The 528,821-nt window shown below is 42.0% G+C and overlaps 7 protein-coding genes and 1 pseudogene across 18 annotated transcripts; 6 read left to right on the plus strand and 2 right to left on the minus strand.

Moving 5' to 3' along the window:
• The first annotated feature begins 592 nt into the window (after positions 1–592).
• Positions 593–13,085, plus strand: IRF5 (interferon regulatory factor 5). Of its 3 annotated transcripts, none has more exons than XM_030308401.2 (9): positions 593–700; positions 4,746–4,951; positions 7,256–7,445; positions 7,860–7,924; positions 8,427–8,460; positions 8,628–8,900; positions 9,170–9,562; positions 9,648–9,766; positions 10,039–13,085. In XM_030308401.2, exons 2-9 carry the CDS (start codon positions 4,757–4,759, stop codon positions 10,285–10,287), a joined length of 1,518 nt encoding a protein of 505 aa, XP_030164261.1. In that variant the 5' UTR covers positions 593–700; positions 4,746–4,756; the 3' UTR covers positions 10,288–13,085. The 3 variants fall into 3 exon arrangements, with proteins under 3 accessions (XP_030164261.1, XP_030164263.1, XP_030164262.1); XM_030308403.1 differs by lacking the exon at positions 593–700 and adding an exon at positions 2,903–3,428 and having other exon boundaries at positions 10,039–11,469; XM_030308402.1 differs by lacking the exon at positions 593–700 and adding an exon at positions 3,482–3,928 and having other exon boundaries at positions 10,039–11,469.
• TNPO3 (transportin 3) lies at positions 11,793–91,893 on the minus strand. 2 transcript variants are annotated; one of them, XM_030308399.2, is made up of 24 exons: positions 91,403–91,892; positions 78,946–79,106; positions 61,009–61,209; positions 59,970–60,043; positions 58,336–58,492; positions 53,070–53,213; positions 50,477–50,652; positions 49,874–50,012; positions 48,084–48,230; positions 45,770–45,877; positions 43,953–44,044; positions 41,876–42,015; positions 38,248–38,439; positions 35,702–35,793; positions 34,905–34,981; positions 32,903–32,963; positions 31,943–32,083; positions 28,918–29,034; positions 27,715–27,809; positions 26,001–26,157; positions 24,991–25,158; positions 20,986–21,098; positions 14,578–14,669; positions 11,793–12,939 (listed from the first exon to the last, which is right to left on the minus strand). In XM_030308399.2, exons 3-23 carry the CDS (start codon positions 61,129–61,131, stop codon positions 14,609–14,611), a joined length of 2,574 nt encoding a protein of 857 aa, XP_030164259.1. In that variant the 5' UTR covers positions 61,132–61,209; positions 78,946–79,106; positions 91,403–91,892; the 3' UTR covers positions 11,793–12,939; positions 14,578–14,608. The 2 variants fall into 2 exon arrangements, with proteins under 2 accessions (XP_030164259.1, XP_030164258.1); XM_030308398.1 differs by lacking the exon at positions 78,946–79,106 and having other exon boundaries at positions 91,403–91,893.
• A 72,690-nt stretch (positions 91,894–164,583) lies between these two features.
• On the plus strand, positions 164,584–185,129 carry TSPAN33 (tetraspanin 33). 2 transcript variants are annotated; one of them, XM_030308410.1, is made up of 8 exons: positions 164,584–164,914; positions 178,664–178,721; positions 179,376–179,500; positions 179,837–179,911; positions 181,229–181,324; positions 183,111–183,239; positions 183,642–183,803; positions 184,014–185,129. In XM_030308410.1, the coding sequence occupies exons 1-8, from the start codon at positions 164,813–164,815 to the stop codon at positions 184,113–184,115; spliced, it is 849 nt and encodes a 282-aa protein (XP_030164270.1). In that variant the 5' UTR covers positions 164,584–164,812; the 3' UTR covers positions 184,116–185,129. The 2 variants fall into 2 exon arrangements, with proteins under 2 accessions (XP_030164270.1, XP_030164269.1); XM_030308409.1 differs by having other exon boundaries at positions 164,585–164,914; positions 179,373–179,500.
• A 14,860-nt stretch (positions 185,130–199,989) lies between these two features.
• SMO (smoothened, frizzled class receptor) lies at positions 199,990–221,736 on the plus strand. 2 transcript variants are annotated; one of them, XM_030308407.1, is made up of 12 exons: positions 199,990–200,351; positions 213,559–213,764; positions 214,509–214,718; positions 214,968–215,140; positions 215,473–215,692; positions 215,798–215,921; positions 217,081–217,173; positions 217,633–217,741; positions 218,563–218,748; positions 219,209–219,357; positions 219,822–219,956; positions 220,195–221,736. In XM_030308407.1, the coding sequence occupies exons 1-12, from the start codon at positions 200,015–200,017 to the stop codon at positions 220,635–220,637; spliced, it is 2,385 nt and encodes a 794-aa protein (XP_030164267.1). In that variant the 5' UTR covers positions 199,990–200,014; the 3' UTR covers positions 220,638–221,736. The 2 variants fall into 2 exon arrangements, with proteins under 2 accessions (XP_030164267.1, XP_030164268.1); XM_030308408.1 differs by lacking the exon at positions 199,990–200,351 and adding an exon at positions 212,123–212,898.
• An 8,913-nt stretch (positions 221,737–230,649) lies between these two features.
• On the plus strand, positions 230,650–401,522 carry AHCYL2 (adenosylhomocysteinase like 2). 6 transcript variants are annotated; one of them, XM_030308411.1, is made up of 17 exons: positions 230,650–231,075; positions 354,466–354,577; positions 363,192–363,335; positions 363,996–364,096; positions 371,428–371,530; positions 372,983–373,077; positions 375,881–375,987; positions 377,289–377,405; positions 381,029–381,092; positions 381,579–381,667; positions 384,558–384,628; positions 387,938–388,032; positions 394,627–394,725; positions 396,406–396,474; positions 396,577–396,655; positions 397,911–398,031; positions 398,438–401,522. In XM_030308411.1, exons 1-17 carry the CDS (start codon positions 230,713–230,715, stop codon positions 398,442–398,444), a joined length of 1,836 nt encoding a protein of 611 aa, XP_030164271.1. In that variant the 5' UTR covers positions 230,650–230,712; the 3' UTR covers positions 398,445–401,522. The 6 variants fall into 6 exon arrangements, with proteins under 6 accessions (XP_030164271.1, XP_030164272.1, XP_030164276.1 ...); XM_030308412.1 differs by having other exon boundaries at positions 354,469–354,577; XM_030308416.1 differs by lacking the exon at positions 230,650–231,075 and adding an exon at positions 344,962–345,033 and having other exon boundaries at positions 354,469–354,577.
• Positions 401,523–406,097: 4,575 nt separating this feature from the next.
• Positions 406,098–453,414, plus strand: STRIP2 (striatin interacting protein 2). 2 transcript variants are annotated; one of them, XM_030308420.1, is made up of 21 exons: positions 406,098–406,246; positions 412,131–412,200; positions 415,188–415,262; positions 416,245–416,379; positions 417,732–417,852; positions 418,619–418,687; positions 418,887–418,993; positions 420,399–420,526; positions 421,423–421,626; positions 422,927–423,162; positions 423,424–423,489; positions 424,192–424,255; positions 425,445–425,516; positions 428,370–428,444; positions 429,138–429,235; positions 429,707–429,833; positions 432,409–432,509; positions 435,477–435,543; positions 446,135–446,239; positions 447,328–447,532; positions 450,991–453,414. In XM_030308420.1, the coding sequence occupies exons 1-21, from the start codon at positions 406,118–406,120 to the stop codon at positions 451,239–451,241; spliced, it is 2,505 nt and encodes an 834-aa protein (XP_030164280.1). In that variant the 5' UTR covers positions 406,098–406,117; the 3' UTR covers positions 451,242–453,414. The 2 variants fall into 2 exon arrangements, with proteins under 2 accessions (XP_030164280.1, XP_030164281.1); XM_030308421.1 differs by lacking the exon at positions 423,424–423,489.
• A 7,956-nt stretch (positions 453,415–461,370) lies between these two features.
• SMKR1 (small lysine rich protein 1) lies at positions 461,371–469,055 on the plus strand. Its single transcript, XM_030308426.1, has 2 exons — positions 461,371–461,620; positions 468,554–469,055. Exons 1-2 carry the CDS (start codon positions 461,618–461,620, stop codon positions 468,746–468,748), a joined length of 198 nt encoding a protein of 65 aa, XP_030164286.1. The 5' UTR covers positions 461,371–461,617; the 3' UTR covers positions 468,749–469,055.
• An 18,055-nt stretch (positions 469,056–487,110) lies between these two features.
• On the minus strand, positions 487,111–487,506 carry LOC115509173 (annotated as a pseudogene).
• Positions 487,507–528,821: the final 41,315 nt, after the last annotated feature.

Here is a 528,821-nt window from a genome sequence, read left to right on the forward strand (position 1 = left end):
TCTGAGAGGTCCCAAAGGCAACCAGGGAGGGAGAGCTGGGGCAGGCAGGTTGAGACTCAGAAAAAGGGACAGAATGGCTTGAGGATCCTTGTCTGCAAGCACGTCGAGGAGGGGGGTGTCCGGATCCAGATGCCAGCAGCTTGGCCCTGGAGCGACCCTCCAAGGAGCGCGGGCGGGCAGGGAGAGGACCGAGAAGCTACCTATCAGTCGGCCCTACCGCGCCCTCGTTTGTACTTTGTTGACGGCCTGTGTCTGACCCGAACTTGAACTCCCGGAGGGCGCGGGCTAGGGAAGTTCCCGGGCCCCGCCGAGCACTTTGGCTTCGTGGGGAGGGGGTCTGGGGCTGTCAAATGACTATTTTGCGGTTCCAGATTGCCGAAGGAGCCCAGCAGTCGGTCCAGGTCACCGCTCGGCCTGCCGTTTCCCCCAGAGGCCTTCCTTGGGCAGCCCTGGGGGGCCCGGCCTGGCCCGCTCTGCAGCCCTCAGTCGCCGGGTCAGAGCCGGGGGCGCCCAGGGTGGTCCCGAGGGGCAGGGCGGGGCGCCGCCGGCGCGCAGAGGCTCGGCGGCCGCGATCCAGGGGCGGGGGCGGGTGATGCGGAAGTGCCAGGCGAGCGGGAGGCGCAGCTCCGGGAGAGCGCAGCTCGGCCCCGCCGCCCGGCCCGTGCTCCCGGGCGCAGCCACGCGGGTGCATCGGAGACAGGTAGGTCTCGGCCGCCCGCGCTCCTCTCCGCGCCCTGCGGGCACCGGCCGGCGGCGGGCGGGGAACGGAGGTACGGCGGGCGCGCGGGAGGGGTCCGCGTCCGGCTCCTCCGGGCGCTCTAGCTCCCGCGGTGGCGGGGGGCAGAGGGGGCGCCCACGGCAGGGCGTGCCCCTCCGGTCTGGCGGCCTCCAAGGTGCTTCCTACGTCCGGATCAGCCTGGGGTGCCTCACACCCGCAGCCTTCGTCCCTCAGGCACCCGGGGAGCCCGGGGACCGGCAGAGGGGTCACCGCTGCCAGGAGCCCTAGGTCTACTCTGCTCTCCCTCCGTCTCGCCGCCGCAAGGATGGGGAGCGCCTGGGCGCCCGACAGCGGTCTAGCTTGGGTCGTAGAGGGGTGAGCCCCTATTCCCCCCTTTTGCACGCTTCGCATCTCTTCCCTGGGCACCTGCCAATGACAGGAATTCGGGCAGAGTGTGTGGGAAGATGGTGTCGGGCGGAGGCGCCGTCTTTTGACTAGTGGCCGAGAACAAGAGGCACTGACCCTCCTAGCAGAGAAGAATCACGGGGCGCACTTCTTGGACTAGTTTCCTTACAGACTTCCCTCGAACTTAAAAACAAAACGAGTCTAAAAGTAGAGGGAAAGTGAGATGACTGTGGCCGACGCGGGTAGAAGGTGCCCGCCACCGCGCGCAGTACTCTCTGGGCAGTCTCTGAGCAGGGGCAGGGGATGGGCGGCGGGCACGGCAGGGTGGGGGAAGAGACAGGGGGCGCCATCAGCCCGCGGAGCGTTCCAAGAGGCAGAAGCTGAGCCCGCGCCCCGGGGGTGGATCCGCGGGATTGGCCTGGGCTCCCCGCGCGCCCCAAACGGGGATAAGTGACCAGGACCTGCCAGGACGCAGGCGGGGCCGATGGAGGAGAATAGAGGGGCAGCAAGGCCACAAGCATCGTCCCGCCCTCCCTGGAACTAGCCGGTGGGGGCGCTAAGGCTCCGTCAAGTGCAGGGAGGCACTGGGAAACCACCCTTTTTTGCCTAAAGGCCTTACTTTGGGGTTTCCCCCTGCACCCTGGCCTTCCCCTGAAGGAAGCCTAGAGAGGCATCTGGGCCTCAGCTTGTCTCGGGATGTGGTCAACTCACCTGGAGGCGGTGGGATTTAGGGTCACGCCAGGCACAGGGAACCCTTTGCCTTATCCCTGAACTTAGTGTGGGATTTACCGGGAGGCTGTGTGAATCAGACAGGTAGCAAGGGGCTTGCTGCTCCTCCCACTACCGGGCTGCAGAGCTCCTCCCCTAGGGGGTCCCTGGTCTCCGCAGGGTTCCGGGCTCCTCAGGTGGTTGGCTCCGGGGATTCCAGGGCCTTGGTGTGAATTGTGGGGCTTTCCTACCCCAGCAGAGGTTCCTGGGCTGCCCTTCTCGATGCTTCACTGTTACAGAATTCACCCATAAGGGCTTTCTCAGGTCCTCAGCAGCCCACACCTTTTCCTTATTTCCATGGAAACTGATGCAGGTTCTTCTGGCTTTCCCCACTCTCCGGGGCTCAAATCCTAGGTGTGGGGGCCGCAGAAATGTCACCCCAAGTCTCCAGAAGGCACACGTGTTCAGCTGTCAATGAGTCAGGGCAGACCCCCTGGCCCTCTACTGAAAGATCAAGTCCTCCCACCTGCAGAGCACAGTGTGGATGGACTTTCTGACAGCTGTGCTATAGTTCCTGAGGTGCCCGGGAAGTCTGGGCCACTATTTCTACCTGGAGGGAAAGTGGGACGGGGCCCAAACGCATTGAAATTCAGAACTCTTGGCATTAGGATAGTCTGAAGCAGATCTAAGCCCACCTCTAGGCAGGAGGAAGCCTCGCTGGGAAACACACTGAGCCTGGGCCTGGTGCACCTGAGGCAGAAGATCTTTCTTTGGCCTGCTTGCCGGATACCCTCCCTTGGCCCTGGCTGCTTGTTATGGGAGCCCTTTCTCCATACTCCCCTCCTTAGAATACCCGAAGGGATTGTACATTACTGACGTGAATAATTTCAACATCTTTCTACTGAACAGCACTGCTGGGCCAGGCTAGGCGGCCGGGGAGGGAGTCACCCTAACTTCCTCCTTGCCCTGGGCAGAGAGAGGAGTAGGCCTGTCTGGTGTCCCGGCTCCATCACCCCTGGCGCAGCTGCGGGCCTGACCGTGTCGGGGGCTGGTCGTCAGGGAAGCTTGCCTTCCCCTCTGGGTCACCAGAGCTTTCCTCTGTCCACTTCACATAGCCAGAATGGCAGCTCTTGGTGGCTATCACCGGTCATTCTAGGACCACGGCCTCTCGTCTGAGGATGCGGGTGGGAGCTACAAATACAAATGTGGTGGGTGAGGTCATCCCCACAGCTGTGAACCACACCAAATGTACAGTGACCGTCAGCAGGGGACTGGGGAATGGGCTACGGGGTGAGAGATTGAGAATTTGGTCTTGGGGACCCAAATGTGAATTTTTCCATGTAGCTTTCCCCCAGTTCACAGTGAGTCAGATTTCCGAGTTGTCTGTTCTGGCCACTTTCATTTCCCCTGGGGCTGGGTGGAGGCTGGTGTAGAAAGGGGAACTGAACCCTCAATCTTTTAAGGCCTGGGGGCAGGGCTGGGGGCTCTCCTAAACTCCCTGTCCTAGCCCAGAGCTGGGCACTGCCCTGAGGAGAGGCCCACAGATGGAGACTTCTTAGCAGCGTGGAGGTGGCGCTTAGCAACCACAGCCAAAAAGGTACTGGGCAGGGAAACCGAGGTCAGGGCTCCCAGCAGGCCTGGAATGATAGGGTCCAGGCCTGAGAGATCATCTTGGTCAATCTGCCACCTAAGGCAGGCCACCTGGAAGCCCACCTGGGCGTAGGTACCCCCCAGAAACCAGTGGCTCCCAGGCCGAGCCTATTGATTGCATAGCTTTAGCTGTTAAAATTTCTTTCAACCTGGGTCTAGTCTGCCTCAGTGGAGGCTGTCCAGGTATTGACTCAAACCCTAGTCCTTTTGTCACATGGTGGTGCCACAAAGGATAGCTCTTGTCCCTACCCACTAATCCAGACGCCCTAGTTCCTTCAGCCATTCCTTCCCTGACAGGCCTGCCCCCCCCTTGGACCCTCGCCTGTGTCACAGCCCCAGCGGCCTTCCTCTTATGTCTGGTCTTAACCCCCCTCAGAGGAGGATCCTGGAGAGAGCAGGGCTGGTTGGGGAGAAGTAGCTGGAGGACAGAAGCTTCCAACATCTGAGGTATATCAGTTGGCTGGTATTCTCAAGTCCCACCTAAGGCTGCTGCCCTGGTGAGGCAGGAGGTAGACTGAGTGGGCTGATGGGATTTCTCTCAAGATGTCCAGGTGTGGGGAAGCTTCATCCTTGGAGGGAAACTGAGGAAGAAAGGAAGCTCTGAAGAGTGGGTGTGAAAACCCTTCCTCCATTCACATGCTGGGACTTGGTCTTTGGCCAAGTTTCCTAGAAGGGGGCATAGTGAGGGAGTTCTCCGGATAAGGAGAGGGAGGGCAGAAGAGGTGGGGAGAGGAGGGGAGCAGGGTGGGGCAGGAAGAAAGCTAAGCAAGGAAGTGGCATCGGCTGCAGATGGCCTTCGGTTTGACCCCACACGGAGCTCTGGAGCGCCTGTTGCACCGGTTTGCCCCATCTGAAGCAAGGGGACTGGCTTTTTGTCCCCGTGTATCAGTCACTCACTGGCTGTGGGCTGCCTAGCCGTGGAGTGAGGCAGCAATGGGCCGCCCTCTGCCTTTGGGCCGCTGCAGCCTCACAGCAGCTGGGGAATTGATGCCCCACCTGGTAAAGCATGCCTGGGCGGGGCACGCATGCACCCCCTCTATCTGAACCCCACCCCCTCTCCCACCTCCCAAACACAAAGCAGATGCAGTGACCCTGTGACCAGAAAGCTGACAGTTGGAAAAGAGAATTGGCCGTGAGCATCTGGGCAGACCAGAGAGGAAGAGGAAGCCAGCAAATCCCTGGCTTGGCCCCCTGCACATCTTCCTGCTGCAGGGAGTGGCCAGCTGCAGAGCTTCTGATGTCCCCCTCTGGCTTTCTCCTGCAGATCCCTTTGCCATGAACCAGCCGGCCCCCAGGCCCCCCCCTCCACCCCGCCGTGTGCGACTCAAGCCCTGGCTGGTGGCCCAGGTGAACAGCTGCCAGTACCCAGGGCTTCAGTGGGTCAATGGGGAGAGGAAATTCTTCTACATCCCCTGGCGCCATGCCACACGGCACGGCCCCAGCCAGGACGGAGATAATACCATCTTCAAGGTAAGCCCAGGATGGGGGTACTCCTGGACTTCTGATGCACCCCCCCTCCCTAGAAGAGGACCTCCCCATACATCTTAAACTGACCGCTGTCCCAGCTGCCTTGCCGCAGGCGACCGCAGGCTTGGACTAAGGGGAGGCAGGCATAACCACCGTGTGCCTTTTTTTTTTCTAACGGAGCCACGAGGTGCCCCTAAAGTGTGCTTTTTTTTTTAAATTTTTTTTTATGTTTATTTGTTTATGAGAGAGAGAGTGTGTGTGTGAGAGAGCAAGGGAGGAAGAGAGAGAGAGGGAGACGGAGTATCTGAAGCGGGTTCTATGCTGACAGCAGAGAGCCCGATACCGGGCTCAAACCCATGAACTGTGCAATCGTGACCTGAGCCTAAGTCGGACGCTTAACTGACTGAGCCACCCAGGCACCCCTGCAGTGTGCCTTTTTTTAACCTTGTGCCCAGAGCAAGGTGGGGACTGAAAGGCCCCCAGGAGACCTTCCTGTAACTCCTCCTCCTCCTCCCTTTTCTTGTCACTTTCTCATCACACGAGTATGTGTGCAGTGTGCGTGTTTGGAGTGCACATACTCTAAAAGACCACAGAATGCCCCCATAATCTTAACACTAGGAGGTAACAACTATGGAAATTTTTTGCTTGTATGTTCAGTTTTCTGCATATATATCTATAAAATTCAAAAATGGAATCAACCTGGAATATCCTGCACTTTTCACCATCCAACATCGGAACCAGCTTTCCTCTGCCCTAAATGCCACGTCACTTTCCGTTGACCAGTGCGGGGCTTAGCAGTTTAGATATCCAAACCCAGTTTTTGGACACTTCACATTGCTTAGTGCTTAGTGTTTCAGTGTCGAAGACCCGTTGCCACGGATACCCTCTAAACTCTTACCCGTTGTACATCTTAAATGATTTTCTTTGGGATTAGTTCCTAGAGTTCAACATTGCTGCGTCGAAGAGAATCCTTATTTTTAAACATTTGGATAGGGTCTCCTTAGTCTTTGCAGGTTGATATTTACCCTTTGAAGGTTCTTTTCAAATCTGTTTCTTATTTTTGACGAGGTAACACAATTCAAAATTTAAAAAGTGTAAAATGGTTTGCAGCAAAGTCTCCCTCCCACCCCTGTCTTCAGCCGCCCATTCCCTCCCTGGAGGCAGTTAGTATTGTCAGTGTCTTGCTTATCCTTCCTGAGAGATTTTTGTGCATGTGTGCAGATATGTACCTATCTTTTCTCCTGCTTTTTACAAAATGATAGGTGTATACATATCCTCCTGTACCTCGTATTTCTTGAAGATTATGACATGTTAGGATATCAAAAGCCCCCCCTCCTTTTTTTTTCTTGCTGCCCACTATTCCGTTCTAAGGATTGGCCATAATTTAAATTTTTTTTCAACGTTTATTTATTTTTGGGACAGAGAGAGACAGAGCTGAACGGGGGAGGGGCAGAGAGAGAGGGAGACACAGAATCGGAAACAGGCTCCAGGCTCTGAGCCATCAGCCCAGAGCCCGACGCGGGGCTCGAACCCACGGACCGCGAGATCGTGACCTGGCTGAAGTCGGACGCTTAACCGACTGCGCCACCCAGGCGCCCCGGATTGGCCATAATTTAACTAGTTCCCATTGAGGGACATTTATTTGGGGTCTTCCGCTTTTACAAAGAGTGCTGCAATGAATAAACCTTGTTTATGTGCAGAATTTTGTGCGGATGCTTCTGTACCCCTAGGATTAATTCCTGGAAGTCGAATTGCTACGTTAAAGGGAAGAAACCTTTGTAATCCTGGTATTAGCCAACTGACCCTCAAAAATAATACCAATGGCTAAAGTGTATGGAGCCCGTCCAAAGTGCAGGCACAGTTCTGAGAGCTTTGTGGGCCTTGGAGTCTCTGCTACCACCCTGTGAGGTGGGCACTGTGATGAGGACATCACAGCAAAAAGAGGCAAAGTGACATGCCCCTGGCACAAAGCTGGTGGGTGGCAGTTTCCAGATTCAAACCCGGTCCCACTCCAGATCCTATGTTCTTATCCACCATTCTCCTTAGAGATTTTACCTTATTGACCCTTGCAGGAGCAGTGGATAAGATGCCTTTCAAAGCACTTAGGTTTCCTTTAGTTTCTTGGAGCCCTAAGGGCTGGGAAGGCCTAGAGTCGTATCCCCTACCTTGCAGAGGGACACTCAGGTCAGGCTGTGTGTCCCTGAAGGTCCCACTGGCTCAGCAGTGACTCCCAGAGGCCAGGAGGGGCTGGGGCTTTGGCGAAGGTCGAGATTCTCTGTGGTTGCCTTATCTTTTCTTCCTGCCCAGGCCTGGGCCAAGGAGACAGGAAAGTACACCGAAGGGGTGGACGAGGCAGACCCGGCCAAGTGGAAGGCCAACCTGCGCTGTGCCCTTAACAAGAGCCGTGACTTCCGCCTCATCTATGATGGACCCCGGGACATGCCACCTCAGCCCTACAAGATCTACGAGGTCTGCTCTAATGGCCACGCTCCTGCAGGTATCACGCCTGACCCCATGGGCCACCTAAGGAAACTGTGCGGGAAGGGGCAGGGCCCTGGGCCTGCGAGGTCATTACACCCCGGGCTTCCAGGAGTGGCCTGCGACGGACCATTTGTGAGGCCCGGGATGGCTTGGCACAGACCAGGCTTTGTGTCTATCTTGCTCACCTTGCCCTTGTTCTTGGCTCCAGTGAGTGTAGGTCTAGTGGCCTAAGGAGCTTAGTGCCATGGGGTCAGAGAGGTCCCTAGTGATCCCTGGTGGCTGTGTGGCCTTCCACCTTCCTGTTTGGGCAGCTCTCGGTAGGGAAGAAGCCACAGCAGGAGCTGCCCCATGGAGCCCCGATGGCCTTCTCCCATCTCCTCCTCCTCCACTGACTGCGTTTCTGTTTTTGTTTTGTCTCCCTGCTCTGCAGAGTCACAGCCCAGTGAGGATTACGCTTTTGGTGCAGGAGAGGAGGAGGAGGAGGAAGAGGAAGAGGTGAGCTCCGGGCCACTCCTGGCAGTGTCTGCGTGCACTGACATGGTGGGCCTTGTTAGGGCCTTTCTGCTGTCCTGCTCTGCTTTAGGATTAAGCGGCCCCTTTCCTCCAGGGCCCTACTGCCCTTTCTGTAGCTCTTCTCTGGAGCTTCTTCTTGGGAGTTCTGATAGGAACACAGTCAGCACCCTGAATCTCCTTAGGGTTTTGTTGGCACAAAACATGACCAGATGTCATCTGACACACCCTCAGGGGTTGGGGCTGAGTAGGTATTACTACCTGTAGAAGGCAGATGAGGAAACGGAGGCCCTGAGAGCTCACTGACCTGCCTGGGAGGGCAGAGCTGGGACTGGAGGCAGGGTCTGGCCTTGCTAAGCTGAACACTGGGGAATTGCCTTTTGTGGTGCTCATGTGTTATTTCTTTAGCATCAGATCAATTCATTAACCTGGCCTCCCTTCTCTCTCTCTGGCCTCTTCCCTTCTCCTTTGCCTGTCTTCTCTTCAGCTCCAGAGGATGTTACCAAGCCTGAGCCTCACAGGTGGGGCTGGGAGGTGGTGTGGTTGGGGGCCTAGAGTAAGGAGAAGCTGCAGGTACCACAGGCACCTGGGAGGGGGCTGAAGGGAGGCCCAGGGCCAAGAGTAGGTGGGCCTAGGGGGCGGTTACCAGAAGTGGCATTAAAGCTCTGTTTGCCCCCACCCTCTGTAGAAGCAGTGCAACCTGGCCCCCCCATGGCACCCTATTCCTTACCCAAAGAGGATGTCAAGTGGCCACCCACTCTCCAGCCACCTGTGGTGCTGGGCCCTCCTGCACCAGACCCCACCAGCCTCCTGGGCCCCACTCCTGGCAACCCTGCTGGCTTTGGGGAGCTTCTCCCTGCGGTCCTGCCGAGCCTGCAGCCTGGGTCCCTGGCTGCCAGCCTGCCCCCCACAGGCGAACAACTCCTGCCCGACCTGCTGATCAGCCCCCACATGCTGCCTTGTAAGGACCCACAGGAGAGCTGGGGGTGGGGGTGGGGGGGTTGCTGTGTCCAAAAACAGTGCTGGGGGGGGCGGGTTTGGTTGGTTTGCAAGAAGGGTGGAGGATGAAGAGCAAAGATGCTCAAGCCAGTCCCTCCTTGGGTGGGGGGGAGACAGAAGTGGGAGAGCTGACTAGATGGCCTGGCTGCTGGGCAGAGAGCAAGTCAGTGGGCTGCAGAACGAGGAGGCACAGGGCTCACAGACTGGGCGGGCCTGCCCTCTGCCCCACAGTGACTGACTTGGAGATCAAGTTCCAGTACCGGGGGCGGCCACCCCGTGCCCTCACCATCAGCAACCCACAGGGCTGCCGGCTCTTCTACAGCCAGCTGGAGGCCACCCAAGAGCAGGTAGAGCTCTTTGGCCCCGTGAGCCTGGAGCAAGTGCGCTTCCCCAGCCCTGAGGACATCCCCAGCGACAAGCAACGCTTCTACACAAACCAGTTGCTGGATGTCCTGGACCGCGGGCTTATACTCCAGCTGCAAGGCCAAGATCTGTATGCCATCCGCCTGTGCCAGTGCAAGGTGTTCTGGAGCGGGCCCTGCGCCTCAGCCCACGGCTCACAGCCCAACCCCATCCAGCGGGAGGTCAAAACCAAGCTCTTCAGCCTGGAGCATTTTCTCAATGGTGAGGGACCCACATTATGTTCCTCCTGGCTTCCTATCGTCCAGGAGCATGGTTCTAGACTCTAAGGGTCTTGATCTTGCTGCAGAGCTCATCCTGTTCCAGAAGGGCCAGACCAACACCCCGCCACCATTTGAGATCTTCTTCTGCTTTGGGGAGGAGTGGCCTGACCTCAAACCCCGAGAGAAGAAGCTCATCACTGTACAGGTATACCACCATCTCATCTCTCAAGCCCCCACTCTGCTTTGGCTTGAATATTGGGAAATCCTGGGGCTCAGCTCTTGCCCCAGGGTGGAGGCTCAGGGCTCTCTGAGCAGTGTGAACTTGGCCGCCAGTGATAATCAAGGCCCAGGGCTATCCACACGTAACTAGCCTTTGTATGAAGTAGAAATTGGTGGCCCTTCTTCCTGATGGATGCCTCAGGCACAACTGGATTTGACAGTCCCGCCAAGGTTCTCCTGTCCCTCTTTGCCTCCCAGGTGGTGCCTGTAGCAGCTCGGCTGTTGCTGGAGATGTTCTCAGGGGAGCTTTCTTGGTCAGCTGATAGTATCCGGCTACAGATCTCAAACCCAGACCTCAAAGACCACATGGTGGAACAGTTCAAGGAGCTCCATCACATCTGGCAGTCCCAGCAGCGGTTGCAGCCTGTGGCCCAGGCCCCTCCTGTGGCAGGTCTTGGTGCTGGCCAGGTGGCCTGGCCCATGCACCCAGTCGGCATGCAACAATGAGACTGCGGATAGTGACTGGCACGGGCTTCCCAGGTGTCTGTGTGGATTCATGTGGAGGTGCAATGGCCCCAGTTGGCACCTGATTGGCTCGCAGGTCCTCTCTGGGTCTTCTGGAAGTGGATTTGTGCTGAGGGAAGAGAGCTCTGTGTTCCAGGCTCTCCTCGCAGCATCTGAGGGAAGCTAGAAGCCACTTTTGCTTTCAGGGCTCAGTCTTCCTGGATGTGCCTCGCCTCTGCTCACTCTGGAGGAACTCAGCCATCAGCCCCGGTGAGCAGAGAACTCCCCCAACCCTAGGGGCCTAGCTGAGAGGGATCTGTCCCAGAGTAGTGGCCCACCCTTGTGGTTGCCCCCCAATTCCTCAGGCAAAGACAGTCAAGTGCTGTGGGCCATGCTCTCTCAACAGGGCATGGGCCTGATCTGATTTGGGGGTTCTCTAGTTTGAGCCTCACACCCTCATATCTGAGACAGATATGCACATAGGTATTATACCAGATGCTTAAGGCTGGCAGCTACCTCCTTGAAAGAACATGGAATAGAAGTGGAATTTTATGTATTTTTCAATTAATAAATATTGAAAAGATCCAGTTGCTTCCATGCTGTTCTACCAGACCCGATTTCTGATATCAGCTGGCTCTATTTCCCCTAGCACCTGCCCTCCATCTCTGGGGCCATGACAGAGGGCGGGTCTGCCTTCTAGGTTGATGAGTCAGTAGGGCGCCAGGAGCACTGAACTGGCTGGCTTTGCTTTCCAGGAGGAAGCTAGCTGAAGTAAGGGTGTGGATTTTTAAATGTATGCAGCCTAAGATCCTGTCCAAGTCAAACTCTGAGTACAACCGATGTTATGCAGGAAGGTTTGTTTCATTGGTTTCAATATTAGATAGAGCTCTGCAGTCAAGCTTATTAGCTTAAAACCCAATTACTTTAACATACTGAATGATCCTATTTATATAAAACTAAAGAAAATGCAAACTAATCTACAGTGACAGCAGATCAGTGCCTACTTGAGCATGGGGTGGATGGTAAGAGGCATGAGGAAACTTTTGGGAGTAAAGGTATGTTCACTATCTTGTGTCAATGGTTTCATGGGTGTATCCTATGTCAAAGCTTATCAGCTGTATAACTTCAATATGTGCAGCTTATTCTATGTCAAGCATACTGCAATACAGGTTTCTTTTTTTCAAAGACCAAATATTGTACTCAGTAGGTTAGGAATTAATCCATCTACTTGGGTGGCCACAGGAGAAAGAATATACGTACCACAAATGTAGCATGAGCTTTAGGGTGAACTAGAATAAAAGATGCAGAATGAGCCACTCCCCTGAAATATGAAGGGTCCGTGGCACCAAGAGCAGGCGCCTGCTGTTTAAACTCCATAGGCAGCTGTCTACCAGGTAATGGCTAAAACTGCTCACTCGTGTCATCTAGCTGTGTCATTTCAGAGCTCTGAGGCAGTAAAAGGAAGGAAAAACAAACACTGATTAAATTTTAAAAATTTATTTCTTTTCTTTTTTTTTTGTTTGTTTGTTTTGTTGCTGTTGATTTGTTCTTGAGATGGCTGTAACACCAGACAGAACAGTGCCCTCAAATCTAACACCTGTGCAGGGCTGCAACTCCTTTAAAACATTAAGATCAGCTTTGGGCTTCCCTCTCCCGCCTCACCCCCCAACAAAGTCAAATAATTTCCACATTTTTTAGTAAAATACAGTTAGCCCTGTAAACACTTTCCCTCATATTCCCACCCACCCTCCTTTTTCCCCTCTCTCCTGTCTGTGGGTGAAAAATTAAAAAAAAAAAAAAAATTCTTAAAAAAACCTAAAACTTAGAATATACATTTATATCCCACTCACCCTAATTTTGGCTGATGACAACCCACTGTGGATTGGAAGTGGATTTAGAGGTTGGATAGAGTCAGGGTTGGGATATACATGAATTTTGGCCCTCACAGGTCCTGGTATCACTGATGTGACCATGATATAAAACAAACAGGCTCCTCGTCTGAGCAACTCTAGAGGTGGGAAGAAACGCTGGGAGAGTGCGATAAATTTCTACTCGTTTTTGTTAAAAGAGGAGGGGGAAAGGGCAAGAAGGGAGGGTGGGAGAGAAAGAGAGGAAAAAACAATAGAAAACCTTAAGAGAGGATCCTGACCCTTTTCTTCCAATTGCAGCGATTTCATCTGAATTCCCATTTTCTCTAAGTAAATGGTTTCTGCTTCATAAAAATTTGTACTTTTATTTTATTGTATGTGCACATGCATGTTAGCATGTGTGTGTAGGTACGTGTGTGTATGTGTGCATGTCACTGCTGCCAAGTGAACGTTTCAGTTCTGGTTTCAGTTTAGTTTTCCTTTTTTTTTTGTTTCCTTTTTTATTTCTTTAAAATTACTTTTCCTTTTGAAACAAGTTCACCAGGAAACCAGCTCCCCTCCCACCACACCGGACAGGCCACAGCCATCTTTTTTTAAACCGCGCTGATTTTCCCTCACACCCCCAAACAGGAACTCCTCAGGATGGCCTCTGAAGGCTGGAGTCTCTCCCTGTCTGGCGGGACGCCCTGGTGGCGGTGAAGGCCCCTCTGCCACAATGGAGGTTTCTGATTGTGGGACACAGTCTGGTTTTTGTTTTCTTCCTGTCTTCTAATTAAAAAAGACATTCCTGACAAAAGAGAGGAAACAGTCAATAATTGTGGTCCAGGACATAGTGAGCTTCTTATAAAGTCAAGGCAGACGTTTCTCTACTTGCTCAGGTACCTCATTCTACCCTCTGCAACAAGGACTCGGTTTAAAAAAAAAAAAAAAAAAGAAGAAGAAGTTGGATTTTTTACTGGTGATTTCAAGACAGCTTCTGCTTTAACGATACAGTCTGCAGCCCTTTTCTGATTCTGAGTGTGCTGTGGAAACTAGGGAACGTATGTTGGGGGTAGAGCGAACCAACAGGTCCAGGCTGCCCACCCCAAACCAACCACAAAATATCGATTTCAGTCTGTTTATATACTGGGGTTTCATGCAAGAGTTTAGCCTGAAGGAAGACTCTGCCTGCTCACAAAATTTTAAAAACCACTGATTTAGTCTGTATGAAAAGGTACTCTGTAAAAGTATTAAGTACCATGGTTAAAAGTGAGGACTCTGGCACCACAATGTCCACACCTGAATCGTAGCTCTATAAATTACTGACTGTGACAATCACGCAAATCGTTTAACATTTGGAACCTCTATTCCCCTGTAAAACGGGAATAAAAACGGTCACTAACTCACAGAACCGCCTGAGGATTATCTTATAAAGCACTGGAAACAGTATCTGACACACAGTAAAGGCACCATAAACGTTAGCTATCAACATTCATAGCTGTCCACTAAGAAGCCTGAGTGTATCAATGTTAGCTATTCCTGACACTGCAAAACTTGAAGATCCCAAATGATATCACTACTTATTAAAGAACCAAAGTTTAGAAATAATTTCTGGTGTGGTTAGGCACTGCTGAAGAGTCCCTTAATCTACTGGTGCATTTAATAACAGAAACCGCCAGGGAGGTGCTGCACATTCATTGAGAATTGCCTCCTGGGAGAATAAATTCTGCCTAAGACATCAAAGGTGGGGCTTAAGAGGAGAGCTGCCTTTCTTCTCTCAGTGAAGAAACTGGCACCCAAATCCCACTACCCAGTCCTTTCTGTCCTCGGTTAAGCTTCTTGCTTTACCTCAGAACGAGTGTTAGGAAGCACACGGAGAAAAACTGATGATCAAGAGCTAGACAAAGAGGCTTTCCTACACCTTCCCTATACCTCTGGCCTTGGTCATTTCAGCATTCAGACGATAAAAGTGATAAAAACCTGGCATTTCAGCATCTAGACTATAAAAGTGGTAAGAATAAGTATCTTTGCTCATTGATCTGAAGGTCAATTTTAGGGAAATGGTGTCATGTAATCACAGTCAACTTTAGGTCAGCACTGTTTTCACCAAGGTAGCCAGGTTAAAAAATACTTATTCGTTTAATATACACATTTACCACCCTAAAATGTCTGTAAGAAGATTACAGGAAGATTTTTATTTATTTATTTTTTTTAGCTCTTCTATAATAACTTTCCTGTGGGGGTGAAGATGGCATGCAAAAGAAGCTGACAATACTGGCTGCCTTAGCCCAAGAAAATCAGGGCCCTGCATTTCCTAGCTGTTCAGCAGTGTTAAACTGTGAAGTCCTTCCCTGACCAGCTATAGTAATAAGTCCCATGATGGGCATTAAAACCTACGTCATCCCCAAGCATTCCTGACAGCCAGGGAAAAAGCTGAGACACTCACCTGGGTGACAGGCACAGTGCAGGAGTGTGAGCTATCGAAACAACCTGGTGAAGTCTCGCAAGGCCCAGCAAACTTGTTTACATTCCTCAGCACTGGAAAAGAAAAGGCAGGATGGTTCCCTGACTCAGGAGAAAGATACAATATGCTGAAAAACAACCGCAACACTTAAGTACACACAGAAGGATCTCAGCTCTGCTTGGAGCTCTCCCTACTGTCTCTCGACTGCTTCTGATCTTTCTGTAACTCAAAGGCAAATACTAACTACTGCATATGATAATAATTATATGCTGTATGGTTTCCAAAGAGTATATGGAGAAAAACTGCCAAGGTTTGAATCTTGGGTCCACCACTCTTGGGCGAGTTACCAAGCTGCTTCAGTTGCCGCATCTATTACTGACCTCATAATGTCTGGAGGATTAAATCAGTTCAACACTTGGTTGAAGTCCCTGACATAAACACAAGAAAGCCAGAACTCCCAAGTAAAAAAGCAAGCATATCCACCTCAGGCTGATAATTTTAACTCTACAAGCTGAACTAAAAGACCCTGGTTTCCTCGTTCTCTTCCAAAGGCAGATTTTGTTTACGAAGCCCAGTCTAGCAACTAAGTCTCTATCAGTCATTGATTTTCTAGTTGAACAGGCTGCTCAGGGTTTCCTCCTGTGGGAGGAGAAGGGAGAGGAGATAGGAAAGGCTTAAGACATGTAGAAAGGGAGAAGGAGGAAGCAGGACTTGGTCCTTAGGCAAGCAGTGAGATGGGGTTTGAATAGCCCAATATTCATCTGACCCTGTTTTTTCAAAAGGCCTCTTTTGTCCAAAATGGTCACCCACCAAGAAATCAGTTGACGCTCGCTTCATTCTTTTGTTGTCAGTCTGCATAACCAGTGTTGGTAACTAAACATAAAGCTAAGCTAAAAACAGTGGAAAAGGAAGTACTTCCTAATATGCTCATCCTTCTGCAACCCTCTCTTTGGCTCAGAAAAACTTAGGAACCACAGACTCCCACCTAGGGTTCATCTTAAGAAGAAAAGTGCTCTCTCCTTCTCTTAACAGTTAAACACCCGGGAAGGAATTGCTAACATAATGACTCCACAGAGAAGAAGGTGGAATAAGAACTATCCCCTTAGTGCCTACATCTGGATTTCCCCACCTATTATAAGGTCTGAAATATCATTATGAACCTTGATTTAGACTCCAGGATTCGATTCAACAGAATATTCCAGAAACTTTCTTCCAGTCTCTCTTCATCTTAGCAATGTAATGAAAATGATGAAGTCTTCTGGGTTTATTGAAATTCTGCCATTTGTGAATTTAACATGTTTCAATACAACCATTACCTTCCTCAGTCTATTTCCAAATCAATACCGACTACAAAGGAGGTAGTTGGGGCGGCGAACACATATCACTCACGCTTCCACTGTCACAAAGGAAGAAGATGTGTAACCCAAAAGAAGCCACTGTGAGGCATGCTATTGTAACGAACTATGGTAACAGGAAACAGTTAAACTGTGGGACAGCAATGGGGACTTAAGATTCTTTTGCTATCCTAAAGCCTTATGTGTTTTAAATTCGACCCTTCTTAAACAGACAGCTTGGTTTAATCTGGAAGAGCACGATAACTCCACTCCTTGCCTCTCTTGTGACACAGGAGAAAAAGTGCCGAAACCAAAATGCAAGTACAGAGATCTGTGGTGAGCCAGGGTGAAGGAGGGGTAAGGCCAGCATCTCGAACCAGCTCAGCTCCACTCCTAGTCCTGTGGGCAAGTGCTCTGGTGTCCGGAGCTGCAGCCAAATGTTTAATGTGTCCTTCCTTGGTGATTAAGCCCAAAGAAATGAATTTTTTTAAAAAAGAAAAACGTAAAAGGTACAAGTATTTTGTTTTCTGCCTCAAACCTTCTGGCAATTATTTTCCATTTCATTCATTTAAAATGGCCACTATTTTTCTAGGTTCTATTTTCTGGCTTCCAGTCCCACAATTCCAATCCTTTCACCATACTTCTGAATACTTTTATGGTGACCATTCCTCAAGCCCCATAATCCTAGTAGCGGTTTGTTGAGAAATGCAACCCTTTTCACCCAATGTTCTGGTGCATAACGGAGAGTAAACAGGCTCTAACTAACAACTTGAGCAAGAAGACAGCCCCATACTGGCCTCTAACTCTAGTGTCCATGCTTCCTTTATTCAACATCTTCTGACCTTGAGATCATCATGCAAGTGATAAGAGTCAGAGAATAAACACCAACATAGAGAAATGGGAAATGATGGCAGGATTTCTTCTAGTCATAATTAGTGGTGCTTGGAGACCAAGAATGATTATTGCAGAATGAAAAGCCCCAGCAGAAGCTGACCAACTAAAGATGTTAGGGAATTAATTAATTACCAGTACTATGTGAAAAACAGGCTTGGACTTGCTGAAATGAAACTGAACCAGTTTACCTTCCCTGCTAGAATGGCAAACAAAGCAACATGTTGAGGCAGGAGTTACAGGACCTCAACTTCAAAAGGGAGACTGAGTCATGCATGGAACAGAAGGTTCAAGGGCAACGTGCATACTAGAGAAAGAGAATTACTATGAGGAGGTGAGCAATCTCAAACCTTTTCTCTAGCACCTTAACATTACATCTTCTGTTCATTTCCCACCACTGTCACAGCCTACTATAGGAGGAGCTGCAAAACTTGTTCAGCGATGAGAGATCAAGTAGGCCAAGTTGGTAGTGCATCTTCATTTCCCCATATCACAGGGCAAAGATCACAGATGTTTTTGTTTGTAACATTGCATTGTTTGCGTTCCTTTTCTGTGCCCCTCAGTTCTCCTTAAATTAGGGAATTCCATGACTTTCTGACTTTCTCTATCATTCTATTTGTCACAGATTAGCCCAGATAAGGGAATACAGGTTTGGTGGAGACTTATTTTAGAATGTGTGGGTGGTTGCCTTAGAGCTGTCAAGAGACATGCTCTGGCTAGCTTTGTAAGTGTATAATGACATTCCAGCAGGTTCTTTTCCATGGAGAAAGTTAACATTCACTGATCACCTACTACGTGACAAATCTTCAGATTTCCATGTGGTATCTCATAATAACCCTTGTGAATAAGATAGGTATTACTAACCCTATTTTGCAGATGAATAAGCTGAAGTTCAGTGACAACATTCAAGCCAATAGCCTTGACTGTAAGCCTAGTCCTTTGAGGGTTCTCTCCCCAGACTCCCATTTGCTTTATGGAAATTAGAGCCAGTCTGATCCTGCTCTTCTACTGACCAATACCAGATGGAATACAGCAAAAAATAGCAGAAAGAAGCCACACTCTTTCTCCTGAGACAGCTTGTAGGTGGAATTCTACTTCTACTGTGAAGACTCATAGTGAAAAGAACATAATTTTGTGAAGTTATCCCAGTCAATACACACCTATCTAGAAGAGGGGAAATTCCCTTCTTCTGCCAAAATGTGGCATGAAGGTAGTCACATGCTATGTTTCAGTCATGCATGTCACTTGATCTGTGGCTAAAAGTCAGTTACTTTGGGGACATGATGTTAAGACACTTAGTAAGCTACAAAATAACATCACTCATAGGTTTGGGATTTTAACAAATTAACACAATTACTGGAGAAACTCCGGGAGATGAGAAAGTAAACCATTTTGCAAAGTAAGATTAAGAAATCAAGTCTCAGAAAAGAAAAGTAACCCTTGTACCATCGCCTAACCTTTATTTTCTTCCCCCTTTAGAAACTAGGTCTGGTGTTATTTATAAAAGTATACCACATGCTCCTGAAAAAAAGTAGAGAAAGTTATGAAATAAAAAGTGAAAAGTCTTCCCTCCTCTCCGATCCTGGTCCTAGCTGCGTATCTTTCCAGAAATTTACTATGTGTATGTATAATATATACAATAAAACAGCTTTTAAGTGCAAGTTGAGGGGCACCTGGGTGGCTCAGTCGGTTAAGCATCCAACTTTGGCTCAGGACATGATCTCACGGTTCTTGGGTTTGTGCTAACAGCTCAGAGCCTGGAGTCTGCTTCAGATTCTGTGTTCCCCCCCATCCCCTGCCTCGACCCCTTCCTGACTCGAAAATAAACAAACATTAAAACAATAACAACAACAACAACAACAACAACAACAAATAAAAGTCTTTAGGGGCACCTGGCTGGCTCGGTGGAGCATGTGACTCTTGATCTTGGGGTTGTGAGTTTGAGCCCTACACTGAGTGTAGAGATTACTTGAAAATACATACATACCATACATGAAAATTAAATTAAAAAAAATAAAGTACAAGTTTGTTCATTTATAGAAGCATCAAAAAGACTATAATACTTAAACTATAAAATGTTACTGAAAGAAATTAAAGACACCAATAAATGTAAAGACATCTCATGTTCATGGACTGGAAGACTTAAATTGTTAAGATGTCAATACTACTCCAAGCAATCTATAGATCTGATGCAATCCCTATCAAAACTTCTAATGACATTTTTTTGTGAAAATAAAATAATCTACCCTAAAATTCACATGGAATCTCAAAAGACCCCGAATAGCCAAGATAATCTTGGACAAAGAACAAAGTTGGAGGTCTTACACTTCCCAGTTTCAAAATTATTAGAAAGCCATAGTAATCAAAACAGTATGGTACTGACATAAAGACAAAGAGATCAATGGAATAGAGGGCCCAAAATAAATCCCTTGCATATATGCTCAAATGATTTTCTTTCTTTTTTTTTTTTAATTTTTAATGTTTATTTTTGAGAGAGAGAGAGAGTGAGCGAGCACAAGCAGGGGAGGGGCAGAAAAGAGAGGGAGACACAGAAAGAATCTAAAGCAGGCTCCAGCCTCTGAGCTGTGAGATCATGACCTGAGCTGAAGTCAGACGCTTAACTGACTGAGCCACCAGGCGCCCCTCAAATGATTTTCAATAAGGGTACCAAAGACCATCCAGTGGGGAAAAGGACAGTGTTGAGAATTCTTCTCAATCCAAAAGAACTGAAAGCAGGATCTTGAAGAGATATTTGTACACCTATGTTCATAGCAGCATTACTTACAATAGCCAAGAGGTAGAAGCAGTCCGAATGTCTATCAACAGATGAGTGAATAAATAAAATGCAGTATATACATAAAATGGAATGTTTTTCAGCCTTAAAAAGGAAGGAAATTATGACAAATGCTACAACATGGATGAACCTTGAGAACATTATGCTAAGTGAGTCACAAAAGGACAAATACCATATGATTTCACTTGTATGAAATATCTAGAGTAGTCAAATCATAGAAACATAAAGTAGAATAATGGTTGCTGGGGACTAGGGGACAGGAAGAGAGGGAGCTGTTTAATGGTTATAGTTTCAGCCTTACAAGATGAAAAAAAATTCTGGAATTGCACAACAATGTGAATGTATGTAACACTACGAACAGCACACTTAAGAATGGTTGAATGGTTGAAACGGTAAATTCTATGGTATTTTATGACAATTAAATTTTTTTTAAATTGTCAGTACAAGTTGGGTCATATGATACTGTTATTTTTTTCCCTGTATCATACACTTTCTATATCATCACATGCATATTCTTCCATCTTTTTTTAGTGCCAATTTAGTTACATTCTATTAATTATTCTCTCTTGATGGGCAATTAGAATATTTCCAGTGTTTTCACTATCACCAAACCTTACTGTAACACACATTATCAGACCTATAAATCATTCCACCACTGTATGAATATAAGTCAATACCTAAAGGAGTGTCTGGGTGGCTCAGTTAAGCAATCTCACTCTTGATTTTAGCTCAGGTCATGAGCTCATGGTTCGTGAGATGGAGTCCCACGTCAGGCTCTGTGCTGACAGTGCGGAGCCTGCTTGGGATTCTCTCTCTGCCCCTCCCCGGCTCACGTACATGTGCACGCTCCCTATCTCAAAATATTAGAATTTCAATATCTTTAGGTGTGGCGAAAATTTTCCAACTCACTGCAGCTTACATCATCTATGTTTCACAACTAATGGTTCACCTATTCACATCTGCATTCCTGACACCTGAATATGGATGAGAACAGAGAAGGACTTCAGAAAGATAAAGACAGATCTTATGAAGGGCAGTGGGCTGCTCAATGCACTTTTCTTTTGGAAGAAATAATGCTTCCACTTACCCATTAAGATCTGATACCAGTTAATACATTTGTACAGTAAAACTGATGCACACCTATACAGCATGATGATATTTCCCCCCCAGACTGGTTTCTTTCTAATGCCAATTTGTGCAATTCAGTGTAAACAGACAGTAAATTGTGAGTTTACAAAGGCACACAAGAAATATACTCTTAGGTAAATTTGGTATAAGAAACAAAGATGTATTTTTTCCTGCACACCTCAGCTTCTGTTTATATTCCTTAAAAAGACAAAAAAATAAACCCCAAAAACCCACATCACTCACCTAGTGACTTGTTTGTGGAAATCTGTAAGTTGTTTGTGTGTCACTGTGACGGCTCCCACGGTTGTCTCCTTTGGCAAACCTTTCAAGGAATTCTCTAACCATCGACAAAAAGTCTGTGCAGAGAAGAGGGTAAGAGTTATAAGAGGAGACAGGACTTACTCAATTGGACCCTACAAGTAATAACAAAGACTCACAGGTTTTTCTTAGCAGCCTTAGTTCTTCCAGACTTGGAAGAAAGTAAAGGAATTAACAAAGCAGTACTATCTTTAGGCCTTTCAACCCTCTGGGGTTTGGAACAGTTTGCAAAGGAAGGCAAACCTAGACTTCCATTCAAAGAAGTAGTAGCAGGCATCATTTCAGAAAGAGCCCTTCTACTTTGGAAGTGAAGTCTTTTCTGGATGATGCTACTGTTCTCTTCCTATCATTAAACTTCTGCCAGAAGTTTAATGATAAACTTTTTAATTTCAAAAAAATTAAACAGCTGCCAGAAAACTCTTTGGTGAAAAGGTCAAAGGCAAAAGTTCAGTACCACAAAAAGCAAGGGCAAAAAGTACAGTAAGTAAACATGTCAAAATTATATATACATAATATAATATGAATCCAGAGCCCTAAGGATTTTAAGGTCATCTCTCTTAGGAGAACGGTCATTTCCAGTCACTTCTTTATGATACCTACCTGTACTCTGAGTCAGAAAATTTTGTTGCTCACTCTGGTTGCTATTTAAAAGAATATTATTTACTATCTGAGCATAACCTGATAGTAATCTGTCTGCCCCTATTCCCCTTACTTCCTTCCTCTTCAAACTAATAATCAAAATTCTAGAGACTTCCTCTGGGTTCTTATTTTCAATGAACTGTTTTTCTTTGAGTCCGCTCTAATTTTTCATGCCTTTCTTAAATAGGATGTATACTTTGGTCAGTTTTCAGCAGTAAAATAACCTTTTTTATAACTGAACTTTTACATTATATATTTCCCCCAATGTGTTGACTTATGATAACAAACCAGAGCAAAAGTAAATATTCCATTACAAATGCTCAAGAAGTATCGCTCTCCAAATGCTGCCCCCAAGAAAGACAACACTCTAATAAAAACACACAGGGAAAAGAGATACAGGAAGAACGCTTAATTGATAGTTTTGGCATCCAAAAATAGCCTGTGAGTTAACTACAGTACACCCCCAAACAAGAACAATAAGAAACAGAGCACCTGGGTCCATTAAGCGTCTGATTTCGGCTCAGGTCATGATCTCGAAGTTCGTGAGTTCGAGCTCCACGTCAGGCTCTGTGCTGACAGCTCAGAGCCTGGAGCCTGCTTCAAATTCTGTCTCCCCTCCACCCCCCTCTGCCCCTCCCCAGCTTGCACTCTCTCTCTCACTCAAAAATAAATAAACATTAAAAAAAAAGAACAGTAAGAAACTAAACTAAAAAGCAAAAACTAGCTAGCACACAATGGGTTTCAGCATCATCTGAAAAATTTGGTTGGAAACAACGAATAAATTTGCCAGATGGGTATCCAACAAAGAAAAGGAAGAACAGAGGTAAGAGTTTAAATAGTTTATTCAAGTCACACAGCAAAGATGATATGCCATCTTCTACTGAAGAATTTGTGTGAATTTTGGAAATGGTATGACTATGAAAGTGCTCAAGAATGCAAATTTTCGGGTGCTCAGGTGGCTCAGTCAGTTGAGCGTCTGACTTGATATTGGTTCAGGTGGTAATCTTGCAGCTGTGAGATGGAACTCCATACTGGGCTCTGCTGAGTGTGCGGCCTGCTTGAAACTCTTTCCCCTCCCCACCACTCGTTTTCTCTCTCTCTCTCTCTCTCAAAAATAAATAAACTTAAGAAGAAAAAGAATATAAATTTTCTTTGGGTTTACGTCATTAGAATTTTAATCAGTTGTTGGGGTACAGACAACCCAAATTTATGTAAGAGTTCCTTTACAAAAACTCCATTTCAGGTTGATATTTATATAAAACAATCACTTTAAATTTCTTGACACACATTCTGTGGGTATCTATACAGTAAACTCTTAAGAGCCTATGGCTATCTGGTTTTTGTTCCTGCTTAACCTTGCTGTTCTAATTTTCTTCTTCTGTTAGCACTTAACCACATGTTTAGAAATCAAGAATGTTTTTTTTAAATTTTTTTTTTCAACGTTTATTCATTTTTGGGACAGAGAGAGACAGAGCATGAACGGGGGAGGGGCAGAGAGAGAGGGAGACACAGAATCGGAAACAGGCTCCAGGCTCCGAGCCATCAGCCCAGAGCCTGACGCGGGGCTCGAACTCACGGACCGCGAGATCGTGACCTGGCTGAAGTCGGACGCTTAACCGACTGCGCCACCCAGGCGCCCCAAGAATGTTTTTATAAAGTTAAATTTACAAAACAAGTTTTGTTAGTTGGGAACCAAGTATATTTGTAAAAAAGTGAAAAGAGCATGCAAATTTTTTTTCTCATGTCAATGACTTCTGGAATTAAACTTGTTGGTCTTGAGGGGCCCACTGAGTACTTTCTTTAGAAAAATACAAAAATATTGCTGTATAAGATTGAAACAGAACATACTGAACAACCAGCAACAGGAACTGTAGACACTATTTTATTCCTGAAGCAAGTTCCCATGGAAGAACTGCAGAGGTATCTGATGGAACCAAAGTCACATAGAAGTCTCAGAGTTTGATATATAGGAATTAAAGTTCAAGTGGCTATTTCTGAAGTATAAATATAAAGAAAATGTTAAAAATTCATTAAGCATCTGCCCTATATATGACTGTCTTTTGTTTGATTGAGCCAAAGATCAAGTAAAGCAAATGCTAAGGCAATATACATTAATCATGAACTTTGGAGATGAACACATAAATTGAAGGCAGAACTTTCAGCTCAGTGATAGAGATTTTTTTAAGTTAAAATAATGTTTTTAGTGTTTACTTTTGAAAGAAAGAATGCGAGTGGGGGAGGGGCAGAGACAGGGAGGGAGACACAGAATCTGAAGCAGGTTCCAGGCTCTGAGCTGTCAGCACAGAGCCCGATGTGGGGGCTCAAACTCATGAATTGCAACATCATGACCTGAGCTGAAGTTGGACCATTAACCAACTGAGCCACCCAGGCGCCCTTCAGTGACATGAGATTCTAACAATAAAAGTATACTTTGTTTTGTGAAATTGCTGAAATTGAGGCTAACAACTGCCATCAATGATACAAAGCAGGAGACAACGTTGAGATGTACACAGACTTAAAGGTTACAATAAACTTGTATATCTGGAATTTTCTGTGGTTCTGGAAGACAGCTAGCTCACTTTAACTAGAACCAACTATGCACTTTTCTGAACTGCTTTTATATTAATATTAAAGATTACATATCCTAGTGTACAGGCTATATATATACTTTCCCACTATGCTCAAAACTTTCATGCAGTACACATAACCCTGATTTATGATCATGTGGCCCATACTGAAATTACTTGGACATTACTGGATAGCCTAAAAAAACGTTCCATGCTCAGGTGATAAATGAGCTGGTGCAAGAACTGAAACAAGATGCAAATTAATCCAAAGAAGAAACAAATCCAAGTGTATGTACATTGTGAGCTAATTTTATATTTCTATATCCCCAAAAGCTTTGGCTAGATTTACCAAGGAAACTCATACAGTGCTATCTAAGGAGCTTGAAGTGAATTAACACTTCTCGAATAACCTGTAACACTGTATAACTGATACATGGGCATCTCACAAGTGAACAAATTTCTCAGTGGTCAGCCACATAGCTGAATTCAAAGCTTAGTATTCACTTCAGGGAATATAAACCCTATGACAGTGACACAAACATACTTTCAAAAACCTAATAATGAACTATTGGCCTTCCATAGGCCCCTTCATCTAATGAACTTAGTAATATGCCTAGGTTAAGCTCCATGGATATACAACAGGGCTGGTTTCAAAGTTATAGTCAGCCTCCCGAAACCAAAGTTTAGAACTGTGAGAATGGGTTCTTCATGAAAACAAGCTTACCGGTCTGTCAACCTGCATGATCTCCCAGAGCACTTCAGCCACATCCGGTAGGGTATAGGGAGGGAGACAAAAGCAGCACGTGTGGAGCAGCTGGCTAACAAGTTGCTGTCCAAGCTGGTTCATCACCTGTCCAATCAGTTCTTTCCGTAATTCAAAGTCTTCTTCGTGCTATAAGGAAGTAAGAGCAAAAGATATGTTCTAATTTCAACTTTCCACCTAGTAACTCCTCTTTCCTGGAGAAGAAAGTGTATACTTAATAGCTGGATTCAAAAACTTATTTTCTTCCTTCCTATAGTCTTTGAATACATATATATATATTTCTAGTATCTCAGAAAAAAATAACTTTTTATAAACTGCTTTTCATTTCTAGTTTCTTAAATAAGTAGCCCATTCAAATAGTGGCTATTTCTCCACTGCTGTTACCTTCAATTCTATTCCACATTTACCCAAATCTAACTTTGAAAATTTTGTGAACCATTTTACTACTCCAGCCAAACAGGTCTCTTAATTGTCTAACATACTTAGAACTATCCTGACTTTCTCTGATTATGATTTATGCCCCAGTTAAGACTATCTTCCCCTCTCCAATCCATCCAAATTCTACCTGTATCTAATGGCCCCACTGAGGTCCCTCTTTGTCCAGAAATTAACCCACTTCCCAACCTACTTCTGACCAAAAAGCTTTCCCTCCTCTGATCTCATAGCAATCATGACTTTTATCACTCATTTGGCAATCAAATACTACCTTCCTATTATTATTTAAATGTTGATATCTATTTACCTTTTCAACTAAACACTGAATGACATGGGAGGAGAAATACTTTTATACTGCTTTATACAGCTTACAGCACTTAGTAGAGGCTACAAATAGTTGATGTTTTGGTTAGTGAATGGTATATACAAATCAAATACAGATCAAAAAGGAGAATCTGGAAATTCTCTAAGAAATAAGGAAGAGCTACGAAAAGATGATGAGCTGCAAAGTAGAAAGGTACAATGTTTATACTTACATCATTGGCAACCCCTGTATGGATGAGGTCTCGTAGGAACCTCATGACACTACAATTGGCATCCCGGTGGTCCAGGGTAGTAGAGGCAATGGCCCACTGCAAGATAGGGATGACCACTTGGCTCCTCAGCAAGGTAACAGGACTACGCTGAATAAACCTGGGTTGGAAAGACAGGCTAGGTATAAATGACAGGATGAGACTCTAAAAGCAGCCAGACTAAATGGCAAAATTATAGATAGAGACAGTAAAAAAGGTCAGTGGTTGCTAGGGGCACAGGGTGAGGGAGGGCTGAACAGGTGGAGCACCGGGAATGAGGGTATTAAACTATTCCATGTGACAGTATAATGGTGGATACATGCCATTATACATTTGTCCAAACCCATACAAGGTACACCACCAAGAATGAATCCTGAAGTAAATTATGGACTTTGGGTGATAATGATGTGCCAATACAGGATTCATCAATTCCAACAAACAGACCACACTAGTGGGGATGCTGACAGTGAGGAAGACTGTGGAGGTTGGGGGTGTGGCGGAGAGGTGCAGTGGGTACATAGGAACTCCCTAAACTTTCCACTCAATTTCCCATAAGACTTTTCAGATCCTTTAACATACATGGAGAATATCCATGAAAAAGATACTATATATTCTAAATTTATTTCACCAGGTAAGCATTTGTGTAAAGAGCATCTCTGGGGATTAGTTTTTCAAGGAAGACACACTGGGAAAACAGAGACTGGAGAGCTCACCCAACAGTTCTCTCATATCAACAACAAAGGTGTTTCTAACTTGTCCAAAAACTAACCAAAAAAGTGTTTGATATTTAATCCTGAGATGAAAGAGTCGATACTACTTTGCATTTATAAATGATAAAACATACATTACTTGTATAATTATATGTAACAATTTATTTTGAATAATTTTTAAATGATTTTATGTTCAGGGTGCCCGGGTGGCTCAGTTGGTTCAGCATCTGACTCTTGATTTCAGCTCAGGTCATGATCTCACAGTTTTGTGAGTTCAAGTCCCAAGTCAGGCTCTGTGCTGACTCTGTGGAGCCTGCCTGGGATTCTCCCTCGGTCTCTCTCAAAGTAAATAAACAAACTCAAAAAAATTAATTAAAAAATGCTTTTATGTTCACTAACTGATTTGTTTTCAATTCTTTTGTCCAGGGACTAAATAAGTAATAATATTCCTGCAGTGTTGGGAATAATATCATCAGTATTATTGGTAAAAGGAATTTAAGCAACGGGGGTGGAAGGCTGGGGGCAGAACTGCAAAGTGAACTTCTAAGGCACCTTAAAATCCTAAAAATTTTTTCACTCTGAGATATGATATCTAAAGGATGCCAAGCTTCCTCAAGGAAAATGTGAAGTGAAGCATGATATCACAGCATCATAAAAAGTTAAAACCACAGGGGATTCTGGAGATTTTCTATTCAAATGTTTTTACAAAGCTGGTTTTATTGTCTTGTGCACGTTCCCTCCTTTGTGACAGAAACCCAGCTGCTTTCTCCTGCTCCCATCCAGCTTCTCTTCCTCACTTACAGGGATATTCCAGCTCACAACTTAACTTTGGGCTATGAATCACTAACCTACCTCTACTCCACTGACCTCATTTTATAGAGAAGCAAACAGTCAAGTGTTATGTGACAAGACGAAGCAGTGATGGGGATGAGCAACAAAAGAAAGGGTTGCTCTTCAGAAGGACTGACCTGGTGGCCAGCCTGAACAGGTCATCCACGGTGTCAGGGTGATTCTGGAGCCCATTCTGCTGTTCTAGCAGCTGAAAGGTGGGGATGCACAGTGCCTAAAAGAGAACAGTGATTTTAGAATAAACATGTGTATATAAATGCAACAGCATTCAGACTTGTTAAATATCACAATATACACAAAAGGAACAAAGGGAGGAAGAACGGATAGGAAAAGAAAAAGACGGATGAAAATCAGTTCAAGAAAAGGAAGACAGAAATCTTTCTCAGTTGATACAGTTTTTATATGTGAAGTCCACATTTCAGAAAGGGTTAAGGGTATAGATTTTAGTTGATGAAACTGGATAGATGTCCTCTCAAAATTTTAGAATTTTCTCAAAGTAAAGACTGCTTATGTATTAGACGTGGTCTAGTCCACTAAGGAGATTTTTATACATTTTAATAATAATAATAATAATAATAATAATAATAACAACAATGAAATGTCAGTTTAAAGGAAAGACATCTTGGGAAAAAGAGCATCATAATTTAACTCCCTTATATATTTTCTTCCCTATGACGAGAAGGGGAAAAAAACCAATGTATCAGGAGCCTTTTCCAATGCTTACTATTTACTCTAAAACCATCCCTGCTAAGTGAGCTAGTTCACTGATTTTTCCAGGCAAGAAATTAAAAACAGAATTATGCTTGAGCTTAGAGATCCTTTGTTTTACATCCATTTGTTCCTTTCTCTACGCTCAAAAGACCGTATCTCTAGAGACTATAAAAAAATTAGGCCGTAATAGCTGTAATGACCTTTACATTCATACGGTCAATCTCTTCTCTCATTCTCCTAAGCCATGTCTGTCCAGAGAACAACTAGAAAGTTTCTACCTCCCAGGGCACCTGGGTGGCTCAACTGGTTAAGCGTCTGACTTCGGCTCAGGTCATGATCTCACAGCTAGGGAGTTCAAGCCCCAAGAAGGGCTCTGTGCTGACAGCTCAGAGCCTGAAGCCTTCTTTGGATTCTGGGTCTCCCTCCCTCTCTCTCTGCCCCTCCCTCTCTCAAAAATAAACATTAAAAAAAAAAAAGTTTCTACCTTTCTGTTATTAGGAAATCAACATGATTGGAGGAGAGACATAGAGAAGCAAGAGAATTCAAGAGATGGTGAAGAACACACTGCTAAGCCTACAGACGCTCCAAGATACTGCCCAGGGAAAACAGACCTGGAGCATGTCTAGTAGTCCCTGCCGACAGCCCTCTTCCATGCCGTATTCATCCACAAGGATACTGCCAAGGTACAGGAAACAAGAATGCTGATGTACGTGGTACACATTCACCATCTGCCAAGGGAGAAACCAGTTAATTCAACTCTTATACCCCCAAAAAAGTATCAACTTAGGAAAGTGTCTGGAGGAAGACATTCAGACACAGAGTGGTTTCTTCTAAGACAATATAGTAAAGCTTGTTGGCAACATTTCCTAAAACACAGGCTCAATTCTTCAATAATTTTCAAGTACTCTCTTTAGAGTCCTATCAAGCCTTTTACCTTTTATCTTCCCAAAACAATGTTGTAAGAGGGTTGTATAATACATCAAGCTGGAAGCCGTTAGGATGCTATCATCCAAGCTATTTGCAAACCCGTAGCATAAATCCCAACACCTAAAGGTTGTTCCTTTTGCCTTAAAGATGAACTCTTAAGAAAAAAAAAGAAAAAAAAAAAAAAAAAGGCACATATAGCCATAGCAGGGCTAAAAATACCAAACATCCTGAAGGAGACTCTGAAGGCACTGTTTAAATTTTGAGTTTCTCCTAAACCCCTCTATTTAAAGTAAAACAGTATTCTCAACCAAGATACCTGGATCTCAAGAAAATAAAAATGTTAATACAATATACATATTTAAATTAAATGATTTGTTTAGGATTTGTACCCTACTCTCCTCCAAAAATTAAGAGGCATCTGTACATTCATATGTTTAAAATGCCATCACAACACACGTATTGATTTTATTATATAAATTCAACTCAATGAATGGGGTGGGGGCTGAAAGACAAAGTAACTGACTCTTACTAGCATGTACCATGGAATGGAATGGGCAGGTGATGGGAGCTATGAATCTGTTTGGTACTTGGTACTCAACTGTATGCTCTACTGCTTAATGAATGATTTACGTCAGTTGCTGACAAACTTTTTCTTCAAGGGCCAGATAGTAAAAATTTTAGACTTTGCTGGCCTTACAAGTCTGTCTACGCAACTGCGCCATAGTAGCACAAAACTGGCCAATAGAGAATACTTAAATGAATAAGCATGGTTACCTCTTCTTTGTAAAACTGTATTTATAAAAATACGTGGCAGGCCCACTGGTTCTAGTTTGCTACCCTGTGAATTTTGGATTTAAAAAAATACTTTTTTCCCCCCACATGTACTGACTTTAGAACAAACTTCCTATACAAGGTTCTCCTCTATTAGGCTAGTCACATACTTAATTAGCAGGAATTAAAAAAAAAAAAAAAAATCCAAGTCACGAGGGTATCCTCTAACAGCAAAGGGCCATTAAATCAAGTTCTCTTTGACCCAGAATGTATTACACTAAAGGGGACACTTAACCAAAGGTGGAAACATATGCAGTGCAAACATATGGCATCATCAGGATATAGTAAATGTAAACTTTACTCAAATCTGCAACATAAAGGAGGCAGGGTTATGCCTATGTCAACTGATAGGCACTTACTGCAAATGCAAGGTTGACACTCTGCCTTGCCTCTTTTAACTTTGTACCCATGGCACCTCATTTGCCTCAATCCAGTCCTGGCTCTGCTGTAAGGTTAATATCAACACAAATTACTTAGTGATCTAAGTCACTAGCTATAGGCATCTCATACAGAGTAGTTCTTGATGTGAATATGATCTTGGAGAACCTCATACAGTGAGTCACACCATTGCAATTACCTATCAATCTTGGTGATTAAAAGAGTTAAACTTGGGGCATACGGGTGGCTCAGTCGGTTAAGTATGTGACTCCGGATTTTGACTCAAATCATGATCTCACGGTTTGTGGGATCAAACCCCATGTTAGCTCTATGCTGAAGCGTGGAGTCTGCTTGGGATTCTCGCTCTCCCTCTATCTCTCTGCCCACCCCCCCCACTCTCTCTCTCAAAACAAACGAATGAACAAACATTAAAAAAGTAAGAGTCAAACTTATTTCTTGACAAATAACAGACTTATGTGACCAACTGTGGTTGAGATTAAAAAAAAATCTCTTTGGGCCAAGAGACAGCAAATTTTGACAGGATACATATTTTCCTTTGAGAGCGCGCGCGCATGAGAGAGCACGTGTCGGGGAGAGGGGCAGAGGGAGAGAGAGAATCTTAAGCAGACTCCATGCTCAATGCAGAGCCCAAAGTGGGGCTTGACCCCGGGATCGTGATCTGAGACAAAACCAAGAGTCAGATGCACAACCAACTGAGCCACCCAGGTGCCCCAACAGGACCCATTTTTAAAAAGAAAATTAGTGGGGTGCCTGGGCGGCTCAGTCAGTTAAGCGTCTGACTTCAGCTCAGGTCATGATCTTGTGGTTTGTGAGTTCGAGCCCTGCACTGGGCTCTGTGCTGACAGCTCAGAGCCTGGAGCCTGCTTTAGGTACTATGTCTCCCTCTCTCTCTGCCCCTCCCCAGCCTGTGCTCTGTCTCTTAGAAAAAAAAAAAAAAAAAATTTAGTATAAAAATGCCTAGCACTGCTATAGAAGAGCTGAGCATTAAAGTCATTCTCTTTTCCTGGGGCGCCTGGGTGGCTCAGTCCATTAAGCATCCGACTTTGGCTCAGATCATGACCTCGCAGTTAGTGGACTCGAGTCCCGCATCGGGCTCTGTGCTGTCAGCTCAGAGTCTGGAGCCTGCTTCAGATCCTGTGTGTGTGTCTCTCTCTCTGCCCCTCCTCCACTCATGCGCGCTCTCTCTCTCTTCTCTCTCAAAAATAAACATTAAAAAAATTTTTAAAAAAGTCATTCTCTTTTCCTAATTTCACACGGAAACGTGTTACTATTTAAACTATCACTACACAGAATAGATTACAGGCTGCTTCCCTCAGAGGCACCATACTTACCATGGGCACTACTTACTGCTTTCAAATATTTCTGAGTTTGCATTTAATACGTACAAAAGTGTTTCATTTCATCAGCAGAGTTTTTGTTCTAAAGACTCCTATGTCAAATCCTGTCCACGTTACACTTTCCAGCTTCGGGAGAATTTACCTGTGTAACTAGCGGCTGCAGTAGGGCTGCAGATCCTTTGCCTACACAGCGAACAGCAAAGCGGAGGCACCTGCAACAACGCTCTACAATCCGATTGTCAGCCCGGTGTTTATTTAGAGTCTCAGATAAAACTGGCCATATCTGAGTCAAAGAGCACAAGAAAGAAAACAATGAACTAAGAGCTGAAAAAAATGCTCCCAAGTTGATAACATCTGATTTGGTTTTCAAATAATTTGGAAAAAGCTTTCTTTACAGAAAAAGTTCAATACAGTATCCATCACCAAAACACAACCACTTCTTGAGAGAAGCACAGCGACTCTTTAGAACAGGAAGAGGAGCATGTCTAACTTCACTAAAAGATAAAGATAAATTTTCCTGAACTTTGGACTTTCTGATTTAGGATGAAAAGGATTAGTACGAGCTATAGAGAAAGTGATGTTTAAAGATTATAGTTCCAACTCAGAATATTTTGAACAGAAGGACTGGAGCTAATGAAATAGCATTATATGATACTGGTGAATATTTAAGGATACTTGGTGTTTCCCCCCCCTGGAGTCTGAATAGCACTTCTCAAAACATGCCTTTTGATCCTCATATCACCCTCAGTGAAAAAAGAAGTGCATCTATACTGGGGAAACAGAAGCCATGAGGAAGAAATGGCTTTGTCAAAAAAATTTCTGCTAGTATTAATCAGGCCTCCTAGCAACTCTAAGATTCACGTAATCTCTCTCTACTTCTTTGGGTTTTCAGTTCATTACCCCACAGTCTGTTTTCTTATCAAATCTAAAGTAAAAAATATTTGAATAGTTCTATTCTTCTGTTGATTGAAATTTAAACTGTATCAACAAATTGGATCTTCCTATGAACCCAGAAGACAGTACCGTCTCACTTTAGTTACCCACAGCCTTGTAAAGAAAAAGGAAGAAAGCCTTGTTCCACAAGCATCTGTTAAGCACTTACTTCCTGTATGACTTTTTGGCACGGATGAGTTTGTCCATTTTCCACAATAGGATTGGTGTGTCTGGGGAAAGGTAACAAACCAAAATAGTTAAAGAGCAATGTAACTGAAATTCCACAGCCCCAAAGCCTGCTAGCTTACTTAGTCACATTGTCACCATAAAAAGAATGCCAAATAATTAAGTTATGTATGACTCAATACCTTTCCTTTCTACTCCATTCAAACATGAGCACAGAGTTCAAACCAACCTCCTCCCCTTCTTTTGCCACGTTTAAGCTACTTCCATTAGAATATGCAAACTCAATCCAACTCTAGCTTAAACGGGTTGTGGGGCACTACAATTATCTTTTCCATTTTTTCCCTTTAAAAATCAGAATATATAGGCTCTTCCAAATTAATTAAAAGTATTAATTAAAAACCAGACTGTCTACAGGGGCCTGGGTGGGTCAGTGGGTTAAGTGTCTGTCTGACTCTTGGTTTCAGCTCAGGTCATGATCTCATGGTTTCATAGGTTTGAGCCCCACAGTGGGCTTGCACTGGCAGCGTGGAGCCTGCTTGGGATTCTCTCTCTCTCTCCCTCTCTCTCTCTCCCCACTTCCCCACTCATACTGTCTCTGTCTCTCTCAAAATAATAAACTTAAAAAACAAAAAACAAAACAAAAAACCCACAGACTATCTAAATCCACTATGAGAAACCAAGTACTGCTCCATTCCCAGCATTAAAAGGCAAAAGCTTTAGGAATTCTAATTTACCAAAGATGTTTCTCATGGTTCTAGTCTGAACCCAATGACATAGAATATGAGCCCACCCACAGTATGTCAAATCCAATTATTTGCCTAGTTCTAGAATCCACTAATTTGAAAGAAAGCAGGAAAAAAACAAAAACAAAAAACCCTGTATGATTACCAACCTCTTCAAAGGAAATTCTTTAATTTAAATGAGCTCAACAGCAACTTAACAAAAATCTCATTTTCTTTAAATTGGGGGATTTCCATCTATTGCAGATTTTCTTCCACTTATTATGAAGTAAGGACTATTGTTAATAGGCTTTCAGAATGTCATGTTAACAGGGTTATCATAATTATACAAGAAAAGCACTGTATCAAATTAAAATAAAAACACCAGCTGACAAGAAAAAGCTAAAACACCTCAGTTGTTTTTTTTTTTTAATTTTTTTTTTCAACGTTTATTTATTTTTGGGACAGAGAGAGACAGAGCATGAACGGGGGAGGGGCAGAGAGAGAGGGAGACACAGAATCGGAAACAGGCTCCAGGCTCTGAGCCATCAGCCCAGAGCCTGACGCGGGGCTCGAACTCACGGACCGCGAGATAGTGACCTGGCTGAAGTCGGACGCTTAACTGACTGCGCCACCCAGGCGCCCCAAAAACACCTCAGTTTTAACTTACTCCACATAGGCTTTTTACACAAGTACTCTCATATTCCAATTGATACAATTTGTGGGTCTCACAAATTACGTAATTCAATAAGGATCACTCTTTGAACACTGTTACTCAAATGCCTTTTTAATCATTAGGTTCCTCTTGTCTTCAAAGAAGGATTAATTTCACCTGATCAATATTTTTTTGCACCCCTACAATCTACAGCAATAGTTCTGAAAGCGTGGTCCTACAAATAGCAAGCAGCAGCAACAGCTGTAAATTCTTGGGTCCTACCCCAAATCCAATTGAACCAGACACTCTGGAGATGGGACACAGCAATCTGTTTTGATAAGCTGAGCCCTGAAGGTGACTGTGATGCATGTTAAAGTTGGATAATGACTGATCTAATTACATTTTAAAGGTCTTTTGACAGAGGTCTACCAAAAACTAATTCTTAGAATTTATCTTTGCACCAAAGTTTCAGGTAATGGGCTTATCGGTCCTCTAACAGAAGATTGTCAGATGTACCTGGAAGTTTAGGGAAAAAACACTTGCTTTCTTCAGTACATAATCATCTTATTTGAGCTTTTAACCTAAGGCAGGCATCCAGTCTCCCTTCTTACCTAAATATTACTGCAAGGCGATCTAAGAACACAGTGGGATCTGAGGATATGCCATTGCTGGGCTCCTGAGACAACAGCTGAAGAGACAGAAAGACATTAACACTCTGTTGTAACACATACAAACCTACAGCAAACACTGTTAACATACACCTTTAGACATTAACCGCTTTCTCAATCTCTGCTTATTTCCCTATAAGAGATTCCTGATAGTTACTCAAATGGTGCAAACTTTTATAACCATTAAGATATTATATATACTATAGTTTATATATGACATTATTTAATCTATTTTAATTTCACTTTCTATTATAACTTTTAAATTATTATGGCCTCATAACATATATTAAGAGATAAGGCAAGTTGCTTCTTATTCTTCTTACCCAAAATTTCTTAAATACTTCTACCAGCATATTATTAGAGATAAACTTTAGAATCACTATGTCAAGTTCTCCTATTATTTTGCTGTAAATATAAATGTAACTTGATAAGAGCAGACATCTTTATGATATTCTTTAACGGAACATTGTAGGTTACGGTTTTGGTTGCTAACTTGGTGTTTTCCCTGTTGTATCTTCTAAATGGTACTACTGATAGTGGAAATCTACTGACTGTAGAATACTTATGCCATTTATGCAGCTCCTTTGATAGATTTACTAATTTTAAGAACGTTTTAGTTCATTGCTCTTGACTTATCTAGGTAGACAGAAGAATACCTGTGAATATATAATTTTGTCTTTTCCTTTCTAACATGTACTCATGATATATAGGTATAAAACCCCTCATTTAATTGGGCTCACCTTTTTCAATGCCATAACCTGAACAGAACAAAGTTCACTAAGGCATTCAGTAATCTTATCCAAAGGTAATCTGGCTAGAACAAGCGCTGTCCCTGAAAGACAAAGAAAAATACAAATAAAATTAAAGCTGAAATTGAGGTAACTCACTGGTCTACATCATTGGCTAACAGAAGAGGCTGGCTGGTTTCATTCTTTTAAAAAGATCATCACTTTTTTTCAGGTACAGTATTTTGTTATTTAGGGCTGATTTTTCTTTATTTAGCTTAGACGACTAAGTGACTTTCACACTAACATTTACAACTGAAGTTAATATTATTTCTCCTCAGTAGCCTATGGATTGAAAGACGTTTAAATACATCTCCCCTTCCAATTCTTCATATACTTTAAAAACCTCCTTTACAAAACCAATGCCAGGGACACCTGGGTGTCTCAGTCGGTTGAGCGTCCGACTTCGGCTCAGGTCATGATCTCGAAGCTCGTGAGTTTGAGCCCTGCGTCTGGTCTGTGCTGAAGCTCAGAGCCTGGAGCCTACTTCTGATTCTGTATCTCCCTCTCTCTCTGCCCCTCCCCCACTCATGCTCTGTCTCTCTCTCAGAAATAAACATTAAAAAAAAATTAAAAAAAAAAAGAAACAAAACAATGCCAAAGCTATTTTTATACAGCATGGTACAAGGGTTCTCAAACTTCCCAGAGATTCTGATTTAGGAGGTAAAGGAGAACCTTTATTTATTTTTTTACAAGTATAGACAAGACATAATTTTTTTTTTTTTTTTTTTTTTGTAAAAAGGGCTGAAATTAGAGATCTGATTCTAATTATACCTAACAGAATCTATGAGCTAGGTGAGGTATTATCTCTGGGCCTAGTTTCTTTATCTGTAAAATTAGTGCTTTGAACCGAAGAGTAAGTTAAGTGTGCCTTTCTTTCATTTTTCAAATCATTGAAAAATCACTTTTTTTATTAAATAAAATCTTAACTTGAAATTCCAATAAAATAGGTTAAAAAAAAAAAGTAGCTAGGTTAAATTAGAATAGAAGGCCCAGACCCTTCTCACTCAGCCTTCCTCTTGTCATACTCCCCACCAAATGTTTAAGCATATCCCCCAAATCCAAATGATTACATATTAGCCTAGGTTCTCTCAAGGTATTAAAAAAAAAAAAAAAAAAAGAAAATCCCTTAACTATGATTTTTCTCATCTCCCAAAATTTCATTCAACAGAACAGTCACAGAACAGAACAAACAAACAACAACAACAAAAAAGAACAGTAATCAATCCATACGTCTTCAAATGTGAATTAAAAAACTAAATGATTTCTTCCGGTAGTCTATAAGCCATAAATGAGTTAGACTTACTTAAAACTGAAAGGGGGAGAAATCTAACTTAAAAATGACTTTTCCTTTCAATTCATCCCTACAGAAAAGAATGTTACTACAAAGTTTTCTTTATCTAGAAGATAAAGATAAAGATAACTGAGATGCCACATCCTACTACAGTTAGACATCACTTCGGCATCAAGGTTCAATTTCACTAGAAAATTACAAGATGGCAACAATAACCACTAGCAGTAGGTCATAAGAAATAAGAATACTTGACTCTGGTTTAATGCCTTATTATCTATGCTATGAAGGGAAACGACAAAAACCCATGCTACAAAAAGAAAATGTCTTGGAAAATGCAAATACACCAGAAGGAACTTCGTCAGATATAAGAACGAACAGTTAGTTCACGCACAGGTCATCCAATCTAGCCTAGACTAACTTGTCTGCTACTCACAGAAGCTTAAATGATGCTGCACAGGTTATGTTACCCAATCCTTTATTTGATATATCCTCAATCCCCTCTAACTACCAGCTGTAAGGATTTTATTACCTCACAGGGCACCCCAATCTGCTTTTAGAGTTTAGTTAGAAAGCATTTCCTTTCTAAGAGCCAGTAAATATCAACAACTGACCACTACTCACAAAATAAATCTGTCCCCTCTTTTATAAGGTAATCTTTCAAATATTTAAAAATAGCCATCATGCTTAAAGTCTCTTCTGTCTGTGTTCCTAGCCTTTAACATCTCCAGTTCTTCTTACTCAACTTTATCACCACTTTGGCTGCTTGCCTCTGGATAGGCTGTCACTGAGTGTAAAGCTGATCCATACTGGATCATACTGCTAAAAGACCAAGTTTCTACTACAGGACTGATCCACACACACTGCCTTTAAATTTCCACCTACCTCTTTGGTATGGCAATGCCATTTGGTCTCCCTTTTTATTCTCCCCCCACCTCAAAAACGAACTATGTTTAGTTGGAATGTGTTGTCTCTGCCCAAAATGTAGGTCTGTGCTCTACACACTGTAAGCAGTTTTAATTAGTTATATAGCCTTAAAACATTCTAAGAGAAGAGCACATGTGTATATAATCAACACCCTCCCCTGAGTGGAAAGGTCACCTTCTCCATCAGTAAGTATGTTGCAACTGAAAAACTGGGATGTGATTAATGTAAGATAACCCCCAGAAGTGGCTTAGAGATGTTACTGGTTAACATCTGAAGTAAATACCTTTTAGCAAGCCCACAGCAGCTTCCGGAGACAACATGAAGGAATCAAGGGAACGGGCAATCTCCAGGAGTCCATTAAAGTGCTGAGCCATGTGGTCTCGGCAGACAGAGCAAATGTTATGAATGGCTTTGGCTGCAGCAGAAGCCAGAGGCTTTTCACACAAGCCCTTCATCAAATAGCCCAAAACAGGGTCTAAGGAGAGAAGCCACAAAGTAAACATTAGGTATGTGAACTCAACGAAAACTTCTGGTTTCTTAGAACAGAGGTTTACATCCCCCCTCCGTTTTTTTAAAAAGCAAAAGAACCATTAAAAAAACTTTAATGTTTGTTTTTGAGGGAGAGGGAGAAGGAGGGGAAGAGGGACAGACACAGTGTGAGCGAGGGAGCAGCAAAGAGAGGGAGACAGAGAATCTGAAGAAGAATCCAGGCTCCTTGAGCTATCAGTGCAGAGCCCCATTCAGGGCTTAACCTCATGAATGCGAGATCATGAGCCGAGTCAAAGGAGGATGCCTAACCAACTGAGCCACTCAGATGCCCCACAAAAGAACCATTTTAAAAAATGAAATGTGGGGATGCCTGGGTGGCTCAGTCAGTTAAAGCCTCTGACTCTTGATTTACGCTTGGGTCATGATCTCATGGTTCATGGGTTCAAGCCCTGCATCAGGCTCTGGGCTGACAGTGCAGGTCCTGCTTGGGATTCTCTTGCTCTCTTCTCCACCACTCTGGCCCTCTCCCTCTTGTGTGCTCTCGCTCTCTCAAAATAGATAAATAAACATTAAAACACACACACACAAATGGAGCTTGATTTTGCTGACTTAGTGTCAGGAAGCCCTGGGTCCTCTCTATTCACCTTCTATTTCTTTCTTCATGGCTAAGCCTTCACACAAAACAGTCTGAAAACCACTAGTGGATATCATCATCCAAGTATTAAGAATAAGGTAATGTAAGAAAGAATATAAAGTTCAGAGAGCTACCATTATTTATACTCAGAGATAAGTCAGTATGTAAAAACAGCCTACATTAATTAGGACAATGGCAGTTATCTAAAGTGGACACTTTTATACTTGCTTCTTTATAGTTACAAAAGGCCTTAAAAACATGCAAATGGTGCTTTAGTGCTTCTGGAAAATTATGTTTTATCTTTTAAACAGTGGAAGTACACCAAAGAAACTGATTATGAAAATGAATTTCTATAAAACAAATTTTACTTATCTTTTACCTTACTTTATAAAAATCAGAGTGATTTTCTATGGAAAAATCACGTATGATTAAAGAGTACTTCATAAGTACTTTAGAATAACCTCACACCAAACCATAAAAGGAGTAAATAATGTCTTCAAGCGCACTAAAAAGTTATTTCCATTTCCAGTCTAATAACCAATATAATGTACCAACCAGGATGAAACCCTGGCCCTCTCCACAGAAGAAGCCTTTTTGGGGCACCTGGGTGGCTCAGTTGGTTAAGCATCCAACTTTGGCTCAGGTCATGATCTCACAGTTCGGGAATTCTAGCCCCACATCAGGCTCTGTGTTGACAGCTCAGAGCCTGGGGCCTGCTTCGGATTCTGTGTCTCCCTCTTTCTCTGCCCCGCCCCTGCTCATGCTGTCTCTGTCTTTGTCTCTCTCTCTCTCTCTCAAAAATAAACACTAAAAAAAAAATTTTTTTAAAGAAGGCTTTTTAAGCCTAAAAATGAGAAGAAGTAAAATGTAGAACCTAGTATAGGCAAACCATAATATTATAGACTTCTGTGATTCTCAAATGGAATATTTATTGTTTTGACTACTGCAAAGTAAGTACAAACATCTGTCTTATTGTCAAACTGCTTCAGGATTTGTCTTACTGCTGAAGCACACATTTGAATCCAACACTGCAAAGTGGTACTGAATGATAAAGCTTTTTTTTTTTTTTAATTTTTAATGTTTATTTTTGAGAGAGAGAGTGTGAACAGGGGAGAGGCAGAGAAAGGAGACAGAACCCAAAGCAGCCTCAAGGCCCCAATGTCAGCACAGCGACCTACCAGGGGCTTAAACCCACGAACTGCGAGATCATGACCTGAGCCAAATGAAGGTGGCTGCTTAACCAACTGAGCCACTCAGGAACCCCTGAATAACTCTTAAACAAAAAAAAAAAACAAACCTACTCTGTTTCCTGTGGAAAAATCATTCAGAAAAGAAAGCCAAATAATGGAAGTGAAGAAATCTAGGAAACAGGTATTTTGAAAAGATTTTTAAATGGTATGTTGAAAGTATCTCAGCTATAATGTGAGGATATCTAGGCTCTGTATACAGAAACAAGAAAAAAAGAAATATACATCACTTTTTTTTAAAGGTTTATTTTTGAGAGTGAGCACAAGCAGGGGAGGGGCAGAGAGCAGGTGAGACAGAGGATCCAAAGTGGGCTCTGTGCTGACAGCAGAGATGCGGGGCCTGAACTCACAAGCTGTGAGATATGACCTGAGCGGAAGTCAGCTGCTTAACCAAATGACCCACCCAGGCGCCCCAAACATACGTCATTTTTTAAGCAAGAGTTTCAAACAAAAAAAAGATATGTAAAACAAAATCAAGCTGAAAAGTGGTAATAAATATATAATCCACTAATTCCACTACTGAGTATTTACTCAAAGAATACGAAAACACTAATTCAAAAAGATATATGCACCCTCCTATGTTTAATGCAGCATTATTTACAAGAGCCAAATTATAGAGATATCCCAAGTGTCCATCGGTAGATGAATGGATAAAGCAGATGTGTGTGTGTGTGGGGGGGTGTATACATATACATACAATGGAATAGTACTCAGCCAAAAAAAAAAAAAAAAAAGAAATAAAATCTTGCCATTTACAGCAACATGGATAGATCCAGGGAGTATAATGCTAAGTGAAATAAGCCAGAGAAGGAGAAATACTGCGTGATTTCACTCATGTACAATTTAAGAAACAAAACAAAGGAATAAAGAGACAAACCAAAAAACAGACTCTTAACTATAAAGAACAAACTGATGGTTACCAGAAGTGGGGTGGGTGGAGGAGATGGGTGAAATTGCTGATGGGGATTAAGAGTATACTTATCTTGATAAGCACTAAGTAATGCATAGAACTATTGAATCACTGTATTGTACACCTGAAACTAATGTAACACTACTACTATGTTAACTATACTGGAATTTTAAAAACCCAAAAAGGTGGTGATTAAGATAAGTATAGGAAATATATCAAACTTAATGATATAATTAATGATATTCACAAGTTTGGTTGGGGGTTCTTAAAATTCTCAGAATATATCACTCTTGAACATCAAGGGGGCTTAATATATACTACCCTGGATAGTCTCTTTGGATTGTTATCTAGAAAATGAGAGGGATAAAAGAAATGACTTCTACCTTTACTTTCAATTCTAGAAGCAAACTGTTTCCCTATATAGAGATCTAATCTTTCAAAGATGCTTTTTCCAAGGTCTGATCAGAGTATAAATGTTGCGTCAAACTAAACAATAACTCATATCATTACTCTCAATGTCTAGAAACATTCTGCCTACCCGTAAAAACAGAAAAAGAACAAGAGCAAAAGAGGAAGAACAAAATCAGAAAAATCAGACACAGCAGCTACAGAGGGGTGAGTTCACACATACCAAGAAACTGAGGATTTCGATCAACCACTTCGCTCATCTCTCCAACCAATTCAATGCTGGTGTATCGCACAGCTGTATGTACAGTCTCTGGAAGACGGACAACTCCTTCTAGGACCTCAACAAGTGTTGGATTGTTCTCCCTGAGTACAAAAGGCAAGTATTCACAGTTACTGATTTCAGAGGTTAGGTTCTGGCCTGTTAACAGGCTGCAATGAGACGAATCATTGCTAAAGGGCTTTTTTCTAAACAACCATTTGGATAAAAGTGCTTAACAGCTGGTATGAAAGTTTATTTGAGTCCTCGAAAAAAGCGAAAAGACAGAAATGGAAGATATCATTGTTTAAAGAGAAGCATTCTGCTCCTTAATCTTCTAAATGACAGTAAAGTGTCTAAAGACACATCCTGCTATCAAATAAGGCTCTTTAAATTGGAGAAGCAGGCATTTACTGTGGATGAATGTCTTCTTTTAAAGAATCCATTTTATTTATTCCTCTATCTGCAGTTCCTAGAACAGTGCCTGGCACATAGTGGGCACTCAATAAATATTGCTGAATGGCTAAATTAATGAATGAATAATTCTCACAGACCACTTGCTATTGGTTATTCTCCGAAAGATTTCTTATAACTGGATACTGAAGACTTTAAGAACAGAGAAGTATGGATGAGCCAGCTCACTATCTAAAGGAACAAGAATACAAGCTGCAGGAAGAGGTAAAGGTGCCCTGACGTGGAACATGAGGGAAATTAACCAAATACTCTCCACAGCTCCATGAATTTATTTTTTCCCTTTCCTTTTCTTTTTTCCACTCCCCAAGAATACTGGCTGAAATTCTTTACAGAGTGGAGGATGCCCTCAAAATGGTAGGATACGATCCAGAAATGAAAGATGTTTAAAATCCAAATAATGTCCTGGATTAGAGCAAAAGCACTCCCTGCTGATAAACTCAGTCTATTGAATCCTTTACTTACACTAAAAAACTGTAACCAGGCAGTTCACTTGAAAGGTGGTAAAATAAAAAACAATGTAAAATCTTCTCTCATTTATGCCTTATTGTTTCCTGGGGGCACTAAGCTAATTTTTGAGACTCTCTACCCATCCTTTTTCACATCAACACATATCAGTTAGAATATTAGTGATTTTAATATCAGACTATCACTGAAGGTTCCCAAAGATACCAAAACGAGTTTAAGAGCAAATAGTGGTATACAATTCAGGAGACCAGAACTTCTTGATAGAGAAAAACAAACCTACTCTATCTCCTTGAATATTTACTGGGTTAGAAACAATGTAAGATTTCATTGACTAAGCCCTGAAAAGCAGCTAATAAAGAAGCACTATACTTTTCATAAATACATGCCAACCAAGGCTTTGGATAGAGAGCTCAACGGCAGGTATCTGATCACAATACAAGAAAACTTGATAGATATCAGCCTCAATTTATAAACTCAGAGCACAGAGTAAATTCTGCTTTTAGGAATTCATGTTAAAATCATAAATAGAATTTCTATGCTTATCAATTAGGAATCAAATTCTAATTAACTTAAACATTTCCAGTGGCAATAGCAAAATAACTGCCCCTTAGATTTTGCTCCTCTTTTAAGGTGAAACAGTGTCTATGTCTTGCCTCTCTGAAACTCGCAAATGATTCTCTAAGGCAGACAAAAAGGAGAACGATATAATGAAATATTTGTAAGAATAACTTACTGAAGGTCGCAAAATCAGATGAGAGCCAATTAGTGCCTATTCAACTGCTTTTAATCAAGTACCAAAAATTTAACAGCCTAACAAATTTTTGATTGTACCAACTTTCACAAGGGAGCCTCGGTTGGAAAGATAAATCAACATTCTCTTCCTAGCATCAAAAACAAAACAATTTTAACTCTAGGAAATGTGGTTAAAACATGGATATCAGCAATGCATGCTACTCTAGAATAGACTCTGGAAGTCAGAAGACTAGGCAGCATTATAGAAGAAGTTCTAAGAGAATTTCCAAATATATACCATATAAGAAAAAAATGGTAATTTTCCTTCCTTTGATATTTAGAGTTCCCAGCAAAAGACTTATTAGACACTCACGGATCAACACTCTTTGCTATAGCAGCCATGATAAAGAGAACCGCTTCTGTCACCTCCCAGGGTGGGTTGCCTTCTTTCAGAGTAGAATATAACTAGAGAAGAAGAGGTGGATTATGGATCCATTAAAAGGAAAACAGAATAGAATTCCAAAACAAACAAAACAAAAAAATCCTGTTAGTTAAAATAAATCTATCCCCTTGTTTCTAAATCTAATTATCTCTCAGAGCCAGGGGAGAATATTTTTTTTCACATCTTCACTGACTATAAGTAAATGTTATTTTAATATCTAAAATAAACCCAGTTAGGTCCCCAAGAGTATATCAAGGTTATCATCTGCGCCCACAAAATGAATATTATGGAAAAGCAAAACATAATACTTAAGTGTCTTTTCCTGATCCTGATCATAGCTGATAAATACATATATACGCTTAAAACTGAAATACAATGTGAATTTTTTATGTATGTATTGATTTTACATTTCTATTGTTTTAAATACTTGTCTGCATCAAAACTGGCAGTACAGATTAAATTCCAAAAAAGCAGCTATTTAGAAGTATCTATCACAATCCTATATCCAAGCAAGGGGAAGAAAAAGGAGACCAAGCAGAACACTCAGAGATGTTCTAGTCCAGAAATTTCCCAGGGCATATCCATCTGTGGAATGTGACTGGGTGTTATTCTAAATAGGATTCCTGTAGTCAAATAACAAACACTGCTAAGTAAGAAAATTAAAGAATTCTCTTGTTGTAGGATTTCACAAAGCCTTTCATAGACTGCTTCAGTCATTTCCTAAATTTAATTGAGGATAGTTTGGTGTTTTGTTTGTGGGGTGTTTTTGTTTTTACCAAAAAACATCATTTACGACTGGTGCTCCAAGGAAATATCTTGGATAACACTGTTAATTTATGTAAATTTGTAAACTGAGGTCTGAAGAACAAGTAACTTGCTCAAAGCCACATTGCCAATGAGAGAAGAGTTGAAATCTGAACACAGGTCATCTGCCTGTGATCTGGTGATCTCATTGAATCTGCTTTCTAAGAATCTCCAACCCTTTGTAATTAGATCAATAAACACACTTTGCTTAATATAAAGAAAATAATTTTATTAACACTTTCTAAATCAGATTATGCCCCAAATACACAAAATGGCTGGGTTACCAAAAATAATAAAATAAAATAAGGGTTAGTTCAGTATTGCTGACAAAGCATCAAAACTTGTATTTTAGAGCTTAGAGCATGATCCAGTAATATGAAAACCACCTGAAATTATGCTAATGTTAAGTGATGTGGAATGGTGATGACTGCAACCTCATGAGGGAAAATGTTACTGATTGTCAGGAAAAATCACAGGACTATGAATCTTCTACTCTAGTATAGTCACCTCTGGGATGAAACTGCACAGGAATCCAACCGTCAGTGTGGACAAAGGAAATGCCAAATAACTAAAAGAGTTGCCAGGAGTTGGTACATAATTATTAAAGCAGAAAAACTTGCCTACTTTTCCTGGCTAGGTCCAAGTTCCCTATAAATACTTGGGGCTTTAAGGTTCATCTATGATTTTCCATTCCAACTGGACAAGTGGAACAGCTTTCATTAGCAAGAATAAAAACCGTAACTGAAACATCCATAGTCTGCAATTTGCTTGTAAGATACTAAATAAAGCTACTATATGCCAGGCAGTGTGCTAGGCACCTGCATATCTACTGTCCCATTCAGCCATTAAAACCGAAGAAAAAGGTGGAACATTTACAGAAGACACAGAAGTGAACACACCTAAAGTGATCAGTTAAACTGCTAAGCATCTCCAAATGGACTTACCTGAGCAAAACACTCCATAGACCCAATCAAGAAAATCAAGTCTTTCACCAGGTCTGACACCCTCATACGAAACTCTCCAAAATCATCAGTTTCCTCAGGAACTCCCTCCTGAAATTTCAAGTCAGATAACATTTGTTTTAAATTCACTAAGGCTTTCACTGACCTCTAGAAAATCGAGAATAAAGAAAAAGCCATTCAGCAGTTCAGTACCAATGAACAAGAGATAAGTTGCCTAAATCAGAGGGTATTTTACTATACAGGGTGTCCTAAACTTTTAGGTATGTCAAGTCAATACAACCTATCTTTTACGTTTACTATGAGAAACTGTTCTCCCTATTTTGCTCCCCATTTCCAAGTCATACCTTGCTCTGTTGTTGGAAAAATTTGGGAGTGGTCAGAGTGGGAAGTGATCTGGAAGAGGTGGTAATTTTAAGAGCTTTTAAGTTTATCTAGACAAGGTCCAGTTTTTTAGTACTGAAGAAGCCTCTGAAGCTTCATGGTTCAAAATTTACCAAAATCGGGGTGCCTGGGTGGCTCAGTCAGTTAAGTGTCTCACTTGATTTTGGCTCAGGTCATAATCCCAGGGTCATGGGATCAAGCCCCACAATGGGCTCCAGGCTGAGCATGGACTCTGCTCAAGATTCTTTCTTTCACCCTCTGCCCTTCTCCCCAGCTCGCGTGTACGGTCTCTTTCAAATAATAATAATTAAAAAAAAAGATTCACAAAAATCATTATCACAACTAGATGCAAAACAGAATTAGACTTTAAGAAGAATTTTATGTAGGTAGACAGATACTATACTATAGATAGATACAGTATAGTAAAATATTAATGGTAGAATTTAGATAATAGGTATAGATATTCACTGTAAAATTTTCATCTTTGCCAAACATTTGAAATTTTTCATTAAAAAATAGATCATTTTTATTTCATGCTTCCAATTGTGAAATGGTTAAGGGCATGTATAAGAATCTTTATCCATGACTATCTGGAAAAAAAACCTTAGTACTATTGAGAATTGCTGATTGAGTCCAACCTCCTTGCTTTAAGATAATGTAGTTGAAGATAAGATTCCTCAATTAAAAAACTAAAGAATGGTGCCTGGGTGGCTCAGTAAGTTGGGCGTCCAACTTTGGCTCAGGTCATGATCTTGCAGTTCGTGAGTTCGAGCCCCTCGTCAGGTTCTGTGCTGACAGCTCAGAGCCTGGAGCCTACTTTGGATTGTGTCTCCCTCTCTCTCTGCCCCACCCCGCTCGCATTCTCTTTTTCTCTGTCTCAGAAATAAACATTAAAAAAAAAACCAAAAAAAACAAAAAAACACTAAAGAAAGAAAGATTGAAACCAGACTACATCATCATGAAGATTCTTGGAGATGGAAAATACCATGACTCAAACAACAATGTTAACACTAAAATAAAGAGAACAAAGGCAGTTACAGTTTTCATGTCAGATTTAATTGTAAGCAATGGAAAAAAACCTCTCCAAATCCTAGGTTAAGGGACAGGAATTAAACCAACTAACCAACCAACCAAAAGGATGAAATAAATGCTGTAAGATTTGAATAAACTAAGCAAGAAGGGGGTTAAAGAGTTTTCCAATGGACTATTTTATTACTATAAATTTATTACTATAAATTTATTACTAAAATTCTAGTATATATTCTTCTAGGCAAGTAGATTATTCCTATATTTTAAGTTATAAAATCAGTATAAAGAAAAATGTGTATTTTGTGGGGGGGGGGGGGAGGGAAATAATATATAACTCTCCACCTCCTCCAATACTTTACTTTTGTGTTAGTTTTAAACCAACCATTATACTATTTAATTATACCATTACACTATTAAACATTATACACTATACTATTATACTATTAAAAATACAGCATATAAAGTTTTACATTCTGATTTTTTTCATTTAGCAAACCAATTCCTACTACTTCAGAAGTCACTACATTCAACTGTTGCATAATTGTCCATCAAGTTGCTGCATCATAATTTACGTAACTCTTCTTATATTGTTGTACATGAGTTCACCGTTTTTTTATTTTACAGATAATGCTTTGTACATAAAATAGCCATTTTTTTTTTCTTTAAAATTATTTTAAGGTAAATTCCCAGGAGAAGGATTCCTGGCGCAGCAGAATTGATTTCTTTCTATATAAGCTTTATACTCTTCATTATACTGGTATTGATTCCTTCAGTGTAAGCTACACGGTGATAGGAAACCTGCGGATTCCTTTTCTCAGTTCATTTTCAAATTAGCACTGAAAAGTGTAGGAAACTAAGATTTGAAGAAGTGGAGAAGGAAACTTACATGGTCTGGTTCTAGCTGGCAGTGTCGAGCCAAGGCATGGAGCAGCCTCTGAATGTAAGCTTTGAAGATTCCATGAATAACTTCATCATTAGTTTTGTACAAATGTTCCCCAAGTCGGTACCAAAAGTTAAAGGAAATTTCTACTACCTGTCAAATTAGAGAAAAAGAAAAGATTTATTTGAATCAGAAAAGGAATGGAATATGAAGACAATTTTATTACCAGAGCCTTATAGGAAAGAATATATACTTTAAAATATTATGAGTAGAAGTTAAGAAGGCACCTGTTTTCTCTAGCAGATTTATTATTATCCTCCCAAACTATCTTCCCATGTTAGGACCCAAACTCTATTTAGGATGACTGGCTATGCAGTCCCTATATTTAGCTGATAACTTCTCAACAGTAGATTCTGAATTTAGAGAAACAGATACAGAAATGGAAGTCTCTTTTAAAGTATTTTTTCTCAAATCTATAACCCTTTCATTTATTTATTTTTTTAAATAGGATTCACACCTAGAGCAGAGCCCAATGTGGGGCTTGAACTCATGACCCTGAGATCAAGACCTGAGCTAAGATCAAGATTCGGACACTTAACTGACTGAGCCACCCAGGCACCCCTAAAATCCTTTCGTTTTGAGATTAACACACCTTTTGCCAGACAAACCATCTGCAAATCCCTGAAAATACCAACCTTATGTCATTTTTACTCCCCTAGTTTCTTGAGTGGGACAGAAAGGGAAGAGTCTGGGACTTTATCCACAGTTCATCTTACTCATGAACTATTTAAAGGAGTGATAACTATTACATAGTGCTGTACTTCCTCCCCAAAATGTTTTGCGTTTCATCCAAATCTAGATATCCTCATGAGATCAAGCCAAACAAATAAACATTATTTTTTATGTAATAAGAGAAAAAGGGATGAGAATCACAGCACTCCTGTGCTTCTCCCTAAGAGGGGCCTTACCACCCTTTTCCCATCAAGGATCCAAAACAGATCTATTTAAAACAATATCCAATTTGGGAGTTCCTTCTCACTTCTTATACTATTAAGAGGAGGCAAAATTTCTTGAATAAACAAGATTTTTAAAAATCTAGCCAACTCTTTTAAGAGGCAGCGTATTGTAGAGATTTTGGAATATAGACTTTTAAATCTTTTCAATCCTTCCCCCCACCTTTTTAAAGTTTATTTATTTTGAGAGAGAGAAAGAGCGCGCATGTGCACAAGTGGGAGAGGGGCAGAGAGAGGGAAGGAGTGAGAGGATCCCAAGTAGGCTCCATGCTGTCAGCGCAGAGGGGGCTTGATCTTATGAACTGTGAGATCATGACCTGAGATAAAACCAAGAGTTAACACTTAACCAGCTGAGCCACCCAGGCACTCCTCAATCTCTTTCTCATTCCCACCCACAATTTGGAGAAAAACTTTGGATGTTAAAACTTATAGATGCAGAGTGAAGATTTTATATGAGCTGTAAAGCTCTAAAAAGAATAACTGGAAGTAGAGAAGGGACTCAGTAAAAAAGTACTACACTTTCTTTCTAATGGGTTCCCTAAGGTGCCCAGGGCAGTCAGCCCAGCTAACCAGGTAAGAAAACAGAAAATAATTCAAAGCAGAAACCCAAATATAATTTAAAAAGAAAAAGCTCCAATACAGAGGAAGTTCCTATATCACGTTTATCAAAAATAAGACTACAGTTTCCCACAAATAAAAAGCGGGACGAGTGGCAATGGAATATAGGTAATATGCAACATACAGCTTGGGAGAATAGTGGCTTTAGCATAATATAGACACTACCTCATATTGAGGATGTCCCGCACAAATGAGCAGCAGCTCCAGAGTTCGTAGGTCCCCGAGACCTTGTCCTGGAGTACAAACAATTTTTTCAAGAAAAGTTTCACACAGTTCAGTGAAAATACGGCAGTAATTCAGAACTCTGTAGATGAAAGAGTAATGAGAATACCACGTCAGAAATCTGTATATTATACGTACAGACTCAGTTAATTAAATCAACAAAAGGATCCTTACCCTAAGGGACATGTGGTGATTATTTGCTATGTTGTATCAAAATCTCCCTAACAGCTACCTTTTTTTTATATTTTATACAGATAAGCAAATGACTCTTAAGTCAGTTCAAATTCTCAATTACTAAAACATCTGAACCAAATCCTTATCAAATCATACTTGATACTCCAAAGTTCACCCCTAATTCTTGGAGCCTTATCCTTTGTGAGGATCCCTTCCATGATAACAATCTCTCTTTTTGCATCCAATTTACCACTCTAGGTTCAGTTGAGAATAGTAGACCATCTTTAGGATGTGGTGTCTTTATTTACAAATAGAGTCATAAAGAATCACGAAGGATGGAACCCAGGGCTACTGGCTGAAATAATTACTCACTTGTCTAAATCTTCACGTGCCACAGCCATATGATATGCAGTCTCCAATGTCAGGACTCCTTGAAAAAGTTGCATGGCTAACGGCAAGTTAGTCTCCACATTCTCAATGGCATAGAGAGCTGAGCACACACAATCTGAAGCAGCTTCATGTAGGTTGGATGAGGTCTTATCTTGTTGCTGGGAGATAGCAGGAATGGGGAAGTATGAAGTATGATCACTGGGCCGTAATCCAAGTACTAGCAAAACAATTACAGCCTGTTTCTGAACATGTACTTTAAATGTATAGCCTAACAGTCATGGCCTTCAATCAGACAATATTCATCAATCTTCCCTGTCCTATTTCTATTTCCCTATAAGCCAAGCAAATCAGCCTTTTTGTACCTTAATCACAGTCACATGACTTCTAAAATTCCATGTTTTTTCTCCCCCCATACCAGTTCCTTCAAACAGAATGCCATGTGTTCCCCGCCCCCTGTTTTAGTCTGTGGAAATCTTTTCCATCTTTTTTTTTCTTCTGATATTCAAGTACTACCTAAAATAAAAGCGTCCAACAAGTCTCAAACACCCATACCTAACACATTATCATACTATTTCAGAATATCAAGGTTCAACGGAGGTTCTTGTAACTTCTGGGGATGAGAGGAGAAGGTAACTTTGAAAGGAGCAAAGATCAGTTATTCAGCTTCTCATTGGCAATGATGCCTGCGAGTATACAAGAGAGAAAGGCCTGGGAAATCTTGAAGGGAAAAAATATTGAACCTAGAACTCTATATCTAGTTAAACCACCCACCAAGAACGAAAGCAAAATAAAAATGTTTCCCAGGAATGCAAAAATCCAAAGTTTATTTCCCACATATCCTTCTGAGGAAGGTATTTAAGGAGGTTCAAGAAACAACCCAATCCAGAAGCATAGTAGAGAGAAGTTCCAAGATGACAGCTGGAGAGCAGATCTAAAGAGCAACTGATACAAATTAGAGCAGATCAGAAGAAGGTTCAAAGAGCGAGACCTCTAGGGTTTCTATTCAGGAGAATACAGTTGAGAGGATGGATAAATTTAGTAAAGGCATATTAGTCTTCTGTGAATAATAAAATACAAGGACATTTAGACTCTCCAGAGCTGTACTAGCAAGGTCAGGAGAACACACAGATATATGTAAATCATTCATTAGATTATTCTTAGGTTAAGAGGTAGATTCATAAATATTTCTGATTATTACTACATTGTAAAAATTAAATGTTCAAATTTATTCTTTTGTAATGTTATACGAAGTATCGTATTTGTAAAAGCTTTTTAAAAAAGAACTATGGGAGAAAAGGCTGTATTTATAATAAAGTTGTGGTCAAACTATAAAGCAAACTGAAATATGCCATGATTTTGAACCACAATGAGTCTAAGAAGAATGAGAATATATTTGACCCTGACCCTAAAATCACTCTTCTTTTAAGTGGCAGAGAAGTCCCGACACTGGATCAGTAGAGAAGATGGTATCATGCTGGCACACTACTGAGCTCATTCCTTTCCCCAGTCTTAATTCCCAGAAGTAACACTGTCTTGAGTTTGAAGTGTATTCTAGACTGTGCTCCTTTCATATGTAATCAATCATAATCATAAATTTTTCAGCCAACAGTGGGATTTTAATTTTATACTGACTACTCTTCACACAACTTGGTGACATGAGAACACAAATTACCATTACTAAGGTAGGGCATCAATAGACATGATAGCAAAATAATTATTAGCATCCTAACTTTCCTCTTAGCTCCTGATGCAAGAATGCAGCATAAATACACTGACAACAATGAAACACAAAAATGTCTCCTTGAATATGCCTTCCTTTTCCTTTTCTTTTCACAGCAGTATCAATCCAGTATCATGCTACCATCTTCTAAATAGTAGTGCACCAGCACACAACCAGTATCCACAGAGCTTCCATACTAATGACTTCGTGGAAGGTAACTATCCAGGAAAACGGGACAAAGTCACTCCCATCTCCAAAGACCTGTTCAATATGTCCTTGAGATATTGCTGTTCCTTGTGTTAAAAAGTAGTCTTATTCCACATGCTTGCTTAGTCCTATCTACCAAGACAAAGGAATGTATTAGGAGGCATTATCACTTTCAAAGTTTATGGAAGACATGCATAAATATATAAAAAGATACTACTGTTTATTCCATTAATCTCAAAAGCCCTAAATCTACCTTATGCTTAAGTGAACCCTGATGCTTAAGTGAACTATCTCAATTGAGAAGATAATATTCTCACCTATAACTGTCTGAGACCCAATGACCATTATTATATTTTTAAAACAGGTAAAAAGAGACCAATGGTTTTTTGTTACTTAGAGTTTAATATGTAAATCACGGATCTATGTATAAGACCGCTTTCCTATTAAATCTAACTACATTCTATTCTGAGTATTAATACTAATACCTTAATTTGGTACTTGGTAACAAGGAAGGGACACTGCTGCTTTCTTACTATACACCTTCCAATCACCGTGCAGAAATCTGAAAACACGATGTCCCAGAAGGTTAGTTATTACCGAAAGCGACTATGTGGTACAAATACTTTCATAAACAAAGCCATTCCTTACCAAAACCTCAAAAAGGAGTGCTAGTAACTTATTGTTAGCCATGAAGTTACTGTCCAAAACTCCTAAGTTAAACCAACTTCCCAAACAGCGGAAGACCTTCATAAGCATCTTCTCATCTGTTCCTGCTTTTTCTACACAGGTCATCTGAAAAAAAGGAAAAAAAAAAAAGTTAAATAATGCCCAACTTTATATTTAAACCACTAGGTCCAATCACCTTATAGGTGTAATAATGAGAAGGATAATAATAACAGCTAACAGTCAAAAGTGCTTTGTAAGTGTCGGATGCTGCTCTCAACACTCTTCATTAATCCCCACTAAAGCTATAGGCAGGCACTATTATCTCCACTGTGTCAACTGGGAAGCCGAGATAGATTACAGACTTCCCTCAAAATAGCTGTGTTTCAGAAATAACTGTTTCTTAGATCCCACTTCTTCATTAATGTAATCTCATCAAAAAATTGTCTATAAGGGCAACTAGGTGGCTCAGTCGGTTAAGCGTCCGACTCCTGATTTCAGCTCAGGTCATGATCTCACAGTTCATGGGATCAAGTCCCCTGTCAGGCTATGCACTGACAGCGTGGAGCCTGCTTGGGATTCTCTCTCCCTTTTTCTCTGCCCCTTTCCCCGCTCATGCACGCTCTCTTTTTCTCAAAATAAGCATTTTTTTTAAAGTGTCTTTAAAATAGTACTCGTCTATGCAGGTGATTTTACAGAATAAAAATAAGCTAGCCCGACTAATGTACATCCCCACATGAAAAGCTGACGTTTCAGCTTCAGCACTTGAACATTCTAGCAAATACGCCATTCCACACAAAGTGACTCTACTATAAATATGGTGGGTCGATAAAAGAGATAAAATGAAAACTCAGACTAAAACTCACCACTGTTTCTCTCTGCAAACTGTTTTTGTGATGTACATTTTTTTCCAAAATTAAGTGTAATGTAACTTTTTCTGGATTAAAAAAATGTTTCAAAATAACTTTACAAGTAATGGGTTAGAAATATAATTGCCATGGGGTTTGGGGGGCATGTGTTGGGGTACAGAATCCCACAGTGGTCTAAATGTTGACCCTTGTACTTCTAGGTAGCCACAGTCCCCTTATGTTTGCAGTATCATCAGGCAATTATAATTCATACTTCCCAATTAGTATGAATTGTACTGAACTGAATTGAAATCAAAGAAGAAAAACAGAAATGATTCAAGTTAAGTTCACTGCAACCACACATAAACTTGAATTGATGAAGCTCTTGATGTAAAGTCATTACAGAACCATTTGGCCTTTACACTTCCTGAATGACATTTCAATTTACTAAGACAGGATGTTTACAAATGAAATGTATAGAGTGACTATACATTCTAACTTCTGACTCAAAAACAGAATTTTGGAAAAACCCTACATCTAAATCTAGTTGCTTTGAAGGGAAAAAAATCTGCTAATTAAATCAAACACACACCATAAAGCTTCAGAACTAAGTTACCCTGGGTTCCTCTTTAAGAACTATATTATTGGGGCGCCTGGGTGGCTCAGTCGGTTAAGCGTCTGACTTCAGCTCCGGTCATGATCCCACAGTTTGTGAGCTCGAGCCCCGCACTGGGTGCTGTGCTGACAGCTCAGAGCCTGGAGCCTGCTTCGAATTCTCTGTCTCCCTCTCTCTCTGCTCCTCCCCCGCTCATGCTCTGTCTCTGTCTGTCTCTCTCTGTCTCTCCTCCAAAAATAAATAAGAACATTAAAAAAATTTTTTTTGAAGAACTATATTATTAACAACTGTCTCTGAATAAAAAAACAAAACAAAACAGAACTGTCTCTTAAAGCAAAGCCTCAAAAGCTGAAAGAAAAATGCCAGAAGAGTTCACCAGTAAAAATATAGCAGAGGTAAGAATTGATCTTGGATTAACAAAATGAAGCATAAATGAAGGGAAAAAAATATATTAGAGGACAGGCTCAGTTCAACTGTAAGAAAAAAAGAATAATATTTGAAATTTTTAAAAGTTCAACACAATGTTTAGGAATGGCTCCCCCTGAATAGAAGACAAAAGTATAATACTGACAAAATGAGATGGAATAGAACGAATAAGGGAATGTGGGGGAAACCATGAAAAAGGTTTTAAGAGGTCTTTGGTACCTTGGATTACAGCCAGCCTATTTTTCCTGGCAATTATGGACTAATTTCATTTTCTAGATTCTGTAACATGACAAGCGACGTGACACAATTATAGACCTTATTAAGTTTAAGTACCACAGGGAAAAATTTTTCAGATGTCATCACAACAAATCAAGCTATTGTCTGTTGTCAATTACGAGGAAGTGTTAGTCAAGCATATGACTGGAGAGTCCAAGCGGCTGCTGCACTTGACCACTGTCCCAGTAATGATGACTGTAAGGACTGTAGTGTCAAGTGGATTCTTTTGACTTTACTTAAGTGCTTACAAAAAGAAAATGACAGGGGTGACTGGGTGGCTCAGTCAGTTAAGCATCCAACTCCAGCTCAGGTCATGATCTCACAGTTCATGGGTTTGAGCCCTGAGTCAGGTTCTCTGCTGTCAGTGTAGAGCCTGCTTCGGATGCTCAGTCCCTCTCTCTCTCTGCCCCTCCCCGGCTAGTTCTCTCTCTCGTTCTCTCTCTCTAAAATAAATAAACTTTAAGAAAGAAAAAAAACGAAACAAAGAAAATCACAAGCTCGGGTCCCTTAACTCAATTTAAGCCACAGTCTGAGAACCAAAGCTTCCACAACCACTGTAAATGAGGCCCTTATTTTGTGTAGCTACAGGGCTAATATTTATACACAAAATTGTGTGGCTTGCTGAATTACAAACAACAGCTGAAATCACAATCTCGTAAGATTTCTCATGTGGAAAGTAGGAAATTGTAAAGCATGGGATTCTGAAACTTGGAATGGAGACATGTGGTTGGACCCTAATGAAACAGTCTTGAACTCCCAGATTACCACATCTCCCTTACTAGAAGTAGTCTGCCTTCCAGTGTCTGAGAAGATGCCTTCTTCAGCTGGAAAGCCCTGTAATAACCTTATCTAAGATAGGTGCTTTCAAAGGGATGCCTATTCTCTTCAAGACCTACCACAACCATTTCCTGTGCCACCCATAATTATGGCCAAATCTTAGCACGTTCCAGGGGACAGGTACCCACAGAGGAAATAACTAAGAGAACTCTGTAACTTTGCTACCATGTATATGAAGAAACCTAGAGAACATATGCGGAAGTGATTCTAAGGGTGTTAGACCAAGAGACACTGGAATATACCACTAAACTGAGGTAAACTCATTGATATGAATGTACTTCCTAGAGAGTCTGGATTTAATGAGTATATGGCACCCCTGAGAAGTACCAATAGGAAGGAAAATCACAGTACAAATATCTAGGATTTGGGAGTAAACCTATACCTTCTCTTTTGAGAAACAAGCTTCTGGCTTGCTACTGATTCTTGGCAGAGATTAAACATATGCCTGAGGTTCCCATCATGAACTGAGTATTGTGTGAATTACCTAAACATAAGGTTGGGTATGCATAACAGCAACCTGTCATTGAACAGATATGGAATATAAGAGACTGAGTTCAAAAGGGTGTAAGAAAGTTGCACAAGCAGGCAGATCAGATTCCTCTGACACCAACTCTTCTTGCATTGATTCATCTCCCTCAATCCATGCCTGTTGCTTCCTGCCTCTAGTGATGCTCCTTAAAACTAGATAACTAAAGAAGAAAACTCAAGCTTGGATTACAGATGATCTGTCCAACATCATGCTGGTATCACCTAAAGGTGGACAGCTGCAGAATTACAGGCCCACATAGGGGCTGTAGTGAAGGACAGTGAGTGGTTGAAGGAAAATTCTTATGGGCAGAACTTCAAGCAATAGAATTCATTGTTCACCACATGTGGAGTAAGAGATGACTGAAAATATGGATCTACAATATGGGGCACCTGGGTGGCTCAGTCGATTAAGAGTCCAACTTCAGCTCAGGTCATGATCTCACAGTTCGTGGGTTTGAGCCCCTCGTCGGGCTCGGTGCTGACAGCTCGGAGCCTGGAGCCTACTTCAGATGCTGTCTCCCTCTTACTCTGCCCCTCCCCTGTTTGCACTCTGTCTCTCTCTCTCTCTCTCTCTCTCAAAAATAAATAAATATTAAGAAAAAAAAGAAAATATGGATCTACATGTATTTATGGACAATTTTCAGTGCTATGGATGATCAGGGATTTGGAAGAAGCATGGTCAGAAGATTGGTGACAAGAAGTCTGAGGCAGAAGTACATATGAATGGTATACAAATAGGCACAGACTGTGGAGTGATTTCTGTCCTGTGTGAATACAGAGGAATCTTTCAATGACAGAGGGACAAAATGACAAACTCTATAATATCAGTCTCTTTCCCCAGCCACCCAGTGCTTACTCAATGGCCTCATAAACAAAGTGGCCACAGTAGCAGGGATGGAGGCTACACTAGAATTAACGTGGACTTCCACTAAGTTAAAACTACTGATGAGTATCAAACCTGCCAACAGCAGAGACCAACACTGAGTCCCTAAAATGGCACCATCAGCCATAGGAACCAGATTGACTGATTATGTTGCACTTCTATCACAAAGGAAGCAGAGATTTGAAGGACAAGACTCATAGGAAGAAAGGAAGGAAGAGACTCATATTCTGGATATGGATATGCCTTCCCTGCTTGCAATGCTTCTGTCGGCAATGTATCATTTATGGATTCACCGAATGCCATATCCAACCATATGGAATCCTGTCTAATCAAGGAACTCATATCAGGGTAAAGGATGTATAGTAAACAGCGAATCTGAGCTCTGTTGGTTTTGAGATCTTGGTCCTAAGGAAGGAATGCTTCCACCAGGAAAACACAAACATGATTCCAGTAAGTTGGAATAAAGTCCACCACCTGGACAATTTGGGCTTCCTATGCCACTGAACCAATAGGGAAAAAAAGGGCAGGGGGTTAATCTGTAGGCTGGAGTGACTGATCCCAAAAACCAAGGAAAAACTGAGTTCCTTCTACACAATGGAAGCAAGAAGTTCTTGGTCTGGAACCCAGAGAATTTTCTAGAGAGCTTCTTAGTAATTCACGCTCAATAGTAAAGATTAATGTAAAACTACAGAAGCAACAACAAAAAACAGCAGGATTGCTGATGGCTCAGATTCTTTGGGAATGAAGGTGTGGGTCACAATACTGATATTGAATTAGAAAATAACAACCATGGCTTTTTGCCTCTAGGGAGCAACTTAGTATTTTAAGCTTCCTCACCAATAGAGATACCACTGTACTAGAGTAGAAAGCCAAATCTTCTATAATTTCTGTGCGCCGGTTAGCTCCAATTCGTAAGGAACGGCTATGTACTTCTTCAGGTAACACTGTAAGGATCTCCAGCAAAAAAGGCAGAGAAGTTACATCATTGCTATATCTGGAAAAGAAAAGGGGAGAGACAGAAGTTACTTAAAGTCAGAAAATAATCACATAAGATAACAACAGGCCTCAGAATAACCTACAAAAGCAGCATTTTTACTACTGCTAAAGTGGAAAAGATACATATGTAATTTTTTGGAGAGGTATCTGGAGATCAAAATTTCAACTTGTATAATCTTTGACCTAGCAATTCCACTTCCAGAAATTTCTCTCTCAGAAAAATCTCACATACACATGCAAAGTATACAAAAATATGCACTGTGGTATTTTTATAATAACAAAAAACTGGGAAAATATAAAGGTCCTCCATAGTTAGGATAAAAAAGGTTACAGACAGTCATACAATGGAACATACACAGCCATTATACTGAATGAAATATCTATGTCCTAACATGAAAAGATGTCCACAATGTATTAAGTAAAAAAAGTATATGGAATATATTACATATGAACAAATGAATACATAGTACATTAAAATGTATATGCACTTATTTTAAAATGCTTAAGAGAAAAGTCTGGAAGGCTATACAGCCAATCATTAATAGTGATTACTCATGAAATATAGGAATAGGGAGACAGAAAGGCTTTTACCCTGAAACCTTCCATACTATTAGAATTTTTTCAAGAAGCATGTGTTAATTTTCTTAGTAAACATTTTCTTAAAACAAAAAAAATAAATTATCCATATAAAGGCCTTAATGATGCACTGTAGTGGGAGGTAAAAAGGACATCCACTTTGTTCAAAAATAATTTTCTTAACCAAAATGCAAGCAAATACCAAGATTATCTTGCCAAGACCATGAGGAAATGCTTTTATTCAAAGTAGCAGGCTCTGTGTATCTAAAAATGATACTGTCCTTTTGAACAGATAAGAAACAAACCCCAATTAATAAGAACTTTTATGCATAATGACTTTAAAAAAAATTTTTAATGTTCATTTTTATTTCTGAGAGAGACAGAGAGAGAGATGAAAGCACGCATGGGGGAGGGGCAGAGAGAGGGAGACAGAGGATCCCAAGTGGGCTCCACACTGACAACAGAGAGCCCAATGTGGTGCTCGAACTCACAAACTGTGAGATCATGACCTGAGCCAAAGTCGGACACTTAACTAACTGAGCCACCCAGGGCCTCATATGACTTTCAATTTAATAATCTTTAAACATTCTGACAATGTTTTTATAGAACTGCTGACATGTCAGTTAGTGGGAGTGACCCACAAGACTGCGAAAGACTTTGTTGCAGTTAATTCAAGGAACATGTGTGTGTAATTTTAAGGGCCTTTTATGTCCCACGCAACATACTTCTGTAATACTTAAATTTTAAATGATTTTCTTTTAATCCAACAAAAGTTAATAATAAATAATTCTACGTTAAGGGTTTGGGAAAATACTCCAAATATCTAGCTAATGCTAACAAATTTCTCTTTGTAGCTTAATAGTTATTCCAAATGCTAGTATACAGTCAGTACAACTTACTTTTCCACCAATGTTTGCACACATCCCTTCCAGGAAGGCATCTGTAGTGCAAGATCTGCTATTGCTAAAGCCAGCTGAATAAGAGAGAATAAATAAATGAATCGATGAACAGATACAGGGTTACCATCAACACTAGTTGGCAAGCAAAGAAACTAAACTTTTTCCAAACAATATGACAACGAAGACTGACACCCCCCCTACCTCTCCTCACCTCCACAACTACATATCCATGTAAACTCTTCTGGGCTGGCTACCAATTGCTAGGATTTAAAAAGTTAACCTCTAAAAATGAAAAAAACCAAAACAACAAAAAGAAGCCAGAAAGAACACACTATAGATTTTCCTCAGAATACATTAATACTTACTTTTATTTGGCAATACCATAGAACTTCACGGACAGATAAATTATACTTTGCCAAAAGGCCAAAGCTACTGACAAAGTCAGCCCTTTGACTCACTTCTCAAGTAATGGAATGCCATTTCCCTTCTCTTTCCATTTCTCATCTTGAAGCCTTAGGCAAAAGCCTCCTTCCTCTTCAAGGGCACTTCTACGCCAGGCAGAGAACACATGTGAGTATGTATTCACTAAAGCTTCCAGTTTTCCTTTCCAATGTATTTCCCAGTCTAAGGGGGAAAGGCCAGATGGTTCACTATTTCATTCATGAGAATTTTACCAGCCAATTGATCCAGAAAGGATTTTTTTTAAAGCAACTATGTAGACTTCTGACCCAGAACAGTAAACAGTACTTTTATCATCTGCAATTTTAACAGTGGGGTGGGGGGAAGGGCACATTCCTGCCTGTGAAAACTTCTACTCACCTCCCCCACTTCTGGTATTTAAATTGGTTTTAAATCAAATGAACTCTAAGATCAATATAGAAGATTTACATTTTCACTTTCTATCCACTTAAGAATATAGCAATGAGTCTGTAATAAAGTTGTTAACATTACTTAACATGGCCTAGCAATGTCAATCAAAATTAATTTGATGAATCCAAATGACCTTACAAATTTCCCTAATGAGAAGCACAGGATTTACCTGCGTTACAATGACAGGTGACAAGTCTTTCAAGTTCTGGATATGGGTTAGTAATGAGTCCCGTAAAGAGGCATGAGAGTCTGTGGGGAGCTCATAAAATGAGGTCTGAATCTTCATTTTCATGGTCTGTGCAGCAAAATAGCATGATTCCACATCCTGTCGGATCTGTAACAATTGGTCTGAAATCTCCCATGCATGAACCTGAAAGCAGACCAAACAAAAATGTCTTAAAGATTATTTTACTAAATAATTTTAATGTATCTCAATACACATAAAAACACATATAGACCAAAGTATAACAAAAATCTGACAAGCTAAATCACCCACTAATTCAGCCAATACCTCAAACTATGTATTTATAGGCCCTGTTCAACAAAAGTATTACCTAAATTCTTCTGACTCATTCTGGGAAGGCATGAGAGTTATCAATCAGGTCAATAGATCTAATCTTGCTGATCAGAATCATTAATTGTGTAGGGGGGAGAGTATGAAGAAAAAAAAGTCCCAAAAGCTCCTACTAAAACTGGCACTGTGTAACTTCCAAACCTATCTATACGTTGGATGTTTCTTTTCCACCTGAATAAACTTTTGTTCACTCTGAGAATGGAGTCTAGAAACCATTTTAATATACCTATAAATAGGAGAATATATTTCATATTGGTCTCAATAAGCCTACCTTTCAGTCTTTAGTTCCTGAATAAGACAGCAAAAAAATTATCTCACCCCAAGTGAATATTTCTCATACTCCTATTATTTTCTGATGTATTTATGTTTGGCATAGTACTACACATAATGCTAAAATCATTTTCACAGGAGAAAATAAATATATCTATTAAAATAATAATGGAACAAAAGCACAGGAATTGGTCTCTAACAGCCAGGCACAGTTATAAAAGAGAGTTCTATTTTGAAAGATAACTTTGGGAACAAAGTCCAGTACTACACAGCAGACAACTAATTAACAACTGATAAAATTCTAATCTAATTCTACTAAACTGCCTCTTCTTGGGAGAAGGCTAAAATGTCTGGCAATAAGGAACTGAAGAAAAAGTTTCAATCTTAGTTCAGGAGTAAAGGCAATTGTGAAAAGAGATCACATAGATCTGCCTAGTCAATGTCTTATGATGATAGAGTACTTCACAAGTAATATATAATGATTCTTCAAGATCTTTCCAAAGATAAACAGAAGTTAAGGAAGAGAAACAGGTAGAATAAATGGTCTGCACAAATTCCCAAAGTAAACTGAAAACAGAGAGACCCTGAAATTCATGACAGGTTTATTAACATAAAACAGCTTTCGGGGCACCTGGGTAGCTCAGTCGGTTAAGTGTCCAACTCTTGGTTTCGGCTCATGTCATGATCTCATGGGGTTTGTGAGTTTGAGCCCTGCATCGGGCTCTGCACTAATAGTGCTCACTGAGACTGCTTAGGATTCTCTCTGCCCCCCCCCCCCCCCCCCCCGTCATGTCCTCTCTCTCTCTCCCTCTCTCTCTCTCAAAATAAATAAACTTAAAACAAATTCTTAAAAAAAACCCAAACCTTTAGCATTCAAATAAGATGGTGGAAAATAAGCATGAAACATTGTATCACAAAAAATCTTCCAGTCACCTAAGTTTTTAGCTATTCAGTATCTAACCAGTAACTCAAGCACACCTGTAGTTTAATGACATCAAAATATATTTTGCTCAAACTGATATTTTATAGTCGAGTCTTTTTTTCTTTTTTTGTTATTTTTAAAAAAAATTTTTTAAGTTTATTTTTTTTTTTTTTTAAATTTTTTTTCAACGTTTATTTATTTTTGGGACAGAGAGAGACAGAGCATGAACGGGGGAGGGGCAGAGAGAGAGGGAGACACAGAATCGGAAACAGGCTCCAGGCTCTGAGCCATCAGCCCAGAGCCCGACGCGGGGCTCGAACTCACGGACCGCAAGATCGTGACCTGGCTGAAGTCGGACGCTTAACCGACTGCGCCACCCAGGCGCCCCAAGTTTATTTATTTTTGACAGAGACGGAGTACAAACATGAGCGGGGGAGGTGCAGAGAGAGAGAGGGAGACACAGAATCTGAAGTAGGCTCCAGGCTCCCTCCAAGCTGTCAACACAGAGCCTGACACGGGGCTCGAACTCAGGAACTGTGAGATCATGACCTAGGCCGAAGTTGGACACTTAACCGACTGAGCCACCCAGGCGTCCAGTTTTTTTTTTTTTTTTTTTTTTTTTTTTTTTTTTTAATGGTTATTTTTGAGAAAGAGAGTGCAAGCAGGGGAGGAGCAGAGAGAGAGAGGGAGACACAGAATCCAAAGCAGGCTCCAGGTTCCGCTTAACTGAGCCACCCAGGGACCCCTAATCTTTTCTTTTTCCTTTTTTTAAAGTAAGCTCTATAGCCAACATGGGGCTTGAAATGATGACCCTGAGATCAAGAGCTGCATGCTCTACTGACTGAGCCAGGCAGGCACCCCTCAAACTGACATTAAAAAAAATAATTGCAGAAAGATTCTATGAAGCCTTGTAATCTCCATAAATGCCCTCATAAAAACACACCAATTAACGAACAAAATTAAAGCACTATGGACATTTAAAACAAAACCGGATATTATTTAGTTATCTCTAAGAACCCCAAAATAGGGGCGCCTGGGTGGCGCAGTCGGTTAAGCGTCCGACTTCAGCCAGGTCACGATCTCGCGGTCCGTGAGTTCGAGCCCCGCGTCGGGCTCTGGGCTGATGGCTCAGAGCCTGGAGCCTGTTTCCGATTCTGTGTCTCCCTCTCTCTCTCTGCCCCTCGCCCGTTCATGCTCTGTCTCTCTCTGTCCCAAAAATAAATAAACGTTGAAAAAAAAATTAAAAAAAAATAAGAACCCCAAAATATAAGTTGCTGGAGACAAACCAGTAACATCTATAAGACCCGTGTAGTTTCAGCTTCAGTAAAAGCAGAAGCAGAGGAAAACAACAGGGTATCTAATGGATCTAAGAGCAGAGGAAAACCTATAGAGCCAAAAGATATTCAATGGAAAGAAAGAACAGACAGACAATTTGAGAACTGAAAGTGGAAGAGTTTTGTCTAATCCAAAAGCAGGTGAGTAAAAGAGGCCTACATTAAATCTAAGGAGATGGTGCAGTCTAGCTCCTATAAACTCTTGTAATTGGAAGGACAGGATAGGACTCCAAACTGAGGACAAGTGCTGTGAACTGAATCAAAATAATGCAGAACAAGTAAAATGAGACAAAGGAAGAAAAGGAGAAGGTAACAAAGCTAAGAAATCTTAGGAATCAAACTACCATATTTGTAAATACTATCAGAAAACAACAGAAAACGAAGTTCTTTGAAGATGAAAATACTACCCTTAACCACACCTCCTAAAGTTCAGAAAGACTAATTTCACACACAAAAAAACAACTGAGGTCAAATGCTATATAGCTACAGGAGGAAAAAGAAAATAATGAACAGAATAACGTCTTTACAAGGAAAGTAGGCCAGAAAAACATTAAAAAAAAATTTTTTTTTAACGTTTATTTTCGAGACAGAGACAAACAGAGTATGAGCGGGGTACAGGCAGAGTGAGAGGGAGACACAGAATCCGAAGCAGGCTCCAGGCTCTGAGCTGTCAGCACAGAGCCCAACGTGGGGCTCGAACCCACGAGCTGTGAGATCATGACCTGAGCCGAAGTCAGATGCTCACCCGACTGAGCCACCCAGGCACCCCTAGAAAAACATTTTTAAAACTAGCCTAAAGTCCAAAGGACATAGAAGCCAACGTGAAAGGGCTCAATGGCCAAAGATAAAAAACCTAGTGTAAGAAAGTAGATTATTACGATAGTGTTGGGTTATAACTCAAAAACAAAGCAAATACCCATGAGTCCACAATGATGTGAATAATGATCGAATAAATAACTGCAGAGAAGTTATCTGTAAGATGTAAGACATCTTTTTTTTTTACAGAAGAATGCTTAGTTAATAAATGTAAGAAGGAATGAGAAAAATAGACAATCACTATTTCAATACCACAGTAATAATTGCTACAGCAAGATTCATGGATGGGGGATAAAATCAGTGCACTTTAAAAAGAAACAGGGTATATCAAAGCATCTCCCCAAAATATTTATTGGTCTTAATACATGTCCACAAATTCTTGGACAATTACTATGTAAGAACTCGGACTACTCTGCTGGAGAGACAATGTAAAGACACCTAAAACTACATGTAAACAAGAGGAGCCCAGCTAAGTCCAGCCTTCCAGCCATTTCTACCAGAGTGTCAGGCATGTAAACAAAGTCATCTTAGAACCTCCAGACCAGCCCATCCACCAAACTTCATGGAACAGAATTATCATCTACAGAGCCCTGCTAGAATTTGTGACCTACAAAATTAAGAGATACAATAAAAGGATTTTTGTTTTAAGTCAATAAGTTTTAGGGTAATTTGCTTCACAGTAGATCACAAGAACAAACCACCAAATATTATGTGCATCTTGATAAAAGAGGATACCAGAATGACAAGAGGATCAAATCTGTGTGTCACCAAGTCTCTGGATCCCCTGGCAATTTGCAGGAAATACAGAGGAGACTAGAACTGACTCATAAGTATACAACTGGCAAAATCCACACTTAGGAAATTCAACAGGTCAAATGGCCCAGATTCTTCAACAGTTAAATAATCTATATATAAAGAGAACCTACAGATTAAAAGACACTCAAAACACATATTCTTAAAAACGGCAGCAAGGGGCTCCTGGGTAGCTAAGTTGATTAACCATTTGACTTCGGCTCTGGTCATGATCTCACGGTTCTTGAGTTCAAGCCCAGCATAGAGTTCTGTGCTAACAGCACAGAGCCTGCTTTGGATTCTCTGTCTCCCTCTCTGTGCTCCTCCCCAGCTCATGCATGCACACACACTCTCTCTCAAAAATAAATATTAAGGGGCACCTGGGTGGCTCAGTAGGTTAAGTGTCTGAGTTCAGCTCGGGTCATGATCTCATGGTCTGTGAGTTCGAGCCCCACGTCGGGCTCTGTGCTAACAGCTCAGATCCTGGAGCCTGCTTCAGATTCTGGGTCTCCCTCTCTTTCTCCTCCTTCCCAACTCATGCTCTATCTCTCTGTCTCTCAAAAATAAATAAACGGGGGCGCCTGGGTGGCGCAGTCGGTTAAGCGTCCGACTTCAGCCAGGTCACGATCTCGCGGTCCGTGAGTTCGAGCCCCGCGTCGGGCTCTGGGCTGATGGCTCAGAGCCTGGAGCCTGTTTCCGATTCTGTGTCTCCCTCTCTCTCTGTCCCTCCCCCGTTCATGCTCTGTCTCTCTCTGTCCCAAAAATAAATAAACGTTGAAAAAAAAAAATTTAAAAAAAAAAAATAAATAAACGTTAAAAACTTAAAAAAAAAAATTAAAACAACAACAGGGGTGCATGGGCAGCTCAGTCAGTTGATTGTTGGACTCTTGATTTCAGCTCAGGTCACCATCTCACACTTCATGGGTTCGAGCCCCCCCATCAGGCTCCACGCTGACAATACAGAGCCTGCTTGTGATTCCCCGCACGCTCGCTCATAAAAATAAATAAAAAATAAACTTAAAAAACAACAACAACACAGCAAGACTAAAAACTATAAAGAAATACAAAGAAAGAATTACTATCAAAGGACAGTGGTTACCTTTAGGGAGAAGGAAGCAGTTATGTCAAACAAAGCACAAGGAAAACTTCTGGAATGGCCAGGAGAGTTCTATTTCTTGACTTGGGTGGTAACTATATGGATACCCACATTCAGTAATTTACCAGGTTATACATTCGTCCCATGCTGTTTTCTGTATCTGTGTTTAAAAACCAAACTGGAGCGACAAAACAAACTAAAAACTTCAATGTAAAAGTTCATTACTGGGGTAAGCATCCGACTTCAGCTCAGCTCATGATCTCGAGGTTCATGAGTTTGAGCCCCACATTAGGTTCGGTGCTGACAGCTCAGGGCCTGGAACCTGCTTCAGATCCTGTGTCTCTCCCTCTCTCTGCCCCTCCCCCACTCATGCTCTGTCTCTCTCAAAAATAAACATTAAAAAAAATTACAAAAAAAGGAAAAGTTCATTAATTGTACAATGAATGCCATACTGTGCTTTAATCTGAATGGCAGAAACCAGTAAAACTTCCAATTGTATCATTCTGGGTTATCTATATTTCTAACTTACATCTTTCTACCTCTTTAAAAGTAGAGATCTTGGGGAGCCTGGGTGGCACAGCTGGTTAGGCATCTGACTCTTGGTTTCAGCTCACGTCATGATCTCACAGTTCATGGGTTTGGGCCCCACATCAGGCTCCGTGGTGTTGGCGCAGAGCCTGCTAGAGATTCTCTCACACCCTCTCTCTCTGCCCCTCTTCTACTCGTTCTCTCTCTCAAAATAAATGTTTCAAAATAAATAAAACAAACATAGAGATCTCAAAAGGAAGGGCAGAATCAAAAGTCAAAACAAAACAAAACACTACTTTCTTGTGGACTGTTAAACTTGGGGGTAGGAGTGCAAAGATTTATTTTTCAAGCATCTTTTTTAGACTTTTTTAAAAAGTAACCTCTACACCCAATATCTCACAAACCCAAGATCAAGAACAGCATGCTCTTCTGACTGAGCCAGCCACATGGCCCAAAAGTAACACATACTAAAAACAACCAATGGGACAAGAAGGGAAACTGAAAATATCTTAAAAGAAACTGGAAACACAACATACCAAAATTTTTTTTTTTTATTAAATTTTTTTTTTTGACATTTATTTATTTTTGAGACAGAGAGAGACAGAGCATGAACAGGGGAGGGTCAGAGAGAGGGAGACACAGAATCTGAAACAGGCTCCAGGCTCCTAGCTGTCAGCACAGAGCCCGACGCGGGGCTCGAACTCACGGACCGCAAGATCATGACGTGAGCCGAAGTCGGCCGCTCAACCAACTGAGCCACCCAGGCGCCCCTCAAAATTTTTGAGATGCAGCAACAACAGCTCCAAGAGGGAAATTTATAGTTACACACATTTATGTTAGAAAAGAAAAAATGTCTCAGATCGACAACCTAACCTTATACCTTAAGGAACTAGAAAAAGAACATACTTAGCCCAAAACTAGCAAAAAATAAATACTGGAAGAATAAAAGTTGGAGCAAAGATAAACAAAATAGAGAATAGAAAAACAAAGATTTGATTCTCTGAAAAGATCCAAAAAATGCACAAACCTTTATCTATGTTAACTAAGAAAAAAGAAATAAAATTAAAATGGGGACATTACCACCAATTTTACAGAAATTAAAAAAAAGATTTTAAGAGGGGTGCCTGGGTGGCTCAGTAGCTTAACCATCTGACTCCAGCTCAGGTCAAGATCTCAAGGTTCATGGGTGCAAGTCCCACATCGGGTTCTGTGATGACAGCTTGGAGCCTGGAGCCTGTTTCGGATTCTGTCTCTGTCTCCCCCATGCTTGCGTGCTCTCTCTCTCTCTCTCAAAAATAAACATTAAAAAAAAAATTTTTTTAAGATTTTAAGGGTTACTATGAACAACAACTATGTACCAACAAACTGGATAGTCTAGATGAAATGGATAAACTGCCAGAAACATACAATGTACCAAGACTGAATCCAGAAGGAATAGAAAATCTAAATAGACTATATTACTATAACTAATAAAAAGATTGAATCAGTCATCAAAAATCTTCCAATAAAAAAAAAAAATCTTCCAATAAAGAAAAGCCCAAGGCCAGATGGCTTTACTGGTATATTCTACCAAACATTTAAGGAAAATCAACTTTTCTCAAACTCTTCCAAAATACTGAAGAGAAGAGGGAAAACTTCCTAATTTATTCTATGAAGAGAGCACTACTCTGATACTAAAGCCAAAGATATTACAAGAAAACTAGACTGGGCACCTGGGCGGCTCAATTGTTTAAATGTCCAACTTTGGCTCATGACATGATCTCTATGGTTTGTGAGTTCGAGTCTCACGCTGGGCTGTCTGCTGTCAGCACAGAGCCCACTTTAGAAGCTCTATTCCTTTGTCTCTCTGCCCCTCTCCCACTTGCACAGTCTCTGTCTCTCAAAAATAAACATTAAAAAAAAAAAAAAAACTACAGACCAATATCCCTTACAAATATTCATGCAAAAACCCTCAGGAATATGCTAACAAACCAAATCCAACAGTACATTAAAGGATTATCCACCACGACCAAGTGGGATTTATTCAAGGAATGCAAGGTGGTTCAACATACAAAAATCAAAGAATGAAGAATGAAGGAGAAAAAGACATAAACATCTCAATTGATGCAGAAAAAGCATCTGTCAAAACTTAACACTCAACAAACTAGGAAAAGAAGGAAACTATCTCAACATAGAAAAGAACCATATATGAAAAACCCACAATGAACATCTTACTCAATGGTCACTGACAGCTTTTCAAAACTCTTAGACCAGAAACAAGACAAGGATCCCCACTTTTGCCACGTAAATTCAACACAGCATTGTGTTGGAAGTTCCAGCCAAAGCAATTAAGCAAGAAAAAGAAATAAAAGGTATTCAAATTAGGCAGGATGGGGTAAAATGATGGTTATTCACATTTGGCATGATCTTCTATGTAGAAAACCCTGAAGCTTCCTCAAAAACCTTTTAGAACTAATAAATGAAGTCAGCGAAGTTGGAAACTACAAAATCAACACCCCAAAATCAGTTTTTATACATTAACAATGAACAAGTTGAAAAGGAAATTAAGAAAATTGCATTTACAATAGCATTGAAAAGAACTGAATACTCAGGAATGGAGAAAGAAGGCAAAGAGACTTGTTTTGTACATTGAAAACTACAAAACTGCTGAAAGAAATTAAAGACATCATCAATAAATGGAAAGACATCCTGTGTGCAAGGACTGGAAGACTTACTATTATTGTCAATACTATCCAAAGCCATCTACAGATTCAATGTAATCCCTATCAAAATCCCAATTATGTTTTTTAGCAGAAATGAAAAATCCATCAGAAAATCTACATGGAATCTCAAAGGACCCCCAGAGGGCCCAAACAGTCTTAAAAAAGAACAAAATTGGAGGTCTCACATTTCCCAATTTCAAAAGTTATTGTAAAACCAGAATACTCAAAACAGTATGGTCCTGGCATAAAGACACAGATAAACCAATGGAATAAACAAAGAGCCTAGAAATAACCCCCCACAAATATAGTCAAATTATCTTCGACAAGGGTGCCAAAACTGCACAGTGGGGAAAGGAGAATCTCTTCAACAAGCCGAGTTGGGAAAAGTAGACATCCATATGCAAAAGGAAGAAGGTAGACCCATGTACAAAATTAACTCAAAATACATTAAATTAAGACCTAAATATAAGACCTGAAAACTGTAACTCCCCAAAGAAAACATAAGGGGGAAAACTTCATGACAATTATTTTGATGAGGATTTCACGGATATAACACTAAAAGCAAAGGAAACAAAAGTAAAAATAGACAAAAGAGACTATATCACACTTTGAAGCTTGTGCATAGCAAAAGAAATAATCAACAAAGTGAAAAAGCAACCTATGGAATGGGAGAGACTATTTGCAAACCATGTATCTGATAAAGGGTTAATGTCAGGAATATATAAAGAACTTCTACAACTCCAAACAAATAAACCAAATAACCCAATTTTAAAATGGACTTGAAAAGGCATTTCTTTAAAGACAATATAAAAATGACCAGCAAACACATGAAAAGATGCTCAACATCACTAGTAATCAGGGAAATGTAAATCCAAACTACAATTAGATATCACTTCACACCTGTTAAATGGCCACTATCAAAAGAAAAAAAAAACAGAAAATAAGTGTTGGTGAAGATGTGGAGATACTAGAACTCTTTGTGCACTGTTATAAAACAGTAAATGTAAATAAAACAGCACAGATGCTATGGAAAACAATATGGAGGTTACTCAAAAATTAAAAATAGAATTACTATATGATCCAACACTCCACTTCTGGATATATATCTTAGAAAGATATTTACACACCCATGTACACTGCAGCATTGTTCACAATAGCCAAAAGTTGAAAACAACTCAAATGTTAATTGACAGATGAATGGATAAATAAAATGTGGTATATACTTAGCAATGACATATTATTCAGTCTTAAAAAAATAAGGAAGTACCATTACATGCTATAACATGAATAAACCTTGAGGACATTATGTTAAACAAGTAAGTCACAAAAAGGCAAAAGCTGCATTATTCCACTTATATGAGGTATCTAAAGCAGTCAAAATTAGGGCCAGAAGGAGGGTGAGGTGGGGTATTTTTCAGTATGTCTAGAATTTCAGTCAGGCAGAATGGGAGTGGGGCTCAAGGGATCTATTATACAACAATGTATATGTGGTTGACAATATTATACCACATAACTGGAAACTGCTGGGAGGGTAAATTCATGTTATGCGTTTTTGGCCAACATTAAAAAAAGTATGGTATTGGGGGCACCTAGGTGGCTCAGTTGGTTGAGCATCTGACTCTTGGAGGTTGAGCATCTGACTCTTGGTTTCAGCTCAGGTGTGATCTCATGGTTTGTGGGTCTGAGCCCTGCACTGGGCTCTGCACTGACATTGTGGAGGCTGCTTGGGACACTCTCTCCCTCTCTCTGCCCCTCCCCTGCTCGCGTGCTCTCTCAAAATAAACATTAAAAAAAAAAAAAAAGTGTAGTACTGACATATGACAGACACAAGACCAACAGAATAGAATAGAGAACCCAGAAATAAATCCTTGCATATCTGGTCAAATGATTTTCAACAAGGACAACAGGACCCTTATTTTACATCATATACAAAAACTAACCCCAAAAGGGTCACAAACTAAATATTTTTATAAAACTATAAAACTCTTACAAGAAAACATAGGGTAAAAGCTTCATGAATATTGGATTCGAAAATGATTCTCAGATCAAAAGCACATACAGCAAAAGTAAAAGATAAACTGGACTATATCAAAATTTAAAATTTCTAATTATCAAAAGACAGGATAAATATGAAAAGGCCACCCACAAGTGGGAGAAAATATATGCAAATGATAAATTTCATAAGACGTTCATATCCAGAATATATAAAGAATCCCTACAACAAAAACCCTCAAACAACCCAATTAAAAAATGGGCAAAGGCCTGAATAGACACTTCTCCAAAAAGACACACAAATGACCAATAACCACATAAAAAAAAATGTTCAACATCACTATTCATTAGGGAAATGTAAATCAAAACCACAATGAGATACTTCATTCTCATTAGGATAGCTACTATCAAGAAAACAAAATGGTATTGGATGTGGAGAAACTGGCAAACTGTGCGTTGCTGGTGAGAATTTAAAATAGTACAGGGGCGCCTGGGTGGCGCAGTCGGTTAAGCGTCCGACTTCGGCCAGGTCACGATCTCGTGGTCCGTGAGTTCGAGCCCCGCGTCAGGCTCTGGGCTGATGGCTCGGAGCCTGGAGCCTGTTTCCGGTTCTGTGTCTCCCTCTCTCTCTGCCCCTCCCCCGTTCATGCTCTGTCTCTCTCTGTCCCAAAAATAAAGAAACGTTGAAAAAAAAATTTAAAAAATAAAAAAAATAAAATAGTACAGCCACTATGGAAAACAGCATGGCGGTTCCTCAAAAACTTAAAATTACCGTATGATCCAGCAATTCTGCTTCTGAGTATATGCCCCAAACAATGGGAAGTAGGGACTCAGATATTAACACACCAATGTTCGTAGTAGCATATTTCAATTTATTTTTTGAGACAGAAAGTGAGGGAGGGGCAGAGAGAGAGAGGGACAAATGATCCAAAGCGGGCTCTGCACTGACAGGCTGACTGCAGCAAGCCCGACGTGGGGCTCAAACTCACAAACCAAGAGATCATGACCTGAGCCAAAGTCGGAGGGTCAACAGACTGAGCCACTCAGGCATCCCATAGCAGCATATTTCAAAATAGCCAACATTGAAAACTCAAATGCTAACTGACAGATGAACAGATGAACAAAATGTGGCATATATATACAATGGATTATTATTCAGCCTTAAAAAGGAAGTACCATTAAAAGCTACAGACACAAAAGGACCAATATTGTAAGATTCCACTTATATGAAGTACCTAGAGTAGTCAAATTCATAGACAAAGTTAGAATTTTGATTGCCAGGCATTGAAAGGAGAAGATAATGAGAGTTACTGTTTTTTTCAGTACAGTTTCAGTTGAAGAAGATGAAAAGTTCTGGAGATGGATTGTGGTGATGGTAATACGTTGATGTGAATGTATTTAATGCCACTGAATGTGTACTTTAGAAGTTAAAATGGTGCTAAGTGAAATTAGAGAAAGACAAATATCATATGACTTCACTCATATGAGGACTTTAAGATACAAAATAGATGAACATAAGGGAAGGGAAGTAAAAATAATATAAAAACAGGGGAGGGGGACAAAACAGAAGAGACTCATAAATATGGAGAACAAACTGAGGGTTACGGGAGGTGTTGTGGGAGGGGGGATGGGCTAAATGGGTAAGGGGCACTAAGGAATCTACTCCTGAAATCACTGTTGCCCTATATGCTAACTTGGATGTAAATTTAAAAAATAAATTAAATTAAAAAAAACAACCTGTATGCACCATTAAAAAAAATGTGAGATGAGAACTCACTCAACTTGTGGAAATTATATAGAAATATAGAATGCAGTTTGTGTACAAAGGAAAAAATAAATAAATAGTTAAAATGGTAAATTTTGTTACCCACTGAAAGAAACAAACAAACAAACAAACACAGTTTAGAATCTGCTCAATCTCTTCTTAAAGGGATTTGGCCCTACTATAAAGATCCACCAGAAGCAAAAGAACTCATGTCAAGTGGAAAACATCATTTATTATCTGTTAAACTTTTCATAAACAATATATCCACTATCAAATAAAAGCAAAACTAGTAATAACAACAAAAGAAAAAGAAACAGACAATAGAAAATACCATATCTAGATGGACTAAAACAACTAGGATGCCTTAAACGAAGTGGTAAAATTTAATATCACCAATAATGGAACAAACAGATTTTATGCTACTCCTGATGTGATTCACTGAAAACAATAAATTATCATCCATGTAGTATTCCTCCAAAAATTGTTTCACCTGAATGCAACCATGAGAAAATGATGACACAAATCCAAATAGCAGGGCACATTAAAACCAAAGACAAAACGAGCCTGGATTGGTTTTTTAATGCCATTATCATAAGACAAACAAAAATACCCCAAAGAACTAAAAAGAACAACTACAAGCAATGCATTTTCCTTGAATGAATCCTAGATTAGAAAAATAAACACTTTAGAACTACCGTACGACCCAGCAATTGCACTACTAGGCATTTATCCAAGGGATACAGGTGTGCTGTTTCGAAGGGACACATGTACCCCCATGTTTACAGCAGCACTATCAACAGTAGCCAAAGTATGGAAAGAGCCCAAATGTCCATCGATGGATGAATGGATAAAGATGTGGTGTATATATACAATGGAGTATTACTCGGCAATCAAAAAGGACGAAATCTTGCCATTTGCAACTATGTGGATGGAATTGGAGGGTATTATGCTAAGTGAAATTAGTCAGAGAAAGACAAAAATCATATGACTTGACTCATATGAGGACTTTAAGAGACAAAACAGATGAACATAAGGGAAGGGAAACAAAAATAATATAAAAACAGGGAGAGGGACAAAACAGAAGAGACTCATAAATATGGAGAACTGAGGGTTACTGGAGGAGTTGTGGGAGGGGGGATGGACTAAATGGGTAAGGGGAACTAAGGAATCTATTCCTAAAATCATTGTTGCACTATATGTTAACTAATCTGGATATAAACTTTAAAAAATAAAAAAATAAAATTAAAAAAAAGAAAGAAAAAGAAACACTTTAAAAGCAACTGGGAAATTTTAATATAGACTATGTATTAGATAATACCATTATATCAAAGTTAAATTTCTAGAGCGTAACAATGGTTTTAGTTTAGTTTAGAAAAATGTCCTTGTTCTGACAAGATAAATGTCACTGTTTAGGGGAACGGCATTATAAGGTCTTCAATTTACTTACGAAAGATTAAAAAGATACATACACAGAAGGACAGAGAGAAGCAAATGGAGCACTGTCAAATTGAGGAAAAGGGTTTATCTGTGTTCACTGTACAATTCTTTCAAGTTATGAACTTGTCAAAATAAATAGTTTGGGGGGATGCCTGGGTGGCTCAGTCAGTTAAGTGTTTGAGTTCAACTCAGGTTATAATCTCATAGTTCACAAGTTTGAGTCCCACCCCGGGCTCTGTGCTCTCAGCTGACAGCTCAGAGCCTGGAGCCTGCTTCTGTGTCTTGCTCTCTCTCTACCCCTCCCCAGATCTCACTCTCTCGCTCTCTCTCAAAATTAAAAAACCATTTAAAAAATTAAAAATAAATCGTTTGAAAAAAATTAAGTAGCTAATTAATATACTCAAGGAATTAGAAGCCAAATTGGAAAATTTCCATTAAGAAATGAAATCTATAAAAAATAATCAAATAGGGGAGCCTAGGTGGCTCAGTCAGTTAAGCTTCCAACTTCGGCTCAGGTCATGATCTCACGGTTTATGAGTTTGAGCCCCAGGTAGGGCTCTGTGCTGATGGCTGAGAGCCTGGAGCTGCTTTGGATTCTGTGTCTCCCTCTCTCTCTGCCCCTCCCCTGCTCGCTCTCTCTCTCTCTCTCTCTCTCTCTCTCAAAAATAAACATAAAAAAAAAAAAAGAAATTTTAAAACTGAAAAATACAGTAACCAAAACTAAAAACCAAATGGAAGGGTTAAAATAGCAATCAGAGAACTGAAGAAAAGATTACTATGCTAGAAACAGATCAAGAGAAAATAACGAGACGGAAGCACAAAGTCAAAAAAGATGAACAGTAAAAAATGGGAAGAATCCGAGTGACATGTGGGACACAGTGAAAAAGTTTAACATACATATAATTGAAATCCTAGAAGGAAAAGAAAAAATGGGGCAGAAGTACTAAAGATAATGGCTAAGAAATTTCCAAAGTGACAGAGACACCAACCCACAGACTTAAGAAGCTCTATAAACCCTAATGACAGAAAAACCAGACCTATGCACATCTTAACACTCCTAAAAAGCCAAAGAGGAAAATCTAAAGGGCAGAAAAAAAGATGTATTACCTTTAAAAGAACAATTAGACTGGTAACTGACTTATCAACATAAACAATGGGAACCAAGTATCTTCAAAGTACTGAAAGAAAATAACCGCCCATCAGTTATTCTGTACCCAGCAAAAAAACTCCAAAATGCAACAAAATTAAGATAAACGGGGAGCCTGACTGACTCAGTTGGTAAAGCATGTGATTCTTGATCTCCAGGTTGTGAATTTAAGCCTGATGTTGGGCCTATTGCTTAATCGCTTATTTGCTTGCTTCCTTTCTTACTTACTAAATAACTAACTAAAATAAATTAATTTTTTTAAAAAATAAAGGAGAAGAAGACAGTTTATAACCAAAAGACCCAAAAAGAAGAAAATACTAAAGGGTGTTCTTCATGGAATAGGAAAATAATTCTGGATGTAAACATGGAAATAGAAGAAATGAAAAGTAAGGGGAAAGGTTAAGTAGGAGAGCAAATCTTTATGGACACTGACTATATAAAGCATATCATCTCGTGAGGTTTAAAACATATGAATACAAATACCGGAGAGGAGTTCTATACCCATGTAAGAAGTAGAGAGTCAGAAAGAACACTGCTTTTGCGTTACCAATAAACGAAAGCAAATAAACTACAAAATAACTTTTCTTAAAATGCATCAGAAAGCTGAGATCCCAAGGCAACCAAGTAGACTGAAATCTAAAGACAGACCTCTCCAAGGAGACAGGAGGCAAGCACTGAATCATCTGTGGCAGAACGTATGAGGAAAACACTCAGGGCACCAGATAACCAAGTAATAAAAATTCTGCTAAAATTATGAACAAATTGATGAATGCTGAGTGTGGGCTAATGTGAACATACAAAATCCCTAGGGCTCACAGGCACAAGGGTCACAACCACCTACAGGCTCCTCTGCACAGACCTCTCCCAGATACTCAGAACAGACTGGCCAGTAGGGCAGAAGGCCGGTGAGAACTCCTTTGGCAGGATGATCCTGGACAGGAACAGCCTTAGCCGCAGAAAAGGCACAAAAAGCTGACTCGACAGACCCTCCCCCTCCCCTACTGAATAAACGCCTCAGACTCCGTGGGGACAGCAAATCCTGTCACCCTCAGGGCACAGGCTAAGACCTATGCTGATGCAGAACCCTGGAGGTCTCCTACGACCGAGGGAGGGGCAAAAAAATGTATCCTGCACAAGACCTGCCAGATGCAAGGCAGAGACAGACTTCCACAGGTGAGGCCAGGATCACTGAGACAACCCACCACTGAAAAGGGCAGCACTGCAACTGTCTAAGACTATGGTACACTGGGGCAACAGAGAACATTCCCGTCCCCTGTTCCCCCACACAAATAAACACTGAACACATCACATTCAAACTCCTGAAACACAGAGATAAGGAAAAAACACTGGAGGCAGAAATCCATTTACATTGGCTCTGTAACAGCTCAACTGTAGAACTTTGTACTGTAATTACTTAGACCACTGTTCATCTTTTCTAATAGGCTGTAAGCTCTTCAAAGGTAAAGAAAGACCTTAACTGAATCTACATCTCTCAGAATCCTCTGGCCCTAAGAGGTACTTTAAATAAAGTATGTATTAAATTTTTAAATATAAAGTGAAATGACACAACACCATCATCTCCTAAGTCCTTAACACCTCTTTGTTTTCCCAAATGAAAAAGCCCATCCTTTTACTAGGTAGCTAGATACTTACTGGATTGGCAGTCAGCTCAGCTCTAAGAACAGAATCCAAAATGTTTAGAAAGAAAGAGCAACAGAGAACAAGCAAATCAGTTCTTTACAGATAAAGAAAACAAAGACCCTGGGAGGATGAGATGTTTTTCATTCAGAATCTTCACTTGTAGAACTTCACTTGCCTTTCCCAGATGGAGCCTTGGTTTTGTTTTGTTTTAAACATATATTTTGTTTTAGCAATGAAAAGAAGGTCAATAATTTCCTAGCTAAAATCTGAAGATTTAGAATTTTCAGAAAAATGTCAGTGAAGAGAACCTTAAAATCTCCCTAAAATGGGAATCTTCTGGAATGAGTGTACTTTAAAATATTACCAGTATTTCTGAAATAGGAAAAAAGAGAACAGTATTAAAGCAACTAAATCAAATATAAAACTTATATCTTTTCATGCTCATTATGTAATTATCTTGGGGTTTTTTTTGTGTTTTAAGTAAAATATAGATGGCAGCTATATGAATTTCCTAGGACACTTCTATGAGAAACTGGTCTTCGAAAAATTCCCAAATTGCTCTTTGTGCAAATACATCTGGTAGAACCAAAGCAAAAGAGCTGTCTTCTCATTTCAACCACTCTTATCGTCAAGCTGCTTCACCCACTGGTCAAATGTGCCTCTCTTTTCAACTATTTGTCTTTTGGAATAAGAATAAAATACAAGAGTGACCTCTAAAGAAACCTGGCAAACTTAAATATCATGGCTACTAAGTAAACTATCAATGAAAAATTACCTGGGATGATACTGTCAGTACTATAGATTAAGGGGTCATAATTTATCACTTTCTTTTGAATTCTAGGAGTTTCAGCATTGTTGGCATCCCCAAACAAGTAATCTTGTTTTGGTCACTGAATCATAAAGAAAATGCATCTAAATCCTGATATCCTAGACACTATAGTGCACTGCTCATTGTACTTCCCCTCTGCTAAGGCTGAAGAAGGAAGAGAAGGAAGGAAGGAAGGAAGGAAGGAAGGAAGGAAGGAAGGAAGGAAGGAAGGAAGGAAGGAAGGAAAAGGGATTCTTGACAAGGAGAGAATAAAGCACTTACACTTCATGGGACTTTCTAGCCACAGATGCCAGGTGCTACCCACTGAAATCCAGGCTTGGACTAAGCTCCACATTTCTGAAAGGACCATCTCAACCGAAGCCTGGGGCTCAGAGTCAGCAGGAGGAAGCTGCAGCTCCCACCAGCAGCACATTTCAAAGAGGCTGCAACAAGAGAACATTTTCCATTTAAGCATCTAATTCCAATCTTCCATTTCACATAGCAGTAGCAGAACAGGCCTGTGTATCAGTCTTTTCAAAGATATTTCCATGACTATGTGATGAATATGAATGAAGCAGGCTATGGCCCAGCAATCCTTTCACTAACATACTCTAAGTCTTTCATTACGCTTCACAGCAGATCCTAATAGTACTTGCCCTTTCCTTTCTTTAATGATGCTCTGTTGCTCCAAGACTCACTTCTATACCAACAGTTCTAAAACTGCCGAGAATTCACCTAAACCACTGAGCTGGCGGGCGGTCAACAATGCAAGCACACACCCAGATGGAAGCCTAAGGATTCCTTAGCTGCCAAGAATTAGAAGTGGATTAGAGCTGCTAGTTAATCCTACAAAAAACTCCTCAAATTAAGCAGAATTACTTCAAGTACTTCACTGAGGACAGAAGAGCCCTGGCAAATGGAAAATGAAATTCTGTAAATACAAATATTTCAGTGAAATTTGAAAAGTAACATAAAAGTGTCAGGTTGCTGTACTTTTTTAAGCATTTCAATTAGTGAATAATATATTTATTAAATAAAGACTTTTAAAGATTTACAGTATATTGAGGGAGGGGGAGACTAAGAGTAGAGTGAAAAGAACAAAACAAAAACAAAAAAACCTATCAAAGAACACATTTTAGGCACATGTCCTATAGCAATGTGGCATAGAGCTAGAAAACCAGAATTTCCCAGATCAAGAAAAAAAAATCATTCTCATGAGACAGGTAAAAAAAAGAGTAAGTCTAATTTACCTGAAACAGAGAAAATAACTTTTTTTTTTTTAATTTTTTTTTTTTCCAACGTTTATTTATTTTTGGGACAGAGAGAGACAGAGCATGAACGGGGGAGGGGCAGAGAGAGAGGGAGACACAGAATCGGAAACAGGCTCCAGGCTCCGAGCCATCAGCCCAGAGCCTGACGCGGGGCTCGAACTCACGGACCGCGAGATCGTGACCTGACTGAAGTCGGACGCTTAACCGACTGCGCCACCCAGGCGCCCCGAGAAAATAACTTTTTAACTTGGTCAACTATCTTAAGTTTTTGTACCTAATCTTTTATGAGAATTTTACAAATTTAGGACAAACTGCTGGGTCTGTCACAAGATACCTTCTGATGGTTTTCTAAGACAGCAGGGAAAGAAAATGGTTTGAAGGGGGTATTATGAAAAACACAAACTATGGGCTAAAAAGATTACTACCTAAAAATTATATTTTTCAAAATAACTTGTTTTGTAAGACGGCCTGAAATGCAAAACCCGTGATGAAATGAACTTAGCTAATACCTTCATCACAGCAGTGATGAGTACACAACCCCCAGCTCCAAAAGGAGTGTAAATGAAAAATAGTCATATAAAGCCCCTAGCAAGCTCCCAGACCCACAGAATACTCTTGTGTGCATAAATAACTTTTCTAGAAGCAAAAAGGCTCATTTAGAGACAAATTCAGCCAACTTACGTTTTGACAGCCATCTCTATAATGACTGAGTAAATAATTAAAAGACAGATATTATTTCTCTTATGGGAGGGAAGAGATTCCAAGCTAAAAATAATTCCTTAAAAGATCATAAGCAAAAAACAACAAAAACATAAGCTATTCAAATTCCGTAAGAAATACCCACTTTTAAGTCAGCTTTTAGACTAGCACCCATATGCACTGTTCCATCTTGATTTCAATGAAAGGAATCCGTAAGATCAAATAACAAGACTGCACCCTGTGGTCTCCTCCATTTCGGATGATATCCCCGTGTTTCTGGGACAAGCATTTTCAAACAATCCTCAGTCGTAATAAACTCTGCCAAATGAAACTTGGCTCAAATTTGTGCTACTGTGGCTGTCAGTCATGTATAATATGGTACTGAGAAATCTTGCCGAGATGTTTTCATGACAAGAGTAAAAAAATCCCTATCCAACTTTAAAATCCTTAATAACCTATGTATGTGAAATTTAACCTCAAGAAGGGCCCTGAAAAAAGATAAATCTGGATCCATAAAATCACCTTGGGTTGGGAGTGACCGAAGTATGCCTTGGTAATCACCTTGCTGTGGGCCTTACTAATTATACCAGGCAGCCCTACATTAAAAGTAGAAAATGCCAAGCTTGAAACCATTTGAAGCAAAGCCGATGTCAGTACTTCCTGAAAGCCAAAAATAGAAAAAGTGTATTTCCTTTAATCGCTGGTCCCTATTGCTGCCCATCTGAACAAGTTTTATAACAACTCATCTAAACCAGAAGAATGAGAATATCATCAGACATATTAAGCATATATGTTAACAATGTGCTTAAGATTCAACTTTTTCAAACTTATAGGAATATGAAATGTCTAGCTTAAAGTACCGTTTAAAAAAAATGCACTGGAGTGTTAAAAAACTCTGAATCCTTATATAAAAAACATGTATAGGGGCGCCTGGGTGGCGCAGTCGGTTAAGCGTCCGACTTCGGCTCAGGTCACGATCTCGCGGTCTGTGAGTTTGAGCCCCGCGTCGGGCTCTGTGCTGCCTGCTCAGAGCCTGGAGCCTGTTTCCGATTCTGTGTCTCCCTCTCTCTCTGACCCTCCCCCGTTCATGCTCTGTCTCTCTCTATCTCAAAAATAAATAAACATTAAAAAAAAAAAATTAAAAAAAAAAAAACATGTATATTTTCAGGTCTCATTCCAAGTATATTCTTCTGTTTGGGGGCTACTTAAATAGGATTATACTATGGCTGAGACAAAATACAAGGAAACGATGAACACAGAGGAAAAACTGAAAAGAAATGGGCTATGGGCTTGAGGAAAAAAAATAGGTAAAAAAACAATGTAAACTCCATTAACAGAAAATTTCTCACCAAAGGAAAATAATATATGTTTCATAATATTGTCATTTTAGAAACTCTACAAGAAAGGAAAATTAAGCCAGTATTTTTAAGTGACTTTTCTCTTTTTTTATGTTTATTTATTATTTTTGAGAGAGAGAGCACGAGTGAGGGAGGGGCAGAAAGAGAGGGGAGACACAGAATCTGAAGCAGGCTCCAGGCTCTGACTTGTCAGCACAGAGCCTGACGAGGCGCGGGGCTCAAACCCACAAACCTCAAGATCATGACCTGAGCCGAAGTCCGATGCTTGACTGAGCCACCCAGGTGCCCCTAAGTCAGTATTTTTAAGGAGTTCTGCACGTCAAACACTACAAAATTATCCCCTTTAGCCACACTATGAATTTCCAATTAAAGACAAATAAAGCTTCTGAGACTTCACTTGTACAGCAGTAAAACACTCTGGTAGTAATTCAGTACCTGAGTGCAAGCTAGAAAAATACAGGAGTGATAATCTGAGCAATCTCAACTTCCTATGAATTAAATGCTTATAAATTCAACAGAGCTTAAAATTCTATAAAATCTGGAAAACAGTATGGCGGTTCCTCAAAAACAAACAAACAAACAAACCCACTCGCAATAGCCAAAAGGTGGAAGCAACCCAGTTTTCATGGATAGATAAGTGGATAAACAAAATGTGGTACATACATTATTATACAGTCTTAAAAGAGGATGATACATTATTATACAAACTTAAAAGAGGATGAAATTCTGACACATGATACACCACGGATGAACCCTGAGGAGACTATGCTAAGTGAATAAGTCAGTCACAAAAGTTCAAATACTGTATGATTCCATTCATATGAAGTACCTAGAGTAGTGAAATTCAGAGACAGAAAGCAGGTTGCTAGAAGCTAGGGTGGAGGGAGGGGAAAATTGGCAGTTAACTTTAATAACCAGAGTTTCAGTTTTACAAGAGGAAAAAGTCTAGAGATGGATGTTGGTGATGGATGCACAACATTAATATACTTAAACCCACTGAACTGTACACTTTAAAATGGTTAAACGGTAGGGGCGCCTGGGTGGGTCAGTCGGTTGGGCGTCCGACTTCGGTTTAGGTCATGATCTCACAGCTTGGGAGTTCAAGCCGCGCATCGGGCTCTGTGTTGACAGCTCAGAGCCTGGAGCCTGCTTTGGATTCTGTGTCTCCCTCTCTCTCTCTCTGCTCCTCCCCCATTCATGCCCTGTCTCTCTCAAAAATAAATAAATGTCAAAAAAAATTTTTTTAATAAATAAATAAAATGGTTAAACAGTGGATCTTATGTTATGTATATTTCACTGCAATTTGAAAAAAGGAATGAAACTCTGACACAACCTACAACCAGAACAAACATTAAAGATATTATGTGAAGTGAAATAAACAAAACACAAAGTACAACAGTGTTAAGATTCTACTTATATAAGGTACCTGAAATACTCGAATTCATGCAGACAAAAAGAATGGTGTTGCCAGGGGCTGGAGTTAAGAGGGAATGGAGAATTACAGTTTATAGATAGAGTTTTAGTCTAGGAAGATGAAAAGTTCTAGAGATGGGTGGTGGTAACAGCTGCACAACAGGAAAGTACTTAATGCCACCAAACTTTATACTTAAAAATGGTTATTTATGCTATGAATATTTTACAATAAAAAAAATCTATACCATCTATTTTCCATTTCCCTTATAAACATCAGTGCAAACAACATGAAAAAAAAAATGCTGAAGGAATATCTGGAAAGCTTTGGAAGAAACCTGTGTTATAATTAGAATATACAGCACTGCCCTGATAATTTTACATCCTGAATCACACCACCAACTCTAGTTGCAAGGCCTGAGAAGACAAAAATTAAACTAATCCAAACATGGACGAATGCCACCAGATAACAGACTACTATGCCAACATAAATACCATCACAAATGCTCATTCACAGGCTCCAGTACACCAAAGACATGAAATGTCTATATCTGCAAGGTCCAAGACTTGGAATGTGGCAAATAAGGAACTGATTTTCACTTTTTTATTTAATTTTAATTTAAGTAGCCATAATAGCCATCTGGCTAATGGCTACCATATTAGATGACACAGCCAGATTGGTCAACTCTGGAATAAAGGTCTCTAGTTTTTATCATTTATGTTTTTCTAGTTTCCAGCAAGGCAAGGCAGAGTAGTCCTATGTTCATTGAATTAACTGATCCATAGAATTTGTAAATGAATATTTTCTCTTTTCTAAAAGGTTTTTCTTTCAAAAGCATGTTACAAGAGTCACTTAATTGGAGGATGAGAACAAAAGCATTAAAAAAAAACCCAGATTTTTAGATGTCAGCTCAATAACTGCAACTGCTAAAAGGAAAACCAAAACACTGGTTTTTTGAACTAGGCTAAACAATCAACAAATTCCAAAAACGAAAACTAAGAAATTTGAAACTGAAATCCCATGATCCCTGACTTTCCTGATATGATATGTAGAAGAAAATTCCCAAGGATATGTGATAAACCAAACATGACAATGTCAACATAGTCCATCAGAGCATGATTTGACTTATGCTTTTTATGATTTCGTCATTCCTTTTCAGTTTCCAGACTAAAATTTTTGAGGTAACCTCTGACCCACAGATTGTATTTGTAAAAGTAGTCTATAATCTAAATTCCAAACTTAAAACAAATGCATAGCATCATTCATTAGCCATATAAAGAGATGGTCTTTCCTTCCATTGCTTTCTACACTGTCTACTGATTTGGGTTACCAGAGGTAAACAAAGTGTTCAGAATAGTTCACTGATAAGATAGGCTTCCTTCAAAATCTGTCTCAAAATAACCTTTTTAAAAATACACTGGAGGGGCACCTGGGTGGCTCAGTTGGTTGAGCATCCCACTCTTGATTTTGGCTCAGGTCGTGACCTCTCAGTTCATGAGATCGAGCCCCACAACAGGCTCTGCACTGACAGCCTGGAGCCTGCTCTGGATTCTCTCTCTGCCACTCCCGTCCCGACCACACTCTCTCTCCAAATAAATATTTAAGAAATAAATAACAATTAATAAATGAGGGTGATACAAACTTATCTCACAAAGATAAATTTGTTTTTTAAATAAAGGATGAAAAGACTGAAAGCAGAGCATCATAGGACACTGAATAATAATGTTTATTTTCAATTACCCATAGGTATGGTAGAGAGGCAGCAAAAATAAATGAAATTCATAAAGACAAATTTCAGATATCCAACTATCCCTTTGGAGATGCCTACAAGCAGCTATTCATTCAACACACATTTTTAAGAATCTGTCTGTCAGTCATCTTGATCACTGCTTACTTAATAACCATTAAGTTATTCCCTCAACTGGGGCGCCTGAGTGGCTCAGTCGGTTAAGCTTCCGACTTCGGCTCAGGTCATGATCTCACACTCCATGAGTTCGAGCCCCACATCTGGCTCTGTGCTGACAGCTCAGAGCCTGGAGCCTGCTTCAGATTCTGTGTTTCCTTCTCTCTCTGCCCCTCCCCTGCTCACACTCTCTCTCTGTCTCTCAAAAATGAGTAAACATTTGGGGCACCTGGATGGCTCAGTCGGTTAAGCATCTGACCTCAGCTCAGATCTCATGGTTCTTAAGTTCGAGCCCCATGTCAGGCTCTGTGCTGACAGCTCAGAGCCTGGAGCCTGCTTCATTCAGATTCTGTGTCTCCCTCTCAGTCTGACCCTCCCCAACTAACGCTCTTTCTCTCTCTCAAATAAATACATAAAATAAAATAAGCATTAAAAAAAATTTTTTTAATGAATAAATGTTAAAAGAAAAAGTTATTTCCTCAACTGTATCATATAAACAATTCTACAGTCTAGCAGGGAGAAGAAAACAGATTTCCAAAAGGTAAAGAAAATTATACAGATTATAAATGTAATTAGATAAAGTGCTCTAGGTGCTCAGTGGAGGCAGAAATGATTTCCAGTTGAAGAAAATCAACTAAGACTTCAAGGAAAACCGGGCACCTGGGTGGCTCAGTCAGGTAAGTGTCTGACTGTTGATTTTGGTTGAGGTCATGATCTCAGGGTCATGAGATCAAGCTCCATGTTGGGCTCCACACTGAGCAAAGAGCCTTGCTTAAAATTCTCTCTCCCCCTGGCCCTCCCCTATGCATGCGGGTGCATGTTCTCTGTCCCTCAAAAAAATAAAAGGTGGGGGGGAGACACCTGGTGACTCAGTCGGTTAAGTGTCCAATGCTTGGTTTCGGCTCAGGTCCTGATCTCATGATTCCTGAGTTCAAGCCCCCACATCAGGCTCTGCGCGGACAGTGTGCCTCCCCACATGCTCCACCCTCTCTCAAAATAAACTTTAAAAAAAAAAAAAAAAACTTAAAAAAAAAAAAGACTTCAAGGAGAAAGAATTTAGGCTGGGGTTTGAAAAGATAGGTTAGTTTCTTCATTTGAAGACAAGATTGCGAGGGTGCCTGGCTGGCTCGGTTGGTAGAACATGCGACTCTTGATTTTGGAGTTGTAAATTCAAACCCCATCATGGGTGTGGACATTACTTAAAAAAAATAAAATAAAATAAAATCTTAAAAAAATAAGTAAAATAAAATAGGACAAGATTGGGAAAGAGTAACAGCATAGATGTAGTAAAAGAATCAAAGAAATCACAAAATTGGACAAAGGTAGCATTCTCTACCACCACCCCCTCAAAACCACTTGCTTACTATTGGAAATGTTACAGCTGTATGAATGCTGATGGGAAGGGCCCAGTAAAGAGGGTGTCTGAATGAAGATGCAAGTGAGAGGGTAACCAAAAGATCAAGGTTCCTAAGAATTCAGAAAATGAGGGGCGCCTGGGTGGCGCAGTCGGTTAAGTGTCCGACTTCAGCCAGGTCACGATCTCGAGGTCCGTGAGTTCGAGCCCCGCGTCAGGCTCTGGGCTGATGGCTCAGAGCCTGGAGCCTGTTTCCGATTCTGTGTCTCCCTCTCTCTCTGCCCCTCCCCTGTTCATGCTCTGTCTCTCTCTGTCCCAAAAATAAATAAACGTTGAAAAAAAAATTTAAAAAAAAAAATAAAATAAAAATAAAAAAGAATTCAGAAAATGAGATGCAGAGCACCTAGAGCTGACAGGAAAAGGGAGAAGCAGTTGATTACAACTATGCTAAAGTTTTACCAAAAATGAGAAGTGAAGAATTGGTATTATAGTATATTTAAGAAAATGACTAGAATGATAGACGCTGTAATCCAAATTAGATAGAAGTAAAGACAAGACCTAATAAAGAAAAAGTAGGAGCCAGTCAACTGAATAAGGTTTTGATGAAATTCAAGAACTAATGCAGGGATTTGTTTAACATTACTAAGTTGACTGAACACATCTGTTTGCCCATAGGTCCCTTCCAAAAATCCATTAAAATCAGTGTAAACAGATTATTTTAAAGAGGGTGGGGGTAATGCTACAAGGACAAAAATGGATTTGTCCATTGATTGTTAATCAATCATTTGATAAACAAAACAAAACTAGAAAGCTAATGGAGGAGTTAATTGTCTTAGCAGGTCTGAAAAAGTTGAAACTTTTTCAGAGGAAGGACAGGATGAAAATGGGGAAGCCAAGGGGCAAAATGATTCATGTTGCAAAATCCTAATCAGGCTCAGGAATTACAAGTACCAGGCACATCTGAAGGCAGATGCACAGGTGGAACAAAAAACAAAGTGGGTTCAAAATCTGCATAAGCAGTTAGACCAAGATTTTCTCCCTAACACAGTGGCAAGGCTACTATCCTCCCACCATCACAGAAGACTCAAGAGTTACTTTGCAAAGACTGACGCAGAGGGACTCTGGACTCTTAGTAGACTCACCTAAGGACAGGAATATCATACTGAAAACCAGTTAAATTAAAGTCAACATACTTAGTGGTAAGATCCATCCCTGGCTCATTCTCCCACCTGCCACCAGCAGCCTCATTTATATCCAGAGGCTTGATCTCAGGATAAAAGTGGTCCAAGAAAAAAGACCAACAGAAATACAACAAGAAAGAAGGAGTGAAGGTTCTCAATTACCCATCAAATGAGGGAGTATTCCAAGAAAAGATCATGGGATCCAGGATTCAGTGCATCCATCCAACACAAGAAAGAGAAGGGAATTCCCTAGGAGTGTTAAAGAGATCCCAAGACAATAATTATGCAACAGACTTGGAGAACAACAAGGCCAGATTGGAGGAGAGAGACAGAGAGCTCTCAGAAGAGGTTTCCTTCCACTAAAAAAGGAAACAGATTACCAATTTGAACATACTAAGAGGATATTTACATACTAACATAGAATTTGGGACGAATTACTGCAGATACACAGAAAATGAAGCAAATGTGAAAGAAAGAAAAGGTAAGGACTATCACCAGGAGGAAAAAAAAAAAAAGTTGCACAAAAAGAGAAACATTACCACAGTACATATGCTACGTGGTGCACAATGTGTATTTATTTAACCAAAACTATGTTAGATACAATGGAAGAGAAAGTAGAGGGAGCCCAAATCCTCATCTTTCATAGAGAAAAGTCTACACATAACTTCTCTTTTACATCCTAGGCCTTTTTCTTGTAAAGTTTCCATTTTATAACTTTTTAAAGTTTCAAAAATTTAAAAAAAAATTTTTTTTCAACGTTTATTTATTTTTGGGACAGAGAGAGACAGAGCATGAATGGGGGAGGGGCAGAGAGAGAGGGAGACACAGAATCGGAAACAGGCTCCAGGCTCTGAGCCATCCGCCCAGAGCCTGACGCGGGGCTCGAACTCACGGACCGCGAGATCGTGACCTGGCTGAAGTCGGACGCTTAACCGACTGCGCCACCCAGGCGCCCCCCAAATTTTTAAATTTTAAGTTTTAAAAATATAGATTTCAAAAAATAAAATTATATGAGATTACTTAAATCCTTAAGCCAACAAACTGGAAGAGTGGGTTGTGATCAGAGCAAATGTCTGAGTTAGTGATGTGGGGAGACTGGTGACTTTTTTTTTCTTTTACATGTTAAGTTCTACATACGACATAGGTCTTGAACTCACCATCCCAAGATCAAGAGCCACATGCTCTACCAACGGAATCAGCCAGGGACTCAGGGTGGTAACTTTTTAATAATGACAAGATCCAGGGTTTGACTGTGTGACCATGTGGCTGAGTTAGTGACTTGAGAGGTTGGTGACTTCTTAGTAATGACAAGATCCAAGATGTGACAATATGACCACATGGTTGAGAAAAAGAGGTAAAGGAATTAAGGAGCTAAAATGTTAGCTGTGTTGTGAATCCAGATGCCTAAAAATGATACTGTGGGACTGTGCTAGACGTTTTCCAGTTCTATTCTTCTACCCTAGCCTACCATGCTTTTTGCCTCGGTATGCTGATCTCTATGGACTGTATCAACAGGTTCTTGCGTCCCCTAACTTCTGGTTGGGTTTGCCCAAAGAAGAATCCCAGGAGGTTAGGAGAATAAGGTCAAGACATTTATTCCTCCAGCCCCCTCCCTGAAAAAATCACCTCATGATGGTTGTGTCCCTTCAACTGCCATTCCAAGGCAGCCAACTCCATAGTTTCCTTAATAGTTCAAGTAACCACTCTTCTACTCTTTCTGGCCTAGAGATGTTAACAATTTGGCAACAGGTTACTACACTATTGCCACATTATACCAACATCTTTGGAAACAATACTTTTATAAAATAAACCCTTTTTGAATTACTCCATTTCAAGCTTGCCATCTTTTCCAGTTGGGGCCCTTACTGCAAATAGCAATAATGATGATAATGTAAGGTTGTAACAGAGCATAGCGGAAAGTAAGAATAGTGACTACCATTTAAATAATATTTACTAACTTAAAAAAAATTTTTTTTAAATATTTATTTATTTTTGGGAGACAGAGTGCAAGCAGGGGAGGGACAGAGACAGAGGGAGACACATAATCTAAAGCAGGCTCCAGGCTCCAAGCTGTCAACACAGAGCCCGATGCAGGATCATAACCTGGGCAGAAGTCAGGATGCTTAACAGACTGAGCCACCCAGACGCCCCTAATTACTAACATACTTTAAGCTCTGGGTTCCAAGAGTTTTTCTAAGCTCTTTGTAGATATTAACTCAATCACCACAAATCTATGTGGCAGAGATTTTTGTCTGGATCATTTCCATATACCATCCCCTAGCACAAATTCTAATATAGGGTAAGCACTCATTATTTAAAATACACACAACAATAAGCAGGTTTAGTAGGGAAGAGATGACTTTTGGTATGGCGTATGAGACTTGTGACTCCCCAAAAACTAAACACTAAATAAGACCATATATGAGTGATTTTCTTGTGTAGCCTACAGTGAGTCTAATTCCTTTATCTTCCCATGAGGTTATCCAGAACTTGAGGTCCCAAATTTTTTAATGTAACATTTAAAGCCAAAGTTGAGAAATTTTAAAATACTATGCACCTGAAACCCAGAGGCTCATTTAAGAGGGCAGAGCACCTCTAAGTACCAGTTACAAGTTTTTTAAACAAAGGGAAGAATTTTAAAAATATGCTTGGGAATATAAAATGCAAAAATAAGAAAGGTAGAGTCAGCAAAATCATTAAGTATACACACACTCTCTCTCTAACACAACACCCACACAAATAAAACATAAAGCACAGAAAATGTGAATATAAAAATTAGAGGAAGGATAAGACATGTGAATCAAAGAATGCAGAAATAAAGTATAATAGGTTGAAATTAAACCCCTCACTGCATGTTCACACAATCATATGGAATAATCAAGGCAGCTGTGATAAAGAATCTAAAGTCAGAGAAAAAACAAGATTAGAGACCAAATATGCAGCAAAATGTGAACTGTAAAGATCTTCTGAAACCAGAATTGATATTTTTTTCCCTTCACATCACATTGCACTCGAAAACACGGCGGAAATTCACGTGTATAAGAATCTAGAAACCTGAGAATTTCGAGAATAATAGACTCAAACTAGAGTGAAAAATCAGCAAGGAACAGTGAGGTGAAAGCTACGACTGAAAGCTACGAAGGAACTGCCAGGTGCAACACTGGTACACCGAGAAGAGACGGATAAAAAAAGCATCCCTAAGTGGAAGATGGAGAAAGACTGGTATTGGATTCAGCTGAAAGACTAAACGGAAAAGCAGAACTGAAGAAGCATGTAGCGAGCTTAAAACTTAAACAGGACCAAATCGATGCCAAGAGCGAGTACAGGACCTACAAATCAGATTCTACGGGGTGGGGTAAGGGCCAGTCCGCGACCGACCAGCTGCGACTAGTTTCCGAAAAGCGGCGTAAATGTAGCTTCGCAGCCCCACCCCGCGGCAGAGCAGCTCCTCCCTAAGGAGCATCACACGAGGCCAACCGCCCGGCTCAGGCTCCAGTTCGAGCCTAGGTCCCACCCCGCCCTTGCCCCGCGGCGCAGAACGGCCTCTCTCTGGGCCCCTCACCGAACGCTGCAGCTCCCCAAGCCAAAACGAGGCGCGCTCCTTTCCGCTAGGATCTGGGTCGTGGTAAAGCGCCTGCACTGCCTGGTACACGAGCTGCAAAGTCGGCTTTGCCCCTTCCATGGTGGTGGCAGTGGTAGCGGCAGCGACGGCTCTGGCGGTTCTCCCGAGGGTTCTCCGGTTGCTCCGCCTTCAGGCTTCCTCACTGTGTCGGCCACGGCCGCTCCCTGACTGGCGCCATCTCCTCTTTGGCCGTTACCAGGGCAGAGGGGTTCCCGTGGAAGTTGCCCCCTCGGAAACAGAGGTTAGATTGTATTCGGGTTCCCGGCCTTTTTTCTTATCCTGCCCCTAGACGCCAGACTTCTAATTTCAGCCGCCGTGCTCGCCTCTTTACCCACCGACTTGTCCTCAAAAGCCTGTCCCGGCGCGACACAAACCACGCAGCGTACCTAAGCCGCGTTAACCCGGACCGGAAGCCGCCGCACCGATACCTTTGGTACACTTCCGCCTGGTGCAGCGCAAACGGCCTCCTTCCCGGCACGCCTCCTCCTGTCTCCCCGCCCCCTCCCGGAAGTGGCCCTGCCAGGCCAGGAGCCGGGAAGCGGCAGTCGGTAGTGGGTGTCTCGATTACTCGCGTACGACTGGAGCAATAGGACCGATGTGTGTTCCATACGTGAGCCGCGCATCCCTGCTTGGCAGCGGATCCGAGGTCTTTCCAACCTCTTTCGGATTTCTCTATACCCGTGGACAAGGCGCCTCAATTCAACTATCCCAGCAATGTCCACCGGACTGGAAGTGCAAAGATGACCAAAGACGGGGTTTCTGTACTGATTCTAGTGGATGAAACAGACACGTAATCAAATAATGTACAAAACTGAAATATGTGCCACATTGAGATGAATCCAAAATGCCTTCAATCCCTGTTCAGCCCCCCTTTCCACTAAGTTCTCACCAAAAAGGATATTTCATTCAATTGCCAGGACGCTGAACTCCAGAGTATTTATTTGCATACATCTTTAGGGTCATTTCCATATTGAATTGAATTTTTATGTATGCCTCGCTTTCCGAATCAAAAATCAGCGGTGTAACAATTCTCAATTCACAAAAGAAAATAGGATTCTTGGAATCTGTTCTCTGAAGAAATTTTGGACATAAGGTAGCATGTGAAAGGATTTCCCAACATTGCTGCTAGTCCTTTGCAATAATAAATGCCACTATCTGATGAATGCTTGCAGTGTGTTAAGCACTGTAGTTAAAATATCTGATTTGATGCTTTTAACAACTATACCAACTAAATCCCCATTTTGTAGGCTAGGTAGGTAATGTACTTTGCCCAAGGTTAACACAGTTCTTAAATGAAAGTCAGGATTTGAATCCAAATCAGTTTCACTACCTCAAAGCCTGTTAAATAATACAATTCCTAGTATCTTGTGAATTAATTTCTGAATTGTTATTGTCAACAGATTAGAACAGAAAACATCATAATGAAAACTGTGTTAATGCACAGAATTGATATAATTTCACACAAAAGAAAAGAAACGATATTAAGGCTACCTAACTCACCCATTCATTAAGAAAAAATTTAAGGACATCTGGATGGCCCTGTGGATTGAGTGCCCCACTCTTGATTTTGGCTCAGATTATGATCCCAGCCCTGTGTCAGTTTCCACACTGAGCATGGAGCCTACTTGAGATCCTCTTCCTCTCCCTTTGCACCTCTCCCCTGCTCATGTTCTCTCTAAAAAAAATTTAAAAAAGAAAAAGAAAAAATTGAATAAGGCCATTTTGGTGTCTGCCCTCATGGAGTTTACAGTCTAATTGCAAAGAAAGACAAGCAATTCAATACAGTTTAAAAGTTCTGGGGGCACCTGGGTGGCTCAGTCGGTTAAGCACCAGACTTCAGCTCAGGTCATGATCTCACAGTTCGTGGGTTTGAGCCACGCGTTGGGCTCTGTGCTGACAGCTCGGAGCCTGGAGCCTGCTTCAGATTCTGTGTCTCCCTCTCTCTCTGCCCCTCCCCAACATACACACTCTCTCTCTCTCTAAAATAAATAAACATTAAAAGAACAAATTTTTTTTCAAGTTCTGTAAACATTCACAAGCTAAAAAAAATGACATTGGATCTACCTTGCACATATACAATAATTAATTAATTAAAACTATAAAACTCTTGAAAGAAAATAGGACTGTATCTTCATGATCTTGGATTAGGCAACAGTTTCTTAGATACAATAACAAAAGTACAACAACAAAAATAAAGATAAATTGGACTTAATCAACACTAAAAACCTGTGTGTCAAAGGACATCATTAAGAAAGTGAAATGACAATCCACAAAATGAAAGAAAAGGGGTATACCTCAGGGGTAGAGCATCTGACTGCACAAAATGAAAGAAAAATTTTGCAAACATCTAAAGGATTAGCATCCAGTTCAGCACTCACAGTTCAACAATGAAAAGACAATTCAGTTTTTCAAATAGGCGAAGGATTGGAACAGATATTTCCTCAAAGAAGATATGCAAATTAACATGCAACTATGCTCCACAGCCTTAATCATCAGGGAAATGCAAATTAAAGCCGTAATGAGATACCACTGCACACTCAGCAGAATGGCTAACATTAAAAAAAAAGACATTGAGGGGCGCCTGGGTGGCGCAGTCGGTTAAGCGTCCGACTTCAGCCAGGTCACGATCTCGCGCTCCGTGAGTTCGAGCCCCGCGTCGGGCTCTGGGCTGATGGCTCAGAGCCTGGAGCCTGTTTCCGACTCTGTGTCTCCCTCTCTCTCTGCCCCTCCCCCGTTCATTCTCTGTCTCTCTCTGTCCCAAAAATAAATAAACGTTGAAAAAAAAAAAAAATTAAAAAAAAAAAAAAAAAGACATTGAGTGTTGGTAGGGTGTGGAAAGACTGAAACCCGTACACCATTGTAGGATTGTAGATTGTAAATTGTAAATTTATAGGATTGTAGGACTGTAAACTGGTGCAGCTGCTTTGGAAAACAATCGCTATTCTTCAAAAGGTTAAACAGAGTTACCATATGAGCCAGCAGCGGTAGATGAATGTTCATAGCAGCATTATTTGTTAATAGCCAAAATGTGAAAAAAAAAATAAAACAGAAACGGATAAACAAAATGCGATGTATCTGGATGATGGAATATTAAATATTAAAGGAAGGAAGTACCGACTGCAGGTCAAAGAGAGAATGACCTCAGGAGAACTTAATCCACCAACATGTTGATCTGGGACTTTCAGTCTTCAGAACTGCGAGAAAATCAACTTGCGTCAATTAGTTACAAAAATAAAGGAATGAAGTGCTGTTACATGCTACAAGTTGATAAACCTCAAAAACATGCTAAATGAAAGCAGCCAGACCCACCCCCTCCCCCCCAGAAAAGGCCACATGTTATAAGGTTTTATTAATTTGAAATATAAGAATAGGCAAATCCCTAGAGACAGAAAATAGATTAGTGGTTGCCAGGGAGAGAGAAAGTGGAGAGAGATGGAATATTCTGGAATTAGACAGTGATGATGGTTGCACAACTTTGTGAATATACTAAAAACCATTTAATACATCTTTAGGATGAATGTTATGGTATGTGAATTCTATTTCAATAAAATCATTATTTTAAAAAGCTTTGTCGGGGCGCCTGGGTGGCGCAGTCGGTTAAGCGTCCGACTTCAGCCAGGTCACTATCTCGCGGTCCGTGAGTTCGAGCCCCGCGTCGGGCTCTGGGCTGATGGCTCAGAGCCTGGAGCCTGTTTCCGATTCTGTGTCTCCCTCTCTCTCTGCCCCTCCCCCATTCATGCTCTGTCTCTCTCTGTCCCAAAAATAAATAAACGTTGAAAAAAAAAAAAAAAAAAAAAAAAGCTTTGTGAGGGGTGCCTGGGTGGTTTAGTTGGTGAAGCATCCAACTTCAGCTCAGGTCGTGATCTTGTGCTTCATGAGTTTGAGCCCAGCATCCGGCTCTCTGCTGTCAGCGCAGAGCCTGCTTCAGATCCTCTGACTCTTTCTCTCTCTCTCTCTCTCTCTCTCTCTCTCTCTCTCTGTCCCTTCCCTGTGCTCTCTGTCTCAAAAATAAACATTTTTTAAAAGTTTTGTGACTAAAATTTTTTAAATGCCATGTAGATGTTTGGCCAACATTTGCAAAAACAAACCAACCATCCCCCCCCCCCCCCCACACACACACATAGTGTCCTACTCATCTTTGTGTCCTCAAACCATTGTCTAACATATAGTGGGTATATACTAAAGGTTTTAAGCCTGTCTCTTAGCACTTTACTCAGAAAAATCAATCTAGTTGCAACACTAAATGGCCTTAGGGAGGGGCGGGGGAGGTTGTGGGAAGGACAGAAATAAAGGAATTTTTAATACCCCTGGTGAGATGTGGTGGGGCCCTAGAGTGACACAGCAGTGCTTATGGAGATATGGATATTCAAGATGAATTCAGGAAGAAGAATTTTGATATGGTGATTGAGCTGTAGGGCATGATGATAAGGAAGAGAAACAAGGCTTCTGATATGGAACCCAGAAGAAACAGCTTTGGTGGCAGTGGGGAGGGGTGCAAGGGTGAAGACGGTGAGTTTAGTCTTAGCTATGTTGAGCATGGAGGTGTTTGTGAAAGGGCCAAGGCCGGAAGACCATAGCAGGTGTGAGGCTGAAGCCAGGGACTGGTTGAAGATACAGAGTTGAGAGTCATCAGTATATACTGGTGGGGGGTGAAGACAAGGAAATGGTTGAGATGAGCTAGAGAGAAGAGGGACGGAGGCAGGGCCTTGCAGATAAACACTAAAGGATTAGCAAGGAAGCCGAAGACAGGAAGGAGTAGCCAGAGGGGAAGATGGGGAATCAGGAGCATGTACTGCAAAGGGATCATCTCTGAAGCAGCATCAAATGCTCCAGAAGGGTCAAATACTGTGCGAATAATAAATCTGAAAGAAAATTTTAGAAATGTTTTAAATACCTGGGGTGCCTGGCTGGCTCAGTTGGTAGAGCATGTGGCTCTTGATCTCGGGGTTGTAAGTTCCAGCCCCATGTTGAGTGTAGAGATTACTTAAAATCTTTAAAAGAAAGAAAGAAAGAAAGAAAGAAAGAAAGAAAGAAAGAAAGAAAGAAAGAAAGAAAGAAAAATATTTGAAATACCAAAAGCTCTATGATGACTTTTGTCCTAAGGCACAATGGCCACGCTAGGAACATTGAATTCTGGTGCAAAGTTTAATGTGCCCGACCCCACTCCCAACAAAAAGGTCCCCACTTCTCCCTTCTGTAAAACAAGAAATATATTCTATTTAAGCAAGAATGTGTTTTTCTGTAGGAAAGAAGAAAGAGAGGGTGTTTCTTTTACTCACTAGGGGTGAGCTTACCCCAAAGGTTGAATATCATACTTCAATAAATAAGTTCCTCTCCAGTTCCAGGCAGGTGCTGCCGTCGGGAACTTCCATAAAAGCTTAGGTCTGCCACGGTGTGGTACTTCTGACTTGTGGTGAACTTCAGGTTACATTAAGCATAGATCATGGCCCCACACAGCTCTCCGTAATTCCTTCTCTCATCCCCTGACCCCTACTCCAAGCCCCAGGGTGAAATGAGCCACGGCACTTTGGGGATAAGTTGCAAAAGCAGTGATAGGGGAAAACCTGTTCTAAGATGGCCGACAGGACTGATAGGGGAATACCAGTTCCTGCCTGAAGACTCCCCTTCCAGGTTTTTCTTCCCACCCCACTTACTGCACCCAAACAGACTATATATTGTCCCCTCTGCTTATGCTTGGGACTCAGACCTCTGGAGAGTTATTTCCTCTGAGCCCTCCGGTGGAAAATAAACCTCCTGCCTTCCAAGACCTTTGAGTGCTGCTTGATTCGTCTGCTGTGTGATCCAGACCAGTTTCCATAACAGCAGCATGACAGAGTCAATAGCTTACCCCCGATACCGATACCTATTCTTTTTTTATTTTTTTTTTAATTTTTATTATTTTTTTAAATTTACATCTAAGTTAGCATATAGTGCAACAATGATTTCAGGAGTAGATTCCTTAATGCCCCTTACCATTTAGCCCATCCGCCCTCCCACAACCCCTCCAGTAACCGTCTGTTTGTTCTCCATATTTATGAGTCTGTTTATGTTTTTGTCCCCCTCCCTGTTTTTGTATTATTTTTTGCTTCCCTTCCCTTATGTTCATCTGGTTTTGTATCTTAAAGTCCTCACATGAGTGAAGTCATATGATTTTTGTCTTTTTCTGACTAATTTTGCTTAGTATAATACCCTCTAGTTCCATCCATGTAGTTGCAAATGGCAAGATTTCATTCTTTTTGATTGCAGAGTAATACTCCGTTGTGTATATATACCATATCTTCTTTATCCGTTCATCCATCGTTGGACATTTGGGTTCTTTCCTTACCTTGGCTACTGTTGATAGTGCTGCTATAAACATTCAGGTTCATGTGCCCCTTCAAAACAGCATACCTGTATCCCTTGGATAAATACCTAGTAGTGCAATTGCTAGGTCATAGGGTAGTTCTATTTTTTATTTTTTGAGGAACCTCCATACTGTTTTCTAGAGTAGCTGCACCAGTTTGCATTCCCACCAGCAGTGCAAAAGAGATCCTTCTTCTCTACATCCTCGGCAACATGTTGTTGCCTGAGTTGTTAACGTTAGCCATTCTGACAGGTGTGAGGTGATATCTCATTGTGGTTTTGATGATGAGTGATGTTGAGCATTTTTTCATTGTCAGTTGGCCATCTGAATGTCTTCTTTGGAGAAGTGTCTATTCATGTCTTTTGCCCATTTCTTCACTGGATTATTTGTTTTTTGGGTGTTGAGTTTGATAAGTTCTTTATAGATTTTGGATACTAACCCTTTATCTGATGTGTCATTTGCAAATATCTTCTCCCATTCCGTTGGTTGCCTTTTAGTCTTGCTAATTGTTTCCTTTGTCGTGCAGAAGCTTTATATTTTGATGAGGTCCCAATAGTTCATTTTTGCTTTTGTTTCCCTTGCCTCTGGAGACGTGTTGAGTAAGAAGTTGCTGCAGCCAAGGTCAAAGAGGTTTTTGCCTGCTTTCTCCTCTAGGATTTTGATGACTTCCTGTCTTACATTTTTGTGTTTCATCCATTTTGTGTATGGTGTAAGAAAGTGGTCCAGGTTCGTTTCTCTGCATGTTGCTGTCCAATTTTCCCAGCACCACTTGCTGAAGAGACTGTCTTTATTCCACTGGATGTTCTTTCCTGCTTTGTCAAAGATTAGTTGGCCATATGTTTGTGGGTCCATTTCTGGGTTCTCTATTCTGTTCCATTGATCTGAGTGTCTGTTCTTGTGCCAGTACCATACTGTCTTAATGATTAGAGCTTTGTAATACAGCTTGAAGTCTGCCCAATACCTATTCTTGTTTGGGTTGTTCAACCCTTCCTAGAGTTCCCTCTAGGAAGAATACAATACTTCGTTTCCTAATTCAAATTGAGTTTCTGTTACCTGTCATCAAAAGAGTTTTGATTAAATACTCTGCTGTCTTACTTTAGGCTGCCATAACAAAGTACCATGGACTGGGTGGCTTAAATGACAGAAGTTTATTTTCTTACAGTTCTGGAGGCTGGAACTTCAAGATCAGGGTGCCACCATGGCTGGGTTCTGGTGAGAGCTCTCTTCCTGGCTTACAGATAGCCAATTCTCACTGTGTGCTTACATGGCAGAGGAAAAGACAGTGATCTCTCTCTCTCTTCCTCTTATAAGGCCACAGTCCTATCTGAATAAGGCATCACCCTTATAACCTCATTTAATCTAAATTACCTCCTAAAGATCTTATCTGCAGTGCAGTCATCACATCAGGATTAGGGCTTCAACTTTTGAATTTGGCAGGAAAGCAATTCAGTCCATAGCATCTTCTATTACCTCCACTTGGCCTTGGATAGCTAGGAGAAGGCCCTTATATTCACCCAAAGGAACCAAACAACATCAGATTTCTTTGGCACACAGATGATACTAAAAACTCAAGCACAGCTGTGCTGACTCTCAAGGACAGAGATACACTAGGCTTAGCTAGAAGACAAATCCTTGGATTTCACTGCTTCCTGCCAGGAACAAACAGCCACAGTTTTCTCAAGTAGTAAAAGGACACTTGTAGGGTTGAAAGGTGCACACATAGGAAGGTTCATCCCAGTGTGGTTTGCCTGGTGAAAAATGAAAATATCCTACATTTCCATCAATAAGGAACTGAACATTAGGGTGCATGCCTACATTAGATACTAGGCAGCCATTGAAAATCAAGTCAGAAGTATTGTTACTCCGTTACATAGGGATGAGGGATAGAAGCAGGAAAATACTCACCTTTAGCCCAAAAGGCTGACCTATAGCCTACATAGTTCTGATAAAGATCAAATACATGCTGGTTGCTACATTCTCAAAGGGCCTCATGACTGCCTGTACATGTCACTGATAATTAATATCAAGCTGAATGAGAAGCACCAGAGAAATCTTGTGAAAGTACTTTTAAAAGTAGAAATTCAAAGAAGACATGATCTAATACTCCCTGCAGGTCCCCTCCCCTTGAGCACTAAGCGTATAGCCACCAGCTTCATTCAGCAAAAGTGCAGCTGTGTTTGCCCACAGGTCCTGTCCCCATGCTATAATAAAAGCACCTTTTTGCACTAAGACCATCTCAAGAATTCTTTCTGGACTGTTCTTTCTTGACCTCACATCGCATATGATAGTGGTATTTTGGTTATATAGAAAAATGTTCTTATATGTCTATTTTTTTTAATGTTTTATTTATTTCTGAGAGAGAGAGAGAGAGGAATGAGCAGGAAGGGGCAGAGAGAGAGGGAGACACAGAATCCGAAGCAGGCTCCAGGCCCTGAGCACTCAGCACAGAGCCTGACGCGGGGCTCGAACCCATGAACTGTGAGATCATGAGCTGAGCTGAAGTCCGGTGCTTAACCGACTGAGCCACCCAGGCTCCCCTATATGTCTATTTTTTTAAGCATTCTTTAAAAAAAAAAAAATAAAAGCTTATTTATTTTGAGAGAGAGAGAGTAGGAGAGGAGGAGGAGGAAAGGGCAGAGAGAGAGAGAGAGAGGGAGAGGGAGAGACAGAATCCCAAGCAGGCTCAGGGCTGTCAACACAGAGACGACTAGCTTTGGGGCTCCGATCTCACTAACCATGAGATCATGGCCTACAGTAGGAAGCCCAGCCAACTGAGCCACCCAGGCACCCCTGTCCTTATATATATGTACTGAAGTATTTACAAGTGATATGGTATAAAAAAAGAATATATCAGGTCTTTGTCCCCAGTTCCTAACAAAGTGCTTCAAAAACTCTTGGAATTTCCTGAGTGATAAGAACGTCTTTGTTATTGTAATGAAGTGACTTGTGGTGGGTCCCTAGATGGTCCAGGATGCAGGTGGGTCACCGGAAAGACCAATTCAGGAGTTGTAACTTTGGACCTGACTGATCTCTTAGGAGGGAAAAGGAGCTGGAGATTGGTTTCAATCACATGATCACAGATTTAATCAAGCATGCTTAGTAATGAAACCCTGATCCAAACCCTGGACATTGTGCCTCAGTGGAGCTTCCTGGTTGATGAAGAAATTGATGTGCCAGGAGGGTATCACACCCTGAGTCCATCAAGAGAGGGCATGGGAGCTCTGCCTTCCTCTCAGACCTCACCCTAGATATAGCCTTTTAAAATAGAACTTTAATCATAAGTGCAGCACTTCCTTGAGTTCTGTCAGTTGTTCTAGCAAATTACTGACCCTGTGGGGGCTGTGGGAACCCCTGAATTTGTAGCCAGTTGGTCAGGAGTGCAGGTGGCCTGGGGATCCCTGAAGTAAAGCTGACATCGGAAATGAAGGTGGTCTTGTGGGAGACTGAGCTTAAGACTGCGGAGTCTGATACTAACTCCAGGTAGTTATGTCAGAATCGAATTATAATTCATCCAGTTGGGGTGGAAACAGAAGAGGTGTTCATGGGGCGCCTGGGTGGCTCAGTCGGTTAAGCGCCAGACTTCGGCTCAGGTCATGATCTCACGGTTTGTGGGTTCGAGCCCTACATCAGGCTCTGTGCTGACAGCTCAGAGCCTGGAGCCTGCTTCGGATTCTGTGCCTCCCTCTCTCTCTTGCCCCTCCCCTGCTTGTGCTCTCTCTCTCTCTCAAAAAATAAATAAACATTGAAAAAAAATTAAAAAAAAAGAAGAGGTGTTCATGAAGTCTATAATTTAGTCTAACAGACATAAGCCACTCCCCACCCCCCATAGATGAAGCAAATATGAGAAAATGTTAATAATTGTTAAATGGGGATTAGTAAAGTGTCATATCATTCTACTTTTCCTTTTTTTTTTAAGTTTATTTATCTATTTTGAGAGAGAGAGAGAGTGGGCAGAAGGAGCAGAGAGAGAGGGAAAGAGAGAGAGAATCTCAAGCAGGCTCTGCACCTACAGTGAGTTTTACTTTCCTTTACTATAGTGCAGAGCCTGATGTAGGGCTTGAACTTATGAACTGTGAGATCATGACCTGAGCTGAAACCAAGAGTCAGACGCTCAACTGACTGAGCCACCCAGGTGTCCCTTTTCTCTCTACTTTTCTATATGTTAGAAATTTTCCAAATTAGACCCAACATGGCGGAGAAGTAGGGGGATCCAAAGTTCCCTCATCTCACAAACAAAGCAGGGTGAATCTAAAGTACCTTGAACTCTGAGAGTCCGGGAGGAAAAGAAACAGTCGCTTCCAGAGACCCACCGGGACAACCTGACGGGCCATAGGACTACTTCAACGAACAAATCAAAGCACGCCTAGTGGAGTGCTCAAAACATCACTACGAGTAGGGAGATAAAGTAACCAAATTCACGAAAACAGAGAGCAAGTAACACTCTCCAAAAAACACCTGCTGAAGGGCCAGGCTGTGGACAGTGTATGACCCCTCTTTAATATGGTAGTGCTCGCAGGTATGGGACACATCACAAGCTTTTAAAACACATAAGGGACAGAAAACTAGCCAAAATGATGAAACGGAAGAAGTCTCCTCCAATGAAATTTTCCAAATTAAAAAAAAAAAAAAGTCAAAACCAGGGGGAGAATCATGTCAATTTTTATTTATTCACATGACAAGATGTCAGAAAATATTATTAGAAACATAAACAGGTTGTGCCCAGCCTATGAAAATACCCGTTGATATAAAATTATATCTATATTTGTACATAAGCAAGGAGAGGTGTCTATGAGGCTATTCACCAAAATGTTAACAATGGTTATTTCTAGTGATGGGATTTTGAGCGGCTTATACTTTCTTATCACTACTTGACATATTCCATATTTCTTTATTTTTTGGCTACTCCTCCATTAACACGTAGGCTGTACGTAGACAGGGGCTCTATTTTGGTCACTATTCTACCCCCAGTGCTTTGAAAGGTGCCTGGCAAACGGCAGGTACAAAATAATTATTTTTTTGCGTGCATTAATGGTATATAAATGATAATGATTATATAACTTGAATTTTCTTTATAATGATGATTTACATTTTTGACAAACATATTTGATCAAAAACAATACAGCTGGGATGCCTGGCTAGCTCCGTCAGTAGAGCATGGGACCCTTTTTTTTTTTTTAAGTTTATTTTAAGAGTGAGTGTGCAAGCACATATGCATGGGAGAGGGGCAGAGAGAGAGGGAGAGATTCCAAAGTAGGCTCTATGCTGCCTGGATGCAGGGCTTGATCTCACGACCCTGAGATCATGACCTGAGCCAAAATCAAGAGTCGGACTTAAGTCACTTAACCGACAGCTGCCTCTCGACTCTTCATCTCAGGTTTGTGAGTTCAAGCCCCACTTTGGGCATGGAGCCTACTTAAAAAATAAATAAAAAGATAAAAAACCAACAGCTGTTTTTTTCCCAAATGATACTATAAACGCAAAAAAGTCATAACCATCAGGGAACCAGTGTTTACTAAATCTTGGTGGCTAGTTGCCAAGGAAAGGCTGCACAGCCCACGTCTCTCCTGGCCCTTCTCCTGACTACTCAGCCCTTGGGACACATGTTCTAGACCAAATGCTTCCAGCTTCACAATCCGAGACAGCTATAAACCCAGCATTGAACAAATCTCTTTTCCCTCAATTAAATCCACATGCAGGGCTCATGCGCTGAGGACAGCGTCTGCTTTTGCCCAGCTCTCCCCTCAGAAGTGCCCTCAGTCCTGGCCAACCTTTCACCCGATTTTACTTGCAAAGCAAATTCAAACTGGTGGAAGAGGCTGGAGGGGGTGGGGGGTGGTGGTGAATAGAGATCATGCCTTTCTTTTTAATTTTTTAAAGATCACGAATGTCTGTGGAATAATGAAAGCACAAATTAACTGCTTACAGTCCAAAGAAGCCTTGTTTAAAGATGTTCTGAGGGACAATTCTGATACATTGGGTGGGAAAGCACTGAATCAGTTTGAATTGTTCTCAACATTAACAAAGTGGGAGGTTTTATTTTATTTTATTTTATTTTATTTTATTTTATTTTATTTTATTTTATTTTATTTTATTTTATTTTTATCATTATCTTGTGCCTGGTATCCTGCAGTTCAGAGACCAAAAAAGGGAGATATGTTTTGGCAAAGGAAATACATTCCTGCACAGAGAACCCAGGGGCAATGGAGAAAAAACACACAGTTTAGCAAAGGGTCCACCAAGCTGCCCCTGAATCCTCCTCTTTTGTTTCCTGCAAAGTCTTCCTCTGTTGAGCTCTTCTCTTTGGAAGCCAGACATTGGGGTAGAGGGAGGAGCTTTCTCTCAACAAGATTACTTTTTGTAAGACATATTATATCTACATTTCTTGACACTTAGCCCAGTTTTCTTTCAGGTTTTTAAGCAATGCATTGGGACTGGTGTGATTCAAACTGTTGCCCAGTCAGGCACTTCCAGAAGAAGTGTCTCTCTCTCTGTCTCTCTCACACGGCTTGGTAGAAAGAGGGCTGTCTTAAAATCAGACCCCCTGGTGCCCATCCCAACGCCATTTTTTTCTAGCCATGTGACTCTAGCTGAGTAACTATTTTCCTTAGCTGGCCTCTCCGGCCTAAAGGGGTCATGATAGTTACCTACCACGCATAAAGAGGACCACATAAGATAATGTGAGAGTGCCTTGGAATTGGCCTAGCAGAAACGACTGTTAAAGTAGTTAAATACCATTTTACACATATGTGAAGTCCAACAGTCACTTCTGGTCTTGTTGAGAGACTTAGAAATCACAAGTTTTGGGGCGCCTGGGTGGCGCAGTCGGTTAAGCGTCCGACTTCAGCCAGGTCACGATCTCGCGCTCCGTGAGTTCGAGCCCCGCGTCAGGCTCTGGGCTGATGGCTTGGAGCCTGGAGCCTGTTTCCGATTCTGTGTCTCCCTCTATCTCTGCCCCTCCCCCGTTCATGCTCTGTCTCTCTCTGTCCCAAAAATAAATAAACGTTGAAAAAAAAATTAAAAAAAAAGAAATCACAAGTTTTTACCCTCATCAAAAGGCTTTTCAAATACTGGAGGAACAGCGTATTTAATGAACTTCCCAGGCAGTAAACAAACCCAAGGCTTGGTTCATCCACGAGCCAAGCACCTGTCACACCTGTCACACTGCCTGCATCTCCCCCCTTCTCTGCTCTTATCGGCCAGTTCTTGCTTCCTGAAGAATTTAGGTATTTAGATCCACTTCTGACTCTCACCTTCCCTCCACTCTGCCTAGTGACCACTGAGCACATACCTGCTTTCGTTCCAAGCTGCTGGATCTCAACTGCAGGACTTCTTTCCATGAACAAACCCCAAGCCCTCATCATCCCCCAGCCTTCTAGATCTCTCTACAACCTCAGACATTCCAACTTCCCTCTTCCCCCAACGTCCAAATAATTCGCCTTTCGGGACTCCAACTTCCATGGTCAACCCCTCTCTACTTGTTACTTTGGTTCTCCCTGGTCCTATCCACCCAGCTGCACGCTAAAATCACCTGGGAGAACTTTAATTTTGGCCTCGAGTACCTCCTTAGACCAGTTAAATCAGAAACCCTGGGGCTAGGGCTGGAGGTCCAATCTGGAGACTCTAGAGCTTTCAGGTGATTCTAATATGCAACTAGGTTAAAGGTCATGCCTTTGTTTTTGTTACGAAAGTTTCTCAGGAGAGCTACTGGCACTTGGGGCACAATTCTTCCTTGTGTAGTTTTGACTCAAGTATCACAGAATGTTGCTAGCACACTCCAGACATGGTGACGACCAAAAATGCACCAAACATCTCCAAATACCCCCAGTTGGGAGTCTCACCACCTCCTCTTTTTTTTTTTGCACCCTCCCTTCTCCCCCATGAAGGCCCTTCCCTTCCTGCCTCGGCCTTTGGTTCTCAGGTGACCAACTGTAGCTTGCTCAGGACGAAGGGGTTTCCCAGGACGTGAGACTTTCGGCACAAAAGTAGGAAAGTCCCAGCTAAATCATGATGGTTAGTCACCCTAGATTTTCTTCTGTCACCTCCCATAAAGGATACTCATTGTTTTTTCTTCCCTTCTGAACCCCAAACTTCCTCCTTTCAAAGGTTATATTGAGAGCAACCTTGAGGAGGTTGCTAACACAAACCAGGCCACCTGAGTTTCTCCCTCAGACTCTGCAATTGGAACTGGATGCTAGTCTCAATTTGGCTAGTGCTAAAAAAAAAAAAAAAAATTAAATTTGGGAATCATTGGTGGCCATTTCCTACCATGAAAACTACAGTGGGCTGTGGAGAGAATGGGGAGTGTGGAGAGTCTGTCTGTAGCAACAGAGAGACATATGACTGGAAAGAACAGAGGTGAGGTAGAATCTTCCTGGCTTCCCCACAGTGCTCAAGTGATTTTCAAACTTGAGACCGTACCAGTATCCATCACCAGAGGGTTCCTTAGAACACAGATTGTTGGGCCCCATGCCCAGAGTTTTCAATTCAGTAGGTCTGGGTGTGGCCCAGAGATCTGATTTTCTAAGAAGTTCTCTGGTGGTGTTGATGCTGGAAGTTAGAGACTCCTGCTCTGGGCCAGAGTCCTCAAAGAGTCTTTTGAGAGCCCAAAAGACACAGCCCTGCCCTAGAGTTACATGAGTCTTGATCTTTCCAATAAATTTTCCCCCCCTAAATAGCTTTACGGAGATATAATTCACATACCATGCAATTCACCCCTTTAAAGTATATAATTCAGAGATGCCTGGGTGGCTCAGTTGGTTAAGCGTCCGACTCTTGATTTTGGCTCAGGTCATGATCTCACAGTCGTGAGACTGAACCCAATGTAGGGCTCCCAATGTGGTGCTGGACTGAGCCGTGGAACCTGCTTGGGATTCTCTCTCTCCCTCTGCTCCTCCCTGGTTCACGAGTGCGCGTGCGCATGCTCGCATGCTCTTTCTCTAAAAAAAAAAAAAGATAAATTGTACAATTCAATGATTTTTAGCAGCTTCACAGAATATGCACAACCATCACTAGTCACTCTTAAAACACTTCATCACCTCAGAAGAAATCCCATCCCTTTTATTCCTCTTCTTACCTGCTTCCCTCCCCATCCCAGCTGTAAGCAAACACTTATCTACTTTCTCTACAGAGTTGACCCTTGAACAGCATGGGTGTTAGAGGCACTGACTCCCTGAACAGTTGAAAATCTGCAATTTCACTTTTGATTCCCCGAATACTTAACTATTAATAGCCTATTGTTGACTGGAAGGCTTACCAATAACATAAACAGTTGATTAACACTTACTTCGCATGTTATGTATATTATATATGCTCTATTTTTATAATAAAGCTAGAAGAAATGTTAAGAAAATCATAAGGAAGAGTGCATGGGATGACGCTCTTACAAAAGAGACCACAGAGCTCCCTAGCGTTTTGTGCCACGTGAAGACACAATGAGAAGAAGGGAGCCCTCACCTGACCATGTTGGGACCCTCTGATCTCAGGCTTCCAGCTTCCACCACTGTGAGAAATAAAATTCCGTTGTCTGTAAGCTGCCCAGTCTGTGGTATTTTCTTACAGCAGCTCCAACGGACAGAGACAGGGTCCTCTGAAGCATTTTTAACTTTGTTGAAGTCCGATTTATCTACTTGCTGTTGTCGCTCATGCTTTTGGTGAGGAATCCTTTGCCAAATCCAAGATCATGAAGATTTACCCTTACATCTTCTTTTCGGAGTTTTATAGCTTCATATTTTATATCCATTTTGAGGTCATCTTTGGATACTTGTGTGTCATCAGTTTTTCCAGCAGCATTTGTTGAAAAGATTATTCTTTCCCCATTAAGTGATCTTGCACCCTTGTTGAAAATCAGTTGACCATAGATGGATGGGTTTACTTCTGGACTCACACATCTATTCTATGGGTCTATAACTATTTTTATACCGATATCACACTGTGTTGATTGCCATTGCTTTCTTGTAAGTTTTGAAACTGAGAAGTGTGATCCTTCTGCTACTTCTTTTTTCTTTTTTTTTTTTAATTTTTTTTTCAACGTTTATTTATTTTTGGGACAGAGAGAGACAGAGCATGAACGGGGGAGGGGCAGAGAGAGAGGGAGACACAGAATCGGAAACAGGCTCCAGGCTCTGAGCCATCAGCCCAGAGCCTGACGCGGGGCTCGAACTCACGGAGCGCGAGATCGTGACCTGGCTGAAGTCGGACGCTTAACCGACTGCGCCACCCAGGCGCCCCATCTACTTCTTTTTTCAAGATTGTTTTGGCTTCTCTGTGTCCCTTACTATTCAATATAAATTTGACAATTAGCTTGTTAATTTCTTCAGAGAAGTCAGCTCGGACACTGATAGAGATTACACTGAATCAGACCAGTTTGGGAATATCCCCACCTTAAAAAACTCATGTAAATAAGGGCCACCTGGGTGGCTCAGTCAGTTAAGTGTCCGACTTCAGCTCAGGTCATGATCTAGCAGTTTGTGAGTTTGAGCCTCACATCGGGCTCTGTGTTGACAGCTCAGAGCCTAGAGCCTGCTTCAGAATCTGTGTCTCCCTCTCTCTCTGACCCTCCCCTGTTCACACTCTGTCTCTATCTCTCTCAAAAGTAAATAAACATTAGGGGCACCTGGGTGGCTCAGTAGGTTAAGCATCAACTTCGGCTCAGGTCGTGATCTCACGGTTCGTGAGTTCAAGCCCCGCGTCGGGCTCTGTGCCATCAGCTCGGAGCCTGGAGCCTGCTTCAGATTCTGTGTCTCCCTCTCTCTCTGCCCTTCCCCTGCTCACACTGTCTCTCTCGCTCTCAAAAATAAATAAAAAACATTAATGAAAAAAATTTTTTAAATAAACATTAAAAAAATTCATGTAAATAACATCTTCTATGCCACAAGAGAGTCCTGTTCATTTTAAGATTAAAATAATGATTTTTTTCAAGATAAGCCTTTACTATATGATCCAGCATTTTTATTTCTGGGTATATATCCAAAAGAACTGAAAGTAGGAAGCTGAAAAGTTACCTGTGTTGAACATGAACCCATGTTCATAGCAGCATTATTCATAATAGTCAAGAGGTTAAAGCAATTCAAATGTCCACCAGCAGATGAATGGATTAATAAAATGCAGTGTATCCATACAATGGAATATTACTCTGCCTTAAAGAGGAAGGAAATTCTGACATGTGCTACAACATGGATAAACCTTGAAGACATTAAACTAAGTGAATTAATCTGATCACAAAAGATAAATACTGTCTGATCCACTTATATATCTAGGGTACTCAAATTCATAAAAACAGGAAGTAGAATGGTGGTTGCCTAGAGCTTGGCAGAATGGGAAGTTGTTGTTTTCTAATTTTTTTTAATGTTCATTTATTTTTGAGAGCTAGAGAGAGACAGGACACAAGCAGGGGAGGGGCAGAGAGAGACACACAGAATGTGAAGCAGGTTCCAGGCTCTGAGCTGTCGGCACAGAGCCCCACGCGGGGCTTGAACTCACGAACCGTGAGATCGTGACCCGAGCCAAAGTCCGACGCCTAACCGACTGAGCCACCCAGGCACCCACGGGGCATTGTTGTTTAATGGACATAGACTTTCAGCTTTGCAAGATTAAAAGATGTGGGAGATTGGTTGCACCACATTGTAGATATACTTAACTGCACAGTTCAGTACACTTAAAAATGGTTTAGATGGTAAATTTTATGTAATGCATTATTTACTTATTTTTTATTTTATTTTTTTAATGTTTATTTATTTTTGAGAAAAAGAGAGAGAGAGAGACAGGGTGTGAGCGGCACAGGGGCAGAGAGAGAGGGACACACAAAATCCGAAGTAGGCTCCAGGCTCTGAGCTGTCAGCACGGAGCCCGACGCGGGGCTTGAACTCACGGATCGTGTGATCATGACCTGAGCTGAAGTCGGAGGCTTAACCGACTGAGCCACCCAGGTGCCCCTATGTAATGCATTTTTTAACACAAAGAAAAGATCATTTAGAAATTTAAAAAATTAAAAGAAGGCCTTATGATTTTATTAAAAGAAGCAATTAGTGTCTAGATTCAGCTAGAGCCAAATACACTTCTTTGGTTTAATTTGTGGAAATGTTTATACAGTCGAATTTTAATTATTCTGTAGGGACTTCTCTGCCCCGAGAATTATCCTAGTCCCCAAGCCGACAATAAACAGAAACTGAGACGGAAGGATAGAACTATATGACTCTCAGTGTGTTTCTGTCATGCCAGGTGGGCCTTTCTGGGTCACCACCTATTGTGTCTCAGGATTTTTTTTAAGTTTATTTATTTATTTATTTATTTTTTTTTTTAATTTTTTTTTTCAACGTTTATTTATTTTTGGGACAGAGAGAGACAGAGCATGAACGGGCGAGGGGCAGAGAGAGAGGGAGACACAGAATCGGAAACAGGCTCCAGGCTCTGAGCCATCAGCCCAGAGCCCGACGCGGGGCTCGAACTCACGGACCGCGAGATCGTGACCTGGCTGAAGTCGGACGCTTAACCGACTGCGCCACCCAGGCGCCCCTATTTATTTATTTTTTGAGAGAGAGAGAGAGCAGAGGAAGGGCAGAGAGAGGGGGAGATAGAGAATCCCAAGGAGGCTCCACACCATCCGTGCAGAGCCCAATGTGGGGCTTGATTCCACAAACCCATGAGATCATGACCTGAGCCGAAATCAAGATCCAAAGGCTCGACCAACAGAGCCACCCCAGGCACCCCTGTGTCCCAGGATTTAAGATGCATTCTACTATGTCACTCAGCATACGTTAGGGATTAGGCTTTATTAGGTAAGAGGAATTCTTACAAGGCTGGATCAACAAGCAAAGAGAAAGCAGGGGTCCCGCATCTATCTATGACCCGATAGAGTGGTATGCTGGGGTCAGGGTCCTCTGCTGGATCCACAGAACACGTCTATGTTCTGCCGAAGGGACATTGCCTCTCTTTTTTACCTTGTTCTCTCAGTGCTAATGAATCAGGAAAGAACGAGTTGACAAATGTCTGACCAAACAAATGGCTGGAAATACCAGCCTTTGGAGCATCCAGTATACCATTCCCTTCCCCGAGTTCACATAACAAATGTTCAAGGGCTCAGCGCAATAATGTTGCCCCTGCGCTACGTTTGTATTTCTCCTTAATAACAGGATCACCGTGTCCCCCGTGTCTGTATATGCCATGGGGAAAAGCAGCAACAAAGGAAAATCAATCAGAATTTTTAACAAAAGAAGGGCCAGCAGCAATGGACCCTCCCACCAAGAAGAAACCACGGTGAAGTTATTTCCCAGGCAGCTCTAAAGTTCTCTCTCCCCTAGAAACAGCTACCCAGCCAATTTTCGGCACGTCTCCACCCTTGTCCCAAATATAAACGAAAGCAAACACTTACCTATGCTTACCGCGTGCCAGGAACTGATCCAAGCTTCTTACATATATTAACTCATTTAATCATCACACCAACTCGGCGAGGAAAGCACTAATTTTATGCCCATTTCATTTATTTATTAAATTAAAAAAAATTGAGTATAATTGATGCACAATGGTGCATGAGTTTGGGCATACAACACGGTGTTTTTTTTTTTTTTAATGTTTATTTATTTTTGAGACAGAGACAGAGCATGAACGGGGGAGGGTCAGAGAGAGAGGGAGACACAGAATCCGAAGCAGGCTCCAGGCTCTGAGCTGTCAGCACAGACCCCGATGCGGGGCTCGAACTCATGGACCGCGAGATCATGACCTGAGCCGAAGTCGGACGCTTAACCGACTGAGCCACCCAGGCACCCCAACACGGTGTTTTGACAAGTCTATACACTATGCTGTGCTCCCCACAAATGTAGTATCTGTCACCATACAACTCTATCCCAATTTCATTGACTATATTCCTTATGCTGTGCCTTTATGCCCATTTTATAGATAAGGCAACTAAGGCATATAAAGGTAAATGAACGTGAGTCAGGGTAGAAAAACCAGGACTGGAACCCAAGGAGTTTGTCCCAGAGTCTGTGCTTTTTTTTTTTTTTTTTTTTAATGTTTATTTATTTTTGAGAGAGAAATAGAGTCTGAGCAGGGGCGGGTAGAGAGAGGGAGACACAGAATTGGAAGCAGGCTCCAGGCTCTGAGCTGTCAGCACAGAGCCCGACGCGGGCTCAGACTCACCAACAGTGAGATCATGACCTGAGCTGAAGTAAGACGCTTAACTGACTGAGCCACCCGGATGTCCAGACAGAGTCTGTGCTTTTAACCACCAAACTAAATCAGAAGTAAGACGCTGTGCTAAGTTCGGCAGGAGTCTTAAATATGCATCATCCTAGGACCTGGACAGCCTTAGGGAGAAGAGCACCAATGAATGTGGCGAGAAAGGGGGTGCACCCTGGAATAGAGCAATGTGGATGGGAGAAATTGGAGAGCATTGGTGAGTGTAGAAGAGCAAAATAAGTTTTAGGGAGTACAGCTGGGAGGGAGCTTTCGGGTGAAAAAACGCTGACATGACAAAGGTGAAACAGCAGAGTATTGTCAAGTTCTCTGGATTCTTTCAAAATAGTTTTATTGCGGGTCACCTGGCTGGCTCAGTCCGTGGAGTGTGCGGCTCTTGATCTCTGGGTTGTGAGTTTGAGCCCCACGTGGGATGTAGAGATTACTCAAAAATAAAATCTTAAAAAGATAGCTTTATTGAAGGATAATTGACACACAATAAGTTACACCTGTTTAAAGTGTAGACTTTGACAAACTGTGACATATGCATACAACTGTGAAACCACAGCCACGGTCAAGATAACGAAAGTAAACATTATCACCAACAGTTTCCTTGTGCCCTTTTGTAAACCCTCTCTGCACCTCCCTCCAGACTCTCCATCTGGTAGTCCAGAATCTGCTTTCATAACTTTAGATTATTTTACATTTTCTAGAATTTTTTAAGAAATAGATTATACATTATTTACTCTTTTTTTTGCCTTTTGGTCTGGTTTCTTTCACTGGGTATGATTATTTGAGACTCATCATGTTGTTTATCAATAGGTTATTCCTCTGATAAGGAACTTGTATCTACAAGATGAAAAGAACTCTTGTAAGCAGTTAATAAAAGACAAATAATCCAATTAAATAAGGGGCAAAGGACCTGAACAGGCATTTCTCCAAAGAAGATACACAAAAGCGCATGGAAAGATGGTCAATAGTCATCAGGGAAACGCAAATCAAAACCATAATGAGATACTACATTACACGCCCTAGGATGGCTGTAATGAAAAAGTCAGATAATAACAAGTGTTAGAGAGTATATAGAGAAATTACAACCAACACACAACTACTGGTAGGAATATAAAATGGTGCAACCACTTTGGAAAACCATCTTGCAATTCCTCAAAAAGTTACATATACAGTTACCATTTGACCCAACAATTCCACTCCTAAGCATACACCCAAGAGAAATGAAAACGTGTGTACTCACAGCTTACACACAAATGCATACTGCAACATCAGTCATAATAGCCAATATGTGGAAACAACCCAAATGCCCACCACGTGAAGAATGGATAAACAAAATGTATTATCCACACAATGGAATAGTATTCAGCACTGAAAGGAATGAAATGGTGTTACATGCTAAAGCATGGATGAATCTTTTTTTTAATTTTTTTTTTTAACGTTTATTTATTTTTGAGACAGAGAGAGACAGAGCATGAACGGGGGAGGGGCAGAGAGAGAGGGAGACACAGAATCAGAAGCAGGTTCCAGGCTCTGAGCCATCAGCCCAGAGCCCGACGCAGGGCTCGAACTCACGGACCGCAAGATCGTGACCTGAGTTGACGTCGGACGCTTAACCGACTGAGCCACCCAGGAGCCCCATAAAGCATGGATGAATCTTGATAACATTATGCTAAGTGAAAGAAGCCAGACACACTAACGCACAAAAAAACATACTGCATGATTCTGTTTTAATGTTAAATGTCGAGAACTGGCAAATGTGTAGAGACAGGAAGTAGATTAGTGGTTGCCTAGGCCTGGGGGTGAGAAATTGAAGGCGATTGCTAAAGAGAACAGGGTTTCTTTGTGCAGTGATGAAAGTGTTCTCAAATTGTGGTAACGGTTGCACAACTCTGAATACATGAGAAACCATCAACTTGTACCCTTAAAATGGGTGAATTTCATTATATGTGAATTATATCTGGCGAAGCTGTTATAAAAAATCGTTTATTTCTTTTTATTGATGAGTAGCATTTCATTGTTTGAATATACTTCAGTTTGCTTACCCACTTATCTGTTGATGGCGATTTGGTTTGTTTCCAGTTTGGGGCTGTTCAAAATAAAGCTGCAGGGTGCGCCTGATGGCTCAGTCAGTTGAGTGTTTAGACTCTTGATTTCGGCTCAGGTCATGACCTCCCGGGTCATGAGATTGAGCCCTGCGTCCAGCTCTGCTCTCACAGTGCAGTCTGCCTGGGATTCTCTCTCCGTCCTTCCCATGCTTGCGTGCTCTCTCTCTCTCTCTCTCTCTCAAAATAAATAAATAAACTTAAAAAGAAATTAAGCTGCTATGAACATTCATATATAAGTCTTTGTATAGAATATGCTTTCTCTGCTCCTAGGTAAATGCACAGGCGCAGAACAGCCAAATCATATGGTAGGTGTATGGAACTTTTTAAGAAACTATCAAATGGTTTTCTAAAGTGGTCGTACTATTTTACATTCCCACCAGCAGTTTATGAGAGTTCCAGTTCTTCCATATCCTTGTCAACTCTTGGTATAATTGGTCTTTTTAATCAGACATCCTACTAGGTATGTAGCAATATCTCATTGTGACTTTTTTTTTCAAAATAAGCTCCAGGCCCAGTGTGGAACCCAATGCAGGGCTTGAACTCACAACCCTGAGATCAAGACCTGAGTTGAGATCAGGAGTCAAACGGTTAACTGACTGAGCCACCCAGGTGCCCCTCTTGTTGTGACTTTAATTTGCATTTCCTGGGGCACCTGGGTGGCTCAGTAGGTAAAGCATCCCACTCCAGCTCGGGTCATGATCTCACAGATTGTGAGTTCGAGCCCCACATGGGGCTCTGTGCTGACAGCTCGGAACCTGGAGCCTGCTTCAGATTCTGCATCTCCCTCTCTCTCTGTCCCTCCCCCACTCACATTCCGTCTCTCTGTCTTTCAAAAATAAATAAACAATAAAAAAATCTTTTTAAATTTGCATTTCCTTAATGACTAATGATGTTTAACATCTTATACGCTTATTGGTCATCCATGTATTTTCTTTGGTGAAATGTCTGTTTATCTCTTTTGTCCACTTAAAAAAATTAAGTGATCTGTGTCATTATTGAGTTTTCAAAGTCCTTTATACAGTCTAGACACAATTTCTTTTTTAATTTTTTTTTTAACATTTATTCACTTTTTGAGAGACAGAGACAGAGTGTGAGCAGGGCAGGGGGCAGAGAGAGAGGGAGACACAGAATCGGAAGCAGGCTCCAGGCTCCGAGCTGTCAGCACAGAGCCCGACACGGAGCTTGAACTCACGAACTGTGAGATCATGACCTGAGATGAAGTCGGACGCTCAACCGACTGAGCCACCCAGGCGCCCCTAGACACAAGTTCTTTGTCAGATAAGTGTTTTGCAAATATTTTTTTCCCAGTCTGTGATTTGTTTTTTCATTCTTCTCACAGAACAGAAGGTTCCTGTTTGTTTTTTTTTTTTAATGTATTTTTAGAACAGGAGTTTTAATTTTGATAAAGTCCACTTTATCTCATTTTTCTTTTATAGATTGTGCCATATCTACAAAATCTTTGTTTAATTACAGGTCACAAAGATTTTCTCCTCTCTTTTCTTCCAGTAGTTTTATAGTTTTAGATTTTACATTTCGGTCTATGATCTCTTTTGACTTAATTTTTGCGTGTGCTATAAAGTATGGATTGAAGTTCATTTTTTGCATATAAAGATCCAAATCTTCCAGCCTCATTCATTGAAACAACTATCCTTTCTCTGTTGAATTGCCCTTTTAAAAATCAATTCTTGTCACTATATACATATACATATTTTTTCTCTGTTCACTACCATGGTCTATCTTGAGGTCAGTAGCACACGATCTTAATTACTATTGTTTTATAGGAAGTCTTGAAATCTGGTAATGTTAGTTCTCCAACTTTGTTATTCTCTTTCTTTTTGTTTCTTTGTTTATTTTGAGAGAGAGAGAGACAAAGTGCGCGGTGGGCAGAGGGGTAGAGAGGGAAGGAGAGAGGGAAAATCCCAAACCGGCTGGGCTCAGTGCTCAGGGAGGAGCGCAGGGTGGGTCTCCACTGGACCCCACGACCCTGAGATCAACCTGAGCTGATGTCAAGAGTCGGATGCTTAGCTGACTGAGCCACCCAGGAGCTCGGGTTCGTCTCTTTCAAAGTTGTTTTGGCTATTCTAGATCTTTTTCATTTTCAAATGAATTTTAGACAGTTTGTCAATTTCTACATTTGTTGTTGTTTGGAGAAGACACAGGAATACAGCTTGTTAATGAAGAAAGCAGAGGTCTGAGGTCAGTGTGCTTAGGTTCAAGACCCAGCTTTATCTCTTCATAGCTGTTTGGCTTTGAGCAAGTTACCTAACTTCTCTGCCACTCTGCTTCTCATTCATAAAGCTGAGATAACAGCATTAACAATCTCATGGGGCTGTGATGGGGCTTAAGTGAAACAATGCATATAATGCTGAGGGACTGAAAATACAGACAATGGACAGACCATATATGACAACGGAACTCTGACCCACAGCCTCTGCAGCAACTAGTCTAGGAAGCCAGATCACAACCTCTGCACCAATCGGCTGAGAACAGTCAGGACTTGACCAAGTCAGTGAGTGCCAACTTCCCTAATTTTTGCCCGGGGCTTCCAGCTCAGAGAAATCTGAGGAAGCAAAATATGCTCCCCAAACCAATCACGTAGGATGCTCCATTTCTAGTCAGCCCACCTCCAGCTTTCCCAATGCCCAGAACCTTCCACCGGAGCACACCTGAAGTCTTTCCCACTTTCACTGTAAAGCTTTTCCACTCCCCTGCCTTTGAATCTCTGCCAAATGCACACGACAGTGGCTACCTCTCCGGCTATAGCCAAGCTTGGAATAAACAGCTTTGGTATCTTCTCTTTTGGGGGATCTTCATTTATTTAAAAAAAATTTTTTTTTTTCAACGTTTATTTATTTTTGGGACAGAGAGAGACAGAGCATGAATGGGGGAGGGGCAGAGAGAGAGGGAGACACAGAATCGGAAACAGGCTCCAGGCTCTGAGCCATCAGCCCAGAGCCTGACGCGGGGCTCGAACTCCCGGACCACGAGATCGTGACCTGGCTGAAGTCGAACGCTTAACCGACTGCACCACCCAGGTGCCCCTAGGGGATCTTCATTTATTTCCACAGTGCTTAATACTGTGTTCTTGGAGTTTAATGGGTGCCCTATAAATTTTATAGAGAGTGGCAGAATTGTTTTTTTTTTTTTAATGTTTATTTATTTTCGAGAGAGAGAGAGAGAGACAGAGTGCAAGCAGGGAAGGGGCAGAGAGAGGGAGACACGGCATCCAAAGCAGGCTCCAGGCTCTGAGCTGTCACAGAGCCCCATGCAGGGCTCGAACCCACGAACTGTGAGATCATGACCTGAGCCAAAGTCGGATGCTTAAAGAACTGAGCCACCCAGGTGCCCCAGAATTGTTTTGTCAAGTGAAATTTTAGACAGAATCCCAATGTATAAAACAGTTAAAAGTGGCTTTCAATAATTTATCTAAGCCAGCCAGTGCTAACACTGGTGGTGTTCTCAGTAATATTAAAAGGGGATAATGAGTGAAAGTTGTGGACACGGTATTTTTTAAAATCCTGATTCACACCATAAAAGTGGTAAACACTAACAGTTTTTTTTCCCTTTCCTTTAAGCAGATCCCCTTACAATCAATTATTTGCAGAACCCCCAAACACGTCTTCAAAACTCTAGGGCTCTCAGGAATATGGAGTAAAAACTGCACATGTGAGATCAGGGTGCAGGGTCACGTTGGGCAAGTCACTGACTTCTTCTGTCTCAGTTTTGTTTCTTCCCCTGCAGATTGAGGAGGCTGAAGTGAGTCGGAACCCAAAATTCAGTGTGCATCGACCAGTGTGTAGTGAAGGGGGATGCAGTAGTGTGCTGTGTGCCTGCTTAAAAATGCAAGTTTCTGGTCCGTGTCGTGGATCTAACTCAGTAAGTCTGGGGTGGCGCCCCGGAATCTACATTGTAAACACGCACCCAGCTGATTTGGATGCTGGTGATCCACGTGCACAACCCAAGAAACCCAGGAGTATTTGGTCTTCTAGGCCCCCTCTGGCTCTGGCATATGTCGCTCAGGCGGAGTTGGTGAGGTCTCAGGAACGGAACAAGGGGAGAGGAAAAGTGGAGGGGAAAATCTCTCAACAGGGAAAATGTTGATAGGGAGTGTTTTAAAAAGCCTACTGTATCAATATACCCTTTTTGAAAGCCCCCACGACTGTGGTCCAGAGAGAGTTGGATTCCTGGCTTTGGTCTCCAAAGAGACCTTGAGAAGACAATGCACATTTTATTCTCCATTAGCCCCCGGAACAAACCACTCCCAAACTTTCCAACCCCACGCCCCAGATTTGAATACACCAGAGATAAACTGCAATGTGCAAAACGCCTCCCTGCCCTCCTGCTCCCCGATTCCCCCATGGATCACATGGGGTAGGAGAAGACAAAGGGGGATTTGCACAGTCTGGGGTCGGGTTCTCAAAACTAGATTAAACCCTAGGCCATTGGGCGCTCAGGCCGAATCCACTCAATCCAGCCGTTGACACCCTCGGCGTGGCCATACCGCCCTCTTGTGACGGAAATCGGGATTCGGCCCGGCGAGGAGAACAAGCGCCGGGGGCAGAAACAGCCCACAAGGACCCAAAGTCCTACCATTCCAAGGTTGGGTAAGAGAAGGAGAAAAATAAGATACCACCAGAGAGACACTCTCCATTGTCTCTTTCTCCTTTACCTTTCCTTTCTGCCTCCCCAAACCAGTCCTTCCACTTAGCTTTACCCTCGATGAATATCTTTTTTGTAATGCCTTGCAGGTTACGGGGTTCTTCACCAATACCCTCTCATGTGATCCATTCTGACTCCCTTTTCACGTCACCTCTCTTCCCCTTAGAGAATGAGAAGGCAAAACTGAAAAATAACCTGTGTAAATGCCTTTCTTGTATTTTGCATAAAGGTAGACGCGCGGACACCCTTATTCTTGGGTTGCAGGATCTTTGAGCTCTCTATGTTCATGACCTTAACACCTGTAGGAGCCCATTAACTTTGTTCTGCCTTGTGGTCACAAACAGAACTTGAAACTTGCCAGGGCTTGGTCACTAGGAAAAAAGAAAGCAACTCACAGGACTAAAGCAGTACAGGCCCAGATAAACAATTATGTTTTTTGTTTAACTTTTTAAAGATTAATCAAATCATAATAAGAATAGAAACATGCTCAAGCCCTAAACGTACAGTTCAACTCATTTTGACAAATTGAGTGCATGTGTAACCTGCATCCGTACCAAGAAACAGAACATTACCAGCAGTCCCCTAATGCCCTCCTCATAACCCCATCCAATCCCAACTCACCTCTAAGGTAACTGCTATTCTGACTTTTTTTTTTAAGTTTATTTATTTTGAGAGAGAGAGAGAGACAGAGAGCAGGCGAGCGACAGAGAGAAAGAGAATCCCAAGCAGGCTCCTAGCTGTCAGAACAGAGTCCAATTTAGGGCTTGATCTCACTACGGTGAAATCATGACCTGAGCCGAAATCAGGAGTCAGATGCTTACCTGACTGAGCCACCCAGGTGCCCCCCGTTCTTCTGACTTTTAACACTAGAGATTAGTTTTGTCCGCTTTTGGATTTCATATAGACGGAATCAAACAGTAAGTACTCATGCATATGACCTTCGCTGAGCATTGTGAAATTAATCTGTGTGGTTGCCCACGACTCATCCTCATTGCTGTGGTATACCACTGTGGAAATATACCACAATTTATCCCTTTTATTGATGGCAGACATGTCAGGTATTTCCAGTTTGGGGCTACTATAAGGATGCTTCTGTTGGGGCGCCTGGGTGGCTCAGTCCGTGAGTTCAAGCCCCGCGTGGGGCTCTGTGCTGACAGCTCAGAGCCTGGAGCCTGCTTCCGATTCTGTGTCTTCTACTCTCTCTGCTCCTCCCCGGCTCATGCTCTCTCTCTCTCTCTCTCAAAAATAAATAAACATTAAAAAATTAAAAAAAAAAAAGAATGCTTCTGTGAACATTCTTGTACGTAGCTTTTAGGAAATATATGTACACATTTCTTCAATTGGCTGTATAAATGGGAGTGGAATCTCTGGGTCATAACATTGCTTTAATTGATATTGCCAGATTTCCAGAGTGTTGTACTAATTTACACACCCATCAGCGATGTGTGAGAGTTTCCATTGTTTCATATTCTTGACAACGCTGGGATATTGTTTTTCATTTTAGTCATCCTGGTGGGTGGGTAATGGTATTATTACCTTGTAGTTTTCATTTACATTTCCTTGATGACTAATGAAGTTGAGCACCTTTTCATGAGCTTATCAGCGGTTTGGTGTGGAGATCTTCTTTTGTCTTGTGCCTCATTAAGGCTTTAAGGCAAACAACTTAAACCTGCATTACCCCACCATGAACGATAACAGCATTGTTAAGTGTTCAAGTTAATCCCAAATAAGCTTGTTCTATTATTGGGCTACACTGAGAAATATTCCTTACACTTGTATATACATGATGTCATTTGGTTAATACAACAAGTACTTTGAAAAGTAGAAGGTGGAGGTTTTGCTTGTTTTACAAGGGGAAGCCATCTCCGGGAAATTGAAACATGCTCAAAATAAGTGGCAGAACCAAGATCCTCCAGCAAGATTTTGCTGTTTCCTAGCTAAGTGTTCATTCCACTGCAGGGTTTCTCAAACCTATTTAATCATCCTATCTTTTATAACAAATATTTTGTATCACCCCCCTTTACTACTGTGAAATTAAATTTTGGGATGCCTGGGTGGCTCAGTCAGTTAAGCATCTGACTTCAGCTCAGGTCATGATCTCACTGTTTGTTGGGTTCGAGCCCCGCATCAGGCTCTGTGCTGACAGCTCAGAACCTGGAGCCTGCTTCGGATTCTGTGTCTCCCTCTCCCTCTCTCTGCCCCTCCCCTGCTCATGCTCTGTCTCTGTCTCTCTCTCAAAAATAAATAAACATTAAAAAACTTTTTAAATTAAATTTATAGATAATTTCAAAACGTAATCAATATGCCGCCCGTAAGTATAAAGGAGAAATAAAAGAACAGTGATTTATAACCAATAATTACTACAATTACAAATAAAATAATAAATTCTCAGGACAACTATACTAGAACATATAATCAAATAATTGATGCTTACCCCTAAAAGCAGACTCACTATAAATTCAAACAGTCACAAGTAAGACAAATACAATTCATTATACTGACAACCCTAAGCCCACACATCGCTGTTCCTGACATGATTTTCCAAATTGGTGAACAACTTGAGGTTAAATTCTGAATGAAACAAAGTACAGTCATCCTTAACTTATACTGTAGTTTATTCCTGAGAAGGTCACTGTATTTTTTTTTATTTTTTTAATGTTTTATTTATTTTTGAGAGAAAGAGAGAGAGAGAGAGCATGAGCAGGGGAGGGGCAGAGAGAGAGAGGGAGACACAGAATCCAAAGCAGGCTCCAGGCTCTGAGCTGTCAGCACAGAGCCCGACGCCGGGCTCAAACTCACAAACTGTGAGATCATGACCTGAACTAAAGTCGGACACTCAACCGACTGAGCCACCCAGGCGCCCCCTGTATTTTTAAACCATGCAAAAAGTATTTTGTGTTTATATATAAAAAGGAGTTAGGTTTTAGCCCCAGATAATTCTGGACAGTTTTTCACCTTCATGAATATCTGAGAATACGTTTAAAAATTGGACAGGATGCAGGACAATTTTTCATTTTGGAGATTGTCATGCTTGTTGTAGGACAACTTAGCAGTCCTGGCTCATGTCCTCTACATGGCAATAGTGTCCCCCAGTCATCAGGACAACCCAAAACTCTTTGGGGGAGTTCTCCTGCGAAAACACTGCTTTGCATGCTCTGTTTAACAAAGTCCCTGCCTCAAATATGGAAGGCGACCAAAAAGCTGGGCTGCGGACTAGAAAAGACCTGGGTTCAGCACTCAGCCCAACTTGCTCTGCGAGACCTTGAGCAAGTCACTTAGCATCTCTAAGTGTCTCCAGTTATGAGGCTGGCTTCTGTATCCCGGAGCAGCAGCAACACTCTTGTTATGTTTCCCTGCACCTGAGGCAGGCTGTGTGGACAGAGCCTCTAGCTCTCACCACCCTGCCCTGCTCCATGTTGGCAGACCTTTGGGAGGTTGACCAGTTACACCCGCACATAGTGCTTTTGCTATCCCCAGTCCCTGTTAAAAAAACATGTTCGGCAAGAGAGCACGTGGAAGATATTAGCATGAACTCTCAGAATACAAGTAGCAAAATACAAATCTAGTGCCTTGGTAGAAAATATTCCTTAAGTCCTTAGCCATTGAAAAAATACACCCTTTGATATGGGCCCAAGTCTGAATGAATTACCACATCATAGCCCAAATCTCAATAAACGTATCACCTTCCCATCAGAATCCCAACTGCAAGCCTTGCTCACACATGCCTTTTTGAACTTGGTGATAATTGATTGCCTGAAAAAATAGAAATCCAATTAGTGAGTATGTGGATTTGAATTAGCAGATTCAGAAGTATTAAGAGAGTCTGAATTCAAAGGCACGGGGGTGCACAATATGAACATAACATGATCAAATATAAACTATACTATAGTTTTTAGGTTCATGACATGAACTTATATAAATATAAAATTAACATGGGTCAAAGACTTTATTCAACTCATTAATTAATGAGGGAACCAAGAAGATGTTACAAGCAGTTCAAATGAGAATTTGATGCATTGGACAATATATTTTTACACTTCTAACAACAGAAGCCATTTGCATTACTATGGACAAGAAGCATTCGTATTGCTATCAATTTTCTCCAATTTAATTTCTACCCCTACAGGTTGTAAAACAACCTGGCATCAGTTTCCTACTGCTGCTGTAACAAATTAGCACAAACTTAGTAGCTTAAAATAACACATTAATTATCTCACAGTTAGCTGGAGTCTTTTACAGTTGGAGGTCAGAAGTCTAAAATGGGTGCCACCTGGCTAAACTCAAGGTCCTCACAGCTGTGTGCCTTGTGAAGGCTCAGGGCAAACATAATTTCTTTGCTTTTTCCACCTTCTAGAGGCCATCGCCATGTCTTGGCACAGGATCACCTCTTTTCATCTTCAAAGTCAGCACTAATTAATGGTCAACTGAGACGTTTTTCACTCTGCAACACCCCAGATTCTTGATTCATTGTCACATCTCCTTCTCTGACTCTCTCCTCCTGCCTGCCTCTTTCACTTCTATGGATCCTAGTGATTATATTAGTCCCACCTAGATAATCCAGGATACTCTCTAGATCTACCAGTGGTGCAAACTTCTATAGAATCAGATAATCCCTGCAAAGTCTGAGAGACTACATACTCTGTAGTCCCCTGAAAGGACACCCAATCATCTCTTTCGCCCTTTTTCCAGTCTCAGACCATTTTTCCTGACGATGCCAAGGCTTATAACAAGAGTGACTATGCAAAACACAAGGTCAGGAGCAGCTTTGGGACCACAGTCCCTGAGCAGGGAGGCAGCTGCCCCTTTAATTGGGCCATGGTCACTGTCCCTGCCCCACTGACTTGGCTTGTTTCCCTTGGCCTCTGCTAGCATTTGAATTTTCCAAACCCAGTTACTGATTGACCAAATTCCCTTTCCTCCACCCTGGAGAGATGAAAACAGAGCAGAAACATTTAGTCCATAAACTGGGGAGAAGGAGACAACGAAGGGAAAATAGGGATATGGTAGATCCCAGACAAAGCCGAGCCTTATGATTTCATGTCGACCTGGCATTGTCCCAGAGTCTGGGGCTGGGATTGGGGGCAAAAGAGAGTGGAGGAGATGTCTCTCCACACTGCCCTCTTCCTCCTGTCTGTTTGGCTCTCATGGAATAAGGGGGAGCCAAGAGTTCTCCTGTCACAAGTCCAAGTCGGCTTCAGGCTATTAACTAAATGGCCACAGGCATACGGGAAGCAGCTGGCCACTCTTGATCAATACAACAATTTTCAAACTGTTCTTGCTCAAAGTCCTCTTTGACACTGAATTTTCACATGGCTTAGTTACTTATCTCATCTCTCCTAAGCAAATCCTCTTAAATAAGTGGCAATTAACCAAGACATAATGAGGAGCTGCCTGACGGAGCCCGGACGGTCACTTCAGTCAAAGCCAACGTAACTCATTCCTTCCCTGAGCAAACCCTGATTTAGCCTCTGCGGAATGCAAGGCACCAGGTCAGTCTCTGATGGAGACATAAGTCCTGCCTTCAAGGAGTTCCAGTCCAGGGGTAGAGAGGCAAGGGTGGAGTCGCATGTTCAAAAGCAAAGAAGGGGAAGAAGAGAATTCCAGACGAATGGGATAGCAGTAGAGAAAACAGAGAGATGTGGATACAGAGGGTGTGTTCTTGGCTGAGAACTTCTGAGAGAAAGAAGCTCAAGGTATGAGCTCAAGCTCAGGACAAATGGCACAATGCCACGCAGATGAGACTGGAGAAGGGGAGAAGGAGCAGATTAATACATGTGTGCCTTCAATCTTTGGTTGAGTCCTTTGTTCAATAAGTATTTACTTGGTACTTTTTATGCACCCAAATACTGAGTCAAGCACTGCTAACACAAATAAAAATGACTAAGAAACAGGTCTATCTTCAATAAGCCACAGTCTAGGGATGTACAAATAAATAAATACTTTCAGTAGAGTGCAGAAAATGTGTTTCAGTGCTGAGCCAGAGACCCATAGAGTTTGCTCACAGGAACAGGGGAGAGGAAGGAGGGCCGCTCAGAAAGTTTTGCAACAACCCCTACAATTAGTAATTCTGCCTGGGTAGCAAGTAGAAGACAGGAGAAATTATAGAATGACCACTCATAGTCTACACTGAGGGTCTATGACGATAGACACTCCAAAGGCACAAAACTCATCACATCTGGTGTGACTGGGTCCTTGATGGCTTGGTTCCCATTGCATCAAAACAATCTGAGGCTAAATTTAAACCCTGCACAAATTCACTTCTCTTCTGCTCCATTCACTTGCCTCCCACATTACATGCCTTGGACTGGTTGCTCTTTGCCCGCAGCTCTGCAATTTAGCCCAGGATTTGGTTTCTCCCAGCTTTTGACCTTGGACTTACTGTCTGGTTGCAGCTCTTTAAATTGCTGATTCTATGAAAGGCCTTAGGGTCACATCAACTGCCTCTACCAGTTACTCAGTAACTAACTCCCAAACTCTGAGATTCCCAGTCAGGCGAGAAGGAAGAGCTTCCAGGCACTCTGTATTCGCTCTGCTTGGCTAACTTGGCATTGCAAAGAAAGTTTCTCCTTCCAGAGGTGAGTTCCAACTTGTACAGCCAGCAGATCCAACAGTTCTGAGCCTGTGTCATTACCATCTCCCCTCAGTCCTGGACAAATCCACGGTGTCTCCCCCCGACCCTCCCAACTATGCCAAAGACCCTGCAGTTCCATGGCATCCTCCTGTTGGCTGCATAATTTTTTGACTCTTTAGGTCCCACGTTTTTTGGACAATGAATACCATAAAATGATTTCTGTGTTCCTGCCCTACTGGGAATCTTTAAAGGGTTTGTGCCCCTCGTGTAGCCAGAAAGATCCTGCACAGAATCCACTCTGCTAGATTGCTCATAGGACCATTTAAAATGAAAAAGACCCTGGCAGGCATTGGCCAATGGCCACTTTGGCTAAGGAAGGGGTTAGTGAGGCTCTCTTTCATGGAATTCTGCTTCCTGGCTCTCGATTTGACCTGTGTGCAAATTCCCAGGAAGTAGTGAACCTAATGATGCCATCAACCAGCTTGGATGCTCAAGGAGGTGGCTTTACTGAAACGGTGACCCTGAAGTTGTGACAGAAAACTAGGCTGGCTGTCTACATCTCTCCACTAGTCTGGCCGTACCCAGAACTTGTCTGGGGCCTGTACACAGTGTGGAAACCCATGGGGACGACTATAAGCTGTTGCGTGTATGACCATAGAGTAAGTATCATTGATGACGTGTAGGTGGGGCTTGTTGTTAGCAGTTCCAATCCTATTAATACCTTCCTCTTTTTCTTCATGCCTCACTATGTATCTGTAGGAATTTATCCGTGGTTCCAGCCACAAAAGTTTCTAGGAATTGAGCCACCTTAACGAACAGGGTCAGTCCGCTGGGCCCAGATACCAATTCACTCAGACTTCTGGTCTTGGTGAATGTCAATACCAGATGTGCTCTACTGGGGGTGAGAGGTGAGATGTCATGTGGGATGTCATGTGAGACCCCATGACAGCTGGTCACGGAACTTATGAAGCCACTGACATTTTTATCACCCACTTGTCGCAGTGATGCTGGCACTTACCTGTTTCAAGATGCCAAGGTAGTGCCTGAGACCTCAAGTGGGAGCCCCTCCTTAGCCCCCTGCTGCTTTCCAAGTCTCATAGTCAAGTGCACGACCACCTCCACCCCCCGCCCCCAGTGTCACCCCACATCCTGAAACATGCTTTCATCTGACTCATCTCACCACTGGCCAAATACGTGAGGAATAAATAACTCATGGGGCAGGGACTATGTCATTACCCTTATGCCTACCGGGGTCGTATTTATATAAAATGTTCAGCACAAGGGAGAGCAGTGAGCAGGCCCTTTCTAAACAGTATTTATTTCCATTATCATTATGCTGTATGATGATCCCTAAATATAGTTGTAAAATTCCAGAAACATCTGTCTTTTTTTTTAATGTTTTTATTTCTTTTTGAGACAGACAGAGACAGAGCATGAGCAGGGGAGAGGCAGAGAGAGAGACACACACACACACAGAATCCGAAGCAGGCTCCCGGCTCTGAGCTGTCAGCACAGAGCCTGACACGGGGCTTGAACTCACGGACTGTGAGATCATGACCTGAGCTGAAGTCTGATGCTTAAGCGACTGAACCACCCAGGCGCCCCCAGAAACATCTGTCTTCTAATTGTCAGTTGGTTATTCTTCCTTTTATGTCCTGCCATGTCTTCAAATTCAACATGACTACACCTGAACATATTCCCTCCAAATCCAGGTTTTCCTTCCTATTTCTCTATTTCTCTTACCATTCTCTCAGTCTTTGGGATTAAAAACCTGAGAGTCCTCCCTCCAAATCCACACTAACAATGGTCTCTGCTATTTTATCAGTTACCTGATATTTCAGATTCTTTTCAAATGCCTCCCTAACCTGTCAGTTCTCAACCCTGGTTGTACGTTAGAATTATTAGAGGAACAGTCTTAAAATATAGACATGGGTCATGTCTGGGGCTACCTCCCCCATACAGTTGTGCAGATCATTCAATGCACAAGGGTAAGAGGGTGGTCAATCCAGTTCATGTTCTGCTTGTTAAGCCCCTGGCCCTGGCACGGAGCTACATCTGATGGCAGAAAGGAAGCCTTTTGAACTCATACAAAGGCACTAGATGGACCAAGAAAGCCCTTTGAACTCACACAAAGGCACTGTGCAGACCAAGAAAGCCCTGGCCATCCCTCTGAAATTCTGATTCAGCCAGACTCAGGATCTATGTTTAAAATAATTCTCATGAAATAGAAAAACGTTACCCCTAAATAGTTGCATTCCTTTCTGTCTCTTTTTCACATTCTTATTGTTAGACATATTACTTCTATGTGTGTTATAAACCCAACCGTACATTGTTATAATTATTACTTTTTAAAGACGCTGAAGAAGGAGAACAAGTATGTACTTATAGTGTTTGTTGTATTAACCTCCCGATTTACCCTTTTCTTCCTATGGATTTGAATTACCATCTGGTATCATTTCCTTTTCTTCAGCACAGATCTGCTCCCACCTGCCTCCTTTGTGCTATTATTGTCAAATAGATTACACTTTTTCATGTTATGGGCCCAACAGTGTACTTTTATATTTCTTATTTTATGCCATTGCCTTTTAGAGAAAAGAAATATAACTCAATATCATAAAATTAACCCTCTGATGACTTTTGATGACTAGTACTTATTGGTTATTTGCATATCTTCTGTCTATTCAGAGCCTTTGCCTATTTTTAAAAATAGGTTTATTTATTTATTTCTGAGGGGGGGGGAGAGCAGAGAGAGAGAATCCCAAGCAGGCTCAGAACCATCAGCACAGAGCCCAACGTGGGGCTTGAACCCATGAATTGCCAGATGGTGACCTGAGCCAAAACCAAGAGTCAGCTTAACTGGCTGAGCCACCCAGGGCCCCTGAGCCTTCACCGATTTTTAAACTGGGTTGTTAGTCTTTTGATTGTTGGGTTGTAGGAGTTCTCTAAATATTTTATGTACAAGTCCTCTATCAGGTATGTGATTTGCAAATATTGTCTTTCATTCTGTGGATTATCTTTTCACTTTCCGGATGGTGTCCTTTAAAGCACAAAAGGTTTTAATTTTATCTATCCTTTTTTTAATGTTTATTAATGTTCTGAGAGAGAGAGAGAGTGCACGCAAGAGGAGGAGGAAGAGAGAGACAGAGGGAGACATAGAATCCAAAGCAGGCTCCAGGCTCTGAGCTGTCAGCACAGAGCCCGACGCGGGCCTCGAACTCACGAACTGTGAGATCGTGACCTGAGCCAAAGTCAGACGCTCAACTGACTGAGCCACTCAGGCGCCCCAACGCCCCTCTATTCTTAATATAAGTAAATTAATCTAGTTTTAATAATCTTATCTATTGTTCTTTCTTGTTGCTTGTGTTTCTGGTGTCATATTTAAGAAATCATCGGAGGGGCGCCTGGGTGGCGCAGTCGGTTAAGCGTCCGACTTCAGCCAGGTCACGATCTCGCGGTCCGTGAGTTCGAGCCCCGCGTCGGGCTCTGGGCTGATGGCTCAGAGCCTGGAGCCTGTTTCCGATTCTGTGTCTCCCTCTCTCTCTGCCCCTCCCCCGTTCATGCTCTGTCTCTCTCTGTCCCAAAAATAAATAAACGTTGAAAAAAAAAATTAAAAAAAAAAAAAAAAGAAATCATTGGATTGCCCGAGCTTATGAAAATTTACCCATGTGTTTTCTTATAAAAGTTTCCTAATTTCAGCCCTTATATTTGATCCATTTTGAGTTAATTTTTTCAAGTTTATTTATTTGTTTTGAGACACAGGGTGTGAGTGAGACTCGGCTGTCAGTGCAGATCCCGGTGTGGGGCTCAAACTAATGAACCGTGAGATCATGATCTGAGCCAAAGTCGGCTGCTCAACCAACTGAGCCACCCAGGCGCCCCTATATTAATTTTCTTTTGAAAAATGTGTCCTGTTGGGGCATCTGGGTGGCTCAGTTGGTTGAGTATCTGACTCTTGGTTTCAGCTCAGGTCATGATCCCAGGGATCGAGCCCTGTTTGGTGCCCCATGCTGAGCATGGAGCTTGCTTAAGATTCTCTCTCTCTCTCTCTCTCTCTCTCTGCCCCTCTCCCCAGTTCACACACTCTTTCTAAAATGACCATTTTTTGAAGTAAAAAAAATTCTTTTTAAAAGATATCAGCAGGGTTTATTCCTTCTAGGGGTTTTGAGGGGAAAACTGTCCCATGCCTCTCTCCCAGCTTTTTCTGCCTGCTGGCAGGCCTTGGTGTTCCTTGGCTTATAGAGATTCCAGTCTCTGCCTCCATAGTCACATTGCATTCTCCCTCTGTATCTGGGTCTTCATGGGTCCTTTATTCTTCTTATAAGGACACTAGTCATTGCATTTAGGACCCATCCCAATCCAGTTTGATATCCTAACTAATTGCATCTTCAAAGGCCCTATTTCCAAATAAAACCACATTCCGAGGTTCTGGGTGGACATGAATTTTCGGGGGGAACACTATTCAATCCAGTAAAGTCTACCCTCTGGTCCCCCAGATTCACATCCATCACCTGTGCAAAATACATTCACTTTATCCCAAGATCTCCAAAAATCTTAACCCATCCAGCATCAATTCTAAGTCCCAAATGTCATCCTAATATCAACTCAAAGGGCGCCTGGGTGGCTCAGTTGGTTGTGTGTCTGACTTTGGCTCAGGTCCTGATCTCACGGTTCGTGAGTTCCAGCCCCATGTCAGGCTCTGTGCTGACAGCCTGCTTCAGATTCTGTGTCTCCCTCTCTCTCTCTGCCCCTCCCCCACTTGCACTCTGTCTCTCTCAAAAATGAATAAACATTAAGAAAAATTAAATATGAACTCAAAAAGTCCCACTTGAGGGTGCCTGGGTGACTCAGTCAGTTAAGCATTCGACTCTTGTTCAGCTCAGGTTGTAGTCTCATGGTTCGTGGGATTGAGCCCCAAGTCAGCTCTGTTCTGACAGTGCAGAACCTGCTTGGGATTCTCTCTCTCCTTCTCTCTCCGCCTCTCCCCCATCCCTCACACATGCATGTGCTTCCTCTCTCTGTCTCAAAATAACTAAGCAAACTTAAAAAAAAAGTCCCACTCATCATCTAAATTATCTAAACAAGTATGGGTGAGACTCTGAATATGGTCCACTCCAGGGCACAATTCTTCTCGGTACACAAACCCGTCAAACCTAGAAAATGTGCTATCTGCTTCCAAACTACAATGGTACCATAGGCATAGAACACACATTTTCTCTCTGAAAGGGAGAAAAATGGAAAGAACAAGAAGGATTATTGATCTAAAGCAAGTTTGCAACCCAAAAGGGCAAATTCCATTAAGTTTCAAAACCGAATCCTCTGTGATGTTCCCCAGGGTGAGCCCGGCCTCTCTGGCCTCTGCCTCCATTGCTCTGCCCGCAGATTCATTCTTCCCCCATCTCTTCTCATCTCTGTCCCTTTCAGTCCAGACTGGCAGTGTTTCTGCTGGCATGAAATTTTCAAAAACCTTGTCGCTCTTCTGTGATGTTGAGAAGATCCACGCCACGAGGCCCCACTGCTCACCGTGGAGTCTTCTTGGAAAACCCATTTCTATTCCTTGTGTTTGCCTGAAATGGTGAATGGACTCTAATTCACATGACTACCCTCTTTAGCAGATGGTTGTCTAGGCACTGTTGGTATTCTCTCCAGAGCATGTCTTCTTGCCTTGTGCAATATGGATGGACCAAATCATCAAGCTCTGGTTCCTTTTTGCTTAACGGTTCCTTTTTAAATTTATCTCTTTCCTTTTGTATTTTATTAAAAGCAACAAGAAGAAACTGGGCCACACCTTGGATGTGTAGATTAGCGCTTTTCATCAAATTTGAAAAGTTTCAATCATTATTTCCTTGGCTATTTTTTCTGTCTTTCTCCTCTCCTGGTACTACCTACCATTATATATATATATATATATATATATATATATATATATATACACATATACATATATGTGTGTGTGCGTGTGTGTGTGTGTTAGTGCACTTAATGACATCCTACGTTCCTCTGAGGCTCTGTTCATTTTTATTCACTTTTTTTTTCTCTTTCTTCTTAAAATTGCATAATCCTTACTGATCTATCTTCAAGTTCACGGATTCTTGCTTCTGCCAGATCAACTCTACCGTTGAGTCCCTCTTGTGAATTTTTCATTTTGATTATTTTTCAACTCCAGAATTTCCACTGATTCTTATAATTTCTACCTCTTTATTAGTATTCTATTTCATGAGACATTATCATATCTTCCTTTAAATCTAAGCATGGTTTTCGCTAGCTTTTTGAACACATTTATAATAAATACTTTGGAGTTTTTGTTGGCTAAATGCAGTTTCTATTACCTGCTTTTTCCCCTGTTTTTTGTTCCATGTCTCATAATTTTTTATTGAGAAGTAGACAATTTAGATAATATATTGTAGAAACTGTAGATGCTGATTCCGCACCCAGAATTGAGCTATTGTTATTTGCTTTGTCATTTGCCTGTTTAATGACTTAGCGGAAATAATTTTATAGTCTGTTTCCCTTGTGATGTGCAGCCTTTGTTGTCTCTTCTCAGATATTTACCCCTTGTTTTTCTCTTTTAGCCTGGCCACCTACAGGTCACCCTGGGTTGGCATAATCTATTTATTGGTCACAGGTTGTACTTAAGGCTTTTTAGCCAGTTTTATTTTTACATCTTATTGTTGGATGTGTGTGTGGCTTGGAGGCTGCAGTCATAGTTCAGGGAGGTTTTGCTTTTTGTTTTGGGGGTTTGTTTTTTTGTGTTTTGGGGGGATTTGGGAGGGTTTTTTCCCCCAATGTTTGTTCAGGACCTAATGGCTTGGATGTGCCCTCTCTGATTACTCCTGAGAAGCTACAGCCTTGGGTATGTCCACATGTTGGGCATGTCCCAACTTCCAGGAATGAGTGATTTTACTTTGAAGTCTGATTTCCTAGGAATTGCCCTGTGAGAAGTAAGCGAGATGATTCATTTTCAGAAATACCAACTAAAGGCTGTGCTGTCTAGTTAACAGTAGGTTTACAATCTATTGGAAATATGTACGAAACCCTCCCCCCGCCCCCCCCAACATTGGAGTCCCAAACGCTTAGACACTTCACTTCCTGGTGCTTCCCCTCTCCGTTTCGTGGGCTTGTTTTTTTTTGCAGGCTTTGTAATAAGCATGAACCAAAGAACTGAGGTCTCTGCGTCACTTCAAGGAATGTACTTTTTGCCTTACATGAGCATAGGAGGCGATTTCCAGGTAAGGCAGTAACCTCTGTAGTGTTCAGCCTGTGAGGAATCAGGGAAGGGACTTGCACGCTAGGAGATAAATTGCCTTCTGTAACCACCGTGAGTGTGCTTGTCCATCAGACACCCGCTTTTGCAAGAACATTGATTAAAGCTTCACTTCACTGTGCTCCGAGTCTCCTTGTCTGTCTGCCTTGATTGGGTCAGTGGGTTTATTTCTCACACCCCTGGTCAGAATAGCTTACGGCTCAGTCATTGTTCGGTCAGAGATTGTGTTTAAGCCCCTTGTTTCATGAGGGGTCCTGTGTTAACAGGCCTGTGCGTGCCTTGAGGGGCATTTTCAAGTCTACCCCATGCCCTGCTCTGATTGCCCATGAGCGAGTGCAGCCAGGCACCTGTGCCACAGCCTTCCTGATCCCTAGAGTCAAGTGTGCTTTCAAGAGCTTTCTTCTTGGCTTTCTCTTTCCCTGGTTCCCTATTAAATTTCTAACTGCTCTGCCATTTTGGTATTATCATGGAGCGATCAACCTCTTCTTCACACTCTGTTCCAGTAAAGCCAGGGTCTCAAGCAAAGCTCTAAAGCTCTTTTTTCTCCCCCGAGAGGGAGGGAGAGAGACAGAGATAGAGAGAGAGAACACACACGTGAGCGGGGGAGGGGCAGAGACAAAAGGAGAGAGAGAATCCCAAGTAGGCTCCCTGCAATCAGTGCAGAGCCTGACATAGGGCTCCAATCCCACCAGCCTGAGACCATGACCTGAGCCGAAATCAAGAGTCAGACCTTTAGCCGATTAAGCCGCCCAGGCACCCCGAGCTCTAAAGCTCTTTATCCTTATGGGTTGCCTTATGGCCAGAACGCCTGTGCCCCTGCATCAGAGCTGGAGGTGGGGCCCACTCTTCCTAGAGTGCCACCCTGCTCTGTGAGGGGGTGGGGGGTGGAAACCACTGATCTTCTCTACTTCGTCCTCCCAGCCCAGAACCCTCACTCTACAGCCTGGCTTTAGAGAGGGGTGGCGTGATGGAACCCCGGGATTCTCAGCCTGCCGTCCCTATAATCGGGTTTCTACAGCAGAGGACTAGGGGCAGCGGAAACCTCAGCAGTCTGCCTCTGCCAAGATGAGACTGTAGCCACGGACTGGGAGCTGGGAGGACTCTTCTTGTTGAGAATAGAGGTCTTGGGTAGAGCTTCCATAACAAGGAGCTGGGGGAGAAAGGCCAAGGGAATAATGGGTCATGGCTCAAATGCCTAAGATTTAGGCATTCCTTCCTACGATTTAGGTTTTGGTTTTTTGTTCGTTTTTATATTATGTCTCCATTTGCTCTGTGACCTCAGAACAATTTCCAGGGATTTTAAATTATTGTGTTGTGTTCTTTATAATTTTTATCAGTTAAATTGTTTTGTTGGCGAGAGGGTCCGCCTAACTCCTGACTCTGCCATTCCGGAAGTTCCACCCTCTTTGTACTGTATTTAGAACAGTGCCCATCATGGTAAGTACTCAACAAATGACAACTGTTTGTTGTTCCCCTTTATCCTTCAAGATTCAGTATTTTCCAACTCTTCATGGAAGCTTCCCTCAAGTGCATAGCTCATGACAGCCAGGCTGCCTCTGAAACCAATAACTTTTATTATGTGCTCCTTTGCCCATTCACTCACCTTCTGTCCACGGGTGCTGCCTCCTTGGCTGGGCCATGAGATGCTCTGCTGCTTTTTTTTTTTTTTTTTTTTATATTCCCAACACATCTGATGCTCAGTAAATAGTTGTTAAATGATATGTAGCACAGAGCTGTATTCACAAGAGAGGAATAGTTTGGACTGAACAACTATATAAATACTCTATAACTATATAAATAAACTATATATATAAATAATTAACACATCCACTCAATAGGCTATTTTTTTACATAATTAACATATGATACAACTCACCCATTTAAAGTGTCCAAGTTGAGGGGCACCTGGGTGGCTCAGTCGGTTAAGCATCCGACTTTGGCTCGGGTCATGATCTCAAGGTTCGTGAGTTCAAGCCCCGTGTCAGGCTCTGTGCTGACAGCTCAGAGCCTGGAGCCTGCTTTGGATTCTGTCTCTCTCTCTCTCTCTCTCTCTCTCTCTCTCTCTCTCTGCTCTTCCCCTGCTAATGCTCTGTCTCTCAGTCTCTCAAAAATAAACATAAAAAAAAATTTTAAATAAATAAATAAATAAATAAATAAATAAATAAAGTGTCCAAGTTGAGGCACCTGGCTGACTCAGTCCGTGGAGCACGCAACTCTTGGAGTCGTGAGTTCGAGCCCCACATCGAGTATAGAGATTACTTGAAAGAAAGAAAGAAAGAAAGAAAGAAAGAAAGAAAGAAAGAAAGCAAGCCAGCCCAGGTCAGTGGTCTTTAGTATAATCACGGAGCTTCACAGCCATCATCACAATTTTAGAACATTTCCATCACCCTCGTTAGCAGTCATTCCCCATTTCCCCCCACGCTCCCAACCCTGGGCAAATGTGTTGCATCCACACGATTGCTGAAACAGAATGCTACGGGCACCAGTGACAGTCACAACAAAGTTTATTGCCATGAGAGGCAAGGCCAGCCGATCGGGACCGACACTCTTGACCAGAGTGTGGTCTCGAAAAGACGGAGTACAGAGTTTTTATAGCCGACCACATCGTCTTATCATCACCTGGGGACAGAACAAAGAAATAGTTCCCAGATGGGGGTGGAAACAGTTCAGACATGCCCTTGCCCCAATCCAATCAAACACTAAACCAGTTGATTTTCCTTAAACTTTTGTTCCCTTGATTGATAGGACAAGGCTGTTATCTCTTAATCTACAGTGTTAAAACAAAGCTGTTATTTCTTAAGGCTACAGGTTAGCCCTACACTACAATTAAACCCTTACAAATGTACTTTTTATCTCCATGAATTTGCCTAGTCCAGACATTTCATACAAATGGAATCATTTGTATACAAGAATCATTTCGTACAACCGGAATCATACAGTACGTGATCCTTTGTGATTGGCTTCTTTCACTTAACATAATGTATTCAATGAATCCAAATTATAGCACATTTCAGTACTTCATTTTTTATCTCTGAATAGTCTTTCACTGTATGGATATACCACATTGTGCTCATCTGTTCATCAGTGGATGGACCCTTGAGTTGTTTCTACTTTTTGGCCATTATGAATGATGCTGCCAAGAACATGCATGTGTAAGTGTTTATGTGGGCACATTTTCACTTCTCTTGGTGATGAGGGAGCGTGAGGCAGGCTGAGGGGCAAAGCACAGGCTAGCACCCCACCCTCACCCCTGGTGAGATCTGGGTGATATTCCCTGGACGCTCCCAGCTACCCAAGAACAAAAGAAAGGGGTTTAGGTGCTTGCCGTGGTAATGTGGGAAACTAAGGCAAATAAACTAAATTCCTTACTGCTTACAACCCATTGACAAGTCCTTGACCTTCCTTTAGGAGCTCAGCTGCCTCCACAGGACACTTTGCTAGGGTCAAAAGAGAACCTTGGTTTAACATTGTCCCAACCTTGAGGATCCTGTAAATCTATTTCCTTTATCTCAATTGCCCCAGGATGTATGCTGACAATCATGCTCCAAGCTTGTGGCCACCTGATATGTATTTGAAGGGTCTCCTGACTGAGTTTTTATTGAATGGTAACAAATGGCATTTCCCTAGCAACAGCTAGCCCCTCAAGGTCCTGGGAACCCTGCTTCCAAAATTCCTTAGAGATTTACTATATGCCTGACCCCCTCCCAACCTGAGGGCAAATAATGAGTTACCTGTCCTGTCCCCATACAGCTTCCTGCCCATGGGTCCTGTCCCCATGCTTTAATAAAATCACCTTTTGCACCAAAGACATCTTCAAGAATTCTTTGTCGGTCGTCTGCTCTGAAACACCCCACCATCACCCCAAAGCTTTATCATTGGGAATATACCTAGGAGTGGAATTGCTGGGTCAGAGGGTAACTCTATGTTCAAACTTTGGAGGAATTGCCAAATGGTTTTCCAAAGCAACTGCACCATTTTACATTCCCACCAGCAGTGTGTGAAGGTTCCAATTTCTCTACATCTTCACCAACACTTGTTATGATTTGCCTTTTTGGTACAGTCACCTGAGTGAAAGTGAAGTGGGATCTCATGGTTTTGATTTGTAGTTTCTTGATGGCTATTAATGTGTATTTTTGCATGTGCCTATTGGCCATTTTTATGTCTTTTTTGAAGAGATGTCTATTCAAATCCTTTCCCCATATTTAAATTGAGTTATTTGTCTTTTTGTTACCTACAAGTACTTTCTATATTCTAGATACAAGTCTCTTATCACAGATATGATTTGCAAAAAATTTCTCTCCTATTACTGGGTTATCTTTTCACTTTTTTTTTTTTGGATGTTTACTTATTTTTGAGAGAGAGAGAGAGAGAGAGAGAGAATGGGTGGGGGAGGGGCAAAAAGAGGGGGACAGAGAATCCGAAGTGGGCTCTGTGCTGACAGCAGAGAACCCTTTGCAAGGCCCTAACTCATGAACTGTGATATCATGACCTGGGTTGCAGGCGGCTTAACCAACTGAGCCACCCAGGCGCCCCGTATCTTTTCACTTTCTTGATGATATCTTTTGAAACACAAAACTTTTTTATTTTGATGATCTCCAATTTATGGACTTTTTTTCTTCTTGCTGCTTGTTGCTACTGTTCATCCTTAACAATAATGAACATCGAGATTGTACAGAGAAAGAAAAATGCTTCTGATGAATGTGCTAATTTGTTGAGATATAACATCTACCCAATTCAAATAAATTTTAGCAGAAAGGGACTTTATTGGTCATAAACAAACTCTGGCAAAGGTTGAACAACTAAACCATAGGATGGCCAAGGTCATGGATCAACCTTAGAAAGAACTAGATCAAGAATCTCTAATGACACTAGTGCTCTCTCTCCAGCTCTCCTGTCACTTGTTTTAGTTACATGGCCAGAAACACCATCCCTGGCAGCTCCCAAGTTTCACATTTTACAATTCTGACCCCAGGGAAGAGCTGCTCACATGGTCCGTGTGTCCCTACTCCTATCACATGGTTCCTGTGTCTGCACTCCTAACAGGAGCAAATCTACTGCTTGCCTCTACCCCCTCACTGCACATGCCAACTCCTATCCCCAACTACATACCTTATATGAAAAACTAGTTTCTGGAAAGATATGTAAGACTTAACAGTGATCACTGAGGATAAAGGCAGAGGGAAAGGCTGTTACTTTTTATCGTATACTTTTTATCAAGTGAGATTACTTTTCTTTTTCTTTCTTTTTTTTTTTTTTTTTTTTAATTTAAAACACAACAGGGGAGCCTGGGTGGCTCAGCCGGTTAAGCGTCCAACTCCAGCTCAGGTCCTGATCTCAAGGTTTGTGAGTTCGAGCCCCGTGTCGGGCTCTGTGCTGACAGCTCAGAGCCTGGAGCCTGTTTGGGATTCCGTGTCTCCCTCTGTCTCTGCCCCTCCCCCGCTCACCTTGTCTCTCTTTCTCAAAAACAAAATAGAAACATACAAAAAATTTTAAAACAGAATAAACCTTTAATGTTTAGAAGGAAAAAATGTGTATAGGAGAAAGATGGGAAAGAATCTTCCAAATGCTAGCAGGAGACAGATGCATTAAGAAGATAGTCATAGGGGCGCCTGGGTGGCGCAGTCGGTTAAGCGTCCGACTTCAGCCAGGTCACGATCTCGCGGTCTGTGAGTTCGAGCCCCGCGTCAGGCTCTGGACTGATGGCTCAGAGCCTGGAGCCTGTTTCCGATTCTGTGTCTCCCTCTCTCTCTGCCCCTCCCCCGTTCATGCTCTGTCTCTCTCTGTCCCAAAAATAAATAAACGTTGAAAAAAAAATTAAAAAAAAAAAGAAGATAGTCATATATGATTTTCTCTTTTTTTTTCAATTTTTCCCCACTTTTTGCTAAAGTGATTATATAATTTTATACCAAAGATAATCTTAAAAAAAAAAAGCCAGAGAAAAGCTGAAGAAACCCTTCAGGGATGCTTTTAAAAAGCAAAAATTGGGGCGCCTGGGTGGCGCAGTCAGTTAAGCGTCCGACTTCAGCCAGGTCACGATCTCGCGGTCCGTGAGTTCGAGCCCCGAGTCGGGCTCTGGGCTGATGGCTCAGAGCCTGGAGCCTGTTTCCGATTCTGTGTCTCCTTCTCTCTCTGCCCCTCCCCCGTTCATGCTCTGTCTCTCTCTGTCCCAAAAATAAATAAACGTTGAAAAAAAAATTAAAAAAAAAAAAAAGCAAACATTAAATAAATAAATCCATAGTCACCTCCCAGATTAATCGTTTTGGGTAAAATCTGGATTTCCATATCTTTGTTTTGCATAAAACAGAGCTGACCCAGAGTCACTCTGCCCTTTTGGTGCTGTGGTTGTGACCTTGCTGGCAAGTGTGTGGGTCAAAGGACTGAGGAAAGAACGTTCTCTGTTGCCCACATAAGCCCCACTCTGGTTCTGGGGTAAGAAGCTGGGAGAGGGTGGTGAGGTTTTAGAAGCCTAGAGATGATGATAAAACTCCTTTATGATAACAGAAGCGGAGCCAGGAACCACGTCGGTTTGGCTGCTCCCAGTTTTGTCGCTGGACAAGGTCCTCCTGGATTCACTCAGCTACACGAATTTCCTCAGCCACAGCCACGGCTGCAGGGGTGACCTTGGAATGTGCTTCACTGGCTAGCAGATTTCCTTCAGGCTCGGCACTAGCCCTCCTCTCTCACCTTCCTCCTTTACAGTGGTGTCTCCTTCTGTGTGGTCTCCACGAGTCTCCCAACCTTTGTGATGGGACCTGACACAGGTTTCAGGCGTGTCCCCCCTCCCATGGGTTTGCCACGGCTTTCACCGGGTCGTCCACCAAATCAACATCAGGGAGCAGAAAGGACAAGGTGACTGAACAGAAGGTGACTAAGGGGACCACATTTCTAACCAGCAAGTTTAGGGGCAGACCTGGCAGAGCCAGGCGGGGTAAATGAAGGCCTGGGAGAGACCTGGTTCTTTCCCTTCTCTCTGGCTCCATGACTCAGCAAACACCCCCCCCTCCGCCGCCGCCGCCCCCCCCCCACCCCGGCCTGTGGGAATGGGGGAGGGACAGTGCATGGGGTAGTTCTGGTTTTCCAATGTTATTTCAAAAATTTTTTTTTAATATTTTATTTATTTTTGACAGAGAGAGAGAGAGAGACAGAGCATGAGTGGGGGAGGGGCAGAGAGAGAGGGAGACACAGAATCCAAAGCAGGCTCCAGGCTCTGAGCTGTCGGCACAGAGCCTGACAGAGGGGGGCTCGAACTCACAGACCGCAAGATCATGACCTGAGCTCAAGTCGGACGCTTCAACCACCTGAGCCACCCAGGCGCCCCTCCAATGTTATTTCAGAATTCCAAACTTCAGAGAGACTTCAACATTGCTTACATTATTTGTTTATTCACACTATTACTTTAGCACGGCCGTCATGTTTTATACATCAGTGCAGATTCCTTCCTGGTTTTCCTATACTTGCGTATCAACACCAGCACAGGCTGGCAAAAACCAGAGCTAATGCTTCCCCTCAAAGAATTAAACTGACTTCCAAGTTAAGGGAACTGGGCTGGTTCCTATTCACAGGAATATTCTCAACCTTGCTGTGGGGAATAGGGTGGGAGGAGATGATTGGCAGAGTACTGGCCTGGGACCAAAAATCAGAGTTGGCAAACTACTGGAATAGAAAGTTGCCCCCTCCCCGCCTTTTTTTATGTTTATTTTTGAGAGAGAGAGAGAGAGTGAGTGGGGGAGGGTCAGAGAGAGAGAGGGAGACACAGAATCCCAAACAGGCTCCAGGCTCTGAGCTGTCAGCACAGAGCCCGACACAAGGTTCAAACTCACCAACCACAAGATCATGACCTGAGCTGACGTCGGATGCTTAACCGACTGAGCCACCCAGGCAGCCCAAAAGTTACCCCTTTTTAATGGAGATCTGGAAGCTCCTGCAACTCATTTGGTCTTTTGGTATTAATTCAAGTTTGGTTTTACTTAATAAATTTTGGTCCCTTTCTCTGGTCCGGTTTTAAACTCAGGCCATGATGCCCTGGGGCTAGAGGTTGGATTGCAGGACACTCCATAAGGGGCACAGGAATGGTGTGTCGAGGGGCACAGGGCAGGCAAATCTGAATTTTCAGACGGTGCCAAGATTCCACATCCCAGCCTCAGACAGTACAACCACTATACAGAGCCAGGGGCATCTGAGGCTGGGCCAGGATTTTAAGGAGAAAAAGAGGAGATCCCAGAATCAACAAAATAATATTGTGAAATGCAGGGAGGTTGGCAAATGCAATGAGGCCGGTTTTGTTCTGGGTCTTAAAATTGCAGAGCCGATTATGAATAGCTATTGGCTCAGGGGAAGGCCTGATTGGCCAGGCTGCCCTGGTGAGCTCTGACCTCACTAGCACCCGGCCTCCTGTAGGTGATGGGCCAAAAAGAGGCCCTTCCTTAAGGACAAAAATATCTCCCATCATAGGTCTGATGCTGAAACAAGTTTGTTCCTTTAATGGGATTGGATCTGCCAAACTGGATCCAGCGTTCCTGCTAAAATGCAAATATTAAAATGCAAAAATTTGGAGCAGTGGCGGGGGGATGGGAAGGTAATAAGTCTTAGCGACTACCAGCACTTTAACATGCATTTGTTGGGCAGCAAAGAAAAATTTCCTAAGAAAAGGTACGTCATGGGATGAGGAAGGGGCTTTGTTGTTATTAATGGTGGTGGTAGTTCGTTGTTTTGACTGGGAAGCGGGGAGCCACAGCGGAGGGCACAGGTTGAAGGAGGGCTCAGAGCCAAAGCTGTGCGGAGAAAGACAGGAGGCAGTCTGAGGCATCATAGTGCATGCTCGCAAAAAGATACATAATCCAGGCACTGGTGAGACAAGATAAACCACCGCCATCTAGTTTATTATTTTTCTTTTTTTAATGTTTATTTATTTTTCAGAGAGAGAGAGAGACAGAGCACGAGCAGGGGCGCGGCAGAGAGAGAGGGAGACACAGAATCCGAAGCAGGCTCCAGGCTCTGTCTGAGCTGTCAGCACAGAGCCCGACGCGGGGCTCGAACTCACAACCCGTGAGATCTCGATCTGAGCCGAAGCCAGACGATTAACCGACTGAGCCACCCAGGTGCCCCATAGTTTCTCAAAGTAGTCGTTTGAAATGGAAGCCAGGATATATTAGAGTGTAGTCACACAGAAGGGGCTCATGGAGCTGGGGGATCCATTCGCCTCCCCACTGGGCAGAAAGTCCTTGCTGAAAGAAAGAGTTGTACAGAGAAGGTTGAAATCAGCAAGAAAAATGGGCTAGTCTCTGTATTGCTAAGTAGGACCTGTGACCCTGGCTGCCAAGCCCTACACAGGCCACATCTCCAGGGAAATGCCAAGGTTCTACTTCCATTCCAAGAACTAATCTGATAGACACTTGTGCTTCATCCCATAGGCCACAAGGTTTCCCGATCTATCAAGCGGCCAGCACTTTGTGAATGTCAGGTACTCACCCTTCACTTACCCAATTAACAACTGCCGATTAGCTACAACTTTGGAAGAGGGCCTTGGAGTCTCTGGGGAGCCAGTCGTGCTCAGCTTTAGATCCCACTGTGCTATGGTTCCTGGCACCCCTGGGCAGGGGATCTCCACTGCACACCCTAAAATAGCAGCCAGGCTCGTGAAAACGTGCCAACTTGCTTATAAATTCCCCTTTGCAATTTATAATTCCCCAAACCATAAAACCTCAGAGCTTTAAAGGCCTACGGAAAATATCAAGGCCAATCCCCCCTGGAAGCCTCAATGCCACCATTTTACAAAGAAGAAACCGAAGCACAAAGAGATCAAGGAGCTTGTCCGAATCACACAGCTACTTGGTGGCAGATGTGGAACTAGAACCCAGGTTTCAGCTCCCACTCAGTGTTCTTTCCTCTATAATCTAGCCTCTGCCCCTTATTATTTTTGGCATGAGAGAGAAAGATAATATCTGGGGCTCTAGGAAAGCTTTGCTCTTGGATTGCCTTCTGATTTTCTCCTCTCCGGGCTCACAGAAAGCCATATAAAAAATTTTCTGCACTGGATTTTAGTTTTTAAAAAAAAAATACAAACCCGAAGGGAAAAATAGCAACTCTGGTATCCTAATGAGATAATGAATGCACAAGTACTTTGAAAGAGGTACAGCACTTCACTGCTTTTCAAATATAAGGTATCATTATGCTCTTGAAAGAAATGCATAGGCCTTACTGGCGTGGGGGTGGGGTGGGAGCCTGCTAGAGACGGTGAATCACAGACTGTGGGAAGTTTTCTCCAGAAAGCTGACTCATTTCTGGGTTGTCCTGAGCTTGAGGAGCCAAACTTCTAGAGGTTATTCCCTACCTCCTACCTCAGTCAGGAGTTGGTGATGATAAGTTCTTTCTGGGTTCTGGGTGGGTTCTTTCCAGCACCGCAGGAAGTGTGGCCTACAGGATGGGGGTGGGTCATTTGCTTAAGGACTGCCTAAGCCAACCTCGGTGACTGCAGTTAGCTGCGGTTAGCTGTCAGCATAACCAGTCTTTGGGATCCACTTTTATTATTTTTTTAAATGTCTTTTAATGTTTGTTTTTGAGAGAGAGAGAGAGCGCGCGCGAGCACAAACCGGGGAGGAACAGAGAGAGGGAGACAAAGAATCTGAAGCAGCCTCCAGGCTCTGAGCTGTCAGCACAGAGCCTGATGTGGGGCTCAAACCCACAAACCGTGAGATCATGACCTGAGCTGAAGCCAAATGCTTAACTGACTGAGCCACCCAGGCACCCCTGGGATCCACTTTTAAAAGACCTCTACTGGGGGTGCCTGGGTAGTTCAGTTGGTTAAGTGTCCAACTTCTCATGATCTCACGGTTCATGGGTTTAAGCCCCACATCAGGCTCTGTGCTGAAGCTCAGAGCCTGGAGCCTGCTTCGGATTCTGTGTCTCCTTCTCTCTCTGCCCCTCCTCCACTCACGCTCTGTCTCACTCTGTCTTTCAAAAATAAATAAATGTTAAAAAAAATTAAGGAAAAAAAAGAGCCCTACTGTGCTTCTCTCTGCTGGAGCTGCAGAAAGGAGGTCATCAGGCAATTGCCAGAGGTAAAGAAGTCTAAAGAAAGCGAAGTGTAAAAACAGGCATCATAGATCTGGCTACATCATGGTGATCTTGCATAAGGGATGAATTCCTAAGAAAAGGTGACCTTTGTTAATGATCACAGCACACAACAAGATGTAATGATATGCCAGTCAGTACTTGTCTGAATCCATTTGGCTGCTATAACAAAATACCACAGACTGGGTAGCTTATAAACAACAGATATTTATTTCTCACAAGGGATGTCCAAGATCAAGGCACCCAGCAGATTTGATATCTGGTGAAAATCTGTTTCCTTGCTTCCTGGTTCCTAGATGGCTGTTTTTTGCTGTTATCATATGGCTAAAGAGTGGAGCTAGTTCTCTGGGATCTCTCTCTCTTTTTTTTTAACGTTTATTTATTTTCTAGAGACAGAAAGATAGAGCGTGAGCAGGGGAGGGGAAGAGAGAGAGGGAGACACAGAATCTGAAGCAGGCTCCAGGCTCTGAGCTGTCAGCACAGAGCCCAATGTGGGGCTCAAACCCACAAACCATGAGATCATGACCTGAGCCGAAGTCAGACGCTTAAACCGACTGAACCACCGGGTACCTCTCTGGAGTCTCTTTTGTAAGATTCCACCCTCATGACCTAATCACCTCCTAAAGGCCCCACTTCCTAATACCATCACATTGGGCATTACATTTCCCCATATGAGTTTGGAGGGGGACACAAATATTCAGTCTATAACAATACTTTTTTGACAAGGTGCAAGGTTGCAAGGTGATTAAAATCCATTTTAATCTGAATTAAGCAAAACAAATGAATTTATTGACTTCCATAACTGAAAAGTCTAAGGACAGGGCCGATTTCAGTCACTATTGGATCTTGGGGTTCAAGCAATGTCATCAGGAATTAGTTTCACCTCATCAATCTGAGTGGTGGTTCTCAGTTGCAGCGGGTCACTTGCAATGCTAGGGGTCCCAGCCAAAGAGAGAGGGAATCTTTTCCCCCAACGTTCCTTTCCCCCACCAAATTCCAGAATTCATTCTTTTTTTTTAATTAATTTGTTTAAATTTATTTATTTACTTTTGAGAGAGATAGAGAGCGAGAGACAGAGTATGAGCAGGGAAGGGGCAGAGAGAGAGGGAGACACAGAATCTCAAGCAGGCTCCAGGTTCTGAGCTGTCAGCACAGAGCCCGCCGCGGGGCTTGAACCCAGGAGCTGTGAGATCATGACCTGAGCTGAAGTCCGACGCTTATCGGACTAAGTCACCCAGGTACCCCCAGAATTCATTCTGATTGGACCAACTTGGAGCACATGTCTATCCCCGCCTTCTGATTGGCTAGAACAGACACAGCTGCTCCACCTCTGGCTCAAGAATAAACCTCTCCCGGGGCGCCTGGGTGGCGCAGTCGGTTAAGCGTCCGACTTCAGCCAGGTCACGATCTCGCGGTCCGTGAGTTCGAGCCCCGCGTCAGGCTCTGGGCTGATGGCTCGGAGCCTGGAGCCTGTTTCCGATTCTGTGTCTCCCTCTCTCTCTGCCTCTCCCCCGTTCATGCTCTGTCTCTCTCTGTCCCAAAAATAAATAAACGTTGAAAAAAAAAATTAAAAAAAAAAAAAAAGAATAAACCTCTCCCTTGTATACTTAGCTTGAGAGGGAAGGTGGGGTTTCCCAAAGGAAATCTAGAATGCTGGTAGCAGTGGGGGTGCAGGGTGGAGAAGAGGAATGGATGCTGGGGTTGGAAAAATCACCGATGGGGATTCAGTTCTACTCATTTAAGTGTTTGAAACATTTTCTCCCCCAAAATCAGAGGGACTGAACTTCAAACTCCTGAGATTCTGTCTGAGCTCTATCCTCTTCGATTTCTGGGTAGCTTGAATGGAGGGCATACAAAATAAATGTTTTCATAAATGTATAATATCTGCAGCATGAGGTGTAGTTATCGAGCTGGGTATATCTCCCAAGAATATTTGCATTTTAATAAGCAGCTCAACACCTTAGTCTAAAATGAGATGAGGGGTACCTGGGTGACTCGGCTAAGCGACCGACTTCAGCTCAGGTCATGATCTCATGGTTCGTGATTCCAGCCCCACGTTGGGCTCTGTGCTGACAGCTCAGAGCCTGGAGCCTCCTTCGGATTCTGTGTCTCCCTTTCTCCACCCCTCCCCCACTCATGCTCTGTCTCTCTCTGACTTTCCAAAGTAAATAGACTTAGAAAAATAAATAAATAAAAATAAATAAAAAACAAAATGAGATTAGATTAGGATTCATCTAGAGAAAGGATTCAGGCAAACTGGTAAGGGTGAGAAGTAGGGGAAGGGAAGCTTAATGGAGCCCTTGAAATGACCAAGGGGAAAAAAAAAAAAAAAAAAAAGGACAGTGCTCTACCCCTATACGGGCGTCAGGCTGCTCCTGGTAGAAAATGTTCCCAACCCTCTTGTTTGCAAGAGTCCCAATTCCACAGAATCATTATGCTTCTTCTGAGGTCACCACTGGGTCGATACGTTACCTCCCTGACCAGACCTAGGCTACGAAGGCCAATTTTCCTCTAGATGTGCTGCTCATACTCCCCCCATCTACAACTCCTGCATCCAGAGCTGCTGTTCCAGATGTCCTGCGGGCAGAACATCTCCAAGGAATCCAGGGCTCCAGATTCCAAGCCTTATTTGTTTCCCACTCACGCAACCCGAACTCTTCCGGTCTCCTGAAACCCTCTGCAATCAGCCACAAACTTATTTCTTGCTCCTCCTCAATACAATCTGTTCCAGTTTTCAAGGTCCCATTACTTCTTTGGCTCTTCCTCCCTCGAAAAGGCACACACAGTCCCACCTCTGCACCTTTGCCCATGACGCTCCTCCCTGCTGCCTCACTGAGTTCTATGTGTTGTATCTCCACCCGCTGTGATCTAGAAGGATGATATTGCCAGTGGGAGTTGAGTACAATTGGAATTTTTCACTAGATTCTGACAGATCTCAGTGCTTTTGACTTCTTCACCGAGTGCAAAAGAACTTGAAGCTGCTGTATTCATTTGCTGGATGGTAATCTCCCTACTGAAAACAGAACGCCAAAATCTTCTGGTGCCTTTTGCCAACTTACGTGTCCATCAGGATCATCTTTTTACCATTCCTAGAACCTGTTAGGCTTTTTAGATTCCCCTATAATATGTTTCTGTCCTGTTATCCTTACCTCACTAGTCTCACCCCATTAGTGATGTGCTCCTAATGATTTTGAGTCATTCAAAACTGGCTGCTTATTGGCTATACGTATCACTCCAGCAGCACAAAATCTATCTCTCTCTCTCCCTGTGTCCTCTCTTCATAATGGGGTCTAGGTATAACACTGAGACTGTAATATTTCATGCTTACTAGGGTCAGGGAGGTAATACAATATTTGAAGCTGACTGAATATATAACGAAGAGTGGGGGAGACGGTGGCTAATTGAGAGGAGTAAGGCAAAGCTAAAGGCATTCAAATTCAAATTTTTCAACATGGTAGGACTAAGGAAATTCACCTGTTGTTCAAAGAGGCGAGTATGCAAACCACTGTTTGGGCTTGTTCTGAAGTTTTTCTGTTTTGCAGGACTCTTTCTGGGCAATACATTTCCTTCTCACTTGGTGGAGTTTGCTTAAAGCTCTAGCAGAGAATGGCAATAATTAGAAATGGAGACTGAGGAGGGGAGTTATGCAAATATTAGGATATCATTTCTTTGCCATTTTCATTAGTGGTGTATTCTGTAATCATAAGTGAGCTGGATGGAGACTTCAGTACAACCTAGAAATATTACACATTTAACATCAGCTTCCTTTTCCTTCTTCAGAATCTGACTTTTTAAAAACGTTTATTTATTTATTTTGAGAGAAACAGAGAGCACGAGTTGGGGAGGGGCAGAGAGAAAGCGGGAGAAAGAATGCCAAGCAGGTTCCCCACTGACTGTGTGGAGCCTGACACAGGGCTCAGATCCCAAGAACCTTGAGATAAATTGAGGCACCTGGGCGGTTAAATGGGTTGAGTGTCCAATTCTTGATTTCAGCTCAGGTTATGATCCCAGGGTCATGGGATTGAGCTCTGTGTCAGGCTCTACGCTGAGCACAGAGCCTGCCTGAGATTCTCTCTCTGTCTCTGTCTCTGTCTCTGTCTCTCTCTCTCTCTCAGCACCTGGGTAGCTCAATCGGTTAAGTGTCCGACTCTTGGTTTTAGCTCAGGTCATGATCTCACAGTTCCTGAGTTCTAGCTCCAAGTCAGGCTCTGTGATGGTGCAGAGCCTGCTTGGGATTCTCTCTCTCTTCTCTCTCTGCCCCTCCCCTGCACTCCTCTCTCAAAATAAATAAATAAACTTTAATTTAAAAAAAGTACAATAAATACACTAAAGAGTATCTTTAATGAGTATCTTTAAAGAGTATAAGGAAAACTACATACATATAGTTACATGTATTTATAATATGTATAATAAACTTTTTTCCTCATTAACAAATAAATGTATCTATTGCTTCAGATTTAGAGGTATTTCACTGAAAATGTGTCTTGGGATTAAAGAAACCAATGTATTATTTGAAAAGCTAAATATGAAAAAAATGATTCAAAAAATCATTTTATCCTACGTTTCCTAACTGTTCAGACTCACTGGACTTAGAACAGTGAGTGGCACTTAGTAAATGCCATTACAAATATTATTTTCCTCTGACAGGCTAGGTCCCATTGTCTTTACAGGGAGGGTCCCCTCCTCAGCCTGAACCATTGTCAGGTCCAACATCTCCTCTTTGGAAACTCTTTAATGTTTATTTTATTTTTAAGAGAGAGGCAAAGCACGAGCAGGGGAGGGGCAGAGAGAGAGGGAGACACAGAATCCAAAGCAGGTTCCAGGCTCTGAGCTGTCAGCACAGAGCCTGATGCGGGGCTGGAACTCATGAACGATGAGATCATGACCTGAGCCAAAGTCGGACGCTTAACCGACTGAGCCACCCAGGCGCCCCTCCACTTTGGAAACTCTTAAAGTAGCATGTCTCCAAAGAGCTGTCTGCCTACACTATTCCTTGCTGTTCCTGGACAGTGAAGTGATATGTGTAGAAATAATATTATAGACGTAGCCAAAAGGAGTTAGTGAGCAGGGAATACTGGAAAACACTGATTTTGTAAGTAACCAGGAAGGGCTTCATTGTAGCAGATGCATAGAGACTTTAAATCAATGCTGACCACTTTTTTCCCCAATAACTTGCCATGTTTGTTTTTTGCATAGGTAATACATTCACATGGTTCACAGTCAAAGGAAGCAAAAGGATATATGGTGAAAACTTTCCCTTCTACATCTGGTCTCCAGCCACCTGTTTTCTTCCTGGGGTTGCTCCTGTCTCCTTCCAGAAATAGTCCATGTATATCCTTCATTTGAAATCCTTGGGGACAAGTGAGTTTCAGAATCCAGAACTTTTCAGATTTTAGGCTGTAACAAGATGTGGATAGTATGCATTCTGTAGCACCCCAGGCTCTGTCTAGGATGACCAGTCATGCTGGTTTGCCCCAGACTGGCCCAGCTTTAGCACTGTAAAGTTCTGTGTTCCGGGAATCCCCTCAGTGCCAGGCAAACAAGGCCACCTGACTACTTTTAATTTTTTTATTTAAAGTTTTTTTTTTTTTTTTTTATTTTGGGGAGAGAGAGTGCAAGTAGGGAGGAGGGGCAGAGGGAGAGCAGAGAATCTTAAGCAGACTCCACGCTCAGCAAGGAGCCCTACGTGGTGCTTGATCCCATGACCCTGGGATCATGAACTGAGCTGAAATCAAGAGTCAGACGGTTAACTGACTGGGCCACCCAGGCCAACACCCCCCACACCACCCACCTTTTAATTTAACCACGTTTTTATGAATGAAAGCTGCTTTTCCTTTGCTACCTCTTAACATCAATTCAAGATTGTCTTAATGTCACTTTAGTCTTCCTTTTCCTTTGGTTTTCAGACTCAACTTCTCTTTCAAACCACAAGGCAAAATAAACTCTGATAAACATACCAAGTTTGAACAATTTTAACACTCACTAAGAACCTCAAAACAGCTATGTAAGTAAAATGAGCAGAATTATTAGGGGAAAGTTCAAAAGGCAATTACAGAATTTTTTCTTTTGTTCTTTAAAAAATTCCAGGGGCGCCTGGGTGGCTCAGTCAGCCAAGCGGCCAACTCTTGATTTCTGCTCAGGTCAGGATCTCATGGGTTTGTGAATTTGAGCACCACCTCAGGCTCTGTGCTGACAGTGCGAAGCCAGCTTGAGAGAGTCTCTTTCTCTCTGTCTCTCTTCCTCTCTCTGTCTCTCTCTCTCTCTCTGCCCCTCCTCACTTGACCTCTCTCTCAAAATAAATAAATAAACTTTTGAAAACTCCAGATATTCTCCATGATGCTCTTTAGGTCTCTGGAAAACATTAATCATCAGACTTATTTTTGTGAAAAATATGTTTTGTATATGTATGTGTGTGTGCCCAGAGAAAACTCTGGAAGCCAGAAGCCTTACAAATGATTTTCTTTTCTTTCTTTCTTTCTTTCTTTCTTTCTTTCTTTCTTTCTTCTTTTTATTGTTTGTATTTTGTATGAATGTGTCATGATTGTGTAGCAGTGTGAAGTAGTTTTTCTTTTCTTTTTTTTAAAAAAAAATTTCTTTTAAAGTTTATTTATTTTTGAAACAGAGAGAGACAGAGCATGAACGGGGGAGGGGCAGAGAGAGAGGGAGACACAGAATCGGAAACAGGCTCCAGGCTCCGAGCCGTCAGCCCAGAGCCCGACGCGGGGCTCGAACTCACAGACCGTGAGATCGTGACCTGAGCTGAAGTCTGACGCTTAACTGACTGAGCCACCCAGGCGCCCCTAGTTTTTCTTTTTTTAATTTTTAAATTGATTTTTATTTTTGTATTCTTTTTTTAAAGAGGTGCTGGCACCTTGTTTCTAGAATTATCTTGATTCTTTTCAAATTTATTTTCTATCTACATTTTCTATCTACAGAGTCTAATTTCTGTTTTGAATCTGAACAATTTAGCTAAGCTTGCAGCTAGATCGTGTGCTTTTCAGTTTATGCCCAAGGCTGGGTCTTATTTGTACCCTAGTACTTAGCACAATGTCTGAAATATAATGGGTGCCCACAGCATGTTTGCTATGCTGGGTTTGACACTCCTATGAGCATAACTTCATCCTGGATGCAAGGATCCAAATTCTTTTCATGGATTAAATAGTTTAAACCTATTATCACAGGTTTTCATTCATGGTTAGTGCCCGCAAAAAGTACCACAGAAAGCGGTATCTTACTACAAATATATCACCTTGAAAAGGTGAGCCACAGCTCTCCTTTAATCAAGGGAACATAACACCCAAGACTAATAGTGGTCGAAATTGCTGGTGGTGATTTCTACCCTAGCAATTGCTGTCACAAATATGTGGGTTTCATAACAGAATGAATGTAGACTATGCAACCCGAGTTATATCCAACCTTTCTTTCAAAAAAGAGACAAATCCCATCTGTTTTTATGCAATGAAATCACATCTTCAAAGAACTGATCATACTTTAAATGCAAAATTCAATTGTACTTCAATACTTTTATTTATTGCTTCCATGTCATTCCATTAAGAATTGGCAACAGACTCCCCTTGCCTGATGAACTCATAATGGTTTTCCCCCTGCGAGAGAGTGCAAGACCTCCTAAGGACTCATCCCTACTGCTTCTCATTGCTCCTAGACCCGTAAGATTTAAGTTACTGCATACCCCACAGGATGGGGTACAGAATATAACCTGTGAAAAGGTGACATACATACTGGTGGATTGCATTATTTTATATCAACCAACCAATTCCCAGAATGGAGCAAGTTCACAGACTCAGAGCTCCTTGCATGAAGGGGAATTGGGTCTTGAGGAAGGAATCCACCGCACGTAAACATGCTCACTGTAAATCTTCTTCCCAGCCTTCTCTGATAGGAACTGAAACCATTTCCCTGGAAACATTAGGAAAGGAGAAATAAACATTTTAGGGAGAATTAGACGCTGGCTCTGAACTGATACTGATTTCTGAACACCCAAAATGCCACTGTGGTCCACCATATCTGTCAGGTGATCAGTGGAACTCTGCCTCGGGTTTATCTCACAGTGGACCCAGTGGGTTCCCATAGCCACCCTCTGGGTGATTTCTTAATTCTATAATGTATAACTGGCACATTATACATTCTATAACGTATTCTGCTCAGCAACTGGCAGAATCCCCACACTGGCTTCTTAATACATGTAGTGAGGGCTATTATGATAGGAAAGACCAAGTGGAAGCTTTTAGAGCTGCCTCTGTCTATCAATAAAGTAAACTAAAAGCAACACAATATTGGTGAGATTAGTGCCACCATCAAAGACTTGAACAGCGTAGCGGTCACGATTCCTGATAACATCCCAAATCAACCTGCTTATTTGGCCCATGAAGACAAGTGCATCTTGGAGAATGAAAGTAGTTCAAGCATGTGGTGACTTTCATGGTAGCTGCTATTCCAGCTATGGTTTCTTTGCTGGTACAAATCAACTTATTCCTAGCACCTGGTAGACAGCTATTGACCTGGTGAATGTTTTTTTTCTTTTATACTGGGAATATTTTCTTTTATATTGGGAAAGGCAATCAGAACAGTATGCTGCCAGCCGGCAGGACGAATATACACCTTCACTCTCCTACCTCAGGGCTCTATCAGTTATCCAGTGCTATGTCATGATCTAATCTACAAGGACCTCGATCACCTTTCCATTCCACAGAACATCATGCTGGTCCATTACACTGATGACATCACTTTGACTTGACCCAATAAAGAGAAAGTAGGAACTTTCGAGACACATTGGTAATACTCATGAGGGATGGAAATAAATCCCACAAAAATTCCGGAGGCTCCACCTCAGTAAAATTTCTAGAAGCACTTGAGATAACTCTTTCAAAAAAAAAAAAAAAAATGAGCAGATGGGGGCACCTGGGTGGTTCAGTCAGTTAAGTGCCCAACTACAGTTCAGGTCATGGTCATGGTTTATGAGTTTGAGCCCCTCATCAGGCTCACTGCTCTCAGCACAGAGCCCACTTCAGATCCTCTGTTCCCCTCTCTCTCTGCCCCTCCTCCACTTGTGTCACTCACTCTCTGTCTCAAAAAAAAAAAAAAAAAACAAAAAAAAAATAAACATTAAAAAAATTTTTTTTAAATGAACAGATTGTTCCACCCTGATCCTTCCTATCTTTAAGACGGAAACACAGTACCTTGTGGACCTCTTTAGATTTTGGAGGCAACATATGCCTCATTAGAGAATGCTACTTTTATTTATTGAATGACCTGAAAAGCTGCCATTTTTGAGTGCAGCTCAGGACAAAAGAAGGACCTGCAATGGGTCCAGTCTGCCATGCAAGCTTCTTTGCTGCTTTTCATAAGACCTAGTGAATTCAATGATGTTTGAAGAGTCTATGGCAGATAGAACAGCTGTCTGAAGCCTTTGGCAGACCCTTGTAGGTGAATCAAAGCACAGACCCTTAGGACTTTGAGGCAAAGCTGTGCTATCCTCTGCAGATAACCACTCTCCTTTTGAGAAACAGCTCTGCTTTGCTTCTGGGCCTTAGTACATTCTGAATGCTTGCTTGCCCATGATCCACCTGATCTGTCCTGAGCTGTCCATCCACCAAGCCATAGAGTTGGGCGTGCATGGCAGTAGTCCATTAGCAAATGGAAGTGGTGTATACAAGATTGGGAGACTGAGATCAAGCAGGTCCTGAAGATACAAGAAATTTACATGAATAAGTAGCACAGACACTCATGCCCGTATTCTTGTACATTGCCCCCTCTTCCTCCTCCACCTGCATCTATGGCTTCATGGAGAGATCCTTATGACCACTTGACTATGGAATAAAGAATTTAGGGTTAGTTTACAAATGGTCTTGTGTGATAGGCTGGCTCTACTCAAAAGTGAGTGGCTATAGCTCTACAGCCCCACTGCAAGGTGGCCCTTAGGCTAGTGGAAAGGAAACTACCCCCTGTGGGCAGAACTCAAGCAGGGTACCTTGTGGTTCATTGTGCCTGAAAAGAGGGATGGCTACAGGTACTTATACAAACTGACTCATGATAGTGACTAATGATATTGCTGGACAGTCAGGGACACAGAAGTAACGTGATTGGAAAATTGATCTAGGGAAGATCTGGGGAAACAGTATGTGGTTAGAAGTATATGAATGGTCCCGGAATGTGAAAAGATATTTCTATTCCATGTGGAGGCTTACAAAGAGCAACCTCAGTAGAGGAGGATGTTAATAATCAGTTGGGCAAGAAGACCTGTCCCGTGGATATGTTGGCCTCTTTCTCCAGCCATCGCTGTTCTTGCCCAACGAGCTCATGAACAAAGTGGCCACAGTCAGTGACTCAGTAGACAAGGGAAAGGATTACTGTACTGGTTGGGGTGATTGATCCTGATTAATAAGGGGAAATTGAGAAGTTATTACACAATGGAGGTAAGGGGGAGTATGTCTGGAATGCAGGTGGTCTCCTGAGGTATCTCTGAGACACATAGAATCACATATTACTATGTGATTAAAGTCAGTAAAAAACTACCATACAGGCAGGACTGTTAAAGGACCAGACTATTCAGGAATGAAGGTTTGGTGGGTCCCCTACGTGGCTCAGTCCGTTGAGCATCTGACTCTCAGTTTCAGCTCAGGTCATGATCTCATGGTTTCATGAGTTCAAGCCCCGCATCAGACTCTGTACTCACAGTGTTTATAGTGCGGAGCCTGTTAGGAGTTCTTTCTCTCTTCCTCTATTTCTGTCCCTCCCCCCACCCCGCCCCATGCTGTCTCTGTCTCTCTCAAAATAAATAAATTAACTTAAAAAAAATAGGAATGAATATTTGGTTCTCCCCACATGATCACAGACACTTTTTTCCTCTCAAGGAAGTAGCACATTTATACGTATTACTTTCCCAGAACTTTTGCAGCTAAGGTGGCAAAGTAACCTAGTTCTGGCCAATGAGATATTAGCAGACATTGCTGGTAGAGCATCTGTGACCACTTTGTGAAAGGGACAAATGTGTCTGGCTTGCACCTTTTCTTCTCACTTCCCCTGCCTGGAGCGTGGACACGATACTTGGATATGCAGTGGCCATGTGACCATGAAAGTTAAAGTTGTACCCTAACCGGAAGGTACCAGAATAATAGAAGGAGACTGGTTCCTTGGGGGACATTATCGAATCACTGAGCACAAAGGACCAGCCCTGGACAGTCTACCGCTGACTTCCTGTTGCCCGAGATAAAAACCAAACCCGACCAACCAACCAACCCAAACTGACTTGTTTAAACCACTGTTAGTTGTGTTTTCAGTTACTTGCAGATCTAACGAACAGATCAAACAAAATTTTTTTGTTTTTAATTATTTTAAGGTGTGCTCGCTTCGGCAGCACATATACTAAAATTATTTTTAAGGAGTGCCTGGGTGGCTCAGTCGGTTAAGCGTCTGACTTCAGCTCAGGTCATGATCGTACCGTTCGTGAGTTTGAGCCCCACGTCAGGCTCTGTGCTGACAGCTCGGAGCCTGGAGCCTGCTTCGGATTCTGTGTCTCCCTCTCTCTCTCTGTCCCTCCCCCGCTCACGCTCTGTCTCTCTCAAAAATAAAATAATTTAAAAATTTTATTTAAAACTACAACTCATTTTTTATTTTTTTTTTATTTTTTTTTTAAATTTTTTTTTTCAACGTTTATTTATTTTTGGGACAGAGAGAGACAGAGCATGAATGGGGGAGGGGCAGAGAGAGAGGGAGACACAGAATCGGAAACCAGGCTCCAGGCTCTGAGCCGTCAGCCCAGAGCCCGACGCGGGGCTCGAACTCACGGACCGCGAGATCGTGACCTGGCTGAAGACGGACGCTTAACCGACTGCGCCACCCAGGCGCCCCTACAACTCATTTTTTAACTGTACAAGTTATGTTCTCACCTAAGAAAAGATACTGGGTCCTTTCGAAAAGTGTCTCAAAGTATGGTCCGTAGACAATCTGCCTCATAATTAGGCTGCTTGTTTAAGAAGATAAATTTCCCATGTGTTTAGTTGCCTAACCTGCACTCACAACTATGAATCAGGATTGATGGGGCTAGATCCTGAGACTCTGCCTTTTTAACAAACTTCCCTGGTGATCCCTGTCTTCAGAAAGTGTAGAGAACCACCCCCAAATAACCCAAACAGGTTTGAGTCATTTTCTGGGCATCCAGGTAAATACAGTTTAGTGTTTTTGTTATTTGTTTATTTGTTTGTTTTTTCTAGTTCTACATCAATCCTCACACCTTGATAATTTGAATATAATCAAGGAGGGTCCATCCTCCTTCTGGAAAGGGAATAAACTGTCAAGCTTCAAGAAGAATACACAAATTGGGAATGCAAGCTGGTGCAGCCACTCTGGAAAACAGTATGGAGGTTCCTCAAAAACTAAAAATAGAACTACCCCATGACCCAGCAATTGCGCTACAAGGCATTTATCCAAGGGATACAGGTGTGCTGTTTCAAAGGGACACATGCACCCCCATGTTTATAGCAGCACTATCAACAATAGCCAAAGTATGGAAACAGCCCAAATGTCCATCAATGGATGAATGGATAAAGAAGATGTGGTATATATATACGTATATATATGTATACATATACATATATATGTATACATATATATGTATATGTATGTATATATGTGTGTGTGTGTGTGTGTATATATATATATATATATGTATATATACACAATGGAGTATTACTCGGCAATCAAAAAGAATGAAATCTTGCCATTTGCAACTACGTGGATGGAACTGGAGGGTATTATGCTAAGTGAAATGAGTCAGTCAGAGAAAGACAAAAATCGTATGACTTCACTCATATGAGGACTTTAAGAGACAAAACAGATGAGCATAAGGGAAGGGAAACAAAAATAATATAAATCCAGGGAGGGGGACAAAACAGAAGAGACTCATAAATATGGAGAACAAACTGAGGGTTACGGGAGGGGTTGTGGCAGGGGGGATGGGCTAAATGGGTAAGGGGCACTAAGGAATCTACTCCTGAGATCATTGTTGCACTATGTGCTAATTTGGGTGTAAATTTAAAAAAATAAGAAATTAAGTTAAAAAAGAAGAAGAATACACAATTTCCTTTGTGGTTTTGAGCAAATGTTCTGCTTTCTTTATTAACTAAATTTGCTTCCATGTCATATATGCAGTTGTGCTCAGTATCACATTTCAATTGTCTAACAAATTTAAAATGAACACAATCCAATATAGTTCTTATTTAATATTCCCTTCATTTAGGCTTTATTGAGTTATTAATTCTTTTTAGGCTCAGAATAATATCATCCAATTTTGTCTTTCATATTGCACTCCAAGTTCTTCTTACGTGAAAAACATAGGGAGACACAATTTAAAAAAACCCCAAATCTCAGGGGGTGCCTGGGTGGCTCAGTTGGCTGAACCTCCGACTCTTGATTTCAGCTCAGGTCATTATCCCATGTTTGTGGGATCGAGCCCCATGTCGGGCTCTGCACTGAGCATGGAGCCTGCTTAAGATTCTCTCTCTTTCCTTCTGCCCCTCTCCCCACTCATGCGTGCTCTTTCTCTAAAAAAGAAAAATTGTTAAATGTTTATTTATTTTTGAGAGAGAGACAGAGAGACAGAGCACAAGCAGAAGAGGAGCAGAGAGAGAGGGAGACACAGAATCCGAAGCAGGATCCAGGCCCTGAGCTGTCAGCACAGAGCCCGACACGGGGCTCGAACTCACAAACGGTGAGATCATGACCTGAGCTGAAGCCGGACGCTCAACCAACTGAGCCACCCAGGCGCCCCTCTCTAAAAAAATTTTTTTATTTTTTATTTTTATTTTTATTAAAAAATTTTTTTAATGTTTATTTTTGACAGAGAAAGAGAGAGACAGAGCACGAGCGGGGGAGGGGCAGAGAGAGAGAGAGAGAGAGAGAGAGAGAGACACACACACACACAGAATCCGAAGCGGGCTCCAGGCTCTGAGCTGTCAGCACAGAGCCTGATGCAGGGCTCAAACCCATGATGTGATGGGTGATGTGAGATCACGACCACAGCCAAAGGCGGACGCTCAACCGACTGAGCCACCCAGGCGCCCCTCTCTAAAAAAATTTTTTTTTAATCTTTAAATAAGAAAACCCCAAATCTTGAATTCAAGTATGATCAGAAGTCATTTATTAAGTGATAACAGAGATGTTGACCAACATTAGACTCCCAAACCATTCCTGACCCTCTCATTTGGAATCTCATTTCTCAGAGCATCCCAAAACACGTTCTCCTCAATGGTCATTATGCTATCCTCAACTCATTCCTGACTTCTCATCTTTGCTTACTGCTTCCCCATCTAGTTCACCCAGCCCCACCTCCTCTACAAAGTTTTCTTCAATTGCCTCAATCCACTCAGCTACTTCTCTTCTCTAAATTCTTATTCTACTCCCCATCATTACCAACCAATTTCCTAAATCTTCCCCCAAGGAGATTTTAGCATGTTAGTCTTCAATTTAAAATTCTTCAATAGCACTGTGTTTTCAACAATGAATACATTCTGAGCATCTTATAAGTGTGCTCTGCTAGGTGCCAGGGATATATAGGTGATCAAAACATAGCCACTGTCTCACAGGGTCATTCACACGTGGGGTTCACTAGGATTCGCAAGCCGTCTGCATGGTGGACTAGAAACACTTCAAGGCCCTCCATGATCCGTCTCCAAATTTATTTTACTAATTCTGTCCCCCATCATTCCTTTTCCTTTGATCCAAATAAACTGGGTTACTTGCTGCTCCCCAAACACACCTGCTACCTTTCTCCCTTTCATCTTCTCCCTTTGATCTCAGTTCCTGAAATGACCTCCTCACTTCTCTCCCCATGTCAATTCTGACATATGCTTTCTTTTTTAAAATGTCTGTTTATTTTGAAAGAGAGAGCCTGAGCGAGGGAGGGGCAGAGAGAGAGAGGGGGACAGAGGGGGACAGCACAGCAGGCTCTGTGCTGACAAGAGCAAGCCAGATGCGAGGCTGAAACTCACCAACTGGTGAGACTATGACCTGAGTCGAAGTCAGATGTTCAACCCACTGAGCCACCCCAGTGCCCCAATTCTGACATATCATTAAGGTCCCAGATTGCCAATGCCACCTTCTTCACGAAACGTTGTGATTGCTTATGAAGTTCCATCTAAGGTTTCTCAGAAAGAGCCCCATGTAACACCAAATCGGCCAGCAATGGCTGGTTCTTGATTAAATCCCAATTTGAACAAACCAGCTCTTGGAGATATTTGGGAGTAAATTAGGGAAATTTGAGTATGATGAACTGGGCACAAAATAATATTAGGGAATTGTTAAATTTCTTAGGAATTATAATGTTATTGTAGTTATGTTTAAGAAATCATTATTTTTAGATATGAAAACTGAATTAATTAGGATGGAATGTTATGATGGCGGTAGCTTAAAAAGGAAACATGGCAAAATGTGAAAATTTGGTATTAGGAATATAGATGTTTTGTGATTATTCTTTCCAAAGAACAATCTGTGTATTTGAAAACATTTTTCTACATATTTGAAAACATTTCTAATCAAAAGTGAAAACAAGAACCCTAAACATCTTTTGCCTGTAAAACATGTTCACTAAAGAAAATTTGGAGAAAAAGGGAAACTAACAGGTAAAAAGCAACCATTATCCTACCACACAGAGATAAACATTATTTATATTATGCATTAACTTCTATACCGTTACAAATATACTTTTTTTCTTTTTTTTTTTAAACGTCTATTTATTTTTCAGAGAGAGAGCACAAGCAGGGGAGGGGCAGAGAGGCAGGGGTGGGGTGGAGTGGGGTGGGGGACAGAGGATCCGAAGCAGGCTCTTTGCTGCTCTGGACAGCAGTGAGTCGGACATGGGGCTCAAATCCATGAACCAAGAGATCATGACCTGAGCTGCAGTTGGACACTCAACTTGACTGAGTCACCCAGGTGCCCCTATATACTTCTTTTTATTTTAGAAAACTGAGATTACTCTGGGCATAAAGTTTCGTATTGATCTCAGATTTTAAAAGAGCATGTACAAAAGGTAGAAAGGAGGGCACATAAATAAGAGAACAATGCATTTTGTAGGTATGGTACATATCAATAAAAAACTAAAATAGAAGAAAAAAATTTAAAGCACTAAACAGAGGTTTGCAGACAAAACTTCCAATTTTCCTAGACTCACATACCAGCAGTGAATTCTTTTACAATCCTAGATCCCACAGATATGCTTTTCAATGGTACATTTCAAACCATCACAGAATCAGTTACTTGCCTGTTTGCAGTTCCCAGCATTTGCAGTTTTCACGGTGGGCTTTCTAGGCAAGCACGTATTTTTTAAGGAAATCACCGGCCCAGCTAACTGGGACAGCCACAAAGTCATCAGCCACCCCAGCAGGGCTTTCGCCGCTGCTGAACTGCCTTCCCTCCAGTCTCCTGCTCTGCTCTATCTACTCCAGACTCCTCCTTCCCAAACGACAGGATCTGCACCTTCTCTCCTTGTCATTCTTTCTTCCTTCACATACCCTCTTGCCAACGTTAGCTCCAGCCACGTGACTGGTTTTTTTTTTTTTTTTGCTTTACAGAAATATTGTTCAAATATTTTAGTTCTGTTCATAATCACCTAAATAATAAACAATTTCAAGGTTAGAAATTGTAATATATCCTACCACATCAATGCAAATAATTTTACTTTTATGCTTTCTTTGATTTGTATCTGTTGATATTTACACATATTTCCTATTGGGAATAGGCTGTTTAGAATTTCTCGTTTACATTGTTAAAATGTTACATACTGTTACATAATCTTTGTGATTTCAATTTAAGTGGACACATTATATATTCCAAGTGATTAAAATGCCTTCCAAGGACCTGAAATAAGTCAAAGCCATTTCCTGGTTATCAGATACTTTATGTACTTTATTCTACAATCTGCTTTTCTGTGCTTCCTGTATCATGGATATTTTCCCAAGTCAGTATCTACATTTTCTATATTATTTTATGCAATTTTTTGTTTTTTATTTTTTTATTTTAGAGAGAGAGAGAACAAGTGCAAGCAGGGGAGATGGGCAGAGGGAAAGAGAGAAAGAGAATCTTACGCAGGTTCCACACTCAGTGCAGAGACTGACGTGGGGCTCTATCCCACAACCCTGGGATCATGACCTGAGCCAAAATCAAGAGTCAGACACTTAATCAACTGAGCCACCCAGGTGCCTTAACATTATTTTAAATGTCTGCATAGTGTGCCATAATAAGGATATACTTTTTAAAAAAATTTTTTTTTAATGTTTATTTTTGAGACAGAGAGAGACAGAGCATGAACAGGGGAGGGGCAGAGAGAGAGGGAGACACAGAATTGGAAGCAGGCTCCAGGCTCTGAGCTGTCAGCACAGAGCCCGACGCGGGGCTCGAACTCATGGACCGTGAGATCATGACCTGAGCCGAAATCGGACGCTTAACCGACTGAGCCACCCAGGCGCCCAAGGATATATTTTTTTTAATTTAATACTTTGTAGGTTTTTTTAATGTTTTTATTTTTATTTATTTTTGAGACAGAGAGAGACAGAGCATGAGAAGGGGAGGGACAGAGAGAGAGGGAGACACAGAATTGGAAGCAGGCTCCAGGCTCTGAGCTGTCAGCACAGAGCCTGACGCGGGACTCAAACCCACGAGCTGTGAGATCATGACCCGAGCCAAAGTTGGATGCTCAACTGACTGAGCCACCCAGGCGCCCCTAAATTTAATACTTTGAATAGTTAATACACTCCATGCTTCAAAAGCCAGAGAAAAAAAATGACACACAGTGAAAAGTCTTTCTTTGCACCTTAGTTCTCACCTACTCCAGGATGTAACCTCTTTTCTTAGTATCTTTTATATCTTTCCAGAGTTTATTTAGGTAGATGCAAGCAAATACAAACGTCATTTCTTATTTGTTTGTTTGTTTGTTTGTTTGTTGGCAGAATGTAACATACTATCCCCGTTATTCCTCGCTTTGCCTTTTTCACTTAATAATTTATCTTGGAGATTGTTCCAACTGAGTACATGTAGAATTTCTTTATTCTTTGTTCTACAGCTGCATGGCTTCCTACTGTACAGGCACTACCCTCACTTCCATCCTGTCCGTCCTTGGACACGGTGGTCATCCCATTGATTGCTGATCCCATCTCTACACATTAACTCCAAAACCGCCCCATCCTTTACCACTTCAGTCTCTTTTTACTGGCTTGTTTTGACTATACACGTCAGGTCTCTTGAATGCTGAAAGAGAACTGGCCCTTCATTCTAAGGTTCCTCAAAGCTCCTATAATTTTTAAATTTCTAGATTGAGGTGTCTACAGTCTTTATCCATTTTACCCCCCTCCCCCCATTTCCTCCTTGACCCTTTGGGATCTGCCTTCATCTACCTGTCTGTACTAAAACTGATCTCTGAACCGTCATCTACTAGAAACTTCCAGCAGCTTGTCTTTCTTCTCAGTTCTCACCCCTGTAACGTCTGAAGAAAGGTACCCGTCCTTGCTTACCCATTCAGTTCTAACTTCTTGTAAAATGGCTTCTGACCCCCCTCCCCATACTAAAATGACTCTCCAAGTGGTCATCTGTTAATGGCCCATGTCTCAGTAACCTGGCCTCTGTCCACTTTTTTTTTTTATATAAATTTTTCTTTAATGTTTATTTATTTTTTGAGAGAGAGATTGACAGAGTGTGAGCAGGGGACAGGCAGAGAGAGAAAGACACAGAATCCGAAGCAGGCTCCAGGCTCTGAGCTGTCAGCACAGAACCCGATGCGGGGCTCGAGCCCACTAACTGTGAGATCATGACCTGAGCCGAAGTCGGACGCTCAACCGACTGAGCCACCCAGGTGCCCCTGTTCACTTCTTTGAACCCCATCCCTAGAGCTCCTGTCAACCTCACCCCCCACCATAGAGATTCTGTCTTCCCAATGGCTTCACTACAACCCTTTTCTGTCAACTCTGACCATCGCCTTGAAATCAGATCCTAAGTTCTGATTACCTAGACTATTAATTGTAGTCTCTTAACAAACCTTCCACACTGCAGCCTCTTTGCCACTCTACATTAAAAACAAAAACAAAAGCAAACAAACAAACAAAAAGCAGATCTTACATCATTCCCTTCTTCAAAACTTTTATTTCCAGGGGTTCCTGGTTGGCTCAGTCGGTAGAACATGTGACTCTTGATCTCGGGGTTATAAGTCTGAGCCCCACGTTTGTAGAGATTACTTAAAAATAAAATCTTTAAAAAACCACAAATTTTATTTCCAAACCAATGAAGCACTAACTCTCCAATCTAGCATTCAAACCCTTCCACGACTTTAATTCAACATGTATTGGCATCAGTCAGCATTTTCTTCCACCACTATACTAGGCATACTATGCTCTAGCCAAACCAGTCTGCTTATTTTTCTCTAAACACACAGTGTGCTTTTGAGCCTCTGGGATGTGGTTCATCCTTTTGTCCACCTGGATTACCTTTCCCATTCATCTCTGCTATTCTAAGTCTCTTCCTCCCTTAATTTCGCTTGTCATGATATCTTCACTCACCCTCCACTAAATAAATGTGTTATAGTTATTTGTGCAGTTATCATATTTCCCTACCAGATTCTAAATTCTGCTCAAACAAAATACTGCCTTTAGTGAACTGTCCAATTTGCCATTCTGTGCCAAGTGATTTGCATGCACTGTCTCATTTAATCCTTACATCAACATTATAGGACAGGACTCCCCCCATTTAACATCGAAGAAACTGAGTCTCAGGGGCATTAACTAGCTTGCCCAGGTCACACAACTGATGAGGGTGGAATCCCTTTCTTAGTTTATTTAGGCTGCTGAAACGCAAATACCATAGCTTGGGGGGTTTATAAACAACAGAAACTTATTTCTCACAGTTCTGGAGGTCTAAGATCAAGACTCAGGCAGATTTAATGTCTGGTGAAAGCCACTTCCTGGTTCTTAGGTGGCTGTCTGTTTCCTGTGTCCTCACACGGTGGAAGGGGTGAAGGGGCTCTCTGGGGTCTCTTTTATGAGGACATTAATCCCTTTCATGAGGGCTCCATTCTCATGACCTAAGCACCTCCCAAAGGCCCCATCTCCTAATACCATCACCTTGAGGGGGAGGGTTAGGATTTCAACACATGAATGGGGGGGGGGATACGAACATTCAATCTATATTCGTGTTTGCATTACTTATGGTAGTCAGCACAGTATCCACCACCTGCGCTGTTCTCAACTTGTTTGTGTCAGATCAACATGTTAAAAACAGATCAACATGTTAAAAAAGATTCTAAGGAAATAGGGAGGAGGATTGAAACAGTAACGAATTAGGATGGCAGAATTGTTGGTGATGTTTCCAAATTTCAGCCAGTGGGTCACAGCTTCTGAAGTAAGCATTTAAAATATGTAGTTACTAAACAGGGTTGCCGCTACTCTTAAATATTTTCTAATTGTTACATGTAGGTTAGTTTTGTCTCCCCGATTTTATTGTCATCCCCCGGGAATTATCTCTACTCTCTTGCATTCCCCCAGCTTTCGGCGCATTGCTCAACACGCGGTGTACGTACTTGTTGATTTTAACGTAGGTGTCTTTCCATATGTGTACGGCAACCGGGTAGGGGACGTGGGTGTGTGATGCAGTAGGCATTCCTTCCCATCCCTTTTCCCTTGAGCAGCTGCTGCCTGGATGCTTCCCTTCTCGGGGGAGGAGGCAGAACCACTGACCCTTTAACAAGTTGTCCCTCACAGAACAGGTGTCTCCCCCGCCTTTCGGAGGAGAGGGATGGCTGGACACTTAGTGACATCAGCGACCGACCAATGAGAAGTCAGGCTTCGGCAGTCGCGCCAATGAGCAACCAGGGGCGGGCCCGGTTTCCTGGGAGCCGGGCGGACCAGGCTGGTCCACCCGCCGCCGCGGAGTCTCCGCCGCTCACGCTGCGCGCCGCGGCTCCAGCGACTCCCGGCGGCTCCGGTGGCGGCGCAGTTCCCCTGCCCGCGCTCCTACCAGACGCACGGCTCGGGCACTTCCCACCGCGGCGCAGCTCCCCCGCCTCTCGGGCTCCCGCGGAGGCGCGGCTCATGCCCCCGGGCGCAGGGCGCGCAGGTGGGCCGGCCGCCGCGGGGAGATAGGCCCCCGGGGGGACGGCGGCGGGACCATGGCCCGGAGACCCGGGGCGCCGGCCGCCTATGGGGAGGAGTTCACCTTCGTCAGCCCGCTGGTGAAATACCTGCTCTTCTTCTTCAACATGCTCTTCTGGGTGAGTCTTGGGGGTCGTGGGGGGGCACCTGGGCTGCAGGGCACCCCTCGAGCGTGGAGTGGGTCGCCCACGTTCTGAGGAGGGGGCGTCCCGGGATGCCTGCTTAGTTTTCTGGGCTGATGACACTTTGGGGTAATTCATCCTGGGGAGGGACACCACGGTGGCGCCGCGTCTGGAGGGGGCGAGGGGGCGAGGGGGCGTTGGGTGGGGAGGTGGGGGGAGGGAGGGTAATGCCAGAGATTCAGTAAAGACTTAGGGGTATCCTCTGGGCATCTGTGGCAGGCCAGAAAATGGGTTTGCGAGCGAGACGCGGGTTTTCCTGTTGGCCCAAAGCAGACCCACTGGTACATTCATGATTGGGGACTTCCAGGCCTGGGGGCTGGGAGGCCCAGCAGCAAAGAAAAAAGAGAAAGCCGGGGGAACCCGGACCGTTCCTCCCCCTAACCTCAGAGAGGATGGCTTACAGGGCTTTTTCACCTTTTCCTTTTGGAGGCCTCTGGTGCCCCCCTCCCCACAAAGGCTGAGAAGGGGCAGGAATGGCCTCCAGATGTGGATGTCTTTCCCATCACTGTCCCAAACTTTGCCCCACCTTTCTCAGGATCAAACTCCATCCCCTGGAGCCTGACTGTCTTCATCTTCTCTACATTGGACCGACCCTGTGTTGGGCTAGAAGGCCAGCAGTCCTTTCAGAATCTTCTGATGAGGGTGGAAAAGTGAAAAAACTCTTGGACGGGGGCTACCGAGATTCCCATCTCCAGCCTGCAGTTGATTGTTGATTTAACCTGGGCAATATGTTCACCTCTGTAGGCCCTAGTTCCCTCCTCCCCAAAATTGAACCCAGTATAATCAGAGATAGCAGAAGTACTCTGCTGGAGTTAAGAATCTAGCTGGACCAGCTCATGAAATGCTAGCTCAATCCTGTTTCACATCTATGGAGTCCCTGAGCTCCTCTGGGTTTGGGAACATAGAGAGGTCCCTCCCCCAACCCCCATATCTGTTCCAGCTCCAGCCAAGCCAGAGCTGCTGCTCTAGGTGCCCATTATCCCTGCCCATATTTCCACCTGAGACCTAAAGTTCAGACGTGCAGGCGGGAGAAAGCATGAGTTTAAAATATGTTTCCTAGGAGAGGGAGCAGACCCAGCATCTAAGCCAGTTGCCAGAAAGGTTCACAGGGGCCGTGGTTTGAAGAACAGACACAAAGTGCATAAGTGCTAGCCTGTTGGGACAAATGAGAGAAATCCCAGAGGGTGGTGATAAGAGCTCAGCCATTGTACCATTTCACTCAAAATGAAGTTTGAGTCCCTAACAAATTCTCAGTTTTAGCACTGGGGAAAAAAAAAAAGAAAAGAAAAATCTGGAAGACATCTTGTCCAGCACCCACATTTTATATATGAGAAAACTAAAGCACAGAGATATTAATTATTTTTATCCAACAAGGTCCAACAGCTGGTTAGTAAGTTTGATCTTGTGGTTTTTCTATTGAACTACTGTGCCTCTAGGGGAAGTCCTTGGCCCAGATGGCTGCTACTGTAGTCAGCAGTATTAGCAGTTAGCCCAACTTCCCATGGTCTAGGTTCTGCCTCAGCTGGAGGTTAGGGAAGAACAGAAGAAAAAAAAAAAAAAATCACCACTACTCTGCCCAGGCTGGGGGATGTTCTAAGGGAAACTCCCTACTTAAGGGCAAGTCCCAGTGAACCCTCCTACCTGCTCACAGAATGCGCCAGCCCAGTGACATGCCATCTCAGGGCCAGCACTAGCATCCCAGGGACCTCAGATCCACCTTCTGACTTTCTTTATCAGCCAAGACTCTGCTTCTTTTTTGGAGCCGGTGGCACCTCACCCTTATCTGGGTTCCCCAGCGACAACAGCTGGGTGCATCTGTTACACTTGCATTCATGGTCATTTTCTTGGACTTCCCCACCCTGCTCCACCCCTCCTTTTACCAGACAAATGACTTTGAGAGGTTGCAGCCAGGGAGAGAGTTTGGCTCCATGGACCCATTTGCCTTGGTAAAAATGATTCATTCAAGGTCAGAGGACCTTGCTAACCAAGTTGGCACCACCCCAAATTAGAGAAGAGCCCCTTCTTGGCCCTACTTTAGACTCATAAAAAGTCAGAGGCTCTAGAAATAGCACAATGAAGGACAAGAGGCCCAGTTTCTTTCTGGCATCAACTTACTGTGTGACCCTAAGCCAATATATCCGTCTCTCTGTCCTTAATCTTTCTCCTCTAAAGGAGAAAATTTTTCTGCCTCTGTGAACTATTTAAAGATGAATACATCACTTTAGGGACTGTTTTCTTTCCTCAGGACCTGGGGCTTGATCTAAGGATGCATCTCTTTGTGTCCTGGTGTCCCTGGGACGTTGACCTTCTCAGAGGACAGTACTTTTTGGGTGTTACTGAGTGTCACTTTCCCCCCAGGCCCAGAGCCTCAGAGCTACATTCCACACAAGTGCAGTTGGAGATGAAGGGCTGCTTCCCCAGCTCAGGGGTCATCTTTTTTCCCACCCTCCTCAGGGACTGGTTACAGTGCTTTCTTTTTTGTTGGCTTTCACCATCCTAATCAAATTCCCCTCTTCTGCCCAGGAGACACCCATGGATGGGACTGTGGGTGGGCCCTTCCCTTTTCCAGGCAGAGTGCACGTTCTGGCCAGCTGCTGGGGGAGCCGCGTATGGGTGCTGTTTGTTTCTGTGCTGGAACACAATGGGAAGGTAGCCAGTGTCGTCTGGGCTCACACTCAGTGGTGGCGGCAGCACTGGCTATCTCTGCTGCTGCTCTGGAACCCTGACACTTGGGTCATTTAGTCTGACTCAGAAAGCTGCTGGCTTCTTTGGGAGCAGGACCAATTCCTCCTGTTCGTGTTTCAGATCTCACTTCCCCTTTTACCTAGGAGTTCTGGTTTTCTCCCCAGAATCGTGCTGCTGGGTTACTGACTGTTGGGATCCCCTGACCTGGAGTAGTTGCCGCACGATTCCAAAAGTTGTATTACAATCTTTCAGTTAAGAAGTAGCTGACTGGGGCGCCTGGGTGGCGCAGTCGGTTAAGCGTCCGACTTCAGCCAGGTCACGATCTCGCGGTCTGTGAGTTCGAGCCCCGCGTCGGGCTCTGGGCTGATGGCTCAGAGCCTGGAGCCTGTTTCCGATTCTGTGTCTCCCTCTCTCTCTGCCCCTCCCCTGTTCATGCTCTGTCTCTCTCTGTCCCAAAAATAAATAAAAAATGTTGAAAAAAAAAAATTAAAAAAAAAAAAAAAAAAAAAAAAGAAGTAGCTGACTTTCCTCCCCTCCCTGTGTTGGACAGCTCTGTGCAGAGAGAAGACCAGTGCCATAGTACATGCTTTATCAGCCTTGGGCATACATTGGCAGGAACATTATCAGTGCTGCCCATAGCAGTCACCTCCTTCCTTACTGGTCCTTGTCCCACCCAGGGCAGCAGTTGGGGTGGCTTTTGAGTCAGGCAGAACTGAGACTTCCAGTCCCTGTGTCTCAGCCCATGCTTCCTTGGTGGCTATGCCTCAGGGCTTATATACATACACCTTATATATACCTTGATTGCCACATCCCTTACCTGTGCTGCAATTAGGTGTTTATTTATGTCTCGTCTTCTAGACTTCGGGCCCCTGAGGGTAGACTGCCTTATTCACTTCTTGCTTCTCAGTGCCCAGCAGAGTTTGGCAGAGTGGGTACTTGCTGAATGTTTGTTGAATGGCAGCTGGGGGAGCAGCCCCTATAGGGTGAAGGCAAGATGCCCTTCCTTCCTCTCTTATGAACACTAGTCTTTCGAGATGCAGCACAACCTAAAGTCCTTGAGCATTCTTGGTTGGGAAGAGGGGATCCAACTGTGTTCGTTCTCTTCTGCACTGGGTCTCGTGGCCTAGCACCCTCCTTCAAGGCAGGTCAGCCATCCGCCCCCAGCATGTCCCTCAGGGCCATACGTAATTACTATCTACAGCACCCAGATTTTTCCACTTCCACTGCAGCACAGGTGGACCCCCATCCAGGTCATTCCCAGACGGATCCAGGCCTCCGGTGAGGTATCTTCTTAAAAAAAATTTTTTTTTACATTTATTTATTTTTGAGAGACAGAGAGTCAGAACACAAGTGGAGGAGGGGCAGAGAGAGAAGGAGACACAGGATCCGAAGCAAGCTCCTGGCTCTGAGCCGTCAGCACAGAGCCTGATGTGGGGCTCGAGCTCATGAACCATGAGATCATGACCAGAGCCAAAGTTGGACACTTAACCGACTGAGCCCCCCAGGCGCCCCAGGTGAGGTGTCTTCTTTAAGAAATTCACACCCCCCTCCAGGACCACTGTCTTGGAGTCCTCAGTGCACTCAGAATGTCCCATGTCACCTGCAGCGCCATCTGTTGTAACCTGGCTCAGAAGCCTTGAGGAAATGACCAGGCATCAAACCTGGAAAAATCCCTCCTGAATGGCAGAGACCTTTTTATCACCCAACATAACCCCCAACACACACACACACACACACACTCACACACCCACATACTCACACCTGAATACCTTAGGAAGCGGAGCCCATCCCCCTCCCCCAACTCTCCTCCTTCCCCTGTAGACTAGGCAGGCTTAATAAATGAAATAGTCACATTACAAAAAAAACAAAAAAAAAAACAAAAAAAAAAAAAACACTAAAAAGGAAGACAAGAAGGATATCCTATGCTGTCAAGTCACACACATGCCTTCTTATCTCAACAGCTCTGTTTGCCTTGTACCAAGTAGGAAATCATAAACTTCAAGCAGCCTTTAAAAGAATAAAAGAAAACATGTAGCACCTCTTAGAGTCTTGATAGAAGATTCTGTGTCAGGCTGGGAACTCCAGGGCGATAGTTCAAGTGTTTACATTACTGTGAGTCCTTGTGGACTTCTCTCCCTTGTTTATAACCTTGGGAAACCCAAACCAGCCACGGCCTAAGGAGAAGCTAAGGGGTTGGCTCCAGAGCCGCCCGGATGGCTCAGTAGGTTGAGTGTCCAACTCTCTTGATATCGGCTCAGGGCATGATCTCACAGTCATGGGATCAAGCCCCAAGTCAAGTCGGGCTCCATGGTGAGCATGGAGCCTGCTTAGGAGTCTCTCTCTCTCTCTCTCTCTCTCTGTCTCCCCCTCTGCCCCTTCCCCACTTGCCCTCTCATTCTCTCTCTCAAAATAAATAAATAAACGTAAAAAAAATTCAAGGGTTGGCCCCAGATGTTGGAAAGGAAAGAGCTCTGTGGACTCCCCCACTCCAGGAGGACAATTCCATCCAATCCAGAGGGAGAAAGCCAAGAGCCAGTCTCACAGAGATAGTCTACACCTCAGAAACCCAGGAACAAATGGTGCTGGGATGGCCCCAGAAGTGTGTGCAGACCCTGGGCAGTGAGAGAGGGGGCCCTGCTTTAGGTCTAGCAGGCTTATCCGAAAATAAGGACAGAGAGGACTTTGAAACTGAAGGTGCAGACCCCTCTCTCCAGTGTCCCTCTGGATAGGGGAAGGATTTTTGATTCCCACGCAAAGAATGTGTGTCCTCCCCCACCCCCCTTCAACAGAAGAGGAGAAGAGATTCCAAGGAAGAGGAGAGGACTTTGAGACAGATGCACCCACTTTGTACAGACTGGACTTTACAATGTGGAGACAAAGAAGGCCCAGGGCTTTGTCTCGGGGGCTGGTGGGCCCTGTGTGGTGATGCCGTCTTCTCCTTTCAGGGTGCTGTTCCAGGGACTTCCCTCTGGGCCCTGCTGGTATCATCACCTCCCAGTGCTATCTTACTTCCCCTTGAGCCCTGCCCAGTTTGGAGATTACCAGCTGCTCCCCCAAGAGAATTGCAGGCAGCTTCTTCCCACCTCTCGTGATGCCCCCCGGTGAATGCACATGCCCTGGTGTTGCTGTGAGCCTCTGAGGTGGAGAGAGGAAGGCAGCCAGGTGGCTGAGGTCACAAGGCTCAGGAGACAGAAAGACAGGTTCCTGTCCCACTTCAGCGGCTCACTTGTTGAGTGAGTCAGGGAGAGTTTCTTGAATTCTCCCAACATCAGTTCTGTAAAATAGAGATGCTAACACCTTCTTGGGACTGTGGTCAGAATTCAATGAAATAGCGTGTATAAAGTGTTTATTTAGCCCAGTGCCTGACCCTTAGCGCTTGACAAAAGACAGCTATTACTGTTGCTAGAAATAGCTCCTGGAGGTCACCTGTTAGGGATGGCCTTGGAGAGCTGGGATGAGTGCTCCTTCTGGCAAAAGGCAGATAGATAAGGATTGAGTCTAGGTGAAGGCTAGCTAACCTTGGGCCTGACTTCCTTCTGCCTCACACCCCCTTTGCTCACATTTCTTTCTTTCTTTTTTTTTTTTTTAATAATTTATTTATTTTTTAATTTACATCCAAGTTAGTTAGCATACAGTGCAACAGTGATTTCAGGAGTAGATTCCTTAGTGCCCCTTTACCCATTTAGCCCATCCCCCCTCCCACAACCCCTCCAGCAACCCTCTGTTTGTTCTCCATATTTAAGAGTCTCTTCTGTTTTGTCCCTCTCCTTTTTATGTTATTTTTGCTTCCCTTCCCTTATGCTCATCTGTTTTGTCTCTTAAAGTCCTCATATGAGTGAAGTCATACGATTTTTGTCTTTCTCTGACTGACTAATCTCACTTAGCATAATACCCTCCAGTTCCATCCACGTAGTTGCAAATGGCAAGATTTCATTCTTTTTGATTGCCGAGTAATACTCCATCGTATATATATACACCCCGTCTTCTGTATCCACTCATCTGTCGATGGACATTTGGACTCTTTCTATACTTTGGCTATTGTTGATAGTGCTGCTATTAACATGGGGGTGCGTGTGCCCCTTCAAAACAGCATACCTGTATCCCTTGGATAAATACCTAGTAGTGTAATTGCTGGGTCGTAGGGTAGTTCTATTTTTAGTTTTTTGAGGAACCTCCATTCTGTTTTCCAGAGTGGCTGCACCAGCTTGCATTCCCACCACCTTTGCCCACATTTCTACTGTTAGAGAGAAGTGTTAATTAATGATGTCTTTGTATTTTATATTTTATAGAGCTGTTTTATATCTGTCATGGGAACAGAGACCCCACTGTTGTCTCCAAGGACCTTTCCTAGGTCCACTTATAAGGGCTCGTCCCACCGCCTTGGTCTTAAGGTACAATCCAGTGGAAGTCCATGCCTGTAATTGTTGGCATTTGGGCACTAGATCCAGAAGAACTCTTGTTTAGAGTTTCATCTTGGGGCCCTGTAACTTTTCCTCTCTTATCACTGATGGTTCTGAAGTAGTATCCTGGGGCTAGAATAAGGGTTTTTCTTAAAAACCTCAAATCATGGACGTCTTTTTGCAATTTGCAAGAAAAGAAGTCAAACAAGGCAGAGAATTTTCTCCATTTTCTATTTTCTCCCATGAACATTAGCATCTGTGGCTGCTTATCTGCCAGCAAGCGCTAGCAGAAGGCAAAGGGAAGAGGACAAGTAGCACCAAATATTATGGAAAACTAGGAAACTAGAGTAGTGCCTGTATTATTGTTTTATGAGATGTAGAGACATATGCCTAACAGCCTTGTCATCACTTAGTACATTTTTCCTTATTTCTAGGATAGAAATTTATGTTGTGCTTCCTCACATGACACACTGAGAAGGACACAAAACTATCTGTGTGGTATTTCTGTCAAAAATGTGTCATCTGAGGGGTGCCCAGGTGGCTCAGTTTAAGCATCTGACTTCGGCTCGGGTTATGGTCTCTTGGTTCTTGAGTTCAAGCCCTGCATTGGGCTCTTTGCTGTCAGTGCGGAGCCTACTTTGGATCCTCTGTCTGTCTCTCTCTCTCTCTCTCTCTGCCCCAACCCCAATCTCTCTCTTTCTCTCAAAAATTAATAACCACTTTCTAAAATGTGTCATCTGAATCTAATTGTGAGGAAACAATCAGACAAATCCAAATTGAGGAGTGTTCTGCAAAACAACTGGCCTAGACCTCTAAAAAAATGCCAGTGTTGGGACACCTGGCTGGCTCTGTCAGTAGAGCATGTGACTCTTGATCTCGGGGTCGTGAGTTCAAGCCCCACGTTGGGCATAGAAAAAAAAAATGCCAGTGTCAAAAAAAAAAAAAAATGTCAGAACAAGTGTTGGCAAGGATGTGGAGAAACTGGAACCCTTGCACATTGTCGGGGGGGGAATGTGAAATGTTGAAGCCACTATGGAAGAGTCTGGTAACTCCTCAAAACATTAAACATAGAATTACCATGTGACCCAGCAATTCCATCCCTGGATATATATCCAAGAGAATTGAAAATAGGTATTCAAACAAAAAGTTGTCCACCGGCATTCACAGCAACACTATTTACGGTAGCCAAAAGGTGGGAACAACTCAAACGTCCATCAAGGGATGAATGGATAAACACATTTTGTTATATCCATATAATGGAATGTTATTAGGCCATAAAAATAATGAAGTACTCGCCAAAGCAGGGATGAACCTTGAAAACGTTATGCTCGGTGAACGAGACCAAACACAAAGAGCCACATACTGTATGATTCCATTTACGGGAAATGTGCAGAATAGGCAAAACCTTAGAGATAGAAAGCAGATTTGTGGTTGCCAGGGGCTGGAGGAGTGGAGGGGATGATGTCCCTTTGCATACCCACATCAGTGTGAGGGAGGTTTTTTTGTTTGTTATTTAGCATTTCCTTACTTTCTGGTGGTACGTGTTTAATGGGTAAGAGATTTCTATCCGGGGTGATGAAAAAGTCCTGGAACATGATAGCCGTGATGGTTGCACGGTAATGTGAATGTACTCAAGACCACTGGACTGTAACACGGTTAATTTTGTGGTGTACGTACTTTACCACATTTTTTTTTCTGAAGTCAGTATCTTGAAAGACCAAAAACAAAGAAAAAAGAAGCCAAGCTGCAAAGGAGGCCAAAGGAGACTTGATCTGTAATGCATGATCCTTGATGGGATCCTGGATCAGGAAAAAAGAAAAAAAAGGTTATAAAGGACATTATTGGGAGAATTGGGGAAAGGGAAGTATGAGCTGTAAATTAGAGAGCAGCGATAGCATATTAAAGTTGACGAGAAGAATTTAATATGTCCAAATTGTATAGGGTATGCCAACAGAGCATTGTAGCTTCCTGGGGCTCTGACACCTGAACAGTTTTAACATTGCCTTACACTTTGGTGTGAGGAGAAAATCCCCCTGATTATTTGGTTTCGGTTTTGTTGTGTTTTTTTTAGAAATCCCCTTGATTAAAGTTTGTGACATTGCATGCATATGAATCCTAATTTAAGAAAGTCTGATATTTAAAAAAAAAATGTGGGTTGGGGCGCCTGGGCGGCTCAGTCGGTTAAGCGTCCGACTTCGGCTCAGGTCATGATCTGACCCACGGTTTGTGGGTTCAGGCCCCACAGCAGACTCTGTGCTGACAGCTCAGAGCCTGGAGCCTGCTTCGGATTCAGTGTCTCCCTCTCTCTCTGCCCCTCCCCTGCTTGCACTCTGTCTCTCTTTCTCTCTCAAACATAAATAAACATCAAAAAAAAAATTTAAACAAAAAAAAAGTTTTTTTTAATTTTAGAAAGGGGGAGGGAGGGGCAGAGGGAGAGAGAGAGAATCTTAAGCAGGTTCCATGCTCAGCGCAGAGCCCAACGAAGGGCTCCATCTCACGACCCTGGGATCGTGACCTGAGCCGAAGTCAAGAGTAAGACGCTTCTCCGACTGAGCCACCCAGGCGCCCCAGGGTGTCATTTTCATCATATCACATCGTATACCTGTGATTTACCTCTGTTGATGTTGATCTTACTCCCCTGGCCGAGGTAGTGTCTGTCAGATGTCTCCACCCTCTTTCCCCCCCTCTTCTGTACTGTGCCCTTTGGAAGGAAGTCACTATGAGCATCCACACTTAGGAGCGGGGAGTTGTGCTCTACCTCCTTGAGAGTACACTGTCGACACAAACCATTTGCAATTCTTCTGCATGGGAGATTTTCTTTTCTCCCTCGTTTATTTATTTCAGTCCTTTTTTTTTTTTTTTTTTTTTTAATTTAAGTCCTTTCTATCAGTATGGACTCATAGATACTTATTTTATGTTTGGGGTAATAATTTCATTCTTCCTTATTTTGATGTCCCTTTGGCATACCCACCTCAGTGTGAGGGAGGGTCTTTTTGTTTGTGTCTTAGCATTTCCTTACTTTCTGGCACTGCGAGATACTCCAGGCTTATCTTCTATATCTCCTGCTCCAGTAGGAGATTCAGCCATTTTCCCAAGGAGCCCAGGGGTTGGTTATTTTCATTATAAGGTGATTACTCACCTTATATAAGGATAAAGGTATTGGTGCACGCAAGTTATTTTATATAATTTGATTGACAACTCCTCAGGAACATGCCTTTTGCTAGACTCAGCTATTTTAAAAACTGTGTCTAGCTCTTAAAAATTTCCAGTGAGGCTTCATTCTAGCCAGAATATGAAAAGCCATTCTAAGAAGTATCTTTATCTCTATCCTCATCGTGAAAGGAGGTCATTGGTGGTATTGTGGGGTGTTCTAAGGATTTTGTGGCAAAGCCTGATAGAGTGGAAAGAGTACCAGACTGAGATTGGAAACTGGGTTTAGTCCAGATGTTTCCTCTGCACCCATGTGCACTTGGCCAAGTATCACTTTGCTCTTTGGGCCTCATCTATAAAAAGGTGAGTGGCTGAGCTCATTTCTAAGGTTCTATTCAGCTCTAAAATGCTATGCTATTAACGGCAGCAGCATTAACTTTGGGAGGGCAGTAGCTTTGAGGAATTCAGGGTGGGAGATGTGGGCAGGAATAGGAGTGTGAAAGGGCAAGCAAGCTGTGACTCGGGGATGAAGAGGGAGATCAGTGATAGAAATACCAATTCTTAGCTAGTGAGCCCCAGGAAAGCAGTATCATTAGTGATCATATTAAATATTAACGATAATATTAAAGTCTTCATCTTGATTTTAATGTAACCCGTACCTGCTGCTCTAGATCCCTGGCTGAGTGTGCTTTAGGCTTGTGGTTCTCAAACTTGGCTGCACATTGGAATCACTTGGAACACATTCAGAACTACTGTTGCCTCAGGGCACCTGGGTGACTCAGCCAGTTAAGCGTCTGTCTCCCGATGTTGGCACAGGTCATGATCTCACGGTTCATAGGATCGAGCCCTGCATCGGGCTCTGCACTGACAGCGAGAAGCCTGCTCGGGATTCTCTCTCTCCCTCTCTCTGTCCCTCCCCTCTCGTGTGCTCTCCTCCCCCACCCCCATTCAAAAGTAAATAAATAAACACTAAAAAAAAAAAAAAAAAAAGAAAGAAATACTGTTGCCTGGATTACAATATGTGGTTTGGGTGCAGCTAAGGCATCAGCAGTTTTCAGTTCTTCCCTCCCTGCTCTTCCTCCCATTCTAACGACACTCAAGTTGGGGAAGCATAGGCTGTAGATGCTCTTGCTCCTCTCCCACATAGCGTGCAGTCTCCTTAAGGGCAAGACTACATCTCACTCATTTTTGCAGTCCTCAGAGTACCTTGTACATAGCAGCTGATGACTTGAATTTGGATTGTGTGTTAGTTTCCTAATGCAGCTATAACTAATTACCACAAACCTCATAGCTTAATACAACACAATTTTCTTACATTCTAGAGGTCAGAATTCCAAAATGGGTCTCACTGGGTAAAATGAAGGTATCACCAGGGATGGTCCCTTCTGGCGGCTCTAGAGGAGAATCTATTTCCTGCCTTCTTCAGCTTTTAAAGGCCGCCCATCTTTGGCTCATGGCACCACACCCCTCCAATCTCTGCTTCCATTGTCATACCTATCTCCTTCTCGGACTCTGACCTTTCTGCCTCCCTCTTCTAAGGCCCAATAGGATAATTACTCTCCATTTCCAGACATATTTACAGATTCTAGGAATTAGGACAGGACATCTTTTGGGGGAACACTATTCTGTGCTACCCCCCACAGATAGAGACAGAACTGCTGTAATTACAGGCCCACACAGGGAATTAAGTTACCGTGATACGTGGCATCTCTTTACTTTGTTGTTTTAGCCGCGTTAGGATTTAATCAGAGGCCATCTTTGTGGCAAGTTATACATCCTAGCAAAAGTGTAACATGTGTAAAACAGTAAGGAGTCTGGGAACAACAGAAATAAAGAGCAGGTTCATATCTTTAAATGATTCAGTAAAGGGATATTCAGAACTGTTAAGTGGCTATGGGGAGTTTTAAAGGGCAGGCCGGGCTGCTCAATCACTCTGGCAAAGGGCTGTGCCTACAGGCTGGGGGATGACTGAGATCTCTGTTGTGTGGTTGCCTTGCCTCCCACCCATTCCCCCTTGCTCCCTCAGCCTGGTTGTCCTGGGGGACAGCAAGCCAGCTGGCACCTCCAGCCCCACTCACAGCTCTGCAAGCAGCTCCCTCTCTCCCGGACAAAGAGCATGAGGGCCAGTAGATAACACCTAGTCCTGAGTCAGAAGCAGTGTCAAATGATTGGGGGCAAGGCTGTGTATATAGCCAGGGAAGAGTCCTGAAAGATCCGGTTTTAGATAAGGGTTTCCATTTACTGCTAAACGCACCAGAAAGCAGAGGCCACTGAGGAAAAATATCTTTCTGCTGAGTAACTACTTTGACCCTATTAGCTCTATAGGGTCCCTATTCCCTTCTCCCACCGAAGCCCCAAGATGGCTTTTTCCAGCTGGTCTCTGTCTTGTAGGACAGTGGAGTCTAGCCAGCCATCTCCTTCCCCACTGAGTTGGTCAAGTCCCTGCTGCTGAGAACTCCCTCTAGCCAGAGCGTGGCCCCAGCAATTGCCATGGTGACAGCCAGCTGCTGCTTAGCACCAGCCTGGGGACTGGGCACAAAGAAAGAGTGGCCGAGAGATGTGCACATTGGGCTGCCCGGCACTCCTGGAGGCCTGCTGTGGGGGTGGAGGGCAGAAAAGTCCCCTTTAGGGATTGTTGGTAGTCTCTGATGGGTTTGATCTCTCAGGGAGAAGCCAGGAAGTTTGAAGCATTTAAACTCTTATTGTGCTCCACACTGGAATCCAGGTTTATAAAGATAAAGGCTCCCTTGCCAAGCCAGTTTGCATTTTACACACCTGTGTTCATGGATGCATTCTTTCCATTGCTATGTGCTTGCATTCTTGCATTGGACACCATTTTGACCTCCAAGAGATTTAGACACTTGGGAGTGTTCGTCGACTCAGGCCTGCTTCAGCTTTAAAACCTGCCCTTTGAAGTAGTTGGATTCAAATTCAAAATTTCAGAGTTTCTGTGTCACCCTGGAAAAGTTAACTATTAGTAATGACAGATAATATTTATTGTCAGGCACTGTGTTAAATGCTTTCCATACATTATCTTATCTAATTTCACAGTGGTTTTTATTTTTTTAGATGTAGTTGTTTAAATTCTCGTCTTCAGATACAGAAACTGAGGTTCAGAGATTTGTCTAGCATAGGCCCAGGTTTGAGTGGTTCCAAAGCCCAATTCTTAGCTACGGTCCGTAACCTTGTATTGCCTTGATTTCCTCATCTGTAAAATGAGAACAGCCGCCTCACAAGATAACTGTGTTGTGAGGATCAATTGAGATCATCTTGGTAAAAGCTTTTCTTGAAGGCAAAACAGATGCCATCAACTGTATCTCTTGGGAGGACAGAGATGGTCATCTCTGGGTCCTGGGAAAGTCATCTTCCTGCTTCTCTTAAGGTTACTTACAGCACTCAGGGCCCCCTGGTTTCCAAAATCTCAGAGTCTGCCTCATTCCTGTGTCCACAGGTGATTTCCATGGTGATGGTGGCTGTGGGAGTCTACGCTCGGCTGATGAAGCATGCAGGTGAGCTATAGGTCCCCCTCTATCTCCCTATGACTCTTGCCAAGCCCCTTCCTCCTCTGCCTCCATGGCCCTCTAACATGCTTTCCTCAGCCGCCCTCTAGCCTGATTTGAGCACCCTACCGCAAGGCATTAGGCCACCCAGGCCAGTTCACCTAGATTTCCCTGAACTCCCACGAATCTTCCAGGATATGCTTACATTTTAGGCTTAAGAAGTGTCTAGGAAAGTAGGTAGGCCTCTGGGAGCAGAGAGTAATCAGAGGCCTTACCCCCTCCCTCACTCTGTCCTGGAGTAACTCAACCTCCATTCCAGTTCTACTGCACAAAGTCTCCAGGAAACGGAATCTGCAAAACTGGGAGCCTAATGCCATTCTAATTCATTTCTGGAGCGCAAGTGGTTCGTCCTCTCTTAAGCCTGGGAACAAAAGCTCTTACTTTGTTATTTGTTAGTTCCTCAAATTAAATGCCACAAACCTTTCTCGGCCCTTTTTATTCTCCCCATCGGAGGAGAGTACTGCCTCCCCATACCTTCATCCAACCATACTAGAGATTCCCCCACCAGAGGGGAACAGTTTTGGAGGGCATCCCCCACCTCGTCCCTGGGTATCACTCTCAGACAGCACCAGGCTCAGACTGAGACAGCCTCTCCCCCAGAAGCAGCCTTGGCCTGCCTGGCAGTGGACCCTGCCATCCTGCTGATCGTGGTGGGCGTTCTCATGTTCCTACTCACCTTCTGTGGCTGCATTGGATCCCTCCGTGAGAACATCTGCCTCCTACAGACGGTGAGTGGTCAGGGACCCCACCAGAAAGACCCTGGCCCCCTCCATATGCCTCCCAGCCTCCTGATGCCGTTCCTACTACCATTTCAGTTTCATCTGTCCCACCTACTCTCCAAGGCCTGTGCTGTCCACTCCCCGCTGTAGAGCTCAGCCCAGATGAGTCAGCACAGGGTGGCCACCCTTAAGACAGCATGTGAGAGAGGCAGCGGCGGCCTTATGTGCGGGGCCTCTGGGAGAAGTGCCTGTAGCCCCCAGTACCCAGTACTCCCCATGGCCCTGGGAGGGGCTACACCCAAGCATGGTAATTGACTGTCTTCTTTCCCTGCCCACTCCCTACAGTTCTCACTCTGCCTCACCATCGTGTTCCTGCTACAGCTGGCTGCAGGGATCCTGGGCTTCGTCTTCTCAGACAAGGTAGCACTGGGGCCCCAGGGGCTCCTTAGGTGTGAACCGGAGGGAGGAAGAGAAGGTTCCTGCCCATGCTTAGCCTGATTAATTAACCAGCACTCCTTCCCCTGAGAAGCATCAGCCTTGGAAAGATTCTCCTTAGGGATGAACAAATGGCCTTTAAAGTCACCATATTTAGAGAGGATTTCCAGATTGTAAGGTGTTTTCCCTCTGACAGTTACAGAGACCAACAGGAAAATAAACTCTATGAACACAAAATTAAAGCAATCTACAAACTTTAATGGCAAATTATTGGTAAAATATAATTATCAAGTGGACTGTAGACAATACGAAGAAACTTTTATTTCTTCTGAAAGTTGCTTACTGGGATACACAGAAGGAAAGAAGGGGGAAACTAAACAAGATTTTGAGCAGTGTTCACCATATCTGGAAGAGGTCTGTTTAGTGATCGTCCTTTTAATTAAGAACCAGAATTCATTTCTCAAAGGGCAAATGACTGCCAGGAGTCGTATTGAACTATAGAAACTTTGAGAAAAATAGTGGAGCAAGAAGGAAGAAGGAATGGTGTAAACTATGAAATGGGGAGTCACTGAGTTCATTCTGAAGAATGTCCTAGTCCTTCTGGCTTAGTAAAATCCTAAAATGATACAGATCTGTTTGGAGTCTAAAGAGATGCAGTTTCCTTATGTCCACTAGAGGTCAGTGTCTCAGCTTTGTAAGCCCTTTTCTACTAAAATCTATATATTGGATTCTCTGCTTTGCATCAACAAGTATTTTGTGGTTAATAGTGTTCCCAGATAGATAAATCTTGGATTATCTTGAAATGTGGCCTTGTGGGGCACCTGGGTGGCGCAGTCGGTTAAGCGTCCGACTTCAGCCAGGTCACGATCTCGCGGTCTGTGAGTTCGAGCCCCGCATCAGGCTCTGGGCTGATGGCTCAGAGCCTGGAGCCTGTTTCCGATTCTGTGTCTCCCTCTCTCTCTGCCCCTCCCCTGTTCATGCTCTGTCTCTCTCTGTCCCAAAAATAAATAAACGTTGAAAAAAAAAAATTTTTTTTTAAATAAAAAAAAAAAAAAAAAAAAAAAAAAGAAATGTGGCCTTGAGAAGTGGCAACAGCAGGTCCTGCATTTCTCTTGCCTACTGGTACCTGAGGGCCCAGGGATGGATAGGCTTTTTGGAACTGGCCATCAACCTAGGACTTAGTTCCGATTTCAAGGTTGACTTCAATGAAGAAGGATGGCCACTGTCTATGGTTATTCCTGAAGGGAGGAGCAGGTTAAGGGTTAGTCCTGTGTTCTGATCCCCTACTCATGTCTCTGGCAGGCACGAGGGAAAGTGAGTGAGATCATCAATAATGCCATTGTGCACTACCGAGATGACTTGGACCTACAGAACCTCATTGATTTTGGCCAGAAGAAGGTATGGGCTAAGAGTGGGGGGGAGGTCAGCTGTGGTCTGAGAGGCTGTAGGCAAAAATTAATGCCATCCCAAGAGGCACCTCACCCTTCAGGTCTGTGGGCTTCTTCATTACCTGTCGGGTAATGGATTCTGGAAGGAGGTTTGGCAAAAAACCATGCACAGTAGAGTACTTTAAAAGTACTTTTAAGAGAACAGAACAGTAGTATATATAGTAATCTGCCATTTGTATAAAAAGAGGGAGGAAAAAGTATGTATTCATATTTACGAAAGGAATCTGGAAGGATATGTAGAAACAATTCTAAGTGGTTACTTTTAGGGGAATAAGGAAATGGGCAGATTTTTACATATTACCTATTTAAAAGTTTAAATTTTAAAATCATGATAAAATATACACAACATAAAAATTTACCATTTTAACCTTTTTAAGTATATGAAACTGTGGCACTAAGTACATTCACATTGTTTACAACCATCACCACCATCCATCTCCAGAACTTTTTCATCTTTCCCAGAGAAACCCTCCCCATTAAACACTAACTCCCCACTTCCCCTTCCCCCAACTCCTAACAACAACTATCTACTTTCTATGATTTGGCTACTCTAGAGACCTCATATAAGTGGAATCATATAGTATTTGTCCTTCCGTGACTGGTTTAGTCACTTAGCAGTTCTTCAAGATTCATCCATGTTGTAGGATATGCCAAAATTTCCTTCTTTTTTAAGGCTGAATAATATTCCATTGTATGTACAGACCACATTTTGTTAATTCATTCATCTTGCAATGCACACTTGGGTCACTTCTAAATGGAAGTGATGCTGCTAGGGGTGCCTGGGTGGCTCAGTCGGTTGAGCGTCTGACTTCAGCCCAGGTCATGATCTCGCGGTCCGTGGGTTCGAGCCCCGCATCGGGCTCTGTGCTGACAGCTCAGAGTCCGGAGCCTGTTTCAGATTCTGTGTCTCCCTCTCTCTCTGACCCTCCCCTGTTCATGCTCTGTCTCTCTCTGTCTCAAAAATAAATAAACATTAAAAAAAAAAAAAAGGAAGTGATGCTGCTATGAATCAGAAGTTGAATTTTATTTTATTAAAAAAATGTTTAATGTTTACTTATTCTTGAGAGAGAGAGAACATGAGTGGGGGAGGAACAGGGAGAGAGGGAGACACAGAATCCAAAGGAGGCTCCAGGCTCTGAGCTGTCAGCACAGAGCCCGATGTGGGGCTCAAACCCACGAACTACAAGATCATGACCTGAGCTGAAGCCGGATGCTTAACCGACTGAGCCACCGGGCACCCCTAAAGTTGAATCTTAAATAAAAGTGCTTTCAAGACCAGTACTGAGTTCCTCTTCCCTTGGTGCAACTTGACTTGGATCCTCCTTACTTTTATGGAGTAATTAGGAACCCACAATATTGAAGATTCTCTTCTGTTTCCTCTGTATTAAGACAGATATTTTCAGCACCAATCCTTTAAGTATTTCAGCCAGTGTTTTTGAACACCTCCTTTTGCCAGCCTCTATATTATGCAGGACCGCAAAACCAGAACCTGCCTTCAAGGAGCTCATAATTGAATGTATAAAAAACAAAATATATAACTTTGGTTGTTATAACAAGATATATAAAGGTGAAGGCCACTGAGAAATGTGAACTCAAGGTTTAAGGTTGTGTTTAAACACAACCTGAACTTACAACTGGAAGCTGGCCACAGACTTTTGGCTGCTGTGAGAATTCCCCTGGTCATCTCAATGTGAGGGGCAGGTGATTCTTAACCTCTGTGGTGGGCTTTGTTACAGTTCAGTTGCTGTGGAGGGAATTCCTATAAGGACTGGTCGCAGAACATGTACTTCAACTGTTCAGAAGACAACCCCAGCCGTGAGCGCTGCTCTGTGCCTTACTCCTGTTGCTTGCCTACCCCCAACCAGGTGAGCCTACATCCCACCTCATCTCCTCCTGGGCAGCAATCTCAGTTACTTTCCAATTAGGGTAGCCGCTGTTGGGAATCCCCATTCAGTAGCTTAACCGGTCAGTTTTGTAGGACAGCTGTCCGATGTTTTTCTTCACCCCAATCTAATGGCTCTGTTAACTTTTCATTCCCACAGTCCACATGGGGATTCAGAAGGTGCAGGTCTCTAAAGCAAGGAGAACTGAACTCAGACCTCCCAGAGGAAAGGAAGCTTGCGTTTAGCAACTTCCAAGCTAGGATCCTCCACATGTACTCCCTAACGTTTTAGGAGTTTAAGAAGGGTGGGAAGCCCATCAGCTAGGGCCCAAAAGAGAAAGTTTGAAAATAGGAGTCCCATTTAGCTTTTCAACTCTTTCCCCAGGCAGTGATCAACACCATGTGTGGCCAAGGTATGCAGGCCCTTGACTACTTGGAAGCTAGTAAAGTCATCTATACCAATGGCTGTATTGACAAATTGGTCAACTGGATACACAGCAACCTCTTCCTTCTTGGTGGTGTAGCACTGGGCCTGGCCATCCCCCAGGTAACTTACCCTGTAAGCCTTGTGGGTCGTATAATTCTGCAAAGACTCCTTTGTTTTGGGGAGGGCCCCTGGGGATCAGCTAGGGTGTCAGGCACAGCTATTGCTAAGGAGCAGGGGATCGGATGGTGCTGACCACACTGGGAAGACTGAGTCAGGGAAAACAAAGACATCACTCATTGCTGAGGGCCCAATCCATCTCGCCTCTCCCAGCTGGTAGGAATCCTGCTGTCTCAGATCCTTGTGAATCAGATCAAAGATCAGATCAAGCTACAGCTCTACAATCAGCAGCACCGGGCCGACCCATGGTACTGAGAATCCATCCTGCACCTCCTCACATTGGCAACAGGCGAGCCTCATCGACCAACAGCAGTGGGCATAGCTCTCATCACCAAATGGAGACTTGGACTCCAGTCCCCCAGCAGCAGTCCAGTGGGGAGAAGCCAACTCCAGCTGGGCAGAAGGCAGGGTGCATAGGTGGCTCAAGTCTAGGAAGGATGACCCTCCTCCTTTCCCCATCCTAGCCCTCACCATTGTTAGAGTTATTTTGTATTCTTTTTAACCTTACACATTTGGGTTTATGTTTTTTTGTTTTTGAGTTTTGTCTGGGCAGAGATGTTTGGGAAACAGCAGTTGCACAGAGTCTTGGGGGTACTAGGTGCTGCTTTACACGGAGGCACTACAACCTACAGCTCTACTAGGGCTGCTACTGAGCCTGCTGGATGTTTTCTGATTCCATCTGTTGACAGCAAGACCTGGCTGGAGAGTGGGCACTAGCAGCCCTACCTGGAGTCCAGTTAGCATGATACCAGCTCCAGAAGGGAATGGAACAGGCAGTGAGCTTGGGGTCGGCTGGGGACAGTCGTATGTGTTGGGTAGGAGTGGAAGGCGATATGTTTACCAAATGCTGCCCTGCCATCCTCCCAGGTAGTGAGAGTGAGCTACATCCTGCCCCTCCCTCATTTCCATGGAAACATGGCAGCAGGGGCAAGGGGTACAACAGCAGCCAAATTCATCCCTCTCCCCCACTCCACCCTTTTTAAAAGGTTTGGAACCATGGTCTTTATAATCTGCAGCCAGCAGAGGTGGGACTGAGCCATTTGTGCCCTTGAATTCCTCTCATCTGGCCCTCCCTCTCCAGCAAGTGGGGTTTCTTTAACTTTGGCAGTGCTGAGGGAGGCTAGGTAATCCCTCCCCACCCCCCACCCTTCCCCCGCCCCGCCATTCCCCTACACCATAGCTCAGTATTTCTACAGTGTGAAAAGCAGGGACCTCGCTGGGGCAGGGGGAGCCAGAAGTGGCAATAAAAGTTTGTTGACCTGGGCTAAACTTGACTCCATGAATTTTCCATTCTGGCAACTAGAAGGGGGCGGGGGGGGGGTAGAAGGGCCCAGTGGGTGGGCCCTCCTTCCAGGTGGGGACTGGAGACTCCCCTAAACACAGCACCTTGTGGGCCCCATCCTTCCCTCCATCTCTCCCGCAACCAGATGCACTAGTCCCCTCCCACAACCCCGCCCTCTCTAGTCTAAATTAGGTCGAAAGATTCCCAATACTGATCTGGGAACAGGGTAATTTTATCTCAAAACCTGACGTTAATTTTTTCCCAAACTAAAGTGAATTCAAGTTTGCTGCCCAAAACTTTTAGGATGGGGGTAGGTAAGAGTACAGCTGGAAATCAGAATCTAGTATTCTCTGTTACAGCGGGGAGGGGAACGAGGAGGAAGGGCATCTCTTCATCCCCAGTCTGGACTCTCCAGCCGCCTACTCCATCTTTACCTGAAGGAGCCCGTACTGCGGCCCACCTTAGTTTTTAGGGAGGACTCAAAAAAAATTTCGAAATTTCGAGCGGAGAGAGCTGCTGGCTTCCTCGCGCGGGGAGGAGCGTGCGAGGGCAGCGAGCTGGGAGGCCAGGCGGGCGCGTCGGGGGCGGGGCTGGGGCGGGGCCGCGCGGCGCTGTGGGTGGTCCCCGCCCCCGCGGCGGCCGAAGCAGGCGCCTCCGCCCCCTGCCCTGGAGGAGGTGGGAGCCGGGTAACTAGGGAGCTGTTGGGGGTTGCGTGGTCCAGCTATCCGGTTAGTGTTCCCCAAAAGGTCCTCGCCGCCCTCTGCTGTCGGGGGTCTCAGACTAGGAGCTTTGGCACAGCGGGGGCCGGGGAAAGACTCGAAAGAGTCCCTACAGCGCTGGAGAGACAGTCTCGAGTTCTCTCCCCGCCCCCAGTTTCTTCTAAACGAGCCTTCTGCGCCTGGGAGGGCGTCTTTCCAGCAGCCGCCTGGGGCCCCAGCCAATGTTTAGCTCCAGCTAGTAACACAACGGAAAGAAAAAATCATCACAAATAAAAAATTAAAAGTAAGGGCCTTTTATTCTGAGAGAAGAGTTAAAAAGCGCGCTTTCTCTGTGTCGAAGGTAGATTTTATAAAGCATTTTATATTTCTTTTGGTGACGGGGACCTTTTGGGTTAGGAGTTGGGGTGACGCACTTTCCTGGTTCACTGGCTTTGAGGAACTCACCTGGCAAGGGGCTTGTTTGGGGAGCTCTTGGAATAAGAGAACAGAACGGTGGTCCGCAGACCCAGGATTCCAACCCAGACTTCTTAAACTACAAGCTACACTTTTACTTAGGTCTCTGCTTTCTGCCCAAGTCCCAGGTCTTTTTTTTTTTTTTTAATATGTTTATTTATTTTTGAGAGAGAGGAGAGACCGAGTAGGAGGGAGGGAGGGGCAGAGAGAGATGGAGACAGAATCTGAAGCAAGCTCTAGACTCTGAGCTGTCAGCACAGAGCCCAAAGATGAAACTCACGGACTGCCAGATCATGACCTGAACGGAAGTCTGATGCTTAACGGACTGAGCCATCCAGGTGCCCCCAAGTCCTAGGTCTTAAAGGGCCGTTAGCAAAAGTTTAGAAGCTTATAGTGCAGCTCAGTGTTCTTAGCTAGATTCATTTCTCAGTGTCTCTGGTTCTCAGTCTCTCTAGCTTTCTTTCTCTTTGGCCCGATGCTGGGAGAGAAAATGCCCCAGTTTTTAAAAAGTGTTCTCATTGTTCATGTTTTAATTTAATTTGCTCCCTGAATTTCTGTTTCTAATAACTTTAGTCTCAAACAAGCGGTGGGGTTAACACCAGTATCTTAGAATAGCTATCAAATCTAGGCCTCAAAGGTGGGTGAATGGAAGAAAATTCTTACGGCAGCAAAATTCAGGCCAGATGGGCAGATGTGGAGGGAACCGCCTGAAGGATGGTGAAAATCTGGCTGGGGTCGACCTGGCAAGAAAGGTACTGCTAGGTTTTATGGGCCTCAAACCCTGAAATTTAAGCAAGGACTTGAGTCCAAGAGTGCAAATTTTGCAGAATGTTCAATGAAATTCTGATTCCCTCTGAATTTGTTTCCTGTTGCTGCTGTAACAAATTGCTACAAATTTAAAACAACACAAATTTGTTATCTAACAGTACTGGAAGTCAGAACTCTGAAATGGGTCTCACCGGGCTAAAATCAAGGTGTGATCAGAGCTGAGTTCTATCTGAGGGCTCTAGAGGATCCATTTTCCAACTTCTAGAGACTACTTGTTTGCTTGGCCCCTGTTTCCATCTTCAGAATACATCAATCTCTACTTCTGTGGTCACATCTACTCTTTCTCTGCCTCTCCTATGTCCCTCGTATAGGACTCTTGTGATTATATTGAGCCCACCCACGTTATCTAGAATAATCTTCCAATTTTAAGAGTTTTAATTTAACCACATCTGGAAGGTCCCCTTTACCCTGTAAGATAATAAACACACAGGTTCCAGGAATTAGGACATGGATATTTTGGGGTGACCATTATTCAGCCTACTATACCCCCTTCCTACTCTCATGTATGATTTAAGGTGGGGGAAAGGTAGGAATGAGCTATTGTTGGTTACTGGCAAAAGCTTGAGGTGGGTGTTGTCTGGCCTTCATTCGAGAAATTACCTAACACTTATTGAGTGCTTACGGTATGACAGACACATATTTATGACACAGTTTAATATGTAGGTCCTTTAATATGCTGTTTTCTGACATGCCCTCATCCTAAAGAACAGATATGTTAATAGGGTCAGGGACCAGTTTCAAAAAGGGGACACAGAAAGCTTCTTCTACCAGAAGAGTTCCCCTGGGCCATTACTCTAAAGAGGTCAGGAACATTTTGTAAACTGCACCCTCTCCCCACAAAATATAAGAGTAATTAGATATTCCAGATTGCCGTGGATAAAATACTTAGAGGAGGAAATAAAGTGAGGAATAGCGATGCTCTAGAATTTAGATTGGAAGTTAGCCTCTAGAGTCTTCTCACTACCATGCCAGGAATTTAGTAAATCAATCAGGTGAATGCAATAGCATAGAGACTCCAGAAACATTTTCAACCATCAGTACTCACTGACTAATAAACACAGTGATGAAGGGGTAATCACTAATAATGTTAGGACAAATGGATTACAGTATAAGAAGTCACTGAGATTCACCTGTCATATACACTGGATTGCATTCTAGGGGGTAAAATAATTATTTTCAAGAAAAACAAAAAAATTAAAATTGGAATATCATATTGATCCTAGCTGTAGGGATCTATAGTGGACAGCTTTTCAGTGTACCTGCCCAACTCACGATAATTCTTCCTTCTTTGGAAACAGGCTCCCTACCCCTCAAGCCATAGGGGTGAATCTTTTTTTTTTTTTTTTAACATTTATTTATTTTGAGAGACAGCGCGAGCAGGTGAGGGGCAGAGAGAGAGAGACATACAGAATCTGAAGCAGGCTCCAGACCCTGAACACAGAGCCTGACGTGGGGCTTGAACCCACCAACTGCGAGATCATGACCTGAGCCAAAGTCTGACATTTACCCGACAGAGCCACCCAGGAACCCCTAGGGGTGAGTCTTAAGGAGCCATATTTGTACTGTAAGACATGGTCTCCTAGATAGAGCTAACTGGATCAGTCTTGGGCACTGTATTATCTTCCTAGGCCTACTGTAACGAAGTACCACAAACTGGGTGGCTTAAAACTACAGATACTTATCGTCTCACAGTTCTGGAGGCCAGAAGTTCAAAATCAAGGTGTCGGTAGGGCCATGCTCCTGGTGCCTCTAGGGGAGGATCCTTTCTTGACTCTTCCAGCTTCTGGTTAAGCCTCCAGAGCCTTACCCTTAGTTGGCATTCCTTGGTTTACGGCAGTTTAACTGCGACTTCTTCTTCTCTCTTCACGTGGCAATCTGTCTGTGTCCCAATTCCCTCTTATAAAGACACCAATCATATTGGAATAAGGGCCCATCCTATTCCAGTATGACCTCATCTTAACTAATTACATCTGCAATGACGTTATTCCCAAATAAAGTCACATTCTGAGGTACTGAGAGGGTTGGGGTTCAATATATATACATTTAGAGAGGAGCAATGAGAAACTGTATTCATCCAATAACAGGCACCTAGCCCAAACTGTGTCAGAGTTCCTTCCCTTCAAAACTGAGAATGAGATTCTAGTCTCAGCCTGGGCTGACTGGTCTGGTGCAGAAAGAGAAGCAAAGGGAAACTGAGGCTCAGGCTTCTTATACTTTATGGACTAAGTAGCAGAGAAAGTATTTACAGAAAGAGCAGAATGAAACAGATGGGGAGTGGGGAAGCAGAGAAAAAAGGGGCAGAGGAAGGATGCTCCTGGTGGCCGCTTTCACTATGATCCTACAACCTTTCTGCAGCTCCGCGGCTGCCCTGTTTTGGGTTCCCTGAGACACTGTAGGCTTCCGAGAAGCCTGGTTGGTTCGCCCTAAGGAAGCTCAACTTGGTTTCGGTTGCTTACAAGCAAAGCTAATAGAAAAGCTATAATCAGATGAAGATACCCTATTAGTTTTCCTTGCTGCTAGAACAATGTACCACAATCTTAGTGCATAAAACAACACAGACTTATTATCATCCAGCTCTGTAAATCAGAAATCTGACATACATGGGTCTCACTGGGCCAACATCAAAGTGTTGGCAGGACTGCATTCCTTTCTGGAGGTTGCAGGGGAGAATCTCTTTCCTTGACTTTTCCAGCTTCTTGAAGCCCCTTCTTCCACCTTTAAAGTCAGCAACACTATTTCTCTGGTTCTCTACAGTTGGAAAAGTTTTCTTCCTTTTAAGGACTCAAGTGATTGGATTGGACCCACCTGCATAACTCAAGCTAATCTCCCCACTTCAAAGTCCTTAACCTTAATCACATCCATCTGCAAAGTCCCTTTTGCCAGGCGAGGCGTCATATTCACAAGTTTAGGGATTAGAATGTTAACATTTTTAGGTCCCATTATTTTGCCTTCCACAGATGCATACCAAAAGGTATCGTGACCATTTGTAATAAGATAGCCGGCTAACGGGCGCTTGGGTGGTTCGGTGGGTTGAGCGTCCCGCTCTTGGTTTCAGCTCAGGTCATGATCTCAAGATTTGTGGGGTCAGGCTCTGCACTCACAATCAGTGGGGAGCCTGCTTGGGATTCTCTCTCCTCTCTCTCTGCCCCTTCCCCCTGCACATGGGCTCCCTCTCTCTCTCCAAATAAATAAACCTTAAAAAAAAAAAAAAAAGATAGAAGGCTGAGAGTTTAATGGACTTTCTTTGTACTGTTTCTTTCTCTTGTAAAAAATTTTCATTTTATTTGAACAACTCATTCTGAAGCTTCGCCCTCCTAAAGCTCTTTTTGAGGAACACGGGGTCAACTCTGTCAGATTCAAGGACCTTTATTTAGCTGCCTTCTCATAGCTGAAGGTTTAACTATCCCGGAAACACACTAAAGGAGGACATATTCCCAAAAGGCCTGATTGGAGCCAGGAAGGAATAAACAGAGTGGAGTCAAATTGCTTATTCCCCATTAGAGAATTGCATGTATTAAAATATTATTGCTTAAAAAAAAGGAAATTGAAATTTCTCTGAACAGAGAGTTTGGGGTGGATACCTTGATAAAGGTGATTCTGGCAGGAGGCTGTAAAGGCCAATTTATTTATAGACACAATAAATGAAATGTACATCTACAGGAAGGCAGGTAAACTCACGCAGTCAACAAAGACAAATGTGCCAAGTACCATTCTAGGACAGAGTTACAGTGGAGAACACAAGGTCCTGCCTTCCTAGTTCTACTGAAGGAGATTTATACAAAATGTTCTATCTTATATCTTACATATACTATAATGCCGGGAAGAGATATAGGCTATGAAGAAATATAAAGCAGGACAGAAGGGTAGAGAGGGACAGAAGAGTGCTCTTTTGGGTGAGGCAGTTTTAAAATGCCTTAAATTAAAAAAGTACATTTTATTTTGAAATAATTAGAGAACCACAGGAGGTTGCAAAGAAAGGTACAGAGAAGTCTCATGTGCTTTTCCCTAATCTCCCCCAATGTTACCATTTTCTGCAATATTAGTCTAGTATCAAAACCAAGAAAGTGACATTAGTACAATCCATAGAGCTTATTCAGATTTCACCTGTTATACATGTGCTTATTTGAGTATGTGTGCATAATTCTAGGTAATTTTAACGTATGTGTAGTCTTGTGTCATCATCACTACGATCAAGGTACTGACCTACATGTATGAATTATGCTCAATAAAACTATTACAAAGAAATAATTGTGCCATCATCACAAGACATATCAGTGTTACCTCTCTGTAGCCACACTGATCCCTCCCCACCATCACTCACCCCTCGCAACCACTAATCTGGTCTCCATCTCTATAATTATGTTATTTCATGAATGCTACATAAATGGAATCATCCACTAGGTATCCTTTTGAAACTGTTTTTTTTTCTTCACCCAGTATAAGTCCCTTGAGATACATCCGAGTGACCTGTATCAATAGTTCTTTCCTTTTCATTGCTGAGTAGTATTCCATGGTATGGATGTACCACCGTTTGTTTAACCATTCACCCATTAAAAGATGTTTGATTAGTTTCCAGTTTGGGGCTATTACAAATAAAACTGCTATGAACATTTGTGTACAAGTTTCTGTGTGAAAATAAGTCTTTGTTTCTCTCGGCTAAATGCCTAGCAGTGTATGGTGCCATTGTATGGTAAGTGTATGTATGGTCTTTCCAGAAACTGGCGGAAGCTGTATCGTTTTACGTTCCCCTGCAATGTATGAGTGATCCAGTTTCTGCACAGCCTTGCCAACATTTGGTGCTAATCACTGTTTTTCATTTTAGCCATTTTGATAAGTATGTTGTGATCACTCATTGTGACTTAATTTGCATTTCTCTAGCGACTAATGATGTTGAGTATCTTTTCATGTACTTATTTGCCACCATTATATTCTCTTGGGTGAAGTGACTGTGCATGTCTTGCCCATTTTCTAAATGGATTATTTGGTTTTTTAATGCTGAGTATGGAGGATTTTTTAAAATATATTCTAGACATTCGACCTTTGTCAGATGGGTGATTTGCAGTTATTTTCTCCTGGTCTGTAATTTGTCTTTTCATTTTCTTAACAGTGTCTTCTGCAGCACAAAGTTTTACATTCTGATGAGGTCCAACTTATCAATCTCTTCTCTTATTAGTTATTGGTCATTCTTTTGGTGTTAAGTCTAAGAACTCTACCCAGTCATGCGTCCTGAAAATGTGCTTCTATGTTATTTCCTAGAAGTTTTATAGTTTTATGCTTATATTTTAGTCCGTGACTCCTTTTGAATTAATTTTTGTATAAGGTGTGAAGTGTACATTGACTTTCATATTCTTTCTTATGGATGTCTAATTGCTTGGGTACCATTTATTGAAAATCCTCCATTGAATTTCTTTGCTACCTTAACAAAAATTAATTGAGCATATTTGTAGGCTTGTTTCTGAGATCTCTGTCTGTTCCATTGGTGTATGTGTCTATCTTTCCACCAATATCACCTGTTGTGATTACTGTAGTCCTAGAGTAAACCATCAAGAAATGATTTCTCCCACTTCATTCTTTGTTTTCCAAAAATTATTTTGGCTAATCTAGAGTCTTTCACTTTCCACATAAATTTTAGAATAAGTTTGTCTATGTCTAATACAGAAACTCACTGAGATTTTGATTAAAATTATGTTAAACCTAGGGATGCCTGGGTGGCTCAGTCAGTTGAGCATCCGATTTTGGCTCCGGTTATGATCTCATGGTTCTTAGAGCCCCATGTCAGGTCCTGTGCTAACATGAGAGCCTGGAGCCTGCTTCAGATTCGGTGTCTCCCTCTCTCTCTGCCCCTCCCCGACTTGTGCTCTCTCTCTTTCTCTCTCTCAAAAATAAACATTAAAAAAAATTTTTCTTTTAATTATGTTAAACCTAGAGGTTTAGGGCATCAGTGTAGGGGAAATTGACATCTTTACTACGTTGAAACTTCCCATCCCTAAAACATGTGTCTCTCCAAGAATTTAGGCTTTTATTTCTTTCATCCGCATTTTATAATTTTCATCATACAGATCATGTACCTACTTTTGTTAGATTTATACTTAAGTCTTTTATTTTCTTTGGAGCAACTTATAAGAATGCCTTCTTCAGGGGAATATTTGAAGAGAGACCTGAGTGAAGCAGGAACATGGAGTGAGCATGAGTGCGAAGATCCCGAGGCAGGTGTTTGCTTGGTGTGTGTTTGAGATGGGGTGAGCTAGAAAGAGAGTAGCAGCAAATGAGATCCAGGTTGTCACGATGTCGACAGGACCTTGATGAAGTCATGATCATGATGAGACTGTGGAATTTTACTCTAAATGTGGTGAGATGCCATCAGAGAGTTTTGAGCACAGAGATGATACGGCCTGATTTATATTTTAGAAGGACAGTCCTGGCACTTGACTGGAAAATAGGCTGTAGGAAGGTAAGGGGAAGTAGGAAGCTGTATTAGGAAGCTCTTGGAGTGGCCCAGGTGACATTGGCTGATAGCTCAGGCCAGGTTGGCAGCTGTGGAGGTGATGAGGAATAGCTGGAGTCTAGACATATTTTTAAGGTGTGTAGCTGAGAGGACTGGGGGTGAGATGTCAGAGAAAGACTTGAGAATGACTCTCAAGCTCTTGGCCAGTGCAGCTGGGCAAATGGTGGTACCATGTACTGAGAAGAGGAAAACTTTGTTCTTTAGCATAAAAACAAAAACTATCATTTTCCAGAAAAGACCTAAAACCTGATATCACAGTGTACAGTCCCAAACCAGCCACAGTTTTGAAATGTTGGCTACTAGTTGGACTTTTAGAAACTACTGACAAGGTCCCATAGGAAGGATGTTGGCGATGAAAGAAGGGAAATGAAACCAATAGCTATTAAGCACGTAAGGACCAAGATTTGCCATGTTACTTCATATTAATCCTTATTAATTCCTTTATAGCTAAGTAGTAATATGCTTTTCTCCTCTTTTCTTTTTCCTTTCTTTTCTTTGTTTTTTTTTTTTTCTTTTTTTCTTTTAGAGAGAGAGAGCACGAGTGGGGGAGAGGGGCAGAGGGAGAAGGAGAGAGAGAATCCCAAGCAGGCTCCATGCTGGACATGGCCTCAACCCGGGGCTCAATCCCATGACCCTGGGATCATGACCTGAGCTGAAATCAAGAGTCGGAGGCCCAACCGACTGAACCACCCAGGCGCCCTTCTTTTCCTTTTTTTAATTGCTCTAAAATAAGGACATATAGTTTTCATTTTCGGTGACATTAAATATATTTACAATGTTGTGTTACCATTACCACTATCTACATCCTAAACTTTTGCATCAGCCCCAACAAAAATTCTGTACCCATTAAACAATAACTTCCCTTTCCTGCCTCTCCAGTCCCTAGTAAACCATATTCTATTTTCTGTCTCTATGAATTTGCCTATTCTGGCCAGGGGTTGGGGGGGGGGTTCGTATAAGCGGAGTTATTCACTCTTTGTCCTTTTGTGTCTGGCTTATTTCACGCAGCATAATGTTTTCAAGTTTCATCCATGTTATACCACATCTCAAAATTTTATTCATTTTTATAGCAGAATAATATTCCGTTGTGTGTATATACCACATTTTGTTTATCCATTCATCTTTTACCGGACACTTGGGTTGTTTCCACCTTTTGGCTGTTGTGAATAGTGCTGCTGTAAATATTCATGTACAAGTATCTGTCTGCCTTCTGCTGTTGGTTCTTTTGGACATATACCTAGAAGTGGAATTGCTGGGTCATATGGCAATTCTATGTTTAGCCTTTGAGAAACCATGAAACTTTTCCACAGCAGCCAAACCATTTTCTGTTCCCACCAACAACGCACAAGGGTTCCCATTTCTCCCTGTTCTTGCCAACACTTGTTATCTTCTGTGTGTGTATGTGTGTTCTAATAGCCATCCTAGTATAGTAGCTGTGAGGTAATATCTCATTGTGGTTTGCATTTCTCTAATTACTCATGATGTTGAGCATCTTTCCATGTGCTTTTTGGCCATCTATAGATCTTCTTTGGAGAAATGTCTATTCAAGTCTTTGCCCTTTTAAACATGGGTTGCTTTGTTGTTGTTGTTGAGATTTAGGAGTGCTTTATATATCCTGGATATTAATTCCTTATTAGATACATTATTTGCAAATATTTTCTCCCATCCTGTGGGTTGGATTTTGCTTTCCTGATAGTATCCCTTAATGCACAAAAGTTCTTCATTTTGATGAAGTCCAATTTATCTATGTTTTCTTTTATTGGCTGTGCTGTTGGTCATACCCATGAAACTGGCACCAAATCCAATGTCATGCAGATTTTCTCCAATACGTTTTTCCTGAGAATTTAATAGTTTTGGCTCTTAAATTTAGGCTTTGATCTATTTTGAGTTCATTTTTATACATTGTGTATGGTAAGTATACAACTTCATTTTTTTTTGCATATAAATATCCAGTTTTCTCATTACTGTTTATTGATAAAACTGTCCATTCCCCTTCGAATAGTTTTGGCATCCTTGTAGAAAATCAGTTGGTCGTATATGTGAGGGTTTGTTTTTAGGCTCTCTATTCTATTCTATTGGCTGTCTTTATGCCAGTACCATACTGTTTTAATTACTGCAGCTTTGTAGTAAGTTTCAAAGTTGGGAAGTGTAAGTCTTCCAATTTGATTAATCCTTTTCAAGATTGTTTTGAGGCCCTTGAAATCCTGTATGTGTTTGAAGGGCCTATTCAGAGGCCCTTGAAATCTTGTATGTGTTTGAAGATTGGCTTTTCTATTTCTGTGAAAAAGACTGTTAGAATTTTGATAAGGATTGCATTGAATCTGTAGGTTGCTTTGGGTACTATTGGCATCTTAACATTAAGTCTTCCTATCCATGAACACTGAATGTCTTTCCATTTATCTAGGTCTTTAATTTCTTCAAGCAATGTTGTGTAGTTTTCAGTGTACAAGTCTCTTACCTCCTTGGTTAGATTTATTCCTATGTATTCAATTCTTTTAGCTGCTCTATAAATGGAATTGCCATCTTAACTTCCTTTTCGGGCTGTTTACTGCTTATGTATAGAAACACGATTGATAATATATCATTTTTTGTGAAGGAGGAAATAGGGGCTTAGAATAAGTTGTTCAAATGTCCTTGGCTAGTAAGGTCCAACTCAGGTCTCTAACTCCATATCTGTTGTGCTGCCTCTCTGAGGAGGTAGCTTACCTAGCCCCTTTCCCATGTCCTTTCTCTCTGACTTGACCCCTAGTTACAAAATAAGAAACACTAGAAGGAGAAGAAAATGGAGCGCTGCAAAATTAGGCCCTAAATTCTGGCCGGTGTGACAATTGAACCATAAGAAGGCAACCAAGTTCTCAAAGATACCATCGATATTCCATAGACAGCTTCAGGTTCATCCTTTGTAGTGGAGGGCACAGAGGCAAATGACAAAGAGTCAACGTTGAACGTGTAACTTTAAAATGCCAAAATATTTGGTGAGCATAACTCAGAAATCAAGAAGCTACTTGTAGCAAATCAAATACTGTAATGCATTTTCAACACAGGGCAGTTTCTCATGGCCCTGACAGAAGGACTGTGTCACGGCATGTAGATGGGGTTCCTACTCTTGAGGAACTGAGGGTGGGGGAGACTCAGGCTCAGGAGAGATACACTCTGCAGCCCTGCCACCAGGTTGGAGACCAGAAGTGTGTCAAGTAACCCTGAAGAGCCTCTAACGGAGATGGCAGGTCTTGGTATGCCTACAAGAGGGGATGGATGAGTTTGTCCAAGACCCTGGATGCCATTCAGGAACCACTAGGGTCTCTTCCCCAGTCCCCACTGAGCACTTGTCTTCCTCTCCCAAACCCGCTGTCTGACTCCACTTTCTGCTGTTTCTGCACGACAGCACCGGCACTTTAAATGTGAAGCCGTGACTATTGTTGCAGCTGCCACTGATGGGAACCTGGCCCAGTAGCTGTGCTCAGTGCTGTGAGAATTGTCTCAGTCTGCTTTCCTGTTGCCCTTTGCCTAGGCCAGCAAGACATCCAGAAAGGAATGCGGAAGCCTGGTAAACAGAAGTATACTTCTATGTGTACTTCTGTTATGCATACATACACACATGTGTACACACACACACACACACACACACACACAGAGTTGAGGAATTAGAATATCTTCTCTCTCCTCCCGAAGGGAAGAACATTCTGGCCAGAAGAGAACACCTTAGGATCTTCTCCATTTACCTTCTTCTATCTCCAGTGTAAAAGTAACTATATTGCAGTGATGTATTCTTCCTCACACCTGCCAAGAAACACCAGACGAGGAATGGTAGCGTCTTCGCACTTAATGAATTACTAACATTTTTAGATAGAGAGGTAAGGAGTTGCCCGAGCATGTCCATAGGCTCCTTCTAATACGTGGAATATCGCACAGAGCTTCAAAACGGCCGCACTAACAGCCAGTTAAAAAATAAGTGGAGAAAGTTCACAAAGCAAAAAGTCAACATGGTATCATGTGAATTTCTCTGTGGCTCAGACTTTGGACAGGTTATAGCAGCATTTCATTTATATCACAGAAGAATTAATCAAGGAGGTAACAATGTTTAAGTGATTTTCCAGTGGGAATCTTATGCTCTAATGACACAGTCTATTCCCACTTCTTCCATAAATCACTAGCGACTTCCCTTAGAATGGTCGCTTGCCTCCAGCATCTTGCCCTTCATACAATCCTCACATTGCCTGATTAATGTTCTTAAGCATATCACTCCTCCGATCAAAAATCTGCACTGTTTCCTTGTTGCCAATAGAATTAAACCTTAATGCCTCCATGTGGCATTTGAGTCTTCTTACCAATCATTTCCCCTCCTTATCCTCTACCACGTCCTGATTGCCAGGCCAGTCGTGCTCTGGGGTATAGTTACAGTTTCCTCCATGCGTAACGCCAGCTCTGCTCCTCTCTACTTTCCTAACTCCTCCTTTTCATGCTTCAGGGCTGGCTTCAAATCCCACTTCCTCCACTTCTACCCACACCAACCTCTCCCTGCTATAAATTCCTATTGCCCGCTCATTGTACACCTCACTTTGGCAGTTTACTTGTTAAGTGATTAATATGCCTGTCTGGATGCCTTGTGACTACAGAAAATAGAATAAGGTCCCTGCCCTGGTGGAGAAGGCTTTGCTACTTTATCATGATATATTACTATCTCCTGAGGGCAAGACTCTCTCCACAGTGAAATGCAAGTTCTCAAGTTCTGCAAGGATACCATGCTTATTATGGTGCTATCTATGTACATCTAGGATTTCAGAAAGATTTGCTAAATTGAATTAAATCCTCTTTCGGTATCTCTGTCTCTGGGGCTTGCCTACAAATAGAGGTTGTTGCTGAAGTGCACTAGCTAATTTGCTCTTAAACGGCCAAACCTAACAAAACTAGTCTACATCAGCTATGCTGAAGGGGTTAGGGTAGGGGTGAGGAAGGAGAAACCATCCTAGTGTGTTGCAACGTGGGAAAGTTGCTCAGTGTAAGTCCACTCTCCTGGCTGGACCCCTGGCTATAGGTGTCAGTTGTCCCACGGTGACTCAAAGCACCACAAGTAAAGGAGTGAGGAAAGGCAAAGCGAGCAGAATAGGGAAAGGGAGCAGCAGAAACTTCCTCAGCCAGCATATGAGCAACAAGGGCCATCAAAATGGGATGGCTTCCTTCGACCATAACCAAAGACATGCCAGGGTCAATCGTTGGAAACCACAGTTCACACTTCACACATTTGTAGCAATAAAGGCTGATGTTGGCACGTCTGGTTTCCAGACACCTGCTCTCACAGGTAACAGCAGCGGGGCAGCTGCCCCGAGTGACTCTGAGTTCCTCTCTCCCACAGGTCCCGAGTTGGAAGGATTGAGTAAGCGAGTCCCCCAAACCCTGGTTCTCATCCATGGGGCCCCGGGACAAGTTGAAAGATCTAACCGAAACCAGAAAAAACTGGCGGGGTTGGGGGACTGGGCAAGGATGTAGAAGAGTCTTCCGCTGACTTCAGACACCACCCCACCCCACCCCACCCCCACCCCGTCCGTGTCTCCCACTGTAAACCAGAAGAGTCTATCTATTCCCTGCAGACGGCCAAGTCGAAAGATCCTCAGGCCGATCAGGTGCCCGCTGAGTCTGGTTGCGGCTCCCAGCCACGATTTCCTCGCATCTCTTGCGCCAGGGCGGCGAACAGGGTCCCCAGAGCCCCCAGGTCCCGGCCCCTCCGGGCGCCCGGGACACTGAAGCTAGCGCTCCTCCTCTCTCGCATCCCCTCCCCTCCTCTTCCCTCCCTCTGCCAGTCCCTCCCCAAGCCGTGGCGGAGGTGGGGCCGGGCTTGGCTCCGCGAGGCCCGTGCATTCCAGAGAGCCGAGCGAGCTAGAGCAACAAAGGAGCCGGGGAGTCGGTGGGGAGAAGTCGGGGGTCTGCGGCGCGCTCGGGCGAAGGTGGCGGCTGGGCCGCGGGGCTGGCGCAGAGGCGAAGCCGGGGAGCTATCCCCCACCGCCTGCCCGCGCCTGGCCTCCATCGCGGGGCTGGAAGATAGTTTTAAGTGGGAATGGGGCTGGAGATTGGGGGCCCAGGGGGCTCCCGGGGCTGAAGACAACTTGGATTGCCCGGAGATAGAGTAGGGAGTTGTGCATCCCGGCCGGGGCCTCCGCCGCCCAACATGGGCCCCGGGCTCCAAAGTTTGCGAAGTTGGGCGCCGAGGGCCCGCGGCTCGCGGAGCGTGCGAGGGGGCCCGGCACCGGATTCGCCGGGCGCACAGGTCGCCTGAGCCACATCCGCGGCCCCAAGGGTTGCGTGTGTGGCCGGGGGGCTCCGGGGAGCGGGCGGGGGCGCCGGGGCTTCTGCTGAGTTGGCGGGTTTGGCCATGGCCGCTGCCCGCCTCGCACTGGGGCCAGGGATCCTGCTCCTGGGGCTGCTGCTGCTGCTGCTGCTGCTGCTGGGGGGCCCAGGCCGGGGGGCGGCCTTGAGCGGGAACGCGACTGGGCCTGGGCCGCGGAGCGCTGGCGGGAGCGCGAGAAGGAGCGCGGCCGTGACCGGCCCTCCGCCGCTGCTGAGCCACTGCGGCCGGGCAGCCCCCTGCGAGCCGCTACGCTACAACGTGTGCCTGGGCTCGGCGCTGCCCTACGGGGCCACCTCCACTCTGCTGGCCGGGGACTCGGACTCCCAGGAAGAAGCGCACGGCAAGCTCGTGCTCTGGTCGGGTAAGCGCGCGGAAGCCGGAGCCGGGGTTGCGGTGGTGGGATGCGGGACTCTGGGCAAGAATAGGCTCAGGCCTGAACGTTGGCGAGGGCAAGGGCTGCACCCGGGAGAGGTGGAGGAACACAGTCTGAAACTGTGGGTGCCGGCTGTAAGCAGGTTGGGACCCTCGGTGATGAGGCGAGACGGTTGAGGGAGCCGGTCACAAAAGGCCTGAGCAGGGTGGGTGCGCAAAGGATGCGGGGGAATGAGGGGCCCATGAGGCAGGGGCTCTGAGCCTCGGGAAAGGATGTTTCTTAAGAAGTGGAGCTGCTCCTCGTAAGCGCTGCTCTGAGAGCGGAGCCCCTGGGGATTCAAGGAGGTGTTTAGATCTTGGAAGAGAAACCGGGAAGTGGAGTTGAAGAGGAAAGATGGGCTAGAAGGTTTAGGCATTGAGGGACAGGATGGGGGGAAAGAGTTGAGTGAAATTTGTGATGGATAAGAAACCCCCTGGTGTTGAGTACTTAAAAGTTAACCAGAAATTTCCAGAAATCTTGTTTGGGGAGACAGGAAGTCCAGAAAACGGTGATCTTGTCTTGCTATTACAGATTTCACCCTTTCCTCATCTGAAAAATGGGGACTCTGATCCTTTTCTGAGGTCGTGAAGCAATGAGACTATTCTAAGGATTATTTGTGTATTCTTTGGAAATTTGGATCCTCAGGCTGGTCAGGGCTGCAGAAGGACACTTAAGCCCGGGATATTGAGAGCCTGTGGATACTTCCATAGTGGCCTGAAGTCCCAAAGCCCTCAACCTTAGGTTAGGATTATGGCCAGGCCTAAAAAACCCAAATAAATCCTTCCTTAGCAGTGTGGAGTGGATGATCTCCCCACTTGTCACTCCTCTGGGTTAGGGCCCTGAAGGGGGGTTGGGGAAGGGAACTGGTTTTGTCAGCCCTTGCTTCTAGGCAGTGTGATCTCAAAGCTGTCCTTGAAAAAGAAAATCAAAAGTCAGGAGCCAACTTGGCAAGCTCCTTTTTCTGGCAGGCCTTGGGTGCCCTACATCTCGGTTCCGCCCTGGGGGCTGCTGATGATCCTGAAGCGGGGAGCCGAGATAGGCTGCCTGTCATTGTCAACTTGGCCACTAGAGTTCTGAGTCTTTGCTGAATGTTGGACAAAGCCCTATCATTCCTGGCCTGGTATCATTCTGGCAGATGCCAGAGGAACGTGGAAGATGGTACCCTTGGTGGACCTACATCCTTAGTGGGTATCAGGTTCTAAAGGCAGCGTGTAGGCAGAAACCATGTGTAATCAACAGCAGCTTTGAAAAGTTCATAAACTACCATAACATAAGGTGTAGGTAATTTTTGCATATATATTCTTTTTATGGTAATATGTTTGTATAAATGTGTAACATATAGTATAGTATACAAGAAGGGGCATACGTAGAAACTATAATTTTAGTCCTTAAAGTTACATAAATGCAAAAGAGCAGAAGACTGAAAGAATTAAAAAAAGGAACACAAAAGGAAGGTGTAAACAGATTTCTTTGAGAAGGTTTGTGTTTAGGAGCCAGTCGTGTGGAAAATACAAATCTCAGCACGAGAATCTCACCCAGTTCTAAGTTGCTCACACTGAGAGGTTATCCCCCCGCCCCTCCTCTCTCTACTTAGTTATTTTGCAGGGGCCCATGGTTGAATTCTCCTAAGTTAAAAGCATGTGTGATGCTGCCCTTCTGTAGTTACCATCAAATCAAGGAGGAAGGGTCTGGACCTCTTTCCAGTCCGTATCCCTGATAGCAGCCGCTGAGCAAGGCAGAAGTGTTTTAGCAGGGAAGTTTAGGAGTTAGAACCATCTGCTGGCTGTGTGGTTTCGATCCTTACTAGCTGTGCCTCCGGTGGAGTAGGGTCCTGTAGAGGTGCCAGCCTGGGGCTCAGGTTTTTAGTTCATTGGGAATTTTTTCTCTGCTGCCATCATCCCTCAGCTCAGTTACGTTCCCAAGTGTATTCTAGTTATTCTTTCTGCTTTGGGTCTTTCTGCTAGATGTTCTGGGCGGTGGGGTCGGTGGCGGGTGGAGTAGATCGGAGCCAAGTGTAAGAATCACAGACAGGCCTTTAGCCGGGAGCCTCTGGTGAGTGACTTTTCCCGTCCCGAGTTAGTGGTCTTGATTTGACCATGTCCAGGTAGTCAGTGTCACCTGGCTCTTGGAGGTATTTTTGTGGGTAAAGGATGAAAATGATCTAGGTTGTCTTCATCTGTGAACTCTTGAAGGTAGAGACTTGTTCTTCGCTTTTTTTTTTTTTTTTTTTTAAAGCCTCGGAGTTCTGAGTACACAGCCATCCACTCATTCATTAAATTAGGCATTGGGTGCTTGCTGCGTGTCAGCCTGGATCAGGTTCTGGGGCACGTAAAGACGAGGAATACAGACGTGATTCCTGCCGTCAAGGGGAAGACACACAAACAGCTTTAGCATTTCCTGGGAGAGGCATTGTGACAGGGTAGGGTGCTGAAGGAACACAGAGGGCTTTGGGGAGCAAGGGAAGACCCCCCCAGAAGAATTGACATTTAACCTATGATCTGAGAAACAAGTAGGAATTCTCTGGGCCAAGGAAAGGTAGGATAGGAAGGAATAGGAAGAGGAGACGGCATGCAAAGGTGAGGTGAGAGGGCTTACTACTTTTAGGAGTGTACGATTTTAGTAGAGCTGGATCAAAGTAGGTGAGGGATAGAATTATAAGAGATAAGACCTAGGCAGTTAGAAAATAAAGGGATTCATACCCCATATTAAGAAGTTTGGATGTTATCCAGAAGATAATAAGGAGCCACTAAAAGCTTTTGAGCAAGGGAGAGATGTAATCACCGTTGCATTTTAGAAAGATCTCTTTGAGTATTGTGTGAAGAAGCCACGGGAGGAGGGGAGGCATGGAGCCTGGTTGCTTGTTTAGGGGATGGTATTCCGGGTAAGAGATGGTGGTGGCCATGATGGAGGTGGAGATCCAGGTGAGAGAGGATGGGGCAGCAGGCTGGAGGAAGTGGACAGATCCCAGAATTTTAGAGCTAGAACCCATGGGATTGCTGATGAGTTAGATGGAAGGCAAGAGTGAGCAGGAGGATGTAGGTTTTTCAGGCTCGCGGGGAAGGTGATATCATTCTCTTCCACTAAGCTGGGAATGCTGGAGGAGGAGTAGGCTTAGGAAGAAAGCCTGGGTTCAGTTCGGCCATGTGAATTAGAGGTGCTCAGTGGACGTGTATGTGGAGATTACCAGCAGATCTGGAATAGGAGTTGCTGAAGAGAGCAGCCACTGTGTTATTCCTCGGCCCAGACTGCTGAGCCTTTTGGAAGTATGCCATTGAGTGAGGAAGTTTATAGCCCAGGCTGGACTACTTTCTGGATCTGTAAAGAGCTCAGGTCCCTCCTGTATCTTTCAACCCTTTGGACTTGGGCTCGTTCAGGCACTCAGCATCTTTCCCCATTACAGCTTGAAATGTCTCTTCTCAGGCATTCCAAGCTGACCAGACAAATATAATATCCAGGCCACAGTCCACCTTGGGCCAAATCTGGTTTGGTAAATGGGGCAAGAAAGCAGAGACCTGTGGCTGCGGAGGGAAATAGGCCCCTGACAGCCAGCACGTAGCCTCCTTGACCACCGCTGTGCTCTGTGTGTGCACAGGGCTGTGTGACCTTGTCATTCAGCCGGGGGGGGGGCAGCCAGGAGAAAAGAGCCAGAGAATTCTGGGAGGAATCTCTCTTCTCCTCTCAAGACAATCTGGTTGAGCGATGAGAGGAGGGATGTTGTTGGTGACGGTGGGTTGTTTGCGGGGGCAGACCGGAAAGAATTTCCTTAGAGCTTTTCCCAAACCTGGCTGGTGATCAGAATCAGTTAAGATATATACATTTGGAAAGGATGAAAATACAGGAAAGCACCTACTGGCTCGAGTTTTAATTTTCCTTTAGATTTTTAATATTTATTTATTTATTTATTTATTTATTTATTTATAAAGATTTTCTTTTTCTTTTTTTGTTTAAAATTTATTTTTGAGAGAGAGAGAGAGAGAGGGACAGAGAGAGAGGAGACAGAGAATCTGCTGTCAGTGCAGAGCCCGATGTGGGGCTGGAACTTACGATGCTCGAGATCATGACCCAAGCTGAAGTCAAGAGTCAGACGCTCAACTGACTGAGCCGCCCAGGTGCCTCAATAAAGATTGTATTTTTAAGTAATCTCTACAACCAAGGTGGGACTTGAACCCATAACCTTGAGATCAAGAGTTGTACACTTCACCGACTGAGCCAGCCAAGGGCCACGAGATTTTTAACTTTTTAACTGTGAAATGCTGCATGTATGCAGAAGGTGCATAAAACACAGGGGCACTTAATATCAAATAATTATAAAGTGACACCTGAGTCAAGAACTAGATCATGGTGGGGCCCCCCCAAAAGCTCCCCTTTGTCTTTTTCTTTTTTTTTTTGAAATTTTTTTTTTCAACGTTTTATTTATTTTTGGGACAGAGAGAGACAGAGCATGAACGGGGAGGGGCAGAGAGAGAGGGAGACACAGAATCGGAAACAGGCTCCAGGCTCTGAGCCATCAGCCCAGAGCCCGACGCGGGGCTCGAACTCCCGGACCGCGAGATCGTGACCTGGCTGAAGTCGGACGCCCAACCGACTGCGCCACCCAGGCGCCCCAATCCCTTTGTCTTTTTCAATCACGTCTCCCTCTCTCTTCTTCTAGAAGTAACCACTACCCTAATGTTTTGGATTATCATTTCCTTTTCCCTCTATAGTTTTGTCACCTAGTTTTGGAATCCTTAAACAGTATATTTTAGTTTTGAGTGTTTTTGAACTTTAGACAAATCGTGATATGTGTATTCTTCTGTCTTTTGTCTTGCTTCTTTTGCTATACCTTGTTTTGTAAGATTCATCCATGTTAGTGCAGCTCATTTTTTTTTCTTTGCCGAATAGTGTTCCATTGTAGAATACATCACAATTTATTAATCCATCTTATTATTGTTAAACATTTAAGTTGTCTCCGGTTTTTGGCCACTGTGAACAACATTGCTGTGAGTATTCTTCTACGTATATCCTGGTTCACCCGCCTCAAGTTTCCCTAGGTACATACTCAGAGGAATGAAATAACTAGATAATTGCATACCTTCAACTTTACTAGGTAATACGGAACAGTTTTCCAAAGTGGTTCCACCAATGTGGTCCCCACTAATCGTGTAGAAGAGTCACCAGTGCCCACATGATTCCTGATGCTTGCTATTGTCACCATGTAAAATTCTTGCCAGTCTGGTGGCTATATTGTGGTATGTATTTGTGGTTTTAATTTGCATTTCCCTGATTACTAGTGAGGTTAAGCACCATGTCAAATGTTTACTGCCCACTTGGATTCTTCCTTTTATAAAATGTTTGTTCAAATCTCTGCCCCATTTTTCTTTTTTTTTTTTAATAGATTTTTATTTACTTATTTTTGAAAGAGAGAGTGTGAGGGGGGGGAGGGGCAGAAAGAGAGGGGGACAGAGGGTCCAAAGCGGGTTCCGCGTGGACAGCACGGAGCCCAATGTTGGGCTCGAACCCGTGAACCGTGAGATCAAGACCTGAGCTGAAGGGAGACGTTTAACCAACTGAGCTCCCCGTGCGCCCCCGTTTTCCTTTGGGTGCTCATTTTCAGAAGATTTGTAGGACTTCTTTATTTATGCTAGAGTTGAGTCCTTTATTGATTTTATGCATCGAAACTGTTTTCTTTTCTTTGGCTTGCCTCTTTATTTTCTTTGTGCCTTCTGCTAAAAGAAGTTCTGTGCTTTAAGGTAGTCATTTATAAAACTTTTTATGATTAGTTCTTCTTGTGTCTTCTTTTATCTTTTATTGTTTTTTACTGTTTATTTATTTTTGAGAGAGAGAGAATGAATGTGAGCAGGGGAGGTGCAGAGAGAGGGGGGCAGAGGATCTGAAGTGGACTCTGCACTGACAGCAGAGAGCATGATGCGGGACTTGAACTCACGAGCTGTGAGATCATGACCCAAGCCGAAGTCAGATGCCCAACCAACTGAGGCACCCAGGAGTCCCTGTTGGGCCTTATTTTAAAAAGTCCTTTTATACCACAAAGTCATGAACTTACTCTCTTATGTTATCTTCTCCAAACGTTCTAAGGGTGCCTGGGTGGCTTAGAACAGCATCTGACTTTTGACACCAGCTCGGGTCTTGATCTCAGTGTCGCTTGAGTTCGAGCCCAGCATTGGGCTCCATGCTGGGTGCGGAACCTACTCAAAAACGAAACAACACTTTTTAGATTTTACTTTCAATTTATGGACATATAATTCACTAGTTTCATACATATTGCCTCAGCATCATTTTTTTTTTTAAAGGAATATCCTTTCTCCACCGTTCTGCCATAAATCAAGTGTCCAGATATCTTTAGTTTCTGGGATCTTTTTTTTTTTTTTTAATATTTTTTTATGTTTATTTGGTTTTTGAGAGAGAGAGAGAGACAGAGTGCAAGCAGGGGAGGGGCAGAGAGAGAGGGAGACACAGAATCCGAAGCAGGCTCCAGGCTCCGAGCTGTCAGCACAGAGCCCGATGCGGGGCTCGAACTCACAAACCGCGAGATCAAGACCTGAGCCAAAGTTGGATCCTTAACCGACTGAGCTACCCAGGCGCCCCTAGTTTCTGGGATCTTTATTCTGTTCCATAGCTCTATTTTGTCTATCCTTTGCCAGTATGCACCATCTTAATTATAGCATGGTTCTTCATCTTCTTTGTGCTATAAACCTCTTTGGCAGTCTGGTAAAACCTATGGACCCCTTCTCAGTATAATATTTTTAAGTTTATAAGGTAAAACACATAGGATTGAAAAGGAGCATATAAGATTTCAAAGGAAATGAACTATATTGAACTATAGTTATCAAATACATTAAAACAAATTTGTGATCTAATATATATGTGCTTCTTTATTAATACACTAAGTAAGATATAGTGTTTGATAACCTCCATAATGTCAAGGCTGTGATGAACAGTAACAGTGTTTTGAGATTATCTATAACAAAATATCTGTGACAAAAACACAAGTAGTGATAACATCACTGTGGTATGTGGCTTACATTCATAATTGAAGGAAAGGCTAAATTTCTGTTAGATGTAATTTTTTTTCCGGTGCAGGTTCATGGGCCCCTAAATTCTCTACAAGAATGTTTGTGAGTTCCAGGGGCACCTGGGTGGCTCAGTCGGTTAAGCGTTCAACTCTTGGTTTCAGCTCAGGTCATGATCTCACGACTTTGTGGGTTCAAACCCCACATCAGGCTCCGCGCTGGCGGTGTGGAGACTTCTTGGGATTCTCTCTCTCCCTCCCTCTCTCTCTCTGCCCCTCCCCCGCTCGTGCCATCTCTGTCACTCTCAAAATAAATAAATAAACTTAAAAAAAACAAAAAGAATCATTTGTGGGGGCACCTGGGTGGCTCAGTCGGTTGAGCAGCCGACTTCGGCTCAGGTCACGATCTCACGGTCCATGAGTTCGAGCCCCGCGTCGGGCTCCGTGCTGACAGCTCAGAGCCTGGAGCCTGTTTCAGATTCTGTGTCTCCCTCTCTCTGACCCTCCCCTGTTCATGCTCTGTCTCTCCCTGTCTCAAAAATAAATAAAACGTCAAAAAAAAAAAAAAGAATCGCTTCTGAGTTCCAAGCCAAGAACCTCCCCTGTTCTTATTAATACTTATAGTATAGTATAGTATTTATAATACAGCAGTATCTCATAGAGTCTGAGCTCTCCTTGACCTTTTGTATTTTAATATAAAAATAGGTGTTGGTGGTTTTGATAGAGATTACACTGAGGATACAGACTAATTTGAAGAAAAAAAAAAGACATCTTTATGGTATTGAGTCTTCCTATCATTTCACTATATATTTCCATCTATTTAGATATTCTTTCATTTTCTCAATTGTTTTGCAGTTTTGTGCAGAGTTTAAATGTCATTTGTCAGATTTAGTCCTAGGTACTTGATTTTTAAAATACTATTATGAATAGTCCCTGTACCATTTCATTTTCTGTTTGTTGCTGGTGTATAGAAATGCAATTGATTGTGAAGCCAGTAAACTAGGTAAATTGATTATTTATTATATACACAGTCATCTCATTTGTGAACAATGAGTTTGATGTCTCCCTTTTCAAGCCATGTATCTTTTCGAAGCCTTTATTTATGTACCTTTATCGCCTTATGCACTACTTAAGACATCCAGTACATTGTTAAATAGAAGCGGTAATTGTAGCAGCAACCCTCATCTTTGACTTTTTCTGTATTCTAAAGTTTTTCAACCCTTCACCATTACATATGCTGTTTGGTGTAGGTTTCTTGTAGTTACATTTTATCAGATTAAGAAACTGTTCTTTTGGGGCGCCTGGGTGGCTCAGTCGGTTGGACGGCCGACTTCGGCTCAGGTCATGATCTCGCGGTCCGTGAGTTCGAGCCCCGCGTCGGGCTCTGTGCTGACAGCTCGGAGCCTGGAGCCTGTTTCAGATTCTGTGTCTCCGTCTCTCTGACCCTCCCCCATTCATGCTCTCTCTGTCTCAAAAATGAATAAACGTTAAAAAAATTAAAAAAAAAAGAAACTGTTCTTTTATTCTTAATTTGCCTATTGTTCTTTTTGTCATGGTTGCATGTTGGATTCTATTAACTACTTCTATATCTATTGATATGATCATATGATTTTATTCTTCTTTAATCTGTTAATGTGGTAAATTGCATTGATTGAATTTCCTAATGTTAAACCAATCTCAGAACAATGGTTTTCAACTTGACTGATCACCAGAAGCACATAAAGAGTCATTTTAGTGGCTCAGTTGGTTAAGCATCGGGCTTCGGCTCAGGTGGTATGTGAGTTCGAGCCCCGCGTCGGGTTCTGTGCTGACAGCTCAGAGCCTGGAGCCTGCTTTGGATTCTGTGTCTCCCTCTCTGCCCCTCCTCTGCTCATGGTCTGTCTTTCTCTCTCTCTCTTTCAAGAACAAGTAAACATTAAAAAAATAGAAAAATAAAAAATAAGTCATTTTCAGAGCTTAAATTGTAGCAAATATTGAAGAAGTCTATGAATATAGAAAAATGCAAAGACTAACATAACACCTTTTTTTTCCCCCTCTGTTTCGTATTTTAATAAAACGAAAGGAATAAAATAATACAGATAAAGTTGATGTCCCTTTTCTTCTGGTCTACAATTTTGTTCCCTTCTCTTCTCTACGGAGCTTCCCCCATCTCAGTAACTTGCATATTTATTTTTCTAAGCTTAATTACTTCTAAAAATAGGCAGTATGTGCACATAGTATAAAACTCAAAAGTAACAAAAGTTAAATCCTTTCACTTCTGCTTCCGGCTCCCCGTTTCCCCTGCCTAGAGGCAACCATCAGCACTGGTTTTTGTGTGTTCTTTCGGAGACATCCAACATGTGTACAAATGTAGATGTGTCCTTAGTTTTTTTTTCCTCCCACAACCATTAGTGGCCTACTCTTCAGGCTGTTCCCACCCAACTGAATCCAATGAATAAGATGCGTTGGAGATAGTTCCATTTCAGTGCAAATAGTTCAACCTGGTGTAGTGTCCTATTATATTGATTTATGATATTTTATGCAGCCGGTCTCCTGTTGATGGCTACGGATTCATGCAATTTCTACTCTTTTGCTGTTACAAACAATGCTGCAACGAATAGTCTTGTGTATTGGCTTTGTAAACATGTGGAGTGGGATCACTAGTATAAAATGTTGATAGATAATGCCAAATAGTCTCCCCAAGTGTTTACTAATTTCTGTTTTACTCGAAATGTACGAAAGTGCCAGTTTCACTGACATTCTTGTCAATAGACCATTTTCAAATGTGTTGATCTGTATCCCTCTAAAAGTTTAAAAAATTATGTCTCATTGTAGTTTTATTTCACATTCAGTTTATTTATTTATTTTTTAATGCTTTCATTTATTTTTGAGAGAGACAGAGACAGAATGCGAGTGGGTTAGGGGCAGAGAGAGAGGGAGACACAGAATCCGAAACAGGCTCCAGGCTCCGAGCTGTCAGCACAGAACCTGACTCGGGGCTCGAACTCATGAGCCGCGAGATCATGACCTGAGCCGAAGTCGGACGCTTAACCGACTGAGCCACCCAGGCACCCCCACATTTCAGTTTATTAACAGTGAGATTGGATGTTTCTTAACGTGTTTAAAAGCCATTTGGATTAGATCTGTCTTCTGCCCATTTTTTTTACAGGATCATGAATTTCTTACTGATGTGGAGGAGTTTAAGGCATATAAGGAGATTAGCTCTTTCTTTTTATAATATTTATTTATTTTTGAGAGAGAGAAAGACAGACCATGAGCAGGGAAGGGGCAGAGAGAGAGGGAGACACAGAATCCAAAGCAGTTCCAGGCACTGAGCTGTCAGCACAAAACCCAAAATGGGGCTCGAACTCACAGACCACAAGATCGTGACCTGAGCCAAAGTCGGACGCTTAACCAACTGAGCCACCCAGGCGCCCCATTTTTTAACATTTATTTATTTTTGAGACAGAGAGAGACAGAGCATGAACAGGGGAGGGTCAGAGAGAGGGAGACACAGAATCCAAAACAGGCTCCAGGCTCTGAGCTGTCAGCACAGAGCCCGACGTGGGGCTTGAACTCACGGACCGCGAGATCATGACCTGAGCCAAAGTCAGCCGCTCAACCGACTGAGCCACCCAGGCGCCCCATTTTTTTAAAAAAATTTTTTTAATGTAAGGAGATTAACTCTTTACCTGTGATATGTATTGGAAATATATTTTCTCAGTATATTGCGTTTCTCCTGGTTTTTGTTTTTACCCTATTTTTTTCTGAAGTCTTTTTAAAATCTTTTATTTCGTAGCTCCCGAGTTTTGTGTCATACTTCGAAAGGCCCTCTCTACTTAAGATTTAAAAACCACATCCCATCTTTTCTTCTGGTACTTTAATTTTTAAAACTCATGCAGTCATTTGAATTTATCTGGAACTTATTTTTATGTAAGAAATGGGGTAAGGACCCAAATCATTTTTTCCCTAGATGGTTCTTCAATTGTCTTTTAAGATTTATTTAATAGCCTTTCTTTTCCTCATGTTTAAGGTACAATATAATACTTAAAACGAGAAAAAGAAAAACAATGAAATTCCACATTTTACAAAGTTGATCACTGCAAATATCACAAAACCCAGAAAAATTACATAATATTTTTGTTTAATCAGCTGCTTGCTGCTCCTCTAGAATACATTTTACTCCGGTGAGCTCCCCCCTTTTTAAGTATAGTGTTCGGTAAACATCCAGTAAATTTAACTTTTTCTTTGTTGTACCTCGCTATGAATTTAGACAAATATATAGAGTTATGTAATCAGCCACTACATTCAAGATAGTGAAAAGCCCATCAGACCCCAAAATTCCCTCTTACTGCCCCTTTGTAGGCAAATTCTCCTCCTACCCAGCCCCTGGCAACCACTGGTGCATTCTCCGCCCCTGCCCACTCAGTCAGAATTTCTGAGAGTGGCTTTCTCCCTCTAGAACGATAAAGGTTCCCTAGGTGATTCTGATTTGAGTGGAGGCTCAGGAAAGTTGCCTGAGGACACTGCTTCTTCTTCTTTTTATTTTTTTTATTTTTATTTTATTTTTAATGTTTATTTATTTCTGAGACAGAGAGAGACAGAGCATGAGTGGGGGAGGGGCGGAGAGAGAGGGAGGCACGGAATCCGAAGCAGGCTCCAGGCTCTGAGCTGTCAGCACGGAGCCCGACGCGGGGCTCGAACTCACAAACGGTGAGCTCATGACCTGAGCCGAAGTCGGTCGCTCCACCGACTGAGCCACCCAGGCACCCCGGGACACTACTTCTTGACCGGAACTTGCTCTGTGCCCCTGGAATAGGCTTTGTGGTAGTGAGAGCTGTGAGCGGTCAGAGGTCTCAGATAAGTAATGACAGCTGATATTTCCTGAGTGCTTACTATCTGACGGGTACCATGCTAAACACATCAAGTGCGTTATCAGACTCTTCACAACATTCCCAGGAGGTAAATCCCCATTTTGCAGATGAGGAAACTGAAGCTAGAGATAGAGATAGAGTAATTTGCCGGAGATCACACAGCCAGGAAATGGGAGAGCCAAGGCTCGGACCCAGGCAGGCTAATTGTAGTGTCCATGCCCCTCATCCCTCTGCTGTATTGCCTCCCTCCTAAAAAGAGCAGCTATCTGCCCCTACCGCCCCCAGCCTGGCAGTGTGGCAGTCGCCAGTTTGTCTCTCAACGTCCTTAGACGCTTCTCCTAACACAACTTCTTGTGTGGGACACCGGTATTCCTGAAGCAGGGATGATTCGGGAGGGGCAATGGGGGCGGAATGCTGACTGAGCCCCTCCCCTGGGATAGCAGGGTAGGTGCCTGGGTTGGGGCAGGGGTGCTGTTTCTGTCTTGCTGACAACATGTTTCCTCCCTCTGCACTGGACAGAGCCTCCTCTGTTTCTCTCCATCTGATTTCCTGTTTCCTCCTCTGGCTTTGGAGTACCTGGGCTCCCCTGACTACCTCTTCTTAACCTCCTACCTGTTCTCTATTTCACCTCAGCTTGGTAAGAGGAACAGGGATCCTGGGGTCTGGGCAAGGGGCAACATCTCGTTCTAGTGCATGGGTCCTGGAAGGGGTGGGTCCCACAACCTCCCTTTCCCCTGGAAGAGGCCTGTAGAAGGTTTTAAGGATGCCCCTGAAAAGGTACAAGGCAAGTCGAGCTGGGGTCCTCAGCCAAAGGCACTAACGCTCCCTAGCAGGGCTTTTGGAAATGGGGGCTGTTTTTTTAAAAACTTGAATTGAATTATACACACAGATCAGCGCGTGAGTCATGAGCTTGATTCTTCACATGGTGAATACACACATTGAACCACTACCAGATCAAGAAATAGAACATGACCAGCATCCCAGAAACTCCCCTTCAGGCCCTCTTGCAGTCACCAACCCTGGAGTAGGGGCAAGGGGAGTGTTTTTTAATTGTCGTGATGACTTAACGGGTTCTGGGATTTAGTGGGCGGAGTCCAGGGCTGCTAAATGTCTTGCAATACATCGGACAGTCCTGCAGCACAAAGGATCCTCCTGCCCAAATGCTCTGTTGAGAAACACTGTGCCTGACAGCTCCCGCATTATGGCAAAGAGACCTGCCCTAGGCCTGGGAAACAGCTGTGGGTCAGAGTGAGGAGGGGTGTCACCACAATGTATCCACACTGTTGCCTCTCTCCAGGCCTCCGGAACGCCCCCCGCTGCTGGGCAGTGATCCAGCCCCTGCTGTGTGCTGTGTACATGCCCAAATGCGAGAATGACCGGGTGGAGCTGCCCAGCCGCACCCTGTGCCAGGCTACCCGAGGTCCCTGTGCCATTGTGGAGAGAGAGCGTGGCTGGCCTGACTTCCTGCGCTGTACCCCTGACCACTTTCCCGAGGGCTGCCCGGTGAGTGCTGTGACGGGCAAGCCGCAAGCCTAGGGCAGGGCCCAACAGGAAGCAGGGGCAGGGGAGCCCCGCAGCCTTCTCTCCCGGGAGACCCCAAATCTGCAGCCGTGGGGTCAATGAGCCACAAACCCAAACTGAAGCTCACTGGCGGGGCCAGTCTATCAGGGATTGTCTCTTGATTTGTAGACGATAACTTGTGTTCAACAAATATTTTTTGAGCACCTACTCCGCTAGGTGTTGGGGAGTTTCGGGGGTCGATGACGACAGGAACTCACTCTCCAAGAAGTTTATTGTGTATTTAGGGAGTCCAGGCGCACACATGTAAAACAGCTATAGACCCCAAGACGGATGTGATCTCGTTCTGGTGGTAAAGGAGGGCTCATAAGTAATAATAATACTAATGGCAGTAATGTTGGTAATAAAACTAATTATTATTATTTACTATCTGCCAAATACCATAAGAGCCTCTTACAGCCATTGATTCACTTACCCCTCAAACCACACCATGAAGTAGGTACTGCTGTCTTATACGTGGGGAAACTGAGAGGTCCAATAATTTGTCCCAGCCTTTTGATATAGTTTGTCATTGAGTGGCAGGGCGGGGTTTCAAAAGCTGGAAAGCTATCTCCAGCCTGTGCTCGTAGGCACTCTACCAAGCTGCCCTTATGCCTCGTATTAAGCCAAAGGGTGCCCCTGGGCCTCCTGCTCCCTTTTGCACTGCCTTTTCCCCTTCCCTCGTGCCAGAATGAGGTGCAGAACATCAAGTTCAACAGTTCGGGCCAGTGTGAGGCTCCCTTGGTTCGGACCGACAACCCCAAGAGCTGGTATGAGGACGTGGAGGGATGTGGGATCCAGTGCCAGAACCCGCTGTTCACTGAGGCCGAGCACCAGGACATGCACAGCTACATCGCGGCCTTCGGCGCAGTCACAGGCCTCTGCACGCTCTTCACCTTGGTCAGCTGAGGGCAGGCCTGAGGGTGGAGGGGTTAGGGGAACGGGGGTCCAGAACACACAGCCTATAAAGTGGGAAGTGGATCGACAGTTGTCTGCGTTGTGAGGGCAGAGGGAGGTGGGGAGAGGATGCCTTGGGGGGTGTCCCTGGGGGAAGGGTCTGGATAAGAGGGTTCGGGGGCTCAGACAAAGGCGTCTGTGGCAGCAGAATCACCCTAACCTCATAGAGCGGATCCCACTTCTCTCTTCTAGGCCACATTTGTGGCTGACTGGCGGAATTCGAATCGCTACCCTGCTGTTATTCTCTTCTACGTCAATGCGTGTTTCTTTGTGGGGAGCATCGGCTGGTTGGCCCAGTTCATGGACGGCGCCCGCCGGGAGATCGTCTGCCGTGCAGATGGAACCATGAGGCTCGGGGAGCCCACGTAGGTGTTTTGAGGACCCAGAAGCCAGGGTGAGGGGCAGAAGGCTGAAATGAAAAGGGACAGGGTGGGCTTGAAACTGAAGATTTCAGCGTAGGGTTCAGCTCTGCCTTGTTGAGCCCACGGTATCCCGCGTTGGGGAGGTGATTGTTTGCATCTGCTCAGAGGGGCATCTTCCATAACCTCTTCGAATGTGACCTGAGTCCCACCTCCAAGCTCTGACTCCTAGGGAACCTCCAGACCTTAGAAGCCAAGGCTCTGGGGACAGGGTGGAGAGAGCTGATAAAGGGAATATGGAATGCCCTCCCCAAGTGCCCTTCCACATGTCTGCACAGCTCCAATGAGACCCTGTCCTGCGTCATCATCTTTGTCATCGTGTACTACGCCCTTATGGCTGGTGTCGTCTGGTTTGTGGTCCTCACCTATGCCTGGCACACCTCCTTCAAAGCCCTGGGCACCACCTATCAGCCTCTCTCCGGCAAGACCTCCTACTTCCACCTGCTCACGTGGTCACTCCCGTTTGTCCTCACTGTGGCAATCCTTGCCGTCGCCCAGGTATGGTGACGGGTAGGAGGCTGGGGACCTGAGTGGAGTGGGCTTGGGTAGGGGGGCCCGTGACCCACTCTGTCCCTCCCACCCCCACCCCGCTTTGTGCCGCAGGTGGATGGGGACTCTGTGAGCGGCATCTGTTTTGTGGGTTACAAGAACTACCGATACCGTGCAGGCTTCGTGCTGGCCCCGATCGGCCTGGTGCTCATTGTGGGAGGCTACTTCCTCATCCGAGGTGAGTAGGCACCAAGCGGGCACCAGTCGGGCAGCAAAAAGCGCTGAGCACCCGCTCTGTGTAAGTAGGAGCTAGGAGCTGCCGGTTCTGCTACCTTTGCAGCAACCTTTGTGCTGGCCCGAGCAAGGCAGCCCCTTTCTCCAGAGCCTTGAGCCGGGGCTCACAGCTTGTTGAGTAGAGCCTGAGCTGGGTTCCAGCCCCCGCTCAGCCCTTGGCCTGGTGCACTTGTATGGTGAATAACCCACCCTGTCCACGTGGACCAACTCAGGGCCTTTGGTCATGTGTGTACACCCTGAATTTATACATGCTCTCCATCTTCTGGCTCCTCATCTGCCTCCTACCCCCAGAACATAGTCACACACAGTTTTCACAACATGCACAGATTCTCTGTTCCCTAATTTCCCCGTCTGGATCCGCCGCCTCCGTCTCTTCTTAGCTCGTTTGTGTTGCATTTTCTTTGTAAACTTCAGTTTCCTCTCTCTCCCTGTGCTGTCAGCCTTCTGTTCAGCCCACCTCTTTCTGCCAGTGTCTGGGCCTTTGATTTAGGTTTCGGGCCCGTGCTCTCCTGTACGGTAGCCACTGGCCACCCGTGTTGAAACTGGTCCAGATTGCAATGCGTCGTAAGTACAAAATCCACACTGCATTGCAAAGACTCCGCACACACCAAAAGGTAAACTGTCTCATTAATAGTTTGTTGTGTGGATTACATATTGAACTGCTACTAAAACACAATGATGTATTGCTCGCGGAAGGTATGGAAATCAGCTTCGTTTGCATCTTTTTTACTTTTTTAACGACGCTGCTAGAAAATGTGAGCTTATGGGCGTGGCTGACATATTTCTATCGCATAGCTCTGTTGTTACATCTCTTTTCTTGCCTTTTCCATCAGCACAGCTTTGACCTGGCTGCCTTCCTTACGGGGAGCCGGGGCCAGGACGAAGGCACCTTCTCTCTCTTCTCGACTGTTTGGGCTCTGCCCCCGTCTTTCCAAGTACATAGCACATCTGCCACCAGCTGTGCCCCATTTCTCAAGTGTCTCCAGGTTCCCCAAGCTTTACATCAGCAGAGGAGTAATCAGACCTGGGACTGCCTGCCACCTCCATCCCTCCCGGGAGAGTGGCCTCACCCCACTAATGTCTGAGATCTCTCTTCTGTTCAGGAGTCATGACTCTGTTTTCCATCAAGAGCAACCATCCCGGGTTGCTGAGTGAGAAGGCCGCCAGCAAGATCAACGAGACCATGCTGCGCCTCGGTGAGTGGGCCCCAGGGCCTTTGGCCCGAGGTACTGGTCAGTCCGACGCTGCACACTTCTGTGGCTGAGGGACCTGCAGGATGGGATCTTGGAGGATGCATTGTGAGTGGCGCAAGTTAGCAGCCATGGGAACAAGACAAGGCTGTGGGGCATGTGTGTGCATGGGGGGTGGGATGGGGTGAGAGGTCATGGTGGTGACAACTCAAAAGAAGGGGACCTTCTTGGATGGAAGAATTCAGGCTCGTGCCAAGACTGCTTCCTCGTGCCCACTGGGGCCCTCCCGCAGTTGGCTCAAGTGCCCTTCAAGTCTTATTCTGGGGAATACAGCAAACTGAGCCTAGCATGAATTTACCCCAGACTCAGCCATCTTTCAGGCCTGAATGGGGCAGACGCCTTGTCCCCACTGCTGCTCCCACACCGGGGATTGGTAATGCTCTGTCCCACCCTGGCCCTCCACAGGCATTTTTGGCTTCCTGGCCTTTGGCTTTGTGCTCATCACCTTCAGCTGTCACTTCTACGACTTCTTCAACCAGGCTGAGTGGGAGCGCAGCTTCCGGGACTATGTGCTGTGAGTGCAGTGCTGGGGGCTTGGGGGCGGCAGCCACAGGACTTCAGACAGCCCTAGCCCTCCTTGCTGTCCAGCAAGGGTCTGCTAGGCACCTGCCTCTGACGGGCAGGTGAAACTGTCCATCCTGCTCTGGGCACCCAAGATGTCAATTGCTCTGTAATTTGCAAACACGGCAAAGCACGTCTCCTGTCCCGGCTCAACTCTGCTCTCCTCTCTGCACGAGCCACTGTCTGGCTGGTGTGTTTAACTGTTCAGCCCTCTCATGTTTGGGCTTCTCTGACGACTCTGTGTTGGCCACAGAAGTCACTCTAATTCTCACTCTAATTTTACAGAGCTTATCATAGAGCCCTGCACAGAGTAGTTACCTCTCCACGATACGTGTAACAACCTATTAATACTTGCTAGCCTTGCCTGTGCTTTTTTGTGTCACCATGAGGATGAATCTTGAGAGTGAAGCATCTCATCCACTGAAAGAAGGGCTGCACTAGCTGATATCAGGAATAGCAGTTACAATGCTCATTAAAATGGACACCAGTCCACATCCTGACTGCCTCAGGCTCTTCCTTAAGGGCTCCAGCTTCCAGTCTGGGAAGCAAGCTTTAAACCACACTAATACCTGGTCCTCCCCCAGAGATGTGATTTAATTGTCCGGGGTGCGACCCAGGCATTAGTAGTTATAAAAAGTAACTCTAATGTCCCAAGTGACTCTAGTGAGCACCCAGGGCTGTGAATCGTTGCCGTGGGGCTTAGCTCTTTCTAAAGTCTTTGGATTGATTGGGTACCCAGAGAGCCTCACCTGTCCACTAACCCCCCCACCACAGGTGCCAGGCCAACGTGACCATCGGGCTGCCCACCAAGAAGCCCATTCCTGACTGTGAAATCAAGAATCGCCCCAGCCTCCTGGTGGAGAAGATCAACTTGTTTGCCATGTTTGGAACCGGCATTGCCATGAGCACCTGGGTCTGGACCAAGGCCACGCTGCTCATCTGGAGGCGCACCTGGTGCAGGTGGGGCCAGCAGCCAGCCGGTTCTGACCTCGCCGCCTTACTCCCTCACTCTTGGTGTCCCCACCAATAAGGGTCGCCTGCTCCGTGGTCTCTCAACAGTCACCGGCAGACCAGTTTTCTAAGGGTCTGCATTGAGCTGCCTAAAGCTGCCTTCTGTGTGGCTCACCACTGCCCCCTGGTGACACCTCCTGTCCTCAGGAGGACCCTTCAAGTGCTGAGCCTGCCGCCAGCATCTTTCTTCTAAGAAGGGAATGATTTGAGCGATTTGAGTACTGGGCATCCAGGAGCCCTGCATCCTAGGCCCACTTCTTTGCAGAGGTCTCTCCTCAGAGTCCTCGGGGGACTTGGGGGCCCTCTGGAGGCTCCTTCCCTGGAGGGAAAGGCTTCGCCGGTCTTCAACAGGATTTGATGGGAAGTGGCTGCTCCTCCACTTCCCCCCCCCCATCTCTTCTGCTCTCAGGTTGACTGGGCAGAGTGATGATGAGCCCAAACGCATCAAGAAGAGCAAAATGATCGCCAAGGCCTTCTCCAAGCGGCGTGAGCTGCTGCAGAACCCAGGCCAGGAACTCTCCTTCAGCATGCACACTGTCTCCCACGACGGACCTGTGGGTGAGCCTCAGTCCCTTTCCTCCACTGGAGCCACCCGATCCCCGCAATGCCGGGGCCCCCTTCCCCACTAAGCTGCTACGGACACATGGACTGGCAGGAAGGCAGGAAGGAAGAAAGCAGCCCCTCCTTTCCTCACACACTCCACCCTCTCTCATCCCCCTTCCGTCCCTCGCTACTCTGCCCTCTGTTTCTGCCCCTGGGTCTGCTTGCTGGTGCTTTGGTTTCAAAAGGAGTCATCTCCCTCTCACTTCTTCTGTCTTCTCCAGTGGTTCTCCCTGGGCTAGAGTAAGTCTGGGTTCTAGGAACTGGATTTCTGGCCTCTAGTGATGGTAGATCACTGGGACTGGGTAGATCACTATGATTCCCTGGGTGGGCTTTCTGGACTCCGTGGACTGGGAGGGAGCTACAGTCACCCAAGGAGTGGGGCAGTCATGATTCCTTAGCCCTTCCTTCTACCCCCACAGCGGGTTTGGCCTTTGACCTCAATGAGCCCTCTGCCGATGTGTCCTCTGCCTGGGCCCAGCATGTCACCAAGATGGTGGCTCGGAGAGGAGCCATACTGCCCCAGGATGTGTCTGTCACCCCTGTGGCAACTCCAGGTACGAGGAGTCAAGCTTCTGTAGGAAGTGGGGGGTGGGGGCATGGAGTCTGGGGGTTCTTGGGACTGGAGCGCGAGCAGCTGCCAGAAGGGAGACCCTGGAGGATGTAGAGTGTGGGGCTGAGGCACTAGAGATCTAGAGTTGTGGGTCCCAGACCTCAAAAGTAGGGGTCCAAGGAGAGAACAGGTGATGTGGACAGACCAGCGTCCCAGGCTCACGTTCTCTCTCCTGCCATCAGTGCCCCCAGAGGAAAAAGCCAACCTGTGGCTGGTTGAGGCAGAGATCTCCCCAGAGCTGGAGAAGCGCCTGGGCCGGAAGAAGAAGCGGAGGAAGAGGAAGAAGGAGGTGTGCCCGCTGGTGCCACCTCCTGAGCTTCACCACCCTGCCCCTGCCCCTGCCCCTGCGGCCAGTGCTGTTCCTCGACTGCCTCAGCTGCCCCGGCAGAAGTGCCTGGTGGCCGCAGGTGCCTGGGGAGCTGGGGAATCCTGCCGACAGAGAGCCTGGACCCTGGTCTCCAACCCTTTCTGCCCAGAACCCAGTCACCTGCAGGATCCATTTCTGCCCAGTGCCCCAGTTCCCACGGCGGCCTGGGCTCAGGGCTGCCGGCAGGGGCTGGGGCCCATTCACTCCCGCACCAACCTGATGGAGGCAGAGCTCATGGATGCAGATTCGGACTTCTGAGCCCGGAGAGTGGGACCTGGGATAGGAAAGAGCAGCAAATACCATTCTGAGGTTCTTCATCCTCCCTGAGAGTGCTTCCCCAGGATCTTGTCTTCCAGAGCACCTGAGGGTGCAGTGCCCTCCCAGGAGGGCTCTATATGTCTGTCTCAGGGCAGCAGGACTGTGGGAAAGGGCCCTGACATCTCCACGGGCAGGCCTCATCCAGGGAAGGACCCTGGAGCTCAGGGTCCTTGTTTCTGCCCCACCAGCTGGAGTCTGGCTGGCAGTATCCATGTGCAGCAGGGTCATGAGATCTGCAGAGCTTGGGGGCTGGGGGGGCTAGGGGGGCAGTGATGGTGGAGGCAGGGGTGACAGCACCCAGAGTGGCCTGTGGTAGCCAATGAGGCAGCCAGGCCCATACCTGGCAGATGAGGGCTGGCTGCCCTTCTCTGTGCCAGTGGATGCCCTTTTCTGGCACTCTCAGACCAAATGTGTTTATTGTGTCATTAGTCCTTTGTCTAGGTGGGGACGGGGCTCCCTTCTCCCTCTTCCAGGTGGTCGTGGAGCTGGAAGTGCCTATTCCCGTAGGGGCTATAACCTCTCTTCACAGGTGCCCGGTTGGCCCGACCCCAGGCCAGTAGCCCGTCCTGTGTGCTCCTGTACCCTCCTTCCCCTTTCCCATTTCAGTGCAACCAGGCCAACCTCTTCCTGTTTCCCTGTTCGTTGATTAGGACCCAGAACTGCTGCATGCTCCATCCCTCCCCCATCCCCCACCCTTTCGATGCTGGCTGCATCTCCAGGTGAGAGACTGGTTCAGCTATAGAGCCTGGCGTGGTGTAGAAGCGTGTTCTCTCTTCCTCCCGTCCATCCAGTGGGGGGTGGATCCTCCGACTTGAGGGGCTAACCTGGGAGGCTGCTGGAGCTTCAGCCAGGCAGGAACGCTTCCTTGAACTTCCACAACTGCTGGGGGAGGAGATTCCCACCTCTCATAACCCCTAACTATGTCTCCAAGGCCCCAATTTCAAGAGCCAGACAGCAGGAAGCCTCAGGAGCTGGCTGGGTTCCAGATCGGGGATAGGGATGGGGAGAAGAAATACAAACAGTAAATAAAAGGTTTTTGTATAAACTCTTGGTGTGGTTCTTTTCCATGGATCCTGACCTGGTCTTGCGGGGGGGGGGGGGGGGCGGGGGGCCTGGCTGGCTGAGTCAGTAGATTATGTGACTCTTGACCTCGGGGTAGTGAGTTTGCCCACCTTGGGCATAGAGATTACTTAATAAAAATAAGGTAAAGTAAAATAAAATCCACAGGCCCTGGTCTTGACCCGTTTACCTGGTCCTGACCACATTTGTTTTCCACTTCCTCCTCGGACTATTCCGAAAGGCCAATGGCTTGGCACTGTTGAGGTCATGACTGACAGTCAGATGTCAAGCTGTTATCAGCTTAACGTGCTGGCTGTCCTTCCCAGCTAGTCAGCTGCATATGGACAAAAACTCTTCTGTGGCCATAGCTGCCTCACTATGCACTGACCATAAGATGATTGAACAAGAACACACAGCTGCCCCTGGAGTGACGACTGGGGGCAAGTAGCCCCCGCTAGTGTAGATGAGCATGGATCCTTGTGGCAATCCGGGGCCCCACCTCTGGGGGCCTCTTCCTTCTTTTTTTTTTTTATATATATGTTTATTTATTTTGAGAAGTGGGAGGGGCAGAGAGAGAGGGAGAGAGAATCCCAAACAGGCTCTGTGCTGTTGGCCTGGAGCCCAATGCCGGGCTCCATCTCACGAACCGTGAGATGCTGACCTGAGCAGAAGTCCAGAGTTGGACGCTTAACGGATTGAGCCACCCAGCGCCCTTGGGGGGCGTCTCCTAAAAGGGATGTCAGTAGGGCCAGCTTCCTCCTGTGGGCAAAGGAATTCATACTTCCTCCTGTGAGCCCCACTTCCTCCAAAAAGATGTCAGTAGAAGACTGCAAAGTAGGTTGCAAGGACTCAGGATCAGGTGGAAAGGATCTGTGGAGGAAAGGCGGTGATACCCACAGACTCGGAAGGTACTGACTCTGGGGTACTGACCAGATTTGTTCACGTGATGGGGACACAAGCATTTTGCCCAGAGCCAGATTCCGGGGGAAGCGAACTAATATACCGATCTGATCACGTTCCAGGTACTTTATATGTGAATGATTATAAGAATAGTTGACTCTTACTGAATGCTTGCCGGGCTCTTTTCTAAGCACTTTACATGCATTCATTCACTGAATCTCACCACAGATCTGTGAGGCACAGAAAGGTTTCATAGTTCACCCAAGGCCACACAGTAAGCGGTAATGCTGGGATACTGTCAGGGGATCTGGCTACAGAGTGGGCTCTTGGCCACTGCGTTTGACAGTCTCTTGGTTAATTCAGAAGGATCAGAGGAGCTGGTTTTTTGAAGAAATAAGCTCAGCAAAGCAAAATGACTTGCGCACAACCTCCTAGGTAGTAAGCGACAGACCCCCCCGCCCTGGGCCCAAGGTCTTCCCGACTACCAAGTCCAGACTCTCCAGTCTCAGCTCTGACTTTGGATTTTTCCTCCCATCCAGGTTTCCCGCGCTGTGTTCCCTCTGTACCCCTTCGTGGTTGCTTACCTCACTCACTCTTGCCATTACTGCTTCCCTCAGCAGTGATAGAGCTATTTTTTGACCTTTATCAACAAGAGCATTTAAAAGAGTAAAATGTATCAGTGTTGTCTAAGGATCTTTTCTGAAGTAAAGGAAAATGTCGACAGCTTTCTTTTCATCTCCGTGGACGTTCCCTCCATTCCTTCTTTCTTTAGTGGGAATACTTACAATAAAATACTTATAAAAGGATGCGGAATGGGATGTAGGGGGAGTTGACTGTGGGCTTTAAAAGCTCAGAAACATTACCTTTCTACCTCTGGCCATGGAGGCTGACAGACTCTAACCACGAGAGGGCACTGTGAGCTCACTTTTTGTGACTGCTTCCGAGGGTGGCAGACCGAGTTCCAGGACCCGGACACTCCCACAGCCAAGAAATCCTGCAGTATTTTTATAGGAGCACCAGCTCTCATGACTCATAGTGGTCGCTTTTCTACCAAAGCCCCTGAACTACGTCCTTGGAAGAAATACCTCAGGGTCCAAAAGGAGCTTGGTTTGGGGGACCCCCTGTGATCTGGCTGCTGCCCTGAGAACAGAAGTCTCCAGGCATTCAGTGCTGCTGCAGCAGTTTCCTCCCTCACGGGTTCCACTGGGTCCCTTCCCATCTCAGCTCAGTCGTGCATCTTCCTAGGTTGGGAGGCCTGCCTCTTTTGGTCCCGGCTTCTTTGAAGCAGTCTGGCCACTGACCCAACCCTTCCCTCTGCCTGCTGGAATTTCATTTTTGTTTTTTTTTTAACCTACAAAATTGAAAAGATACAGAAAAGCACAAAGAACAACCTAATAAACACCCATATTCCCACTACTCAGAAGATATAATTGGAAAAGTCAAATCGTTCTACAGGTCTTGTTGATTAAAACAGCTGTCTTGGGACCTGACTCCTACCGGATACCCCATCACTTCCTGTTCTTGGGAGCCAACCTATCTTATTTTATTTTATTTTATTTTATTAAAATGTCTATTCATTTTGATGGAGGTGCAGGGGCAGAGAGAGAGGAGAGAGGAGAGAGGAGAGAGAGAGAATATCCCAAGCAGGTTCCACACTGTCAGCACAAGAGAGCCCCATGCGGGGCTGGATCTCACAAATTGTGAGATCATGACCTGAGCCAAAATCAAGAGTTGGGCAGTTAACCGACCGAACCACTCAGGTGTGGTTTATTTAACCAATTTATTTTAGATGCTTCTTATGTTACTTCCATATGTCTGAACAACATGATAATACTATCTCTCTCCTTTTTTTTAATGTTTATTTTTGAGAGAAAGAGAGACTGCACAGGGGAGGGGCAGAGAGAGAGGGAGAGAGAGGATGCAAAGTGGGCTCTTTGCTGACAACAAAGAACCGATACGGGGCTCGAACTCACAAACCGTGAGATCATGACTTGAGCTGAAGTCAGTCGCTTAACCCACTGAGCCACCCAGACACCTCAGTAATACCATCTCTTGAATGTTCATTTGAGGTGTTACCATTTGACTTTTCAACATAGAGGATCAGGATTTAGCTGTTTTTCAATCTTTGCCTATAGGCAGGGGGGAAAAAAGTAGAAGGGAGGAGGTAATAGTCACAGTTTTGAAAGCTGGAAAGCAAAGGATGATGGGTAACTTAGCAGATTTGAAAAAGCAAAGTCTTAGGCAGCAGTAAGAAATAAGAAATATTCTTACTAAGCTAAGAAGCTAAGAAAGCTTCTACTGCAGCACCCCCAGAAGGCTCTGCATTGGAGGCAGTAAGTAGGCACTTCAGTAGGTAGAAATGAAAGCAGGAGGGTGGGTCCCTGGTCCCCTCCCGAACTCTGAATAGTCAGATGACTGCCTTTCTCCCACACTGGCTGATTGTTCAGTTCCTTCTCTGGGGAAGGCAAACAGAGGGTCTGTGGTATTTAATGGAATTGTCTTCTAGCTTCTCAAACTCATTTTAAGAAGTTCAGTATCTTTCTGACTCTTGAGCGCTTGTAAAATTGTTATTCTTCGACCCACTCCAGACATTTGAAGGATTGTCTCTTTGTCCCCACCCAGAATTTTGAAATTTTTTTTCTTTTTTTTTTTAATATATATTTTTAACGTTTATTTATTTTTGAGACAGAGAGAGACAGAGCATGAACAGGGGAGGGGCAGAGAGAGAGGGAGACACAGAATCTGAAACAGGCTCCAGGCTCTGAGCTGTCAGCACAGAGCCCGACGCGGGGCTCGAACCCACGGACTGTGAGATCATGACCTGAGCCGAAGTCGGTCGCTTAATCGACCGAGCCACCCAGGCGCCCCCCAGAATTTTGAAATTTTACAATGATGTATATTTACGTGAGTCTATTTTCATCTATTGGGCTGTGTACCTAATGACCCCTTTCATTGTGGAAATTCTTATGTTTTGGTTTTGGGAAATTTAAAAAATTATTTCATTGAATCACATTCCCCACCCCTCACCCCCAAACATACCATTGTCTTTGTTGCCTCTTTTTGGCACTCATATTATTCAGATGTTGGACTTCTCCAACTGGCCCTCGAAATGATTTTGTTTGTTTGTTTGTTTTTGAGTAAACTCTGCACTCGCGTGGGACTCAAATTCATGACCCGGAGATCAAGAATCACACGCTTTTCAGACTGAGCCAGCCAGGTGCCCCTTCTTCTTCCCCTCCTCTTCCTCCTCCTCCTTCTTCTTTTTAATTTAAAGAAAAAACTTATTGAAGATTGGAAAAACAATTCCTAAAAGGCCAACTTTTCCAGAAAACTGTAGCTACACAATGCATTCCATCTGTTATGTTAAAACATGCATTAGACAGACACAAATTTAAAAACCATAAAACAAGACGCCATTCTTCAACAATCTGAGCAGAGAGAAAATGCACCTTTCCTATTTTTAATTTCTTTCTCTTTTTATTTCCTGAGTTTTTAAAAATTTCTGCTACGCGCTTCATTTAAAAGTCTTATGTTTGCTTTCCGAATGTTCACTTCTTAAAATAGCATGTTCTTTCACAAATACAATATCTGAAGTCTCTGAGGATATTAATGATTTTATTTTTTTGGTCTTGATTTCTCCTTGATGCATTGCTTCTGTTTCCTCTTTGTTATTTATTTTTTCTCCTTGCTTATGTTGGTTTCTGTCTTTTGCATCGAAGGTTTTCTTCATGTATCTGATGACTGTCTGTCTGCTCATACTTAAGAGTGTGATACTAAATGTTTTTCTAGAAACTCTGTGAACATGGGTGTGGTCTTCACCAAGGGGGATCTGGCCGGCCTATTTCCTCCAGAGAATTCTCAATGTTAGTATCTTCCGGTTTTCTCTCTTGGGTTTGTCAGATACCTCAGAAGTTCTTCCAATTTCCCCCATGGAACATACATTCCTGCTTGCCAAGGTCTGGCAGCTGAAAGAGCCAAGTAGGGAAGAACTGAAATCTAAATATTTCATAAACTGCTGGCTGTAGCCTCTTCAGTCATGAGGGATAGACAATAGCTCAGTTGGCGGTGAGGGGCCTGCAGCACTTGCTTGTAGTTGGGATGAGTTTGCCCCTGAATCACAAACCTTTCCTGAATGGATTAATAGGAAAGCCAGTAAAGGTGAGACTTAAGTGGGGAATGGAGTATAAAGGCCACCTGATATCTGTAGATAGCATGCAGCTTGCAAACGGAAGAATACATAGATGGAGCATTGTAGGGACATTTGGATGAAGCTTTTCTTTAATGTTTATTTAGTTATTCAGAGGGAGAGAGAGAGAGAGCAGGTAAGGGGCAGAGAGAGAGAGAGAGAGAGGAAGAGAGAGAATCCTAAGCAGGCTCCGTTCCATTAGCACAGAGCCCATTGTGGGGCTCGATCCCACGAACCATGAGATCATGGCCTGAGCCGAAATCAAAAGTCAGATGTTTAACCAACTGAGCCATCCATGTGCCCCTGGGTGAAGTTTTAATAAGACCCTAACCCAGAGGAAGGAGATTGGTATATAGAAACACAAGGCCCCCCATATCGAGTAAGAAGTCATGGACTATATGTACTCAGTGACTGCCCAACTCCATACTTCTTACTGGACAGGTAATCTCACAATATAAAGAACTTTGACTTCTGGCCCTGAATCTGCTGCTAAATCTGAAGTGACTCTTGAGTGAATCTTTTTTTTTTTTTTAAGTTTATTTATTTATTTTGAGACAGAGAGAGAGTAGGGGAGGGGTAGTGAGAGAGAGAGAGAGAGGGAGAGAATCCGAAGCAGCCTCCACAATGTCAGCACAGAGCCGGACGCAGGGCTTGAACTCACGAACCAGGAGATCGTGACCTGAGCCAAAGTTGGATGCTCAATTGACTGAGCCACCCAGTCGCCCCTCTGAGTAAATCATTTTTTCAACTATTAATCTCATTATTTTTTGCAATGTGAGGATTAGAAGAACCTTCCAATTATACGTAGTTCTCTGGGTTTGCTATCTTCATCGGTGAGTGAAAGAAGCAAGACTCATGGCCACTATTTGTAAGAAGGAGAATATATACATAAATACATAGAATATTTCCAGAAGGATGCAGATGAAACTTAAGTGGTTGCATCCAGAGAGAGGAACTGAGGATGACTTTCTTTTCAGTAAATACTCTTGTATCTTTTGAACTTTGAAAAAAAATAATTTCATAAACTTGTGCATAATCATCCTGTCTCCAGGATGGTATTTCCCTCTTCTACGGTGCCTGGTGTCCCTCAGTAACAAAGATGGCAGAAGCAGCAAGTGCAGAGGACGGAGTTGAGAATGGTTGACGAAGGTGCCCTGATGTTTGGCTCTAACTGGTGGATGGTGCCTGGATAAATAAAGGATGAATATCACTTTCCTTCCAGTGCTCCGGCTCCTTAAGTTTTGTAACCACATCTCACTGAAGAATTAATTCCTCCCTTCAGTAATCAATTCTAGTGGCAGTCCAGGTAGGCAGCTGCTGTCCATGCACTCCGACACATGCCAGGTGGCTGTACCACAGGTCCCTTGTGTATTAGGGGGAAGAATGAAATCACTTATAGAGCTGTTAATCTCTGCTCCGACAGCTGGAGGATGAAGCTCTAGGCTGGTTCTTTAGAACAGGAAGGAAATTCTGAAAGCCACAGTGTGAAGAGAAACCTTAAGAAGCCCTTGGGTCTGGTGGACTTGTGGGCTTTGTAGAAATAGCAATCCTCAGATGCCTTCCAACACACAGTGTTAGGCATAAATGTGAAGACCAGGATACAAAAGACTCCACTCGGGGTAGAACAACTCCACAAATGAACAGATTTCCCAAGAGAGCAGTAGCACAGGGAAGTAGGGGGTCAAGGCTGATGATTTCTACCTCTTTGCCAGGGAAAATGTAGTTACTCTATACATGTCCAGAGGTATTCTGGGATTATCAGGGCTATGGCTTGCTCTCTGAACAACCATAAAACTAGAAGATCCCCTTTGCCTCAGTTTCTCTGAGAATAGAGAAGAAATAACCTAACCCATAATCTGTCACTCAATTGCATTTGAATGTATTTTTTCCTAATATTATTTACATAGTAAAATCTTATGGAATGTGGAATTCTGTCTACTGCATATTGTTTTAGCATATTATTTTATCATAAGCATTTATTTCATATATTTTATATATTCCATAATCTTATGGAATGTGAAATTCTGTCTCCACATTACTTTAGCATGTTATTTTATCATACGCATTTATTTCACTTCATCATTAAAAAAAGTTCTTTGCAAACTTGATTTTATTTTTATTTATTTTGAAACATTTCTTTAATGTTTACTATTTATTTCTGAGAGAGGTAGAGAGACAGAGTGCAAGCAGGAGAGGGGCAGAGAGAGAGAAGACAACACAGAGTCGGAAGCAGGCTCCAGGCTCTGAACTGTCAGCACAGAGCCCAATGTGGGGCTGGAATCCATGAAACGTGAGATCATGACCTGAGCCGAAGTAGAACGCTTAACCAACTGAGCCACCCAGGCACCCTGCAAACTTGATTTTATTTTTTTATTTTATTATTTTTAAAAATTTTTAGCGTGTATTTATTATTGAGAGACAGAGAGACACAGAGCATGAGCAGCGGAGGGGTAGAGAGAAGGGGAGACACAGAATCCGAAGCAGGCTCCAGGCTCTGAGCTGTCAGCACAGAGCCTGATGTGGGGCTCGAACCCACAAACTGTGAGATCATGACCTGAGCCGAAGTAGGTTGCCTAACCAACTGAGTCACTCAGGCGCCCCGCAAACTTCCTTTTAAAGGCTGTAACCATTCCCCTATCGCTGGACATTAAAGCAGTTTCAGTATCTTTTTGTCACTAAAAATGAAACCAGTATACGTCTTTGTAGTTACACCCTTTAACATAAAAGTTTGATCTGGCAAACTTACCTTGGCATCAATAAACAATCTAAAACCTCGGAAAAAAACCCATAAAAGTACAAAGAAAGTTAAAAAAAAATCATCTCAAAGCCCATCGGTTAAGGAAGTCACTGCTCACATTTATTTAATATTCCTCTCCGCTTATGTATTTATTCGAATTTCATATTATTTCTCTAGTAGAATCAATAGGTCAGAAGATTTGGCCTCGCTTAAAGCTACCTGTTATTCCTTAGTTTGGAAATTTCTTTTTTTTCTTTTCTTAGTTTTTAAATTTCGGCCTAGTGATACCTAACTACTTTTTTAGACTGATTTTAAACTTCCAAACTCAAAATGTGCCAGAAATTGCCACATCAGGTAAGGTCCTATTTTTATTACTTCTATAAACATTCCCGTTTAAGTCCAGAAAGGTTTCAGGGTCCAGATTTCACAGAAATATAAAAACCAAGCTACTTTAAGCTGGAGGCCAGCGCTCTCTTCACGTGACGCCGCCGCTTTTCCTTTAAATGCCTGGTCACGTGATCGCAGACGTGTACAGACGGAGGAAATTTACGCTGTCAGGGTAGGGAGTCATTCCTCCCCCACCTTCCCAACCCTAGGGTTCTTGGCTTTCCCTTCCCGGAAGCCGCAACTCCTCAGGAGACTTTCTTCCCCATCCCCTTAGTCGTGTCACACCTACTCTCAGTCCTTTCCTTCCAGTTAGTCCCCGGTGCTAGAGCTCTGTCTTTCTCACAGTATCCCACTAGCCAGAGGCAGGGCGACGGGGACTACGACTCCCAGGAGGCATTGCGGACCCCGCCCCTGGGGGCGCGCAGTGTAGGCTGGGGGCTGAGGTCCCACGGTCGTCTCGCCGCGTGCTGCCTGGAGCAAGCGCACTACAGGTTCCGTGGCGCCTCGCGCGCGAGGCGTGCAGGGCCAGGCCGGGGCGGGGCGGGGCCGGGCGGGGTGGGGCGGGACAGGCTGGGGCTGGCTGGCCGGCGGGCGGGCGGGCAGGCGGGCGGAGGAAGGGGGTGGGAGCGGAGGCGATGGAGGGGAGGAGTGGGGGAATGGGGGAGGGAAGGGGAAGGGAGGCGGGAGGCGGGGCCGAGCTGGAGCCGGAGCTGGAGTCAGAGCCGGCGGTTGCAGTGGAGGCGGTGATGTCGGTGCAGGTCGTGTCAGCAGCGGCTACCGCGAAGGTGCCTGAGGTGGAGCTGAAAGACCTGAGCCCCTCCGAGGCGGAGCCGCAACTGGGACTGAGCACGTCGGCTGTGAGCGCCATGGCCCCCCCGGCAGGCGGCGGGGACCCCGAGGCTCCAGCCCCCGCCGCGGAGCGGCCCCCGGCCCCTGGCCCGGGCTCGGGGCCCGCCGCCGCTCTCAGCCCAGCCGCCGGGAAAGTGCCTCAGGCGTCGGCCATGAAGCGGAGCGACCCTCATCACCAGCACCAGCGGCACCGAGACGGCGGCGAGGCCCTGGTCAGCCCCGACGGCACCGTCACCGAGGCGCCGCGCACAGTCAAGAAGGTACTGGGGCCGGGCTGCCTCTCGCGGAGAGAGGGAGGGAGGGGGAACCGCAGATGGTCGCGGCATGGCAGCACCACCCTCCACGCCCTCTCTTCCGATCATACAAGCCCGGAGAGCCCTTTTCCCCTGAAACCCACTCGCTGAGAGATGCCCCCACCTGCCCCCAGTTATGGGGAGCGAAGACTCCAGGTGGCACGGGAGTACTTCGCTATGAATAACATGGAGGTAGCGCTCTCCGCTACTACTTAGACTAGGCAGGGGAGGAGAGGCACCTCATACTATCCTTCGCCTGAGCACCCAGCATGCTCCCATGTGTTATTTTCCAGACTATTCAGGGAAAAGACCCCGATGGTGTAGAAAAATCTTACCGCTTGTGAGAGTTCACCCAGCAGTAGGGTGGAAACATCTTTTCTGTTTGGAGGACGAGTAAGTAGTAGTTAACCTGCCCTGAAATCCTCAGTTGTCTGGTTTCTGCACAGATGATGACTTTCTGCCTTTCTGTGGCCAACCGCTTCTTTAGAGCAGTTACTGATGCTGTGCCCTTCATTCCAGATACTGCAGTATCCTTGCATCTTCTCTGAATGTAGAAGGGTAATGGAGAGAGTCTCTTCACTCTTTTCTCTTCAGAGGTTCCTCCCCTCTGCCTAGTAGTTGGCCACCAGAATTATTAGACTGTGCATGAAGAGAATGATTGTTTTGTTGGTTCCTTACGATCTGGAAGTGTTAGGAAGAGATGCTTCTACTTTGGGAAAAGGCGATCATGGTGAGGCTGGCTGTCTCAGCTGTCAGCTTCTTTCAGACATAGTTTTGAAGAGCCAGTAGTCTCAGAACACCAAGTGAGCTTAGATGTGTGATATTCCAGTATTACCCTTACAATGGCTATCCATGGTATGTCTCACCTCTCATAAAGCTAAATCAGCACAGGAAAACGGGCGAGTGTCGGAAAAGACAGAGATATGGATCACATAAAAAGGGATTTATGGTCTAATTTCCAAGGCATAATATGAACACAGTGATTTATGGTTTTTTTTTTTAAATTGTTGTGAATGATATTTAATTGCTTCATCAGAAGAAGAGCTGTAAAGTGATGTGAAGTCTGCATTCGTATTACTGTGTAAAACTCAGCTGAATTGGAACCCTGGATCCAGCCTAACTTTTGTTGTAATAGTCTCATGATTAAGGTATGAAGCAGATAACCCTTTCATTCTAATTCCCTAGATATAGGTGATAGATGATGTCAGATGTAAGACTGAAGGAATTTGTTTAATTATGCTTTAGGACAGTGTCCAGGTCATTTGCAGAGTGAAACTCCTCTGGGAGGAATTGTAGGAGGCAGCACAGGTCCCAGGGCTGGTAGTACCTAGCATGAGTCTGGAAATCGGAAATATTTCTGACTGGTTGAGTTGCTTTCTCACTTTGGCCAAATTTTTTTCCTGTGATTAGGGATCTTTTTGTGTAAAATTCTGTAATTTGAATTCTAATAATTTGAATAGATCTCTTGACTGTAAAGATTGTTTAACAAATTACTTTTAGGGCATAGGATTTACAGACAGGCAAACCTGGGTTTCAATACTAGTATCCTCACTAACTAGCTTTTGGGTAATTTCTAAATTTTCCGAATCTCTTAGTTTCCTCTGTTATAAAATGTAAATACTAATATGATTGAAGATTAGAAATATTTGTAAAGGGCTTTAGCATAGAACTTGGCACAAGTACCAAGGGCTTAAGAGATGATGGCTATTATTATTAAGGACGATTTTATTTTATTCCTCCCCCAACTGTGGATTAAGTGCATGCCACCATGACCTCGTCTGAAAGGCACACTCAGTTCAATAGACTTTATATAAAGAAGTTAAAAAATCACAGGTCAGCATGTCAATCTATTTTTCTTAAATCTAGATGTGCTTCTTGACCATTTTCCTTGTTGTTGAACCACCTTCTTCCTGTTTTTTTCTAGCATCAAAATGTAGGTTCCATGATTCTAGATTTACTCAGCAGCCTCAAGGCTATGGAAGACAGGGCTGAGCTTGCCTTACAACGTTAATTGCAAACAAAAAACAACTTTTGCTGGAAGTTGAGCAAATGAAACTCTGGGCAAGGATACAGCTGTATGACACAACCAAAGGCATTGCTGAGCTCCTTTTGGGGGACAGAATTTTCAACTTTCTTGATATTGAATTGGCTAAATTAAGTGCACGAGACTGCCCGTTTTTCCCCAGATTGAAAGTCACCTCGTTAAGAGACTGCAGTGTGACATTTTGATTTGTTGCCTCTTTCTTGATTCTTAGATTGTTTATTTAATCATTCTTACCTTGACACCTTTCTGCTTTTGCTGTAGGGAGCGATTGGGGGGTATTAGATCTTGAAATAGCTACTTTTGGCTATGTAATTGGTGACCGTAGCTTTTATTTTGTAACTGTCACATACAAGCTTATTTATCTTAAGTCACATTTTAGTTGATGGTTTCCCTTACTCTGTTCATGTATCTGTCATCAGTTTTCTCTGATCAGTTACTCTGCTCAGCCACACGAGGGAAATAAACTTTTTGTAAGAGCCAGAATTCCCAAGTGCAGTAGTTAATAAGAATGAGCATATGGTATGCAGATTACTTAGTCACATCTTATCTTTGACTCCTACCTTCATCATGTAACTTGCGGTGCTGTGGGGACCAGATCTTGTTATTGTGGCTATTGTATATTTGTATTAACGTCTTTCTTCATAAGTTCACGTTCGGTGAACCCGACAAACCAAAAATCTCTGTAAGAAGTGATTTGTGGAATCGGAAGATAAATTTCAAGTGAATGCAGTAGTAGTAGTTGAGAGGGTTTCTTCCCTGTGTTCTTGAAAATGGGGTAATAAGAATGTCATAGCACATTTCTCACGGCAGGGGAAACAAGGCAGGAGAGGATTTATTTCAGGAAAGTTAAAACTTTCTGACAGTAAGGCTGCAAGCCTCAGAACTGTAACTCGTTTGTGCTTACATCAGTATTGGTAATGACCATGTTCGAGCAGTCTTTTTTTTTTTTTTCTTTTTCCTTTTTGGCAAACGTATCCACTTTGCACTGGATTTGTTGCTGTCAGCAGAGAATGAGTTGAGCCATGTTAGTTCTTTCTTGCCCTGAATTCTTTAAGCTCTTGATTTGGTTAATTATAGATCACTAAAACGGAACCTTTTGGATGCAGGCATGGTATTGTGGGAGCAGTATGACTCTTTTTGCCAGTTAGGAAAGTACAGGCTTGCAAAATGTTCATTAAAACAATTGGCAGAATGATCCTAATATGGTTTACCATCAATTGACCTTTTATATTCCAGGAAATGTTAGAAGCATTTTTCTTTTTTTCTTTATTTTAGAGAAAGAGCTTGTGAGTGCAAGCAGGGGAAAGGGGCAGAGGGAGAGAGAGAGAGAAGTATCCTAAGCAGTGCAGAGCCTAACATGGGGCTTGATCCCTGGGATCGAGACCTGAGCTGAAATCAAGAGTCTGTCGCTTAGGGGTGCCTGGGTGGCTCAGTTGGTTAAGTGTCCGACCTCGACCTCGGCTCAGGTCATGATCTCATGGTGTGTGAGTTCAAGCCCCTCATGGGCTCTGTGCTGACAGCTCAGAGCCTGGAGCCTGCTCTGGATTCTGTGTTTCTCTCTCTCTCTGCTCCTGCCCTGCTCACACTCTGTCTTTGTCTCTCAAAAAGTGAGTAAACGTTATAAAAAAAAAAAAAAAAAAAAAAGGTCTGTCCCTTAACCGACTGAGCCACCCAGGCACCCTTATAGGCATTTTTCTAATCCTGACAATAGCACATTGAGATATAGGTGGCATTATCTCCATTTTACAGATAAGGAAATGGGGTTCTGAGAGGTAAAGTGCCTTGCCCAAGATTATACATCCAGCAAGCTGCAGAGCTAGGACTTAAATCTGTTTTAAACCTTTGCTTGTTTCCAAAACCTATGTCCTTTTTATTTATTATACCATACTGATTCTTTCTAAATTCTTAGATGCTGGATTCTGGCCTTCTCCCAGAAGTGTTTCAGAATACTTAGTGACCTCTAAGGTATGCCTGTCTGCCCTAAGGTTTAGGCCATTCAAAAGCAAAGTTAAGGAGGGTCTGAGTCAGGGTTCTAGGAATAGGAGAGAAAAATAAATGTACAAATGTAGAACCTCAAAAAATTGTAAAATTATAAGGAAGAAGCGCATCTTACATATATAAAAAGGTGTTTCAAGATGAATGATGCATTTTCACATTAGTAATCTGAGAAATTTATCCTTATTTTTAAAGTTATAGGGGCGCCTGGGTGGCTCAGTCGGTTAAACGTCTGACTTTTGCTCAGGTCATGATCTCATGGTCTGTGAGTTCGAGCCCCGTGTCGGGCTCTGTGCTGACAGCTCAGAGCCTGGAGCCTGCTTCAGATTCTGTGTCTCCCTCTGTCTCTGACCCTCCCCCGTTCATGCTCTGTTGCTCTCTGTCTCAAAACTAAATAAACATTAAAAAAAAAAAAATAAAGTTATAAGTAAATCTGGAGTACCTGAAGAATATGCTCTTCCTTTCTGTCCCACTAATAGTTTTCTCCCTGTTCTTTAACTCTCACTTTCTCTGTGAATCAGTCTCTAATTAGGCGTTTTGAAAATTAGAAGGAGAAGCATACTGTTATGTATTCCAGCTGTGTACCAGGTACTGTATCAGAGAGCCTTGCATACATTGTTTTAGTTAATCCTCCTATGAGCTCTCCTTGTTTTATTGAGGAAACAGAGCTGAAGAGATTAAGGAATTTGTCTCAAGGTTCCACATTTAGTAATGTGATGGAGCTAATAGAACTCTACTCTGATGCAAAAGCCCAGACTCTTGCTTTTCAGTTGAAGTTTCATTTCTCTGTTCAAAGCTCAGATTGAGGGGCGCCTGGGTGGCGCAGTCGGTTAAGCGTCCGACTTCAGCCAGGTCACGATCTCGCGGTCCGTGAGTTCGAGCCCCGCGTCGGGCTCTGGGCTGATGGCTCAGAGCCTGGAGCCTGTTTCCGATTCTGTGTCTCCCTCTCTCTCTGCCCCTCCCCCGTTCATGCTCTGTCTCTCTCTGTCCCAAAAATAAATAAACGTTGAAAAAAAAAAAAGCTCAGATTGAATATTTTATTTTGTTTTGTTTTGTTTTGTTTTGTTTTGTTTTGTTTTAGAGAGCGTGTGAGCAGGGGAGGGGCAGAGAGGGAGAGGGAGAGAGAGAGAATCCCAAGCAGGACTGACAGTGCGGAGCCTGACATGGGACTCGAACTCACAAACTGCGAGATCATGACCTGAGCCGAAACCAAGAGTTAGCCACTTAACCACCTGAGCCACCCAGGCGCCCCATCAGATTGAATCTTTTAAATTTTAGTTAATTTGTATATTTTTTTGTGGATGTTTTTGTTATTTCACCAACAGGCAATTTCTTTTTATTTATTGAGGTTGTTTCATGGTGTATATACCATATATTTATTTGAACACTTACGAGTTTTCTGAGAATGCAGCCCTTATTTTATATTAGTATGATTTATGAATTCTATTCTCCTTACTCCTGGGAAAGACTGAACATTAGGAATCTGGGAGGTTCCTCAGAGCTGAAGTAGCAGTTGTGTATTTGATGTCTTGTCCAGCTAATTGAAGAAATGGATATAGTTCATGAAAAAGAGAGTTTCTTTATTACAGAAAATGTTTCTCTACCCCACAATGAAAGGGGGGAGAAAAGATTTATTGGAAACTTTATTTAGACTCTTTGTTGAGTTTATAAAGAATATGCAGTTTCTCTCATGGTACCTTTGTTTAAAAAATTGAGAAATGTACAACTGAGGTGGATGGGAGAACAGTCTTAACAGTTGCCTCGATCCATCACCCTGCTATTGTGTTCAGGTGGTATGTACAATTAGAGGAGCTGAAATTCCATTTACCCACTAAGAGGTTAAGTAAGCTTGATCAGGTTTCTCGGGAATTTGTAGTAGCTTTTTATACTGTGAACGACCTATGGCCTGAGAGTGAGAGAGCAGAGCTGAGGAGAAAGTGGTGGATTGAAATTTTTTTTGGTAACGGTTCTGAGTCTAAAACTATTTTGATTAAACTAAATAATTTAAGACATGATGTGTATGATCTGCAGTCTCCTCTTTTCCAGCTATATTCTGCAACAGTTCAATTAGCCGTTTTCCTTCTTGGACATTGGACACTTGGACGGCGTTAATAGCTGGTGATTTCCTATCCTTTTCTTTAAGGGTCTATCAATAGAAATGTATTGGTTTGGAGCCCAGGGTTTTTTGGGTTTTTTTTTTTTTTTTTTTTGGCTCAGAACCTATATTAAGGATGGAGACAGAGGTTCTAGAGCTGGTTGAGTTTCTCTGAGTATAAATCAGACTTTTCCTTAAAGCTTTTCTGAATACTGCAGAGCTGTCATTGAGAGTTAAGTAACCTGAGGCTAAAACTGGCTTCATCTTCCCTATAAACTTAATCTCCTGCAGTGCTCCATGTGAACCTTTTTGATCACTCTAACAGAGTTGATGCTGTTGACTACCTTTTTTTAGAAGCTCTTCCCTTGGCTTCAGTTATGACTCTTCACTTGTGGCTACCATTTACTGAATACTTTACTCTCTGCCCGGCAGCTATCTCATCTCATTTAATCCTCATCACCACTTTATCAGATGAATATTATTCTCTTTATTTTAGAGATGAGAAAATACAGGCTCAAAGAGAATAATTAACTTGCTCAAGGCTTTGCCAATCTGTGATGCCTTTGGGGTTAGTGAGATGCCCATAGCAACAGTGGGAGGCTTTGCCACACTGCCAGCCCCCTCCATCTCTGACTGTTCTCCCATGTGAAATCTGCTTAAATTATTGCTGCTGCTGTTAAGACCACTCTGCAACCTTTGGGATCTCAGAATCTGTTCTCAGAGAGAAGGCCTAAACCATCATGCCTCACATCCCTGTTTACCTCAATCACTGTCTGACATCCAGTTACCCATTATTTTCTAATACTCATTCCCTACCACTCTCTTCATCCTCTCAGCTAATCCAGTTCCCCCAAATCTTTCCACCATGTCCTCTACAACTTCCCCCTCCATTGTCAGTAAATCCCCATGTAGTATCAGCCTCTAGCAGCAAGATCAAGCTACAGGGGCAACAATGGGGGCCCTGTTCGTGTGGCACCTGGTATCCAGAACTGTAATGGTATAGCTCAAGCTGCAGCATCTCCTGCTTGACATTAGCCATCACATCTTTGCCAAGCCCATTCTGTGTGTGATTTGGGGTGCTCTTTTTAGCTGTGTAGTCCCAAAGCAGCTTTTCCGCTCTGAGAGTTGAACCATGGAGCTGAGAGTTGTTAGAGGAAATCAGAAAACCAAGCAGATTGATGTCACTGTGAATTCATAATTGTCAACCTCGTGTGCATAATCAGCATTGCCTAACAATGTTACACATTTCTCTAGTAAGTTCACTTTCCTACTCACTGCAAATGACTGTTTCAGGCCATCTCTATATCCCGTCTTTCATGTGTTCTTTTTAAATCAGTGATATGCCTTATACTTTAGTACAAAAACAGAAGCCCGCCCCCCCCCCAAAGGAAATGCCTTCATCTTTATACTTCTCCAATTGACAAACCCACCTGCAATTGGGGCTCATCTTTTTCTCCTTACCTCCTGTTGGATAGAGGAAGCATCCTTCATTCTGCCAGAGACCTGTCTCTTTCAGGTGCTCTTACCACATTCTCCTGTCTTCTTAAAGAACTTTTTCCTTTGATTATTTTCTCTTTCTACTAAAGCCTTTCCTACAGTCTTCCAATTTGTGCTAATCTCTCCCATTTTGAAAACCCTGTCCTCTACCCCCCATATCTCCTTTCTGCTTCTATCCTTTCTATTTCCTTTCACAGCTAAGCTTCTTAAAGGGGTTTTCGTCACATACTATATACAGTTTTTCTTTCCACAAACTCTTTAACCCACTCCTACCTTAATGCTCTGACCAGAATAAGATCTTCTTGCTAAAGTTGCTAATATCCATCAGACTGGGAAACATGGTGGTCTGATTTTTCAGTCCTCATCAAGACCTCTTGGTAGGTCTTACCCAAACTTCTTACCCAAACACTTTCCTCTCTTGGCTTCCACAACACTGCCCTTTACTGTTTTCCTCTCACTTCTCTGGGTGCTCCTTCTCAGTCTCCTTTGTTGGCTTTCTCCTTTATCCTGAGCCCTCTGTTCTTTCCATTGTGTTTTCTTCCTAAATCATCCACATCATTCCTATGCCTTTAAGTATCATCTACATCCCAACAACTCCCCAAATTATTTCTTTAGCCAAGATCCCTCTCCTGAATGCCAATTTTGTGTGTGTCCAAATGCCTACTTGCGGTTGCACTTCAAAACTAACATGAACAAAGTGGGTATTTTTATCTTTCTGTCTGATTCCCAAAATATATTCTTGTTTTCTTACGTTAGTTAAGATGTTTACATTGTTTACATTGTTTTTTCTTTCTTTTAAAAAAATTGTGTTTAATTGCACAAGTAATGCCTAAGTATTTTCTTACAAAATAATTCAGTCTAATGAAGCAGAAGTCCTTCCTTGGCCCTCAGCAAGTCTCATTGCCCTCCTCAGAAGTGACTCCTGCTATCAATTTCTTTCTTGACTTTTTTTTTCTGACCTTACATTCAGAGTTGTGCATAGAGAAATTTGTAGTTTTATAATAACTTGTACATAAATAAAGCATACTATATGTTTGCAGGTTGTTTTTTTTTTCACTTGGAGTTCTTTCCATATCAATATACACAGATCTATCTCAAGTCTTTTTAACCCTGAATTGACTTCCGAAGTCCATAGCATTGTTCTTTATTAAATCATTCTTCTGTTGATGCACATTTAACTTAATATTTTTTCTTTATAGACAGTGCTGTTGTAATTACCTGTATGCATTTTTGTGTGTGTGCATGTGTAAATGTTTCTCTAAGGTAGATGCCTAAAAGTAGAATTCTGATGTTGAAAGATATCTACGATTTATTTCTTTATTTCTTTCTTTATTTAAATTAAAAAAAAAATTTTTTTTTCAATTTATTTTTGAGAGAGAAGCAGAGCACAAGCAGGGGAGGGGCAGAAAGAGGGACACAAAGAATGTGAAGCAGGCTCCAGGCTCTGAGCTGTCAGCATAGAGCCCGACGCAGGGCTTGAACTTGTGAACTGCGAGATCATGACCTGACAGAAAGTCGAACACTTAACCCACTGAGCCACCTGGGCACCCCGAAAGACATCTACATTTTAACAAAATTTTTTTTAATGTTTATTTATTTTTGAGAGAGAGAGAGCACAAGCAGAGGAGAGACAGAGAGAGAGGAGGACACAGAATCCGAGGCAGGCTCCAGGCCTTGAGCCGTCAGCACAGAACCTGACTCGGGGCTTGAACTCATGAGCTGTGAGATAATGACCTGACCCGAAGTCAGACACTCAACCAACTGAGCCACCCAGGTGCCCCTACATTTTAAACTTAATGCTGCCTTCAAAAATGTAGTACCATTTTACACATCAATTAACTATAAACAAGGTAACCTTTTCACCACATCTTTACCAACCACTGGATTTACATCTTTCATGAGGAAAATCATTTACTGTTTTTATTAGCATTTTTTCTGCTTAACAGTATTTATGAGTGACTACTATGTGCCAAGTGCTAGGGATACAGCAGTGAATAAATTAGAGGAAGATCTCTGCCGTCTTCATGTTGGCTTGTAGGAATTCTTTATGTTTTGGATATTAATTATGTATATGTTGCAAGTATTTTTTTTCTGTTTTATTTCTTATTGACTTGTGACTTTATGATTTTAGAAGTTTTTCTAAAATTTAAAAGAAAGAAAGGAACACTTAGGTGGCTCAGTTGGTTGGGAGTCCAACTCTTGATTTCTGCTCAGATCATGATCCCAGGGTTGTGGGATTGAGCTCCAAGCCCCACGTCGGGCTGCATGCTAAGCTTGAAGTCTGCTTAAGATTCTCTCTCTCTCTCTCTCTCTCTCTCTCTGTCTCTCTCTTTCTCACCCCGCCCTTCTGCTCCTCACCCCCACTCACTCGTGCATGCTCAATCTCTTGCTCTCTAGAAAAAAAGTTTTTACATAGTCACATTGGGCATTGTTTTCCTCTATGGCTTAAACATTTTGTGTCTTAGAGTGGCATTTTCTACCCCAGGCTTATAAACAAATTATTTTATATTTTCTTCAACTGTTTTTATGGCTGTGTTTATTATATTTTGGTCCTCAGTCCATCTGGAATTCATTTTGTTTGTAATGTAAGATAGGGATTATTTGGTTGTTGTTGGGTTTTTTTTTTGTTTTTTTTTTTGTTTTTTTTTTATTTTGAGATATATATAGAGAGAGGTAATCCAAAGCAGACTCTGCACTTTCAATACAGAGCCCACTGTGAGGCTTGATCCCACGAACTGTGAGATCATGACCTGAGCTGAAGTTGGATGTCCAACTAACTGAGCCACCCAGGCACCTCGAGATAGGGACTACTTTGTGATGTAAGATAGATCTATTTGTCCCCAAATAAAATTTAATATTTTACTTTTTTGGGTTTGTTTTCTATGTTTTTCTCTTTAACTTGTCCTTCTTCACTGTTCTCATTTCTTTACTTTTACCTAGACACATAGAAGTAACTTCTGATTGAAGACTGTTTAACTCAAGAATGGCACTAAAAATTTGCCATCCTTGTACTAAGTGCTTGTAATGAGTAATTCATAGAAGCACTTGCTATTGTAGCAAATTTTACATATTTATAAGCATAATTATGTTTGTTCTTGTTTAGTGGATATAGATTTATGTTTTTTTATAGAATTTGGAGCCTCGATGATACCTCAGATACACATCCTATGCAGCAGTGGTCTACAGAGGAACTCCCCTTCTGCAGTTATACTAAGTTGGAAAAATGTGTGGTCCTTTTCCAATATGACACCTTATTTTTTTTTAAGTCATTGCCAGGAACTGAATACATAATAGGGAGAAGGAGATTATAGGAAGAAGAAATTTTGCCCTCATTGCATAATTGTGTGCATTCACATTTCATTTTTTTTGTTTCTATCTTCCAAAGGTAGACATTACCTGCTCTAGGTTAAAGACAGACTTCTCTTCCTACCAGGTAAATAAAGTGTCTTCTTCAATAAAATTGTTGGATAAAGCTTGACTGAGTCTAGTCTTGGGTGACTCTGCTTTGGGAGACAGAAATAGAATAGGAATTTTTATTATATTCATACCTATTGTTTGTATAAGGAAGAAAAAAGATGATTGGTCTAATGCTAATTCCTTTTTAGGACCTTTGCTGGACTATATTATAGAAACAGGGAAGCACCTTTACTACTTCTGAATACTTCTCTAATAATCTCCCCTAATGTATTGTGAACTACTTTTGTGCAAAAAAACCTTTTATGTTCTGTGAGCTAAACACTGCTAAGTGGTAGGACTATTAAATCAGCAAAATATCATTCTTGCTCTCAAGGAGAGGGTAGGGAATCTAGATATGAAAATAAATAAATACAGTCTGATGTGATATGAGCAATACTGGAAGCAGGAATCATTGCAGTTTGAAGAGTTCAGTATTGAAATGGGGTGTATCACCTTGGGAAAAGTACTTGGCTGCCTACCCAACAGGTTTCACAGTGTAGCAGAACCTTTTTGAAATTTCCATGTTCTAGCTTTACAAGTTCTGAAATTCACATTTTTAGTACACTTAGAGGTCATTCACTTCTTAGGCTCATTCAAAACAAACTCACAAGAGATGTGTATGTAAAACAAAATGGTAATTTCTTAGATGTAGAATGCTCACGCTGATGTGATATACATGCCGGCAGAGGATACTCTGGAAAATCTACCTAGGAAGTGTAGTTAGAGGCAGTTTATTAAGTTTGGAATCCTTTAGGTCCTTGCTACTCAAACTGGTCCATGACCAGAAGCATTGACATCTCCTGGGAGCTTGTTAGGAATACACAATCTCAGGCAACTCTGGTTCTGTGTTAGTGTGTACCCACCAGAACCTTAGTTTTTTATTTGTTGTGTAATACTGGCTTGGCAGTTGGTCTTATTTCATGCTTCTTTTCTGAAACCTCAGAGTAGAGAGGCAGGAAAATCATTTTCCGGTTTTTTGGAAGGGTAGATATGTATAATAAAGCTTGTTACAAGACTTGTAATAAAATACTTGATAGACACAGAGTCCTAGAAACACAGATGAGCACAGATACACAAAAACAAACACATCCAGAGATCCCTTACATGAAACAGAACCCCTCACACCCCTCTACCCAGACCCTTCGTACACACAGACCCATACCCACACCCACAGAGAGACTCCGTGTATCTCCATAGAGAGTCCCCAACAGTTACCCACAGAGATACCCCTCACAGAACCACGTACACCCCGGACCCACCCCCCAACAGAGATACACACATGCACATTGACACTCAATAAGTAATGCTAAGAACTCAAAGATTTTCATGAGACTTGAGTAGTTTTTTCCATATTTTGAGGAGAAAGGACAAGTATACTCTTTAAAGTACTTTTAACTGAGGCAGAAATGTAGCAAAAAACAGACAGGCTGCCATTGGGTCTGCACAACCGTGAATGTTGCAAAGCCATTTTTATTTGAATTCCTGTTTCTGGAACTGCTTGTTCCTGGGCATCATTTTCAGTTTGATGTACTTATCATGCTTGGATGGAAAAGTCATTCTCTTATTATCTCTTAGGAGTTTGCATCCTAGGTTGCTGGTTAAGCAGAATTCCATGTTCAGTTCCTCTTGGTACTAACGGACACGCTCCGCAATGCGTGAATCTGCCCAGGATTGGAAGATCCAGAAATACTGCACCTACGTGGAGGACTCATACTGAGTCCTCGGTGGGTGTGTGGGTCTGAAGAATGTAGGGCAGAGAGGGAAAATTATGTTAAAACTAGAAAGAGGTGTAATTTTGGTCTTCTTACCTCTTGGCTCATTCATAGTATGGATTTGCATAAGACCTGTGATGAAACTTAGGATGACTCAGGGGGATAATTTAGTTGTAAGTTAAAAGATTTTTAAACTATGCTGATATTGGCAGAGGATGGCACGTTGATTGTGTTGGTTGATAAAAGAGATGACTGGTATCAACATAGCCAGATTTTTTAGTTCCTTGGGCAGCATTCTGTGAGAAGAATCTTGTTAGGGAAAAGGAGACTCTGACACGTACAGCATGTTTCTGCCTAAATACTTGAAAGTTTCTATCACAATAAGGGAGTTAGGCACCAGAGAGACATTGCTAGAATAGTTTTACAAATGTAGGTTCCAAAAAGATAAATATTTTTCTCTTGCTGTCTGGTACATGTACATGTTTTCATTTGACCAAAAGCCTGTTAAATTTTTTTTCAAGCATATGGAAGAGTACCGAGAAGATTGAACACTGCCCAATTTAACAAATGTTAGAATTTTGCAAAATTTTCTGTAAATACTTTTTTTTTTTTTTATTTTTTTTTTTTTTTAAATTTTTTTTTTCAACGTTTATTTATTTTTGGGACAGAGAGAGACAGAGCATGAACGGGGGAGGGGCAGAGAGAGAGGGAGACACAGAATCGGAAACAGGCTCCAGGCTCCGAGCCATCAGCCCAGAGCCTGACGCGGGGCCCGAACTCACGGACCGCGAGATCGTGACCTGGCTGAAGTCGGACGCCCAACCGACTGCGCCACCCAGGCGCCCCTGTAAATACTTTTAAAGACCTAAAACATTGTAGATAAAATTGTAGAGCCTTTTGTACCCCTCCTCTATTCCCTTTCTTTTCTTTTCCTCCATCACAGTGGTAAATGCTGTCTAAACTTTGCTATTTATTATTACCCTTCATGTTTTAACAGCTTTGCTGTATATTATCAATATCAATTGTATGTCAATAATATATAGCACTGTTTTGTGTGTTTATAAACTTAACATAACGTGATACTGTAGAGTAGATACTATTCTGCAACCTACTTTTTCCACTCATCTTTATTTTGAGTTTTATTTTATTTTTATTTTTATTTATTTTTTTATTTTTTTTATTTTTATTTATTTATTTTTTTTATATATATGAAATTTATTGACAAATTGGTTTCCATACAACACCCAGTGCTCATCCCAAAAGGTGCCCTCCTCAATACCCATCACCCACCCTCCCCTCCCTCCCACCCCCCTATTTTGAGTTTTAACCAATCCAATACATGTAGATTTTCTAGTTGAGTCATATGTAGTGCTTCATTGTGTGACTGTATCGCAGTTTACCCATTCCCTATTAATGTTTTCTCTTTTTTTTTTTTTTTTGAACTGGGGTGAACATCCTTAAATCATGTTTTCTTACCATGTATAATAGTTTCTCTAGGGTATATATCCCATAAGCAGAATTGCCTAAGGTATACCAACTTTACCAGACTCTCCCAAGTTGCTTTCTAAAGTGTTTTTTTGGGGGCGCCTGGATGACTCAGTCGGTTAAGCGTCCAACTTGGTCTCAGGTCATAATCTCACTGTTTGTGGGTTTGAGCGCCATATCGGACTCTGTGCTGACAGCTCAGAGCCTGGAACCTGCTTTGGATTCTGTGTCTTCCTCTCTCTCTGCCCCTCCTTCGCTCATGCTCTATCTCTTGCTCAAGAATAAATAAACATCGGGGCACCTGGATAGCTCAGTCGGTTAAGTGGTTAAGTGTCTGACTTCAGCTTAGGTCATGACCTTGCAATCCATGAGTTTAAGCCCCACATTGGGCTCTGTGCTGACAGCTCAGAGCCTGGAGCCTGCTTTGAATTCGTTGTCTCCCTCTCTCTTTCCCCCTCCCTTGTTCATGCTCTGTCTCTTTTTCTCAAAAAATAAAAATTAAAAAAAAATAAAGTGGTTCTATTAATAGTTGTTTTCTGAATCCTTAATAATATGTGGTATTGTCAGATATTAAACCTGTGGCAGTCTGGTAGAGTTGTGAAATGATACCTCATTTAATTAACATTTCCTTGGATATTGTGGGACTGAGCATCTTTTAATATGTCTGTAGCCCATTTGGATTTCCTTATTTGTGAAATGTCTATATTCACGCATATCCTTTCTTATTTTTCTACTTATTTTTTTTAAATGTTCTTGTTTATTTATTTTGGAGAGAGCGAGAGAACGTGAGTGGGGGAGAGGCAGAGAGAGAAGGAGATAGAGAATCCTGAGCAGGCTCTGCTCCATGAGACCCTGGGATCATGACCTGAGCTGAAATCAAGACTCAGAAACGCAGCCGATTGAGCCACCCAGGTGCCCCTCTTTTCCTATTTTTCTTTTGGGGTCTCATTGGTTTTCTTACTGATTTAGAAAAGTTCTTCATATATATTTGTTCTAATCCTGTATCAGATATTTGTGTTGCAAATAACCTCAGGTCTGTGGCTTGTCTTTTTTACTTAATATGACTTTTATACAGAAGTTAAAATATGTAGGGGCTCCTGGGTGGCTCAGTAAGTTACGCTTCTGACTCTTGATTTCAGTTCAGGTCATGATTTCACAGTTTGTGGTTTCAAGCCCTGCGCTGCATTGGGCTCTGCACTGACAGGGCTTGGAGCCTGCTTGGGATATTCTCTCTTTGTCTCTGTCTCTGTCTCTGTCTCTTTTCCCCTTACCCCACTCATTCTCATGCTACTGTGTGTGCTTTCTCTCTGTTTTTCTCTTTCTCAAAATAAATAAATAAACCTAAAAATACATATATAAAAAAAGTTAAGGGGTGCTGGGTGGATCAGTCAGTTAAGCATCTGACTTTGGCTCAGGTCATGATCTTGCAGTTGGTGGGTTCGGGCTCTGCGTCAGCCTCTCTGCTGTCCGCACAGAGCCACTTCAGATCCTCTGTGTCCCTCTTTCTCTGCACCTCTCCCGCTTGTGTGCATGCTCTCTCTCTCTCTCAAATAAGTTAATATTGAAAAAAAAATTTTAAGTTAAAATATGTAATGTAAAATCGATCATTTTTTTCCTCCATGTAGTTTGTCCTTTTTGATTCTTGTTTTAGAAACTTTTCCCTATCCTGATATGAAATGCCACTTTCACTGTCACACCTCCTCTGTGTCCATTCTGTTTCTGGGTGGTGTGTTATGTTCCATTAGTCTCTTCGTTGATTTCTTTACCAATATCACACTTTTTTTTAATTGCTAGAACTTTATAATAACTCTTACTTTCTTTGGATATGTTCCTCCTAATGTATTTAAAACTTTTTAACACCTTTATTGAGGTAAAATTTACATAAGATAAAGTTTACCCATTGTAAATTACAAGTGAATGGCTGTTAATACATTTGTAGAGTTTTTTTTTTCCCCCCACTATGGTAAAAAACAGTAAAACCTTGGTTTGCGAGCAGAATTTGTTCCGGAAACATGCTTGTAATCCAAAGCACTTGTGTATCAAAGCTAATTTCAAGAACCATTGGCTTAGTTGTGATCATCTGATGTTTGGTGTCACGTACTGCTTCTATTGCAAGATATCGCTCATTCATCAAGTTAAAGTTTATTAGTAATGTTTGCTCATCTTGCATAACACAGAATAAGTTACTTGCAGTCTGAGGTTTTACTGTATATAAAACATAAAATTTACCATTTTAAGGTATATAGTTCAGCAGTTATTAAGTATATTCCCATTGCTGTAGAACTATCACCACCACTCATTCCTAGCATTTTTTTAATCTTCCCGAATTGAAACTTCATCATACCCATTAAACTCCTCATTCTCCTATCTCCCCAGCCCCCAGCAACCACTATTCTACTTTGTCTCTATGAATTTGACTACCCCAGGTACTTTGTACAAGTGGAATTGGATAGTTTTGTCCTTTTGTGTCTGGCTAATTTCACTTAGCCTGTTATCTTCAAAGTCCATGCATGTTGTAGCATGTGTCAGAGTTTCATTATTTTTTTAAAATTGAGTAATATTTCAGTGTATGTATGTACAACATTTTGTTTTTCTGTGCATTCATTGATGAACACTTGGGTTGCTTCTTTTGTCTGTTGTGCATAATGCTGTTATAAACACAAGTATACAACTACCTGTTTGAGTTGCTGCTTTTTCTTTTTTCCAATTTTTTTTTAATGTTTATTCATCTTTGAGACAGAGACAGAACATGTATGGGGAAGGGGCAGATAGAGAGGGAGACACAGAATCCGAAACACGCTCTAGTCTCGGAGCTGTCAGCACAGAGCCTGATGCGCGGCTCGAACTCACCAACCTGAGCTGAAGTAGGATACTCAACCGACTGAGCCACCCAGGTGCCCTGAGTTGCTGCTTTCAATTCTTTGGGTATATGCCCAGAAATGAAATTGCTGGATCATATGATAAGTCTATTTCTAATTTTTTGAGGAACTGCCATACTGTTTTCCAGAGCAGTTATATATTAAGTAATCTCTATACCCAACATGGGGCTCGAACTCATAACCCTAAGATCAAGAGTTGCATGCTCTTCTGACTGAGCCAGCCAGGCTCCCTCATCATTTTATATTTTTACTGACATCATACAAGCATTCTAATTTTTCTACATTCTCAACACTTGTTTATTTCTTTATTAGAATAACCATCCTAATGGGTATGAAGCGGGTAGAGTTTTAAAATCACACCATGGTCCAATTTAGGAATAGTTCTGTTTCCCCTAGAAGTCCCTTTTGCACATTTGCAGTCAATCACTGCTCCCAACTTCTCCAGGTAGTCACTGATTTGCTTTCTTTATGTATTTGCCTTTTCTGGAAGTTTCCTATAAATGAATCATACAATATGTGTCTTTTGTGTCTGGCTGTTTCCCTTAGGGTAATAATTTTTGAATAATTTATTCATGTATCAATAGTTTTTCCTTTTTTATTGCCAAATGGCATTCCATTGTATAGATATACAATGTTTTATTTATCACTTTACTAGTTGATGGATGATTCTGGATTATTTTCAGCTTTTGGCTATTTTGAAGAATGCTGCTGTGAACATGGATAAGTCTTTGTATGGATGTATGTGTTAGTTTCTCTTGGACAGATATCTAGAAGTGAAATCGATGGGTCATGTGTTAAGTTTATGTTTAACTCTTTAAGAAAATGGCAAACTTTTCCAAAGTGATCATACAATATTACAATGCTACTAGCAGTTTATGAGTATTTCATTTTCTCTACATCCTTGTAACACTTGGCATTGTTTTTTTTTATTGTAACCATTTTAGTGGTTATGTAGTGCTATGTTATTATAGCACTATATCATATAGTATTTGTGTTTCTCCATGACTGGTAATGTTGAGCATCTTTTCTTGTGTTTATTAGCAATTTGTATATTTTCTTCTTTTTATTTTTTTAAATTTTTTTTTCAACGTTTATTTTTTTTATTTTTGGGACAGAGAGAGACAGAGCATGGACGGGGGAGGGGCAGAGAGAGAGGGAGACACAGAATCAGAAACAGGCTCCAGGCTCTGAGCCATCAGCCCAGAGCCTGACGCGGGGCTCAAACTCACAGACCGCGAGATCGTGACCTGGCTGAAGTCGGACGCTTAACCGACTGCGCCACCCAGGCGCCCCTATTTTCTTCTTTTTAAAAAAATTTTTTTTAAGTTTATTTATTTTTGGGGGGGGAGAGAGAGAGAGAGAGAGAAAGAAAACACAAGTGGGGGAAGGGCAAAGAGAGTTGAAGACAGAGAATCCCAAGCAGGTTCCACACTGTCAACACAGAGCCCACCACAGGGCTCCAACTCACAAACCATGAGATCATGACCTGACAGCCAAAATCAAGAGTTGGATGCTCAACTGACTGAGCCACCTAGGTACCCCTGTATATCTGCTTTGGTGAAATGTCTGTTCAGATCGTTTGTCCATCTTTTTTTGTTGTTTGTTTGTTTTTGATCTTTTTTTTTTTTTTTTAATTTATATCCAAATTGGTTAGCATATAGTGCAACAATGATTTCAGGAGTAGGTTCCTTAGTGACCCTTACCCGTTTAGCCCATCCCCCTCCCATAACCCCTCCAGTAACCCTGTTTGTTCTCCACATTTATGAGTCTCTTCTGTTTTGTCCCCCTCCCTGTTTTTATATTATTTTTGTTTCCCTTCCCTTATGTTCATCTGTTTTGTCTCTTAAAGTCCTCATATGAGTGAAGTCATATGATTTTTGTCTTTCTCTGACTAATTTCACTTAGCATAATACCCTCCAGTTCCATCCACGTAGTTGCAAATGTCATTTGTCCATCTTTAAATTGGGCTGTTTTCTTCTTAACTGAATTGTGAGAATTCTTTCCATAGCCCGAATACAAGCCCTTTTTCAGATACATGATTTGCAAATATTTTTTCCTAGCCTGTCTTTTCATTTTCCTAATGATGCATTTTGAAAAGCTAATGGTTTTAATTTTGATAAAGTCCAATATATTACTTTTTAAATAGGTTGTACTTTTGGTGTTATGTCTAAGAAATTTTTTTTAATTTTTTTAAAATTTTATTTTAGAGAGAGAACGTGAACAGGGGAGTGGGACAGAAGGAGGGAGGGAGAGAGAGAGAGAAAGAGAGAGAGAGAGAGAGAGAGAGAGAGAGAGAGAGAGGAATATTAAGCAGGCTCCATGCTCAGTGCAGAGCCTGACACAGGTCTCCCTCCCATGACCCTGGGATCATGAGCTGAAATCAAGAGTCAGGGCTTCTCAACCAACTAAGCTGCCCTGGTGCCCCATGTCTGAGAAATCTTTAGTTCAGATTCACCAAAATGTTCTCCTATGTTTTCTTCTAGCAGTTTTATAGTTTCAGATTTTATATTTGGTCTGTGATCTATTGTGAGTTGACTTTTGTGTCTGGGGTAAGATATGGACCTAATATTTTTTCCTTTATATAGATATCCGGTTGTCCTAGCACTTTGTTTTTTTGAAAAGACTATTCTCTGCCTATTGAATTGGCTTGATACTATTGTTGCCTATCATTTGTCTGTAGATATGTGGGTGTATTTCTGGATGTTGTATTGTGTTCCAGTGGTCTGCTCGTTTATCTTGATGCCAATACTATACTCTCTTGATTATTGTAGCTTTAGAGTAAGCATTGGAATTGGATAATATAAATGCTCCTATTTTATTATTCTTTTTTCAAAATAATTTTGACTATCTTAGGCCTTTTTAAATTTCCATACAGGGCGCCTGGGTGGCTGAGCCTTCAGCTCAGGTATGATCTCACAGTTCATGAGTTTGAGTCCTACATCGGGTGAGCTCAACCCCCACTTTGGGTAAACACGAGCCCTGCTTCTCTCTCTTTCTCTCTTTCTCTTTCTCTTTCTCTTTCTCTTTCTCTTTCTCTTTCTCTTTCTCTTTCTCTTTCTCTTTCTCTTTCTCTTTCTCTCTGCCCCTCCTGGGATTCTCTCTCTCTCTCTCTCTTTGCCCCTTGCTCACTTGCACCCCACCCCACCCAAAATAAATAAATAAATAAATAAATAAATAAATAAATAAATAAATTTCCATACAAATTTTAGGATAAGCTTGTCAAGATTTTGGTAAGGATTATGTCAAATCTATAAGTCATTTTGGGAGAATTCCCATTTAAGTGCTATTGAGACTTAAAGTCCATGAACATGGAACCAAACTTTTATTTATTTATTTATTTAAAAAAGTTTTTTTTTTAATGTTTATTTATTTTTGAAGGAGAGAGAGAGAGAGCGTGAGGGGTGGCGGGGACAGAGAGAAAGGGAGACAGAGAATCTGAAACAGGCTTCAGGCTCTGAGCTGTCAGCACAAAGGACGACTCGGGGCTTGAACTCACGAACCGCGAGATCATGACCTGAGCTGAAGTCGAACACTTAACCGACTGAGCCACCCAGCTGCCCCAGATGGAACCAAAATTTTAAACAAGCCTTTTTTTTTTTTAAACCAAAGATTACTCTATATCATGTGAACTTAAAAAGAACATTTGGATTAATTTCTGTATATTTCTGAGAGTTTTAGGGATACTTAATTTATATAAGCACTTACTTGTCTTTAGGCCAACTTCAGTAGAACTGCTTTAAAGGATTTTATATATATATATATATATATATATATATATATATATTTATATATTCATTCATTCATTCATGTATTCATTCATGCATGCATTCATGCATGCTTTAGCTCATGACCCTGATATCAAGAGTCGCATACTCTATCAACTGAGATAGCCAGGTGCCCCTAGAAATTCTTGTAGATAAAAGTCCAAATCTTCAAAGGTATACCTATTTCAGTGTGACTCCAAACCAGCAAGCCTTTTTATGGCTTAACTGTGGACGCAAAAGGCATCCCCAAAGAGGATGCAAAAGATGTAGACCCCTTTAAGAGCCAGAGTTACTGCCAAAGATAGCCTAAGCATTTTTTGTTAAGAACCTCCTTATGACAAAGGACACGAAAGACAAAGATACAGGAAAACAATGACTTTTTCTGGAAGGCTAAGGATAACTAACTAATGGGTATCCGAAAGCAAATTCATGACAGTTACAATCCAAAGAGCTAATTCTTACAAATGTTTTTCTCCTGCTAATCTGAATTTGGAAAAGAAGGTACAAGGAGAAGTTCACCATCTTCTCCTGAACCGACAAAACCCCCAAATCCAGGAGACTGACTTTGGTAAGAATTCTTACCTTTTGCTGGCCTTTGTCAGTTGCTGGAGTATTTTTAGCTATAGTCTACAGGGCTTGTGGGGTGTCCCAGCTGTTCCTTCACGGTCACTAAAACTAAAATAAACTAAAACAGAAAAAAGTCCTTTTTCTACTATCCTCCTTGGCTTTCTGGCTGGGACCCTGTAAATTGGACTGACAAAAGACAGATTAATAAGAGCAAAGTACACAGGGTTATTTATTTAATACAAGTTTTACATGGAATGAGAGCCTTCATAAAGAAATGAAAAACCAAAGAAATGGTTAAATGTGAATGTTTTTGTATTAATTTTGATGAAGAGTGGAAAGTTGTGGCAAAATGTTCTAAGACAAAAGGGTCTGAGCTAAGGGTAATAAGCTGGGGAAATTTAGCAAGGCCTTAATATTCATTATGCCAAGGTGCCATACTTTGGGTCAGTGTGTTCTAAACTTCATCAATAATGATGGTAAATCACATAGCTTGATAATGATGATATCCAAAAGTAATTATTTCCAGTTTGAGTATACCCATTAATGTACATAGCTAATTCTAGATTCTTTTTCTTTTCCACCTTCTGAATTATCATAGTTATTTATCAGTTTTATGGTCTTTATGAAGGGTCTTTTGGGTATTCCAGAAATTGATTCATTTTTTTACCACTTCCATCAGGGTAATGTCTTTAAAATTCTTCTGTTGGTTAGTGGACCCACTTTTTGTTCATTAGGTATTTGGCTTGCTTTTGGTGGATTTTCACAATTTAATGCTAGCACATGATAGGTGCTTAATAAATGTTTGTGACAATAGAGCTGAACCCCATTGTGAACCATTGATTTGTAACATACTTCTCTCCCCTTACCAGCTCAAGTACCTCTGTCCCTTGAATGAATGTAACTCCTGATGCAGTCGCACACACGAAAGCTTAAGTATTTTCAGCTCTTGTGTGTAATATTCTTAGTTAGATTCTCTGTCAGATGACACTAGTGATTAAGCCTTTGGAAAGAGCCCAAGAGTTTTCAGACTCTCTGGCTAGACAATAGCAACAACAGTGGGTAGTATACACTGACGTGATGGTACTTGGCAATTCTAAAACAACACTGGTTTTATACAGGAGCATCAGGTTAAACCAGTTAAGACTCCTTAGGCTGAAAACCTTCTTTGTAGATTTTATAGTTTTATTTACTTTTTTTTTTTCTCCAGAATGGTTTCCTTAAATATGTAGCAGAGATCATGGTAGATATGTATTTGTACTCAAAGATTGAGATGCTCAGCAAGAGGGCTGTTGGCGCTGTTGGCTTAAAGGGAGCGAGGACAATGAGTATTTTGGGGTTCACAGTTAGACTCTTGAAGCCTCTGTCCCTATCTTGGGGAAAAAAGGAAGGGCACCCTAGGGAGGTTGGGACCTTGCCAAGATGTAGAGCTGTATCAAAGAATACTCTCTTTAGAGCACTTATAAATTTGAATTAGTTCTTACAATAACACTGTGGTAAGCAATTATAGTTTACTAATGGAAAGGCCAAATAAAATGAAATTCAATTAATGTTTGTTAAATGTCATTAAGCACTCTACTTAGTGTTTGTCCAAAGCTCCAGAGCAGGCAACTGTAAATGCAAAATCCAAATGCTGCATTTTGCCAAGAGAGCATTTTGGTCTCTGTATCTGTAAATATATATACTTCCTGAATTATAAGATTATAGTACAGAAATTTTCTTTAGTAGAAATTAGAATGCAAGTGTTTCAAAATATACTTATTTAGGTCTTTATGTTTCATGAATTTTCAAGTAAAAAGTCAGAATTAGAAAAACAAGAAACAGGGGCGCCTGGGTGGCACAGTCGGTTGAGCGTCCGACTTCAGCCAGGTCACGATCTCGCGGTCCGTGAGTTCGAGCCCCGCGTCAGGCTCTGGGCTGATGGCTCAGAGCCTGGAGCCTGTTTCCGATTCTGTGTCTCCCTCTCTCTCTGCCCCTCCCCCATTCATGCTCTGTCTCTCTCTGTCCCACAAGTAAATAAACGTTGAAAAGAAAAAAAAAAAAGAAAAACAAGAAACAAACTTAACTTATAGTTGTATCTTTTTTAGTAAAGTGTTATGATTTAGTCAAATCAAACACAAGGTAAAAAACTGAACTTGAGTTCTTGTTCTATAATACTTCAAACAAATGCTTATTTGACTGAATCATAATATGAGCACTTGGTTAAAAAGTATTACAGAATACGAAGTCAAGTTTCATTTTTTACCTTATGTTTGAAATGTTAGTATAACATCTAAATGAAGGGTCTTACAGATAAAGCTGGTGTCCCAGTGGAAATTGAAGGAGGGAGTCAAGAAATAGCTTTGGAAATTATTATGAAGGTCCTAGTCATAATGGTAGCTATTCTTAGAACGATTGTAGGGGGTCAAATGAGATATACTTGGACACAAAGCACCATTAATAGGAAGAAGAAAATGTTGGTAAATTACGTTATTATCCTATAATTATTATTAATTATTAATATTACATATAATTATTATTATTATATTATTCTATAATAATATAATTTTACCTTCGTATAGCTCTTTATATTTTTTAATCCAGTTAAATCCATCATTTTATTTGGTACTGGAATAGAGTTTGAAATATACTAAGTGACTTCTTAACATGTTAATTTCAGGGATGCTATTACTTTTTTTTTTTTTTTTTTTTTCCTTAAACTATGATTAAAAATACTAGGTACTTTAGGGGCACCTGGGTGGCTCAGTTGATGGTTAAGCATCTGACTCTTGATTTCGGCTCAGGTCATGATCTTCCAGTTCGAGGGATTAAGCCCTGTATTGAGCTCTGTGCTGACAGTGCAGAGCCTGCTTGGGATTCTCTCTCTCCCCCCTTTCTCTCTGCCCCTTCCCTTTTCTTTCTTTCTTTCTTTCTTTCTTTCTTTCTTTCTTTCTTTCTTTCCCTCTCTCTCTCTCAAAATAAATAAATAAATAAACTTTACCCCCCCCCCCATACACACAAACAAAAACCAATACTTTACATTTAATTATTTTGTACTTGATTGGTACATTGCTAATATTTTTCAAAGAAATATCAATTTTGTTGAAACTAGAGCCCAAGTGTTTTAATTTTCTTATCCTGGTCTCTTTGTTGTACCATACTACTGTAAAATGATCATTCTTCCTTAAGTCCTAGGTCACTTTTTATTTAACCTGGCCAAAACAATGTTCTCTAAGAGCCTTATTTCAAAGATCTAATTTTGTAAAGAGATTTGAAGGCAACGTTATAGCTACTCTTCTGTTTTCTCTGAGCTAGGTCATAGGCTAAGGAGGGGAAGAGAGAAAGAGTTCAGAAGTTTGAGTAAAATCGTAGAGGCACTTGGGTGGCTTAGTTGGCTAACTGACTTCAGCTCAGGTCATGATCTCACAGTTCATTAATTCGAGCTCCATATTGGGCTTTCTGCTGTCAGTGTGGACCCCACTTTGGATCTTCTGTCTCCCACTCTCTCTCTGCCTCTCTCTCTTTCAAAAATAAATAAAGATTAAAAAAAGAAGATTAAAAAACCCACAAAAACTTTTTAAAAAAGTGAGTAAAATGGTGAAAATTTAAAGTAGTTTTTTGTGGAGTATGAGCAGGGCTCAGAATTAATCAGACAGTGTAGAATGAAATTTTCTAGTAGTCACATTTTAATTAATTAGTTAATTGATTTTTAAGTAGGCTCCACGCCCAATGTGGGGCTCAAACTCATGACCCTGAGATCTAGAGTCACATGCTCTATCAACTGAGCCAGCCAGGCATGCCCCATAGTAGTCACACTTTTAAAAGTAAAAAGAAGTAAAATTAATTTTAACAACATATTGTATGTAACCCAACAAATCCAAAATGTTATAATTTCAATATGTAATCAATATAAAAACTGAGATATTTTGCCCTTTTTTAGATTTAGTCTTCAAAATTTATTATGTTATGTTTTGGCAGCACATTTGATTTTGGACTAGCCACATTTCAAGTATCCATCAGCTACATGTGGCTAGTGGCTATCTGTTGAAAAGTGCAGTTCAAAAGTAAGTAAAAAGTAATACATTTTGAGCTGCATAGATACTGTCATCTGTTATTTACATGAATATATTATTTTTTCTAACAGTCCTTGAGGATAAGGCAAATTATTTGCTAGACCTGGCTTGATGAACTCAAGGGAAGTTGATACATTAAAAAAAAAAAAGTGAGATCCAGTTAGAAGGAAGTTTATTCTACAGGAGGAGGTGGTGCCAATACTAAATTTAATACACCATCCTATGTAGATACATCCACCTTGTCATATGAAAGCTAGGTACAACTGTATATATCCTTTAAAAGTATAGAAAAGGTAGTATACTACATACAGCATTCTGTTCTTGCTTTTTTCCCACTTAATATACCTTGGAGCTGCTTTGTTGTTTTTAAAGTCTATATTATATTCCATTGTATGAATGTACCATAATTTATGTAGCCAATTTGCTATTTATAGTTGTTTTCAATATTTTGCCCTTAGAAACAGTGCCATAATGAATATCTTTGTATATATGTGTTGAATACATATGTGAATATCTGTAGAATAAATTCTTACAAGTGAAATTTCTGGTTTAAAAGGTAGGTATATATTTCTTATTTTATAAATATTGCCAAATGCAATAGAAGTTATACTAGTTCACACTCTAGTAGTGTGAATAAACTTTTTCTTAAATAGAACTGATTCTCTGAACTGAGTCTTAGTAGAAAACAAAATTTATAGATTTAAAACATTTTAGGGGCGCTTGGGTGGCTTCAGTTGGTTAATCACAGGTCTTTGGCTCAGGTCATGATCTTGTAGTTTGTGAGTTCGAGACTTGCATCAGGCTGTCTGCTCTCAGCACAGAGCCTTCTTTGGATCCTCTCTCTCCCTCTCTCTCATCTCCTCTCCAGCTTGTTCTTTCTATCTCTCAAAATAAATAAATAAACTTTAAAAAAGTGTTTTTATTGTGCTATTCTAATAGAAGAGGCATAGGTAACCCCCCTTTATCTTGAGATGATCCTTTTTTTTTTTTCCTTTTAATGTTTATTTTTGAGAGAGAGAGACAGTGCGAGCAGGGGAGGGGCAGAGAGCAAGGGAGACACAGAATCCCAAGCAGGCTCCAGGCTCTGAGCTGTCAGCACAGAGCCGGATGCGGGGCTCAAACCGACAAGCTGTGAGATCGTGACCTGAGCCGAAGTCGGAGGCTTAAATGACTGAGCCACCCAGGGTCCCCTTGAGGTGATCCTCTTGAACCACCTCAGAGGAACCCCTCAGGTTCCAGAGTATAGATTGAAAACACTGATTGTAATCCAGCTCCTCTTACTTTATGTATGAAGAAAAGGGTTCCAAAGAGATGGAGCTATTCCTCCAAGACCTCCTAAAAGGAGAAAAATAGGAAAAATAGGAATGGCTCTGAAATGTCTATGAAAGGAATTTCTTAGTGTTCTCTGTAACAGACTGACCTCAATTAATGACTTTTAAAGAATCAGACCTCTTAAAAATAGCGCTTGGTGTTTGATTTTGTTTTCATAAGCTTCATGGTTAGTGGAGACCTTGGCAGCTCCTGGCGTTGGAGTAGAATAGGGAACTTGATTGATGATGGGGGGGGGGGGGCAAGGGAGAGAGTCCTTGCCTTCACATTTCTTTTTTTTTTTTTTTAATTATTTTTTTTTAGAGAGTGTGAGCATGAGAGAGGGGCAGAGGGAGAAGAGGGAGAGAGGAGAGTATGAGCAGGGGAGAGGGGCAGAGGGGGAGAGAGACAGACAGACAGACAGACACAGACTGAATCTTAAGCACACTCCACAGAGCCCAAAACGGGGCTTGACCCTACAACCTTGGGATCATAACCTGAGCTGAAATAGTCAAGACATTCGACCAGCTGAGCCACCCAGGTGCCCCTTTGCCTTCATATTTCTGATGTGGCAACAACTGATCTGAAAAGCAAAGGGGCAAAGACTCAGCTGAGGAGGATGAGGTGGTATAGGAGAAAAAAATCTAGAGTGCCTAGTCCAGTGCCTGGTCCATTGTAGCTGCCAGTTATGCTAGTTCTGTGTTAGTGGAAGTATAGATTGGTCTAGCCATTTTGGAAGGAAGTAATCAGATTATATATTATGTGTACTCCATGATCCAGAAGCTCTTTCCCTAGGTGTATATCTGAAAGAAATTCTCACAGTACATTACTGGTTGTTCATTACGGTGTTATATGTTTATGGAAAATGTACTTGTTGTCCTTCTCTTTCCCCAATGATGGGTAAATTAGGATAGATTTCTACCACTAAGAATTATCTAGCAATTTGAAGCAGTGGACTACATGTGCACAGGCAATGTGATGTCTCTTAAAAACATGATGCTGAATAAAACAAAGAAACAGACTGGGATATGTAACATAATAGCATTTATATAAATTAAAAAATGCATTAAGTAAAACACTGCACAGTTTGTAAGAAAACATGTGAACACGTAAATATATTACAGTGACTGCCTAAATTAAGGGCTAATGGGAGTGGGATAAAGGAGAATAAATAAAATAAAAATATGTAAGTGTAAAACTTCATTTCTCTAGTGAAGTGATGTTCGAAGCATCTACTAGTTGACTAGGAGGATATCTACAGACCACTACCCTGTGTCTCCCATTGTTATTACCTTTGGGAATAATTCATTCTTTCTTTCTTTCTTTCTTTCTCTCTCTGTTTCTTTTTCTTCTCTTTTCTTTTCTTTTTAAATGTTTATTTTTGAGAGGGAGAGAGAGAGAGAGAGAGACAGAGTGCAGGCTGGGGAGAGGCAGAGCGAGAGGGAGACACAGAATCCGAGGCAGGCTACAGGCTCTGAGCTGTCAGCACAGAGCCTGATGCGGGGCTTGAACTCGAGCTGTGAGATCGTGCGTGACCAGAGCCAAAGTTAGATGCTTAACCAACTGAGCCACCCAGGGGCCCCAGGATAATATTTTCTGATAATAAATTATCGTTGGAACATTTTTGTTGTTAATCTAGCTATACTTAAAGTGAATGTTTGGGGTTCGCGTTTCTGAAATCTTCCTCTTTTTTTAGCCTTTATTTCCTCTTCACTTTTTCTGTTACTATATGTTCTGTTTGGTTGTTACTTAAATACAGAATATACTAGCCTCATTGTTTATATCTCATTTAGATACTACGTATATTACCAGCACTGTATGTTGTCATTCTTAGAAGATGATACTGATACTTAGTGATGAGTCATATGAGATATTTTTCAGTGTCCTCTTAGATAATGGCTTTTTTTTTTTTTAATTAAAGGAAGGGAAAAAATACTTGGAATAAAGAACTGACTAGTTTGATCCATTACCCTATATAAAACTTATGTTATTTATCTTGCTTTTCCTAAGAATCTCTGCTTAGGACAGATAAAAGTACTGACTCCTAGAGAGTTCCCCGAGGTAGCAGTAAGATCTTGGGTAGAATATCATATAAGAAACAACACCCCCTACCTTTTTTGCAATTTTTGTTGCTAGAACTACTCTTCTTTTTGTAGGTCATGAACTTTTGAGTAGCCTGAGTTTGGGGTTAGCCTTAATTGAGGTTTTGGTTGTTAATGTGTACCACCCAGTCCGGTGCTCCAGATTAGCAACTAGAGAAAGGAGCTGTGATGGAATTAAAGTAACCTTGGCAACCATTATAATGTAAATGAGCCTTCTTGGGAAGGAAGTTGAGAGCGTGGGCACTTGTTAGGGCATTCCTTTTAGCTTTTCAAGTAGAGCTGACTAGCATTTTGCTATTTTAAAATCCTGGTGTAGCTGCTCCTCAGACACCGTCAGATCAAGTTCTGTGCCATTCTAGCCTTTTTGAGTTTTCTGAGAAGCTAATACCATGTTTTAATAAGTATATAAAGCAAAATGAATCTCAAAAATGATGTGCTTATGCTCGTCATACACGTGAAGACCTCTTTTTCCTTTGCTAACATTGCCTTTTTCTCATTGCCTTCTGCCACTAGCATTGCAGCAGCTCTGCCCCAAATCTCTGATGCACAAAGGAAGCCACTTAAGTTTCCGGAGAAACAGTGTGGTATATACCTAACAGACCCTGTGGCCAAGATTTAGCTTATGATAGAACTGGTAATGCCAAGGCTACAACTTAAGCAGTATAAAAGAGACAAATCCTCGGTTTCAAATCTTAATTTTTTTGTTTTAGCCTTTAGGCTTTAAGAAAAAAAATTATATGTTTGGAGTTTTAATGCAGGCTTACTCTTTGTGGATTTAGAGATTGGATGATGAGGGGAGTAACAAAAGTGAAACCAAAATTATGACCAAACTGGGGTTGAGTTGCTAAATTAAGTACTATACTTGTTTACTGCCTCCCTGATGAGTCCAGTGGTTTTAACAAAACTTGTGAGTGAAAAGCTTGGGTTTCTTATTGAAGGTTAACCATTGTTATGCTGTTGGTGCTGAGCAAATAGCTTCCATCAGCCTCGATTTTCACTTTGTAAAGAGTGAAAACAAGGACTCTTTCCATTATGGGGAAATATTTACAAACGGAATAAAATAGAACTAGTGGTATGATCAAGGATATCATCTGATGTAAGGTAAATTCTAAAATTTAGGGTAATATGTCTCACATATCCTCCGTAGCTTCTTTCAGTTAAGGCTTTTAAAACATATGATTAGTTCGGGGCTCCTGGGTGGCTCAGTCAGTGGAGTGTCCAACTTCGGCTCAGGTCATGATCTCATGGTTCGTGGGTTTGAGCCCTGTATTGGGCTTTGTGGTGACAGCTCAAAGCCTGGAGCCTGCTCAGGATTCTGTGTCTCCCTCTCTCTCTGCTCCTCCCCTGCTCACACTGTCTCTCTCTCTCTCTCTAAAAAATAAACATTAAAAAATTTTTTTAAAGAAAGAAAAAAATGTTGTTATTTTGATTTTTAAGTCTTCTTCCTCCAACCTTACCTTTTTGTTGAGTTGTCATTCAGATCACCTCAGATAACCTTTTATAACAACTGTCTTTGTTGGCTTAGCCATCCATCAACAGGTAAGTTGATCTTGAAGTTCAAATATCTGAGCATTTATTATATGAAAAGCTTGAAACTGTGTGCATGGAGAATAAGTTTAAAATATGTAAAAGCATAATTCCTACCCTTTAATAGTCATTCAAATACTTGGAAACAGCTCTAAATGTTCCTTTTCCTGCATCAGAGCTTCTCTGTGGAAATCATTCCTGATTCTCTTGGTCATTCTTCATATGATTTAGTTTGCCAGCCTTGTTACCACCTTCCTGGTTATCCTTTTCTAGATTTATTATATATGGTTAGTGTCACCTGTAAGAGGTCATATACCGAATCATGATTCTAGGATGTTGCTTGACCTGTTGCAGTTTTCTTCTTTGTACAGGTCACTGTACTGTTATTTTATTGAGTTTGTGTAGGCTTTTTAAGCTGAAACCTCATAATGAAGGCTCATCTTGAACTTAACACTCAATTGTTAAAAAGTAACAACAGGTCCAAAATGGAGTCACTTGTACTAGGCCCACCTCACCAAACCAAGATTTAATTAATATTTAACCTAATTGCAGTTTTGACCTTCCCTAGGAATGTAATCTTAACTGGTCAGTCTGGAATTTTCTAGCCAGCACCAGTAGGGTTATCCTGCTTCATAGACCCTGATTTTCTCCAAAGGAAGGTGACCTTGCCAGAAACAATTTTTTCACTAATGACTTCCTTTTCCCATTCCCTCTCTGCCTCTGAAAACCTTTCCTTTTCTGTAGCTCTTTGGAGCTTCTTTCTATTTGCTAGATGGGATACTGCTTAATTCATGAATTGTTAAATAAAGCCAATTTGATCTTTATTGATCTTGAATTTTTGTTATTTAACACAACTAAATTCTCAAGTAATGATCAACTAATGTTAAAATTAATTTCTTACCAGCATTATACTTTTTTTTAAATAACTATATTTACATTTATCCTTCATAAATTTCGTTTTGTATTTTCAGTCCATTGTTTTTATCTCTTCAGATATTTTTTATTTTGTTGATTGTGTCTTTCATGGCATTATCTAATCTTCCTAGCTTTATATTACTAGCAAAATATATAAACTACCTCTTAAATCTTCAGCGTGTTGATAAACATCTACCACAGCAAGGCCAAATAAAGAGCCTTGCTAACATTAGAGCCCTCCATCCAGATTGATATTAAGCCATTGATTAATAATGTGAGGATGGTTGTTTAACCAATTTTAAAACCATTACCTGACTAGCATGAGAAATCTTATCTTGATTTCAACAAGATGTATTTGACCTACTCTATGTTATTTATCTTATCTTTCAGTCTAGTAATTTTGCCAAAAATAAAATTATGTCAGCCTGATTTTTTTTCTTATTGAGCCAATTCTGGTTTCTGGTGCTATCTATACCCCTTCCCTACCCTGCAAAAATCTGGCATAGAATTTTGCTGGGACTCTTTGGTAAACTCTTAATCTGTAGTTCTGAGAATTTAGTCTCTCTCTTTTTTCCTTTGAAATTGAGGAAATTGAAATAGAATTTTGTTTCTAGTCTTCTAGCTTCTTTTCTATTTTCCATGAGCTATCATGGAGATCTCAATGTTTTAGGCTATAATTTATCTGGTTCTAGAGATTTGAATGTACTAAAAAGTTACTGGATGCTCTTTTATTATTTTTTCTTCTGTCTCAGACTTCAGTTTCCTCTTAAACATGTGTGTTCTGCTCTTTCCAATCTGGAAGATTATTCTTGAAAAAGAAATATAGAAGCAAAATAAGAGTGGAATAGGTTTGATTTTCTGTAGCATCTTTTAACATAATGTATGTTAAAAGGTCTGTATCATCTTTTTGTATCCAACTTTGCTGAAAAAAGACTCTATATTAGCGCTGTATAAGCTTATATTGATCCTCTGTTATGTGCCAAGTACTGCATTAGATTCTTGGACTCAAAGATGAGTAAGACATGGTCTTGTCTCTTAAGGAATTCACAATATAGTTGAAGAGATACATATTTATAAAAATAGCAAGATAATTGCTAATAGAGGATGTTTAAAATCCTGTGATGGAGCAATCAGTTGTATTTAAGGTGGTAGGTTTATATGAACCTCCACAGAGGAAGCTCTGTTTAAGTGTATTCTTTTTTTTTTTTTTTTTTTTTTTTTTTTTTTTTTTTTTAGAGATAGCTCAAGTGTGAGCAGAGGAGAGGGGCAGAGAGAGAGAGAGAGAGAGAGAGAGAGAGAGAGAAAATCTTAAGCAGGCTCCCTGCCCAGTGTGGAGCCCAACTCAGGGCCTAATACCATGCATGACACTGGGATCATGACCTGAACTGAAAACAAGAGTCGCATGCTCGACCGACTGAGCCACCCAGGTGCCCCAGTTTAAGTGGATTCTTAAAGGAAGTATGGACATTTTGGGTGGATTGGGATGTTACTGGAGGAAAAACTTTTTTTTTTTTTTTTTAAATGAAGAACAGCATGTATAAGTAGATGGAGGGTAAGGGCCAACATGATGGAGAAATCTTAAAATAATCCTATAGTATGGTTGCAATATGGAATATAAAGGGGAGTCCCAGGAAATGAGGCTGGAGAGACAAGCAGGATCATATCAGAAAGAGCCTTTATACTGTGATAGAATTTGGACATCAGTAGGCATATGGGTGTCACTGAAGGGTTTTAAGCAAGGGATGTGATCAAAACTAGCGTCGTCAGAGTCCTTTTTTATGCTATATAAGTCAGTTTAGGCTAGGTTATATTGTGCCAACAAACAATCCCCCAATTTTATTTTATTTATTTATTAAAAAAAATTTTTTTAATGTTTATTTTTGAGAGACATAGAGCGCAAATGAGGGAAAGACAGAGAGAGGGGGACACACAGAATCCCAAGTAGGCTCCAGGCTCTGAGCTGTCAGCACAGAGCCTGACGCGGGGCTCCAACCCACAAGCCACAAGATCATGACCTCAGCCAAAGTCAGACGCTTAACTGACTGAGTCACAGGCGCACCAACAATCCCCCAATTTTAGTGGCTTATAATAATAAAGGTTTATTTTTTGCTAATGCTGCATTTTTATCTTGCAGCCCATTTCTAGGACCCAGGCAAGAGATGCACCTCTTGTCTAAGATACTAACCTTGTGATACAGGGAAATGAGACATTACTCTGAAAGCTGCTATTCAGATGTAAGATGTGTAATTTCCTCATATTTCTTGGTCTACAACAGGTCATATGGCCAAGCCTGACATCAGCTGTGCGGGAACCTGACATCAACTGGGCAGAACGTCTAATCCTCCAGGAGGGAGGGGAAATGAATATTTTGAATAATAATATCTACTTACATGCATCAAATTCTGTTTCTTTACTTTCTGAGATTAGTCGGAGCTGCTGGTAGCCATGTTCCTAGTGACTTAAAGTAACCTGAGGGAATGATGATAGTAGTGTGCAAAGAAATAGGAGATTAGAAAATGTCCTCACAGCTTTAGTCTCTGCATTTGCTGGGACTGCTGTGGTTCCTGAAGGTTTTCTAAGTATTTGTGAACTAATAGGAGAGTGCCATGATCAGACTTGTATTTTAGGTTAATTCAGATGCAGTATGGAGAATGGGGAGAATGCATTAGAGTAGAAGCAGGAAGAACAGTTAGTACCTTACACAGAAAGAATGGTTAATAATCTGTTTCAGATATGGAAGTATAAACTAGGGCCCTAATAGTGGGATTGGAAAGATGAAGATGAATTTTTTTAGAGTCACCCCAGAGGCAGAACCAGGTTCTGGTTATTGTAGGAAGAAGTGAAAGAGAAGAGCGTTATGGTCATTTAGGGCATTTGGATGGATAGGATATTTGGGTGGATGGTGGTGTCATTCACCAACATAGGAGGTAAAATAGTAGTGGGAGAAGCTACCTTAATTTTAAACATGTTGCGTTTGAGATATCTGTGGAACATCTAAGTGGGAGTGGCTAGTAGACAAACTGGACATGCTCTTATGGGGCTCAGAGGATGTAAAGAGTTATTACAATGGTGATTGTATTACAATGGTGATTCCTGGGATGTAAGGGTAAGAAATCATGGATAAGAAGGAAGGGAATAGGGGCGCCTGGGTGGCTCAACCAGTCAAGTGTCCAACTTCGGCTCAGGTCATGATCTCACGGTTCGTGAGTTTGAGCCACATGTCGGGCTCTGTGCTGACAGCTCAGAGCCTGAAGCCTGCTTCAGATTCTGTGTTTCTCTCTCTTTCTCTGCCCCTCCCCTGCTCACACTCCATCTCTGTCTTTCAAAAATGAATAAACATTTTTTAAAAATTTAAAAAAAAGAAGGAATGGGAATAAAGGAAATGGCCAAGAGGTTGAAAGGAAAAGGATCAGTGACCTGAAGTCAGTGTGAGAGAATAGTAGGAGTAATTGAACAAACAAGCTAAAAGGAGAGGCCAGAGAGCAAATTACCCAAATAAGGTCTTCTGGACATGGAACAATTTCTGGTGATGATAAGATCTGGAGTGTAATTTTGGTAGTGATTAGCTGAGGTAGAATGAAGGAGAACATCATTAGAGATAAGCTGAAGGAACTTAAAGGCCAGATCTTCATGGGCCACCTACATGCATTGTTGAAATCACCTGATGTTGCAGAACTTCTGGTTGTCTACTCAATATCCAGTTTTTGTTTTTGTTTTTGTTTTTAATATTTATTCATTTCTTGAGAGAGAGAGTGTGAGTGGGAGAGCGGCAGAGAGAGAGGAAGACACATAATCTGAAGTAGGCTCCAGGCTCTGAGATGTCAGCACAGAGCCCAATGCGGAGCTTGAACTCACAAACTGCAAGAACATGACCTGAGTGGAAGTCAGACACTTAACTGACTTGAGCCACCCAGGCGCCCCATCAATATCCACTTTCTAACTGCTTCCTTCTAACAGATCTGTGTGCAATGTGCACTGGAAAAACTATACTTGGAATTAGATTCAGCTGCATTTGGCAGTAACCACCAAAAACAATGGTTTATATGCACATGAGTTTATTTTCTCATAAAATACACTGTCTTTCTTCATGTAAAATCATCATCGTTTCATATCTTTTATAGCATTTATGGTATTTATTACATTCTGAATAAGTTATTTGGGTGATTTATTAATTCTGCTTACCTGTAACCCTAAGAATGTATGTATTGTATTTACAAAGAAATACAGAGATAAGCATTACAAGGTTGGTAAGGTAACTCCGCAAAGATTAGGGACTCTGTCCCCAATGACTCCTGTCATTTTGCTTCATCATTCTGTTGCTTCAGTACTTTCATGGTCCAAGGTGACTTCTGGAGCTCAAGGCATTATTTCTGTATTATAACCATCAAGGAGGAAGGGCAAAGGCAAAAAAAAAAGGCCTTCCCAGAAGCCCCATCCAACAATTTCCACCTACCTTTCATCTGCTAAGCCCAGGTTAATGATGGAATTTAGGATGACTAGAATCTGAGAGATGAATTTAATAGATGACAGCTAGGAGAGGAGGAAATGACATAATTGAATGGCATGACCTTAACAGAGTTGCTTTTTATAAGAGAGTGAAGAAATAGTGTACTGGCAGAGTGTTTGGCAAGTGCAGAGGTTCTGAGGGGGGTTATACTAGCGATTTTAAGGAATAGCAAAGAGGCCAGTGCAGCTGGAGTAGAGTAAGAGAGAGTTGTATAGATGAGGCCAGCTGGTAACAGGGAGACATATCATACATGGTCTCGATAGGTCATATTAAGGATTTTAGGCTTTGGCTTTTGGTCTGAATGAGATAGGAAACCGTTAGAAAGTTTCAAGCAGAGTGTGGCATGATCTGACCTAAGTTTTAACTAGATCATTGTGGCTGCAAAGTTGAGAATAGACTGAAAGGGGTCAGTAAGGAGACCATTTAGGAGGTTACTCCAATGACCAGATGAGAGATGATGATAGTTTGGATCTGAAAATAGCAGTGAAGATGAGAGGAGTGGGTTAGATTCTGCGTATATTTAGAAAGTAGATTAAACCGGATATGCTAATGAATTCGACTTGTGTTTGAAAGAAAGAGAGGAATTAAGGATGACTTCAGAGCCTTTGGCCAGAACAACCATAAGGATGAGGACAATAGGGAACCATTGTTTAAAATGAAGATAATTGTTTTGGTACAGAGACTTACCGTAGGTGTAGTCAGTATCTCTCTGTTTCAATATATTCCCGTTGCTTGTCTGTATCCATTTCTTCCTTCTCAGTGTACATTTAACTGACTTTCAGTACATTCATTCACTATTTTGCTCAACAAATGTCTGTTGAACAATTATAAAGTGTTCCAGCCTTTATCAGTTCAGTTTTCTTTGGTTGCAAGTTGACTTAAGCAAAAAAGAAAGGGAGGGTGAGAGAAGGGGGATATTATAAGGATAATAGGAGTAACTCACAAAATCAAAGGAAATGCTGAAGAATCATACCTGGGAAGAGCCCTGAACCATAGTGTCATCTCACAGAAGTTTAGGTAGCATAATGGACATAATGCTTTTATTAGGGTAACCTTATCTGGATAAATTGCTCGTATCAAGTATCTAATTTAATAATGATACTGAGCTAGATGCTGAGGTAGGAGTGGTGGTGGAGGAGGCATCCAAAGCTTGAATAAAATAGAATATATACTCAGAAAGTTTATTTTTTTATTTTTTTATTAAAAAAATTTTTTTAACGTTTATTTTTGAGACAGAGAGAGACAGAGCATGAACAGGGGAGGGGCAGAGAGGGAGGGAGACACAGAATCGGAAGCAGGCTCTAGGCTCTGAGCCATCAGCCCAGAGCCCAACGCAGGGCTCGAGCTCACAGACCGCGAGATGGTGACCTGAGTTCAAGTCGGACGCTCAACCGACTGAGCCACCCAGGGGCCCCTATACTCAGAAAGTTTTAATAGCATAGAGTAATAAGTCATATAGTAACTTATTCAAATTAGAATGTAATAAATACAATAAAAGATGAAACAAAGATGATTTTATATTAACAAAGATAATGTAGTTTTAATTTTAGATATAAATAGGTTTTAAAGGAAAGATAAGCAAGAGAAAACATTGAAGAGAAACTTTTTTGTTCATTAATACAACATGAGTATATTATTTATGTTATAAAGACATAATAAAATACGATGCATCCATATTATGTAATAATATACAGCCATCGGAAATTATATTGCCCAGGCATACTTAACGAGAAGGGGAAGTGATCATTATATTTTAAGTGAAAACAAAATGGGTTATAAAATAACATGAACAGAAAATATCAATTTAATTAAAGAGTGTGTGTGTGTGTGTGTGTGTGTGTGTGTGTGTGTGCATGCACGCGTGCATGCATGTGCTCTCTAGTTTATAGAGTTTACATTATCCTTATTAGATTTGGAAATTTGTGTGGATTAGTGTGGATATGAGGTGGAGGTGAGGGTAGTATAGAAGGCAAAGAAAACAGTCAGGCTGTTGTAATTATCCAAGTAGGAGAAGATAAAGGCCTGTCCTAAGACAGGAAATAGAAGAAATCTAATAAGAGAGATATTAAGATGGGGGTAGAATTGATGGAATCTGGTGACAATTATGTGTTGGGGTGGATGCACTGTGTGATAAGAGAGGAGGATGAGTTTCTAGTCTTGTATGATTGGATAAATGGTAGTACTACTTCTAGTTTATGTCGTAGTTCTTATAACACAAGAGTAAAAGCACTGAAAATGTCAAATTATCTGTTTTAAGAAAAAAATGGTGAGGGGAAATATCTAGAGAGACAGATGAAAGTGAGAAATAATTTCTTTTGAAGATTTTTTAGACTTGCTATTTTGATCTACATTTACTATTGTACTCTTGGTTCTAATTTAAAAATTTTTTTTTCAACGTTTATTTATTTTTTTTGGGACAGAGAGAGACACAGCATGAACGGGGGAGGGGCAGAGAGAGAGGGAGACACAGAATCGGAAACAGGCTCCAGGCTCTGAGCCATCAGCCCAGAGCCCGACGCGGGGCTCGAACTCACGGACCGCGAGATCGTGACCTGGCTGAAGTCGGACGCTTAACCGACTGCGCCACCCAGGCGCCCCCTCTTGGTTCTAATTTAAACTAGTAATTTCTAAGTCTGAGTTTTAGAATTTATGGGATGATTTTTAAATCCCTGTACTATCTTCAGGATCTTGTTTTTATCATATATACTAAACTCATTTTTATTGTAGACCCTAAAGAAGATCAGTTTGACAGAGTATTGTGATATAAGGAAGTAGAAAAATTTGAGTATTAAAAAGCTATAACTTTGAGGGAGGCGTTAGGGAGCTTTAGTAGGGTTTATGCTTTTGGAGACAGCATCAGTGCTGAGCTGAATCTTTTCCTTTGTTGAAACAAAAAAGATCTTGAAGCTTGTGTGGTGGGCTGAATTTCTCTTTTGGTAGAATATTCTAGCTTTTGAAAATAAATAGATCTCTTGACTTTTTAAAATAGCTTTATTAAGATATATTTTCATACTGTGACGTTCATTCATTTAAGGTATACAGTTCAGTGTTTGGGCTCAGAGAGATGGGGAGACAGAGAATCCAAAGCAGGCTCAGAGCTGTCAGCACAGAGCCTGATGCGGGGCTCAAACTCACAAACTGTGAGATCATGACCTGAGCTGAAGTTGGATGCTTAACCGAATGAGCCACCCATGCACCCCTACAATTCAGTGTTTCTTTTATGTTTATAAAGTTGTGCGACCATCACTATAATCTAATCTTATTTTAGAACATATTCAGTATCCCAAAAAGAAACCTGTAGTAATCACTCCCCTATTCCTCCTCCTACTCCACTCTGCCCTCACCACCTCCAGGCAACCATGAATCTATTTTCTATCTCTGTAGATTTGCCTGTTCTGGATATTTCATATAAATGGGATCAAACAATACTCACAGACCTCTTGACTTTTAAAGTCTTTCCCTTCCTAAATTTATTATTTTTGAGCTTCATATTTTTAAAGGTCACCTGAAAGTTTATAGTGTTTATAGCTCTATCTTGCCTGATAAATTTGTTTGATTCTACTTCATATTTGTGCCCCATCGTTTAATACAATACTTTGTACATAATATGTATCAAGTGATTTGTAGTATTTATTTCATGTTTGTTTTTTTTTTATGGACATTAAAAGGTATGCTTTGTTGATACTGTTCCAGTGTCTGAAATTCATTTACTGTTTTTTATTTCCATTTTCTCCCCTAACTTCTTACTTTCTAGCTGAATAGTGTTTATACTTACACTACTGCTGCAAAGTTTTTTATTCCTGCAGATTTATGTAGTTACATAGTACCTTGTAGGAGAGAGGTCAGAAGTTTACTGAAAAGAATATGAAACCCATTAGGAAACTGTTAGTTTTATCTTTTATTTTATTGTTATTTTTTTTAATTTTGAAGTCATCTCTACACCCAATATAGGGCTCAGACTCACAACCCTGAGATCAAGAGTCACATGCTCTACTGACTGAGCAAGCCAAGCACCTTGAAACTGTTAGGTTTATCTTAATACTTCATTTCTCAGTTCCTTTAGATCTTACCTCATTTTTCTTCCTTTTTTTTCCCCCCTCTTTTTGAGTTTTGCTGCCTATGGCTTTTTGGATTGTTTTTCCTATCATATACTTTACATTTGACAAAAGCTGAAAAGTATACTTGGGATTCCTACAAATGCCACATAAAATATAACAAACACTATTTTATTTATTTATACTTTTAAATTTATTTATTTTGAGAGAGAGAGAGCATGCATGCAAGTGGGCGAGGGGCAGAGAGAGAGGGAAAGAGAGAGAATCCCAAGCACACTTCGTGCTGTCAGCGTAGAGCCCTATGCAGGGCTTGATCCCATCAACTGCAACATCATGCCTGAGCTGAGATCAAGAGCTGGACGCTTAACTGACTGAGCCACCCAGGCACATTATTTTAAATTCCATAATTGAACTTGTTAAAAAAAAAAAAAAGGAAAATCCTCAAGGGGAAGTAATGAAGAGGGAATTAAAAAACAAAGTGGTAAATACATAAGTTAAAACTATGGCCTTGAATAATTAAGAGGCTTCAGTTTCAACAACCATACAGGAACAGGAGACTTTCCTGTCTCCCTCCATGAAGCTACATTCCTCAGAAGGTCACACTACTGAAAAGATGGTGATCTAGAAAAACATCTGTCTAGCAATATGATGTCAAGAAGTTTGTCCACACTGTATGAGTCCTAGGTAAAAAAAATTTTTCTGAGAATTGGTTGCCATGGGCTTGTTCTCCTGTATTTTGGTTTAGAATGTCCCTCTTTCTCTGCAGTTTCAGCAACCCAAAGCTGAGAAATTAACATAAAAGGTAGCCCTGAATCAGTCAGTGACAGTCACATGGCATCAGGCCCTAGCAAATGCAAAACTTCTCTATAGGGGTATCTTCAGTATAGGCCACACAACCTGGAGTCTGCTTTGGATTTTGTGTCTCCCTCTCTCTCTGCCCCTCCCTGCTCGCACTCTCTCTTTCTCAAAAATAAATGAGACGTTAAAAAAAATAATAAGTGAAAAATACAGTCATCAAAATTTAAAACTCAGTGAACAACATCAATGATAGAATGGATAAATTGTGGCATGTTTATACAATGGAATACTCTAAAGCAATGGAAATGAATAAATTGTTGCTATGTACAAGATCATGGCTGAATAAAGACAATGCTGAATAAAGAAGGCCAGACACAAAAGCGTATGCACTATATGGTTTAATTTATATAAAGCTAAAAGCCCTAACATACGGTGTTAAAAGTTGTGATAGTGAGGGAGGGGACAGTGATTGGGAGGGAGGACGAGGGAGGTTTCTAGGGTGCTGGTAACATTGCATTTCTTGACCTGGGTGGTAGCTACATGGTTATTTCACTTTGTGATAATTCATTGAATTTATGCTTTGTTCAATATAATAGAGAGCAGGAAAGGAAAGTGTAATAAATATCATAGAAAAGAAAGGATAAATAGAAAGCACAGTAAAAGATGGCAGAAATAAATTTAAATCCATCAGTAATCATATTAAAGTGAATGAGTTACACTTACCACTTAAAAGACAGATTGTCTGTTGTAGCATGTTTCCAGGATGGCTGTTAGTTCATTTCCTTTACACATATGCTATCCTCCCACCCAAAGGTTGAGTTTATTTGTCTACACACCTTGAATCTGGGCTGGCTTTAGTGACTTGTTTGACCACTAGAAGGTACTAGAAGTGACATTTTGGGACTTTCAAGGCTAGGTCATGAGAAGTTTTTGCAGCTTCCATCTGGCTTCTTTGAACATTGTTTTTTGGAACGCTCTCCCATGGAACACAGTTTGGGAACCCAGCTGCCATGCTGTGAAAAGCTCAAGCCAGATGGAGAGGCCCAGCTGAGCTCCCAATCAGCAGCCAGCGTCAACTGCCAGCCATATGAATGAGTGAAGAAGTCATCTTGGACCTTCCAGTCTCAGCCGACATCATATGGAGAAAAACCCAGGCACCAGGCATATGGACCCGGTCTAGCCATCTTCAGCCATTAGAGCCACCCTATGTGAAGCCCCAGATGTCACGAAGCAGACACAGATCATCCCTGCTATACCCTGTCTGAATTCTTGACTCTCACAATCATAAGCATAATAAGATGATTGTAGTTTTATGATGTTAAGTTTTGGAGTATTTTGTTTATAGCAGTAGATAATTGAAACAGAATTTGGTACCTGGAAGTGAGGTGCAGCTATAACCTAAAATTTAGATTGGCTCTGGGACTTGGTGGTGAGTAGAAGCTGGAGGCACCTTGAGGAGACTGTTAGTCAAGGCTTGAAACACAGCGAGAAAAGTATTATTGGAGGCTGGGTAACAGGGAACCTTTGTTATAACAGGGAACCTTTGTTATATAAATGGTACAAGGTTTGTTAGCACTGTCATATCTGGTAATGTGGAAGATAGAAAATGTATCCAATGAATTGGATTTATCCAAAGAGATTTCTAGGCAGAATGTTGGCAAGTATGACCTAGCTTCTTCTAACTGCCTATGATAAGGTTTAAGTATAGAGATGAATGAGGTAAAAAATGAGCTATATTCAGTTTTTAATCAGAACTTGCAGGGGGAAATGTTTCTAGCCCAGGATCTATTGTGTTATAAAATAAAACTTTTTTCTCATCTCCAGTTGTTCTAAATGACCAATGACTTAAAGAAATGGCTTCAGAACAAATAAAATTCAAGATGCTGCCAATAAAACATGGCCTCATAGTAAAGATCTCAAGCGTTCAAATATAAATTCCTTTGTTAAGACTTCAGAAAGATATGTCAGTGTTTCGTAGAATGTTTTAGCTAGATAAAAAGATGCCCAAAGACCTTAAAGGAATACCTCTTAGACTCTTCTCTTTTACATAATAGGATCTTAAGGATGTTTTCTTACAGTAGTCTCAGAACACAGATCGAGAAAGAAGGTTGGTGTGGCTCTGTCTCCTGGAGTGAACTCCTGTAAGAGTCATAGAAAATCTACAAGGTTTTTAAATAGTACTAATAGAAGCAGCTTCAGCTTAGATTAAGGAACAGAGACAGTAAAAACTGAAAATAAACCTTTGGATTTCTAATCATCTACAAGCGGGAAGCAGGCTGAGAAGGCTACTCTATTGCAAACATTAACCATCTCTTACGTAAAAGGAAAGATGACTCAGAGGTGGAGCCAAGAGTTTTGGAGAATCATTCACAGGGAGTAGGTTTGGGCTGTTATCAAGGAACTGGTGACTTGTGTCTGATTAACTTTCAGAATTGCTATGGACCAGTAACTGCTATGTGTTTCTTGTTCCTTCCCCTTCTTCCTCATAGTTTGAATGAGAGTGTTAATTGTGGTTATCCTGAGTCAGTCTCACTGTTGTACGTTTGTATGTTGGGTGTGTGGGAGCAGATAATTTGTTTCTTTATTCAGATCAAGAGGAACTATACTCCAGTAGCTGTACCTGAGGAACTGCATCTGAGGAGCCTCAATCACACCTGGACCTGAATTAGATAATCAAGATTCTGGACATCAAGCTGATGCCATTATGAGATGAGACTTTTGAAGGTCTTAGAAGAGGGTGAGTGTGTTTGCATGTGGGAGGGACCTGCTGGGACCAGAGGGTGGAACGTGGTAGCTTTTCTCCAAAGTGGCCATTGTCAGTTTCTTCCTTGCCGTTCAGAGATGGAGTCTATTGTTCTTCTCTCTTTGAATCTAGACTGGCCTTAATGACTTACTTGACCAATTGAATGTCACTTTTTGGGCCTTCTGAGGCTATGTTATAAGAAACTTTGCAGTTTCTGCCTATGCCTTTTGGAATACTCACTCTCAGAACCCAGCCGCCATACTTTAAGAAGCCCAAGCCAGATGGAGAGGACACATGTAGGCACTGGTTGATAGCCCCAGTGAGCTACCAACAAATAGCATCAACTGTCAGCCATGTGAGTGAGTGAAGGAAGCATGTTGGACAGTCCAGTCCTAGCAAACAACACCTGGAGAAGAACTGGGGTCTCACAAATAGCTCCTGTTGAGACATCCTAGCCATCTTCATCTGTTCAAGTCATCCCACCTGAGGTCCCAGACATTGTGGATCAGAGACCTGCTGTCTCTGTTGTGCCCTGTTAGACTTTGTGGCCCATGGAATCGTGAGAATAATAAAATGATTGTTGATTACCACTAAGCTTTGGGGTAGTTTTTTATGTAGTAATAGATGACTGCAGCGTCTTTAGGTTGAATATAAAATAATCCAGCTCTGTGCAGTTTGTTAAGAGGCATACCTAAGAAAACATAAGGAATCAGATTGAAAGTAAAGTATGGAAAACATATTCTAAAAGAAAGCTGATATAGTAGGGCATCAGTAGGCAAAATTAACTTGAAGGCAAAAATCATTATTAGAATTTTAAAAGTCACAAAAAAATTATAAAAGGAATAATTAGCCAGGAAGCCATAATAGTTCCAAATCAATATGCATCCAATACAATGGCCTCAAAATAAATAGATAGAATATAGATGGAAAGAGTATATATACAATTATAGGGAAAATTGATAAAATCTACAAACAATATTTTAACGTATTTTTCTCGGTGTTTGGAGGTCAAACAGATAAAAAATTTGAGAAGATTGGAACAAATGACCACCAAGCTTGATTTGATAGGCCTGTACAGAATCCTGCACATAATAGATGAGCATATACTTTGTTTTTAAGCAGTTTTAAAAAAAATTGAAAAAATACTGAATTCATAAAGCAAGTCTCACCAAAACCAATGAATGGATAGTTAAACAGACTATTCATCCTAACAAAGATCAAAATTAAGCCAAAAGATGATCAAAATAACTATGTATTTGGAAATTTAGAAGCATACTTCTAAGTAACTCATAGGTCAAAGAAGAAATAGTAATACAAATCAGAAATAAAACTAACTTACCAAAACTAACTCAAGAAGAAATGAAGACCTGAATAGACCTATAATCGTTACATATATTGAATTTAGTAAGTAAAAATGTATTTAAGGTATGCAATTTGAAAAGTTTTGACGTAGGTACACAACTGTGAAACTGTCATCACAGTTAAAGAATGTATCTATCCCCTCTGAAGTCTTCTGCCCCTTCCCACTTAACCTTCTCCCCAGGCAGTTACTAACTGCTTTATGTTACAATAGATGAGTTGGCATTTCAAAAATAATTTTATATAAATCATGTAGTGTGTACTCTTTTGGGGAGGGGGTTGTTACAGTTCTTCCACTTAGCATCATTATTTTGAGATTCATTCATGCTGTTGAGTGGTCAAAGGTTCATTCCTTTTACTTCTTAGTAGTATTACATTGTAATGGTTAGACCACACTTTGTTTTTTTACCTGCTGGCAGACATTTGGGTTATTTCCAGTTTGGGGCTCTTAGCTGCTATGAACATTTGTGTACAAGTACTTATAGACATATGCTTTCATTTTTTTGTTATATATGTAGGAGTGTAATATTTAGATCATATAAGTATGTTTAACTTTAAAGAAACTGCCAAATTGTTTTCCAAAATGGTTTTGCCATTTTACATTCCCACCAAAAGTATGGGAGTTCCTCCACATCCTTGTCAACATTTGGTATGGGCCATCTTTATTTTTAGCGATTCTAATAAGTGTACAGGACTATATAGCATGTAGTTGAATTTTGCTTTATTAATGCAAATGATAATCTCTCTTTCAATTGACCATTTATATTTAAGGTGATTATTGATATGGTTAGGTTTAAATCTACTGTCTTGCTGTTTTCTATTTGTCCCATCTGTTCTAGTTTTATTTTTCCTCTCCTTCTGTCTTATTTTGGTGTAATTTTTTTTATCATTCACTCTTAATTTCTTTGTTGGTTTGCTTTGTTTCAGTGGTTGCTTTAGGATTTGTAGTACACATCTTCAGCTTATCATAGTTTGCCTTTTAATGATGTGATACCATTACACCTGTAGTATAAAATGTTCATAATAGACTGAAAAAAGTTTACAATAGTTTTAGACCATAGAAGAAATATTTCTCTCTCTTCCCTCAGACTTTGTGATATTTTTGTGATACATTTTCTCCTGTTATTATGAACCCCACACCATTTTTGTATCAACAGTAAGCTATCTTAGAGATTTACATAATAAGGACAAAAATTTGTATAAATACTTGTAATTATTCTTTCTGGTGTTCTTCATTCTTTTGTACAGATTCAGATTTTCATCTGGTATTATTCTTCTCAAAAGGATAATTATTTCAGCATTCCTTCTCATACAGGCCTACTGGTAATGAATTCTCCAGCGTACCTGAAAATGTCTTTGTTTTTGAAAGATATTTTTTCCTGAGTATAGAATTCTAGGTTGACAATTTTCTGTTTTGCATCCCCTTAACGCTGTTGCTTCGCTGTTGACGTTCTCTGATGAGAAATCTGCTGTCATCCTTACCTTTGTTCCTCTATACATAATGTGTCTTTTTTTTCTGGCTGCTTTTAATATCAGTGCTTTTTTTTTTTTTTTTTATCAGTGGTTTGAACAATTTGATTATTATATTATTGATGTAGTTTTTCTTGTGTTCTTTTTGGGGGTGCATTGAACATCTTAAGCCTATGGGATTATTGTTGTTGTTTTTTTTATCAAATTTGGAAAAAAAATTTTCCCACTTGTTTTTTTTTTTTAATTTTTTTTTTCAACGTTTATTTATTTTTTTTTGGGGACAGAGAGAGACAGAGCATGAACGGGGGAGGGGCAGAGAGAGAGGGAGACACAGAATCGGGAACAGGCTCCAGGCTCTGAGCCATCAGCCCAGAGCCCGACGCGGGGCTTGAACTCACGGACCGTGAGATCGTGACCTGGCTGAAGTCGGACGCTTAACCGACTGCGCCACCCAGGCGCCCCCCCCACTTGTTTTTAAAAATATTTTTCTGTCTCTGTTCCTTCTCCTTTAAGAAAGTCGAAGTAACAAATATATTAGGCAGCTTAACGTATTCCCGCAATTCACTGATGATCTTTTTTCTTCTTCTTTTTTCCTCTGTGGTTCATTTTTTTTAAAGTTTTTATTCATTTATTTTGAAAGAGAGAGAGAGAGTGGGGAGTGAGGGGCAGAGAGAGAAGGAGAGAGAGAATCCCAAGAAGGCTCTGCACTGTCAGCAAGGAGCCTGATGCAGAGCTCAAACTCATGAACTGTAAGATCGTGATCTGAACTGAAACCAAGAGTCAGATGCTTAATGGACTGAGCCACCTAGGCACCCCTTCTCTGGTTCATTTTGGATGGTTTGTTTTGTTGTATCTTCCGGTTCACTTATCTCTTACTTGGTTTTATCTAGTTGCTATTAATCCTATCCAGTGTATTTTTCATCTAAGACAGTGTACATTTAATCTCTAGAAGTTTGATATAGGTCTTTTTTTTTTAATATATTTTTTTAATTTTTGAGACAGAGAGAGACAGAGCATGAGCAGGGGAGGGGCAGAGAGAGAGGGAGACACAGAATCGGAAACAGTCTCCAGGCTCCGACCTGTCAGCACAGAGCCCGATATGGGGCTCAAACTACAGACTGTGAGATCATGACCTGAGCCAAAGTCATACGCTTAACCGACTGAGCCACCCAGGTGCCCCAATATAGGTCTTTTTTTTAAATATTTCCCATGTTTCCACTTAATTTCTTGAAAATGGAATACAAATATAATACCTGTTTTAATGCCCATGTCTGCTAATTGTAACATTTGTGTCAATTTTGTGTTGGTTTCAGCTGATTCTCCTTTATGGGTCATATTTTCCTGTTTCTTTGCATGTCTGTTAAATTTGGATTCTAAACATTGTGAATTTTACCTTGTTGGGTAGTGGATCTTTTTCTTTGTTCTCTATCACAGCCAAGTTATCATTATAGTTTGACCCTCTCTGGTCTCCCATTTAGGATTTGTTAGGTTGGGCCAGAGCGGTTTTCCTTCTAGGGTAGTTATTTCCCAAGACCCTTCTGAATACTCTACCCAGTGCTCCGTAAATTGGGGGCTTTTCCATTCTGGTTGGTATTCCTGAATGCCATTCGGGAATAGGAATTATTCCTGTTCTATTTGAGTGTGACAGCGTTCCCTCTAATCCTTTGAATGGTTTCTTACATGCATTCACTGGTCAGTACTCTGCTGAATCCTTAAGGGGTACCGACCACATATTTCCAGAGTGCTCTCTGTGCAGCCTTCTCTTCTCTAGCACTCTTTCCTGCAAACTGTATCTGCCTTGGGCTCCCCAACTCTCAGTTTTATCTCCTCAACTAAGATAGTCTGCTGGGCTCTACCTGGGTTCTTTCTCCCTGAGCTGCGCCTGGAAATGGTCTCAGGGTAGTCGAGGTATTCATAGAACCATTTCACTTGTTTACTGTCTCTCATGGATCACTGCCCTTCATTCACTGCCTGAGCAGTGTCTTCAAAACTATTGTTTCATATATTTTGTCCGTTTTTGTTTGTTTGATTCAGGCAGGTAGGTGTATATTATACCTGTTACTCCTTACTGGCTGGAAATGGAAATCCCCTATTTTCTGTACTTTTTATGTAGTTAAAATGTATTGTGATAAATACATAAACCAAACAGGTATGTTTGTCAAAGATAAAGTAGTGATTAGTATTTTCCAGACTTAAGTTAAACTTTACCTTTTTTTCCTCAAACGTTTTGAGAGACTAAAATTTTATATTTCAGGTATTTTTTTAGGTAGTTTCTTTTGATTCCAGTAGAATTCAGTGATTATCTCTTTTTAAGATTTATTTTTTTAAGTTTATTTATTTTTTTAGTAATCTCTACACCTGACATGGGGCTCAAACTGATGACCCAGAGATCAAAAGTTGCATACTCTTCCGACTAAGCCAGCCAGGCGCCCCTAGTGATTATCTTTAAAACAAAGAGATTTATTATGTTCTATTATTGTATGAAGAGAGCAGTACTTCTTGTACTACAGGCCCTGAGGCCTGAACTCAGTATCGCTATCTTGTTTCATATTAGCTTCCAAATACCATCAGGTGGTCATTTTTTACTTTAAAACCAGTCTACTAATCTGTTCTGATTTGATCCTGTGACCTCAGGGAAGAACCCTCGTAGCAATAGAATAAAGAAACATTTCACATCTGAGGCTTTAAAAGACAAAATGAAGATCCAAATATTAAAATCATTTTAATATCTTTAAACCCTTCTACAATGGAGTCATTTTAAGAAAGAAAAGGAAAGCACTGTCTTCTAGTTAATGAATTAATTTGAATACTATTTTATTATAAATAATCAATTTCCAAGATTTCCTGAGGTAGGAAGACTGTGCTCTAGCTGAATAGTTTAAGGGAAGTGATAAGGACATGAATTTTGCTTCGTGGAAGTAATGAAGGAAAGAAGATATGGGGTTGGGCTTGATTTTGAATAGAGAGTGATTCTGAAGTTAAGTTGAGAGTTTGTCAGTTTTCTCAGAGGAGAAGTAGGGTCATCTAACAAGAGTGAGGAATAGGAGAGACAGAAGAATCTTGGAGTGGCTGTTTGGGGGCCATCTTGAGGCAATGTATTCTCACCTTTCTAGGGGTGAGGATGAGGAATTCTCTTGGAAGATTCTGGCTTGTTATTTTCACTCTTGCTTTCTCTTTTCTCTGTGTTCAGTATGTAATTGTTGATTAACTGAAAAGAGGTGGGAATGAAATTTTTTTAAGAGCATTTTTTTTCAAAGCAGGAAAGTATAGCAAGAAATAAAAAATTTTCAAATGATTAGTTTCTGGAGCTTTATTTTTCGCCAAATGGAATAGTACTGTTTTTATTGTATTAATTTCTAGCTCTAGGAAGATAGACAAATGCCACATTTTTTTCTACAGTATTTTTATAAAAGTGAAATCTAGTTCAAATGCCTTGGAGTATAAAAGATTAGGGGCGCCTGGGTGGCGCCGTCGGTTGAGCGTCCGACTTCAGCCAGGTCACGATCTCACGGGTCCGGGAGTTCGAGCCCCGCGTCAGGCTTTGGGCTGATGGCTCAGAGCCTGGAGCCTGTTTCCGATTCTGTGTCTCCCTCTCTCTCTGCCCCTCCCCCGTTCATGCTCTGTCTCTCTCTGTCCCAAAAATAAATAAACGTTGAAAAAAAAATTAAAAAAAAAAAAAAAAAAAAGATTAGAAGACATGATACAGAGGTGCCTGGGTGGCTCAGTTGGTTGAGTGTCCGACTCTTGATTTCAGCTCAGGTCATGATCTCATGGTTTGTGGGTTCAATCCCTGCATTGGTCTCTGTGTTGACAGTGCAGAGCCTGCTTGGGCTTCTCTCTCTCTCTCCCTCTGTCTCTGCTCCTCCCCTGCTAGTGCCCTCTCTCTTTCTCAAAAATAAATAAATGAATTTAAAAAAAAAAAAAAAAGACGACATAATGCAGAAGGGTCCAATGCTGCTAAGGAGTTCGTGAGGATGGGATAGTCAACTCTAGGTGTTTGCATTTGTATGTATGTTTTTGTAAGGATGTATTTATAGCTAGCATCAGCTGCTACATTTAGAGCTACAGTCTTCTTTTTCTCTCCCATCTTTGGCCTCCCTGATGTACTTTGGTATATAGCCTCCCTGATGTACGTATTGTATGTACGTATCTACAGCTAGCATCCACTGTGTTCTTTTATTTCTCTCCTATCTGTGGTCTCCTTGAGTCAGTCTTTCAAGAGTACCCACATTTGTTGAACTGACTTTAACTTCTAAGTTTTTGTTAGGGAACTAGGCAGAGATCAGTGTGTGGAAATTTCTAATGGAGAATCCATAAGGTGAGAAAATGTAGAGCTCTGTGTATTCTGAGATGACCAGCTTTCCTACCTTGACCAGGAAGGTTTATTTTGCCAGTCTTCTTCCGTGGTGTCAGGGAATTGGAATTGAGGACCCTAACGTACAGCCTTGGCAAGTCTTAACGAAAAGGAAAAATGATTACACAAAAAAGAACTTGGGTCCTTAGGCTTAGTGCCAACTTCCCGCCAAGAGAAATGTTCTCCCTGACCTTCTAGAATTCATGTGACTAAAATTCTTCATATCTTTTTATAATTGTGAGCAGTCATACTCTTTCTCTTTAAACGAGGAGACCCTCTTACCCCAATAATTTTTAGGTGTATCAGACTAGTTTTAGAGCAGATACCCTTTGTTGGTCTGAAAAATGAAAGAATTGTGTCTCCATAACGTAAAATGTAGTGGTAATATGAGGTAATGTAGTGACAGACATAATTAGATGGAGTTGTGTGTGTTCTAAAGCAGTAGTTCTCAAACTTTTCAGTCTCAGGACTCCTTTAACATGCTTACAATTTGAGGATCTCAAAGAGTTTTTGTGTGTGGGGGTTATAGCTATCAATATTTACTGTATTAGGAATTAAAACTGAGAAATTTATTTTCAGTAACAATAATAAATATATGTTGCTATTTCTTTGAAAGTGAGAGATTTATAAAATATTTTATTTGAAAATAATAAGCTTAGGGGCGCCTGGGTGGCTCAATCAGTTAAGTGTCTAACTTTGGCTCAGGTCATGATCTCACGGTTTATGGGTTCAAGCCCTGCATTAGGCTCATGCTGACAGAGTGGAGCCAGCTTGGGATTCTCTCTCTCTCTCTCTCTCTCTCTCTCTCTCTCTCTGCCCCTCCCCCACACACTTTCTTTCTCTTTCAAAAATAAATACATAAACTTAATAAGCTCAGTACATGTCAACAGAAATAATTCTATGAAAAATAACTATATTTTTCAAAACAGAACATTGAGTGGGAAGAATGGCATTGTTTTGTGTTTTTGCCAATCTCTCATATCTGGCTTTATTAAAAACAGCTTGAATTTCTTATCTGCTTTTGCATTCAGTCTGGTGCATTGCCACACATCATGTATCCTGTGGAAAACTCCACTGTGCACTTAGGAGCGAACGAGAGTAAAAAAGACAAATATCATCTTAGTATGATCACAAAAATACTTGTGATCTCAAGCACCTCCTGAAAGTGCCGTATTACATTCAGGAGTTTTTGGAACACTGTTCTCAAACTGTTTATGTGTTGGGGAAAAAGAAACACAAGAGTTTTCCCCATTGGGTAAGGCAAAATTTTCCATGTGTTTAATCAGTACTGAATGTTTAACCTAGTTAATTAAACAGTATAACATTCAGACGCCAGAATTGAAGTGGGTGTTACAGTAGAAACCTCCAAACACTGAACCGGGAGTCAATCCCAGTTCATGTGTTTTTTAAAAGTAGTTGTTTAGTGTTTTTGCAGGCTTTTGTTAACCAGTGGGAGAAGAAAATTGAGCCAGATCCCTGGGGCAGAAACAAAGAATTTTAGAGATTAAAAGTGACCTTTAAATATATGTAACCTAGTCATAGAATTTTAGACTTTCAGTTTTGAAAAATATCTGAGAGGTCATCTAATCCAATCCTTAAGCTCTTGAATAATTATAACTAGTACTTATGATGTACAGGCTGAGTGCTTTATCTGCACTGTCTCTCTTTCTCATCATTTTGAGCTATACTGTTTCTTTTTAATGTTTTTATAATAGAAAATGTCAAACTTGAACCCACCTTCAACAATTGTTAATTCATGGCCAAATATTTCACCTCCTTCCCTGGATTACTGAATACAACTTCTAGACTTTTATAATTTTACCTATATTCTTTTCTTGTTTATATCTCTAAAAGATAAGGACTTTAAATGAATAACCACAGTTCCATTATCACGCTAAAAAACTTAACAGTAATTCTTTAATAGCATCAAAAACCCATGGTTTGCATTTCCCTGATTGTGTCATTCATACATGTATATATTTTTGAGTGTGTTTAAATTGGGATGCAAATAAATTTTGTGCAGTGCAGTTGGTTGATTTGTCTCTTAAGACACTTCCATCTCTTTCTCTTTTTCTTCTCTAATTTTTTTGTTGTAGAAACTGGGTCATTTGTCATGTAAAGTTTCCTTGAGTCTGAATTTTGCTGTTGTATCTCTCTGATGTCTTTTAACATGTTCCTTTGTCCTCTGCATTTCCTGTAAATTGGTACTTAGATTTAGAGGTTTGCTCAGGCTTCTTCAGAGTGGTGAGTGCTTTCATCAGGGGGTGCATAATGTCTCTCTTTTTGTGATGTTAGTAGCTATTGACGATTTTTATTTAGATCTACTAAATCATTAAGAGCTCCAAAATGATGAGATTCCAACCTATCATTATTTATTTATGACATGTAATACTTCTATAAAGAGAAACTTCCCCTTATCTATTTGATTGCTCTGTAGTTTTTATAGGACAGCAGGATGAATGCTTGATTCTTTTATATATCAATTTTCAAAATAATGACTTGGTTCACTAGCATTATCCAGTGGTGCCTGATTGGGGTCTTTTTTGCTTTGTTTTGTTTTTGGTATCATTATGAACTCCTAGATTTTAAATTATTATTTTTTTTAACTTTAAGTAAACTACTCCACACATGATTGTGGCTCGAATTCATGACTGAGCCAGCCAGGCATCCACAATATTTTTTAATATGTTTCAATCCATTGCTGTTATTATTACACATTATTATTACACATTATTCCTCTTCTGGAATAATGTAATGATTTTACATATTTGTTTCTTCTAAAAGACAAAGGTTGAAGATGAGGACATGTCTTAGTCATCTTTGTGTCCCTGATACCTAGTGCATGGCTTTCAATAAATACTTGTCAAATGAATGTTGTGAGCAGCACTTAAAAATAATGAGTTTATTTTAGAGGCATGACAGAGGAACGATGTCCAAGTATGGCTTCCCTGCTTGATCTGAAAAAAGGAGATTTAACAATGAAAACTATTTTGGGTGAATGTGAAAGAAAAAGGTGTTTTTTATTTTCATTTTTATTTTAGCTCTTTTTTCTTTTAATGTTTATTCATTTATTTACAGAGTGTGCATGTGTGAGAGGGAGAGGGGCAGAGAGAGAGAGAATCCCAAGCAGGCTCCTCACTGTTAGTGTGGAGCCCGACACGGGGCTCGAATCCAAATCCACAAACCGCCAGATCGTGACCTGAGCTGAACTCAAGTCAGATGCTTAAGCGACTGAGCCAGCCAGGCGCCCTAGATAAAAGTGTTTTTAAAAAGTGAATGTTAGGGGTTCCTGCCTGGCTCAGTTGGTTAAGCGTCTGACTTCGGCTCAGGTCACGATCCCACGGTTGGTGGGTTCGAGTCCCACATTAGGCTCTATGCTGACAGCTAAGAGCCTGGAGCCTGCTTCAGATTCTGTGTCTCCCTCTCTGTCTGCTCCTTCCCCACTCATGCTCACTCACTCGCTTGCTTTCTCTCTCAAAAAATAAACATTAAAAATTTTTCTTAAAGTGAATGTTATTTAATTGCTATTTGTTAGCAGATCTAGAGTTTTTTAATCCATTGTTTCCAGTGAATTTTTTCATTATATTTTTGTTCAAGGGATAAATAAGAATCTTTGTTTTTACTTTTTTTGCTAGAAGTAACATTTAAAAGCATCCTCTCTCTTCCCCATTCTTTTTTCCCTTAGTATAAATGGCAAAGAATATTCACATCATCACAAACATGTTCTCCAAGAGTTTATCCATTTATTTTACATCTTCCCCCACAAAATTATAGGAAAGTGAAGTAGAACTAACTTTAATTACCCACAGTATGTTATAGATATCATTTATTCTTACCACAACCTTATTAAGTAGGTAGGATTATTATCATCCTCCCCATTTTATAGGTGAAGTAATTGAGGCACAGACATTAAGTAACTTGCCCAAGGTCACACAACTAGTGAATGTTAGAGCCAGGATTCGAATTATGCATTTTCTCCAGAGGCTTTGCTGTTAAATTGCCTTTAGTGACTTTACCACAGACTCTTTTGCAGTATGGGATGGTGTTCATAAAAGGATTTTATGGTCATGTAATAAAATTCCTCACAAAATCTGCCATTTTATGACAATAAGTAATTATGGCTAAGCCGGTTTTTTCTTTTTTTGAAACTTTATTCCCAGAAGAAATGAATCCTATGTTTTTCCCCAGGTCACTGTTTTATAGGTAATATTAAGGCAAGTAAGTACAAACTGTTAAAGAATAAGTTATTATTATCGTCTGTGAAAAAATTAGAATTCACAGAATTTGCAAATCTTAAACATTTTAAGTAGGAACAGTGCTTATTAACATAATTTGTTTGCCGTCACTTTCCCTGTGATTAGGCGATTATAACTTGCTTTGTGTCGGTACAAACATGTTCATACCATTCTCATGCATGAGCCCCAAAGAGGCACTTGTTCTAGTTTCTTCTCTCTCCTTGCTTCCTTCATTATCATGAAGTTATGCAAGATAAAGAGAAAATAACTCATAAGCACTATAATAACCTGTAATTGTCACAGCTGAGGCTGTAGCATATATAATAGAGTTTACTGGTTGTGCAAAATTTCTTGCTGACTGCTATATGTCACTTCCTTCTCTCCCACTCAGTAAGACTGATATAATACGAGAATGACAGTGACATCAGTAGGGAAAACTTTGCATCTAATTTAATTTCGTCATAAAAAGGTACTTAAGTATTTTTAGAAATAAGTGTATTTGGGGCACAGTGTTACAACTTGGCTTCTAGATTGAGAAACATTCCTCTTAAAGCATATTGCTTAGCCACTTTTCTTCAAGTCGATATAGCAATAACATCTAGTAGCCTTCTTTTTTTATTTTTTCCTATCTTGGAAACTTTAGTTTTGGGAAGCTCAGCTTTAATGGTTGAAGAAAAGGAATTTTTAAAAAAGGATACCAAGAAATAACAGAATACTACCTTTACTATAAGTAATATTGTGCTGATTTGCCAAGACTGAGAAGTAAAAAAATATTCTTGCAACACACAAAAGTTATATGTGAATATGTATGTGTGTCCCTTCGAAGAATATCACTGTGTGGATATGGCTTTGAAAATATTCTAGTAGAAGCCATGAATTGGTTATAACCACACAATAAAATTTATCTGAGGGAATCTAACACACAAAACTTTTTTCAAACAGAAAAACAAAAACAGCAACAACAAATTAAGTTCTTATAGGTTAGGGCTTAACGTGTTGAAGTCATTCAAATATTTATAGCAGTTGTGTCTTAACTATTGAAATGTAGTGTAATCCCAGGAAGGAGGTGGCTTAGTGTGAATTTATATGTGGTATTGGGAATAAGGCTTGGGTATGATTTGTTCTAATCTAAGAAATTTGTTTTAGGGACTGTTAATTCACTTTTAGGAACTTCATAGTCACGTTATTATTCATTTATTGGTTATGAAAAGTGCTTTATCCCATTTGGCTTGTTTGGTAGTAGAGTGGAGAAGGATTGTTTGGATTAATGTTCATATTATTTCTTTTTGTATGGATCTATCCATTACAAAGATATATAATGTGTAGGGAATCACAAGACTGTTAACAACATAAATTATTATCTGTGGGAAAAGTAACATTATTTCACCTCTTCTTTATTGAGAGACTGAGTGGTATATTCTAGCTGGCATTTCAATATATGTTTAATTGTTAGAACAATTAATTACTTCGTGTGCCCATGATAAATGTTATTTATTTAGACACATGTGCCATTTTCTATCTTTGTCTTAATTGGTTTGACTGCATTTCTAAAATCTGCTCATTAGACTGACAGCCAAAAAAATCCCACATGTCTGAGAGAAGTGCCAGGTAAGTGTTAACACTCCAATTTCCCTAATCCTTATCCCTTAGTTTTTAGGAGTCACTGAAATGAGATGAGTTAAACCCTCTCAAAGAGGCTGGCAATCTGTTTAGGACTATTCTAGGGAAAGGAATTAACATTTGAGTATCTTTTATGTATCAGGTGCTTGACACCTGTTAACTCATTTAATTCTTAGAATTCTGTGAGGTAGATGGTACACCAATTTTATAGATAAAGAAATTGAGGTAGTTGTCAATTTACCCTAAGTCATATGCCTTAAGGAGAAGAACTGTCATTTGAACCCATCTCAGTCTCCAAATATCTCTTTCTACTACATCACGTGAATCTGTGTTTACTGCACCACTGTATCGTCAATACATGCTGTGTTCTCTTAGTAAATATTTCAGTAAGTTGGGGCAGATAATGGGATTAGTAGACATACTAGGAAGATTATAAAGATATATAATGTATAGGAAATCACAAGACTGTTACGATAACAATATAAATTATTTTATTCTTTTAAAGTAGACTTCATGCAGTGCAGAGCCCAGTGTGAGGCTTGAACTCATGTCTCTGAGATCAAGACCTGAGCTGAGATCAAGAGTCGGACTTAGGGACGTCTGGGTGGCTCAGTGGGTTAAGTATCCAACTCTTGATTTCGGCTCAGGTCATGATGTCATGGTTCATGAGATCAAGCCCTGATTCTCTCTCTTCCTCTGTCTTTGCCCCTCCTCTGCCCACACTCCCTCCTTCCCTGCCTCCCCCGTCTCTCAAAATAAATAAATAAACTTTAAAAGAAAAGTTGGACTTAACCAACTGAGCCACCAGGTGCCCCAAGATAACAACATAAATTACAGTTTTAGATCTACCACCTATTATGTATCCTTGGGCAAGTGATAAATTGCCTTTATTGCAGTTTCCGTGTGTGTAAAACAAGGGTAGTATCTGTTCCACCTTCCCAATGAGGTGTTGAAAGAGAGAAAGGGAGACGGGTGTGTGTGTGTGTGTGTGTGTGTGTGTGTGTGTGTGTGTGTGAAGCCTCAATGATCATAAAACTTGACAAATGTAAAGTATTCTATATTATGATTAATAGAGTCCTGTAGCTTGGTCGATTGGTATCATTCTTTTAACTAAGGAACAATTAGTTGATCTTGGCCATTGGAACTCAAAGAAATAGCATCTGTCAGTCAGTCATTTCTTGGAAGGAAGAATTGAAAAATGGCACAGCAGTTATTCTCCTTGACCTCTTTCTCCGAAAGGGAATTTGATTAGGCAAGCTGGTTTCATAATAGAGTAGAGCTTCTCTCTTCTCTCCAGGGAATTGAAGCTGAGCAGCCAGACTTGTTCTGTGAAGCTAGAGCAATCCGGTTTTAAAGGATTTAACTAAATTTATTGTGATTAAGGTTTTATGAGGGATGTACATTGCAGAGCAGCAGCTTTAAAAATGTTATGTATGAGTCAGTCTATATCCTTGGTTGAGAACAGAAAACAACTAGTTTAATTAAGCTCAGGGAATAGTTCTCAGCAATTCAATAGCATCTTGAAGAGAAACTTAGATTCTGGAAACAGAAAAAGAGGCGGTAGGGGGACCAGTTGTATGGAGTACAGAATTGAGTCCTCCTCCACGTGTTATTTGGTATTTCTCCAGACCTTTGTTAGTAAGCAGCCTCATCGACTTTTCCCATTATATAGAGAAATAAAAACACAACACTCAGCGCAATGGACATACAGTAAATATATGAATGTTTAGTAAAAAGAACTATAGAATTACACGGATTATGTCTTTAAGATGAAGGCAGTGAATAGCCAGAGGAATGAGTTTCAGTAAGTATAGGCATCCCTGGAGGGTTATTGCATGCCCTGGTAGAACCCAAGTTGTCTTTAACTAGGAGTATCTTGCTCATTCCTTTCTCCCAACAAGGCCTTGCTGGGGGTTTGTACGTATATATGCAGAGTTAAAGCCACTGGTTGAAGTAATTAGGCCAAAGTAAGGACAAAAGTAGACCGGTTAGTTTTTCTAAAAAAGGCTATCTACATTCACACTGTTACCTTTAATTGTTAAATTGATGCTGGATAAATAATAGCTGATTTAAGACCTTAAGCCAGCTTCTTGGCTGTGCTGCCTCAATCTTACCTCTTCCAGTATGTGTTACTTAAAGAATCTGACTGGAGATTTGGAAATGTGGTTACAAGAGTCTCACTTTGGGGGAATCATTTAGTATTTCTCAAAACAGATACCTGGTTGAAAGTAGAAAATCAAGGAAATATTAGGAAGAGGAGAGGCTGCATAAAGGGAGCGAGTGAAGAACCATTGTACCTCTTAATATACCATCAACCACAGACTTTCCTTGCAAGTAAGTACTTTCTCAAAAAATCAGAAACATTTCAGGAAGAAAGATAAAATTATCTTTGGTGCCATGTTGGCTTTCATTGGATTTAAGTACTTTGGCTTTCTAGGGTGATCTGTGCAATTGATAGAGAGTAAATGACTGGGGTTTATTCAAATGGAAAGGTTAGGGTGCTTATACCTATATTTTACACAATCTGAAAGGTAAAATAAAAATTTCAGCATCTTCTATACTAGACGGTTTAGAACAATACTTAAAAGAAATCATCTCTGGGGCACCTGGCTGGCTCAGTTAGTTGGTAGAGCATGTGACTCATGATCTTGGGGTCATGAGTTCGAGCCCCATGTTGGGTATGGAGCCTACTTTAAAAAATAAATTTAAAAAGTGTTTCTGAATTGGGGCACTTGGGTGGCTCAGTTGGTAAGCGTCCGACTCCAGCTCAGGTCATGATCTCACGGTTCGTGGGTTTGAGGCCCGCATTGGGCTCTGTGCTGACAGCTCAGAGCCTGGAGCCTGCTTCAGACAGATTCTGTGTCTCCCTCTCTCTCTGCTCCTCCCCCACTCACTCTGTCTCTCTCTCAAAAATAAACATTAAAAAAAGAAAGGGTTTCTGAAAATAGCCTTGTAAAGATGAATGTGTAATTTCATATTAAATTAAATTTGCTAAGTTAGTCTTTACTCTTTCCTGGTGAGTTAAAGGTTTTAGAGGCTTTAGTTTATGTTTTTCTTTCTAAGATTTATTGTAAGATATGTCAGCCTTGCTGAAGTAGGTAGCCAATTTGTTAAGACTGTAAATGTATTGTAACCTTGTACAATGCGTGACTATAAGGTAGCTGGGGACATGACAGGAAAGGATTATAGAGAGGTGTCTGCTTCAAAGAGAGGGAGCTTCTGGAAGATATCACTATTCATTTATTCTAACTAGAAATTCTTTGTACTGAGTATATCCTCTGGGTAGTGATGGTGGCAGAGGTTGCCTATGAGTCCTTTGCACTTAGTATGCTTTACTTTGAAAGTAAGTTTCATCTTAAAACCTGGCAGAGGGGGCACCTGGGTGGTGCAGTGGGTTAAGCATCTAACTCTTTTTTTTTTTTTTTTTAATTTTTAAAATGTTTATTTATTTTTGAGAGACAGAGAAAGAACACGAGATGGGGAGGGTCAGAGAAGAATCCAAAGCAGGCTCCAGGCTCTGAGCTGTCAGTACGGAGCCCGACACGGGGCTCGAACTCACGAACCGTTAGATCATAACCTGAGCTGAGGCCAGAGACTCGACCCGACTGAGCCACCCGGGCACCCCAAGCATCTAACTCTTGATCTCGTCTCAGGCCATGACCTAATGGTTTGTGAGTTCAAGCTCTGAATCGGGCTCTGCGCTGATGGTGTGGAGCCTGCCTGGGATTCTCCCTTCTCTGCCTCTCCCCCATTTGGTCACTTCTCTCTCTCTCAAAATAAATAAGTAAATACAATTTTTAAAAAAATGGGCAGAGTTGTATATGCTACTGAAATTGGAGATGCTGAAAAAGTGTATGTAGGACAGAGCAACCCCAAAGAGAAAGTCTTGTGGGGAGCTTTGGAAAGCTAGTGAATACTGGGCACTGCGTGCTTTGGGTAGCAGAAGTGTCGGAATTGAGACAGAAAGCTTAGAATGCCTTTGCCTGAAGCCTAATAGAAATAGCCTTCTTTGTCTGGCATACTGCTAGAAATCGCCTTGTAGCTCTGGACTAGTGGCCCAGAAATTAGAACCGCCCTTCTGTTTCTATATTTTGCAGTACATAAAAGAAACTTTTTTTCAAGAAATCATTGAGAAGGATACTTTTTTTGTGAGTTTAGGTAAATAGTGTTTGATAAGGCGATTTGGAGCTGTCATCAAAACCATTACCTGCTTGGGGCGCCTGGGTGGCGCAGTCGGTTAAGCGTCCGACTTCAGCCAGGTCACGATCTCGCGGTCCGTGAGTTCGAGCCCCGCGTCGGGCTCTGTGCTGACTGCTCAGAGCCTGGAGCCTGTTTCCGATTCTGTGTCTCCCTCTCTCTCTGCCCCTCCCCCGTTCATGCTCTGTCTCTCTCTGTCCCAAAAATAAATAAACGTTGAAAAAAAAAAAATTTTTAGGGGCGCCTGGGTGGCGCAGTCGGTTAAGCGTCCGACTTCAGCCAGGTCACGATCTCGCGGTCCGTGAGTTCGAGCCCCGCGTCAGGCTCTGGGCTGATGGCTCAGAGCCTGGAGCCTGTTTCCCATTCTGTGTCTCCCTCTCTCTCTGCCCCTCGCCCGTTCATGCTCTGTCTCTCTCTGTCCCAAAAATAAATAAACGTAGAAAAAAAAAAAATAAAAAAAAAAAAAAAAAAAAAAAAAAACCATTACCTGCTTAATAGTCACTTATTCCCAATTTATATAATCAAGTAGCAGGGGAGTAGTAGAGAAGAAGGCCTGAGGTTTGATTTTTTTTTTTTTTTAACATTTATTTATTTTTGAGACAGAGAGAGACAGAGCATGAATGGGGGAGGGTCAGAGAGAGGGAGACACAGAATCTGAAACAGGCTCCAGGCTCTGAGCTGTCAGCACAGAGCCCGACGCGGGGCTCGAACCCACGGACCGTGAGATCATGACCTGAGCCGAAGTCGGCCGTTTAACCGACTGAGCCACCCAGGCGCCCCCTGAGGTTTGATTTGAGAAGAAAGATGCTAACCTCACTGAAAGTAGATGATCAGAAAATATTCCTGTTCTATTGGCCAGAGAAGAGAAACCTTGATTTATTCTAGTCAATAAAGTAGGTTCATATTCTATAGGAAATGGAATATCCAACAACGAGTGTTCCTATTTCTGATCCCTTAGTAAAACCTGATTTAGCAAGTAGGAGGTAGCCTGGTTATTACTACTGAACTAGGGGGAAAAAATCACTTTGTCCTATCTAAGTCAAGTAAACATTTCAAGGTAAAGATCTGAAGATAGTTTAAATTTTCACTGCAACTCAATCAAATGTTGCTCCTCTAGTTTTGGCTAGAAACTGTCTCCACCTACTGGCCACAATTCACTTGGCATTTCATGAAGACATTTGTCTTTTGTTTTGTTTTCCTGGAACATGGAAATATGACAGCTATGGAGGTACCTAGGTAAGGTTGCCATGACTAAATACTGTACCTTTAGGTAGCTTTTCCTAAAATTCCTGCCGAATTTTGGAGAGTTCTTATGCAAGGTCCTTGGGGGATAATTGAAGAGAAGCAGGGTTGAAGACTTACAAGAACCAAATTAGAGATGAACTCTTGTAAGTGGCACATTTGCCACAGTGTGTTTGATATCTGCCATTCTGCCAATGTAATTAAGACTTATTTACTTGTTAAAACTGTTTAAGCTTTGTTAATTCTGATTGACTAAGGTCATCGTTTTCAAAGTTGCTGTTGGTTCAAGCTCTTTGCCCATTTGGAAATAATTATCAATGTCATCACTGAATTACACAATAAAATAACACTCTTGGGGGGGTCAAGGGTCAGCAAATTTTTTTTGTAAAGTGTCAAAGAGTAAGTATGTAAAGCTTTGCAGGCCACACAGTCTTGTTGTAACTACTCAGCTCTGCTGTTGTACAAAAAAGTAGCCATAGACAATATATAAACAAATCAGTGAGTGTTTGGTTTTGTTTGTTTGTTCCAGAAAGAAAACTTTATGGAAACTGAAATTTGAATTTTATGTAATTTCCATGTGCCATGATATATTATTAATTTTTTTTAACCATTTAAAAATGTAGAAACCATTCTTAGTTCGTGAGCTCTATAAAAATAGGCAGTGTGCCAAATTTGGTCTACGGGGCTGTAGTTTGCTGACCCATGCTTTATATTCAGAAACATTTTTTTAAAATCCACTAATAAGTTCTCATATCTCATCAAGGTGATAGTATAGAAGAGAATTTCCCAATCTTTAGGGGGCTTTTATGCTCTTATGACTTGTCAGGAGGGTGTTAGACCTGTTATCACCAACCACATTGTATAGAAATACACAACTTTGTTTATATAGGACACGATTCTTTATCCACATGTATGGATCTGACCTGGTTTTGTTGTATTTCTACGGTTTAGATAATTTAAATGATTTAAAGTATGTTTTAGCATCATTGCATATGCAGGAGAAGATTATTTATGTGAGTTTAAAAACCAGAATCATTCAGATTATTGGAGTTATTCTAAAAGATAAACCATTACTATAATAAAGAATAATTTACTGTAATGAGGGGCATGTGGTATATGGGTTGCACAATGTGGGCAGGCTGGTGTGGATTATTACAGACAGTTTCAGCGATGTTCTATGGTCATGTAATGGTTCTCAGTCTGTTACATTTTGGGAGATAAGAATTTTAAAGCACTGAGTTACAAATACTGTTCATTAAAAATAGTTGATTATTGGGGCACCTGGGTGGCTCAGTCAGTTAAGCATCTGTCTTCAGCTCAGGTCATGATCTCACAGTTTGTGGGTTCAAGCCCTGTGTCCGGCTCTCTGCTTTCAGCGCAGAGCCTGGAGCCTGCTTCAGATTCTGTGTCTCCCTCTCTGTCTCTGCCCCTCCCCTGCGCTCGCTCGCGCTCTCTCTCTCTCTCTCTCTCTCTCTCTCTCTCTCTCTCTCTCTCTCTCAAAAATAAATAAACTTAAAAAAAATAATTCCTCCTCTTCTTAAAGATAATAGTTGGTCATTTTAGTTAATCATCTGTAAATACTTCCAACCCCCTTGGCTCTTACCCTCTACTAGTTCCCAAATTCCTAGATTACTCCTATAGTCAGTCTGCCTTCTCTCTTTGTCTGCCTATGCAACTGAGTGCTTTGAAGTTATAGAATTGCTGCCTCTCTAAATTCATGTGTCTAAACTCCAACCTCATTTTTTTACTAACAGGCAGGAGTTAACAGATTAGGATAGTATAGAGAGGTCAAGTTTCCAGAAGTATAGTTGAAGTCAAAGATAATGTAAGGTAAGATGAGGTAAATATAATGGAAAAAAAATACAGCCAGAGACTGCTAAATAGATTAGCAGTTGTCATCAGAGTTAAGATACAATATAGTTCATTGATTTTAGGAGTGGTTGGGTTTTTTCCATTTTGACATCTCTGAAGTTGAGATGTCAGTTTAATTGGTAACACTTTTTCTTATTGGTATGTGAAGTTATGGTGAGTCTTTCAATTGATGGCATCTTAGATTTGATGCAATCTAATATTTAAAATGTAGGTTCCAAAAGTGTAGCAGTTACAGGTCCTGACAAGGTTACCAGGGTATGGCCACTGGAGAAGGTAAAAAGGAATTCAGGTCAAGCATTTGATTAGATATGTATGCTTAAGAACTTTGAAGACCCGGAGTCACAAGCTAGTTTTGAGAGTTTCCAGCCAATGAGATGCCTGGAGGTAACTACCAGGTGACAGCACAGAGAGAAGTAGATAAGAACAGCTTTACCTGTAGGTCATTCTTCTTACTCATCCTACCTTCAAGTCTCAAATGCCAGTTTCTCAAGAGACCTTCCATTGTATCCACTTCCCTCAAGCCCAAATTAAGCTCTTTCATTGCACTGTCTCATAATACCCTGTACTTTTTCTTTTATGATTCTTTATTTGTGGGATTATATTGTGCCTCTTTTCCATTTGATTGTAAACTCATTAACTGTAGTTTATTATTATTTTTTAAGTTTTTTTTTTAATTAAAAAAAATTTTTTTAAACATTTATTCATTATTGAGAGACAGAGAGAGACAGAGCATGGGCATGGGAGGGGCAGAGAGAGGGGGAGACCCAGAATCTGAAGCAGGCTCCAGACTCCGAGCTGTCAGCACAGAGCCCGAGGCGGGGCTCAAACCCACGAGCAGCGAGATCATAACCTGAGCCGAAGTTGGACGCCTAACTGACTGAGCCACCCAGATGCCCCTAAGTTTATTTATTTTTTTAGTAATCTCTATACCCAACATGAGGCTTGAACTCATGACCCTGAGATCAAGAGTGGCTTGCTCTTCTGACAGAACCAGCCAGACACCCCTCATAATGACTGTGGTTATTATGTACAGTGCTAGCACATTCTAGGTACTAGTTTGTATTTGCTGAATAAATGACTTGAAGTAGAGAAAATGAGGCTGCCTGTGACTAAATAAGAGCATACTCTGCAGTAGTGTTCTAGAAGCCATTGTGACAGTGCTGAAGACATTTTACTAAATTTGACTTTTTTTGGTAGTTTATTTGTTGCTTTTTGAGCTTTGTTTGTTTTCTCTGAACCTCAGGTTCCTTATTATGTTACATTAAGATACTAGTATCTAGGGGTGCCTGGGTGGCTCAGTCGGGTAAGTGTCCCACTTTGGCTCAGGTCACGATCTCACTGTTCATGGGTTCGAGCCCTGCATCGGGTTCTGTGCTGACAGCTCAAAGCCTGGAGCCTGCTTCAGATTCTGTGTCTCCCTCTCTCTCTCTGCCCCTCCCCTACTGCGCTCTGTCTGTCTGTCTCTCTCTCTCTCAAAAAGAAATAAAACATTAAAAAAAAAAAGATACTAATATCTTCCTGAAAGGGTTATGGTGACTATTAAATGAGATACAGTATGGAAAGCACAAAATATATATCTTCCACATAGTAGGTGCTTAGTAAGTGACAGACTGAAAATAGCCATCTTGATTTTTTTCCTTCTGAAAGTTTTTAAATGTAATTTAAGATGTAAATTTAGGCCCCTTACATCTCACTTAGCCTGTTGCAACTGACACTGGACTGATTTTCTTGCTTCTGCCATCCCCTTCTTCCATTTTCTTTTCTACAGTTATGTTGAATGATTTTTCTAACATAATGGTCATGTATCTCTTTTTAAAAAATGTCTTAAATGTTTATTCTTGAGAAGAGTGTGTGCGTGCATGTGCACAAGTGGGGGAAGGGCAGAGAGAGAGAGAGAGAGAGAGACAGAATCCAAAACAGGTTCCAGGCTCCAAGATGTCAGCCCCGACATGGGGCTCGAACTCGGAAACGGTGAGATCATGACCTGAGCTGAAGTCAGATGGTTAACTGGCTGAGCCACCCAGGCGCCCCTCTGTCTTTCTTTTTTATATTTCTTTGGCTGTTGCTCATTGCTTTCAGATTGGGTCCAAAGTCCTTAGCTTAGGATTCAGGGTACTTCAGGGTGTAGTACTTTGGTTCTTTTCTAATTCCCTATTTTCATATCCTGCCATTTCTCCCTTGCCTGCCCTTTATGCTCCAGCAACATCATGCCACGCGTTTCCCAAGCATTCCATGCTGTTCAACATTCTTTGCCCTTGTTCTGGAATTTCTCTCTGACTGGAATGTCCTCCTCCTCCTTCTGGGTCCGATAGATTCTTATGCGTTTTTAGAATTATCACCTTTCCTGACCTTTGTGGGTTGTATGATTTTTTTCATTGTTGCATTATTACACTGTATTATAAATATATCTACATGTTTTTTTTTCTTCTTTGAAACAAGATTGGGACGCCTGGGTGGCTCAGTCGGTTGAGCGTCCGGCTTCAGCTCAGGTCATGATTTCACAGTTTGTGGGTTCGAGCCCTGCGTCAGGCTCTGTGCTGACTGCTTGCTCAGAGCCTGGAGCCTGCTTCCCATTCTGTGTCTCCTTCTCTCTCTGCCCCTCCGCCACTCACACTTTGTCTCACTCTGTTTCTCAAAAATAAACAAATGTATAAAAAAAATTTGAAACAAGATTGTGGTGCTGTGAGCTGCTTGAAGGCAAAAGCAATATATTAATGTTTATCACAACACCTTCATATAGTAGGTGCTAGTCAAAGATTATTGAATTAAAGGAGCTGTGGAGGGGCACCTGGGTGGCTCGGTTGGTTAAGCGTCTGACTCTTGATTTTGGTTCAGGTCATGATCTCATGGTTCATGAGTTTGAGCCCCACATTGGGCTCCTCACTGACAGTGCAAAGCCTGATTGGAATATTCTCTCTGTCTCTCTCTCCCACCCTCCCTCCCTCCCCCTCTCTGCCCCTCCCGTGCTTGTTTTCTCTCTCTCTCTTTCTCTCCCTCTCAAAATAAACAAACTTAAATAAAGGAACTATGGAGAGTATACAACCTATTTTAACTAAAAGTCACTAGAAGGAGGATGTAGGTTTGAGTGAAATTTTAACAAGGAAAGATCTTAGGAATCCAACAGAGGGAAAAAAAAAAACTTAGTTATGGAAGTTATCAATAAGCAGTTTCTAGTATTAATATTGGGCCAAAATATGAACAATATTCATTTGTCTGGGAAATTAGCATTAGGGCACAATTCCACTCTTGTTTCTGAGGCTGAAGAGATATAAGAGATCTGACGGGGGGAAAAATGCAACTCAAGGGCAAGAGAGACTTGACAGTAATGGCAGATAAAAAACTTGGTTTGGGCTTGAAATATGATCTGGCAGTCAAAGGAAAGCCAGTGCTATTCTAGGCAGTGAACAAAGAAGAATTGTGCCACGGCATAGGGAGTTGGCAAGAGCCCACCGAGAGTATTACATTTAGCACAGTGTCAGCACGATGGGAACAGAGGGTGGTGAGCTCTGAGTGCTGAAAAGAATAAATAGATAAATTTAGGAAGATCAGTTAAAGATTTTAAGCATAAGAGGCAACTACAAGATCCAGGAGAGAGAGAGACACTCCCAGATATCTGAAGGGTGTTCACTTTAGAGCAAGAAAGGAATTATTTAGCCTGGACTAGGGAACTGTGTAAGAAGAAGGTGAAACTAAGGGCAGGCAAATTTATACCTCTCTAAGAAGAACGTCCTGAGGTAGTTTTGGGGTAAAGATGTACCTTTATCCCTCAGAACTTTTACAGTAGAAAGCTGTAAGGACAAAATATAAGATTTAAGAAGCTCTCCTTTGCAAAATTTCTGAGGAATCTTTTGGTCTTACGAATAGAGTTTTTGCCCTAGAAGGCAGCTTATGGAAGATAACATGATAACATGTAGGTTTAGTATTTATTAGCCACTCACAGTATACGGAACACTATACATGGCAGCAAGGCAACATGATTCTTGAGGTTCTGATCTAAAACCACTGGTCATTATAGGCTTTGTACATTCTCATTTTGTTTCAATAATGAAAACATTTGGCAGATTTCTTAAGACTGTCCCTTTGGAACAGAATTTTAGTAAAAGTAAGCCAAATGTAAACTTAAAAAAAAAAAAAAAAGAAATACAGATGAAATCTTAATGAATGCTGCCTATCACAAGATGGCATAGCATCTGTCCTTGGGTGGAGATTTACCTTGGCGATAGGGATGAAGAAGACAGGCTTGATAACATGTTTGTCCTTCGGGACATTTTAAATGCCAGAGAATGGTGCTCTTGCCTTCAGTGTTGGCCAGATCTCTCAGTTCAAGACAGAACAAGGAAAAATACCGTGATTCACTTACAGACTGCTCTGTTTCCTGAGGCAAAGTAATTGAGTGTTCAAGTGAAGTAGCTAAAAGAGCCCACAGTATACTGAGATAAAACACAATTTGTATCTCTTCCCTCATGTCTGGCTCCCTGGCTTCCAACTGCTTGTCTAGAGAAGTCCTCCATTAGACAGCTTAAACATACTGCTAGGTAGGAAAAATGTGGAGTCAAGCCCCATTTAAACAGGTAGCTGAATTTTTCCACAGTTAACTAAATTATCTTATGCTCCCTATGTCAGTGTGGATCCTCCAAGGGGCAGATGTCAAGGCAAGCTTAGAGTATACGCTTTATTGGCGGGGAAGGCACTTGTGAATGAACTATAAAGGGAAGGGAGACAGGAGTAGGCAGGGAGAGCTTTCAGAATGTGATGCAGGTGTGTTAACCTGTGAAGGAAGACAGGGAAGGAAAGATGGGGGTAGGAAGAGTCTCAAACCATAGTACAATTGAGAAAATCTCAGCCAGGCAGAGGTGGAGTCCCCAGGCAAAAGTTCCCTGTAAGGGTAATCCTTTATGGGGAAGAATTACACTCCTAGAAATCCACTCAAGAAAAGCAAAGCCATAAGCTCATGTAAAGACTTGGATGTAAATGCTTTTTCTGCACCCATTGAGATGATAATGTGATTTTTTTTTCAGTTTATTAATATGGTAATTACATCGATTGATTTTTAAATGCTACGCCAAACTTCCATTATGGGATAAACCCCACTTGGTTGTGATTCATTACTCTTTTCATTGTTGGAATCAATTTCTAAAATTGTGTTAAGAAATTTTGGATCTGTGTGAGAAATATTTATGCGTAGTTTTCTTCTCTTACTGTGTTTTTGTAGAGTTTGTGTAGAATTTGTATTATTGCTTCTTAAATATTTGGTGGAATTTACCAGATAAGCCATCTGGACATGGTTTCTTTCGCATGGGAAGGTTTTTAACCACAAATTCAATTTCTCTAATTCAGATTTGTTTTTTCTTGAGTAAACTTTGTGTCTTTCAAGGAATTTGTTGAATTTATTAGAAAAAATCATTAATATTTTCCTGTTTTCCTTTTAAGATCTGAAGGATTGAAATGATGTCACCTCTCTCATTCCTGTTATTGTTAATTTGGATCCATGTTTTTTTATTCCTTATCAGTCTGACTAAAGGATTTTCTGTTCCATTCGTCTTCTCAAAGTACCACCAGCTTTTGGTTTCACTGAAACTACTTTTCTAGTTTCTATTTTATTGAGTTCTAGTCTGATCTTTACTATTCCTCTCTTCTGTTTACTTTGGGTTTTACTAGGTCTTCTTTTTCTAGTTTCTTAAGGAAGAAGCTGAGGTTTTTGACTTGAGACCTTTTTTTGGTATAGAGTGTTTAGTGTTCCACATTTCTAAGTGCTGCTTTACCTGCATCCCACAAATTTTGATGTTGTGTTTTCAGTCTGTTTAAAATGTGTTATGACTTTTTGTTTTTTTTCTTTTACTAATGGGTTATTTAGAAGTGTTGTATTTAATTTTTAAATGTTTGGGGGATTATCCGGACACTTTCTGTTAATATTTTCTAGTTTAATTTCACTGTGTCAGAGAATGTACTTTCTAGGACTTGAATTCTTTTAAATTTATTTAGATTTGTTTTATAGCCCAGAATATGTCTTATCTTGTTAAATGTTCTGTGTGCACTTGAATATATTTTGGCGGGCGCCTGGGTGACTTAGTCGGTTAAGCGTCCGACTTTGGCTCAGGTCATGATGTTGTAGTCCATGAGTGTAAGCCCCACATTGGGCTCTGTGCTGACAGCTCAGAGCCTGGAGCCTGCTTGGGATTCTGTGTCTCCCTCTGTCTCTGCCCCTCCCTCACTGTGCTCTCTCTCTCAAAAATAAATAAACATTAAAAAAAGAAAAGAAAAGAATGTATTTTTTGCTTTTGTTGGATTTGAGTGTTTGATAAATATTAGTTAGCTGAAGGTGGTTGATAGTGTTATTCAAGTCTTCTGTAATCCTTTCTGATCTTCTGTTTGCTCTATCAGTTAATAAGAGGGGTTTTGAAATCTCTGGCTAGAATTGTAGATTTGTCTGTTTTTCTTGGCTGTTCTATCAGTGTTTGTTTCATGTATTTTAAAGCTTAGTTATCAGACACAGAACCACTTAGGATTATGTCCTCTTGAAATGATACCTTTATTTAAGAAATGATACCCTTTATTTCGGGTCATATTCTTTGCTCTGAAATGTACTTTACTTGGTATAAATATAGTCATTTCAACTTTTCTTTTAAAGAAATCATTTTAATTAAAAAAATAAGCACATCTTTTTTTTAAGCAGCAAAATGGAGAGTATTTTGAAACAATGATTTGGTTAAATTTACTGAGGGAGGGGTATTCTAGTTTCTGTATTTAATGAAAGTAGGTTAAAATACATAGGCTCACAAAAGGAATTTACAACTCTGGGATTTTTTTTCCCCAAGAATAATTGCCTGAGGATGGGGTTGGGGGCATTGTGCAGGGTTGACTTTATTTTTAGGTTTGCTGTTTTCAGGAATTAGGCACTACTAGGGTGTGAGGCTAAGAGGCATCTAGTTATATACTAGGTTTAAATTTTGGTAAGTCATAAAAAATGACATAATTTACATAGGGGACATGAGTTCAGCATTTTTCTCTGAGTAAAATATGCAGCAAACCTTCTTAAATGGGGCATATAATTTTTAATGACTTAGGCCTTTCATCTTCAGAAAGGAACTAAGTATCATAAGTAAGATGGAGGCTGATGAATATTGAGTGTGTTATCATCACATCATCAGATCTGAAATCACCTGAGGATGTGTATGAAAATCATTTCAGCTTTCTTTTGATTAGTAATAGCATTGTGTATTTTTTCCATCCTTTTTCTTTTGTATCTTTGTGTTTATACAAGCATATTCCTTATAGGCAGCACATAGGTGGGTCTTGATTTTATCCAGTCTGACAATCTCTGCCTTTTAATTGGGGTGTTTAGGCCATCAACATTTGATGTGATTATTTATATGGATAGGTGTAAGTCTGCCATGTTGCAGTTTGCTTTCTGTTTTTCTCATCTGTCCTTTGTTCCCCGTTTCCTGTTTCTTATGTATGAGTTAAGTATATTTTAATCATTCAGTTTTATCTCCCAATTGGCTTATTAGCTATAACTCTTAGTTTTTTAGAGGTTGTTTTAGGGTTTATAGTGTACACCTTTAATTTATCAGAGACCGTGTTCATGTCATATGGTACTTCGCATATAGTATGTTAGTCTTATAACAGCTTATTTCTACTTCTCCTCTCCTATCCTTTGTGTTATTATTTCTGTATATATTATAATTCCATGGCACCTTTTTGTTTATTTAAATAGACTATAAACTTTTTTATTATAAACATCTTTATGTTTGGTTTTCTTTTTTTTATGTGTTTGGTTTTCTATTGAAATATATATGACGTATGCAATTAGTAAGTTTAAGGTGTACAATGTGTTGATTTAATACATTTTCGTATTATAGTATTGCCATTGTAGCTTAGCTAGGACCTCTATACTGTCACATAATTATTATTTCTTTTTTGTGGTGGGAATAATTCACATCTACTCTCCTAGCAAGTATGATGTTTATGATGCAATCTTGTTGTCTATAATTACTGTACTATATGTTAGAGCTCCAGGTCTTAGTTATCTACTGGTCGCAAGCTTGTACCTTTAAACAACCTTTCTCCCCCACCATCCTACCTCCAGCCTCTAGTATTCACCATTTATTCTGTTTTTAAGAGTTTGCCTTTTTTTAGATTCCACATAAAAGTGATATCATATACCATTTGTCTTTCTCTGACTTATGTCACTTAGCATAATGTCTCAAGGTTAATCCATTTTGTTGTAAATGGCAGTATTTTTTTCTTTCTTATGGCTGAATAATGTTCCACTGTGTGTGTGTGTGTGTGTGTGTGTGTGTGTGTGTGTGTACCATATCTTCATTATCTTCATTATCTTCATTTTCCATTCATCCATTGATGGGCACTGAGGTTGTTTCTACATCTTGAATATTGTGAATAATGCTGCAGTAAACATGGGAGTGCATACGTCTCTTTGATATCCTGTTTTCATTTCCTTTTGGATATATACCTAGAAGTGGAATTGCTGAAGCACATGGTAGTTTTATTTTTAATTTTTTTTTTTGAGAGATCTCTCTCCTCATGAGTGCAGAAGGGGCAGAGGGAGGAAATGAAGGAGGAAGGGAAGAGAGAGACAGAGAGAGAGAGAGAGAGAGAATGAGAATCTTAAGCAGGCTCCACACCCAGCATGGAACCCAATGCCCAACTTGGGGCTCAAACTCACCGTGAGATCATGACCTGAGCTGAAATCAAGAGTCAGATGCTTAACTGACTGAGCCACTTGGGTGCCCCCTGTTTTTAACTTTATGAGAACCCTCCATCTTGTTTTCCATAGTAGCTGGACCAATTTGCATTCCCACCAACAGTGTTTAAGACTTGTTGAAAGAAATTGAAGAAAACATAAGTGAAGTGAAAGACATCCATGTTCATAAGACTATAAAGGTGCTGAAAGAAACCATCAGTGATTATTTTCTAAAAATGGCATAAAACCCAGAATTCAGGGGTGCCTGGGTGGCTCAGTTAAGTGTTAAGTATCCATCTCTCAATTTCAGCCCAGGTCATGGTCTTGTGGTTTGTGGGTGTGAGCCCTGTGTGGGGCTCTGCGATGATAGTGCATGGAGCCTGCTTGGGATTCTCTCTCTGCATGCCTCCCTCTCTTTCTGCCCCTCCTCTGCTTGTGCTCTGTCTCTGTCTCTCAAAACACAATTCACAAAAAAAAAAAAAAAAAAAAAAAAAAAAGAATTATTAAGAATGATACATTTAACTACATAAAAATTAACCTCCAAATAGGGAAAAACCTGAAGCAAGGGAAATTTTCACTTCTAACAGTATTAAAATTATGGAATTTTCTATTAGAATCCTATATTTTATAATTTTGAAACATTGATTATAAAAAGCTATGCATGATATTTTAAAAATATTTTTAAATTTTGGTGTGAATGAACATTTATATATGCAGAGAGGAGTATACATTGGTATAACTTGTTTGGAGGGCAGTTTGGCAATAGAGGGAGATCATGTTATTCCTTTTGACTTAGAATTCTACTCAAGGAATATTTTTTAAAGAAAAACAATCACAGGGCACCTGGGTGGCTCTGTTGGTTAAGCATCTGACTTCAGTTCAGGTCATGATCTCACGGTTTGTGAGTTCAAGCCCCACATACAGCTAGCTCTGTGCTGACAGCTCAGAGCCTGGAGCCCACTTCAGAGTCTGTGTTTCCCTCTCTCTCTGCCTCTCCCTTGCTCTTGCTCTCTATCTGTCTCAAAAATAAATTAAAAAAAAAAAAACAATCACAAACATGTACAGATTAAGATTTAGTGTTTGTTGCATGCTATTTATAATAGTATAAATTTAGAAGCAACTTTATTTTGACAGTAGGGGATTTTTAATAAACTAGGATACATTTTTTTCCAGTGGAAGAGTAGCCACTTAATAAAACGTTGTAGAAGTACAGAATTTATGCAATGTATGTTATGTTGTAGAGTGTTTACAAAGTACTAGATTTGTTCTATCATTATTTAATCCTTAGAATAAGCCTGTGAGGCAGGCACTTTCTATTTTCCTTTTATACATAAGGAAACTCAGACATTAAGAGAGGTTAAATAACTTGTCTAAAACACACAGTAGGGTGGACCTGGGTGGCTTTGTCAGTTAGGTGCCCAGCTCTTGATTTCAGCTTTGGTCACCGTCCCAGGGTCATAAGATTGGGCCCCATGTGGGGCTCTGTGCTGAACATAGAGTCTGCTTTAGATTGTCTCTCTGTCTCCCTTTGCCCCTCTCCCCCACTTGCTCTCTCTCTAAAATAAAAAAAATAAAATAAAATAACAAATAAAACAGTAAGTGGGAGAGCTGGGTGGGACACAGTTATGTCTGTCTGACTTCAAAATCCATGCTCTCAGTTATAGTGTTTTGATTTTATGGACATGAAATATGTAAAATGTTATATGAAAAAGAGGTTATAACATGATCTGCCTTTTTTGCATATAAAAATTTACTGGGAGGATACATGCTAAAGTGTCAACAGTGATAATAGGTTGAGTGTTGAGATTATGGTTGATTTTTGTCTCCTTTTTTGTTTTCCACAGTGAATGTGAATGTTTTTTATAATTAAAGTTTTAAAAAAGATATTAATTTCATAGAGGGTGGGGTGGATTAAAAAAAATCATTGCCTCTTTCCTTTTGTTACTGAAGAGTGATATGTTTCTGAGTTTGGGTGTATCCACCCTTGATGTTGTCTGTAATTTCCTCTTGGCACTAGTTTATAAAAACTGGAAGGTTGAAACAGCAGTGTTATTCTGAGAGCCAAAGATTTGAACAGATGAAAGATCTTTAAATAATAACATTGTAAGCATTATTCAGTTTGGGGCCATGGCCACTAGTAACACAATTCAGAAACCAGAAGCACAGTACCTTAGAAATTTACAGTTTGCAATTCCCCAGGCCCATCTTTTTTAGCTTTTCACTAGAAAATTTTCCTTCACCTCTCCTTTCTCTCAATTCTTTTTTATTAGTTTATGGGCCTTTTTACCTGGGAGAAAAGAATTTGAACCAATCATAAACAAACAGCTCTCTTTTGTACCTGACTTTTTGTGCCCTTCTGTTGCCATGTAAACCAAATAAAGCTAGCTGTGAGTAAACCAGCTGCTGCCTGCAGTCTCTCTCTCCTAGAGGAAGAGAAGGGGTGGCGAATGTAATTGGGGAGGACTAGAAGAAAGGGTAGAAATTGAGGGAAGAGTTAAGTATTGTGTTTACATTCCTGGTCTTAAATCTCACTGTCTCCTTAAGTATGAGATTAGAGTATGTTACCTATAGCTGTTTGTGTTGGTTCTTAGTCGTTTTTCCCAGCAGCTAAGAGATATAACTAATAACTTTTTCTCCATTTGTTTGCAAGTGAAATTAATAGATTCTAAACTGCCTTTCAGGACTGGAAAACCTAGGAAATGAAAGTTTGTGGGGTATGGTGTAGGATTTATGATTTTTGGTTGTAAAGGATTACATTTTGGGGATTGGCATAAAAAAGTAGTTCCAGGGTGTCTGATTAACTACATCTGAAACATTATGCAAAGACTACAATAGCTAGCTGGTTAGAAACTTATAAGCCTTTAGAATTATAATTGGATGGGTATTAAGGAGGGCACTTGTGATGAGCACTGGGTGTTGTATATAAGTGATAAATCACTAAATTCTGTATCTGAAACTGATATTATACTGTATGTTAACTGATTGGAATTTAAGTAAAAACTTGAAAAAAAAATCACTGGAAGGACAATAACAGCTAAAGCCTAAAACACATGGCACAGAAACTGGTTAAGTACTTGGAATCAGATAGTGAGGTGTTTATTTAAGTTGTAAATATTGATAAAGGGTTAGAGGAGGTTAAGCACAGGGTGATACGTTATTGTGGAAAGAGAAAGAGGGAGGATGGCAGTTACTCACTTAGTCCAGACATGGAGAAAAAGTCACCGCTGATCTGAGGGAGACTTTGGAAATCAATCAAAATCATATAATCAATGCTCAGACCCTATTGTGCCATCCATTGCTAAATTAAACGTTCTCATCCCAATAGTCCAATTCATCCTTAAGTTGGGAAAGAGCAAAAGTTAAATAACAAGTACCATTGTAGGGTGCCCGGATGGCTCAGTCATTTAAGCATCCAACTCTTGATCTCAACTCAGGTCTTTTTTTTTACAATTATGTATATTATTTTTAATTAGAGAGCGTGGAGGAGAGGAGCAGAGGGGGAGAGAGTCCTAAGCAGTCTTCATGCCTGATGTGGAGTCTGATGTGGGGCTCCATGCAGGACTTGATTCTATGACCCTGGAGTCATGACCTGAACCAAAATCAAAAGTCTGGTGCTCAACCAACTGAGCCACCCAGGTGCCCCTCTCAGCTCAGGTCTTGATCTCAGGGTGGTGAATTCAAGCCCTGTATTGGGCTCCATGCTGGGCATGAAACCTACTTTAAAAAAAAAGAAGAAGAAGAAGAAGAAAGAAGAAGAGGAGGGGGAGGAGGAAGAAGAGGAAGAAGAGGAAGAAGAGGAGGAGGGGGAGGACCATTGTAACAACCTTAAGTTATTACTGGGTAGTGAAGTTGATATTGAACTTACTCATAAATAACCCAAAACATTTTTTTCATGGCCTGGTCTTCATTTCTTATTGTTTCTTTATGCAAATATAAGTAATACATGTATTTTTCCCCTCCTTCTTACGCAAAAAGGTCACATAATATGAACCTCCTGTATATGTAAAAAAGCGTTCTCTTTTTACAGATGTATAATATTCTAGCATTTGTTATCAGTGTTGATGTAATCAAAACCCAGTTGATGGACATTTGAGAGGTTTCAAATTGTTTTAAACTGGAATTTTAGTAACTTTAAGACCTTTTTATTAGCAATCTTACTTTGAGGCCAGGCTACAAAAGTCAATACACAGAAACCAGTTGAATATAAATGAAAAACTTTGACTCCAGCTGTAGTTCTAACCTAGGATGTGGGAAGATGACTGCATAATGTCATAGTTCTGCTACCCTCATGCGACCTCCCTCTGTTTTTTCTTTCTTTATTAGCATCTTTATTAGTTTCCCTGGTGCCCTTTGGTTTATTTGTTGTCTTGTCTTTGTTTCTTCCTGACCCCATCTAATACACCAATGGCCCCCTTAACTACTAGTTAGACCTTTGTTAGGAAGTTGTTAGACTTGCAGCTGACCCCCACCTCCACCTCCGTTGCATTTTTAGTCATCAAAGATTGCAGTTTTTACTCCAGGTAAGGATGAGATTCCTGCTGTCTTCCTTGCTGGAAGCTTTGTAAGTCTTATTACTCAGATAATGCCCTTCTACTGTCATTGTTCCCCTGTTACCATGGTACATTTGCATTCTATTGGTGATAATTCATATACACTTATCAACTGCCTCGGGAGGATGGCACCTTACATTGCTAGAGGCTCAGCAGGTGGAGAGAAGAGCAAGACTGGGAAATGCTCTTTAAATCCTTAAATTGTAAATAAGTATGGGCGATTTGAAGGGAGGAATAAAAAGGTAATTGACATATTATTTTGGCTGCCCTTCTGCTACAAGGATAAAGAATGGAACTAAAGAAAGGAAGGAGAAGGGGCACCTGGTTGGCTCCGTCAGTAGAGCACGTGACTCTTGATCTCAGGGTTGTGAATTTAATCCCCATATTGGATGTAGAGATTACTTAAAAATAAAATCTTTAAAAAAAAAAAAAAGGAGAAGATATAGAGAAGTTTTGGTTCGGGAAGAAAAGCACTACATTGAGAATCAAGAAGCATGGGTTTTCACTTTTCATGAGTTCGAGCACAAAGCTGACTTGGGATCCTCTCGCCCTCCCTCCCCCTGCACGCTAGTGCTCTCTCTCTCAAATGAATAAACGTTAAAAAAAAGAAGAAGAAAAATCTATAAAAAAGGAGGAACATAGGTTTTCATCTATTTTCTTTTATTAATTTGATCTGTGATTTCTTCTGTGATTTCACTTATCTGGGCCTAAGTTTCTACACCTGTGAGATGAGTGGTTTGGAATAAAAAAAAAAAAATCTGAAATTCTAAGGCAAGAAGAAAAAAAGGAAGTGAATCTTTAAGATTTCATATTGACTTGAAATAGTATAAAGTGGAGGGCTTGTCCACAACTATGTAATAACTATTACAGTTAGTATTGTTGCATGACAAATTATTGCCAGAATTGAGGGGTTTAAAATAATCATTTTACTTTGCTCACAGTTTTGTGGTCAGGATTATGGGAATGGCTCAGATGGACAGTTTTCATTTGGGTCTCTCCTTTTTTTGGCCCTGCCAGGTCATATCTTTTGGCCAACTGAGTAATAAATTTAAGTAGGTGTTTATACTACATATTTAGTTGTTTGCAGTGGAAGGATAGTTCAGTGTATTTAGTACTTTGCTCTGTTGGAAATACAAGTCACATCTTCAAGTTAGAATGAGGATGGAAATGGAGGACTAGTGAGTTGTCGATAGTAGTAAAGGTGACTTGTCCTCAAAGTGCTTTTCTAGAATTCTATGAATTTCTAGGGTGGGAATGACGCACATGATTATCATACAAAATTTATTTTGGATAAGAAAGTGGAAATAGATATATAAAATCTGTCTATAATCTTGAGAATTTACCAGCAATTGGGAAGATTAAGCAAATGCTTAAAGAGAAGAATGTCAACGTAAGGGAGCCTGGGCTACAAGCCAGGTCCCCAGTTGAGTGGTATAGGCAATAATAACAGCAGAAATTCGGAAGAATGGATTATCTCCAAGTATATAAAGGTAGAAGTTCAGATAGACTGAGGAACTTGCAGAAGTACAGTGAGTGCCTGACAGGTTTTCCTGGTCCTTGGTAATACTGTCATTTGCCCTATCAGCAGGTAGCAGAGTGGTGGAAACCTGGGAGTCTTTTCAAAAGACTTCTCCCTGTTATGTTAAAGGTAAGATCAAGAAGAAACAAAAGACATTTTTGGAAGGAGAGGAAGAGTAATGATGACTCAAGTTTTGAACCTATGACTAGACTGACAATAGTGAGATTAAAAAAATTTTTTTTTATTAATACATTAAAAAATACAAAATAAAGACTGGGAGGTAGTTTGAAAGAAAAGATGAGGAGAGAGACCTCTTCCTTTAAACTAGGAAGAAAGAAGGAAAAGGTAAATGAATATACCAACAAATTTTTATTTGAATAATTTCTTCTAAGTAGAAGGCTCATTGGCTAAATGAGGCTGGGATTCTTCAAAGATGGAGGTACATGTAGAATTAGCAAAACACTTTGAGACTTGGCAGGAAATTCTTCAAGATTTACTGGAAAATTATGATATACCATTTAGAAAAATGACTTTATAACAGTAGCACGAGAGCCTACTGAAGAATGAGTTGTGAGAGAGCAGGCATTTTGAATTTCCTCCTTCAGATCCTGGAGGTTCTGTGGGGATATGAAAATATATAAAGGATTAAGTTGTTGAGCAAAATTGATTTTGAAAAGTACTATTCATTTATTGTTTCTCTCCTTGTGCAGTGTTTGAGAATGCTAGAGGTTAATGTCACTGTATATCCTGTGGGACATAGTAAGAGTTAATTATAATCAACTGTTGGAACAGACTGTTCTGAACAAAGTACTATTCACTGGCCACCTATTTGGGGGTTCATGTGTAAGCATATAAAATTCCGTTTCACTATTTCAAAAGAATCGACCTACATTTTAAAAGAGCATGTATTATGGATATTTAAAGTACGTAGATGTATAAATGTCCCTTTCTCCCTACTCACTCCTGGTCCCCATAGGTAATCATTGTTGTTGACAGCCTCTTGTGCTCCATTCCAGAAAAATTTGTTGTGTGTGTCTAAATATTATACATTGTTATGTATTGCATTATATAGAATAGATATTAACATATATATCTTGACAGTGTTCAAACTGTTTCATTTACATCCTTTTTCAGTTCATTATGTAAAATCCTGTCTCTTTTCCTCTGACGTGTGGTCCTCATTTCCTTTGAATAGGGAAATATATTAGGGGAATACGAATTCCAAACATCTCTTTTGTTTTTCTTTTTTTTTTTAAATGTTTATTTTTGAGAGAGAGAGAGAGACAGAGTGCGAGTGGGAGAGGGGCAGAGAGAGAGGGAGACACAGAATCTGAAGCAGGCTCCAGGCTCTGAGCTGTCAGCACAGAGACCTAAGCAGGGCTCAGACTCATGAGCTGTGAGATCATGACCTGAGCCAAAGTCGGGCACTCAACCCACTGAGCCACCCAAGGCACCCCAACCTGTTTTGTTTTTCCAACTAATTTTCTATTTCACTGCATTTGCATTGGGCCAAAACAGTGCAAAATAGCAAAACATTTTCCTTTTTATTAAAAAGTTTTTTTGTTTTAAAGAGTGAGGAGAGGGGCGCCTGGGTGGCTCAGTCGGTTAAGTGGCCAACTTCGGCTCAGGTCATGATCTCGCGGTCTGTGAGTTCGAGTTCGAGCCCCGCATGGGGCTCTGTGCTGATAGCTCAGAACCTGGAGCCTGTTTCTGTTTCTGTGTCTCCCTCTCTCTCTGCCCCTCCCCCATTCACGCTCTGTCTCTCTCTGCCTTTCAAAAAATTAATAAATGTTAAAAAAAAATTTTAAATAAAGAGTGAGGAGATAAAATGAAAATATTAAAGACATTTATTGGTATTCAGTATTCCTCTGAATGGTGTCTTATTAACCCATCTGTTTCGTTTGACATATCCCTACAGTTTCTCCCCACTAGAGGGCACTAGGATATTGTTTGTTTTTAGTGCACTGTTGATTATGAATTTAGAAATAAAACTTTTCATGTTTTTCTTATTTGTCCTGCATTGTTGTATGAGTAAAATCTTCCTCTTGAGATCACTGTTGTTGGCATATATGGAAAATTATAGTACCTTTTGTGCTAGCACTTTTGACTTTGAAGACTATTTTGTGCTAAATGCTTAAAGGGGAAAAAGAGAAAAAGAGTTTAGAGAAATAAGAAAACATTTGAAATTTTTTGGGCCCCAATTATCACCCTCTGCTCACTCCATAGAAGATACCCTAAAAGGAAAAGGGTAGGCATATGTATGTCACTGGAACAAAATAGAAAGTCCAGAAATAGACCTACACGTATACAACGAATTGAGTTTTGACAAAGGAGCCAAAGTAATTCAGTGGGGAAAGGATATTCTTTTATTAACAAGTGGTGCTGGAACAATTAGGTACTTATTTTGGGGGAAAGTGAAACTTTTACCTTTATCTAATTCCATGTATAACAGTTAACTCAAATCATGGACAATAGGAGAAAACAAAGGAGAAAATCTTCACGACGTTGGAATAGGCAAAAGTTTATTGGTATACATAAAACAAAAATCCTAAAAGAAAAAATTAACTTATTTTCAAAAGACATAGTTAAGTAAATAAAAAGGCAAGCCACAGAATGGGAGAAAAGCATTCACAGTACATCTATCAGATAAAAGATTGGTACCTAGAATAGATAAAGAACCCTCACAACTCCATAAGGTACACAATCCTGTTTTTATTTATTTATTTATTTATTTTTTTTTTAAATTTTTTTTTTTTTTCAACGTTTATTTATTTTTGGGACAGAGAGAGACAGAGCATGAACGGGGGAGGGGCAGAGAGAGAGGGAGACACAGAATCGGAAACAGGCTCCAGGCTCTGAGCCATCAGCCCAGAGCCCGACGCGGGGCTCGAACTCCCGGACCGCGAGATCGTGACCTGGCTGAAGTCGGACGCCCAACCGACTGCGCCACCCAGGCGCCCCACAATCCTGTTTTTAAAATGGAGAAGTGATTTGAATAGACATGTCTCAGTAGATGCTATATGAATGCTAATAAGCACATAAATTACTCAACATCATGAATCATTAGGGAATTGCAAATTAAAACCACAGTGAGATACTGCACACCCACTAGAATGGCTAAAATGTGGAAGACTGACAATACCTAGTGTATTGATGTGGATATGGACCAGTTCGAATGCTCATACATCACCAATGGGTAACAGTTTTCCACTTTCTTGTAAATTTAATATAAACTTACCAAATGGCCCAGCAGTTCCAGTTCTACTCCATGTCTTTACCCAAGAAAATGAAATCCTGTGTTCACACAAAGACTTATACACTGATATTCATGACAGTTTAACTCATAATGGCCCCAAACTGGAAAAACACCAAGTATGCATCAACAGGGAAATGGATAAATAATGGTACATCCATGTAAAGGAATACTCCTTAGCAATAAAAAAAAAAAAAGAATGAACTACACATGGAACAATATGGATGAATCTCAAAAATGTTATGCCTATGTGAAAGAAGCTAGACATGAAAGACTATATTTTATGATTCCATTATACGAGATTCTATAAAGGGCAATTTTATATATAGGGTAGGCAGATCAGTGGTTGCTGAGGGACGTTGTGGTAGTGGTGGGGAGTAAACTATGCAGGGAAATAGACAAAGAGCTGAATTAACCAAAAACTGCAAAGGAAGGAAGGAAGGAAGGAAGGAAGGAAGGAAGGAAGGAAGGAAGGAAGGAAGGAAGGAAGGAAAAGAAAGAAAGAAGGAAAGAGAAAGGGAGGAAGGAAGAGAAAGAAAGAAAAGAAAAGAAAAAAGAAAAGGTATAGGCAGCATGTGCAAAGACCCTGAACTGGAAAAGAAGATTGGTTTTTAGTGGACTATTGTGACAAAGAGGGTAAATGATGAGTGATGGGGTTGGAGAGGTAAGTAAGGGCCAGATCATGTAGAGTCGGGTCCTTAAGAACTTGAGAAAGAATGGACTCTAGAGCACAAGGTGAGACTTAGTTTAGTGATGAGGCAGAAGAAGGAAAAGCTCGGGCAAATGAAGTTGGCCTGGTTGTTGGAATGTGAGAGTTTGTATCAGATGTTTTCCTGTTCTCTTAAATTTATTCTCTCTCTCTCTCTCTCTCTCTTTCTTTCTTTCTATAAGGTCAGGCTATCACTTAAGGGGTGGAGAGGGGGTTGCGGTAGAAGAAGTTTGAGGGCACAGACGTGAAAGAATTCTGGGAGAGACAGAGGAGGGAATATCTACCACTAAAACTTAAGATGACTGAGGCACCAGTGATGCTCATCTGAGGTTTGGGAACGTGAATTTAAAGTGAAACCAGTTATGGGGCACCTGCGTGGCTTAGTTGATTAAGCATCTGACTTTGGCTCAGGTCATGATCTCACAGCTAGTGAGTTCAAGCCCAGAGTCAGGCTCTGTGCTGACAGCTCAGATCCTGGAGTCTGCTTTGGATTCTGTGTCTCCCTCTCTTTCCCCCGCTCACATTCTGTCTCTCTTTCTCAAAAACAAATAAACATTAAAAAAAATTAAATAAAAATAAAGTGAAACCAGTTAGCGTGGTCATGTGGTTCTTTCTTTTGCAAAATTTAGCTGGAGTAGATAGATGGTAGGGGCCATCAGGATTGAGGTTTTGCCTGGCAAAGTGATGAAGGGAGAGATGGAGTGAAATTATTTGGGAGTCGTTTTCAAGATGGACCAAGAAATCTAGGCTAAAAAAAGAGGGAAATGGAATTAGGAAGGGGTTGATGAACTGTGAGAAAGTGATGCAGTCACTGAGTGGACAGAGAACACAGAATTTTTTGAGTTGGAGCTACTTTTGCAAATGAAATGGTAGGATAGGAAGAAGTGTGGTCTTGGGGTAACTTTGAGGTTTCTGAAATGGAGGCTCATTTGTTGAGAGAGAGAATTCAGGAGCAGGTTAGAGGGTAATATGATGAGTTCAGTTTTGGAAGGCTGTGTTTGAGGAACTCATGGGATGTATAACTGGAGATGTCCAATAGCATTTGGATATACAGATCTGAGAGATGTAGGCTATAAATAGAGATAGAGGCATTATCAGCACAGAAATGAAAATTGAAACATGGTGATGTAAGAGATTATCACAGGGAATTTGTGGGATAAGAGAAGGGGAGGCTGTTTAGTTTCCTTTGTTCAGAATCAGAATGGTTGTGGTGGCTGGTGGTGTTTTGTTTTGTTTTCTCCCTTTAGTATTCTGTCTTCTTTTCCAAATAAATCCTAGTAAATACAATGCAGAATCGTAAGGTTTTAAGTCCTGGTTTTGCCACTTCCTACTATGCCTTGAGCAGGTAAATTTCTGAACCTCAGTTTCTCATCTGTTAAAAATAGTTCATCAAGAGAATGAGAAGACAAATCAGACTGGGAGAAAATACTTGCAAAAGACATATCTGATAAAGGACTATTATTCAAGATAAACAGAGAACTCTAGGGCCCCCATGTGGCTCAGTCAGATTAAGCATCTGACTTAGGCTTGGGTCATGATTTCAGGGTTTGTGAGTTCGAGCCCAAGTCGGGCTTTGTGCTGACAGCTCAGAGCCTGGAGCCTGCTTCCAGTTCTGTGTTTCCCTCTCTCTCTGCCCCACACCCACTCACTCTCTGTCTCTTTCTCTCAAAAATAAATAAACATTAAAAAAATTAAAAATAAATTAAAAAAATAAGTAACTCTTAAGACTCAACAATAAAATGAACAATTTTGATTGAGAAATAGGCAAAGGCCTTAACAGACACCTCACCAGAGAAGATATGCAAATGGAAAATAAACATATACAAGATGTCCCACATTATATGTCATCATCGAAATGCAAATTGATACAACCAGATACCCCTACATGCCTACTACAATGGCTAAAATCCGGAACACTGACAACACCAAATACTGGTGACAATGTGGAGAAACGGGAGCTCTCATTTATTGCTGGTGGGAATGCAAAATGGTACAGCCATTTTGAAAGACAGTTTCACAGTTTATTACAAAACTAGGTGTACTTTTTCCACACAAATAGCAATTGCACTGCTTGATATTTACCAAGTTTAGCATAAACTTCTGCACATGGATGTTTATAGTAGCTTTACCTATAATTGCCAAAACTTGAAAGCAACCAAGAGGTCCTTCAGTAAATGAATGAATAAACTATGGTATATCTAGTCAATGGAATATTACTCATCATTTAGAAGAAATGAGCTATCAAGCCATGAAAAGACGTGGAAAAACCTTAAATACATATCACTAAGTGAAAGGAGCCAATCTGAAAAGGCTGCATACTGTGTAGTTCCAACTATATAACAATCTGTAAAAGGCAAAAGTATGGAGACCGTAAAAAGATCAGTTGTTGCCATGGGTGGGGGAGTGGAGGAGATGAATAGGCAGAGCACAGAGGATTTTTTAGGGCAGTGAAACTACTCTGTATGCTAGTATAATGGTGGTGGATACATGTAATTAAGTTCTACATTTGTCAAATCCATAGAATACATAAAGCCAAGAATGAACCGTAATGCACACTAGGGATGTTGGATGATAATGACGTGTCAATGTAGATCCATCCATTTTAAGAAATGTACCTTTCTGCTGCAGGATGTTCATAGTGAGGGAAGCTATGTGTATTGGGCTCGGGGATATATGACAACGCTCTACTCAATTTTGCTGTGTATTTAAAACTGCTCTAACAAATAAAGTCTATTTTTAAAAAAAAGGCTGTAATAACAAACTGCATGGAGGCAGGTTAAGTAACTCAGGATTACTCATCCAAACTCGAAATCACTCAGTTAATATTCTTAAAATTCATAGGCCTTTATTTTCAGTTGTTTGCTGCTGCTTAGTGGGAAGGTTTTGCTTCCCTTCCTCACCTTCCTCACCTCCATCAAGGTTTTTTTTATGGTAATAGTGAACAATTACAGTCTTTGGAAAAATATAGTTATATCCTAATGAATGTATAATGTACATGTCTGGATTTTTGTATTACCAGGAAGAGAAATGATAAGGGAAAACACCCAGACCCAATAATTAAAAGAAATTTATTTCACTAAGCTAAAGAATATTTGAATCTCCTTTTAGTTGTATTCCTACCTTGTTTGCTTTTACACCCACGTACCATTTATTTTATACCTTGAAAGCTCTTCAAGTAGATACCAACCAAAGGCGTATTTCAGAGATATTGCAGATTTGGTTCCAGACCACCGCAGTATGAATTCAAATGAATTTTTAGGTTTCCTGGTGCTTGTAAAAGTTATGCTTACACTACACTGTAGTTTATTAAGTGTCCAATAGCACTATGTCTAAAAAATGTACATACCTTAATTTTAAAATAACTTCCTGCTTTAAAAAATGCTAACCAGGAGCGGCTGGGTGGCTCAGTCGGTTAAGCGGCCGACTTTGGCTCAGGTCATGATCTCGCGGTCCGTGAGTTCGAGCCCCACGTCGGACTCTGTGCTGACAGCTCAGAGCCTGGAGCCTGTTTCAGATTCTGTGTCTCCCTCTCCCTGACCCTCCCCCGTTCATGCTTTGTCTCTCTCTGTCTCAAAAATAAATAAACGTTAAAAAAATTAAAAAATAAATAAAAAATGCTAACCATCATCTGAGCTGTGAGCAAGTCATAATCTTTTTGAGGGTCGGGGGAGTGTAATGGCTGCTGACTGAACAGCGTGACAGTTGCTGAAGGTTGGGGTGGCTGTGGGAATTTCTTAAAGTAACACAAGAGTGAAGTTGCTGCATTGACTGGCTTCCTTTCACGAATGATTTCTCTAGCATGTGATGCTGTTTTATAGCATTGCATCCGCAGTAGAACTTCTTTCAGAATTGGAGTCAATCCTTTCAAGCCCTGCTGCTGCTTTATGGACTAAGCTTCCGTAATATGCTAAATCCTTTGTTGTCAAGTCAATAATCTTCACAGCGTCTCCATCAGGAGGAGATATTCCATCTCAAGGAACCACTTTTATCATGAGACTGCAGCAATGCAGTCACATCTTCAGGCCCCACTTCTAGTTCTCTTGCTGTTTCCACCACATCTGCAGTTGCTTTCTCTGATGAAGTCTTGAACCCCTCAAGGTCATTCATGAGGGTTGGAATCAACTTCTTCCAAACTCCTGTTCATGTTGGTATTCATGAATCTGAAGCATTCATGAATCTGAATGCTTTTCATGGCATCTGGAATGGTGAATCCTTTCCAGAAGATTTTCACTTTTCTTTCCCCAGATCCGTCAGAGAAATCACTATCTGTGGCAGCTTTAGCCTTATGATATGTATTTCTTTTCCTTTAAAAAAAATTTTTTTTAAACATTTATTTATTTTTGAGAGACAGAGAGACACAGAGCATGAGCAGAAGAGGGGGAGAGATAGAGAGGGAGACATAGAATCCGAAGCAGGCTCCAGGCTCTGAGCTGTTTGCTAGCACAGAGTCCGATGCGGGGCTCGAACTCACAAACTGCGAGATCATGACCTGAGCCGAAGTCCGACGCTCAACGGACTGAGCCACCCAGGTGCCCCTGAAATGTATTTCTTGAGTAATAATAATTGAAAGTCAAAATTACCCTTTGATCCATGGGCTGCAGAATGGACATTGTGTTAGCAGACATGAGAATAACTTAAAATTTTTTTTTTAAATGTTTTTATTTTTGACACAGAGAGAGACAAAGCACGAGTGGGGGAGAGGCAGAGAGAGAGGGAGACACAGAATCTGAAGCAGGCTCCAGGCTCTGAGCTGTCAGCATAGGGCTTGACATGGGGCTTGAAATCATGGACCGTGAGATCATGACCCAAGCTAAAGTCAGACACTTACACAACTGAGCCACCCAGGTGCCCCAGACATGAGAATAACTTTAATCGTATTGTACATCTCATTCAGAGCTCTTGGGTGACCAGATACATTGTCAGTGAGCAATAATACTTTCAAATGAATCTTTTTTTCTAAGCGGTAGATCTCAGCAGTGGGTTTAAAATGTTCAGTAAGCCATGTTATAAACAGATGTGCTGTCATCCAGGCTTTCTTGTTTCATTTATAGAGCTCAAGCAGAGTAGATGTTGTATCATCATTAAAGGCCTAAGGATTTTCAGAATGGTAAATAAGCATTGGCTTCGGCTTAAAGTCACCAGCTGCATCTCTCCCTAACAGGAGAGTCAGCCTGTCCTTTGAAGCTTTGAAGCCCAGGCATTGACTTCTCTCTAGCTATGAAAGTCCTCAATGGGATCTTTTTCCAATATAAGCTTGTTTCGTCTACATTGAAAATCTGTTTAGTGCAGCCACCTTCATTAATTATTTTAGCTAGATCTTCTGGATGACTCGTAGCTTCTATGTCAGCACTTAGATGTTATCAAGACAGCTTCTTTCCTTAAATCTCATGAACCAACCTCTGCTAGCTTCAGACTTTTCGTCCGCAGCTTCCTTAAGTCTCTCAGCCTACACAGAATTGAAGAGAGTGAGGGCCTTGCTCTGGATTGGGCTTTGGCTTAAGGGACTATTGTGGCTGCTTTGATATTCTCTCCAGACCACTAACACTTTCTCCGAATCAACAGTAAGGCTCTTTCGCTTTCTATCATTTGTGTGCTCACTGGGGTAGCACTTTTACTTTCCTTTAAGAACTTTTCCTTTGCAGGGGCGCCTGGGTGGCGCAGTCGGTTAAGCGTCCAACTTCAGCCAGGTCACGATCTCGCGGTCCGGGAGTTCGAGCCCCGCGTCAGGCTCTGGGCTGATGGCTCAGAGCCTGGAGCCTGTTTCCGATTCTGTGTCTCCCTCTCTCTCTGCCCCTCCCCCGTTCATGCTCTGTCTCTCTCTGTCCCAAAAATAAATAAACGTTGAAAAAAAAAAAAAAAAAAAAAGAACTTTTCCTTTGCGGTGACAAGTTGGCTGACCAGCACAGGAGGACTAGCTTTCCCCTATCTCAGCTTTGGACATGACTTCCTCACTAAGCTTAATCACTTCTAGCTTTTGAGTTAAAGGGACAGACATGCCACTCTTCCTTTCACTTGAACACTTAGAGGCCATTGTAGGGTTGTTCACTGGCTTAGTTTCAATATTGTTGTATCTCGGGAAATAGGGAAGCCCAAGGAGAGGGAGAGAGACAGAAGAATAGCCAGTCAGTGGAACAGTCTGAACACATACATCTATCAATTAAGTTCACCACCTCATGTGGGTGTAGTTCTTGGCACCCCAAAACAATTACAATGATAGCATCAAAGATCACTGATCACAGATCACCATTAACAAATATAATAATAATGAAAAGATTCGAAATATTGCAAGAATTACCAAAATGACACAGAGACACAAGTGAGCAAATGCTACTGGGAAAATGACACTGATAGACTTGGTTGCCACAAAGTTCCACAAGCAGCCACAAAGTTCCACAAGCAGCCACAAGGTTGCCACAAACCTTCAATCTGTAAAAAATGCAACGTGTGGCAAGGGCAATAAATCAAAGAGTAAAACAAGGTATACCTTGCACATTAATCTATTTTGAATACCAGGGCCTCCATCCTCTGTTGTTCCAAAACAATTTCTGAAAAGATGGGGAAGGGATATTGGGTTTGAACCATGTACACAAAAGAGGCTATAAAACTCAGGTGAAAAGGGGAACCTGGGTGGCTCAATCGGTTAAGCGTCTGACCTCGGCTCAGGTCATGATCTCGCGGTTCATGAGTTCGAGCCCTACGTTGGGCTCTGTGCTGACAGCTCAGAGCCTGGAGCCTGTTTCGGATTCTGTGTCTCCCTCTCTCTCTACCTTCCGTTCTCTCTCTCTCTCAAAAATAAATAAACATAAAAAATTTTTTAAACTAAGGTGAAGTAATTGGTTAGCTTCTCACTGGTGGATACTCTCACTTCATTTTTTGTTGTATGCACATGGGGGGGTGGATATGACAAAAGTCATTTTTTTCCCCAAAAAAGCATAATAACTTATACTTCTGGACATCCATAGATGTTCTCACACATGTTTGAAAGTCATATATAGAAGAATGATCAGTACAACATTATCGTGGTGATATACAAATAGTAAAAGATAGGGAATAATCTAAATATTCATTGGTAGGGGAATGATTTAAATAAATATTGATATATCCATAAAATGGAATAATATGCAGAAGTTAAAAAAGAATGAGGTAGCTCTATACATACTGATATGGAACAATCTTCAAGATAATGTTGAGAGAAGGAAAAGGTGTAGAGCTGTATGTATAATATGTTGTTTATATAGAAAAACAAAGAATACCCCCCCATACATATATGTGCGTGCGTGTATGCTTTTATGCAAAGATATTTCTGGCAGAATGCCCAAATAAGAGAATTTCCCCAAGGATAAGCAGGTGGAAGGAAAGGGTAGAGAGATTTCCTTTTCACAATATGCTCTTTATATCCCTTGGACTTTGTGCCATGAACCTTTGCTACCTAGTTAAGAACAAACGAACAATCCAGATCTTAAAACCTATCTTATAAGATTGTCCTGAGGATTGAATGATTCATGTATGTAATTTATTGCATACATATTGTATGAGATAAATACATATGTACATATGTACATATGTACATATGTATTTATCTCATACATATTGTATGAGAGAGAGAGAGAGAGAGAGAGAGACCACGTGGGAACAGGGGAAGGGGCAGAGACAGAAGGGGACAGAGGATCCAAAGCAGGCTGTGCTGACAGCAGAGAGCCCGATGTGGGGCTTGAACTTACAAACTGAGAGATCAAGTCCTGAACTGAAGTTGGACTTGAGCCGCCCAGGAGCTCCTCCATCCGATTTTCTAAGGAGGGTCTCGTGGCCCAAAAAAGTTAAGACACATTGGTTTAAGCCATTTTGTTACTTCATGTCTCTTTCTACTAGAAGGCTCTGTCAAATAGTTTCCTCTTTGTAACTAGGAAGAGGCTATGGCTGGTATTTTTTACTCATAACTTTGTCTTTTATGTCTCTCTTTTCTAATTATGTCGTGTTTTGGGTAAGTAATTTAAATTCTGTGGATCCCTATCTTAGCTATAAAATGAAATGATTGATTTGGATAAACTCACAGGTACCCTTCATCCTGAAAATGTTATGATTCTATGTAGGTTTCTTATGTATGGACTTTAAAAATTAGAAGTATTGTCATAAACCAAGAAAATCCCTTATGCTAGGAATAACCCTTAGGTGGAGACTGAAATCTGAAATAAGGGGTGAAATTGGAGGTTTTGTGTTCACATGTGTGAAAACACATGCAAGCCTGATCCCAAGCTGAAATGCCATGAAGATGCTCTTACGGCTCTGTGAGACAGAGATGACATCTCTGTAGAGCCTCTTCCTTCTTAAGAACTATTCTCTGCTTTATATTATGAGTAAGGGAGAAAAGTAGATATAACCCTGAGAGTTGTAGTTCTGTGCTAATAAGGATTGCCTGGAACATTATTGATCATTATCTGTTACTGGCTGATTTTCATAAATTAGAATTATTCCCTCCTAGTTTGACTTTAGCCTGCACACTTTAATTCCGTTGTACTTTTGATTATGACACTGTTACACAACCCAATTACTCAGAATCATTTATCCCACATTTATATGTAGTCAGTTGTGTTTACTTTTGTGTATTGCTTCAAAAGGCTTTACAGGGGATGGGGTTCTTGACCTACAAGGTAGTTCAGGGTTAGTAAGAGTTTATTCAACAAGTATGGGAGGATACAAGCATTTCAGATAAGAGTATAAAGGTGTCTAGATTCGCGTCTTTGTTCTGCCTCTTACTAGTTGTGATCTCGTCAGTTATTTAGCCTATTCATACTTCAGTTTTTTCAGTTGCCAAGTGGTAATAAAAGCACCCACCTCATAAGTTATTGTAAGGGTTAAATGAGTTAATACATGCCAAAACTACATAGTATTTGGAGTGTAGAAAGCATTCAATAAATGTAGTCCTTTTTTTCTTAATGTTGTTCTTAAAGGCATGGAGATATGAAGCAAGCACCATGGCAGTTTTGGAGACTTAAGGAATTAGGTATAATTTATTATTTCTTCAAGACCCAAATCTTCTTTCCCAGTGAAGTCTTCCCAAATTCTGCAGGCGTTGAGCAGTGTTCCTGCAGCTCTTTGGTTGTTATTGTAATCTCTCTTGCTACTGAACTATTAAGCCTTCCATGGCAGAAGTTGTATACTTTCAACAAATATATATTGAATATCTGTATGTATCAGATATTATGGTAGGTGAGCAATACAGATGAGGTCGCTGCCTTCTTGAAACTTAAATTCTAGAAGGTGAAAACAAAGAAAATAAAGAAGTAATTTCAGATAGTAATAGGTAATTGAAGAAAAGAAAATAAGATAATGGTTTAGAGTGGTGGGGCAGGGCCAGATAGGATAATCAGGGAAGGCCTTGAAGAGCTGAGACGTTGGAAAGTAAACTCCTTGCACTGTAACGCTTTTTATACTTCAACTCCACCCACTTACAATCTTGATTGTCTTGATTGTGTTCTTGGTCATTTCCTTCAGGTTACCTTAAAATGGTAATTGCTAAATTTAGTTTGTACATAGATTCCATATTTATTGGTGTCCAGCTTTAGCTCTTCTGCTTTTCCTTTCTTTCTCCACAAGAGTGAGCTCTTGGGTTGACTGTTTTTAATCTAGCTAGACATTATTCTTTATCTGTCCATATTTTAATTTGATACACACAGTACTATCATCCCTAGACATTCATCTTAGGAATGTGCGCTGTTCACTTCTTTGTTATACTCTCTCAGTAAGTAATAAGTTTGAAACAAGCTTCATTGTAAGCACTAGGGATTTGTTAGTTGCCATAATAGATGATCTGTAAATTCTAGTCAATTCAGAGATTTCCTAATATTATTGACAATTAAAAACTTTTGCTGGAGAGAATCTAGTGCTTCCAAAGCTAGGTTGTACCTGGTAATTGTCATGCTGTCTTTTTGCCATGTGCTTAGTAGTGGCACAATGATGACTTTCAAATCACTCTTCGTTTGAGAGTTCATCTCTTCTGCTATCTCCCACAATCAGAATATACTTGATAATTTTGGTGACTGCTTTAAGGAGTCTCTGTTGCACTTAGAGAGGTAGGATTCAGTTTCTTCAATTGAAAGACCTCATCGGAGGAGTGTGTCAAAGTGTATCCTATAAAGAGACTAAGTTCCTTGGATTCTGCATTGAGGTGTGGAGCAAATAGATAAGGAATTGAATAGAATTGTTGATTTTCAGAATTAAGAGCCACTTTTCTTCCAAGATTACTTTGCATAGATCCCATGGTGATGATCTTTTTCTTTTTTTTTTTTTAATTATTTTTTTATAATGTTTTTATTTATTTTTGCGACAGAGAGAGACAGAGCATGAGCAGGGGAGGGGCAGAGAGAGAGGGAGACACAGAATCAGAAGCAGGCGCCAGGCTCTGAGCTGTCAGCACAGAGCCCGATGCGGGGCTCGAACCCACAGACTGTGAGATCATGACCTGAGCCGAAGTCAGACGTTTAGCCGACTGAGCCACCCAGGCGCCCCGTGATGATCTTTTTCTGAATGCCCATTCCTTCTATTGTTTTCTAGACAGTATAGAAGAAAAAAAAAAAAGAAGAAGAGTAGAAGATCTCAGAATCAGATCTCAACCATTGGATCTCTGGGCTTTCACATTGCAGTGGCCTTGTTTCTCTGTAGGTTTGGAATTCACACAGAAGGGTTACAAGGAATTTTTTCTTTTTCTTCTTCTTCTCAGTTACCTTTCTGAATTGGAATTAAAGGAGATTCTTACTATTTTTAGAACAATAGGCCCCTTTACTGTCTACTAATTATTTCAACAACACTTATAATTCCTAAGTAGACTCTACTTCTAGTCCTAAAGGTTTATCTTTCTGTTCTGTTCACTTTCTCATCTGTGGTTTTTCTGGAAAAGCTCAGGATAACTGTCATCTAAGTAGTGTTTGGGGGTCATTTCATGTTTATATTGGGTCAGTATTCATGTGCAACATTTTAAAGCATTCATCTTGTGTCTGTTGAAAATATTCAATTCCTTTTTCTTTAAATTATAAATAATTAGTTTCAAAATGATGGTGTAACTGGCGCCATAATACTTCAAAAATATTCTGTTGTGTATATTTACCATGAATAGCACGGAATAATGTATAGAATTGTTGAATCACTATATTGTACACCTGAAACTAACATAATACTGTATGTTAACTATACTGGAATTAAAGTTTTTTTACAAAGTTTAAATTTCTCAAGATCCTCTAGAGGGCACGGTAAAAAAAAAATTCTGTTTTATAAGACAAAATAAGATACATTATTACTATATATTATACTATAGATGGTATAGTATAGGTGATGGGTTGAAAATATGAGTCTTCTAATTTCCTTTTTGAAAGCAAACAATTCATCCTTAAATATAAAATATAAATAAATTTTCATTTATTTTACAGTATTATTAAATTATAAAATAGTAATGGTTTTAAATAAAATTTTCAAATTTAGAAAAGTTGAAAAAAGTTTTTTGAATATTATTTTGAAATAAGTCAGTAATATTTTCTTATTATTTGTGTTGGTACATAAGCACAAGGAAATCTTTGGGATTTAAAAAAAAAACAGTTTATTGGATGATAATGAAGTTACCAAGATTTATAGCAAGTATAACTGAAGATAGACAGTAGGAGCATAATAGAAGTAATGAGCTACAAATTGTCTTTACATTCCCTTAAACATGCCAAGGTCTTTCTTACATTGGAGTCTTTGCAATTACTATTTCTTTCCTTTCATATAGTAAACTTTCTCTCATTCTTCTGGTGCTAGCTCAAGTGTTATCATCTCAAAAATATTTTCCTTGATTATCCTATCAAAGGTAGTTTCTTCCTTTTATACTTTAGCCTCTTGGTCATTTCCTTGATAGTATTTACCATAAATGTAACTATTTCATCTAGTTGTTTACTTATTTTTTGTCCATCTCCCTTATTAGGAAAAGTCAGTGAGTAAGTGTAGATATGTTGTGCCTATGGGAACATCATAGAGTAAAGCCATCGGGTAGGTCATTGTCCATTTTGAACTGAAGATCAGAGAGATGTTAGATTTTTTGGAAGTTGCCTGCACATTATTTGTAAATGAAGCCATGGTTATGGGTAAGAGAATGTTTTGAATGAAGAGGAAACAGAGATTAGTATCTTCAAGAACTCCTACATTTAGGGGGCCCAACATGAAAGAATAAAAAAGCTACAGAGGAAACTGAAAAGGAAGATATCTAGGAGATCAAAGAAAAGATGGGTATAATAGTATAATGTCACAAAAGCCAAGGGGAGAGAGTCTTTCAAGGAAAAGGTATTAACAGCATCCAGAGGTAAAATAAGCTGAGAAATCTCCATTAGATTTAGCAACAAGGACATCGTGACCTCAGCACAAATAGTCTTAGTGGGTTGTCAGGAGCCAGACTTTAGCACATTGAGGAGTGAACTGAAAGTAAATTGGGTCTATGGTAAGCTTAGAAAGCCAAGGAGTTTGGCTCTGGAGGTAAGTAAGAGAGTAGTAGCTGAAAGGTAGAAAGTGAGATGATTTATTTATTTTTTGGGATAGGAGAAACCTAAACATATTTTGTGCTGATGAGAAGAAATCATAGAGGGTGAAAGATCAAAGAAATAGGAATGAAAGGGGATGACTGATAGAGAACAGGCCCTGAGGAGGTGAGGGTGAGAGAGAACTTGATCCAGAGCACTGGTTCGAAAGATTAAATTTAGATGGTATATCAGTCTGTTCAGGTTGCCACAACAAAATACCACAGACTCGGTGGCTTGAACAACACAAATATATTTTCTCATGGTTCTGGGGCCTACAAATCCCAGATCAAGGGGCTGTCAGGGTTGGTTTGTGGTAAAGCCTCTCTTTCTGGTTTATAGACAGCTGCCTTCTCCCTGTGTCCTCACATTGCCTTTCCTCTGTGTGCTGCAGAGAGAGAGTGCTCTCTGGTGTCTTTTCCTCTTCTTATAAGGACAGTGATTCCATGAGATTCACACTCCACCTTTAGTGACCTCATTTAACTTTAATTACTTCCCTAAAGGCTTTATTTCCATAGAATCACAGTGGGAGTTAGGGCTTCAACATATGAATTTGGGGGGATACAATTTAGTCCATAACAGATGGGAAGAGAGAATTCTTTTCCAGTGAGACAGGAGGGAGGTAAGAAAAGACAGATGTGGGTGAGGTTGTCAAGAAGTTGAAAAAAATTTTCCCCATCTAGTGGTTTTAGTTTTCCCTGTGAAACAGAAATATAAATAATATACTGAGAGTGAGGGATAGATGTTATAATTGGACATTTGAGAAGAGTAGAGAACATTTGACAGCTGGTATGGAGATGTGAAGAAAGGGCTGAATAGTGGAACATGGCAGAATTACCAGGTTTTATTGACCTGTGTGCCTGAGTGGTTTTTAGCAGCAGAACAGCCCAGGCATGGGCATAAATGTGTGGTACCAAGAGTCTTGCATGTCTGAATATGGCCCCTTGTGAGTCTTCATTGTGTAAAACCTTCTCTTGCAACCAGGTATAGGCTCTTGTTAACACAAGGTCCACATTGCTTTAAGAAGATTGAATTCTCTTCTACTTTCTCGGTCACTGCCACATTTGACAGAAGATTTTGACTAGAGTATTTTTATCTTGTAGAGGATTACAGTTAGAAGCAAAATGCAGGTGATTTATGGACCTCACGAGTATTTACAGGCAAGCATTTGGAGGCAAGAATTGACTCATAACTTGTAAAATCAGAGCAAATTTGCCTTGGAATCATTTGGAGCAAGTGAAGGCAACAGCACAGTTGATCCCCATTATTCTCAGATACTGTATTTGCAAATTTGCCCCCTTGTTAAAATGTATTTGTAACCCCAGAATCAATACTGTTGGTCCTTTCAGTGGTTATTCATGGACATGTGTAGAGTGGAAAAAAATTTGAGTCACCTGACATGTATGTTCCCAGCTGAAGTCACACAAGGCAGTGCCCTGCCTTCTTGTTTAAGCTCTCGTACTCAGATCCAAGGGTCCTTTTCATGGTCTACTTAGTGCTGTGGTTTTTCAATTTCGTGCTCTTTCTTGGTAATTTCACTGTTTAAAATGTCCACCAAATGTACTGGCGAAGTTCTATCTAGTGTTCTTAAGCACAAAAAAGGCTGTGATGTGCTTTGTAGAGAAAAAAAAATGTTCGGTTAGTTTCATGCAATCATGAGTTGGAGTGCTGTTGGCTGTGAGTTCAGTGTTAATGAATCAAGAATATATAAGGTTTCTTTTTTTTATTAATCAATTAGTTTATTTATTAGAGAGAGAGAGAGAAAGTGAGGCAAGGGCAGAGAGAGAGAGAGGGAGAGGGAGAGAGAATTCTAACCAGGCTCCACACCACCAGCACAGAGCCCAACACGGGGCTCGAACTCATGAACCGTGAGATCATGACCTGAGCTGAAGTAGGACACGTAACCGACTGAGCAACGCAGGTGCCTCTATAAGGTTTCTTTAAACAAAAACACACTCAAAACAGGGTTACCTATTAATCATTTGATGAAAATGTCATGACCATAGGCTCACAGGAGCCTAATCCTGTATTTCCCATAAAAGCAATGCTTCAACATTGGCTGCCTGTGTTTGCACTGTGTTTGCAGTGACTTTATAAAACAGAAGTACTGCAAATAGTGAGACTCTACTATATTTTATATATTCTTTTCTCCAAACTTGAAAGTACCTTATAGACATTAACTCATTCATCAGTACAACTTCCAAAAATTGGCTGCTAGAAAGTGGGTTATTTGTTATATGGAGGATGGCAGTGGGGTTGGGAGGCAATCCACTTAGTAGGTTCTCTCTCTCTCTTTTTTTTTTTAATTTATATTTGAGACAGAAAGAGAGACAGAGCACAAGTGGGGGAGAGGCAGAGAGACGGAGACAATCTGAAGCAGGCTCCAGGCTCTGAGCTGTCAGCACAGGGCCTGATGCGAGGGCTTGAACCTATCTTGAGCCACAAGATCATGACCTGAGCCGAAGTCGGACGCCACCCAGGCACCCCAATAGGTTTTCTTTAATGTTCAGAAGAGTCTAGGACAATTTTTCCTTCTTATTAGGAATCTCCTAAATATTATAATACTCTGTCCTTGGATCTAAAAAGATCTGCTTCCTAATCATGGTCATGTTTGATTGATTTGCTTTGGAACTCATTAGAATATTCCTTATTTGACTTTCATGAGGAAAGGTAAACAGGCAAAATAATTTGTAAAGCAATTAGAACTTTTTGGCAGCAAAGTGCCAGGTAGGAAAAATAATCATAGTGGTTACTTTCACAGACATAAAGCAGTAATGCTGTAAGTTGTTGAATGTATGGAATTTGCATGTGCTATGTTGGCAATGACTGCCTGTGCGTGTGTGTGTGTGTGTGTGTGTATGTGTGTGTGTGTGTAGAATATGAACTTTCCTCCCTTCAACTCTGTGTCCAGATTGTCTAGATCCAGCTAGTTCTTTTATATACTTTCTTAAACTTGTCCTTTCATTTTCATGTAATTGTAGTCTAGAAATCCAGACTTTAACCGTCTTCAGGGTTGACCTTAAAGTTGTCCTCAATTCTTTCAGCCACATTCTCTCTTGAATGCATCTTCTCTAAGCATATTTTTATCATATGATTCTGCTGAGATATTACTGCCCTACTTAGAAACTTTCTGTGGCTGCTAGTTGTCTATTTTTAAATTACTATAAACCAGTTATCTCTTAATGCTTCACAATTCTCCTATAGCTCTTCTCCCCCACCCCCTTAATTGATGTTATTATGTCATAATTCATTGTTAGAGGGGCCTTAGATGTGAATTCCCTCTTTCTGTAACCAAGAAAGAAGTATTCCTTATCCTAACTAAGAACAGTTTCTCCACTTGTGCCCTGGGTCCCATTCTGTCTTCTTCTCTTCTCAGAGACTTTTTTTTCTCAATTTACCCATAAGATTGTCAGATTTGACAACAACAACAACACAAAACACACAGGTAAATTTTAAATTCTGATAACAAATAATTTTTAGTATAAGCATGTGCTGTGCAATACTTAGGACACATTTTTGTTGAAAAATTATTTATTGTTTATTTGAAATTCAAATATAACTGGTATCCTGAATTTTATCTGGCAACCTTATTTGTCTCTCTTTCCTTTTTTACACTTCTGAACACACACACATACACACACACACATACACACACACACACACACTTTCATCCTCCCCCTCTGTTGGATCATTTCTTTCAGAGTTCACTCAAGCTCTAGTAACCATCTTGTTAAACAAAAGTGCACAGGCATGTGCGTGCACACACAAACACACAACACACACTCATACACACACAAAATCAATCACTTCCTTTGACTTATAATCCTTTAGTTATTTCCACATCTCTCTGCTCTGTTTCACAGCTCAGTTTTTCAAAATACTTGTCTGTTCAAACCGCCTCTCCTACTTAACTTCCTGGTCATTCTTCAATTTTCCCTAATCCTGCTTTCACCCCCTCCCCCCGCCCCCGTCTCTCCCCCAAATCACCAGAAACCTCCATGCTGCCTAATCCTAAAAACTGTTTTCAGTGTCATCTTACCAAAGTTCCCAGCAGTATTTGAAATAGCTGATCACTCTTTCCTTTTTGAAATAATCCCTTTTCTTAATTTCAGTGATACCATTTCTCTTTGGATTTTTCTCTTACTTTTCTAGTGACTGCTTTTCAAATTTCAGCTGCTGGCTTTTCTTATTCTACCCTGGTGGATCAGGGTTCAGATGTGGCTCCTGTTTGTTTGTTTGCCTTTTCCCCCTCTCTAGGCAATTTTATGCATTCCCATCGTTTTATATATTTGTGTGTACATGGAATTTAAATTACAGAAATGGAAGAAATCCGTAACTCTCAATTTTATGCTTCCAACCCAGACTTTCCTCTGAGCTCCAGACTCTATTCAATTGCTATTTCAATCCCACTTGCCTGTCTCATAGACATCTCAAACTTAACTTGACCAAGATTAAGTCTTGCTATTCTTCTCATAAGTATTTCCCCTCATTCTTCTCCACTTTAATCAATAGCATCCCTATTTAACCAGTCGGTTGAGCCAGAAACCTGATGGTCATTCTTGATATCTTCCTCATCCTTTACATTCAGTCTGTTCTCAAGTCCTGTTGAATCAACCACCAACATATGTCTCAAATCCATTCACTACCATTCATCTTATCTAAGCCACCATCATCTCTCATATATTTTAATGACCTTCTTTTTTTTTATTTTATTTTTTAAAATTTACATCCAAACTAGTTAGCATATAGTGAAACAATGATTTCAGGAGTAGATTCCTTAGTGCCCCTTACCCATTTAGCCCATCCCCCCTCCCACAACCCCTCCAGTAACCCTCAGTTTGTTCTCCATATTTATGAGTCTCTTCTGTTTTGTCCCCCTCCCTGTTTTTATATTATTTTTGTTTCCCTTCCCTTATGTTCGTTCATCTGTTTTGTCTCTTAAAGTCCTCATATGAGTGAAGTCATATGATTTTTGTCTTTCTCTGACTGACTCATTTCACTTAGCATAAAACCCTCCAGTTCTATCCATGTAGTTGCAAATGGCAAGATTTCATTCTTTTTGATTGCCGAGTAATACTCCATTGTGTGTGTGTGTGTGTGTGTGTGTGTGTGTGTGTGTGTGTATACACACACATATACACATAAATACCACATTTTCTTTATCCATTCATCCATCGATGGACGTTTGGGCTGTTTCCATACTTTGGCTATTGTTGATAGTGCTGCTATAAACATGGGGGTGCATGTGTCCCTTCGAAACAGCACACCAGTATCCCGTGGATAAATGCCTAGTAGTGCAATTGCTGGGTCGTAGGGTAGTTCTATTTTTAGTTTTTTGAGGAACCTCCATACTGTTTTCCAGAGTGGCTGCACCAGCTTGCATTTCCATATTTTAATGACCTTCTAACTAATCTTTCCACTCATGTTTATTCAGTTTCTTATCCTTATAGCAGACATGGTGATCTTTTGAGAACAAAAATCATTACCAGCTTCCTATTTTTAAAGATTTTATTTTTAGGCAATCTCTACACCCAACATGGGGCTCAAACTCACAGCCCTGAGATCAAGAGCTGAATGCTCCACTGACTGAGCCAGCCAGGCACCCCACTTCCTATTATTATTACAATAAAATTAAAACCTTTCTGTGGCCTGCAAACCCTGCATGATCAGTCCCTGACTACATTTCCAGTTCCATCTCCCACCACTCTCATTGACAGTGTTCTAATCATACAAAGTAAGACTTTGGTAAAAATGCAGTCTTATTCCCAAGCACTTTAAAAATATTTGTCGCTGTAAAGTGCAGAATTTAAAAATTTATGAAAACGTTGCCAACCAAACCTGAGTATGCATGAGTAGTTATCTGGAAATGATTGAGATATTTAAGACCAAACATCTAATCTCCCCTGCTCCTTAAAATCTCAGAGGCTTCTTGTTTAATTTTCTATGGCTTTAAACAATACCATTGTATTAACTTGCAGTTTGAGAGGTCAGAAGTCCAAAATGGGTCTCAGTGGACTAAAATCGATATGTTAGGCATCTTACTCAGCTATAAAAATGAATGAAATCCTGCCATTGTGACAAAATGGATGGACTAGGGTGTTATACTAAGTGAAATAGACAGAGTAAGACAAATACCATATGATTTGTGGAATCTAAAAAACAAAACAAACAAAACAAAATGAAACAGAAACAGACTCTTAGATACAGGAAATAAACTGTTGGTTACCAGAAGGGGAAAGGGTTTGGGCAGGTGAAATAGGGGAAGCAGATTAAGAGGTACAAACTTCTTACAATAAACAGTTGTAAAATAAGTAAGTCATGGGGATATAATGTATAATATGTAGGCAATATTGTCAATAACGTTGTAATAACTTCACATGGTGATAGATGGTAACTAGACTTATTATGGGATCATTTAGTAATGTATAAAAATATTGAATCACTATGATATACACCTGAAGCTGATAGTGTATGTCAATCATACTTTAATAATTTTTCAGAAGGTATCAGTAGGGCTGTATTCCTTCTGAAGGCTCGAGAGGAGAATCTATCTCCTTACCTTTTCCAGCTTCTAGAAGCAGCCAGCATTCCTTGGCTTGTGGCCCCTTCCCCCATCCTCACAGCCAGCATTGTACATCTTCAAATCTGTCTCTGGTTGCCTCCCTCTTCTACTTGTAAGGACTCTTTTGATTATATTGGGTCCACTTGGATTATTTGAGATAATCTCCCCATCTCAAGGTCAGCTAACTAGCACCCTTAATTCCATCTGCAGCCTTACCTTTGCTGTATATTCACAGGCTCTGGAAATTAGAACATGGACATCTTGGCAGGGAATGGGGAGGCATTGTTCTGTCTATGATACATTTTTTTTTTCTTTTTCTTTTTCTCTTTTTATAAGAGCAATACATTCTCGTTCCTGAAAAATTAGAAAACAGACCAGAAATTCAGGAGCTGGTTAGGCTCTGATGATTTCTCTCTCTCTTTTTAAAAAAATTTTTTTAATGTTTATTTATTTTTGAGAGGTGGGGGGAGGGGCAGAGAGAGAGAGAGGGAAACAGAGGATCCCGAGCAGGATCTGCGCTGACAGCAGAGAGCCCGATGTGGGGCTCGAACTCACAAACCATGAGATCATGACCTGAGCTGAAGTCATATGCTTAACCAACTGAGACACCCAGGTACCCCTCTCTCTTTCTTTTTAAATTGAAGTATAGTTGACATACAATGTTAAGTTCAAGTGTACAACATAATGGCTGGACAATTTTATACGTTATGCAATGTTTACCAAGATAAGTGTTGGTGGTAGTTACTATCTGACACCATACAAAGTTATTACAGTATTATTGACTATATTCCCTATGTTGTACTTTTCATCCCGTGACTTATTTATTTGTAACTGAAAGTTTAGGCTCTGTTGATCTCTTAATGGAAATAGAGATACTTAGTTCATTTTGATTAAGAAGCGATGGTCTCTGAACAGTTAAGGTATTTGAAGCACTAGAAAAACTATTAAAAGTCACAAACAAGAAAACTATCTGCCAAGTAAAATAAGACTTTGGGTAGGTAATTTTTCTAGATCTTTGCTTCTTTATCTCTAAAATAAGGAAATCAAGTTAGCTGACCTTCAACATTACTATCTTTACTAATGTATAAAATTGGTATCTCCATTCTACTAAAAATTAATCAAAAGAGATGAATAGATAACATTACAAGAAAAAATATTGGTAACTACCTGAGGTGATAGATGTTAACTAAACTTACTCTGACAGTCATTTTGTAACCTATACATATGTCAAATCATTGTGTTGTACGCTTTATAATCATACAATATTATATCAATTATATCTCAATAAAACTGAGCGGGGAGCTAAAAAAATGAAATCAAAATAGGTGAAAAGATAATATACAGGGGTTTTGTTTCATGGTGTTTTTAAATCTGGTCAATGCATAGCTTTATTCCAGGATTCAGTCAACTACCATCTTCAGGGTCATGAAAGACAAGGAATAACTGAGGAACTACCATAGATTGGAAGAGACTAAGGAAACATGACAACTAAATGCAGTGTGGGATCCTGGATTGGATCCTGCAACTGAAAAAGGAAATTCATGGACGAACTTGTGAGATCCAAATAAAGTCTGTGGTTTAGTTAATAGTATCATACCAGTGTTAATTTCTTACTTTTTATAATTGCCCTGGTTTTACAAGATGTTACATTAGAGGAACTTGGGCGAAGTGTATATGGGAATTCTCTGTACTGTTCTTGCTGATTGTTCTAAGTCTAAAATCATTTCAAAATGAAAAGTTTAAAAAAAGACAACAGTAAGAGAGGAAAAGCAAGCCACAGAGTGGGAAATGTTTGCAAAAGACCTAAAACCAGAATATATAAATAACTCATACAAACCAGTAAGGGAAAGACTGACAACCCAATGGAAAAATAGAAAAAAGATTTGAAAAGCCACTCCACATAAAAAAATATCCAAATGGCCAATAAGTAGATAAAAATATGCTTGACAGTACACAAAATTTCCAGTTTCTCCAAGTTCAAACCCTGTGCTTTGCTGATGGGAATGTAAAATGGTGCAGCTTGTATAGAAAGCGCAATGTGGTTTTTGGTTCCTCAAAATAATAAACAGAAATATAAATATATGTGTATTTTTAATGTTTATTTATTATTATTTTTTAAATGTTTATTCACTTGTTTTGAGAGAGAGAGGTAGTGCAAGAGGCAGAGGGACAGAGAGAGAGAATCCCAAGCAGGCTCCATACTGTCAGCAGAGAGCCTGACGCAGGGCTTGATCCCACAACCGTGAGATCGTGACCTGAGAAGAGATCAAGAGTTGAATGCTTAACTGACTGGGTCACCCAGGCACTTTTCTTTATTGTTTCTGAGAGAGAGAGAGAGAGAGAGAGAGAGAGAGAGAGAGAGAGAGAGCAGAGAAGGGGTAGAGAGAGGGGGACAGAGGGTCCAAAGCAGGCTCTATGCTGACAGCAGAGAGCCTGATGCAAAGCTTGAAGTCATGAACCACAAGATCATGACCTGAACTGAAGTCAGAGGGTTAACCAACTGAGCCACTCAGGTGCCCCAAACAGAAATTATTATAATATGATCCAACAGTATACCCCCAAAGAACTGAAAGTAGGGGTTTGAACAAGTATTTGCACACCTGTGTTCATAGCAGCACTATTTATAATAGCCAAAATGTGGAAACAACCCAAAAGCCCATCAATGGATGGGAAATGGATAAACAAAATGTGGTATATACATACAATGGAATATTATTATCCGGCCCTAAAAAGGAGTGAAATTCTTACACATGCTATAATATGGATGGACCTTAAAAACATTATACTAAGTGAAGTATACAAAAGGACAAATATTCTGTGATTCTACTTATATGAGACACCTATGATAATCAAATTCAAAGATACAGAAAATAGAATAGTGGTTTCTAGGGGCTGGGGGAAGGAGGAAATGGGGAGTTATTATTTAATGGGTGTGGAGTAGTGAAAAAGTTCTGGGGATGAATGGTGGTTATGGTTGCATAACAATATGAATGTGTTTAATGCCATTGAATTGTACACTTTAAAATGGGTAAAATGCCAAATGTTATATATATTTTACCACACATACAAAAACAATGTTACAGGCCAATATTCATAATGAACACAGATTCAGAAATCCTCAACGAAATATTAGCCAATCAAATTCCGTACTACATTAACAACATACATCGTGATCAAGTGGGAAGTATCCTAGAGATGTAAGGATGGTTCAACATCCACAACTCAGTCACTATAGTACATACACCGTATTAACAAAATGAAGGATAAAAATCATACGATCATCTCAATAGAGGCAGAAAAAGCATGTGACAAAATTAAACATCCATTCATGATAAAAACCCTCAACAAAGTGGATATAGAGGAATTGTACCTCAACATAATAAAGGCCATAAAAAAAAAACAAAAAACTGTGCTCGATGGTGATGATAATGGTGGCTGTGAGATGCAGATTGAAATCACAGTGTGCCACCATTACATAGAATGCCTAAAATGTAAAAAGACCAACAATACTGGCAAGGATATGAAGCGACTGGAACACTATTCTCCTGCTGGGAAGAATGGAAATTAGTATACAAATTTTGGCAACTTGTTTGATGTCATCTACCTAGCTGAACATGTGCATACCCTCTTACCCAGCGATTACACTCCTAGATAAATACCCAACCAGAAATATCTTCATATGGGCACCATACAACATCTGCAAGAATGTTCATAGCAACATCATTTTTTATGGCCCTCAAACTGAAAACAACCTTCAACAGGAGAATGGATTCAATAAATTATGAGTATTCATGTGATGGGATACTTTCTGGTAATAAAAATAAATGAACTACTGCTAAATGCGACTAACTTGGGTAACTCTTAGAAACATTTTGAGCAGAAAATGATGATATTTGATGATCTTTGTATCCGGTACAAAAATAGGCAAAACTGATTGGTGTTGATAGGAATCGGGGTAGGGAGGAGGCTAACGACTGAGAGGGAACATGAGAGAAGGCTGTTGGGTGCTGGTAATGTTCTATTTTCTTATCTAGGTAGTGGCTACATAGGTGTGTTGGCTTTTGAAATTTTATCAAACTGTAACCTTTTGATTTGTGTATTTTTTTGTAGGTTAGTTATGCTTCCATAAAAAATGTATTTAAAAGTTAAAAGAATGTAGTTAGAAGTCTGCATTCTACATTTATTTAATGGCATTATGTTTCAGTATTTTACCCTATACTGTGCCATCCCCCTGTGCCCCATCCCCCTCCAGTCTGTGATAAATTCCTTCTCACTTTTATTCTGGTTGCGTTCAAGTTTTAGCTTGACCTCCCTTTGAGGACAGTTTTAGCTAGAGGTGCTAACTGTGCAGCAAACTGAACTTCGACCTGCCTGGAGCTCTATTCGCTGTGTCAGGGAAATTGAGGATTTACATTCCACATTCCACTCCCAGAATCTAGAGGATTTAACAGGGAGTGGAAAAGGTGGCATGGTGCTGCTTTCGTGTACTGTATTCTCTGTATTGCTTAATTGTTTATCTGAGAAGCAGTGATTGGATTAGTCAGTGACAGGGAGGTACAGAGTTTTGTTATAGTGATATTTCTATTTATAGTTTTGTCAGTTCTTAGTCATACCTGATTCCCTTTTCTTTCTTTTTACCTTTCAGGTGTTTATCCTGTATTTTATTCAGTTGGAGCTTTACTCTGACCTAGCTATTCTTCAAGTCATTTTTTCATTCAGCACGTATTCATTGGTTGTTTACTATGCACTGGGTACTTGGAATACAGGAATAAGACACATAGTCTCTGCCCTCAGATTGCTTGCAGTTCTAATGTGGAAATAGACAAATGATCAGTCTGTCTGGGGGATTACTCATTAACTCACAGAATTGATTCTTAACCTAGACCAAGAGCTGGAAATGTGTACTGAAAGAAGTTACAGCTAAGCTAAAATTTGAAAGACGTGTGTGTGTGTGTGTGTGTGTGTGTGTTCACAGTGGGGATGTGGGGGAATTCAGAGAGCTGAGGCTTGGGAGGTATGCACAAGTTTAAATTGTTGTGCAGGGTCTTGTGTGTCATGCTAAGGAGTTTGGGTTTTATTTTAAAGACAATAGGGAGCTATTGAGGCACTATGAACAAATAAGTGATGTGATCAGATTTTAACATGATTGAGCTGTTGATAATCACATATAAATGAGTCGATTTAACAAATTGAGGTAGGCTGTATCGGGATGGAATTATCTAGGCCCTTGTCAAAGTGTAGTCGCAGCAGTGGCATCATTGGAGAGCTGTTTAAAAAGTACAATCCTGGGGGGCAACTGGTTGGCTCACTCGGTTAAGCATCCAACTTTGGCTCAGGTCCTGATTTCGAGATTCATGAGTTCGAGCCCTGCATTGGGCTCTGTGCTGATAGCTCAGAGCCTGGAACTTGCTTTGGATTCTGTGTCTCCCTCTCTCTGTCTGCTTCTCCCCTGCTCACGCTCTGTCTCTCTCTCTCAAAAATGAATAAACTTAAAAAAATTTTTTTAAAAAGTACAATCTTGGGACCTAAGTCAGCATTTCAACAAGATCTCCAGGCATATTCAAGTTTATGAAGCACTGATTTAGATAGATGTGATGATGGTCAGGTTTTACACAGCTGGTATGAAGAAGAAAGGGCAGATTGTAAGAGATATTATGGAATACTTTCTTCTTTCTCTTGGAATACTCTTCTCAATATTCCTTCTTGCCAAATACACTCCAGGTACCCCCTAATCATCCTTTACCTTTCAGCTTAAATGGAACTTCTCACTCCCAATATACATGATTGGCACCCTTGCCATATACTTGCATAGCCCTGTACTTACCTTGTCATTTTTCATATTTTTGTTGTAATTATTTATTTAATTGCCTGTTTCTCTCTCCTGACAGTAAGCACCATTGAGAGCAGGGGCTGTCTTTTTATGCTGGCTGACACATAATAGGCACCCAGTAAATATTTGTGGTTTGATTGAATGAATTCATCATGTATAGTAGAAGATGGATTTGGGTGTATTGGGGGATATATATATTAGTAATAATAGTACATTTTAAATATCACTGACAAGTTTGAGGCACTGTTCTAAGTGGTGCGTGCGTGCGTGTGTGTGTGTGTGTGTGTGTGTGTGTGTGATTTGATCCTCTCAGCAGTGCCATAAAGTAGATACTTTTAATGTCCTCATTTTACAGATGAGAAAACTGAGACACAGGGAGGATAAGTAATTTGTTTAAGGTTACACAGTAAATGGGAATCAAGATTTAACATTTTTTTAACGTTTGTTTATTTTTGAGAGACAGAGAGAGAGACAGAGCACGAGCAGGAGAGGGGCAGAGAGAAAGGGAGACACAGAATCCGAAGCAGGCTCCAGGCTCTGAGCTGTCAGCACAGAGCCCAACGCGGGGCTTGAACTCACAAACTGAGAGATCAGGACGTGAACTGAAGTCAGAGGCTTAACCAACTGAGACACCCAGGCGCCCCAGTGTGAATCAAGATTTAAACCAGACAGTCTGGTACCACTCTGCTATGTCTAGTTTTGGGCAAAATAGCTTCCTGGCACTTTTTATGAATTTCTATGTATTACTTAATTTTGATAACACTAATGTGAGGAAAGGCATTATTATCCTGTTTTACAGATGCAGAAGCAAGGGCTTAAAAAGTTATATTGCTTATGTAAAGACACACACAGATAGTAAGTGATGGAGCTAGGCTTTAAAGCCAAGCCTGTCTAGCTCCAAAGCCTGTAGTTTTAGCAGTAATGATGATGCCTCCATGTGGAGTCTAAAATACCCGTGGGATATGAGTCTCAACGTACTGAGAGGTAGGGTGCCTACCATTTAGGTCCTGGGTAGGGAGAGGATTTAGCAATTCCATCTGCTGTGGTAGCATTAGCATTTCAAGTCTGAAGGGATAAGGGAGATCTGAGGCCTAGCAATTCCAGCCAGCCTCATGACTGACCAGATGGAACTTTGAACTCAGGAGGTTAAGAATCTTAGCTTCTACAATAAGCTGTAACTTAGGGGACTAAGGAATAGTTATTGCTTTTTCTTATAGCCTCAGAAACAGCTTAGAAATACTGAATGTCAGTACTGGAAGGAACCAGTTCTAACCTTCCACAGTCCATTATTACCCACCTCCCTCATTTTATAATGAGGAAACCGAAGAAGAGAGTAATTAGGTAACTTGCCAACGCACAATAAAACTATTAGACACAGCCAGGAATAGAGGACAGGGTCACGTTCTTGTATTCTTTGCCCCGTGCCTTATGACTTTCTAGGTTCCAGGTTTATCACCTCTTGTTTAAAACTGTTCCGCTGTTGTAGTTACTTCTTCACCACCGCGTGGTTCCGTTTGACTTTGACCCCCTGGAAATATTAACTTGTTTTTCCTTCTGTAGCCAGGCATATACTCACTCTGGCAAGTCGTCTGGCTTTACCTCCATTAACAGTACTGCTATCAAATCACCACTGGCAGGAGCACAACTGGCACATAAACTTCAAGTTGTTCTTGGAGTGCAGAGGAGCTTCTTGTGAGCTATTCATACACCTGGTCCATTTTCGTAAAGCTTGAAGGCCATAGGCACAAATGTAGTTTGTCTAACTTTGTTGTTTTTTGTTTTTTTTTTAGTTGCAAACTTCTCACCTAAATGTTAAGAGTGCTTATTATAGATAATCATGTGCAGCGGTCTTACTCCAGCCCTTGCTATAGGTGTATCTCTTAAGGCACAGAATGGTAAAATGCAACTCGATTGTAAACAACTTTGCAACTAGTATTTACACCTATACCTCATGCCTTATACAGTCCTACTTAGTTAATAGATGTTCAGTTCCCAAATGTAATAATAGCTACTGTTTTATTTTTCACAGTCATTGCAGAAAGTTGTAGTAAGGCTACAGTTTACAAAGGAAGTCTACTTTAGTTAAAACCTACACTAAACAAACAAACAAACAAACACAAAGTCACAGCTGGGGCTCCTGGCTGGCTCATTTGGTGGAACACATGATTCTTGATCTCAGAGTCGTGAGTTTGAGCCCCACGTTGGGTGTAGAGAGTACTTAAATAAATCTTTAAAAAAAAAAGTTACAACTAAAGTAATACTTAGTTTAGCCTGCAAAAGCAATATATTTTACTTGTGCTTATTCTTTTATTCCCACCCTTTTTTTAAAATAATTTTTTTAATGTTTATTTTTGAGAGAGAGTGTGAGTGAGGGAGTGGCAGAGAGAGAGGGAGACACAGGATCTGAAGCAGGCTCCAGACTCCTAGCTGTCAGCAGAGAGCTCCATGTGGAGCTTGAACCCACGAACTGCAAGATCATGACCTGAGCCGAGGTCGGGCACCCAACTGACTAAGCCACCTAGGTGCCCCCCAACCCCTGTCTTCCTTGAAAGACATTTTCTTCCATGTTTTAACACTACCATGAGGGCAGTCATCTTCTATTTGCTTAATAACTGATTATGTAGAAAACATGTATAGGACCACCAATAATCTAGTAATTTGCTGATCACTGAAATATTTTGTTTTACTTTTTAATGTTTATTTTTGAAAGAGAGACAGTACGAGTGGGGGAAAGGGAGAGAGAGAGGGAGACACAGAATCCGAAGCAGGTTCCAGGCTCTGAGTTGTCAGCACAGAGCCTGATGCGGGGCTCGAACTCACAAACGGTGAGATCATGACCTGAGCCAAGGTCTTAACCAACTGAGCCACCCAGGTGCCCCTGATCACTGAAATATTTTAAGTGTTGGGCTCTACTCTTTTGGCCTTGATTTGTTCCTAAAAGCTTCATTATGATGCAGATCATAATGGATTATGGTTGATGCAGATCAAGCAATGGAAAGTGGATTATATATTCCTACAGAGATAATATTATAATTAAGGATTAAAACCCTATTAAGGACTCACCACAAATAAGTCAGAGCTGTGGGCAGTGGTATGACTAAGCCCCTGTGAATATAAAGTAATATTCTAAAAATATATTGAACACATTGATTATGCAGGTTACCCTCAGAGTACTGTAAGGTATACATACAGTATATAAAATTTGACCATTTCTTAAGCCCTTAATGTATGCCAGACACTATGGGCAAATTGAAGCTGGCTAAGCCCTTGAAAAACGTGGACTCTAATGAGGGACAACACACATACACAGTAACTTTAATGTGAGGAAGGCTGAAAATAGTGATGTGACCAAACAGTAATGTGACCCAACACTAGAGGAAAGGGAGATTGCTTTTTCTAGGTTAGATTCCATGGCAGATCTATCATTTGAGCAGAACTTGAAGAATTTGCATATGTGAAGGTGATAGAAGTGAAGGCAGAGTGAAGGCAAATTTCGGTTTGAGAAAATGGCATGAGCAAAGGCATGAGGTGGGAAAGGACCTCATAATAATGACATAAGTAAGAGCTACTGTTTGTTATGTATATTAAGTATTGTGCATACTTAGTGTATGCACACTTTTTAAATCCTTGCATCAATCGTGTGAGGTATTATTATTATTTGTGCTATACAGATTGGGAAACTAGAGGGACAGGGAGGCTAACTAAGGGGTAAAGTCAGTATTCTCACCAGGTCTGTTTAATTCCCAAATCAGTACTCGTAGTGCTGGTCTTCACATCCAGGAAACAGTGGGCAACACAGCTTTTGTAGGGATGGCGTATGTACAGGGATATGGAGTGGAAGACCATCCTGGAAAGGATTTATAGAGGGTTTTTAGGAGGCAATGAAAATGGATAGGGATGGACAGATGACAGGCTTAGAAGAATTGGCAATGGATTGTTCTGGGGACTAGGGAAAAGGGGAGAAATCAAAGATGACTGAGGTTTCTATTTGGTTGACTGAAGTAATAGAGGTGGAAAAGTGAGAAGAAACTTGTTTGGAGGGTTGAGGGAAGGAGGAACAATGGAGCAATCATTTTGATTTGGGATATGTTGCATCTGAAATACAGATGAGAGTGGCTCAATCGGTTAAGTGTCTGACTCGACTTCAGTTCAGGTCATGATCTCATGGTTTGTGGGTTTGGGCCCCACCTTGGGCTCTGCATTGACAGTGCGGAGCCTGCTTGGCATTCTCTCTTTCCTTCTCTGTTTCTCTGCCCCTCTCCTGCTCGATCTCTCTCTCTCTCTCTCTCTCTCTCTCAAATTAATAAACTTAAAAAATTTTATAAAAAAATAAATAAAATACAGATGAAAGATACCCTCGGAAATTTAGGCAGCAAATGTAACTTCTCATTCTGTTAAAAAGTTTGGATTGAAGGGGCGCCTGGGTGGCGCAGTCGGTTAAGCGTCCGACTTCAGCCAGGTCACGATCTCGAGGTCCGTGAGTTCGAGCCCCGCGTCAGGCTCTGGGCTGATGGCTCAGAGCCTGGAGCCTGTTTCCGATTCTGTGTCTCCCTCTCTCTCTGCCCCTCCCCCGTTCATGCTCTGTCTCTCTCTGTCCCAAAAATAAATAAACGTTGGAAAAAAAAAAAAATTAAAAAAAAAAAAAAAGTTTGGATTGAAAGGAAGACCAGACGACAATGACTGGAGGTTGCTGACAACTAAGGCTTTATCAGAATCAACACCCTGACTTCAGAGGGCCTGTCGCTCCTGCATGTCATCAACCTTCTATGTCGTGGCATCACTCATTGCTTCACTCCATATTCCCTCTCTGGCCGCAGCTTCCTTTACTTCCCCTCTGCTGTTCTCTCTTCTTGTTGCATCTGATCTCTACCTGCCCTGTGATCGCTAATCCTTTGACACCTATGCGTTCACCTGGTCCAACAGTCCCCTTCTCTTTTCACTTGCCTTTCTCTGTAGCGTACACATCCAGGTCAGTATGTGAGTTCTGCCTTCGCTGGCATCTTACAATACCTCTTCCCCTAGACATTACCATCTTCTCCATTCCACATCCAAAAGATCATTCTCTTAACCGGTGAAGGTCCTAAGGGCCAATGAACCAGTAATACTAATTTTAATATGAAAACCATCAGCTCTAGAAAAATTATCCTGGATGATGGGAATTAACACTGAAAGAGTCCCTGGTCCATAAAGGGGACCAAAGCAGGCATATCTCATTGGGCTTACTTTGTGCCTGAAATCTATGGTACTCTTACTGGGTAACCTACCCTACGAGTGACCAAAGCAGGTAAAATAAGTTAGGCCACCTTTATTCTCGTTTTATCTTATTTCCAAACTTCTGAAGTATGCAGAGAAGAGGGAGCTGGTAGAGGAACCTAAAGAGGGAGCAGCTTCTGAGGTCCCTTAAGGTGGCATCCTGTCTCTTCCCAAAACCAGATGGGTGAGTAAAAACCCACTTTAGATAGGAACTTGGAGGCAGCACTAGTCTTGATTGGAAGCTTTGGCTCCCTCTAAACCTACACCGTGTAGCTCCTGACTAGCCTCAGGTAAGCAGCTCATTTACAATTGGCGCCTGTGTTGTTTCTGCAGCTGAAGGCCCTTGGACCTTCATGTACATAGCATAGGGAGCCAGCAGAGGGAGTTGTGGTCCCAGAACTTTCTTCAGAGATTCTAGTTTCTGATTGTGTAAGAGATCTTCCCTGGCACCATCCGAATCAAATCTCCCTTGCAATAAGAATTTAACTTGAGATATGCCTGAGTCTGGTGCCAGACCCCTGGTGTGAGCAGATGGGGAGGTTCTGCATAGCTGTTTAAACTTGAAAGCCATAAGGAACTCTTGATTTCAAGGAAACGCCTGTTTACAGATCCAAATCAAGCAACTCTTGAGAAATGGGAGTGCCTTCTTGACCTCGATCCTTATTGATCTTGGTATCAGCACCTCCAGTGACGTGTCCTCAGGGGCGGGAGAAAATTAACAAGTGCCTTACACACAGGGAAAGAGAGGAAGCCTGACTCTTGCCGTCGAAAGTGTCCACTGGGGAGGCGGGGGTTGAGTGTTTGGGTAGCATTAAACAGTGAGTGTCCTGTGGGAAGTTCAGTGCCTGGGTGCAGAATTTTGCATCAGCTCTGATTTTGAATCAAAAGCAGAAGGTTTGAAGGGGGCCAGTAAGGGACTTGTCAGGCAGTTGACTAATGATCTTAATTTGAATAGAAAGCCTCTTTGAAAGAGGATGCAGCTTCTGCTAGATATTGTGAATTTCTGAATCACTAGGCTTGGTTCTGCTTTGGGGCACTCAAAAAACCCTGGCATTTCCAAACCAGCTTTCCCTTTTGCTTCAGGACATAGATTACCCAAGCCTGCACTATGGAGAAGTGGGACGGTAATGAGGGCACCTCAGCTTTTCACGTGCCTGAGTGGATGGTGAGTTCTTTGGTCACTTTGCTTTTCCTTCTGTTTCTTGGTAATGAGGCAACCATTTCTGACCGGTGACAAGGATCACCTGTGACAAGTCCCTACCAAGATGTGTGGGTGGGAGAGCAATTATTACTCTAGTTTCTGATTAGCTCCTGTGTCTTGGGTCCCCCCTGTTTCTTAATTGCAAGTGAAACTGGGAAGGGTCTGGGAGCTGCCTGGCCAGAGTCAGCTACTGCCTGGTTGTCTGTGCTGGGCTACTGCTCCTGGTATACTGCATGGATTGTGTTGCCTTGTGAGTGCTTTGCACTCTGTGTGCAAGCTAATGCTTAGTTTATTTCTCAAGGGGGTAGAGAAAAAGAATAGTGAGGGGGGAAATACAGAACTTGTAGAAATGGTGGTCTCTCAAGTCTCTGAAAAGATGTAAGATATTTCTTCCCTAACTGCCCATTTTTTCCCTCCAGTCAAAACATTTCCCCAAACACTCTATGTATATTTCTGAAGGGCAGTCACTATAGCTCTCTTGGTACTCTTCCTCAAAATGCCATATTTGCCTGATGGATAATTTTAATGTAATTTAAATATAAGGACTTGGGGCGCCTGGGTGGCGCAGTCGGTTGAGCGTCCGACTTCAGCCAGGTCACGATCTCGCGGTCCGTGAGTTCGAGCCCCGCGTCGGGCTCTGGGCTGATGGCTCAGAGCCTGGAGCCTGTTTCCGATTCTGTGTCTCCCTCTCTCTCTGCCCCTCCCCCGTTCATGCTCTGTCTCTCTCTGTCCCAAAAATAAATAAACGTTGAAAAAAAAATTTTTTTTAAAATATAAGGACTTATTTTTTGATAAGAACTAGTACATAACACCTAGTATTTTAGGTCCAATTTCAACTTTTGATTTAAAAACAGCAACCATCCTCATGTTCCTAACTGGTCTCTTCTAGGTTTAGCCTGATTTGTTACAGTCTATGCCAGCAGTATGTTTGTTTATATCTATATCTATATCTATATCTATATCTATATCTATATCTATATCTATATCTATATCTATATCTATAATTTCCCTATGGAAAACTAGTTAGAATATATATAACATACCCTAAGTTCTTTTCAGTGTTTATGGAATTATGGACTTAAAGAAATAACCATCAGTAATGAGACTGAGTATATAGTAAGCCTGACAAAGGCCCTGGAGAGCCTGCATTTCAACTCTCATTGTCACAACTATTGTTTATATTTTGTGTTGGGGTTATTGCTGTTGCGGTTCTTTTTTTTTTTTTTTTTTTAAGTTTATTTATTTTGAGGGTGGGAGGCAGAGAGAGAGGGAGAGAGAGAATATCAAGCAGGCTCAGCACTGTCAGTGTAGAGTCCAACACGGGGCTCTATCCCACGAACCATGAGATTGAACCTGAGCTGAAATCAAGAGTTGGACGCTTAACCGACTAAGCCACCCAGGCGCGCCTTGCTGTTGTTGTTCTTAATGTTGTTTCAGAACCTTGTGCTCAGTGTTAAAATGTTTAACGGAAAGAAATCCTACCCATTCACAGGCTTACATCAAATAATGTAGTGTTTTAACATTGATGGAAAGGATTCACATAATAATTCTAGTTGGATTTTAAGTTTGTATTTGAATCTCCAGCCACTTGCCAATAATAAGAAAGTGGAGCAAGAATTTTGGTTTTCTTTGGGGAAGGGCCACATTAAGATATTAAACTTTGGTACTTCTATAAAGGAATATTACAGAAGAGTTCGATAAACATTAGTGCATCAACTCAGAATCAGTAAATGTTTTACAGAGTTACTATATTGAGGGTTAGTGTATAACTCTTGTTCTCGTAATAGTCCTCACTCTTTTATCTGCTCAGTACATCCTCTCCAAAGGAGCTCCTACCAAGCCTTTACTTCTTTTTATTTATGGGAACAAGAAAACTGTTCTAAAAGAGTTAGTGACTATTGCTTTAAGGGATTTGATCTAGGACTGTCCAACGTTTAGAAGACATTCTTTAATAAAGCACAACTCTGCTTTGTTTTCAATACAGCATTTCTCATTTCTTGGCCCTTCTCTCTCAAAAACCAGGAAAATACCTTTGATCAGCAAAAATGTTGTAACAACAGCAAGAAAGAGTAAGGAGGGGCTTGTCAGTTTTTCATCTATCTTTTCCTTGCCAAAGATTAACCTCTTGAGGCTTTCTTTCAGATACCACATAAGTCATTAATTCCTGACCTAGTCTGGAAGTAGTACTTCATTAGGCTGCCACTGATAGCCACTTAGCCAGCAAGGTGAGCCACTGAGCATCCTCTAGTGTATATTGCCTATAGACCTTGCCTATGAAATATTCGAGTGCTTTTTAATCCCCAAGAGCAAACCCTGGAGCCATCTCCCATGTTGGGTCCAAATTTCAATTTAAGAAGGCTTTAACCAAATGTCTGACTCATGTTCCAGTTTATATATTAATGTAGTGAAATTTCCACTGAGACCGTCCTTGACTCCAAAGGAAACATTACAAGGCTCTCAAACCTTCTTTCAGGAGGAAAATTTAGCAGAGGAGGCGCATCATAACGTGTCCTCCTTTATTAATGATCACCAGCAATAAGGGACTCGCATACCCCTCAGAGAACAGGACTCCGACCACAGCCACTGACAGTACTCACATCTCTGACTCCCAGCAGGGAAATAAGCCAGGATGAAGTTCGAAGAACCCCCATCTTGATAATTGATGAGGTAGACCTTCAAGTTAACATTGTATCAGTCCCTGGAAAACTTCTGGAGCCTTTGCTCCTCAGCTGCTTCCAAGTGAAAGATTTTTTAGCCTTGTTCAGGAATTCTACTGCTAGAAGGTTGGGGAACGTATCCTTTTAAAGACTCTTGTTAATGTTTTTACTTCCCTTGAGAAATCTTTATAGTCTCAGCTGGTAGGTGAAATACCTCCTTTTATGTGTATGGAGATCAGCAGTAACCTTTTTGTTAAGTTTTTACATTTTAATGTTTCCTCCTCCCATCTAAACTGTCTGTAGTACTTGGTACTTTTCCATGGGAAATCTGATTGACTTTCTTGAGTACCCAGCCAGCTGGTTACCCGATTTTCTTTGGGCTAGAAATATTCTCTGTTATAGGTGAAGAATCTGTTCAGGCAGCTCATTTGGCTTGGAAGAGAGAGATGTGTCTAAGAATGCTTGAACCGTGTGTACTTGGAAGTGGAACGAAACCTCTAAGGCACCTGGTGGTAGAGGTAGCTTGACTATAACTGTGGGTCAGGATTGACACTTAAAGGCAGAGATCCATTTGAGAAACCGATGAAAACTATGTCCCTCTCCCCAGGAAAATATACACATACACAAAATTTTGCATTGTGTGTTGGGGGTGGTGGTCTAGACATCCATGGACTCTAGGTGAAGAGGTTTTGACCTAAAAGAATAGAGATGCTAATATTTTGTACCTATGTATCATTATGTGGTCTCCAAAACCCTCTTATGTACTTTTTTTTTCCCCTCAGTGCACATTTGATGTAGGCAAAGTAGACATTATTGTTCCCATTTTACAAATGAGGATTATTACCGCCAGTGTTAAGTGCTGAAATGGTAAGAAATGGAGATAGAACCACTGATGATCATCCTTTGTAATACTGCCTTATGTATTTGAAAAGGAATTGTTTTCCCTTGGCCTGATCCTCTTTAGGGTAAATAGATCTTCTGTCTTCCCCATGAGTCCTATTTTTCCTAATGTATTAACCATCTATTCTTAATAGCCTTAAATTGTGAAAATCAGAATTAGACCCAGTTCTCTTTATATCCTGTGTTGGGTATAAAGAAAGGATCACCTCATACTATTCTGTGACCTTTCAAGTAACCTTTTCTTTTATGCCTATGAATATGCCTCCATGGTTTAGTCACAGAATAAAATGGCTGGCTAAGGAGAAAGTCAAGAACATTAGGGCTGCTTTATTCATGCTTGGAGAAAGTGTTAGGGCAATGGTTCTTGAAGTGTAGTCCCAGAGCAGCAGCATTAAATCACCTGGAAACTTGCTGGAAATGCAGAATCTTTGGCCCCACCCAGATTTACTAAATCAGAAACTCTGGGGATGGGGCTTAGCAATGCCTTTTAATAAGCCCTGTGGGTAATTGTGATGCACCTAATGTTTGAGAACTACTTTGTTAGATAAACTTGTTAAGTGGTAAGGCTTTTCCTGTCAGTAATAGTGTCCTAAAATGTCTTCTAGTTGGATTTAGTATAGATCTGCAGCTACCTCTGGCTCAGGTCTAGTCAGTTAAGTAATGGACCAACAAGTTCCCTTTCACCTGAGTGAGGAAAATCCAGAACCAGCTGAGAGTGTACTAGGAAGAGCAGAAGTTTAGGAATTCATCATGTAAGCAGAAAAAGACTAGTCTGTCTTATCTGGTGAAATTATGAGTGAGAGATCGGAATTGTCATGGGTGATGGTGAACATCATATTTGAGTTCAGTTAATTTCTCTTTCAACTTTTGGTAGTAACACTGGGCAAAGTTGTCAATTAAATAGCTGTTAGATTTCATATTCAGTGGCTATGATTAGCCATTTCAGAACTGTGGTTTGATCAGAGCTCCCAAGATCATGTGGGATATAATTTCTGAGACCCAATCTAATAAGAAAGTAAATTTAAAATGTTTTTTTTTTCAACGTTTATTTATTTTTGGGACAGAGAGAGACAGAGCATGAACGGGGGAGGGGCAGAGAGAGAGGGAGACACAGCATCGGAAACAGGCTCCAGGCTCTGAGCCATCAGCCCAGAGCCCGACGCGGGGCTCGAACTCACGGACCGCGAGATCGTGACCTGGCTGAAGTCGGACGCTCAACCGACTGCGCCACCCAGGCGCCCCAAGAAAGTAAATTTAAAGCGTAATTTGAAATAAAATAAATTTAAAGATAAATCAAGAGGAATGGGGTGGAGCTAGTACACCTAGGATTAGGACCAGGGGAATTTTTGATCTTCTGATTAATATCATAAGGTGTGGTGTAGTAGAAAGAACTTTGGCTCTGTCATAAACACAGGCTCCCGTTCCAGTCCCATCACTGACTTGCTGTGAGACCTCCAGCAGATCATTTGTTCTCTCAGGGCTGCGCTTCCCTAATTTGTCAAATGGGAATAATGATGTCAACTTTGTAAGATTCTTATGCTGCTTGATAGAAGTAACAAATACGCACGGCTATGTATATTTTGTAGGAACTTAATAAATATATGCCCTTCTCTCTTTATTCCATTCTTCCAGAGACCTTTTCTCTCAAAATAAAGATTATCCTAAAAAAAGAATCTACCATTTTACGTTCTTTCTTGTGCTCAATAAGCAGTCTCTTTTTTTAAGGAAGAATTCAGATCACATTCCTACCCGTCTCTGTAACATATAGTTGAATGTGGCTTTCCTATTTAGTGGGTCCCTTTCAGAAATCAACAAATAAATAGTGTGATTCTTGCCCCTTTCATTTGACTCTTTATTTGGTATGTAACAAGGTCACTGTGATTCTGGGAACTCTGAGGAAATAGGAAATTCTCCTTTGTAGTCACACTTCCCATGAAACACACAGTTTTTTGAAAAACTGAAAAAAGCACCACCTAATCAGCAACAATCTTGAGTTGGGACTAGAAACCGTATGTCAAAACCTGTATAAAAGATGCACGATTAAGAGTAAAGCAACGGTCTGAGAAAGTTGATTTCCTTGGTGTCATAGCTGAAAGCAGTGTCCTCAGTCTGACAAACCCAAGGATACCGGGTGTAGAGTAGAGGCTGCCTCAGCATTTGGCCCCATTTCTTCCCTTACCTTCTTAATAAATTCCCTCATTGTTTTAGTGGCTCTGTAGTTAATTTTTTTCTAATGAGACTAGGTTAACCAAAATCATCTGACACAGAAAAGGAGGAGGTAAGGTTAAAAAGGAACCTAATTAGCAAGTTAATTATAGTAGGCAAAAAAGTGCACTGGTTATATAAATAAGCTATTGTTATGCGCATGCAAGTTGGGCCTTGTCAGGGGACTTGTTAAGGTTTAGAGGTCAGAGGATCCGTGTAATTAGGTGTTTAAGAGAAAAATAAAATAAAAGCAAAACAACTCCGAGAATTAGGAATGGTTGATGAGCCACTAACAGAAATGCCTTATTAAATTGGGCTCTACTGCTGGAGGGGTTGTTGGAGCTGCCTCAGGGATTCCAGGGAAGGGTACCCCCCCCCAAAAAAAAAAAGCTAGTTGGAACCAGAGCCCACAGAATTGCTGATGAGGAAAGTTTAAAGGCCTACCCACAAGGGTCCCTGGACCGGAGAGGTGGCAGTAGGGCTGGTAATGTCACTATGCTGAGCAACAAGAAGAAATACATTGTCAATGGCAACTCTGGGATTAAAGCCCAGGTGAGGCTAAGCTCCTATTTAGCAGGCTTGCTGCTGCCATAGCCATTATTGTAAAAGGCCAGCTGCTTTTTCCTTCCTGTGCTGCTCTCATCCCTGCTTCTGGCATAAGGTGAGCTGCTCCTCTCCCAACACTCTTTCCCTCCCTTGCTTATTGGAATTAGGCAGTTCTCTCTGAAATTGAAAAGGAGGGTTACCTTAAAGGACTCTGATTTCGGACAAGGTAGAAGAGTTAGGGGTTCAGAAGGTACCAGAGTCCTCTACCCAGGGTGGGTAGATTACTGTCTCACAAGGCGAACTGTTGAGTGAAGAACGTAATGGCATTTACGGAGAATCGAGAATTGGGCACCGGGGATGACCTACTTAAGCCATGTGTTCTGGTTGTCAGAAAAAGATATATTTCTTGGGAAAAGAATACATCTCATTCTGTATAAGTGGTTACTTATACTTTCTAATATTCTTCTGTCTTAAAATTGAGGTCAGTGTCTAATGAGTAAACAAGACTGAGGACCCTTTCTGAGTGGAGAACGCCAGCGTAGCCTAGTCTTCTTTGGTGCCAAGAGACCTGGCGGGAAGAATTACTGTAAATGGAGAAGACTATGGAGAAGACAGCTCTGCTTAGGGAAACTGGATTGAGAAGATGAGCAGCCAGATAGCTACGTGGTTTAGTGTTATTGGGGTAACGTGGTGTGTATCCACCACCCCCCCCCCCACCCGTGATCCTACACATCTAGAGAAGCAGAGTGGCTGGCCCCCTCTAGTGGTGTGTGGGTGGGAGGGGGTTGTTAACATATCTGAGACAGGGTTCATCTGTTACTTTCTTAAAAGGAGGCACTGCTGAAGTTAGTGACTCATCCTGGCCTCTGGAAAGTCAATTACTGCTCCTTTTCCTAGATGGGCCTCTGGGAGGAAAAAAAAAAAAAAAAAAAAGGAAAGAAAAAGAAAAATGACACCATAGTCTTGAACAAGGGTGGTGCAATGAAAGCCAGAGTTTTCAGCCTGCTTGCTATCCCCCTCCCCATCTTTTCACCCACCTTCCCCTGCCCAGCTTTTTTTTGTGCTAAAAATTCTTTTACCTTTAGATTTGGCTTAGGCTTACATTTCCTTAATATCCAACCAAGTACAGACAGTGAAGTTAGAATAGGCTACTTCAGGTTCATTGTTTTAGCATGTGATTACCTACCGTGTGTCAGGTATTTGTGCCTACAAATCTATATCCTCCAGGATACAGATAGATACTTCTATTCAGTGTGGTAAGTGCTGGACTAGGAGGGGTACATGGAAGTTCACGTATATCCCATGGGAGTGCATAGAAAGAGCACTTTATCTTTTTGCAATAAATTGCTACTTTAGCAAAATGATGAATTTTGCCATTTTTCACCTTGCAAAGAGCTTCTGATCCAATGAATTTTCCTATTACTAAAAACAATTTGCAAACTCTAAGGTACTAACACAAGCTTCATTTGTTGGTATAGCTATGAAAATGGTATGAATTTCCCTAAAATAGGCATGCTAAGCTAATTCAGTTTGGCATTAGTGTCCTTGTCTCACTATTCAAATAACCCAATAGTTGCCTCTAACTGCAGGAAATACTAGCTGTCAGTCACTGCTTTCATTCTGGTATGCTGTGTCTGTGTCCTGCCCATCAAGGAACCATCTCTTTTTTTTTTTAAGTTTATTTATTTATCTTGAGGGAGAGGGAGAGAACAGGGGAGGTGCAGAGAGTGAGGGAGACAGAGAAAATCCCAAGCATGCTCCGCACTGCCAGCACAGACCTGACATGGAGCTCAAACTCACAAACCGTGAGATCATAAACTGAGCCGAAACCAAGAGTTGGACTCTCTACTGATGGAGCCATCCAGGTGCCCCAGGGAACCATCTTTTTATGATGAAAGGTAGTTGTGAGATTGTTGATCCTTCCTGCCTCTATGCCACCTTGGATCCAGAATAATCCATGTAGTTATACAAACATTCAACTAAGGATAAAGAAGAAAAGTTATTTATTGAATAAATTATATGAACTTTCATTTGTAAGGTGTTATAAAGTGTCAGCTGGAACCTCCAACAGTAGGAGAAAGGGATAAAATTGTAAGAAAATCATCAGTATTGGTCCAAAATGCAACCTCCAGAGTATTGCTGTCTATATACATTCAGTCCAGTCATCTACCCGTCTTCTACATCTGTTATGTTATAATGAATAGATGATCAATCCTGTGGCTTGTAGGTATTCTATGATACCAAACATTAAAAATAATAAATTAATGTTTATTATACTTATTAGAATTGAAAAGCTAATTAATACATTTCTAGAAAGCTTTTAAAAAGCTAGAGTGCCTACCTGTAAGAGTTATAAGAACAGTGAACTACAGAGGTAGAAGTCAGGGGGTGGATTTATTGAATCTACTGCTGTGTTTAACAGCTTATGTGCATTGTTTCATTTAACCCTCTCTAAACCTTGTGAGGTAAGTACTTTTGTCTTTGCTGTATTTATGAGAAAATGAGTATCACAAAACACCTTGACCAACATCACATAGCTAATGACTGGTATAATCAGGATTTGAATGCAGCTTCAGAAGTTCTTAGTGGAGAGCCTTTTTTTTTTTTTTTTTTTTTTTGTATTATACCATCCCATTTCCTGAGACTCTTAAAATCTGAAGTCACTTTGCCTTTCTGTACTTTGCAGTTTTCTCATCTAGATATATGAATATTAGGATAGATAGTCTCAAAGATTCTTTCCAGCTTTAATTTTCAGTGAAACTATAGAAAGGAATATGACTCAACTTTCTAAAAATTTATTTTAACCAGAACATTCCATTCTCTCTCTCTCTTTTTTTTTTTTTTTTTTGGTCACAATTTTATTTTAAAGGTGTATGGCCAGAGAGTTGATCAAAGATTTAAATCTGATAGAAGCATAGTAGGTAAAGAATGAAAAATCATTCAGTCCAAAAAATCTTAACATTCCAAAAATGGGTTGGTACAATCAGATCAACTGCAAAGGAAGGTAAGATCCTGTAATGCAAGCCTTGAACTGCTATCTCAAAATGAAGGTTGTTTTCTTTTATATAACTAGAGTTCTTTTTCTTAGCAGATCCAATTTGCTGACCAGAAACAAGAATTCAACAAACGTCCCACCAAAATTGGACGTCGCTCTCTGTCTCGTTCCATTTCTCAGTCATCTACTGACAGCTACAGCTCCGGTGAGTACTGAACTGCTATGAACCCACCCGTGGAGGCTAATTAAGTATGATCAATGAGCCCTCCTGTCCATCCAAACCTGTGCTTTGGAATAAACACTTTGACTCTCAGTCAAAATTTAGACCAAAGTTCTGGATGGAATCTTGGGATTCCTCTTGAGGATTCAGGGTGGAGCCTAATGGAGGTCTCTTCTTCCAACAATGGCAGAAGAGGGTGAATAACAAAACTGAATTCTGATCTATTCAGAGGGTGGGCGTAGGTAACTCATTGATGACCTTCATTGAACAGCATGTATGAAGACTTATGTTTTTTTCCGTTCTTTGAAAATAAGAGGAGTTCCCCATCCCTCCATCCAGTACTTGCAAATTAAGAGGGAAACCTTAATTGCCCTAAGAAACAATGAAAACATTCAAGTAAGCCCTAGTTCCAGTGAGCCCTTTGCCTTCTCTTCTAAGCTATGCCATTACATTGCTTGTCACTCCTTCCTTCCTTTGCAGTGGCATTAATTCAAATATACGGGCTGTGGAGCTGTAATATCATTTAATGCCAGATGAGTTATTACCACGTAGGACCCCTCGAAGGCATCGGCCATTTGTGCAACAATGCCTAGTGTGTATCTGATCTAATAAGGAGCTATTTTATTTTGCTCTTCTGTTGGAATATAGTAGGAAGCTGAATGTTTGCCCTAGTTATCTCTTCACATTATAAATAGTAATATTCTTTAAAAATTTTTCATCATGACCTGAAATTTTATTTGTTCTTCACACAAATAGGAAAGTAGTATTCGTTATGTAAAGTTGAAGAAAGCTTGTTTGGGAAACTTTTAGGTTGGATAGATTGTTATTTACACTTGTTACATTTCTCTTTTTATTCCCTTCTGCCCCCTGTAATGGAATGATGTAAATCCCTATGGATTTTTGTGTAAAGATACCGAATTGTGTACCTATCTTATTCTGCTGAAATAGCCAGTGTTGAAAATTCATGAACCAGTTAATATAACTCTGGAAACCAGGGCGCCTAGGTGGCTCAGTTGGTTGGGCAGCCAACTTTGGCTCAGGTCATGATCTCACAGTTCATGAGTTCAAGCTCCACATCGGGCTCTGTGCTAACAGCTCAGAGCCTGGAGCCTGCTTCAGATTGTGTTTCCGTCTCTCTCTGCCCTTCCCCTGTTCACTCTCTGTCTCTCTGTCAAAAATAAATTTAAAAACATTAAAAAAAATTTTTTTTAAATATAACTCTGGAAACCAAAATAATTGTGAAATGTGAATTATAAAATGGTGGTTAAAATTTTAGACTGTGAGTTTATGCATATTGTTTAAAGATGGATACTAAACAATAACTGTACTAAACTTTAACACCAGCTCAGTCTTCTCCCTATACACTAGATCCACATTTCCAATTGTGTTCCTGCAGAGAAAACCAATGCCTGCCTTTCTACTGAACCCCTATATGTAAGGAGGGTACTTATAAAATAAATACTTACCTAGAAAGTGTGATTGATCTCCTCGGTTTCTAAGTGAACACATAGTTGCCTAGTATATCTCATTAGAGAGTGATACTGACTGATGTCACTCTGGAAAACTTGGACTTTTAAGTTGAACTACTCAAAAATTGCCAACCTTATATATCCATTTAAAGATATTAAATTCAGGAGCACGGAGTCAAAATATTCTGGTGATATAAAATAATTTAAGATCGGGTGCCTGGGTGGCTCAGTCAGTTAAGTGTCTGCCTTTGGCTCAGGTCGTGATCTCACAGTTTGTGGGTTTGAGCTACGTGTTGGGATCTCTGCTGTCAGCACAGAGCCCGCTTCAGATTCTCTGTCCCCCTCACCCCTTACCCCTCCCCCACTCTTGAGTGCTCTCTCTCTCTCAAAAATAGATAAAAATTTTTAAAAAATTAAAAAAAAAGAAAAGAAAAGAACTTAAGATCAATTATTCAGCTTCCCACTGGATGCTAGAATTACCTTGATGGTATCCCTGACAAATGGCCATCTGGCTTCTTTGGGAGCATTTTAGATGATAGGGTGATTCTTGCTTTATCTAGTCATTTAGCTCTGATAAGCTTTTATATAATCCTTGGAATTTAATGATTTTACATAGAAATAAAAATCACCATTTTCAGGGCATCCCATTGTTGTGGCTATCCTCATCTGGGTATATTCCAGATGAAGTATCCTTTTAAAAATATGCCTATGACTTTAATATTCCAGATATGATCTGAAACAATCTATAGGAAGTGTTATTTCCATAACCTCGGTGCTTTAAAAATGAAACCTAAGGGGCGCCTGGGTGGCGCAGTCGGTTGGGCGTCCGACTTCAGCCAGGTCACGATCTCGCGGTCCGTGAGTTCGAGCCCCGCGTCGGGCTCTGGGCTGATGGCTCAGAGCCTGGAGCCTGTTTCCGATTCTGTGTCTCTCTCTCTCTCTCTGCCCCTACCCCGTTCATGCTCTGTCTCTCTCTGTCCCAAAATAAATAAATAAACGTTGAAAAAATTTAAAAAAAAAAAAAAAAATGAAACCTAAGATGATGCTTGTTTCTTTTACAGCTGTTTCAGACACACGGTTACCTCGTTTTGGTTTTGGTTTTGGTTTTTTTACATGAACAATTGGCAAGCCCTGGACTGGCAGTTAGGAGAGACCAATTTTCTAGGCTTTGATCCCTATGTGATTTGTTTGTGTGATCCTGGAAAACTCTTGTAGTTTGTGATGTTCATAACGGAGGCAATGAGAAATTATATGAGGTGCTACAGAAAAAGCTCCTAATCTATCAATGAAAACCAGGAATAATGAAATTGACTCACAGCTTTCCAAATACAGGATGATATGCAAATGCATGTCAATAAAAACTTGGAACCATTTTCAGCATACATTATCATTGAAGTGACTACAGAAATTAACATTGGAGAGCCCCAAGGATCAGTCTCTGGATCACTTCTCTGTTTATACTCTCCCACATGAGCTCATGCAGTCTCATAGGTTTAAATATTATGTATTGACATTTGATTCTCAGATTTTATCTCCACTTCAAATCTCTCCCCTGTACGCTAGATCCATGTATCCAACTGCCTGCCCAGTCCTTTCACTTGATGTTTTATAGGCATCTCAAACCTCCCATGTCTTGAAAACTGAGCTCCTGAGTTCTGATCTTGCCTCGCTTATGAATATAGTTTATTCACAGCACTAGAGCCAGATTCAGTCTCTTGAAATAAATAAGTCAGGTCATATCAATTCTCTGCTCCAAACCCTCCAATGGCTTCCCAGTCTCACTCTGAGTAAAGGCTAAAGATCTTACAATGGCCTACACAGCCCTCTACCCTCCCATTACATTTCTAGTCACATCGCTAGATTCCCAAACCTCCCTCCTCTTCCAGGTATACATTTCACCCCAGCCATATTAGTGGCTCCTTACTACTATTGTGTTATTTCGAAATATGCCAGGCACTTCCCTGCTTTAAGTTCTTTGCACTTGCTATTTCCTTTGCCTGGGGTGCTCTAAGATATCCTAGCTGGGTATCCTACCTCCTTCAGTTCTTAACTAAACGTCACCTTCTCACTGAGGCCTATTCTGGCTATTCTTAAAATTGTACAAACACCCCACCCAACATTTCCTATCAAAGTTTCTTCCTTAATTTTTCTCCACAGCACCTAATATATTTACTACGTATTTTACTAATTTATTATTGTCTTTCTCTCCTCCCTTGAATATGAGATCCATAAGAGTAGAGATTTTTGTCTTCTACTGCTCTATTCCTAGTATTTAGAAATGTTTAACCTAAGAGGTGTTTGATAAATAAATACTGATGAAAGGTGTCCCCAGACATATACTTTATATTCTTGTTGAGGTCTCTGATATACCCTCATATACCCTCTGATATACCATATGGGTCTGATATACCCACACTCTGTATGTGAACAGCCAGAAGACTTATGACATTTCAGAAAAAATGTACCTTCCTATCCAGAGTGCTTGTTTTGCTGAAGTTACCTGGAGGCTTGGGTAGTCTATGGCTTACTCTCCCTACCTAAAGATCCTAGTGCCAAGTTTTGCCATGCTTTCATTTAGAAGCCTCTACCAGCCTTCCTCAACCAAGGTTCCTCATCAGAATCACAGAACACAGAAGAGGACTGGAGAGACTGTTTTCTCAGTTATCCAAAGGATGGTTCACAACTAGTACACTTCTAGATGGATAGAAGTAAATTGATATATTTGATGGATGCTTCAAGGCATTAGGGCTTAATTCTGGTGGAACCCAGGTTGAAAAAGGCTACTTCAATTCCTGAAATTCCTGCATTATTCCTGAAAGTGTTTATAAGAAACAGACTTCTAGAAACTCTTTCCGTAAGCACAAAACCTCATAAAAACAGATGAATAGATGAGGCTTTTCTTCAAAATCAAACCATTCTCAGTGATCTATTTCTGAAAAAGCTGTCTTTACAGGGAGTTAATTGGTTAAAGATAAGAAAGGAAAGCTGAAGTCCCTTAGTTCATAATTGGTTCTTATAACACTTATAAAGCATTTTAAGATTTTTCCAAGTAACAAAGTTTTGTTTATTTGTTTGTATTTTGGTTGCTAACATAGCTTTTCACATATTTCTAGAGTGTTATTCATCAGTGAAATCTGCTGCACATTGACACACAGGTCCCTACTGTTATTTCCATTACCAAATGAATAGATTGGGCCTAAGAGGCATTGTCTGACTTAAAATAGTCTAATAGGACTAATTCATCCGGGAGTCTGACTGCTTCTTCTAGCAATAACCTACAATGTCACAGCTGCTAGGAGGTAAGGCTTAATCAGGCTTGAGCCATAGAACATATGTGTATGCATGTTCTATGGGATAGATTATGGATTAGTGATTCATCAAGTTATGTTTTGATTCTGGGTTATCATGAAACAAGAGAACGCCCTGTGGTAAAGTTATATTATACAGTATTATAACTTTTTTATGTAGAAATTGAACCCTTTTTTGACTCTCATTTATTCATGAGGTTTTTCTGGTGGTAGTTAGGGGAAAGAGGGAGTATGGGAGAGAGAACATCTGTTATGCTCCCTGTTTTACAGTTGGATAAATTGAGAATTGGTCACAACCAATTAGAGGTAAAGCCAGAGCTAAGGTCTTAGGCTGTGCTTCAGTTGATTATTGCCTTGATGATCAGTTGTTCATTTTTAATTGAATTATAGCTCTGGTCTTCAGAGTGTGACAATTACAAACACTTTACAAATTATGCAAGCATATATATACATGTGTGTTGGCTTTCTCTAAATTTTCCTGGGAAGAAACCTTTAATACTGTCTCAAATATTAAAGTGAATGTGCTACTTTAAATATAGTGACAGAAATAAGTATGGATTCAAAAAACAAATGTCATGCTAGTTCAGACTAATCTTTCCACTGTGTTTGCAGAAGTAATACTCTCTTGATCTGGGTCTGTCAGCCACTTTGCATTCACATATTAGTATCATCTAGACAACTGATATTTTTGGTTCTCACCTGATAACAGGTCTGTATAAAGGACTCTTTGAAAACAAATCCATTGTGGCTGAAATTAAAACATTGATTGAGCTAACTATGACCAGTTGACTACTGTGAAGAAAATAAAATACGGTATTTGAGGATTTTTTTTTTTTAGAATAGGGAGGTGGCATAATAATTTCTTCTTGAGATAGAAGGCAAACTCAAGCCAAAAATTGGAGCGCTTCTCCTAAGGGGAAATTTTGGTGCTTATTTTTGTTGTTGTTTGTTTGTTTTATTTTGTTTTTTACCCTGACTCATCCTTAGAAGCTAGAGAGGCAAAGGAGAGGAATGCTATTCTGGGTAGAGTGAGGACTCTGTCTCAACCTTTTTCATCATTGCCAGCCAGCCACCTGCTGCTTGGTTGGATTAGTAGATGACAGAGGTAGAAAAAAAAGGAACAATAAATAATATTGTATGTATGTCATCCCTTTCCCATTCAAAATCCTGAAGCTGATGGGGCGCCTGGGTGGCTTAGTCGGTTAAGTATCCAACTCTTGGTTTCGGCTCAGGTCATGATCTCATGGTTTGTGAGTTTGAGCCCCACATCGGGCTCTGTGCTGACAGCGCAGAGCCTGCTTGGGATTCTCTCTCTCTCTGCCCCTCGCCTGCTCACTCTCTGTCTCTCTCAAAAATGAATAAATAAAACTTAAAAATCCTGAAGCTGAGTAAGAACCTTTAAAGATGTTATTTCTGGTATTGACTTAAAAATATATGCAAAAGCCAACACTAATATCGGGTATCATTTATTCAATATTTAATTTATACCAAGCATTGCATTAGCACTTTACTTACATTATCTCATTTAATCTTCTCAACAACTTGACTCTGACAAGTCATGTCTTCCAATTTACAATCTGCTTCATAATACATATTACAACCATAGGAAAAGAAAAACTCTAATTAATTCTGAAATGAGTCATTTCATGTCTGACTCACCCATTAGACTGAAAACTCCATGAAGATGAAGATAGCCATATTTGTTCTATATACCCAGGAATTAGACTGTGCCTGGGACATAGTAGATAACGTGATAAAAATTTGTTGAATGAACAACTGAATGTGTGCATGATTGGATTCATGAATGAATTCTATTAATCTATTAACTAATTCTATTAATTCTGTTAATCAGGTTCTGGGACGCCTTTATTTTATATACCCAGAAACAGAGACTGAGGCTTCAAAGTCTGTCTGACCCCAGAACACGTAACCACTATATTTAAATGGCCATTGAGGAACATAGAAATCGTCATGCCTTTGGCAAAGGATTTGAAATTTCAGGATATTCTGAATGTCAACACTTTCTTCAAAAGTGATTATACTATAAATTATGATCGAGATTAGGGATGGCCACTGCCTTTCCTCTCTCAGGTCGTAGAAGCATGGCTCCCCTAAGCCTCTAACACAGAAGCTATTTCTGAGTATCGATTAGTGAAACAGATGACTGCCCAGGAAGCTGTTTCTGGGCTCTGTTGCCAAAGGTACTTTGAACTCTTGCTCACCCGAGGAGGGAGAACCACAGACTTTTTGTACTGATTAGTTCCTTTCAAGAACAAAGTCTCTTTGGGGATTTACTAATTCCCTCACCTCCCTTGGCGCCCATGTTCATTCTTGTTGCCTCGTGTTAGGACTTTGCTCTAGGGCAGTTTTCCAGTTCCAAGAGAGACACTCAGGCCCCTGCTGCCCAAACATCTTGTCGTGCCATGCCCGATTAGCTGGGCAAGGTCAGACTTGCCTTTTACAGCCTTCCCAGGTATAGATCCTTTGCTAAGAAATCCCAGAAATGCCATAATTCTCTGGATGTAAGTACATCAGAACACCATAGACCTTAAGAGCTCTGAGCATTTGCAGCTTTCTCCCCTTACAAGTGATGGACATACTTCTTATCCCATTGAGAGATATGTAATGCTTTATAGATTGAGCTTTATATCCCCCAACCTCCCCTCCCCCCTCAAAACAGAAGGGGCATCTGGGTGGCTCAGTTGGTTAAGCCTATGGTTTCGGCTGAGGTCATGATCTCATGCTTTGTGTCAAGCTCTGTGCTGACAGCTCAGAGCCTGGAGCCTGCTTCGGATTCTGTGTCTCCCACTCTTTCTGCCCCTCCACTGCTCTCTCTCTCTCTCTCTCTCAAAAACAAATAAACATTTAAAAAAAACAAACAAACACCACCACAACAACCACAAGAAACCTTGAGGGCTACTTAGGAAGAAACTATCCTCAGAAACTTAAACATAAGTCATGGAATGAAATTAAATCATCTAGCAAATGATTAGCAACTACAGATTTGTTTAAAAACTGAAAAGACCTCAGCTAAACATGTGAGTAGCAGCAGCAGCTGCCTGTTAGCCACAGTCAAAAGCCTTAGACTTTCCACCCTCTAGCGTATACTGCTAAATGGATTAATCATCAGAGCATTTTAGTATACCAAAAGAGGATTTATCCACTTCTTTGGGAACCTGAAATGCCTACTGCTGGATCCACTGAGGCCAGCAAGAAGGGAGAGCACACTGAATACTTCATTGTCAATATCTAATTGGGTCTGCAGGCATAGTTCAGCCTCATCAGAGCGAGTTCTGAAAAGAAAGCTCTGTTATGTCAGACAAACACTTTTTGTGTGGTTCCTAATTACTTTCCCATGGGTTCCTTGTTTTCTAGGTCTTATCTGTTCAATTACTGTACTAAAACACAAATTACATCAGGCATCTAAGCAGCAGACAAAAAGGGCAGCTAGGATCCCAGAAACCCATAGGTTAATGACCATGATCTTGCATTAAGAACTTCAACCTATTGCTACCATGGTGTAACCTCTCTCGTTTTGCATATTCAAGGACCTCATGTTCTGAAGATCATTAGCCCTGGGTAGTTAATGCTATCCAAGGGGAACGTCTTTGGCAACCTCTCTCAGCTTCCTCTTTCTGACCTGTGGATAGCACTTTCCATAGGAGGTGGTGGACCTAGCTCCATGGTGCCATTTAGGTGCCTACCATTTAGGTGTACATCTGTATGGTGCTGGATGACTAGAGAAGCCTCAGTTCACCCCACGGTGTAGAATTTCAGAGGAAGCCATTTGTTTCCCTGAGGGCTTTTTATCTGTCATTTCAGCGGCTTCATATACAGATAGCTCTGATGATGAGACATCTCCCAGGGACAAGCAGCAAAAGAACTCTAAGGGAAGCAGTGACTTCTGTGTCAAGAACATCAAACAGGCAGAGTTTGGACGAAGAGAAATTGAAATCGCTGAACAAGGTAAAGAAAGCAAGCACCTGTTCTTTTTCATGCTGCCCGTGTCTTTTTGTCCGTGTTAATCCCTTTTTATGTCCTGGGGTCTAGTTGCTTGTGAAATTTAAGAGTGGTTTTAAAGAGGGGTGCCTGGGTGGCTTAGTTGGTTAAGTGTCTGACTCTTGATTTCCACTCAGGTCATGATCTCACAGTTCGTGAGTTCGAGCCCCCGAATCAGGCTCCGCACTGACAGTGCAGAGCCTGCTTGGGATTTTCTCTCTCTTACCCTCCCCCAATTGCCCCCTCTCTCAAAGTAAATAAATAAATCTAAAAAAAAAAAAAAAAAGGAACAGTTTTAAACAATACTTAAAAGAAATCTGAACTTAGGGAACACTGTGGGGAAGGAGTGTACTCTGGTAGGTCTATAAGGAACCCCTATACCAGGAAAAGGCAGAGAGAATGGATGAGTAAGACTGGGAGATGGGGAGTCAGAACTCTGGAGAATTTGCCTCTGAAAGTCTACTATAAAAGAAAAATCAGATTCAGTGTCTTGATTCCTTAAGGAACCCAATCTAACAACCTGACCAGGGGAAGAATCTTACTTTAAGAGAATAAGTTCTTCTGTTTATTCTTTCTCTCTCATTCCCTCCTCTCTAATAGCGCTGTGTATGTATTGTGCCTTTTCAGAAATGCCTGCACTGATGGCTTTGAGGAAGAGAGCTCAAGGAGAAAAACCTTTGGCTGGAGCCAAAATTGTGGGTTGCACACACATCACTGCTCAGACTGCTGTGAGTCCTTTTTCTTTCTCCACATAATAATAGTTAATAATAGCCACCAGCTATTGAGTGCTTGCAAAATGCCAAGCAGTAGGTTAAGAGCTTAACAAGTATTAAGTCATTAATCCTTGTGATGGCCATGTAAAGCAGGTATTCTTGTTTCTACTTTACAAACGAGGAAAGTAAGGCTCAGGGTGTTTAAGTAATTTGTCCGAGGTTATACAGCAAATAAAATCATAGAATCCAGGTTTGAACTTCAATTCATCTGACTCCCAAGTTTATGCTTTCTCTGTGCTACACTGCTTCCCCTTGTCTTGCCTTCCAATGTCATTTCCATAAGGCAGCTCTCTTAGATTGCTTTCAGCTGCACGTAAAAGAACCTGATTCAACCTGACTCATACCTAAAGGAACTGATTATATTACATAGCTAGGAGTTCAGAGGTAAGGTGGACTTCAAATTTAGGATCTCAAGGCTCCAGTTTCATCTATCTGTAATTTTCTTGGAGCTCCCTTTTCACTTGCTTACTTCATTCTCAGGCTCATAGCAAGTTGATTACAGCTCTTTAAGCCATCACAGACTGACATGAAGAGTAGGAAGGACCATTTCTTCTTCTCCCCCAAAAGCAAGTAAATCTTTTCCAGAAGTCTTCCAGGATATTCCATCATGTGTCATTGAACAGAACAGGGTCACATACCCATGGCCCACCAGTCCTGGCAAGGGGACTGGGGTTACCATGATTGATTTAGACTAGTGATTCTTAACCCTATCAGATTCAGTGTCTCCTCTTTATAAAACATATTTTGCAATGCCTCTGTATTATCTTAAAATGAAATTCAAATATAACATACCTCAGTACATATAATTTTTAAAAAATTAATATAAAATCTTAACTGAAATATGAAGGAGGAATAGAGGAAAAGTAATTTATAAAGAAATAATGTGTATTTCCATATGTAAATGCTTGGGCACAAGTATAGTGGAATACTCAGATATTTGTACTTCCTCATAGCATTATTTGAATGAGAATGCCACAAATGTAGATAGAAATGTGTTACTGATTCTAAGGCATCAGAGTGACATTGCCAAATTATACGATTTTCTGAATCATATTATAATAAACTATAAACTTTTTATAAATCTCTGAACAGCAACAATAACAAGTGTGTGTTTGCTCTTAATTTACACGAGTGTTACATTCCTGGGAAAGCTATTACTATTTTGTATTAAAACTACAAGAGTATTTTTTGTTAACGTGTAAGGTGGAATAAGGTTCTAAACTTAGATCATTATAAATAGGTTTCTCACCCTTGTGAACTTTCATTGGAACATTTGAAAACTGCACTAAATGTGGCATGGTTTTTGTCGTAAGAGACTGTCCTGCACTTTCAACATGTCAAAATCTCTGGTCCTGATCACTCAATGCCAGTAGCATTCCCCTCCCGACTATTGTGACAATCAAAAATGCCCCCGCAGTTTTCCAGAGCTCCTCTGTTGAGAATCACTGACTCAGAGCCATCGTCAAAGACGTAAGAGATTGAATTGCCAACCATAATGAAAACACTACAGGAAATTGGTGTATTGAGAAATGGTCTGAAATCATTTATATGATTTATAAGACTCAGGTCATCTGTATGGTTAGATCGACTTTCAACAGAGTGTCTCCTGAAGCATAACACTTATTTATATGGCCACATTCCTGATTAAGAACAGAAGAGAGTCCTTAAGACCCAGGCAGCTACTGTTATGATCTTTACCATGAGGCTTTTCCATATTACATGTTCTCTAAGGAAAAAAATACCTTGATTACCCCAAATTAATATAATAAATTGAAAAGCTGTCTCTTTTTGGAGCTACAGACTAATAAATCAAGGCAGAAACACTCTTGGAATCTTTTTTGGGCTTCCCTAGTCAGTGACATGAGACTTCAGTGTGGTGGCTTAAAATAGTAAGTGCTTCTGTACTGTCTCATGTTGCTAAATTGTATCTAGTTTCTTTTTTACCCCCTGGGTCACCAAACATTACCACCTTTCAAGGCTCCCTTCTACTTTCTCTTGAATGGAGTAATCAAAATTAGTTTACCAGTTTTAATATTATTTCACAGTTTCCTCCCCACATTTTTTTCTTTTTCCTTTAAACAAACAATCACACAGGGGTGCCTGAGTGGCTCCATCAGTTAAGCATGTGACTCTTGATTTCAGCTCAGGTCATGATCTCATGTTTGTGAGTTCGAAGCCTGAGTTGGGCTCTCCACTGACAGTGTGGAGCCTGCTTGGGGTTCTCTGTCTCCCTCTCTCTCTGCCCCTCCCCTGCTCGCACACTCTGTCCCTCAAAACAAATAAATAAAAATAAAAATAAGTAATAATAACAAAGGAATTTTTACCTTGTTTTGTTTTTAATCTCCGTTTTCTTTTTCTGATTACAAAAGGAGTTAATGTTCGTTTTATAATGCTCAAACATTACCATACTCTGTAACGTAAAAAGACAGTCTCCTATGATCCCATGTTCCAGAAATAACTATCATAGTTAGTTAATGGTTTCCTATCCATGTTTCCAATAGACTTGGATCTATTTATATTTTTTAGGCATGTTTCCCTGGTTCCTTCTAATAACCAGATTCCTTTGCTACTCTCTCTAAACAGTCATGATTGAAAGTCAGGTTAAGCCAGCTTCTAAGCTCTGTCTTCCTTCCACTCCTACCTGCCTTCACTCCTGTTTGAGCCCTAACAGCTAGCACTCTTTACTTAGAATTCTTTTTTTAAATATTTATTTATTTTTGAGAGAGAGAAAGAGAGAGAGAGAGAGAGTGCATAAGCAGGTGAGGTGCAGAGAGAGAGGGGGACAGAGGATCTGAAGCAGGCTGCTCCCTGACACAAAGAGCCAGACACATGGGGCTTGAACTCAAACTTGACTGTGAGATCATGACCTGAGCTGAAGTCAGACACTCAACAGACCGAGCCACCCAGGCACCCAGCATGATTTTTTTTTTAATTTAATTTATTTATTAAAAAAATTTTTTTTAATGTTCATTTATTTTTGAGAGAGAGAGAAAGCACACATACATGCACAAGTTGGGGAGGAGCGGAGAGAGAGGGACACACAGAATCCAAAGCAGGCTCCAGGCTCTGGGCTGTCAACACAGAGCCCAACACGGGGCTGGAACTCACTGACTGTGAGATCTTGACCTCAGCCAAAGTCGGACGCTTAACCGACTGAGCCACCCAGGCGCCCCAAGTTTGTTTTTTTTTAATTAGACCATAATTAGAATTTTTACTTAGCATTGAAATATGAGAAAATACAAGTTTTACAACATGAAAAGTACCAGTACTCAGAGTTAACTACTGTCAGGAAATTTTAAAACAGGTTTTTTAAAAGATTTTTTTCCCCAAAGTTTATTTATTTTTGAGAGAGAGAAGCGTAGAGAGCAAGCAGGGAAGGGGCAGCGAAAGAGAGGGAGATGGACTCCCAAGCAAGCTCCACGCCGTTGGCACAGAGCTTAATGCAGGGCTCAAGCTCAGAAACCGTGAGATCATGATCTGAGCCAAAACCAAGAGTCTGATGCTTAACCAATTGAGCCACCCAGGCGCCAAAAACAAGTTTTTTTAACCAAAGCTTTATTCTTGTTAAAATAGTTAATAATCAAAGCAGTAGGTGGTATACTACTTTCTTTAAAAGAATCCTATGTCTATCTTATATATTGAAGTTAAAAGTAAATCAGGATCAAATTGGCAGAATAAATTTTTAAAATAATTTTTAAAAATAGTTTTTAATTTGAAATAAACACAGATTTATAAAGTTGTAAGTACAGTACAGGTCACTTTTTTTCTTAGCCATTTGAGAGTAAGTTGCCAACCTGATGCTCCTTGACCCACAAATACTTTAATGTATATTTTCTACGTACAAGGACATTCTCTCATATGACCAGTACAACTATTCAAAATTAGGAAATTAACATTGATTTATGTTACCATCTAATCCTCAGACCTTGTATGAATTTTACTAGTTGTCCCAGTATTATATTTTATAACCCAAAGATCCAGTCCCTAGTTACACATCTCATTAAACGTCATCCCCTTTTAGTCTCCTTTAGTCTGGAACAGTTCATCAGTCTTTCTTTGACTTTCATGACCTTGACCCTTTTGAAAATTATAGATGAATTATTCTATAGATTGTGCTCAATTCCAGTTTTCCTGATACTTTCTCATTATTAAATTCAGGATATGCATTTATGGTAGGAAATGATGTTCCATTTTTTTCATTGAATCTTATCAGGTGGCACATTGATTTAGAATTGATTTATCATTTGTCAAGATGATGTTCATTTTGATCCTTTGCTTGAGGTAGTGTCTGCTAGACTTTTCCACTGTAAAAGTTATTTTTCCCTCTTTGTAATTAAAAAGTATTTTGTGAGGTAATAATATGAAACTGTGTAGATATCCCATTCTTCATCAGGCTTTCAGTTTATTCATTTATTTACTTATTTTTATTTGTATGAATCATTATTTCCTGTTTCATTTAATGCATTATGATCCGTTACTCTCACTATTTATTATGATGCTTAAATTGTTCCAAACGTCCTGGTGGAGTCCCTTCAGTCTGGCTTCTGTGGCTTTTTGTCTTTTGACATATCCTTCTCATTCTTTGAGCACTTACTTGCTTCTAGTGTAAGATTATCTAAGCTCATCTTGTACATTCTCTGCCCTAACCCCAGAATCAGCCATTTCTCCAAGGGGCCTGGTTCCTTTTAAAGGATCTGGACGCTATTGTATTTTTTGCCATTGGAATATCATTTTTCCTGGATCTTCTTTCATTTCGTATTTTGGAAAATAATTGCCCACTAACTCTTCATATATTTCTTTTGCCCTGTTCTCTCCTTCTCCTCATACTATTCCAGTTACATGTATGTTAGACATTTGATAATGGCCTATAGATCTTGGATGCTCTGTTCTTGGATGCTCTGATTTTTATTCCCTACTCTTTTTTCTTTCTGTATTTCAATTTGGTGATTTTTATTGATCTGTCTTCAAGTTCACTGATTCTATCCTCAGATATGCCTAGTCTGATGATGAGCCTGATGAAAGAATCCATAATCTCTAATACCTATTAACATGTTTTCTGACATTTCTATTTGACATATTTTTATTGTTTCCATCTCTCTGCTGAAATTTCCTATCTGTTCATGGATGTCATCCATCTTTTCACTAGACCACTTAATATAAATATATTAATTACAGCTAATTTAAAGTTTTATTTATTATAGCTAATTTAAACATTTAGTTCATCTTAGAGGCTTGTTCTCTTGAATATTGTATTTCTTGACAATGGGGAGGATTCCACTTTCTTGTGTGTCTTGAAATTTTTTTTTTAATTTATTTTCAAGTTAGTTAACATACAGTGTAGTCTTGGCTTCAGAAGTAGAACCCAGTGATTCATCTCTTACATATGACACCCAGTGCTCATCCCGAAAAATGCCCTCCTTAATGCCCATTTAATTGACCCCTGCCAGTGTGTCTTGAAATTCTATCTTGAATGGTAATTTGTTAGTTTCCATTATTGTCATGAACTTGGTTGGATTTCAATTATTGTTCTGCACCATAGGCCTCAAATTGCTCCAGTAGTGGGCAGCTGTTACATCGTGATTTGAGGTTAACGGAAGGTTCTTCTCAGTGTTTTGGCTTCAGTCTCAGCTTTCAGTTGCTTCTACACATGCTTGCCACAGGGGTGGGGGAAAGGGGGTGTCATCTCCCTCTTCAGATACATGCCCCACCTGCTGCACTAGGCTGCTGCTCTTTGTTTCCTAGAGCTTGGCTCATGGTGAGGGCAGGTAGGGTTCTCGCATCTCCTGGTCCAGCCTCAGTCTTAGGTCTCTGTGAGGTGGGGCTTTTTCATTGTTCCTGCCTCTTCTTTCCATAGCAGCCAAATTTTGCCTTGTGTCTGTGATAGGTCTTGTGCAAGAGATATTTTCCTGCCTTTCCTGGAGAAGTAGCAGATCTTTACCAGTCATACCTTGTTTTATTGCACTTCACAGATAATGGCATTAAAAAAACTTTTTTTTTAACATTTATTTGTTGTTGAGAGACAGAGAGAGACAGAGTGCAAGCTGGGGAGGGGCAGAGAGAGAGGGAGACAGAATCTGAAGCAGGCTGTAGGCTCTGAGCTGTCAGCACAGAGCCCAATGCGGGGCTCGAACCCACGAACTGTGAGATCATGACCTGAGCCACAGTTGGACACCCAACTGACTGAGGCACCCCAAAGTATTTTTTTTAATTAAGGTATGTACAGTGTGCTGTCGCACACTCAATAGGTTACAGTATAGTGTAAACATAACTTTTATATGCACTGGGAAACCAAAACATTCATTTGACTTGCTTTATTGTGATATTCACTTTATTGTGGTAGTCTGGAACCTGCAGTTTCTCTGAGGTATGCCTGTACTTTGTGTCAGTGCAAGTCCTGGGCCCAAGAAGGCTTACTTCTCTCCAAGGAGCAGGGAGTTTTTGCTTCCACTCTTCCCCAGAAGCAGTGGATCTTTGTCTGGTCCCTGATTGCAGGCATAATTTCTGCTCCTCTTCCTTTAGCTTAAGACTTTTGCTTCCTATGAGAGAAGAGCGTGGCAAAGTGCCTGTTTTTGAGCACAGCTGATCAGGTCCTTGCCCCCCAGTCTTTCTTGTGAGCGCTGGGTGGAAGCCCCTGGAAAAGAGCTTGCGTGTGAGTGTAATCTCCTTGTGCCTAGGGTTATTAGAAATTCCAAACTGACATACTTTCCCACACTCAGCCTTTACTATTCATTGAATTCTAGCTTTTTTTTTTTTTTTTCTCCTCCTGTGTGGCACCCACATCTTCCTCCCATGCTCTGTCAGAGGTGAAACAGTGTGTTCCCTGTCTCCTTAAAGGGATTTGTCACTTTGGAGTTCAGTGCACTTGGTTGCTTTATAACCTCAGCTCTTTGATGGGCTCAAGAAAAGTTAAGGTTTTATAGATTACTTGGCTGTTGTTAGGATTGGAGCTTTTCTTGCAGCTTCCTTACGGAGAAGCAGAACTGTAAAATTGATGGTTTTTCAAAAATGTTTTGGCTCTAAAATCCTTGGTTTAATTAAGTCTTATAAGGAGGCCCAATATATTAAATAGGCAGAAGAGCATTGAGCTCAGCTGGAGCCTTCCCCCATGCCTACCCCAACCATTGCCCTCTACTCAAAACACGGAAGGATTTCTGTAGGGCACAGTTTGAAAATCACTGGCCTTAGCTATTCCTGATATATTTTCTCAATGTCAGATATATAAACTTAATTTCCCTGACCAGTGGTTTGGCCAGCCTTGCTCATCCCCTGCTTTCTCTTTAATACAGGTGCTTATGGAAACCCTGGGTGCGCTGGGGGCACAGTGCCGATGGGCAGCCTGCAACATCTATTCCACTCTCAATGAAGTGGCTGCTGCTCTAGCAGAAAGTGGTAAGATTGGTTTTGCTTGTATTCTGTGTCTTTGGCTAAAGTAAGTCTCTGAAAAGTTCCACGGGTTCAATATAAACCTTTAAGGAAGTTAAACATTAAAGTTGCTGTCTTGGGGGAAATGGATGCCTATTCTTGATGAGTTTGCTCTCCTGGGCTTCTCTTGTTAAATATGATGAAGGTAACTCTGTTGTTTTACAGTTGGCAAATATCTTCTTATGTCTAATATTCCCTTATTAGTTAATTCTTTGCCTTGACTTGCTCATATTAGAACACTAGTGAACACTACTCGTTGTCTGAAGCAATATGGATTAGAAAAGAAAGTGCTTCAGGCATAGTTTTGTGGTCCTGCTGGTTTTTTCAGCAGTTTGCCCTGATTTAATGTTTGGTGTTTCTGCTTCAGAAGCAGTAAAAAGGACTTGACCTGGCAGATTAATATTTGATCACAGTGGCTCCTGACACAGGAAGGACGAAAGAAATGGAGAAATTTGGACTTTGCCAGTTTCTTGCCTTCGCTCTGTGACAGCATAGCACAGATCAGAGTACCAAATGCTTGTGGCTTCAGAGCTCTTGAGAAATGCTGGGAAAGCTCTGTAATGCATGCATGTCTCTCCTGCTAGCACTTTAGTATTTCATTTGTTCTTTCATTTATATTCATTCATTTATACAATTTTTACTAATGTACAAAATATGTATATAAATGTGCAGAGATATTAAATATATAGCCCAATGATTTGTACATAAGCATTCTTTTTTTTCTCTTCAACAAATACTTAATGACCTACTCTAAGAGATATAAGGACAAATGAGACTATGTCTTTGCCCTAAGAATCTTATATTATGGTTGAGAAGAAAAGACACATATACAAGTAATGATAATACAAGGGTATATATGGTAAATGCCACAACAGATCAGAAATCTACATTTAGTGTACAAGCAAGTGACTTGTAGAAGTTCAGATTCCATGAGCGATCCCTTGGAGCTGAGTTAATCAGGCTTTGTTAGAAACATGACACTTAACTGGGCTATGACAACATTTTAACAGACAGAGAAGAGTGTAAGGGTTTTCCTGATGAAGAAGATGGGATGACTAAAGTTTAGATGCAGGAAAGATCGAAGTGTGGTTGGGAAATGGTGAGACTTCCAGTTTGACTGGATCAAGAAGTACTTACTTCTTGTCTCTTCTTTTTTCCCTTAAGTCATATTTTTAGCATCCATCATACTCTTGTCCCTCTTGTTTGTCCTCTTTTGTATATTAAAAGCAAAATGACCACCAGAGACAAAGTAGTGGATGAAGGGGCTGAAGACCATGTTAATCAGTGAAGAAAGTCAAGCCAAGGAGTAGAGCAGAATGAGAGAGTTTGGAAACGGGGAAAACCAGCATCTTGTTGTCAAAATTTAGAGGCAGCCCTTTTTTCAGGCTTTAATAGTTTCTCTTTGTTCCCCTTTCTCAGGATTTCCTGTCTTTGCCTGGAAAGGAGAATCAGAAGATGACTTTTGGTGGTGCATTGATAGATGTGTGAATGTGGAGGGTTGGCAGCCAAACATGGTGAGTTAGATTTCTACTAGCACAATTCCTGAGGGATCTGGTGGGGACAGAGTAGGGGGCCCTGGCAGGGGAGAGGGTGTCTCAACAGGAAGGAAGGAAAATGCTTCCTTTTCTATCTGATGTACCTGTGCTTCCAGCACAACTGTGGGCTTATGTTTAGGGTACCCCGAGAATATTGAACTTAGCCTCAAAGTGCTATAATTGTTGGTGCTGATCTTAGAAGCATTTATATTCATCAGCAACATTAAAATACTGCTCAGGGTTCACACGTGGCTGTTTCAAAAGCAAGGTTAATGAGTTACCATCCCCTTCTACTGCTTACCTCCTGTCCAACAACAGTAATCCAAATGTGCACACACATACACACACACACACACACACACACACACACACACACACACACAGCTCCTGTGGTGCTTAGCGTTTCTCTAGAGTCACATGCTGAATTTATAGTAAACCTGAAGAGATCCCAAGTTCAAATTTCTTCTCTTTATTCTGTACTTGAAGAAAGACGACTAGGCAAAGAGAAGCTTGGGGTTATTTCGCTTCATGTTATTTGTGTTTCATTTTTGAAAAAATCAGGTTCTTGAAGGCTTATAGCACATTAGATTTCACTGAGAAGCAAAAAGCTGCACAAAATATGAGGCACTCCTACTTCATAAGCATTTCTGTGTATGAAAGAGAGGAGAAATTAGGGACTCAACTGGAAAAAGAAGCCTTGGTGCTCTACTCCAACTATTGCTTGCTAATTGCAGAGCAGGCCTCACTTGGTGCACAAGGAGAGAAGCATCCTCTTTCTGGATTCTGGATCCAGGTTACATTGCACCGTGTGCTGGTGTGAGGAAGCTGGGTTAATAGCCTGCTTAAAGGGAGGGAGGAATCAGCTGTGAGATGAGTCAGCTCATTCCCACAGAGTTAACTGGGACTGGAAGGAGTTTGATTGACAGACCGAAAGGAGATACGCCAGAGGGTTTCTATGGGGAATAAAGCATTAATTTTAGAGTGGAGAATTTAGGGAGGACACAGGATTGCAACCAGAGAGCATTTACAGACTATAGGGCCAGGACAAACTGCTGGAAAAACTGATGAAGAAACTAAGCAAGGATAAAAACCATTGTCACTCCAGCAAATAGAGCCCATTCCTCTAGGGATCCTATCGAGATCTAGTACTTTTACTTGCTTTCCAACCTCAGGAAGATTCCCTGGTGGCAAGAATTTTCTGCAATAGAATACCATGGTGAAAATTAGGGGCTACCCTCATTAAATAAATCTGAGGGATAGCAACCACCTGCCTGTATTAGATCCCTCTGTTAAAAGAAAAGTGGACCAGAATAGTGGGACTTAAGACACAGAGTTTCCAGTTGCTCAGGCTTTTATGCCTCTGGTCTTTTATGTGGGTAGGGGTCGGAAACCCTGTTCTGAGGGTTTCTACTGGGAGACAATGGAGCATTAACTTTTAGAATGAAGCAAATGTATTTTAATGAGAGTCTTGCCTTGGATCCCTGCTCTCAAACAAACTTTAGTTAAGTCAGAGAAACAAGATGGGGAGCAAGCCTAGAAGCACAAAAAGAGCTTAGGTGCTCGACATGAGGTGGGGGAATTTGTGTACCCAGGAGTCCAGGGTGGCACTGGGGGCGCTTGTGGTAGAGTTGATATTTGATGAGACTCCACAATGGGTGCATGCCAGTAGGGGGCAACGCAGTTCTGTGAGGACTTCACAGGGATAATGATTTGGAAAGTCCTGCTAAGCCTTTCTGACAGCTTGGTGAAGGGCTGAATGAAGTGCCACAGCCTAGGGCCTAAGAGCGTTCTAAGCTGGGTCTTTCTTTAGCTTATTTATAATTCAAAAACTTTCCTCTGCCGATTAAAGCTCCAGTGGGCACGGCATTGTGTTTATCTTTAATCCCAACCTGAAATGGTGATGAGCTGTTCAGAGGCATGCTTGCACACCTACATGCTGCACAGTTCCCAAGTTATTTTTAATTTGGTTTATAAAGAGTGTGAGGTTTCGCTAGGCAAAACCCTTCCGTGCTGCCTGATATCTTGGGTAGGATAGTGCCTATGCTTTGGGAGAAGTGAAGGATTAACGAATACAGTTTTATAAGCCATTGTTCTGGGAGGGAGACTAATTATCTGGCTTTATTTAAACTAAGCTTTGACTGACTGTAATTGAAGTCCTGAATGTAACTGGTAGAAATATGCCGATATCAAGGTCAGGCTTTCTAAATATCTACAGTGCATTTAAGAACTAGTTGTCGGGGCGCATGGGTAGCTCAGTCGGTTAAGCATCCGACTTCGGCTCAGGTCATGATCTCGCGGTCCGTGAGTTTGAGCCCCGCGTCAGGCTCTGTGCTGACAGCTCAGAACCTGGAGCCTGTTTCGGATTCTGTATCTCCGTCTCTCTCTGACCCTCCCCCGTTCATGCTGTCTCTCCCTGTCTCAAAAATAAACAAACGTTAAAAAATAAAATAAAAAAAAAAAAGAACTAGTTGTCTAGATAACCACTTCAGCTCTTAGTTCATAAGAAAATCCTCCTTGCGTTGCCGTGTATTTTGATACAGTAGATGTATTGTGTGGGAAGGTCATTTGGCTGTGAGAATTACAGTGACCTTTTACCCTTCATTGCCTTTTACTTCAGGGTAATGACTGGTCATTATATTGGTTTTAGGTTACTTTGCATAACCCTATGGGAAATTTGAAATATCTGTAAATTGGCAGAAATTGGGGTAAAAGACCCAGAGCAACACCGGAAACCCTGAGCCTTCAGCAAAATAAATGATATTGTTGATGCTTATTATTGCAGATATTGGATGATGGAGGGGATCTTACTCACTGGATTTATAAGAAGTATCCTAATATGTTCAAAAAAATCAAGGGCATAGTGGAGGAGAGTGTCACTGGAGTCCACAGGTAAGATTTGACATGGGCATACCTGGTTTTATGCAGCCTAGGTATATACTCTGATAATCACATACCTGTAGAGTACATTATGTTAAAAATTGGAACCTGCTATGAGGTGATGAGATCTGAGTCTGAACACTTGTTTTTTTAATTAACAATGCAAATAACAAACCTAAAATTGGGAGTGGGGGACAGGTAAGGCAACAAGTGTGGTCCTCATGTTTTCTAGTCATTGTAATGCAATGACTGCTTGTCCTTTTTAGATGAATTCGTTTTTTCCATAGATGTTGATTTAACTTGCACAACGAGCCAGGAACTTCTCTAGGAACTGTGCTAGGGATCTAGCAGTGGGCAAAATAGACAAAAACCTGGGTCCTCATAGAGCTTACATTTTGACTTAGAGAACAAGGATTTAGGGTTCTGTTTCTCAAATGAGCAGTAATTTTCTGAGCAACATTGAAACCGTTTCCATTTACTGTTATTCACTCAACAAGAACTGAAAGTATGAAATGAAAGTTTTAGGGAAGTGAATTCTGATTAAGCGACTGTCTCTGCTTCAATATATTGTGATCTTTTTTAACATACCAGACCTTCAGACTCTTAGAAAGGGATGAATTTTGAATAAACACCTGTTTCTAATTTTTAGTTGCTACAACTTAAAATGAAACTTCTATATAGGTATACATATTTATAGATACTTGTATTGAGATGATAAAATCGAGACTATTTGAAAGTTAAAATTGTTGCATTAGAGTAGTGGGATTAAACAGTACTTAAAGTTACTCTTTATATAACTTAAAGGGGGAAGTAAAAGTAAGCAATATATTTTTTTAATGTTTATTTCCTTATTTTGAGAGACAGCACGCGTACAAGCGTGAGCAGGGGAGGGGCAGAGAGAGGGAATCCCAAGCAGGCTCAGTGCAGAACCCAAAGCTGGGCTCCATCTCACGAACCGGAAGATCATGACCTGAGCCATGACCTGAGCCAAAATCAAGAGTCAGACGCTTAATCACCTGAGCAACCCAGGTGCCCCAATAAGCAATTTAAAATTTTACATTTTAATACTTGAAATTTAGAGGTGGGTCAAAGATTTTCCTCACATGCCTTGTGACTAAGATCTTTATTTCTAAGCTGTGTACAGACTCTAGAAAGGTAGTCTTTATTTCTCTATGTGCACCTAATGGAATGAAACTAGTGTCTCATGCTCTGATGCCTACCCAATCAACATATTTCTGTAATTTGTTACGAGACTGGCAGTAGATTGCATTATCTCACTGTTTTGTGTTCTTCTTGATGTCCCTCATCCTCAGGCTGTACCAGCTATCTAAGGCCGGGAAGCTGTGTGTTCCAGCCATGAATGTCAATGACTCTGTCACCAAACAGAAATTTGACAACCTCTACTGTTGCCGTGAATCCATTCTAGATGGGTAATGTTTTATTATCTTTGTAATGAACTTGAGTTGTTGAATTGAGGTTCTCAGTGTTTTGGTTTTGGTTATTTCTGGAAATGATTCATGTAGCACCTCTGGATCTATCACCATATAATACTTGATATTTTATAACCCAGATCTATCATTGCTATCCCCATTACAAGCACATCTATTGTACTTAAAAAGTCAAACTGGCCTCTATTTATTGGTGCAAAGTTTGTGACCCTATCAGTCCTGCAAGACAGTAACTAAAGTCCTAAACAGCTGGATATCTTTGATGATTTGGGAAAAGGTTCCTAGTGTTCCTATTTTAGGTCACATTACCAGTTTTTATTTTTTTTTTTTTTTAAATTTTTTTTTTCAACGTTTATTTATTTTTGGGACAGAGAGAGACAGAGCATGAACGGGGGAGGGGCAGAGAGAGAGGGGGACACAGAATCGGAAACAGGCTCCAGGCTCCCAGCCATCAGCCCAGAGCCCGACGCGGGGCTCGAACTCACGGACCGCGAGATCCTGACCTGGCTGAAGTCGGACGCTTAACCGACTGCGCCACCCAGGCGCCCCACATTACCAGTTTTTAAACTCCAACTAGCATGGGGCACCTGGGTGGCTGAGGCAGTTAAGTGTCTGACTTTAGCTCAGGTCATGATCTCGTGGCTCGTGAGTTAAGTCCTGCCTGAGGCTCTGTGCTGACAGCTCAGAACCTGGAGCCTGCTTCGGATTCTGTGTCTCCCTCTCTCTCTGCCCCTTCCCTGCTCATGGTCTGTCTTTCTCTCTCTCAAAAATAAACAAACTTGGGGCGCCTGGGTGGCGCAGTCGGTTAAACGTCCGACTTCAGCCAGGTCACGATCTCGCAGTGCGTGAGTTCGAGCCCCGCGTCAGGCTCTGGGCTGATGGCTCAGAGCCTGGAGCCTGTTTCTGATTCTGTGTCTCCCTCTCTCTCTGCCCCTCCCCCATTCATGCTCTGTCTCTCTCTGTCCCAAAAATAAATAAACGTTGAAAAAAAAATTTTTAAAATAAACAAACTTAAAAAAGATGTAAACCCCAACTAGCATATAATTCTCTGGCCATCTGAAAAATTGTGTTGAGCAAAGAGTCCATCCCAGAAGCATTTCAAGTTTTTCAAATCTATAAGGACTGCAAATCTGACAAAATTTACTTAGATATATTCCAGATACTGTACTGTGTTCTTCCAATACCTAGTTTCTGTTTCTACACTTGTGTCCAGATACACCTTCATCCTTGTTCAGAAGACTCAGTAATTCCCTATGTAAAACTATTAAGTTGGTTTAGAATATTGCCAAGCCAAATGGTTTCCATCATGTTTAGGTTAATGGAAAAGCTAAGAAAGGCCCTATGGGCCACATTACTAACCAGTCCGGGACCCTAGGCAGTTTGCAACACCACCGGCATTAGAACCAGAAGGACTGGCTTGGTTTGATTATTGGCTCTATCATTTAGGTCTTGGACTAGTTATTTAACCTCTCTGTGCCTAGTCCCTCATCTGTAAAATGGTGACAGTAAGATCTACATCATAGAGTTATTATGAGGATTAAAGGAGATAAGGTATGAACCTGGTGTTCAATGTTAGTTCCCTTGCCCTTCTTTCTAGAACACTGTACATTAAGTTTTAGGATTCAGTCGATCTTAGGGGAAGCTTTTTGCTTTCAGATCTTTTTGGGGAGAGGTGGGGGAGATATTCAATGCAAATTCAATTTCTTGGTAATTGTTACTTCTATAGAGTCAATAGTATTATCACATAGACTGGACATTTAAGTAAATTATCAATGCATCTATCAGTTTATAGACTGTCCCTTGTTCTGGCTACGTAGAAGTGTTAATAGCTTGTATGAATAGCTTTGCACCTGATATTCCTTTGGGAAGAGAGGCAGAAAAGCTTGAGAGTAAAGCAAAGGAAGCTCATAAATATGATCTGTTGGTTTTCTTTGCTGTGATAGCCATTCCAGGACCATTCTTCTAAACCATGACTTTTGACTATGGTAGTAGCCCAGCCAGACTTACTCTCTTCACTAAACAAGAATTGCCTCTGTACCTAATTGATGTTTTTTAAATTTAATTAACTAGCTAATATGAACATACACTGTTATATTAGTTTCAGGTGTATAATATAGTGATTCAGCAATAAGTGCAGTCCTTAATCCCCATCACCTATTTCACCTATCTTCCCACCCACCTCTCCTCTGGTAGCCATCAGCTTCTTCTCTATAGTTAAGAGTCTGTTTCTTTAAAACAACAAATAAAGTCTGGTTTTGGCTTCTCTCTTTTCCTTTGCTCATTTGTTTTGTTTCTTAAATTCTACATATAAGTGAAATCATATGGTATTTGTCTTTTCCTGACTGACTTATTTCACTTAGCACTATACTCTTTAGCTCCATTGGTATTGTTGAAAATGGTAAGATTGCATTCTTCTTTATGGCTGAATAATATTTTATATTTATTGAGTTTTACTGTGGCTCGTGGAGTTGTACTAGTTCCTACGGAGTGGAGTTGTCAAATCATTAAAAAGACAGAATTCCTACTCTGCCTTTAGGGCATTTATGGACTGTTGTCTACCGGAAAGGAAAACAGATAAGTGAATAGAAAGAGTCACAAATATTTGTAGGAACTATCTCAGAATAGTCTGGTTTTAGTTGAAAACTTTCTTCTGCCTAGTGAGGGATTCCTAGAGAAAGGAGACCAGCTGAATCTAAAGAGAAACCAGAAACTGCTCCTACAAGTTCTTCCAAGAGGCTCTAAAACCAATACGGACACTATTCTAGCTTCATGGAGAATCAGAGACAAAGAAGTAGAACATGTTTGAGAAAGAAGCAGCCCCAGAAAACTATCTCATGTAGTTGGTATTGGTGTGTTCAAAGCTCTTCGCCATCTAGTTGCTGATTACCTTCTGTGTTGAATTAATGAGGGACCTATTGGCCATTCTTTTTTTTTTTAAGTTTATTTATTTATTTTGAGAGAGACAGAGAGAGAGAGAGAGTGAGAGAGAAAATGAATGAGCAGGGGAGGGGCAGAGAGAGAATCTGAAGCAGGCTCCATGCTCAATGTGGAACCTGACGAGGGGCTTAATCTCACAACCTGGGATCTTGACCTGAGCTGAAATCAAGAGTTGGATGCTCAACTGACTGAGCCACCCAGGTGCCCCATGGCCATTCTGATACTACTAAATGTAGCACTCGTTTATCAGTGTTATCTCTTATGTTCAATAAGCTAGAATAATGTTTCCATTAAGCTAGAACTTTGTCTCCTAAATAAAAAATGTTATTTTTATTTTCTTCTATCTTTTATTTCCAAAAATTATATAATAAATGTATATTGCTTTTTGTTTAAAAGTTACTTTGTAATCTATAGTTTCCTCCTTGCTGCACCACTCCCAAAACAAGAGGGGAAAAAAAAAAAAAAACAAAACCTCACATATAGATGGATCAGATAGCATGGAGCAAGAGAGTACCTGTATTATCCACCTTTCTTTTTAATCATTAGATAGTACAGAAACCAGGCTTTCTTTCAAAATGGAACAAACAAACATGAAAACAGAGGGACCCTATCTAATCTCAAAGGAGAAATGAGAGATTCTTCTGATTTAATGGTTTTTCTTCCCCCAGACTTAAAAGGACAACAGACATGATGTTTGGTGGAAAGCAGGTGGTTGTCTGTGGCTATGGAGAGGTAAAGCTTAACCTTTTGCTTATTGGATGTAGAAAATGTTATTTTGGTGAAATATACTAGACTTTTTCATTTAATGGATGTGAGAAACATCCATTCACTCACCACTCTAGATGGGGAAAATGTAACTTTAGAGGCCCTCTGGTCAAAGTACAATCATTCTTTTTCCCTTTGCATTTTTGCCATTTTTCTTAAGTTGATTTTCTGATTTATTCCAGTGCACTGTTTGTGATGTTCTCTTAGCTTGTGTTTTGATTATAAATCGTGAGTGTGGGTGTTCTTATGTACATGCATGTGCTAAACAGGGGCTAGGAGTTTGTTTATGAACTGCATTCATTTGTTTGTTTTTTTCTTATTTTTTCCCCAAACATGAATCTATTCAGTGAAATTCCTTCTGGGGGTGGAAAATGAGGTACAGTTTACCAGAAGCTTCAAGATGTTGTTTTCTCACTGACTTTCCTTATTATGTGTCCTCTCTCCCCTCTTCAGGTGGGGAAGGGGTGCTGTGCTGCTCTAAAAGCCATGGGCTCTATTGTGTATGTAACTGAGATTGACCCCATCTGTGCTCTTCAAGCCTGGTAAGCATGCAAAAGGAAACTTGCTTTTTTCTCTGTGCCACCATCTAATGTGGGATCTTGTAACTGTCACCAAAGAATGGCCTGGTTAATGCCACATTTTATCTTAGAGGGGCCCAGATCCTGAGAGATGCTGCAGTTAAATATGAGCTCCTCTCTTTCAAAGATCAAGGAGCTCTGCTCTGAGACAGCAGAGACTATAAGAGAAGCTAAAATTTAGAATTCCTGTGGAAATAATAAGGGGATGCCTTGAGCCAGAGAACAAGTAGTTCCTTCCTTTACCCATGTATAATTCTTCTCCCTTTTTTAAAATGTTTATTTTATTTTTGAGAGAGAGAGAGAGAGAGAGAACAAGAATGGTGGGGAGGGGCAGAGAGAGGGGGAGACCCAGAATCTGAGCTCCATGCCCTGGATTGTCAGCACAGAGCCCGACGTGGGGCTTGAAGCCATGAACCATGAGATCATGACCTGAGCTGATGTTGGACGCTTAATCTACTGAGCCACCCAGGTGCCTCCGTCTCCTTTTTTTTTTTTTTTTTTCAAGTAAACTCTACGCCCAGCATGGGACTTGAACTCATGACCCCAGAGCAAGAGTTGCATGCTCCACCAACTGAGCCAGACAGGCACCCCAACTCTTCTTCCTTTGAAAAAAAGGATGATCAAAAAAGAAATAAGTTGAACACTTACTATGTTCTGAAAAGAACACTTCTGTGATATCCTTCCCCTAAATGTATAACCTGAATCTCATCAGGAGGAAACATCAGACAAATCCAAATAAAATCTGCTGTCTCTGAGTGAAGGGAATATAGGAGTTTGTACTATTCTTGTAATTCTTAAGTTTGAAATCATTGCAAAATTTAAGGTTAAAAAATTGTTCTTGTCTCATCCATAAAATGTGGCTAATGATACCTACCTCAAAGAGTTGCGAAAGTCCAGTAAAACAATTATATAATTATTACATATGATTATACATTATATAATAAATATATAATTCCATAGAGTGTTGAGCTGCTGTCACATAATAAATGCTTGCTAAATAGTAGATATTATTAAAATGGTCTCTTGCCGTCCTCATCAGGACGAAAATACTACTGTCCCTGAAAACTACTGCAGAGCTCCATTGTCTGTAGCCTCCATAACCCACCCAATCTTTACCATTAATCCTCCAGAGGAAGGCACCCAGGATAGAATAAGGCATGGCATAAAGATTTTGTTATACCCATTTTCCCCTCTCTTTCTACTCCTCACACATCCTAGCCATGAACCACAAATTTCCCCGACAGAGTTGTCGGCCTTCTCTGAGCCAGGGTTCATTAACATGTTTTCTTATTGATTGCGACACTGATTCAAATTATCTTATAGACATGAACTGATCACTTACTGTATAATAGGTACTGTGCTCTGTGCTTAGGATGAATAAGATGAATATATGAATGAGGCAAGTTCCCTGCTTTTAGAGGCACACAAATAACCACTGTGAATGGAATAAGTGCTATGATGGGGGTAAACAGCATGTGCTTCTGTAGGAGCCAAGAGAGAAATATCTAACTAAATAACAAAGAGGCAGGGTAGAAAGAGATGTTAATAGAGCTGAGTCTTGAAAGTTGAGTAAGTGATTTCTTAGTCTGGAAGTAAATTCCAGACACAAGGAACATGTCACAAGGAGCATAGTCACTGAGGAAGGAGAGAACAGGGCATATTTAAGAGATGGAAATTGCAGGAGTGGTAATATCTGAGGTAGGAATCATATGTGAATATACTCATATATCTGCATAAGTTTTAGGTGTTATCCTGAGAACAGGCAATCTCACTGAAGTATTTTAAGCAAGGAAGTGACATGATCTAAATTGCATTTAGGAAAATTACTCAGCAAAATAAATGAGACATAAACCTAGAGATGATGAGGTCAGGCCAGGAGCTACTATAGGAATCCAGGTGAGAAATAATAAGACCTGAACATAAGCAAGACCAGCATATATGGAGAGGAAGGGACCAATTCAAGAGATTATAAGGAATTAAGGGAAAACAACAATTCGGGAGAAGCAGTAGGCTAGGACATTCTAGTTTATTTGGCTCATACAGTTGGCTGAACAGTAATGCTGTAGATCAAGATAGAAAATAAAAAAAGAGACAGTAGATTTTGAGAGTACAGAAAAGATAATGAGTTTTTTCAAACCCAATAAATTTGAGATTCTTATGGGACATCCAGGAGAAGCTATCTAGTAGGTCATTTGATCCATGGCTCTGAAGCTTCAGAAAGATCTAACCTAAAGGTATATTTGTGCAGATCAGCCACCAAGAGGAATCATTTGCAGCCAAGGGCAGGGTATGGACAAATACTGAAAGAATAGAGAAAAGAGTCAAGGGCAGAACTCTACAGAGTATCAACATTTAAAGATTAAGATTGAAAAGGGCTATTCAGAAAAGTAGAAGGAAAACCAGGAAAGAACAGTTTCATGGACTCCAAGGAGTATAGTTTAAAAATAGGTAAATAATGTTTAATGTAGCAAAGAAAATTAAGTAATATAAGAGTCTAAGGATTTGGGGGTGGGGGGTGTGCATCCAGGAGATCGTTGATGATCTTAGGGAGAGTAGTTTCAAAGATTCGGTGGCTAAATTGTACTTTCTAGACATTCAGATGGAGAAAGTCACGGTAACCCCTGGCTCCTTATTTTCAGGAAGAATTAAGTTGCAGTGATACAAAGGAAACTTTATTTTGTCCTGTATGAAAAAAGGAGATGGTTTGAATTTTTCACTGCTAAGAATAATCTGACTGTATCAAGAAGTGACAGTGTGGGTACCAAAGGAACTTAGTGACAGCTTTTGAAGTTCTGTGGCAAAAGGCTCCCCAACTGCTATTTTTAGGTTAATTGATCATGTTTTATTTTTACAGTATGGATGGATTTCGGCTGGTGAAATTAAACGAGGTCATCCGACAAGTGGATATTGTTATTACCTGTACAGGTATGATTTTGACATACACAATATACATTTTGGCATTTGGGAATGCTTTCATGTAACAGGTGAAAAATGACTGGAAACTGTTCTGAATAAAACTAAACTCTAAAAGCCAGATACAGGGAGAGGGGGTTAAGTGTCCAACTTCAGCTCAGGTCATGATCTTGCAGTTCAAGCGCCGTGTCGGGCTCTGTGCTGACAGCTCAGAGCCTGGAGCCTGCTTCCGATTCTGTGTCTACCTCTCTCTGCCCCTCCCCCACTTGTAATATGTCTCTCTCTCTCTCAAAAATAAATAAAACCTTTTAAAAAATTAAAAAATAAAAAAGACAAAAGCCAGATACAGGGGCATCTAGGTGGCTCAGTCAGTTAAGTGTCCAACTCTTGATTTCAGCTCAGGTCTTGATCTCACATCGTGAGATCGAGCCTCTTGTTGGGCTCTGCACTGACAGCAAGGAGCCTGCTTGGGATTCTTTCTCTCCCTCTCTCTCTGCACCTCCCCTGCTCGCTTGCTCTCTCTCAAAATAAACAAATAAACATTTAAAAAATAATAATTAAAGAAATAAAAGCCAGATACGGGTGTCTATCTGTAGAGTCAATCTTTCACATTCTTCCTACCTCTTTAGAGCTCTGACCAAAAGTATAGGTCATCTAGGTCATCCCTGGAAGAAAGTTTCTCTCCAACCCTTTTAACTGTTCTATATCTCCATCCGTCCTCAACTACCAAGGGGATGACTAGAGATAAGTTTTATTTGGGTAGCCGGATCTTAAATTTGTACATTTGATTTTTTATTTTACCTTCAAAACTAATGTGTATTTCTCTCTAGTCTCTATAATTAAAGCAGGCCTAAAACAAAATTCAGTTAGAGAAAGTAGGAAAGACAGTTGTATTAATTCCCAAAGAGGTAGATTGGAGTTTTAGAGAGGAATATGCAGAAATGGCTAGTTTCCTTGGACTGGGATACTTACTTTCTCTTTATCATAGGACCATAAACCGCTAGAATACTGGTTTTTATTTGTAATTATATTTTAGAGGAGGAAAATCAGAATATTTAAGAATGAAAATATATTTGTACCCTCAGGGTGAGATGGGGGCAGAGAAGAGGGACCATCAGAAACTGTTCTTGCTTCATATCAATCCCCTCATGTCTTTTTTTTATAGCTTTATTTAGATGTGATTGACATATCATACATTTCATCCATTTAAAGTGTATAATTCAGTATTTTCTAGCAAATTCAAAGGGTTATACAACCATCACAACAATCTAATTTTTTTATTGAGATATAATTCATAAACCATAAAACTTACACTTACACTGAACATACACAGTTCAGTGGTTTTTAGTGAAATTGTACAATATCTGATTCCAGAAACTTTTCATCACCCTACAAGAAACTCCACACCATTAGCAGTCAGTCCTCATTCTTTCCTCTACCTCTGCCTGGCCCTAAGCAACCACTAATTTCCCTGTTTCTATAGATTTGACTATTCTAGACATTTCATATTCATAGAATCCTACAGTATGTGGTCTTTTGTAACTGGCTTTTTTCACTTAGCATAGTGTTCTAAAGTTTCATCCATATGGTAATATGTGTTGATATTTCCTTCCTTTTTCTTGCTGAATTATATTTCATTTTAAGGATATACCACACTTTATTTATTGGTTGATGGACACTTGGGATGTTTTTGCTTTTTAGCTGTTTTGAATAATGTTGCTACTATGAACATTGTGCATAGTGTTTTTCTGTTAACATGTTTTCCGTCCTTATGAATATATATACCTGCCTACATATACCTTGGGATTGCTGGAATCTTTTGAGGAATTGCACTTTTTAATATTTTGAGGAATTGCAAGCTTTTCCAAATAGACAGCACCATTTTACAATCCAGCAAGAATGTGTGGGGGTTACGATTTCTCAACATCCTTGCCAATGCTATTATTGTCTATTGCTTTTATTATAGCTATCCTAGTGGGTGTGAAATGGTGTTTCGCTGTGGTTTTGGTTTTTAAAGATTTTTATTTCCAAGTAATCTCTACTCCCAATATGGTGCCCCAACTCACAATACCAAGATCAAGAGTCACACGCTCCACTGACTGAACCAGCTAGGAGCCCCTCATTGTGGTTTTGAGTTGCATTTCCCTAGTGACTAATAATGTTGAACATTTTTTTTTAATGTTTTATTTATTTTTGAGAGAGAGACAGAGCATGAGCAAGGGAGGGGCAGAGAGAGAGGGAGACGTAGAAGCAGGCTCCAGGCTCTGAGCTGTCAGCACAGAGCCCAATGTGGGGCTCAAACTCACAAACTGTGAAATCACGATCCAAGCCAAAGTTGGACACTTAACCGACTAAGCCACCCAGGTGCCCCAATGTTGAACATCTTTTCATGTATGCATTAGCACATCTTCTTTTGTACTTCTGCTTTTGAGAAATGTCTACTCTGGTCCTTTGCTCATTTAAAAATATTTTTTTAATTATGTTTATTTATTTATTTATTTAATTTTTTTTTGAGAGAGAGAGAAAGCATGCCAGAGAGGGGCAGAGAGAGGAGAGAGAAATCCCAAGCAAGCTCCACACTGTCAGCACAGAGCCCAGTGCAGGGCTTGAACTCACACACTGTGAGATCATGACCTGAGCAGAAATCAGCAGTTGGACACTTAACTGACTGAGCCACCCAGGCACCTCCCTTTGCTCATTTTTAAATTGGGTTATTTGTCTTTTAACTAAGGAGTTGTAAGGGTTCTTTATAAATTTTGGATACAAATCTCTTATCAGTTATATGATTTGTAAATATTTTGTTCCATTTATTTGTTTGTAAATAAATATCCCAATATATGGGTTGTCTTTTCATTTTCTTGGTGGGGTTGTTTGCAGCACAAGTTTATTTTTTCTTTGGTTGCCTCGGCTTTAGGGGTTATAGCTAGGAAAACCATTGCCTAACCCAAGTTCACAAAGATGTATTCTTATGTTCTGCTAAGAGTTTTTTTTAATGTTTATGTATTTATTTTGAGAGAGAGAGGAGAGAGCTCACGCGCATGTATCAGCAGAGGGAGGGCAGGGAGGAAGATAGAGAATCCCAGGCAAGCTCCGTGCTATTGGTGCAGAGCCTGATGTGGGGCTCAATCTCACAAACTGTGAGATCATGACCTGAGATGAAATCAAGAGTCAGACGCTTAATCAACTGAGCCACCCAGGCGCTCCCTGCTAAGAGTTTTATAGTTTTAGCTGTTGTGTTTGGTCAGGTGAAATTTCACATATGGTGTGAGGTAGGGGTCCAACTTTATTTCTTTTCATGTGGATCTCTCTTCTGTTTTTAAGGTAACAAGAATGTGGTAACCAGAGAGCACTTGGACCGTATGAAGAATAGCTGCATCGTTTGTAACATGGGACATTCCAACACAGAGATTGATGTGGTAAGATTAAGTAACTCATTATTGAGGCCTTTTTTTTCCTCTCCTTCCCAAGAAACATAAACAGGAAGAAGAAAGGGAAGAGTCACCAGCCATCCTAAACATGACTGTCCTAGCAGAGCTGTCCACAGTCTGTTCACTTACTAGCCCTGTGACCTATGCTTGTGGATACTATAAAGCTTCTTCATCTCAATCATTTCAAATGATTATTTTCTTCCACCCCAGCTTGATACCTACTTACACTGTAAGCCATTTTGGTTCTCTAATTTGATTATATTCACCCTCAAATTATCCAATCCAACATAACACTTGGTCCTACTAAGTTGCCCAAGTAATAGTTAATAGAAGTGTTATTTATTTCTTTTCAGACTTACCAAAGTATCTCTCAGTGTGACTTTCACTCTGGTTTTAAATTTTTATGGCATTTTTCTGGCACAACTGTATTTCTCTCTGGGTAAATGGCTCAAGCAAAGCATGCTTTCATCTCCCCTGAGGGCTGCTCTGATTGAGCTCCAGCATTGCCAGGTAAGGATCAGTTGATATATTGAGAGCCTGTTGGATAATATCTATGTTAAATGATTTCTCTTTTTAACTTGTGCTCTATTCTTCTGTTATTAAAAATAGCTGGAAATACTGAAGCCTATTTCTGCCCTTAAGGTTTCTGAGTGGCATGGCTCCATTACTCTGTTTTATCATCATAATATTTTGCTCATAAAGAGTCATTTCTTTTTTTTTTTTTAACATTTATTTATTATTGAGAGACAGAGAGAGACAGAGCATGAGCAGGAGAGGGGCAGAGAGAGGGAAGACACTGACCCGAGCTGTCAGTATGGAGCCCGATGCGGGGCTCAAACCCACAAACTGTGAGATTATGACCTGAGCTGAAGTCGGACGCTTAACCGACTGAGCCACCCAGGTGCTCCAAAAGAGTCATTTCTTTTTTCAATATTGAAATTTAAATATTGAATGGGTTTTTTTCTTTTGTTAAGTTTCACTTATATGCCATACTCCCTTTTACTAAATAGTCAAAGATATTAATATTTCTAAAACTGTCTAGCACATGATTGTCCTTTTCTGGATTAACCTGCTTATAGAGCCCCCAGATGGGAAAAGGCTTAAGGGAAGTAGTCATGCTCTGAACTCTAAAAAGAAATCTTCTGAGTAAGGGAAGGGGGAAGGAATTTTCTCTCCTAAACACTCAAGTGCTTAAATAAAAACAATTCCAAATGCAATCATATAATTTTTACATTTTTACTTAATCTTATTTCATCCTCTTGACAATCCCACAAGGCATTATTCTAATCCCTGATTTTCATTTGGGAAACTAAGAACTTAAGTCCATTGTTGTCATATACATTGATTCAAAAATTAAATTGGAGCCCAAAATTCAGTTTTTTTTTATTCTAGTCCAGTTTTTGTTTTATTTTGTTTTGTTTTCCTGTACATTGTATGTAGTATTACCTCCTCATGATTTCTAGGTTAACTTCAAATTGTGATGGTAATCCCTCTTCTAAAGGCAATCCGGACATAAGTAATCTTGCAGGATAAACGCCAAGAAACTCTACCTTCAGTCATAAATATTTATTGTGTGATTGCTATATGCCAGGTGCTATTCTAGATGCTTGGAGTCAGTGAACAAAACAGGCAAAGATTCTTGCCCTCAGAGAGCTTATTACATTTTAAAGGATGAAAAAGACAATAAACATAGTTCATGTAGTATGTTAGAAGACAAAAGCACATGGAAAAAAGAAAAAGTGGAGTATAGTAAGAGGAATCAGGAGTGCCAGGTTGTAATTTTAAAGAGTGGGATCAAGGTATAACCCTCATTAAAAAGGTGATGTTTGAGCAGACTTGAAGGACTTAGCAAGGTGGACTTTTAGGTGAAGAACATTTTAAGAACAGCCAGAGCAAACGCGCTGAGGCAGGAATATGCCTAGTCTGTTTGAGGATCAACAAGGAGGCCAATGTGGTTGAGATAAATGAGCATGGGGCAGGGAAAAGTAGATGAGGTCAGAAAGAAGGGGCCGGATCTTCTAGAGCCTCACAGGCCATTGTAAGAACTCCTGATTATATTCTGAGAGAAATAGGGTGGCATTATAGGATTTGTAATAATCTGACTTTTAAAAAAGGCTCACTCACCCTGGGTGCTGTGTTGATACTGGACCTAGTTTTGTATGTATTGCTAGGTAGCCTCTAATATCTGGCACTGACACTAGCCAAGGGCCATGCCTCAATTCTCTTTGTGCTCTTCTTAGCAGAAGGTATATGACTAAACTAAATGGTCCAGAAAGGGACAGGCTCAGAAGGACTTTGGAAAAGTTAAATTACTCAACCTTTGATGGTAGTGTCCTGGGCATATAAAATGAAATTTAAGGAAATGGCAAACTCATCTAATTGAAATCAAAATGTTCATTCACAATTTAATTTGTATTGAATAATATGAATTGAATAATTTCTCTGCTCTGTGTTTTTACTGGCTGAAGAAACAGTGAACAATATTCCTGCTCTCGTGGTACTTATATTCTAGTGTGGGATACAGACAATCAACAGATAGTTTTGTCAGTTAGTGCCTCGTATGGAAGAAAAACAGCAAAGTGAGGCCATTGAGGATGCTATTTTAGTTAAGGTGATCAAGGAAGGTCTCTTTGAGGAGATAACATTTGAACAAAAACCTGAATGAGTGGAAGGAACAAGGTATCTGAACATTCTATTCAGAGAGAATGGTGAGTAAAAAGATGCTGAGTTAGAAACGTGCTTTATGTTTGGGGAACAGGAAAAAGGCCATCATGGCAGGAACAGGGTAGGCAAAGGATGAGAATAAGAGGCAGCTGAAGGAGGGCAGTGGGTTATGTAGGCCTTTGTAGGCCACAATAAGGACCTCAGATTTTATTCTGGGTATAGTGGAAGCCATTGGAAGCCATTCCAGAGGCACCTAGCTGGCTCCGTCAGTAGAGCGTGAGAGTCTTGATCTTGGGGTCGTGAGTTCAAGCCCCATGTTAGACGTAAAGATTACTTAAAAAAACAGGTGGGGGTGGAAGCATTCCAATTGGAAAGTTTTAACCAGGTAACCGAAAAAAATATGACTTGTTTTAACAGAATACTCTGACTGTGGTATAAAGAAAACACTTCTGGGGCGCCTGGATGGCTCAGTCGGTTAAGCATCCAACTTCGGCTCAGGTCATGATCTCACGGTTCGTGGGTTCAAGCCCTGCGTCAGGCTCTGTGCTGACAGCTCGGAGCCTGGAGCCTGCTTCTGATTCTGTGTCTCCCTCTCTGTCTGCCCCTCCCCTGCCCACGCTCTGTCTCTCTCTGTCTCTCAAAAATAAATAAATGTAAAAAAAAAAAAATCTAAAGAAAACACTTCTGGAGCTTGAGTAGTGGTAGGGACAATAGAGGCTCTTTCAGTATTTCCAGTTATGAGAGAAAGTGGGAGCTCAGATGACATGGGTAAGCAATGAAGGTAATATATTGTGAACGTAGGACCAGTGGGACTTGCTAAATGGCTTGGGTGCAGAGAGTGGAAAAAAGAGGAGAATCTCTATAAGTAATCTCAGTGAAACTGCAAAGGAGAATGATTCAGTAAATTTTACCCAGATATTTTTAGCAATCAAAAATGTAAGTGTTTTGTTTTGTTTTGTTTTGTTTTGTTTTGTTTTGTTTTGTTTTGTTTGTAGGAATTTATAGTTTTACCTAGCCTAGAGATGTTGACCGCTGTGCTTCTTGGAAGGAATAGCTCATCAAAAGAGTTGGACATTTAGAAAACTGCATTTTTTTCCCTGTATATTAATGCTGTGAAAACTTAGGGAACCTGTGACTGGATTGCACTCCTAGCTGCCTTTTGGCCATGTCTTTCTTTTATGTGTTTCCTTTTCTCTTGAAAACAGACCTCCTTACCCATATACATCACATAGATGGCCTTTATGACTGTAACCTTCACACTTCAAGTGGCTAAACCATTATGTACACATGCTTTAAAAGTTTCCACCAGCAAAAGAATTAGAACCTGAGACTTGCTATTTTTGCAGCACTAGAACCACAGTTGTTTCCCTAAAAAAAATTGATGTGTACTATCCAAAATCACATAATACCAGTTTGTGCAAGCATGGTCATTCACAGTGAGATATACACCTTGTTTGGGAACATAGTCTCTGTAAGGAACCTTTTTCCTGGTAGGTTGCTAAATGACTGTAAATCAACAGAAAAGACAATTTGATGCCTTTAAGAGAAATTCATATAAAACTATGCTGTCCATAGGAAATCCTTCTTTCAAGGACTGTCACTGTCAGATAAACTTACCAGGTTGTTGGAGCTGCCCGGGCAGTGTTAGAGATCATTTAACTTAGTGTCTCTTTGAACCCTGTTTTAAACTGACCTTCAGGTCTTTTTCTTGCACCATAGCCATTCCAGTGCTCCAGCACACTGCCTCAACAAAGCATTGATCATTTTATGATGTTCATAAGAAGTGTCTCTTCCTTGATTCCACCATATCCTAAGACAGGAGACTCCTTTTATCATGGTGTCACCTCTTTACTGCCCATCCAAGATTGCTTGTCCTCTGGAAAATTATGACTGTGAGACACTAAGAACCTAAAATACTTTAAAGTTCCAACATCTCAACAAAAAAATGCCCGTGTTACCAAGGAGTATCTTTTGTCTCTTGCCCTCTATGTTGTTATTTCTAAAGGCTAATGGATTTACTTTGTATATCCTTAACTTCCCAAAGTAGTCTGTTTGCTTAAATTCTTTTTAACTCTATTTACAGTGTTTATTTATTTAAAAAATTAATTCTAACTGTAAAGTAATACTTCCTTTTTTTTAATTTTAGAGAGAGAGAGAGAGCAAGAGCATAAGTGGGGGAGAGGGACAGAGAGAGACAGAGACAGAGACAGAGACAGAAAATCTTAAGCAGACTCCACACTCAGCATGGAGCCAGATGCAGGGCTTGATCTCACGCCTCTAAGATCATGACCTCAGCCAAAATCAAGAGTTGGACATGAGTCACTTAATTGACTGAGCCACCCAGGTGCCCCAATAGTTGCTTGTTTTAAAAATTCAAGCAACATAAATATGTTTAAGAAGTAAAACATTTACAAAATTGAGGTTATAGTATATTGTTCTGCAACTCTGTGTTGTCACTTAACGATAATGAGTGGTTTTCATGTTAACACATATAGATCTACTTTTTTATATAATATTTGCATAATATTCCATTGTATGAAATTATCCAGATTTACTTAGCTATTCCTTTGTTAAATTTTTTGCTAATACAGATAATACTGGATTGAACATTCTTGGCACTTATATTTATGAACTTGAGCAAGTGTTTCTATAGAGCGCTAAAGGTGAAACTGATTGGTCAGAGATTAGGTACATATAAAATTTTGTTAGCTACTACCAAATTGCTCTTTCTGTTGAACCAAATTATGAAACTTGGTATTTCAAGACATTTTGTTTCCCATGTACCTAATAAATGGTACATTTATTCATTAATACAGTCCTGAATATACTGAAACAGAATTATGTTTGTCTTTCCCACTAGATTGGTAATTAAAAGATGATATAGTCCCTGTCCATAAATAGCTCACAATCTAGCAGAGGAGCCCACAGTCTTGTCTATAATAGTGTCATTTACTACATCGCCTAGAATGTAGAATGTACCCAGCAAATGAGTACTGTATAACTGAAGTGTTTCTCTGTTTGTCTGAAAACTACTGTTTGGCAGATCTTCTTAATTTTACCAGCTGAGCCAAAGGGTGGTTTTAGAATATGGACTCCCTTTCTATTTTAGGAATGGCCTATTGGAAGAAGGAAGTTGTTGTCTTAAGTCTAAACCCTGTGACTGTTATTTATTTGATTGCTGCTGTTAATAAACTTAACATTTCTTCTCTTGTTCTCCGAATACACAATATACAGAAATGGAAGGAGGGTGAGCTGTTGGGAGCTTTACTCTACCATTAAGCATTTCTCTAAAGGCTACCTCACATTTGCACTTAGGTCACAAAGCTTCTGTAACTTTAAGGTGAACCACCATCATTGAGAAGGTGGAACCTGGGATATGAGGATGTGAAGGCAGAACTTCGGGCCCCAGCATGCTGTATTTAGGACAACCAGCCTTCTCTAACAAATCTCACTTAGCTCCGACCCTCCTTTTTTCTGTTTCTCTTCAGCATTTGTGTATTCAGTTTGCTTTGTATCAATTTGCACTTGTTTGCATGTTGCTTTATAAGTAATTTTAGAGGCTTTTTCCTCCTCACGTATGCATCGTTTTGTGTCCCCACCTAAAGTATGAGCTTTTTGAAGGCAGAAACCATGTCTTTGGTTTCTTTTGTATTTCCCATAGCACCTTTTACTGTGCTCAGCAGAGAGTGGGCATACAGTGTATGTTGTGGAATGACATCCTGAGTGATCCCTCCCTGGCTGGGCCTAAGATTAAATACCTTGAAATGGAACAGTCCTAACCAACCTGGGAAAGGTATTCTCCATCTGGCATGTTGGTTGCTCCTTTCAACTTGCTATTTGAAATGGCTCCCTTCAACATCTTTCCATAAAGTGGGACAAGTCGTGGCCGATGATGTACTTGCTGTGTGTGTGTTCCAGGCGAGTCTGCGGACACCAGAACTGACCTGGGAGCGAGTGAGATCCCAAGTTGACCATGTAATATGGCCTGATGGCAAGAGGATAGTATTGCTGGCAGAGGTAAGACCTAAGACTGGTAAGAGAAATTCACCCCTGACAGGAAAGACTGCAATATCCACGTCCCCTCCTCCACATGTTCTCTCATTTTTAGCTCCTTTTGAGCACAAGCTTAACTACTTTACCAGTGGATTTTACAGCTGATTGTGAAAGGTCTTTTCATTCAGCAATTAAGAAACTATTTTGGTTCCTTACTTTTCCGCAATTATCCTGTCTCTCTGTGTCAATCTACAGGTAGAGTCAGATAATGACTCTTACTGTGGAAGAATTAGCAGATAGAGCCAATGCCACTTTGAGCGATGCCTACAAAGAGATAATGTCATTTGCGGGATGGCTTAATCAGTAAGCACAAAGCAGATATTCCTGACTGTACCTAAGACTGTTGTAGGCAAGCTCTAGGAGAGTCTTTGCTGATAGATCATGTTTTTGAGTGACATTCCTCTCAGTTGAACCAGATGTGTGGTAGGCACCCAGCTCTCTATTGGTCGTATGATTAATATTTCCCTGTCCTGACTTCTTCTGGCTCAGACTTACTCTTCACTTTCATCCCACTTAGCCTTCCGTGTCAATGTTTGGCTACTTTTCCTTTCTTGAAAGCTCCTCTTCCCTAGTCTTAGATTCCTGACGCCAATATCGATGCCCGCTGTTCTTACCTTGACAGTTTCTCTTCTTCAGAGAAAGATACCAAAATAACAAGAACGATAATAATACGTTTCTTGAGGTTTGATTTTCTGTCAGTTTTCCTTCCTTTTTTTAAAATTAAGGAAACTTTTAATATGAAGATGTAAAAGATACACCATCTTCACAGAGGGACCCTTAAATTTATGCTGGAGTACCCTTACTGTTCTCTTTACCTTTTTCCACCTTATCTCACCTTCTCACATACTTTAGGGCATCTGTAAAGGGACTGGATTACTCCTTCACGAGAAAGGAGCTTGTACAGGGAAGGGATGAGCAGGTTGTTAAATATTCATTAATTGCTTTTATATCAGCCAGCTGTCTGGTGACTTATTTCTAGTTGCCCTGGGAGGTCCCATCTCGTGATTTTGGTGACAAAAGCAAGCACCATGGTTTTTGGCTACTATGTTTCAGCAAAAAAAAAAGGTGGTCAAGCTTCCTAGGGAACAAAATAGGAAAGGATAGCAATCTCCAGTAGCCTCCAGCCCTTGTATTCTCTGAATCATCCACTAGAAATACAAGAATACCCTTGCATTCAGGAGAACCAAACTGCAGAAGAAGCACAGATATCATCACAGCTTACTGAGTCCAAAGATACCTCCCCTCACAACCTGGAGAGGTTGCCCCTGGACTTGACTACATCCTTGCTTACAACAGTCTTTCAAAAGAATGCCAATGCCTCTGAAGGAGGATATTCTGTTGCAGAAAGTATGAAATTCAAGAGAAGCATACCCTTCCTTGGCATAAGCCTCAGTATCACATGACCGTCTCTATTCCTTTTTACATAATCCCAGAGATCTTTTATCCATTACCTTCATCAAATTTTCCAGAAGTTTTTAATTCCACTTAAATGTCGACCAATTCATTTCTATTTATCGAACACCTACTTTTTGTCCAGCCATGTTAGTTGGAAGTATTTGGAAAATTGCAGTTGTGTGCGTCCTTCGCTCCTCAAAGGCTAGAGACTTTGTCCTAACTCATCTGTGTCTTAACCCTTCTCTCCAGGGCCGTCTGCTGAACCTAAGCTGCTCCACAGTGCCTACATTTGTGCTCTCAATCACCGCCACTACTCAGGTAGGGCCATCAGAGCGGAAAGCAGTGGGCTGGAACGGGTCATCAGACCATCAGGGTTTCACTTGATATGGCACATCAGCGTCCATCTCTCTGCTTTTCTAGGCTCTTGCCTTGATAGAGCTTTACAATGCTCCTGAGGGTCGCTATAAGCAGGATGTCTACCTGTTGCCCAAGAAAATGGGTAAGCATGCGCTCTTCCATCCCTGTCCGTTCCCAAGTAGTTCAGAGTGAGAGACTAAATGAAGTTTGGGGCACTAAATTTCTTACGGAAAGGGGGTGGGGGAGATATCTGTGCCTTCTAAAATAGGAGCTAGGATTCCTAGGTTTCATTTCTGATTGATTTATCACATTTTCCACATGAGTTGTCCTAGTGAAGTCATTACATTTTGCTATGATTTGCCTACCTGTGAATTTTAAGGATTTTTTTCTCTTAAAGTATCTTATATGCAAGAATCTCAAAGGAGAAAAAAATCTTCCCCTAAGAAAGAGGACTCATCTTCCACCTTGTGACATCTGACTTATTCCAATTCTAGGCTGCTGCATAGCCCCTTCCAGACTTTCCTCAGACTGAGAAGACTTTTCATACTACATCTTCTAACTCTGGCCTCATTGTCAGGGCCAAAGGAAAGACTGAATAGCTTCTGTTAAGACTAGTCATGTGGGTGTTTCATATAAGGGAAACATTAAACTCTTGAAAATTTAAAGAACCCGCCTCAAGCACCTGAACTGATACAGTGTGTTTACAAACTCCTGAGGCAAAGATCAGGGAATAAATCAGCTTCTGGTTTTGTTTTGCTTTAGCACTTGATGCATAGCAACTGTTAGGTGTTGACATATTTTCCCTTTAATATATCCTTTGGAAGGATATAAAAGAAATAGAACAGTCTATATTTTGGCTGAATATATAATGAAGTTAGGAAGACCAAACAAATAGTTAGAAAAATGACATAAAATTCTGAATAATATGTATTCAGGCAATAGAATATAGAGAGAGCCCATAACTAAGGATACTAAAAGCAAAGCAAACAGTGTAGTATCATTCTTAGACATTCCTTTCCAGTTTCCTCGGGTGTTAGTTTTTCTGAGTCGCCCAAAGTACAGAGTTTCCCATCTTTTATTCCCTTGCTATCCCATCCTTTCTTTTAGACCCTAAGAACTATTGCTTCTTTCATGTCTCCCTTACCTTTCTGGGGAGAAGGAAAGATTCAAGGATGAAACAGCTGGTAAGAAAGAAGTGTTACGGTTTTGAAAAACACTGGGCTTGAAGCTCAAGCAATCACTCCTTAGAATTCTGGGCCGGTGAGCCAAAGTTGAGCATTTTTCTTTCAGCTCCAAGAATTAGAAGGTGTCTCCCAACTTTTTAAGGCCTAGCCTGGCGAGCACAGCCAGACAAGAGGCATGAATGTTTATACCAGGGCTTCTGTGGTCTGTTCCAGATGAGTATGTGGCGAGCCTACACCTGCCCACCTTTGATGCCCACCTGACGGAGCTGACAGATGAACAGGCCAAGTATCTGGGACTCAACAAGAATGGGCCTTTCAAGCCTAATTACTACAGGTGCCTTGGGCCCCCCCAGAAAACAGGGAAACCCGGGTAGTAAAGAGCTTTCTGCACTGAAATTGGTCTTTACAACTTTTACTACATTTACATGAACTCAGAAAAATAAACCCACTCCCCCCTCAGTACCACCCCCAAAGGACTCTTTGAGGCTTTCTCCAGACATTAAATAGTGTTCCCTTTTCTGAATTTGCCTTTCTCCATTTCATCTTAATATTATTTTTACTTCTTTATAGAGAAATACTGGGCATTTTCACTGATGTGAAAAAGCACCACAAGTATTTACCCTCACCATCCACTCCAGAAAAGTCCCTGTCTACCTGCTGTACCTTTAGGTGGGCTCTTCATGTCCCAGAATCCTCATAAGCTGATAACATCATAGTCTCATCTTTCTTTCTCCCTCTAGGTATTAAGTTCCTGTAATTCAAGCCAGAAGAAGTTTTAAGGAATAGAACTCCAAGTCTTTTCTCCACTCCTATACAGGAAAGAACCCAGCAAGCTGCTTCTCCAATCAGCTGCTCGCCGTGCTCACCCTATATGTTAGGTTATTTATTTATTAAAACCTAGAATCCTGTGCCTGTTGCCTTGGCCCAAAGTGTGGTTACTGCCCGGGAGGCTGTGAGAGCCACAAGGGACAGGCTGAGGAAGGAAAGAAATGGGGTAATCCTTCCCAGTGCATTTTTTGCATCGTTCCCCGTTGACTTGGAATCCTCAGCAATGGTCATATGTCTCTTGTCCAGGTTCAGGAGTTAGTCCAGGGATTCCAGACTCCTTGTTCCCTGGGTTTTTTAGAATAAATTTCCTGCAGCTGCCTTTCTCAGCTTTGGCCCTTCCCTAGGTTAGGCCTTTTGGAAGCTACCGAGTCAACATGGCCTAAGTTCCCAGCCTTGACCATCACTATCACTGCCTTCTTTATAGAATGACTGGGAAGGAAGGAGTATATGTTATGGCTTTGGCAAGCTACACCAAAAACTTAGCTATGCCTGTGCTAACTTGGAGTCTTCTTCCTTACCCAGGACTCCTTTCTTCCTTGAATAGTCATGTCTATTTTAACACTTTCTGGGTCCAAGAGGGATGTGCCTCCATTATTTCCTCAGCAGCTCTGGTGTTTGTCAGATATTTGTCTTGCCATCTTTCTAACCCAGCTAACCCCTGCTCAGGAAGTGGGGGCTAGCCCCAGTGGGGCCCATAGTTTTACTTGTCATTTAACTGGACAGTTTCCCGGGAAGTTCCCTCTAGACTGGCACTGTCTCAGAAAAGGAGAGAAACTCTGCTTCCTGAAATTTCCTCTTACTGCCTAAAACTGCTTTTGAAACTGAGCAAGGAAAGATGAACTTTCCAATGGATCTGGGGGGTGTAGGGCTCTGGAAGTGGGACAGGTCACTCACGCCCACAGCTTGTCACTCTAAAGAAGCAGAATGTATTTATTTGTCTCCTGGGAAGGGCTCTGCAGCTAAACTGGGTAAGCTATACAGAGGTGACACTGTAAACTGTGTCCAAATGATTAAAGCTAGTTTGACTAGTTTCAGCTTCATCAGACATTTCATTTCTTTGGCCATTGCCATTGATGAAACTGGGATCTGATGTCTCTACGATTTAGTCTGTGGTTTTTCTTCTCTGCTGGGATATATTTTTATGTTCTTGCCTCTTCTGTCTTAAGACTCTATAATTCAGAGGTAGTTTCTTGAGTAACTCCAACATTACAAAAAACTAGTAATGCAAGCAGCCTGAAATTTTATGTCCCACGTAAGAGTTGGATACCTTTTGGAGACTGACATGTTGGTCTTAAGGGTTTCACTGGGACCAGACTTGTTCTAAGAGTTAAAGTCTGGAGTGGCCCTAGAAATCTTGAATGAAACGAGTCCCTTTCCCCCCCTGACAACTTTCTTTAACACTCTCATGTTTGTTGGTTTGTTTCCCCCCCTTTTTTTTTCCTACCCTGGTCTGCCTCATAGTCTCAAGACCAAGGTAACTCAAGGAAACACCACCAGACCACCCAGGATCACTATAACCTTCCTACCCTGATTCTCCTCACCTACCTCCACTTTGTTCAACTTCCCCTGGCGTTCATATATACTTTCAGAGCTAGTCTGGAAGTGACCTTCCTTTTGGAGGTAGAGAGGTGGCCTTTGGATAAATGGCTGTTTGCTTCATTAAATAGTATGCAGTCTCAGCCTAGAGAGTCTGGTTCCTCAGAGGCTTTATGTCTTAGCACATACCGGAAAAGTGCCACATATATGGCTATATTCTTTCATGAGGAAGATTGTAAATGCTGAAAATTCTACTAGACCTCTCAGTTCTTCCTTTTGCCTACCCAGTTCTGAGTTTTGTATTAATTGCATCTCTTTTGTATTAGTTAACTGGATACAGGTCTTTGTAACTTTTACCAAGGGCAGATTCCATTAGGTAGATATCTGGACTCTAGCCTGTTATGTTCATAAGCCAAAAACCATAACTTGCTGTTTCTCAGTAAAGCCGAGTTCTCTAGGGAGCAGTATTACTTAGGTACTGATCCTGACAGAGCACACCCTGCCTTGTTATAGTGAAGAGACCCATTCCAAATGAAAAAGGAGCCACCTTTGGGCCTCTAAGTTTGATTGCCAGTGTTGCTGCCCATGGTGAGATATTTGCCTCTGAGTTTCAGATGACCCCCTTTCCTTTCTCTCTAGGGACCCCATGTCATCAACCATTAAGAAGAAGGAGGCCCAGGCCTCCTGAGTATTTGGGTTCTACCTTAGTGTTGGAATTTGGTCATTATTCCCTCTACCCTTGGAATCAGAGAACAAAATGTGTCTTCTTCCCTCAAGCTCTCACCTTAGATGCATTCAGGTATCTGGAAGCATAGGAAAGAAGACGAATTATCTGTTTGTATATGGCCCTGGCTGGTGGAGATACTTAGCATTTTTTCTGCAATGAATTTCTGCTAGTTTTCAAGGTCTCATTTGCCTTCTTAATGGAAATTCAGGGTTTTTGTTTTTTGTTTTTTGTTTTCCTCGTTAAAAAAAGAAAAAAGGTATCTGGTCTACCTTCTGTCTGCCCTCCTACCTCCTCAACCTACCCTCCCATATGAGCACGGCTCCCCATGGCCACATACTCCTGCAAAGCTTTTTTGCTGCTTGGCTTTTCTCTGAACAGATCTGAAATTGCTGCTCCTGTGGTTTTCTCAAAATTAACTTTGTCATGGTTTTAAAAAAAAGAAATCAAAATGCATTGTTGCATTAAGCTTTTTTAATAAAGGAAATTATGGAAAGAAAATAGGCAACACCAGCAAATTATATGTAGAGAATAAACTAAACTATATATATATAATATATATATATTATATATATAATCATCTAGTTCTCATTGTCATCTTACTGAAAGGAAATAAAACCTCTAAGGATCACCGTTTCTGAGAGGATCTTGGAAATCTTTATGTCTAAGTGATTGTATTAGATCAGCAATAATGACTATGTAATCTCAAAAGATAAATAAAATATTCTTAAAATGGATTCTTGAGAGTATTGCTTGCTTCTGTGAACTAGGAATTCAAGAGATGAGTGACGTTTCTTGGCAACAGGCTGGAGAGCCTACTGCAGGGCAAAGATGTGAAAAGTTGAAGTGGTTACCAATAGCATATTTGAATGGCCTTAGCCTTGGGTCCCTTATTCCATGGTAGGCCATTCCACTAATATCTTTCCCCCAACCCACCCCCTGCTATGTGTGTAAAGAACCTGCTTTCTCAGAACCATCACCCCCGGGAGTTGAAAAGTATAGAGAAACTAGAGTGTGGTTCTAGGTCCCCCAAGCCCTCTGTGTTCTGCCCTTAGCTGGACAACACAAGATGCCAGCATCCATGGTTTGGGATTAAAGGGTCCTGACACCCAGAACTTGACTACATCCAACCAAAGGGAAGAAATAAATTACTCGGACAGAGATTTGTTTCCAGATCAGCTTTTGCCTGACTAAATCGGAAACTAAAGGGCGAATCCAACTTCCTATTCTTCCTCAACTACCAGTAGAGTGGCCATTTTTGAGCCAGTTTTCTAATAGCCACCTCTCTTAGTTGACAAATTAAACTAGTTCTTCCTGTATGCAAGATGTTTTCTTCCCTCTTAGAATCTTCTGCTACTTTGACTTGTGTTTACCTAAACTAAGGGCTAAAACAATTTGGGTAGTTGGTAATGGCTCAAAGCTGGTGCCACTCCAGTTGCGAAGGAGAATGCAGGGGCCAGCAATGAAACCTATGAGCCACTGGCAGGTTTCACCCCCCCTACAGCAGGGCTTGGCTCCTCTTCTGTGAAAGATGGGAGGATGGGTGCCTGGGTCTTAGTTTCAGACTCACAGGGTAAGCCCTGACTATGCACTGCTGTGCAATTTCTCTAGCCTGTGGTCCTGTGGAAAGAGACTGGACCTCTTAAGTCAGGCTCACTTGACTAGCTCTTCCATTTACAAGTTGTATAATTTGACCAATATTATATAATGACTCAGAGCCTTGGTTTTCTTGCCTTTGAAATGGGTAATGCTTATCTCCTGGGGTAAGGACTTAAAGATCTGATTTAATTTTTAAAATGCTGCTTAAAAATCTGGCACACACTGTGCTACACAAACATCAGTTTCTTATCTCAGTCTAAGGGTCCTAAATCCCCTGTTGCCTCATTACACCTACCTGTGCAGCATTGATGGGAGAGGAAGATATTCTGTCTTTTTTCTACTGCATCATTCGGGCTGCCCAATGCCCTAAAAAATTAGATACTGTAAAACTTTCTGCACCTTATGTTTTTTTAAGTGTTTGTTTATTTTTGAGAGAGAGACAGAGCGTGAGCAGGGGGAGGGCCAGAGAGAGAGGGACACAGAATCCAAAGCAGGCTCCAGGCTCTGAGCTGTTAGCACAGAGCCAGACACAGGGCTCGAACCCACGAACCATGGGATTGTGACCTGAGCTGAAGTCAGATGCTTAACTGACTGAGCCACCCAGGCACCCCTCTACATCTTATTTTTAAGTTCTATAATAGGTGCTGTCTATTTAGTCAAGTATCTGACCTCCATGCTTACATGGGGAAAGGAATATGTTCAGTCCTTGTAATTATACCTATTTATACCTCTGCCAGGAGCCCCCAAATGCCTGAGTTTGGGAACAAGGAAAAGTGGTAGTGTTGATTTAAAAATAATTCAGCACGGGAGCCATCTCTGCAAGATAGAAAAACTTGCAGACCAGCCCCTGACTGATTAGCCCTCAGGTGTATGTATGGATGCCTCCGTGGTCAATGGTATTGACGGCTAGCACATCTCTGCTGACAAATAAGCTAAAAGAAGTTCAGTGTGTACCAAGTCCATGGCCTATAATTTCAAAGTTTTCAGTTCATCCATGGTTTCTTGTCGACTTCTTCCAGGAGTTGTTTCCAGATACCTTCTTCCTTATGACCAGTTCTGAAAGTGGGACTATAATGAGCAGACAGATGTCCGATCTTCACTGTCTCCCATCCCACAGGGTGTAGAGAAGATAATGGATTGAGGTCTCTTGTGTTGATCCTTTGCAATCTCCATAACACCCGTTTTTCAAACCCCTTCTCTGAAAGTGAAGCCAGATGGAGCTCTAGGCTTAGCAATTAGCTTTGCATAGAGGCCAGAGAGGACTTGAGAGATATCCTCAGTCCTCCCCATTGAAGCCAGCTTGAGGCTTTGTTCTTTCGCCCAAGGTATACACTGGAAAAGGAAGAAAGCCTCAAAACTGGCCACCACTGACTGTTTGGGGATCCTGATGATTGACTAAGCTCACAAAAGAGACGATGAAGCTCTGGGCCTATCAATCCTAGAACTCTGACTGCTTAGGAGGACAGGAATTGGGAGTAGGAAGATAGAATAATTAGTTCTTTTATTAAGAAACCCTAATGGGTTGTGCAGTGGCGGGTTTACCACACTGCAGCAGTGATGAGCTAGGCGTGGGTTGTGAATTTTAAAGCAGAGTGTGACTCTTTTAGAGTTTAACAAATTATACCCAAAAAGAAAATTCCAAAATCAAATAGTTGAGGCCTCGAGCCATGAACTTTCTTGGAAATTCGGGTCATTTCAATTCTGTTAAGCCAGTAGGTCTCAACTGCAGAAGATATTGCCCCTCAGGAAACATTTTTGCCATATCTGGGGACACTTTTGGTTGTCACAACTTGGGGGAGGGTACTACAGGCATCTACTATGGAGAGGCCAGGGATTCTGCTAAACATCCTACAATGCATGGAACAGCTCCCCACCACAAGTTTTTCAGTCCCTATTACAGAAATCTTGTGTTAAACATACATATATGAGGTATACAAAATGAACAAAACTTGGCCCTACTCTCAAGAAACTTCTATCCACGTTGGGGGAAGAGGTGGGAATGGGAGAGGAAAGGGAAGTACAGTACATGAGTACAGTAAGGAGATGTTGGGGACAGAAGAGAAAGTAACTGAGAAAGCTCCAAGGAGTTCTCGCTCTCAACTCTGCCTTCATCCATCACCTACCGACTAGCAGAGTAAATTCTGAGGGAGACATATGGTTAAGAAAGGGTCAGAGCTGTCCATAAGATACAGGAAGGGGGAGCAGTCATTCCTTTGAGCCTCTTACTTTGGGGATATAGTAGAAAATATAAGAGGGGCGCCTGGGTGCCTCAGTTGGCTAAGCATTCGACTTCGGCTCAGGTCATGACTTCACAGTTTGTGAGTTCGAACCCCGCCGTCCGGCTCTGTGCTGACAGCTCAGAGCCTGGAGCCTGTTTCAGATTCTGTGTCTCCCTCTCCCTCTGCTCCTCCCCCCACTCGCACTCTGTCTCTCTCTCAAAATAAAATAAAGACATAAAAAAAATTTTAAAAAGAAAGAAAGTAGAAGAGTTTTGAATCCAAGCAGACTTGGCATGACACCCACCCAGCCGGAGCGGGTTGAGAACGGTCAAAAGGATGGCTTTCTGGAAGAGGAGGTAATAATGAAATAGAATCTTTATGGAACAATAGAAGCTAGCCAAGAAGAAGAGCAGAAAGTTTTTTCCAGAAAGAACAGCAAATACACTTAGACACGATGGAACACCTTGGGAACTGCGAGGAGTAATCTCGGAGTCCTGGTTTTCTCAACAGTAATACAGGATTAGTGGAAACAACCTGTCAGAGAGAAGTAGCATAAGATATCTGGAAAGTTTCAAGTGCAAGGCCTGGAACAAAGTGGCAGTTCAACAATTCCCTCAGTCCCATCCTTTTGATCCCACCCATTCCCCTCAGGCTGCTTTTTGGGGACTATTTACTGTCAACAGCGTTTTAGATAAATTGGCTGACCAGAGAGCTTCCTTTGTATCAAGCCCTCAGGAGGGATCTTAGAGGAAGGAAGGAAAGTGCTAGGGAGCATACGGGGGTTTGCTCTCCATTCAACGTTTCTCCCTAGCTCACACTTGAGGAAGGTGCCCTACTTGACAAGAGAAAGGCAGATGACCAGAAGCAGCCCTGAAGGGCACCAGCGATTTCACTGAAGTGAAAATGCCCCATCCCACCCCTCAACCCACCATCTCCCAGTCGAGCCCTCACTCTAGGCGGGATAAGTTCTCGAGAAATCTGAGAGGGCGAATCTCTCGTCGCCTTCGGTGTGCCTGACCACCCGGCGGTGCCATGCCTGCCCTGCGATTGAATCGGGACTAGGGGCGTCATGCGGGAGCTAGGATAGGACATCTGTGGTAATGGGGAAACCGAGACTGCAGTGGAGCAGGAGGCGGAGACTAGAGCTCCCCGAAAAGGTCGCTATTTGGGAGCGGGTGAGTGCTGAGCGAGAAGCAAAAAGATAACCCGCCAAACCTCTAGGCCCAGAATTCGGGAAGTAATGCCGAGAGCCTACCCCCGAGCCTAATGCTACCAGCAACGCGGCAGGACTTAAAAAAAATAGGAGGGGGGACGTCCCGTAAATGAGCCCCCCCCACCTCCTCCTAGTCCCGCTCGGAACGGCCGAACAGCCAATCGCGATGCGGGGCGGGGCTGCGGAGCGCGGCCGCAGCCAATAGCTGTGGAGAGGGCGGAGCCTGGATCCCAGCGCGCGGCGGCGGGGTCGACCCGGGCAGAGATCGCGGAGGGCTGAGGTAGCCGCTGAGTAGGGTGGCATGGAGGACCCCGCGGCGCCCGGGGCCGGAAGCGCGTCCACCAATGGCAACGGCAACGGCGGCGGCAAAGGGAAGCAGACGGCACCCAAGGGCCGGGAAGCGTTCAGAAGCCAGCGGCGGGAGTCGGAGGTGAGAAGCCGGGAGAGCTTCAGTTGGGGCCGGGAGACGCCCGCGGGCGGGAAGCCGTGGCTGAGGTGATTCGGCCCGGTCCCTCTGCCCTTCCGGAGCCCCCGGCGCGTTCGGGGCAGCCCCTCGGAGCGGGCGTCTGCGGGGTCTGCCGCAGCCTGGGCTCTGCAGCCCCTGACCCCTCTCTGCCTGTCTCCTGGTCGGGGGCTTCTTAGCCTTCTGGCCTCTCCTCCGGGGACGCGAAGATGTAGCGCGATCGAGACCATACCTGATACTTTTCAAATATTTATCGCACTTAGTCTCTGCAGCCCCTTGAAGTGGGGATTCGTGTTTTAGATTTCCGGGAAGAAACGGGCGCGGAGAGGTTCAGCGACTGGCCTGAAGGGGTGAGGGGCCAGAGCTCCGCCGCAGTGGAGACGGGCCGGCGTGGGGGGCAGCCACGCTCCCACCCCTGGGCCAGCGAGCAGATCCAGATGTGCCGAGTGACTTCTGCGCGGCCCCTTCCCCCGTGTGTTGGCAGGCTGTTTAGGGAGTGCCTTCCACGGACATCAGGACCCCTACCCGTAAGGGTCAACGACAGGCTTCAGGCCGGGGCTGTACCGGAGGGAGTGGATGGAACTGCTCAGGATACAAACCCACAGATAGGAATATGAATGTTTGGGTTACCTCCTCGTCTTCTGAAAAGGAATCCTAACTGGGAGGATGAAAGGAGTGAATTATTAGTCTCCGACTGCCTCATGCAGCCAGTGTCCATTAACTAGCCAAGAGTAGAATTGGATCTGAGTGGGTATCAAGAGGATAGACCCCAAAACGTCAGGTGTGAAAGGGACTGTAGAGATCATCTGCTTTAGCCCTTTCTCTTCCAGAAGTAAGAGACAGAAGTCACTTGCCCAAGATCACGCATCTGGCATAGTGGCCAGGAGCACCGCGCTTTGGGGTCATCCAGACCAGGTTTTGAATCCTAGCCCTATCACTTACTCTCTGTGTGACTTTTGGCAAATTGCCAAGCCTCTCTGAGCTCCAGCTCCTTCTTCGGTAAATGAGGTTAATGCTACCTACCTCAGAAGGTTGAGATAAAGTCAAATGAGATAATTGAATGTCAGATGTTTAATTCAGTGCAGGCACAGGCCATGTAATTGGTCAGTACATAGCAGCTCATAGGGCCAGACCTGGTACTAGAAGCCAGGTCTTTCTTGTCCCAGTCGGTTTACCGTTTGAATAGTACCTCGCAGCTTCCAGAGGGATTTCATGTAGGTTTTTCGTTTTGATACAGAAAAGTAGGAATCCCTCCCATTTTTTTAAAAGAGAGAAGTGGAGATGAAAAGACTAGTCCAAAATCACACCCCCTTTCAGAGACAGAGCTCAGCTCTGCTGTCTGGCTAGATGAGGGTTCTGTCCACATCATCTCCCTCCCTGCCTCACTATGAATCTGGCCTTTTAGAACACCCTGTACCTCCTTCCCCCAAGGCGACATTGTTTTTGCTTAAATGTGTTTTTTTTTGGGGGGGGGGGAGAAGAGGGTGGGCCATTCATTATTTCAAAAATTATTGAGTCCTTTCTACATGCCCAGCACTGTTTAGGTGCTACGGATACAATAGTGAACAAAACAAGGTCTTTTTCTGTGGCGCAAACATTCTAGCCAGGGTGGAGAGACAATATGCAAGTAAATAAAATAATCAGCTTCAGAATGATATGTTCTTTGGGAGAATTAAAACTCCTGACGTAGGAGGGCTTTTCCCTGCCTATGAAGTCTCCCATCAGGGAAAGGACTCTGATAGTACTTTCCTTTTGCCACTGAGTCCAGTATCCAGAGACTCAGAGCTTTCCACCTGCCCCACAGTTTTACCTCCTGGTTGTCTGCAGCTGTACTTTTTATGCACGGAAACGGACAACTGCAGTGATCCTCTCCATCTGGGCTCATTGCCTGCCAAAAGGCTAGCTGGAAAGATTAGCTTTCCTCCACCTTCCACTGCAGCAGGAAAGCTGCTTTTTACCTGTCAGTACATTCCCAGACTCAGATGACTATCTGCCTTTCCTTCCTTCCCTCCTTTTGCTTTCCTGTGAGAGACAGTCCTCGGGGGAGATGGTTTATCCGCCCCCCCCCCCAACCACCACCTTGGGCTTCTAAAGGATTACTGGAAGAGAATTACTGTTGGCACAATTCAAGAGAGCCTCCTCATCCATCACTGTGCCTGTAGGGGACACTGGTTGACCTACCCACTCCCAACGGTCCCAACGAAAATAGGAAGCTAGAGAATAATTGTTTGCTTACTAAGATTCTTGGGGTGCCTGGGTGGCTCAGTCAGTTAAACGTCTGACTCTTGATATCCACTCATGTCATGATCTCATGGTTTGAGAGATTGAGCCCAGCCTCTACACTGACAGAAAGGAGCCTGCTTGGGATTCTGTCCCTCTCTCTGCCCCTCTCCCTCTCTCTCTGTCCCTCCCCACCTGTGTCCAAGCTCTCTCTCAAAATAAATAAGTAAATAAATAAACATTTTTAAAAATTTAAAAGAAAAAGAAAGCTCTTAACCAAATGAGTCACCTCAGGCCTCTTTCAGCCAGATTCCCTGGTTTAATTGGTTCCCAAATTCCTTGACAAAATTTTACTGGTTTGTGGCAAGAGGAGGAAAATTCAGGGCAATGAAGTAAGTTTTTCATAAAATGTAGTTCAATGCAATAAATTTAAAGAGTGTGTTCAATTTGGGGCATCTGGCAAGCTCTGTTGGTAGAACATGCAAATCTTGATCTCAGAGTCATGAGTTTAAGCCACATGTTGGGTGAAGAGCTTACTAAATAAATAAAATAAGGATGTATGTGATTTATGTATTTATTTAGACTAAACTTTTTACTTTGGAGGGATTTTAGGTTTATAGAAAAGTTGCAGAGGTGGTATAGAGGGTTCCTGTACCCCTCGCTCAGTTTCCCCTGATGCCAGCCTTTCAGGTTTCCACAGTGCCTTAGCCAAACCATGGAAGCAGCACTGGTCCATTGACTCATGCAAGGCTCTGTTCCTTGGAGTTCTTCTCAGGCCTGGTCTGGTCTGGCCAGCCCCCGCCTCACCCATAGCAGTTCTTCTGAACCTCCTCTGGGCTGTGAGAATTTCTCAGTGAACCTCATCCAGAGTCTGTCTGACATAAGGCAAGGTTTTGGGCTTTCACGTGGAAGACCAGAGTGGTGACTGCCCTTCTTATCACATCATAGCAGGGGACATGCAACATCTTGTCATTGGGATGCTGGCCCTGGGCCCCACCGCAGGATGTATGCAATTTAAAACAGTATTTTTCAAACTGTGAGTTGAGACCAACATTTTTTAAAAGAAATAGAATAATAAAATCTAAATCACATAGTAATGGTATTATTTTTAAAAACTTTTGTTCTGGTTTTGTGTGTGTGTTGGAACATGTAAAATTTATTTATTCTTTGATTTACAAGCAAAAAACTTCAAAAAGCATTACTTTTAATAACTCTTATTCTAAAATTGTGTCCTCATTTTGGGATATTAAACTGTTCTTTTTTGAAATATATATTTTTAAAAAGGTTTTTAAGTCTCTGTTAATCAGAATAAAACCTCAACTACCTTGTGTCATTCCCACCCTCCACCTTTTTTTTTTTTTCCTTACTGGTTTCTGTAACCCAGAAGTATTTGGAAATATTTGCAATAATGGATTTAAACATGATTTGCATTGTTGGCAGTGTAAATTGATAAAGTGGTTTTGGAAAACAAAAAACGAATCTATCCTTAGGAAAGATCCTAAATATGAAAAAATTTATAGGTGTATTACAACTTTATGTTTATAGTAAAGAAAAATTAAAAACAACTTATATGATCAACAATAGAGAACTGGTTGGGGCGCCTGGGTGGCTCAGTCGGTTGAGCCTCCAACTTTGGCTCAGGTCATGATCTCATGGTCTGTGAGTTCGAGCCCCATGTCGGGCTCTGTGGTAACAGCTCAGAGCCTGGAGCCTGCTTCGGATTCTGTGTCTCCTTCTCTCTGACCCTCCCCTGTTCTTGCTCTGTCTCTGTCTCAAAAATAAATGAACATTTAAAAAAAAATAAAAAATAAATAAAAACAATAGAGAACTGGTTAAGTAAACTGGTTAGTTATCTGCCCACTTTGCTGTACACTTAGCTGTTTAAAATGATAGTCATAATATGAGAAAGTGCCTTTTAATATAATATTAATATAATATTATATTGTTATATATTATTTATATATGTAATATAAAAATGCCTAATACTATAATATTAATATTGTAAGTACAGTAAATAAAATCCTAAGTAGTATAACCACCTACATAGTGCTACCAAGTGCTAGGTAGTGTGCTAAGTGCTTTTTCCTCTATTCATTCATCTAGTGCTTATAATGACCCTATGAATTATCCTCATTTTACAGATGAGAAAACTGAGCATGTCATTTTCCAATAATTCCCTGACACCAGTTCAGTTCTGATACTATCTGTAGTTAGCACAAACCTCACAAGTTAAAGGCTCGGTTCCGGTTCCGTAAGACTGTCCCTACTTCAGATGCCAGCCACACCTGGGGCCCCGGGGCTACAAGCACTATACCTGGCCAACTGCAAACTCAGAGGTTCCATGACCACCCCCACCCAACCCACCCGCTGCCATCTCCTGATTCCATAATTTGCAACAATGACTCACAGAATTAAAAAAAAAAACAAAAAACTGCTCTGCTTATGATTACAATTTTAATATAAAGGATGCAATTCAAGAATGAGGAGAGGCAAAGACAAGATGTGGGGGTAGGATGGTGCAGAGCTTCCACGCCCTCTGGGTACCACCCTCCTAGCACTTTGGTGTGCCCAAACCCCATTGTTTCAGGGCTTTTACATGGGGTTTCATTACCTAGGCATGGTTGTTTAAACCATTGGCATAGGGGCTGGCTCAGTTGGTTGATTAAACCATTGGTCGGTAGTTGAACTTAATCTTCAGCCTCCTCCCCTCTCTGGAGGTGGGGCCAGTCCTTCCTTTGAAACTCTGAAAGGCTCACCAGCAATCACCTCACTAGCATAAACTCTTAGTATTGTTGACAGGGGCTTTTAAATTATAGACACTCCTATAGGAGCTCTGTGCCTGGAACCGAGGGCAAAAACCAAATACATTTTTTATACCACACTGAGGCACAGGGAGATTAAGTAACTTGTTTAAGATTGCCATATGTGATGGATGAGATTCAAAATAATATTTTTTTGAGATTCAAAAATTTTTAACTTATATATATTAATGTATACTGGTAGGAAATACTCCAAAATGCTTAGAGAGGTTAGGGTATGGGATTACATTAAAATATTTTTTATATAGGATTATAACATTATACCTACAGCAGCATATGAAATCTAGCTTTAATATAACGTGGAGTAGAAATACTACCTTATTTGAAAATCCTGAAGTTGTGGAACATACAGCTGAGGGACCTCCTTTTATAAATGAGGAACTATGATCCAAAGAACGAGATCTGCCAAAATCATACAGTGGGCTAATGACAGTGGGCTAAAATTAGAATCCAGCTCACCTCTTTTGTTTTTGTCCATCTCATTTTTCTAGAGATCAGCTAGATGCTCTTCTGCTCTGTGTTTATGTAGGTCAGATACAGGCACAGATTTCATAGCTTTCATATCTGTTCACGATCCTAGCCCTTTACTCAGAGTTTCTGATTCTATGTAGGAATCTTCAGCCCCGCCCTGCACTGAGCCTAGTATTTTGGCTTGGAGGAGGGTACCTCTTGGATTAGAGGCCCAGAAGGGACTCTCCTCGCTGCCTCCCTGATCTAATGTTGGACTTCAGGAGAGGAAGAAGATTAAATGAGAGTATAATTTCCTTGTTCATCTCTCTTCCCAAGTTACTGCAAAGACTTCTCCATTACAGGGCTCTGTGGACTGCCCCACTCTGGAATTTGAGTATGGAGATGCAGATGGGCACGCAGCAGAGTTGTCAGGTACGAGGTAGAGATGGGCTGTGGAGAGGGGAAGGATGGCCACGAGGAGAGGGCCTGGGTCTGTGATCTCTCCTGGCAGCTTATCTGTTTTCCACATTCCCATCTGTCTCCAACCTCCAGCAGTAAATATCTTTGCTTTTACATTTCTTCCTGTGATTTCTCCTTTGGCTACAGTATTCTCCACTTTCATTCTATCACTCTTTTCTGCTTACCCTTCTTTATTCTCTTTTGGTGCACTCTCAAATCCTTTTTCTTTCCGTCTTTTCCCCACTCCTCTTGTTTCTCGTATCTTTGCATGCGTGCCCCCTTCTTTCTGCCACCCTCTCCCTTTCTGTCTCTCTGAATTTTTAGCTTAGGCTAAGTGTGATCCCCTCACATTAAGAGCCTCCACGTTACACGTGCTATTAATACCAGTTATTAATAAACAAGCTTTGGGTGGAGATGGTGTGAAAATTAAATATTCTGTCACATGGAAGTGACACTTTGAGACATGCTTTTTCAGAGAAAAGAGACAGACAATTTTAAAGAAGTTCTTGTGAATAAGCACAGGGAATAAATTTTGTGATGAGTGACAGAAATAGCTGAGTTTAATAACCGACAAAGGATGAACATTCCTAATAATATATATAAATGAATACATTTCATATATGTACGCATGTGTATGTGTGTGTATCGAGAGAGAAGAGAGGAAAAGACAAGTAGTCAAGGAATATGAATAGGAATTCAGAGAATAGAAAACCATATGGTCAATAAATATATGAAAAGATGTTCAACTACATTAGTAAATGAGGAAAAGCAAATTAAAATAATGAGATATTTCACATTCATCAGATTGCAAAACTTAAAAGCCTGAAGTTGGCGAGGGTGCAGAGAAATGAGTACTTTTATACACTGACTGGCATGAGAGAGCAGAGCATAAAATTGGAAAGCACTTTGGTCATATCTAGCAAAGTTGAAAATGCGCACATCTTATGACCCAGTGATTCTAGATGTACCTTTTAAAGAACACTTGGGCACAAGAAAACACATATGAAGATGTTTATTGTAGCCATTGTGAAAACATTTAAAACAACTTAGGGGAATGGATGAACTGTAGTATATCAATATAGTAGGTTGCTGCATAGATGTTAAAATAGTTGATCTATGTCAATATGTTTCAATATCAATAAATTAAAAAAATTTTTAATGTTTTATTTATTCTTGAGAGAGAGAAAGACAGAGCATGAGCAAGGGAGGGGCAGAGAGAGAGAAGACACATACTGAAGCAGACTCCAGGCTCTGAGCTGTCAACACAGCGCCCAACGTGGGGCTCGAACTCACAAGCTGTGAGATATGACCTGAGCCGAAGTCAGACGCTCAACCGACAGAGCCACCCAGGCGCCCCATCAATATCAATAAATTAAAAGCACATTGTTGAGTGGGGAAAGAAACAGTGACAAAATAACTTACACATGCATCCAGAAAACAGCTTAAACACACAAACCTAAAAGATGTTTCTGGGAAGTCCAGTTGCACACTTGATTGAGAACGGTGTCAGTTAAGTAAACAGATGTGTTCATCATACTGTCATGTAAAAAACTATTGAAAAATATACTAAATAGTGATTTAAAAAAAAATAATACATATAATACCCTGTTTGGATAAAAACTTTCAAAACAGAACATATCATGTTGTTTACAGGTATATATGTGTGTAGTAAAAGTAGAAAAATAGGCATGTGAAGCATACATACCAATTTCATTAAAATGGTTATCTCTAGAGAGGGGAATAAGATAGAATGGGAGGAGAGGGGGGCTTTAGATGTCGGAAGCAAATATGACAGGTATAAACATTTGTTTAATCTGGGTAGAAGACACAAAGGTATCTTGTATGTATTCTATATCTGTATATGAACGTTCACGATCTAAAATTTAAAAATAAACAAAAAGTTTAGTACCTAACAGCCTTGCTCCCTTTTCTGACTGGGTTTATGTTGCGCTCTTTAAAAACATCTATGCCCACTACCCACTGAGCACTGAAGAATATCAGAGTCAGGGCTAGAATTTGCTTCTGGTCAGTCCAGGATTCTGGAACTCAGGACTCAAAAGCCCTGCTTCCCAGATAAGGTGTTTCTCAACCATTAGACCGAGAACATACGTGAATTTCTCTTTGTGAATTATCTGTGACCTAGTTAAATTTCCAGCAAGGATCTCAGGCCACAGAATTTTGAGGAAATCTGTTCTGTCACCTATTGACTTCTCAGCCTCAATTCTTCATCCTCTGTAAGATGAAGGTACTGGTATAATGTCCCAGAGTGTGTGTGTAGGAGACGGCATTTTTATTTCTCAAGCTCTCTGCATTTTGTATTCAGAGGCTATTGTTAATAAAGTTAGATTTCCTTGGGCATAAGCAGCCTTTTGGCGACAGTAGCTACTTCTAAGTGGTTTGATGCTGTCTCTACCTGCGTGGCCTTGGGCAGGAACCTAAACTTCTGTACCCTTTGAGGAATCTCAGTAGGGAGAGAATGAACTGGCTTTAACCCCAAAGTGCCATCTAACACATACTCTCCAGCCTTTGCTCTGGCTCCTTGAATAGCGCAAGGAGCTTGCCTCTAAATTTCGGGCACTGTGTTGCCCTTCTCTTCCCTAGAGACAGGATAGCTTCAGTCTGGGTTGACAAGCAGAAGGGGCTGCAGCCCTAAGAAGCAGGAGTGATGACATTTAGCCCTCTCTGCTCCAACCCTCCTGGCCCTCACCAAGTGTTGAAGACTGCCTTCTTTGCTATAGCAGCCAGCTGGCAGGAGGAGGACAGGTTTGATGGTTTAATCACCCAGGGACACAAGTGGCTATTTTTAACTGCTCCGAAAGGGAGGAAGTTGGCTCTGGATTGAATTGGACGCAGGAATGTGTTGGAAGCTTTAGCTCTTTCATGCCACCCTCTCCACCTCAGGCCCCTTTTATAAGGGTCTGCCGAATGTTTGTGACTCTGTCCTATCTTTTCTGCCACAGAATTATATAGCTACACTGAAAACCTGGAATTTACCACTAACAGGAGGTGCTTTGAAGAAGATTTCAAGACTCAAGGTGATCCCAGATTCTTATTAATAGAAACCTGGTTTTCCCTCCATGATATCCCAGCCTGATCTAGAAAAGCCCAAAACAAAGTATGACCCTTCTTCATCCTCTCCATAACCATATAATTTCTCTATTCCTCCTTTCATATGGGACACAGAGTTTCCTATATCTCAATTGGGGAGGCCATGGATGGAAGCAAGAGAAGCCTGAGCTGGGTCCCTTTCACTGATGTAAAGAGGGCCCAGAGAGCCGAGGGATGGGGACTGGGCAGGTACCCTGCTACCTGGTAAAACCCTGTGCCTAGTGTAGTCCTTGACCTTGACATTCAACCCCTGCCTCCAACTCTGCCTCACTCCTAATAACATCTAATAATATTTTATGTGCCCACACTGCAATCCTCTCAGACCTCCATTTCCTTACTTGGTCAGTGAATTCAATTTGCAATTCAACAGATGTGTGGTGAGTACTTTTTTGTGCCGGAGATGCAGGGGGCAGGGGTGAATTTGCAGTATCTTCAAAGAGATTATAGTCCAGTGGCAGAGTGGAGGTGTGTACATCACAAAACTGAGGCCAAGAGGAAAAATGGTAAGTATCATAAGAGAAGTAAAAAAGTTTCTTGGAGGACAGAGCTGGCTGGAGCATTAGTGGAAAAGAGGTAATTTAGTATTGAACCTATAATGATGAATAGGAACTGGATAGGTAGGGAGAGAGAGAGAATTCCTTGAAAAGGCAGAGATAGGATGGAATAGACTGTGTGTGGAGAATAGAGGGAATATGAAGGAAGATAAGGCTGCAGAGTGGGTTCAGCCAGAACTTTTTGGGTCCTTTACTTTGCCAATCTCTTAGTGGAATCTTCTCGGCTAAATAAGGAAAGCTTTTGGAGAGAAGAATTTGTTGGGGGCTGGGATCAGAGATGGATATGCTATCAGGAGCCTTTCCAGGAAGGGGAAGCAGAAGCTGACACTGGATCTGTATGGTTTTCTGTCCCCAGTGCAGGGCAAGGAGTGGCTGGAATTGGAGGAAGATGCTCAGAAGGCCTATGTGATGGGACTCCTAGACCGACTGGAGGTGGTCAGTAGGGAACGGCGACTGAAGGTGGCCCGAGCTGTTCTCTACCTGGCCCAAGGCAAGTGACCACCTTTGCCAGCTTGAAATGGCTGAAAACCAGGGAGAGAAATGTTGTTATCAGGACTAGGATGAGGCAAGCCAGGCTGAAAAAGCAAGTTCCCTGCCTCTCAAAGACAGATCTTATCAAGTGCTAGAAGTAATCTGGTGCTTATGAGGAGGTTAAGGAGATGGTGGTGGGTACTATTCCGGATCCCTTGGAATTGGCCTTTATCTTACCGGGCATGCCAAGATTTCTTATAGGGTTGTTTATTTCTTCATGTGGGCTGTGATCACATGTGGAGATTTAGCAAGCGAATCAGTGTGGCTAGAGTTGATGATGCACCACCAGCCGAGCATGGAGGCTTCTTTCATCAGCTATGGCGCAGGCTTCCACTGAGGGGAGGCAGTGGAGTACCTCAGAGTCACAGATGGTGGACCCTCTGCATTATTTCTTATTTGCATTTAGAAGGTTCAAGCCAGCATAGCAGCAGGAGTGGATACAGTGGGTAATTGGGAGATGATCAGAACTTGGTGGGATTAATTGAGGAAATCTTCTCAGAAGAGACCTATTAGCCAGGTGTTGGAAAGAGAAATGAGATAGCCTAGCTGGAATAGTAAAAATAAGCCCTGAGATCATAATAAGAGGACTGTTGGCAGAACCAACTAGCTGGGAACTTAAAAAACTATAAAAGAAAATAATAAATGGAGAGGGAAGAGAATGGTGAAGGGAAGACTGTAGCAAAAAAAGCGGTGCCTAACCATCTCTCTTGGGTCTGGTGCTCTGGCCAACTTCCAACTGCCAGTACCTTCAACTTTTTACCTGAAAGCTTTGTCTGCAGCCTATATGGGGTAACCAGAAAGTGCTAGGGAATTCATGTAGCACTGATCACTGACTGACAGGAGTTAGTGGGTAAATAGCCCAACTACCTCACTCTTCTTGGGTGGGAGGATTCTGAGGTGTGTAAAATATATACTGTTTCCCAGAGCTTCCCCCAACCTGGGTTTCAGCTCTTGGCTGCCTTCTCTTCCCTATCTCATTTCCCCACTTCTCAACTAGGATCATCTCCCAAATAAACTACTTGCATTTTAATCGTTCTCTCTGGATCTGCTTCTCAGGGAACTCAAACTTAAGACAGACCAGTGATAAGCACATTGGACCTGACTCTGGAGACTGCTTCTCCTCTTTTGAAACTGGCTCATTCAAAGTTCTGGAGGTTCTGGCTCTGGAAGTTCTGGAGGGCCTTGCCCTACCTTTGTCAGCCTAATTGTTGGGCTAGGTGTTGAAAGATAGTCTTAAGATCATGGGGAAGAGTGGAAAGAACTGGGATACCACTCTCACGTACAATTCCGTGGCACTGTCTGGTCCTTTAGGCACTTTTGGGGAATGTGATTCAGAGGTCGATGTGCTACACTGGTCCAGGTACAACTGCTTCCTGCTCTATCAGATGGGGACCTTCTCGGCCTTCCTGGAGCTGCTCCACATGGAAATCGAGTGAGAAGCCTAGGGGAGGGCTGGCCTAGACAACCCCCTTCCTTGAAGGGTGCCTCATGTCCTGTGCTGATTCCCTCCCTATAGAGACCTCTGTGGGAGCAGGGTCTATTCATACTTCAGTCCAAAGCTTACTGATAGTTCCCCTCTCCAGCCATGCTCTCTGATATTCTGTCTTCCTCCCTGAGATTGGGCTCATCAACAGCTTCTGCCCTACTTACAGCTTCGATCCTGGGCTTCAGGGCCCTATCCTGGGCGGGTTCCCTTTGTATCTAAACACCTTCTCAACTCAGCCTAAGTGGAATCCATGAAGGAGACTGTTCTACCTGAGAACATGACCCAAGAGGAACAGGACCAATTTCTGTTGCTGTGCCCAGTTCTTTCCTTTTGGGTCATAGCTCTAAAGGTGGCCTTGGTTGCTGCTGCCACTATAGTGATCCCTCATTTTATCTCAAGCCCATCACCCAGGAGTTTAAATAGGGCAAATTTAAAGGGTTGCTTAGCATCTACTTTGTGTCCAGCACAGTACTAGGCACAATGTGGATTATAGGAGGGATTGTCACAGACCTTGCCCTTGCCCATCTTTACCACAGACAAGCATTTACTGAGATGGCAGAGGAATTCTGTGGGCTCATTTACCTTAGACCAGTTTCTTTTAGCTACATAGCCAGGGAATAGCAGGTACTCAGGTTTGGGTATATGATAAGTGGGGACGCAGGATGTAAAGAGGATATCTGAGTTCCGCTTCTCTCTCTCCTCCCCACGGCAGCAACAGCCAGGCCTGTAGCAGTGCTCTTCGGAAACCAGCCATCTCCATTGCTGATAGCACAGAGCTCAGGTGAGTGAGCTGGCCCTGGGATTGGAAGAGGGGGTGGTCAGCAATGGGTTACCCTTTGCCCAAGTTCCCCAGATACACCCAGATTACTAATAGTTGCTAATTCCACTGGGTTGAGCTCCCACACGAATCTTCCCTGAGGTCTCTGACTACAGGTTAGGAGCTGCTTTGGGAACCTTTTGTAACCCTTCTATAACCCCAGGGTGCTGCTGAGTGTTATGTACCTATTGGTGGAAAATATCCGCCTGGAGCGAGAGACAGACTCCTGCCGGTGGAGGACAGCACGAGAGACCTTCCGCACTGAATTGAGTAAGAAGTGGCATTTGAGGAAGGAAGGGGATGAGGTGCTGGTAGTGGAGGGGCATCTGCATAGTAGAAACGGAAAGCTCCCCTTCCTGCCAGCCTGCCTGCCTTCCTTCCTTCCTCACTTCCTCCCTCCCTCCCTCCCTGCCTCCCATTCTTTCTTCCTTCCTTTTTCAGAATTGGCATCCATTCTTTTATTCTTACTTTTTAAAAAATGTTTATTTTGAGAGAGAGAGAGAGAGTACACACAGGGGAAGGGCAGAGAGAGTGGGGGAGAGAGAATCCACGCTGTTAGCACAGAGCCCAATGTGGGGCTTGATCTCATGAACTCCAAGATCATGATCTGAGCTGAAACCAAGAGTCAGGCACTTAACCAACTGAGCCATTTGTTGCTCCTATTTTTTTTTTTTTTTAAAGTAGGCTCCTCACAGGGAGTAGAGCCTAACGCAGAGCTTGAACTCACAACCCTGAGATCAAGACTTGAACTGAGATCAAGAGTTGGATGCTTAACCAACTGAGCCACCCAGGTGTCCCTAGCATCCATTTTTTTAGGGCAGAGATACTGTGTGGCAGGCATGAAGACCTGGCTTGACTGCCCTTGTGTCTATGAATTAGGACCAATTACGTGTCATTTCTGTGCCTTGGTTTCCTTGGTTATAAGTGGGGATAGTCATCCATCTCCCATTTCATCATCAATCTCACATAAAAAAATAAGTTGAATCAACTTGAAAATGTTAGTTGGTAATGTCATCAGACAGGGATAAGATACGAAGGCCTGCAGGATTTTTAAAATATATTCACTAAAGGACACCTGGGTGGCTCCGTTGGTTAAGCATCTGACTTCAGCTCAGGTCATGATCTCATGGTTTGTGAGTTCAAACCCCATATCGAGCTCTCCACTCTCAGCAAGGAGCCCGCTTTGAATCCTCTGTCTCCCTCTCTCTCTCTGCTCCTCCCCTGGTCACTTGCTCTCTTTCTCAATAAATAAATAAAATAGAATAGAACAGAATAAAATAAAATAAATAAAATAAAATAAAATAAAATAAAATAAAATAAAATAAAATAAATAAAATAAAATAAAATAAAATAAAAATTCCACTGATGTGGAAAAGTGAGTTGTGATCCATGAAACGCATTGAATTCTTTGACCAGAAAGCAACATCTTTATATTACTATTACTTCTAGTTTGGTATCTATCCCCAAGCTTGGGAGCTAAGCCATTTTACCTCCATGGCCTTCCTCCTTGCCCCTTCCCTCTGGGAACTCTGTAAGCCTCCTTCTAAGGAGCAAATACTCGAATTCTTTGGGGGAGCTAAGAGCCTTCCTCTGTGCTTCCAGACTCAGGATCACAGGGGCAGGGTTACAGCTACCCCATCCTCACTTCCTCACTCTTCTCCCTCCTCTCCCCCAGGCTTCTCCATGCATAATGAGGAGCCTTTTGCCCTTCTGCTTTTCTCCATGGTTACCAAGTTCTGCAGCGGCCTGGCTCCCCACTTCCCCATAAAGAAGGTCCTGCTTTTGCTCTGGAAGGTAGTCATGGTGAGTGACTGATTCCCCTGCCCCCACTCCCATCTCATCAAACCAGCAGTGCCCTCTGCCACTACCTCAGTTTCTTCTAGTCCGATCCCGGGAGGCTGGAGCTAGGCAGAATAAGGCAGCTGTTAGCCAATGGAGGGGAATCAGATGCTCTGTGTCAGAGCAGGTTACCTATTTCTGTTGGACTGACAGGAGATGTCACTCTATGAATTGGGGTGTCATTGTACCTTCCCATGATAGAGCTGACATTTCATGCAAAGAACACTGGTTGAGAGTTGGGAGATCTAGCCTCTGCTGATACTGAGGAACCTCGGGCAACTGTCTGTGCCTCTGTTTTTCTAGCTATAAAATGTGGGACTTAGTGCCTGCCCCCCATCCAGATAAACAGAGGATTTGTTTTTTAAAAAATGAAGTCCTTATAAATGTATGGTACAGCTTTGTTGCTAATTATTAAATCTGATCCTTCATCTCTGGCACCCACTCCACAGGACTGGTTGAACAACATACCCTCCAGGGCAAGCTCCATAGGGGGGAACTACCTTTTGACTGCAGAAAAAATTGAGTGACTCTGGGGCTTTATAGCATCTGGATGTGCTCCTTTAAAAAAGGGAACATAGTTCCCTGCTCCCTCCCCCCCCCCCCTTTTTTTCAGTGGAAGGCCCTAGGAGTCCTTTTCCTAATTTCTGGTGATGTTTCCAGCCCTGAGTCAGTGTCAGTAAATAAATAATGCTTCATCCTGACCCCTGAGCTCCTAAGACTGGGGATGGCAACTCCATTTGCCCCTTCCTGTTTTATTACTTCCTAATTCAGAAGGGAGTCTAAGGGGACTGGAGACTGTGGTTCTTCCCTGACTTTTCTCCTGCTGACTTCCCTCTGTTCCTTTCCTGTTTATACCTTAGTTTACCCTCGGTGGATTTGAGCATCTACAGGTTCTCAAAGTACAGAAGCGGGCAGAACTGGGGCTGCCTCCACTGGCTGAAGATAGCATCCAGGTGGTGAAGAGCATGCGTGCCGCCTCCCCACCCTCTTATACCCTCGACCTGGGGGAGTCTCAACTGGCACCACCACCCTCTAAGCTACGAGGCCGTCGTGGTTCTCGAAGGGTATGAACTAAAGCAGACAGTGGTGCTGTGATACTAGTTGTCTAGAAATTAAGATTTTGAGCTACTCTGGATGTGGAAGGAAAGGGCAGTAAATGACCCAGCTTATCCTGCCTCTGGTTGGCCCTGTGACTAACCTGAAACTAACATTGAGTCTAACCTTGGAGACTAACCTTGGAGTCTGTACTTTAGCCTCTGTCTCCCAGCTGCAGCAGGTTCCTGGGCTATCATGATGTGACATTATGGTATCGCATCATAGATCCATGTCTTGGTACATAGTCATTGGCCTAGACGTAGTGTGCCTGGAGTTCCCTAGCATCCTGGACAACAATTAGGGTATAATCCTGGAGTAGGGACCCAGATCACCTGAACAGAGCTCCCAGCAAATCCATGTGCCCGGGGTGAGGCACTTTATCATTTTCTTGACAGCAAGAAGGTTTACTCTGAGCCAGCCGTGCTCTTGTCTGGCCCTGGAACTAGACGTTTACATTTAGGAGGTGATTGATTAGTGTTCTAGCTATAATCTGCATCCCAGGAAAGGTCAGAATGACAAGTTGCACTGACACTTGACCATGTACCCATGAACTCACCTCCCTGAAATACCTGAGCTCACCAATAATAGGTGACAGGACCAGACAATCATGTTCAGTAGTCTAGTCTACATAATCTATAATGTGATTTTTTTTTAGGCTTTATTTTTTTTTTGTTTTATAAAGTAATGCTTACTCATTGTACAAAATTTGGAACAAATATAAAAATGTGAAGAAGGGAGGAAAGAAGAAAATCACCCACAAGCTTAACAAACCAAAGGCAGTCACTGTTAACTTTTTGGCCTATTTCTGTCCAACCTTTTTTTCTTTCTGCAACAAGATTTAAAATTCCAAACTTGCTTCCCTCTGCCTAGCAGCAAGCCTCTGTCCTCCTCTTCCTCAGTCAGCCAGCTGGTGTATACTCACAGAAGGCAAACTAATTGAATGTTCACCTAAGTAGAGCATAATTAGGAAGGAAAGTGGTGGGGGGTGGAGAAAAAAAGCATCCATGCTTTCTGAAAGCTAAGTAACTGACTTTGGGATTATCTATGCTTTGTTCCCCAGCTTGGTTGCCTGAGAGGTACTTATCCTGGAATAGGGCCTGGTGGGGATACTAGGGTTGATGTAGGGAAGGGGATATTCTCAGAAGAGCTGGGTTGTTACTCCACGTATCCTGAAGTCTAGCAGCCTGTGGGTAGAGAGTGACTTCAGACAAGGATGCTCAGAGTGAGGTCTCTGTATACCTTCTCTCTACCCTCCCAACCCCCGCCCAGCAACTCCTCACTAAGCAAGATAGCCTGGACATCTACAATGAAAGAGATCTCTTTAAGACTGAGGAACCAGCCACAGAGGAGGAAGAGGAGTCTGCTGGTGATGGAGAACGAACCTTAGATGGAGAGTTAGACCTGCTAGAGCAAGACCCCCTGGTGCCACCTCCACCTTCACAGGCACCCCTTTCTGCTGAGCGGGTGGCCTTTCCCAAGGGCCTACCTTGGGCCCCAAAGGTCAGGTAGGTTTGATACCTCCAGGACCCTGAGTTTGGGGATTAGAATCACTGAAGGCCCAGAGTGCAGTAGTCTAGCATTCAAGTCTCAAGCCTGGCTAGAAGTCAGAACTCCCAGGTTTGAAGTTTTCTCTGTTAGCGGCGAACTTCCCCCACTGCTCTAGTCATCCTATTGACGGGTTAGTAACCCAGAAAGGGTCTGTCTCTCAAGGTTTGTTGTTTTTTTTTTTTCCTTTTCTGGGGTTTGCCTCTCCACTGTCCTCTCAGACAGAAGGACATTGAGCACTTCTTGGAGATGAGCAGGAACAAATTCATCGGATTCACTCTGGGGCAGTAAGTGACTAGATGGTCAGAACTGGCTATAGAGTGGTTTTTAGGGGGCGAGAGGAATGGGTGGCTGGAATGAGAGATGTTGCCCTGTAGTCATAGTGTAACCTAGAGCTACTGGGTCATGGGCATCTCCTAGTGACTACTTTGGGCTTGTGCCATGGAATTTTTTTCCTTCTAGTTTCTTAGAAGAACTCTTATGTTCTTAGCCAGGTGTAGGACTTAACAAGTCATTGCCTCTTGGGCTTCAGTGTCCTCATGAGAGTGTTGGATTAGATGATCCCTAGGAAACCTTCCTGTTTTAATGGGCCAGAATTCTCTGAACAAGCAACATGGTCAGAACAGACCCAGTCTTTCCCCATTTCTCCTCCCTCATGAATTCCTCACATTGGCTGGCCCCTATAAAACTGAGAAAGTATTATTACTAGTGTTTCACTGTAGTTGGGCTACATTCCCTTTTAGGGAACCTACTGCTCCCTGACAAAGTAAATCCCCAAAAAACTATATAAAAATCCAAATTTTCACAAGCACTTCTGTGTGGCATTGTTCTTCTTGTGTCTTATAGCAATAATGGGGGTACTGGAAGCTTATAGAGAAAGATCCAGGGTACAGCATGTTGAAAGTGGCATGGTCCATGTAACTCTAGGGAATATCAGTAGTTCTGTATACTTTTGATGCTTATCATCTGGTATATCTCTCATTTCACAGGGACACAGACACCTTGGTTGGATTACCCAGGCCCATCCATGAGAGTGTGAAGACTTTAAAGCAGGTGACCAGAGTGGGCTCTCAGTCTCCAGGGATAGGGAGCCATCAAAACAAGTTGGATTACCCAAGTCCTGAGTATTGGCTCTTCTTCCAGACACATTCTGAACCAATTATTCTATATTTCCCCTGCAGGAATTTTGGCCAAAGAGGAAAAAATTAGGCCTCTCCCTACTTAAGCATTTTCCTACATTCAGATAGGGGGAAAGTTATCCTTCCTTCCTCTCATGGCTTTTTCCTCCTCCCGCCCCTTGCTTCCTTTCCTCTCACTTCTTTGTCCCTATAGGGCCACTAACTTCCAAAGGCCCAGGATTAGTAGCGGTCTGCTCTGCATCCAAAGTGTATGCGAGCACAAAGAGTAAGAATAGTCGTCTCTTGCCCAGACCTTAAATTCTCCCTTACCCCATCATCATCACTCCATACACATGCACACACATATACTCACATGCAGCGAAACTCACCAGGCAGTGGTCCAGGGGCATGGGCCTATTCTTTACTTCCCCTTGCCCTTGGTTGAAGGTAAATACTTAGGGATTTGCTGCTCTTCAACAAATACGGAAACAGAATAAACAGAAACACTGTATATGAAGCACTTGGCTCAATTATTAAGGGTACAAAGGTGAATAAGACTCCTGCCTTCAAAGAGTTCGTGTCCTATTTGGGGTAACAACCCATATACAGGACATTTCCTTATCATTGAGGAAGTTAAGCAAGAGGCTGGTACATATGTGATCAAGGCCCTCAGTATCTTTCTTCTTTTTTTTTAAGTAATCTCTACACCCAGCATCTCAACAACCCCAAGATCTAGAGTTGCACGCTGTTCAGACTGAGCCAGCCAGGTGTCCCCCACCCTTTATTTATTTATTTATTTATTTATTTATTTATTTATCTATCTTATTTTTTTAGTGGCCTCAGCCTCTTTTTTTTTTTTTTTTTTTTTTTTTTTTTTTTTTTTTTTTTTATTTATTTTTGGGACAGAGAGAGACAGAGCATGAACGGGGGAGGGGCAGAGAGAGAGGGAGACACAGAATCGGAAACAGGCTCCAGGCTCCGAGCCATCAGCCCAGAGCCTGACGCGGGGCTCGAACTCACGGACCGCGAGATCGTGACCTGGCTGAAGTCGGACGCTTAACCGACTGCGCCACCCAGGCGCCCCAGTGGCCTCAGCCTCTTAATTGATGTCTTTTCTTCCCCAGCACAAGTACATCTCCATTGCAGATGTTCAGATCAAGAATGAGGAGGACCTGGAGAAGTGCCCCATGTCTTTGGTGAGTCAAGGGGGTCCTACACAGGAGGAGGAGGGCAAGAGGAAATCTGTCTGCAGTGCTGTCACAGAACATGTGTGCATGCTGTTGGGCTCTTACTGTGTGTACCATGCAAGGCAAGGTCCCTACTTTTTATTTTTTGTGTTTTAGGTCCCTACTTTCATGATACATTCAAGTTAGAGAAAAAAGAAAATAAGTAATTAAGGAAACAAGAAGACTATCAGAGAATGGAAGATAATGAAGAAAATTTAAATAGGATGACATGGTAGAGGCATCTATCATGCAGTAGACTACTTTCAATTAGGCAGTCAGGATAGGTGGACCTCTGAGAAGGCGACAGCTAAGCTAAAATGTGAGGTACAAGAAGGAGTTGGCCATAGGAACATCAGGGGAAAGAGAATTCTAAGCAGAGGATACAGCCTTAACAAAGTGAGAGCAAGCTCGGAGTATTAGGGGTAGCGAACGAAGGCCTGTGGCAAGAGCACAGGGGTGAGGGGTGAGGTTGTGTGTGACAAAGTCAGGGAGTGGCCTGGGGCTACTTTACACAGGACTCCTAAGCAAAGATAGGGAGTGTGAAGTTGTTTCACAGTACAAAAGTAAGTCCTTGGAGATTTTAAGCAGGGGAGTGGCATGATCTAATTTATCTTTTCAAAACAATTGGCTCCTGTGTATAGACTTTACCAGAAAAGAGTGGAAGCAGGGTGATCAGTTAGAGAGCTCTTAAAATAGTCAAGGTGAGAAATGATGGTGATATGGAGTGGGGTAGTAATTACAGAAATAGGGAAAAGTGGAACAAATTTGGGTTTTATTTTGGAGGTGTAGCTGACAAGACTTGCTGGTCAGTTGGATGTGATTAGAAAGGCACAGAGGAATCAAGAATAAGAATCATTTGCCAACATGGGGAGTTCTGTTTCATCAAGAGTTCTATTTTGGTCATACTCAGTTTTAGATATCCATTAGGCAGCCATGCACATGAGCAGTCATGCAAATTGAATGTATAAATCTAGAGTTCTAAGAGAGAGGACTGGCTTAGAGAGATAAATTTGGGAGCTGTTGACTTACTGGACAGTGTTAAAACCATAGAATTGGCTGAGATAACCCAAGGAGGGAATGGAAATAGAGGAAGGAACCCAGGACAAAGCCCTGGGCACACCAGTATGTTGAGGGTAGGATGAGTCAGGAAAGAAGCCAGAAAAGAACAGTAAGAGAAATACTCAGTGAGGTGGGAGAGAATGTAGGAGATTGTGATACTATAAAAACTAAGAAAATTTTTTTCTAGAAGGGAGTGATCAGCTGTGTCAAATGCTGCTGATAAATGGATAAGACTATAGGTGCCCATTGGATAGGACACCATGAAGATAACTGGTGACCTTGTTAAGAGCAACCTCAAGTGAAAAGGTGGGGCTAGTAGCCTGGTTGGAGTATGTTAAAAAAGGAATGTAAAGAAAGGAGGTAGACAGTCAACACAGACAACATAGTTTTATTATAAAGAGGATAGAAATGGGATGGTAGCTGAAGGAGGATGTGGGGTCAAGGGAAGGTGTTTTATAGCTAGGAGATTCTAGAGTATGTTTATGTCCTAAAAGAGATGATCTTGCAGAGAGGAGACGATTGCAGAACTGATGTATTTGACAGAGCAAAAGGGGGAGAGATCCCCAGCACAAGTGGAGGGTTGGCCTTTAATAGAGCAGAGGCGGTTCATCCTTCATGTCAAGAAGGAAGGTAGAGAACCTGGTAGATTTGGTGTTGAGAAGACGAGGGTGTGCCTGTCTGATTGCTTCTGTTTTCTCCATGAAGTATGAGGCCAGGTTAGCAACTATTGAGGGGTTGTGGGGTGAGGGGATTGGTTTGAGGACAAGGGAAAAGGGAAGGTATGACATAGATCTTTTGGAGAGCAGGAAGGCAACCTTAGAAGATTGCCTGAGTTTATTGAATGCCCATTTAAGCAGCAGCTGAGTTATCTGGGATGGCAAGGGCCAGGTTATCCCTCCCTGCCTCAGGGTAGACCTCAGGCAGTGCCTCAGGTGCCTCAAGGCAGTGAGCCTTGCCCTGGAATAGAGGTACCTTGTGAGAGGAAGGACTGCATTGGCCAAAGAGGACAATGGCCTGAGTAACCCATTGAGCACTGGAGGCCCCTGTCCTCCCACTCTTATAAAAGGCTTAGATAGGGTCATCAAAGGACAAAGAGAGTTGTGCATAAGGGGCCTTGTCATTAAGGAGGAAGGGATGTAGTAGGGGCTGTTGGAGAAGGAAAGAAAATAGCTTCTACCCAAAAGCTTCCCTGCTAATACTCCTTCCTGCCTCTCTGGGCCATGGGTTACCCAACTCCCTTATCAACTTTCTCTACTGAGTTACCTACCTCTCACTTAAGAGCATTTGAGAGCTCTTGGATGGCCTCAGACTGACACCATAGGAAGTGCTTCTGTGTGGGGTATCTGTTCTAGTGTCCCAGGCATACATGCACCCTGACTTAAGTTCCTGTGTGACCAGCAAAGCAGTGGTCTGAGCCAATTCCTAGGTAGGTGGTCTGATTCCTGATCTAACATGTGATGTGGAAAGAAGAATTCTGGATTGATTCCAGATAATGGGAAAACCAGAATCAGATTATCAGGGCTGGAAGAGCCCTCAGAGGACATCAGACCAGCCCAGTGATCCTAAAGAAGAGGAAACTAAGACCCAAAAAGGAAAAGTAGCTTACCCAAAGTGATACAATGAGTCATTAACACAGCTGGAATAAGAACCTAGATCTGACTCCCAGCTCAGTGCTCTTTTCATGCCACCCTTCACAACCAAGAAAACATAGCCTTTGGTCAACTGGAAAACGGCCTGGGCAAACTGTGTGTTTTCCTGCCATAGGGGGAAGAGGTGGTACCAGAGACACCATGTGAAATCCTCTACCAAGGCATGCTCTACAGCCTCCCCCAGTACATGGTAAGGAGATTGCTGGGCTGAGCTGCCCTTCTCTGCTGCAAGGAACAGACAGTTGAGAGCCATTTCTAGCTGAGCCATCCATCATTTGAGCTTATTTCCTGAGCATTCAACCCTGAGGCAAGGCATTGTCTAACACATGAGAATTCTGAGCTTTCCTCAGGGCTTCTCCAAGAGGAAGGAGGACTTGGCTTTACTCCCAAGTTCTTCTTTGGGAGGAGTGGAGAATAAGGTGGGATCCATGCAGGATGCATTGGGGGCCCTCCTTCTAAGTAAATATCCTCGACCCTTTGAAGTCTGCCATGGTCTGTCATGTCCTGGATAGCCTCAGGCTGAGTGGTGAGGATGTTGATGGTCAGGGTTAGAGGGAGGAAAGGGATAGAGGAGGTGAGATCATGCTTATACCTCTCACCTTATTTCTAGACATTGCCCCCTCACTCTCTTCCTTCCATCCTCTTCTTTAGAAAGAACAATCTTGAAGCAGAATAGCCTATAAGCTCCCTTCTGGGTCCATAGCCTCATAGGCAGGCCTCTCAGGATTAGGCACCTGTTTGCCCTTCTGGAGGCTGAGAAGATTTGGTTATTGAGGAATGGACATAGAGGAAGCCTTACTTCTCATAGGGCTGTTGAGGTATGGAAAAATAGTCTGTTGAATGGAATGGACAGAGATGGATCTCCTCATTTTCTACTTCCTAGATTGCTCTGCTTAAGATTCTACTGGCTGCAGCCCCCACCTCCAAGGCTAAGACAGACTCTATCAATATCCTGGCTGATGTCCTGCCTGAGGAGATGCCGTGAGTGCTTCAACTGGGTTGGCTGCTGAATGCTAGCTGTTTCGTCTACAGTGTCTCTCTAGTCCCCACCCCACCTTGATAACCCTTATAGGGATTGTCTCCAAAGATGTCTCCCCTCCCTTACCAGTAACCACTTTCCACTGGTGCTCTCTGCTAGGTTCTTTTTAGCTCAGAATTGAGGGTCTGCAGGGCAACATCAGTGACAGACACTGCGCAGGTATATGGGTAGACAAGGGCTGAACTTTGCCAAGGGCTGAACTTGCCAAAGGAAAGAGAAAAACAAAGAGAGCAGAGGAGCTTTTCTCCAGACAGGCTGGTAAGGGGTAGCTCTGGAGGTTTCCTAGCATAGAAGTTCACATCTGCCAAGTTCTGGTTCTCTTGTATATGTTGTCTCTGACCCAAATACCTGGGTCCTTGTAGGCCTCTCTCTACGGCTACTCTCTGCACTGACTCCTCCTCTCCTCATTATAGCATCACTGTTCTCCAGAGCATGAAGTTGGGAATCGATGTGAACAGGCACAAGGAGATCATCGTAAAGAGTATCTCTGCTCTGCTCCTGCTACTCCTCAAACACTTCAAACTGAACCATATCTACCAGGTGAGCAGCTAGCAGTGCTCCTCCACAGGTCTCACGTGTCCCCCAGGCCCTGCTTCCCAAAGAGAGGATGCAGGGGCCTTTGTAGTCCAGTTGAACATCTTTCAGCCTTTTCTATGTCTTCCTCAGGGAATCTCTATACCTGTTGCATAGGCTTGCATGGGGCTGGGGCGGGGGGGAGAGGGGGGTTTGAAGTGGGATGTGAGGTGCAGACATCTGTGTCCTTTGAATATTATCCAAGGGTTGTAGGTAAGAATTCTTCGCTTCTTGGGAATGTGCCCAGCCAGCTTTGAAGCAGTAGAAGACAGGATTCAAGCATTCCAGTAAAAAAAAAAAAAAAAAAAAGGAAAAAGTATGTTGAGCATACCTTTCTATATGTGAAGCACTTTTCTAATGTTTGAGATAGAATTCTGAATAATGCACAGTTTTGGCTCTTAAGGGCTTTGAAGTCTTGTACAAGTATGGATATATAAATAGCTAATTATGGAATGGTAAGTGCAGGATACAGGTAAGTATTAGCTGGTAATCCAACCTGAGATGGGGAAGAGGTGACTTCTAACCTGAGTCCTAAAGAAACAGATGTTAGCCAAGATATGGGAGTTGTCAGGGAAGGAAGATGGGAAGCCTTTCAAGCAGAAATGTTAATTTGTGAAAGTCCAGAGGAGAGAGAGCGAGAGCAAAGTACCTTTGGAAACTGATTAAATGTTGCTGGAGTTCTGCCTGGGGTGGGGGGAGATGGGGAGGGCTGGTGATACATGAAGCTAGAGACGATGGCAGGGAGCAAATCACACAGTTGATAGCACACGGTTATTGAGTACTTCTAATGTGCCCGGCACTCTATTAAGTTCCTATGGGTTCTCATTTAATTCTCTTAACCCTATGAGGTAGGTCTTATTTTATCACTGTTTTATAGATAAAGAAACTGAGATTTCCTAAGAAACCTTTCCTAAGAAAGGTTAAGAAGCCTTTTCCCCATGAAGGCATTGTTTGCCATGCTAAGGAGTTTGGACTTGATTCTGTGGGCTTTGCCAAGATATGGGGGAACCTGGGAGCAGAGAATGGATGGTCTCTGTGATGAGAACATGGGGAGGAGAGGGAGACTTCTCATGACTGCTCAGTGTCTCTGCTCCATTGTCCTCCTAAGAAGTCAGAACCAAGCTTGTTGCTAGAACAGCAGGTTCTCGGAGTACACAGAGGCTCCTGCAGGCTCTGTGTCCTTGAGGTTTGACTATATAATCAGGGTATTTCTCCACATTAGTACATCCAGAGACATCTTTGGGTGTGTTACGGGTGTCCTGGGTACTCACACTTCTTCTGCCAATGTTTGCTGAGCAACAGCAGGGCTGGGAGGAGAAGGGGTGGGTGGGAGATGGTGTTCCTAGTAGAAAGAACAGAGAACCGTGGATATGTTTTTCTGTCTGCTTCTCTTGGTGGGCAGTATGTGGATCAACAGCCAGACAGGTGGGTGGCTTGATGGGCCTTGCCAGTGTGTGTCAGTGTCAGTGAATCCCAACAAGTCTACAGATACATCTCTAACTGAAAAACATTTTCCATAACTTCATAGTGGGTATGTATTGGCTGCTCCATCTGGAGCTTTGGAAAATACCCTGGGTCAGCTGCCAGGGAGAAAATATTTGAGCAGAAGAAAGAAATGGGCAGCCCAAGCTGACTCCCCACCTCTAACCACACGCCCAGGGGCAGAGGGCAGCTTGGTTTGTTTCCATGGCTACTTCTTGGTGACCAGGAAAAGCTAAGGGATTTAAAACACCACAATTTTCTGCTTTTTCAACACAGTTTCTGTACTGTCCCAGTAGTCTGGGTTCTGGATCTGGAGCACACTGTATCTGATGCTCCTCAGTGTATCACAGGCAAAACCTAGGTGATGCAACTCCATGACACTGCCCACTAGGTTTTCCCAGACACAAACCCCATCCAAATTCAAGCGAGCAAAATGGAACCCCTATGTTCGGGTGTTTAGCCATCAAAGAGATCTTGGACTTATTCTCAGTGCAGGGCTTTTATTGATCCATTCGTTAATATACTGATATTGTAAGTACAGGGATAATACAGTGAACCACATAGACTCATGCTGGAGCCCACATTCCAGTGGTTCACTTGGTTACTGTGTGCCATATCCATCCTGACTGAGTGATGCCAGCAGTTGCTGGGAGTAAGCTACACCTGTTTCTGCTATATCAATCACTGTGGAAACACTATGAGCCAGAGGTTTGGTATGGAAGACAACTCCCTCAGGGAGCCTTCCTTTCTTGTTGAGCTTAGGAACAAATTTCACAGCGATTCCTTCTATTTACCTGGAGTGGGATTTTCTTTCTGGCTTGCTTGTGTTTTGTGCTTTTGGTCAGCTTCTTGCAACAACGTACACACACTGAAGATCGTCCTCCGTGTAGGATGAGCTGGCTGATGATGCTTCTCCCATTTCTCAGGATGGCTGATAACATAAGTGGACACTGGATATTCTTAGGAATGGATATTAGAGTTGTGCTTGCCTATCTTTTTCATACACACTTTCTATTCTCCCCCAAATAAGCAACCTTTCTGTTTGGATCTTTTAATTCAGTTTGAATATGTATCACAACATTTGGTATTTGCCAACTGCATTCCTTTGATCCTGAAGTTCTTCAATCAAAATATCTTGTCCTACATCACTGCCAAAAACAGGTATGGACTCTGGACAGATTTATTTCAAAGGTCTTTTTTGGAATGGATTGAGAAATATACATCTCTGAGCCTTTCAGTTCTCCTTGTGTCCCTAGTCCCTTCAATGTTAGAGCTGTCACTCTTAAATTTAATTTCCTTAAAGTGTAAGTTGATGATGGGGTGTGTGGTTTGGCCTCTTCACAGAGGTATTTGTATTTTAACAGTTTTGAAAACTGAAAAATGTCATGATTCAAATAAATAAAACTGTAACACTGAAATTTTAGCCCTATGGCAGAAGGATCCAGAAGATATTTTTTTGTGAAACAGACTTCTGATTTGGCCAGCCCTGATTTTAGTATAAATCATAAGTTGGATCAATTATGCTTCTTTGTAAATTGTAGTCTTATACCGAATTTGTAACTGAAGGTAAATAATAGATCCTTACTTAGATCAGTTTGTAATAAGACAAATATAGGGTATTTTATTTAATCTCCTTGGCGCTAAGAGGTATTACAAATTTTATTCCCATTTCACCAAGTAGGAAACAAATTCAGAGAGCTTCATTGACTTGCTCAAGATTAACATGCTAGTGAGACCACTTAAGTAAGCAGTAGAGGCAGGATCAAAACACAAAATTGTTTTCTGGTCACAATCGCTATGAATACAAATTGCTTTCCACTCCTCCAGCCAAATGGGGACTTGGGGGTTACAGAGTAAATCCTTGTTCTTTAGTTTGCTACTTCCACAAGAACTGGAAGCATGCTAATTAAAGTTTACCAGAAATGCTTTTACCAGTGGCAGAGCTCCTAAAGTAGAAGTAAGAAGGCTGATGTGATTACTTGGGTTGACTGGAGAGCACCAGGAGATGGTGCCTCACCAGTCTTGTCAGTACTGCCTGAAAATCCACCATAGAGAGGCAGCCTACTTATACGTAGTTTAAAATAAAACATACACATGGAACCCAGAGTCATGAGACCTGCCATTTGCTAGCTATGTAATCTAAGTAAGGACATTTTTTTTTTGAGCCACAGTATTTTCATCTTATGATGAAAATAATACATCCTCTCACTATATCATAGAGATTTTATATAAGCATTAATTAAGAGAAACATACAAGAGTCCTGTTCCACATTTCCGGGGTTGGAGATCCATCCTTGCTTGGATCAATCAAGTATGGCTGGGGTTCAGGAACTAAATACCTACCCTGCACCATGGGCCTAGACGGGAGAGGCAGACAATCTGATAGGTGTCTATTGGGTTCCATTTGGAATTGGAAGAGTGGTAGTGCCAGCCTACATCATTTACTAAGATTGGCTTGGATAAGATGGTCCTCTTTTGCATCACCTGTAAGCTTTACTGTTGCATGATCCCTGAAAACTTGGAGCACTCCTACATCCTTATTGCATAGTTTTATCATGGCTTTTACAATCCAGATAGATATTCCAGAAACTTGTAACTTTATTTTTGGCCCCCTTAGGCTAGAATTCTGTTCACTGAGACTGCAACACATCCATCTTTGATTTCCCACCCCCATTTCCTGGTTGCCAGCACCTGCATAGCCATGGGGCTTTGTCTGTGGGAGGTGGGTAGATAAGTGGATACGCCAGCCAAGAAAGTTTATCCTAATGGAGCAGTACAGAACTGGCAACCCTGGGAGAATCCAGCAGAGTGAATTAAGATGATGAGCAACGTTATAGGTTGTTCCACTGCCCTCTCTTCTTCTATCTTGGTTCCCCTAGGTTATCGTTGAGTTTCTTGGACAAAGGTAAATATTTCTAGGTAAACAAATTGTTGCTTTTTGTTTGGATAGAGTTTTGGTTTGTTTTTTTGTTTGTTTGTTTGTTTGTTTTTTCAAATCTATTTATTTTGAGAGAAAGAGACACAGCAGGAAAGGGGCAGAGAGAGAGGGAGACACAGAATCCTAAGGAGGCTCCAGGCTCTGAGCTGTCAGCACAGAGCCCAACGTGGGGCTCGAACTCACGAGCCGTGAGATCATGACCTGAGCCGAAGTCGGACACTTAACCGACTGAGCCACCCAGGCACCCCTGCTTGGATAGAGTTTTGACTTTTGAAATGTAGGGTCAGGTCCAAGAAACCCCATACTCCTCTTTATAGCCCCTGCTTTGACAACATCCTTTATCCATTTCCAACTGCACTAGTTCAGATGGATTGGTTATAAACCTTATGGAATGTCAGAACCAGAGGAAGCATTAGAGATGAGCTAAATTCTGCATTGTACCAACAAAGAAAGGAGAAAAGGAAAGCAAGAACTGTAATTTTGAGTAATTCTGTCTCTGTCGTCATGCAGTGCCTCATTTCCCCTGCCTACTCATGCCTGCTTCTCTGGGCTCACTGCAGAGCCTCCAGCTCCCTTGCAGTCCCCCACTGTGGGTTTTGGGGACAGATGCCATTACCATTCTTGAGCTACTAGATCGGCCCTGCTGTAGGAAGCTGCCTCTGTCTTAAGCTTCCTTCAGGAGTGGCTTCTGCGATATTTCCCAGAGCTTCTGGCTTCTAGAAACATTTGGTAAAGGACACAGGAGAGAGCTTCGTTTCATCCTCACATCCACAGATTGTTAGTAATTGGGCAGCAAGTTTGAAGGTTGGGCAGCATCTCTGGGAACGCAGTTCACACATACACACAAGCATACACTTAAATGCAAAAACACAAATGCACACAATTGTCCATGCATTTTAAAGAAGGGAGGAGAAAGGTGGCTATCCTACAGGCTCTCTTGCTGGTCTCTTTTGCATCTGCCAGATGGGGGGCCAGCCTGAAGGAACTCTGTTTGTTCCTCTCATGACTGAGGAGAGGAGACTGGAGCTGGAGTTTCCTGGCACCACAACCCTCAGTTTCAGCTGAGGTCACTAGCGCTTTGGGAAATAGATGGGGCCTGCTGGAGAGAAATAACTCCTGCCATTTCAGATACTGCCATGTTTTGCCATCGCTATTTCCCTAAAGCCTGTCCCTTTCTCTGTGTCCTGCAGCATCTCAGTCCTGGATTACCCTTGCTGTACCATCCAGGATTTGCCGGAGCTTACTACAGAGAGTCTGGTAAGCAGAGGGGAATTTGGTAGCTTTTGAAATTGCCAGGCTGGGATTTACTCTTCCATTTCTTCTTCAGCCTCCTCATGCCCCTGGTTTGAGAGTCTCAGATCAATAAAGGCATATTGGCAAGAGCACAGAGGCAGTGGGGGCTTAGAGCTGCTGACCCAGTTGAGCAAAATTGGGAAAAGCTGTGCATCATAATTTGCAGAGAAGAGAAAAGGGTCAGTGACAAACACTAAGGAGGAGAGGGAATTTAGAAAGATAATGGGACTGAAATTGAATGTGAACATCTGTGCTAAATGACAGGACAATCTCTACTGGTCTATTCCAAACCATGATCTGTCTCCTTTCTGCTATGTCACAGGCTATTCACTTTTCATTTTCATATAGATTGTAAAAAGTAGAAGTGTACCTTGCTTAGGTCCCTCTAAGCCAAAAGTTGGTAATAGCCACAGAAGATTGACCCAGAAATTTCTTCATCCTGGAAACAACTTTAAGCAAATCAGAAAGTTCTTCAGCATTATTTTGAATTTCATGAAATGGACTAATCGACAGCATATTGAAGATCAATTGTCTGCCATGTAGATATACCCCCTAAGATATACTGAGTTCACACCCTCACCCTGTTGCATTTACTTGGTTATCTATATTTGTTTCTCCGTTTAACTGAAAGCTCCTTGAAGGAAGAGTTTCCTTCAAGAAAGGAATGAAGAGCATCATCTTCATTTTTATATCCCCAGAGTGTAGCACTATGGTACATGGAAGGAGCTCAAATGCTGAATGACTGGATGATAGCACCCACGTGTCCCCCAACTTCAATACCTGCAAAACATGGTATCCGAAAAGTATATTATACACAAATAGAATGATACCTTCTGTGGTACAGGTTTTATAGAACCATAGGATTCTTCGCTGGAGGGGAACTGAGAGCCATTTAGCCCAACCCCCTGTTTCAAAGATGAAAAACCAGAAGGCCCAGTGGATGAAGTGACTTATCATAGTCCACTCCTCATAGATGACAGATCCTGAATTAGAAAATGACCCGTGTCCTAAGATATTAAATCTAGCACCCTTTTTAGCATCAGGGCAGAGATTTCCTGTCTTACTTAGATGTGGTCTCCGCAGCCAAGGAAGCTCGGAGCTTCTTATGCCTATAGAGAGAGGTAATAAGTTGTCTAACAACCCTGTTTATGCACATGATGTTATTCAGTCTATAAAATACTGTAAGGGGTGCCTAGATGGCTCAGTCAGTTGAGCATCCGACTCTTGATTTCAGCTCAGGTCATGATCTCACAGTTCGTGAGTTCAAGCCCTGTGTCAGGCTCTGCACTGACAGTGCGGAGCCTGCTTGGGATTCTCTCCTCTCTCTTCCTCTCCTCCGCTCACGTGTGCACTCCGCGTGCTGTCTCTCTCAAAATAAAGAAATAAACTTTAAAATAACTGTTATAAGCTTGATGTTACTGTTTTATAGATGGAGAATTTAACTGCCAAAAGCTTACAGTTGAAAGTAGCAGAGCCAGGGTGGAGACTTACATCCCTACCATTCAGAGTTGGAATGAGGAAAGCACTTTCTCACAGAAAACAGTGGTATACAGCATTAAAGTGCTACTGTTAGTAGGGCATTTCAAAACATAAAGTCAGCTTTTAATGGCTGAAATCTATTTCTTAGTGCAATATGTTCTTTTTTCTCAATCCCACATATAGAAAATTGATGGAAATTATACCTTCAAATATCTTTTGATGGATCTTTGAGGATATGAGCATAAAATTATTGAAATAATTGTCATGCCTCTGAGAAGATTTTATTGTTATCCATGAGCAGGTGAAAGCACGTATCTATTCTAAATAAAACAGTTCATGCTAGGTAGTCCTCTCCTTTCTGTGAAGCAACAGTGGCACCTGGTGGTTTCATTTGGTAACCACAGATTTTTCTCGCTTGAATTCATGGTACTAGTACTCCCCCTGAGCCCAATCATGGGCTTAAGTAACTAGCAAGTTTACTCCACGTAGGTCCTCGACATAATGGTTTGTTTATCTAAACTGATGGCTTCTGTACTCAGAAAAGACTAATGTTCATATGAGTAAGATTTATCTCTTTTCCAGGCTCAATAAATTCGTTGTAAACAGAAAATGAACTGGGTTTTTATAAATGTGTAGGATTTTCTTTAAATAATATTGCAATTTTCTTTCCTGGTTATAAAATCAGTATATACCATTGTAGAAAATTGGCTAAATACAGAAAAATAATGGGAAGAAAACAAAAATACCTTAATTACACTGCCTACGTGTAACTACTGTTAATGTTTTGCTGCAATCACCATATATGTACATATTCATTCATATATATACACACACATTATTTAAAAGAATAAGGACTTTGGGTTATGTTTCAATTTACATGATAAAATTTAAATCACAATGTGACTTTAAACATATTTGAGAACATAATTTTTTTTTAAGTTTATTTTTTTACTTTGAGAGAAAGAGCAAGCTGGGGAGGGGCAGAGAAAGAGAATCCTAAGCAGACTCCACACTGCAAGCATGGAGCCCGATGTAGGGCTCAAACCCACAAACCATGAGACTGAGCCAAAACCTAGAGTCAGACACTCAACCAACTGAGCCGCCCAGGCGCCCAAGAACATAATTTTTAATAGCTACACATAATATTCCTCTTCTTAATTTTCTTAATTGATTGTTTTCTACTATTGTTGGGGTTTTCTGTGTAACTCCAAAATGAACATCCTCACACATGAATCTTTGACTTTGTCTCTGATTATCTAAGATAGATTCCTAGAAATAGAATTACTCAGCTGAGGTAGTCTTGGTTCATATTTTCTCAGTTTTCTGAATTCGAACTGAGTTCAACTTCATCTAGAACTCCAGTTGCACATTTAATGGACATGAAATAAGGTCAAAGTTAAAGGCACTTTCTAAAGTCTTCCCATTTTGTCAACATGTTTAGCTCTACAATAAGACATCCTTACCCATGTACTGAGAAGTTTCCCTACGTACCTGGTATAGGAAGGCTTACAATTTTTGGATCTCCAAATGTCTATATTCAAATTCAGTCCATTAAAGTAGGAAAAAATTAAATTCCAAACATAGACGGGTAATGAATGCATGATTGTGTGGAAGATAGGTTGCTAGAAAAGTCAGTGATATGGCTTCAGCAAGTATTGTAGAATACTCGTCATTTGAATGGTTATTTGGGGCAGTGGTATAAAAAGTAGAGTGAGCAAGATGATGCTTTGGGGGATGGAATATTTTGATCGTTTATGTATTAACATCTCTTTCCATATTTATGTATATATTAGAACATACGTAATGTTATTACAATAATGTATTTCTAACTTCTAAGTAAACATGTATATTTAGGATTGCACACAAAAATTATTTACTGAGAGATATGTGCAATAAAAAGTTTAGAAACATCACTGCTTTAGAGTATGTTGAAACGATGGTAAGTTTGTAGGTCAGCTTTCTTTGTGGTCTGTTGGCCCTAAAGAGCAATCATACAGATTACACCCCTTCCTCCTTTCCTCTCCTATTTGACAGATATTTGGGCCCCCAAAATGTGGCAAGTTCTGTGTAAATCCATTGTCACTGCTGCCAAGCCAACTCAGTTCGAAATGCTTGTTGTTTTTCTACAGAAAGTGATTTAATAACACCAGCATCACATACAAAGAAGGGCATATTTTGAACAATGTAGATGTTCAGGTAGGCCTATAGATTAAGGATGGAGGAATGAGAAAATGTAGTATATGTGGAATCTCTGAGTATCAGAGCTAGAGGTTTCTCAATATCTTGCCGAATCGCATCCTTTACTGATGAGGAAATGGGTGGAGTGATGAAGTATTGTCCGGGTGGAGCCAAAATAGTGGGTCAGAATTTACGTGACTTAGCCACTTGCAAAGAAACATTTGGCATTTCCTTTTAGATATATGTAAATAAAATTATTAAGTTAATTTTTAAAAGGTAGTTCATTGCAAATTCCTCAAATTTGGGTTTGACTTACATTCAGAAAGATCTATAAAATTATGTTCATATCACTTAAATTTATGCACCTGATCCTTTCATCTATCCTTATTAAATTTTGTTTTTATAACTTCCTAATCCAGATATTTTTAGATATCCCAGAAGATTTTTGTTGTTGTGTTTTTAGTTTTTATTTTCTTATTGGAATATAATCATGTTCAAGTATTAAGGTCTCTAACATTCATTTCAGACATTATTTAACCAATGATTTGTGACCATCACTATTTAAAACCACAATTGCCTTTAGCATTATTGTTTCTCTATTCTAGATATAATGCAAACACATCATAAGGTGAATATCCAATTTTCTATGAGGTATATTTATATAGAGGATAGAGGAAGAACCATGGATAAATGTTTTTTTTTACCATGTTATCATTTTTCTTGTTAAAACAGCATTTCTGTTATGGGTATGAGATTAGAATCTATGGAATGAGTTTTCAAATTCAAATGTGCAGATCCCTCTCCAGGGTGCAAATAATAGTTTGTTTTGCTAAAGCTCCCCAAATGATTTTGACATTTTCTCTTCTCCTTCCTCCTTTTTTTACTCATACCACTTAAGAATTACAGCTCTCTTTTATGATATCTAGGTCCTTAATCCAGCAGTGCCTTAACTGTCAGAAATCCATATGATAAGGGAATTCTTCTATAGTGATTGGGAAAAGAAATTCCTTTTTTTGGGGGGAGGGGTAGGGAAGAAGTTCTAAGCTAGAAATATGAATTCATTTTCAGTTGTGTGAACCACAATAACGGAATGAATAAAAAAATCATTTCCCGAGAAATGGTTATTATTGTGAATTTACAATAATTAAGTGTTAAAACCTAGCAAATGTTTTTTTTTTTTTTCAAAGAGGTTCAAATAAATGCAAGACTGACATGGCGTGGAACACCTGAAGCCCAAAGCAAAGAAATAGACTAGTTTGTAATATAGAAAAGGCAGACAGAACTACAGCTCTAAGTTACCTTGATCAAGTAGGTTGTAGGTTGTAGAAGTTCCATCTGTAAAAGGAAGAGATTGGGCCATTAGGTGAACATAAACTTTTCCTGGACTATGAAACTCCCATGGAGTCATTACATATAACAACCAAGTTAATATTAGAAACTCTGATTTTCACTGAAAAGCTGGTTATCAATCTGAAAATAAGAATCATCACTAGGGACTTTAATAAGCTGAGAAGGTTTGTGATGTATTAGATTTAACACTTAGCAGTACTTCTTTGTTTTTGTTTTTTTTTTTTAAGTTTTTATTTATTTATTTATTTAAGTAATCTCTACCCCCAACATGGGGCTTGAACTCACAACCCTGAGATCAAGAGTTGCATGCTCTTTGGACTGAGCCAGCCAGGTGCCCCTAGCAGTACTTCAAAGGTTCAGTCTGATCATAGACTGACCGAACTCAGTCAGATGTTCCCCTTTACAACTGGAAACCTAATTATTGTCGTTATTGTTGTTGTTGCTGTTGTTGTTGTTTCTGGAAACTATTAGGCTTGTTTGAAATAACGATTATAAGAGGACTTAAGAAAGTTTCTTTACCATTAGGTTTTGAAGAAGCTGAGAAAGCAGGGGATCAAATCAAATTTTCTCTCAGGAATCATCTTCTGTGTCTAGGATTCCAGAAGGGCGACCAGAAGATGAACAGTAAATAAAGAACAGTAAATAAAGATGAACCGTAAATAGTGTTATAATTCAATCAGTTACCGGAGATAGAGGTTCAAGCTCTGGTTGGGGCACTTATGTGAACTTAAGCAAGCCCTTCCTTTCCCTGAGCCTCAGGTTTTGCTTCTGTGGATGACAGAATTGGACTAGACTTAGCCAAGTCTAAAAGCTGAGTCTCTTTTAGTGCTCAGATTCCAACCAATTTGATTTCCTCAGTACAAAAGGAAGAAACACTCTGTTCTTTCAGCAGTCTTTTGAGTTAATTATCCACATAACTGGCGTAAGCCTCTGTTTTTATTTGGCTTGGCTCAGTCAGCTGGGCTAAGATGGATCTTGAGAACAGAATCTTTGTAGTGCCTTAGAAATGCTATGAAAGGGTAGGATGTGATCCCTGAACTGAATTTTTAGACCTCAGGTGTATGTAAGTAAAATTTTTTAGTTGTTTTTGGTTTTAATTTCAGGTGTACAATATAGTGATTTAGTAATTCTATGCATTACTCAGTGTTAATCATGATAAGTGTACTCTTAATCTCCATCATCTATTTCACCCATTTCCCCCACCACCTCCCCTGTGGTAACTTTCAGTTTGTTCTCTATACTTAAGAGTCTCTTAGTTTGTCTTTCTCTTTTTTCCTTTGCTCATTCATTTTGTTTCTTAAATTCCACTTATGAGTGAAATCATATGGTATTTGTCTTTCTCTAATTTATTTCACTTAGCATTATACTGTCTAACTCCATCCATGTTGTTTCAAATGGCAAGATTTCATTCTTTTTTATGGCTGAAAAATAATCCATTGTGTGTGTGTGTGTGTGTGTGTGTGTGTGTGTGTGTGTGTGTATATATATATATATATATATATATATATATATATATATATATCCCATCTTTATCCATCTATCTATGGATGGACACTTGTGATGCTTCTATATCTTGGCTATTGTAAGTAATGCTTCAGTAAACATAGGGTGCATGTATCCCTTTGAATTAGTGTTTTTGTATTTTGGGGATAAATACCACGTAGTATGATTACTGGATCATAGGGTAGTTCTGTTTCTAACTTTTTGAGGAACCAGTTTGCATTCTTACCAACAATGTAAGAGAGTTCCTTTTTCTACACATCCTTGCCAACATTTGTTGTTTGCTATGTTTTTTGTTTTGGCCATTCTGACAGGTGTGAGGTGATCTCTCATTTTAGTTTTGATTTACATTTCCCTGATGATAAGTGATATTGAGCATCTTTTCATGTGTCTGTTGCCAGCTATATGTCTTCTTTGGAGAAATGTCTGTTCATGTCTTTAGCCCATTTTTTAATTGTATTATTTGTCTTTTGGGGGTTGAGTTGTATCAGTTCTTTATATATTTGGGGTACTAACCCTTTATCAGACATGTCATTTGCAAATATCTTCTCCCATTCCATAGGTTGCCTTTTAGTTTTGTTGATTGTTTTCTTCGCTGTGCAGAAGCTTTTTATTTTAATGTAGTCCCAATAGTTTATTTTTGCTTCTGTTGCTCTTGCCTCAGAAGACAGATCGTGGAAAATAGTGCTACCGCCAATGTCAGAGAAATTACTGCCTGTCCTCTCTTCTAGGATTCTTATGGTTTCAGGTCTCACATGTAGGTCTTTTATCCATTTTGAGCCTATTTTTCTGTATGGTAAAAGAAAGTGGTCCAGTTTTATTTTTTTGCCTGTAGCTGTCCAGTTTTCCCAGCACCATTTGTTGAAGAAACTGTCTTTTTCTCAATGTATATTCTTTCCTCCTTTGTCAAAAATTAATTGACCAAAAAAAAAATTAATTGACCATTTAATTGTGGATTTATTTCTGGATTTTCTATTCTGTTCTATTGATCTGTGTGTTTTTGTGCCAGTACCATACTGTTTTGATGACTACCACTTTGTAATATAACTTGAAGTCTGGAATTGTGATACCTCCAGTTTTTTCTCTTTCAAGATTGCTTTGCTATTCGGGGTCTTCTGCGGTTCCATACAAATTTTAGGATTGTTTGTTCTAGTTCTGTGAAAAATGCTGTTGGTATTTTGTTGGGGATTGCATTACATCTGTAGATTGCTTTGGGTAGTATGGCCATTTTAATAATACTTTTTTTTTTTCAATCCATGAGCATGGAATGCCTTTCCATTTCTTTGGTCCTCTTTAGTTTCTTTCATCAGTGTTTTATAGTTTTCAGAGTACAGGTCTTTCACTTCTTTGGTTAGGTTTATTCCTAGGCATTTTATTATTTTGGGTACAATTCTAAGTGGAATTATTTTTGTAAACATATGCTTATGCTACCGAAACATGGGCAAATGTTTTCTTTTTTAACTTTCGCTGGTAGAAGGTGAGTTAAGGTCTTGCTTTGGATAGTGTGAAGTATCAGAAACAAGAGAATATGACCAAGTGCTGCTGTTCACAATATATATCTCCCCACAAAAGTATACATCTTAATCAATATGCTGAGTCCTGCCCTCCCCAAAAAAGAGAAAGAAGGTGATTTGCCTTGAGTGAACATAAATAAATAAAAAATCCCTCACATCTGGCAAATCTGAAAAGACACCCCATGGAATTAAAAGTCTGCTGGAAAATTATTGTCTGTTAGGTTGGAACAAGGCAGAAGGCTTGAGCAGGGCTTCATGTAGAGCCTGCTGCTGCAAACAGACACCAAGCCTGGGAGCGGCTGTCCTGAGAGAGCCTTTGACTAGCATGTGTTCTTTCAGTGCCCACTTCAGGCAGCATCTGGTGATGCAGGAAGTGGGGCTGGTTTTAGTCAGTGGGGAAGTATTATCAGAAAGAAAAGAGCAAGGCCCTGGGCAGATGAGACTATCTTCAGGAGGGAACTGAGATGTCTTTCCTGGGACTCTTGAGAGTGAGCTTTGAGGAAAAGACAGCCACGATCAGCTTACTTTCATTTAAAACTTCACTTTTGAGCCAAGTGGAGAAAGTCAGAGTAAATCACAGGGTTATTGAATGATCAGAGGTGAAAGAATCTTTTTTTTTTTTTTTAATATTTTTATTTACTTGAGAGACAGAGCATGAGCAGGGGAGGGGCAGAGAGAGAGGGAGGCACAAAATCTGAAGCAGGCTTCAGGCTCTGAGCTGTCAGCACGAACCACGAACTCTGTGATCATGACCTGAGCCAAAGTCGGATGCTTAACCGACTGAGTCACCCAGGCGCCCCAGAGGTGAAAGAATCTTAAAGATTATCTAGTTCAGCCTCTTACAAGAAGCAGGGAAATGATTTATCTACCGTCATACAGCCAAGGCCAAAGCCATAATCCAGGTGTCCTAGTGTGTCTATTCCAATGCTGCTTCTACAAGGCCACTCCCCTACTCCCATACTTTTGTTTTATTTTGTTTTAACATGAGCTCTATGTCCAATGTGCGACTTGAACTCAGACCCCAAGATCAAGAGTCACATGCTCTACCGACTGAGCCAGTCAAGCACCCCCCGTATTATATTTTGAGGTGCTAAGGAATGCAAGGCTTTTTATGCTAGCATATTAGAAATCAAGATAAAGGAAGCTTACAGTGGAGATATACTTAGTCTCTCCCATATGTTCTCTGTTTCCCTTGCTTCTTTAAAAAAATAAATAAATAAACATTTAAGAGTCCATTCCTCTGTTAGCCACACAAGATGGAACATCTGTAGAACCTATCTGTTTTGGGCAAGCTGACTAGCTGATGCACTAGAATGGAAACTCCCATAGAAGTTTCTCTTAGAAGGAAACAGATGGTTCTCCAGGGACTAGTTCGAAACACAATATTGAACATTTACTACAGAAAAGAGAACATTATTTTTAAATAATATTTCTAAAAAGTTTCTATGAAACTTTTTGACCCTTAGTCTTATTTATTAGAATCTAGTATTAGATTCTAATACTCAAAATTCCTGGAGGTTTGTTCCACATTGGATGTATGCCTGTCTTGCTTGCTTCAGATTAATTTGGGAAAGCAGCAGAGGATAATTTTCCATTCTTCAGACAACAGCTCACTTCTACACATCATCTCCTACTCCTACTTTCTCCTATCAATTTGTAGACATGAATAATTTCCAAGATGTTAGTTTGGCCACCATGCATACTCATTGATTTATATAACTTCTGACACCAGTATATTTACAGTCCCCGAATCCAGAAGCACTCTTATTTTTGTCCCTGAAAGATGTTTCTGTGAGTAGATACCTGTTTCTAATCTGACATCCATCTGTTATCTCTGGTTGGGTGCTCACAAGCTATCAATAAACATGTTAAGAGAAACACCTGGTTAGAATTAACCATCTGCCATTTTTGCTTCCGTGCTGGAGAATCAAGCTATTTACTGCAATGGGGTTTGATAAAGGAGGGTGGGGTGATTAAAGAAATTCAATCATAATGAATATCAGATCCATCCAAAAATAGTTTGAAATCTACCAGAATAGGGGCACCTGGCTGGTTCAGTTAATAGAGCATGTGACTCTTGATATTGGCATCATGAGTTCTAACCCTGTGTTGGGCAGAGAGCCTACTTAAAAAAAGAGAAAGAGAGAAAGAAATCTACCAGAATAAGTCCTAGCAGTTACAAATACAGCTTATATAAGTGCAAAGTATATGGAGGTAAAATTCTATCATCTCTTTTCTGATTCTAAAACAGAAAGTTACACAAGAAGGCTTGCTTGAGTGAAGTTCCTATGTTCATGTATCCTCTTTCTAACCAATCCTTGCTCTAGGTACAGTCTTCCGGGATTGGCAGCCGTGTGTTTTCAGATGAAGGGTATTTCATGCTTTGAGGCCTTAGTGTGTGAAGAGCAGAATGATGAGGAGGTAGCGTTTCATAAGGAAAGCCTCACCTAAACTGACCAACTGTGACTTCCAGGTTTCTGTGGGAATGAAAGCCTTGTAGGTGTTGACACAATGGGGGGTCTGCCTTATTACAGGAAGCTGGAGACAACAACCAGTTCTGCTGGAGGAACCTCTTTTCCTGCATCAACCTTCTGAGGCTGCTCAATAAACTGACCAAATGGAAGCATTCCAGAACCATGGTGAGTGGGGCTTCAGATCATGGAGGTGCCTATCTGACTGAATTTTTTAAATTGTAAATATTTATGGACTTCCTGCTTTGTGAACTCTATAGATAGGCACTAAATGCCACATAAGGTGAACACCTCCTAATTCTGGGCACTTATTCTATATGAGATAATTATTCACCAGTCTATTTCTTTATAAGGAGCTGAATATGGACCCTCCCCCAGAGCAGCTCTGGTTGGAAAGTTAGCATTGTTATTTGGATTATAATCACACATCCCAAATGATGCAAGTGTTAAGATTAGTCATTGCAGCATGAATTATGAAAGATTGGAAATGACCTAAAGCTTATTAATACAGGACCAACTGGTTAAATAATGTTGGTACATCCTTATAATAAAATATTATATAACCATTAAAAAGAATGAGGCAGGAAAAAAGAACGAGGCAATTCTATACTGATGTGTAATAATTTTCAAGATATATTGTTAAATAAAAAGCAAGGTATGGAACAATATGACAGGTTATGTAGCTAGCTGTTGTTTTTGTTAATAAAAATAATATATGTGCACAAAGAATTATGTATCCAGAAGATTCTTGAGTAATTGTAACAGTAGAAATGGGACGTGTGGCTGACAGAATTATTTTGCTCTTTATATCATGTACTTTGAATATTAGAAACTTTGAATTGTGACATATAAATGGAGTGATCCCTCTACATTCTTAAAGACTAAATGTAAAGAGAACCTGGACCATAGATTCCCAAAAGCTCCCTGAAGTATTGAGGCCAGCAGGCTTGGCTTAATTTGTGAGATGGGGCGCCTGGGTGGCTCAGATGGTTAAATGTCCGACTTCGGCTCAGGGCATGATCTCGCAGTTCATGGGTTTGAGCCCCACATCAAGGTCTGTGCTGACAGCTCGGAGCCTGGAGCCTGCTTCAGATTCTGTGTCTCCCTCTCTGCTCTTTCCCCACTCATGCTCTGTCTCTCTCTCTCCATCCCAAAAATAAACATTAAAAAAAAAGGATTGTCTCTGAGTTGGAGTTCCAAGAAACTTTAGATCCTTATCTGCCTCTCTTCACTCCCACCCTTCTTTAAATTGGTAGATGCTGGTGGTATTCAAATCAGCTCCAATCTTAAAGCGGGCCCTCAAGGTCAAACAGGCCATGCTGCAACTTTATGTTCTGAAGCTGCTAAAAATACAGACCAAGTACTTGGGGCGCCAGTGGAGAAAAAGCAACATGAAAACCATGTCAGCCATCTACCAGAAAGTACGCCACCGCATGAATGATGACTGGGCTTATGGGAATGGTGAGTATTCTTAGAGCTTTTGACCTCCAGGAGTTGCCCAGAGTTTAAACAAAACTAAACAAATGTGTATCTGTACTCTTTTGGTATGAATTGTTACATATTTTGGATGAGAAAATATGTGATTATAGTCAGGGGCTGATATAACAAACTTTAAGGTACTGCCCCAAATAGCATGTACCCTGGTCCCATATTAACTATAAAAATCCATATTATAGGGGTGTCTGGCTGGGTCAGTCAGTGGAGCATGCAACTAGTGATCTTGGGGTTATGAGTTCAAGCCCCATGTTGGGGGTAGAGTTTACTTTAAAAAATTCCATTTTATGAAACAAGTAAATTAAGAGATAATTACCCCTTTTTAAAACATTCCTTTAAATGACAGGTTTCTCCAAAAGATTTCTAAAATTAAAATAACCTTTTATTATTAAAAAGCAGTTAGAGTGACACCTGGCTGGCTTAGTCGGGAGAGCATGCAACTCTTGATTTCATAGTTGTAGGTGTGAGCCCCATGTTGGATGTAGAGAGTACTTAAATAAATAAACTTTTTTTAAAATGCAGTTTGACCACACTGAGATACCACCTCACGCCGGTCAGAGTGGCTAAATGAACAAATCAGGAGACTATAGATGCTGGAGAGGATGTGGAGAAATGGGAACCCTCTTGCACTGTTGGTGGGAATACAAACTGGTGCAGCCGCTCTGGAAAACAGTGTGGAGGTTCCTCAAAAAATTAAAAATAGAGCTACCCTATGACCCAGTAATAGCACTGCTAGGAATTTGCCCAAGGGATACAGGAGTGCTGATGCATAGGGGCACTTGTACCCCAATGTTTATAGCAGTACTTTCAACAATAGCCAAATTATGGAAAGGGCCTAAATGTCCATCAACTGACGAATGGATAAAGACGATGTGGTTTATATATACAATGGAATACTACTTGGCAATGAGAAAGAATGAAATCTGGCCATTTGTAGCAACGTGGATGGAACTGGAGAGTGTTATGCTAAGTGAAATAAGTCAGGCAGAGAAAGACAGATACCATATGTTTTCACTCATGTGGATCCTGAGAAACTCAACAGAAGACCAGGGGGTAGGGGAAGGGGGTTAGAAAAGTTACAGAGAGGGAAGGAGGCAAAACATAAGAGACTGTTAAATACTGAGATCAAACTGAGGGTTGATGGGGAGTGGGGGAGAGGGGAAAGTGGGTGATGGGCATTGAGGGCACCTGTTGGGATGAGCACTGGGTGTTGTATGGAAACCAATTTGACAATAAATTACGTACATACATACATACATACATACATACATAAATAACAAAAAGCAGTTTGAAAGTACAAGTCAGAAAACTTTACTATATCACAATATTTATGCCCTATTTGTACCACCCAAAGATTGACACTGTTAACATCTTATTAGATATTCTTCCAGGTCTTTTTTTACACACACACACACACACACACACACACACACACACACACACACACACATTTTACTCAAGTGAAAGCAATTTATACATGCTGTTTTATCATCTTTTTTCAGTTAACATTATCTACATCTTTCCATATCAGTATATTTTCATTTTATCCAATAAGTCCAATTTCAGAATTCTTCCTTTGCCCCAAAATATTATTTAAAGTTATTTTTTCCAAGTTATAATTCAACCCAGGGTCACAAATTCCATCTGGTTGTTCTATCTTTTTATTTGTTAAATTTAGCCGTGTTTTGTTTTCGGGGTTTTTTTTTCCCATAATGCTGACTAATTGAAGAACTAGGCCAGTTGTCCTGCAGAATATCCACCTTCTGGATTTATTTCTTGCTTCTTTGTGTCATCATTTACCTTATCTATCTGTCTCTGGTATCATCTGTAAACTGAAAGTTAGGTCTGAAGTTTCAATGGATTCAGTTTAAAGCTTTTAAGCCATAATATATTCTAGGTAACATTGGGAACTGCATATTCTCTCATGTTAGGAGACAGTATAACATCTGGTTTACTATCAAGGTATGATAGATTGACTAGAGTTTGGAAGAATTTATTTTGGAGAGCTTTTTCATTCTTTTGACATTCGCTGTAGTGGGATTTGACCATTATTTGCCTAATTGTATTTAAAAGTTTTTGGTAAGATGACTATGACTTATATTTGCTGAGATTTGTAACCTGTCTGAATTTTAGAGAATGCTGCAGTAAGAACCCAGAGAACTAAGGGAAATATATGATTAGTGGATAACAAGCCAGGATACAACTTCTATGAGACATAAAACACAATTAACTATTTAAATTTTTGTAGATTTTTAAAACACGAAAATGTTTTATCCTGCAAATGACATGTCTGTTGTTGCTGCCATCACGAGCCCAAACCCAATCTGTACTTCCTTTAAAGATAAACCATTAAGGGATGCCTGGCTGGCTCAGTCAGTAGAGTGTACAACTCTTGATCTTGAGGTTGTGTAAGTTCAAGCCCTACATTGGGTTTAGAGATTACTTAAAAAATAAAATCTTAAAAAAAAGAAAAAAGATAAGCCATTGAATGTGGGACATAAGAGATCTGAAAAAGATGTATCTCTAGCCCTGAAATAAGTGTCTGAGTGGGATAAATAGAGATAGCAGATTATCTGTTTTCTATTTTTATCTTCATGGAAGCTTTCACCTCATAATTTTAACAGAAGCTGGCACATACATTTATCATATGCTGGCAGAGGTCGCAGGGAATCAGTAAAGTCTTCAATAATTGGTCCATTCTGATTCTCCTTGTTGTACCCCTTTCCTGCCTCTTTCCATTCCTTGAGAGCTGGTGATTCCGTTCAAATGGGAAACTCTCATCCCCCTAGGAAAGCTCCGTAAAAGGAACTGAATTGCTAGTTTGGAAAATATAATACATATAACTGATAAGAAAGTAAAATAATGAAAAGGAAGTACAGTTAAAAAAAAAAAAAGTTCACCTCCCTCAGGGGCCTTATTTCCTTCTCCGTGGTAATCACTGTTACCAGTTTCTAGACTCTCCTTCCAAAGATAGTCTCTGCATGTACAAGAGTATCTTTTATTTTATTTTATTTTATTTTATTTTATTTTATTTTATTTTATTTTATTTTTTTAATGTTTATTTTATTTTTGAGAGAAAGAGACAGAGCATGAGTGGAGGAGGAGCAGAGAGAGAGGAAGACACAGAATCCTAACCAGGCTCCAGGCTCTGAGCTGCCAGCACAGGGCTCGAACCCACAAACTGTGAGATCATGACCTGAGCCGAAGTTGGACGCTTAACCGACTGAACCACCCAGGCGCTCCCCAAGAGTATTTTTTAAACCAAAGTGGCAGAATGTTATATACTTACTTTGTACAATGCCTGCCCCCCATAAAAAGGAAATTCTGAGCATTTCATTGTTCTTATTCCATAGACCATGCTCTGTGATAAGAGAAGCAGTGTCCTGAGTTGTATACATGTTTTTCTTCCTCTCTTCCCAACACAGACATCGATGCCAGGCCATGGGACTTCCAAGCAGAAGAATGCACTTTGAGGGCCAACATTGAGGCTTTTAACAGCCGCCGGTATGACAAACCCCAGGACTCTGAATTTTCACCTGTGGATAACTGCTTGCAGAGTGTGCTGGGGCAGAGGTTGGATCTGCCTGAGGATTTCCACTATTCATATGAGCTCTGGCTGGAGAGAGAGGTGTTTTCACAACCCATCTGTTGGGAGGAGCTGCTCCAGAATCACTGATTGAGCTCTTAAAAAGCATATGATAGATGGGGGTTGGCTCCAATAAATGGTGCTCTGCCTACCCTGCCCATTTGGCCTTTGTTTCCAGCCCTGGGAGTGTTTGTCTAGGGAAGAGCTGGCCTAGCCCAAGGACATCCAGTGTAGTGCAGGGCCATTCTTGGGGCTTTGGGCCTGGAGATAGTGCATGGGTAGGATCCTGAGTCACAACAAATTGGTCAACCTGCCCTGGGGTGGGTTGGATGCCCAGGTAGCCTTGAAAATCTGCTGGATCAGTCCTGGACAGGCTCTTTTGTGGGACCGCTCCCTGCTTTAGTGTTGCCTAGAACCAGCCTAGCCTTTGCTGGCCCCAAGAATGAGAATAAGTTTATTATGGTATTTAACTCATGATATTCATCATAGGTAATGGGAGGTGCAAGTCATGAAATAGGGAGAACATTTCCTTGTTGCTCACGCTGGATTCCAAGGACTTATGAGAGGTTTGGCAAAACCAACTTTGAAATTAAGTCTGTATTTTAAATTTAAAATTTTGACACCTCTTTCTAAAATTATTATCTCAAAGATGATTTTAGAGCACCTGCACCTTTGTGGAGGACGATGATTTACTATTACCTAAGTACTGCATGTTATAGTAAGGTATATTGTGTAAAGTGTTTTTTCTCTACTCCCAAAGACATCTGTGTTGAATCTGGAAATTATCTTTTTGTGTATTCCTGTATAGTGCATGGAGTGCTCTGCCACAGCCAATATGAAATAGGCCTCCTCTAAGGATGTATCATGTTTTTCTGAAACTACTTCAGTCTTCAAATGATGGAGTACACTGTAGAAAATTATCCTTTTCATCCAATTCACTTTTTAAATGACAAGTAACTACAGGAGGTTTTATTTATTGAGATGGCATGTCCATTTGTGCTCGTGATCGATTTATTTTTTAATTGAATAGAATAGCAAGAGCATCACAGCTTACCATTTTTCATCTCCTATGTTGATTAATGATTTTTTTCCCTTTTTACTGCTAGTGGTTCCAAAGTGTCATGTGGAGATTTAGCAATACTGTTTCTATCTAAAAGTATTGCACATTTCTTTGAAAATATAGGGGTTGATGTACCAACCTCTTTAAACTTCTTTTACAGCAAAATCACATACTTCTCAACAGAAACAAGGTTTTTAGAAAAGCTTCTGATTCAATCAGGATCATTTTATTTCTCTTCTGTCCCCACAGTTATGTTACCTATATTTTCACGCTTTTTTATTTTAAATGCCCTCCCTACTGATATGGACACTACTGAATCTTTTTTATGATAGCACCAGGCCACTTAAATTGCACCGGAGGTCTAGTAAAAATATGATTATTTACTCTGTCAACCACAGTCTCATTTGGAAGTCATGATACAGTTACCAATGATATCCAAAGGAACTAAACCAGAATTCTAACCAAAACTTGGATTTCGCCTCTTTGTGCTGTAGGGTAGCAGCTTTCTGTTTTTATGGAAAGGTCATGAAGAATGTTTAAGTAATGGATGACACTTCTTAAAACAATTTGTAAAGTTTACCTAAATAGGACAGCTATCCTTACTGCAATCAAAATAATTTACTGAGCATATCGTATATGAACCTTATTAATCATTTTAGTGTGGTTCAACTGAAAAGACAATTTTCAAGGAAAGAGCAGTCATCAATCTATTTCTCTTAAAGCCATATAGTATTTAATTTGTGTCAAGAACAAATAAGTTGCCCTTTTAAAAATATGCACATGAATGCTTTCTGAGGCATATAAGTATGCTAAGCTTTAACATTTCATACTTTTTTTACAAATCTTCTCTAAGGGAAGATTAATTCTCAGTGCAGATGGAGAAACTGAGACACCAAGAAAAGTGATTAGTTTCCAATCACAACATTTTTTTCGCTGACTTGCTGGGATAGCATTCAGGGTATTGATAGCCAGCCCCATATGTTAAACTGATTTGAATCTTCTAATCTGAGAACCCTTGTGTGTGGTCAGGAATAAATTCAGATTAACTAGCCTCTAATGGTGATTACTGTTACTACTTAGAAGAACATTATTTGAGTGATTTATAGAGGATTTTTATTTGTGAGTATTTCAGTAAAGTTGTGTTAATTGTTGTTAACATTGTTTATCTACTAAAGCACTTTAATAAAAAGAAATTGAACTGGAGTTAAAAATTGGTCTTTAATTCTTCAAGACAAAAGAACCTTAAATGGATATAAGAAAGGAATAATACATAAAGAGGATGAACATATAAAATCTTGTGTAGTGTTCCCTGGGGGTAGGCTAATACAAACAACTGCAAAATCTCAGTGACTTATGACAGACCCTTATTTCTTGTTCCTGGGTCTAGGGATCAGCTGCAGCTCTGCTTGACTCTTCTCATCCTGGCAGGAAGCTGGCATGGAATAGCTCCTACCTGGGAGTACTATTCTCATGCTAAAGGGCAGAAGGAAGCACCAAACCATACTATGCAAGGACCTGGAGGGTGCCTAAAGCTTGTGCTTGGATGTGGCATAAGTCAAGTTGCTCACATTCCACTGGCAAAAAACAATTCACATGGACAAGCCTAACATTGGGCCAGAGAAGTATATTCTACCTACAAGAAGGCAGTTGCAACCAGACATATGGGTAGATAGTCACAGCAGCTTCTCAGTGAGCTCTTGAGATCGGTGGTAGGGCTTTCTTAGAGATTCTTGAGAATTTCAACAGCGTTCCAGTGAGCATTTGAAACCACCCATTTCAGTGCTTTATGCTGATATTTTCAGTTGTGACTTTCTTGACGTTTTGTGTCCGTAGTTCCCCCCGTTCTTCCACCTACCAGTAATCTTTGTTATATAAAGACAGTTCTCTAAATGAGTGTTTTGATGGTTTCTGTTTCTCCCACATGTAGTTGTGGTGAGTTTAAATTCTTTCCTCGAGGCCTTAAGATGACCCACATTTATGATAAAACTAGCTGAGACTAAAAATGCAGCTATGGTTCTGGAACAAAAATGACACTGGTTCATACAACAGACTCATGACCTTGATCTCATCAATACTATTAATTTTTTAAAATTTATTTTGAGAGAGAGAGAGAGCGCGTGCACAAGTCGGGGAGGGGCAGAGAGAGCCTGGCTCTACACTGTCAGTGTGGAACGCAGTGCGTGGCTTGAACCCATGAACCATGAGATCATGACCTGAGCTGTACCAAGAGTTGAACGCTTAACAGCTGGCCCACCCAGGTGCCCCTCAATGCTATTATTGATGAGATAAGTAACCACCTTAACATTCAGGCCAGGTCAAGTATGAATTTTGCAGCACTTTGGCACTCTGAGAAGCTAGGTGCTAAGTGTGTTTAGGGTGATTTACAGAGGCAAAGAAAGTCCTGTCACTGTTCCAGAAACACTGGGCATGGCCAATTAACATCTGCTCTACCTATAATTCCAAGCCAAACTTTTCTGTAATGGTATGATAAAATGTTTTGTGTAATAAAAATGTTTTGCAAAATATTATGGAATTTATAAACAACTTTTGTGAAAATTCCAGTAGGTTTTAGAGCAGCCACTACTCTTCTTACATGTATTTAATACTAATACATATTTTATAATGCATATTTTATATGATGCTTTTTAACATGAGAGACCTCAAAAATACATTTTAGAGTAAAAATGTCTACAGCATGATTTTATTATCTGTACATAAAGGAAATTTTTTGTTTGCCTTTGGGCCTCTTGTTTTCCCATTTTCTGTCAACCAAAAAAAAAAAAAAAAGAATATAGTAATAGTGAAGAAAATTAACTCCCTAATCTCACCACTCAACGATGAGCTATTTATATGGTGGCAGTATGCAAATACTTTTGGAAAGGTTGGCATGGGGAAGTCCTAATTGGTGATTTTGGGAAAACATATGAGTAACCTTATTTTACTTGTTTTTTCCAACTAATGAGTTTTCAGTAGGCTTGTATTCCTTCAGAAGTCCTGGTGTGGAATGTTGATAGAAGGTAAGTCCTGAGTACCTTATATCTCCAGACACCTTTTCCAAGTGAATGCATTTTCTAAATGTTTGACTATTCTAATGTTATCCTTAAAATGTTAAGCCTCGGGGTGCCTGGGTGGCTCAGTCGGTCAAGCGGCCAACTTCGGCTCAGGTCACGATCTCACACTCCGTGAGTTCGAGCCCCGTGTCGGGCTCTGTGCTGACCGCTCAGAGCCTGGAGCCTGTTTCAGATTCTGTGTCTCCCTCTCTCTCTGACCCTCCCCCGTTCATGCTCTGTCTCTCTCTGTCTCAAAAATAAATAAACGTTAAAAAAAAAAAAATAAAAAAAAATGTTAAGCCTCAATATTTGGAAAATTTTCTATGGAAATGTATTCTTTTTTTTTAATGTTTATTTATTTCTGAGATAGAGACAGTGAGAGCAGAGGAGGGGCAGAGAGAGGGGGAAACACAGAATTCGAAGCAGGTTCCATGCACTGAACTGTCAGCACAGAGCCCGTTGCAGGGCTCGAACTCACGCACCGTGAGATAACCTGAGCTGAAGTCAGATGCTTAACCGATTGAGCCACCCAAGCGCCCCTGGAAATGTATTCTTAAGTAGAAAGGGATCAGAGATCATCTAGGACGATGTCCATCCAATGCAAGAATTTTGATTGGTATCCCCTATGCATTTCACGTTTATCTAGTCTCAATATTTTCACAAACAGGAATCTCACTACGTCATGGTTTCAGTAGTAATAACTGAAATGTCTACAACAGAATTAACTACCTCAATACAATCAACTTATGGTATTACATGAGCCAGAAGAAACATGAATACATCTGTGGAATCCATACTAACACTAGCTATTAATTGTACTTTTCTTCTCCCGTGTATTAGTTTCCTAGGGCTGCTGTAACAAGTTACCAGGGCGTGAAACGCGAAATTGATTCTCTGACAGTTCCATGTGCCAGAAGTCTGAAATCAGGGGGTCAGCCGGACTCCCTCCCTCCAAAGGCTCTTATTGTTTCCTTGCCTCTTCTAGTTTCTGGCAGCTCCAGGCATTCCCTGGCCTGTGACATGTCACTCCAGTTTCTGTCTCCATGGTCACATTGCTTCTTCCTTCTCAAAAGTCCCTCTGCCTCTCTCCTCCAAGGATACCTCTGACTAAATTTAAGGCCCATCAGGATAATCCAAGATAAGCTTCCTTTCTCAAGATCCTCCATTACATCTTTGCCATATAAGGTAATATTCACTCTTTTACTATAAGGTAGTATTCACAGAGGTTTCAAGGATAAGGACACAGACATATCTTTTGGGAGGCCACCATTCAACCTCCTATACCCACTAACACTCATGAGACACGTAGCAGCAAAATTGATTAATTTACTCTTCCTTTTCTATCTTTATTAGAGGTGTAAGGCAAGACCTGAGGAAAATTATTTTTATTTGAAAAATGCTTACAGCTATTGATGTAGTCAAAGAAGATTGAAGTATAGAAAGTTGCAAGCTTAGGTAGAGGATAGGACATGAGGAAGCAGGTGTAAAATTGAAGAATACGTTTAGGTATTTATTGGTGTTTTTGTTAAGAAGATACATGTAAAAGGGTCAAGTAATTTTTCAGAGTACACAATGAAAAATATAACATCCCACCCCAGATCCCTACCTCATTTCCCAGAAGTAATCAGTATATTATTTTTCTATTTTTTTATCCTTTCAGAAAAGTCCCGTGGTAATACCCGTCTCTTCCCCACAACAGTTTTAATCCTCTAGATCATGGGAGCACAACATATTCTGTTCTGTACTTGCTTCTCTCATATTTATTCCAGAGACCTATATTTCCCTATTAATATTGTCTTTAATAACTGTAACTTCAATATATCTAATAATGAAATCATTCTTCCCTAACACTGCTTTTTAAAGTATGTTTCAGCTAAGAAGAAAGGGTAAATGTATGTGTGTGTGCACACACACATGCATCCATATTTGTGTGTGGTGGGGAGGATGAGGTTAAGGGAAATTTACTCAGTTCTCATAGCAATAGCTCAAAGCAACTTGAAATATAATTTCTGACCAGCAGTTCCTCTGGCCATTCAGACTCCCAGATCCTATAAATGTAATGAGATTGTGCCTGAGTGGGCTATGGGGAGGTTTTCAGGCTGTTTGCTCCTTTAGTAATTAGCCAGATTTAAGTTTCAAAAAGCAAGTATTTAAAATGTTTACTTGTACATGTTTTATAGGAAATAACCAAAGTCTTTCTGAGGAACTACAAGAGTACAAAAGTCATCCCATCTCTGCTCAAACACCTTTGGTGACAGTGACTTCCTTACTAAATATGACAATACCATCTGTCCCCTTGCCTCCAAAAGGAAACATTAGTTTGAACATTCTGTAACTTTTTGTTCAAATGCTTAATGGAGTTGGCAGGACAAAGATCCTCCATGTGGACGCCTGTGAAAATATGTCTTCATGGTAAGATGTGAGATATTTTACCCAGAAAGGCCATACGGCATAATGGCTCAGACTGAGGGTGCTGAACCCGACTTGATGAGATATTATATACAGGCTCTGCATCCAGTAACTGAGTGAAGAGCGACAAGTTATTTCATCTCTCTCTGCCTCAGATTCCCCATCTGTAAAATAGGGATAATACTACTGCCTATCTTCTAGAATTGTAAGGATTAAATAAGTCAGTGCGCATATAGTGCTTAGAATAATGCTTGCTGAGGGTGCCTAGGTGGCTCAGTTGATTGTCTTGATTTTGGCTCAGGTAGGATCCCAGGGTTGTGAGACAGAGCCCCGTGTTGGGCTCCTCATTCCCCTCCCTATCAAAGAATCCCTCAGCAAGAATAATTAATAGCCTTTTAATCCTCTAGATCAGGGATCAGCAAACTATAGCCCATTGGCCAAATCTGGCCCACTAACAGATTTTATTCAGCCCATGAGCTAAGAATGGTTTTTACATTCTTAAATCGTTGGGGGAAAAAAAATCCATAGGAGAAAAATATTTTATGACACATGAAAATTCTATGAAATTCAAATTTCAGTTTCCATAATAGTTTTATTGGAATACAGCCACGCTCCCTCGTTTACATGTTGTCTATAAATGCTTCCATTCTACATCAGCAGAGTAGTTGCAAAAGAGGACAGAAGGCCTGTAAAGCCTAAAATAGTTACTGAGTTTGCTGACCCCTACTCTGGATAATTTTGTCTCCTGAATCTGCTCCAGCTGGTCTTTACTGTACCCCAAGGTTCTCACTGCTGGGACCCTAGCGGCTGACCAGAGGAAATTACCTACAAAGAATTTTTTTACCTGTAACTTCCTCTTCAATATTATGGCTATAAAGGATGAAGTGAATGCAGTGCTATACTGTTGAACTTAATGAGATAAAAAGAAAGGAGGAAGAGAGGGAGGGACTAGAGTAGAAAGTAGGAAATGGGAATTTTTAAATGTAACTTCTAAGAAAGATAATGATAGAATATTCTAAGTTTGGATGTTCTAAGAATGCATGCTTCAATTCTGGTAATGTTATTTTTTTTTAAAAGAACAGCACAGTTTGTATTACTATTTATAAAGAAGACATAAGGATATATATTCATAAACAGATAAAATGAGGTAGTGCTATTCTTTTAAGTTTTTTTTTTTTAATAATGTCTAGACCCAATAAGAGTCTCGAACTCACGACCCCAAGATCAAGAGTCACATGTTCTTCCGCCTGAGCAAGCCAGATACCTCAGTAGTGCTATTGTAATGTGAATTTGAATGGTGATCTTAATTTAACTCATCTTCCAATTTACACAGGAAGATTTGTTCAGTTCTTACAGAAGAAACACATCTATCTTAAGTCCTAATCATGAAATGATTCTTAAGTGGGCTGGTATTTAAGAAAAATACATATGTTGTCAATGACTTTTTTTATTCTAAGAGCAGCCTGCACTGTGTTATATAACAAAGTCTTTCAGCCACACACCTCGGCAGCCCTCCTCCCCTCCCTGCAGGTCAGTGCTAAGCCTTTCTCTGGTGCAAAAGCGGAACACCCATTTGGTCAATGGGAAATGGTGCTGCCATTGAAGTCGTTCTGATTATCACTAGACCATTCATTTTATGTCCTGCCTGTCCACTGGCATGCTTTTTTATTTTTCAGCTTATTAGGGTATAATTGACAAAACTGTAATATATTTAAAGTGTACAACGTGATGATTTGACACACATTGTGAAAGGGTTACCACAACTGAGTTAACACATTCATCACCTCACTTTTTGTGTGTGTGAGAACACTCAAGTTCCACTCTTAGCAATTTCCAATTATACAATACAGTATTATTGGCTGTAGTCACCATATTATACACTAGACCTCATTCATCTTACAACTGAATTTGTACCTTTTTACCAGCCTCTCCCCATTCCATTTTCCCTAACCTGGGAATAAATTTATGTCCTTTAAAGCAAGGCTTACTGGAGATGCTTTGAATTCACAAAGCTTTTTCACATTCATTCCATCATACCGCCTTCACAGCAACCCAAAGCAAGAAAGTGAAGCTCGGAGAATTGCTCAAAATTGCATAACTAATAAGTAGTGAGGCCAAGTTTTCAACCCACATCTTTTGGCCTCAAGCCCAGGGTGCCTTTCTGAATGATTTTAGTGTTTAATGTACCAGCTGGACGGATGGACATTGCTGGCTTTGACTCTGCTTGTGGGAACTTGGATAAGTTAGTTACTCTCTCTGACTTCATGCAAATTGGAGAACATAACAAACTATCACACTAGTTGTAGTGAAGCAATGATGCCATAATGTGTACAAAGTGCTCAGCAAGGTGCTGGACATCAGTGCTCCTTCACTGCTAACTATTATTTGCAATACGAAATGATGAAGGTCCTTTAAGGTCTAGTTTAGAATGATAAAAATGTGAAAGGGGGGATCCATAAAAGAATTTACAAAGGATGCTTGGCCCTTGGACTCATCACTGGAGACAGGAGTTAGTGATGACAAAGGGCGAGAGACTGGGAGAGTAGTGTTGCTACTGACAATGGAAATGGAGAGGCTGACAGAGGGAGAGATGCCCTAAATCCAGGGAATAGTGTGGCCTGAAGACTGGAGCTCAGATGGAGGCCATTCTTTCAGACGGTGGCCGTGTCATTCCAAGGCAGGTAGTCACTGACATTATCAGATGAGCCATCAGGTGAGGAGACACTGAGGAACAGCAGAGAACTAAGGACTGGACTTTGAAATCTGCCAACACTTGGAGTGCAGCAAGAGGCAGATAGACATGAGATGACTGAGGTCTGGATGAGCAAGGAGCATGACGCACATGTCAGAAGCAAGTGGGGAGACTTACCAGGAGTAGGGGAAGTGGGGAGCAACAATTAACTTAGGCTCAGACGTCAATGAGAATAAGTCACCCCGGTTGATAGAATGAAGGGGATAATACTTCCTACCGAATCATGACAATTTTTCCATTAGTGTCTCTCACTTCTGCTGCAGCTTACAAAAAATGAGTCTAAGAAAGGTTGCTCGCTGTGGAGAACACAGACGTATATCGGGATGAACTCACAAGGTTGGCAGTGGAACTGCACCCACTGTGGCCTTCCTGACTCCCATTTGGGGCCTAAGAACCTTTTTCTCAGGCTTTTTCTCTCTTGGAACCTGTACCAGGCTCTATATGAACATTCCCCCCATGTTATTCTCACTTCAACCCTCAAAGGCTTTATCTCATTTTCCAAAACAGGTCATGGAGTCTTCGAGGACTTCTCCAAGGCCAAGCTCAAACAGAGGAATTGGCCCACCCCAAGGCCAGAACCACACCCGCCCCGCGCGCCCCTGCCCTGCCGGGTCAGGCCCCCCAGCGCGAGGCAGGGCTTCCGGGCACCAGGGGCCGTCGTCGCCGTCGCTCGAGGCGAAGTGACCCAGCCAGCCGCGCGCTCCCCGGAAGGCTGGCGCGCACTCCCGCCTGCTCGCTAGGACTGCCGGGTGAGGCCCCACGACCGGGCGCCAGGCCCCGGTGTCCTGGCAACAGGTAAACATTGAGCGCCCCGCCCCACGCGGCGCGCCGCGCCGGGTGTTCGTGCGCGCGGCCAGCAGGCGCCCGTGAGCCCGGTGCTCCCAGCCCGCGGGGCGTGCTCGCCGTGAGTCGCGCAGTCAGCGGCCTCCGTGCGGTGGGTCTCCAGGCTCCGCGTGGCGGCAGCTGGGTGGCTGGCTGCCCCCTGACCCCGCCGGGCTCCCCTGAGCGTCTGGGGCTCCTGAGAAGCGTGGCAAGGCCCCGGACCCGCGGAGGTTCGCTGTGGAGTGCGGAGGCAGCCCGGTGTGCGGCAGCGATGGGCGCGGGGGTGCCGCCTCCAAGTGATGCGGAGAACCGGGCTCTCTGTTTCAGGATTGGGAACCCATGCCACACTCACCTGCTCAACTGAGGAATTACCATGGTAATACACGTCTTATTTAAGTATAAGAGATACCGAGGCTCTCGCCAGGTTAGTTTAATACCGTTCTGCCTCATCGAGGCACGCTTTAGCAAGATTTGTTACCCGCGCCACGAGATTGGCGCCTTCGTCTCCTGTCGTTGGGGGTGGTGTCCAACCTAGTGATCTGAACACTTGGGGTATAAGGATGATGGGAAAGACGGGTTCCCCAGGTGGTCTGCGCGCGTCACAGGGGACAGCCAAGCAGAATCAGCCTGAGCCCTCTTTTTGTGAGGTTTCGTTCTTTGGTTCTGTTGAGCCACTTTCGTAATCATATGTGTGGGCAATAAAGAGAGGCTGGTGCAGTGCTGTGAAACCCCAGGGTGCCAGTACGTGGCAACAGCGACTGGCCCATGCCCTTACCTCCTGCTGCCGCTGCCTTCTGGGGTCCCTTGCGGGATTCTTCTCTTCGGATTAAGAAGTAGAGAATGAGCCCTGGTGCGATCCAGACTGCCGGCTCTAAGGAGTGAGTCTCTCTTCCAACCCTAATTTGAGGAAAGACTTTGAAGGAAACCTTTAGCAGAGGAAATGCTTGCATTTTATGCCTGGGAAGGCTTGCAACATCCTTAAACTTCTATCTCCCCTCCAAGTTGTTGGCTCACAGAGCTCCATCTTAAGCCAAACCACTCTGAAATGTTAAACCTTATTTCCCACTTCCTACTGGATCTCTCCACAAGAGAGCATTTCCCAACTGTGTTCAAAATCCAGCTCCTTTTTAACCGCTACCTTCTCTGCATTTTCCAATGGCATGTTGATTCTCCTGGCCTCAAACTCCTAAACATTACCGTTCATCAGCCCTCATCCAGTCATTTCGACCTGCTTCCCACTCTCTCTGCCATTGGTCAAGTCCTGCCCTCCTTACCACCTACCTGGATTCCAGCAGCAGTTCACTACCTCTGTCCCAGGGCTCTCCATCTCTTTTGGATGCCAGGTTGATGGTCCCAGAATGGCTGTGACCTTGTAACCCCCACCCCACGTCCTCAGGAATTTCTACTGTCTGCTCAACTAAGTACCGCTCAGAGTTCGGGGTAAAAAGGCCTCAACCTCTTGAGCTCTATTTGCCATATTCTCTGCTTTAACCAAAACAGAAAACACATTCCACACTAGACTCACATTCTTTTCGAAGCCTCCTGCCCCATCTCAAGCTACAGATCTACTTTTCTCCAAGATGGGCCCTCCTGCTGCCGTATTGCCCCCTAAGTATCTATGACCCTCTATGCCTCACAGAGCTTCACCTATTTCACCTTGGAAAGCCTCACTCCTCACCCCCATTTGACTGTAGTATAGAAAGGTGTTTGGTAAATCTGTGTTCCTTCTACTTCATTGCATAGTAAAAGCACTAAATAGATGTCTTTTTTAAAATTAATTTCATTTTTTAAATTTTTTTAACGTTTATTTATTTTTGAGAGACAGAGACAGAGCATGAGCGGGGAAGGGTCAGAGAGAAAGGGAGACGCAGAAAGCAGGCTCCACGCTCTGAGCCACCAGCACAGAGCCCGACGCGGGGCATGAACTCACAAACCGTGAGATCATGACCTGAGCCGAAGTCGGACGCTCAACCGACTGAGCCACCCAGGCGCCCCTAAATAGATGTCTTTTGATTTAAATTGTGTCATCCCCCGGGTTACTTTGCAAGGTTGGTATTGTCATTTTCTTTCAGAGCCCAGGGAACTGAAGCAAAAACGGTTCAATAAAGCCATTTAAGCTAATGGATTTCCACTGCTCCTCAGATAAAGGTTAAACACTGTAGCTTCAAAGGTCTGCAGGCCAGAGTTGCACATTGCCTACCTCTCCAGCCTAAATTCCTCTCACTTGGCGCCCCCCATCATGGTTGCTTATAGGCCAGCCACACTGACCTTTTTTGTGAGGTCCCTTCAGTTTGGCATGTGCCCTCCAACCTCAAAGTCTTTGCACAGGCTGTTTGGGAAGTCCCTGCCCCTCAGCCCACAGGCGGCTCTTCAGGAACCCTTCATGTCCCAGATTGGGTCACACCCTGCCCAACCTGTGTCAGCGGAATGCCAGATAACCTGGCCTCTCCTTCACGGGAGAGGGAGTGAATGTGTTTGTAATTTCTCCCTCACTGGAGAGTAAGCCTCATGAAGACAGGAGCCCAGAACTGCAAGTCCTGGTGTTCAGTAGATATTTGTTAAATATTTGTCGAATGAACGAAGGAGCCCCTCTTAAAATTCAGAAAAGCAGCTATCTACGTTTGCTTTCTAAATCCTAGGACTGTATTACATCTGAGTTGCAATTTATTCACTCGGCAAGTATCTGTTTGTCCCAGACATTGGTCTAGGCCCTGGGAATTCAAGTGGTGACCTCATAGACAAACCTCTGGTTAGGAGACAAACAATAAATAAACAAAATAGCCCTATGACATAGTGGAGTGTGCTTGGGGTAGGGAGCTAGAAAGTGACAGTGCTGAGGGGGAGGCTGGGAACCACCTGTATCCCCTCCCTGCTTGCCTTGGACAGTCCCAGTTTATGTTTGTTGAAGTATCTTGGTTTGGGCAAGAAATTATATGGTCACCCTAGTTATAGATAGAATATAGATACAGCATCTGAGAGGTTTTTCTAGAGAGGTGATATCTGAGCAGAGCCCCACATGAAGAGAAGTAACAGGGCGGGATCAGGGGGATCAGGGAGGAGCGGGGCAGGTTAGGGAACTAGAAGGAGGGCCAGTGTGGCTGGAGCCAAGTGGTCTTCATTAAGCAGTTTGGAGAGTTTCAAGTCACGAGTTATGTGTTCTGCGACTGGGAACAACCAAGGGCCATGGAGTTGTATTAAGCCAACCCAACCAGCTGAGAAACTGAAAGTTTTCACTCGCTTACAATAATTTCTTAACAGATTTACTGAGGTATAAGTGATGCACAGTGAACTGCACATATTTTAATGTACAATTTGATCAGTTTGGCATCTGTCGCTCCCATTGAGCCATCACCACAATCAAGATGACAAGCATGTTGATCACCCCCGAAAGTCTCCTTGTGCTCCTCTGTAATCAGCCCTTTACTCATTAAAAAAAAAAAAAAAAAGTGTATTTATTTATTTTGAGAGAGAGAGAAAGCCAGAGAGGGGCAGAGAGAGAGGGAGAGAGAGAGAATCCCAAGCACTGACAGTGCAGAGCCCTATGGTGAGCTCAATCCCACGACCATGAGATTATGACCTGAGCCAAAATCGAGTCGGATGCTCAACTGATTGAGCCACCCAGATGCCCCCAATTTTTTAAAAAAATTTTCATGTTTATTTATTTTTGAGAGAGAGAGAGCATGAGTAGGGGAGGGGCAGAGAGAGAGGGAGACACAGAATCCAAAGCAGGTTCCAGCCTCTGAGCTGTCAGCACAGAGCCTGGTGCGGGGCTTGAACTCATAAACCATGAGATCATGACCTTGAGCTGAAGTCGGACACTTAACCAACTGAGCCACGCAGGCACCCACCAAGATTTTATTTTTTAAGTAATACCTATACCCAACGTGGGGCTTGAACCCACAACTCTGAGATCAAGAGTCAAACGCTCCACCGACTGAGCCAATCAATTCCTTTTAAATTCACTCATGTTGTAGCATGCGTCAATGGTTAATCCTTTTTATTGCTGGGTGGTATTCCAGTGTATGGTTATACCCAGTTTGTTTATCCATTCACTCACTAATGGACTTCTGAGCTGTGTTCAGTTTTTAGCTATCACAGATAAAGTTACTATGTACATTCCATGTACAAGTCTTAGAATGGATATGCACTTTGATTTCTTTTGGTAAATACTTTGCAGTGGAATGCCTGGATCCATTCCATCCATCCGTGGCTGGATGAGCGTGTACTGATATCTCATTGGGGTTTTAATTGCATTTCCCTAGTGACTTAGTGTTGAGTACCTTTTCATGTGTTTATCAGCCATTTGTATATCTTCTTTGGGGAAGTGTCTGTTCAGATCTGTTGGCCATGTTTTGGGGCTGGTTTTTTTTTTGTTTTTTTTTTTACTGTGTTTCACGAGTCCTTTATTCTCGATGTAAGGGCTTGATCAGATATGTGATTTGCAAATATTTTCTCCCAGTCTGTGGCTTAGCTTTTCATTTTCTTAACAATATCTTTTGAAGAACACAAGTTTTTAATTTTGATGGTGACTCTATCAATTTGTTCTTCTATGGATCGTGCTTTGATGTCATATCCAGGAAATTTTTGCCTAACCAAAGGTCATAAAGGTTTTCCCCTGCATTTTCTTCTAGGACATTTTGCTTTTTGGTTTTAAGTGTATGAGCCATTTTGAGTTAATTTTTGTATATGGTAAAAACATTGGATTAAGGTTCTTTTTTTTTTTTTTTTTTTTTTTTGCAAATGGATATTCATTGTTCCAGCCCCACTTGTGGAAAAAATTATCGTTGTGGGATCATTGAGCACGACGGTCAAGAAAGAATTCTTGAGACATTTTAGGTGCAACTTAGTAAGTTTACTTAAGTAGCACGGAGACAGGACCCTTAGGCAGGAAGAGCTGCGCTTTTCCTGAATGAAGTTGGTGGTTATATGCTTAGTGCTCCAACAGGAGGGTATGTGCAGAGAGTATTAGATCGTAAATGTTTTCTTCAAATTCTACGTGTAAAACTACTTTCGCAAGATTTCTCTTGTGTGCATCATTCAGCTTGATATTAACTCTTGGTGAGATTCCCAGGCAGTCATGAGACCCTTTAAAAATGTAGCAACCATTAAAAAAAAAAAGAATAGAGCAACCAGTGTGTATTTGATCCTTATCAGAACTATGCAGGCTATAGGTCAGCCTTCTGGGCTAAAGAACATTTTTCTGCATCTGTCTCTCATCAATTGTCCTTGTCCTATTGAATTGCTTTCGCACTTTTGTTGAAAACTAGTTGTTCATATATGTGTGGACCTATTTTTGGTCTCTTTATTATTTTCCATTGATCTATGTGTCTATCTTGACACTAATCCCATACTGTCTGGATACTGTAGCTTTATAATAATTCTTGAAACAAGGTAGAATTAGTCCTTCAGCTTTGTTTTTTCAAAGTCCTTTGCGTTTCCATATGAATCTTAGAGTCAGTTAGCCAATTTCTACAGAGAGATGAGAACTTTGAACGAACATATCAAACCTTTGTGCGAGTTTTAGTCATCAAACCACTTTAGAGATTAAAACACATTTTTTTGTCAGTTATTCCAGGTAAGTCGTATGGTTGACATGCAAAAAAGTGTAAAATCATCAAGAAAGCCAAGACTCAGAATTTTTAGGAGCTTATGGCAATGTGCATCCTACACCCCCAGGGGATGTTTTACCAGGAGGTACTGTTATCATATGGGTTTTCATATTGTTGTTGTTGTTGTTTTTAATTTGGATTTCCACCTGAAAGCCAGGCCACTGTGTTGCAAGATACTTCTCATCTTTGTTCCTGGGTTTTCTATCAAGGAGTGTATTCCGTTTCACTTAACAAAAATGTATTTTAGTGTTTTTTAACACATTGCCTGTGTTCCTCCTTGTTTAGCCTGGGACATTTTTAGAGTGAGATGCTATCAACATAACATCTATTTTATACAAACATTTAGCCCTCGCGGATGTTCTTGATAACTTACACTCTCCCTTCCCTTGTCTAGAAGAGTCACTTTCTAAATAATATACTCCCTCCTGTTCTTTTATGTATGGGTGGGTCATAGGACATGAGGAGTCAACTCAGCTTTGTGTGGCTGTAGCAAAACTTCAGACAGTTTATTCCCAGATTAGGATGGGATCCATTCCTCTTCCCAAAAGGCACCGGCCTGGCACTGTAGTCATGGCAAGAGCGCAGGTGCTGGGCTGCTGGCCACTGGTTTGCAGCGTGGCCTTGTTGAGCCTCCACTTTTCCATTTTGAAGACATAAATAATGTCTCTCTCCGTCAAAATACAGCTCAGGGGGTTAGTGGTGATAAAGTGATGGGAACAATCACTTATTGTTTCCTTGAAGTCAGACGCTGCGTTAAGCGCCTTACATTCATGTCTCCGCCCTCACGACTACTTAATGACGTCGAGACTACAACATGAGAAATGCCAAGCAAAATGTGTGTTTGCGTCCCGATTAGCTAATACTTTTAATTACATTTTTATCACGAAAGATTGTATGCATACACAAAAATAGAATAGTAAAGTGATTCCCCACATATCCATTTCTCGGACTCAAAAATTGTCAGGATTTTGCCACATTGGCTTCATCTGGCCTTCTGTGGGGTGGGGTTCAAGGGGGAGCTGCAGTATTTTTATTTTTAAAAAGTTGTTTTTTAATGTTTATTTATTTATTTTTGAGAGAGAGAGAGCGAGCAAGCAGGGGAAGGGCAGAGAGAGAGGGAGACAGAATCCCAAGCAGGCTCTGTACTGTCAGCACAGAGCCTGACGCAGGGCTCGAACCTAGAAACCATGAGATCATGGCCTGAGCCGAAACCAAGAACTGGATGCTTAACTCACTGAGCCACCTGGGCGCCCCGGGAGCTGCAGTATTTTAAAGCACATCTGAGGCCTTCTTTCATTTCATTTCCACAGATTTTAGTGTGCATCACTGAAATGTGTAAACATTTTCTTCCATGACCCAATAGAAGCCATTATCACACCTAACAGAATTAATAATTCCTTGAGATTACCAAATTTCCCTGATTGCCTAAAAATGTCTTTTTATAATTTGTTCAAATCGATGCAGACAAGGGCCACCTGTTTGTTACATTGGGTTGGGTCTCTTTTTAATCCGGGTGCTTCACTTGTTGAATTCGATTGCATGTGACTTCTCCCACTCCCAGCAAAAGTCTTTATTATTGGTACAGTTTTTTCCTTTCATGAGTCCTGCCCCCCCCCTTTCAGTTCAATAAGAAATGTTGAAAATTATGTCAAGGTTATAAAAACTAATTTATGCCCTGTGAATATACTTGTCTTTGAAAGCCAGGTAAAGGGAAACAAGGAAAAGGCCCGGACAAATCTCGCGGGAAGAAACAGAAGAAACCGGAAGTGGACATTCTCAGCCCAGCTGCCATGCTGAACCTCTACTACATCGCCCACAACGTTGCCGACTGCCTGCACCTGCGAGGCTTCCGTTGGCCCGGTGCTCCCAAATCAAAGGGGAAAAACAAGACTTAATGGCGTTCCACAGAGAGCAGAACTTGGGGAAGAGAAATCGGGAAAATACAACTACTGCAAGCAAAATAGACTTTACCGAAGACAACTTGAGACGCAAGCTAAGTGTGCTTTTCTATGGTAATTAATGATAAAGAAGTGCATTTGACTTCCCAGCTAAATGCAGCTACAGTAAGCCAATTTGGTTTTTCAGAAGAAGTTAAGGGGGAAAAAAGTCTGAGTAGTTCCTACTCAGGAATTGCGTGGTGGAATTGACAGGATTTTTCAAATTATAATTCTGGGTCAGAATTAAACCTGTTCTCAAAAGGCAGTTCTGGCTCGAGTGAATTGTTTTCGTTTGCCAAACAGGGTTTGTTATTTAGAAAAGGCGTGGCAAAAAGCAGAGGATTTGCTTATGAACGTCCCTCTCGTGGGCACTCTTTCCCCATCTTTTTCAGGAAAAATAAATACTTCGTTTCTATAATTTTCTTCTCAGCCGTCTGACTCTTGGCTGATTTTAATTAGCCAGGGACACCGGTGGAGACTAAGATTGTCACCCCCCTGCTCTGACTTTGCTAGGACATGTAAACAAATGACTCAAAGGAGCGTGTTCCAGGGTGGGGAGACTGAGCAAATCTCTCCCTTCTTTCTGTTTCACTGGACTCTTCACCAGGTTTTCCTCCACACTTACATCTTCTTTCCACTTTCTGCAGGCTTTCTTTTAAACTTGGCTGACCCTAATTATGGAATTGGTGCTAGAAACTTGCCATGGGCATTTTGCTGATATTCCACAACCTCCCCAGGCTGTGCTGAGACACTTAAGAGATAAAACTACGGCTCTTTCTCTTCAGTCCAAAAGACCCCAAAGCCCCAAATCTGCAACTTGGAAGGAAAGGCATTTTTAAGTATAAACACCATCCCCAAATCACTTAGCATTCCTTCCCTGCTTCTGCTCTGTCTTCCTGGCAGGTCGTGTCCCTTCCCCCCACGCTGACACCTGCACTGTGGTCTCCAGTCACAGCTGTGAGCCCGAAGCCGATTCCTCTAAGGCAGCACCTGTCCAGGGATGATCTAGTTCATCTGAATTGCTTATAATAGTTCCACAGGTTGCCTTGTGAGGATCTCAAAGACTCATAAAGTTTGCTAAGGAAGGCTGCAACCTAGGACTCAGGATTTCATAAATATCAGAGAAAAAGGCAAATTCACGTGAAACTTTGCACTAGAGAAGTTGGGTGTGTTTATTGGAAATGGCACTGGTCTAGCTGCCCCGTATGTGCCGACTCTGCGTGAGACCTTGGCTAGTTGTCAGAGGGGCCCTTGCTTGCTCGGGCGAAGGTTGGTGCTGCTGTTCACCTGAAGGGGGGCCTCTCAGTCCTCTGTTGACAGGCTTCGGAAAGGGAACACCTTCCCACTCTCCTAGACACTGCTGAGATGGATCCAAGTGGTTTATGTTTGTGATCACACTAACCCCGTTTCAGTCCTTCTCAAAATTGAGCGTGTGCATCATGGTCACCTGGAGGACGTGTTGGAGTCCAGACCCCTGGGCCTTGCTCCGCGGAAGGGTGGGTTCGGGAATTTGCATTCCCTCTAAATCCCCCCCCCCCCCCCCCCCCCGTAGTGCTGCTGCCGGACCACAGCCTTGGTTAAGGCTGCCTAACCAGGTGCTAAAAGGCTAGTTGAGTCTTTAAGCTTGTAGGATGTCTAATGCCCTTCTGTGCCTCGCTTGGTTCAGGAGCTCGTATCTGAGCAGTGTATGTTTATTGGAAGGCTAGGGAGGTGGCACTTGCAGAGCTTTTTTCTGATCTTGTCCCCAGCATAGATGACATCATTTAGGGGACTACAAAGACATGCCAGGCAGCAGACATTGAAAGGCTAAGGAGATCATCTGGAAGTGGAAACACTTTCTTTTGAGATAAATGATGAGCAGAAAGGCTAGTAAGCGTTGGACTAGAGGATGTGCTAATCTGATTGGATGCGCTAATCCTGCACGGTTGACACCTAGTGAAGGAGGCTGATGCACAGGTTCCATCATGAGGAGGGCAGTTAGTCTCTGGTTCACCTCTGATGATGTGCCCACCTGGTCAGGCCGGCTGCTGATGCCATGTCCTCCCTCTGCACTCCACCCGTCTCTGCCTCCTGAGTTCTGCTTCCTGTAGGTTTCTGCTTTTCCCCAACTTCAGCTTGTTGGGACCCCTGTGGGTCCCGTTGTAGCTTGTGGTCTCTTACTGTGCTTCCTTCGAGCGTCGGCTTCCTATGTGCTTCATTCTCTGGGTCTTACAGGACAGACTCTGATGGACCCACCTGGTCTTACAATAGACCAGGCGCTGTCGTAGCAGCCAGTGGTTGAGCTGTTGGGGGGTCAGGGGCCTCCCGCTGGTCCAACCAGCTGTGCCTGAGGGATAGGACTGGTATTATCGGTCAGGTATTACTAAACATGGACACCCAAGATGACTCTTAATGGGATGGGGGGGGTGGGTATTAGCGTGGTTGACAGGAGTGCTTTCTTTCCTTCTGGCTGTAATTCATCCCTTCTTAGACAAGATCTTGGAAAGAATTTGCTTCTGCGTTTTTCTTCACTTCCTCACCTTTCTGTCACACATTTTTCCTCTCACCTTTTTTTTTTAAACACCATTTTTGTATTTTTTAAAATCCCAAGCCTATAGAAAGGTTGAAAGAAAGTACAATGAACACACAGACCCTTTACTTAGACCAGGATTCTCAATCTTGGCACCATTAACATTTGGGGCTGGATAACTCGTTATTGTGGGAACCTGTCCACTGCATTGTGGGATGTTCATTCCTGACCTCTCCCACTGGATGCTGGTAGCATCCCCTCAACTGAGGCAACCAAAAATATCTCAGACATCACCAAATATCCTTTGGAGCACAAAATAGCTCCCAGTTGGGGCACCTGGGTGGCTCAGTCGGTTAAGCGTCCGACTTCGGCTCAGGTCATGATCTCACTGTCCGTGGGTTCGAGCCCCGCGTCGGGCTCTGTGCTGACTGCTCAGAGCCTGGAGGCTGTTTCAGATTCTATGTCTCCCTCTCTCTCTGACCCTCCCCCGTTCATGCTCTGTCTCTCTCTGTCTCAAAAATAAATAAAAATGTTAAAAAAAAATTAAAAACAAAACAAAACAGCTCCCAGTTGAGAACCATTGAGATTCAGGAACTAACATTTTGTCATATTTGCACATGCACACGTACTGTGTATATACATGTACCCATACGTAAATGTGTATATGTTATATACATGTATAATACAAATATATGTATATACATGTAAACACCCATATATGTATTATATTTTTTTCTACATACATATAATCATAGTGAGCAAATGTGGCAAAATATTAATTTGTGGATCTCTATAATATGTATATTATACAAGTATATGTATTATGTATGCATATATGTGTATTTATGCAAATGTGGCAACATGTTAAAATGTATATTCCATACACATAAATATATATATATGCACACTTTTTTTCTGAAACATTTCTATTTTATTTATTTTATTTTTTTATTTTTTTATTTTTTTAAATTTACATCCAAGTTAGTTAGCATGTAGTGCAGCAATGATTTCAGGAGTAGATTCCTTAATGCCCCTTACCCATTTAGCCCATCCCCCCTCCCACAACCCCTCCAGTAACCCTCTGTTTGTTCTCCATATTTAGGAGTCTCTTATGTTTTGTCCCCCTCCCTGTTTTTATATTATTTTTGTTTCCCTTCCCTTATGTTCATCTGGTTTGTATCTTAAAGTCCCCATATGAATGAAGTCATATGATATTTGTCTTTCTCTGACTGACTAATTTCACTTAGCTTAATACCCTCCAGTTCTATCCATGTAGTTGCAAATGGCAAGATTTCATTCTTTTTGATTGCCGAGTAATACTCCATTATATATATATACCACATCTTCTTTATCCATTCATCCATCGATGGACATTTGGGCTCTTTCCATACTTTGGCCATTGTTGATAGTGCTGCTATAAACATAGGGGTGCCCCTTTGAAACAGCATCCCTGTATCCCTTGGATAAATACCTAGTAGTGCAATTGCTAGGTCGTAGGGTAGAACTATTTTTAATTTTTTGAGGAGCCTCCATAGTGTTTTCTAGAGTAGCTGCACCAGTGTGCATTCCCACCAGCAGTGCAAAAGAGATCCTCTTTCTCTGCATCCTCGCCAATATCTGTCGTTGCCTGAGTTGTTAGCCATTCTGACAGGTGTGAGGTGGTATCTTATTGTGGTTTTGATTTATATTTCCCTGATGATGAGTGATGTTGAGCATTTTTTCATGTGCTGGTTGGCCATCCAGATGTCTTCTTTGGAGAAGTGTCTATTCATGTCTTTTGCCCATTTCTTCACTGGATTATTGGTTTTTTGGGTATTGAGTTTGATAAGTTCTTTATAGATTTTGGATACTAATCCTTTATCTGATATGTCATTTGCAAATATCTTCTCCCATTCTGTCTGTTGCCTTTTAGTTTTGCTGATTGTTTCCTTCGCTGTGCAGAAGCTTTTTATTTTGATGAGGTCCCAATAGTTCATTTTCGCTTTTGTTTCCCTTGCCTCTGGAGATGTGTTGAGTAAGAAGTTGCTGCGGCCGAGATCAAAGAGGTTTTTGCCTGCTTTCTCCTCCAGGATTTTGATGGCTTCCTGTCTTACGTTTAGGTCTTTCATCCATTTTGAGTTTATTTTTGTGTATGGTGTGAGAAAGTGGTCCAGGTTCATTTTTCTGCACGTCGCTGTCCAGTTTTCCCAGCACCACTTGCTGAAAGACTATCTTTATTCCATTGGATATTCTTTCCTGCTTTGTCAAAGATGAATTGGCCATACGTTTGTGGGTCCATTTCTGGGTTCTGGGTTCTCTATTCTGTTCCATTGATCTTGAGTGTCTGTTTTTGTGCCAGTGCCATACTGTCTTGATGATTACAGCTTTGTAATACAGCTTGAAGTCCACTGAAACATTTCAAAGTAAGTTGCATACATCATTACTCTTCCTCCTAAGTACTTCAGCTCTTGGACAAGGATGTTCCAGTATATAACCACAATGAGATTATCATGGTCAAGAAACTTACATCAATACAACATTCTTTTATAACCTATATTCATTTTTTTTCTAACCATCCCACTAATATTCTTTATGGATTTTTGGTCAGCAATATCTCTGTCATGGTAATGTAGTTGTTGTGTCTCTATAGTCTCTGTTAATCTGAAAAAGTTCCCCACTTTTTTTTTTCGTCTTTTATGACGTTGACATTTTTGAAAAGTCCAGACCCAGTTGTTTTTTTGGGATGTCCTCTCTTTTCAACCTACTACACTGAGACTTCTGCCTCATTACTCCTGTAAAATTGCTTGATAAGTGCCGTTGTTCCATCAGTGCTCAAATTCCATGGATTGCAAACCATACCATCATTTTATGTACCACTAAGGAAGGGGGGAAGCCCGTCACCAATTAACAATGAAATACCATCAGTTTTATGACACATTGGACACATTTATGCCCAAATGTGAAAAAAAAAATGTCTTAGAACGGATAGAATATGGTAATTGCTGAAGCCAACGCCGTGCTTGCATCCATTCCCCTCTTCTTGAGACTCCCTCTCTTGGCTTCTTTGATGCCGTCTCTCCTGGCTCTGACTGTGCTTTTCCATCTTTTGTGCTTCTCTCCTCCCTGCCCACCAGGTTCTCCCCATTCCGCCCCACCTTGGCTGTGCCCACTTCTCTCCTTTCCACTCCCCCACCCTCCTCACCCTCGGCGATTGCACCAGGTTTGGGCACCGGCCTGTAAGCCATGAGCTTGGTGAATCAGACCTTCTCCCTGGGAGACATGAGGTGGCCTTGGAAAATCCAGGGAGAGGTCCTGCAGGCACTGGGGAATTTGGAACTAGGGCTCAGAAGAGAACTGTTGGCCAGGAGTATAGGTTTAGATGTATTCAGTGGAAGCTCATGGCTGAAATCAAGGGCTGGTCAGTTGTGGAAATAAGAAAGTAGTGCAGAGTTAGGAGCCTTGGGGATAGTCTCCTTTCATAGAGGCAGAAGGAAGAAGAGAGACTGTCACAGATAGAATTACATTTTTTTAAATTTTTTATTTATTTTTGAGAGAGAGCACACAGGCTGGGGAGGGGCAGAGAGAGAAGGGAACAGAGGATCAAAACAGGCTGTGTGCTCACAGTAGTAAGCCCAATGCGTGGCTTGAACTCACAAACTATGAGATTATGACCGGAGCCAAATTCGGACACTCAACCCACTGAGCCACCCAGGCACACTGGGACTGGCACAGACAGAGGAGGAGGAGGAGGAGGAAGAGAAGGAGGAGGAGAAAGGTAAGGAAACCTGGAAGAAAAGGGGGTGGTCTGTGGGACTACATGCTGCAAAGATGTCAGGGAGGGTGAGAGAATGGGAACAGGGACCGTGATCTGTTGGATGAAGGGTTCTCCTGTGTCAGTCTCCTCTGTATAATAGGGGATGAGCATGAAAGTGGAAGGGAGGAACAAGGGGGCTTCAGCTGGTGCACAAACCCAGTCCTCCTCCTGTCAGAATCCGGGTCTGCCCCCTGCCCCGCAGGCTGGAGCCATGCGTCCTTATATCCCCCTGGTGGTAGGGAGACACAGCGTGTGTCCCTGAGTTCCTGTGAGAGCCCAGAGATGCCCCTGCTTGAAGCTGGGTCACACTGGTGGCCAGGTACTCCTGGTGGGTGGGCAGACGTGCAGGCAGAGCCACCTGCTGGTGGCTTTGGGGGCTGCATCATGTTTTGTCTTGCTGGTCAAAGCCAATTCCGGATTGATTTTCTCCTCACTTGACGTTCTGTACCACATACAAATCCCGTGTTGGCTGTTGCCCTCTAAAAATATGATATGATCATGTTACTCTTCTGCCTCATATATTCCCATGGTGACCCACTGCTCTTGGGCTGAGACCAAACTTCCCACCGAGGTCCACCAGCGCTGGGTGGCCAGGGTGCTGCCTGCCTCCCGCCTCCCTGCACTTCTGCGCCCTGTTCTCGGCATTCCAGCCACTCCAGCTCCCTTCTGCCTCAGAGATTTTGCTCCTATTGTTCCCTCTGTGTGGGACACTATTCTCCCTGTCCCCTGGCTAGCTCCTGGCCATCCTTTAGACCCCAGCTTCCTATCTTCCAAGAGAAGTCTCCCTGACCCTGGGCCAAAGCAGGTCATGTGCTGTATACACTCTCCAGTGCTCTGTATCTTCCATACTTTTGCGATTAAGTGGCTAATTGTTTAATGGTTATCTTCCCTGCTGGAATGTAGCTCTGTGAGAGCAGGGCTTGTCGCCTTGTTGATGACTTTCTTGTGCCGTCACATTGTCAGCACGCTGGCATATAAATACTTGTCGAAGGATTTTTCTAACAAGCTATTTATGCTATAGTAGCAACCCCAAAATCTCTGTGGCTTAAGACAACAAAGGTTTGTTTCCATTTTGAATTTTTTTAAAGATTTATTTACTTAAGCAAGCTCTTACACCTAACATGGGGCTCAAACTCACAACCCTGAGATCAAGAGTCACACACTCTTCTGATTGAGCCAGCCAGGCATCCCAACAAAGGTTTATTTTTTTTTTTAATTTTTTAAAGTTTATTTATTTATTTTGAGAGAGACCACAAACGGGAAGGAACAGAGAGAAAGATTGAGAATCCCAAGCAGGCTCTGCACTGTCAGTGCACAGCCTGATGTGGGGCTCAAACTCACAAACTGTGAGATCATGACCTGAGCTGAGCCACCCAGGCACCCCTAAAGATTTATTTATTTATTTATTTATTTATTTATTTATTTATTTATGTAATCTCTTACACCCAATGTGGGGCTCAAACTCATGACCTTGAGATCAAGAGTCACAGGCTCTTCCAACTGAGCCAGCCAGGTGCCCCAACAAAGGTTTATTTCTTATTAAAGCTTCCGTTCATGAAGTGCTGACCCAAAGGCTTATTTCTCCTTCAAGATCCATGTCCACTGAGCATAGGCTGGGGTCCTGCCCCTGGGCATCCTCACTCAGGGACCCAGGCTTACAGAGCAGCCACCACTTGGAGTACTGCAGGTTGCCAGGCAGAGAGAAGGAAAGAAAGCAGTATAAACTGCACATGGATTCTTAAAGTTCCCACCTGGAAGTGACAGATCACTTCTCTCATTTTATTGGCCAAAACAAGTCACATGGCCACACCTAACTTTAAGGGAGTGGGGAAATGCGATGCCACACATGCCCCCACCCCCCACCCCCATCTCCACCCCCCCGGGGGGACCAGGAATATCTGCTGAGCAGCACTAATGACCATCTGAAGCACGCATTACCTTTGTAATAAAAAAGACCCAGAAAACAAAAAGGAAACACAATAATTAAGGCTGAGAAACAAGTGGTACAGAGAGTCCGATTCAAGAAGGAATGCATCCTCGAGATGCTGCATCTGTGCTCTTGTGTTCTGTTTATTGCACCACCCATAGAGGGGTTCACAGGTGTTAGGATACCTGAGCAAAACAGAGTTTTAAGCTTCAAAACTCTTCTTATCTCCGATCACATTTTCTTCTCCAACTTCTTGAGAGACTATTCAAATAAGATGACTGTTCTTAAATATTTTATTTTGATCGATGTTTAAATTTATCAAAATGAAACTCATAATCCAGCAATTACGTTATTTGTATTGAGACTGCATGCTTCCTGATTTCCTATGTAAAAAGAAAAACCTAAGATTTTGTCAATTGCAAAAAAAAAAAAAAAAAAAGAAAGAAAAGAAATCCCCTGAGTTCAACCTTCCCATTTGTTCAAGACAGATCAACAATGAAAGAATACCATGAAGCCTGAGTTCCTGCTCTGTGCTATCTTCTTCAGTGGCCTCCCCAAGTCATGGAGCCTTAGCAATGACCCATCACCGGAACCCTGACTACAGCCTGCTGCCACTGCCCTGGAAGAGGGGCGTTGGGGGGCTGGCACTGCTGCTCTCGAAGCAGCATTCAGCCAGAGGTGGTCCCCTGGTGGATTTCACCTGGCTCTCCCCTTCAACCTCTATGGCTGCAGAAAGGTCCATCCGCTCTGCTACCTGACAGCCTTACACACTCCTAGAGACAGTTCTTTGTGGAGAGGACACCTGTTCTGCTCCAGGCCGAACACTCCAGTCCCTTCTACCACTTTTTACTTAACATAACTCATCTTGGTCACCCTATTCTGGATGCCTCCAGTGTGTCATTTCTTCTGTAGCTAGGATGGGGCATCCATATTTCACATCCCAGCAAGGCTCTGGCCTCCCGAACTCTGGACTTTAGACCATCTTTCCGGTTCACACTGACCTGAGACTTTTGGAATAGATTCATTCTTCATTTAAATAGTTCAAGGCTTGGTGTGGCCATTGTGGAAGATAGTTTGGTGGTTCCTCAGAAAGTTCCTCATAGAGTTATTGTATGATCCAGCAATCCCACTAATGGTATATGCCCAAAAGAATTGAAAGCAGGGAGCCAAAAAAATACTTCTACACCAATGTTCATAGCAGCATTATTCACAGCAGCCAAAAGGTGGAAATAACCCAGGTGTCCATCAGCAGGTGAATGGATAAACAAAATGTGGTCTATACAGACGATGGAATATTATTCAGCCTGGAAAAAGAAGGAAATTCTGATACATGCTACGACATGGATGAATCCTGAAAACCTTATACTAAGTGAACTAAGCCAGATACAAAAGGACAAATACCGTATGGTTCACTTATATGAGTTCTCTTAAATGTTCTCTTGAACAGTGATGAAGGTTGTACATTGTGAATGCACCTAATGCCACTAAACCAGATACTTAGAAATGGTTAAAGTGATAAATTTTTTGTTGCATATATTTTACCACAATTAGAAAACATACCACAACTATATAGTCAACTAATCTTTGACAAAGCAGGAAAGAATATCCAATGGAGAAAAGCTTGTCTCTTAGACAAATGGTATGGGGAAAACTGGACTGCTTTCTCACACCATACACAAAAATAAATTCAAAACGTATGAAAGACCTAAATGTTAGACGTAAACCATGAAAATCCTAGAGGAGAACACAGGCAGCAACCTCTTTGACCTTGGCTGAAGCAACTTCTTACTAGACACATCTGCGAAGGCAAGGGAAACGAAAGCAAACACGAACTGTTGGGACTTCATCAAGATAAAAAGCTTCTGCACAGTGAAGGAAACAATCAAAGCTAAAGGCAACTACAGAATGGGAGAAGGTATTCGCAAATGACATATCTGATAAAAGTTTACCATCCAAAATCTGTAAAGAACTTATCAACTCAACACCCAGAAAACAAATAACCCAGTTAAGAAATGGGCAGAAGACATGAATAGACACTTTTTCAAAGAAGACATCCAGATGGCTAACAGACATATAAAAAGATGGTCAACATCGCTCATCATCAGGGAAATACAAATCAAAACCATGATGAGATACCACCTCACACCTGCCAGAATGGCTAAAATTAACAACACAAGAAACAACAGGTGTTGGCAAGGATGTAGAGAAAGGGGAACCCTCTTGCACTGTTGGGGGGAATGCAAACTGGTGCAGCCACTCTGGAGACCAGTATGGAGGTTCCTCAAGAAACTAAAAATAGAACAACCCAGAATCCAGCGCTTGCACTATTAGGTATTTACCCAAAGGACACAAAAATACAGATTTGAAGGGGTACGTACACCCCAATGTTTATACCAGCATTATCAACAGTAGGCAAACTATAGAGAGAGCCCAAATGTCCATTGACTGATGAATGGATAAAGAAGATGTGGCCATATATATATAACATACACACACAATGGAATATTACTCAGTTATCAAAAAGAATGAAATCTTGCCATTTTCAGTGATTTGGATGGAGCTAGACTGTATAATGCTAAGCAAAATAAGTCAACCAGAGAAAGCCAAATGATTTCACTCATATGTAGAATTTAAGAAACAAAACAGATGAACATATGGAAGGGGGAAACCAACCGCAAGAGACTCTTGGTGATAGAGAACAAACCATGGGTTGACAGAGGGAGGTGGGTGGGAGATGGGCTAGATGGGTGATGGGTACTAAGGGGAGGACACTTGTCATGATGAGCACTGTTTGTAAGTGATGAATCCCTGAATTCTACTCATGAAACCAATATTGCACTGTATATTAATTAACTAAAATTTAAGTTTAAAAAAAACAAAACACAAACCCAACCAAGGCTCTTTGTTCTAGATCTCCTGTAGAAGTGGGAAGGAAGAGACAGCTTATGCAGCACAGACTTCCCACAAGAAACTTTCTGTCTGCAATGGAGCAGTGGTGGGGGGGTGGGAAGCAGATGTGATCCCCACCCCCCAGGACTCCTCCCTTACCTGGCTCCCTCCCTCTGCACGCAGCCTTATTGTTCATCTTTTCCCTGTGACTCAGAGAAGCCTGGATGCTCTTTCTGGCCTCCTGCACAACTCAACTCAAGGCCCCCAAACCACATCACTTGCCACCACCCACTGGACCACCCATCCCTTGACCCTCCACCTGCCTTCACCTACTTCCCACAGAAAACACTTCATCCCTGGCCTTGCTTGACATTCCCTGGTTCAGAGTCTGCACTTCCTACCTCCTAATTTGCACCTTGGATCTGCTACTCTGTGAACAGCCTTCCCCAGTTATATCAACCTTGTGTTTTCTCTCCTGTTTGAGGATGTAAAATGCTTAATGATAAATGAGACAGAGAAGCCATGAATGAAAGGTCAGGCTCATGGCAGGGTCAGCACAAGGACAGCATGCAGGAATCTGGAGGCTGGGCAGACTCAGGCCTGCCGGCTCATCAGTTTCAGGCCCCTGGCCACTGGGTGACCCTCAGACTCTGGCTTCTGGGGAACCAGTCACCATCATACTGACCGTAGTCCTATTTTACACAGATAGGTCACTGGGAGAGCTATAAAACAACAATGTCCACCCATCTGGGTCTACCCATTGGCAATGGGAGTTGAATCACCCAGTGCCATTTGGCTCATTCTCCGTCTCCAGGTGTCCTTCAGCCTGGACTTCTTTGGAAGTCTGCTCCCAGCTGTGTGCAGCCCATGGGCTTCTGTTCTATAAGACTGCTGAGCTCTATCCCCACTGTGGAAGTCACCCTGTGAGAACCTACCAAGGATAGAAGCCTTGAGAGACAGTGAAAGGAGGGCTGCACAGGATGTACGAGGAAGGAGTTACTATGGGAGCAGTGTTGGCATGAAGAATCCCTTTACCCAGCTTTGCTGTGATTGATGGATCAATTTAAAATCCTTTTCTAGTTTCAATCTCTGGCCAAAATGAAGCGGCCTATTGACTGCTCTTTCCCTCCATGACCAGTCTGACTTACCACCATGCCCAGTCAGAGCTTACCAAGGTCCGTCTGTCCTACCCATTGCCCCAGATCTTTGCTCCTTATCCAGATCCCTCCATTCATTGGCACTACTGGGGTCTCCCACTGTCTTCCTAGAGCCTATATATTGACCCCATCCCTTTGTGGGCTCCAGGGTGGTCAAGGAACATCAAAATGCCTTATCCAGCCCCAACACCACTGCTGGGGTCAGCCCAGCCCAGAATGGTCTTCAACTGCTATCACGTACAGGAGGCTTATGGGCAAGAACTGCTTGTTATGGACAGAATTTTGATGTCATCCCCCTCCCCATCTGAATTCATATGTTGAAGCCCTAACTCCCAGTGTGATGAGATTTGCAGATGGGGCCTTTGGGAGGTAATTAAGGTTAGATGAGGTCATGAAAGTAAGGCCCTTGTCAGAGGGGATTGGTGTCCTTATAAGAAGGGATATCAGAGAGCTCACTTTCTCTCTGCACATGCACAAAGATGACATCACGTGAGCACATGGCAAGAAGGAGACAAAGCCAAGCCTTTTGGCTTCAGAATGAAACCTGTCTTGCTGGCACCTTGACCGTGGGCTTCCCAGCCTTCGGAACGAGGAGAAATAAATTGCTGTTGTTTAAGCCATTCATTTTGTTACAACAGCCCAAGCAGACTAATACACTGATCAACCTCTAGATCCAGAAGACACATTTAGGACCCCACCTTTAAAAAATTGTTATTAACATTATTATAATAGCATTAAATTAATTATTAAGGAAAAATCTGGATTCTTCCATACTAATATACCAGGTGACTTTATTTTTCATATTTTAGAATTTATCCAAAAATATTGACTGAATACCTCATATGTGTTAGGCACTATCTGGGTGTTGGCAACACCAAGATGAATCAGACCTGACCCTTGTTCATTTTGGATATTTTTTCCAGTCTTTCCAGGTTCTTTGCAAAGACAGTCAATTTATCATTATATATTTACTCTTGTAATAACACAAATACATTTTATTTGTTTTTTTACTGAATATTATAATTTTTTTAAATTTTAGTTGATACACAGTGCTGCATTCGTTTCAGGTATACACCTTATTGATTTCACAGGTTTATACATTATACCCTGTTCACCACGAGGGTAGCTACCATCTGTCTCATTACATCACTATTACAGTACCATTGACTGTATTCCTTGTACTGTGCCTTTTTTCCCCATGACTTATTCGTTCCATTACTGGAAGCTTGTATCTCCCTTTCCTCTTCACCCATTTTGCTCAACCCTCTCACCCCTTACATCCAGCAACCATCAGTTTGTCCTCTGAATTTATAGGACCAATTCTGCTTTTCATTTGTTTATTCATTTAGTTTTTTTTTTTTTATTCCACTTATGAGTGGAATCATGGTATTTGTCTTTCTCAATCTGACTTATTTCACGTAACAACATAATACCTTCTAGGTCCATCCATGTTGTCTCAGATGTCACAATTTCATCCTTTTTTATGCCTGTATAATATTCGTGTGTGTGTGTGTGTGTGTGTGTGTGTGTGTGTGTGTTTCCTTATCCATTCATCTATTGATTGACACCTAGATTGCTTCCATACTTTGGCTATTGTAAATAATGCTGCAGTAAACATAGGGGTACATGTATCTTTTCAAATTAGTATTTTCATTTTCTTGGGGTAAAAAGCCACAGTGAAATTATAGATCTTATAGGATTTCTTTCTTTCCCTTTTCTTTTCTTCTTCCTTCCTTCCTTCCTTCCTTCCTTCCTTCCTTCCTTTCTTTCTTTCTTTCTTTCTCTCTCTCTCTCTCTCTCTCTCTCTTCTTTCTTTCTTTCTTTCTTTCTTCTTCTTTCTCTTTCTTTTTTCTTTCTTTCGAGCATGCACACAATGTGGAAAGAGGGACAGAGGGAAAGAGAGGATCTTCAGCAGGATCCATGCTCAGCAGAGCTCAATCCCATGACCCTGGGATCATGACCTGAATTGAAATCAATAGTCAGAGGCTCAACTGACTGAGCCACCCAGGTCCCCCCCCAAATCATATGAGATTCCTATTTTTAACTTTTTGATGAACTTCCATACTTTTTTCCACAGTGGTTGTACCAATTTACACTCCCACCAACAGTGCATGAGGGTTCCTTTTTCTCCACATCGTCACCAACACTTGTTCTTGCTTGTCATTCTTATTTTAGCCATTCTAACTGGTGTGAGGTGATATCTCATTATATTTTTGACTTGCATTTCCCCGGTGATTAGTGATGTTGAGCATCTTTTCGTGTATCTGTTGGCCATCTCATAAACTTTTTTTTTAAGCACTGTCATAGTCTTAGCGAAGGGCAATTTTTAGATGTTGAACTGGATGTTTGCAGAATTATAATCTTTTTAATGTGTGGTTTCATCGTCTTCATAGCTGTCTGTTAATAGCTGTGTGGTATTCTATTCAGTTGACGTACTGTAATTTACCTGAAGATCCATTATAATGGGATGTTTATATTGCTTCCATTTTTTGCTGTTATATATAATGCTGGATGAATGCCTTTTTGTATGTAGATAATTCAAAACAATGCCTTTTGTTTTGAATAATTTCCTTGCAGTAAATTCCCATGAGTGGGATTACTGGGTCAAAAATGGGGCACATTGTTTTCCAGAGGACCAGGAATTGACTTGCAGGGCCACTGTAATGATTTGATTCTCACCCTTGCACTTGAGCCTGGTTTGCTTCTGCTGGAGAAGGCATGATGGAGCAGTAATGCAGGGCAGAATTCAGGGAATGACCAGTTAAAGCACGGTCTTCATGCTGTCATCTGCTGCTCACGTTTGCACAGATGTACAAAACCCATCCATTTGGCCCTGGATTTAGGATGTCATCGTAAACTGTAGGTTTACTTGGCTTGGAGGTCAAGTGCATGGGATGTGGAGCAAGATGTCTGTAATCAAATCCCAGCTCCACCGGGCGGTTAGGTGTGTGACTCTGGGTCAAGTTTCCTCATTTGTAAAACGAAAGCTTAAAAACAGAACTTATTTCCCAGGGTATTGCGAGATAGAAATGAGATACTACACGTCACATGTTCAGCCCAGTGCCCAGAACCTGGGAAACACACAATACACGTTACGTAGTTATGGCAATAGGACTTATTAAGGGATGTGTTTTTGATGCAGTCTGCTATTCAGACCGCGGGACTGGTTTCTTCCTACCTTCAAGTTTGTTCCCACACACAAATCTTCTGAAATTAACTATTTTAAATTCTCAGCCAGCACTTCATTCTGTACATCAGAATGGAAAGCTTAAAGTCAAATCAATTAACAAAAAGGACTGTGCAGGGGCGCCTGGGTGGCTCAGTCAGTTAAGCGTCCGACTTCGGCTCAGGTCATCATCTCGCGGTTCGTGGGTTCAAGCCCCGCATCGGGCTCTGTGCTGACAGCTTGGAGCCTGGAGCCTGCTTCGGATTCTGTGTCCCCCTCTCTCTCTGCCCCTCCCCGCTTGTGCTCTGTCTCTCTCTCTCTCTCTCTCAAAAATAAACATTAAAATTAAAAAAAAAAAAAGAGAGACTATGCAGAGAGTTCTGAAGAAGCATGTGTTATGTCCTTGAACTCAGAGAGCTTACATTTTTCAAACATTCAGCTTTGAAAGGGAATAAATGCATCGACCGTGGCTCCGAAACAGCAGGGGACCCCTGGTCAGTTGGCATTGCCCCGTCACTAGCGGGTCCGGCTGGGGAAGTGGAGCGAAGCATGGCTCAGGAAATGATTACAGCTTCGTGGCGTGAGTGAACAGACCTGTCTTCAAGTCTGAAGGAAGTCATGTGCTTTTATTTTTATTTTATTTTATTTTATTTTTTTTAGTCATGTGCTTTTAAAACTAATCTACCCACTTCAGAGTGACAAGAGAGTAACTGAATCTTTTCAAAAAATACATCTTTTTTTCAAAATAAAATTCGGAAGGCCGAGTGAAACTCTTAGTGGTCCCCAGGTCCCATTCTGTGGTTAAACTGTCGGGGCTCCGTCAAGGCTGTCCGTGTGGACGTGGGCTTTGTTTTTCACAAGACACAAAGCTAAGCTCCACAAGATTCACTGTTCAGAGGCACTCCCGTTCTCATGGTAACTGATGGCCCATCAGCACCGAAATATAGAAGAGGCAGCAGGGCAGCGTGAAGATGTTACTACGACAACTGGAACTTAGAGTATACATTTTTAAAGGAGTGTGGGAGGGCTTAATTTCACCTCACTTGCTTCAAGAAAGCCTGGGTAAGAGGAGTCAGGCATTTCAGAAAACAGGGATGCTCTAGAATCCGAGGTCTGGACTCACAGCCACAGCGCCGGCCGGAAGATGGGGATAGCCGGGTGTAGCCTGCAGAGTTCGGTGAAATCACCTCGGGGGGAGAAAAAATCACCTCAGCAAAATGTTGCTCCATCAGAAGTCATACAAAGATGTGGTGGTGTTGGGAGTAGGCAGGGTTGAGGAATGTTCCAAGAGAAGCACTCTTGATTTTTAGCCTTCACGGAATTTGCAGATCAGAGATGACCAGGAAAAAATGGACTTGCTTTAAAAAAAAAAAAAAAAAAGGCCATTTGAAAATAAATAAGCAAAGAGTCCGTTCTCCACAGCTTGGAATGTACAGGTACTACTAGGAATTTGAAAAGGATAGGGTACTTCTGCTTTCCTCTGAGGATGTGAATTCATTTCTCCTCTGGGCCTCAGAGAGCTGACTGAAGATGGTGTCGTGGGAAGTTGCACACCTCCCACTTCAGTCCCGGGGCTGTGGCAGGTCTGCGGACCTGGCCGAGGGGTGCCAGCCCTGTGTGTGGCACCAGAAAGAGCTCCTCACACTCTGGGGCTGGTATTTGTGTCCCAGGGCCCTGGTTGCCTGCTGCCAGCCGTTAGTGGTGACAGCCCACCCAGCCTGGCCAGCTTCTCCCGTTAATGGCGTTAATGGCCTTGGCTTCCACCTCCCTGGAGCGATTCAGCACTGCCCCAGTGTCTCCCTGTTACCTGAACCGTCTCCCTAACACCCCCCACTTCTCTTGGTCTTGCTCTCTTTACTCAGTTTACTGAGTGTGGCCCAGGCCCTGCTCACAGGAAGGTCTGGGCGGAGCCAGGAAATCAGCATTTTTTTTTTTTTTAGCCAATTACAGAGAGGTCTCTGAGGCAGGAGTCGTGCAGCTCAGAGCGAGGAGCCTGATCTAGTAGAGAAGCTCCTGTCCTCACATTTCTTTAATTCTCCCAGCGATCCTCTTGGGCTCAGAAGGGTGAAGTAATTTACCCCTGGTCACACGGCGGTACTCAACTAGATGTGACTCCAAAGCCAGAGCTTGAGTCCACCCCATGTGAGTGAGAGTGGAAGGGTCCATTCCACCAGCGGACCATCCGGGGGGGCTGTGGCCGGCACCTGGGAGCCTCCTGCTTTCACATCGCTCTTTTGTGCCCAAGCTCACTGGGTGGGGTTCATAGCAAGGTTACATACACCATCTCGAAGGCTCACTGATGCTGTGGCACATTCTGACATTCTGCTTTCTAATTTTCTGTATTTTGTGATGTTTTGGCATCTCTGGGGCCTTGCAGGCCCGGAGAGGGACAGCCCCTCCCATGGTTACTTTCTAGAAATAGCAGACAACTCGCCTGTGAGCCTGCGTTTGATACGCAAACCAACCAATCCGCCCCTCTCCCCCATATTTGCCTCCTTTTATCAGGTTCCTACAGTCAGGACACTGTCCTACCCTAAATCGCCCCAGGGCCAGATACCAGACAACTAGGTATCTGGTTCCCTGGGGCCAGACTCTGGTTCCCTGGAGCCAGAGCCCCCCGAAATTACCCCAACCAGCCCATCCTGCCTTGCTTGCCTACACACCCTGCCTTGTCCGATCTTTCCAGCAAAAGCCACAATAAAGCCTCCGGCCCATGCTGTCTCCTCATTCCTGACGCTGGTGGCTCCCAGTGAGGCTCGAGCAGCGGTGTGCCCCTCTTCTTGGGAACTGTGAGCAACAAGAGTTTTGTTTCTTATTTTCTGTTTTTTGTTTTCCTGGACTAAGCGGCTTTGCAGGGGAAAGGCAGGATTACGGTGGATTTAAGAGCTGGCTTTGGGACCCGTCTTGCCAAAGTTGGGCACAACACTGACAAAGTGCCGGTTTACTGCATCCGCCGCTTGGCCCGGCCTGTCTTCTTTATCCCCTGTTCGGCCACGTTGGGGCTTCGCTTCTTTCTTTCCCATCACGGGCCAGGGAACCATGGCCTCCAGGGAACCTCCATGCATGCGGCCAGCTACTTCCGGGGTGCTCAGAGCCTCCTCTCCACACTGACCTAGGGCAGCCTCATCCTCTAGCAGCGTGCCTGCTGGAAGCACGACTTGATCTCCTGGAGGGACACCCTCCAGCAAGGCCACGCGAGCCTTGATCTGGACACGCATCTCGTGGCCGGTCAACCCAAGGGCGTGTAGCTTCGGGGTGAGGACAAAGAGCTGCATGTCAGTGACTGAACCGTGACCACCAGCGCCGCTTCCACCCAGAATGAGTCAAGAAAGAGTAACAAAGTATTTTTCCTGTGGCAGTCGTCTGATCTGTTGGCCTGAATAAAAACAAGAATCCTGGGTTCATTTGCAAGAAGACATCCTCTTCTGGGCTTAGCCTCCTACCTGGCACTCTCTCTGCCCTCCTCTTCCAGGATAGGGCCCCTCTACTCCAGTTCCTGCCTCTTCCGCCCCTCTCCCAAAGCCCAAGACCAGGCCCAGGACAGGATCAAGGACTGGACCTTGACCTCATTTCCTCCATTTCCCTCACTGCAACCCCTGCTGGAATCTACCAAGGCTCTGGGTTCTCAAAGCGGCAGGGCTCCTCCCTAGCTCTCCCGGCCCTAGGGGGTCAGGGGCCGCCTTCCAGCCCAGGGCCACTGGGGCAGCAGCCCCTGTCCTGCCGCCTCCTTCCCCCTGCACACTTCATTTATGCCACCTGAACCATCAGCTCAGTCTCAGTGCCTGCTGGCCTTGCCTTCCTTAGCTGACCAGGTGTAGTTTGGAAGGTCAGTAAGAGTGACGACATGACGCACAGGATACTGGCAACACTGGACAGAGCACGTGACGTGGGCACCTTTTCAGCCTTTTCAATGGTGGAGTCATGGCATGGATGAATTTGGCTGGAAGAGGAGGGGCCGCCGGGGGGGGGGGGGGGGGGGGGGGGGAGCCGTTGGGTGGAAAAAGGGCTACTGGTGGTGAGGCCTTGAGAGGCAGGCAGAGGGCTCCCTCCGGAGGTCTGAGCAGGATGCAGCCAGGGGTGTGTTGTGGGATCTGCGGAAGCGGCCTGTGCTCCTGGACAGGAGGAAACGGGAGGAGGTGCTGCAGAGATGGGCACCGGAACGGGGCGGGGGTGGAAACGAGAGGGACCTCGCAGAGTTACAGAGTGGGGAACGGATCCTTGTCATAGAGGGGGTGCTTTTGTAGACTTTCTGGAATCTCTGGTTTTAAAAGCAGCATTCGTTGTGCTGAAGGGGTGGCAGGCTGCAGGTTATCTGCTCTCACGGTGCAGTTTCACCTCCTGCTGGGCTTTGTAGAACCTTCTAGGAAACCCCTGACAACACCCCTACAAGTTGAGTGGTGATCCCATTCCAAAGGGCTGGAGATCATGGACTTTGGAGTTGCTCCCAAATAATCACACCCTTGACTCCTTAATTTGTGAATTCCCAAAGGCCTCCTGCCTTATCAAGATTTAGTGATGGTTTGGAATGCAAACAGGAAGGTGCTATCTGAGTAGGAGGGTAGAGGCTTGACCTTGAGGGCTCTGAGGAGCCCTCCTGTGCTGTTTACAGGGACAGGGCTGACAAGTAGCCTCTGGGCACAATGGCCTCTGTGCCTTCCTGCACCAGGCTGACTGGCTGTTGACTCCCATACCTCACGTTCTCCACCTGAGACAACACGGGGGAGTCGGCAGAGCTCCTCCAGAATGAAATTAGAGTTACTTTCTGGGGTGAAAATTAAGAACCAGAACATGATCGAAGACATTGGCCAACCAGAGAAAGCAAATAACACGAGGCATTTGTAGCCAAGAGTGGCGGAAAGACTGGAAACGCCCACACAGCAGTTGGCCGCATCAGACCAGAACCTCTGGGACACACGGGACGAGCCTTGCCCCAGAAGAGGAGAAAAGCAAGTGTCCTTCCTTTTCTGAGTATCTGCCCTCCTTCTGACGCCTGCCAGCTATCCAGGTGTGAAAGCTTCCTGGCAACTTGCTGTCTGTTCATCCCCAACCCAACTCACACTTCAGGAAGAGTGGTCTCTCCCAGATTCCTCCTCAGCCTTGAGTTTTCTCTAACCTCTCTTAGCCTGGGCTTGTACTCTCATTATGCACACATTATTCATAATTATTAATTTTCGTTTAGACTTTCCCATTTACAGCAGTTTACATTCACGTTCATGTTCACACAAGAACTGTGTGAGAGGGGCGCCTGGGTGGCTCAGTCGGTTGAGCGTCCGACTTCGGCTCAGGTCATGATCTCGTGGTCTGTGAGTTCGAGCCCTGCATCAGGCTCTGTGCTGACAGCTTGGAGCCTGGAGCCTGTTTCGGATTCTGTGTCTCCCTCTCTCTCTGCCCCTCCCCTGTTCATGCTCTGTCCCTCTCTGTCTCAGAAATAAATAAAACATAAAAAGAAAAAAAAAAAAAGAACTGTGTGAGAATGACAGATCGGTGGTAGTCGTAGGTATTACTTTTTCTCCGGATAAGGGAGCTGAGCCCAGAGGGTTGGGGACTTGCCCAAGGTCGTACAAGGCAGGATCCATATATTTATATATATTTTTAGTTTATTTATTTATTTTGAAAGAGAGAAAGTGTGAGTGGGGGAAGGACAGAGAGAGGGAGAGAGAGGATCCCAAGCAGGCTCCACGCTGACGGCACAGAGCCCAACACGGGGCTCGACCTGGGGCTCCAACTCAGGAACCACGAGATCATGATCTGAACCAAAGTTGGACACTTCGCCGACTGAGCCACCCGGGCACCCCTGCGGGATCCATATTTGAACCTCGTTCTTCTGACCTCTTTCCAGTGCCAAGCTCCATGAGTAAAATTAATGGCATTTTATCTATGTTATCTATTTTGAAATACCTTCACACGTACACCTTTGCCATAGCTGGAATGCCTGCCCACTCACCCAACCCTCTGATCCGCCTATCCTACTCATTCCTCCAACCTCCCAACCTGTTGGAATTCTACTTATCCCTCGAAACGTAGCTTAAATATCACCTCCCCAGTAATGGCTTTCCTCCCGACTCAGGGAAGAGTGACTGTGTCTTCCTTCAGAGTCCGGGACAGGTGCATCTGTGCCTGTGTGCCTAGGACAGGAGTCCACATCCAGTTGCAGGGGAGCCCCAGAGGGAGTGTCTGGGCGGTTAGCTTCTGTCGTAGGAGGCAGGCTCTACCTGCTGTTGAGGACACACATGACGAGGAATGGCCCCCATCCGGGAGCTGGGCGGCCGAGAGGAATGACAGATGCCCGCCACAGCCCACGTCTCCGGCTGCTTGGCAGCAACAAAGACAATTCTCCTTCTTCTTACACTTTGAAAATGAAAATGCTGTCACCGACACGATGACGCTACCGCTTGTATAATCAAGAGTGTGCGCGGTCCCCCAGTCTCCCCTCCCCTCCCCCCCCCCCCCCCCAGCAAGGGAAACAACCCAGAGTCTACTTCTGCTTCTGGTCCAGGATTTCTGGGTGGTGCCCACCCTCTTCTAGACCCTCTACCCAGCGGTTCACAACCTTCTTCCACCCCCAAGGCGTCTTTGTAAAACAAACATTTTGTAACGTCCCCTTGACTACCCTGAAAATGAAATTCAGAGGTAAAAATCTAACTATGTCCTCGGCAGTAAAGGGGACATAAGTAACTTAGAAAAAATAAAACTTATTTCACTAAGTAAATACTCAGGCACAACAAATCTAGATGTCACAAGAAAGAGTCTGACGCTTGCAGCTACATGAATGTAGTCAACCTGCTGTCAGGTAGCTGGCTTCCACCTCGCACTCGATGAGTGTGTCAGGACAGTATATTCAAATGTGGAATTATATTACTTCTAACAGAGTTCCACCAAGTGTCATGCCCCCTAGTGGTAGTGCTACGGAGGACCACTGCCTCGGAGCTATCACAGGGCGCCGTTTCCCTCCTTAACACAGTTCTAGACGCCTGTGTGCCTGGCTACTCAGTCAAGTCTGCAGCGCAGTATTGGCACCACGTGGGAGCGTGTTAGAAATAGATTCTCCGGCCCTGCCTCACAACTACTGAATTCAAATCTGCACTTGAATGAGACCTCCAGGTTATATGCATACAAGCTAATGGCTAAGAAGCACCTGCACTCCTGGGGGACATAGTAAGGGAGGGGGTAAGCCAGTCTCACAGAATAAGTCTTCTTCAATATTGCCATCTTGAGGTTCTCTTTACTGGGACTGCCCTAGACCAAGAAGGCATCAGCTCAGGATTTAGCCAGGAACACAGAAACCACTTACAGTACTTCGAGCAGAGAGGATTGAATGCAAGGGATTGATTACGTATGTGATAGAAGAGTTAGATGGGAAGCCAAACAAGTGGAGGTCAGCAGCAACAGGAAGCACGACTGCCCCAACCCTCAAGGGGACAAGGAGAGGAGGTGGGGTTACTGGAACCCAAGATTACCCCGGGGAAGCTGATGTGAGGGAGGAAGCTCATTTGCTGCCAGAGATGTCACCTGAGGCAGGAGGAGGAGAAATTCTTCAACTTCTCCCAGCCTCCTGTCTTCCAACCTCTCAACGGTGTCTCCCATTGGCCACACTGAGCCAGAATTCAGCAGGCAAGGGAGGCATGGAAACATAGCCTTCAGGAAGCAGCCCTTCTGTATCACAGAAGCAGAGCAAGAGAAGAGCAAGAAAGGGATGACTGACCGGCCTGGGACTGGCACAAAAGACAAGAGCTCTCTACCAAAAGAATTACTTTTAAAAGAGATACTCTTTCAAGATACTGTCCTCCAGAGTCCTAGACCTTGCCATTATGATTGGTCCATGAAGTACCCCAGGAAGTCTCAGATACTTCAAGAAGTGGGTCATATGGGTCAAGTGACACAGTTGCTTTCCCTGCAGCCACCAACACTGTGACCCCAACCTCTGCACTGTGTCATGGCAGCATCCCAGCCAGTCCAGGAACCACACAAGTCCTTCCGGTGTGATGCCCACTTCCCGCCCCCCCCCCAACCATCCCCTGTGGTGCTGCTGGGCCACAGCAACCTTCTGCGCCCGGTCACTGTGGCATGCACATGCCATTAAAGCCACAGCGATCCCCAGTTCCTGCAAAATCCATCACTGACCTTCAGGCTGGGAAACCTTCCCATGGGGGGCCCAGTGCCCTCACCTTCAGAAGTCTCACCTTCTCTGCCAGGAGACTCTCCCTTCCTTTGGTATTTCCCTCTCCATTTTCCTCTTGCAATTTCTTTTTTTTTTTTTCAAATGTTTGCTTTTATATTTCTGAGAAAGAGAGAGAGTGTGTGAGTGTGTGTGTGTGTGCGCGCACATGCAGGCAGGGGTGGGGCAGAGAGGGAGGGGGAGAGGGAATCCCAAGTAGGCTCTGCACTGTCAACACCGAGCCCGATGCAGGGCTCAAACTCACGAACCTCAAGATCACGACCTGAGCTGAAATCAAGAATCAGATGCTTAACCTGCTGAGCCACCCAGGTGCCCCTTCCTCCTGCAGTTGAATCAGAAAATCAAAATGAAGAAAACCCATCTTGGCTCCTCATCTGTCCCCTGGCAATTAAGACATTTTCCTTCGGTGGTCAGGAATCTTGGACCATGCCACCCAGTATGGGCAGCAGCTGCTGGTGTTTTACAACCCGCCGTGCACCTTTGGCAGACCTGCTTAATTTTTTTTCTAATTATAAAAATAATAAGGCACATTTAGAACGTATAGAAAAGTAAAAAGCAGAAAAAAAAATCCACCTATAATCCTGCCACCCAGAGGCAGTCCCTATTAACATTTTGATATATTTCCTTTCTAGAGTTTAAATGCATTTTTCCGCAGCTGAGATCATACTTGTATACATAATTTCATGCTCCAATTTTTTTTCACTTGTTACAATATTTTCCCGTATCATTAAAACTTGGTTGAAAACATTAACATTTTTTCCATATTAGTTGTTTTAATTACAGAAGTAATACCCGCCCACCGTAAAGAATTAAAACAATTCAGAAATATATCAAGGAAAAGGTAGAACTTTCCCCTCCCTCCTCCTTTCTCCCCCCCATGCCTCAGAGGTAAACCACTTTTAACAGTTTAGTTTTCATCCTTGCAGACCTTTTTGTACACTCACACAAAACAGCTTTTTAACTAATGGCCCCAAACCAGCTTTTTCATGTCACAGCATTGGTGCCCAGGGAACTGCTGCATTTTAAGAAAGCTGCCCAAATAGTTCATGTATAGAAGTGCTAGAATTTACTTTGCCATTCCCCTGTCTATTCCTTCCTTCTTAAATTTTTTTTTTTAATGTTTATTTTTGAGACAGAGAAAGACAGAGCATGAAGGAGGGAGGGTCAGAGAGAGGGAGACACAGAATCTGAAACAGGCTCCAGGCTCTGAGCTGTCAGCACAGAGCCTGACTCGGGGCTCGAACTCACGGGCCGCGAGATCATGACCTGAGCTGAAGTCGGCTGCTCAACCGACTGAGCCACCTGGCGCCCCTATTCCTTCCTTCTTAAACATGGATAACACTTCTTATAGCGAAGTACATCCATTCCACTACATCCATACATTTACATAGTCTTTATGATAAATGTGTAAGCCGATACCTTCATTTGTTTTTTGGGGTTTTTTTTTGTTTGTTTGCTCATGCGTGCGCATGCAAGCAGGGGAGGGGCAGAGGGAGAGGGAGAGACGGAATCCCAAGCAACCTCCACGCCCAGCAGGTAGCTCTAACCTCCGTACCGTGAGATCATGACCTGAGCCAAAATCAAGAGTCAGACACTTAACCGTTTGAGCCACCCAGGTGCCCCGCCAGTACCTTCATTTGTATATCAGTTGCTGTAGGCACAATTACATGGGTATTTGGGGGCAAAGATGGAGAAAGTTATGACAAAGTTACATCACAGAGCAGGCCCAAGGCCATACAGAATTTGAGAAAGTAATATTCATCTGAACAGATGCCGTATTGTTTCTTCGCATTTCCAGGAAGTGATTCCATAGTCTGGATCTAATGTTGATATCCGTCACCTTCAGTGCTCTCTGGTGATTTTCCAGATGGACAGTGTCCTGGGCTCCACTTCGGAAGAGCCGAGAAAATGCTAGCATCTCAAATTATGCAAGTGAAGGACAGGGGTGGCTTCCTGCATTGCAGAGGCTGATTATGGAGAATGCAGGATTCCACCCCGGGGGCGGGGGTGGGGGTGGGGTGAAGTTGGAAACAGAAAGTCAGCCTTGGCATTATACTCGCCCATAACGAGAACTAAATGGTTTGCCAAAGTCACACATGTAAAAAATAACCGAGTTTACAAGCACCAGGGTAGCCTGGCCTCTGACTTCAGGACATGCCTCGCCTCAGGCATACGGATTATAAGAAACCCTAACACAGATGCTCCACAGCTGAGGCAGGGCTTCTGGAGTTTACGGGAGGACAGAGAGAGAGCCTCACAGAGCGGAAACATGCAGTAAGGAGCCCTGCTAGGGGCTCTGCTTAAACGTAAAGCTCAAAAATGCAACGGGCCCCACCTTCCCTTGTCATCTGTTCAGACTGAGGTCTCTGGGCCCACTGCTCAGTGGCTGGTCTGGGCCTCACTAAGATGTCCATGAATTCTGCAGCCAACAGAGCAGGCTGTGGGAGCTCCTTGCCGGGTGTTTCTTTTCTTGGTGGGACCACAAAGATTTCCCTCACATAATTGTCGCTGTATATATTGTACGCCCTACCGTATGTAGGGTGCGGAGCTGTGTATCCCCAGAACCCAGCACGGCATTTGGCATGCAGAGATGCACAAAAATGCCTTTTACAAACTTTTTTAAAAAAAATTTTTTTAGGGGCGCCTGGGTGGCTCGGTCGGTTAAGCGTCCGACTTCGGCTCAGGTCATGATCTCACGGTCCGTGGGTTCAAGCCCCGCGTCTGGCTCTGTGCTGACAGCTCAGAGCCTGGAGCCTGTTTCAGATTCTGTGTCTCCTCTCTCTCTGCCCCTCCCCTGTTCATGCTCTGTCTCTCTCTGTCTCAAAAATAAATAAATTGTTTATTTGAGAGAGAGAGCACGGAGGGGCAGAGAGAGAGGGAGAGAGAGAGAGCATCCCGAGCAGGCTCTGCATTGCAAGCACAGAGCCCCGTGCAGGGCTCAGACTCACAAACTGTGAAACCAAGACCTGAGCCAAAATCAAGAGCTGGACGCCTAACCAACTGAGCTACCCAGGCGCCCCTCAAACCTTAAAGATACTCAAAAGTATCTTTCTGAACAATATAGATGCTCAGTCCTACCTTCTTTGAAATGATTTCACATCATCGCACTCACAGGAAACATTTATGGCACGCTCAAGTAAACTGGAGGGGATTTGGGGACATCTGTGTGGGCTTGATGGAAAAAGTAATTATGTTTTCTTTATATTAAGTATAAAAGTAAAATATAAAGTCATTAGAGAACATGTTAAAGAGTGAATTTGTATAAAATTTTCCAAATAAAATATTTTCAAGTTTTTAATGAGAAACTTGAGCTTGAACATACTTAAAAAAATTTTTATAATATATTTAACTTCATATATTCACAATATTATAAAAATTAAATAACGAGATATTTTATGAAATAATTACATTGATAGTGAGCTATTTTACATTCCTGTTTTCTTACTAGGTCTGGTGTGTATTTTCACTTGTAAGTGAAATGCAGCACACCTGCATTCGGACCAGCCACACAGTTCAAGGGCTCGGTGGCCACATGTGGCCAGTGGCCGCCCGACTGCACAGCACTGCTCTGTACTGAGGGTAATAAATACAGCACAGGCATAATTCTTTTAAACCTCTTTTTTAAGATTTTATTATTTTTTTAAATGTTTATTTGAGAGGGAGAGGTCAGGGGGCGGCTGGGGCAGAGAGAGAGGGAAACAGAATCCGAAGCAGGCTCCAGGCTGTGAGCTGTCGGCACAGAGCTCGACATGGAGCTCAAACCCATGAACCGCGAGATCGTGACCTGAGCTGAAGTTGGACAGTTAACCGCCTGAGCCACCCAGGCGCCCCCAGATTTTATTGTATTTTTAAGTGGTATCTATACCCAGTGCGGGGCTAGAACTCACAACTCTGAGATCAAGAGTCATATGCTCCACCGACTGAGCCAACCAGGCACCCCTTTTAAAACTTTTTTATATGCCTCGCAATAAATAATTGCCAATGGAGATTTTAAGATAATGATCTATTCAAGTCCTTGGTAATCACCACCAATGAGAAATTTTGCCCAAGTAGGAGATAAAAAAATTTTAAGTGTTTTTATCACCCTTCAAATTTTTACAGCAGTTGAAATTATCTTTAAAGAGTTTAACAGCTCTTATGGAAATTTCTTGTGATAAGGCAAAGGATTTCAAACCCATCAAACTTTTTTCACACCAACTATTTCAAGAGAATGCTGATGGTCTCGTTAGTGGAACATGCATGTGTTGTGAGAGCAACACCCATGCCCGCTAGCTTGGATACCACTTTGTAGGCACATGGGGAGGTGCCTGCATGGGGGAGGACAGTGAGCTGGGACCCAGCCTGATGCGGCCCCCTCCATCGGCCGCCTTCTCCCTGCACCAGCACCGCCCCCCCCCCCCCCCAATCCATTCTCCACTGCCTTAGCTGAACGCCGGGCTCCCGGGACACTAGACAGAAACCCGGCAGTTCCTCCGGCCCTTGCTCCACCTCGCGCACAGCTCGAGCATTTGCGGCATGGGGCATCCAGTGACAGATGCCACTCATTTTTCTCTCTCTCATACCAGCCCCTCCCCACCCCATCCTGTTAGAGCCACTCTCTGAGGAGCCCAGATGCTGCTGCTCACAGCTAGAAGTGAATGCCCAGATGGCTTGCCCACTCCCGACCCGTCACCTCCACGGACTGAGATATTGGTGGACGGAGACAGTCGGGAGGGTCTGGTGTAAGAGACCCTGCACGGCATCTGTTGCCTGCTTCCTTCTTGCTAACAACGTCCTGCCACTTTATGCCTCTGTGCTCTTGGGCAAGTTATCTAACCTAGGTGGACTTTACTTTTCTCTTTTTTATTGTTTTTATTTAATGTTGATTTTTTTTTTTTTTGAGAGCAAGAGGGAGGGGGCAGACCGAGAAGGAGACAGAGAATCCCAAGCAGGTGCCGAACTGTCAGCGCAGAGCCCAGCGTGGGGCTCGAACTAACCAACCGTGAGATCACAACCTGAGCCAAAACCAAGAGTCGGACGGACGCCTAACCGACTGAGCGACTGAGCCACCCGGGTGCCTAGTTTTTCTCTTTTTTATTTTTATTTTTTTTTCAACGTTTATTTATTTTTGGGACAGAGAGAGACAGAGCATGAACGGGGGAGGGGCAGAGAGAGAGGGAGACACAGAATCGGAAACAGGCTCCAGGCTCTGAGCCATCAGCCCAGAGCCCGTCGCGGGGCTCGAACTCGCGGACCGCGAGATCGTGACCTGGCTGAAGTCGGACGCTTAACCGACTGCGCCACCCAGGCGCCCCAGTTTTTCTCTTTTTTAAAACCAGTTTTACTGAGGCGACATAAAAGTCACCCATTTAACGTGGACAGTTGAGCGGTCTTCAGTATATTCACGAGGTTGGGCAAAGGCTTCAGTTTCTTGTCTGTAAACCGAGATAATCGTATATAACCGCATAAGACTGTTGCGAGACGGAAAGGAGATCGTGAATCTAAAGCGCCCGGTACATCGCGAGGCCGGGGGTAAACTCCGACTTAGCGGTAACTGTTATTGTGATGACAACGGTAATGGTAAGGAGGAGGACAGGGGAGGAGGGAGCGGCCCAGGATTCCCACCCTGAGCGAGGGATGCGGGCCACAGCTGCAGCCCGGGGGTGTGCTGCATGGCTTTGTGGAATTTGGGCAACCCCAGCTCTTCTGTTCCTCCCGCGCCCACACGGAGCCAACAGCCTCCTCCAGAGGTGCTCGCAGCCACCTCGGTGTGGGAAGGGGATGCGACAGCTGCTCAACAGCTGCACGGGCTGCCACACAATTTAAGGCAGGAAGTGGAGAGAAATGCCATTTCTTCCAGAGAACGGATGGGAGAGGAATTCAGGTCGGCAAGAACAGTCCCTGCCTTGACTGACGTTTCATCGACAGCTACCTGGTTTCAACTGGCTCCGACCTTTTTTTTTTTTCCAGAAAAGTTTCACCCTGGGGCGCCCGGCTGGCTCAGTGGGTGGAGCATGGGACTCTCGGTCTCGCGGTTGTGAGTTCAGGCCCCACGTTGGGTGTGGAGATGACTTAAAAAGAAAATCTTTTCCTAAAACGTTTTACTCTCAAGATTATCGTAGTGAAAGTAATGTTTATTGTTAATTTTTTTTTTTTGTATAATCACCTCTCCAGAGGTAGTCAGTATTAAAAGTTTGGACTCGATACTTTTAGACTATTTGTTTATTAAATATAAAAGTGGAGTCATGAGATAGTACTGTTTTGCAACTCACTTTTTTCACTTAAGAATATATCCTGACGGGCGTCTGGGTAGCTCAGTCAGTTGAGTGTCAGACTCTTGATTCCGGCTCCGGTCATGATCCCGGGGTCGTGAGATCAAGCCCTGAATTGGGCTCCTCATTGAGTATGAGCCTACTTAAAATTCATTTTCTCTCTCTCTCTCTCTCTCTCTCTCTCCCTCCGCCCCTCTCCCCCCCTCACACTCTTTCTCTCCAAATAATAATAATAATAACAATAATAATAATATATCCTATCACTCTATGTTAGCAAAGTTTTTTTTATTTAAAAATTTTTTCCTTAATGTTTATTTTTGAGAGAGAGAGACAGAGTGCAAGTGGGGGAGGGGCAGAGAGAGAGGGAGACACAGAATCCAAAGCAGGCTCCAGGCTCTGAGCTTTCGGCACAGAGCCCGATGCAGGGCTCAATCTCGTGAACTGCAAGATCATGACCGGAGCCGGAGTGAGACGCTCAACCAACTGAGCCACGTGGCTGCCCCAACAAATAAGTTTTAACAACTATATAGTATTCTTTGGTGTAGATGTCCCCTTGTTTATTTATCAAATCCCCAATAGATAGGCACTGAGATTGTTTCACCCTTCTATGAAATTATTATTACTGCAGCGGCTGCTGCGGTGCACCATCCACGTCCCGCCTTGAGGAGGGAGGCACTCACACCCTCAGCCGCTGGGCGTTGGCCTGCTCTGTCCCTGTCTCGACTGGTCCTGAGCCTGTGCTGTCTCCCATACAGTGCACGATCGGTCAATGCGTGTGTGGAAAGCAGAGGACAGAGGCCTGGCCCCTTTGGCCTCAATGGCGTAACTCCAAGGGCCGTTGCACCTCCAGAACTTGCTATGGGATTAGGTGAAGACTCCTTGCAACTGCACGGAACCTTAACATCTCCCTCTATTCAGTCCTGCTTCCCTCCTTCTTTACAGGCATCGTTCTAAGAGAATGTCCCATTAAGCCTCTGTTTTCTGGGTAAGCTCGGATGAATGGAAATGTAAAAGTTTTTTAAAGTAACGTTCCCCCCCCCCCAAACAGTTGTTACTAGAATTCCTCTTAAGAAAGGAGGTGTCAGAAGGCTCCTGGGTGGCTCAGTCGGTTGAGTGTCACCCTTCGGCTCAGGTTATAATCTTGGGGTCTCTGGGTTCGAGCCCTGCTTTGGGCTCTGTGCTGATGGCTCAGAGCCTAAAGCCTGCTTCAGATTCTGTGCGTGTGTCTCTCTCCGCCCCTCCCCTGCTCATGCTCTCTCTCTCTCTCTCAAAAATAAATAAACATTTAAAAAAATTTAAAAGAAAGAAAGAAAGAAAGAAAGAAAGAAAGAAAGAAAGAAAGAAAAAGAAAGAGAAAGAGAAAGAAAGAAAAAGAAAGGAGGTGTTGGGCGCCTGGGTGGCTCAGTTGGTTAAGCATCTGACTCTTGATTTTTGTTCAGGTCAGGATCTCACTGCTGTGGGATCGAGCCCCACCAGGTCCATGCTGAGCGTGGAGCTTGCTTAAGATTGTCTCTGCCTCTCTCTGTGCTCCTTCCCCTGCTCATGTGTGCCCTTTCTCTCTCAAAGCAAACAAACAAGCAAGTAAATAAATAAGAATATTAAAAAAGGAAGAAAGAAAGCAGGAAAGAAAGAAGAAAGGAAAGAGAGAGGAAGGAAGGAAGGAAGGAAGGAAGGAAGGAAGGAAGGAAGGAAGGAAGGAAGGAAGGAAGGGAGGGTCTTTTGAGGAGAAAACCTTTGGCGAGTCTCCGGGGTTGGTGTGACCTGTGAGTGGAACTGGCAGGGAGGGGAGGGGCGGGGAGGGCGAGCTGTTGTGCACGAAGCAGAGGAAGGAATTCCGGCCTTGGCTCCTGTAGACAGGAGAGCAGTGAGGAGAGGAGGGTCAAGGGGACCCACGAAAGACATGGAGCGGAGCCAGAACGGTGGCAGGAAGCCAGCCCCGGTGAGAAAGGGCAAAGGACTTCCGACAGGTGATGACACTGTGTGGCCTCCTCGCCTCCCCTCTGAGGTCGGCTGCAAACTCAGCAGTGCTAACCAGCTCTGGGGGCGTGGTCTGCTTCGTGGCGGCCGAAGGAGCCGAGTTTCGCCGGAGACCCCTGGACGTTTGACAGTGCACGTAAGGACACAGGCGTCCGCGGCACAGAGGAGGCCGTGTGCGTGGAGTCCCGGCTCCCGGAGGCCGTGGGACGCGGCGGAAACGCCGGCCTCAGAGACACCCCGGCCGGGTTCTTCTGCTCCAAGCAGGTGTGGCTTCAGCGGACGGCTCGTCCAGGCGGGTCAGCAGGTCCCAGGGGAACCCGAGAAAGAAAAGCACCATTTTCTGCCACCTCTCTCGCTTTGGAACCCAGGACGCAAAGGCCCAGGAGCTCAAAGCGGCACAGGGCATGGTGACTGCTAAACGGGGCTGTTACCAGTGAAGGTGGGGGAAAGGATGCCCTGTCCCGGGCTTCCTGTGGGGATCTTACTCAGAACGACTTCACTCATTTCCCTCAAGTTACCTCCTTACCTGGTTCAGATACTGTAGGCATGACTGGCATTTGCCCACAGCCTCAGGTTTTATGTGACCGTCGTCCTGCTGAATGGCAGTTTTGCGCAGTACCTTTTATCTTCCAGTCTTCGAGGCGGGATAACATGGTAGGTAAGAGCTTGGGTCCTGAAGTTAGATGGGGCTGGGTTTCAAATCGACTTTCAAATCTAACCTTATTAGGCTTCTGAGCCTCGGTCTCCATCCCTGTAAAATGGGTCCCCACCTCTCTTATAGGGTTGTTGTAAAGATTAAGGGAGGTAATGTGATGGCCTTATGTCTCCATAAATCCCATGGCTATAATATTCCCTGTTGTTGAACATTTAGGTAGTTTCTAGGTTTTGTGTGTTATAAATAATACTTTTGTTAGGTGGAAATTGGCATATAGGATCATTCAGTGCTTTATAAACTGTGTACTCTTTAGCTAACTGATAACCGATACTAAGCTCCTAGCACGGTTTTGAGAATTAAATGAATTAATACACATAAAGTGCTTAGAACAGTGCCTGCCGCACAGCATGCTTTGCAGAAGTGTTGGATGGTGTTATTATTGTAATTATCCTTCATCCCTTCACCTGCCCTCTTAAGCCTGCCTCCCCTCACCCCACCGCACCCCTGCTCTCCCAACCGCATCTTAACGATATGCTGATGCTCTCTTTGCCCTCTGCCAAGCACTTGTCATTTCCTCCGACTCCTGCAGGGAAAGAATAAGATTTGCATCATCTAAAAATTCAGCTAATTCAGAACCTGAAATCGAGTGAAAGGAACCTCCCGTGGCGAATCTAAGAAGTCTCAGAGCTCTGTGTTCACCTGCTGCAGACATACGCAGCCTGTCCCCGACGTGGCCTTCCTGGGTGACGGACGAGCAGCCGGCAGGAGCCCCTCTCCCGGAGCTGCTGAGCTGGGGAATGTTCATCAGTGCACCTCACTCCCGCGTTTGCTCCCTGCGCCAGGGAGGGGCACCAAGCTGGTAGCGGGCACAGCCGTGAGGCCCTAAAGGAAGACTCCGATTCCCCCCTAGAGCCCATTCCTTCCGTTTCATTTAGTCTCTTCCTTATCACTGAGCCCTCCTGACAGGGCAGAAAACCATCAAAGCCCGATGCACAAGGCTCACACACCTACTAGCTGGACAAGTTTTTTAATTTCTTGAGCCTCCGTTTCTTCTTCTGGAAAACAAAAACAATACCTTCCACACAAAGATGTTGCTGTTCTTTTTAAATTATGGTAGAGGGCGCCTGGGTGGCTCAGTTGGTTGAACGTCAGACTTCCGCTCAGGTCATGATCTGACAGTTTGTGAGTTCAAGCCCCGCATCGCATCAGGCTCTCTCTGCTGTCAGTACAAAGCCCACTTCAGATCCTCCCTCTCTCTCTCTCTCTCTCTCTCTCTGTCCCCTCCCCTGCTTGCTCTCTCTCTCTCTCTCAAAAATAAATTTAAAAAGGGGCACTTGGGTGGCTTAGTTGGTTAAGCATCCGACTTTGGTTCAGGCCCATGATCTCACAGTTCGTGGGTTCGAGCTCCACATCGGGCTCACTGCTGTCGGTGCAGAGCCGGCTTCTGAGCTGACAGGTTGGAGCCTGGAACCTGCTTCAGATTCTGTGTCTCCCCCGCGCCCCCTGTCCCTCCTCCACTTGTGTGCTTTCTCTCTTTCTCAAAAATAAATAAGTAAACGTTAAAAAAAATTTTTTTTAAGTGACAAAAATTATGGTAGAATACACGTAACATAGCATTTACAATCTTAACCATTTTTAAACGTGTGGCTTCGCGGCATTAAACACACAGGGCTGTTTGTGAGGATTAGATGAAATCACGTATATACAGCCTCAGCACATAAACTAAAGCGCAGCGAACGCTCAGCGAATGGAGGTTCTTTCCCGTAACTTCTCCCACTGAACGTGGCCCACGGCGTTGGGGAGTAGAGCAAGAATGCCGTGTTCGGTGTGGTTTTCAGCTCAAACCTTGTCCATCCCTTATCATAGGCCCCAGCCTGCCGCAGTGGCTGCTGCTTATCACTGAGCGGAGGTGGTTCTGTGCACAAGCCTTGTCTCGTGAGGAAGAGTCCAAGCAGCTGGGAGCAGCTCAGAGGGCGCTTCCCGAGACATCTGCCGCACACGCCTGCTGGCCGCCCTGGGGACGCGGGAGCAGCCTTCCTCGGGTCTTTCCAAACAGCCGAACCAGGCCACGGGGGCAATCACGGTGACCTTCAGCAGAACGGAAGGTCGTCCCGTCCGTTGCCTATGAAACTAGGACATGGGAGGTCACTCCTTGGTTTTCTGGTGGGTTTTGTTTCCTGTTCTGTTTTAGTGGTTTTGTCAGTGCAATATGGCACACGGCCTGAAAAATTATACCAAAATGCTCGTAACAATCAACAGTGGCCTCCGTCACCACGCTCTTGCCATTCAACCGGGTTCCTTTCCAGAGGCAACCATGGTCCACTCTTTTAGCTGTTTCTTCTGGTATTTATCTCCACATTTCCAAATAACACACTTATTCTCAAATTTCTTGTTACCACTGTTACCTGTTGACTTTCTGATATGGTAGATGAGGATTTAACATTTTGCATTGCCTCCCTCCTCTTACCACAAGTTTTAGTTAGATCAGCATTCAGTGTGTACTTCGTTACGATTATGAATCGTTCCGGTCTTTGCCGTGTCCTGTAAAACCCTAAAGATCTGGGCTCCCCCTTCCCCCTGCTGTGTGCCTCTCCAGTGGCCTCCCCTGGTTCCTCCAACATGCGACCAGGCTGTACTCTGACCTCAGGGCCTTTACACCTGTTCTTCCCGCTGTCAGAACACTCTCCTCCCTGATGTTTGCCTGAAATCCTTCCTTATTTCCTTCATGGATCTGCTCAAATATCACCTGATCAGGGAAGTCTTTCCAGACTGTCCTATCTAAAATCATTCCCCCTCTTCATCCATTTTCCCAGCTGTACTTTTCTTCACAGACTTATCCCCTCCCCCCCACACACACACCCTTTGACATTACATTATATACTTATTGATGTAAATATTGATTATATATTTATTGACGGAAGGGACTTTGTTAACCACTGTGTCCCCCGGGGCTTAAGAACATGCCTGGCGTGTAGAAGGTTATCAGTAAACACCTGCAGTGAATGAATGCTGAGCCTATTGATTTACTGGGCTTTAATTGCACTGTTTGTCCAATTCGTCCCCACCCCACCTCCCAAGTTAATATCTACCTTGGCTTTTCATTTACTTTGTTTTCTCTGGCACATACCCTCCAACAGCCTTTCAATCCAATTTTTCATATAAACATATCCGATAATCTGCTGTGTTGAGAATTCCCCTCTGTCCTAGTCTGTCTGGGCTGCCATAACAGAATACCGTAGACCGAGTGGTTTATAAAAGCAGGAATTTATTTCTTCCAGTTCTGGAGGCTGGGGAACCTGAAATCAAGGTGACAGCAGATTCCGTGCCTGGCAAGAGCCCGCTTCCACATTCACAGATGACTGTGTTCGCTCCGTGTGCTCACACGGTGGAGGGTGGGGGAGCTCCCTGGTGTCTCTTTTTTAAAGGCACTAATCCCATTCACAAGGGCTCCACCTACTGTTATTCTGAGGCCCTCATCACCTGCCAAAGGCCTTGCCTCCAACTGTCATCACACTGGTGATTAGGGCTTCAACCCGTGAATTTCGGAGGACACAACATTCAACCCACGGCACCAGACTCACCAATTCTTCCATCTTACCCTATTTGTTTTATCATCCTTTTTCTTTCTTTTTCTTTCTTTCTTTCTTTCTTTCTTTCTTTCTTTCTTTCTTTCTTTCCTTCTTTCTTCTTTCTTTCTTTTTTTTAGCGAGAACCAGGGAGGGGCAGAGAGGGAGAGAGAGAATCCCAAGCGGGCCGTGTGCTGACAGTGATGTGGAGCTTCAACTCACGAACCACCAGATCATGACCTGAGCTGAAATTAAGAGTCAGATGCTTAAGTGACTGAGCCACTTAGGCGCCCCTGTCACCCCTTTCCTTTGCCTATTTGTGTAGACGCATTTTTTTCTGAATCACTTATAAAATGGAGGCACTGCACTCCTTTACCCCTAAATATCCAGGAACGGGCTTGCCTGCAGCTCATCGGCGTCCCGGTGCGCTCGCCACGTGAACCACGTAAGTGTATCTCCTAAGAACAAGGGTGTTCTCGGACAGCACGATTGTTTTGCGCTGTTTTTTAAGTTTATTTATTTTGAGAGACAGAGAACCGGTGGGGAGGGGGGGAGAGAGAGAGAGAGAGACAGAGAATCAGAAGCCAGCTCTGCTCTGACAGCAGTGAGCCCGAGGTAGGGCTCAAACTCACGAACTGTGAGACCATGACCTCAGCCGAAGTCACACTCTTAACTGACTGAGCCACCCAGACGCCCCTGTTTGTTTTTTTAAGAAGGTGAAAAGGCAATGGAAAAAGACTGAAGGAGACTGAGTGGCCCCCCATCTTTTCCTGTGAAAGACTGAGCAAAGGCCCCAGGTGGCACAAAAGGTCCCAGGTGAATGAGAGATAAAGCGTCTGAAAGGATGTAGCTGAGAGGGCCCCTCTCCCCCCGAAGAACGACATGCCTCAGCACCCAATGAGTGGGGCAGGGTGAAAACAGGCAGCACTTCTGGAAGCTCCCTGCCAAGGCTCCGAAGAAAATCCACTCGGAGGCCTTAGCCAGAAGCCGCTCGGCAGGATGCTAATGGGCTCCGGGTCAGCACTGGGAGCTCAGTTCCCAGACGACATCTGGGCTGAGAGGACTGACAGCCTGAAGGGCTTTGAAAGGAAGTGTTTCTTTGAAGAAACCAAGCTAACTAAGAGACGAGGCCTCTCGCCTCTGGAGGTGTTGGAGGTCAGCTCCTTGTCTCTGGGAAAAGACAGTCACGCCAGTAGGTCCTTCTGCCCAATAAAGAAGAGTCATGTAAGGCCTTGACCTTCTAGAAAGGTGCTTGGGGGCACAAATCATGAAGGAGTGGGACATCAGGAGAGTAAGAACTCTGAAAAACCTGAACGCATAAACAAGGTGTGGTATACGCGCACAATGGAACATCGTGCAGCCTAAAAAGAGAGAATGTTCTGACACATGCTACGACTTAGACGAACCTAAGGATGTTATGCTTAGTAAAAGCCAGTCACAAAAGGACAAATACTGTGTGATTCCACATCTGTGAGGTACTTAGGGCAGTCACATTCATAGAAGAAGAAAGTGGAACGGTGCTCGCCAGGGCCTGGGGGCAGTGGGGAGGAGGAGTCCGTGTTTAAAGGGGACGGTCTCAGTCGCGCGACATGAAAAGAGTTCTGGGTCTGGACGGTGGTGACGGTAACACGACATGTGAATGGACTCAGTGCCACTGACGTGGGCACGTCAGCGTTGTTAAGCTGTCAAGCATACATTACATGATGTACCTTCTGAATGTGGGACCATGTCAGTGTACCATCTACTACAACAAAACCCTAAAACCCAAAAGTCGTGTCTCTTCTACATGAGTTCTTTCCTAACTACCCCAGGGAAGAGTGAGGCTTTTCCACTCTGGCTTCCTGTCCGCTAGGTTAGGCATTTAGTGATCTTCCCCATGGTGCCAATCATGTTTCCCTGATGAATGTGAATGCCGGGTTCCCACCCAGGCTTTAGCACCTAAAGGAAAGGGACCGTATCTCCCACAGTCCCTACAGTGGGCCTTGCAGGTGTGGCGTTCAATGTTGGATGACTCGTTAATTAAACGAGAATTATGTAACAGAAAACCACAAGTGAATGAGAGTTGAATGACGTTGAAGGTAAAACATAGAGCATCTTATTCGGTGAACTAAAATGTTAAATTATTTTGAGAACTTGAACGTGGGGAGTTGTGTTAGTTGAGTCTCTTTAGACTGCAAGTTGTAGGAAAAAAACCTAAAATTAGAATAAGTGAAAGAAGAGGAAAAAAGAGGAGGAGGAACAAGAAAAAGAAAAAGAAGGAACAAACGATGAAGTTATTCTTTTTTTTTTTTGTTTACTCTTTGGAGAGAGGGAGTGGGTGGGGGAGGGGCAGAGAGAGACTCCCAAGCAGGCTCCGCACTGTAAGCGAGGAGCCCAAAGTGGGGCCGAACTCATGAACCGTGAGATCATGACCTGAGTCGAAGTCGGACGCTTAGCCGACTGAGCCCCCCAGGCGCCCCTGAAGTTACTGTTGACACACACAGCCTCCTGGATTCGGGCGCTCCTTCACATCATTCTCCCTCTCTTGGCTCTGCTTTTCCCTGGATTGGCTGGTTCCCAGGCAGCTCCTACCCTTGGTGGCACAGAAGGCTACCCCGGGCAGCTCCAGGCTTATTTGAGTCTTACACCTCACAATCTCGGAGAAAAGAGGACTTCCTTTCAGCTATCTTGAGCGAAAAGCCCACGGATGCTTTCCTTTGACCCAGCTTGTGATCTCTTCTCTGAATTAATCGGCACGGTCTGGGATGGAGGACTGTGTGCCCTGTCTGGGAATGACGAGGTTATGATAATGCCAGCAAAGTTCTTGGGAAAGAGGCACTTTCGTCCATTGGTGGTGGGGGGGTGTAAACCAGAACAGCCTCGGCCTCTAAGGGAATTTGTCAGTGTCGGTCAAGGAGACCCTTTGACTTCACACTTGGGACTTCTGGAAATTTATCGCACAATTACAGTCCCTCACAGGTCAAATAGCATTCACACAAGATTATTTTTTGTCATATTATTTACAATAGCGAAAGACTAAAAACAAACAAAGTGTCCCTCACCAGGGTAATTAAATGATCATATGTATAAATATATATATACATGTATACATATATTTATTATATTATATATTGTATATATTATACGTGTATATATTACATAATATATACATAAATATATACATATACATATATTATATATGTGTATATATTCTATTTTATATGTATAAACTAAAACACTATGAAGCCATATTGAAGAATGGGGAATCTCTCTTTTACATTGTTATAGGAAAATATTTAAGATCTGTTGTTAAGTCTAAAAAAGCAAGGTGCAGAAGAGTGTATAGAGCATACTATCATTGCAAAAAAAAGTGAGAAATATATTTTCCTGATAACATATATGCATTAAAAATATCTGAAAGAAAAATAAGAAACTAATAGCAAGTAGTTACTTCTTAGGGTAGATGGAAATTAAATGGGCCAACAGAAATATAAAGAGACTTTACTCTGTATAATTTTATATACATTTTAATGTTTGAGCCACAAGTATGTATTATATACTCAAAAACTTGAACAAAAATTTAAAATTAAGAGATTGGGGGTGCCTGGGTGGCTCAGTCAGTTAAGCCTCTGACTTCGGCTCAGGTCATGATCTTGCGGCTTGTGAGCTTGAGCCCCGCATCAGGCTTGCTGCTGTCAGCACAGAGTCCGTTTTGGATGCCTTGTCCCCATCTCTCTCTGACCCTCCCCCCTTGCACTTTCTCTCTCAAAAATAAATAAACATTAAAAATAATAACAACGGCGCTACAAGCGGTGTGGAGGTGGAGGCTGAGCAGGGCGCCGTCTAGGACACTCTGCTGGGCTCCACTCTGCTGTCCGCGTGTAAATTCACAAACATGAACGGGTGACAAGAGAAAATGGTATAGGAACAGTGGGAACCAGCAATTTTGCACAGGAAGCTTTGGGAGATGTTGTTTACTGCAGTCTGCCTGAACTTCGGACACAATTGACCAAACGAGTTTGGTGCTTTGAAAGTGTGAAGGCTGCTTGTGAATTCTATTCTCTATCAGGAGAAGTAACTGAAATTAATGAAGCTCTTGTAGAAAATCCAGGACTTATCAACAAATCTTGTTACGAAAATGGTTGGCTGATCAAGAGAACACTCAGTAATGCTTCAGAACTGGATGCATTAATGAGTGAAGAAGCATACGAGAAATACATAAAATCTATTGAAGAGTGAAAATGGAACCCCTAAATAAACTAGTATGAAACAAACAAAACGGAACAAAACAAAGCGGCTGACACTTCCTACAAAGATACCAAAGTTAAATTCCACATTTCATATCCCAGTACACTTAAACTATGAAATGTACGCTATTGTTATTGGAATCTAAAAATTATTTGTATATAAAATGCTTTCTAGACAAATACGTTTCTAATAAAACATTTTTAACCTTGGTTGGAATAATTTTAAAAGATTATACTCAAGGAGTGCCTGGTTAAGTGTCGGACTCTTGATTTTGGCTCAGGTCATGATCTCACAGTTTGGAAGTTAGTGAGATGCAGCCCCGGGCTTTTCGCTGACAGTGCGGGATCCCTGCTTGGGATTCTCTCCCCACCCCCCCACCCCCCGTCCCGCCCCTCCCCTGCTCCTGTTCATGCTCTCTCTCAAAAAGGAAAAGAAAAGAAAAGAAAGAAAAGAAAAGAAAAGATTATATGCAAATCTTAGTGCCTTAAACATTTGGCACAAAGCACCCCGTGAAGAATCATTTTGAAGTTTGCTGGATTTGACCTCAGCATCCCTTTATCTACAATAATCTATATAACTAAAAAAAAAAAAAAAAAAAAAGTGGCTGATACTTTTGAATATTTGTTTTTAAAGAGAAAAACCAATAACTTTGAAATTAAAACAAATAAAATGATAGTAATAAATTTTACAATTTATATACATTTAAAATGAATGCCCCTAAACCTTCCCTTTCTCCTTCTGAAAGTCTTTCATGAGTTAAAAAATCTGTGACGTCTACTGGCACAGAATAGAGCCCAAATCCAGAAATGGACTCACATATATACAATTGCTTGTTTTATGTATTGGCAAAGCAGAATGGTGCAGAAAGGACAGTCATCAATAAATGATGCTGAGTCCAGTGAATATCCTTATGTTTAAAAAAAAAAAAAGCAGCTTGACCTTTACTTCACATCATAATACAAACATATATTCCATGTACATAGTAGATCTAAATGTGAAAATTTAAATAATACAGTTTCAAGAAGACAATATAGGAAACTGTCTTCAATATCTTAGGGTAGGCAAAGATCTCTTAAACAGGATACACAAAGCACTAACCATTAAGAAAAAAATTTATTGTGTTTATGAAAGTTCACCATGAAGAGAGTGAAGTGATAATCACAGAGTAAGAGAAGGTTTTTGTGCGATATATAACCCACACAGGACTCGCATCCAGGTTATATAAACAACTCCTACCAATCAATAAGAAAAAGGTACAGCTCAATAGAAGACTGAGCAAAACACTTCAACAGACATTTCGCAAGTCACACAAATGGTCAGTAAGATGGAAGAAGGTGCTTAACCTCTTTCGTCAACAAGGAAATGCAAATTGAAATCACCACGAGATACCACACCTACCCACCAGAAAGACAACAATCAGAAAATACCAAGTACTGACAAAGAATGTGGATTGACTACGACTTTCACACACTGCTGGTGGGGTGGAAATTGGTATAACCTTCTTAGAAAACTGAGAATATTTACTAACATTGAACATAACACATACCCAATGATCCAGAACTTCCACTCCTCGGTATTTCCTTAATAGAACTGCCTATGTACATGTGCATCCAGAGACGTGCACAAGAATGTACAAACATTAATAATAATGCCAAACCAGAAACATCTCAAATACCCAGGACAGTACAATAAATAAATTGTGGCATAGTCATACACGGTGAGAAGGAGCTACACTTACACACAGGACATGGTAATCTCACAAAATATGCTGAAGAAACAGGACAGAAAAGAACTCATACTGTAAATTCCATTTACATAAACTTCAGAAACAGCCAACTAATCTACGATGTTAGAAGTCAGGCTGATGGTTGCCACCCACTCAGGCTGATGACTGAGTAGTAATGACTGGGAGGGGGCACGATGGGGGATTCTGGGGTGCTGGGGATGTTCTAGTTCTCCAACAGGATGGCTGTTACACAGGTGAGTTGACTGAAATTTCACTGACCTCCGCATGTCTAGCTTTTGCCCTTTTATATTATACATCATTTAGAAGTTTATTAAGGGGCGCCTGGGTGGCTTAGTTGGTTAAGCATCCAACTTTATCTCCGGTCATGATCTTGTGGTTCATGAGTTTGAGCCCCGCATTGGGCTCTGTGCTGACAGCTCAGAGCCTGGAGCCTGCTTCGGATTCTATGTCTCCCTCTCTCTCTGCCCCTCCCCTGCTTGCACTCTGTCTCTCTCTCTCTAAATAAAAATTTTAAAAATAAAATAAAAGTTTATTAAAAATATACTTTAAAAAAATCTATGCGGGGCGCCTGGGTGGCTCAGTCGGTTAAGCGTACGACTCTTAGTTTTGGCTCAGGTCATGACCTCACAGTTTTGTGGGTTTGAGCCCCACATCAGGCCCCTCGCTGGTGGTGTGGAGCCTGCTTGGGATTCTCTCTCTCTCTCTCTCTGCCCCTCCCCTGCTCATGTTGTCTCTGTCTCTCTCTCAAATTAAATATATAAACTTCAAGAGAATTAAATATTTAAAAAAATCTATGAGGAGGGACACCTGATAGCTCAGTTGGTTAAGCATCTGACTCTTGTTTTTGACTTAGGTCATGATCTCACAGTTCATGGGTTCAAGCCTTGTGTTGGGCTCTGCACTCAGTGGGATTCTTTCTTCCTCTTCTACCCCTCGCCCATTCTCTCTCTGTCTCTAAATAAACTTTAAAAAAAATCTATGAGGAGATCCTGCTTAATAACCCAGTGGCTGACAACATTTTGCAAAGTGTTTCCTGAGTCTTCTGTTCCTATTGTGGAAATTTCAAATTAAATAAGCAGACAGATGAATATTAAAGTAACTCTTCTTTAATTAAATCTTGTATTGTTTGCAGAAGCAAACTTTCTTCTCAAATATTGTATTCGTTATGAAAATAATGTAATCATACAAACAAAATTTTGAAAAACAGAAACAAACAAAACCCCTAGCCTATCTTATCAATTTAAATACAAATTAGTTTATAATTTTAATACGTGTTCTTCTATTTTCCTTCACAAACATTTAGATGGTCTTAAATTTAGTGAGATAATTTTTTCCCATTCAGAGTTTTAGTCGCTTTCTCTATAATTTAAAAATATATTAAAATCTAATATTTACCCAGTATTTAAGGTCATCTTTAAAATACTTAGCAATGTGAATATATGTCAAGTAAAAATACAAAGTAAACTTCACCTAGCTGTTCAAACAATAGCATAACAATATATCTTGAATTCCAGAGACCTCAAAGCAGTTTATACTCTTGATTTATTTGCATAAAGGGACAATGTTTTGTTTTCTCTGTTCTTTAGGTCCAAAAAACATGGCACATAAAAACACAAAAAACAAAAAAACATGGCACATGGTCAATGGATAATGGGGCCACAACTAGATTACAAGTTTTCCTATCCTGTTTCTGCATTACAGTCGGCCTGGTCACCATAATATCAAATATCCAACTTAAAGAACTCTCCCTCGTGTAACTCCTCCGTTCTCTGCCCTCCAAATACATCAAATGACTGGCTATTTAGATAATACACTGGCTAAAATGTTGTCTTTAGGTTCATGCTTGAAAACACTTTATAGATGGGGTGATTCTTTTTTCAAATCTTCCTCTATTATGGAAGTAATACATCATAATGAACATACCTATATGTACTAGGTTCTACCCCTGAAAGCAATCTTGTGGCCAAGGATTTGAGTGCAAGCCTTCCATCTGGGAAGTGATCCCAAGAAGCCCTGCTGGAAATGGGCAAGTGAGACAAGGAAGGGAAGGAAGGCAACAGAAGGTATATGATAGAGCAGGGAGGGTCCTGTTGTGGGCATGGAGGCTGGACCCCACTGGAGAACTCTGGGAAACAGTGTAGACTATGCCTCATATGGTCCCAACCAAGGAGCGAGGAAGTTGGGGTAATTATCTTCCAGCTCCCACCCATTTGTTGATGGAGGGCTTTTCTTGGGGAGCTAACTCCCTAGGATTTCTGGTCTGTCCTTAATTGGAACAGGGCCAAAAGAGCCAAGATGGATACATTGTTATTAATGTTGAGGACTTCTCAGCCACTGTTGCTTCGGCTATTTCTTCTCTTCCTTTCTCTCTTTCTTCTTCTTCTGGTATTTCATTTATGCGTACATTACACTCTTTGGAATGGTCCCAACAGTTCTTGGATATTCTGTTCTTGTTTTTTTTCCCCCCAGTATTTTTTCCCTTTGCATTTAAGTTTTGGACATTTCTATTGACTTATCTTCAAGCTCATTGATTCCTTCCACAGCTGTGTCCAGTCTACTATCTACCACGCTATCAAAGCCATTCATTTTTGTTACAGTGTTTTTGATTTCTAGCATTTCTTTTTGATTGTTTCTTAGAATTTCCATCTCTCTGCTTACACTACTTGTTTTTACATGTTGTCTACTTTTTCCATGAGAGTCCTTAGCAGATTAATCATAGTTCTTTTAAATTCCGGTCTGATAATTCTAGTATCCCTGTCAGATCTGGGTCTGGTTCTGATGCTTGGGTTGTTGTGAGGAGGGGAACATCAGAAAGTTCTATGACTAGATCTTGGTCTTTTAGTGAGCCTGCACTCCTGGGCTGTGACCTTTACACGTGCTACTCAATCTCTTCAGCCTCCCTTTAGGGGAGACAGAAAGGCTAGAAGGGGGCTAGAGTTTGGTATTTCCCTTCCCCTGGGTCAGTTAGGCTCTGGTGAAATAATTTTTCTTGAGGAGAAGAGAATATTCTGGGCATATTTCAAAATGGCACTCCACCTCCCAACAACCCCCCCCCCAAACATGAGGGTATTTTTCTCCTTATTTTCTTTCTCTCTTTTTTAATGTTTATTTGAGAGAGAGAGAGAGAGAGAGAGAGAGAGAGAGAGAGAAAGAATGAGTGGGCGAGGATCAGGGAGAGAGGGAAACACAGAATCCAAAGTAGACTCCAGGTTCTGAGCTTTCAGCACAGAGCCCAATGTGGGGCTCGAACTCACAAATTGTGAGATCATGACCTAAGCCAAAGTTGGATGCTTAATCAAGTGAGCCACCCAGGTGCCCCCTCCTTATTTGGGAACCTGGCAGAAGTAAAATGCACAAAAATATGGGAGTCCCCTAATACTGGGTCCCCTAGAGTTTTACTCCCAAACTTGTCCACACTTAGCTTCCAGCACTTTGTCAACCACAGTTTAGGTTTTCCTACCACAGCTTCACCAGCAACTGGTATTGTTCATTTTTTTTTTTTTTTTGGATTTTAGCTATTCTAATAGGTATCTAGTGGTATTTCATTACTGTTTTAATTTGCATTTCCCTAATAACAAATGATTTTGAGCATCTCTTCATATGTTTCCCTCTCATTTTAAAATTCATTATGAATATAGTTCATTGTTAAAGAAAATAGGATAATTTACTGTGATGTTTATAACATATATAGATGAGAAACCTATGACAAAAATAGCAGAAAGGACAGGCAGCCAGAAATGGGTTTTTATTGTAGTTGAGTCCTTATATTAAACATGAAGTGATATAACATCAAATAAAGGTAGGCTGTGTTAAATTAAAGGTGCATATTTGTAAAATCTAGAACAATAAAATAAATAAAGAGGTCAAACTAATAAATGCATAGTGCAGCTAAAGTAGACTCATAAAAGAAAAATAAATCCTCAATCCAAAAGAAGATGGGCAAATACAAAAACAGAGTAGGAAAGGGGTGGCTGAGTGGCTCAGTTGGTTAAGCATCCCACTCTTGACTTCAGCTCAGGTCATGATCTCAGGATTGTGAGATTGAGCATTGAGTCAGGCTTGGCTGAGCGTGGTGCCTGCTTAGGATTCTCTTTCTCTCGCTCTCTCCCCCTCTCTCTCTCACTTGCTCTCCCTCTGCCCCTCTCCCCTGCTTGCACTCTCTCTCTCTCTCTCTCTCTCTCTAAAATAAAACAACAAAAACAACAAAATGGAGCAGGAAACAGATGGAATAAATAATATACAGTTTACAAGATGATAAATTTTAAAACAACCATATTGGTAATTACATTAAATGGAAATGGTGTAAATACCTCAATTAAAAGGCAGAGATCATCAGACTGGACCAAAAAGCAAATTCCAAGTATTTGCTGTCTACAAGAAATACACTTTAGGGGCACCTGGGTGGCGCAGTCGGTTGAGCGTCCGACTTCAGCCAGGTCACGATCTCGCGGTCCGTGAGTTCGAGCCCCGCGTCAGGCTCTGGGCTGATGGCTCAGAGCCTGGAGCCTGTTTCCGATTCTGTGTCTCCCTCTCTCTCTGCCCCTCCCCTGTTCATGCTCTGTCTCTCTCTGTCCCAAAAATAAATAAACGTTGAAAAAAAAAATTAAAAAAAAAAAAAAAAGAAATACACTTTAAATATAAAGAGACAGGTTGAAAGTAAAAGCATAAAAAATGATATACTACTTAAACATTAACTCTAAAATGTTACACTCTGTTCAAGAAATGTAAATGTGTATTGAAACAAAGGTTTGTGTGTATGTTTATATGTGCTTATTTTGCAAGAAGAACTATCAGAAGGAGAAATAAAAACTAATAAAATGATTATCCAGGCCAGGATGAGAGAAAGGCACTAGGCTGCAAATAAGACTGAATATATTTTGTTCTATATTTTCAGCTTTGCAATCATTTACATGTTTTATGTATTCAAAAATAAAACCAAATAAAATCCCATTATTTTCCGCAGCAGTATGTACAGACTCTCAGGTGGCCAGTACGCAGTTTTGAGCACAGCAGGAATAAATGAGCCTAAATGTATATCAAGTTGGTGTCACAACAAAGAGGCAAAAAATTATTGCAAGTCACTTTAGATCATACTATTTTGATTACACATCCTTGGAGGAATATTTTTTTAAAGACATATAAAGCTGCAAAGAAATCTTAACCTTTGTTCAGTAGTCTCACCATAAAGAGCAATGTTGGTAGTATCACTTTGAAACTCTTTTACATGAATGACATGGCATCGAAGCTGGACCCCACTGCAGAACTCTGGGAAACAGTGTATAACACGCCTCACGTGATACCAAACAAGCAATGAGGAAGCCGGGGTAGTTATCCTCCAGTTCCCACCCATTCGTTGATGGAGGGTTATTCTTGGGGACCTAACTCCCTAGGATTTCTGCTTTTATGGTAAAGCAAATAGGTAATTGTTTTACTGTTGTTAGGAACTAGTTTTTTTCAGTGTAAGAGAAAAGTGATATAAGTACAAAGCTGATAAGGTTAAGTAAACAATTGTAAGGTTAAATTTGAAGAGAAAGTATCAGTGTAAACCCTTTTTGTTCTTTCTGTTTGTTTTTTTTTTTAAGGTTTATTTATTTTGAGAGAGGAAGAGAGGGAGGGAGGGATAAAGAGAGAGGGAGAGAGAGGATTCCAAGCAGGCTCCACGTGGTCAGGGCAGAGCCTGATGTGGGGCTTGGTCTCACGAACCACGAGATCATGACCTGAGCTTAAATCAAAGCCGATACTTAACTGATGGCACCACCCAGGTACCCCCCCTTTTTTCTTCTTTTAAAAAATACTTATTTCAGAGCATTATCCATTGAAGATGACAACCCGGTAGCAATGATCACTCCTAGTGTCTAGATTGTGGTCCCTAAATACTTTCTAATAGGAACCTGAGATTTTTATAGGAATGGCTGATTGTTATTATGTAGCACAAATGAGCCTGAAAGATGTTATTTGGCCCTGAGATATCTTCTTACTATAGAAAGCAAGTAAGATTCATGAGCTATAATGTATATGTAAACAAAACAACTACATTTAAAAATGGTTAAGATAATAAATTTTATATTATATACATGTTACCAGTTGAATTGCATCTCCCCAAAATTCATTTGTTGAAGTCCTAATTCCCAGTACCTCAAATTGTGACTGTATTTGGACATAAGGCCTTTTAAGAGGTAATTAAGTTAAATGGCCCTCATCCAATATGACCAGTATCTTTATAAGAAGAGAAAATTTGGACACATAGAGAGACATATGACAGGCAGTTGCATGCATAGAGAGATGACCATATGAACACACATCAAGAAGGTGGCCTTCTGCAAGCCAAGGAGGAGAGACATCAGAAGAAACCAAACCTGCTGACATCTTGAGCTCACACTTCTAACCTACAGAATTGTGAGAAAATAAAGTGCTGTTGTGTTAGCTACCAAGTCTGTGGTGTTTTGTTATAGCAGCCTGACCAAACCAATATGATGTATTTTACCACAGTTAAAAACAAACCTAAGTTGACTCTCAAGAAAAGAGAAAGCCCAAAAGAAGCAAACAAAGGTATGTATTGGCCACCTGAGTGTCTACGGGCTGCTATGGAAAGTCACAGGAAGTGCTTTGTAAACCACGTTGATCGGTGCCACCACATGAGTGGGTCCTCATTTCAGTTGGGCTGTTAGCACTAGTGGTCAGCCCTCTTGTCTGCCCTGGTGTGGTGCTTTCTCCCCAAGCAAGGCCTGTTCCACACCTTTGGACTATTGACTGTTGGGTCCCATTGTCAAGAGATGACTTAGTCCCTGCCTCACAGAGAAAACAAGGACTAACCAGCTTGAATCCTCACTCCCTCATGAACCCCTTACAAACATTGACATCACATCTATATCCTCACCTGTCCTTCCTCTGTCCTTCCTTCTTTCCTTCTGGCTTCTCTTAAATGTGGAGGTGCCCCACCTCCCTTCAGCCTCATCCCACACTTGTGCTTTCTCTCCTCCTTAGGGCCCTTGCTGCATCAATTCCTCCCTCTTCCTGTGCTTTCAAACTTCCTTTTTCTGCTGGATCCTTTCCAGAAACCTAAAAATATGTTCAACTCTCCCTCATTCTACCTTGATTTTAGCTCTCTCCAGCTACCACAACCTCACCAATACTCCTTTATATCCATCATTCTTAAAGGAACAGCATACTCCAGTTACTTCTCCTTTCCCATTTCCCCTTTAGTCTGCTACGCTTTGAATTCTGGTTTCTTTTTTATTTTTATTTTTTAAGATTTTATTTTTAAATAATCTCTCACACCCAACACGGGGCTTGAATTTATAACTCTGAGATCAAGAGTCACATACTCTACTGACTGAGCCAGCCAGCCACCCCGTGAATTCTGGTTTCTGTTTGCCCCATTCCAGTAACTATTCTGGCAAAGGTCTTTCATGACCTTGTGTTGGTTAGTTCTCCCCTCCTCCACTGCTAGCCGGATGCCTCCAACTGGATGTTTGTACAACTGGCATCTCCGTCTCAGTATGTCATAATTGAAACATACTATTTTTTTCTCAATCAACATCTCTTCTTGTCTTTATTTTTGTTAATGGAGCTGCTGTCACCAGTTCCATACTTCAGCCTTATCTTTGGGCTTGGGGTTTGTTTCTGTTCAGCAATTTTAGGGATTGTTTTCGCCAAGTAATATATCCAAATGGTTCAAAATTCAAAAGGTTCATTGATGAACATTGAAAAGACTCTCCCACTGCTGAACCCCAATCATCCATTTCCCTTCTCAACAGGCCACTAATGCCAAAGTTTTGTGTGTATTCCTTTAGAGATATATGCCTATATTTTGCATATGTAAAAAATATCTTTACTTACATTTTTTCCCTTTTCAAAATACAAATGATGAGGGGAAGGGGTTGGGAGGTGAGTGAAATGGATGAAGGGGGTCAAGAGGTACAATCTCCCAGTTATAAAACAAATAAGTCACGGTGATGTAATGTACAGCATGGTGACTGTAGTCAATAACATTGCAGTGCATATTTGAAAGTTGCCAAGAAAGTAAATCTTAAAAGTTCTCATCACTAGAAAAAACTTTTTTTTAATGTTTATTTATTTTGAGAGCGAGAAAGCAGGGTAGGGACAGAGAGAAAGAGACAGAGAGAGAGAGAGAGAGAGAGAGAGAGAGAGAATGAATCCCAAGCAGGCTCCATGCTGTCAGCGCAGAGTCCGACATGCGGCTCAATCCGAGATCATGACCTGAGCCGAAATCAAGAGTTGGACACTTAACTGACTGCTACTCAGACGCCCTGAAAAATAATTTTTTTAACTTTTGGATGGTAACAGATGGTAACTAGACTTCTTGAGGTGACCATTTCATAATGTATACAAATATCGAATCATTCATTACGTTATATACCTGAAACTAATATAATGATATGTCAGTTATACTTAAGCAACAACAAAAAACCAGCAAAATTAAAAAAAAATACAATAGCATACCATATACACAGCTCTGCTTGCATTTTTCATGTATGTATTTTGGACATCATCAAATGCTTTTCATCCTTTGTTACAGCCACATAGAGTTTAGCAGTGTTTCGAATTCCTCTCTTCCCTTGTCTCCAGCATCAAATCAATTGCCAAGTTATATTAATTGTATATTGTTTTTCCTACAGTCTCTCCATTCTCAGTGCCAATTTGTTTAGACTTTCACCCTTCTGCCTGGATTAACACAATAGCCTCTGTTCGTCCTGACCTTAGCCCTTCCTTTTTAGTTCATGCTATTCTGTTCAATTAATCTTCTTAAGTAGGGCTCTCATTATGTCATTTCCTAGCTTAACAGTCCTCGCTATTTTCTCATTGCTTGCCGAATCCCTCCTTTTTTCTCTCTCCTCCTCCTCCATGCTGTGCATACTTAAGTCATACCTGAGAGTCTGAGGATTCTAGAGCAACCCTTTTGTGTTCTCACGGGAGTATTTTTTTATAATGTTACTTTACCTTGAGTTATATGACCCTGCCCCAAGTCCAACTCCTTTCTTCCCTAGGTTCAGCTCAGGTACTAACTTTTCTATGAAGTCCTTCTGACACTCACTGTTAGCCAGGGCCAGGAGTGTGATGAGCCAAGAAAGGTGCCTAAGGTGCAAAATTTAAGGCGGTAATCACTCTCAGGGTCATGCAAGTGCCGACCTTGCACTCACATGACCCTGAGAGTCAGTGACTCCCTGCTTGCCTCTTTCTAGTCTAGCCCTATGGTTAGCAGTACTGGGCCTCCTCTAAGTCCCCAAAGAGATTGCTTTGTACATTTTTGATGGATTTTCTCTTCTTCCTGTATTGTAGTTATTGATAACAGAATTTATCTTCTCCCCCCTACTCTAAGCAACTTGAGCACAGAACCAAGCCTGATCCCTAGTGGATCCCTGATGCCTTGCCCAGAGCCTCGTACACATCAGATGTACATTCATCAGAACTCTTTAAGTTGGAAGTGTTTACCCATCAGAAACTCTACTCAAAGTCCTTTAAGCAAAAAAGGCAATTTAATAGAATATTCAGGAACTTATGAAACTCATGGGCCAGGATCCTGTGAATATCAGGAAGATAACTAGGGGCTAGAGCACTGTGGGGACCCTAGGAAATCCTCTCTTGTGTCTGCTTCTCTCACTACTGGTGGACCGTCTCTGCTTCCCAGTTAGTTCATTTGGTGGAAAATGGCCTTTGCTTACAGCTCCCAAAGTTTAAAAAGTTGCAAAGGAAGAAGAGGGAGGGAGAGAGAGGAGAGAGAGAAATCTCAATTACAATTTTGAAATCTCAAGGAAAGGATCTGATCAGCCCAACTTGAGTCAGGTACCTACTTCTAGACTTATCATCTGTGGCCAGAAGATACTAGAGAGATATTGGAGCCTTGGGGACCTGAGTGGTGTTCATGAATCTTTTCTCTAATGGCACCATTAATGTGAGTCAATTCCAGCATGATTTGTCCGTGTCTCTTAGCTAAACATGCTAAATTGCCAGAACAGAGAATATACGTGGCATAGCTTGGGTCAATGCATGCCTGGGTCATTCAGCAATGGTGGGTGAGGGTCTTTAAGTATAGTTGTGACTTCTGGGGGTCATTTCTGTGAATGGGGGAAGTTTCCACAGAAGGGAAATCTCCTCAGTTAGCCAAGTCATACCCAAAGGTGACTGTTACAAGGTATTTGTTGAATAAATAAATGAGTGGATGATACTAAAAAAGAGTAACTGTCTAAAGCTATTATGTAAGTATTAGGGAGTCACTGGATAACTCACTTGTTCTATTACCTTCAATATCTAATCAGTCTCCGAGCCCTGATCGGGCTTTCTTCCCAATGTCTCTCAAATCTTTCCCTCCTTTCTATGCTACTGGAACCACCAGTTTGCATTATGCCTGACTGCTCGTCCTCAGCCTTCCCCACCTCCACTGCACGCTGCTGCCTATACCCAGAGTAATCTTCCCAAAACATATGGCTTCCCTGTTGCTACCCGTCACTCAATCTGTCTGAAACCAAACACATCCTCTTTCCATCTAAATTGGCTGTCCCTTTAGATGACTGTCAATGATACCACCATCTTTCCATCACTTGGTTCTTAAAACCTTGGAATTACCTCTGACCTTTGCCCTCCTAGTTCCTCCGTATCTCATTAGTTACCAAGCAGTGGCGAATTTTCCTTTATTTCCCCCATTGGTTTTTCTTTTCATTTCTTTTAAACATTTCCAGCCTAATTCTGGTCTGTTAGGCAGTTCAAAATATCTTTCAAGGACTGTTATTAACAGGGTATAGAGGAGATAATCTGGTTGGAGATCTAGAAATGCTGAACCCTGTCTTCACCAGCCATCTCCCCTTCCCAAGAGGTCCTGGGGGAAATATAAGGAAAGGGAACAATGACACAACAATGACAAAAGAGAACTTTATGATTAGCTGGGTATTTGGCCTCAAACCACAATGCAGAAATGAGAAAACTCAGGCTGGACTCTGATCATCTCTGTCTATTCCCCCACTCAATGCCCACACATGAGTCTCAGAAGTTTACTTCCTAGTGGCACAAAAAGCCACTCTCACCAGAGAAATTGGACAGAAAGACACATCTGAAGCTTTTTTGCCCAAAGGCTGGGGCTGTCCAAGCTGTCATAGGTGGGGCTACAGCCCCAGGGCGTGGCAACTTCACAGAAAGTGAAAGGAGAGGATGCTGGCTTGGGTGCCTCCAAGTAGGGCAAGGACACCCCTGTTGCCACGCAGGATATGTTGATGATGGAAGGGAGATTATACCTACTTGTGTGGAACCTCCTACCTTTTAAAGGCTCTACCCCTAGAAAATGTATCTTAAGCCATATTCTCCAGTTTCAGCAAGTTTTTCTACCTCTGTGGATGTGGGTATGAATTTGGGGTGGGATGAAATTTCTTGCTCACCATCCTGACTCCACCCTAAAGAGGGTGAAGAAGTGGGGAGCCTTGAGTGCCCTCTAGGGATCAGTGGCTCAATTCATATTTGGATTCTTGATGAATCTACACTCTTCTGATCTTGTAAGTGTAGCTCAAAACTGTCAAAAACCAACTGTTGCCCTGAATTAAGACCCAAATCCTAAGAAGGCCATTAGGACCTTCTACAGCCTGGCTCAACCTACTTTTTTTTTGTCATTAGAATGACCTTAGGATTGTGGCAGACCAAGAGTAAGAAAAGGATGCCAAATGTAATCACCCAATAAATAGATCAATTGGGTCTAATCAAGAGAGGGAAACTCGTGGTTACCAGAATTTTTATCTACCTAATAACCTAACCTAAAAACCTCATAACCTAATCAATAGGTCTTGAAAGAACTAGCTTAGGCATCATAGGGAATCTAATCTGTAGGGTAGGGTAGGGTGTAGGAGAACCCTGATGACATAGACTATATTGAAGAGACTTGGTGTGTTCACAGTGATGGCAGAAGAATCTCTCTGATACATCTTGGCTCAAAAGCAATCTCAGAATGAGACAGGAATGCTCATTCTCCTGCAAGGGCAAGTTCAATCGGCTTGAAGCAGTAACCTCAATTTGCTTGGAATGGTAAATGACATTTAATCCTAAAAAGGTTCAGAATTAAATATGAAGATGATGAAATAAATCCATAGTATTCATATTTTTGTATTAACTCTAATATTTTGTGTAATTTGGTATGTTCAATGTTTATGAGATGGAGATAGTTTTTTATATTAGAGAATCTGATAAATTAGCCTTGTGATTCCAATGTGTAATATATAATTCAGTAATTGATTTTAGACTTGTATTAGAGATTTTTACTAGTTTGCAAGTAGTATTGAAAGAGAGTTTGGTGGAGGTTCCTCAAAAAATTAGAAATAGAACTACCCTATGACCCAGCAACTGCATCACTAGGTATTTATCCAAAGGATACAGGTGCGCTGTTTCAAAGGGGCACATGCACCCCAATGTTTATAGCAGTGCAATCAACAATAGCCAAAGCATGGAAAGAGCCCAAATGTCCATCAACAGATGTATGGATAAAGAAGATGTGGTATATACATACAATAGAGTGTTACTTGGCAATCAAAAGAATGAAATCTTGCCACTTGCAACTACGTGGATGGAACTAGAGGGTATTATGCTAAGTGAAATTAATCAGAGAAAGACAAATATCATATGACTTCACTCATATATGGAATTTAAGAAACAAAACAGATGAACATAAGGGAAGAGAAACAAATAATATAAAAATAGGGAGGGGGACAAAACAGAAGAGACTCTCAAATACAGGGAAAAAACTGAGGGTTGCTGGAGGGGTTGTGGGAGGAAGGATGGGCTAAATGGGCAATGGGCATTAAGGAAGACACTTGCTGGGATGAGCACTGGGTGGTATACGTAGGGGATGAATCACTGGATTCTATTCCTGAAATCATTATTGCACTATTGCAATATACTTGCAATATATTTGCAATTATTGCATTATTGCTAACTAACTTGTATGTAAATAAAACCAAAATAAATAAATACATAAATAAATATTAAAAAAAAGAGTTTGAAGAGAAAAAAAAAGAGAGTTTGGGGGCCTGGCTGACTCAAATTTATAAATAAATAAATATTTATTTATTTTATAAATAAAATAAATTTATTTACTTAAATTATTTATTTATTTATTTATGACATGGAACCTACTTAAAAAAAAGTTTGACATTTACTATATTTAAAGTTTACTATATTAGATGTATAAAAAGTTATTAGATTAATAGCTATTTGCTAGATATCTGACTAGGAGCAAGTAACTTAAACTTGTTGTGCTTGAGTTTTCTTATCTGTAAAACGAATATAATAATAGTTCCTATTTCACAACACTGTTGGGAGGGAATTAGTGAGTTCAAAGAGGAGCTTGAATAGTACCTGACTTTTAGTGAATGCTCAATAAGGAAGTTATTGTTGTTGTTATTATTATTTATATGAGGACATTCTGTTTGTTAGATCAGGCATTTAAATACAGTGTTTAAAAGGCAAAGTAAATATATTACATATATAAATGTGGTTTAAAATGTTTAGCAGTTATTTAACAACATTATGAGTAAAGCAGCTGTTTAAAGGAGTTTAGTGTATTCTAGCTGAGTTGAAGGAGCATTAACCAGCCTCTTCTCAAGAAGGACAAAGCCCATGTTTCCTACTGTATCCCCAGCACCATGGCATTTGGTATATAGAAGTGCCCAATAAATATGTGTTGAATTGACCTGAGAAGTCATATAAAAAGGATCTGAAGATGTTCTATCCAAAAGACACTGTTAATTAAGACAGGGACCACAGAAGGACGAGCAGCTTTGAGGGAAGATAATGAGGCCAGGTTTTAACCTACTGAACTTTTGTCTATATGACACAAACTCCTAATCACAGTTCAAAGTCTCACATGCAGGACAGACACACTTGGGAAAGTTTGAAGCAGGAAATACAAATGATAGGGGATCATCAGCAGACCTTGCGTTCAGGGAGAGGAGGGCCCTTTGAAAATGACTCTTAAAATGTCCTGGGTTTTGAAATAGATGAGATTAGTGAATTAAACTTAAAGGCTTAAAAAAGAATAGATTTTAAAGTTGTTATCTTAATACAGAAATATTAATTTAAGTAAAGTAATAGTAAACAGTCATTTCCATCTGCTCTCCCCCAACTGACCCTTAGCTATAAAAAAACTCACCTTGACATTTCTAACCTTGTAACACACTGCTCCCATACACAATTCCCTTGTCTTTGCATCCCTTGAATGCTCTCCCTAGCTTTTAGGGGGAGTCCCCAGGGATAGTTACACGTGCTCACAAACATTTATTCATCATCATCACCATCACAACAGCCACCATCTATAAAACCCATATTTTGTACAAAGCAATTTACGTGATTAATGGTAATTGGGAAGAGCTAATAATACCCAGCGCTTACAATGTGCTTCCTGAGTCCAGGGGCTGTTCTGAACCTGTATTAATATCTCTTAACCTCCATGTCTTGGGCAGAGAAATAGAGGCTTAAGATGTTGAGTGATTTGCCAGTCTCACAGGTAGAAAGTGGTATGACCAGGCTTTGCACCCGGAATCTGACTCCAGAACCCATGTCATGATGTGACATGCCTCCCCAGTTGAGGTCTATGGCTTCTGAAAGCACGGGAGTGTGCCTGGTGGGGCCCGCACCCTCCAGAAATACAGACCATGCCTGGGAGAGCCCCTGATGGTCCCAAAGAGGCAACATTCCCGTGAATCGTTCACATAGTTCCAGGTTCCCGTTAAACCTCATGGGGCTGGGGCTGCACACATTCCAGAGTAGAAATGAAGAGGCCGCTCCTCTTGGGACTCTACAGCTTATCGCTGAGTTCTGAGGAGTCCCTTGTGAAAACAGTTGCTTCAGCCACTTTCCTTCATCTTTATCTCCCTTGCCATCCCCCCATCCCCACCCCACCCCAAGGGACACAGGTGACACTAGAAGACTCTGTTCTATAGTTAAAAACCTCCTGCAAATCAGCTCCTGTCAATTGTTGTTTAGAGGGTCTGTCCCGCTAGTGAGCAAAACACCTCACACAGGCCTGAATGCTGGCTGCTCCAAGACCTGCCTTGCTGCTTTACTTACTAAACACACTCTCACCCCCGTCGATTGCTCAGTCTCCCCCAACAATCCACCCAGTTAAAGTTATCTTCACCTTTCTGCTCTATGCCCATAAGAATCTTGCCCACCCTTCAAGGCCAAATCAAGGTACATCTCTCTGTGAAATGCCCCACATAACTTCAATTCTGATTACCTGAGTAGGGCCACTCATTTGGTTCTCAGCACACACTCTAATTTTTTCTGGGTGATCAGTCAGTCAAAACGACCAGCAGCTTATTGAAAGCAAAGCCAACCTAGGAATCTCCTTCATTATCCAGGCTGCGGAACTCCCTATAAGTTCTCAAGGGTCTGGGCTTCTTTTTATCCTTGCTCTGGACCCTAAAGTTAAGTCATTTTAAGCCTTCCTTCCTCCCTTCTTTCATTTTATTTTTAATCTGAGAGAGAGAGAGAGAGAGAGAGAGAGAGCGCACATGAGCAGGGGGAAGGGCAAAGGGAGAGAAAATCTTAAGCAGGTTCCACGCTCAGATGGAAGCCCAATGTGGAGTTTGATCCCACGACACTGGCTGGGATTATGACCTGAGGCAAAATCAAGGACTGGATGCTCAACTGACTGAGCCACCCAGGTGCCCCTCTTCCTTCCTTCCTTCCTTCCTTCCTTCCTTCCTTCCTTCCTTCCTTCCTTCCTTCCTTCTTTTTTCTCTTTCTTTCTCTTCCTTCCTTCTCTTTTTCTTTCTTCTTTCCTTCCTTTCTTTTCTTTCTTCCTTTTCTTTTTTCTTTTCTTTCAAGTAACCTCTATATGGGGCTTAAAATCACAACCCCAAGACCAAGAGGCAAATACTCTACTGACGAAGCCAGCCAGGCGCCCCAAGTCATCCCCTCTTCCTTAATGCAGCTACTACCTACGTCTTACCTTATAGAATTGTCTTCCCACATTATCCTATCTGTAGTTTTTGACTTCCTTGTGCTGAAGCTGATCATTATGACTTCGCTGGAATCCATTCTTTTAATCTCTTAGGGTAGATTTTTCTGCTTTTTTCCGAAGACTGATTCTAGAATCTTTGGTTATCCAGAATAAAAAGCCTTTTGGACAGAGCAACAGGGGTACACAGGCTCATTTGTCTTAAGAAAATAATTTGCATTTCTGAGGAGGGTGGACATATAGGTCTCTCGTTATATGTTTACTGAAGGTCTACTATGAGCTGGGCATTGCATGGTATATAATCATGAACAAGATGAAATCCCTGCCTTCCTGCAGCTTCTGGATTACAGAGAATTCATGGTCTGAGAAGTGCTGTGGAGAAAGTAATGCAGTGCCTTCCAACTTTTTGTAGCTGTAACCTGGTACGAAATGTGTTTTATATCATGATTCAGTACAGATACACGCACCTATGTACATACACTTATATATCTGAAATAAAAGTTTCACAAAACTGGAGCCTTACTAAGTTTGGTGTTCTCTGATATTTTCTATTTCTTTTATGATATCTTGGTCATTACCCACTAAGTTAATTGTGTGCTTCATCAGTGGGTATCAACCTGCAACATGAAAATTCCAGTAATGGTCAAGAGCATAACTCTGAGGTTAAGCTGATGGCTTTCAGACCTGGCTCCACCTCTTACTGTCTGGATTTGGGCAAGTAATTTCTACGTGCCCTTGTTTCTCTATCTGCAAAATGAGATAATAATAACAGTAATATCTGCCTTGTGGACCCTCCTTGGGAATTAAATGAGAAAGGAGATAATGTGTGTAAAGGACTGAAAACAGGGCCTGACACATTGTGGGTGCTCAATAAGCACAAGTGAGCACAGAATTTTCTGGGTATGATGATGGAAGAGTCAAAGCACTCAACTAGGGGGATGGGAGAACGCTTCTTGCAGAAAAAAATGGCATTAATGTTGAGACCTTAAGAAGTGGCGGGAATTATTCAAGTTTGAGCGGGTGACTCGAAGGAGTAACGAGTGAGAAGCAAGTTCTGTGCAGAGAGAGCAGCCCTTGCAAAAATTATGAGGCGGGAGAACTTTCTGCCTTGTATGACTTGAGAGCTTCCCAATTTGGCTGCAGTCTGAGGGGGGGTCAAAGATGGCAGCAAGAGTGAGGTCACGGAGGGCTCTGAAGCCAGCTCAAAGAATTTTAGGCTTTAACTTACGTGCGCTGGGATCTCATTAAACCTGTTAAGCAGGGAAATGACATGATTTACTTTTTTGAAAGACCATTCAAACTGTAGGGTGGAGAATGGATTAGGGAGGGCAATTCCTGTGGCAGGGAGATCATGAAGTCTTTTGCAGTGTCTTGATTAGAGATGATAGAGTAGCCTGAACTAACCATGCATCTTAATGCAATGCTTCTTACATTATGCTGTTCATGAGAATCATCAGGACGTGTGAGTAGGAGCGTTTTTAAAAATGCAGGTTCCTGGGCTAACAAGCCAAGATTGTGGCGACACCACTTGGGGCCCAGGATTTAAGTAATCATTGTTAGTGGTTCTGAAGCATGTAGTTTCCTCATCACACTTTTAAAAACCAAGAACACAAACTACCTCTCCTATGTCTCTTACATTGTTTTTCTGCTACCCACTCCTCTTTACTTCTCACCTGCTTCGGGGGGGGGGGGTCCCTCTTGCTTGCACTCCACGTACAAAACCCTTGAGAGCAAGGACTTCGTCTACATCTCCAGTGTGCCCAGGGCAAAACTGGCACATAAAGGGTCCTCTAGAAATGTTCGCCAAACGAATGAATGAGCGGATAAATTAATATATTGCTTTGTACACAATTTTCTGCTTTTAAATACTTGGGCAGGGTTTGAAATCGGAAAACAAAGGTCATTCCATAAGAGGATGTAGATACGACTGGCAAGGCTGAGGAAACAGAGGAAGCTAGTTACCGATTGCCGAGGCTCATTCAGGAGGTGCTAATTCTCGGGGCCGGGGGGCGAGAAATGTTACTATTTCCAGATTA

Source organism: Lynx canadensis, chromosome A2 (genome assembly GCF_007474595.2).
Source record: "Lynx canadensis isolate LIC74 chromosome A2, mLynCan4.pri.v2, whole genome shotgun sequence".
NCBI lineage: Eukaryota > Metazoa > Chordata > Mammalia > Carnivora > Felidae > Lynx > Lynx canadensis.

Coding starts and splice junctions, on each gene's coding strand:
- SMO (XM_030308407.1), top strand. CDS start 200,015: ATGGCCGCTGCCCGCCTCGCACTGGGGCCAGGGATCCTGCTCCTGGGG. Junction 217,174..217,632: donor CGAGACCATGCTGCGCCTCG/GTGAGTGGGCCC, acceptor GGCCCTCCACAG/GCATTTTTGGCTTCCTGGCC. Junction 217,742..218,562: donor AGCTTCCGGGACTATGTGCT/GTGAGTGCAGTG, acceptor CCCCCACCACAG/GTGCCAGGCCAACGTGACCA.
- TSPAN33 (XM_030308409.1), top strand. CDS start 164,813: ATGGCCCGGAGACCCGGGGCGCCGGCCGCCTATGGGGAGGAGTTCACC. Junction 179,912..181,228: donor GCTTCGTCTTCTCAGACAAG/GTAGCACTGGGG, acceptor TGTCTCTGGCAG/GCACGAGGGAAAGTGAGTGA. Junction 183,804..184,013: donor TGGGCCTGGCCATCCCCCAG/GTAACTTACCCT, acceptor CGCCTCTCCCAG/CTGGTAGGAATCCTGCTGTC.
- AHCYL2 (XM_030308411.1), top strand. CDS start 230,713: ATGTCGGTGCAGGTCGTGTCAGCAGCGGCTACCGCGAAGGTGCCTGAG. Junction 381,093..381,578: donor TTGTCTGTGGCTATGGAGAG/GTAAAGCTTAAC, acceptor TCCCCTCTTCAG/GTGGGGAAGGGGTGCTGTGC. Junction 388,033..394,626: donor CCAACACAGAGATTGATGTG/GTAAGATTAAGT, acceptor TGTGTGTTCCAG/GCGAGTCTGCGGACACCAGA.
- TNPO3 (XM_030308398.1), bottom strand. CDS start 91,522: ATGGAAGGGGCAAAGCCGACTTTGCAGCTCGTGTACCAGGCAGTGCAG. Junction 58,493..59,969: donor GTGCAAACATTGGTGGAAAA/GTAAGTTGTACT, acceptor TTTCTTTTCCAG/ATATAGCAATGATGTAACTT. Junction 50,013..50,476: donor GCACGTGAAGATTTAGACAA/GTGAGTAATTAT, acceptor TTTCATCTACAG/AGTTCTGAATTACTGCCGTA.
- IRF5 (XM_030308401.2), top strand. CDS start 4,757: ATGAACCAGCCGGCCCCCAGGCCCCCCCCTCCACCCCGCCGTGTGCGA. Junction 8,461..8,627: donor ACCAAGCCTGAGCCTCACAG/GTGGGGCTGGGA, acceptor CACCCTCTGTAG/AAGCAGTGCAACCTGGCCCC. Junction 9,767..10,038: donor AGAAGCTCATCACTGTACAG/GTATACCACCAT, acceptor TTTGCCTCCCAG/GTGGTGCCTGTAGCAGCTCG.
- STRIP2 (XM_030308420.1), top strand. CDS start 406,118: ATGGAGGACCCCGCGGCGCCCGGGGCCGGAAGCGCGTCCACCAATGGC. Junction 421,627..422,926: donor GCCGTCGTGGTTCTCGAAGG/GTATGAACTAAA, acceptor ACCCCCGCCCAG/CAACTCCTCACTAAGCAAGA. Junction 446,240..447,327: donor GGAAGCATTCCAGAACCATG/GTGAGTGGGGCT, acceptor TTAAATTGGTAG/ATGCTGGTGGTATTCAAATC.